The sequence below is a fragment of the Anolis carolinensis genome, chromosome 4 (assembly GCF_035594765.1).
Source record: "Anolis carolinensis isolate JA03-04 chromosome 4, rAnoCar3.1.pri, whole genome shotgun sequence".
Taxonomy (NCBI): domain Eukaryota; kingdom Metazoa; phylum Chordata; class Lepidosauria; order Squamata; family Dactyloidae; genus Anolis; species Anolis carolinensis.
In genome coordinates, this window is record NC_085844.1 from 26244336 (window position 1) to 26821051 (window position 576716).

General features: G+C 38.8%; 5 protein-coding genes, 1 long non-coding RNA gene and 1 pseudogene across 31 annotated transcripts; 3 read left to right on the top strand and 4 right to left on the bottom strand.

Annotated features, from left to right (window-relative positions):
• Positions 1–16139: 16139 nt before the first annotated feature.
• On the bottom strand, positions 16140–450184 carry rims2 (regulating synaptic membrane exocytosis 2). Of its 21 annotated transcripts, XM_062980098.1 has the most exons (38): positions 447111–450184; positions 406347–406379; positions 405867–405953; positions 388463–388673; positions 384417–384428; positions 336284–336552; positions 270693–271606; positions 235444–235652; positions 233978–234097; positions 228183–228282; positions 226875–226998; positions 222846–222892; positions 221348–221460; positions 208103–208150; positions 205214–205344; positions 198687–198858; positions 196874–197027; positions 189861–189887; positions 182899–182967; positions 179247–179403; positions 173249–173365; positions 158757–158822; positions 156705–156812; positions 151687–151758; positions 147574–147636; positions 141878–141955; positions 140545–140718; positions 139327–139436; positions 106344–106364; positions 98030–98130; positions 69118–69290; positions 67043–67309; positions 56512–56726; positions 27428–27569; positions 25000–25112; positions 23531–23632; positions 20185–20324; positions 16140–19369 (listed from the first exon to the last, which is right to left on the bottom strand). In XM_062980098.1, the coding sequence occupies exons 1-38, from the start codon at positions 447284–447286 to the stop codon at positions 19151–19153; spliced, it is 5454 nt and encodes a 1817-aa protein (XP_062836168.1). In that variant the 5' UTR covers positions 447287–450184; the 3' UTR covers positions 16140–19150. The 21 variants fall into 21 exon arrangements, with proteins under 21 accessions (XP_062836168.1, XP_062836169.1, XP_062836172.1 ...); XM_062980099.1 differs by lacking the exons at positions 141878–141955; positions 151687–151758; positions 156705–156812; positions 158757–158822 and having other exon boundaries at positions 56512–56729; positions 447111–450182; XM_062980102.1 differs by lacking the exons at positions 141878–141955; positions 151687–151758; positions 156705–156812; positions 158757–158822; positions 173249–173365 and having other exon boundaries at positions 56512–56729; positions 447111–450182.
• Positions 233314–242717, top strand: LOC134298810 (uncharacterized). Of its 2 annotated transcripts, XR_010005899.1 has the most exons (5): positions 233324–233556; positions 235659–235744; positions 238071–238145; positions 238449–238620; positions 241720–242717. It is a non-coding gene; the product is annotated as an uncharacterized LOC134298810 (long non-coding RNA). The 2 variants fall into 2 exon arrangements; XR_010005900.1 differs by having other exon boundaries at positions 233314–233556; positions 238071–238620.
• Positions 413390–413449, top strand: LOC134299074 (U6 spliceosomal RNA; annotated as a pseudogene).
• Positions 450185–470008: 19824 nt separating the features above from the next.
• Positions 470009–500168, bottom strand: dcaf13 (DDB1 and CUL4 associated factor 13). The gene is made up of 11 exons (XM_003219450.3): positions 499920–500168; positions 495654–495853; positions 491981–492088; positions 490858–490947; positions 488927–489082; positions 487771–487848; positions 481711–481793; positions 480147–480311; positions 477272–477407; positions 471725–471888; positions 470009–470254 (listed from the first exon to the last, which is right to left on the bottom strand). Exons 1-11 carry the CDS (start codon positions 499987–499989, stop codon positions 470167–470169), a joined length of 1338 nt encoding a protein of 445 aa, XP_003219498.1. The 5' UTR covers positions 499990–500168; the 3' UTR covers positions 470009–470166.
• Positions 500169–500225: 57 nt separating this feature from the next.
• slc25a32 (solute carrier family 25 member 32) lies at positions 500226–513059 on the top strand. Of its 3 annotated transcripts, XR_010005901.1 has the most exons (8): positions 500226–500514; positions 503456–503606; positions 507547–507632; positions 508723–508883; positions 510581–510694; positions 510944–511089; positions 511208–511358; positions 512607–512744. XR_010005901.1 is itself a non-coding variant. In XM_016992778.2 (7 exons), exons 1-7 carry the CDS (start codon positions 500310–500312, stop codon positions 511215–511217), a joined length of 873 nt encoding a protein of 290 aa, XP_016848267.1. In that variant the 5' UTR covers positions 500226–500309; the 3' UTR covers positions 511218–511359. The 3 variants fall into 3 exon arrangements, 2 of the variants coding, with proteins under 2 accessions (XP_016848267.1, XP_003219480.1); XM_016992778.2 differs by lacking the exon at positions 512607–512744 and having other exon boundaries at positions 511208–511359; XM_003219432.4 differs by lacking the exon at positions 511208–511358 and having other exon boundaries at positions 500228–500514; positions 512607–513059.
• Positions 513060–513524: 465 nt separating this feature from the next.
• cthrc1 (collagen triple helix repeat containing 1) lies at positions 513525–527482 on the bottom strand. 2 transcript variants are annotated; one of them, XM_062980118.1, is made up of 5 exons: positions 527390–527482; positions 524493–524659; positions 520294–520515; positions 517507–517723; positions 513525–516385 (listed from the first exon to the last, which is right to left on the bottom strand). In XM_062980118.1, exons 1-5 carry the CDS (start codon positions 527400–527402, stop codon positions 516243–516245), a joined length of 762 nt encoding a protein of 253 aa, XP_062836188.1. In that variant the 5' UTR covers positions 527403–527482; the 3' UTR covers positions 513525–516242. The 2 variants fall into 2 exon arrangements, with proteins under 2 accessions (XP_062836188.1, XP_062836187.1); XM_062980117.1 differs by lacking the exon at positions 527390–527482 and having other exon boundaries at positions 524493–524819.
• A 9087-nt stretch (positions 527483–536569) lies between these two features.
• fzd6 (frizzled class receptor 6) lies at positions 536570–565885 on the bottom strand. 2 transcript variants are annotated; one of them, XM_003219434.4, is made up of 7 exons: positions 565783–565885; positions 562672–563030; positions 556224–556420; positions 546905–547922; positions 545226–545374; positions 542094–542531; positions 536570–540972 (listed from the first exon to the last, which is right to left on the bottom strand). In XM_003219434.4, exons 2-7 carry the CDS (start codon positions 562849–562851, stop codon positions 540807–540809), a joined length of 2148 nt encoding a protein of 715 aa, XP_003219482.1. In that variant the 5' UTR covers positions 562852–563030; positions 565783–565885; the 3' UTR covers positions 536570–540806. The 2 variants fall into 2 exon arrangements, with proteins under 2 accessions (XP_003219482.1, XP_008106492.1); XM_008108285.3 differs by having other exon boundaries at positions 565728–565874.
• Positions 565886–576716: the final 10831 nt, after the last annotated feature.

The window sequence follows — 576716 nt, forward strand, 5'->3', positions numbered from 1 at the left end:
ACCCAGGTTGGTATCTCATTTTCTCCTGGTTTGAATACGGCACATTACTCAGAAAACTCTGAGCAACTGCACATGCTCTGACTGCTTGGTGAAGCTGCCCAGTAAGGTGTCCTCTATGACTGTTGTCTCTCAATCCGAAATATAACCATAAGCAGCTCATGGAGCTGTAACAGTGCTACCTTAGGATATAGACCAGGCATGGGCAAACTTGGGCCTTCCAGGTGTTTTGGACTTCAACTCTCACCATTCCTAACAGCCTCAGGCCCCTTCCTTTTCCCCCTCAGCCGCTTAAGCGGCTGAGGGGGAAAAGGAAAGGGCCTGAGGCTGTTAGGAATGGTGGGAGTTGAAGTCCAAAATACCTGGAGGGCCCAAGTTTGCCATGCCTGATATAGACCAATAATTAGTCAATAATTATGAGTACTTCCAGTTTGCTCCCAAAGCCAGAGAGAGAGAAAAACAGTCCTGCAGCCCCCAGCTTAGGTACATTGTTTTTCTTGTTATTATTCAAGTTAGTTTTGTCATGTTGGACAAAATTTTCTTTACGTTAATGTGATGAGAGCTTGGTGAGTGGGAGCTCGTGTGGAATATGTTTGCACCAAATTCTTCTCAGCTCTCTAAGCTTTTATTCATTTCTCTGTTTGATATTTCCTTTTCTGTGTAATACTTCTTTCATTTGAGCAGAGGAATTGGCGTTCAAAGAACTGCTTTTCCTGCCTGGGACCCCTGCCTGCAAATGTTTGGTGTGCAATCCTAGTGATCTCCGACTTTTCTTCTCTTTCCCAAAGGGTTACAGACAGAAGATGTGGGTTCAAAGGACTTTTTCCCCACATGTTGCTGAGGATTACACAGACACACACACCTCTGGTTTGGTGAGTTGTGATGTTCTTTGCTTCAATGCAGGAAGCCTCTTATCCTGAAAGGCTTCCTGCATTGAAGCAGAGACATCATCCACAGAGAAGTGTATGTAGTTGTCATGTGCTTTTATCTTGTTATTTAATTGTTGTTGCTGTGTGTTTCAGACATTGCCATTCTAGCTTTCTAGAGTTAAGTTCCCCACTCTTCGGGGTTAAAAACTAATGAAGTTTAATATCATTTTAACTGTCATGGCTCAAGACTATGGAATCATGGGAGTTGTAGTTTCACATGGTCTTTAGCTTTCTCTGCCAAGAGTGCTAATGCCTTATCAAACTACAGCTCCTAGAATGCCTTATTATTGAGCCATGGCAGTGAAAGTGGTATCAAACTGCATTAAATCTACAATGTAGAAATGCCCCCTAAGCTTACTGGAGATAAGGTGCAACACCAGAGAAAAGAGCTGAAATTTTATTGTTGTGGGGAAATGGAACATTTTCACAGTGCTGAAGATGATGGAACCGAATGAGAGAAAGTCATTGACAGACTTAGATTAGAGGGACAAAATGTGTGAAAAATCTTGTTATTCCATAAGGCTTGTGGGCTTTTACTGTTTTACATGAAAGGGCTTTTTCTCAGTCTTTGCTTTAAGTCAGTGTTTTAATATGTTCTATTTTGTAGACAGCTTAATGTTACCTTTGATGTATGTTTCAGCTCAATGTGTTTTTACTTGCATTTTTATCTTGCAGATGCATGATGAACCCCAGTTTTGGGAGAACAAGTGGTAGATAGAAAGTTTATTTATTTATTTACAGTATTTATATTCCGCCCTTCTCCACCCAAAAGAGACCCAGGGTGGGTCCCAAAACATACATTTGCGGAAAATATTTAATGCCGTTTATAAACAAACCAGACAGATAATTGAACATAGATAGAGCTATATAGGCTTTTCCCATTCTCTGATTCATGGAGGCTTGTGCTCAGTTCCGGCCACAGGGGGTGCTGTCACCCTGCCAAAGAGCTTTTTTTTTTTGGAACTTCCTCCTTTTGACCAAATTGCCAGTATTTTCCTGGCATTTTCTTATGGGTGCCACAATACCTCCCCACTTTCAAGCACTTTTAAGCAGTTCCTATTTATCTACTCACATTTTGCTTTCAATCTGCTAGACTAGCGGAAGCTCACCCTGACACGAGCTTCAAACTGTTAGCCTTTCAACTGACAAGATTTATTGCACTGGTGGTTTAACCTGCTGTACCAAAGCCCGGTTTAAAAGCTGTGGGAGATTTTGAGTGCATTGCCACTATAGAATTAATGCACTTTGAGACCACTTTGCCATGGCTGAATGCTATGGAATCCTGGGATTTGTAATTTGGTGAGGCAGTAGCGCTCTTTGGCAGAGAAGGATAAACATCTTGCAAAACTACATCTCGCATGACTCCATAGCACTGACCCATTGCCATTAAAGTGGTGTCAAACTGCATTAATTCTACAGAGTAGATGCACCCTTTGAAGGTGGAGTAGCATTCATACAGGATTAAGGGATTTCAGGCAGTAAATGTGGGAACGCAGCTTAAGAAGGGTCAAAAGAAATGAGAGCAGTGAATGTTTTAAGTAGCTAAGTGCACATGTGTAGTTCTCTGCAGAATGTTTTAAAATGCAGATTGACAACCTAAGTACAAAAAGTATTCACAGGAACATAGATGTGAGGCACAAGGCTCCTATGGGGAGCGACAGAGTATGTTTAGCCTGTAGAAAAGAAGGCTGAGCGGGGACATGACTGCCATATTTGAAAAGATGTTGCATTGAGGAGGGGGCAAGCTTGTTTTCTGCTGCTCCAGAGACCAGGACACGGAGCAATAGGTTCCAATTGCAGGAAAAATGCCACCTAAACATTTGGAAGAATGTCCCAATGGTTAGAACTGTTCAGCAATGGGATACGCAGTTTTGGAGTTTGGTTGAGTCTCCATCTCTGGAGGTGTTTAGACAGGCTGGATGGCCATCTGTCGGGAGTACTTTGATTGTGTGTTCCTGCCTGGCAGGGGGTTGGGCTGGATGGCCCTTGGGGTCTCTCCCAACTCTATGATTCATAAAGAGGTCATGGCAAGAGTTCACGACAGATGGAAAAGATATTGGCACGCTTCTATGGAGCCTTTTTTCTTTGCAAAGCCTTGTGTTGCTGAGCAATTGCAGCTACATCTTTCTTTCTCTCTCTGTTTCTTTCTCTCTCAAATAATGATGCGCTGCATGTGAAGAAATAAATAAGCCGGCCCCCGCATCCTGCAGCAAGCGACTCCTCCTCGTGTGCTTGAGAGTGTGACTGCTGCAAACTGCCACAGACAGAGTCAGGCTGCGCACGTGTTCAGCAGAGGCCGGCGAGCTGGCTGGCTGGCAGGCTTTGGGAATTGGAAGCACTGTTGTTAGATAACAAAACTACCCAAGACAAGCAAACATTGTCAAAGTGTGTGGGTGGAAGAGTTTGTTTTTGCTTTGCAGTGCATTGGGATCGGCAACAGTATCAGTTACTCCCCTGATGCAAAGCACTTGCCTCTCTCCAAGGACTAAGGGAATGGTTGAAGCAGCTTCATCACAGAGCCAGTGGGACTAAGTGGCTGGAAAGCAGTAGATAAAAAATAAAATAAATAAGAAAGAAGAAGATGCAAGCTCTCTTCCCCCAGTCTCTCCTTCTGTTCCAAGCTACTGAGTGAGGAGTCTTTCGCACTCAACAGATCCATAATAAAAGAATGGATGCTGGCACATAGATCAGGACAGTGGTGTCAAGGGGATGTGGCAGACTGTGTGACACCCTCATCAGGAGTGACAGCAAAATTAGTGTTTATACAATTTTTGTGCCGTATTGGGATTTTTGTTCCTGTAGTTCGATCTACTTACCAGGTTAAAACTCTATGCTAATTTACTTTTTGATCCTCCTAATGTGCACACTCTTCGGTGACAGGTATCATTATCACTCAATTGCAATGAAGCTTCAGATCACATAGTTTTGTCTGAATACAGTACAAGCATGTGCTCTGGTTTTGGTTGCTGCTGGCTTTTTAATAGTCACAAATTTGGTCCATTTTTTTTGTAAAGGTAAAGGTTTTGCCCTGAACATTAAGTCTAGTGGTGGGGGGGGGGGGGGTGCCCATCTCCATTTCTAAGCCAAAGAGCCGGTGTTGTCTGTAGACACCACCAAGGTCATGTGGCTGGCATGACTGCATGGAGCACCATTACCTTCCTGCCGGAGCGGTACCTATTGATCTACTCACATTGGCATATTTTCAAACTGCTAGGTTGGCAGAAGCTGGGGCTAACAGCGGGAGCTCACCTTGCTCCCCGGATTTGAACCACTGACCTTTTGGTCAGCAAGTTCAGCAGCTCAGTGGTTTAACCCACAGTGCCACTGGGGGCTCTTCCATTTTTTGTGTATTAATTCAAATGTTATGGTGTGGGACTGGTAGAGAAGTGGTCTTTCGAGGTGACCCCACATTACGTGACCCCAGCCCTAGTGATGTCACTGGATCAGGAAGAGAGATTATGGTGGAAAGAGCAGCTTTTTCACCATAATCTCTCCATAATGGCCCTTGCTGTTAGAACATTTGGGGTTTATATCAGACAGAATTTCCTGTTTGTGAAATTCTTCTGTTTTCTCACCTAAAGCCTCCCCATTTTGCTCTTCTTATCCATTGAAATCCTGGTTATAAGTATTTTTTGTGTCCCCAGCTACCTAAATCATTACATAGCTATAGTAGTTGCACAGGCCATCTCTTTGACTTGAAACACTGCACTTTATTCCTCTGCCCCAAAGCATTTTAGAATATAACGTTGTATTTTAGTTCTAGTGGCCCCTCCAGGCCATCCTCTCCTCCATCCCAGTGGTCTTTTTTCTTTTCAGTTTCATATGTTATTTGAGTGATTATATTCCCTCTGTTTATGTGATTGTTTTAGTCAATTGTTATGTTTGGTTTTTGTTTTTAATTCTTATAGCGTTTTATAGTGTTTTCAGTGTTTTATTGTACAATGTTTTATGCTGATTTTATATTGGAAACCGCCCTGAGTCCCTTTCGGGAGAGAGGGCAGTATACAAATAAACTTTTACTTACTTACTTACTTTTCTAAGTCATCAGTCATCTAAAAACTTCCCTTTCTCAGTCTCGATCTGAACATCTGTCCTCATCTTCAGATATGCTTCACTTTCCCATCAACAAGATGGTGAATTAAGAATGAAACACTTACCTTTACCTGATCTTTTAAGTAGCTAGTTAGCCTCTTCATGTAAAAAGCCAATGGTAAACTTTTTCTGAGTTTGTAATCTGAAATGCCTGCCTTGTTTATTTTGCAGTATCAGTTCAGGGAAGCTGCGTAAGTAAGATCCCGTCTCACTTGTCTGCTGCTCTGCTAAAAAGAAGGCTGATTCCTAACCGTTTTAGTTTTCAGTTTTCCCCCCAAAAGTGCTAACACTCTCAGAAACTTTAATTCCCAACAGTAGAAAGAGCAAGTAAATTGATAGTAGGATCAGAATGCTCTGGAAATGCTAAATCTGCTTTTCCATGACATTCTATAATGATTGTATGCAACCAACTTCTGACATTTCTCTTGACTTCCACAGCCCCTGCCCTTTCTCTATCCCATGTGCCCTTGCGATTTTAGGAAACCATCGTCATCACTAATGGGGAAAAATGGCAGATAGTGAAAGGTAGAAGAAACATAAAATCAAAGAACTCCCGGGCCACTAGAAAGAATGTTTTAGCCAATGGTTTCCCAGTTGCTGACATGTAGTCAATTAGTCCTCCTCCCTTGCTTCTCAGTGATTTTCTGTCTACAAAAGGACAAACTGGGCAGGGTTACTTCTATTACCAGGACATAGGAAATTTGCTGGCTGCTCCTTGGTGCTTGATGCTCTGCTAGAATCAGTTTTTAAAGAGTCAACCAGCTTTTCACATCACCATTTACATTGCGTTCAACTCAGCAGGAACTGACACAACAGTGACTGTGGCGTGGGTTATAAAATGTTTATAGAAGCACTTTTATAGTGTGAGCAGTTCTAAACGAGCAGAAATGCTTTAAGTGATGCTATCAAAGCATTGGAGCAAAGTGTGGCTGACAGATATTACCCCACAGGTGGGGGGGGGGGGGGGGAGAGAGACGTCCAGGATGTGCCAAGCACGCTCCTCTTTCTGGCAAAGCAGCAGCTGAAAATAGACCCACTGACTGATTTGCCAGACAAAGCAAGGAGGGGCAGAGAGACAGGAAAACAGCAACCCAAGACACACAAGCAATTGTTAAGGTGAAACCTGGGTCATATCTACATAGGCCAAATAAAATGACCCATGTAGATACAACTCTGGTGTAGACTTTGCAACTGCTCCGAGAGCTACACATAATGCATGGCTCATTTTGCTGCAGAAGTGCTGCTCCCAGTCGTTAATCCAGAGCAAAGAGAACGGCAATTTACTGCAGAGTGATCCTGGTGTTTTGAGATGTGGGTGGTTGGATTCTGGGTGGTTGGACTTCCAGGCTAGATCGAGGCAGCTCCAGAATACAATATTGCAGATTATTTCAGTAGGTGTAGATGCAGTCCCACTTAACTTTGTTCCTAGACAGGCAGTTTTATCAACTAAGTAAAAAAATGGCCACAGATGAAATAACCGACCATTAGAGAAAGTTAGATCCATTTCGCCAGAGATGTGGAAGTCAAACCAATTTTTAAACTTGTTTTGTGGTTTAATGTGTTTTTTTCTTGTTTTTTCTTCTTCTTTTTTCTCTTTTTTTTCTTTCTTTCTCCTTGTATGTTTTCCTCTCCCTTGTATGTCTGTGTGCACAATCTTTATGTATATATGTACACTAATATGTCGAAACTTAATAAAAAGATTTAAAAAAAAAATCCTAGTGTGAAAAATGCTAGTAAGAAGAAACAGATGTGCAATAAAATTATGCATGATGTAGAGAAAGTTAGTAGTTTTCTCCATCTGTTGTATTTCTAGAACTCAGCACCATCCATTGAAGCTGAGTAGTACTCGTAGAATATTAGCGACAGAGCCGCTATGGTAGTGGTTTCGGTGTTGGACCAGGACTCTGGGAAACCAGGGTCCAAATGACTACTTGGCCATGGAAACCCACTGGGTGATCTTCAAAGGAAGGCAATGCCAAATCTTCTCTGACTATACTTCTGAAGATAGATTACTTCTGTGCCTCAAATCAAGCAAGCTGAGTAGCTGCTAGAATACTGAAATTACATTTTATATCTCCTTCATGCATCCACCCAAGAGGGAGCTACTGGCCTGCTTTCTTCTCAGTGCATTTTATTACAAACATTACTGAATTACTTCTCAGTTCCCAAAGGCTCCTAAGGTTATTTGCTATTCTAAAAACAATAAAATATGCAAGAATGTCTCAGTGAACACAGCCTCTGACTAAGAAGCTCCTTTTAACAAAGTATTTTCATGCGTGCCCAGTCTCTCAGTGCTAACTATATGTGTTTAGCAGCAATGATGGGTGGTTAAGGAAGACTGGATATTGGATTTCAAATTATAGATAAGGGATGCTCTATATCAGGACCTTATCATATTAACGTCAGGTATTGCCACGCATCATAGCAAATCCGTGGGGTCCCGATGCTTGGCTTCCCCCATTGTTGCAAATCCAACATGGAATGTTACATATGTGTCCGTATCTCTTATAAGGGGTTGTTTTAACCTTCAGTGTGCTATTAAAACTGAATTAGGCAAAGGTAAAGGTTTCCCCTGACGTTAAGTCCAGTTGTGACCGACTCTGGGGGTTGGTGCTCATCTCCATTTCTAAGCCGAAGAGCCGGCGTTGTCCATAGACACCTCCAAGGTCATGTGGCCGGCATGACTGCATGGAGCGCTGTTACCTTCCCGCCTATTGATCTACTCACATTGCCATGTTTTCGAACTACTAAGTTGGCAGGAAAACTGAATTACTGTGTTGCAAAATTATGTATATCTAAAAAGTGTGTCACCAACATGAAAGCTCTGCTCTATATAGTCTTGAGTCTTAGCTCAGGCCTTTAAGTCTAGGGTTGTTAGATTGGCGCTAGGATGGTGCTCCTGTAACCATAATTGTTAAAAGATATTGGAGCACTATATAGCTCTGTAAAGTAGAATGAAGGCACCTGTCCTCCCTCATTCCCCATTCGCCAACTTTCAGCCATTGCCATTCCCAACACAGCTGTTATGCTGGAGGGGACATGACGGAAAACCCAGCTGTGTTCCTGTTGCCTGCTGTAGATAGCAATGTCCTTTTCATGTGTTTTTGGAGCTTAATAAAGGCTTAGGATCAACTTTTGTTTCTTAAAAATATCTTAGGCCAAGGTCAAAAGCTACAGGTTCTTATTAGAAACATTTATTAGATACCACCAAAACAGGCAACCAGCAATGCAGTTGTATTGTCAAAGGCTTTCACAGCCAGAATTATTGCAACCTCATTGTTTTTAATTCGATGTTTTAATACCGTGTTGTGTTTTTTGGCTGCTGTGTATATATTATTATTGGTTTTTACTATTGTTCTTTGATGTTTCATATTTTATTTTATCATTGTTTTGTATCTGATTTTGCTGTGAGCCGCCCCGAGTCCCCTTCGGGGGAGATGGAGTCGGGATATAAATAAACTTATTATTATTATTATTATTATTATTATTATTATTATTATTATTATTATAGAATTACTGGAGTGTTGTGTGGATTCCAGGCTGTATGACCGTGTTCTAGCATCATTTTCTCCTGCTAGAACACACCCATACAACCTGGAAACCACACAACACCCCAGCAATGCAGTCGCTCATTTTCTGCTTGTCAAGGTGTTGCAGCTTCTTAGTCCTGTTGCTATTATTATTACTGTTAGGAGTTATTTAATGCACTACATGGATGGCAAGAAGCCCACAGAGAAGGCATACAGGTCTTCCCTGTTATAATGTTTGTATGCGTGTCGGAAATGCCACAAATTAGATTGCATTCAGTTGCTGGAGAGGTGGATATTGTATCTTGGCTGCTGGTGACTGACACGTAGCAGGCATCCCTCCACAGCAACCATTAGCTAATGGACTCTGGTTGTACTACAAGCTACATAACAGCCACCTCTGACATTTTCTCTGTCTCACGCACCAGCTGCATAGATGCTGTGCAGTAATTGGTTGTTGCACAACACTTGCTTCCTGTACAGAACTCGGCGTGCCTTTTGCATGGAGGTGCTGCTTCCCTTGTATACACAAAATGTCACACTGGGAAAATGAATGGCTTAGAAAGGGAAAGTACAGTGACAAATCAAGTGAAGCTGCTCAGGATACAGAGCTGATAAGAGTCAGTCATTGATCATACAGATAGAGACTCACAAAAACAAAACTGGTCGATATTCCTTTTGTGGGTTTCACTGCTCAGCTTCCTCTAAGTATGGAGAGTAGGCTTGTGCAATCCGGGTAAACCATGATCTGTTTCAGTGTCCTGGGTTTTGGTGGGGCCCCAATCTGTTTTTTCAGGAGCCTCTCAAATTCGGGAGGGCAGACATCTGTTTTCGTTCTGGGGACCTGAAGGATTTGTTTTCTATCCAGCCCATTATGGGGGAGGGGGGGCTTCCCAGACTCCCCTTCCCATCATTTTAGGCATTTAAGTTGTTTCCTACTCAAGAGGAGAGGCACTGCAGGTAGGCAGGACGATGTGTTTTCTCTCTCAGGCCTGCACGCCACGCACATACTCTTTCCAAGGCATTTAAAGGAAGCAAGTTCCTAACGCTGTTTCCTACTCTAGAGGTTGAGAGGTGCTGCATGCAGGCACATGCACATTCTCTCCCGGGTGCCATGCACTCTTTCCAAGGCATTTTAAGGAGGTTTCCCACTTCCAGGTAAGGAAGAGCAATGACCTCCTGGAGTAATCCTCACTGAGCTACCTTTAAAAAACCCTCCTTTTTGGCACACTTCAATCTCATTTCTGCTTTGGTTTTAACACTTCCTTAGAGCTGTTTTTACTTTCTAGTAGAGGAGAGGAAACTAGATGGTAATAGTTTTCAGAGAATGAGGGTTTTCTTTTTGCTAGAGGGGAGGAGGAATCAAGATTGGCTCCTGCTTGCATTCATTGCAGGTGGGTTTTCGTACAAGGAGAGCCCTTAGCATTACCTGTTCCCAAAGGTACCGAAGGAAACGAATGAAAACAAATCTACGCACAAGTCTAATGGAGAGTGGCTACAAGGTCTGCATAGAGTAAAATAGCTTCTCTATTCAGCTGTATTCAAATACTCTAGAAATATGTGTGTATTTATGTACCTTCTCCTCTTTAAGTTTTATTAGACTTTACCTACTTATTACAATGCACAATAAGCTTCCCGTCCTGTGTCTGCTTACTTGGAAGCAAGCCCCATAAAACATGGTAGGTCTTACTTTAAAAAAAGATCTATATGATTGTACTACATATTGTTATTATCTTTGCCCTTCCGTTTCTCCTTTCCTTCCCCTCACCTTTTTATCCCTCCCTGGTGAACTGAACCAGTGTGTTGTAGTGCTTTGAGTTTTGAACTAGGCCCCCAGGGGACCATGGTTCAAATCTCTGTTTGGCCATAGAGAACCATTTTCTAATATAGATAATTTAGTATTCATCTTTTCTATTCCCTGTGCTTTAAAACAAATAAACAGAAAACTCAACTTCATGTGCCCTCACTCTCTTTCCAAGGTGAGGTATGGTGGGAGCCAGAATGAGTTCAACGGTGTTGTAATTGCTAGAGACATTCTAAAAGATGTGAAAGCTTTCTGTATTTATTATGTTTGATCTATTACCAAAGCACTGAGCCTGACATGCTAAGAACACAACCTTTCAGGAACTCTAATTAAGTATTCATGACTTGATAAAATAAACTCTCTCCTCACCACAAAAAGGCATTTTAGCTGGACTGATAGATTTGCCCTATAAACCTTTTTGCTGAGATGGGTTGTTCAGTAGCAAGCACCTGCCTCTTACATACATACAATGAAAGGCAGGACTGTAAAAAGTTCCACTTCTATTTCCCCCTCATGCTCTTGGTCAACTGCAGCCTCCTTCCAACCTTTAGATGGCAATCTTGGTTCATTTCACCTTTCAAAGAACAGAACTAGTCCAGATATGGGCAAACTTTGTCCCTCCAGGTGTTTTGGACTTCAACTCCCACAATTCCTAACAGCCGGTAGGCTGTTAGGAATTGTGGGAGTTGAAGTCCAAAACACCTGGAGGGACAAAGTTTGCCCATACCTGGTCTAGACTCCTAAGTGAAAGGTATCACCTTGTTGGCTTTTTATAAAGAACGCCCACCATAATTCAGGCAGTGCCATTGATATAACTTGTTTTGTCATTGTAAAGGAACTTGTGAGCTGAAAAGAAGGTTATAAACGCCAGTAAATATATTCAGAAGCTTAGTAACAAATCTTTGACTTTGTGTGCAAACTTGCTATCACTATTGAAGGTTAAAAGAGATCAGAGAGCACCCATGCTGACATCTGATAACCACAGTTTTGAAAATGTCTACGTAGAAACTGTTCTCAGTTTTCCTGCCTGAGAAAAAGGAAGGAGCAGCTAACTCCTCAACCTGGACTATAAATACTAAATATCAGTGCAGGCCTTCTGGCAAATACACAATCAGACAGGCATGGAACAAAAGAGAAAAGGGCAGGAAGGAAGAAGCAAATAAATACATTCAAACACTTCATAAATACATGTATGTGTCATGGCCACATTGCATGACCATCATATCTCTCAGCCGCCCAGGAAAAATATTTCTACAACAATAAGCCACAGCAACCAAAACAATGGAACAGCACATTTTAAACAGAAGTTAGTTGTTATATACATGTGCATATGTTCTTTTTGAATACGATGCAAATTTCTAGCCCCTTGTGCTGTCTTCTAGCCTGCTTCTGTCCCCACAGCTGCCAACCCATGTGGGGCCATGCTATTTTCCTTACCCTTGTCCCTGCTGCCCAGAATATCCTGTACTTGTGGAGGTTGAACATTGCAAGAGATTTTACTGTTTAGTTATTTGAGTTTATTTTTTTTTTCTGCAGAGCAATGTTACATTTTTATTCAGCATGCAATAATATTTACTCAAAATATCTACTCATAAATAAGTTCCAATGAGTTTTAATTGGTACCTGTATGTATGTATGTGTGTGTATCTAAATCTATATATGTCTTCTCCTAGTTTTTTTTATGGTGTCAGAAGCTACAGTAGAGTTTCACTTATCCAACATAAACGGGCCGGCAGAATGTTGGATAAGCGAATATGTTGGATAATAAGGAGAGATTAAGGAGAAGCCTATTAGACATCAAATTAGGTTATGATTTTACAAATTAAGCACCAAAACATCATGTTATACAACAAATTTGACAGAAAAAGTAGTTCAATAGGCAGTAATGCTACGTAGTAATTATTGTATTTATGAATTTAGCACCAAAATATCATGATGTATTGAAAACATTGACTACAAAAATGCGTTGGATAATCCAGAACGTTGGATAAGCAGATGTTGGATAAGTGAGACTCTACTGTACTTGAGAACATACTGCAAGTCGCTTCTGGTGTGAGAGAATTGGCTGTCTACAAAGACGTTGCCCAGGCGATGTCCAGATGTGTAACCATCCGGGCTGTGGCGCAGGCTGTTGAGCAACCAGCTGCAGCCAGCTGCAATGAATCACTCTTATCAGGAGGTCATGAGTTCGAGGCCAGCTCGGAGCCCCGTGTTTGTCTAGTCTTTGTTCTATGTTAGGGCATTGAATGTTTGCCTTATATGTGTAATGTGATCCGTCCTGAGTCCCCTTCGGGGTGAGAAGGGCGGAATATAAATACTGTAAATAAATATAAATACTGTAAATAAACCATCCTGCTGGGAGGCTTCTCTCATGTCGCCGCAAGCTAGAGCTGACAGACGGGAGCTCACCCCATCATGCGGATTCAAACCGCCAACCTTCAGATCAGCAACCCAACCTTCAGGTCAGCAATCCAGCCAGTACAAGGGTTTAACTCCTAGTTAAATATGTACAGATTGTAGCCTGAAGCATTCTTAAAGGCTATTGGAATATATACATATAATTACCATGTTTTCCCGACTATATCATTCTTACCAAATTACATGCCATTTCTCTCCTAGAGTGAAAAGTGTTATATTCTATTTCTCCCTACCATTTTTTCCTTCTAAGATAAATATAAATATATGTGGTATTTATATACAAACAGCATGAGATGGTGGTGGAATGCATCCAGATGCACATTCCAGAGTCTTAAACACACAATTTTTCTTTCAATGTCAGGCACACTCTTAAGCCACTTCATCTGTGCATTCCATTGAAAGCAATACAGTCTGGATAGACAGTCTCTACATGCCAATGTTAATCCATATGGGAATCTGAATAAAGACAGTCCACATACATTGTAGGGGATCAAATGGATGTGCATTAGGAGGGTATGTGCCATTGCAACCAGTTCAGAGAGAAATTTGGGGCTAGGAGAGGAGAATGGCTTATATAGCCAACTCCTTATGCTTACTCCCCTCTCTTGTTCATGTCTAAGCCTGGAAGGACCAAGAAGGTAGCCATTGTTTTCTTTCAGCACAAAACACCCCAACTCAGCTTCCCAGAATGACTCTAAACACTTTCCTTGTATGTAGGCCCATCGCTTAGTTCATTGCTCTGCAAGAGTGATCACTATCCAGCAACTTGCCAGATGAAGAAGAGGATGGAGAGAAAAAGAGAAGTTATCTATCTTGCTTTTGACTCTGGCCTTCACTAGCAACATGGGGTGAACTAAAGGAGAACAGGAAAAGATTTCTGGCATATTTGTGGAATAACAACTAATCTGAAAGTTGGAAGTTATCACCTTTTGAGAAAAAGGAATTGTCTTGGTTTTTTCCATCCCCATTTCTAAAACAGCAGAGCAAGGTGATTTTCTGGTTGAAAGGTTCAGAATACCCTTTTTTTTCTTCTTTCTTCTGAAAAAGTGATCACTAGTCTCTAAAAGTTCATGCTGTAAAAATGACACAGATTCCCATGTTCCATGCTTTTATTTCATTTATCTATTTTTACTTTATTTATCCATTTTCTGAAAATATTAGTTTTGTCTGAATATCCGAAGTAGTTTTGAGGTTTCTCTCCCATGCCACACTTATAGATACACTTACCTCTGTATTTAGAAAGGCATGTTGATTCACTTCTAAGCAAACCAGTTACGTCTTCCCATTAGGATATCTCTAATATCTGGAATCTTATTTATGTACATCTTATATTTTGTTGTCTCAAAAATATATCTGTGCTGTTTGCTGCCATTATTCATTACATTAATACTTTAATCAGTGAATTAATACTTTAATCAGTGAACTACTAGCTATGACTAGGTGCCATCTGAGTTTCTCCGGAATTGTAGTCCAACAATCAAACAACTACACAACTCTGGCTCTGTAAATAAATGTTGCCTACCTGTACATACACATTTTCAGATGGAAAGAAGGTCCAGACATCAGATCTGGGATATACAGTTTTCTATTTAGGATGAGATGTGTAATCAGCAGCTTGCTGACATTGTGGGCACTTTGTTACTGCCAAATGTAGCTTTGGCTAAAGAGTTTGGCTACAGTAGAGTCTCGCTTATCCAACCTTCGCTTATCCAATGTTCTGTATTATCCAATGCAGTCTGCCTTTTAGTCGTCAATGTTTCTGTAGTCAATGTTTTCAATACATTGCAATGTTTTTGTGCAAAATTCATAAATACAATAATTACTACATAACTTTACCATGTAATGAACTGCTTTTTCTGTTGATTTGTTGTAAAACATGATGTTTTGGTGCGCAATTTGTAAAATCATAACGTAATTTGATGTTTAATAGGTGTTTCCTTAATTTCTCCTTATTATCCAACATTATCGCTTATCCAACATTCTGCTGGTCCGTTTATGTTGGATAAGTGAGACTCTATATTGGCTTGTAATGTGCAGGTACCCGCTGATGTATGTCAAGCAATGTTCACAAGGGAATAACACACACTGCTCCACACAACCTGCAGAGACAACCACTCTTGGGTGGTTTAATGACAAATAGCACTACTAGTCTATGAACATATTAATGCATCCAGGGTTTGAAATCCTGGCTATTGCCATGTGCCTTCCCTGAGATGATGATTAAATATCCTCTTCCATTTGTTGTGCTACAGCACCCATCATCCTTCATCCCTGACTACGCTGGCTTGGGCTGTTGTTACAATCCAGTATCTGGAGGACCATCCCTGCTTTAAAGAAAACTAAACAATAATACCTATTCTGTTCTGGCAGAACACTACTTCCTTCTAGCACCAGGAGTCTCAAGATTTTTATAGGCTAAAGTTACAGCTTCCAGAAACCCTGTTTTGAGAATTCATCCCTTAATTAGCATGTAATATCCAATCATACATTCTAAGTTTGCTCCCTAGTTTCTGCAATTGTATTGGGTGAGACAGTTGTCAAACAATGGGATATAAAAACAACTTTTCATTAGTGTTCACAGACATCACTATATTAGTCTGTGGCAGCATACCAAGGAACCTCGTAGCATCTTTGAAACTAACTGGGAGAAATAAGCTTATAGTACAGGCTTTTGCAGACTCCGTCTGCTGGAGTACCTGATACCACCAGACATTTGATGAAGTAAACTCGGTCTGTGAAAGCTTATGCTACAAAAGTTTATTGTTCCGTTCACAACCATATCACCACATCAACCTCTATACAAAATACTTGATTTTCATCTAAGTAATTCCACAGCTATGAAAGATTTTAATCAGCTCCTGTTTGTTTAGTCTTCTGTGTATGCACATGCTGCTTAGCTATCCTCGTTAGTTCAAATATATATTTACACAATTATCTGAACATAATTACTGTACAGGGAGTAATGTTAAGGCACGGTGCTCTATGAAGCTGTACATCTTAGAAATCAGTTTTTAGTTTGTTTAGTGAGTCTAACCACAGTGCTGAGTCACTAGTTCTATGGATTTGCAGCTTTATCTGCACTTTATACAAACGATCATGAATAATTTCAGCAACACCAACCCACTCATGTACACCACTTGCTGATAATATGTCAAGATGAGTAACTTTGGAATAACCTTTGAGAACAATAAGATAGAAACGCCTATAAGCTTTTAAATAAAATTCACAGTGAAGTCGAGATCTGTGCTTCTATTACGTTTTAATGCGCCTTGTAGGTACATTTTCCTTAAAGTTTTTAAAACTCCTATCACTCAAGATCACCAATGTCTCTTGGGAGGGAAAGTGTATTGAGGAAAAGAATCACTTAACAAATTCTGTAAAGAAAATGTTTTATTTAAAGTGTTAAATAAATGCCATCACCAGAATGAATTTGATTTACATTAGTCGGTGTTCATTAACAGGCCTGAACTGTCCATTTCTCCCCAACTCCAATTCCCTTTACTTTTAAAACAGACTATGTACAAGACAGCTGTGGTCACTGGAAGAATGCTATTTACATGACTAAAATATAAGCAGAGTTGCAGACATGTGGTTATTAAAAAAAATACAATCAACTTTTAAAATAAATACTGTATAATGACCAAGTATGTACAGACTTTTCATACGGTCATATCCTTCTTGTATGAATTACAAATAATTTTATATAGGAATATGCATAAAAGAATGCATTGACTGCATGTCACAGTATGAGGAAGAGTCATTTTTTTTTTGAAAAAAAATGTTTTTCCCTAGGGAACAATGCATTATTTTGGTATACATCCGTAGTTTGTACCAACATAAATTATTTCACTCAAATACATCTTACCAATCTTCTTTCACTTAGATTATACTGTATAAAGTTTTTTAAAACCTCTGTCATCCACATTAGATAATTTTTGGATGGATGCAAGGTCCCTGATACAGAACGCCCGCCAAAGAAAATATCTCCATTATTTACTACATAGGAGAATCTCCCTAAGCGCATTTCTTTCCATTGGTGCACAAATGGAGCTCTAGTTTGCTGTATGGGTGCAATTCGTTAGGCATTTTAGCTGCACACTCTCCGTCCGTATGAGTAATGCTCTCATATGGTACATGGGCAAAATTAATGCACCGTGCTCATTATTTTGCTTCATACCTAGATGCACCCTATCAAATAAAAGGCATCAGGATTTACAATTCTGGGGTTGGCTCTTCTGTGAGTCAATCTATTTGGGCAGAAGGGGAGGTAACTTTACAGATCTTTTGCCCCAAAATTTGTGTGCATGGCCTTAATTTAAATATTATGTTTATTCAAATATTATTGCAGTGCTTTGACATTAAACAATAGGTACGGATTAAAGGCATCTAAAGACACAGAAAAAAAAGAATGATGCACTTAAACAAGTTACATTCCCTTTCAATTAGGAAATAATGAACGAGTTGGACTTAGAATACTCCATCTTTTCACCCCAGCTTCCCATAGTTCTGAAATACCTGCTACAGGTGGCAGGCATAGTGTTACTTCTTTGCATTTAGGCTCTTGGTGATGGTGTCAGAATTATTAAACTGAATGTATTTTAAGGCGTTAAAAAAAGTCAAAAGGTGCAATCCTGCAGTCTCTTAGGGCATGTTGGTACCACTAAAAATTAAACAGGTGCAGGACTGCAACTCGGGTTGTCATAGAATCATAGAATAGTAGAGTTGGAAGAGACCTCATGGGCCATCCAGTCCAACCCCCTGCTAAGAAGCAGGGTTGTGACTTTTTAAGGTCAGCTTTTCATTCACCGATTTGCCACCACATAGTTCATGAAAATGAGTTTAATTGCTATTTATTGAGGCCCTAAATGGATAGCAGTTTGTTTGGCTCAGTGCAAATGATAAATATGCTGATAGTTAGCAAGACTGTCATCTTGTTAGTTCTTCAAGACCATCCAGAAATGATAGTTCAACCTTGAATGAATGATGCTGGTGCTGAAAACAAATTTATTGAAGATGTTTTACAAATGGCCACATGATTCCAGTATTTTGCTGTAGAATTTAATTGAAGGTGAGGAAAAAAAAGAAAAGAAGTTTCCATGCACTGTACAATAAACTGCAAAAAGTTCAATTTTTTTATCAAATACATGCTGAATTATTGTAATGTACTCCCCAAGCCATGTTGCAAAATACTTTTCAACATGCTTGAAAAAGGTCTTAACCAATATTTTTCTCAAAGATTTCAGAAATGCAGAGTAACCTGCAACCCTGAACCAAATATGGAGCATGAGAGTAATAAGTCAAAAAGTAGTGTTTTCAGAGTATAATGATCATCCTGGGAGGTAGGAAGGGAATGAGAGAGAGCAAAAGGAGGGAGGGGTCGACAAGAAGGGAAAAGAAGTGTACAATTTGCACATATTGTTGAACTTTACAAGGCTTGTACCTTTTACATTTAAATAAATTTCATATATTACACTTATTTCTTGTCACATAAACATAATTTTTAAATATTTGCTAGAAATCATTAATTTTTCATTTGTATGTCTGCAAAAACACAGACCATGATTGGTTTAAAGAATGATAAACTTGGTGTGTCTTACCACCCTGTTGCATTCTCTCCCTTTTAAAACCATGCACTAGTGAAATTTATTTTTAAAAATAATATAAATTGTTGAAAATGGCTGATTTATTCTTTTTTTGCAAGTTGCAGCCCCAAGAAAATAATTTTAAGTGTTCAGCATAATCTGTGTCCATGCAAAAAAGTGTCTTTAATTTCATACAGTACAGTATAGCCACAGAATTTTGTTTTTCAGAGTCCACGCGCATGGGGTTCGACTCTAGCAAGAGCTGAAGTTGCAAGGCTTGCCACTATAAGTCTTCAACCTTTCTGGTAAGGCGAGTTTCCTCTGCTGTTCACAACTACGCTGGCTTTCCTTTAGTTGACCTTCTTGGCTTCCATCTTTCCGGCGACTCGTGGCACAGTGTTTGGGTAGCTCCATGTTTCTGTAGCATCACCAGGCTTGGGGTTGGGGTCGGGCAGGAAGGGGCAGAGAACAAAAAGGGAGCGAGAAAATAGATGTGCCATTGTAAGGGATTCTTGTTGCATGAGACAGCTTGTTTCTTTAGTTTAATCCATGGCTTCAGATTGGACTAAAAGTTGAGTGTCACTGAACTCCCAACCATTCAGTTCTTTCCAGCTCCACTCCTTCACCTGAGGACTTCCTTTAGAGCACAATGTGTGCAACTTCCTCTGAGAACACAGAATCGCTTTATAGCCCTAGAAACAGGCTCCAAAGACACAACATTAAGCATGCAGTGTTACCAGGGTTTGCGACCTGTTGATTTTTTTTGTAACGCTGGTTGCTCTGACAACAGTTTCACAGCTGCTATGAGCGCGCGAAAGAAGGTCCCGTTGAACTTTCAAGAGATGATTGGGACGCCCTTCTGGTCAGAGGGGCCAACGTTGGGTCTACTAGGGACGAAGGGGGGAAAAGTTTGAACCAGCCAATCACCATATTGGACAGGTCCAGTTCGTCTAACAGTATCTGTGCCACTCCCATAAAGGATTTGTGATCCATACGTCCATAATCGCCCCACACAATAATCTGTAGGGTCAAATAAAAGAAACAGATGTCAGTAGTGGAGAAAGTGAGTTCTTCAGATTAATAAAATGAACCAGAACAGTAAAGGACAGCACTAAATCTGCAGTTTGTTTGTATCCCATTCCCAATGTTTTGATCCAAGGGGCTCCTAGGAGCTTTTCTTGCCCCTTGTAATTTTGCTATTATAATTTGGTGACAGAAAAAGTGCCAGTGTGCATTTTTTCCCCATCTAGACTGAGCACAATTTAAAATGATGTATTGGGCTCCAGTTACTCAGTGTTTTGTCTTCTATCAAAATCTCTTAGAATGCAAGTTCAAAGATGCATTACCAACTGAGTATCCCTTATCCAAAATGCTTAGGACCAGAAATGTCCATATAACAAGGTTATTTTATTATTATTATTTTCAAATATTGGGATGCGCACAATGTCATATTTTGGAAATGGGACCCAGGGCTAAACATGGAATTCATTAATGTTTCATATATACAATAAAATCTTTAAAATAATTTTGTGCATGAAACAAAGTTTGTGTACCTTGAACTATCAAAAAGCAAAGATTTCACTATCTCGGCCACTTTTGGAGTATTCTGGATTTTGTAATTCCAGAAAGGGATACACAATCTGTACTAGAAATAAAAATGATGTTTGATACCAGCGTGTTGCTTTGCAACAAGTCAGCTTACCAGTTTAAAAAAAGTTTTTAGTCATCCGGGGTATGAGAAGTTCTATGGACACCAATTTAGGGAACTGATTTAGGCTTACAGCATTCAATGGATTATGATTAAATCAAAACCCATGGCTAAGAGCACAAATTACCTGTAAAACTTTTCCTTGGGGACTCTCTTCAAATGACAACAGCTGCTGATAAAGAGGTTCCAATGTTTTCCTTGCTACCTTTGTTTTCTTTTTGGCTATACAGACTCCATTTTCTAATAAGTACACCTTGACATATGGTGCTGTGGGGAGAAAAACAGGAAATTAATTCAGAGGCCAATTTTGTGAAATGCCTATACCATTTTAACATCTTGATATGTACCTGATAAATAAATACATTTCAGTAAACCTAGCCAAGATAATGGATAACCCTTACCTAGATTAGTATAATAGATAATGCAATTTGGAATACCAGTGTAAGTGCCCACTTATTTCATTATCACTTGTAAAAAATTGATAATTTCAGTAATTTCAACCAGAGATGATGACTTGCATCTTGATGACTTGCATGTTGGTGTTTTCTCTTTATGTACACTTCTGAGCACTATTTGTAGTTGAGAATTAATTTTGACAAACACGCACTTGGTTTTTCTACAACATGTATCCTGTGCAAAACAGTATTATCTCTAGACTATATTGGATATATTGACTGCTTTTGCAAAGATCAGTGTGGGAAACCTGTGCAAGAATGAGTGTGTCTGTAAAATTAAATAAGGACTGTGAACACTGAAACCATGACTTAAGATCAGGCAAATAAATGTAAAATATGCACTACAACCAAATGCACCAAAAGAACTGCAGTGTATAAAGACAATGCCATTATCTTGGTTAGAATAGTAGTTGCAGGTGGAGGATCAGAATCTGACAGTCTGGAAAGTATAGAGTTTGGTTTTGGAAATTCATGATTTTTGTGAAATGTTGACAGTTTTTATACAGAATATGCGATCCTACATTGAGGTCAAAATGAGTCTGCATGGTCTTGGTGCAAGTGGTCATCTCTGGTTGAATAACTGGAAGGCGGAGGACAGCAATGGTTCCAAACAAACCACAGAGGGACATTCAGAATATGGCATTCGAGAGGTTTTTCTCCAAGATAGTTCTTAACAGTGAAAATGGCATGTGTCTCTAAACCAGTGGTTCTCAACCTGGGGTCCCCAGATGTTTTTGGCCTTCAACTCCCAGAAATCCTAACAGCTGGTAAACTGGCTGGGATTTCTGGGAGTTGTAGGCCAAAAAACATCTGGGGACCCCAGGCTGAGGACCACTGCTCTAAAGGAACAGTAGAGGCAACTATTTCATGTCTTAAAGAACAACACTGAAGGGAGGATGCTCCCATGAAAAACAATAACTAATAAAGGTTGCCTGAGTGCCCTAAATACACCAGATGCTATATGATCTTGGCAACTAAGCAGTGTCAGCTCTCGTTAGTACTTGGATGGGATACCATCACAAATACTAGAATGGTGTAGTCTATATTTCAGAGGAAGGAACAGGCAAAAAAAATCTATGAAATTAATGGGGTCGCCATAAATCGAAAGGCAATTTGAAGGCACATACCTGTGCACACAAAGGTCATTTAAATTTCAGCGCAATTCAAATACATCTGAAGGCCTTCTAGTATTCTAATCAGGAAATGTAGTATTGATGCAGCTCGTGTCAATGCCAGGGGATGTGAGTGTCCCAGTGTCAATACTAATATATTGATACTGAAGACATCAATGCAGTTGCAGCTGATAAAGGGTGAGATAACTGCTATTAGAGCTACAACTTCCAACAATATAACTGCCAGTGCGAAAGGCAGAACTGGCTTCTCTCGTGTCCTCTATGTATTTTTCTCCTGCTCCATATAAGGTTCTTTACATAGAGCTGAGCACAGAGATTATCTCTTTTGTCTCAAACAAGCTATCAATCTGCCCCAGGTGTATTGGTGTTGGCACTGGCTCTCTTCTAGATAAGGGAGTTGAACAAATCATACTCCTGAAGTCAAAAGCAATATTGAGGGAACCAATCTTGATTAAAGAAAGCTGTGGGTTATATAAAGTTTCTTTCCACAAAATGGAGATGGAATAATCTTTATTTTCAAATTTATTCAGTGAACAGGAATCATAAGATGTCCTTCTTGAAGACAGAATGAACAGAGTAACTGTCCTGTCAGTTGGTGGAACAAACTAATTATAGAATATGCACTTCCATAACAAGGCTTTAGAGGCCAGAAATCCTCTGGCCAGAGGACAACAAATAGAAAATAAAAATGTACTAAAAAAGAAGACATAACTCATTTTCAAAGAAAAAGAACATTCTTCTTCAAGAATGTTCTAAATGCGGCCTGGTACAAATATCTCTTAGCTCAAAGATGACAACCTACAGAACTACCACTGCAGATAAGAAATCTGCTCTCATGAAGAAAAATCTAGTTTTCAGTTGGTTATTATCCCATTGGCTTTTCCTGGCTTGAATATACCCATCTGAATCCATGGGTAAATGATGGGTCAACACATAGGTAAATCCAAATAATTCAGTTGGTCTAATTCAGTCAGAATTAACAAGATTTAGAGCACTGACACAATTGTTTCTTGGTACAATAAATGAAACAAGAACCAATCTAAGTTCTGAGGCAGAAGCAAGAAGTGAAGGTACCATCACCAGGGGATTGGAGGGAAGGGGCAGTGTTTGTTTCCCTTGCTGCCCCTGGCTCAGCTCCTGGGGACTCTGGCCGCTTGGTGCTGCCAGACTCCATCTTGACCCACCTCCGTTTCAGCATCCTGGGGTCAGCACAGAGATACTGGCTTTTTTTTTTTCTTCCGGCCATGGTCCTTGACTCACCTGGGCCCTCTCAAGTGAATGCTGGCACTGCGACACCAGTTTTGTCTCATTGGCTGATGGAACATCTGCTCCTTTAAAACTATGTTTTAATGTTTTATTGCATGTATATGTTTTAATTGTTTTATTATTGTTTTATAATTTGATATGTTATATTTATTATTTGTTGTATAATGCGGCATTGAATTTTGCCATAATCTGTAAGCCGCTCTGAGTCCCCTTCGGGGTTGAGAAGAGCGGGGTATAAATATAGTAAATAAATAATAAATAAATAAGTTTTAGTTCTGTGCTAATTATGATTTCTATTAATGAGCAAAGCAAAAGGGCAATTCATAACTGCTGAAGTTTTGGATTCTAAGAATAGTACAAACATCCATATATATATATAATCACTAATTCAATATATTGCAGTATAAGTACTTTATCAAACTAGATTATGAAAGTACAGTTTTATAAAATGCAATAGTACATACAAAGAAAATTAAATATTATTAAATAGAACAGAGCTCTATAGAGACATCAGGTAAGAAAAAAGACGGGTATTGTGAGAAAGGGCACATTTAACAAGCACAAATGTTCATGGACCTTTAGTGTTTTCAGTTATGTGATTTAAGTATATTCCTCTTACCTGGCAGTGTCTTTGAACCTGGTTTTACAACAAGGCCTCGAGCTCGTATTATCTCTACTTCTAACTGTCCCTTTTTATCCATCATTCCAACCTGGATATCACCTAAATAAGGGAGAAACCCCCACAGGTATTAAAATAAAATTAAGAATAATGTTATTAAAATACGTTATCCATGGCAAATTCCTCAAGTAAGCAAGACCTAAAACAAAGTTAGTCTTCATCACATCATTAAGTTCATCATGATACAGGCATAATAAAAGGGATTACTTAGAACATACACTTGGTTAGAATCTTATTTTGCCTTTTCAGAACAAGTATCAGCATGCTAAACAGGATGCTAAAGGAAAGTTTGTCCTATTGTGTACACTTTGAGCCTTTTACTGTGTTGGCACTGCTGAGAATGCTGTCCGAACCTATTTGAGGCAGTGGTCCTTTCCAATCCTTCATTTGGTTCCAACCTGCTGAAATTCTGGCGTATGGCATAACTTCCCTCTTTAAAAAAATGCACATGGGCAATGTAACTTTTCAAATTCAAGAGAATATCTGGGAGCTTTTTGGGTGTTCAAAAAACCAACATTTTAACAAGGGAAAATGGGCTTGTTTCTGTGCACTTTGTTTTAAAGTGGGAAAGTGATTTTTTCTTGCTGCCATACTGCCAGCCACCAGTTGTATCACATAAAATTTGGCAGGTGGAGGGATGCCCTGTTTGTCCTAACATTACAATAGATGCTCTTAAAGAATTATATCTCTAAAGTTATGGCGCCTCTGGTAATGCTTTTTTGTGCTTCGAAATATTCTGCAGCAACATTAACCACCAGTCGTAGAATAATGAGCCTTGGCAGCACCTGACACTGCAGTTGAAATTGTGCTTTCCACAATGGGATAGATGTGCTCCTTAAACAATGGGATATAAGTACTTGTAACACAAAATGATGGAGAATTTCTGCTTGGACCAGAATATATTAGATATTTTGAATGTGTTGGGAAAGAGAATGGCTTTTCTAACAACTCTGGAACTGGGGAGGAAAAGCTGGTAGGAACAAATGATTTAGATCAGAGATAAGGCCCATGGGCTCAATGAAAAGAACATTATTTTGGAGGAAATGCCTCCTGATGGCTCCAAAGGGACAATTTTATCATGCTTTTGTCCTCCTGAATCATTTTTGGCCTTTGGAGAGGGCTTTTGTCATGCAGATACCCAATGGCCTCTACTTTTACCATTACACCCAACTGTACATGTCACAAAGACAGCTAAAATGAGATTTATTTATTTTTTTGCTATTTGGGGGCCAGAAAGAACAAGAAAAATTTAATCAGAATACCTGAGATCTTGTGGGGACTTCTAAAGGACTACAAAAAGGGGGTTCGGGACTGTGAGGGCCACAGTTTATCCTTTTCTAAAGCAATCCAATTACTTCTCAGGTAAATATAGTTTTGCCAAACTAATCAACAATGGCAAGATTTCTTACCCATTGCTGGAGCAGCCAGAGTTTGACGCCCAACAAGCTGTGCAGGACCAAGTCCATCGAGAAAATCACTGAACTGGCTGTCTGCAGCCAACCGCACACCAGGAAAGATCAAACTGGTGGAAAAGAGACTCATTTTAATAGAATATTTATTTACAAAGTAAAAGAAACCAGACTGTATTAAGAACTCAGCTCACAACATCACATGTACTAACATATACCTAAATGGTGCCAAGGACATAATATTTTTATAGTTATCCTAAAATATTCAGTCAAAGGCAAATTTCAGATCTTCCAAAATGATGCATTTTCCATTATTTCCTCCAATGTTCTATGGCAAAAGTTGAATTATTATTATTATTATTGGAGAATGAATCTTGATTCCTATCCCTTTGCCATGTCTTGCTTTGTTAAAAGTTGTATGAAATGCTAGAACAGTGGCTGTCAACCTGTGGGTCCTTTAGGCTACAATCCCAGAAATCCCAGCCAGTTTACCAGCTGTTAGGATTTCTGGGAGTTGAAGGCCAAAATAGAATAGTAGAGTTGGAAGACACCTCATGGGCCATCTAGTCCAACCCCCTGCCAAGAAGCAGGAAATCGCATTCAAAAGCTATGGCCAACTTCTAAGGTCATCCCTCTACTTTCAGAGGAGTTGGGGGTGCAGGCAGGCCTGTAGCGAGGGCCTGCCTGCACCCCCGAAATTTTTCAGGTTATAAAAAAACCCTGGTTTACTCATGAATTTTAACTGGTTAACCAAATCCCCATGCTAAGTCTATGAGACACAAAACATTAAGAGTCCCTCCAGGCACTATTTCAAGCAGATATTGACAGGTTTGTAGCGGGGAGGGGTGTGTGCTAGGGGTTAAACACCCCCCCCCCCCAAATTTCCAAAACCCCTCCTGAATTTTTTTTCTGGCTACGGCCCTGGGTGCAGGTCCCCTCAAAAGTGAAATCGTCATGAATATTTCAAGGTCGCTAAAACAGTATTGTACGCATGAAAAAAAAGGCAACCAACTTCTGGGTCACTAGTGGCCCAGCTAGCTACACCTTTTTCTTCCTTGCTTTTGTTGAATCATCAGGGATCTTTTTTAAAATGCTCATCTATGTATATAACAGAGGGACTTTATGGCACTCAGTTCAGTAGCCTGAGGACCCTAGATTAAGCTACCACTTTCCTTTCCAAGAAATTGAAGTGAGCATGTATATAAACTGTATTAAAACTTTGCAAGGGCATCTCCTAGATTTTGCATCCCAAAACAGTCTATCTAAGGAGACAAACCATATTACAATGTATTACAGTGTTGCTTTAATACTTCAACATACATATTACAAAAGAATGTCCAGGCATTTGCACAATATCGTATTCTCCTTTCTCTGTATTTGCAGATTTTAGAGCAGACTGAAAATTTCCCCAGATTGAAGAGGTGCATTGAGAGCTCCCCATAGAACACTTCACAACAAACCTTCCAAATTTGCCACATGTTTTTTTCCATAGGTAATTTCTATTCAAGACAGCCTGCCAAGAACACATTTCTGTTGGGAATGAAAGTGCACTCTCTTTGTATGTCATATTTCCCAGCAGAATCAGTGGGATTTTGTGGTATCGGGAACACAGCGAGAGAAAACACAAATGGCTGGCTGGCAATTCTATAGAGCCAGCAGGCCACAAATTACCCATTTCTGCCTTAGTAATGAAAAGTCTCATTAAAACTTTCAGCTGAAGATGGGGCTAGGATCTAAACTACAACAAGCAAAATTCTGCTTGCACAGTACTTTACTTCCTCCTGCTGTAATTCCACACATCATTAATTCCAATATGTGTAAAGGAATCTACTCGGCAATAGTTCAGATATATATGATTTGAAGAAAGGACACCGTCTCTGCTAGAAGAAAGGACACTGTTGCCAGAACAAATCTCCCCCCGAAGAAAAAATAGGGACAAAGCAGACTTTCATTTCTCTTTAGCTTGTTTTCCCCCCTCACTACACACTGTGTATTCCCTGTTGGGCTTCCCAAAATGGGCATATTCCCTCCAAGACTAAATCCATCCAGAAAATATGGCGAAAAAGGCTACATCACATGGAAGCACCCAGTGGGGGAGAGGGAAATGAATGAATGGGCCTTCCTTTAAAAGTTCTGATCTTGAAGTTCAACAAATGCATCACCTGACTTACCAGGCAAGGCCTCTTGCCGACCATGATGTCTGCCGGGGGCTTCTTCCTCCCAGAGGAAGCTTCCCGCCACTCAGCCGGCTGGCCTTTCACCTACTTGCCTCCTGATAGGCCAGGGCCCGCCACTGGTTGGGCAGGCACCGTGCCGACTTTCGTTGTTTTATATCCCATTTTATACCCCAACCCTGTATTTCTGTCTTCTGTTGGCTGGAGGTGCGTCACCCATGCACACGCAAAAGAAAGGGACACCCGAGACTTACTTCCCCTCGGAACTGTAACTGTTCATGCTGCCGTCAGTGGATTCCCGGCTGGCTTGACGAGTCATCCAGTTCCTCATCTCCACGGCCAACCCAGTTTCTGTGCTTCTCTGGACTGTGCTCTTTAATTTTTTGCCACCTGCTTCTAGGAAAATATATAAAATGCTTAGTAGTTATGAAATGCCTATGTTCATCAGAAATACCTGGAAGAGAATAAAACAGGCAAACCATAACCATGTATTTTTCAATGAATAACATATAAATCCAGATGTATGTGTTGGCAGTTGAAAATGCCATCATAAATTGTTTAAAATATATTCTACATTTGTGGGTTTGATTCTTGTGGAATTGATTATTCATAAATTCAATTAAACTGTTCTGTCAAGTAATCCCCAAGTCCTCCAATGAGATTCTGGCCATAGAGCTCTGTTGGAGGACCTAGAGATTTCAACAGAGGAGTTAGCTTAATTTTTTAAAATAGTGTTTCTTAATTCATGGTTTTTCTGCTTTCATGGGTGTCTTGCACCCCTAACCCCAGCAAATGTGGAGGGCTGACTATACTTTTTTTCAACAGGAAAACTGACTGCAAACATGGACACACAATCTTTACGTTCATTAAATTCATACAAATAGATTTGTACGGTGTACATGAAAATAACTGTATTTAAATAAAATCCCCTTCCCAACAATTATGCTGAAACATTTATTGTCATAATGTATCATGACACCCATTTTAGTAACCATTATAATTGGCTTGAACACATGCAGTGAAAATTACACAATGCACCTTGGTGAGAAATAGGTTTAGTCATAAAATTTTAAGTTTGGGTTATTTTTAAAATATGATTTACAAGCAACATAAAAGGAAGAATCCCTTAGCTGCTTGAAACAGCAAAGAAGCAGGGGTATAGTATTCACGCCTGACACTTAAACTCTTCCGCTTGTAGGCTTTCTCTTTTGTGTCCTCAACAACCTCTAAAACCACTGGGCTTTATCAAAATGTCTCTTTGCTGGAAGAAAGGACACTTCCCTACATTTCACACCTTCTGCTTCCACTTTACCATACATACACTGCCCCCGTCCCTGAAGAATAATTGTGGAAATCTGTTCATACCATATATGATGTTGCCCAATGTTACTTTATTGGGGGATTTCTGATATTAGAACCACATTAAAGCAAAATTATAATAGTGATTAAAGCCTTAACTGTATTTGAAATAATGGGGAAATTCATGTTCCCTTCAAGTTTGTAGTCCTTTCAGGTAACTGCATAGAACTTATCATGAACACCATATTTTGTTGTTTATTCGTTCAGTCGCTTCCAACTCCTCGTGACCTCATGGACCAGCCCACACCAGAGCTCCCTGTCGGCTGTTGCCACCCCCAGCTCCTTTAAGGACAAGCCAGTCACTCCAAGGACCATCCATCCATCTCGCCCTTGGTCGGCCTCTCTTCCTTTTTCCTTCAATTTTCCCCAGCATCAGTATCTTCTCCAAGCTTTTCTGCCTTCTCATTATGTGGCTAAAGTACTTCATCTTTGTCTCTAATATCATTCCCTCCAGTGAGCAATTGGGCATTATTTCCTGGAGTATGGGCTGGTTTGATCTTCTTGCGGTCCAAGGCACTCTCAGAATTTTTCTCAAATCCCAGTTCTAAAGCGTCTATCTTCTTTCGCTCAGCCTTCCTTATGGCCCAGCTCCCGGATCCATTGGTTACTACGGGGAATACAATCACTTTAACTATGCTGACCTTTGTTGCCAGTGAGATGTCGCTACTCTTCACTATTTTATTGCAATTGGTCATGGCTCTTCTCCCAAGAAGTAAACATCTTCTGATTTCTTGGCTGCAGTCTGCGTCTGCCGTAATCTTAGCGTAATCTTTCACTTTGGTTATAAGGCTCCTCAGCTCCTCCTCATGTTCAGCCACCAAAATGATATCATCTGCATATCTAAGGTTGTTAATGTTTCTTCCACCAATTTTAACTCCAGCCTTGGGTTTTCTGGCATGCGTAGAACATGGTGGTTCTGTGGTCCAGTGTACTATATACTAAGTACTGTATTGACTATCTTGAAATCTTGATTCTAAGACTGATTTCTTCTGAAATAAACATAATGGACCACTGCCAGGCTGCTAGAAACTACAACAATAAGGCTCTGGGCATCTGCAGGCCCTCAGGTGCCAAAATATGTATCTGCTTCCTCCACTGATTTAAGAAAGAATTTGCTTATTATGAAGGGACATGCAGATGCTTCCTAATTGACAAGCTAATGTCCAAATGAATCCAGAGATATACCTTTAAATGAGTCAATCCAGTGCCAAATCTGACCTAATCTGGATGTGTGGATTTGAGTCACATATACAGTGGCTGGAATATTAGTGATTTATAGCAACATAAACTGGATTTTACATGATAAAAAGGTAAAGGTAAAGGTTTCCCCTGACATTAAGTACAGTCGTGACCGACACTGGGGGTTGGTGCTCATCTCCATTACTAAGCCGAAGAGCCAGCATTGTCCGTAGACTGCATGGAGTGCCGTTACCTTCCCGCTGGAGCGGTACCTATTGATCTGCTCACATTTGCATGTTTTCGAACTGCTAGGTTGGCCGGAGCTGGGGCTAACAGCGGGCGCTCATTCTGCTCCTGGGATTTGAACCTGGGACCTTTTGGTCCGCAAGTTCAGCAGCTCAGCGCTTTAACACACTGTGCCACCAGGGGCACATGCTAGATAAGTCTATTTTCCTGTTATTGCAGAGGTCTGAATTCTCTACCAATCTTGCACAATGACAAAAATAATCAGAGGTCTCAAATTTTAGCTACCACTGTCACATCATTTAGTCTATCTATACTGCATCAGCCCCCAAGTAGCTATGGGAGAGCCACACTTTATTCTACAGTCGCACCAAAAAATCAAATAATGTTTTCCCCCAAATGCCGACAAACACTGTAGGAAACATGGGGACATGTTCTCCATATTCACCCCAGGGCCATTTCAGTCCCAGGAGAACCTTTTTAGAGGTACATGGGAAACCAGTTCACTTCCTGATTTTTTTTTTGTTTTTGTTTTTTTAAGGCCTTTTTTTGGCCAAACATGAAAATTCCCCCATATCCCCTAGGTGGCATTGAGAGGCACTGAAAACAAATGACCTTGAGGGGTACTGGGGAGGGGGGGGGAGCTTGCTGTAGCCGAACATAGAGGGTCCTGACATCAGCTGCCAAACCTTCTGATGAGCCCCACCTGTGTTGCCCCTCTCTATGCAATGCTAAGCGGCTGTGGATTGGGGTCTTTGGCAGCAAGTAAGTCCTGGAGGAGGGGTGAGGGGAATTATATCATAGTGCTGCCTTTGCAGTACTTAGTGATTGTCACCTGATGCAGAATCACACCCTGTAGTTTTTGTTTTGAAAAGACACAGACTGTTATGTAGTGAACTACCATGTGTTGTAAGTTTGAATGATACCAACAGCAAATGCTTCCAGTTTTTTTTGTCAGTAAAGAGCTTTGTTTGTTTGTTGTGATGCCTTGAGGATCAGCCTTACACCTTTTGTTCCTTTTGTTTTAAAGCCTATAGCTACCCTGAAGTTAAGCACTTATTTGTTTAAGGGCAATTGAAGAAGATCCTCAGATGGGTTTTAATATTGCTCCTCATGTTTCTTTCCCAACACAATTCTCAACTTTATTTTGATGTCTGTTAATAATTCAATGGCTCTTCCATTTGCTTCAGTGTTTTTCAGCCTTGGTTCCATGTTTGCTCAGATATGATCTGTTTGACCAAAATATGCATATGTTACTGTATATCTCTGTGAATAAATGCAGTTTTCAAAGGTCAAGAGTCTTATGCCTTTTTGGATGGCCTAATAAATACTAGATATTGTAGGCTATATTTCAGAGGAAGGAACTTGCAGATCAATCTCTGAATATGCGACTTGAAGGCACATACACGCATCACAGAATGAGCACAGACAGCAATCTGATGTACCATCTCTAACCTTTTCATAAACAAAAGTAGAGGGATTTAAGAACAAGATAATAAACAAGACTGCTGGCCTGCAACAAGCTTCCAGGAAACTTTACATATATGGTATTGGTCTTCAGCATATTGAGAAAAATAATGTAACTTGAAGGGATATATGCATACATATATCTCTATTAACCATTTACTATCCATTTATAGTTTACCATAATATTTGATATTCTCCAAAGGAATAATTATATATATTTTAATTCTTCTGTGTCCAGTAGAATTCCCCTTTGGATAGCTCCGTTTCAATATGAGTCATTGGGTATGTATCCTTAGAATACGTATAAGTTCATGCATGTGTTCTTGCAACATGCCTGATTTCAGTCTGCACCAATACTTCCCAATTACTTGGTTGCTGTTCAGCTTCAAATTCTTTCCAACTAATGATGACCCTATCACAAACCTATCATCCATTGAGTTTCCATGGCTGAGCAGGGATTTAAACCCAAGTCTCTAGAATTGTAGTCCAACACTCAGAACACTGCATCATGCTGGCTCGGTTAACAGCCAACACCAATGCATGTAATTTCAAATAGCATTGCAGATTTTATGTTACTGAGTCTAAGAACTCATAACTGAAAGCACCACTTTCCTCCCCTTTGGGGGAAGTTCCTTGGGTCTCTAAATGCCACGTGCCATGAGTGTTCTGGAAATAAATCAGAACAATCATGCATAATCTCTTCTAAGAGATTATGATCTCTTAGAGATTATGATCTCTTAGAGAGGGAAATCTTAGACTTACTTTGTCTAAGTATGAAGAAACTGAGCACTGCTCAAAAACAAACAGGAAACAGAAGTGAGTGCAACCTCCTCCCCCCCTGCCCCCCGCCAAGGTACACATGAATGCCAATATGTCCTAAAATGCTATGGCGAGGCGGGAGGTCCCTAGAACAGATTCTTGGTGTCACAGATGTGTAGGAGAGGAAAAAACGGTTGATGCTGTAGTGAGCACTGACTGTACCTCATTGCCATAAGAATTCTTTCACATTTTAACATTTAATTCAGGACTTCACAGTTTATCATGTCAGCATTAAGAAACCAAATTTGCAATCCTCCTCACCCAGTATTGCTTAGTTTGTTTTTCATACTTTTTCAATCACTATCATCTCACTGACAGGAGAATGGAGTCCTCATTCTTTATCATTGTTTCTGACAAATAGATTAGTACAAAACACAAAAAATGCAGAAGCCACAATTGTTCAAAGAACTATTGTACATTGAACTAAGCACTCTGAACACTCTACAATACTTTTAAAATGCAATTATTTTGAATACTAAACAAAGTCCATGGTTTTAAACATTGCATTGCAAATAAATTGGGGATATTAGTTGGACTGGCTGGCCCTTGTGGTTTCTTCCAACTCTACGATTCGATTAATTTTAAAAATAAAATTTAAATAACAGACCAAGTTCTTATTCTAAAGTGATATATATGCTTGAGAGGAAATAAAGCATGGCCAAAATGTCTATGATGCAAATATTGATAATGTTTGATATATATCCAGCAGAGCCAGCCCTAGGTATTTTTCAAGTGTAGGCGAACAGAATTCCCCCCCCCCCAACCAATCACTGAAAAATAAAAGTGTTGGATAAGCGAAAATGTTGGATAATAAGGAGGGATTAAGGAAAAGCCTATTAAACCTCAAATTACATTAAGATTTTACAAATTAAGCACCAAAACATCATGTTTTACAAGAAATCAACAGAAAAAACATCCTTGACTGCGCCCCCGTATGTTTAGTGCCCCAAGCGACTGCTTAATTCGCCTCATTGTTGGACCGGCTCTGATATCCAGATTGGTACATCTAGAATATTTCTGATCTTCTAGCATAAAGCATAACACAGTGGGACACTATTTAGTTAGAAGATGTTTTGTTACAGAAAGTTGCTAAACTCAGTAAGGAGCAAATTTAGCTTATTGTATATAATCAGAGTGTGACTTTTAATATTTTGCATTAACAAATGCTTTGGATAGCATAGGGAAGGGTTAATACCCCCTGTGGTGTTTGTTTTGCTGTCCGTGCCCTTGTTCAGAAGTTTTCACCTCACTTTCTGTCCCTCTGAGGACTGGATTTTGAAAAATCTGGCTTGTTGTGGAAACAAGGATTGGTGATAAAGCTTCAGTGGAGACACATTTCCCCATTATAACTCTTTCAGGAGGAAATTTCCCAAGGAGTAGATTTCTTTCACTTCCTGTTGTCTCAGCCCCGTTCTCAACTACGTGTCATTTGTAAGTCAGATGTTTGTAACACGGGGACTGCCTGTACTCTATAAAGATCTCTTTCATTATGGACAGAAACCCCTTTCATTCAGTGGATGGACTCAATAAGGGGAATATGTCCCTCTTGGTTTTTGCCAGACCTCTCCACAATATGCTTCACATAGAACAAACATTATTTCCATAGTATGCTTCACACTTAAAACTGTTTAGTACTTGCTATGCTTGACAATTTTCAGGGACCTAAAAATAAGAATGGCACGAGTTTGATCACTGCCTAAGGCCAGTAGGCTGGCAAATAGTGCCTTGCCTGGGGCATCCATCTCGAGCAGGAAGGGAACATTTCCCAAAGCCGCGCCTTGTTTTTTTCCACAGGCTGCAGTCTAAATATTGCAGGGTGAGTTGGGTGATAAAACATACCTGTGAAGTAGGAAAAAGTGAAAACCTATTTGCAAATGTCTGTTTGCACAAAACAGAAAGAATTAATGGCTCTTTGGAATAGAGCTACGGTATTTATAAAATACAAAAGCAGGAGAAAGTCTCTGCACCAAAGACAAAAGCAATATTGAAGGAAGAGGTAAAAGTTTTCCTCTAACATTAAGTCTAGTCATGTCTGACTCTGGGGGTTGGTGCTCATCTCCATTTCTAAGCTGAAGAGCCAGCATTGTCCCTAGACACCTCCAAGGTCATGTGGCCAGTATGACTGCATGGAGCGCCGTTAAAGCAATTTGACTTTTTTATAATCCACATAATCAATTCAGATGATTATCCTATCATCAATGTTGTTTTTCTCCACTTACAGTGGTTCCTTCTGCTGATTATTTCATAAATACTTTAAAGACATCAGATCCCATATGACATTGGAAGCTAAGCAGGGTCAGCCCTGGTTTGTACTTGGATGGGAGACTGCCATTGAATACCAGGCACTTTAGGCTGTATGTCAGAGGAAGGAACTGGCAAAATCACCTGGAGTATTCCTTGCCTAAGAAACCCCCATCGACGTCATGAGGTTGCCAAGTATAATCAAAATATAGGGTTCGTTAATTTCCTCAATTTCAGATATCCACTGAAAGTCTTGGAACATATTTTTAGGATATGAGGTGATACAGCATACATGTCTCATATCAATATGTATCTTCATGCTTTGGCTTGTGTGATTAGACATGAAGCATCCAATGTCAACTTTGAACCAATGGGTAACGAAACTTTAGATACCCTTTTTTGTGGGTATGCATATTAGCACCCTGCAAGTTTACAATAGGAAATATGTGTAAAGCTCCAGCTGAGTGGACAAACTTTTATAAATAGGTGTAAAGTTTTAAAAAGTGATATATCAAACATACTGAAAAAATTGCCCAACCTTTGTTAGGATTTAATGGTGGAAATGTTTGACCTGGAAGGAGATGTCTATTCAGTAGTGAATATTATGTCCACCTCTGGCCCAGTTTATGGTCTAAAAAAGTGGTGTCAATGTTCTCTCACTTGTATCAAAGTCAGCTTCTGTTTTCCAGTGAAAAGTGTGTTAAGGATATCTCCACAACTGTATTATTTTGGCTAAAGAGAAATAACTAAAACAACATGTGTGTTCTTAGTAAAGTCCCTTCTGGTCCTTCTGTCCATCCACTTCTGAGCATGAGAGAAGTGGGTTGCTGTGAGTTTTCTAGAAGCATTATCTCCTGACATTTTGCCCACATCTATAACAGGCATTGTGAGAGGCTGTGAGGTCTATTTGAAACTAGTTAATTGGGTTTTATGTATCTGTGGAAGGTCCAGGGTGGGAGAAAGGACTCTTGTCTGGGTGAGGCAGGTGTGAATGTTGCAACTGGCGATCTTGGTTAGCATCGAATAGCCCTGCATCTTCAAGGTCTGGCTGCTTCGTGCCTGGGGGAATCCTTTATTGAGAGGTGTTAGTTAGCTCTAATTGTGTAGTGTATGGAATTCTCCTGTTTTCAGAGTGTTGTTCATTATTTACTGTCCTGACTTTAGAGTTTTTTAAAAACTGGTAGCCAGATTTTGTTTCCTACTTTCTGTTGAAATTGTCCACATGCTTATAGATTTCAATGGCTTCTCTGTGTAATCTAACATGGTGATGGTTAAGAGTGGTCTAGCAGTTCTATGTTCTCAATTAACATGCTGTGTCCAGGATGGTTCATCAAATGCAAAGGACAAGAGGGATCCTCTCACCTCTGCAGGAGTCTACTGTATACCATGCATAGGGACCACCAAATGCAGCAATGACCAAACACGAATCAAGGAACATGAAGGGCACTGCAGACTAATCCAACCAGAGCAGTCAGTTGTAGCAGGGCACTTAATGAACCAGCCTGGACACAGCACATTATTTGAGAACACAGCAATGCTGGACCACTCTAACAACCACCACGTCAGACTACACTGAGAAACCACTGACATCCACAAGCAAGTGGACAATTTCAACAGGAAGGAAGAAACCATGAAAATGAACAAAATTTGGCTAACAGTATTAAAAAAAAACTCTAAAATCAGGACAGTAAATAAAGAACAACACTCTGAAAACAGGGGAATTCCAGACATAAAACAATCAGGGCCAGATAACACCTCCGAACAAAAGATCCCACAGGCAGGAATCAGCCAGGCCTTGAAGCTGCAAGGTTATTCAATGCTAATCAAGGTGGTCAGTTGCAACATTCACACCTGCTTCAAACAGACAAGAGTTCCTTCTCTCACCCTAGACATTCTACAGAGATATAAACCCCACTTGCCTAATTTCCAAGAGACCTCACAACCTCTGAGGATGCCTGCCATAAATTAGCACTAATTATTATTATGTATGCTGGAATTCAATTGACAGTCTTTTAGACTTAGAACATGCCCATCTGTATTTTAAAAGTGTTTTTATGAATGTCTGGTGTAATTTAATAACTTTTTAATTGATTCACAATGTATTGTACAATTTTATATATGTGTTTTATTGAGTCCCCTATTGGGTGAGAAGGGCGGGATATAAATATTGTAATAAATAAATAAATAAATAAATAAATATAGGCGAAATGTCGGGAGAGAATGCTTCTGGAACACACAACCTGGAAAACCCACAGCAACCCAATGAGCGTGTTCTTAGTAAAGTCTTTTCTGGTCAATGTGTTGTCGAAGGCTTTCATGGGTTGTTGTATGTCTTTCGGGCTGTGTGGCCATGTTCCAAAAGTATTCTCTCCTGACGTTTCGCCCACATCTATGGCAGGCATCCTCAGAGGTACCTCCCAACCTCTGAGGATGCCTGCCATAGATGTGGGCGAAACGTCAGGAGAGAATACTTCTGGAACATGGCCTCACAGCCCGAAAGACATACAACAACCCTCTTTTCTGGTCCTTCTTTCCGTCCACTTCTGCGCATGAGAGAAGTCATGCTGGCCTCTGAGCAATGTGCTTGACTGCAGTGCATAGAAATCTTCAGACATATCCTGGAGCACAAAAGCACCAGATCTCTAATTTACTATCTGGACCAGAAATGTGTAGCAGTGGTTCCTAAACTTTGGTCCTCTTTCGGACTTCAACTCCCAGAAGCCTCCGGCAGCTTGGCCAATCGTCAGGAATTCTGGGAACTGAAGTCCAAAACATCTGGAAGACCAAAGTTTGGGAAACACTGGTGAAGAGAAAGCAAAGTTAACCTGTATCCTGCAGATGAGACCGTTTTAAACAATTCCAAAAGGGAATAAGTATTGGAGGGGAGAGGACAAAGATAATCAATACACCTTGGGAAGGAGCGGCATTGTCTCCAAGGAGGAACTGCAGGGTGAGCCCCTTCCCATGCCAAGGCGCCCCTTCCTCACCTCTCCTGGCGGCGTCACCCTCGCCCTCCTCGCCCTCCTCCTGTTCCTCTTCCAGGGCGTTCATGCAGGGGAAATACACGGCCAGCGCCTCGAAGGAAGCCGAGAGGCTGCTCCAGCTCTGCGAGCGCTGCATGCTCCGGACCCCCGACCCGCTCTGCCGCCCCATCGCTGCCGAGGACGGGCTCTGGCTCCGGCTCCTGCCGCCTCCGCTGCTCCTCCGGGTGCGATACACGCAGCGCGGCGTCTTGGCGGCGGACGGGCGGAGGAGCAAAGCAAAGCAGCCGCCGACTCCCTCGTGGGCTTCTCTCTCTCTGGGCTGGACGCGTCCCAAAGGAAAGCGCCTGCGGACAGCGACAGCAGCAGCGCCGCGCTCATGTGCTGCGTCCCCAGATGGCCCTGCCAATATCGACCTTTCTTTTCCGAGCCAGAGCAGGAGGCTTCTCCAGCCATGGGCCAAGGGTTTTGGACTCTGACTCCCACCATTCCTCACAGCCTCAGGCCCCTTCCTTTTCCCCCTCAGCCGCTTAAGCGGCTGAGGGGGAAAAGGAAGGGGCCTGAGGCTGTTAGGAATGGTGGGAGTCAGAGTCCAAAACCGAAGTGTACCCATGCCTGTCTACAGTGTATTTGCATCCTTTGCCTTAGTGAAAACCCAAGATCGCTCTATCATTATCTATGTATTTTGTTACTTATTATGATATTACAGTACACTCTGGAACTCAAGTAGCCAGAACTCTTAGGCAGCCAGCAATTTTTTTAAGAACTAAAATTGCATACTGCATCCACCAAGCTGTTTTTATACTACTGTAGGTTGCTGTGAGTTTTCCGGGCTGTATGGTTATGTTCCAAAAGCATTCTCTTCTGACGTTTTGCCCACATCTATGGCAGGCATTTATTTATTTCTGGTATTTCTACCCCACCCATCTCTCCTGGGGGACTCAGGGCGGCTTACAAATTGGCAACACAATGCCATCACATCAACAATACAATACAAAAGGCATTAAAAACTAAAAACATTTAAAACCTCATAAAAACCAATATACAATAATAAAACATTACCATGCACCGAGGCATCCTCAGAGGTTGTGAGATCTGTTGGAAAATTAGGCAAGCGAGGTTTATATCTGTGGAAAGTCCAGGTTGGGAGGAAGAACTCTTGTCTGTTTGAGGCAAGTGTTGGGAGGTGTTAACTGGCCCTGATTGTTTCCTGTCTGGCATTCTCCTGTTTTCAGGGTGTTGTTCTTTCTTTACTGTCCTGATTTTAGAGTTTTTAAATACCGGTAGCCAGATTTTGTTCATTTTCATGGTTTCCTCCTTTCTGTTGAAATTGTCTACAATGGCTACACACAGATAGATACCTACATAAAAACTCCAACCATCACCCAAGTTAAAAAAAAAAAAAAAGCACAATCAAAGCCCTGGCAGACCGTTCAAAAAGTATCTGTGAACCCCACCTCCTCCAAGATGAACTGAATCACCTAAACTGGGCTTTACAGGCCAATGGATACTCCACCACAGACATCAGGAGAGCTGCAAGACCAAGAACAAGCCATGAGAGTAAAGACAAAGATCCACCCAAAGGAAAAGTATTCTTACTATCCATCAAGGGAACCACAGACTACATAGGGATGCTGAATAAGAAACACAGCCTACAAATTATCTACAGACTCACTAAAAATCCAAAAACTACTAAGTTCAGCAAAGGACAAGAGAGATCCTCTCACCTCTGCAGGAGTCTACCTTTTATCATGCAGTTGTGGACAAGTCTACATAGGGACCACCAAATGCAGCATTGCCCAAACACGAATCAAGGAACATGAAAGGAACTGCAGACTAACTCAACCAGAGGAGTCAGCCATAGCAGAGCACTTGATGAACCAACTTGGATACAGCATATTATCTGAGAACACAGAAATGCTGGACCACGCTAACAACCACCATGTCAGTCTACACGGCGATGCCATTGAAGCTGATGAATTGTTCTAGGAGTTGAGTGTGACGTCTGTAGACGATCCATGTTTCACTGACCTATAACAGGGTTGGGAGAACAATAGCTTTATAAACAAGCATCTTGGTATCCCTACGAATGTCCCAATCCTTGACGCAAATGTAGTGTGCCATCAACTGTAATGCACACCTTGTCTATCCATTTTGTGCATATTCCCACCAGCGTGCAAGCAGAAGCAATTCCACTTGAAGTCTTGGATTGGGGGGGGGGGGGGGGTGGCGGCGCTGCTTCTCCTTTACCTCTCAGCTGATGAGAGCCAAGAGAGAAGCCAGCTGGGAAGGGAGGAAGGCTTTCTGGCATTTCCCTGGTTGGGAGACGCATCAAAACACGGGGGGGGGGGGGGGGGGAGAGGGGGCTTTCTGCTGTTTCTCCCAGCTGGGAAAAGAAGGAGAAGACACCTGGGAGGGAAGTAGTGACCCCTACATGCCAAGACTGGAGAACTCACCAGCCTTGGCAGAGGGGGGTGTGTGGCTTCCCAGCTGGCCTCATTCAGATCCTTAATGGGGCCAGTTGGGAATCCCCCCCCCTTGGTGCGCAATTGTAATGCACACCCCAATTTTGGCAAAGTCCTTTAGCTAAAAAGGATGTGTATTACATTCTAGCAAATACAGCAAATACGTAAGTCAAGGTATCACTGTATTTAAAAAAATATAAACGAAAGGTTTTCATGAGATATATTGTATCCCCATACATTTCACAATTACAATTTATGTATGTGTCTGTATCTCTTATATGGGGTTGGTTTAGCTTCCAGTTTGCTAGTAAAAATAAATTACTGTGTTGCGAAATGATGCATGTCTAAAAATGGTGCGTGATGAAATGTTTGGAAAACTCTGCGGTAGGCTCCGTCACCCTGTGTCTTTCCCAATGGAAAAAGCCAGTGGAATTAGAGTGCTACGAGTGATCCAGCTCAATACTTTGACAGCAGTCTTTGTTCAGGTAAAAGCTGGTGCAGAGAGACTATTATAATGTTTATTTATACCTCGCTTTTTTGTTGCACAAGGAGACTCAAAGTGGCTAGGGTTTGATATATTACAAGAGCCTCAGTGGATGCCTAAAAACTATGGACATTAACAAAGCCGATCTTTTGACTATACTTGGGCCGAAAACATACCACAGAATTGCATTCGAGAACTGAGAGAGGCCCACAAACATAGGAGGGATTTTTTTTTTAAAAAAAAAGTTGGTAAGTAAAACATGGATGATCACTGTACCAAATGACATCCTCAAGAAGAAAGACTCAGCTCTTCCACTTGCCATTTTCAGACATTATTTAAAATTCTGGTGGAAACATTTGGTCAGGTAAGAACTGTATTAGCAGACAATAGACAGGCATGAAAATAAGGAAGAATTGTGACTATAAAAAAGATATCCCGAACCTATTAAAAGAGCAAGTCGTGCCAACTAAACATTACATTTTCCTTTCAGCTAGCTTTCAAGTACAGTACATTGGTTTTGAGAACAGGAGCTCTCAACCATTTTGTAAATGAACACATTGTTTTTAGAAAATGAATTTGCTTCTCTTTGTGGAGCTAAATGGAAAATATGTGCTCACTGTCACTCTCATTGAGATCTTAATATAATTTTTCTTTTTTCTTGGCCCAAAAGACCCTGCAAAATGTAGCCATGTAGTCAGTCAGTGATAATGGAAGGTTATGTGAATAAACCATCTGCATTTCACTATGAAATGCATCAAAATGCTTTTTAAAAACATAGTAATTTGTTTTTTAAAGTGTTGAATTATATCAATTCTCCAGGTGCCCCAAGTATGGATGAACTAGCCCTGCACAGACAACAGTAAGGGATGATGGGAATCCAACAATAGGGTTGTTGTGTGTTTTCCGGGCTGTATGGCCATGTTCCAGAAGTATTCTCTCCTGATGTTTCGCCCACATCTATGGCAGGCATCCTCACAACCTCTGAGGATGCCTGCCACAGATGTGGGTGAAACGTCAGGAGAGAATACTTCTGGAACATGGCCATACAGCCCAGAAAACACACAACAACCCTGTGATTCTGGCCATGAAAGCCTTTGACAACGAATCCAACAATATCTGGGGAACACAGTATTTTCATCCCTGTTGTAAGGAAAAGACCCTATGAGCAGATTATTTGGGCACCTAATACATCAAAGTCCCTTCTTTCTTCTCTTCTCTCTAAAAGTCTGGGAATAAGCTATGGGCTCACAATCAATTTCTCTGATTTTCTCTTTTTCTTTCTTAGTCATCTCACTTTGGAGATGGCTGAATGCCAAAACCAGATTCTGCAGTCATTTAAATGCTGAACTGTCTTTAGAAATGGCTGGATGCAAGCCCAAGGCCTAATGCCAGTCACCTTCCAGGGAGAAAAACCATGGCCAAATAGGCTGATGATGAAGATGAGGGTTTTTATTCTGCCTTTTCCCAAGTTCTGGGACTTAAGGCAGCCTACAAAAATTAAAATAGAGATGATGACAAGCTGTCATTAGAAAAGTAAAATATAATCAAACTATCTATAGAATTGCAGACTATTTTAAATCAATATTGAATATTCATTAAAAAGACAAAAATAAGAGCACTATAGCAACATTATTAAAGACGCTTTCCCCATAAACAGCAAGGCCCATTGAAACAAAAGATAGCCTTCATCTGCCCCAGAAGGACATCCCAGAAGAAATGGATCTGGCTTCTGAAGGAAGACAATCCCAGAGTCCAGCAGTGACCAGATACTGGATATCCTTCCCAAAAAGCTCTCCCAGTGTTGCACATTCCAACTACACATCCCGTCATCTATTACTACTGGCTATTCTGATTCAGGTGGATGGGGGCTGCAATTGAAAACATGGATTGTACAATATTGGAGAAGGCTGAGCTAAAAGGTCTATAGGAGATGGATGTATTAGGTTACAATCGACTTAAAAAACAGCAACAAATGAATATTTTATGTAGTAAACATCTAGCTATCTCTTCCAATTCAAAATATTGGTGTGAAGCTGGTGAAACATTACACGTTTGAGAATATTTTTCCAGAACCGAGGTATTTGAGAAGTACAGTAGAGTCTCGCTTATCCAACCTTTGCTCATCCAACATTTTATATTATCCAGCGAGGTCCGCCTCCTGCCTGGATCCACAGCTGTTTCTCTAGGCAGCAGCGCACAGCAGTCCAACACGCCCAAGAACAACACAAGTGCAGCCACCCTCCCAAACAAGTGGCAGACTTGTTATAAAACATATTTTAGTGCTTAATTTGTAAAATCATAACGTAATTTGATGTTTAATAGGCCTTTCCTTAATCCATCTTATTATCCAACATTTTCACTTATCCAACGTTCTGCCGGCCCATTTATGTTGGATAAGTGAGAGTCTACTGTATCGGCCACAATTTATGGAATTAAAGCAACAAAATATAGCATATAGCTGAAATACTAAAAATGTACAAAGAGATAACAAGCTGAATCAGAACAAAGTCCTATCTAGTCCAGAAACACGTTAGCTGTGCTTCCTATAGGAAAGTTCAGCAGCAAAAAGTGAGCACAGCAACCATTGCTTGCCCCACTTGTGTTCCCCTGCAACATACTGCCTTTAATACGAGATATAATTTACAATCATCATGACTAATTGTTTGTTTGCATGCTGGTCAAAGAACATTTAGCATAATGCCAAGTTTTTAACTTTGTTTGTGTTTTTTAATACATTACAACTGTACCATCGGTTTAGCTTCTGATACGATAAATAAATAAAACCTTGACTAATATTATTCACCATCTAGTCAGGTTTGACTTATTGCTACACCATGAGTAGGAGTCCTTCAAGAACTTTGGTCAATAGTTCTGTTCAGATCTTGCAAACTCAGATCTGCGACTTTCTTTTTTTGAATCCATATACGTATAAGGCAATCTCCCCCTTCCACATATTTTACATTTTACCAAACATTATCATCTTTTCTCATGATGTGTCCAAAGCGCAACAGCTTCAGTTTAAACATCCCTCTATCATTTCTCTCCCTTCCCCATAGTAAACAAATTTTTCTTCATAAGGAGGTTGTTTAGCCTATAGATCATTTTTAGTTGCTCTTTGCTCCAGATTTTTTCCCTTTCAGGTGCAATTACAGGTTGCACCTTTTCAGGTGCAATTACATCACTGGTTGTATAAGAAACAGTGGCATCACAAGGGTTAGTGTCAGTCACATGGACCTCCTCCCATACCAGACCATACCATTGTGTGGCAAGTTTGTTCCAGATCCATCAAGCCATGTAGGGTCCTTTGTGGTACCAACCAACATACAATTTTGAACTTTTGTTATATACAGTAGAGTCTCACTTATCCAACGTAAACGGGCCAACAGAACGTTGGATAAGCGAATATGTTGGATAATAAGGAGACATTAAGGAAAAGCCTATTAAACATCAAATTAGGTTATGATTTTACAAATTAAGCACCAGAACATCATGTTACACAACAAATTTTACAGAAAAAGTAGTTCAATATGCAGTAATGCTATGTAGTAATTACTGCATTTACGAATTTAGCACCAAAATATCATGATATATTGAAAACATTGACTACAAAAATGCGTTGGATAATCCAGAACGTTGGATAAGCGAGTGTTGGATAAGTGAGACTCTACTGTATATATAAACAGTTACATTTTGCTATGTATGCCTAACATGGAATTAACCTCATACAGAACAGCCTTTCAGTAGCTCGTGATTTTAATTGGACTACTCAATAGAATGAGAATATCTAGAATCCTGGATCCATTCTCACCTTGTGATCTATTACTTTACTATTCATTTTGATATGTTCTGTTACCTTACCCCTACAACTAAAAAGATGTTTTCTTATAGTTTTATTTATTAGGGCACTAAGAAAACTGAAAAGTTACTTTTGGTCACTGTTTGGCATATAATGGACCGACAGTACAATGAAATACGATAATGATATGACAAATGCATCTGGATGAAGAACAACTGTTCTCATGCAGGCAGAAGCAAAAGGAAATTACATAACAGGTCACCCAAATGCTCAAGTACCTTTTTTTTGCTGTGCCCTTGAAGTTGCTTCAAGAATGAAAACCAGTTGGGGTTGGGAATTGATTGACAGCTGAGGATTCTGAGCAACTAATAAAATCCCCACTTCGAAAGTTCATTTGACCCCTGCATTTTGGTGATTGGTTTACAATTCTTTGAGATGAGTTTTTCAAAATGCAGGACTCAAATGAGCTTAGTGACAATCACTAAATGCTGGGCCAAGTGCTGATCATCCAAAAATGGGGAGCTATGTGTCCACTCAAGATCTTATAGGAGGATTTTTAAAAGGTGGCGATTACATAAGTCTAGTCAGCAGTGGTAGTTTCCCAGTAATTGAGTTTCCCATTTCATCGCTTTGAGACTATAGGAATGCTTTAGGAAGTAATGTTCTCTTGAAAACCCTTTCTCGGAGGTTCAGATTTGCCTTAAATAGTTATCAGGCTTAGTTTTCTTTTTTAAAGGACTTTTTCTGAAGGAGACTTATCTTACAGTTAATTGAGTCTGGCGTTTATGACTTTGAAACTATTTTCCTGTTCTGGCTCTATCCTTTTATGGAGGGGGAGCTCATTCCTGGAAAGCAGCCACTGATATGGAGGATGAGCACCTGGTAGACTGAAAGTAGATTAATCGGATCTGATGGCTACAAGATCTGACATTGAATCCAAAAACTAAGCAATTTTGACTATCAGTTGCTTCCCCAGATGACTTGTTAAACTAATTTTATACACTTACAGGAGGAAGCAGCAAAATGGTTTTGATTTTAAACTCATAGACATTACCACAGATATGTGTTAATAGATACCAGCATCTACCCAAATGATCTCAATAAAGGTATCTAAGGGTCTCTGCCCTTAGTGTGTGGGTGCCTCACTAAATTACAACCTCCAAGATTGGGGATGGGAGAGGAGAGAGAATCATGATAAATTCCAACTATCTGGGCCCTATCCCATAGTCTACAGATTGTGAATATACCTGAAGATGGGTACCTGGAATAAGGATTATATTGTTGTATACCCATCCCATAGCTCAGCAACCCCTTTCCTGAGCTAGTTAGGGTGGTCCCAGTTTGTAGTCCTGGAGGATTTCAACATCCCACAGCTCTCCTGTCAGAAGCAACACAGGGCTTCATGGCCTGAAGTTCTGGTTTTAGCCAAAAGATATCAGATATTGTCTGATCCTGGAAGCTAAGCAGGGTCAGTCTGTTAGTAACTGGATGAACGCGAGGTGCCATAGGCTATATTTCAGAGGAAGGAACTGGCAAAAACGCCACTGAGTATACCTTGCCTACAAAAACCCTATGAAACTTATGGGGCCACCATAAGTTGGCAGGTCACTTGAAGGTAAATAGACACGGGCAGGGAAAAGGAGTCGACAACAACAACAGTAATACTGGCTGTCATTCTGTATTGCAACTACTGTTACATAGCCAAGAGTAACCTACTGCAATTGTTCAGTATTTATTAGAACTATATAGTCACAATTGCAGCACTACTGCCCTGATCATACATGCCTCCAAAGCCCGTACTAACAGTAGAAGCTGCATCCGGCAAAGAAGATCTGTTCAACTGCCAATTAGGGTGCAAGGAATCCTCCAACTAGGTAGAGAGGATGTGATACTCAGAAGCATAACCTGTGTCACAGGTTGTCATTGTAGCCTTGTTGCAGCGAATAGACCTCCTCTAAATGTGGCTGTTGGCTGTTAAAATAGACTGAAGGGGAGTTAGCCAGGAGATGTTACTTAGTTTCAAATATGTAACCAATGTACACATATACAACTAGGTAGTCGATGTAGAATATTAGTGATAATAATCAAGAAAAATATATTTGGCATTTCTTTAATAAATCATAAATTCCTAAAAAATAGAAAGTAGTAAAAAATGAAAGTTGTAAAAATAGGTAACGTATAAAGATGGGTGGAAGAAATTCTCAAACTAAATGAAACGTTTAACATGGGAGGGAAAGACTAGGAGAATTACTCTGATCCTAATTCATTTTTGTAAAAGAATTCTTAAGATTAGAAATAACGGAAAGGTGTAAAAAGGTTAAATAATTTGTTCTCTGAAATAAAAAGTATTTGAATTTTTAGGGCCACCCGGTAAAGTGAATATAAAACACACAGTTAAACATCTCCACTACAACATGTCAAGGTTTTCCTTTAATGTCCTTGCTATGGCCATATACGTGGTTGAGAATGTAACTGAATATGTTAAAAGAGCAACACTGAAAATATGTCTTGTGCCTTGGCAAAATGCAGGCAGATATCTCTTTCAATTTGCTTATAGTCAGAAGTCAGCCTTCCCAGGATGGAAACATTCAGTCCATTGCACAAAGGGATAACACACGTAGTATGCAGAAGTTCTTACGTTTCACAGGAGCAAGCATGAAAAGAAATGCTATATACAGGGGGAAAATATCCTGCTTAATTGACTTTGTATCTTTTAAGCCTGCCATCCTTCGTCATAGCTATTACTCAAAGTGAACTTTGTATTTCATTGCCATCATCTAGTAGCACTCACTGTATGAATAGCATTTGTCAAAAGTGTTTTACCCACTAATTGTTTAGAAGCAATCCATACAAGCAATATTTATGAGTTGGTTCACTGGTCCAGAAATCTGCAACTGCTCCTGGACACAGTTATCCGTGCTATTACTAGTATATCAACTAGATTTCTGCAATATACCTCATCCAAAGACTACCTGGAAATTTTATTTGGGCCAAAATATAGCAGTAAGATTGTTTTCTAAATCTACTTGCATGTGGTGGAAGACTGTGCTCAGAACAGGGAGAGGCACCTTACTGTTAAATGGCAAGAAAAATATATCTCTCTGCTCAGATTATTGGCTTCTATTAGGCCACTGAATCTCACCAGTGTTATAACTGTTGGCATCTCATGAATGCTGTTACTGAGCTTTAACATTTCTGACAACCTGTGGGTTATCAGCTTTGTTTTACTTCATCGTTTTAACTATGTTGTACCTAGCCTTGAGTTGCAAGGAGAGGTGGCTAAGAAATAAATTATTATTGTTCTTGTTGTTATGATACAAGCCCATTGATTTCAACTGGTCTACTGCAATTGAGTCTAATATTAGATTTGGCCCTGTATCTTTATCTACTGCCTCATGAACTTGTCTAGTGAATAAGTCATTTCAGCAGCTTTTCTCTTAGCCTCTTTGGATAAAATGTAAGTGGACAGTGCAAATACCTTTTCTTTAGTGGTCTGATAATGGAACAGCTTTTCCTGAGACATTCAGCTAGTGTCCCATCTGATGCTTCATATGCTGAATTAAACTTCTACTGTGTTACTATTGGTCACAACTGAGAACATCCTCTCAGCTATTTCAGTGTGGATCACATTGTTCCGATTCTTCTGTCTCCTAAGGTCTTATAACTGTACATCTCTACATGACAGCTGTTAGGTTTTCAAATACCCACAGGACTATGAAAAGCTAAGGAACTTTTGTGTGGACATTTTAATATCATAGAAACAGTTATCACATTGTCTTCTAATGAAATACCTTAGCCCATTCCCATCCATGGTACAGCTCCCTTTATTGTCTCGATTAGTAATTATGCCCCTGTAGTACAGATGCTCGTAGATCATTACAAGACTGTTTTTCAGTATTTCAAAAAGTGTTTCAAGAATTCCTAGAGGAATAGCTAATCTCATTTTAGTCTCAAACCAAGTAGAATCTGTTTACTAATAACTCTAATTCTGTTATGTCATCTTCTCATCAGATCTGCAACAGCTGCTAGTATTTCAAGTCCCCCAAAGTGCAGATTTTAATATGCCTCTTATTTGTCCTTTGAAGCAGCTTTGCTGTGGGATCCCAGATCTCTGCATGATGTCACCTAGATTTCCAACTATCAGGGTGTGGCACTGCTTTGCTATGTCTTAACCTGCCCATCACCTTCTACATTTCTCTTTGGTAAGAAATGATGGGGAGCTGTAATAACTGGCCAACTCGGGTATTTGTGGCAAAAACTTTCATTCAGTTCTTTCCTAGATGGACATTATACCTGTGCATGAAAAATGTCAGAATACATACGAAGCAGACCTGCATGACTTGCACGTGAATAGCCTTGTTTAACAGTCCTTGCTGCAAGGTTTACAAGCATATGATATATGATATTTTTAATAAAAACCTGTTTGTGTACTTGACAAAGAATTGGTTGTTTTTACAAGTAAACTGAATAGCCCAAGATATTACTGTAGAAGAATGATACATTTCCATTTGTGGTTCTAATACTGCATCCGTCCTATTTATTATTTAAACATGTACATTTGGTATCTTTTCAATAGCTACCTTGTATATTTTTATTCTAATCATCACTGTCACAGTGGTTTCATTTAACTTTTGCCAGGAAAGTTTCAAACTACATAATTTTCATTCTACACATGTATATGGCTAAGATAACATCAGTTGGAAAATGTGACTGACAATCTATTAATTTCAGCTCCTCTTGTATGAGTATTGCATATCCTCCAACTTGTAGTTTGTAATGGAAATCCTTTCTAACTCATCTGTCCTTAAAGTGTCTAATAAAGGAAACATTTCAACATTCCTGTATATCATACCTTGAGAGAGCATGGTAGAATTAACTGCCAGTGACAGAGCGTCAACTATGACTGAGCATCAACCATGAAGCAAGCTATATTTTTTCGCTGCAATAAATGGTACTCAGTAGTAAGAAATTGAATCCATTATGCAATTTGACTAGTTTTATTTGTCACCTCTACAAGAGGCCCTCTAAAGTACAGTACAAATACATTTCTTAATAATTAAGGGCAATTGAAGATAACAGCTCTGGGTCAACTTATCAATTTGAGCTACCATTTGCAGCCATCCTTGCATTAAAATTTGCTAAAAACAATTAAGAAAAATGACAAGGACAATTATCAAGAATACAAAGACCTAGAAGAACAACTGACAAGTTCTTGGTCCTGCTGTTCCATCTGGAATATTCAAAACAAACTGTAATATGAGCCAATATTGGTTAAAGTTGTTACATGGTGTGAATAAAAAAAACCTTTATAAACAAAATAAAATAGAAGAATCTAATGCACACAAACCAATCAAATACCAAAATATATTAATCCACACAACAGAATTACAATTTAACCAGTGAATATTGTCTTCTTTTCTTTTGTTTAAAACATGTACATCCTTATTTATCTAGCTTTGTTTTCTTAGCCCTCCCCCCTTCTCTCTGTTGTGCATTTCATTTTCAGACTTGCTCAGAAAAGCTCTGCTTAGTCATTTCATCTGGTTATCAACCATACTCTGTTCTGTATCTGCTTCTGGCATAGACTAAAGCAAGATGAAAAGGAGCTTGCTAAGAGATGCATGTCATTCCAGAAATTCTCACAGGCTCAAAAGTAATCAAATGACCCATATTAGCAGTGTTATGTTTTATTAGCTAAAAGCTAATTAAAACAAAGGAAAACTAGAAAGGCACCATTATCAGGATTTTTAAAAAAGAAATTCAAGGAGTAATGACACAATATAGAGAGCCGGTGTGGTGCTTTGAGCCTTGAATGAGAACTCCAGACCAGGGTTCAAATGCCTTTAACCATGTAAATCCGGTTGTTAACTTTAGGTAAGTCACATTCTCTCAGCCTCAGAGGAAGACCATGGCAAATCTCTTATGAATAAATCTTACCAAAAAACCCCTGTGATAGCCATAGGTCTGAAATGACCTGAAGACACACAACAATATACCGTACATTTCAGAAAAGAGGTATATGCTTGTATCATTTTCTTGACCCATTCATTATTATGAAATATTTATTCTGTTTTGTATGCAGCATTCATATATTCTGCAATACCCTCTCCTTTCAAAAAAGCTATCAAAGATTTGAATTCTATATTAAGGAATGATGTTTTTGAGATAGAGCACTAGGCATCATTACTGTGCATGCTGCAAACATGTATTTCTCATATTTTTAGAGTCAAATACTGGGCATTGTAGACATTTATAGGTACATATTTAATCCTTCCCAGTCAACACAGGTCTTATAGTTTGGATCGGAGAAGCATATTCATAAAATATGGCATTTAGCCTTCAATTAAGTCTCATATTATTGGAATGCTGGTGCTAAATTTAGAAGCTTGAAATGAGCTATGCCTAGAATGCCTATAGGCTGTGACATAGGAGGAACCTCCAGCCAATCCCAGCACAGATCCATTTCCAGCCAATCAGGGGAGGGAGCGGAAAGTCTGAATAGCTGTCAGAACGGTATAAGATGTCTTTCATTTCTCTGTATGTTTCTGCTTGTGTACCTTTTAAAGCAAATTGCTTGTACTTGCATCCTTTTTAGCCGAATTGTAATAAACCTTTGTGACTTGTCTTCAACCTGGTTTGTTTCTCTGTCTTGGCCTACCTGGTTTAGCTTACGCTCGCCAGGCATGGGCTCTCTAATAACGGTCCTAGCTAAAATCACTACAAAAAGACAATGTTTTTTTCTCCTATTTCTGTGAAAATTTCAATGTTTCTGTCTTGGGTTTCGGAAAAAGCAAAATCTGCTTTCCCTACTAATGTCTTCTGGACCACCCCTTCCTCAACTTACAATATCAATGAACAAATCAGAGGCTGTAATGTTAGCCATTACAATTGACCTTGAAATAAAAAGTAGGCATGCATAGTGCAAGAAATATAGAACACAATAATTAATCACTGCATTTCATATAACATTCATTCATAAAGAGTGGTTATTAGTTCTCCATACACTTAAAAAAAAAGGTAAAGGTTTCCCCTGACGTTAATTCCAATCATGTCTGGCTCTGGGGGTTGGTGCTCATTTGCATTTCTAAGCCGAAGAGCCGGCATTGTCCGTAGACACCTTCAAGGTCATGTGGCCGGCATGACTGCATGTAGCGCCGTTACCTTCCCGCCGGAGTGGTACCTATTGATCTACTCACATTGGCATGTTTTCAAACTGCTAGGTTGGCAGAAGCTAGAGCTGACAGCAGCGCTCACTCCGCTCCCGGGATTTGAACCTGGGACCTTTCGGTCTGCAAGTTCAGCAGCTCAGTGCTTTAACACACATTGCCACCGGGGCTCCTTACACTTAGATGATTGTAAAAAAATAATGTAAATTGTGAAATGTGAATACTAAAAGCCACTTTTAAAATCTATATTTTAATTAATGTGGTGTGTGTCACTAGAAATTACAATGATTTCCAGAGACATGTGTATGTTCAGTATAATCCACAGCATGGATCAGAGGTGGGGGAAGTGTACCCTGTGGGAGCACGTGTCCTTCAATACTTTTCTTGCAACTCCCAAACACAACACCCCATTTTTAAAGATCTGACAACAAATTGCAAGATACTCACCCAGACCACTACATCCCAATCACTTTTTAACTAGGAAAACACTTCCCAATAACAAAACAAGGTGTGATTTCTTATCATTTCTGAATTGTGGGAGGACATCACTGGTTTTTTTGAAATTATTTTATTAATTATTTGACACAAACAATCTAATATACAGACTGTCACCCTGGGTTGGGGAAGAAAGTTATGTACTCTGTTTTGAATACTTTGCAAGAAAAGAAAAACATGACTGCAGTGGCCTACGTCCAATGTCACACTGGTGTATGCTGTCCTGACAAACCTCCTGCCCAAACAGCTTTCCAAGTGGTCCAAAACAAAAAAACAAACAACTGCCAGACAGTTTTACTGTCTCCTGGAGCAGATTTGGGGAGTTCGATCTGCAGCAGTGAAGAAGGATGTCCCCCTTTTTCCAGTTCTGTTGAGGAAACAATTTTAGCAACAGATGCATCTCTCTGGACCCACAACCATAAGCAATAACTTTAACATAGAGCAGAAGAGATGGGATGGGGTAGGGGTGATGGGGAGACAGCTTGATCTCAACATAGACCTTATGGAAAACCATTCATCCATACTATTTCCTCAAAACATTCTTGCCCTGAATACTGCTCTGTCCTTTATCAAAGCTATGCATATAAATGCTTTGCCCTGAATTGATGAAGAAATACAGCAGGAAGAAATAATTGTTGACTCTGATGTACCAGGAGTGCTAAACTGACATCATGGACACATATTTTGCACTGGAAATATTTAGGATGCAAGCATATACATGCTTTAATTGCTACAGATGAACACGTATAAAAAGAAAACACCATAATATATGAGTAGGTCTGATGTTGTCGAAATGAGGCTGACGTCACTTTACAGTATAAATATTTACTTTCGAAATGTATATTTAACGTGACATGGTACATTTTCAAGTAATTTATTTGCCTTCTGCTGTTTATCAACTTAGCATTGAAAAGCACTCATAAGCAGTAGTTTTTGTAAATAAAAATATGCCTCTTATTCAACTATTGAAAAACTGACATCTTTATCACAAACTGCAAAGTAAAAGTATGTCCTTTGTTCCCCTTCAGCTGGTATAAAGCTAGAATACTATATAAGGGAGTGTGAAGGAAAAGAGTAGGAACAGACAAGCCCACTGATCTTGGTGAATGCTCTGTGATTTAATTCAACCCTGTTCCTGAATTCAGCCCATACTATATAATTAATTTATCTTTCTATTGCCTTGTTTATTATAATGTTTAATAATACTTGTTATAATTATAACTATATATTATAATATATATGTTGCCTGATGTAACTGAAAAAATCAACCCTACCAAGTTCTCACAGGTGACTTTCTAGTAATTAATAAAACAGAAGAATTATTATCTAAATCCCATTTCTATTCTCAACTAGAGTAAACTGAGTGAGTGAGTGGAAAGTTGATACATCATGATTTAACAATTCACTCAACTTTAAGTGGGAAACAACCTTTTTTTCTAAAACGATGGACTTCTTGGGGTGTATGACACGGAATTAAAACACAGCAATACCTATAACATGCAGATCACAAAAATGAATGAAAAGCACTTCTTATCTACATTTTAGTCACTATGTAGAATTCAAAATAAGTCCAGAAGTAGGTTACATGCACCCATTACAGGAAACAGATCTTTTCATTACATTTTCCACCAAACTAAAGCTCTCTCAAGTATGGCTTCTGCCATATTACTATATAACCAGTTATCTGTTTCGGTTGGCCTTTGGTGAGACAGTCACTGGATGACCAGCCTCAGATGGCATTATAATTCTACCTTGATTTTTATTAGGTCCCCATCATTTGTGTATTTTAACGTATTATGTTACTCTTACATAGCTGCTGCACTTCCTCCACCTATGTAGTCGACAGAACTGTACCTGGTGGTTGATTGATATTATTAACTGTTGTAAAATTCTTGTTTTAACGTATTACTGTTCTATCTTTTGTATATTGTGAATTGCATTTATGCTGCTGTTTTGCTCAATTATGCTGTTCGGGCTTTGGCCCATGTAAGCCGTCCCAAGTCTCCGCAGGGAGATGGTGGTGGGGTATAAATAAAGTTGTTGTTGTTGTTATTATTATATTATTATTAATTATTATTATTATTATTATTATTATTATTGAAAGATAAAAGATAAATATTTAAAGGGCCTTGTATTGAAGATGTATAAATGAACTGTTGAAATGTACCAGCCTTTCACATGCTCGTATTCTTAAACTGAAAAATTAGCATCTTTACAAAGTGCAGCTCCAACCACAATTCTGTCTGTTTCATTTGTGTGTGTGTAAAAATGTCATTAACTATAATCTTCCAAAAGCAGGAGCTGTGTACAGCATGGTTCCACACAACTTCCTTCCCAAATCCTTTCAATACAACAAAAGTGGATTTGCAGTCGCTTTAGTTTGATTTTTCGTGATTATTTGGAATATTTCAGGATTGATGCAGCCTCTGTTAAGCCCAATAATATAAAATTACCCCCACACACCAGGCAAAGTTGCCCACCTCTGTTTAGAAGACATGTGCTTTGATCTATTCATCAGTGAAAAATCTATATGAGGGACACATTTAATCTTTCCAGTGACCTGGAAAGATGCAATGGAGACATTAATACAGAATAATTCCAGACAGGGAATTAGTTAATTAATCTGATAACATTATGTAATGTAATATGATCCAATATATTACTACTTTCGTCGATAGCAAGGTGCCATCAATTCTAAGATGCATCCCTTTTTTTTAGCTTTGATTTTGGGGGGGAAAGGTTTTAGTCCTCACCAAAATTTAATTTCTTTGTCTCACTGCCCAGCTGTCCTGGCCAGCCTCCAGAAAGCCTCCCCAATCCCGTGCCCGCTGCTCCTGCCCTGCTGCCTTTTGTGCTGCCACTGCCTCTTGCTGCTGGCTCAGTACAGCTGATACATACGGCTTCTCCTTTCCAGGCTGCCGCTCTTTGTCGCTGGAATCACCTTAGTATCGCTTTAGAAAAGAAAGAAAAGAGGTCCAGAAGCAGCAGTGGCTGAGAGAGCAGGAATCAAGCAGGGAACAAAAGGCAACCATCAAGAATGGAGGCAAAGCGGCAATGAGATGGGAAGAAACCATTTGTGCAGCCCTCCATTGCTTCCCCTCTCCACTGCCACCGCCTCATGGTTCTGACACACAGTTTCTTCCTGTCTCCTCATCTTTTTGCCGCTACTGCCTCCACTTTTAATGGCTGCCTCTTGCTCCCTGCTGTCTTTGCTTCCACTCTCTCAGTTATCACCACTGCTACTGATCCTCTTTTTTTTAAAAAAAGGTGAATCTAGGGTGCACCCCCTTTTTTTGAACCTCATGGGGGGAGGTGAGTGTGTCCTAGAATTGGTGAAATACAGCATACTGCATAATAGAGAAGAGGGCTGCTAATATAACCATATGAATCTTGTAAAATGAAGTAAAACTGCTAAAGATTAAAAACTTAACCAGTATTTTCTGTTCCAATGAGTTAATTTAATTTACTATAATAAAATCAAGATAATTTAATAGTCCTAGTAGTACTGTCCACGTTGCTTTGCCAATTTAAAACCATAGTACCCAGTACACCATCTTGTTGTTCTACGTCTGCTTACATGTTCTATTACTTCCTATGGCCCCATACATCAAACCTAAATACCAGTAGTTGTATCAAAAGAAGTACTCGTTCTTTGTACAAGGAATTACGAAACATTCACATTATCTTAAATACACTAATGTGTTTGTGATCCACATAGGCTTTGGTGGGATCCAGAAACACAAAATCAAAGCAATAATTGCTGTGAATATGTATGCCATGTATTTATGTTACAATTTACTTGGACAATTCATTCAAACATATTCCAATGAAACTGATTGTATTTTATATAAACTGCTTGAAGATATTGCCAGTTTTCTTTTGCGAATGCTGTTGAACACATGCCAAAACATTAGTTCAGATTCTGAATAGAATGTATTTTAACCCATGCTTATCTAAATACAAGACATATTACAAGCACACAATTTTTGTGTTTCAAAATATACTCCAATAATTGAAATATTTGAACCAAAGACCACATTATAAGCATGCATTTCAACTTCTGCACTCATACAAAGTGGATTGTACATGTATATATACAGAAAATCTTTCCCCTTCCATCTAGAAAAATATAGAAGTTTTGAATTATATATTGTATCCAACATTGTGGTAGAACTAAATAAATACTTTTACACTGAAACTAATAAAATTAGTTTATCGCAATGATAAGCTGAAAAGAAGTTTTAAAAAAGAAAAAAAAATGAAGAAAACCATTATTTTCGGTGCCTACAGCAGAACATGTTGAAGATGAGAAGTAATATTCCACAGCAAGAGAAATGTAAAATAGAGGGTTGCACTGGTGACTAGTAGACGCAGCATAGGAATAAATGGTATCACTTGCATTTCAGTCTTTTACAACCTAAAAACACAACCATTGATGTTGGTTCCTGAGAAAAGAAGATATTACTGTGTTCTGTAGTAAAAGGACGGCAAGCCACAGTCCAGCTTGAAAGTAGTTAAAATAAAGTGCCTTGATAAAACCTACATAAATTTAAATTTCTCCAGTCTTTTCACCTATAAATGTAACAGCCATGCAGTTTATGTAATAAGCACAACTAGAGTAAAAACTGGAATCATGATCCTACCAGTTTGGCTGAGCTGTGAGGTACTTCTGCTTTTCCGTGAAAGACCCACGATGGCGACCATCTTTGCACCAATGCTGGAGCGTCGCTTTTTGCCGCCTGTGCCCACAGTGCCCACCGCTGTGTCAGACTGGCTGCCATCATTCTTCTCTATCGTGTACATCTCCCCGCTGATGCTGGTGCTCTTTGTAATGTTCTGTCCCGTAACACCCATCTGTCTGCTTTGCATTTTGGATGTAAAGACACTGTCAGCCGGTAGTTGAATATACAATGCAGTAAAAAAAGAAAGTAAAAGGAAGAAGACAGAAAAGGAAGGTTTCAGATGGAAAGCTGAGGGAAACTATAGGGACAAACAACTAAGGTTGCAATCCTACACTCCTTGAAAGCAAATCCCATTGAACTCAGTGGAACTTACTTCTCAGTAGATATATATAAAATTGCAATTCATCAAAAGACAGCAGCAGAAGCACTAGCATGCACAGCTTTCCATTTCAAGCCACCTTTAGAGTTCAACTTCATTTCTCAAGATATAGCTTATAGGTCAGTGGTTCTCAACCTGTGGGTCCCCATATGTTTTGGCCTTCAACTCCCAGAAATCCTAATAGCTGGTAAACTGGCTGGGATTACTGGGTGTTGTAGGTAAAAATACCTGGGGCCCCACAGGTTGAGAACCGCTGTTATAGGTAAAGTAAAGGCAAACAATTATTTAAACACATTACGTCAAGCTGTGTACAACACATATATCTAAGAAATGCATTATACATTAATTTCATGTTATTATAGAATTAGCAAATCTACAAGTTAAACCTGCAATGTGGATGTCTAAGTGTTTTAAAAGCAATCCAGTAGCAGTGACCATTGCAATACTTGTATGATAATTTAGTGCACTACTTTCTACTTGTTTGTTACTTTAAAAAAGAGAAATGATGTCTACCTGTTGCAGAAAAAAATAACAGTCTTGTGGCATCTTAAAGACTAATCATTTTCAGTTAACATCAGCTTTCATGTTCTTTTGTTTTTGCTAAATAAACCTTCATTTTCTTGTTTGTTTTGTTTTGTTACTTTTTCATTTTTTTATATCAATAAGAAAATGACATTATAGTTGAATACATTAATTAAAATGCTTCTGGAAAATGCCTTAAAATTATATCTTTAATTTTTAACGATAATTAGAAAATATGACCATTTGCACTGTTATTTTTTTAAGTAATTAGAAAACATGACTTCTTATACTACTAACTCTCCTTCATTATAGTATCTTGAATCGTGTTAAGTCCTCATTACCCCTGCTCTAAAAGGAAATGTTTTACAGATAACTACAGTGATTCTAATTTGTTAATTTCAAGGTCTGATGTCAACTACCTTTGGCCGCAACTGAAAGGCCATATGGTTCAATGATCCTCAACAACCCTTTTCCCTGAAACATGGATAGCAAAGGGTCTGGTGTACCATTCTTTCCAACATGATCATTTTTTTATATTAAGGGATTTTCTGTATCTATTATTGTGGGCCCTCACCTGCAGTTTTAGGCTTAAATTATATCGGTAGTCCCAGCTATAGCAAACCCACTGACTCAATGGAATTGATGTAAGTGCTGACTTAACAAAGTTCCAACCGCTTTAATGAGTCTATTCTAGTTGAAACTAAGAACTCATTTTAGTGCTTACTTGGCATAGCTCAGGCACAGATTTATCACCCAAAAAAGTACAAGATTGTCTTCTTCTTATGTCATAAAATGACAGATGCTTTTAATTCGGCCAATTGTTAATCTTGAAAAAAACAGGCCAGTGACCAATTGGCAAGTGAAATGCTCACATCTCATCATTCTCAGATTTCTCTTCTGGTTCGAGGCAAAAGTGAGGAATTGAACCTCAACATTCAAAACATTTATTTATTTATTTATTTATTTATTTACATCACTTTTACCCCGCCCTACGCAGCGCCCAAATAAGAGTCAAAGAACATGAAAGGCACTGCAGACTAATTCAACCAGAGAAATCAGCCATAGTAGAGCACTTGATGAACCAACCTGGACACAGTATATTATTTGAGAACACAGAAATGCTGGACCACTCCAACAACTATCATGTCAGACTACACAGAGAAGCCATTGAAATCCACAAGCATGTGGACAACTTCAACAAAAAGGAGGAAAACATGAAACTGAACAAAATCTGGCTACCAGTATTTAAAAAACCCTCTAAAATCAAAACAGAAGATGGGAACCAACACTCTGAGGGCAGAGGAGCCCCAAGAACGGCTAATGACTGAACAAAGGATGCCCCCCAGGCAAGAGACAAAACCTTGCCAATGCTAATTAGGGTGATTAACTGAAACATTAATGCTGGCTTCCCAGTGACAAAGGACCCTTGCCACACCCTGGACTCTCCACAGATATATATATTTTTTCCTTTTCTTGCCTAGTTTATCCATGCCTCACAGCCTCTGAGGATGCCTGTCATAGATGTGGGTGAAACGTCAGGAGAGAATACTTCTGGAACATGGCCACACAGCCCGAAAGACATACAACAACCCTGTGATCCCGGCCATGAAAGCCTTCAACAACACCAACTCCATTGATTATCAGCAGGGATGCCCCTTCTGGTCTCTTTGAATGACTGGATGGTAAACGAAGGCAGTGGCCAGGGATGACTGGTCCCCTAAGACAGAATTGGTGCTTTCCCCTCTTCCCTCAGTTTATCCACAGATCTTTTAAAAATCCATAATTTTGCCCAAAACGATCCTTGACTTATACATGAGGTGACCTGTGGTGCTGGCCTACTATTAAGCATATCTCCAAGGATAAATAACAGCTTTTGTGGCTCATCTTGTTAGCTCCCCCCCACACACACACATTTTAAATGTAGTACCAATAATTATGCTCCTGCAATTAATAACTGCTTTATAGGAAGTGCTGTTCTGCTCCAGCCCATGCTTTAAAGAGTAATGAAAATTATGTGCTTTGGGATACATAATTGAATTAGATAACTTTAATCATGTGTTCAACTCCAATAGAATTTATGTTCACCCTTAAGTGATTTTCTAAACAGGAAGAAAGAAGAATGCAACCCAGTTTAAATCCAGCAATAAAGCATTAAAACCAAGACATATGAAGTGAGCCATTCAGCTGTGTCTCAATTCTAGCATGACCCTGAAAGCAAAACTGCAAAATGCAGAATTTTTAATCATGTCACATAAAAGCAGATAATACAGAACGGGCTATTTTCATACTGCTTCAAATTTGAGGCAACATATTGTCAAAATATATGAGATAAGAGCAATCATGACAAAGCCTCAATTAAGAAGAGACAGCTTTATTCAATAAATTGAAAACTTGTCATGGAAAAGATCCCTCTAATTAACAACCACACCAGAAGTCAAGAAACTAGTATACGTTTATTCTGTTATAGAGAAATAGGGTGATAATGATTATGGAAAATTACATTAGGGGATAGTTTTAAATAACCAGAAATATCACATGACAGTTAAATTAAGATGCAGCATTATTAATTATAGTGTATTTGATTTGCCTTCCACAAACATTGTAATCTCCAATTAACATAATCCAGAAGTAATTTTGTTTTGTTTTTTTTAGATTTACAAGTATGGTTCTTAATTAGAAAAAAAGAATTAAAAAGAAAAAATAATCATGGAATAAATATATTAAGATGATTTGCAAGTGTACGAAGTATTTTTTTTTCAGCTTACTTTTATATATGTGTGTGTGTGTGTGTGTGTGTGTATCTTCTCAACTTTGGTGCTCCATGCAGTCATGCTGGCCACATGACCTTGGAGGTGTCTATGGACAACGCCGGCTCTTCAGCTTAGAAATGGAAATGAGCACCAACCCCCAGAGTCAGACATGACTGGACTTAACGTCAGGGGAAAACCTTTACCTTTTACCTATCTTCTCAACTACTTAGCATTTGAAGCAGAAGATGTAAAAGAACTAGCTCAATTGCAGAGAAGATTCTTGTAGCCTTTCAGAAACCGTTTGATCAGTGCAACACATAATCTATCTGTCCCCACACAGGAGAGATCCATTGAAGTAACAAGATAAAAAGAATGTCTTCCATTTATGTGCTAGGCAACAAGCCTATACACAGCAGTGATAACCTTTCAAACAGGCTTCACAATAACATCTAAAGAAATATTTTCCAGTTACCTGAGAATGTCCAGATCTGTCATGCACTGTCAGAAGGTCTGGATGATGCCCTCAGAAAGGTGCAGGAGCAGAATGAACCAATGCTGCCTTGGCCATTAAGGTGTGATCAGGATATACTTCAACCTGTCTCTCTGAATTTTAGGCACTATCATGGCGATGAAGGGTAATAGAGGAAAAATGTACATGAAAGGACCTCCCTAGTGGAAAAGGTAAGAATCACTGCAAGAATTTCTTCTCCTACGAACTCTGGAGCAGGAGATTTGACATTGCTTGTTATGGACCAATGCAAAAAGAACTAATTTTGAAGTTCCTTATTTCATGAAGACTTTTTGAAGGGTGTTGAGAAGGAGCATCCATCTGTGGCAAGACCGGCTAAGAGCATCCACAAATACATTCTCTTCTTTGGCAAGTGGGTTGCTGAGATTGAGATGTCTCTGTCAATACACCAATCTCACAAATGGATCATGAACTGGAACAAGCTGCTCGATTTTATTCCACCACAGTAGACCACTGTAGTATTGTCAGAGATTGCCTGAGCAAACTTGACTTGCAGGACAACTTCAAAGGCTTAAAGTCCAGTCAATACCTCAAGAGGATTGGTGTGGAGAATGCTCTCATTGGATGTTCAACAGCCTATCACAGAGAGACACAGTGTGAACTCCCCATCCTTCAATGGACACTGTGGGCTGAGGAGACAGGATGGCATGACTGGTTTAACCTTTCCTGGTCTGAGCCACTACTACAGGATCTGACAAATATTCCTTGGTATGATAAGACATAGTTGAGGAAGGCCACAAAGTGGATCCAAGCATAATAGGAACTACAATCAGAGAGGGCCTATCTTGAACCTCATACATGGCATCACTGCTGTGATGGAAGCACTGAAACTGAGGAGTATCTGGATGTCTCTTACATATCCACTTTGATATCGACAGCATTTAACAACAACCTTGAGAAGCATGTGATCTCTCTTGTCAAGAAAGCAGGAAGCTGAAAATCTTGAACTCATGACAGCACCAATATTTTTATGATTTGGGATGGATGGTTCCAGATGAAACTTCTCAAAATTGACAATTAAGTCCGGCAAGTCTACTAGGAGACAGGGTGTGAAATTGATTTTATTCAGCAAGTGATTTGTTAGCCAGCAACAAGGAGCTGGTTGTTGATATACAGAAAAACAACACCTTGCTTCCTAGGCCAGGTTACCACTTACATACACTTTGTAAAGACTCAACAACTGGTAAACAGGCCAAAAGAACTTAAAACTGTTAGGGCCATTATTCCCATGGCAAAACTAAAGAACTGCCTGTGTGATGGTTGGATCCCAATATGAAAGTAAGCAATCTTCTTTTTGTAACAGAAGGATGGAACTAAAAGTGGCTCTGCTTGATGAGATAAGCCCAACAAATGTAGTCACATGTGTCTGAGAACACTACAGTCAGCCACATGCCTAGCTGAACTCATCTGTTTAGCTTTAAGGTGTGAGCCTCCACTTGAATGGCTCTAGACATCCTTTTGTCTTCCTCTGGGAGTTTAGTCAGGAAGCATGTCAATATTTCCCAAAGATATTGCTGGCAAATATCCATACAGGCTTTGTAACTGGAAAGTCTAAAGCATGGGCTGCAGCTGAATAGAACCTTTAGGCCAAATTGCCCAACTTCTTACCTTCCTTGTCAGAAAGAATGGGATGGATTTTTTATGTGGATTTACCCGAGCAGCTTCTACAATGATAGTTTGGCTTCACATGATATAGAGGCCAGTCCAATTCCAACTGAACTATAAAGTACAGTCAATCTGGATGCAATTTTCAGGAAGGATGGAAGCAAATGTATTTGAGCTAGTGTCAGCACCTTAGGCTGAGTCTGATGATAGATCGAGTCTGAGGGTTCAGCCTTTATCATCAAATGGATAGATGAACCACAGACAGTAGGAGCCAATGAAAATCAAGGTGGTAGTGATCCATGACTTATAGGCAGTTTTGATAAAAACAGATAGGGATTGCTTGGAGACAAGAGCCTTAAGAGTCAAAGAGTAATTGTTATGAACTTGTGGAGTATACCTTTAACAATAGCCCCTAAGAGTAGATACATGACCACAAAGAAGGCTCCAAGGCACAACAGACAGTGCAAATGATCATCCTGTTATGCCCCAGTTTCTCAAGGAACCGGTGAAATTGGCACACAAGCTTTAATAGTGGAAAATCATTCCTGGCCACTATAGAAATCTGGGCCTCCAGGTTCAAATTTCAAACTGCAAACTTGTGTCTTTAGGGGAAGTGCAACCCTATCTAATATTCCCTGTGCTACCTTTCAACTGAAGAAGAGCATCTCTGTCATGTTATTATTACATTTCTATTTGTTTGCTCTGATCCAGTCTGTTACCGATGTCATTGGTTTAGGACCAGGACTGCCTCCTTGACTTGGGTTGGAAAAAATTGGGTGGCATACACATATTGATGGCACTGTAACCCAAAACACCTAGTTCTCATGCAGGAAGGGGCCAATTAACCAGATTTCTTCACAGCCCTAGTTGTCAAAACCCACTAGATAAAATGTTCTTTTGCCTCTCATTGGAATAACAACAGGGAAGAAGTAAGTCTTTTCTCTTCTCCTAAAGTGAACCCACAACCTCAAAATAACCACCAAAAGGCTTACTCACTGCCACTTCTCTGCTCCAACCCCTCCCTTTCCAAAGCTCCTTTCCTTTCCTTTTTAATAATCCCATTAGGTCTGTACATTTGTGTGTAATGTGTAGTTAACCATTTAGTTAAGCTTTTATAAAACCTTAAGTACTTTTCTATTGTCAAGAACATGACCTATAAAACTCTTTTCATATGTACATTGTGAACTATGTTTTACAAGACATTGGCATAATTTATTTGTCAGGCAGAACATATTGACAGAATCTGAATGAAGTCTAATGTCAGAAATAAAATGCAAACAGCAATGGAGTACAAGAATACAGAGAAACAGTGGGATGTAAAGATGTCCAATTTTGCAGAGTAATTATGACTTAAGAATAATTATGTCCAAAAGAATCAGCGTAGGAAGCAACAGTCTCTGAGTATAAAAGCTATTAGGAAATTGACTAATTGAAGTATGATTCATTGAAGTAACACTGCAAATACTGTAAATCAATAAAGAAAATTGTAATTCTGGAAATATTTAAAAACTTGCAAATTTCTCCTAAAATGTAAGCAATCCAGTGTGGTTGAGGCACCGTCAGGGCACTCAATCAAGCCTCTGACAGTATTGACTCTCATGAAAAATATTTGTTTTGCATTTCAGTTTAGCTTAAACTATAGCAAAACAAACAATCCTTATATATAAAAAAACTAGCTAGCCTCACAACCCATGGCTTAAAGACGGTTGGCCTCACCCAACCATTCATTTTATCTATAGGCTGTGAAGGTTTGGCTATTAACAACAAACAGTGATTAATTTAGAACGATAGTCAAAGATCTGAAATCCTAAAAGTCTGAATGTTACAAAAAGTTGTGATTAGTCTAAACAATATCAAAAGTAAATGAAATCCACTGAATCTATTCTAGGAGAGAAGGGAGGAGGCAAAACTTGTTTTTCTAATAACAAACAGTAAGCAATTGCAATGTCCCATATGGTATATGAATATACTCCAATTATACTCTGCTGGACTGGCCACATTGTCCGAATGCCCGATCACCATCTCCCAAAGCAGCTACTCTACTCCCAACTCAAGAACAGAAAACATAAAGTTGGTAGGCAGGAAAAGAGATTTAAAGATGGGCTTAAAGCCAACCTTAAAAACTGTGGCATAGACACTGAGGACTGGGAAGCCCTGGCCCTTGAGCGCTCTAATTAGAGGTCAGCTGTGACCAGCAGTGCTGCAGAGTTCAAAGAGGCACGAATGGAGGGTTTAAGGGAGAAATGTGCCAAGAGGAAGGCCCGTCAAGCCAACCCTGACCGGGACTGCCTTCCGTCTGGAAACTGATGTCTTCACTGCGGGAGAACATGCAGATCAAGAATAGGTCTCTTCAGCCAACAGAGATGGAGGACCATCATCCTCGAACTACGAGGGATTGCCTAAGTAAGTAAGTAACTCCAATTATAACCATGTTAAATGGGAATTTCTACTAATTTTTAAGACCAATGTCTAAACCTATTGTTGAATCAAGGTAAAGGTAAAGGTTTCCCTGACGTTAAGTCCAGTCATATCTGACTCTGGGGGTTGGTGCTCATCTCCATTTCTAAGCCGAAGAGCCGGCATTGTCCGTAGACACCTCCAAGGTCATGTGGCCGGCATGACTGCATGGAATGCCATTACCTTCCCGCCGAAGCGGTACGTATTGATCTACTCACACTGGCATGTTTTCGAACTGCTAGGTTGGCAGAAGCTGGAGCTAACAGCGGGCGCTCACTCCGCTCCCGGGATTTGAACTTGCGACCTTTCGGTCTGCAAGTTCAGCAGCTCAGTGCTTTAACCAATAAAAATGTAAATTAAAAAGAAGCCTGGACCAAATTATTGCTTAGATTTTGAGTATTAACATTTTAGTCAAATATATGCTCCATTTGTATAGCAGAAAGCTTAAAGTATGAGCTTCGGGCATGTTCTAGGCTTAGAATTTACCATATAAATGATTTAGTGAATGTAGCCCTTGTTTTCAGTGGCAAGTATTGTGGATAAATACACAAAAGTCTAGTGCACAGCCCAAAACAGACATGCAAGAGTTATCATCTCGCTAGTCTGCACAATTCCCCTTGTCTGATAGGTAGATAAGACACAAAAATATGTCTTGTTTTCCCAGAGCTAATAGAAATGTCCCAGAGAGACATTTATTTTGTATACTGTACTTTGTGTAGATATTTAAACTGTAGACAACACAACCTCAATTGAAACAAAGGACTTTCCGGCACATGAATAACAAAGAGTCGTGCTGGAGGGCCTTAAAAATGTCTAGAGAGGCTGTTTTTTGTTGGAATTGGATAAATGAAAAAGCAGATAGTGGACTCAGAAATTTTACTGTTGATTGCTATACAGATCTGACTTATGCCATACATCTCGCCTCAACTCAAGGTGGGGTATTGTATGCACATTCTTGAGAGATTGAGACTTTCTTGAGACATTCCTTCCATGATGTTGGGGCCCATCACAGTTAGATCAAAATTGTGCTTTCTCTGCATAAAAAAACTGTTGTACCAATTAAACCCCATTTACCTTTCAGCCTCCAGCTCTGTCTCATAGCAATCATCCTTGGATTTGCTTAATGTGGTGCCCCTAATGAACCCCCCAGATCGTAACAGTTGATATGTGAAAGCCAGAGCGTCCCAATACTGCAATTAATACAGCAGCAATGTGGTGATATCTCTAAAAATGTTTGAAAGTGGCAGGCACATTGAAGCCAGTTTGATGTTCAACCAAGTAAAATTGCATTAACATATCTAAAGGTTTGAATTTGACCCCAGCTTTTGATCTCTGGTGGATGGGAAATTTGAAATCTTTTAGAACAATCTGTACTGTCTACAGATATATTTTACTACATGAATTTGTTGTACTACAATTATTTGATTCAACTCCAGCATGGTTCTGTGCTGTAGAACATTTTAAAAACCTTTGCCCTAAATCCAAATATAAGTCCTAACCAGAATAAACCATTAGAGTGATAAGACAACACTTGTGTATTTCCATTGATTCAATGGGACTACTATTATTGGGTCTAACAAGTAGGTTTAGGCTACCTATATCTTAAAAAAACCTTTTTATGAAGTCATTCTTATGGGATGTGAGATACTGAAGTAGAGTGCAAAAGCTTCAGATTAAGACAGAATCCCTGAATCAGTTGGTAGAGTGATTATTATTTCTACAGCTAAGAGGTAGATGGATTGAAGAGCTCATTGATCCGTACTGAAATTGTGTAATTGTACCTTCACAAGGAAAAAAAGGGATTCAAAAACACCAATACTTTGTTCTTAGGATAATCTATTCATCTGTGTTGATCAATTGTATACAATCTTGTTTTTGCTTTCAATGACAATATAACACAAATATTAGATATTTCTGTTTTATATAATGAAAAACAATGGCTTTCCCAAAGCTGACCAAAGAGTTCTTGCTAAATTTGAATGACATGAGGCCAGCTCAATTAATCATTTTGATCAATATAGAATATATATGTGTGGATATAGCTACAATTCATTATCACTTTCACAGAGGCATTTCATGAAAGAGAGCATTTGCTGAATTATTAAAAGGGTGGCTGAAGTTAAAAATGATGGCAAGTGAAGGGAAATCTAAGAAACACACTATTGGAATGGCAAGAGGAATGCAAGGGATAGGTTCAGGGATGAGGAGTAAAACGCTAAGAACTCACTAATAAACAAAAAACTATTTTACCTGAGATCATCTTGTGAGTATGTCCTTTGCAAATCCTCTTTATTTCTTTTTTCTGTCCCTTCCTCAGTTTGTTCATCTTGGGCCCCTTCATTCTCTTCTGGTTCTTTGCATTCCTCCTTATCACAATTCTCTGTCACCTTTTCCCCTTCCCCCTTTTCATCTACTTGTTCATTTTTCACCTCTTTCTCAAGCTCCCGATTCTCCTCCTCCTCTTCCTCTTCTGGGAATATCTCCCCATCCCCTTCCTCCCCTCCCTCTTTTGATCTTCTGAAGATAACAAAAAGTGAGGGGCATGCAAACAAATAGAAAAAGAAGACAGAGGCTAATTAGAAGGAATGGAGGAAAATTGAGCATGCACTCAATAAGCAAAATAAAGTAATATATTAACAAACAGGTCATGCAATAAATGGGAAAATGAAGTAATGATAGAAAAGCATGCTAGTAGTTCTTAGGGACTGTCTAGGAAATAATTAGGTTACAGACATTTTCTTAAAGCGTCCTAAGAGGAAATCATAGATACACAATCATAGAGTTGTGCAATATACTGCACATGTATAATTTACTGACTTGCCTCCAATTTTTGACACACCCATTGCGTCCAACTATTGGTTATTGGTTGTTGTTGAGTTTATGCTTTATGATTTTTATATGTTTTATTTATTTATTAATTGTACTTGAATGTATCCTATGTTATTGTATTTTATTGTTGCAGTACTGGGCTTGGTACCCACGTAAGCCAGCCAGAGTCCTTTTGGGTAGATGTGGCGGGATGTAAGAATAAAATTATATTATTAGAGTTGTAAGGGGCCTCAGGGGCTACTGAATCAAATCCCTTGATCAATGCAGGAACTCCAATTAAAGCATCTACAGCAGATGGCTGTCCAGCCTCTCTTTGAAGATGTACAAAAACATTATTGCAATTAAAACTTAAAATCAGCATAGGTAGTTTCCAAGTAGCGACCCCATATTTATTAAATTTTCTGGTAGTATATTGAAATTTATACAAATCAGTCTGTTTGGGGAACACACACACAGATTTAAATTCAGTTTTGTCTGAAAGTATACATAGACATTCTTTACTGCTAATTCTGGGATCAATTTAAAGGACAAAGGGAAAATGAAATTGACCAGGGAGAAGGATGGAGGATTATTCTTCCCCTGCTTCCTACTTGTCACATGGATGCTCCATTCTGATAGAAGCAGAGGAGCTCCATGACCAACTAGGAGCAGTGGTGGTGACATGACCATGATCCATCCCCTTTCCCTACACTGATGAGTGCAGGGCAAAGGTCATATTGATATCCTGTCTAGACAGTGAATAGGGCTGGAAACAGATCCAAGCTGGCTGTCTAGACTGCCCTGAAGTTCTGGAGTTTACCCTAAATGGGGCAAAGCTGATTTGAATTTTTAAAAAATCCTGGGATACTAACTAGAAGTAGCTCAGTCAGACAGTCTTCCATTCAAGCTGTGTCTGGGGATTTTGGCTAACGTAGACAAGCCTTTAGATCAGTAGTGTCAAATTTGTGCTCCTCCAGATGTTCTGGACTTCTGCTCCCAGAATTCCTGGCCATTGGACAAGCTGCCCAGGGCTTCTGGGAGTTGGAGAAAAATCTGGAGGGTCACAGGTTTAACATCTCTCCCCCTTTTTCCTCATAACATAGTAGATGAATGGGATGCAGAAGCAGCAATCCAGGAGACGATCACAATTTAGGTGTGCTTAGGATACATTTAGATCCATAGCAAAAGCTTCCTAAGATGTCTTAAAATGTGGAAATGAACTTCTATTATAACCTGTAAAGTATTGTGATGATCTTTACATTATATATGTAGTCATCATAGGATTTGCTGGCTTCAGATTATATTTTCACCTTTAACGAGTAGTTTGAATTGTCAGCAATACATTCATTTAGATGTAAAAAGATTCCAGTCCGTAACAGGAGAACAATACAATTTCACAGAAAATTAGATAAAACATTTTGGAAAATGTGTTTGGAAGCTTAGATTTTTGAACCAAGTGCATTCAGCAGAAGAGAAATTAAAACCAACTTTTCAATTGCTATTTTATAGTCTCTTACCTAATCTTCTTGTTCCCTCTGGGTCTTTCTGACTGCACAGACATAAAGCTTGTGCTGCTGAAACGGGAAGCACTACTGGTCCTCGACACTGCTGAGACATCACTGACATCACTGTCAGAAGACTTGGTGGAGATGTTGTCAGAGCCTCGTTGAGGATCCCGTCCTGATCGATACTGTAAAAGAAAAGAAAGATGGATAAACAATGTCAGCCAGTATAGTCTGGGCCACCCAACTTTTTACAGCAGTACTAAAACAGTATTTCCATCCATCAACTGTATAATTGAACTTTTGCAGCTGCACCGGCATCCTCTACAACAGCTTGCATAAAAAGTAAAATAAATACAATATTATAAATAATTTTTTAAAATTCTCACAATACACAGACTATACCAAACCTTTATCAGGCCAAATATGAACTGTTCAAAAGCGCATGGATTACAACATTTTTGGTATTAGATTAATTCACCAGTCCTACCATTTGATTTATATTAGTTGCAGCTACAATGACTGCTCTTTAGTTTGTATCATTTTAGCATTTTGTGAACCTGCTCAGCACATTCATGGGTTTATGTTTACTTTTTATATGCATAATAATTTTCATGCATAATACTTAATTAGAATTCTAAGCACTAAGCACTCTTCAGTAACCAACCAACTTTAGTATTCTTGGGAACAGGTTTGTAGATAGTGTTCCCAAGTTTTCAAAACAGAAATAACAGACAGTAGCAATTCATGGCATGCAGGGCTGGCAACTATGAGGTAGCTATTAACAAGTTTGTGTTCTACATAAATGTCAAATGCAAGTATTGATTTTATTTGAACTAGCCACGCATTTCCTTGTAAACTTAACAGGTTGTCCATATTCATAAATGCATGGTGCATTCATTTCTGTCATTATGAAGCATCTCCAACCCAATGTACAGAATTTTTGGCATCTCATTCAGTTTAGATGAAAGATAAAGCTTTCCAATCCCTGTGTCTCTTATTATAAAAGACCCCCCATTATAATAAGAGAAAAATGGTAACCCTATCTGCAGGCAAAAATTAAATTTATCATATAAATTAACCTCCTAACAGGTAACCAGGCTTCATAAAAAATGACAGAATCCAACTTTTGAGGCATGGTGGTTATTTAGAACATTTTAATTAAATCTCATAAATTACTTTGGGCAACCTGTATGCAGCCAACTACCCATTTTTGCCCTTGCCAACAGTACAGGAAACAATAAAGAAAAATAAAGATTTGTTCTGTCCCTTCTCATAAAGAGGTTAACACCTGATTCTGAATAAATAATTTATTTGAAATTTTTAGAATATTTTAAAATAAATTAGCAATTAAGATTTTTCTCAGACAAATTATTTTAATACAACTTAAATGACAGAAGGAAAAGCTAAATTGTGAGACACTAAATCACTAGCTACATACATAATTCATTTCAACAAGTTGACGATGATGATGATGATGATAATAATAATAATAATTTTATTTAGACAAGGTTGCTCTGTCTTACAAGAAAAATTACATGATATAGCTCAAGTCAAGCATACTGATTTCAATTAAAGAATGTTGTCCACAAGCTTAAATCAGCAGGTTTTAAAATGCTAAACTTAGCCAGTCTGTACCCTTAGTTCTGCCTGTGATGTTCTGGCTCATTTCCACATACATAGTGATTGCGAATACCAGAGCACTATATGAGAGCATTTTTCATTTCAGCCACTCTTTTAATAATTGCACCAAAGCTCCAGAGGCATAACAGGTGAGAAAAAGGTGGGGAGACTGACAACAGTAGAAGCAATAAATTATTAGCCCCTTGCTGTCCAGCCTTTCCTGGGGGGCGGGGCGGCTTGGCAACCTCTCCCTGAACCAGTTACAGCTTTTACAAAGAATAGAATAGAATAGCTTAATTTGTCATTGTGCTATTGCAAAATGAAATTACATGTCTTCTCCCGCACACACTACAAAACAACACATCTATCCCTCCACACACACCCCACCACCACCACCACACAGCCCCCAATGCCGCATCAATGCGAAACCACAGAGTTCACCATACCCACACTGCTAGGATAAAAACTATTCTTCAGCCTGTTTGTCCTTGTCTTTGTCAAGATGATTCAAAAAATAATTCAAAAAAAGAATATGCCAGGTGAGATGGATCCCAAAGAATGCTCTCAGCTTTCTTAAGGCAGCGTGAATTACGAAGTTCTTCCAGCAAGGGGAGAGGTCAGCCAATGATTCGCTGTGCAGAAGTGGTGGTCCTTTGAAGCGCCTTCCTAGGTCACTGTGCAGCTACCAAACCATGCCCAGATGCAGTAGGTTAGGACACTCTTTATAGCACAGTGATAGAAAGTCACCAGCAGTTTTTCATTCAGTTGGTGGTTCCTTAGGAGTCTCCGGTGGTACAGTCTCTATTTGGCTCTCTTAACCAACACTGCCATATGGGCGCCCCACATCAAATCCTCCTTCACAGTGACACCTAGGAACTTAAAACTGGCCACCTGCTCCACTTGGTCTCCATTTATGACCAAGGATTGAATTTTTGGTCTGTCCTTCCTATAATCCAATATGAGCTCCTTTATCTTGTTGATGTTAAGAACAAGATTATTATCCCTGCGCCATGAGAGCAGCTGATCCACCTCATCCTGATAGGCACTCATCCCCTTCATAGATAAGCCCCGTCACGGTTGAATCATTTGCAAATTTGGTAATAACACGACTATGGTGGACAGGGGTACAGTCATATATGTACAAAGTGAAAAGCAGAAGACTCAACACACAGACCTGTGGTGTCCCAGTGTTGAGAGTGAGAGCTAATGAGGTATGGTGACTTAATCTAACCCTCTGGGAATGTCCAGACAAGAAGTCCATAATCCAGGAACAGACTGAATATGACAATCCAAGATCCATGAGTTTAGACACCAATCTATGTAGAAGGATTGTGTTGAACGCAGAACTTTTTTTCCTCGGCAAAAAGCATCCTCACATAGTTCCCCTGCCATTCCAGGTGGGTCAGAGCAGTGTGGAACATGATAGCTTTAACGTCCTCTGTCAATCTGTTGGCCCTATATGCACACTAGTGCATGTGGAAGGCAAGAAATTATATGCCTGAAAACCAGTTTTTCAAGGCACTTCATGATGATGGAAGTGAGTACCACTGGTCTGTAGTCCTGAAAATTCCCGGTAGAGAACTTCTTTGGTACCAGAACAATGATGGAGGCCTTCAAACAAGATGAAGTAACAGACTGAGATAAAGACCGGCTAAAGATCACAGACTTTAAGCATCCAACCAGAAATGCCATCCGGTCCAGCAGCCTTCCTAGGATTCACAGCCTCCAAACACGCTTTACCTCATGTTCCTCCACAATGAGGTTGGAGCTGTAACTGCCCCGTGGCTGAATTCCAACTACCTCTGGTGGGCTTACTTCAAAGCAGGCAAAAAGTGATTCAACTCCTCTTCCAGTGAGGTTTCCCCCTCAGCAGGAATGTCATTGTTTGGTTTACAGTTAGTAATTTGTTGAATCCCCTGCCATACGTGCCTCACGGTGTTACTCTGGAAATGATCCTTGACCTTCCTCTTATACTCCAACTTGGCTTGCTGGATGCCTTTCTTGAAACTTGCTCTGGCAGCACTTTATTTCACCTCATCACCAGACCTGAAAGCATTGTTTCTGTCACACAAAAGTCACTGAACTTCCTTGGTCATCCAGGGTTTATGGTTAGGATAAATCTGGATGCGTTTGTCCACAGTGACATTATCTGTGCAGTATTTAATGTAGCTCAAAACAGTTAAAGTATTTTTTCCAGGTCTAAATGATAAAAAAAAATGTCCCAGTTAGTCCCCTTAAGGCAATCCTGAAGTTGTTGGGAAGCATCTTTAGGCCAGGATTTCACAGTCTTTGCTTTAGTCAGGGCCTGTTTCCTGAGAGGAATATATGCTGGTGTCAAGAACAATGACACATGATCTGATTGCCCCAAGTGTGGTAATTTTATGACCCTGTAGCCCTGTTTGCTGTTAGTATACACTTTATCCAGCGGGCTAGCTCCCCTGTTGTCACATTTAACATGCTGATAGAATTTAGGGAGTATTGCTTTCAAGTCAACATAGTTAAAGTCCCCTGCTATAATGTGCACAGCATCAGGATACTTTTTCTGCTGGTTTTCAATGGCATTACTGTATACAAAAATCCCAGTGCTGTGTTGGAGCCCCCAGTGACACAATGGGTCAAACCCTTGTGCTGGCAGAACTGCTGACTGAAAGATCAGTGGTTCAAATCCGGGGAATGGGGTGAGTTCCTGTAAGCTCCAGCTTCCCATGCGGGGACATGAGAGAAGCCTCCTATAGGATGGTAAAACATCCAGATATCCCCTGGGCAACGTCCTTGCAGACAGACAATTCTCTCACACCAGAAGTGACTTGCAGTTTCTCAAGTTGCTCCTGATATGAAAAAGTGCTGTGTTACTATTGTCATCAGGTGGAATATATACTGCAGTTATCATGACCAAATTAAACTCTTGTGGGAGATATATGGGTCTGCATTTGACAGTCAAGTACTCCAGATCACTGGAGCAATGAGAATCCAGTCTTTGAATTACAGCACCAGCTTTTGTTCACATAAAGACCAACTCTCCCTCCTTTACTCTTACCAGAGTCTTTACTGCCAGTAGATTGTATATCTTTCTGGCTCAACAGCTGCGTCTGAAATGGTTGGTTTAGCCAGGTTTCTGTAATTAGTGCTTCAGCACAGGCAGGTATCTATAAAAAGCACTTTGCATTCTGTGAAACTGATTTCGCTGTGCAACATGATTTAAATTTGCAACTCACTGATGTGTATTAAAGGGCTTAACTCAGACTTTACACTGACTTTGCTTAATACACTTTACTGGCCTTGATTTGCTCTGCAGCACACTTTGGTGGTGAATGTTCTGCAGCCACTGAAGTTTGAAGTTAGCTTCAAGCTGCATTAAATGGTCAGTGTAGATGTGTCCTATGTTGGTTTTTAACTTTTGGAAGCCAACTTTAGTTTCCCAACTATCTCATCTCATCATCATCATCACCATCATAGGCTATCATTCATTTGATTGTCTTCCAAGTATAGGATCTTGGAGGTGGGTCTGTAGGTGACTGTAGAGACCTATTTTTGATCCGCATGTGCTTTCAAAGTGAGAACATCAGTTTCCAGATATTTTCCCAAATATAAATTATATAACAACAGCAATAGTAGTATCAGTAGAGGCAACAAGTATCCCATCCTCTCTGTCTTGGTAAAAACATCACAGAACTACTATTGAGGAAAATACTATCTGAAACCCATGTAAATCTTTTATCAAACGGCACTGTGTTTTCACAATAAAGGCCTCTCTGAAAGCAATCTGATAGTAGAAAACAATACTAGCTGTACAAGACCTATTACAGATGTGGCATTTAATTTTATACAGTTTTTCTCTATTTGCAGTAGAAATACTAAGACATCAATCCAACATAATCTTAGCACAGTAACATATTCTGAACAGTACATTTGCACAGGATTATATTGTCATAATTAGTTGGCAGTGCCTGGCACAAGTTCTTGACACACGCATACACACACATCCTGCCCCACATAACATTCTTATGTTAACTCTGCATTTATTCAATGAACTTTGCAGCAGTGCAATAAATAATGCAGTGACAATGGTGGGCTGTTCATTAGTGCAATGACATTGAGCCAAAAGACAAATAAATAGTGCGTAAAAGCCAAACTTAACTATATTTAGAGCAGACCAACTGAAATCTATATGATAAAAGCTGGGAATTACTAATGTAACTTCCACTGATCTCAACTGGCCTATTTTAAGTCCAGATCAAAACATTTTTTCCATCTCTAGTGCGTGGCTGCACAAGAATGATTCATCATATAGAAACAATCGTGGACTAAGTAGAAGTAGTACAGTCACAAGCATTATAATGAATCAACTGGCCTGGCAGAAGTCATATAGTCATCTTAAAACCCTTGAGCTACTTGAATTTTGCAAAGAAAAGGATATCCGTAAGAATGAGTAGGACCTAGATTTAAACAAGGGGTGGATATCATGTAGGTCATTAGATACTGTGCAACTGCAAGTTACAGCAGTCTGACTTAATCTTCTCTTTCCCTCTAGGTCTTTCTGACTTCATAGACATAGAGCTTGTGGTGCTGGGTGAGGAATGATTGCTACCTTTAGAGCCACATCATTACTACATCTGATCTAGACTCAGAGAGTTCCACTGAGTAATGGGACTTAGTCAAGACGAATTTATGGTTCTGGTCCAACTTACCTGTCTAACCATATCTCCAACTAGAGCTCTGCTGGGGAGGCCCTGCTCTCAGTCCCATTCCCTTTGCAATTGTGATTGCTGGGAACAAGAGACAGGGCCTTCTCAGTGGTGGCCCCTCAGCTGTCGAACTCCCTTCCCAGTGACCTCAACCTAGCAGTTTGAATAATGACTATGGGAAAACCAAGAAGTATGGAAATCATGACTCAGCACTTTGTTTTTAATCTGTTTTACTGTATATAATATAATATGGTATGTTTATTGTTGTATGTACGATGCAGAATTGAATTTTTGCCATAGTTTGTAAACTGCTTTGAGTCCCCTTCGGGGTGAGAAGGGTGGGGTATAAATATAGTAAATAAATAATAAATTAAAAAATCAAATGCATTATTTCTTTACCCTGTTACTCTCTTTTAAATACTTTAGCATGAGAATACTGGATGCTAACATTGTTTTTCTGAATTTGTATTTAACAGTCCAAAATCACTTTTCTTCCTGAGTAAGGTAAGAGTTAAGTACCTTCTGTAATATATATTCCATTCAAAGCATTTTTAAAAACTAGCAGGCACAAAATAAATCGGACTTATCAGTCATTATTTCATATCCCTGCAACAGGCAGTTTTGTACTATGAATATGTCATTTTAGTAACAGCTAGTAATTATTTAATGACAAAAATTATACATGAAGGAGCAGTTCCTCCTTTCTGCTAAATGCATTTTTTCTTTTCAAAAGGTATTTGACTTTAATAGATATTACTTCATGTCTACATAATGCTTAACGTTGAATTTTTCTTTCTTTCTTCTCTAACTCTTGCATGAGAATGATGTTTCATTGCTGGATATCTACACTTCAGTAAAGCACCACTGGCCAAGTTTTATTTTTAGGATTATGTTTGCCACTTTGGAACATTCTGGCATAGCTGGCATTAGACAACAGAGTAATACTGGGTGTTTCATAAAGATGGACCCGATTTGAAATCACGATAACTCTGCACCCATGAACCATCCATGAACGAAACTCTTACCACTTGAAAGGGTAGAACATAGAGTTTCAAATTATTACCACTAGTTGCCTCTCCCAGCACACAAATAGCCCATAGCCTCAGTCATTTACAAGATGGTGACCCCACAACACAAGGCCTAATGAGGTATTCTCCAGGTGCTGTGTTATTTTTTAGATTTATTTCTGACTCATAATGGTTAATAATGTTGCCATCGTGAAATAACACAGCTTTGAAATTAGGTCCATAATTTTGAAACACCAGAATTAGGGATGAAACAAGAAAGTGTTTCGATCCTTGAACACTCTACTCTTTGTGAAAGTGGACTATCATCGAGTAAATACAATTTCCATTATTTTGAACTGGCTAGGAAAAACTTTGATAACACTAAATGTAAACAAGAAAGAGTTCCTTTATCTCCAGATCAATACAGCAATGCATTCTCATAATTGACCTCAGCATTTGTTTATACCAGAGCTGCATAACCAGTATGTAACCTGCATACACTCCCTGTGTGAGTTACACGGCTGCTATGTTCCCCTCGAAGCATCTCCCTACACACTGGTTTGCTATTTCTATGCCACAAATAAGTATTGATACTCACTTGGGATGGGAGTGAGATTAAACTACTGGCAGTGATGAACTGCCAGTACATAATACATACATTATCAGTTATTCTTAAATTTTAATATTAAATGTGAATCAGATAGTATTGCATGCAAACTATGTTACCTTGAATATCATAAATGGGAAACTATGTCAAACAGTATCAAAGGGTAAAAGAGCGATTACAAAATCAAGCCTAAAAATTACTTGCCTTTTTAATCACCCCAAATAAGCCACCCTTTTTCACTCTGTCTAATGACAAGAGCCCCTGCCCAATGTAAGAGTGGCCAAAGTACTTTAGATTTACTAACACTCTTCCCATAGCTACTTGTATAAAACATCTGCTAGTGCTATATCTCTGAAGGGAGGAGATACTTGATTTACCCAATTACTGGCTGTTTACTATGATAAAATGTCTAAGAATTCTTGACATCCAAGTTCAATATTTAGTTGTTCTAACCATTGAAATGGGTGATTTTTACTAAAAAATGTCTGTGGAATAGTCTCTAAAATTTCACTATTTCAATCCTCCCAATTTTGCCAGTAGTGCAAAAATTTGGTTTTATAGAGACATACATAAAATGGGTGTTGTGTTTGAATATAGTACTCCCAGTAATAAAGGAATGATAGTTGAAGATTTTTGTTTTTAGAATTATGTTTTACTATTATGCCTGACCCAGGGATTTGAGGACATACAAATGTTCTAATGATGTTTGAACAATCTGTGTTATTTCATAATTAATTTTTTTAAATGGTTATCTAGATATACTTTTGCCTAGAAGCAGACAAAAAGTTTGCTACAAAAATAAAACATTTAACCTACTAGGCAGTAACAAGTTCACACAGTATTTTGGATAAAACTTAGTGTGAATAAAAATAATAATATAAGGAGCCTGAATAAATGCAACTGGAAATATGCTTGTAACCAAATATAATTTGTTCTTATGCAGAGAAGAGGGGAAAACTGAATAAATGTCACTCAAAGACTATAGGCTTAAAAACATAACCAAAGATACCAGATCTACATTTTAATAGTCTTTTCTTTAGTTATGGAGCCTGTTTCTTCAGCTTTTCAGTTCAAACACTCATATTTATAATACACTCCATTTAAATCTTGAAAACATTATTTATTAAGATGAAGGTGAAATCAAGGCAATGATAAAACCTTGCCTATAATACCTTGCCTATAAAACCTAAACTAAGAGCACATCTATACTGACACTATAATGTAGCTTAGAACCAGTTTGGGAGGAACTGGTTTCACTGTGTGGGTGTTTAGACTGACAGGTCTGGAACTGGTTTGAGGTCAGGAAGGTAATTACCGTATATACTCGAAGATAAGCCGAGTTTTTCAGCCCTTTTTATGAGCTGAAAAGCCTCCCTCGGCTTATAATGGGGTCAAGATCAAACCGGCAGCAGAGCCTGGAGGCCGTTGCTTGCAATATATGATATATTTACCTCTCATCTTACCCTCCCTTATCAGTGTTTACTTTTCCAAAGCCTTCCTCGTTCTTAACCAAGGGAATGTTTTGAAAAGGGAAAGAAGGCCTTGCAAGTCAGGAAGAAGAATATATATATACTCATTAATCGTACAGAGGCATTTTCCCCTGAAATATTTGTTAATCTCTGCTACAGATATATAGGCATTTCCCCCTGCAAACCGTTGCAATCCCTATGCATATTTATATTTGTATCTATCTACCAACATTAATTTTATATATGAATTTTCCCCTCATATGTTTGCAAGTCTTTGCAAATCCCATATACATATAGATATCTAGAAATTTCCATGTACCTGTATATCTGTATCTATGTGTATACGTTATTTTATATATGAATTTTCGCCTCACATGCTTACAAGTCTTTGCAAATCCTATACAGATATAATTATCTATATACAGAGAGATGTCTAGATAGATATATATGAATATAGGGCTTGTAAATATTGCAGGGGAAATGCACACACATACACACACAGAGATTTCTAGATAGATATAAACATAAATATTTAGGGTTTGCGAATATTGCAGGAGGAAAATGTACATATATAGAGAGGATATGCAAACATTTCAGGGGTAATGCATATGTGAAATTAATATATATAACTATAGATCTATATCTAGCTCTGCATTGTTTATGTAGGAATTGAATGTTTATTTATTTATTTATTTATTTATTTACAGTATTTATATTCCGCCCTTCTCACGCCGAAGGGGACTCAGGGCGGATCACATTATACACACAAAGGGCAAACATTCAATGCCCATAAACACATCAAACAGAGACCGAGACAAACAGACACAGATGTTAGCAAAGGTAAAAACCTTAGGTTGCAGAGTATCATAGAAAAATAAAATAAAGCTGCAACAGAAACATAGCCCCGAAGTAATGTGGTCAAATAAAAAACTACATTGTAGCATAAAGTCAACTTACTTTAATGCTGTAACAGAAGCATAATGCAGGAACAAAAAACTCAGAGAGAGAATACAGGCAGAGTGCAAAGAATATATAAATGACAAACATAGCTCCACCTGTATCTGATTGATAAAGCTCAAAATACAAGCATACTACAAGTTAAAGGTACAGACCTACTGGCTAAACATGAACTATATAATTTTGCAAACATCATAATACTTTCAACAGCAGAGGCAATTTAACCTTCTCCTGAGGGGATGTTTGATTCTGGTCACAGGGGAGAGCAGCTGCTTCATCATCCACTCTGGTGGCACTTCCTCATTCCAAGTCGTAAATTAGTTAAACTTGCCTCCCACTTTTATAAGTGGTACCTTATTTCCTACTTGATAGATGCAACTATCTTTCGGGTTGCTAGGTCAGCAATGAGCAGGGGCTATTTTTTATGTTTAATTGACGAGTGCTCACCCCGCCACGGGCTGGCCTCGAACTCATGACCTCATGGTCAGAGTGATTTATTGCAGCTGCTCAACAGCCTGCGCCACAGCCTGTTATTATGTTGAAAGCCTGTCTGAATCCCCATGGGGAGATAGGACAGGGTACAAATGAAGTTGTTGTTGTTGTTGTTGTTGTTATTATTATGTTATTGTTAATACCATATTATTTATGTTGACCCTACTTTTCCACTTACAGAGCTAGTTTACTGTTTTTCTTTGAAATACGGTAAATATTCAAAAACCTTTAACCTACTGATGCCTCATTGGGATGTATTTTCATTTTGAAATTTACCAGTAGCTGCTACATTTTCCACCCTCTACTTATACTCGAGTCAATACGTTTCCGCAGTTTTTTGTGGTAAAATTAGGTCCCTCGGCTTATATTAGGGTCGGCTTATACTCAAGTATATACGGTATATTAACCACAAACTGCTCCGTGGGTTTTTAAAAATGTATTTCTGGGAGAGATGTGCAGCAGTGCTCCAGAGGGATAGGAGATTAAAACAAAAGAGAAAGTGACTGGTAGGAGTGGAGGCGATCAATTACCTCTCCTAGTGGGTCAATCGATCCCTTGCTTGCCTGCCATGCCCTTGGAATATTTTTCAGAGCCCCTCACCCCATCCTTGTTCCATATCCTACGAAGTGCTTCAGCAAAGATCACTATCTACAATGAGCTCCACTTTCTGCAGAGTTGGTCTAGCATTGGGATCTGCTGAAGCACAATAAAGGACTTAACTTGGACATTCCTACAACTTTCTTTAACACATTGTATACTCTTTAATTTGTACTGCAGCATGCACCAGTGGCATATGATTTGTGGTCGCTGCAGTTTCAAACTGCATTAAATGATCATTTACAAGCAGATTTTCCAGAACTACCAAAGAAGTTGATAGTGGAATTATTGATGCATTTCATTTATTATGGGGGTAAATTCTTATACATTAAATGCAGTTGCTATAGTACAAAGAAGAATGCAATAAATAATGAATGTCCATTGGCATTTTGGAAGTATGTTCCCAAACAGATCTCCCAACAGTCCACTGCAAAGTGCTTCTGAAATGAACAACAGTATTTGACTGCTGATCCCTTTGATGTGCATATTGAATATTGTGTTACCAAGTATGAACAGAGCTAAAAAATCTTCTGATGTATAAAAACCATTTTTATATTATCAACAGGAATAACAAACACCTCCTCAACAATATTACATGACCTTCAATAATATTTACATTTTGCCCTATCCTAAGGCTTCAGTAAGCTAAGATTTTACTTTTACAATCCACAGTTCTTTGTGTAAAGTTTAATCTTGCATTTCATAAGATATTTCCTTAGGGTTTCAGTACCTCCGATGACAATTTTAAGAACAGCTGGATCAGCTTCAAGACCATCTGGCAAGTCTTTATTCAACAAAGCAAAGGCCTCTTGGTAATTTATAGCAAGGAACATATGAATTTACTTTGTCCGATTACCCGTATTTACTCGAATCTAATGTGCCATTGAATCTAATGTGCACCTCAATGTTCAAAACCTTTGAACAAAAAATAAGTATTTGCTGTTGAATATAATGCAGTGGCAAAAAGTGCATTGTTTGTAATTTGGTCAAAAAGGTGTGCATTGAAGTTGCTGCCTGCTAAGAATTCAGCAGTAGGAAAAAAAAAATAACCTTGGGGTGCATCTATGCTGTAGAATGAATCCACTTTAATCACCTTGGTTCAATGCAATGGAGTTGTGAGGGCTGTAGTTTTATAAGGTATTGTATCTTCGCTGCCAAATAATGCTGATGGCTCACCAAACTACAAATCCTGAATTGCATAGTATTGAGCCATGGCAATTAAATTAGAGATGACATCCCTTAAACAGGAGCTCCAGGTGCTCTTGAAGCAGCTTCCCCTTTTGCTTTGGCTCAGCATTAAGATTATCATATTATCGGTGGCGAAGTGTGTTAAAGCATTGAGCTGCTGAACGTGCAGACCGAAAGGTCCCAGGTCCAAATCCCGGGAGCGGAGTGAGCGCCTGCTGTTGCTCCAGCTTCTGCCAACCTAGCAGTTCGAAAACATGCCAATGTGAGTAGATCAATAGGTACCGCTTTGGCGGGAAGGTAACAGCACTCTATGCAGTCATGCCGGCCACATGACCTTGGAGGTGTCTACGGACAACGCTGGCTCTTCGGCTTAGAAATGGAGATGAGCACCAACCCCCAGAGTCAGACATGACTGGACTTAACATCAGGGGAAACCTTTACCTTAATGTGCATCCTAATTTTGGCGAGGTCGTTTAGCCAAAAAAGGTGAGCATTAGATCCGAGTAAATGCGGTATATTCAGGTATAAAAGATTGAATATACCAAACAGTGTCTGCCTTTGGACATTTTGAGAGATGAGAATTCTGATGAGGATAAAAGAAAAAGCTAAACTAGACATTATGGAAGAGGAATGGAAACAGATTTTATGACATAAAGTTATTTTTTTCATAGAATCAGAGTTGGAAGAGACCACATGTGCCACCCAGTCCAATCCCTTGCCATACAGGAAAAGCACAATCAAAGTACCCCTGACAAATGACCATTCAGCCTCTGTTAAAGCTATAAAGTGGTGAAAGCAGAGACGTACAGCACTGAAAACAATATTCCATGAAGTTTACTCATTTTGTTGTTGGTATTTTTTTTTTTACACTACATTAAAACAACAATTTTTTCATGTCAGGAGCGACTCGAGAAACTGAAAGTCGCGTTTGATGTGAGAGAATTGGCCGTCTGCAAGGACATTGCCCAGGGGATGCCTGGTTGTTTGATGTTTTACCATCCTGTGCAGGGCTGCCGGCACAAGGATTTGGCCCATTGCGCCACTGGGGCTCTACAACTGATAACAAGACTGGTAAAGTGATTATGTTGATAACAACACAGAACAGGTGGGATCCTTGGCAACTGTCAGAATTTGTGTATCCACAACTTTTACATCAGATTGGTAGGATGCAGCACATAAATGCATTCAGAACTGAAAACTGGATGGGATGGCAAGTGAGACTGTATAAATAACACAGTATGTGAGAAAAAAGCAAAAATTCCAAGTTCAGCTACACAGATGAAGCTATACAAGAATGTGGATGGGAAGGTCATATCTCACTGAGAATAATAGTGGGGAATGCACAGGGATATGATTCAGATGCATGTCTGATTTATACTTCTTGTTCCTAACTGAATGTGAAAAGCAAAATCCTGTTTATTTGTACAGCTATTTGGAGCATTAAGCTATCCATTCGTATGTTTTCTTCCAGGTAATTGCATTATTCCTTCTCTTACTACAGGGACCATGTATCAACAACTGCTTATGTGACAGAACCAGGAGAGGGAGGTATATATACATTAAATTATCCGTGAATTAGTGCCTTCCTCTCCCTATTCAGAGGAACTGCTAATTTTTCCTATATGGGAGAATAAAAAGAAAGTTGAATTAAATGTTTAAACAAATATTTACCATATTATTTCTCTCCACATTTCTTTCACCATCTGAGTTTTTGGTGCAATCTATTTTTACTATGAGCCTTTTAAAGGAGACGAATCAATAGAATGAATCAACATTTTAAGTTTCCCAATGGACTTAGAACAAGGAAGACAGAACTGAAGAATGAACAAATAAATATAAAATGTATGTAATAATCAAATGATACCAATTGATAGTCTCACCTGGGGTCCATTACATCACCACTGAATCAACATTGAGAAGTCAAGACTTGAATATGTTTAATTGGATTTTGTACTGCACACTTAAATAAATATATAAAGGAATGAAAAACACTGCTGCCACAGATAATTCACAATATCAGTATTAGTGAAGCAATGTTAAAGTACTTTTAAAGTTTTTGGAAGTGGTTTTAATTTTTTTTAAGGACCAGGATCAATAGGGTATACATTAGAAGCTTCAAACACTTAGAAGTGAAAGGAAATGGATAATAAGGGGCTTTTAGCTCCATATCGTTGAGCAATTATTTTTCCTAATACTGTTCACATCTGATATACAAGTATTTGATATGTGATCTCTAAAGCAAATAATAGAGTTAGAAAGCTAGGATTAAAACATTTGAGGGCAATGACAGGAACTATTAGTGCTGGCAAGGAAACAGTGGTTGCCTCACTATTGGCAATACAACAATAGAAAAAAATGGTAAGGATCCTTGTGATACTGGGCAAATGAGATAGAATATATTTTCATTAGATACAGAGAATGGCCTCATTGCCATAGACATATCAAGGAAATAACATATTACACATGACCAATAGGGTTTGTACTGATATCTAATCATTTACAAATTTTCTCAAACTCTCTAGCCTCTAAAAGTGTTGTGACTGCGCCTTCGGGGATTATGGTTGATGGGGATGGAATTCGAAGAGGAAGAAAAAACCCTCGTGATGAGGGTTCACTGGAGGAGTTGCGCAGGAAGCGACTTAGAGAGCTATATGGGGGATCTTCTGAGGAAGATTCAGATGGGGAGATGGATGCTGAGGAACAGGTGGTGGCTGGGGAAGCGGGCACTGAATGGGCACAGCCACCGGAGATGTCTGGGGATTTGGGGTCTATGGATACTTCTGAACCTGGGGTTTCTGCAGGAGCTGATCCCAATTGGGATGCTTGGAGAAGGGAGGATGGTTCTTTAAGTGTTCATGGGGCTAAGTGTGGGCAGGATGATTGGGACTCCGACGAATTGCTAGGTACTCCAGATCCACGAGCTCTAGCTGTGTGGAGCTCAGACTCTGAGTAGATTTGGGACACCTGGTGTTTGGGTGTGAGTGTTTGGTCACCCAGGAGGAAGGGGAATAAAATGGGAATGTTTGGCCACTGCACTTTGCGTGTGGCAAGGTGTTGCTGAGGCGCCATTGGGATCTCTGTGTTTCCATGAAGACTGGACTTGGACTATGATTTGAATCTGCTGTTATCACCTAGCTTGGCTCTCGCTGTGTCTTATCGTGGACCTGTTTTGGATGACTGCACCCTCTTCAGACCTTGGTTCGGAATTTGACCTTGCTACTGCCTTCGCCCTGTGATTGATGACTACTATCGGATTTTGACTCCTGGCTTGCTCTTTGGACACCGCTGTTATCTCCTGACCTGACCTTGGAATCCCGGATGACGTCTTTTCACCATCCTTTTGGAGCCTTCGGCTTTATCCACATTGTGGAAGCAGTCTACTGCATTCTTAGTTTGTTTGTTTGTTTCCTGACCAATTTGGTGTTTTCTTTTGGGAACTGTTCCTTTGAAAACTGCAGAGCCGGCTGGCAGGGCTTGGACTCAGGAAGTGCAGTTTGCACTAAGTTTGTTTAGCTTTGTTTTTACCTGCTTGTGTTGCTGAATTATATTTTTGTTTGAACTGCTCTTGAAGCACTGATAGTGAAGTGTTTCAAGGTTTTTTCTGTGTTAACATTACTTTTTGGCTTATCTGCTGAATAAACTCTATTTTTGTTCGCTAATTGGCATCTGACTCTTGACAAAAAGTGGGAAAGAATTTATGCAAAGGGACTTGTGATTGGGAAGTGGTATGAAATAGCGGTTTGATTCATATTACGTTTTCTAGTTACATCAAGGCATTTTAAATGCATGGATGGTAGGCCACATAATCCAGCATCAGAAAACTTGCTGAAACTGAAATATATGAAAGTTTATTTTTGTATTTCTGTTAGCCATATGCAAAAAGCTTCCTAAGATGAATCTGACAAAGTCTACTGAAGTCTAGAAAATCTTATGCTACCAACTTCTTCAAGTCTCAAAGTTGTTGCTGAATAATATGTCTCCTGTATTGCTTGAGCTGGCTATTCCTCTGATTACTTTAAAAGTATGATGTATTCTCTTGACTAACTTCTGCTTGAAAGAAATAGTGGATAGTGCAGTATGTCATAGTTTTAGACTTTGAGAAGAAAAAAAGGAACCCATCACAGGCCACTATGGATCCAAATCCACCTTCATGCCAGGTAGAATACCTTTCAGAAAATATATTTTGCACTGTGTGTCCAATTTCAAGTTATTCCATTCCTTCAGGAGGAAAAGTTCAATTAACACATCAATTCCATTTACATGAAACTTATGTTCTTTGTTTTTCTATAAGTGTGGAAGCAGAAAATTACTTTTCTGTAATTAAAAAAGAGGGAACTGGTGCAAAGTACCAGTTAGGAGACTTTAAATAAGTAGTTCTCAACCTGTGGGTCCCCAGATGTTTTGGCCTACAACTCCCAGAAATCCCAGTCAGTTTACCATTTCTGGGAGTTGAAGGCCAAAACATCTGGGGACCCACAGGTTGAGAACTACTGCTTTACATGAATCCTTTTGTTGCCCAGGTTCACCACAAAATGCTGTCCCATTGCAATCATGTTGTTTAAACAGATAGAAGCATGCAGCTATTGCAGTGGTTCCTAAGCTTTGATCCTCCAGGTGTTTTGAATTTCAGCTCCCACAATTGCTAACAGCAAATGTGGGGGCTCTGGGAACTCTGGGAGTTGAAGTCCAAAACACCTGGAGGGCCAAAGGTTGAGAACCACTCTGCTATTGGAACCATCTCTTTCACACCTCAGCACAATTGTGTAATGCTAGCACTTTGCTTGATGCTAATTTCCATGATGAATTTCTACACAACCTCACTTCCTACCCTGTGTTTTCTTTCTATTTTCCCCCTACTATGCCACAACCATGCTATCATGTAGCTTTAGCGTTCTTATGAAACCTTTCTCAGTTTCACAATACCAGGATTTCACAGAAGGAAGAATAGTGAAACAACAGTGAACAAGGGAGAGTAGTGAAACAACAGTGATATTGGATGCACTGATGAGTTTTTTCATCAATGAGAAAACATAATCCAATCAGGATTCATGTACAATGCAAGTACGGGAGAACTACAACATTGTGCAGCAAGCCCTATCAAAAGGCACTTTTATCCTGCCATAATTGCACTTTAGTAGCCACATGTGATAAAGTCTTAACAGTGTAAGATAAAGTAATATGAATTTCATGATGAATACTGGACATTATTCAGAGGAACACATTAACCAAATTAATGACTATAACACATTTGTTTTTATCTCAGACCCTGATCCATCACTTTGGATTGAAGTTTAGAAGAGAAAAATAAAAATGCAGTTTAATGGGTTCTATCATCCCATATATCCATCAGTTTAGCTTTTATCATTAAAAGTCTACCACCAACATAAGGAACATTAGTGTTCTGAAATGACCCAACGTGAGACAATTGTGTTTATATTTTGGATCCCGAATCCTAAAAGGACTGAAGAAATGAAGACAAGAGCAAACCAGTATAGGTTATGGAGCTTAGATGTGATATGCTTTGGTATAAATTCACACTGGAGAGCAATTTGAAACTTTCAGCACTGACTGAAATGCTTCTCAATCAGCAGGAGACGTCCTAGCTGAGCACATTATAGCATCTAGCCTCAAGCTCAGAGAAATAGAACAATATAGATGAAGTACTGTAACCAGACTTAGTCTCAGCTGTGCTATCTGATAAATTCTTTACCAGTGACTTCTGCCAGCTGCTAAGTGGACAAAAGATTTTAGGCCTGCCGTTAGGATAATCTTGACAGGATTCTTAATTGACATCATGTTTATGAGCAGTTACATAGAAAAATGCATATTTTCTTATTTTAAAATAGAGCCCTGTTTCCAAAATGATGCAAAGTGGAAGCAGACTGGGTAAAAGCTTTGGATCTGCTAGTTCTAAAGCCTTCTATTCCACCCAACAGGGAAATAAATGGAGTGCCTCAACAATAGCCTGGAGCCTGCATAATTATCCCCCACACACTTACTTCCCTTGGGATGGGGGTCCCAAAAAGGCTGGTCAAAAACAAAAACATTGTTATTTCCCACCCTGGTTAGCATGACACAGCAGACCTTTGAATTGGTGGGGGATTCACTATTTGCACCCCAACCCCAAGTCAGGATTCTTTGCCAATTTACTTTTAGGCAACACGTATGTATGAGACTTTTGTTCTTTATTAATTTTCTCTATTGTTTTTCATAAAACTGGTCATAAGGGAAGGTTTTCAAAGTAATCCTACTCATTACTCAACGATAAAGTAATGATGTTTTATCCCTACTCATTGTATCTTAGAGTTATTGAGGCCATTCCTCATATATATCTCATCCTATTATACCTATACTAGATACAGTACATACATATAATACTATACATATAATAATACATAGCTTTGTCAGTAAGTTTACAGACAAAGTGTTGGTTTTGATCTTTAAAGCCCTACGTGGTTTTGGTAAAGGTCACCTAAAAGATCACCTTCTCCTATACAATCCTCCCTTTAGGACACTGAGTTCCTTTGGGGTGCATCTACTCTAGATGACAGAACCCGACTGGCAACAACATCCATGTCCAACATCCACACATATTTTGAGGATAATTGTATTTATTCTCTCACTGATATAAGAGTATGAAATAATTAGCATCTAACAGTATTGAAAAATGGCAACTATAACAATGTTGATTCATAAAGGACAGCTAACAGTATTGAAAAGTAAATATTACTCCATTTGCTCACAATCCATTTCATAATTCCCAAGTCCCAGTTAATTCTCTGCTAACCCACTTTTCTGCTGCTTTTAAAATGTTTCACTTTTCTTTCCTTCAACTTTCACCTTTTGTTCTTAGCTTACTCTCATTGCTGCAAACTGAGTTCAAAGTGTGAAAGTATTTTGCATTCAATTAATTCAACCTGGGAAAAATAAAAGAGAACATGGAAACATTCCCTTCTCACTAGGTTCAGAGAAGAGCAACTGCTGAAGCCTTTCTTAGTGTATTTTTCATTAATAATTTTTACCATCTTGATCACACTTAGCCCTGTGTTCCAATGCTCACCTCTGAAATGCTGGAGTGTAGCCAATCCATTGTTCCTTCATGAAGCTTTTATATTTCTACAAAATATCTGATTCCTCACTATGAATTACATTTCTTTATTCAACATGCTATACAAGACTGTCTTCTCTTATAATTAATCTGCCTTCAAAAACAATTTTGTTGGTTTCCTTATCAGATTATTTTTTCAAATTGCTTTTGAGAAGTAATCTATAGGTGCAAAATATAATAATAATAATAATAATAATAATAATAATAATAATAATAATAATAATAATAATAATAATTTTATTCTTATATCCCGCCCCATCTCCCCGGAGGGACTCGGGGCGGCTTACATGGGGCCATGCCCAGACACGACAGCACAAATCAGATAAAACATTAAACCGAGCAGTAAAACTTCAACATGATTAAAAACAGTCATAAAAGTCAATATACACAATAATATTAAAATCCCGATTTGGGTCAAAAGATCCAGGCCAAGGTGCAAAGCAATATCAAGTTATCAGGGAGGGATAATTATACAGCAGGTGTAATACTTGGTGTGCTGAATGAATCCTAAAAACAATCCAGAGGGTCTACTGCTTAATAGGTAAATAACATGATCCCACAAGGATCAGTCAACGAAGGCCTTCTGGAATAGCCAAGTTTTCAGGCTCTTCCTGAATGAGAGTAGGGTAGGGGCCTGCCTAATCTCCCTGGGGAGCGAGTTCCACAGCCGGGGGGCCACGGCGGAGAAGGCCCTCTCCCTCGTCCCCACCAACCGCAACTGCGAAGTTGGTGGAAGCGAGAGGAGGGCCTCCCCCGACGAGCGAAGAGGTCGTGCGGGTTCATAGGGGGAAATGCGGTCTCGAAGGTAGGTGGGTCCCAAACCGTTTAGGGCTTTGTAGGTGATAACCTGCACCTTGAATTGGGCTCGGAAAATAAATGGCAGCCAGTGGAGCTCTTTAAACAGCGGCGTTGAGCGCGCCCTGTAATCTGCCCCAGTTAGAAACCTGGCTGCCGATCGTTGTACTAGTTGTAGTTTCCGAGCCGTCTTCAAAGGCAGCCCCACGTAGAGCGCATTGCAGTAATCCAGTCTAGAGGTAACTAAGGCATGGACCACCATGGTCAGATCTGACTTCTCGAGGTATGGTCGCAGCTGGCGCACAAGTTTTAGTTGTGCAAAGGCCCTCCCAGCCACGGCCGACACCTGGGCCTCAAGTGTCAGCACAGAGTCCAGGAGGACCCCCAAGCTGCGGACCTGCGCCTTCAGGGGGAGTGCAACCCCGTCAAGCACAGGTTGCCACCCAATACCCCGATCAGACGTACGACTGACCTGGAGGACCTCTGTCTTGTCAGGATTGAGCTTCAGCTTGTTCGCCCTCATCCAGGCCAATACAGCGGCCAGACACTGGTCCAGTATCCGAGGGGCTTCCTTGGAATTAGGTGGAAAGGAGTAGTAGAGTTGGGTGTCATCCGCGTAGAGATGGCACCGCACTCCAAAACTCCGGATGACCTCACCCAGCGGTTTCATGTAGATATTAAAAAGCATGGGGGACAAAATGGAACCTTGCGGGACCCCACAGGTCAATGGCCAGGGGTCCGAGCAGGTGTCCCCCAGCTTCACCAACTGGGAACGGCCCTCTAGGAAGGACTGGAGCCACTGCAGAACAGTACCCCCAAGGCCCATCCCGGAGAGACGTCCCAGAAGGATACCATGGTCGATGGTATCGAAAGCTGCTGAGATGTCCAAGAGAACCAGCAGGGTCACACCCCTCCTGTCCAGCTCTCTGCGGAGGTCATCCACCAAGGCGACCAAAGCCGTCTCGGTACTGTAGCCAGGTCTGAAACCAGACTGCGATTGGTCCAGAAAATCCGTATCTTCCAAGAATCCCTGGAGCTGGGAAGCAACCACCCGCTCCAAGACCTTGCCCAAGAATGGAAGGTTAGAGATTGGTCTGTAGTTACTGAGGTTAGCCGGATCCAAGGAGGCTTTCTTCAAAACAGGCCTCACCACAGCTTGTTTTAGGCCAGATGGAAATATGCCCTGCTCCAAAGAGGCATTGATTATTCTCACAAACCAATCAACTAGCCCTCCACTGGCTTGTTTTAAGAGCCAAGATGGGCAAGGGTCAAGGGCACAGGTGGTCGCCCTCACCGCTCCAAGAATCTTGTCCACATCATCAGGCTGCACAAGCCGAAACGAATCCCACAAGATTGAACAGACAGATGCCTCGGTTACCTCACCTGGCAATGCATCAAGGCCGGCGTCTAAGTCGGAACGAATCTGAGCGACTTTGTCTGCAAAATGGTGAGCGAACTCGCTACACCGAGTTGACGAGATGTCGGGTGCTCCCCCGACCTGAGGAGGGTGGAGGAGCTCCCCAACAACTCGAAACAACTCTGAAGATCTATTTGTTGCAGACGCGATGCGGGCAGTCGAGAAAACTTTCCTGGCTGCCCGCAATGCCGCGGAATAGGCCCTAATAGCGGCTCTAGACCGTGCTCGGTCAGATACGTCACGAGTTGTCCGCCAGCGGCACTCTAGTCTCCTTCTTGCACGTTTCATCTCCGCCAGCTCCCCAGTAAACCAGGGAGCTGGGGCAACTCCACGCAGCGAGAGGGGACGCTCAGGAGCGATCGTGTCTATTGCCCTGGACAACTCGCCATTATAACGAGTGACCAGGGCATCAAAATATACTTTGATCTTTCTCAAAACATTATTTTGGAAAATATACTTCATGATTTTATCTTGCAGCATTAATCTATTATTGCAAAATTAATTAAATCCTTGCAAATAACATTTAAACAATTTTGGCTAAGATCTAGTGCATGGTATAATTTTTTCAACTGAATAAACAGATATTCCCAGGCTTCAAATTAAATACCTGTAAAATTAAAACTGATTTAAACAGCCCAGTGATTATGAACACCATTTAAATATTTGTTTGCTTGATCACTCATCAAGAAGAGAAAGGTAAAATAAGAAACTGACAGTAATTTTAGGGATGTGTCCTCAGAAGTGATTCCTTTTGAGTTCAGCGCCGCCCTATACCAGGTAAATAGGTGTAAAATTGCCATATAAATAAACATAATATCAACCACTATATGTTTCTCTCTTGAAAACCCCAAACTTGTTTTGGGAGACCTCATCACTGAATGCCAGTCTTGTACATGTTAGAATATTTTCTCTTTTATTCCAGCATTCAGAAGGCTCAGTCTCTCTTGAATAAAAACAGAAAAATAAGCATTTATATTATAGCTGTTTTTTCTCTAAGCTGTTCATTTATTTTGCAATGCCACTCATTACATATATTAAAACACTAGCTATTTTCACTTACACCAGTAGGTGAAATTCTACCTTATAAATCTCATGTACTATTTGTATAATTCCCTTTGTTAAATCACATTTTAATCAATAATGAGTAATGTTCCTTCTACAATGCCAAGATTAATTGAAAATAACAGGAAGTATATTGTCTCAAGACTTAAGTGTTAACAATTTGAAGATATTACTAAAAGCCAACATATACTACAAGCAGTCTCCAAGTTACGAACAAGACAAGTTCTGTTGGTTTGCTCTTAGAAAAGCAAAGGGAAGGGTTAAGAGCACTGTGGTGTTTGTTTTGCTTGTCTGTGCTCCTGTTCAGAGAATTTCACCTCACTTTTTTCCCTGTGATAATTGAATTTTGAAAATGTGGCTTGTTGTGGAAACAAGGATTGGTGAGTAAACTTCAGTGGAGACATCTTTTCCTTATGATAACTCTTTCAGGAGTGAATTTCTTTTTCTAGGAGTTCATTTTTCTCACTTACTGCTGTCTCAGCCCCATTCTTAACTATGAGTAGTTTATAAGTCGGACGTTTGTAACTCAGGGATTGCCTGTACTCTTACACTTTGTATACTATACTCCAGGCCTATGTGCATGTAGCTTCCAGTGGAGGAAGGAAGGAAACTTTGGGTTAATTAGGGAGATTGTGTGCACATTACCTTTAGGTTACCATCCTATACATTGATCCTCCAGATTTGCTAAAATGAAATTCCTACATCCACAATTGCCATTTCTCCTATGGTCCTAACCAGTTGGAGAGCACCAGGTTGAAGAATAGTATATCAAGTGGAAACCTAATGAATGTGATGGGGTGGCGTTCTCAGCAAACACAAATTGTGTGCTATTGGAGATGTGTTACTCAAAGATGTTATTGATGCATTTAGGATACACAGCTCTTCACATGCTCAGGGGTTAAATGAAAGTACAAAGCTGCACAACACATGCATTAAAGAAGCATAGAATGTGAGAAACATAAATCAGGAGAAGCTACACATAGTAAAAAAAATGAAATGGAATGCATAAACATGACAGTACTTGGAGTGTAGAAGCTAATGTGGACATCCTGAGTCAGATAATTAGAATGTTTTACTCAGGAAATGAAAATATAAGAACAAATGGGGTGGCATTAACAATGAGGAAAAATGTAGTTAAAGCAATCAAAGGATGCAAAGTCTGACTGAACCATAACAAGAAGACTTCAGAGAAAACCATCAATATAACCATAACTCAAGCTTAGCTCCAGTTAGATGGGCAGAAGAGGATTTGGCCTAGGATAAGAAATTAAACAGGAGAATGACATTGAATTTTATTTGTTGATTGTAAACATATTCTTCAAGCAGCCCAAGAGGTGACTGTATACAATGGCACAATTATCTGGCAGAACTACAAGTTTTTCCTCCAAAACCTTCTTTACAGCATACATTTTCCATCACTGTTAATAAATGTTCTCGTTTATCTTGTGAAGGAAGAATGTAGTCTTGTCCTTATTTTTTACTCTTTGTCTTTTGAAGCTGTAGTAAAGTCATGTTGATTTCTTCTTTACAAGATTGCCAAAATTAGTTTATTTTTGTTTCCTGTGCTTTTTTCATGTCAGGAGTGTCATGTCATGAATACCCAAATAAGTGGAGACTTAAAGAAACTGCAGTTGCTGCTCCCTGTCACCGTATCAGCAAATTTATGGTCAGGATTGGGACCATTGTACATGGGTGAGGGAGTTTGAAGCTTCCCTTCAGAAGATTTTCCTCCAAAATTCATCATTATGGGGACTATACAAAGGGAAAAAATGTCCACTGGGAACAATGGAATGTGTTACTTTTTCATCCTCTGTCTATGAAGGGTTAGTGGATTTGATGAGAATGGCTGTGAAGGAAAATACAGATCTGCTCTGCATGCATACTGTCCATCTCACTACAGATCAGGGCAGGCCCGTAGCCAGAAAAAAATTGGGAGGGGTAGAAACTTTTTCCCCAAGATGACTTTTCAGGTCAGTTTCTCCTGATCTGGCATGAGATCTCATTAAGGCCCTGAAATGGCCATCATTATGCAAAAATTCTTCACAGGTAATAGGTCCTGAATAATTGCTCCATCGTAAAGCCAGTTCTTGTTGGCCACAAAGGATAATAGGTTCCACAATTGGTGACTTTTCTTTCTGTTTTCTTCTGCTTCATTCTTATTTCCTTTCTCATGGTGACGTGTCACATCAAGACATTTTCCACTGTGAATTAGCAAGACGTTTTCAGCCAAGCATAAGTTGTTCTGATGGTGCACTGTTTTTTGGTATCTATTGAAGGGTCCTTCCACACTGCCCTTTATCCCAGGAACTTATCCCAGATTATCTCCTTTAAACTGGAATATATGAGTCCCCACTGCCAGTTAACCTGGGATAAACAGATAATCTGGGATCAGATCCTGGGATATAGGGGCAGTGTGGAAGGGCCCAAAAACTTCTATTGCATTTCTCCATTGTACCAATGGTTTAGCCACCAAGCTTCTGATGACCACCTTTGCCCCCAACTTCTCCTCCAAACACCATACCATACTTACAGAGTGCACCTTGTACATGAAATGAGTAGGCTAGCCAGGGGAATCCACTGAACCATTTGGGCTGAAAACTTAGTTGTCTCTTCTTATCCACAGGAAATACATATCCTGGGTGTGGATTTTGCATTAATTGAACTTTCAGAAACAGTCTTGTTCATATAAAGTATAATGACACAGCTTTTTCTCTTTGCTCCTGTTCCATTGTTTTTTGGGGGGTTTTGGCAGAGCTTCCACTATGGTCACTTCCATTATGTTAGATATTGCTGCTATTACAATGAAAATTGGTAGAAATTTGGTAATGATCATGTGAATAATCCAAATTCGGTTGATATAGTGCTTGTAGTTCTGGGGGGACTCTAATTTTTGCTTCTTATATACTTGGCAGTGGGATTTGATTAACCAGTTAAAATTCATGAGTAAACCAGGTTGGTCTTTTTTTGACCTGAACAATTTCAGGGGTGGTTTGAACGCCTAAACCTCCCCTTTGGCTACGGGCTTGGATCAGGGTATACTTATTTATGGGTAAAAAGCAACTTAACATTTTTATAGATACCCTTCAGCCTGCTCTAACAATGTATACATAGTTCATTTACTATTTACTGTTTATTTACTATATTTATACCCTGCTCTTCTCACTCCAAAGGGGAAGAGTTAATAAAATTATAATATAATTATTGTATAGTTAGTCTTCATGCTTCTATAACTGGTCAGTGGTCAATAGAAAGATAGGAGTTTGGAGAAACTGCGCTGGAAACAACAGCCACACACAATTCAAGACTTACTTAATTCCCAACTGTAAATCAGAATGTGATTCGGGAGGGATAACTTCAGGAAAGGATCTTACAGAGAGGGGGATAAAGACAAATTGAGAGAGGGATTCTTCATTCTCTTCCTACTTGAAAAATGGGCACTATGGGTAGGATGTACTGGACAATTGATAGAGATAAGGACAGGCATATTTAAAACGACCTTACTTGCCAAAATCATATGTCTTGGGGTGTATCTGCATAGTCACATACTGTGAACTGGGACCAGTGTCTAAAACTGCCCAGCTACCCCAAAGCCAGTTCAGCACCACTGGGTAGGGGCCCAACTGCCATCAGCTCTGTTTCCCTGTTGCTGCCAGTTACAGCAATGACAGGGAGACCTACCTGCTGCTCAGCAGTCTCGCTTCCTCCTTTTGTGCCATGTGACTGGCAAAAGTATCTGCGGGAAAAGCCTTCCTCTCTCTTTCCATAGGCGTCTTTACTCAGCTGTTTTGGGGGCAGTGAAATGAAAAAGGAGGCATGCTACTAGACTGCAATTCTTGAATGTATGTTCCTTGTGACATGCATATTTCTACTTGTTGTATGGCAACTATAAGAAGAAGCAATCATGGTGGTTTCTTGGCAAGATTGTTCAGAAGGGGGTTGCCTTTGCCTTCCTCTGAGGCTGAGAAAGTGTGGCTTGGCCAAAGTAATTCACTTAGTATCCATGGCCTTGCAGGGATTCAAAACCTGGTCTCCCACAATCACTAATTTTTCTACTTACTAGAAGGAAAGAAAAGCTTGCTGCCTTGTAACCTTTAATACCTATGTAAATTCAATCAATTAGTTTAAACAAGATTATATTATTATTCAATTGAAATATTGTTTGATTTAATGGCAACACTATTACATAATTAAAAGTGTTAGGCAAACTACTGCTAGGAAGAAGTCATTCTATGATTTTATTGTTATTTTTCAAGTGAGATAAATATTATTATTTTGTAAGTGAAATAAAATAAAAATACAGTAGAAGTAAAAAAAAAACAAAAAACCCTGATCTTTGTTCATGTTAGCCTACACAAGAAAAGCTATTTTAGGTGCCTACAGTAAACATGCGGCATTCCTTGGAAAGCAATATGTGAACAAGTAGAAGGCTAGATGGTTTCGACCATAAATTATCAGAAAAGGAAACAGTGTGTTTATGGCTTTACAGACATAACTGGGTATTTTGAGTTATGTTTCAACGGAGGCCACATTTTGACTTTGAGAGATTAAATCTTTTGTTTATACCTTTGCCTTCCCAATGTATTATGATTGTTATTCTTATAAGAAATACCTCCAATTATTTATGAGAAACAGAAAATGTGTAGCTTCAACTGAGTAGATCTATAGGCCAACTAGAAGAAAATTAAACAGCAGGCCACTATTTACAAGATTTTTTTTTCCCTAGAGTTTTTCCTCCATGAAAGTCCTGCTTAAACTAATAGTTATTTTTATTATGTTGTTTTATGTTTCAAAAGCCATTGAATCTATTTTGAATCTATTAGATGAAATTATCAATAAAGTCTATTCATTTTACTCTCTTCTGGTTCATCTGGTTTGTGGATTGCCATAAATGGACTTGACAATATTCTGCTCATTAATTATAATTTTCATATCATTAATAGATTTTGAGTAACCAAATGCAATTCCCTATAGCATACTAAATTTTGTAACACGTGAAATAAATTAAACAGTTGAGGAATAGAATAATACAGCCTAATTATTGTTAATGTAGTCTCCTTAGATTTCAACAGAAAGAGTAAATGTACAGTATTAGCTCTTCAGTTTATACAGATTATGAAAATGGCTACTAAGAAAATCCACAGATGTGGCAACACTTGAAGCAATTACACCATTTTACATCCTAGATATTAAATATTTGATCACACCAACAGTAACGGAACAATCTCAAGTAAAGCCTTCAGCTTTAACACATTAAAGTCTGTTAAAAATAACACCTATATTAGAGGATTCATTGTATTTTTTAAATGTTAATTCTAGACATACACTTAAATCTGTCTCTCTCTCTTTCCTGATCCTTAAGCACATAGCTAATCAGTCATTTATCACTTTTGAAGCAGACAACTGTGTTATTTTCTTTCATATTTCTACTTATATATTCCATGAGAAGTTGGCACAATTAATTATACTTTTAACATGAGTTCAGAACCTTCTGACTGCAATTCTATACACACTGTCATGGAAGCAACCAGCAAAAGTGTATGTTTTTCTCATTTCTTAGCACATGCAGGATTCCTTTTTTAAAAGGTTATAGAGGAAAAGCCTTTCAGCAATATGGCAAGAAAACTGTATATCCTATGGGATCCTAGTTTTGAAAACCATGGCATTAAAATTGGGCTTTGGAAGGGCCATTGGGACTAGGGGAGAACCTTGTGTTTAAAGATATACGCTGAACAGGCCTCTTTACATAAACAATTGACAAGCTTCCAATCTATTAAATTCAGTGATACGTGTTTCTATGTGAACATGAATGTGATCTGGTTCTTAATAAAAATGCTACTCATACACAATGATGACTAACGTTTTCACTGTTTAAGGCACATAATTATACATTTTGCCGCTTTTCAAAATGAAATGCCCTTGCCTTAGAATGATAATCTTGCTCCAGCCTGGAGTCTGATCCTGCTACCTGTTTGTACTTGTTCATATTCATTTGGCGATTTCTCTCTTCTGTATCCATAGCACCTGCCAAGTTCAAAAGGAAATAATCAGTTATTTGCAATTCAAAGTTTTTAAAATATTAATGCAAGCATTTTAGACATAATTGAATATTTGCTAAAATAATCATGTACATACTTTTATACAAAAATAGCCCCTATCATTTAGCTTGTTTGATTAGTCAGACCAGTAAAAGGGCAGCAACACATACAAGAAAACAAAAGGCATCTTGTGAGATCAACTAATTTAATTTCAATGAGATTTGAAATTACATGATAAACATGGTTCCAAAATAAGGTTTCCATTCATTTTTTTTGCTCCTGCCAAAATATCTAAGGGGAAAAGTCATTGTCGTTTTAAAAATGGAATAATGTATGGATCATCTAGATTTCTGAATTACTATGTGACATTTACTATTTCTTTTCTCTTTCTCTTTTAATGAGTTGACTCTGATTTAACATGATTAGATAACACATATTCCCTCATCTTTACAGTTCATAGGACTTTCAGGTGACTTTTCTGGGCTACAACTGCAGGCGTGTTTTGGGCCTGTGGTACAGTTAAAGTGATAGCAAAGGTCTCAAGTAGCATATTTTAAAACAGTGGTTCTCAACCTGTGGGTCCCCAGATGTTTTGGCCTTCAAATCCTAACAGCTGGTAAACTGGCTGGAATTTCTGGTTGTTATAGGCCAAAACACCTGTTATAGGCCAAAACACTGCTTTAAAATGTCCTAAGTTACCAAATGAAGATTAAAAATCATGTGGTCATAAGAAAATATTGCTAAGATATTGGCCTCCACTGGCACAGAAGACCATCTTAAGAAGTAAATCCACATATTAGAAAACAAGAACTTGGGTCTGCTCATTATAAATTATTATTAACTTGTAATTAATTGTTTTACTAATTATTGGGGCACTTCTAAATTACATTTTGAGTATGAATAACCTGAGATATATATCATCCCTTTTGAAGTATCATTTAACTGTGTTTATTACTTTCAAAGTTAATTTATGTGCAGCTTTACATTACTTACGTATAATACAGACCAGCAGTTTGTAGCATTCATATTTTTTTTTAATTATGAAAATATACTGCGATTATAATGGCAATTAAAATGTTAACTAAAATGGCAACCTTTCAGGGCGTAGGAATGATAATTGTCATCATTTGTTTTAAATATAACATTCCAAATTATGCAGACATGTGTTTTAGTTTCTGTTAAGAGAAAAGGAGGCCTTTTCCTTAGCTAAAGAAATATTTGGGACTAAATCATACAGCAGCTGGGATATCAATTAGCAAGTTGATAATACAAAAGCTTCCCAAAAAAGGCTTCTACTAGTAGCTGCTGTGTGTTCATGTAATGATAATCATTTCACCAACTTGTACGAAACAATGATTGAAAATATTATGCAATATGTTCATATAAACCAGACCTTTAGCATCCAGCAAAGCTAGATGTAAGAAATAGTATTTTCTGCAGTTACATTATGGCAAAACAACTCCACTGGCACCTTTGGGAAATGTACAAAAATAAATCAGAACAGAGGTCTATGCGAGGGGGAGAATGAGTGCATGAATGGAAGAAGTTGAGAAATCTTTCTTAGAAACAGTAAATTATTACATATAAAGTTGCGAAAAGTTTGGGTTTTTGAAAACACACACACACACGCACACAAGAGATTGGTCAGATCTAAGTGCATTTAGGCTACAATGCTGTAACTTGCCAAGGAGTAAGCCTTATTTCAATGTGACTGATTTTTTAGTAATTATGTATAGGACCATAAAGTTAATTGCCATTGTTTAAGTAACTGGGCATTTCACAGACCTGCTGACCTTGGACATAAATACAAAAAGCACACTGCCGAAGTGCACTGCAGCTCAAAATAAGGGGAATAAATCATACCAAGAAAAGTTCGAAATAAGCCCCTTAATGCACTCAGCTGTCCCTAACTACATTGTATGGCAAAATCAGCTTTGCAATATCTGAAGCACTTTACAGACATCTGCCTGCTCTTTTTTAAAATTCGGAAGGCAGGGGCTACCAAACAATATTGCAAGGCCATGAGTGGGCAGTAGAGGGCTAGTTGACCACCCTGAGATAGGTAATTGATTACCTCCATTGCTAACTACCACTTTCCCTTTTCTTCCCATCACTTATGCCTCTGGCATAAACATCTAGTAAGAAGGTTTTATGCTTAAATGCCGTAAAGGCACCAGAGCAAGAAGGCTAAGCAGAGTCAGCCCTAGTTAGTGCTTGGGTAGGAGATCATCAATGAATGTTCAATGCTGTAGGCTATATTTTAGGAGAACGAACTGGCAAAAGCACCTCACTTGCCTAAGAAAACCCTGGGGGTCACCAATTTGTCAACAAATGATTTAAAAGCACATACACATACACAAGAAAATTCTACCAATTGTAATAATCGCTTTTCAGTGCTTTTAAGAAAGTGTGCAGTCTTTTAAAGATAAATTCTCAAATATTGGCATGAATTGACAATATTTCTAAATAATAGTCAAAACACAAACTAAACCATACATTGTATCAAAAATAATATGGAATAGTATATTGCATAGATTCTAAGACACTATAGTTTCTAAGACACACACTAATTTCAGTACCACCAACAGGGAGGACATTTTTATTTACAGTAGAGTCCCGCTTATCCAACCTTCGCTTATCCAACGTTCTGTATTATCCAATGCAGTTTGCCTTCCCCCCGGATCCACAAATGTTTCTCTAGGCAACAACGCGCAGCAGGCCAACACGCCCAACAACAACACAAGTGCAGCCATACGCCCAAACAAGTGGCAGACTTGTTGTAAAACATGATGTTTTGGTGCTTAATTTGTAAAATCATAACGTAATTTGACGTTTAACAGGCTTTTCCTTAATCCCTCCTTATTATCCAATATTTTCGCTTATCCAACGTTTTGTCAGCCCGTTTATGTTGGATAAGTGAGACTCTACTCTGTGTGTGTGTGTGTGTGTATATATATATATATAAAGGGCCCACTACTCAAAGATACATCCCATTTTTCAAGGTAATGAAATACAAGTTTTTTTGCCCGATTTATAACATTTTTTTCCGCTCTTTGACTAATATTAATAATTCAGCAACAATACTTTAAAATTGTATATATGTAAATGACATGCAAAGTAACAATACTTCTTTAACCCCTCCCTCCTGGAGATGACCCTATGTGGATATAATTAACTCTCAGACTCTGTCTAAAGGAATTTAAACAAGAGCCTTTTTCCTTTAAATCTTTTTAAAGAAAGCTTTAAGAATAAGTTTAAGACTTCCAAATGTTCAAATCTAACAAATATGCAAAATGTACTGATGACTGCTGTTGCTGTCACTTGCTGGTTTGGCACACATAGCTTCTGGAGTGACAATCATGTCTATAATGTAAAAAAATGCAAGCTATTATCAAGAAAAATATCCATTCTATAGGATAGTGCTTGCATTCTGTTTTCCAAGACAGATTTACATGTTTGTGATTAGTGCCTTTATTTTTAATATGGACAATATGGTGACAGGACAGATGTCAGTTGTGCTACTTTCCCTCAAGCAATTTCCCTGAAAGCAGCCAACTCCACTATTTTTGGAAAATAGCAGCTGCTAAAATGCAACATTGCCATTTTTGTTTTAAACAGTGTGTTTTGAGCCTAGATTTTTTAAAAAAATGTTGAATCTAGAAGGTTCAACATCTGAATTAAAGTCATGACCGTTTTCTTACATAATTCGGATACCTTCTGTGGCCTGACCATGAGTTATTATTGCTTGACTTGATAATCAAAATTATTGTCACGACAATATAGAAAACAGTACATCTCTGTCTTTCTAGCATTTCAGGGGAACTCTTTTGTATCCACTCAAAGCTAATGAAAATCTATTGATATTTGAGTACAGTATTGAGTACTGTACAGAGACAATGGCCAAGAGTACTTAACATGTTGATTTCAAGTGGAAAGCACACTTTTTAAAAGCACAGATGTAGATGGCAGAGGATTTGGAATGGACCCTGAAAATGTGTACACATGAATCTACTTGTAATGCTGGCATAATTTAGCATTGTTCCATATACCGTGACTTTGCACAAATATTAAATTCAATTTGCCTCTTCCTATGCACTTGCTTGATGGCAAAGCAAGCCCTTTGCTGCCTCCAATCTGATTACTGTGTTGCAGCATCTCTGCAATGTTACAGAGGGTCACGGGGCCGATTTCTAGGATCACATGTGCATCAGTATCCCTGTGACACTGCATGGGAGTCTATAACACAGCAGCATGATTCATTGACCAGGCTAAAAATACTGCTTTACCAAATGACAATTTGAGCTGTTCATGTTTGCCTTGCTCAGGATAGTGACTAAATGCTAAAACTAATGACACGCCTGATGGGAGACATCAGTTTCATAGCAATTCAAGAAGCCTAATTATTAGTGTGATCAGCATAATTAAGTTGTCATAACCAAACAAACCTCACATCTGAATGACCTTATGATTTTGGTTTCAAAGCTAATAAGGTTATTTCCTTTCAAAGTGTTACCTTCCATACAATTAAAAAGGTAATTTTATTTAGAAGCATTCTTGTTTAACTTAGTTTATAAATCTAGTTTTTGTTGTGGATGCTTGTTTTAAAGAAAAGTAAAAGACTTTGTGGGTTGCTGTTAGTTTTCCAGGCTGTATGGCCATATTCCATGTTTCTGGTACATGGCCATACAGCCTGGAAAACTCACAGCAACCCAGTTATTCCGGCCATGAAAGCTTTGGACAATACAAAAGACTTTGTTTTTTCCCCTTAACTAACCAATACATTTTCATTTTTGAATGCTTTCTAGATTTTCTGAACAAAATTTTGAAGCCAGAGTTTCCTTTGTGTCAAAAATCCTCATCATACAGGGCAGGAGGGAGGAACGTCCAATCCAGGAGCTGTATATGGCCCCTGAAATCATTTGGTCTGGCCCTTGATCTCCCACCCAAATACTAACCTAGTACTGACTTGGATCTGGTGTTGTTAACAATCCTCACAAAAATGAGTCTCAGAAGATGATTAAGGAAGTTACAGTAAACAGAAAAGACCTCAAAAGTCAATAACACGAACATTGGATACATTCCAAACCCAACATACAGCAATCAAAACAAAATAATTCACACCCAAGACTTGGCTGCTGTGACTGTTGTGAATGAGGAAGCACCTTTGATAGCCTCCCTGGATAGAAGCCAGGGTATGTGTGCCTGCTAAGGCAGGTCACATGGAAAGGGTGGCCAGAGGTTTTGTCCTCTTTATGCTCTTTTTGAAGCTGGACTGGCAGGAATGCTGCATCACTCCACAGGATCCCTGGCTGTGATTTGTGTGGATACTTTTTGCCTGGTTTGTTGTGGTTGCAGGGTTGGCACGGGGATGTAGGTGGACTGTTGAATTGACAGCACTGAAGGAGGTGAGAGGCAGGTTTCTATTTTTGAACTAGGTCTCCCCCTCCTTGGTCCTTCTCCTTCCCTGTCCAGTGGATAATAGAGTTCGAATTACTATGCCTTTGGACGTTTTCCCACCAGCGCTATAGAACAGAGGCAATCGTCAGAGTTGCCCATTCAGAATTATGCGAAATGTAATTCAGGGCAGAGCCTTTGGAATTCTCACCAAGAGAGGTCCTCGGCATCCCTAAACTAGATTTCCCAGAATTCTGCAGGTGCAGATCCGACAATAGCCTCCATTCTATAATGCTAATGGAAAAAACGTAATTTGCCTCTCAGGCATATACCCTACAATCTGGGCTGTTTTTGCCTGTGGGAATTTTAGCATGAATTTCCCAGTAGGCCACTTTATCTGGCCCAGCTCTAGAGATTGCAAGATTGCACACATATATATTATATCGCCTGAGTCCATTGAAAACCCTAACAGTGCCTCGGCCACTGGTTGACTGTTCACTATGTTTTATTGTTTATACTGTATGCTTGTTTTATATGCTTGTTTTATATGTTCTTGTTTTAAATTGCATTTGATATTGTATTATATGCTATACTGGGCTTGGTCCTTATATGAGCTAACACAACGACATAGTCTGACACAGCAAACACAACGACATAGTCTGACACAGCAAACAAGATAGATATGCTGGATTATTATGCAGGAATGGAGAACACCCAGCCTGCACACTGTATATGGCCTGTGAAAATGATTTCTGACTCCTCTGTGGGCCAGGTGCTGTTTATTATTCAGACCCGAAATGCTTCTGGATTTCTCTCCTTAGTCACGTCACACAAAAATGGTACTGTTCATTACTTGGTGCAGGGAGTGATGATTACCAGAGTGTGGAGACAATTGCAGAAGAGAAGGGGGAGAAGAGGGAGTGATTCCTCCACTTCCCTGCCTCCCTCATCACTTCACTGCTCTGGATATCATTACTCCAGGTGCTGAACAACAAACAGGGCCATATTCAAGTCCCATGGACACTGCAAATGGAAGATCGAGGGGACAGGATAAGGATGATGGGTAAGCAGTGCCAAACTAGTTTCAATGCTGGTCACCCATGCAATCATCATCCACTCAGTGAGGTGATTCAGGAACTACAGTTGAGATGCTGAATCATTGTATGGATCTTTCATCATGGCTACGGCCATATTTTACTGTCTCTATTTAATAGAGGTTGCTTTTATTAATTATATATGTTGGTTTTTATCTGTGTTATTGATCTTATATGTTGTTGTATTGCATCTTATATGTTGTATGGCAGTGTGGTCCAACCTTTAGTTATCCGAGTCTAATCAAACTTTAGTATAGAAAGATTGAAGCTTCAATATGGCAGTTATATGGCCCATTCTTAAAAACTCAAAGCAGTAAGAAGGGTAAACAATTTTTTCCAAATGTTAAATTAAAATATTTTTCCAGTAAGAAGGGCAAGGGCCAACAAAAATGAATTGGTGGGCCACATGACCACACTGTTATATGGCACCATTGTGTGTTGTCTTGTAAGCCACCCCGAGTCCTTCTGGTTTATTATTATTATTATTATTATTATTATTATTATTATTATTATTATTATTATAGCCCCCATCCAGTTCCCAAGCCAGCTTGGGGGTGGACAGTTAAGCTTCCAGCAATGCTGTTCCCACACCAGATCAGCATTATAATTTCTGCCCTCTCAAGATGCACACCAACTAAAATCTACGGATATAAACGTGTTTATTTCATTCTTGCAGGAATGAATCTTGAAACCCATGTTTGGAAATAGTAGAATACAAATTCAGTAAAAATATAAACAAATAGTTTCAAAGCTTTTCTTTTGCTAGGGAAAATGCAAAAAAAAGTACAATTTTAAAAGTCATTTTTGTTCTCATTTTGGAATGGTTTGCAATAAAATCTTTTTAATTAATTTGTTATTTGTGTAAAAACCCTTGAGTTTTTCACACAGCAACATTTTTGTGTAGCTTACTGCTTTTGCTTTGTATGTAAAGTGTAACTACGTATGTAGGATTTTCACAGACCTAAATTACAGAGAATCTCACACCAGCTGAGTATGTTCTTTATTGAGAATGAGAATGATTGTGAGCATTCTTTACATAGCTATTGAAATGTCAAGATAGTAATAAGATCTCCTTCTACGAAGGATGTACCTACTACTATTGTGTAGATTATGAGTGATATTCTAAGACTCACAAGCCATAGAATATTACTACAATATAGCCTTTATAATACCCAGGTCTAAGTACTGAATCCAATGAAATTTAATTGCTTTTGGAAACAATAATAAAGATGCAAAATGTTAATATGTGATCATGAAAAATATTTTGTTTTCTGGCTGTATCTTCAACTGAATTTAACAAAGTGTTTGTTCATTTAATTTAAAGTTGAGAGGTACGATTTCATTTTTGCTCGTGTAATTTAGTAATGAAAAATGACAGCTTGGTGCAAAGAAAAAAAAGGTGACTTCCAGTATAGCTGCACAGCTGCTTACATGTTTGGCCTACTGTCTTTTAGTTGAGACAGTGGAGGATGAGAAAGGAAGAGAAGATATCATTCCTTGGCCTGCATTCTCAGTAAGTTATAACCCACCATGAGGTGCCTTGCTTACAACCAGTGTCCAAAGAATCCATGAAGTACTGGAACATTATGAATACAAATAAGACTACTTGAGGCAATAATTAACACAATATATTCAGCCAAACCACACAATAAATGCACACACCACAATCTAAGACATCTACAATAATGAAGCATTCAATAAACTGCCCTACCTTCATCCCCATTCTCTGGCACTGTACAAAAAAGGGGAAGCGAGGAGAGAAAATGCAAAAATAAAAATGAAAGTGAGGTCCAGAAAACATAGATTTAGAAAATAAAATATGAATGAATAAAATTAACCAAAATATTTTTCCATGGCTTGTCAACCATGGTTAATACCCTGTTCTTACAGATATAAACAATTGCCAGTAGTTTGTAGCTCTAAGGTACAGGCTTCTGAAATGAGCCCCCTGAACATAAAGAATCATTAACACTGTCTACACGAAAAAGAGCACAGCAGTTGTCAAATATAATTAGCATATGCTTCCATTGCATAGAATGACAAATGAATTCAAAAGAAATATGCACACTGTATTTTTAGCATAACCTTCACAATATACTGCCATGGTACCAGCAGAAAACTGAAAGAACCAACCTTACTTATAATAGCTTTTCTAAGGGTAATTTTACTTAACCCATCTGAAATAAGACTTCATCTTAAGTATTGATGGAATGAAATCCCTAACAGAACAATTCAAGACTTTTGGTTAGCTTTTGGAAAATAATGAACCAAGAAGCATGTTTGTTTGAAGGCAACTGACATTCAAAAGATACTACAAGAGAAGAACTATGATAATGATCACAATTGTACTATGATGCTAATTGTTTACAGCTGCCTAACCACCAGAGACAGTTTGGCAGGGTGCTGCGAATATGTAGTAAAATGAATTGCCCAACTCACTGGGCAACCAGACTGCTGTTCCAGGTAAAGCAAAGCTATGTGTCAGGTAGCTATGGATTGTGGATGCTTTAAGTGGAATTGTAATAGTTTCAGCCCATTCTGTTTAAGAGGATTGGAATATCTGCAGCTTGCAGTGCTCCAACCAATGGGTTTGTAGCTCTGTGCTGAACACTCATTAGCTGGTGGACTACCTCCTCTCCTGGCTGGAGTGGCCTGGATGTGGTTTTCAGTCCTCTCAGGCAGCCCTGTATTCTAACAGGCACTGGAGCAAGCATTCAGCAGTTCACTCCAAATGTTGTCCCATCCACTAACCACCCAATTATTTTTGGAAGTATTTGTATATTGCCACTAGGTACAACTTTGTGGGGAGTATTTGGTACCACTATACTCCATTGCCTTGGTTGTATAGGGAATCCCATTAGGAGACTTGGGAGTGTGTAGTCTCAAGTCAATGTTGCCCAGAGAGGTGTGGGGTGTGCAAATGGCTGCCAGACACATTCTGGTGGCCAAGAGAACTATGGCTGGGGTGACCCAGCAGTTTTTTTTCATGCCATCCCTGGGAGATTTGGCATCTGGCTGGATCTGCAGGCTCATCAATCCAGGTTGGTTGATGTCTGGATTCAGAACTATGTGTGAGCCAACCCTTGACTACATCTGTAACCAAATAAAGTTGTGGTCTATTTTTGTATCCAAATAATTGGTATATGCCTGGTTACTGGGGTTCAACATGCAGAGCCTATTTCAAACCTGAACACACAAATCATGTTCAACATTTCAAAACATGGTATTTATTAGAATAATTACAGAGTTATTTATGGATACACACATTTTGGAGCACGCTCTCAATTTGTGTTAGATGCTGACAACATCAGAATGAGTATGAGGCTTAGGTTTGTGACTACTTCAACTTTAGTAGGAAATCCTCAATTTATGTTGTTCAGAATAAATGTTGGAGCAAGCCATAGCTTCATGCAGTTGTTATAATACACTGTATATGAAGTATACACATACTTGTACACACGTGATAGAGGACTTTAACTCTACTCGGGAAAATTCTCCCATCTATTACCATGCACACAAAACCAAGTTATGCCTTTTTGCAAGGTGAAAGAGAGTTGTCTGTGGTACATGTCCTCATGAATGCATTTTGAGAGGTATACATGCTCCTAAGAATGTCCTCCTATCACAAGCCTGTAAATATGCAATTAGTCATCGGGATGATGTAGTATGATAAGTTATTTGAAATACAAAGTTTGATGATTCCATGTAAACATGGTATTTAAAACAATTTTTCTGTTAATTACTTCAATATCTTAAAGGTTAATGTAATGGAAGATATACACGTTCCAATTCAACTGTATTCATGACTAGTGGTTATACAATCCCTTCTACATTAAAAGATACAACAGGCTCTTGGTATTCAGCAGGATTTGTGTGAGCTTTTTAAAAAAATCCCCTTTAGTCAAGCTGAAACATTGAAAAATAGAACAGATACACTCTTTTTCAATTACTACTGTGGTCAACTGCTATTGCACATAACCACAGTTACAATTATCTATAGTTGCTCAGTTTGTGTGTACAGCAGCAGTTCTTAAACAGTATTCCGTGGAGCTCTTAGGGCTCTGTGAAGCACATTCAGGGGCTCCGTGGGGGCCCTATGAGTCTCCCTGCTTTGCCTGCATATGAAGCTTGTGTGGCCTGGGGAAGCCTCCACTGTGGCCATGCAGCCTGCAGAAGCACCCACCATGGCAGCGAGCGGCCCCCGTTACATCCCCATGGCTTAGAAAGTTCTCAGCCTGGACAGCCTCTGCGCAGCTTGGAGAGCCTCCCGTCACTGCCACGTTGACTTAGAGAGCCCTCTGCTGCTACTGCGGCTGCCATAGCCTGTAAGACCGCCCTTGCATGGCAGAATGGGGTAGGACTGGATTGCCCCTGTGGTTTCTGCCATTTTTATTACTATATTATTACAGAGGCTGGGTGGGATGACCATTTGTTGAGAGTGCATTGACTGTGCTTTTCCTGCATGGCAGACTGGATGGCCCTGGGGTTACTATTATTATTATTATTATTATTATTATTATTATTATTATTATTATTATTATTACAGATGTGGCCATCTGATGCTTTGACTGTGCTTTTCCTGCATGGCAGAATGGGGTTGAACAGGATGGCCCATGGGATTGCTCTTATTGTTGTGGTTATTACTACTACTTATCACTGAGCAGAGGCTGGATGGCCATCTGTTGGAGGCACTTTAATTGTGCTTTTCCTGCATGGCAGACTGGGGTAGAACTAGATGGCCCCTGGGGTTGCTGCTATCATCATTATCATTATCATCATTATTTATCACTAAGCTTGGTGGCCATCTGTAGGGCGTGCTTTGATTGTGCTTTTCCTGTATAGCAGAAGCAGGTTGAACTGGATGGCCCCTGAGGCCTTCCACTGAAAAACTGTTAAGTTAATGTTGGTTAAAATGTTCGTTTTAAATATTGTATTGTTCTTTCTTTCTTTTGTTTTTGCACTACAAACAATATATGTGCAGTGTGCACACAAATTTGTTCATGTTTTTTTCAATTGGTTCACACAAACATTCTCCATCCATGTGCCACTGGCCCAGCCCATCTGTCAAATTTTAAAATGCAATGTGTCCAAAGGTTTCTTGGAACTCCATGGGAAACTATTCCTTTAAAAAGGGTTCCACGGCTTTAAAAGTTTAAGAACCTCTGGTATACAGTGAAACTTTGATTTACAAGTGAACCAACAAGCTTTTTGAGATATGAGCTGTCGCTCGGTCCGTTTTTTTATTTGATATATGAGCAGAAATTTGAGTTATGAGCAAACACAGGAGCTAACACAAGAGCATGCCACCATCCATCTTAAGCAGGGCTTTAAGGGAGCAGACAGGAAAGCTCCTTACTCTTGTTCTTGCTGTTATTTCTGCAATCCCAGGACTTTGGGAGATTGTAGGAAAGCTGAGGGGCCAGGAGTCTACCATCACTAAACTTCTATCCTTATTAAAACAGGCAAGTTGAACAGATACCTGTTGTTCTAACTGATCATTACAGAAGAATTTTACTGAAGTATTGCATTCATAGCAGGAAAAGGAAATGTATGTTATTATTCGTTAATAATAATAATAATAATAATAATAATAATAATAATAATAATAACTTTATTTTTATACCTCGCGCCATTTCCCCGAAGGGACTCGGGGCGGCTTACATGGGGCCTTGCCCGATAAAACAATCAAATATCAAAACACAGCAATAAAACAGTTATCCAATAAAAACATCAATTACAGTAAAAACAATCGTTAAAATCAACATAAAACATACAATATTAACACTGGAGACTAACATAAAACATACAATATAAACAACATAAAACATACAATATTAACACTGGAGAAAATTAAAATCTTGGCTCTGCGCCCAGGCATTCAGCGAATAAGCTCATTGGCTGATGTAATCGGGTCGCAAATCTGTAATTGTAGCATTAGTGAATGACTGAGGATGGTGCAATATCGCTGCCTTGCAGCGTTTTAATTTTTGTATACTTTTTATCATGTTTTTATCATGTTTTATCATGTTTTAATTGTTTTGTTTTATAGTATATTTGTTGCTGGCCCTCGTGGCAGAATGTAAGCTGCTCTGAGTCCCCTCGGGGAGAAGGGCGAGGTATAAATGCATGTAATAAATAAATAAATAAATAAATAATTCATAGAACCTAGGCAACGTGCAACATGTGCCGAAATGGGGAAGGTAATTTCTCAGTTAAAATGGACAAAGTGCAATTTGGCATTGACAACACCTCAAGAATGGGGCTATTATAAAATGGGCAGATCGATCAGTCCGACACCAGATTAAGTATCAAAGGTCTTTTGAAAGAGCCAGGTTTTTAAGCTCCTACGGAAGGAGAGGAGGGTAGGGGCCTGCCTGATCTCTCTAGGGAGCGAGTTCCAAAGCCGGGGGGCCACGACGGAGAAGGCCCTCTCTCTCGTCCCCACCAACCGCGACTGCGAGGGTGGTGGGAGCGAGAGAAGGGCCTCCCCCGACGAGCGAAGAGAACGTGCAGGTTCGTAGGGGGAGATGCGGTCTCTAAGGTAGGTGGGTCCCAAACCGTTTAGGGCTTTGTAGGTGATAACCTGCACCTTGAATTGGGCCCGGAAAGTAAATGGCAGCCAGTGAAGCTCCTTAAACAGAGGCGTTGAACGCGCCCTGTAATTCGCTCCGGTTAGAAGCTTGGCTGCCTAACGCTGTACTAGTTGTAATTTCCGGGCCGTCTTCAAAGGCAGCCCCATGTAGAGCACATTGCAATAGTCCAGTCTAGAGGTAACTAAGGCATGGACCACCATGGTCATATCAGACTTCTCGAGGTATGGTCGCAGCTGGCGCACAAGTTTTAATTGTGCAAAGGCCCTCCCGGCCACGGCCGACACCTGAGCCTCAAGCGTCAGCCCTGAATCCAGTAACCTTCCAATCCTGCCCCCTCCTCTAATCCCAAGAGAGCTTCCCTTCTCTTCCCTTTAATACAAGTATTAAAACTGTATTAAACATCATTAAAAGCATATCAAATCACAGCAACCCCTGACAATATTACAATCCTTCTTCTTTAAAAGCCAGCCTGAATAAAAAGGTTATAAGGACAGCAGGAAGTGGGCCATTCTGGCTTCCCTGGGCAAGGATTTCCAGAGTTGAGAGGCAATTACTGAGAAGGAAGGTCCACTCTCTCGTTCCCACCAAATGAGCTTGAGGTGGAGGTGGGAGCAAGAGAAGAGCCTCTCCTGAAGATCTCAGGGCCCGTACAAGAGGAAGCGGTCGGCCAAATAGCCTGGACCTATAATGTCTAGGACTTTAAAGCTCATAACCAGCACTTTGAATTGTATCTGGTAACAGACTGGCAGCCAGTGGAGCTGTTGAAACAGGGGTTTGTTTGTTTTTTTTTTGCTTCCTGTAGCCAGCCCCAGTTAGCAACCTGGCTGCAACTCTTTGGACCAGCTGGTTTCTGAGCACTCTTCAGAGACAGCCCCACATAGAGTGCATTACAGTAATCCAGATGGGACATAACTAAGGCAAAGGAATGGGCGCAGTTGGCACACAAGTTTTAATTGTGCAAAGGCCTTCCCAGCCACCGCCGACACCTGGATCTCCAAGTTCAGCGCTGAGTCCAGGAGGACCCCCAAACTACGAATCTGTATCTTTAGGGGGAGTGTGACCCCATCCAGCACAAGCTGGGCCCCTATCCCTGATCTGCCTTAGGATTGACCAGGAGTACCTCTATCTTGTCTAGATTAAGCTTCAATTTGTTTGCCCTATGCAATGTTCTCTGTAGAACGCAGGAGGTCCACATGAATGCAAAGAAACCATATCTTCCAAACCAAGTTCACTATCGTGTTTAAAATGTTTTAACCTCAGAATGAACTAAATTATCTTACTCTATTCACAGTCTTCAATAAACAACTATTTGTGCAGCCCCCTTCAACTATTAAGCTATTGGTAAAATTAATAATTAAGTATGTATGCTTTCTTAACAGGACTGACCGTATTTTCAGTGACCATTTAAATAAAGTGGACTGTATTTGCATTCTGATTCAAAATATACTTCAGCCAGAACAGTGGCACATAACTGTTTCACCATGTCGCAGGATAGTTAACTGAACTGCAACAAACACATATAAAATAAGAAGTATTCTGAATTGACTCATCTAGATATTTGCAACACCAAATTAGACAGAGCTTTACACAAAGCACTTCTGCAACCATGCATTTGCTGAAGGAATCAATTTGGTTGGCTGTTTTTTTTAAAAAAATAAGGAAATTAAAAGACAGAATTAATCATGAAATTGCTGAATTAACCCTGTGGCTTGAAACAAGATAATGACTTTTTAAGCACACTTCAGATTTTAATTAAACTTATCCCTACCAGTTTATTAATACTACCTTGTGAATAGGTGCTCCGAGTCTTTTAAACCCTTGGCATAATTATCCCTGTTCTATTTTTAACGTTTCATCAATTTTTGACCTCACTACTAATATTTTACTCAGGAAGACATTCCAAACATTTGGTAAGATAGGTTAAGATCCACAAAAGCTTCTTATAATAAATAAATAATGTGGGTTTAAAATTTAACACTACTTTGTATTGTTTTCACATTTGCAGGTAACACGAGCCAGAAATGATCTACCCATACTTAACATCAAGTTTCAGGCTAAGAGAAAAACAGAATATCTATATATGACTTCTTCACATGTAACTATAAAAATAACGTATGTGAGTAGAAACTAAAAAATAAGTATGCCATCATGAAATATATAACTCGGTTGTAATCTTTGTTCGATAAAAGGTAAAGGTTTCCCCTGACGTTAAGTCTAGTTGTGTCTGACTCTTGGGATTGGTGCTCATCTCCATTTCTAAGCCGAAGAGCCGGCGTTGTTCATAAACATCTCCAAGGTCATGTGGTCGGCATGACTGCATGGAGCGCCGTTACCTTCCCGCCGGAGCGGTACCAATTACTCTACTCACATTTGCATGTTTTCGAACTGCTAGGTTGGCAGGAGCTGGGGATAACAGCGGGCGCTCATTCCGCTCCCGGGATTTGAACCTGGAATCTTTTGGTCCACAAGTTCAGCAGCTCAGCGCTTTAACACACTGTGCCACCAGGGCACTTTGTTCGATATGTTACTATTAATTAAAACATCATTATATTTATCATGAGTAATCCTTAAAAATACTGAAGTTTCTTAAGGATTAAAAGCACATTGTTATTCATACTAAGGTATGCTCAAGATTGTTCAATGAAGCTAATATACATTTTACCACACTGTTTAACACAAAGCAAAACTGTCTAAAATTAACTATTCCCAATCCTTTTAGTGCTACTTCAGTGAAATCACAAATTTAATCCTCTTAAAAATCAGTGGTTCTCAACCTGGGATCCCCAGATGTTTTTGGCCTTCAACTCCCAGAATCCAACAGCTGGTAAACTGGCTGGGAATTCTGGGAGTTGTAGGCCAAAAACATCTGGGGACTCCAGGTTGAGAATGTCTTAAATTGTTACAATTAGTGCTACTTATAAGAGTAGAGTGCATTTATTTTATATAGTGAATTTTCCCCCTTAAACATAGCATCACTGTTGTTCCTTCAATAATGTCCAATAATGTCCCCCTACTCTTCTCTGTTGTTCCTTACAGAAAACAAATTCTCAATAAATATTCTCCATTCACTTCCCTGGCCCTTTCTGCGTATATAATACTTCTGAGTTGGTATCTAACTGGGGAAAATTTATCATGGCTAATTTTCCCCCATCAGACACTACCTTATTCAATATGCAATACAGATTCAGTGGTAGAGCAAGTCACCCATCAAAAAGTCATACATAATGAACTGACACAATTAATTTGCATTTACAATTTTAAGACACAAACTTTTATGCCTTGATATAATTCAACGAACAATGTCATTAAACATGATGTCAGTGAATAATGGGAATATTTACACACAATAGAAGCTTATTTTTAGAATGCCATGCTGGTAGGCTGGTAGGAAAGATGGGAGTTGAAGTCCAAGACATCTGGAGGGCCAAAGTTTTCCCATGCCTGGTATAATCTATATGATACAAAATATTGCTGCCAAATGCTAAAATTCCTTCCAAATATAATCATTATCATTACCTAGGCAAGGGATCACTCATGAGGCTGGGCTACTAACTTACATGATAGTATGTGTAGTGTACCCACAAATTTTGCATTTATATTGCTATTTGCACATTGAACTTGCTTGATCATAGCTACAAAGATTTGGTTCTAGGCAATTGACTCCATGCATCTGATCAAATAGCATCTCAAAATGTAATAGATTAATCTGGGGATGACAAAGAAGGCAATTATCAATTGTAATCATCCCACATTAAGGGGGGAAAATACTCGTTTGTGGAAAGTGGTTTCTCAATGGTCAAAACGGCTATGTCCGTTCTTATTGTTATTTAAAGCTAACTGTATTGTTTTATCCATCTTTGTAAACCGCTCTGAGCCAAATTGGGAGTATACAAGTCCAATAAATAAATAAATAAATAAATAAACAATGTCATTACAAATACAGGAACCACAAGGTGACCTCTGAACAACCTCTGGGGATGCCAGCCATAGATGCAGGAGTAACATCAGGAGAGAATGCATACAGCCTGAAAAACTCACAGCAACCCAGTGATTCTGGCCATGAAAGCCTTCGACAACACAATCACAAGGTGACTGGAAAATACTTTGCACTTCAGGAAGAATTTGTCTACACAAATATTGTACATTTCTGCACACTGGAATACAATTGCTCACTCCCCAGAAACTGAATTCTACACTTAAAATTCACATTGAAAAAAAGTGTTTCTTTGAGGATGAATACTTCTCAAATTGCAAATTGTGACTGGAAATGTTCTCTGTCAGTGCTGAGGATACTGCAGGAATTATTCATTATTTTATATGACGCTAAGGAATACAACGATACTCTTCACTGTGTAACACAGAAATGGCACTTCTATGACAATAGAACCCTTATTTCAAAGTCTTGGTCAGGTATAATGTAGCAGGCTGACGCTGATGTAGCAAAGTACTCTGTGGCTGTTTGCATGAGCAATTTGTCAGTTATTAATAATGAAAATTGGAGAATCTTTCAACAGAAATGAGATAAAAGAAAAGCTCTTTTTAAAAATAATTCCTTATTTCTTTGTTCGGATAAATGGTAAAATTAAATGGGAAGACGGTTTATTTAGACTTAAGAGGCTTATAAACAGCAAATCTAATACTGTACACTGAAAAAGTTAAACCCATTCAAAGACTTCATTAAAGGACTCATGTCAGACTTTTATAACATTTTAATTGAAACTTCTTTTGACTGTATAAGAAGCACTAGGGTAATACAAGAGAAAGATCTTGGCATTTATTGATCACATGATCTGTATTCCTCAATGTCTTGAGATAAAAAGGAATGTATGCTAAAATTAGTACACAGGTTGCACTATAAAACATGTAGGTTAGTCATTGAACTATAGCATTGTCACAATTGGGCTAGAAAAGTAAACATGGTATAGGTTCATATTTACACATTTCATTTTTCAGGAAATTTCTGAACTCAGAAACTAACATCACACTCCAACTATTCAGTTCTGTCAAATTTGTACAGAATTCTGTAGAATTTAAAAAAACCTATTAGGATACCTATTCCGAACAATCAAATTGATTCTAGTTATATATTATAAAGATCCTAAAGATAATTTCAATTTCTGATAGATGTTCCTTTATAGAAAATCTGACAGCCCATGTCAAAGAAGATAGAAATTATCAAACAGTTGACTGTTGATTAAATATGGTGGTCTTTTGTTGAGTTTTGTAATAATAACAGTACAATTTACCACCCCCTTTTACTCATAGCAAATTTTGGAAGGATTTTTTTTCTGGATGAAATATCTTAGGGTGATTTTAGTTAGTGAGCATAAGCCAGTTTCATATACTTTTCATGGCATAAAACACTGCCTTTTGTGTTTGGTTCTCTATTTGTTGTTAACTCCTTCCTTCTCTTTCTGATGTGCCAACGTATTTGCCAACGTATTCCAAAACAATTCCTCTTTAATTACATCCAATAAGAAACCAAAAAAGACTGATTTGATCACCCTGGTCATTTCTTTTCTTCTCTGATGCTGGTTTTTATCCAAACATGATTTGCCTACCAGGTATTGGAGGGATTTTATCAGCAAAAATATGGATTGTAGGCAGTACCAAAGTGCCTAAACCTTTTATATCTATATATTTGGAAAAGTACAGCAATTGCAGAAGAAACTTCAAATACACTGATGCGAGCTGGAGACCTCTAATAGGAAGATTTTACTGAATCTGAAATCTGAAATCAACTCTTCTTAGGTAAGTTGCTCAGTTTCACATAGCCTCTTGAGTGAAGCTCATAAAATGCACTCGCTTCCCAATAATAAGGGCATAGCCCAGGCAAAAGAAACCCACACAGCCAGAATGCCTATCAGTAATTAGGATCATATTCCTGCACTGGAATCACTTGTTTGAAGAATGGTCTCAAGGCAATAGGATGTCAAGGACTCAGTCCCAGCTTTGGAAAAGAGGCACAATATAAATAAAGTGAGGCAGGATAGCTAAAGTGGGATATAATAAAGGGACAATGGTAAAGGGTAAAAGTAGTAGCAACAATTAAAGAAAAACCAGCAAAACTAATAGAAAAATAAGAAGATAAAAAAAGAATACCAATTTTTCCTAATCAAGTTGCTGCTATGGCTCTGCACGGAATGAAAGAAAAGGCAGGAGCACATGTGGGCATTCACAGTGGAATGGATGAGGCTCCCACCAAAATGCTTCACTCAAGTTCTGAACAGTTCAGCACTGTCAACAAGGAGAAGGAGGAAGAGGAGGAGGAGGAGAGAAGGAGGGGGGGGGCACCTGCTATTTCATGTTAGTTGAGGGAATGGTAGAATTAAAGGAATAGATTAATTAAAACATTCCAACTCAGAGAGGCAAGAGATGTCCACATTAGTAACAAATATTTTTAATGAAGTATATTGTGTACGCTGAAAAAAACTCCATATTTTTGTCAAAACATGAATGTTCTATTCATTTTAGCAGCTTTTGTTAATTTACAGTAGTAACCATTGCGCTGAATTAAAAAATGTAAAATGATTAGCTTGATCTCAATGCACCTCATCACCAGCGAAACTGGATGTGAGAAATTCTCAAATTTGTAAATACTATAGACAGAAAAATTACCATGTATTTGGGCAAGACTGATGATTTCACTATCTGTGCTATCAACTCCTGAGTTGCAAATAAAATAATAAAATAAATGCACTTCCATGATGAGACTGCAGTGTAAAATATACAAGAACATACTGATACAGGATGGTGAACAACTGCAAAAACAGCTATTATATCCCTGCCTAAACATGAATTTTGTTACATAATACAATTTGTCAATAGCAAAGTTTACAGTATCTAACAAAAGGTATTATATTCAAAGCTAAATTAAACATGCAACTTTAAAGTAGAAATATAAAAGAACCTTTAAAAGTAATTTAGCGTTTCATTAAAAGTATAATTAGGGAAATATTTGACACTATGGGCTGAGTGTTCCCTAATCAAAATGCTTGGGATACGAAGTGTTCAGTATTTCAGTTTTTGGAATACTTGAAAAAACATAGTAAGATATCTTGAAGTCTATTGAATAATCAGAAAGCAATGTTGGACAATTTTGGATTCTAGAACTCTAGATAAACCTGTATTACCAAAAGCAGGTTAAATTACTTAACACGGTAGATTTAGCCATGTACCACCAGTTAACAATTGCATGTATAAACTATGGAAATGCAAAGTCTATAAATTATATCTGCACTGAATTTAGCCATGTACCACCAGTTAACAATTGCATGTATAAACTATGGAAATGCAAAGTCTATAAATTATATCTGCACTGCAGCAGTGTTATGGTTTACAATTTTAATTGTATCATGGACAATCATTTACAAATCAATGACAAATAGATATTGCTAACTTTGTCTCCCCAAATCATTACAATTTAGTCTGAAGGAGAAAAGGTGAATAAGAACCCTTTGGAAGAAACAGTAACATGTGTAGGAAATGACAGGAGACGTAGCTGTATATTGTTCAATGTGAGTGCAGAAGCTCTCTGAGAGACATACTGTATACTAGGCTTGAGCGATCCATGAAAAAATTTATTCTAAACTCGCTTCAAAAGTAGGGGGCGCTCGCATTTCATTTCTGATGTCATTTCCAAATTTTGTCTTCAAAAATTTCGAAATTTAACAAAAATTCGTTAATTTCAAAAGTAATTCGTTAATGGCATGCGCAGTGGCCAAAAACAGCAGGGGGAGATTTTACAGGACTCTCCCGCCCTCATTTTTTGAGCTATCTTCTTCAAACTTGGTACAGTGGTAGAACACATTTAACACTGCTAGCTCACCAAAATTCAGGATGTTTACCTTATCCTCTGTTTTTTGGCGAATTTTCATAGCTTTTATAATAAACCATTTTTTAATAATTGCAGAAATCTGTTCCTGGTTTGAAAGTCTTATTTCCTGTTTCATTGGGTTGTCTTTACTTTGAAAATCGTTGTTCTAATTCAAAACTTTGTTTTTGTGGCTGGAACTTTGTTAAATTGTTGGACAGTGTCTCAGGAAACCATAATGTGCTCCACGTCCCTTGCACAAAGACAAAGTTCAGGCAGTGTCATAAATTTTGCCATGTTTCTATGACAGAACCAATTAGGAAATGACATTTATCACCCAGGAACAGAAATCATAGTACACCATCAAATCATTCCTGACAGATGGCCATCAGCCTCTGAATAAAGAAATCAGTTCATGGTTTAAAAGTGCTATTTCCTGTTTCATTGGCTTTTCTGGGGCTGAGAGTGTGTGACTTGCCCAAGTGGGTGGCTGAGTGGGGAATCAAGCCACAATTGGAGTCCAACACTCAAACCTCTCCCTCCCTCTCTACCTCTCTCCCTCCCTCCCTCCCTCTCTCCCTCCCTCTCTTTAAACTTCTCATACCTTCCAAGAATTCACATACCGTATGAAAGTTTGGTCAAGATGGTCAGAGGAGGGCAACTAAAATGATCTAGGGTCTGGAGAACAAGCCCTATGAGGAGCGGCTTAAAGAACTGGGCATGTTTAGCCTGCAGAAGAGAAGGCTGAGAGGAGACATTATGTATAAATACGGGAGGGGTAGTCATAGGGAGGAGGGAGCAAGCTTGTTTTCTGCTGCCCTGCAGACTAGGACACAATGGAACAATGGCTTCAAACTACAGGAAAGGAGATTTCACCTGAACATTAGGAAGAACTTTCTCACTGGAACTCTCTGCCCCAGACTGTGGTGGAGGCTCTTTCTTTGGAGGCTTTGAAGCAGAGGCTAGATGGCCATCTGTTGGGGGTGCTTTGAATGCAATTTCCTGCTTCTTGGCAGAATGGGGTTGGACTGGATGGCCCATGAGGTCTCTTTTGAAAAAAACATTTTTTTAAAATGCTAACAGAACAATGGCCACGCCTCTGCCTCCCTCCCTCTCCCGCTCTGATTGGCTTAGCGCAAGGCTTCTGGGAAATGGAGTTTTATCCAGGCCATGTATGCTGCTTGCTTCATTTCCACTTAAATAAATGCAGAAAATTTAGAGGGTTCGTTCTCCTGCTTTTTGAAAGCTATTGGGATATAATTTGCCTCAATCAAAGCAAAAATTCACCACTCTTTGCCTATCAAGTTTCATAATGTTTGACCCATCCACTGTTTTTTGGGGCATTTTGAAGCAACATTTTTTTAAAAAGCTAGCAGAATGATGGCCACGCCTCTCCCTCCCTCTTCCTTCTGCTCTGACTGGTTGAGAGGCTACAGCTACATCCGAAGATATCAGAAACAGAAGAAAAAAAGGTCAACTTTGGCTCAACTTTGGAGCCACTCCATACAGGGTAACCTTAGCGTGGATGTTGAAATCTTCGAGTATCACAAGCCATTGAAATTCTAACGCCAGCCCCTAGACCACCCCAGATAGCTCTGGAGGTGAATCCGTTGATCAGCGGGTTATACCAACACAATCTAATATGTCCCAGCTACCCATCTATATATATATAAAGCTTCTGACCATTTCTACTTTAATTAAAACAGCGAAACTGCACAACCCAAAACCACGAAACTTGGCAACAAAAGACATGGTCCTCCCTGCTGTGTTTAGACAGCAAAACTAAAAAACAAAACAAAACTCCAAGTCCCTCAAAATCCCAAAAAATAGGGAAACTCCATTTGCACATGCGCCAAGAAGCCCCCACCCTTGGAAAACAGACTTGCAGGCAAGGGAGCTGCGTGTGACCATCCCAACAGTCAGGAAAGCTAGACTGCGTGAAACAAGGCAGGAGGACAATCTTTTCAAGCTTTAAAAACATTGCCGTCAGGAACAACTCCCACAATCCCTAATGGGACTAGAAATAAATTGTGGGAATCATCCAGAAACCGCCTTGCAGCCCTTCCGGGGCCGTCTGAGCAGCAAAAACATGTATTAATACAGTAATGAGGGCCTGGGCTCCTTCTCCCTCCTTCCTCCTCCCTTCTCCTACGTCCTCCTCAGAAACTCTGTGTAATGGCGCCGTGAGTTTTAACCACCTGAGACATTTAGGAGGTCATCATGGCAGCATGGCTGTAACACACCCCTGTCTTCCTCCAGCCCTCCCTCCCTTCTTTCCGCCTTACTGTCTTCCTTTTAGTAGTCCTTTTGCAAAGATTCAAATGTTGAGAACACAGCAGTGAATCTCAAAGGCTCCTTTAAGAGCCAGCCTCTAATCTAGAGAAACTACGGTTCCTAACATGCTCTGCGATGCCTCATGCCCAATTGCAGGGGGAGTTTTCTTTGCAAGGTTTGCTTTGCTCCTGAAAAGCTTGAATTGTTCCTGCTTTGGTTATACAACAGGCAGCCTTCAGTTATAAAAGCAGCACCTCATGGCTCAGGTGAGTTCACTCCAATCAATATTAAATAACAATCATAAATAAAATATTAATAAATTAATCAATCAATAAATGAGGAATATAGTTTCCTCCTGTTTCTCTCCCAACAGTTTACAAAAAGCAAACCTCTGAGGATGTGCAACGTTTCTTCTCTCCGGCATTCCTTTCTCTCTATTGTATATAAGGGGTGGCTTTTAAATACCCCATATGATAATAGTTATCATAATGACAGAGTTTTATAATAATAATAATAAATCTTATGCATTATTGGATCTCGGAACCAAATCTCATCAGATTAATTACCACTGAATGACCTTGCAGCTTCAACGCCTGGCTGCTTCCTGCTTGGAGGACTCTTTTGTTGGGAGGAAAATAATAATAATAATAGTAACAACAACAACAACAATAATAAAGCTTTTAAATACAATAATAATATTAAATAATAATAATAAAGCTTTTGCATATAATAGTATTACATAATAATAAAGCATTTGAATAAAATAATAATAATAATAATAATAATAATAATAATAATAATAATAATAATAAAGCATCAGTATCCACAAATTCTGGATCTCGGAACCAAACATCCACAGAAAGATATATAAGATATATATATATAATGCAATTATAATAGTATATTATCATTATTATATTGTATTACTTTATAATATTATTATCAATATTATATGTATAAACAATACATTATATTATTAGTATAGCATATATTATATTATTACTATAGCATATTAAAAATAGCCAGCTAGCCCACAAAGCGCCAAACACTTTGGTCTCTGTCTGTCTGTCTCATTCTCTCCTCCCCCCCCCAACACACTGTGTGTGTGTGAGAGAGAGAGAATGTGTGTGTATATATAGTGTACACTGAGCATCCCTTATCTATACATACCTGTATGTATGTATGTATAGGCATGTGTGTGCATGTGTGTACTGTTGTGAATGAGCCTTCGGAGGCTGTGAATGATAGTGGTGGGATCAGGAGAGGAAGGAAAAACCCTCCCGAGGAGGGCTCGTTGGAGGATTTGCATAGGAAGAGGGTCAGGGAAATTAATGGGGAGTCTTCTGAGGAGGATTCATGTGGGGATCTTGAAGTGGAAATGGATGCTGGAGAACAGGTGGAAACGGAGGAAGTGGGCAAAGACTGAGCACGGGCACCGGAGGTGCTTGGGGAGGAATCGGGACCCATGGATGCTACTGATGCTGGAGAGGCTTGGGTACCTTCAGAAGCAGATCCCATTTGGTCTGTTTGGAGGAATGAGGATGGGTCCACAGGTGTGGATAGAGTTGGGCGTGGGCAAGATGATTGGGACTCTGATGAAGAATTTGGGACGCCTGACCCAAGGGCGTTGGCTGTGTGGAGCTCTGATTCGGATTAAGAAGTTGGGACACCTGTTCTTTGGGCGTTAGAGGTTTGGACGCCCAGGGAGACCTGGATAAATTGGGGATGTTTGGCCACTATACTTTGCGTGTGGCAAGGTGTTGCTGGGCGCCATTGGGTTTCCTGTGCGTGTTACTGAAGACTGGACTGGGACTTTGCAACAGATGTAAGTTTGATCCGGGTTATTTTGCAACGGAGGGCTGGAATTGTGTGGGTTTTCCTGGACTGCACTGTTATTACTATTTTGCATTAGCTGCTGTTCGCCCTCGTTGCTTTGGCTCTCTGTGCCATTCCATGTTGTGGTTCTCCTTTTGATGACTTTAATTCCTTGGACCTTGGACTGGAACTCAACTTGGCTCTCCTCTTTGCCGTTAAACGCTGCTTGGCATCGCTCTCTATTCCGTGGCTGCTTTCTGCTCCTGACTCCTGGCTTGTTTCCTGACCCTGACGCTGTCTCTTATCCCGACTTCGGACCGGCTTGACGATGCTTCTACGTTCTGTTCCTTGGGCTGCTGACTTGGCCTGCGCTCCTGTAGCAGTTTAACGCTGTCTCCCCACTTCGACTTTGGACCGGCTTGACGACGCTTCTACGCCCTGCACCTTTAAGCTCCTGGCTTGGGCTTTGCTCCTGCAGCGGTTGCCGCTAGCCCGCCAGTGTCCTTCAGCTCTGCTTGCTTAGCTGCTCTCAGTTGAGAGCTTTTCTGCCCAGTTTGGGTTCCTGTTTGGGTTCAAAGTTGCTTCTGTACTTCTGGGCTTTAGGAAGTTTTTTGGGGCTTCGAAGCTGTTTACTTTACTTTGTATGTTCTTTCTAAGTCCACTCTGAACTTTTGGGCTTATTTGAAGGACTTTAATTTTAATCCGGATTATATTCCTGATTAATCCGGATTATTCGCCAATTCACGTTTTTTTGGCATTTCTTTGTTTAGACTGCTTAATAACACTGAATGTTAAGTGTTTTAAGCCATTTTTAGGTTGTTGAATTGTTTTTTGGTCTTTAACTGAATTAAACTCTGTTTTGCTCTCCATTGGCGTCTGACTTTTGACATGTACACACACATATACATACACGGGATATATATGGATAATTTCGGATTGTGTATGTGTATGAGAGAGAATATATATATATAGAGAGAGAGGGAGGGAGAGAGAGAGAGAGAGAGAGAGAGAGAGAGATTGAGATTGGTGTGAGTTTTCCAGGCTGTATGGACATGCACACACACACACACACTGGTGTATATGGATAAGGGATGCTCAGCATACACCATATATAGGTGTGGGATACATACAGGCAATTTCAGATTATTTCTATGTGATAGAGATAATCTATATATATATATATACACACATGTGTATATGGATAGGGGATGCTCAATGTACAACATATGACTGCTTCCTACCAAGGGGAATCCTTTGTTAGCCAGTTTGAATACAATTGAATAGCCTTTCAGCTTCCAAGCCTGGCTGCTTCCTGCCTAAGATAAACCTTTGTGGACTACCTTTAATACCATTGAATAGCCTTGCAGCATCAAAGCCTACTTCCTTCAGACTTTAAGTACTGATGGACTTACAGGGGGTTCACCAGGCATGATGTGAGTTGCAGTTCACACACAATCTTATTCATTTTGTACATATATACAAGCATAACACATATACCAAATACCACCACTTCCTCATTACTTTATTATCCACACCACCAGACTTCTGGCGTAGAGAAGGCGTAGAGAACAACACTTTGAAAACAGGTGAATTGCACACAAGAAACAAACAGGGCCAGCTAACACATCCCAACAAAGGATTCCCCCAGGCAGGAATCAGCCAGCTTTGAAGCTGAAAGGCCATTACAGGCCAATCAATCCAGCTAATTGAAGCATTCATACTTCCCTCCAACTGACAAAAAAAGGAACAACCAGAAATACTGCATATTCACAAGCTTTAGGAAATAACATATACCAACTACCACCAATTCCTCAATACTTTATTTCCCATATCACCAGGCTTTGCCACAGCAACGTGTGGCCGGGCACAGCTAGTATTATATAAATATACTCAAATTGTACAGACTGGGGGGATGAAACACCTGATCAGGGAGATATAATCACAACAAACCACTACAACTCCATCTCCTTCCGCACCCCCCCCCCCAGGTCTCACCAGCTGCTATAAAGGGAATCTTAGTAGGCAAAGGTGAGAGGAATTAATATCCCCCCCCCCCATTTCAACCAGGTCTCCATAATACATGCCATGTCAGCATGTTCATTCAGGATTAGGTTACTAGTCATCAACCTTGCATTAAGAAGGTAATAGTTATAACACTATAGTCTCTTATAACATCTGAAGTTGGCAACCATACTTTGTCTAAAGTATTTTTTATTTCTAAACCTGAACTGGAAACTAAGTTCATACTGGGAAAATTAAAATGCAAGGAAAAAAATATACCACAAAATCTGTTCAATCCATCCTCCACGTTTGCTGGGATTACTGATACAGGACCCCCATGAAAGTGGAAAAACAGAATATTTTAAAATGTTATCCGAGAGAACAACTCTCTAGTAAGCTCTAGGTCAGGGGTCCTCAAACTTTTTAATCCGAGGGCCGGTCCACAATCCTTCAGACTGTTGAGGGGCCGGATTATCATTTGAAAAAAAAATACAAACAAATTTCGATGCACACTGCACATGTCTTATTTGTAGTGCAAAAACAAGAACAATGAAAGAACAATACAATATTTAAAAATAAAAACAATTTTAACCCAACATACATTTATCAGGATTTCAATGGGAAGTGTGCTCCTGTTTCTGGCCAATGAGATAGTCAAGTTAATTAGGATTGCTGTTGTTGTTGTTGTTGTTGTTGTTGTTGTTGTGTGCCTTCAAGTCATTTCAGACTTTGGGTGAGCCTAAGTCTAAAATGTATTTATTTATTTATTTATTATTTACTGCATTTATTTACTACATTTGTATCACACCTTTCTCACTCCAAAGGGGACTCAGAGTGGCTTACAAATTATATGTACATACAATATATTATATTATTAGCATAGTACAATATTAGCATTATATATTACTATACTGAACTATACCACTATACTGTAATATTATTAGTAATATTATATGTAATATAGAATATATAATTAATATTATTATATGGTATTATTATTAGTGTTATATTGTATTACATTATAATATTATTATCAATATTATATGTATATGCAATATATTATATTATAAAACTGAGGGCGGGGGCCAGGTAAATGACCTTGGAGGGCCGCATCCGGCCCCCGGGCCTTAGTTTGGGGACCCCTGCTCTAGGTCCTTCAGCAATACACTATGCTCAATCTCTACCAGAGGTTGACCACAGGATCACATTGGATGACCTAGATCAAACCAGTAGAGTTACACTGGAAGGCCTAAATCAAGGCACCATCTTCAAACTGTTCTTTACAAATCTCATGTTATTTTTATTTATTTATTTTTAAATTTACTGTACACTGATGTGTGTGTTACAAAAAAACAATAGGATAGGATTATATTAAAGTAACAAAAATTCATATATAACACTATCAGTGGAGAAACGGGTACAAAAACAGAAAAACAATTTATCCAGAGAATGATAAAATATTACACAAAAGTAGTTTTGCTACCAGTCAGTATAAAAAACATATTTTTAATGTTATGTTAGGGATGATCTGATCAAAACTAGTGATCCGATTAAAAACTATTATCTGAACATAGTTCAGAAGAAACCAGGTAGGTTTGTAATGTTTGCCTCCATGGAAAGTCTGCTAGATTCCCAGGAGGCTGGGGTAGAGACTGGGGTCACATTCCCACTTATATAATTAGAAACATGACTCTAATCAAAGCATGTTAGGAGTTTAAGGTGAAAAATAAGCTAATTTCCAACGTAGGTGAATCAGGGTTGTTGTTTAGCATATATGTTGAATACTCATCATAAAACTGTTCCTTCCTAGAACCTGGTAGTTTGCCTTCTAAATGTTTATATTCCTAATAACAAAAGAGACAGGGAAGGAGGTCAGAAGAGGGAGAGGGAATGAAAGAAGAAAATAATATATATGAGAGAAGGGTGAAGAATGTAATGACAAAAATCACAGGACAAGTTAGAAGGAAAATAGAACAGAGAAAAACCAGTAGAAGAGACAGACCTGGGTTTCTCCTTCGTGATGAGTCCACCTCTTCTGATATCACATCGTGTAATGGACAGACAGAGACACAAAGAAGATGGGCGTGAGTGGATGTACTCAGAAGGTAAAAATTGACACTGAGGGAAAGGGCCACAATTGTTTGAGAAAGAAACCTGTAGTGCACAGTCAGTCAATGGGAATAAGAAAACACAGCAAACACTAAAAGGAATAAATTATCAATTTAAACCATTAAGAAAAAGAAAGAAAAGGTTAGTGACCAAGAGAAAGAAAAGCCATGTTATATTCAACTGCCCGGGGAAGATTTCTGGAGGGAAAAGAGACGATTTTACTGATGGATTAGATTTAGTCCAAAAAACGTTTGGAATAAAACTTTAAATTAGTCCTAAAATCTTTCTTTGCTCATATTGATTGGTTCACAATCTTTTAACAGTCATTTTTTTTCTTTTCTTTTCTTTTCTTTTCTTTTCTTTTTTTTTAACTGAAAATGGCACCATAGGAAAACAGGAAAAGGATAGTGTTTTCTAAAAGAAGAAACAAAGCTAGTGCTTTCTGGAATGATCAGACAGAATGAGTATTCGTTACACATTTAAAAATAGTTAAAGCAAGACTGCAAATAATATTAAATGAAAAGAATAAGTATACAGAACTTTTACATTGAGCTAGAACATGTGAATTCGTGTATCTGGTGGCCAAACCAACACATGTGAAGACTGGTATTTCTGTGTGAATTTCTAAGAAAACATCTTTCCATTCATACAAGGATCATTTCTCTTATCTCTTGGACATCTCCACTTCATCTGCATGACCCTCCCACTAACATCCTCTTTACTGACCTATCTTTACATTTTAACAGAAAATTGTATTGTTTTCATTCACAGACTTAGAATATCTGATATAATAAACATCTAGAATTTTAAACCAAACACTAATTAAATATGAGTGTTCAAAATGTAATCACTTAAATCAATATGTTTGTCTTAGGAACATATCCATGTCCATACAAAAGTCAGTATACATCGCCAAACATCCATGACTCTTGACAGACATTCATATATACAACATTCATATATACAAAAGAATTATCCAGATTGATCAGTTAATCTGCCCACAATAGATCCAAATTCAGGTTTATCTGTTCATTAATATATCCAAATTCAGGTTTATCTGATTATCTGTTCATTTATCTGTTGAACCCTTTCCTAAAATCAGATTCTTCAACAATTAGCTACATAGTGCAGGAAAACATTATTGGCAGATTAGATTCTCAATTCAGTGTTTAATTAAAAGAGATAAAACGCTGCCATATTAAATTACAGTGCACTGTTCTTAATAGTGGTCTTCTTATTGTTTTATGATTGCCTGAGTGGAGTGAGACATGTCACGCAAGAAAAACAGTCTACTAAAAAAACCAAAGGAAAAAAGTGTGCCTAAAGCGTTACCAACAGAAACACGCTAATTAAGTTGGAGTTTTATCAAGATTGGTCTAACTAATTTGAGCTCAGTCTAAAATATATATTTAAGCCTATACATGTTTGCTTTGAAATAAGCCTTACTGAGTAATTAGACTTATTTCAGGTGCAACTTTCTCTTCTAAGCCATTGTAGTTCTATTCAGCCATTTTTGATCTATATGCTATAGAACCATGAGGATGGCACTACCACCCGCTTCTATATTAAGGAAACTCTTCCATCACAAAATAACCTTCCATAAGTAGAAACCAATGGATAAGGTTAATAGTGCAGTGCTGACACCCCCCCCCCCAAGTGAGTGTTTACAATACACACTACAGAAGATAAAGCAAGAATATTTTATAAATAATAAGTACTGCTTCCATTATTTTCTTATTAAAACAGCGTTGCTATAATAGGAGTAAGCATAAAAGGCATCCTTTCTACAAACCCAGGACTCAAGGCTTCGCACAGGCCTTCAATACAATAATTTTCATGCAAATTGATAACCTTGGACTCAGTCTTCCTGAAGATAAAAGTTCCAGATTATCTGAGAAAGAAGTCAGTATAGCCTAACATGCATACCCATGAATAGCCCCTTCAGAATTTCAGAATGAAAATAATCAAACCACAGATGCAAAGGAATTGAATACAAAGATTACTTTCCAATCAGATTAGTATTTCCAATGGCAAACTATTGCTCACCTACTCAACAGAATTACATTTGATTGAAGAAGCAGAAAAGTATTTCATGGATCTGCTTTATTCAATATTTTATTAATATTTGAATCCAGTCTACAGGAGAGGAAAATTCAGATCTTAGAAGAGCTGGCAGTGCCCTATTCTCAGAGGTCTCTTTTCCATAGGTTTATAATAAATCAAAGTCGATGATAGATAACAACAACAAATTCTCTCAGTATGCTCAAAATCCAAACTGCACAACCTTCTGGTAGAAAAATAGCTGGCTTCTAGTCATTTACATCTTATTTATTACATGTTCACCTTTCCATCCTATTAAAAATTATCCGTCTTGAGAATTAATCTAACAATCCTCTTGCCTCCAAACAAACACTACTACTGCTTGTTTATCTTGCTTTCTTCCTATCAAGTCTTTTTTCCTATTTCTTCTGTTCCTTATTCCCAATAATTCCCTATTTTTTCTGTTGAACAACCATAATATGTCTCCTTTTCCCAAAAAATAATCCATGCCCAAATTCCAAAAATCCACATGGCTTAGGTCAAATAACAACCCTGCACATGTCTGTATATATAAATTATGGCAAATAAGAATGGAACGTTTCAAAAACAGAAAGTTAGAATCTTATTTAAGCCAAGTACTTTTTTTTCTAATTAATGTGCATTCTAACACAAGTGGCTCTATTTTTGCTATTCTAAAAAAAACTGCCACATGACTAATCTAAATAATTTCTACATACTAAAAAAAAGTCACAGACTAAAAAAAAAGATACATTAAGCACACACTCGATTAAAAAAAGCATGAAATGTAACAATTTTATAGTCTCATGCTTTCTGGTGGTTTTCCAAACCCTGACCAACCTGGCTGAGTATGATGTTTCTTTTTCGGCAATGATTTGTCATCAGCTATTGTACCATTCACCTTTTCCTGCTGGTCTTCCCATGTAACTTCTAGCATAAACCAAAAGAAATCAGAGCTTGTCAGAAACATTACAAAACTTCTGCATGATACCTATCATATTTTGATGCAATATACTGACAAGTACAGGCAGTCCCAGTTACAAACAAGATAGGTAGTGTAGGTTTGTTCTTAAGTTGAATTGTACGTCAGTTGTACGAGGTATATTTTTTTAAGTGTAACTCCATATATATAAAATCTTTGGATAGCATAGAGAAGGATTAACACCCTGTGGTGTTTGTTTTGATGTCTGTGCCCCTGTTCAGAAGATTTCACTTCACTTTCTGTCCTTGTGATCATTGGATTTTGAAAAAAAAATGGCATGTTGTGGAAATAAGGATTGGTGGTAAAGCTTCAGTGGAGGCATCTTTTCCTCATAACTCTTCCAGGATAAATTTCCCTTCTTAGGGACAGATTTCTCTCACTTCCTGTTGTCTCATCACTATTCTTAACTATGAGTTGCTTGTAAGTCAGATGTTTGTAACTCAGGGACTGCCTGTATATATATATATATATATATTTGGCATGAGTTACCTTTAAAATCATACTTGTTCCGACTTATATACAAATTTAACCTAAGAACTAATTTACAGAATCTATCTTGTTCCTAACCCGGGGACTGCTTGTATAATATAAACATTGAAATTAAAATATGTCAGTTAATAAAACTATTTACACATGGAGTTTTACTGACAGATTCCTACCCAGAGGAGCTTACCATCTAAAATGGGACAAAGGAAAGGAAGATGTACAGACTGTGAAATAAACATGGGCATATATACTTTTTTCAGTTACACGTATACTGGAATGATTACAGTAGGTTTATTTGGTAATTTATACATGTTTTATTTGTAATTGTGCCAAACCAAAGACTCAAAGGAAATAATGTGTTTGAAACAATATAGTGTAGTGTTTTCAGTGTTGAAGTAGGACTCTGGGAGACCAGAGTTCAGATCTTCACTTGGCCATGGAAACCTACTGGGAGACTGTGGGCAAATCAGGTCCCTTCCACAATGCCATATAACCCAGAATATCAAGGCAGAAAATCCCTCAAAATCTACTTTTAACTGGGTTATCTGAGTCTACACTACCATATATTCCAGTTCAAAGCAGAAAATGTGGGATTTTATTCAGGGACCTCACACTCTCTCAGCATCAGAGGAAAGCAAAGGCAACCCCTTCTAAACAAATCCCCAAAAAAACCCTGTGGGAGGGTCGCAACCGAAAGGCACACAAAATAATAGAAAATAAAAGACTCTGCCAACATTAATTGACATTGGCTCCAGCTAACTATTTTAAAATTAGGAATTTTATATGTAATGTAAGGATCTAACCTTCTTCAAAATGGAGAAATTGTGGAAGTAGCTATATAATGTTGTGTCTTAAGGCCCTTTTTTTTTTACTTTTTTGTCTTTTCTAGCTATTTGAAAACCAAAGATGTTCTATTGCTCTAATATTTTTGTTAGACATTAACATTTATGAATATCATGGAAAGAAGTATGAACATGGTATTATCTCATATATTGTCAGGTGTTTTAGAAGGCTGCAAAGCACGAAACACAGTTAATATTAGTTTCTTTCTTCCCAATTCTTTGTGTCTGCTTGTGAATTTTTTTAATCCACAAAGAAAAAGTAACAAATAAGAAATGTCATCATTAATTCCTAGCAAGCAAAGTATCAGCTATTTGGGAAGAAAGAAACTTTAATATGCTACTAAGTTACAGAAGAATGGACCTCTTTGTTTGAACCACACAATCAAGAAGAAATTGATTCATACTTCACAGGCATTGTTACAAAAGAATATCAGAAAGGGACTGTGATCAGCATCTGATAACATTAATGCTTTGTGTGCCCCCCCCCCAAAAAAAACCCTCATTTTCCTGATATGTCTCATATGCTTTTCCTGAATATAAGGAATAGAAAATGTAGGGAATTTAATAGTCTGACCAATAAAATGTGGTGAGAACTGCATGCTGGAATAGATGAATTTCTTCCTTCAGCTTTTTAAGGCAGCATAAATATAATGGGATTTTAGAACAGATATTTTAAATGTCAATTATGACATTAAAATTAAGAATGAGACTTCACAGCAAAATAACAGGAAGCCAACAATAGATGGCTACTTATACACCTTATATTCTAGTGAATATAATACTAGCACTAACGTGCTGGGTTTAAGGTAAAGACACAAAACATATTATTTTGCAAGGGCCACAGATTTCACATTGTTTTAATGCAGGCCTGCACAACCAATGGCCCTCCAGGTGTTCAGGTCCCAGAATTCCTGACTGATTGGACAAGCTGGCTAGGGTTTCTATGAGTTGGAGGCCCAAACACCTGGCAGGCCACAGGTTATTTTAACGTTATATATAGCAATAAAGGAAAACACTTCCTTTCACTAAGAGTCCTTTTACACTGCCATATAACCCAAAATATCAAGGCAGATAATCCACAATATCTGCTTTGAACTGGATTACCCGAGTCCATACTGCCATGTCATCCAGTTCAATGTGAATTTTATACAGCTGTGTGGAAGGAGCCTAAGAAACTTCACCAAGTCAAGGTGTTGTGGATGGAATTCATACATGTAAATTAGAAAATTCCCTGCTACTTAGGACCTCCTGTTTTCAATGTTAAAATGGTTCATCTGATCATCTTTGAACATGGGCATTAATATTTAAAAATAATTAATCATGTGATTCCCTTGAAACAATTTGGACACTAAACTACACTCTTAAATAATATTGTACTATTTTAAATATTCCACACCTAATAATTCCCTTATATTATTAAAAATATTTTTTTTTCTTAACCTCTTATTTTGTGCCATATAAAGATATATCATTTCTTTATAGATGTTGATAAAGCTAAAAAAACTCAGAAATGTTCTAAATGTAGCTGGAAGAAAACTCACAGAAGTTGAAATCATATGTATTACGATTTGGATTTACTCATCCATTCTCTTGACAAACAGCTCATTGGCAGGGCCATGTTTGTGTGCTGAAAGCATTTATTTGGGTTTTCAAGTCATTCTTCCCACCTAAACATATTGCAAGGCTGTATTTTTCCAGTACTCCTATCATCCTGCCACACTCTGCAACCCATGTGCCTGATTTTACTGGCTATAAATAAGCTGTAAGAAAATTGTGTCCAAATTCGACTTCTTTCAGCAAATACCTTTGTTTAGGACCTTTTCAGTCTAAGCATAACATTTATGTATGTTTCATATTATATCATATGCACATAGCCCAGAGATAATTCTACACATTTTTAAAACACTGTAATTTTAAAAAATACTTAGAATACTCTGAGCCTCTGGATAAGGAGACTCAACATTTATTTTCCCCAAGAAAGTTACCTTAGTAAGGATTCAAGACTCTTTTTCATTTGTGTCTCTTCTCTTTTAGTTCCTCCCCTCTTCATCTATACTGATCATGCTTAGAAATCTATAAACCCACTTTTTCCGTGCCTGCTTTTGAATCGCACCTTCTCTACAGCACAATAGAACATATGTATTGATGTATTTTCTTTTTGCTTTATCTAGATTTCTTTTCTCCAAACCTCAACAGAATTCTGAATATATTTTTTCAAGTCATTTTCCACATATAACATATTGCAAGGCTATATTTTTCCGGTTCTCCTATGATCCTGCCACACTCTGGGCGTGTTCAAGGACATGCTGTATATGCTATTTGGCTGCATCGGATAGAAAGCTGAACAGTATGTCCTGCCACTGCTCAGGTCCATCTCTGGACACAATAACTAAATGTCAATGCACTGGATTCAGTTTAAGCAAAATAACAAAAAATATGATTGAAAACTTGCAGCACTGCAAGATATTGAGCATGACACAGACTCAAGTAAATAAAAGACAAACTTTCTATTTCATCCACTAACAAGTATGGGATGTTTTCCTCATCAACTTTATGTTAAAAACAGAACTAAGATTCATGATTCAGAAACAGTGCCATTCTAAACTTGTTTTATGCTCAAATAAAATGACCAACATGAAACACATCAAGGCCAATTTAACATGCAAAAATAAAAATAAGTTACTGTCCAGGTGTATAGAACAGATTTGCTAGTATCTAACATTTATACAAAGTAATAACTATATCAACAAAGGAAACTAATCATAAATTAATTATAAGGGCCACAATCCAAAGCAGTTGTATGCAGACAAGAGAATTATCACAGCTGTCTCTCAGTTTTGTAGATCATAGCCAGCAACATTCTCTGTGGTCACGTTTCCAGTATCATCTATAATGAGCCAGTTTTTGTGCCCATCATTGAGGTTTGTCCACCTCACTTTAGCAAAATCCAGAAGGAACACTAGTTTCAATGTATGTTACTGGATATGAAAAAATATGTGCTGGGTTCGTCATTTTTTTTGCTGTATGGCATCACTCCTTTATGCGCCTTAAAAGGTGGGGGGATTAAAACAAGCAACATAGAAATATACTCCATTATTTCCAGCATCTTCCCATCAGAAACGGGGAAAATGTTCTAGAGCCCTCTGCATTATCACAGAGAACCCATGAGGTAATCTCTCGTATCAGGTAGGGGGTCATCCAGACATATGAGAGCCCACTGCCAAGGCTAAATGGAATGAAAAGACTTTTTCCTATGTAATGCCATGTAATTTAATTATGTTCTCAATACAAAAATGTCATTTTATTCATTTATTTTCTACTCTTTCTGTCTAGTGATCCAATAATGAAACATAAGGTATCTTACAATTTAATAAGACCATGTAATTTATGAAGTAAATAAAATAACCTAGTCACTAGATATAATATCCTCCTTGTAGAGGATAATACTAATAAAGGGAGAAAGGGAGAAACATGCCAAGATAAAAGCTCATCAGACAAATCCTTGTCGGGACTGCCTTCCATATGAAAAGATATGTCCTCATTGCGAAAGACCATGCGGATTCAGAATAGGTCTCCACAGTCACTTACGAACCCATCGACCAAGACTCTATCCTTGGAAGACAATCAGACTCAACCACGAGTGATTGCCTATAATAATAGGAACTAAAACTTGTTTGACCTTCAACTCTATACATTGACATGACGCAGTTCAGGATGAAGTTCAGAAATGATTTATTGACAGTTGCAGATTATCATATATATTTGTGTATAAGTTGACATCATATATGAGTCAAGGGCAGGCTTTGTGGTCAAAATTATAGAGTTTGATAAAACCTATGGATCTGTAGAGGGTTACTGCACAGAGAAGGAGAAATGCCAGCCAGTGTCACTTCAATTGGCCAGCTGCCCTGTCTGCCGCTACCATTTTTTCATCCAAGCATCCAAAAGGGTCAGAAGCAATGCTGTGGTGAAGACAGTACAGGGATCAGTTCGTCTTTGTGGTTTTTGCAGGACAGCCTAAGCTTTCACCTTTTGCCATTCTACTCAGAGGGATGATTCCTTTTTTGATAAGAGTTAAGGTGCAGTACTTACATTGACTCATGGATAAGTTGACACAGTTTTTTGGGGTTAATGTACTGAGTAAAATTTCTGCTTGTACATGAATTTACGTTAAGACATAGCAAAACTCCATGCAGAGAACTAGTCTCTCTTCTTCACAAACTCAAAACAAAGAACTACTCTGGTAGCCTCTTCCTCAGTTTGTACAATCTATAGAAATGTATATGCTTTTACAGTTGTTTGCTTTCAATGCTAAGGCTGGGAAATTCCTATAGGCAACGATTGATCAGTTGTAAAAATAATCAACCTTGCTGTACCCTGTAAGGAAAAGTTGATAGAAGGCCCACTGTCCTTCGCTGACACCAGGAGGAATTTTGAGGCTGCGACATGGCCTAGCAGATGTTCCTAGCAGCCTTGCATACTTTCTCGCCCAACTGGTTGCTGGCCAGGACACATCCTATTTCGCTAGTTTGCCAGCAAAGTTAAATACCTTTCTACCCTCACTTTTCTGACTAGCGTTTATGAGTCACTGCCTGCTACCCAACACTTTTCCAGCTGTTGCTGATTGACCTGCTCAGTTGTTTGCTTTCCATGTGCTGACTTCTAATTTCTCCAGCATGGTTGGGCCTATCAGTTCCTTCTTCCTAGAATAGAAGGTTTGTTTACCCTTCCAGCTTCCATCATGAAGCTCTACTCTAGTGAATTCCACCAATTTCTTATAATACTAGATTACTTGAAATTCGTTATTTCCAAACTCTGATCAGACTTCTACAAGTTATTATCCATCAAATCAAATGCATTCCACTAGGCACGTATTGTGGGTTACCATGAATCTATTTTGTTTGACTCTCCATCAGCTTTATGTACTCAGTATTCAAGTGAATCAAACAACATTTCAGGAGAAGGGGGGAAAGCAGAAAGACACAGAACATCAAAATTCATCTGTACCTTGAGGTTTACTTATAAAACAGTGTGGACATTTGTATTTTATTGGCAAATGGAACAGGAAAAAGTTAGTAAAATGTAATACGCAGATTATAGTTTTAATTTTCTGGGTTTTTTTATACATATATCAAATTAATATTTTCTGTGCTTTCAATCATATTCTTTAGTACATAATGCATGTTGTAAGTTTTGATATAATGTGGTTCTAAGAAAGTAAGATCCCAGAGATTTGCATTTGTGACAACTTACTCGGATAGTTCCTGTATTATAATGCATTTTACCCATGACAGGTAATAAATGTGATGTGTTATATACTAGGATATCAGTGTATTCATGGGTAGATTAGCAATGGTCAGTGTAGTGCATCAACTACAACAAGGTTTCTCTATTTTAAATAAATACAGTAGCATCTAATTTGTAAAACTTCAACAGGCTGTAATTTGATTTTACAGTCAGCACTTCCAAAGGATATCTACCTTTATCTTGCACATGTAAACTACAAGCATTTTCCAAGTGAAAATACTGTAGGAAATCACAAATTCAGATTATCATCTCTGAACAAGCAGTTCAGAGATGATATTAACTGCAATAGGTAATTAATTGCAATAGGTAAACTCTAGAAATTAGTTGGTTCACAGAGCCTATAGGAGGAAATTATCTTTCTTTAATGTTAATTTTCTCTGTTCAACTTAATGTCTTTAGGAACATCAGCACAAATGCTAATCTTGGTTAAAACTAATCAGGATGTGATATTCATCACAATTTTAATTCACTGACCCACCAATTTATATTTATCTTTTTCTTTCACTCCTTTTTCAGCCTTCTCAGTGGTGGCTCCTCGGCTGTGGAACTCCCTCCCCAGTGATATTCAGCAGGCTACATCCCTTCTGAGTTTTAGGAAAAAAGTGAAGACCTGGCTTTGTGGGCAAGCATTTGATGAGTGAATTCTGTTGGCTTCGACTCGGTCCGAATTAAGGTTTATGTACAAGGTTTTGTGGCCGAATGGCTCAAGGATGTTATACTGTATGATTTTAAATGTATTTATTGTATTTTGTTAAATTATTCAATTGTTTTAATTGCTTATGTTTTATCTTGTATTGTATATTAGCATTGAATTTTTGCCAGATTGTGAGCTGCCCTGAGTCCCTTCGGGTGAGAAAGGCGGGATAGAAATGAGGGAAATAAATAAATAAATAAATATTTTATTGCAAAACTTAAAATTCTCTAAATCTATGTCTTGATGCATAGAAAATATCCCTTTCAAGTGATTATTTCAGAAGTATGAAACAGCCAAACCATTAGCATTTGTTGTTTTACCTTGAATTAGCACTGTTGAATCCTTTCCACACTGATTTGCAAGAAATGTATTGCTATTGAACTGCTCCATATCAAATAGTCTACAGGTATATGCATTTTATATATACAGCCACAGATACAAAAAATGAAATTACTTCTTTTTGCATTTTTCTACATACACAAAAGGCAGAGAGAAGATGCCTCACAAGGAAAGACAAGTACTACATCTAACAACTTCTGCTATTGCTAAGGTTTGCCTGTGTGACTTCTTTGCAACATTCTAATTCCTTGAAGAACCAGGCCCATAATTTGAGTCATAACTGCTGTTTCTGTTAATAGGTACTCCTCACCCCAGCTGCAGGAGTAGAAGCAGCTGGCAAGCAAAATCATGTCTCTGCTGGGGGAGTGATTGCTGCAAAAGGGGACAACATCAAATTCAGAGAAACTCGAGTCTGGAGGAACCTCAGGTAATTGAGGGACTTTAATTTAGGTTATAAGAATGGTGTCAGTCATAACCCTTTCTTACCCACTGGCAGACTGCTTAAATTGTGCTTCTTTAGTTTGCAAGTAGGTGCAACATGAATCATTAAGCTGATTAGATAGTACAAAGTATTCAACTTTTCGCCAACACCTAATAATAAACGCTCCCTCTAAAGCATCTAGATATATTGAGAAAACCACAAGTACAAATTAAATATTGTTACAGTATACAACACAAAATATGCATCCACGCATAACTGCAGTTTGCACCTTTTATTCTTAATCATTTTTATGAACAGACTTAGAACTGCACTCTATGTTTGAACCTTCACATTGTATTCTATTACTTTAATTATCCGCATTACAAAGACGATCTCATATGACAGTTGTGTCATATGTCACAATCTTGAATAAATCTAAACTTATAAGTAATGATTGGAAATAATAAGAACTCCCAACCTTTCACACTGAGAAATGTTTGATATGTTCATCATTATAAGGCTTGACAAACAAAAAATCCAACCCACATTTTGACTGAAATAAAAATAGGATCACTTACAAATATGCTTATGGATTAGCCTATCGGCTGTATCAAAACATTTGACAAACGAATTTAATATATACAGCATACAACCCACATTACAATAAACAAGCTATTAACAAGGGGTCAAGATCCTGATCCAGATCAAATATCTGCATCACCCCTACAATCTACATCAATAGACTCCAAATATGCAGTTCTTCGCTGAGTTGCTTTGAATAGAAAAGGGGCCGTTTTGTATGTTATTTTATCATTCTGGCCAGCCAATAAAAATAGGATAGCTTATGATTCCCATATTATTTGTTAATTTTGATAACAATTATAGAGGTTAATACAGAGTATTAAAAACTTTAAAAGCAATAGACAATATAAAATTTTAAATTTTAAAAAGCTCACTTACTTCTCTCCAGTGTACCCTTTGGTGGGAGTTGTGGCAATTGTCTACCCCTGCGTCCTGCTACTGGGGTACTTGATGGGCTTGTTTGGACGGATCCCATACGAGCATGTGACCTATAGGACACATCAAGAGAAACCGTCAACTGTAAAATACGTTTATTCTTAGATGGCTGAAGAATATATATATATAATAAAGGTTTTCCTATATTTTTAACCACTGTTGATATTGACATTGTGACAGCTCAGTCCTATACATTTATAAACACACAGGTATTAGTATAAAAAGGTTTGTCTGGGGGGGAAAACCCAGATTATACGAAAGGATGATACACAGTATATTTGTGTAATTGCATCTGCTAATTATCTATGAAATGTAGTGTAAGTATTGATGCTCACAGATGAATTACAGCATATAGAAAGATATGCATATGTGTATGCATATGTTTTATAATTTCATGTTCCACACAGAAAGATATATATGATTTTAGAATTCAGCTAACAATACACCATGTAGTCAATGAGAGACAACAAAATACAGGTATATTTCAATGAGTGGAATGGAACCTTAACACCATTATTCTTAATTATATGAACATATTAGAGGAAAAACAGCACATTCAGAAAATAGTTTGGGTTGGACAAAATTAGCTCTAAGCACATCTTCCCAGTTCATTTTCCAAAAACAATTTGCTTATTTAAAATAATTTGATTATGAATATGGTATACCACTCATACAGGAACAATGTAGAACATGCACACAACAAATCAGAGAAAACACTGGTTAAAAGAGTACTTAATACACAAAAAGTACAATATAATTTAAGAAACTGTTTTCTTAAGAAAAAAAGTTTCATTTGATGTTATGATGGTTATTCCATAAGCAATGTCTGATGACCACATACAATTTCTCATTCTGTAAGAAAATTACGTGATAGTTATGAGGTGCTTTAGTGTAAGAAATCACCCAGGATTCCTGATAAATGAGAAATCACAAAACAAATGTAATTAATTGTGTCATTAATTATTGTTAGTAAACAAATTACAATGATAGCCACACAATTATATCCCAATGGAATATAAATAGTGTGTAAATGTTGGCAAGGTTAGTATCTACAACTACTAGTGATCAGCCAATGATGAAAGGCAACAGCATTCAGCTTTTGGGAAAATAAAAGAGTGAGCTGGTGGGGCGGGATTAGTCTGATTGGATTGTCTGTTTCACCTCGATAAGGCAGGTGAGGGAGGGGCAGATCTTCCCGTCATTAATGAAGGCATCGATCTCATGAGGTTTGAGTCAGGACGTTCAGTGGAGCGGGAGCGGGGACTGGGCCGTTCTAGCACAGGACGCTGTTCTGTGGATCTGGATCTTTGATATGGTAGTCTAGGTTCCCATTTCCTGTAATGTTAGTCAAAAAGCAGCTCAATTGACCTTTATCTGCAGTTATGGATTATGCTGCATCATATTGGTTTTGGAAATGAGCAACAGTAAGCATATTTCTAACAACTTTTCTTCCATTTCCTTGTGTGTGTGATCTTGTACACAAAAGAAAAATTGGTACATGAATAAAAAATGTTTTAAATGTTTCAGTAATGGAATTAAACATAGCTTCTTCACAAAAATTGACTGCACTAAAATGAAGTGGTTACTATTTACAAAAATTCTGCCAATCTTTTAAAAAAAAAAGCTGATAAGTACCATTAAGCCAAATTAACATTGAAACCAAATCACATTTTGAATTCTGTTAGTTGTTACAAGGATTACCGTTGTTTTCAAGATTAATATACTATAAAATACTGAAGAATGTTGAAATTAACCTCAAATGGCATACTTTTTTAAAAAGCAGAACAGAGTTATCTGCTATTCAACAACAGGTTTTAAAGGTTACGCAGTAACCTGAATTTCTATGAGGAAAATATGGCTTGTATCAGATGAAAAGTGCTGGCATGACACTGCAATGAGAGAACACGTAGGAACCCGGAAAAAAGAAATAACATCAAAGGTTTCCAAAAGGTTATCCAAATATGTATACTACAAACAGTATTGTGGGTATGGAGAAACTACTGGCTAAAAACCAACTTTTTACATTTATATTGGCTAATGATCTATCTTCAGATGAACCATGAGGTACCAGCACAATACTCTGATTATGTACTTATTAGTACAGCTGCTTCTTCTTCACTTTGAAACCACTCATTTATGAAGAGAAATGACTGCAGTATGTATCACAGAAAAGAAAATCTGAATATATTAAAGAAGGCAGGAGAACAACAGTAATTATAATTCTTTGATTCCATCAGCACTAAGGTTAACTTGGAAAATTTTAATAGTTTTCCAACTGATTTCTTTGGTAAAAGCACTGGAATACCTACAAATGTGTGCCTTTTTTATAATAAGTAGTAGAAAGCCCCACAGACAGGTTCAGAGTAATACCAGCCACCAATAGTCTTCATTTAAAGCATCTAGTAAGCAGACACGTTGCACTGGGATACATCAGCGGGAGAACTACGTTTCAGGGAGGAGCCATAGCTAGCCTTAGACAACTCACAAAAATTACCTCATGTTTTCTTCTGGATCTACAAGTTCACTTTCTGAATAGGAAGCTTGATCTGCCAATACATCCACCGTTTCACTTCTTTGATATCAAGGACAAACAAACAAAATGTCATCTTCACTTGCAATACCTATTGCTTATCTGACACAGAATTTAGGGAGGGCTATGCAGCCAGCCCTCCACATTCACTGGGGTTAAGGCCACAGGACACTCACAAAAGTGGAAAGAAAACCAATTAAAAGCTGACTTTAAAAAAAAAAAACAAACCTGAGAGAATCCCTCCTTTGATGCTCCTGCACATTTGTATGGTCAACTTCTGCTGGACTGTAGAATTACACTGGGGAATCTAGAGATACCTAAATTTGAGTTCTGACAGAATTTGATCACAGAATTGCACTATAAGGTCTAGGAATTCATAGAGGACATTTTAATCAAATCTTTAAATAATCAAATCTGCAAAAGTCAACCCCGCAAAATGTGGAGGGTCAACTGTATTTGAAAGAAATGTGCATATTCAAGTAGCAGAAAAGAAATATGCTACTTCTGAGAGAGAAAAGTTTCTCATGCCACATGTTTTACCAGCCACATGAAATTCAAGTCTCATTTTCAAATTGCTTTCACAGGACAGGAGCTGCTTCAGTGTAGTTCAAACCCCCTGGGCTGTGGTTTTAGATTGTCCATCAGCAAGTCTTAAGTAGACAGAATTTGCTATAAAGGTACCTCCTCCAAAATTGGAATCTTCTAATGTTATGTTCATAGTATGAAAAGTAACCACACTGCACCATCTCCCATGCTGCAGAGATAAGGCCAATAGCCAAAGACTTTCTTACTTTATCTCCAGGACTACAAATCTATTTGTTAACCATACATAAATGGAGATGTCACTAACCAAGTGTTGGCAAAAGGGATAAGGAGATCAAATAAGAAGGTATGAGCTTTCTTCAATGGAAACCAGCCTTGCTTTAATCATGCGATAGTTGGCACTGGAAGCTGGGCATGCTTTCCACTTCCCTAAATGATAAGGGACTTTCGGTGGAAGATTCTTGCTTTCCATATATTATTTAGCAACTTGATAGTAGATATGTAACTGAATTTAAACTATTCCAGTTATGTTTAGTAACAATCACTGTTTGTTTCTCTAAAGACTGAAAGCCATGTAAGAATAAAAATAGCCAATAATGATGAAAAAATGCTGAAACTGTTCGTTGAAAATGTTCTAGAACACTTTTTGTATTTTACAACTTTTTTATTTTTGCATCCCACTATTTGGACATTGCAATATACTTTACTTGCAAAGAATATTCACTCAATTTTTTTGACAATTTATTGGAGATCTGAACAAATACTAATAGGAAAATGCAGCCAGACTTGTATTTCTTAACTTAATATATAAATGCTGCAAAGCTTCACTAGGTTTAGTCATAATTAACAAAGAATTTACAGATTCTTCAACATTCAAAAACCAAAACTTAAATTATGTAGAGTAACCTGATATGTGAACTTGTTTCATTATAACAATTCTGTTCTTCGTGTTATAACACAGCCATTTTGTTAGTTGAAAAAATTATTTATGTACACCTTAAACTCATATGATGCTTAAAAATCAATAAAATGGATCTTGAACAACGCAGAAATATATCTACACAGAAAGTCATTAATATATAGACTACTGCTACAGTAAGCAAATTAGATAACATGAAAATGCATGAATACAGACAATTCATTGCTTCCTGGTATACTTCTCAGTATACCTGCTTTCTCATAAGCAGTATTTCCTTTCCTATGAATGACACCTCATAAAAGATGGCAGCTACCAGTGACAATCATAAACCCCTTCCAAAGCAATGAATATGTCTGTTTAAAGAAATGAAAACATAAAAATGCAGCCAGATTATGGTGCATTTTATGACCATGTACAATTTTTTCTATTTCTAGAGACACAGACCACACTGCAAAATAAACAAATACCTAAGAGCAACAATTATAAGTCTGCATCAGTTACTTCTCACTGGGAATACCTGTCAGTATCTGTGGAAGGTTGTTGGATTTCAATCCTTGGACAAACTATTCTTCTACTACCTATTTTGCTGTTTGGTCACAGACATAAAATCCTTTGTTAGCATGCCATCCATAACTATTGCTACAAAGAAATTTCCATTTGTTAATTAAGATAAAACTCCAAAGAAAATCTATAAAAATAATCCTTTTAAACAAATACAATACTAGATAACAGATGTTTCACAACAGAAGACATATGAATTGACTTCATTATAAAATAAATATTATATCAATCATAAAATAATGTATGTGAAAGAGACAGTATATGATGAATACATGGGGACACATCAAGCTATAAATATTTTCAATAAAGCTGTATTTCTTAGCAGATGGTGCACCCATTTACATATACTGTATATACTTGAGTATAAGCCGACCCGAATATAAGCCGAGGCACCTAATTTTACCACAAAAAACTGGGATAACTTATTGACTTGAGTATAAGCCGAGGGTGGGAAATGCAGCAGTTACGGGTAAATTTTAAAATAAAAATATATACCAATAAAATTTAATTTATCGAGGCATCAGTAGGTTAAATGTTTGTGAATATTTACTGTATTTCAAAGAAAAGCAATAAACTAGCTCTGTAAGTGGAAAAGTAGGGGCAACAAAAACAATATGATATCAACAATAACATAATAATAATAATAATAATAATAATAATAATAATAATAATAATAATAATAATAATAATAAAAAAACTTCATTTGGATCCCACCCTATCTCCCCATGGGGACTCAAGCCGGCTTCCAACATAGTAACAGGCAAACATTCAATGCTTATATAAACAATGCAGAGCTAGATATAGATCTATAATTATAGATACTAATTTCACATATGCATTTCCCCCTGAAACGTTTGCAAATCCCTCTGTGCGTGTGTGTGCATTTCCCCTACAATATTTGCAATATATATATATATATATATATATATATATATATATATATATATATATATATTCATATATATCTAGGCATGTCTATATATATTTGTGTGTTCATTTCCCCCCTGTAATATTTCCAAGCCCTATATATAGGTGGGTAAGAATATATTCATATCTATCCAGACATCTCTCTTTATATAGATATTCGCAGAGACTTGCAAACATATGAGGGTAAATTCATATATAAAAATAATGTATATGTATGGCTACAGATACACAGGTACAATGATTTGCAACGACCTGCAAACATATGAGGGGAAATTCATATGTAAAATTAATGTATATAGATATACATATAAAGTTACATAGAGATTGCAAAAGATTGCAAGGGGTTAATGCCTATATATCTGTAGGAGAGTTTAACAAATATTTCAGGGGGAAATGCTTTCATAAGATTAATGAATATATATTTTTCTTCTTCCTGACTTGCAAGCGTGTCTCTCTTTTCAAAACATTCCCTTGATTAAGAACGAGGGAGGCTTTGCAAAAGTAAACACACTGATAAGGGAGGAGAAGAGAGAAATAGATCACATATTGCAAGCAATAGCCTGCAGGTTCCGTTGCCGGCCTTGACCTTGACCTGATTATAAGCCGGGGGAGGCTTTTTCAGCTCATAAATAAGGGCTGAAAAACTCGGCTTATCTTCGAGTATATATGGTACATTTGATTGCTACTAGGAAGTGTACTTGTCTAAAGATTACAGATATCAATAATATCTTTTCTTAAAAAAAATAGCAATTGATTATTTTGTGGATATTTGTAATTTCTAAGGTATTTCTAAAAGCCACAAGATAAATTTTGTTAAAATCCAAGCTGTGAACAGCATAGGCACAAACTGTGCTGATATTTTATAAGATTTTGAAAATTAGATGAAACGTTTAACCATTTACTTCAAGTTTCAAGCAAGTGTAGCCCATGAGAAATTTTAGTAAAATGACATGTTCACTCATGATATACCTCCCCAAACTTAGGTTGAAAGGAAGATCATAGGACACAAGAAAGGATATCCCATCTCTGAGTGTTCAATAAACATTATATACAGTAACATATGCATTATTTGGGTTTTATCTCATCTGTTAAAGAGTAATCCTTAACATTTACCTCATCTATTACAGAAGGTACTCTCATACAGTTTGATTTCAGACACCTCGGTGAAGAAGAAGAAGAAGAGCGGGAGCATAGCCTGGCTACATTATTTCAGGCAGCCATGCCTTTATCTCCTCTTATTTGGGCAAATGTAAGTTGGTGAGCACCCTCTGACACACATTTAGTGAAGGATGGGAATTTGGAACTGGGCCTGAGGATTCAGTGATCAAGGGGTTGGGAAAAAATTATTGTCCTTGGGGATGGTGTCTAAATCTTTGCCCTCTTCAGGGGCCACATAGTTTAAGGGGTTATGCCCTTTGGTCAGCCTTTCAGTTTGCATCTGCTGGTAGTAAACCCTGAAATTCAGGGATTGTTTTCGGGGGCTATGATGTTTTCACCCAGGGCATCTGGGCGATGTGGTTTAGATGAGACCTATTGCTCCCACTCCAGGTGTGCCCCATTTTTTTTTTTTTTGCTTATCATCCAAAAACAATTAAATAAGTAACAATTAAGAAAGTTGCCTTTGTTGTATCCCATATCTTGCCTCTGATATCATTCTTTGGTTAGACAGTTAACAGACAATCTCGTCTCGTACAAGCCATATTGACTATAATCTATGAGAAGTATGTAGCAATTACCATTGCATACCACAACCACATCCCTTCATGATTTGTATTACACATGCTAGTTCAGCAGAGAAACACTGGCTTTAGCACTTAAATTGGATATAGCTATATATGTTTTTAAGTTAAGGACAGCATCCCATTCCTTGAGAGAAAGGAAACTTTGTGTCCCAATGCCAAGAAACAGAAACCAAAACTACAGCTCACAATATCCAAACATTATATTGGCTTCATTAAAGTGAGGTAAATGGGGAAACAAACAAATGATAATGGATAGATCAGAAACACTCCTACAACACTGTAAATTACAAATAACAAAACACCATCTATGAAATTAATATCGCTTTACAATCAACAACTTCCTTTTTAGTTATAAGCTCATGTTAGGTTTCCAACAGATTGTAACTAATGAGACTATTTTGAGGGGTTTTCCTATTGACAAATCCTACTTCAGATGCCATGACAATGACACATGACTTGAAATGGTCAAATACGTCTTCTTTCCCCCACCTTCCCCCAAAATTATGTATCCATTGTTACAACAGTTGTCTAGAATGTATAAAGAGGTTTCCAGTGTAGGTTGCAAGTGTGACATATAGAGGGACATTTCAACATATATGGTGAACCTATCAAAAAGCTAAGAGAATGTTGGGTTCAAATACATAAACTATGCAAAGGTTTCTAAAGATTAAGATTCAGTTAAAACTGGAACTGTTTATTTTAGGACTGATGAACATACAACTGAAGAAGACCCACAAGAGAATAATGCAACATAAATGTACAGTTCTAGAGTGTATTATCTAGTGTGATCATATATGGAAAAAATGTAATAGAAATATATAACAGTAGAAAGTCCATAGGTTTTGTGAAAAGAGAAAATGAGTGATAACCTCTTATTGGGCATAATACTCAATAATGAAACAGAATAATGCTATATTGAAAGTATATGTCTTTAGTTACAAAATTGTAACACTACACTCTTTACTTACCCGTAGTTTTCAGCTGAACCATTGACTACATGATCTGCCCATGAACTTGCACCATTGTAATACCTTTGCAATGCAGTTAAAATAAAGACATGTTACAAAGATGAAACTAATTTCATAATAACATTTTTCATGAGACATATTTCATTAACTGATCTGGTAATTATTTCCAATGTTTTTCATCTATTACTTTCAATGAATGCATTTGAAAAATTAGACCTTTTGGGAAAATTGATTTTTAAGTATTTCCCTTTACATCTCAGAGTATTAAATCACAATCAGGGCATTGTTTTCTAATAGTCAGTAATGGTTTGTTTGTTTTTCTGTGTCACATTGTTTTTGATAGGAAGAGTGAGCTTATGGCATATATTCAGAAGAACACAAGTTACACTAATTTTTCAAATAAAATATACAGTACATGATTAATCGTTCCAATCTTACTCTGAGCCTGATTTTGTTCACTCTGATTGCTGTCCTCTACACATATAGTAGAGAGCAATAAATAATCACTTCTGGTTATCTGTGTCATGTAACTGCTACATGATACATATGGCTAAAAACAGTGGTATATTTAATTAATAATTACTGCTGACAGAATGGCTTTCATCAGCAGAACAGGAAAGGGAAGATCCTTCCTTCCTCATTACTGCCCCACCTCCAACACACCTTCAACATTTGTTCTGAGAGGTGACATTTGGATGGGAATGGAAAAAGTCAAGGGAAAGGAAAAAACAGAGAAATCTCACTGTGTGAAATTATATCCTCAAGTATATAGAAAAACATAGGAATAAATAAATGATCAGCACATACAATAGCATGAGGCCTGGTATGTTAAATATAACTAGAATTTGAATTTAGATGAGTGTTTTTATTGAGTATTTTACAAAATGAGAAGCATGTGCCTTTTAACTTTAGTTGCAACTTTTAACAACAAAATGGAATGGTTAAAATCCAAGTACAGGTATTTAAGAATATGTATTGTGATGAAGGCATAAATATACACTTATATTAACTATGTTAGTTAACGTCTAAAATCCTCTTTAGTAATTCATCAATAAGGCAAAAATCATTGGCGAGGGTTGATTTAAATTTAATCTTTTGCCATTTATATTCCTTAACACATCTAGGATTATCATCACGTTGGAGGCTAAGACATTTCTATTTTTAAGAGAGACCAGGATGGCCTCATCCCTGTATGCCTTCTGCAAGCAAGTAAAGACTTTTTTGTGCCAGCAGGCATTTGAGGAAAGATAAGGGGAACACTGCTGCGGAGGTTGTGTGTGGGATTCTGATAGGATTGTGTTTTAAATATAATTTTAATTGTATTTATTATATTTTAACTGTTTTTCACCTAAATTCACACAGTACTATTTAACTTTTTTAATCTTTGTATTTGTCTTGTTTTAAAATGTGACCAGCTTGTGTGGTAGTTAGCCGACTTGAGTCCCCGCAGGGAGAAAGGTGGGGTATAAATAAAGTAAATACATACATACATACATACATACACACATATTTTTCCTTTGAATCTTTAAAACTGCCAAATACATAGACAGCAGTGTTATTTTTGCCATATGAAATGACAGCAACAAAGGCAAATAGCATTTAATCAGTGAAATGTCTAGCTATCAAAAAATTCAGAGTAAAGAAATTATGGGAGATCCCTATCAAATACCAGATGCTTTAGGCTACTGGCAAAGCCACTTCTGAGTATTTCTTGCTTAAGATGACCTTAAGAAATCCATGCCATAGGTTGATAGATGATTTGAAGGTACACATACACACACAATGAGATTGCATCCATAGAGATAGAACTTTGTATACTCTATGGAAAGCTTTGTACCTTTGCATCTCCTATTTAATATCTCCAGCAGTGACCATCACTGTCAGCTAGAACTTTTAAGAAAGAAATTGGGAAACTACTCTGGTTCAGAGGTATATTGGTCTTGGAATCCAAAACTTTGTGACAACAAAAACTAAGGCCCCTTCCACACTGTTCCTCTATTCCAGGATATGATTCCAGATTTTCTTCTTATCCCAGATTTTCTGGCAGTAGAGACTCATATAATCCAGTTTAAAGCAGATAACACTATGTAACAAAATAGGAAAAAAGCTCCTTCTTTTGAGACTTTTAAGCAGAGGCTGGATGGCCATCTGTCAGGGGTGCCTTGAATGCGATTTTCCTGCTTCTTGGCGGTGGGTTGGACTGGATGGCCCATGAAGTCTCTTCCAACTCTATGAACTTTGATTCTGTTCCTGGTTTGAAAGTGATTTCCTATTTAATTATGTGGTACTTACTTTGAAAATATTTGTTATACACCAGAAACTTCGTTTTTCTGGCTGCTACAAACTACATTGAATTAGTTGAGATAGTCATTGAAAAACTATAGCAAAATATGCTGTAGGATGATGTCATTGAAAAACTACAGCAAAATGTGCTGTAGGATGTCCCGCAAAAACAAAGTTTTTGCAATTCAATAATTTTTTTTTCCATTTTTTTTATGATAGAACCAATTAGGAAATGGCATTTATAAGTCAGGAACAAAAATTGTGTTACATAGGGACCTTCCGCAGAGCCATATAACCCAGAATATCAAAGCAGAAAATCCCACAATATCTGCTTTGAACTGAGTTATCTGAGTCCACACTGCCATATATTCCAGTTCAAAGCAGATAATGTTGGATTTTATTCAGCTGTGTGGAAGGAGCCATAGTGTAATCTGGGATCAGATCCTGGGATATAGGGTAGTGTAGAAGGGCCCTTATATACATATTAAAAAAGGAGCCAGAATTGTAGGGCACCAGACAATTTAAGCTGAAACCAAGAGTCTTTGCCTTTATAGTGACTTGCAATAGACTGCAGCCATAACCACAAGGCACCTTTGACAATATTTGCACAACACTGGAGCCTATCAATACAAAGATGGTTCACACTCTCAAAGTATCAGTGCACAAAAACAACTCCAGTAGTCCAATACATAGGCAGTTCAACTCAAACATAGTTTTATTTCTTAGTTGCTGTTGTTTTTCAATGTGTTATTTCAAAAAATATGTTGTGCTGCTTTGTTTTTAAAGCCTTTGTTTGTTTTTAGTGATGATAATGATGATTAGTTTTTTCCCCTCAGGAAAATCATTATAGTTTTGCTTCTATTCTATAGCCTTCAGCTATTGCATATCAAAAGGTAATCAAGGTAGTATTGTCTTATCCAGGCGGAGGCCACAAGGGGACGCTAAAGAGAGGATAGTCCATTTTATGGGGGGGGGGGGTGAAGGAGGAAAACCATTTCCCCTGTTTTCACTGGTTATTCCCTCCTCCCACTTCCTTTGTAATAAATGAGAGTTGTTTTCATGACCAGGACATGGGTGGGGGGAATAACAGGAAAACAGGGGGAAACAGTGTTCCTCCTTCAACTCACTCTCTATCCCTGTGAAATGGATTATCCTTCTCTCTCTAGCACCCCCTTGTGGCCTCTGCCCGGATAATGGAACACTACCATAATCAAAAGATAATAATAAAACAGGGCTCTACCCTGCTTTCACAACCTAACTTCTGAAATTTTAGAATACTATAGTTCTTTGGACTTATCCCTTACATGCTTAATGCCACAAAAAGAACAAGAAGATATGTATCTCACAAGCTCAGAAACAAAAGAGATCTGTGATATTGTTCCTAATGAGAAAAAATATGGTATGTATTTTTCCCTTGACTTTTGGTTTTGCCTCTTATCCTTGCTGCACAAATTTTTACTATATCTTTCTCGGATTTCCTGCCTATATCCACTGAAAACACTGAAACAATGTATATCTTTGTTGTTGAAAAAACATCGTGCAGTTCATTCAATACCAAACTGGTTAAAGCTATTAAAGCATATGGTTTGGAATATTGTTTTATATTGTTTATTGCCTGGGCTTGGCCCCATGTAAGCTGCCCCGAGTCCTCTCGGGGAGAGGGGGCGGGGTATAAAAATAAAATAAAATAAAATAATAATAATAATAATTCACTGCATGAAGGGCATAGGAATCTAATAATTCTTTGTGTTTTCAAAGCTTCATAGCATGGTATTCAAAAAATATAAATACAAATTCTTATCTACATCTAATATATACACATTAAAATACCTTTCAGGAGTAGGGGAAATATCAGTGTCATCAAAATATGCATTAGGCACTCTTCCTTCCTTCCTACTCCTCCTGAACATAAAATAAACAGCAAAAATATTTCAGACATTTTAGATTTGTTTTTGGTACTCTATGTTTATTCTGTCTCATTGTACTATAGAAGAAAATTATAATTATCTGATCAACCTTTTTACTTCTGTCTTATGCAGTCAAACAGACATTAAGTAAGAAGAACTACACCACCCAAAGAGCATGTCTCTTATCCAAAGGGATATTTTAATTGTGGTTTTCCTGCATGGCAGGGAGTTGGACTAGATGGCCCATGTGGTCTCTTCCAACTCTATTATTCTATGATTTGTTATGCTGAAAATAGCTGTTTCCCCTTTCTCCTTTCATATTGTTCAAATTATTCCATGTTCCAATGTCATTAAGACAGTTCACACAAACACTTCCCATGAGTAGAAAGCACACAAGGTAATCATAATATGTTGGCTACCCATGCTTTCTTTCTGGCAATGCACTTGCTGGCCATTCATGTAGAAAATGTATGACAGGTCTCCTCCAATGAACCCAGCTTCATCCATGGGTGTTGTCTGCTTTATGTGCATCTATGTAGCATATAACTAGCATGCACTGCAGTGAATGTGGTAGGGTAAGTTTTCAATACACCTGTGTGCACGTGTATGAACTGTTTCATATCACTATCTTTAGGAGCAGGAAAAACAAGAATAGAAAAATAGACATCACAGTGATATTAGAACATGGGATAATTATGAATAGTTTTGAACTTACCTGTAAATTATTAGCATTCTGAATATTCCAGGATATACGATCTGTACTTCAACATGACAATATTTAGAAACATCTGGACATTTTTGGAGAATTGGGTATCCTTTCTAACTACAATACTATACTAATATATTTTAGAGCCAAGTAGCTCATTCAAAAGACACTCCATTATGTTGTTGGTACTGAGGGTAGCTAGGTTAGTAGTAGTAGTTGTGTAAGAAGGGAAAGGAAGCACTGAACTATTGCATAGCCAATGTATACCATGGTAAGAAGCCAATGGCTCAACCCTGTGCAAAGGCATTTACACTTGAATATTCAAAAGTACAGTAGAACCCCGGTAGTCCGAGTTAAACGGGCGGACCTCAACTCAGTCAACCCGGATCACTTGGATTACCAGGCTTCCTCTCAGTTCGTAGTAGTAGTTGTGTAAGAAGGGAAAGGAAGCACTGAACTATTGCATAGCCAATGTATACCATGGTAAGAAGCCAATGGCTCAACCCTGTGCAAAGGCATTTACACTTGAATATTCAAAAGTACAGTAGAACCCCGGTAGTCCGAGTTAAACGGGCGGACCTCAACTCAGTCAACCCGGATCACTTGGATTACCAGGCTTCCTCTCAGTTCGGCCGCAGTTTGGATCCAGAGGAGCTGCAAGCGCCCCTGAATCCAGGCTGTATCCGAACGGAGGGGAAGCCTCTCCATTGGGACGCAGTCTGGATCCGGAGGAGCTGCAAGCGCCCCTGAATCCAGGCTGCGTCCGAACGGAGGGGAAGCCTCTCCGTTGGGACGCAGCCTGGATCCGGAGGAGCTGCAAGCCTCCATGGCCACGGTTTGGATCCTGGGGAGCTTGCTGCTTCTCTGGATCCAAGCACCTGCCGAATGGAGAGGAAACTTCTCCCTTCGGCGGGCGTTTGGGCCAGCGATTGAGCAGCACCGGCGGCCGGTGTGACGAAGGAGCCAGCCATGCATGTTGCTAGGTAGATAGCAAGCTACCTAGCAACACGCAGGGGGCGCTCACCCCTTGGGAGGTGCCCCCTGAGTGTTGCTAGGTAGCTTGCTATCTACCTAGCAACACACAGGGGGCACCTCCCAAGGGGTGAGCACTCCCTTGCTATCTACCTAGCAACACGCACACTGCTCGGATTGCACAGAGGCTTGGACGAGCGGGGCTCGGACGAGAGGGGTTTTACTGTAATTACCAAAAAGGATTTACATAAATTTAAAGTGGGTGGCAAAGATATCAAGCTTCCTGAAGGTTTTCTAATGTTGGTTCTATGTGTTGGAAACCGTAATCAAGAAGCCAAAAGAAAACTGAGATGTGGGAGATTAGCTATGAAAGTATTATATAAGATCTGCAGCTATTTCATTGAATATGAAAGTGAGCATCATGCATGAAATGGTATTTCTAATTTTTGCTTATGGATATGAAAATCAAACAGTCAAGAAAACTGTATAGATGTGAAAAATCAGACAGTCAAGAAAATATACTCATTTGAAATTTGATACTGGAGAAGAATTCTACAGATACCAAAGACTGCCAAAAAAATAAGTTGATCTGAAGGAAATCAAGCATGAACTCTCACCAGGAACCAAAATAATTGAACTGCAGCTATCCTATCACAAAACAACATAACATATTAAAATGGCAGTAACTTAGTTTGACTGGTACATTGTTCCTATGTTCATGATGTAGAAGGACCAAGACTGTCCCAGGATTCCTCCATGAAGCCCTTTATAAGTGACTAGCTTTGCCCGGCCACGCGTTGCTGTGGCTTATGGGAATCCTTTGTTGGCAAGGTGGAATAGCAGTGAATAGCCTTGCAGTCTCAAAGCCTGGCCGTTTTCTGGAGTAGCTGGAGCTTTTTGTTGTATGAACGTAGAGGCACGGATGAGGGGTTGTGCTGCCAAGTTTAGTGTTTCTGGGATGTATAGTTTTGTTGTTTTGTCCTAGGCCGAAATTTCATTACCCTTTCATATATATAGATAGAATCACTGGAACTTGTGTTTCAGGTTTTCTAATTTTCAAAGGTTAGATGTGAATCTTCTGCAATCAGTCACTAAAGTGTCAAGTGATTCCAATAATCTGCATATTGTAGAGATATGCCAAGTAGGGTTTCATGAAAACAGAGGAAATTTCCATGTGATAACAGATGCACTCCAGGTGATGACAGGTGCTCCCCAGACAGGCAAACCACTTAACAAGACTATAGTCTTGAATTTAGGATCCCTGGATCCCTCCATCAACTTGTAGGAGTGGCACTTAAACTTCTGGGCAAATCACTTTTACCCTTCCACTCTCAGAATGACTAAACAAGGCCCACAAGGGATATTGAATCTCTGACATTCAAATTTCCTCTTTAAAAGGAGATCAGTGTGTTCCTCTACATTTGATATCTAGATAGTAATCTGTATGGCAGATTTTTAATAGAAATTTGATTGCTATTAGGCATTTTTGCTAGCATATCACATCCCTCATTGAGTAATGACTTCCACTGGATGGAATCATAGAATCATAGAATAGTAGAGTTGGAAGAGACCTCATGGGCCATCCAGTCCAACCCCCTGCCAAGAAGCAGGAAATCGCATTCAAAGCACCCCCGACAGATGGCCATCCAGCCTCTGCTTAAAAGCCTCCAAGGAAGGAGCCTCCACCACAGCCCGGGGGAGAGAGTTCCACTGTCGAACAGCCCTCACAGTGAGGAAGTTCTTCCTGATGTTCAGGTGGAATCTCCTTTCCTGTAGTTTGAAGCCATTGTTCCGTGTCCTAGTCTGCAGGGCAGCAGAAAACAAGCTTGCTCCCTCCTCCCTATGACTTCCCTTCACGTATTTGTACATGGCTATCATGTCTCCTCTCAGCCTTCTCTTCTGCAGGCTAAACATGCCAAGCTCTTTAAGCCGCTCCTCATAGGGCTTGTTCTCCAGACCCTTAATCATTTTAGTCGCCCTCCTCTGGACGCTTTCCAGCTTGTCAACATCTCCCTTCAACTGTGGTGCCCAAAATTGGACACAGTATTCCAGTTGTGGTCTGACCAAGGCAGAATAGAGGGGGAGCAGGACTTCCCTGGATCTAGACGCTATTCCCCTATTGATGCAGGCCAGAATCCCGTTGGCTTTTTTAGCTGCTGCATCACATTGTTGGCTCATGTTTAACTTGTTGTCCACGAGGACTCCAAGGTCTTTTTCGCACACACTGCTGTCAAGCCAGGCGTCCCCCATTCTGTATCTTTGATTTCCATTTTTTCTGCCGAAATGAAGTATCTTGCAAGTGTCCCTGTTGAACTTCATTTTGTTAGTTTCGGCCCATCTCTCTAGTCTGTCAAGATCATTTTGAATTCTGCTCCTGTCTTCTGGAGTGTTAGCTATCCCTCCCAGTTTTGTGTCGTCTGCAAACTTGATGATCGTGCCTTCTAACCCTTCGTCTAAGACTAGCATTCTTATTATTAGTTACTTCGTTTACAAATTTTGGAGGACACCTTTAGTCTTGCAAGTACATTTTAATTTTTTTGTTGTTTGAAGAAAGGAATTCATCTCCTTTGAAAACTATCAGCCACGTGTTTCTTACAAAATAGAAGATATAGACCAGAATCCAAATATGCATTTCTATTAATTCCTGCTGTTGCATAGAGTTGGACAATCCACTGGATCAGGTTTTTGGCAACATAGAGTTATCAGCTGGTGATGGGATTTGGCAGACATTGGTTATTCAAGATCACCACTGGACCTTGACCACAGAATGAGAACAATATAGTACTGTGTTATTTCACCAACAATATTATATCACAATGTTAAGTTATTAAAACACTAGTTTACTTTTTGATGCTAATTTCATTAACTTTACTATTTCTTAGTCAAGCTGATTTTATCACATAAAAGGACAGAAATTTTAACATATTACAGTGATGTAGCTTTTATTATAATAGAAACTACTTCAGCATCACAACATATATGTATAAGGTACAACTAACCCTGAAAATACAAATGAGTAACTGAATATAGTTACATTCAGTAATTATCATACATGGATACTAATTTTGTATATGTTGGGTAATATCTTGTCTTCTGTGTAATTTAATGGACTACTTCTCCCCCGCCCCTTCCTGCAATCCTATCTTTCCTTCTTTGTTTCAATTTATTATTTAAATTAAAATGGTTGCTTTCTGAACTTAAGTGGAATACTGCACTTTATGCCTCATGCAGGAGACTAAATAAACACTCCACACCATTTATACCTCTCAAATTCATGGTAAGCACCCTCAGAATATGTACGGCACATCATACGGGATCGAAGTAATCTGACTGCATCTTCACAAAAGATAGGATACATTGAGTGATCCTTGCTGCCAAAACATAAGGGGTGAAGATGAAGCTAAAGTAAGAACACATACAAAATGAATACCTTTCAGGAAAAGGTAAACACTCACAAAAGCAAATAAATATGAATGTGATGAGAAAACATTGGCTAAATCAGATATATGATGGAAAAAGCGAGCAACTTCTATAGTTCCAAAAGCAAATTCCAATTGTGAACCTGATGAAAGGGAGCACTATGCTACCATGTGGAGAACTGAATTTGGTTAGGATGGTAGCAGCATTTTAAAATACATTTGAAAGCACTCTGCTTTAACACAAGGCTCATGTATTGCTTTAAAGCTGATTCACATCCCCAGCTGCTTTCTGGAACAATGAATAAGGTGTCAGCTTCCTTTGTAGTTTGTTCGAAAGAAAAAGCACTTTATAATTTAGCGTCACCAAAAGTTGCCAGCCCTGTATTATGAACATAAAGCATTAGTGCAAAAATATCAAATATGACTAGTGTTCTGAGCAAAATTTAAAGCACTTTCATTTATATTTTAAATCAGAGTGAGCAAAGTATGGTCTTGAAGCTTCATGCAACTCACCACAGATTGCTATTTTGTCTTTTCAACAGTTTGTAAGTTCCCCCATCCCCAAGTAGAATTTAATGCCAAATAACAACAATTTTTTCAAATATGGACTTTCACATTATTTGTTAGTTGTTATTTTTGGCATTTCATGACTCTATAGTGTAAAATGGACCCTAGATCTACCACAATTTCCCATCTCAGTTTGAAATAGTACTTGTTTAAATGAATATTATCGTTATTTGTCTTGTGGTAAAAAGTGGGGCACATATCGAAGCAAGCAAATGACAAAATAAATATATATGTGATAGTCACTTCATAGCTGCGCTTCAAATATTGTGGCAAACACTGTCAGGGACCATCCAGACGTGCCCAAAAACTGGGACCTGTCTCGATTTTTACCGGAGGTGTCCAAATGACACCTCTGGTAAAAACGAATTAATTCAGAACAAACTAAGGTTTCCCTAGTTTGTTCTAAATTAATTTGATACCCCATTAGATCTGGGCCTTCCTGAAAGGCCTGGGTATAATGGGGTATTGGGCCTGTGGAGACTCACTTCCGGCTACTCTCGGGACTACCTGTTGCCATCCCAAACCTTTTGGACTCCTGGAGTCCAAAGCTGTGGGGTAGTGCCCATCCCTGCCTCCCAAGCCCCCAATTTCCCCTAAATGTTAAATAAAAGATCACTGGCTGCCATAACTCCCCCCCTCACATCCTCCTGGTCCAATGTGAGAGGAGATTGGGGGGGGGGAGCAGGCGGGATTTTTGTCCTTGGCCCTCCCATCTCCTCAAGCGTCATTTCCACACACTGGGGGGACCAGAGGAGAGAACTTATGGCAGCAAGGTACCTTTTACTTAACTTTCAGGGGGAAATTTGGGGGGGGGGGCTTCAGGGTGACTTCGGTGTGGATTTTAGTCCTGTCTGGTAGTGCCCACAGTCAGTTGTTAATATAGCATTTGACTAATGATACTTCTCCAGTAGCATCCAGAAGCCATTCTTCAAGGCAGTCCTGATGTAACTTTGCCCATTTACAAAATGGACATGTGCCAGGGAAGTTCATATAAAACCCATTCCTTTAAGAAGCTGTTCATAATTTTTATGGAATGGCCAATAAGTGCATTCTAACATCTGGAACATCAAATACAACTCCTGATAACTAACTGTTTTATTTCAGATAGCTTTCTAGAAATATAAATAACAGTTGCTATCTGTATTGGTTAGGGAAAGCATGAATATTTTAGGACATTAGCACCTACCAATCTATTCACTGTATGTTCACCATACACTCAACTGAAACTATTCAGCCTGAATAGTGTAAAGGAAAAATATAGCTTCAAAGGGGACATGCATTTACGCACACACACTCGCACACACACACCACCCACAGGAAAACAAATACCTGGCATCTCTATGATGGTAGTCAATGGATTGAGTGTGATGGGACCAAGGCAGAGTGAGATAATGACTGAAAGCACAGCAGAAACAAAAATAAAAATGCAAGACAATGAAATGAAGGCAGATAACATTTACAACAAAATAGAAAACAGATGGTCAAAGTAGTCTGAGGAAACAGAGGCTATAGCAAAATAGTCTCTAATTCTAGTTCATTAAAATTCTATCATTAGCCAAAATGTAGATGATTACTATTACTACTACTACAACTACTACTAGTAATAGTAGTATTTTATCCTGCTCTTTACCCTCTTGGGGACTCAATTTTTTAAAAAAAAACAATACACGCATCCTTAAAAATCTGCACAATACAAAAGTTACAATCAGCTTAAACAATAAAAAAATTAAACCAAGTAAAAACAGACATCATAAAAAACACATAATAGCCCAACAAACAATAGTTACTTATCAAATGCCTGTCTAAACAGAAAGGTCTTCACTTGTCTGCAAAAAGAAACAGGGAAATTGCAACTTCCTGGGAAGTTCCAGAACCAAAGAGTGGCCACTGAGAAAGCCCTCCTCCATGTTCTCATTGTAAAATGCATAAAGTATGAACCATGCTAGTAAAAATGTGAATGAGTAAGCACAGTTTAAATCAGTGTGGTCCAACCTTTAGTTACCCGAGGGCCAATCAAACTTTAGTGTAGGCTGTGAGGGCCAGAAACATTCTATATGACCGTTTCTTAAAAACTTAAAGCAGAAAGAAGGGCAAACTTTTTTTCCAAATGTTAAATTAAAATATTTTTCCAATAAGATGGGCAAGAGCCAACAAAAATGAATTGGTGGGCAGCATACAGCCCACAGGCCGCAGGTTCAACCACACTGGTTTAAATAATACAGTCAAATACGCTGAAGATTTTATATGGAAATGTTTCAATTTTATCTTTAATGCATTATTTCTTTAAATTTAAAATGAAAACAATAAAAACTGTTGACACATTTACAGCAGTTTATTCAGTGAACTTTATCACAAAATTGTCCAGTCATCTATTCCCAAGAATGCTTTGCTATCTTTCACAGAGGTCACTGGGACACTGCTAGGCAAAGGCTATCTATGCCAGTGGGCACTATCCTCCCCAGCTTGACCTCAATAGTTTTACACTCACCCAAACTCAAACTGGTATTAAAAGCTACACAGTTCCCCCTTGCTGAGGTCATCTTGGCACAAAAGGGCATTTCCAGCATGTTTGTGTGTTCACTGTATTAAATTATTTTAGATCGCACACCCACAACAGCTGTAGGATATTTCTTTTTCTGCCAGCATGCATGCAAATATACATATATCTGTATAACCTACCATCCAGCAGCCTTTTTGTTTTCCTATCCATCTGACCACCCACCTGCACTCTCAGTCCCAGTTTGATTTTCTCCCAAAGATCTGATCACTGACTAGGGACTTTATCCCATGGACATGAGGGATAGGGGGAAGGCAGAGGAAAGCCCGGAAAAGTGTCCTTAATAGTGGGGACCCAACCTACCCCAGCAAAATCCATCTTCGGGGATGGCCAGCCATCCCACAACATGTCCCCATCTTCTTACAGCTTTCCTCCATTTTCCCGCCTCTGTCTTCCTTCAGGAGTCGGGTGTTCCCCGACTCCTAAAAATGAAGTCTTCTGGCCGTCTTCACATGCTGGCGAAACAGACTTCCAAACACAGCCAACGGAAGTGGATGTGCATCATATGATTGTCTCTGTAGTGTTGGATTATGGATGTATGTATATGAAATGTAAATCAAATGTTTCTGCTGTTTTGCAAGAGTGTTTGTTTCAGCAATGAAACAGTTAACAGCAGGCTAGTTTTGACTGACAGCCTGTTGTGATTGCTATGACCTATCAGGCATGGTTTCCAGCTTTGGAGGTCGGGAACTTCCTTCGGACTGAGGAATGTGCTTTCTTATCTCTGTGAGTTGAGCTGTGCTTGCCGGAGCGAAGAGGCAATAGAGAAATGCCAGCTCAGAGCGATGGCTTTTGCTGTGCTTTGTAAATATGTATTATAGATATTGAAATAAATGTTTGGACTTTAGACTAGAGATGTCTTTGAGTCTGACATTGAACAGGAATTGGTGAGGCAGACGATTGCAACCAATTCATCAGGGTGCTGGAGAAGATGATTGATGGTGTTTGAAGAAACCCACCCGGTGCGCACCCTGACCTTCCACGCTGACATGTAGAGCTTTGTGGGACTTCGCCAGCATGTGAAGATGGTAAGGAAATGGGGGGAAATTAGAGTGGAATAAGATAGTAAGACTGACTTTAACGGTGCTGTCAAAGCCCCTATTAAAATGGTACAGGGCAGCAGTCGTCATCAAATCTAATGCATAATTCATTTTTCAAAATCCTAAAACCAAAAAAAGTATTTGCTGACAAATACAATGTGCAGCAGCAAAAAGTGTACTCTGTAATCTGGCCAAAAATAAAAAGGTGCACATTACAGTTGCTGCATGCCTTGAATTTTTTATTTAAAAACAAAAGCATTAGAAAACCAAAGCTTCTGGCAAAGGAAAAGAAAACCTCGGGGTGCATCTATGCTTTACAATGAATCCACTTCCATAGCTCAATCCTATCGGGAAATGGGGACTGTTGTTTGGTATTCATGGAGGCTGCCAAAGAATGTTGATCTCTCACTAAACTACAAATCCCAGCATTGCATAGCATTGAGCCATGGCTACTAAATTATAGATGATGTTCCTCAAATAGAAGCTCCAGGTGCTCCTGAAGTAGTTCCCCTTTTGCTTTGGCTCAGCACTAAGATTATCATATTATGTGAATATAATGCACATCCAAATTTTGGGAAGATAATTTAGGCAAAAAATGTGAGCAATAGATCTGAGTAACAGGGTTGTTGTATGTTTTCCGGGCTGCATGGCCATGTTCCAGATCTGAGTAAATTCAATATACATTGATGTAAAAAGAAAGGTGACACTACATTTGCTAGACAAGTACACCGGTAACCAACCACCAACCGCTCCTGCCCTACAACTACACCCATCTTTTGTTTTGGCAAGACAAATAAGAGCATTCCAAGAGCAACTTCCCAAAAGAGTCAGCCAAATTTCAACAAATTGTTTTCACTTTTACAACCTTTAAGGCAGAAATTCTTGCCATGTACAAGATAACAGTATCTTTTTCACCTAGAACCTAGAGGACAGCTGGCAGCACATAAAATATGAAGCTGTCGAATTATCCATTAACTTTTTGTGCTTCAGCAATTTAAAGACATCCATTTAGATGTGATATGATGCTCTTCAAGTGACAAGTGCACAGTCGAGTTTTGAACCAATTACAAAATTAGTATGTATCTAAAATTATAAAGCAGAAAATTCTCACTCCTCACCCCATCTTATATTCATAGACTGTACATTCCAAGATTTAAAAAATCAGAGTATTTTTTTCCTCAATCCATCAAATGGCAAAAGTTTATGTGACTTTTCTCTGTAAATGCATTCCTTCATGCTATGACTGGTTTTGATTAGCAATTTTCCGACTGAAGGCATAACAGATATTATTCCATACCTAACCCATTCCATATCAGCCATAGATCCATTATAAGACGCTTTAAAGTATGCAGTATAATACTTGAAAGACATTACACAATCCAGACACAGGATATAAATCCAATCTAACCTCATTTATCTAAAAGGCAACCCCAGAGACTTATATCCAATAACCTTAATCCAAACGAGAAGAAGGAAGACTACAAATTGTGAAGGCAATTTCCAATACTGAAATCAATTTGCAAAATAATGTTATCTATCCTGGATGGAATGACATACCATTGATCCTATACAGTGCTCCATGAAACATTTTTATTTGCTTCACTTTTTCCCCATTTATTTCAACACTGCTTTTTTCCTTGTTTTTTCCAATGAACATTAAATCTTTTAGCACTCAAAGTCACAACTAATAAACATGGACATAAGAACTCTAGTTCTCGTGTTAATTAAGATCATTCTACACAGAAAGTTTAAAAAACTCTATGATTAAATTCATAGCAAGTATTGTAAAGTGAATTTCTAAGCTTAAGAAACCCAAACAAGTGGCATCCCTGCATTTTTAATAGAGTTTCCTATTATTACTTGCATATATACCCTGTGTTGAATTTTCTTTGTGGCTTTTTCTTTCCTTCCTCTGTTTTTCTCATAAACCTTCTCACTGTATATTTTCCTTCCTTCCTTCCTTTCCTTCCCTTCTCTTCCCTCCCTCCCTCCCTCCCTCCCTCCCTTCCTTCCTTCCTTCCTTCCTTCCTTCCCTTTCCCTCTTCTGAATGTCTTTCTTTCTCTTCTCTTCTTTTTCTTTCTTCCCTCCCTCCTCTCAAACCTTTTCCTCTTTCCTTTCTCTTTCTTCCTTCTATAGTATACATTCTGAAATTCAGTGTCCATCTATGGCAGTGGTTCTCAACCTGTGGGTCCCCAGATGTTTTGGCCTACAACTCCGAGAAATCACAGCCAGTTTACCAGCTGTTAGGTTTTCTGGGAGTTAAAGGCCAAAACATCTGGAGACCCACAGGTTGAGAACCACTGATCTATGGTATCTTGCCCAGTCAGATTAAGAAAGCATAAGAAGCTTTAAAACCAAACACACCCATGAGATCTTAAATCAGCCTTCTGATATCAAACCACTATCACATTATCATTCCTGTAGCCACCTACTAAAAAAGTAAAACTTGCCCTTCAGTGTCATCTTCAGTTTTTAAAAGTCATTAATTAAACTGAGTTTTCTCAGTTCTGTACTAGTTTTATAAAGGTGATTTTTAATAGCCCTCTAAAACAACAACCGTAAATTGTCATGGATCATGTAACTTATTATTTCAAGGATTTCTCATTTTGGCAGTTGCTCTCGTCACAATTTAAAAAGCGATGTAGGAAGATTTGTTGGTCTCAGGAGATATTTAAAGCCAAGGTCTGCATAAAGATTTGAGTTATATCATACCATGGGGTTTTGTCTGTCTCAGTCAGGAAATTGCAAAATCACTATATCTTTCTTTTATCATATGAACACGCTGTATTGTGAGCCACTATTAATTTGAGAAAATACAATGTCCAGTATTACATTCATAGTGTATGCAGGTGATTTTCTGTGGATTATCTAATTTTGCAATCCTCTCTGTGAAAATAATTACCAGAATAATGCATGAATTATGGTTAAAAAATGAATACACTAACTTAAGTTGGTACTATCTCATCATATCTGATTTGATTTCTCTCTCCTTTCTTAATATCTTCTCCTCACTGCATGTAAATACACTTCAGACTTTTCCAAAAACATTCACAACTCTCTTGCTGCTCTTCTGCCTTGAATTTAATTCTGATTAACTTTATGAATTATGAATATCAGGCTTAGAGATCGTTCCGGAAATTATATTGTCAACATACATTGTTGGAATAAACAGCCATCATTGCTTTTTTGAGTATGCATATACTCAAACATAAGATACATTCTAATCTACATTTTACTTTATGACAAGAACCTATTCAAATTCTTTCAACAAAGCAAACAACTACTGTGAATTTTTCTCCCATTTTCCTTCTTTCTCTCTTTGATTGAAGAGAACTCCAGTACAAGAAGATAACATACTTTTATGAACCATTATCATTCCTGATAGAAGAAAATCTTTCTCATCCCCACTCACTTATATCAGAAATGCAGCACACTGATTTTCCCAATGATGCATTGAGTTTCAGTAGTATTAGGACTTGAAATCTGTCCTTGCACTTTATTATTGTCCTCTACCCAAAGATATTATTCCCCATCTTACATTGCTCACCCCTACCCATTGGACTTATGCAATTTATCCATTCGCCCTATTTTCAAAAGTGAGTTGCGTCAGCCCACCCATCCATGCCAAGAAATTGACTTTATTACAGGCTCATTGGTTGTTGGTTCAAGACTGTTTTTATTATATCACAACTGCAATGCTGTTATAATTGTTGTTGTTTTATTTTGTTTTATGATACTGTGTATGTATTTTAATGTGATTGTATTCTATGATGTTGACCGGGTTCGTCCTCATATTAGCCTTTCCGAGTCCCCTTGGGGAGATGGAGGCGGGGTACAAAAAAAGGTATTAATATTATTATTATTAGTAGTAGTAGTAGTAGTAGTAGTAGTGCTGATTTTTCTCGGAAGTTAAGCATCAAGACAATCAGATGATATAGCACTCCCATTCAAACATAATTTCTCATAATCTACATGGTCAAAGACTTTACTGTAATTTATACATAATTGGTTGAAATTATTTGGTGTGTTCCATTATTCAACACATTTGTGATGTGATCACTAGTTTTTCTTTCTTTTCTGAACCAGTTTGGATTGAATTCTTCAATTCATATATGGTAAAAGCTTTTCCTGTAAATGTTTGCACAACACTTTGCTTGCAAAGAAGATCAATGCCATAGTATAATGATTGCTACAATTCCTGGTTTTCTTTTGGAGGCATTCGAATGTATATTGAATGTTTCCAGTCTGCAGAGCATTGCCTTTTTTATATATTTATTGGAAGACTTTTGTTAACCTTGACATTTTTCAGTGCAAGGTAGAGGCAAACAATGTTTCAACCATAAGAGCTTGTATGCCATTATTTCTGTTTTAATTACTGTGGGCTTGCAAATTCCTAAACAATTTTGAGATAATTATGACCATGAGATTAATAGCATCTAAAAGTAAGTTCTTAGTTTCTTATAGCAACACAAAAGCAATGCACATCCTAATAAAATGCCAATTAGTAGGACAAAGGCTTACATTCTATCATTTCATTTTAAATATAATATCACTTCTATTTGAAGAGGTAGAAGGGAAAGTTTTATCTTTTCTTCCCATGTCCTTGAAGAAACATAAAAGTTATCAGAAATGTTCCTGTTGGAACACTTTTCATTCAGTGAAGCACCATGAGTTCATTAGTTATAAAGTATGTCTCCTATCTGAAACTAGGCCTGCTTAGTATAATACATTTTGTTATGTTTGCTCCAGAGAATAAGAAGCAAGAATGCAAAATAGTATATTATCATTTACTGGATGAACAATTGCTTTCAAAGTATGCCATTTTGGGTTCACAGAGTTCTCTCATGAGCTTGCTGCCTGAAGAAGAATTTTTAAGTCAATAGTATGCATGCTTTTTCAGCAACACAAGTTCATCCTAATGTTACACAGTCTGCAAAAGATGGTCTCATAGAATCATAGAATAGTAGAGTTGGAAGAGACCTCATGGGCCATCCAGTCCAACCCCCTGCCAAGAAGCAGGAAATCGCATTCAAAGCACCCCCGACAGATGGCCATCCAGCCTCTGCTTAAAAGCCTCCAAGGAAGGAGCCTCCACCACAGCCCGGGGGAGAGAGTTCCACTGTCGAACAGCCCTCACAGTGAGGAAGTTCTTCCTGATGTTCAGGTGGAATCTCCTTTCCTGTAGTTTGAAGCCATTGTTCCGTGTCCTAGTCTGCAGGGCAGCAGAAAACAAGCCTGCTCCCTCCTCCCTATGACTTCCCTTCACGTATTTGTACATGGCTATCATGTCTCCTCTCAGCCTTCTCTTCTGCAGGCTAAACATGCCCAGCTCTTTAAGCCGCTCCTCATAGGGCTTGTTCTCCAGACCCTTAATCATTTTAGTCGCCCTCCTCTGGACGCTTTCCAGCTTGTCAACATCTCCCTTCAACTGTGGTGCCCAAAATTGGACACAGTATTCCAGTTGTGGTCTGACCAAGGCAGAATAGAGGGGGAGCAGGACTTCCCTGGATCTAGACGCTATTCCCCTATTGATGCAGGCCAGAATCCCGTTGGCTTTTTTAGCTGCTGCATCACATTGTTGGCTCATGTTTAACTTGTTGTCCACGAGGACTCCAAGGTCTTTTTCGCACACACTGCTGTCAAGCCAGGCGTCCCCCATTCTGTATCTTTGATTTCCATTTTTTCTGCCGAAATGAAGTATCTTGCATTTGTCCCTGTTGAACTTCATTTTGTTAGTTTCGGCCCATCTCTCTAGTCTGTCAAGATCATTTTGAATTCTGCTCCTGTCTTCTGGAGTGTTAGCTATCCCTCCCAGTTTTGTGTCGTCTGCAAACTTGATGATCGTGCCTTCTAACCCTTCGTCTAAGTCGTTAATAAAGATGTTGAACAGAACCGGGCCCAGGACGGAGCCCTGCGGCACTCCACTTGTCACTTCTTTCCATGATGAAGATGACGCATTGGTGAGCACCCTTTGGGTTCGTTCGCTTAGCCAATTGCAGATCCACCTAACCGTAGTTTTGTCTAGCCCACATTTTACTAGTTTATTTGCCAGAAGGTCGTGGGGGACTTTGTCGAAGGCCTTACTGAAATCCAGGTAGGCTACATCCACAGCATTCCCTGTATCGACCCAACTCGTAACTCTATCGAAAAAAGAGATCAGATTAGTCTGGCATGACTTGTTTTTGGTAAATCCGTGTTGACTATTAGCAATGACCGCATTTGTTTCTAAGTGTTCGCAGACCACTTCCTTGATGATCTTTTCCAGAATCTTGCCTGGTATCGATGTGAGGCTGACCGGACGGTAATTGTTTGGGTCGTTCTTTTTTCCCTTCTTGAAGATAGGGACCACATTCGCCCTCCTCCAATCTGCTGGGACTTCTCCCGTTCTCCAAGAACTCTCGAAGATAATTGCTAGTGGTTCTGAAATAACTTCCGCTAATTCCTTCAATACTCTTGGATGTAGCTGATCTGGCCCTGGGGACTTGAATTCGTTTAGAGAGGCCAGGTGTTCCTGGACAACTTGTTTCCCTATTTGGGGTTGGAGTTCCCCCAATCCTTCGCCCATTCCATGTTGCTGAGGTTGAAGATGGCTTTCTTTTTGTGAGAAGACCGAGGCAAAGAAGGCATTGAGCAGTTCTGCCTTTTCCCTGTCCCCTGTCGCCATCACCCCATCTTCTCCTTGCAGAGGCCCTATCGCCTCCTTTTTCTTCCTTTTTCTACCAACGTAAGCAAAAAAGCCTTTTTTGTTGTTTTTTATGTCCCTGGCAAGCCTGAGCTCATTTTGTGCTTTAGCCTTGCGAACCTTTTCCCTACAGGTGTTGGCTATACGTTTGAATTCTTCTTTGGTGATTTCTCCCCTTTTCCACTTCTTGTGCATGTCACTTTTGAGCTTTAGCTCAGTTAGAAGTTCTTTGGACATCCATTCTGGCTTCTTTGCACTTGTCTTATTTTTCTTCTTTGTTGGCACTGTTTGCATTTGCGCCTTGAGTATTTCACTTTTGAAAAACTCCCATCCATCCTTAACTCCCTTGTTTTTTAATATTGGTGTCCATGGAATGCCGCTCAGTAATTCCTTCATTTTTTGGAAGTCAGCTCTCTTAAAGTCGAGAATGCGTGTTTGACTTGTCTTAGTTTCAGCATTCCTTTGTATTGCAAACTCCAGGAGCACATGGTCACTTGCCCCTAAGGATCCAACCACTTCAACTGTATTGATCAGGTCTTCCACATTTGTTAAGATTAGATCAAGAGTTGCTGATCCTCTTGTTGCCTCTTCTACCTTCTGGACCATAAAGTTGTCTGCAAGGCAAGTGAGGAATTTGTTGGACTTTGTACTCTTGGCTGAGTTTGTTTTCCAGCAGATATCGGAATAATTGAAATCGCCCATGACTACTATATCTCTTCTTTGTGCCTGTTTGGTCAGCTGTTGACAGAAGGCTTCATCAAGTCCTTCATCCTGACTCGGAGGTCTGTAGTAGACACCCACAACAAGATCTTTTTGAGTCCCGGTTCCCTTGATTCTTATCCAGATGCTTTCTAGCTGGTTTCCCAGATTACAGTCTTGCATTTCTTCTGCAACGTAACTGTTTTTGACATATAAAGCTACTCCCCCTCCTCTCCTTTTTGTTCTATTTCTGTGAAAGAGGTTATAGCCCTCAATGGCTACATTCCAGTGATGGGAGTCATCCCACCAGGTTTCAGTGATGCCTATGACATCGTATGTGTGGTGCTGTGCTAAGAGTTGGAGTTCGTCTTGCTTATTTCCCATGCTCTGAGCGTTGGTGTAAAGACATGTAAGCCCCTGTGACCTCCCCTTGAGCTGTTTATTTGGGATTATTGTGCTCTCCGTACTTGGTCCTTGCTGTGTTTGTGCAACCCTCCGTTTAGCCTTTTGGCGGTTCCCTGTGGTTGTGGGTAATACAGTGTTCGCCAGGCTGTTGTTCCCCTCCCCCAGTGGATCTAGTTTAAAGTGCGCCTGATGAGGTTTGTGAGTCTGTGTGCAAAAAGATGTTTTCCTGCTTGTGTGAGATGCACCCCATCACTTGCCAATAGGCCATCCTCCTGGAAGAGTAGACCATGGTCAAGGAAGCCAAAATGCTCCTCTTGGCACCATTTTCTGAGCCAGTTATTGACCTGTACTATTTTTCCGGCCCTTGTAGAGCCGTGTCCTACAACGGGGAGGAGGGATGAAAAGATCACATGTACATTATACAGTTTTAGCTTTGTTCCCAGAGCTCGAAAATCATTTGTGATCTTTTGAAAAGTATGCCTAGCGGTGTCATTGGTACCTACATGAATCAACATAAGGTGGGGAGGGTGATGGGGCTTTAGGAGCCTGCTGAGCCTCTGAGTGATATGGTGTATTTTTGCCCCCGGGAGGCAGCATGTTTCTCGAGCCATCCCATCCGGTCTGGAAATGATGGCTTCCGTTCCTCTAAGGAGGGAGTCACCTACTACCAAGACCTGTTTCCTTTGAGGATTGACCGGGTCCCTTTTGTGCAAGACAGTGTGTATGTCCCCTGAAGAGTGTTCCTGTTGAAGTGAATCATGCAGGTGTAAAGTGTTGTCCTCCTCCTCAACATCCCCAGTGCATTCATCAATGACAATCCATTGAGATACATCCGAGAGCCCATTACTCTCCCAAGGATGTTCCTGTTGCTCCTGGTCTACGATTGGGGATGGAGCATTTGCATGATTACATAAGTGTGAATGTGGTGATGCACTGTCCCCGTCCGGGCTATCCCCTGCGCATTGATCAAGGGTGGCCCACTGAGTGGTATCTAAGAAACTGTGGTCCTCCACAAGATGTGTTTCCTGATTGTATGTTAATGGTGTTAGAATTTCAAATCTGTTGTGTAAATGCAGCTGAGCAGAGGAGTTCTGCGGAGGCTGCCTGGTCCTGTGTCTCCTTCTATGGGTGACCTCCTTCCAAGCCTGAGGGTTGTCTACCTGTGAGTTGATCTCCCCATAAGGTTCCTGATCATGTTCATGGTGGTGTTGGTGTGATGCAGGCTGCAGATCTACAGCAGTGTGTTGTGCAGTGTCCAAGAAGAGCTCGAGTGCCTGAATGTCCTTAAGGGTCTTAATACGGTGCTCGAGCTGTTGGATCCTCTGCTCCATCAGAGTCATCTGTTTGCATTTGGAGCAGATGTAGTTGACTAGTTTTTGTGTGAAAAAGCAGAAAGTATATTTCAAAATTTCTCAAAGTATATTTCAATGCTCTAGGCCCCATTATTTTCACTCTAAAATGACAGCATTATATATCAAGTCTACACTGTGTTTTCATCCTCTCAAAAATGATCTATTTGCTTTTTTACAACTGAAAGTAAAACAAAGGGGCATTAATTCCTAAGTATTCTATTTCTTGCTATAAATGAGGCCAGTTGGCACAATATATAAGTATTGTAAAGTGTTTTGCACACTAAGCCTGCAATGTAAAAGACATACAATTAAATTTATAACAAATAAAAGCTGTTCTTAATATCAAGAAAAAACCAAACAACAAAACCAACTATTCAGGGCAGGCATAAATGATTGGCTAGTATTCTGTATCAACCATTCAGTTAGGTGTATTTAAGTAAGTAATGTCTCCTGATCCAACTCCTTGAAAGCTGAGGGAACCATCACTAACCCATGGTTTGATCACTGTGAGAATTGATCTTCTTCCCACCAAGCAGCTGATAGAAAGTATTCCATAGTCACAAGCACTACATAGTCACAATTGGGACACTATTGTCAAAATTGTAAAAATAAATAAATAACCTCAAACATACTAATCTCCCATTTTATTGACTATAATCTAAGTATGCTTAATTAAATAGCTGAATTCTGACCATTGTTAATAATATATGCATTTCCTATACATTGTCTGGATAATTATATTATTAATTCTTCGCACACACACCCATCCTAATTCATGCTACAAAACTGTCAGAAATTTAGTTTCAATTTGAGTGTGCCATCTGGCAGATAAATGCAGCAGTACGTCATTCAGTATCAAGAAATGTATTTCTACTTTAAATGAATGATGTCAGTGACAGAGGTAAGCACTTACTACATATACTAATTTACAGCTTGACCTCATGTATCAGTTGAGGACAAGTTTAGGGGTCAGAATTATGCATTTTTATTTGACCAATGGATACTCCAGGAGTTGTTCCATAGAGAGAGGAAAGCCCCAATATGTCACTCTGGCTGCAACTGCTGCCATTTTCCCGCCCTGACATTCAAAAAGGCCACAAGTGGTGCCATGGCCGAAAATAGAGGGGGGCAGTCTTTATTTTAAGTTCTCCTGGGATGGAATAAGATCTTGTCTTTTGCCACTCTATTCAGTGACAGAGATGGTTCTTTTTTTGAAAATACTTAAGGTACAGTACTCACATTGATCTGTGAGGAAGTTCATCCAGGTTTTGGGGGTTAACTTTTTTGACTAAAATTTTTAGATTTTTAGATTTTAGATTATGAGTTACTCAGCTTTACTTCTGAGATAATTAGCTAATGTTATGTCACTTAATTGTTTGAAAGCCCATAAAAAGGAAACAAAAAGCACTGTGTGTTTCATGCGTGCTTTAGTATACAGCTTTTTCACTTCTCATGCAAATTCTGTATGCCTCTTGAAAGGCACATTGGAGAATAGATGATACTCTAAGGCACAATTCCTTTTTAATCTAGGTCTATATCCCAAAGCAGACATGTAAAGAGTTCATGTGCATGCAGAGAAGCAGTTTAGGCATATGCAGTACAAAGGGTTTTTATTTGAAGTCAGCCAATGGGATCTCCATCTGTTAAAACTGCCAGTAGCTAACTCAGCATTCCTTGCATACAATTAAAAATCATAGTAAATAATTAAGACAAAAATTTCATTTCTGTTCTAAAACAGAAAAAATAAGAAATTCTAAAGGTCATATTTAAATAAATATTTTTTTATTTTTTTAAAAAACATTGCCAATAAAATTGTGGAAGATATAGTGGTATCTTGTCATTTCTACTGTTAAAAATATTTAGGTGTAAAACTAAGACAGATGAATTGATTTAATTCTGATTTCAATAACACAAGTGAATGAAGTGGCAAATACCCTACCTGTTGAAAAACTGAAATATGATTGCAAATAAGCACCATTATTTAACTACTGTATATTTTTGTTCATTTTATTTAAAGAGATAAGAATTTTTCTTTCTTGACTTCATTGTATTTTTTTTCATCCCATCTGCATTTTTGTTCTTCATATAATTTGTATCAGGTTGTTACAAAATTGTAGTACTTTATTATCTGCTTTCCCTACTGCATATTTCAATGCTTTTTTCATAATATCTGCATTGTGCACTCCCTGTATTGATTACAGTATATTTGTACACTTGAGTCACTTTTTAATGGATTTTTTTAAGAACCTGATAATTATGGCTTCTTCAAAATGATTGGAAACTGAAAGATATGTTTGTGCTGACATTTGTAGTTTCACATACTACAAATTAGTTATATACATAAAGGAATAAATATTATCCTCCCTATCACTTAATTAAAATTCCATTAAGCTGATACATCCCAACTCATTATATAAGAAAACCCCTTAAACATAATGGTTTAAGTTGTTCTAATAAAATACCATTATTCTGTAGCATAAATCACAATCTAAAGAGACTCTGTCTCTATTTCTATGAGTGTGAGCCATATGTCCATTGCCCAGCAATAAGAATTCTTGGAAAGGCTCATAGGAGTAGCTAAAAACACACATCACTTTGGAAATTAATGGTACTGCAGTAGCATTTTTTTTAAATCATTTGTACATGAATAATTAAAGACAGCGATGGTTTTTCACCAAAACACAATAATGAGTGAGATTGTCTATTAATCTAATGTATAACTTAACTTACATACTTCAGTATTTCTCACCACTTAAAACCCCAGGAATCACGAGTCAGAGTTATTATCAAAACAATTGCGGACAGTCAAACTGAAATAAGTAGAACCAATGCTACTCTATAACTAATAATAGTTATTGCAGACTTTCCTGAAGCATATCTAATAGATAAATATAAAATATGTAATTACTAATTTGTACTACATAATACATAGTAATAGAAAAAACTGTTCTCTTGAATATCACTAGGTCAGATTTACTGCTGCTTCTCTAAAGATAGAGAAGTTCAGCTTTAAATAGCAAACTGCTTTGTCTGCAATGTACTATCACTGTTTCCATTGTTTACTCTGTTACTTCAGAATATCTACCTCTCTCTGTCTGGGGAGCTGTGGTCATCCATTATTCGATGTCTATCCATTCGATTCATGGTATTGTAATGTGCAGGAGTAGATCGAGGCCCTCGAGACCCCTGTTCCACATTCCTACTGAAGAAATAAAACCGTCAATGTCACAAGGGGGGAAAGGAACAATTCCCTTATGCTAGCATCTACAATGAGTGCTACTGATTAAAATGTTAGCTGTAACTTTTAATGCCTTTGATTCTGACATAAGTTCAGAGCTAGTAGGCTTCTTAGCTTCCATAGAATGTTAAAAGTTTGACATTTTTGTACAAATTCCTCTGAACCCTGGCTTCCATATAAAACATAAAAAGGAGATAATTTTTTTTAAAAAGAAATAGACTTAAAATCAGATCTGATTGCATATTCTTCTATTATGGCTCACAAACATTTCACTGTAATTTACAAACTCACTGTCCAATATTTAACCAATATTAGCTGGAAATAAAACCAAAGATCTAGACAATTAATATTCAAAATAAAACACTCAAATTTAGAGTTTTTATGCAAAATAACCAGTTTCTTTAAACAAACATTTGATAAAACTTATCCTAGTATATCTTATTACAAGCTCATATACTGCAGCTTACATTTATTGACCATGCTAAGCCAGGAGGATTTGTTTCATGAAAGTCAATAAGAAAAAAGGTCTAATTATGAGGCTGATTCCAGATCCCTTACATAAAGTTATAAATACCAGTATTAAAATGCACCAGCCTTCAGGATTGGTGCAATGCCTAATGTTTTATGTTTTTATGTTATTATGTATATGTGATGTATTTTATATTATGTGAGGCATTGAATTTTGCCATTATTGTGTTGTGAACTGCTTTGAGTCCCCCAGGGGTGAAAAAAGCGGTATGGAAATAAATAAATAAATAAATAAATAAATAGTTTATCTGAAAATTACAAAATTCATGTTCTACTTATGTTTTTACATTTTTAAAAGAAACTACACATTTAGCTTTACATTGTATCATTCCTCCTGGTGATAAAGGTAAGCAGCTGTTTGCCAATCACTTTAGAAGACAAACAGGATTACACACACACACATAGGCAGTACTCAGGTTACTCCCAAAATCTGTAGAAAAAAGGTGAAATTAAGTCTCAAGAAGTATATATAATTATTTTCTGGCACAAATTAGCCCAATGTTTGTTTGTTTATTTTGGCAAAACAAACAAACAAACATATGGTATAGCTTTCTCCAGGGACTGTTAAATGAAAAAGAGAGACATAAAGATGGTATAGCGGTTTGACTGCTGGATGACACGTTGCTGACCAGAGTTCAGAGCAAATAGACCATGGAACCCCACTGGGTAACTCAGGCCAAGGTAAAGTCAAATCCCCTCTGAACAAGTCTTGTCCAGGGAACCAACTTGAAGTCACACAACAAAGACTGTAGAGTTATAAAAAGTATATGCACTATACTTCATATTAACTTTTATGTAAAGTGAAATCATTAAGAAACACTTTACTCAAACAGAAAAAAATTCATACACTGCTAAAACTTTGGGCTGATTTCTGAAATATAATCTCTCTCCCCCGTCTCTCTCCCTACACACACACACACATATACAGGAGATAGAAACTTAATTTTTCCTTTATATCAGATTTTATTGGGTGTTTACAGATCATTTTGTAAATTAAAAGAAATACAAATTTGTCAGGCACATTATTAAGTAAAACAAAACAAAGAAAAGCCAGATGAGATTCCCATCTTGTTGTAAAAAAGAATTTCAGTGTTCCTGACAGACACACAATATGCAATTTCTGCTTTCTTTTTTCTTGTGGGAGAATGAGTAGCAAACTAACTGCTGCTATATTAAGTTTTTCCACCACAATTGATTAGTAACTCTCACTTCCACTATAGGAAAACATGGGAAAGCTCTGAGGGAGACGTTGGCAGCTATAGTGGGCCAAGTTTGGCTGATATCCTGCTTTGGAATTACATAGCCTAAATCTCTGCATGTAGGGTTATACATTAATTGTGCTACACAACCCCAGTTCTGAATGCCTTTAAACTTAAATGTTCAATCAAACGTAAATCTGCATTCACGTGCAACATGAAGTAATCTGTGTCTCCATATCACTCTCTTTCCACAATCTTGACCTGAAGCCAGCAATTATGCTGCAATAAAAAAAATACTGAATACTTCCACAAAGAAATTAGCAAGACACCATTCTAGCTATGGACCCAACATCCCCAGAGGTAGTCTGCACCTTTGCATTTGAGGCTAAAAATCAGCTAAAAAAGTGACCCTGAAATGACTAGAAGTAAACATAATTTTCATTGGCGATAGTTTGGTTACTTTGAAAATTTCTGTGTTTATGATTTTGATGGCATTCTGCTGCACTTTGGGCAACACAAGATGATTTAACCCATTTAGAAAGACAGCCCAGGAGCATGCAATGGGGTTCTGGGGCATATAAAGATGCACCCAAAAAGGAGATTAAAGCTGCTTGTAGCCCATGAACTATAATTTCCCATTCCCTGCTCTAAAAGAAGATGTCAGCAAGCTTTTCTGATTTTATTTATGACTGAGAGTAGTTAAGGAATTTGATGTAAGGCATTTAAAGGGGGATAATGGAAGGACGAAAGAGAACTGAAACACAATAGCAGGCATGAGCAAACTTCAGCCCTCCAGGTTTTTTGGACTTCAAATCCCACAATTCCTAATATCCTGTAAGCTGACTGGTATTTCTGGGAGTTGAAGTCCAAAACACCTGGTGGGCTGATGTTTGTCTATGCCTGCACTATAGACTTTATAGCAGGATGGACTCTATAGCTTTGGTGTAATTGCCTGTAATGTTCAACTTAATTTAAAGAGATCATTGTATGCAAAGAGACCTCTGACAGGAGCACGGGTCCTTTACTTGGCAACTAAGAAAGTTGGGAAAAGATGGTAGAAAGAAGAGAAAAATCTCCTCGCTCTTTTGGATCTGACCATGACCTAACTAGAGCTGGCAGGAAGCCTCAGTTTAACAAAATACTTGAGAGAACTGTCATTATTTAACAGAAAAAGGTCGTCTGCCCTTTCTTTATGGTATTACGAGTAGTAGGAAAGCTTTCAGAAAGAATACTCTCTTTCCCATTGTGAACTGACTTCCCCACCGAATACAACATTTAGGATGCAAAAGTCCTTGTTGTTATATCCTTTAAGCACTATAAGATACATCTGGACAATGACTGGAATGGGAGGGGAAAGTAACGTTTTTAAAGAATACTCCAAAGATCCAATTTGTTTTATAAAAGTATTTATTTTGTACATTTATATCCCTCTTTTTCTCTCCCACATAACTAATGGTTGTAGACAGTAGGCTCCTAAGTGGTTTCCAATCCAAGCACTGATCAGTCCTAGATCTGTGCCCTTCAACCATTGGAGGCCAGATTTTTTGTTCAAAAGTGTTCCATTTAGCTGAGATTCTGTCGTCGTCGTCGTAGTCATCATCATCATCATCATCAGAAAAGCAGATGGAGGAGGCAAAAGAATGGTTTACCCCAAGGCAGCGTTCTTGCACCGACCTTATTTAATATCTTCACGAACAATCAGCCACAACCACCACTCACAAAGAGCTTTATATATGCTGATGACCTTGGCATTACAACACAAGCGAAAGATTTTGAAACAGTTGAAAAGCAACTCACTAATACCTTGAAAGATCTCTCCAGCTACTACAAAGAGAACCACCTGAAGCCTAACCCTTCCAAGACACAAGTGTGTACTTTCCACCTACGTAACCATGAAGCCAACAGGAAACTGAAAGTTACTTGGGAAGGCTAAGAGCTCGAACACTGTTTCCATCCTAAATACCTTGGTGTCACCTTAGACCGAACACTAACATATAGGAAACACTGCATGAACACCAAGCACAAAGTAGCTGCACGCAACAACATCCTGCGGAAACTGACTGGCAGTGCATGGGGTGCAGACCCACAAGTAATAAGAACATCAGCCCTGGCCTTGTCTTTCTCAACTGCAGAGTACGCCTGTCCTGTTTGGCACAAGTCTGCCCATGCAAAGCAGGTGGACATAGCACTGAACAAAACATGCAGAATAATCACAGGATGCCTTAAACCTACACCTGTTGATAAACTCTACAAGTTAGCTGGCATTGCCCTTCCTGACGTGCGACGGGAAGTTGCTGCTAACTGCGAGAGAAATAAGGTCAAACATTGTGAAAGCCACCCACTGCATGACTACCAGCCTCCTCCCACCAGACTCAAATCAAGGAAGGGCTTCATGAGAACCACCACTCCTCTTGATGTTCCCCCAGCAACAGCAAGGGTGTCCCTCTGGGCAGCTAAACCTGGCAATTCTAACTGGATGGCCCCCCATGAGGGTCTTCCTCCAGGGGCAAACCGAGAATGGGCAACTTGGAAGTCCCTAAACAGACTGAGAAGCGGAGTGGGCAGATCAAAAAACAACCTGGCAAGATGGCACTACCTGGAGGAATCCTCCACCTTGTGTGACTGTGGAGCAGAACAAACAACTCCGCATATGTATGCTTGCCCACAATGTCCTGCCTCATGTACGGAGGAGGAGTTGTTTAAAGCTACGGACAATGCGGTTGCTGTTGCCCGCTTTTGGTCCAAAACTATTTAGTTGCTTGTGATTTCCTTTTTTCCCCCATCATTTTAAAATGTATTTGTTATGCAATGCTTTTGACATGAAATAAATAAATAAATCATCATCATCTGTATTTACATCCTGCCGTTCTCCCCATGGGGATTCAAGGTGGCTAACATCTATCCACACTAAATGTTTATATGTTGATTTTAATCATTCCTTGTTGTTGCGAATGCTGTATTGGGGCACCCAGACATTACTTGTGCTATCCTATGTAGCAGCCATGTAGATATACATAAAATGCTATATGAGGACTAACACAGATAAGTAATAAATAACCCCAACTAAACATCCCATAACTAAAGTAAAGTAAGGTTCCATTGCATGTTGAATTTATAGCCATAGAGGCAAGTGCAGAAACTTCTTCACACATTGTCTTAGCTGCTATGTCACAAAATATTTTAGAAAGGTATCACATAGGTTTTAGAGTTAGTCAGGATGAATTTGTTGCTTGGAAGGTAGGAAGAGGACTATATCTCGGATTATAGCTCTATCACAACTTTCAAAAGACTGGAAAAGACCCCAATCCTCCCCTCCCTCCATGACTAACAAATCCTTGATTTTTATAGCACCTTAGTGTGGATTTTAAACCTCTGTAAGAGACAACTTTGGTTGAAAAGCAGGATATAAAATTTAACAAAGAAATAAGATTAGGTTCCCCTGATGTTAAGTCCAGTCGTGACCGACTCTGGGGGCTGGTGCTCATCTCCATTTCTAAACTGAAAAGCCGGCGTTGTCCATAGACACCTCCAAGGTCATGTGGCCGGCATGACTGCATGGCCCACCGTTACCTTCCCGCCAGAGTGGTACCTATTGATCTACTCACATTTGCATGTTTTCAAACTGCTAGGTTGGCAGGAGCTGGGGCTAACAGCGGGCGCTCATTCCGCTCCTGGGATTTGAACCTGGGACCTTTTGGTCCGCAAGTTCAGCAGCTCAGCGCTTTAACACACTGTGCCACCATGGGCCCCCGTATTAAAATTAGCCAGATCCTAAATGTAATTACAAGCAGGAGACATCTTTAGATAAATATATCTGAATTGTAGATACCCATGTTCCAAGATAGATAAATAGATATATTGCCCACAAACCTTTGATTTTTGAATCTCAAATAAAAATGAAGAAAAATCACTCTGAAATATTATAAGCATGTATTATGTAGTATAAGCAAGAAACATTCTGAAATAATGCTTTATTCTTTTTTATTTAATAAATATAACCTTTTTTGAGTTAACTAAAGCATTTTAGTAACTACTGTACTTAATTACATTTTACTTTCCAAACACACACAACACACAAAACACACATATTTCACAACTAAACCGATGTCATAATTTACCTTTGTACTGGAGGGACACTGGGAGACCATGACCTAGTCCTTCCTATACTATCTCCACGGTGAGGGGACCCTGACCGAGTGCAGTGATTGGATGACATCACTTGTTCTGGCACTGATAGTGTTGAGCTTTGGAGGTCTCTTCCATTTTGTCGGTAATCTAAAGAAAAGTTCAGACAGATTAAATAATTACAAAGGGAACTAGTTTCCTCCCGTTTTCTTAAGTTTGTAGAGCTAGTGGAAATCTGGATACAAGATGACATAATGCAGGCAGGCTAATAATAATCACAAGTAATATTTACTTTTTGAATTGCTAAAGGAATTTCTTATTTGTGGTCAATGCAACACAAAACTTGTAAGACAATGTGCTCCTTCATAGATTTGGAGGACCTAAAGACAGTAGTGCATGCACTGGTAAACTCGAGGCTAGACTTTTGCAATGTGCTTTACATTGGGCTACCTTTGTACCAAGTTCGGAAATTCCAGTTGGTTCAAAATACAGCAGCCAGGTTGGTTACATGAACATCCAGGAGTGAGCATATTGCACTCGTACTAAAGTCACTCCACTGGCTGCTAATTAGTTTCTGGGAAAGGTACAAAGTGTTGGTTTCAACCTTTAAAGCCCAACATGGTTTGGGTCCAGGTTACCTACAGGGTGTGGCTACTCCAGGCAGCCAGAACCTGACTGTTGGCTGTCACCCAGAGAACCTGTTCATCAGCCGCCTCAAGATTGTGGAATGACCTAATGGAAAAGCTCTGACAGCTAAACAAGCTGTTGGAATTTAAAACACATCTGACATTTTTAAAATTCCCAGACAGTTTTTGTTATGGTTGAGCCTTCTGGCTCCGGTACTAGGAGACGGGGTCGTAAGACTCCTCGAGAGTCAGACTCTTTTGAGGAGCGTGAAAGGAAACGGCTTCGGGACTTATTTGCAGAACCAACAGATGAAGACTCATTTGAGGGTTTCACCGAGGGAATGGAGGAAGAGATGGTTAGCTCAGAGGAGGATGACATGGAGTGGACTCGTGTGAGCGAGGATTTGGGTGTCACCGGCAATGATAGCATGGGAGGCGATTGGCGGGTTGCAGGACCAGACCCATGGACGGGCTGGAGGGATGGAGCGGGATCCACAGCTGGGGATGCTGTGGGGCATAGTCAAAGGTGTTTTAGTTCTGATGAGGATGATGATGATGAGGCACCTGGAATTAGGATAGCAGCTGACAGCGATGAGGAGTTATGAACTGGGATAAAATGGGGTTTAGGATCAATGGCTAATTGCGTTGGGCAAGGTAATCTGGATGAACGCTTGGGCTCTTGTTGGGGAACTTCCTGAAGACGGGTGTGATTCGTTGCTGGATACGTAAGTTACCAAGGACACTGGGCATAGACGGCGGGAGGAATTGTGTGGGGTTTTTCTGTGCAACTTGTGTTTTATCTTGATAGCTTGGACCTCCGTCGTCTTTTTGACGGACATTAAATACCTACTCTGGATTGACGCTGGACTGACTGACTGACTACGACCTCGGACTATCCCTTCTGTGGCTATCGGTGGAACTTGTGGAACTTTAGACATCTGCACTTGGCTTTCGACCTCGGACCGGATTGAGACCCTGCTGACCGTCGTTACCCTGATTGATGTGCTTGGACCCGGATTTCGCTCGTTGCACGGAGGAGTAAACAGCCTGAGTTACTCATCTGTAGCTTTTGAGTAGCAGAGAGGAATCTGCTGCCAGTTTATTGTGTTCATTTTGACCTCTGTTTACCAACTTTTGTTTGTTTAAATTGCCAGGCTGAAGTAAGCACTTTTGATTAATCCGGATTAAACTCCTGTTTAATCCGGTTTATCCTTTCGAACCGTTTTAATTCAAACGGAGCTGTTTCTGTTACTTTTCACACTGAAGACAAGTGTTTGCCTAGTCCTTTGCTTCCTACGGGCATTTTTTAGTTCTGTAACTTCAATAAACTGTGTTGTACTCTATTTGGTGGCGTTCTGTCTTTGACAGTTTTAATCATAAATTTTAAATTAACAATGTTTAATCTTTATTCTGTGCATTTTATCATGTGTACTTTGTAGAAATATGTTTTGATATGTGTATTTTATATCATGATTATGTGTTTTAGCTATGATGTAACCTCTTTCAAGCCATGGGAAGAGGTGGGTAAGAAATATAATAATAATAATAATAATAATAATAATAATAATAATAATAATAATAATTAGTTGGTTACTTTACTCCACTGTCACCCAGCTGAAATCGATCCTTGCTGTTTCCAAATCTTTTGTTTTCATCATCCCAAGTAACTTTGTGTGATCTTAAATTGGCACAATTAGGTATGGAAATTGGATGTTTAACTATATGTACATGCTGTAAAACAGGATGAAAGATTTACTGAAAAAATGAATTTTACTTATTGAATGAAATGAGAATGTTCGTGATAACACATATTCTCAAATGTAAAGTTGCTGTCAATGTGCATGTATTAATATATTATCATTTATAGCCATATCTTGGAAAACAACATCAATTATTTCCGATATATTACTGTAATCAGTGTGTGAGAGAGAATGTGGGTGGGCGAGAGTGATAAGTGAAGTTGATCACATTTCTATTTAAAGGAGCTATCCTATTAGTAGATTTAGCAACAGATCTGTTCAATATTTTGCCAAATATTTCAAAAATTAGAAATCAGATATTTTGTCAAAAACATGTTGTTTGTTAGGTATGCATGTAGCTTATGCCACTTGGCAATTTAAGTAACATTCAAACAAAAAAGAAATGGAATATTCACTTCATTTTTAAAATTTTCTCTTTTTTCTCTAGACCATAAATAGTGTTTTACTAGTTTAATTTGGATATGCCCCCTACAACTGATAATTTCTGATACTTCTAACTCAAGTGATGCCCTCGCTTTATGGATACTGCGAAATACCTCACATCAAAAACAGTGAATTTCTAAAACAACATTTCAAAATAGGACAGTTTGAATATTTTTATTCTTTTTTTAAAACTTTTTTTTGTTGAAAGAAAAATTGTTTACTTACAATGACATGTCAATACTAGAAAATGACCAATACAGGTTAAAGATGGGAAAAGAGTTAATGACAGGAGGTTTCCTAATGTAACAGTTTGCCCATATAAAAATCTATTACATTTTCACAGCAACAATACGAGGAAATTTCAACAGTCAGATTTATGAATTAGAGGCATGTTTTTAAAAGTAGAAGTATGATTGTATAGTATTGTTTAATAAGAGGAAAAACCAACAATGAGTTTTGTACATTGGTTTCAGTAGCTGTTTGTTTTTTAGGTGTATTTTTATGTGGCTTAGTGTGTTAGCTTAGTGTGTTTGTCTTAGTTTTTTAAGATGTAGTTTTAGTGTTATAAATTACAAAAAACGATTTCTTTGTATTTCTTTGTTCTTTTCACTTCACTTCTTAATAAAAATTCGTATACAAAAACCAGAAAACGTTTCAGATACCCTATGTACCAATATTGAAAGTTCTTTTTTTTTAATTCCATAGGCAGTAAGATTATATTATGGCATTTCTAAAGTAAGCAGTAAAACGTTTCATTCAAACACAACTGTGGATAACAGAGAAATTACCATGCCGACTTATGAATAACATTTTCAAGAATTAAAATGTCCTGTTACCTGACACTACTCCTATTCCATCATCACAATCATAGTCTGAGACTTCACTATCACTTATTCGTTTGGATCCTAAAAAGAACAATTATAGAATTACTCCTTTTATTACATATAATGAATGTTACATTTATGAAAGTTTATTAAATGTCATTAATAACTCTGTCAGTCTATTCATTTGTTTCTCATAAGCAAATGATAGCTGCCAATATTAATGAAGCAAGCACAGCATTTACTAAAACCACTAGAGCTTAGTCAGCAAAGGTAGATTCTAAGTCCATTATAACACCTTAAGATTAAGTCATGTAAGGAAAATCAAGTAATAGTCTCTGTCTTATTATACATAAACATGCTTATCCTCTTTTCTTTTTTACCCAGCAGAGGAAAGAAACTATCCAAGAACTTACATACAAGCACATTTAATTTAAGTTTCAACAGTACAAGATTCCCACAGGCCTTAATGAGTCAATTTGTCTTCTTGGAAAATGCAGTTCAAAATGACTAAAGGTTACAGCTGGGTGAGTCAGTTAACTGATGAAATTTACTGGAAAAGATTATACCTTTCGTATCTCTTTCAACAGATGCGTAAGTTGCAAACACCATAGACTAGAGCGGTATCTAAAACAAAGTGAGGACCTTTCCTTTTGTCATTCATGACATGACAACAGTTGCTGCTGTTACATGTGGACTGAAATATGGAATAGCAAGTGGCACTCTTGGACTTTTGGATAGTAACCCATTCAGCAAAGTGAAAAACCTCCAAAGTTGCTATATCACATTTTTAAGGTATTTGATGGAAGGTAGTTTTATGGGTTTGGGGGCAGTTTTGCCAGAAGATCATCCAAGTTTTTTGTTAATCGGGGGGCTCTGGAAGGCTTCAAACACCATATTAGTAGTCCCACAGTCACATACATTCAATTGTTGTTGTTTACCTATAAGTCATTTCTATAAATCCTAGAATAGGAATATACCTTGATGACTTTTAACCTGTCTTAACTTTGTAGATACATCACTAAACCATGAGGTGTAGGAGGGGACGACATTAACATAAGAGAGGGAAAGAGCTGGGATTAGTGGCAGTGTGATGATCATTTGAACCTAGTCCTTTGCCATGCTTAATTAACATGAAAGCATGTTCTTTAGATTATGACAGGATACATGGAAAGATGTATTGAACAAAGGAGGGAGAATTCTAGGTAGAACCTAACAGGGAACATCTGGAGAAGGCATTCTTCCTACTCACTACACCCACCAGTCAACTCCAAAACGTTGTTTCAAGCTTACAGAAAAAGAAACAACATGTCCAAAATCATAAAAGGTTAAAGAAAGTGTATAAGAAAGGAATTAGGGTACACAAAAAGCAACCAAAATAACGTGCAGGATGAATAATTTTAGGTAATTGCTTTTCTAAAGCTGAGTTCATGTGTTGACTTTGAAGTAGTATGCAAAGCAGCTGATAAATTATGTACATGACCCACATTAACAATAAGAAATACATAAAACATCCATGGATCAGAAACAGGAATTAAAATGGTTGCAGCATAAGCATCTCATCTTGTTTTGTGAAAGCATAACAAAAATAGTAATAAAACAAATACTTGACTGAACAATCAGAAATATTTCCGTGATTTGTAATTCTCTTAATTCTTTTAAAATGATGTTTTTAAATACCTAAAGGGAAAAGGAAGTAATGACTAGCAGAACAATTAAAGTCAAGAAAATTTCATTTTCTTCCTTGATGGTATAAAGTTTTTCATGGATAAAAATAGAAAATGAACTCTTCCATAAAGTTAGAAGACTTTTCAAAGAGTTGTATCTAATAGATTTGAGCTAGAGAACACTGTGAAAGATCTTATTATGAAGTCATCACACAGTTTGTAAATTAATTCATGAAATACGATTGCATTGATTACGATACGATTTATTAAATGAGAAGCAATGGGACAGCTTCATAAAATGTTAGCGAAACCTAAGCCCCATAGAAATCAGTGGTATATATGAATATTCGATTCACTTAGTCCGGATTCAGTAAAGTATAAAATGAGGCTCCAGACAGATTATTGCCAAATCCTACTGCTATTGTTGGAGACACCAACTGAAGACATATTGTATAAAATATTTACATGATACACAGCTGGAAGGCTACAGCTATTTCTGAAGATAAAATTTAAATGTATTTTTAAAAAAGGAAAAGACAAATATTTAGAGGAAATAACAATTTGTTAATCATTTTTTTAAATGCAGATATAGGACAAAGTGTCATTATGAACCAATTGTCCTGCAAAGGATCTTCATTATATATGCATGTTCTATATTCAGTTTTTTGAAAAATATGGAAATAAGATGAAGACTATCATCATGAACAAATTGTCCTGCTGGGGAGCTAAACTATACAGGAACATTCCAACATCCCTCCTGCTCCCAATTGTAATTCAATTACTACACCTTTGCCCAGCCCATCCTGGCTGGTGAGAGAAGCCAGAGGGGGATTGGTCGAGTGGGTGAAGGTGGTGGTGAATGCCTCCCTTCGGGAAGGCATTGTTCCAGCGAGCCTTAAATTGGCTGTGATCAAACCACTGTTGAAGAAGCCATCACTGGACCCCACTCAATTGGACAGTATCGGCCTATTTCCAATCTCCCCTTTTTGGGCAAGGTCGTGGAACATGTGGTGGCCGCATAACTCCAGGCATTCTTGGTAGACACCGATTTTCTGGATCCAGCGTAGTCTGGTTTCAGGCCGGGGCATGGTACCGAAATAGCCTTGGTCACCTTAGTTGATGATCTACGCTGGGAACTGGACAGGGGGAGTGTGTCTCTGCTGGTTCTGCTGAACCTCTCAGCAGCCTTCGATACCGTCAATCATGGTATCCTTCTGGGACGCCTCGCCGGGATGGGGCTTGGAGGTACTGTTTTACAGTGGCTCCGGTCCTTCCTGGAGGCTCGTTCCCAGATGGTGTCACTGGGGGACACATGCTCGGCCCCACAACCATTGTCTTGTGGGGTCCCGCAGGGGTCAGTACTGCCCCATGCTGTTTAACATATACATAAAGCCTCTGGGAGAGATCATCCAGAGTTTTGGGGTGCGGTGTCATTTGTATGCAGATGATGTCCAGCTCTGTCACTCCTTCCCACCTGTCACTAAGGAGGCTGTTCAGGTCCTGAACCGGTGTCTGGCTGCTGTGTCAGACTGGATGAGGGAGAACAAATTGAAATTGAATCCAGACAAGACAGAGGTCCTTCTGGTCAGTCGCAGGGCCGAACAGGGTATAGGGTTACAGCACTCCCCCTGAAGACACAGGTTCGCAGTCTGGGTGTTCTCCTGGACTCATCGCTGAGCCTGGAACCCCAGGTCTCGGTGGTGGCCAAGGGAGCATTCGCACAACTAATACTTGTGTGCCAGCTGCGCCCGTACCTTGGGAAGTCTAACTTGGCCACAGTGGTCCACGCTCTGGTTACATCCTGTTTGGATTACTGCAATGCTCTCTACGTGGGACTGCCTTTGAAGAGGGCCCGGAAGCTCCATTTAGTACAACGGGCGGCAGCCAGACTAATAACTGGGGTGGCTTACAGGGAGCGTACCACCCCCCCTGCTACGCTAGCTCCACTGGCTGCCGATATACTACCGAGCCCAATTCAAAATGCTGGTTTTGACCTATAAAGCCCTAAATGGTTCTGGCCAATCTACTTGTCCGAACGTATCTCTTCCTACAAGCCAGCAAAATCCTTAAGATCATCTGGAGAGGCCCCGCTCTCGGTACCCCTGCATCGCAAACATGGGTGGTGGGAACGAGGGACAGGGTCTTCTCGGTGGTGGCTCCCCAGCTATGGAACACCCTCCCCAGAGATATTAGACAAGTTCCAACTCTTTTGGGCTTTAGAAGAGCCCTAAAAATATGGCTATGTGCCCAGGCTTTTAACGAATAAACAATAAAGATGATACGGACTGACTTATGGATCTGAGCATACGCATTTTTAAAATTTATATACTGTAATTTTATCGTGTATTTAATAGTTTTAACTGATTTTATGTATTGTTGATTGATTTTGTATAGGCACTTAATTGTGCCAGTGTTGTAAGCTGCCCTGAGTCTCTTCGGGTGAAAAGGGCGGGATATAAAAATTGGAAATAATTGCAAAAGAGTACAGAGAATGGATTATCATAAAGTAATTGTCTTGATAGGTAATCATATGAATATATTTTGGCAATAAAGAGCTGAAGCTAAAACAAAACAAAACATTCTTGATATGATCTGAAATCAGTATACAACATTTCCATCTTCTGTTTGATTTCAGCTTCTTTTAGTTCTAGCCAGCATGGCCAAGGGTCATGGTTGATAAGAGTGACGTTCAAAAACTATCTGGTGAGCCAAATGTTTCTCATTGTTTGTACCCTGGGACACACTTGAGAAACAATATTACATTATACTAAGTGTATCAAATCTTAAATACTACATCCAGGTCCAGAAACATAATTTAATCAGTAGGAGGGCAAGGAACGAAAATGGAACAAAAATGCTACAGATACTATATATATTATTACATTTGAAAGATAGTTATGCAAACCAGTTTCTAGTCTCTGTGTTACAGTTCCAATTGTAAATCTAATATACCACCTTTGTATCTCTTCCAGAGACAATCTATAACTTAAAGTGCCAATATGGTTAAACAATCTTGGATGTAATTTTTCTTCCTATTCAGGGAGTGTGAGGAACCATTTTCAGCCTATTGTTAAATTTAGTGTCAAAGAGGTTCCAAAATGAGTGGTGGTGATTCTGGCATCAGGATTTAAGTAGTGGGTAGGAGAGAAGTGAAAAGGGTGGGACCAAAATACCAGCCTTAATTTATGACTTATTCTGTACTCCACGAGTAGAAAATCTCAAACTTTGTGGCTAAATATGATCATCTGGAGTTGCCCAGATATCTATGTTTGCTTCATGATTTCATGGTTTCCCAGCTTTCAAAGGGGATTCTAAAATATTGAAATGCTTATGGTTCATTTACCAACAGTAAGCAATTAAAATTAAACTTTGCTGATTTCTAGCACAATGCTTACTATCACAGTACCATAACCACCATCCCACAATGGCTAAGCTACATTGAAGAAAAGAAGGTATACAAAGATAAGGCATCCATGCTTTAAGGTTTAAAAATTATTTACAGAATGATTAGAAGATTCTAACTTAGAAGAGAAATTATGGTTAGAAATTCAATTTTGTATATTAACAATGTCATTAAGACATTATTGCTCATATATTTTATATTCCACAGTTTCTAAATGTATTGCATTTTAAATAATTCACAATACACTGATACCTCAGCTTACAAGTGACCCAAATTCCATGTTTTTTGAGATATGAGCCATCACTTGGTTGATTTTTTAAAAAATTTGAAATGCGAATGCAGATCTGAGTTATGAGCTAGTTCGTCACAAAATGGCAGCGCCCATTTCATTGTCCCTGAGGGAGCTTAGCAGTCATTGGAAGCTGTGGGTACTTTGAGCTTTGTCTCTTCCCTTAGATCATGAATCTCTCCTTCCCTCCTTTCCTCTTGCAGCACTCCCTGGAGAGGGAGTACAGCTTATGGACCAGTGTCAGTGTCATTGTCAGAAGCCCAGTCCTGCCCCTCCTCTCCCTCCCTCCCTCCCTCCCTCTTGCTTAAAGAGACACCTACCAGAGGTAAGTGCCTACCGTTGAACTTGCTCCAACTCAGCAGCCCATTGTCAGGTGCCCAGCCCACCCCTCCTTCCCTCTAGCTTAAAGAGACACCAGCCAGAAATGCGTTCCCACTGCAGAACTTCCTCCAACTCAGCAGCCCATTGTCAAGCGCCCAGCCCCTCCTCCTCTCCCTCCCTCCAAGGGTGGCCAGAGCAGTGTGTGGCAGAGGCAGAGCAGCAGCTTCTCCAGGCTTCTGGCTTGCAAAAAAGGACCATTCCTGCAAGAGCAACAGCAGCAAAAGCAAGCAGCACCACAGGATACCAGGGACTTTCCTCCAATTGTCGGGATTTCACAAGACAGGAATCACAATCTCTCTGACTCTTTGCAAACCCCACTCATGTCCTTCCTTCCTTGAACCCTATTGCCAACCCCTTCCTTGACTGGGATGGGTGGGAAGGAACCTGCTTCTCCCTATGGCTGCCCAAGCGGCCACTCAACACCTGTAGTAGCCAGAGAGCACTGCGAGTCTTGGGTTGCCTGGCCTCCTCTTCTGCTGCCAATAAGTCTATGTCTCCTCCCTGCTGCTGCCGCTACTCTAAAGATTGGGTGGAAGTGGGAAGCACTGAATGCTTCTCTATGGAGAGCTTTCTAAATGCTTTCCTTTAGAGACCTAGTGGTATACTGGGCACTCTAGAGGGACTGGAACAGATCAATAGCATTTCAATTCATTTCAATTGGGAAATTTGCTTTGAAATAAGAACTTTGTATATTGTATTTTATGACAGTTTTAACTGTTTTAACTGTTTTAACTGTTTTAACGTTTTAGTTCATTGTATAACGGTGCAACAGCATCAATTGCCACTTGTAAGCTGTCCTAAGTCCCCTTGGGTGAGAAGGGAGGGGTATAAATAATTGAAATAAATAAATAAATAAATAAATAAATTTGAATTAAGAGCTCAATCACAGAATGAATTAAACTCGTAAGTCAAGGTATCACTGTAGAATTTAAAGATTTTTTAACAGACCTTTCACAGATTGTACTAATGTTAACATTGTTATATATTCTCAGATAGAGTTGGAACCACTAAAGGTGTTGGTAAATAAAGGGATATTTTTTGCAAAATGTTTATAACAAAGGCAACTAGATTAAAAATACTGCTAGGATAAAAGCCCTATGACTGAAAAGCAAGAAAAACATATCCACAGAACAAATCAGCAATGGAAATAGGCACAACAAGTAGCAGAAGCACATCAATAACATAAAATAAAGTCTTTTAATGTATGCAAGCAATAAACAACATGCTTATAATTTACCTGAATTATATGAATAAAAGCCTTTATCTGGAAAACAAACGATGAAATGGAGTGACATCAGAAAAAAAACATGTGAGTTCTTGACATGCAACTGGGATGTACAAAATCTAGAGACTTACATATTTGTAACTTTAATAGTATTTCTATAAGGAACACCACCAATTACCTAATTGAGCTGTAAAGTGCAATCTTATGAATGTTTATTCAGAAGTAATTCTTACTGCATTCAGTGGGACTTATCCCCTATAGTACTGATACTATATGTAAAGTGAATATGGATTCCTTCTATTACAACAGAACTTCCAATCACTTCCTTTCCCTCCCCCTGTATCCATAAGCCTGCCTACTATTTTGAGGGCACATTGAGAAGAAAGACTTCATGAGATAACCGCTTTTCCTAGTTCTGATGATAGCAGCAATTTTGTCAATGGAGCTACCTCATCACTTAATTGAAGCTTAATCCAGACAAGCTTGGATAGGGTTTCAGCCCTCTGAAATTTCAGGCACACAGCTTAGAGAGGCTCCTGGATTCAGGTCTGCGCCTGGATGTCCAGGTTTCAGCAGTGGCCTGGCCAGGAGTATGTTTGTCCAGCTAAAAAGGTGTGCCTGCCAGCTACACCTGTTGCCACTAATTACAGAAACACATACAAAATCTAACTTGTTCTGTCCAAATTTGGTCCTGAATAACAACCAAAGTTTTACGTGACTGGATTTTTCACAAAAATCTCCCAAAGTGCAACCCCCCTCTAAGTTGACATTATACTCAACTTGAAATTGTTTCTTCTTGCATGTGGGAATAGAATAGTAATTTAAGATTGCAGCCTAAGAGTATTAGGAGCTGTACAAACCACAGAACAACCTTTCACACTCTATCACCTATCTGTCTAGCTTTCTATCCTGTCTTTTTCAAAACGAGGCAGCTTACAACAAAATGTGTTGTGTGAGTTTTATTGGTCCACAATGCTGGAACAAGCTAAAAATGTAAGCCATGTTGTACTACAGCAGCATATGAGAGTATAAGTGGGTATTTCAGTATCTGATTCTATGTCTGTGCTCTTTGAGTTTAATGAATAGTGTCTGATCCAAATATGTCTTGATTCTATAGTTAAGAAGCTCTTCTGTACTGTAGAAGATTAGTGTTATGGCTTTCAAATTATCTAGACTTTTAAATGGACACTTTAACTTCAAGGTCATTTCAAGACAACTTCCAACGGCAAGACATTTTCTGTATATTCTGCATTATATTGCCCTTTACCACCAGACTCCTTGCTGTTACAGTGTTACTCTTTTCTTGTGAAGATTGAAAAAACAGCTTTTCCCATTTTCAAAGATACCAACAGAAATGTCCCGTAAACTATCCATAGTATGTATGGGTGATCACAACAATCATCATGAGACTTGAACTCCTCCCCACAAAAGTGTGTAACCAATAGACTCTCCATGCAGGCCCCCATCTTCACATAACTGATAAATCAGACTAGCCTTTGCGATCAGAACAACATTTTTAATTCCTCCTGTGGCCCTGTGCTCTTTATTCAAAAAGGGGGGTTATGTTCTAAAGTAAACTAACTATTCTGGTTGTGTTGGCAGGAGGCCTATATTACTCTTTACAGCAAATTCCATGCGTAGCAGTACCAGCTCTTGACATTTATTGAAGTGTAGAATTATGTACTAAGAGAAGGCACTAATAGCTCTTCTGAGGCATAAATGTTTTGTGAGATATGGGAGAAGGGGACATGGGATAGTTCAACCACTACCATACCTTTACTAGGGCTCTCATATGGCTATGTCATCAGCAAGACTTAGTGTGTCCGTATCGTTTGGTGGTGGGTCGTTGTTTGATAGATGTTGTTACAATTTTGATATTTTGTTTTGTGATGGTTTTATGATCAGAGAGACAGAACAGCATATCACCATAGTAGGATCACATATCCATATAATAGACTTCATTTTAAATGTAGACGGAAGCCAATAGCACAATGAAATTAAAGAAATAATTAACACATATTCCATTGGCTGCTCTTTGTATCTTGTTTACTTGTGGCATTGAATTTTGCCAAAATTATAAGCTGCTCTGAGCCCCCCTCGGGGTGAGATAGGGTGGGGTAAAAATAAAGTAAATAAATAAATAGTATGCCAAGTTTCCTTACATATCAGATAAGCCACGAATAAGTTAACTTAACTTGCAGACCCTTAGATGTGGGACATGTAGATTTAATGTTCTACTCAACCATGATACTTTACTTAGGTGATTCAGATCTATTATCCATTTATGTCATACTCCTAAATTAGCACTCTGCTAAGTGGAAAATTATAACACTGGATTGTCAATTGAGGCGTATGACAGAAACTCACCTGGATAAAAGAGCTGAATCTAGTATAACCTGCATATTTTCCTACATCGGTTCAAAAATCGGACAAAATCAAATTGTTAGTCTCAACTAAAATAGACATACTGAATCAATGAGAACTGGAGAATCACCAAATTTTAGTGATTGAACAGGTCTAACATGGCTAGAACTATAAACTGCATTTGGCTCCCAAGTGTGAGGGATTTCATTAAAGCAAAATTCAACTTTTTTCTTGCATAGCATCTTATGAATTGAACCTAGCTGCAATACAGGCTTAGCTCACACATTTATATTTTATCTATCAGAAACTATGTCTTGTCTTTCACTTCTCTTCCTCACTTGCCTTTGTATTCCATTTCCTACATGGTTAATCTGGATTCTGGAATAATAGTCTGTACAAACCACAGTTTCACTCCCAATTCTGGTTTTGAAGCAAATTGCAACTCACAGTTTTACCTAGTTATGGTAACCCCTCCGTCCTGTCCTTCAGAAAATGGTAAAGACCTGGCCGTGGGACTAAGCCTTTGGGGTAATAATAAAACTTTATTCAAACTTTAGTGCAATGAGACAATAATAGGAAACCTACTCCGCTAACTGGAGCCAGCAGGTGTCCTGAGTTAGTTTAAATAGCTGACTTTAAAGTAGGTATAACTGATTTTAATGTTTGCATATATTTATAATTATTTTATGTCCCAGCATGGAGTGTTTGCCGTATATATGTTGTGCTCCGCCCTGAGTCTCCTTCGGAGTGAAAAGGACGGAATAGAAATATTTTAAATAAATAAATAATAGTTAGATGTCGTGGCAACTTCTTGTTTTCCCAAAGCAAAAATTGAATTTAAGAAGAGGGAATGTTTAAACCTAAGCCAAAATGTTTACAATTGAACCCATATGTTGTATTATATGTTTGAAAAGTGCCAGTGCAATATAAAGTATATTCATAAATTTGTAACTATTCATTCTGAAAATCTGTAGTGGAAGAACTGAAATATTTTGCCCCAGTCACTCTCGTTTTTCTCTGCTTGACAGGTATTGTTTTTAACTGCAGGTACTTTATAATATGCTATAACATCCCCAAACCAGATGATTTATGTGTTTTCTGAAAATAAGCCCCTGTTAGTTTAACAGATTTCTCTCCAAGTAAGTATATACAGAATTGCAGCCTCAAATAACTCATCTATGAGTTTAAAACGTATGCACTGATAGGTATGCATTAATAATTTATATTGGTATCGTCTAGGTGGAAGCAATTCAAACAAGCAAACCAGCAAAATGAGATGCTGATTCCATAAAAGGAAAAAAAATCTATAGTAGCATGAATAAGTGTCATTATTTAACTTTTATGTACTTACATTAATACATTATCCACAATTAGAGCTTTATCACTATACAAATGAAATTACTACACCACTGTACATTATATTAGTCAAAAGTGTCTGCTATTACTTCAAGCTTATTTATTTCTAATTAATCCCCACAGAAATTAATGAAATACACTTTGGAAATGTTGATTTCAATTGATCATCTGTAATTTTTATTAAAATTGAATTAATTTCATATCAATAACAATTCTGTGCAGAGAAAAGTCAACCTGTTGATTTCAATGGATCAACTCGAAATTTTATTCAAATTAAATGTATCCTATATTTGTAACAGTTCTATGCAGAATGTAGTCAACCTGTAGTTTTCCTGATTCCACTAGACTTTAACACAGCCAGATACCAATAGGGGATGATGGAAGCAATAGTCCAACAACATCAGAAGGGCCCCAGGTTCTTCATCTATTGTTCAGGCAGGCAACCTGGTGCCCTGAAGATGTCTTAGATCATGAATTCCATAGTTCCTGGCCATGCACAACACCTGGGGCATATGAGATTCTAGTTCATACTATTTGTAGATATTTGTGGAATATCAGATTCACATACTTTGGACATGCCAGAACTCCATTACTTGTAGAAGTATTCACTTTTAAATAATCAAAGTGAAAAGATAGATATAATTTCCAAGATACAACAAGACTATACAAGAAACCCTGCTAGATCACCATTCAAAATGCTGTTTATAACATTTAAAACCCGACACAGCTTAGATTCAGTTTATTTGAAGGAGCGTATGCTGGCTATGGAACTCCCTTATCAAAGAAGTTAAACTGACATCCCCTCTATTTTCCTTTCAAAGAGAAATAAGGACGTTTTCATTCTGACAAACATTGATTAATGTCTATATAAGGGCCATTTTGCACAATACAATAGACACTGCTAATTGCTGTGTTGGTGTGTGTGTGCTTAAATGGTGTATGTTTTCATCAGATTTTAATTTTTGATGGTTTATCCTGTTTTATCTTATATAGTGTGAATTTCTGACATCTTTTTATTTATTGTAAGCTGTTTTTCTGGGATAAATTATGGGATAGAAATAAATATTATAATCATAATCATCATTATCACCTAAAGACTGACCTCCTTGACAAGCTTACAAACAATACATGAAGGCCTCTTCTGTTCACTTCATGCATTTAAATTTATGAGGTTCCCGTTGATCTACTCCATTCAGACTATCTACTCCATTCAGACTATCAGTTGGGTTCAAGCCAGAGATTCCATTAAGTTGTTGTGGTTGGGAAATCATATAGTTCTCTAATTGCTTTTTGAAGCAGGTTAGGCTTTGTATATATACATGTAACAAAACAGATGTTGTATGGAATGGAATCCAAAAAGAAAAATTTAAATACACATAAATAGAAGCCATGTATTTATTTATTTTATAATACCAGAAATGGAAACATTTAGAAAATTAATGGCAGCATCCTCAGGACATGTAAAAGAGAGCTATTTAAGATGACTGATTTGCAACTGTGAACCAATTAATATGAATTTCCATCTTTAGTTGTAGTATCTGTTCAACTATGAGGTGTTCAGATTGTATCTAGTACCCAAAATACTATCAAGAAGGTAGAACAGTCACATCCCCTAGCCCACAGACAAAATACAAGTTGATCATTTTTGCACTACACTATAGATAATGCAAAAAATAGATTTCCATATCTAGGATCCTTATATTTCATTGAAGCTCCTTTTGACAATTCCATTAATACATCAAATGTTCCTTGGATGTTCTTCTAAAGGAAAGGGGCTCATATAAATATGTAAATGAAATAAACATAGTAGCCTAAATCTACCTGTTAATCCAGCTAGAGTACGCCTACTTATTCAATGGGAATTTAGTGTGGTAAAACCTATAAAAGTACAATTTATTCAGTGGATTGTGTTCTGGAAGGAAATCATAATTGGATTTAAACCAGTAGTACACATACACAATGAACAAGAAATTCTTCCAATCAACAGGATTTTATGTTGAAAATGAAACATATTCTAGAAACTTACTACAATTGGCCCTCCTTATCCATGGATCCATCCACAGCTTGAATTTTGCCATTTCAAAGAAGGTACATTATGCCACTGAATATAAAGAAACATAAATGGCCACAGATTTTGGTATCCATGGAGCCAAACTGAGTGAATACCAGGAACCAATGTATTCTGTTTTGATAATTTTTAGAAAGCAGGATTATGCTAGATTTCAGATGGGTAATATATTTTTGTTAACATTTTTTTAAATATTTTAGGTTTTGTTTCAGGTTTGTAAATGTTGTTGCAACAAAAGGATACTGCAACAGATCAAATTTAAAATTAGAACAGTCTATACAAAATAAAAAATAATAGTTACAATCCATATACAGGCAGTCCCCAAATTACAAACAAGATAGGTTCTGTAGATACTTAAGTCGAATTTGTATATAAATCGGAATAGGTACATTTTTAAGTGTAACTCTAGCAAATCTATATATAAAGAAATAAACTTTGGTAGCATAGGAAAGAGTTAACACACCTGTCGTGTTTGCTTTGCTGTCTGTGCCCCTGTTAGAAGATTTTACCTCAATTTCTGTCCCTGTGATAATTGGATTTTGAAAGATTTGGTGTGTTGTGGAAACAAGGACTGGTGAGAAAGCTTCAGTGGAGACACCTTTTCCCCATGATAACTCTTTCAGGAATGAATTTCCCTTCCTGGGGATAGATTTATCTCACTTCCTGTTGTCTCAGTTATTAACAATAAGTTGTTCGTAAATTGGATGTTTGTAACTTGGGGACTGAATGCAGAAATAGAATTAGATGCTTAAAAGAATTAGATGCTTAAAAGAATAAGAATACTGGAAGTGTTTTGCTGGAGGAACTAACATATCAGTTAAAAAGGGGAAAGAGAAGAAATGGGAGCGACTGAAATAATAGTAGGTTTCATTTACCAAAAAAATTGCATGCTAGGGTTACAATCAGTTTTAAATTAGCTCAGATAAGACCAGTACATAATGACATGAAGCACTCTAATTTCCTTCATATTTTTGTATATGATTCCTTATGATGATGTGTCATAAAGGTCATAAAATATAATGGCTTCAATGCAAAAAGCATACTTATACATAAATAATTATATTATAAAGTAAATAAACAGAAGACACAAATAAGGCTTTTAATGTAACAATTCCCAATACTACCTTTCCTGAACACCTGAAAACTCAGTTAAGATATTTAAATTGTCACTCTGATGCTGGCTCTTATTGTCTGTTTGCTGTCTAATTTTTATTCTATTCAGAGATTCATAACTTACTTTGCAACCTTCTTGTGGGACTCTCCCCATGAAGCTGTCGGCGTGGCAAATATGGTGAAGGGTGGGGAAGTGGCAATGAAGAGACATCGTGCGTCTGGAGTTTGTACCAGTGAGGCTCATCATCTAGCAGTGCTGTCTCTAATTCAATTAGAATCTAAAAAAGGAATCAAAGAGATCTATTAAATTGCAAAAATTATATTCATATATTTCTGCAGAGTCAATTTGACAATCAAACTAGTTTCATAGCAAATGCATATTTGTGATATCTATCATGAACAAAGCATTTAAATATGGAGAGCTTGTTACAAGAAGCTAAGGCAACTAACAGTGCAACCTATCCAATGTGAGGATAAGATTACCGGTGTTGCCAAGATGTGTGTTTTCCTGATTTTGAATACAAAAACGTTCCAGCCTATAATGTTCACTCAATCATTTGCTACCAAGAAGCTTTTTGTCTCAGAAAGTATACTGAGGTTAGAGAAAAAAGGAGTTGCCGATGCCAATCATTCCAAAGCCTTTTCTCCTACTGCTAATAAGGACAAATGTTCTATTGTCTGTTTTCAAGCTGCTCTTAAGTTTCTCTCATCTCCCTACGCCTTATGAAAACTTTCCAAGCAAGTAAAACATTTCCACTGCCAAATTCTATTGAAGCAGAAGCAAAGGGTCTCCACTGCCACCCTCTCCCCTCTACTGAGAGTGGGGAAATGCTTTCTGCTTGCTCTACCACAATTTCTTCATCCTTTTTTGGCCCTTCTGCTGTTACAGCCAAAAAGTAGTTCTGAGGAAAGCGAGCAAATGAAAGACATTTCTGCTAATGTAAATCTGATGTAACCCAAATTCCTTTGTGGCGTGGTGCAGAGTTTTGTACAAGTGAGAGTGCCTTGCAGGCCTGTTGTTATGGCATTAGTGGAGGATCCTGGGGACAACCATCGTGGAAGAAGTGCCTGTCTTAAATAGGGTGGCCCCTCTCTGTCTGAATTGTCAGACTCCAGGATGGGTTATGACAAGAAGAGAAAAAATGTACTTTTGCTGTAGCAGCTTCAAGCAACACTGGGGGAGGGGGGACTGAATGACCCAGATACAGGACCTGTCCCTTCCCCATATGGCGCCTAGCACCTCAGTCATGACACACTCCTACACATATCCTCCCCAGAAGATTCCCTCAGGTAGAGTAGAGACTAGCTTTTACCAGAAAATAAATAAGATCCAGTTAGCTACTGAACAAGGACCATCCTGTCCTAGTCCACAGGCAACATAGTATCATTCCAGTAACTATATATGCAAAGAACCAACATTAATTACTCTACTTGTTTTTGTTGTGCATTGGTATTTATACTGCAGATGACATTATGGTCTTTATGTCTGTCAGTTTTCTTTTGGGTATTTACTATAGAGAAAAGGGATAAGCAAAATGCAGCATGTGAACTTCATGTGGCCCTTTAAACTCTAAAACTGGAAGTGAAATGATTTTGGGCATGCTGGTGTATCCCAGTAGGTGAGTGGAAAAGGGTTCCCACTGCCTCTGCAGTTGTCCATCACTGCTGTCAAGGATGACCTTGTGTCAATTCAACTATTATCACGTGTTGACTGCTTTTGCACATTGCTGATTCAGTGTTGCTGTTATTCTTTTGTTTGCTGATAAAGTCTACTTTCGCCTTGAGAGCATGTATGCAAAATCTCCACTATTTTATGCCAGCATCAGCGAACAGATACGCTTTCTTTGCCCAATAGCACAGAATTTTATTCCATCAGATTTCTTAAGGGTGATTTTAAAATATCAATTCATTGTAAACTATTGAATAACACTGCATACCTCTCCCAAAAATTCACTTTCTTCCTCACGAACTCGTGCTTGGTCCCAAAGAGTAATTTCCAACATTCGTTCTCTAAATTCCCTCCGATGAACTGGAGAATAAATGAATGTTTGGTTCCATTTTGGTTCCAAAGTTTTCTTTACTGTTTTTGTTCTTCTTTTATTCTTATCACTGAAATTGAGATATATGAATTGAAAGTGTTGTTATCCTATTAAACACCGATTGTATAAAATAAGATTTATCTGGTTGTTGTTTGGATTCAGGAAGTTCTCTGTATGTGTGTATATATATATATATATATATATAAAGAGAGAGAGAGAGAGAGACAGATAGACAGACAGACAGACAAAGTCTACAAAAAACACTAAAAATTCATTTTCATATGTAAACATAAATCTTATATGCTAAACTGTATGATTGTACTAATGATTTAGCATGAATATAGCACATCAGTATCCAAACAGCTTTTTTTAGGGATACCTAATATCACATTTTCTAAAAGAGACATTTGTGTTATATTTCAAACAGAATTTCAGGCCCAAAAATGACTTGTCATATGACATTTGGGATGGCTGCTTCAGAAACAAAGATCCAATACACATTCAGTCCTTTTGATGAATCCCTTTGGTTTATCTGCTAGTATGAAGAAAATAATTTTGTAATGCTCTGAAGCCTAACAGATTTATGGCACTTAAAACCATAATAAAGTCTGTTAATTTTTTTAACTTTCTGTTTTTCTTTTAGTTCATTTCTAAGTTCATATACCTCATAACCTCTGAGGATACCTGCCACAGATGTGGGAGAAACGTCAGGAAAGAATACCTCTGGAATATGCCCATACAGCCCGGAAAACATACAACAACCCAATGACTTTCCTGTTAACCATCTAGTTGCCTATTTATTGCAAGTAAAACTATTTAGCTGTTTGTGATTCCTTTATTTTATCACTTTTAAACTTATTTATTGTGCAATGCTTTTGACACAAAATAAATAAAAACCAAATTACCAAAAAAGCAAGAAATCATTTCTACACTAGAAGTGGGATTCAGTTGTGTAAGGGAAAAGACAAACACAGAAAACATTTTAAATAAGGCAGACCTTTAACCAATGAGATCATGGCCTTTCCAGTTTTGAAACTGAATCCTTTTGTTTGAATTGTAAAAAAATAATGAATGGCTTAAAAACAGTGCACTATGGCATGGCATTGGAATTTTCCAATATTTTAAAAATGTTCCTAAGGAATGGACTGGCAATATGTTCAAAAATGATTTCAAGTTTTCAAATAGATTTCCCTATTTCATTAGTCATATCAATCAAAACGCAAGTAAGTACATGTCTGCTGGTCATTCTTATTTCAGATGGAAGATTGCATGATAATATTTTGTACTAAAATATTCAAACCTCCTTTATTTTTTATAGAAGTTATTTATGGTAGTGAATTGTCGTTGTGAATATTTGGTCTTTTGTATAAAAATTCTTTGTTCTTCTGTATAAAATTAACAATGGTCTTTCTGACATTGCAATATAAGGGCCCCTGTGGACAGTTAGAAATAAATAGCATCCTAAATTTTGAAATATATAACATGTTTTGGTCATTTTAATCAGTAAAGTTTTACGGAGCCAAGCCATGTTTAACTGCCTCATTCCCTAAATTTTTGTTTAATCAGATGCTGTTGTGATTTGTAATTAAAAGAGTTAAACTTATTCAGCTACCTTGGTACAATGACTTCCAGATATTTCATGAAATGACTCAGAAACCTGTGATTTGATGTAATACTTCTCTGTCGTTTCCATAACGATACTATTTCAGATTTCATGCCTGTATGTTTACAGGCCTTTAAAAAGAAATCCTACTCAAGACTACAGAAAGCATTAGCTGTGTCAAAAATGCTATGCTTAAAAATTGAATTTAGTAAATTACCATGATGCATTACATTGCATGGGTTTCTTACAAAATATGACTTTCATCTAGCTTTCATAAAACTCCATTTTCCATTGTCGATATAGGTTCCAGCTATATGCCCCCATGTTTTTAGGTTAATTGTCTCATTTACAACTTTGTATCCTGGTTAATTAGTGTACTGGAACAGTGGGCATTAACCTCCTTAGAATAATTGTTTGCTTTATCTATCAAGCTAGTAAGCTAGGACAAGCGAAGAGTCCCCGGTGGTGCAGCGGGTTAAACCACTGAGCTGCTGAACTTGCTGACCGAAAGGTTGGCGGTTCAAATCCAGGAAGCAGGGTGAGCTCTCACCGTTAGCCCCAGCTTCTGCCAACCTAGCAGTTTGAAAGCATGCAAATGTGAGTAGATCAATAGGCACCACTATGTCGGTAACAGCGCTCCATGCAGTCATGCTAGCCACATGATCTTGTAGGCGTCTATGTACAATGCTGGCTCTTCGGTTTAGAAATGGAGATGAGCACACCAACCCCTCAGAGTCAGACACGACTAGACTTTATGTCAAGGGGAAACCTTTACCTTTTTTAAGGACAAGTTGTGAACTACTTTACCATTTATGACTAAATTAAGATTTATTGTAATGAAGCAAGCTTTTTTTCAAATATTTCATAAAGCCCCCAATACTAAGGGATTTGTGTACACTTTTTGAGGGGGGGGGGGGCTCTTTAAAGTCAGGCAATGATACTTAATGATTGCCAAACTGTAAGCTGCTCTGAGTCCCCTTCGGGGTGAGATAGAATGGGATAGATATATAGCTAGATAATTAATTAATTAATGATGAAGGTCTCAAGTTTACAGTGGACTGGACTATATATTGATTTTCAAGCACTAGAAAGACTTTTTATGAAGGGCCATGTTAGACCACACTCCAACTGAATAAGTTATTCACATAAGTTCCCAAATCTTTCCTGTGGTCAGGTTACTGAATCCTAGTTTTCTTCCCAGATCTAGCAACAAACTAAAAAATTACACATTCATAATGTGCACAATTCTAGTCTCAACCGCCACAAAAATGGAAATTCAAATTACATTATGAAAAAAGGATAAAAAAATAAATGTTACCATCATTAAAGGTAATGCTGGGAGAAGATCTACCACATCACTAAAATTAATTAAATATTCAAAGGGTTTTAGAAATCTATATATCTCTGTGTCCTCCAATTAATTAGCTATGAGTCAAATTTTATACAAAGAATATATGAAGACACTATTTAAATGAGCATTGATTTGTTCTTCTCTCTATTACCCTTAATCAGTTTCCTTTGGACAGAAAAAAAACTTTCTAGTTATTTTTATAGGGAAAAATCTATATGGTAAAAGCCATTTAGACTCTGGTACAAACACACTCTCCTCCTTTTATCTTCTTCACTACATCTTTGTTGCCGCAAAGGCCACAACAAAGCATGAGGCAGTACATCCGCTGAAACCCCTCTGTCTAACTATAAAAGAAGTTACAGTTACATTGCAAAAATTGTGGTGTAGAACAGTAACACAATGCAGTAACATCATAGTAACTGAAGAAAGGAACCAATTACAAATAGCAGTTGCAACTAGTTACTTCTAAGGCACATCATTGCATTAAATCAATTAACATATGTAATTAATCATCTGCTAATGACTGGTGAATTGGGTCATCACTGCAAAGTTATCTGTAGTACAACCTAGACAGGATGTAATTAGTGGGCACTGTCTGTACATTTATATTTCAGTTCTTTCACACTATATTCAATTATCCCAATCAAGCTATGTGTGCTTGACTCTTCCAACTTAAGTAACGCCTTCTGCATCTGAGGAAATAGGCTGAGATCTATGAGAGCTTTTCGTGTAACAAAATGCATCATTCTCATAGATTTCCACCAACTGCTGTTTTTAGGAATTGTCACTTACGCTTTTTCTATACGTAGTATTCTTCCAGGATATGTTGGCTTTGTCTATAGTACTGATGACTTTATATCAAAAAATGAAGGAGAATTGGACTAGGTTATATTGGACAAGTTTCTCCTTCAAAATTGTTTCATCAGAGCTTTACATCTTTACCTAATTAAATGTTTGAGCTGTTTAATTGCAATTTATCTCTAGCAGGTTATTTTTCCATATGAAAGAGAAGTATTTTTGCCTACTAAGCTTATTCCTTAGAGGGAAGAGCAGAGAGAGACTGCTTTGTTGTCAGGCAAAATAATTCAATAGAACAAGCTGCTTTTTCTTTAAACTTGAAAGGAAGCACCAGGAGTAATTAAACCTCAACATTGCCTATCTTAATAGAAAAGGCAATTCCTATGAAACTTATAAAACAGGAAAATATTACAACTTCAAAGTACATGCATTTTAGTGGTTTCCGAATTATTTAATAATAGATTTTTTTATTTCGCATGTAGTACATACAATATAAATGCAAAAGGTAGATCTCATGAAAAATATTGACATGAATATATGTTATAGCAACAGTATTGAATTCAGTGCAACGGATGCTTGAGGCAATTATGAAATAGAACACACAAAGTGATAATCCACAAAAGCTGATGCTGCATCAATGAGGGTAAAAGAAAGATTATCTGCAAACATAATCATCATTTCCATACATGTGGGCATGAAGCTGCCCATTTCCATACACTATAGCCATTAGTGTTGTGCACGGTATTTGTTTCATCTGTTTCATTTGTGTATTTGCTTCGTATCGTCTATTCGGATGCATGAAACAAAAGATGCCATTTTCGGATGACATGAAAAGAAAGCTGCACAAGCACCATGCTTTGCTTTCATTTTCGGGCCATGTGGCATCCACTCCTGCAAACTTCTTCCTCACGCTTTGGAGGAGGTGGTGTGAGGTGATCCGTGGCCAATCGGAGGCCAAGGAAACAGTGACGTGGACTGGACAGGGAGGGTATATTGGGGGGACTGCCCCTAAAGCAGCCATTGTGGTTGCATCCTTTGCTGCTGCTACTGCTGCTGCTGCTGGGTGCTGGTGGGCTGGCTAGATTGCTCTCTCTCTCTGCTTGGCTTGCTGGTTGCCTTGGCTTGCCTTTTGCCTTGCCTCACTGCTTTCTTGCCTTGCTGGTGAGGACACTGGGGAAAATTTTGGGTTTTATTTTTTTGCCTGGCTGCTTGGCATATTTTTCTTTGAAGGGAAGGGGTTGGGATTTTTGCAGTGATAGGGGTGGGTTTGGCTGGGGAGCATGCATGGGGCTTTTCTTTATTCTTTGTGTAAAATCCCTCTTCTTCCTCCCCCTATTGTTTTTTTTTTAAAAAAAAGAAAGAAAAAGAAATATTTTTCAAAGGAAAGAAATTGTTTATATATATATATATATGAGAATTTTTTTTAAAAAAAAAACCCAAATGATACTACGAACACTTCACCAATTTTTAGTCCCCACTCCTGGTCTAGTCAATGTATAAAGAGTTGTTATACAGCATATCAATTGGCAAGCTGTAATCAAGTTGAGTAATCTTGGGGCCATGACTGGGAATGATAATCACACTGAAGGACAGAATCAAAACCATATTTGGATGCACGATGGCCCAACACTTTGAGAAAAATGTTTGAAGATTATAGCTACAATCTCTCCCTTTGAACTGGAAAAATTCTTAGTACAAGTGCAGAAGGCCTTTTTCTTGATACTGAGGGTGATACCAATAAAACAAAAAAGAATTTTAAAAGACTAAGCAAAGGTTAGACAGTGGAAATGGATTGTCAAGATCTCCTTAGTACCAGCCATCTGCCCTCCTCTCTGGATCTCTGAGCACAGAGTACCTTGTTTTCTCCAATACTGAGAATCTATATGTCAACAAAGTGACTCAACCAATAATCTAATTATATAAGGAATAATAAGAAATAGTAAGCATATACAAGAAAAAATATTTACAGATGGTAAGAAAGATTCTAAAGACAGAAAAATTGAAAACAAAAAAGGAATGTTCCAGAATACTGCTGATTCAGTGGCACAGGAGACAAACTGTAATGAATGTGTATTAAATGGGGGTGGAATTCCACCCAAAACCTGCTTGTTCCATTTTTTAAAGTCCCAAATGGTCCTTATAGATGCACAAAATCCTGTTATATGTGAGTCACAAAGATCACAAAAGAGGAATAAAGGCTTGTTCTGCAGATTACTGTTTCTCTGTTCATTAGAGAAACTCTAACCTTGAAGAACCAGTCATATCTAATTCTTAGTATCCACATGTAAACAGTTTGAAAGTTACAAATATATGATTACTCAGTAGTCTGGAGGGGTTTGTTACACATTTGAAAATGAGTATTCCTGTGTAATGCTACTTCTTCCTCCATTCTAGGAAGACTATGGCAATCATAAATTTTTCATTGCTAAAAGCAGTTATATAACTCCAGCATTTAACAGAATGTGTGCCATTATATGTAACGATATTCTCACACGAATGTGCTACCCATTCTTGCACGACTACTTTTTACACACAAATTTGTTCGGGAGAGAGGGCGGTATACAAATAAACTTTTACTACTTACTTACTAACAACACCTATAATTACCAACACTACTAACAGAAAAAAGGTATTAACATCTGCTAAATTAATAAAGACTTTCCTTCATCCTACCTTCTGTCAGGAAGAAAGTAAATTTTAACATAAGGATTTCTTGGCCTCCCATCTTCCCTTGAAGGAAGATCCTTTGCTCCCAAAATTGTGACTATCAATTGATGACCAACCTTGTCATACCACAGTTTTATCTGTAATGAGAAAATATATATCAATCAGCAATTTCTTTCATTGTACCGGTAAACTTTCAATAAATGTCATTTTTAGCTTTTAGCTTTGTGGCTGTTTTGATACTGCAATGGAGATATTGTATCATTCTGATTTGTAATTAAGTTGCAAAATAAGATGATATGATACAATAAATGCCATGAAATGAGTTTTCTATGTACGTTCTGGTTCAACAGTAGCCTTTTACAGAGAAAAGCATTGTTTACTTCTATTGTGCTGCTTACACCAGTTTGTTAAACCTCCCTGAACCTCCCATTTTAGTTCAGAATTAAAGAGAATTGTGACTCTTGGAAGACTTGGAGTGGTGTATAGTTTCTTTAAAAGAAAGATCAACTCCTCATACCCCACATTTGATGTCAAAGTGCACTTTTGCAAAAAAGGAAAGTGGACTTCTAACTGCTTCCGGTTTCAGTTGCAGGTGCAATAAGCCATGGTGGGTTCTAAGGGAAAACTCGCTTCAAACTCACTTAGGTTGATCACTCTGCTGGAAACAATATAAGCTCATAAATAATAACCTATTCCTTATACTAATTATTATATATCAAAGGCTATAAAATAAGGTTGCAGGCAGTATATACCTATTCACTATATATCTATTCATATTACTGTAACAGATCTATTGAAGTACCTATGCATCCAGATTACTGAGATTTTTTCTGCATGCAAAATATATGGTTAATATACAAGTATATGGTTAGTATCTTAATACTTCTTACTTAAAACAATATGGCAGCCACGTAACCTTTTCTTTAAAGTAAATTCAACTTACAATTAATACAGTAATCTAACAAATATTTTCTTATCCTAGTTTAATCATTGTGTTTCCAAACAATTCTATATAGGCAATCCCCAAGTTACGAACAAAGATGAATTTCCTTTCCTATGGCTAGATTTCTCTCACTTCCTGATTTCTCAGCCCTATTCTTAACTATGAGTCGAATGTTTGTAACTTGGGAACTGCCTGTATACAAAAAAGAAGGACGTTAGAAGGAAATCACAGTGGTGTGGTTTTCTGTATCTGCAATTACCAAATGCAGGATGAAGAGAATATATATAGATGTCATTGACCTTGTAGAAAGAATTGCTGCTTTTGGTGGTAGCAGGAGTTTTCACCATAAAGTGTTTCCCCACACTCAATGGAAGAAGGGCCACCATGCCAAGCCAAGTCTCTCTACATCCATCTAGATATTCCTAATTCAAATGACTGGTTGCTCTCATCTTCAACATATGAATAATTCAATAATAATTTTAAGATGTTTTGATTCACTTCCAATGCACTACAACAAACATCTACTCAAAAGTATATTATTTTGCATTCAACAGTTACATCCACAGTAAGTGTTTATGGTATTGCATCTTAAAATGTATTATTTATGTGAACAAAAAGGCACATAATGCTAGTTTCTTCATTTAGTATGATTTCTTTTTATAACACTCTGATTGGATGTAGCATGATTCATTCTAATGATATTGTCACTAAATTAGCTACAATACTATATTTCATATATTTCTCAAGGCTTTCAGGTAGGACATATCTAGAGCTGAACTGAAGCTCTTGCTCAGATAATTATTTATTATCAGTGCTTTTACTCCTACCTTTAAAATGCCTACTAAACATGAATTCCTAAAACCTCTGTTATGATCTATTATCAAGAACCCTTATTTTCACCCTGAAATATTTTTTTTCATTTTGATGACATAATAAATTGTGAAAACATTAAGACATTTAATGCTAGCCAAAGAGTTAAGGTCAATAGGTTTAATATGTAGACCATCCGTATATCAATTGTTCTCCGTGACTTATTTCACACAGTGGGGGGGGGGGGGGGGGACACTATTATGACCTGAAATATTCTGCTTTGATTTTCTTAAGCCATAAAACAGTATAAAAAGTATAAACATAGAAAGCATTTATATAAAGCATTACCATTTCCTCAAATATATTTCTACAACAAAAGCAAGTAATGTTCTCTATACAAAAAATAAAATAAAAAAGGAGAGCATGCAGCAAAGCAAGATAAGCATAATGACATTCTTGCAACCTACAATTGGGTTAATCTACAATACCTTAAGGGATTCCTAATGAAAAAAGGCAAACAACTTGTACCCAAATAAGATCGTAGAATGTAGTTGGTACTAGGCATCATTTAAAAAAATATTGAACTTGTATTCAGAATTTGAAATAATGTGTCAAAATGTAAGCAAGGGGCAAATTTGTTAGACAAGGTACAAATTTATTTGCCCATCTTCTACTCAACAAACTACTGTCATTTGGAAAATGCAAAAAAGGAAGAGTTAAGTAATGAAAATGAATGATTTAAAGAGACACCAACCTTGATATAATGAGTTCCTAAATTATAAACACAAGATCCCCTATTCCTTGTTCAAAGTATGCATTATGTGAAACATGGAGTAATTATCACTATTAACATCTGTTTTTGTTTAATTCGATATAATTAGATATAGATAAAAGGGAAAACTAAAACCAGTTGTCTCTTTAAATATTAATTTAATATTCTGATCTTCATGCATTACTTTTCAAGCTGCTCACAAGACAACATGAACTTTGTTAATATGATCTGAAGCAACATATTTTAAAAAAATTAAAATTGGAAAACGGATCAAAAGTATGACGTTTTCCTACTATGCATTTTCCAAGACAAATAAAAGAGAGAGAGAAAAACACAACTTTAGTTTCTGTTGGACAGATGAAGCCTTTACCTGAACCCTAGGAACAAAAGGCGCTGTTCTTCTACTAAGGCTTTGGCTCTGGTAAGCAAAATTAAAGAAAAAGCAATAAAACAAAACCAAAAAGACAACACGCTGGAAACTAAAAGACCAAAAGTAAAATGAGGACAAACAACTTTCAACAGAGCTATACACCAATGCCATATTATTATTAAGAAAAAATTTAAATGCAGTGTATATGTTAAACCTGCATTATGTTCTTATACCAATTGCATTTTTATTTAAATAAAAAATCTAACTATTTTCACATTATTAAAGGTATCTGTTTAAAATGTGCCCCAGCCTTATTCAGCATTGATCAAAATTTGTCGATTTCTCAATAGTACTATTCATATATTTCTACATATCTGTCAAAATAAAGGTCACTTGAGAAACAAGTCATTAACAGTACATTTGTATATCTGCTAGAGAGGCATAACGTTCATAATGAGTATTACTCCCAGGTAAATATGCAGTTCTATACCCATTTCCTAGAGAGTAGGTCCCATTGAAATAAATAGGATATTCTTTGTCATAAATTAGCAAAATGTTGCTCTGTAAGATATATAATAATCAGATTTATAGTGTAAAACATGAAAAGTCACTCATTAATAGGGCCAATATTTTCAATATTAAATGATTCAATGGTATTTCTTCTACAGTTAAAAGTTAAACACTGATGCACGTAAATTTATGCTATTCTAATATTCTCAGCATCAAGCACATGCCGAAAGGTAATAATATAACAACAGTGAGTATCTTAAAAGTGCGTTTTCCTCAGTGCAGAGCCAATAAAGTCATTTGTGATTACAAAGCAAGAGCTTCCAAACAAGCTTTGGACTCTATAACTAACATCTGAGAAATTAACCAACGTTAAATGGAAATATAAATGTAATACAGACCTATTAACCTTAGCATAAAATATTTAGGGTGCAATTAATAATATCTTGATATATAATTAGTTGTGTAAAATGTAATAAAACAGGATCTCAATCTTTGAAATCCTTAAAAAACATAACCTATGAAATAGGTTAACTAGGAATTTTAGGATAAAAATGGCCCTCAACATCAGCGGGTTTTCCTTTTGCAGATTTGATTATTCACTGGACTGATTAATATGTTATCTCTAGAATTAATCTTTGGGTCCTCCAACACAATTCTATAGTTCTGCGCCACTAACCCCACTGGGGGGGGGGGGGGGGGGTTTGACTGTATTTTGATTCATGTACAAGATTGTAGGCAAATCCCTCCTCCCTCTTCCCACCTCCTGATGCATCATGCCAGGAGCTTTTTTTTGGAGGGGCAGACCCCTTGCAGGGGGGAATAGGGGGCTGGAAGGGCACAATCCTGCTCCTTTGAGCTCTTAGATTCTGAAGAACCGGAATTGCTGTCAAAATAAAGGTCACTTGAGAGACAAGTCATTAATGGAGAGAAACCTAATGATAGGAAACCTTAAGTTAGTGTTTCATGCCTTATTTCCTGACCACAGAGAAGATAACAGTCATTTACTTCAGAGGAAAAAATGTAGTTTCTTTATAACAGTACACATATTTAATAGGCATTGCGAGAGAAAACAAAAAAGGAAGCAGTATTAGTCTTGAAGCAATGCCAGGACTCTATATTCCTAAACTAGGTTCCCAGATTAAATGTAAACATTCTTTCTTCAGTCACTTCCTTTTCCTTCTATCTGACAAAGAAAATTGATTTCTATCTGCACTCTTACATACAGATGTGACTGAAGGTATTTCTAATACTGTATATTTGCCTTGTTACAATTAGTCGTTGGTCAAAAGGAAGAATTATTTTGTATTTAGTCTTTGAGTGAGCCAATCTAAAAATACAACTAGAACTTGTGAAGATAGCCAAAGCAATAATTGGAAGCAGATAACACTAAAAAGAAGCAAGAATGAAATGACATGGTCAAACAGATTCTACACTTTATTTTGAAATAGAAAGACAGTAAATAAATTGCATGCACAATTCTTGGGCAAGACTAACAACCCCCAATCAAAGCATTGTTTTAATTTTAATTAAGTCTGGGTGACAAGGCGAACTAAAGAATACAAGAACTTTATGGTTGCAAGCTGCATGCTAATGCATGTTGTTAAACCACTTTCATTTGCAGCATCAGCTAAAAATACCACAAACGTTTGCTCTGTACAAACACTTGTATTCACATTTGGGTTTATCCCAGCAAACCAGCTAAGAATCAAGGATTTGTATTAGGCTTCTCTAGCTAATTGAGTAAGAAACAAAGTAATAAAAATAATATAACCTTCACAAATCACAGGTTCCATACCAACATTACTAAATTACTCTTGATATTGAGTGTTAGTCCTTTGAAACGATACCTAGAAGAAATTTCATACTTATGGGACAGACATTAACAGTACTTTCCCACACACTTTAATAATATGGAATTAGGGCAACCTTAGAAGATTATGAAACTATACTGCAGAGTAGCTGTAGCATGTAAAGCCCAAGCAATGTAAGCTTTTGAAAGGAAAATAAGAAACTTACATTTCTTTCAGAAGAGACGGTAGTATAGATACTAGAATTTTGAAATAATCAATCAGTGGCTGATATCGGATGAGAAACTCCTGCCTGGACACACAGAAGACTGGTCAACTTGTAAGGTACTAAATAGACTGCACTCTGGTACTACGAGATGCAGAGCCAATCTTAAGAAATGGGACTAGAAAGTGGAGTCCACAACATGCAAGCGTGGAGAAGAGCAAACCACTGACCACTTACTATAACGGAGTCTGAGCCCTGTCACATGCGCTTTACAGCAACACCAGAGGCACTCGAAGTGGCCAGCTTCTGGTTAAAGGAAATTTAGTCTAATGCCAATTTTTTTAACTTTGTTTGTGGTTTTTAATACATTATAACTGTAGCCTCATTAGCTTCTGACACAATAAATAAATAAAATCTACACTGACCATTTAATGAAGTTTCAACCAGAATTGAAGAAAATAATTTAGCTGTGCAGATGATTACGTAGGATACTCTGGAGGCAGTTTGAGGCCAGAATGGTGATTACACAAGTCACAGAGCACTGATGAGTATTCTGAGATTTCTTTTGCACACTTTTTGTGGCGGTTGTCTACAATTCGTTGAGAAACTGGATCATTATAACCTATATCTTCTAAAAGTTCTTAATGGGAATTGTATGAAAAGTTATATAGTTCAAAAATACACTTCAAAAGTCAGATCTCAAAGTACAATCAATGTCAGAGTTGTGAGACATCACAGAAGTGACTGCACTGTAGTCCAATATTCTACAGAATTATAGGTTGGAATCCTCTTGGTTTGTCCCAACTAGAGTAGAACTACCGACTCAATCAACTAGTGATTCAACACATAAAGTGATTCAAAGGATCTCTTCTAGTTGGGAGGAGCAAGAGGGTTTAGATTATGAGTTCAATAATACCTGTAGCAAAGATTCATGTAAGTACTCATAAAATAATAATGCATAGAATCAAACAGCTGGAGGAAACCAGTCAAATCCCCTGCCATGCAGGAAGACAAAATTAAAGCGCCCCTAATAGTAGCCACCCAGATTCTGTTTAAAACCTTCAGAGAAAGATACTCCAACACACCCTGAGGCAGCATATTCCTCTATCAAACAGCTTTTATCATCAGAAAGTTTTTTCCTAATGTTTATGTGGAATCACTTTTCCTGTAGTAGGAATCCATTGCTCCATGTCTTTGATTTTGGAGTACCAGAAAACAAGCTTACTCCATCTTCAATATGACATCTGTCCAAATATTTAACCATGACTGTCATGAGACCTCCTAACCTCTTCTCCCACCTAAACAGACATAGCTCCCTAAGCTCCTGTGTGTTACTAATCTAGAACAGACTACTCCACTCTGCCCAAGAAAACTTCACACTCCATAATATGCTGAAAAGTAGCTACTGTTTGTGGTCCCTGAGAATGTGGACGTTTCTGAAAAACAGTTTGAACAGCAGTCTGTTCCTGAGACTGTTGATGTTTCTGAAGTGCAGGTGGATTCGAAAAGTGTTGATAGCTTAGAAAAACAGAGGTCTGTGGATACCTCTGAGTCTAGCAGAGATGCTGCCAAAATTTGTGATAAGGATGATCTTTCACTTGAATCTGAGAATTGTCAACAGAATGCAGATGGGAACGAAGAGGATGAGTTTGTGTTAGATAGGGATTCCAGGTTGAAATCAAAATCAGGACTCCAACGCTCTGTGAGAATCGGATGCAAGCATGGGGAGGGGGGGCTAGAGCTCAAAGGAATATGTTTTTCAGTTGCAGAGAGGTTTTAAAGTAGATGTTTCTGGGGAGAGATTTTAGTCAGAGCAACCTCGCTTTTGGAGAATCAACTCTTGCCTTGTTCAAGCCTCAAATCTGTGTTTGGATTACTTTTAAAACTGATGTATTCTTGTTACCTTGGATTTACTGTGTTATTTTTGGATTTTGGACCAATATCTACGAAATTATTGAACTGTGTTTAAGGATTGCACTTGCAATTTGTTTTTACTTATTTTTCTCCTTTTTGATAAGTTATGCTATCTTTCTTCAATAAACTGAAAAGTCTCAAGCTTGCTGTGGTAGAGTTTGTGTGTTGGAGCAAGGTGAACCAACGCTGAGGTGCGACAGCTACACAGGCCTGAAGTTGCTGGACTTCCTATTCCAGCAGGAACATCTAATTACACTTGTTGCAGATATTGATCAATATAGCTTCTCACATCTTCCAGCAAGGGCACAAACATACTACAGCTGTTACAGGTGACTAAAGCTGCTCCCTCACCATCCATATTCAGAATCCTAAGTAGGCAATGAAACAGTACTCCAGATCTCCCCCTCAAAACTTTCATAATGTGTGGAGGTTTGTTTCTGTGCTCTTTAGTGTTCTATTGTTCTGTTATATGTAGCGCCAAGTCCTCTGTCTGAGCATGTGGTCTCAGGGAATATCTGCTACCATCTGCTGAGAGGAAGTAAGTCAGAGACTTGGTTGTAGTGGGGAGCTAGCAGACATTAGCTCTCTCTATAGTTCCAGCCCCAGTCCCTGGAGCTTGGTGATCAGGGAAGACCAACAGGGATGTGAGGGTATATACATAGCTCCCCACTACAACCAAGTCTCTGACTTACTTCCTCTCAGCAGATGGCAACAGATGTTCTTTGAGACCACATGCTCAGATAGAGGACCTGGCGCTACATATAACAGAACAATAGAACACTAAAGAGCACAGAAGCAGACCTCCACACAGCTCACACAAGCACCCAGGCTTAATCTAACAGAAACATGTTCACCAAAACACCAAAACACAACAGAACAATGGGATACTAATGAACATACAAGCAAAGTCTAGTCCCAACTCACACAAACTAACAGCCTTACCACAATAGATACATTTTTTTATTTTAAAAAAATATGTCCCCAAATGCTCTCCTGACCTGAAGATGCTTAACCCAACAGCTCATGCTGTCGCTTCTAACACATCCATACAAAATTATCCTTTTCACCTTCCCTGTTAGCCAAAATCTTGTTTACGGAGCTTCTGGGATGAATCTACTTGGAAGTTATGTCGAATCAATGGAAATCCAACATATTTCGCCTCAACCTTTTACACTTTATTCTCATAACTACGGTAGAGTCTTACTTATCCAACATTCACTTATCCAACGTTCTGGATTATCCAACACATTTTTGTAGTCAATGTTTTCAATACATCATGATATTTTCGTGCTAAATTCGTAAATACAGTAATTACTACGTAGCATTACTGCGTATTGAACTACTTTTTCTGTCAAACGTGTTGTATAACATGATGTTTTGGTGTTTAATTTGTAAAACATTAACATAATTTGGTGTTTAATAGGCTTCTCCTTAATCTCTCCTTATTATCCAACATATTTGCTTATCCAACGTTCTGCCGGCCCATTTATGTTGGATAAGTGAGACTCTACTGTATAGTGGAATACTGGATTCCATCTCATCTAGTACAAGGCTTCTTTTACCACATGATCAGCTAAAGTCACATATTAAGAAAGTTCTGTGTTATGCAGAGCCTGGACACAAGAAGGAACTTTGTTCCACAATCTATATATATAAAAGGATAAAGTTGCGAGCGCAGTAACTATAACAACAAAACTAAACATCCCATAAATACGAAACTTGGCAACACAATGCAAAAGCCTTGCCTCCCGGTTACAACAACACAACCACACCACAAAACCACAATCCAGACCCACAACACTCACAACAACACATCATGACTATAACAACACAACTAAACGCCCTAGAAATACAAAACTTGGCAACACAACGCAAAAGCCTTGCCTCCCGGCTGTAACAACACAATCACACCACAAAACCACACTGGACCCACAAAACTCACAACAACGCATCTTGACTATAACAACACAACTAAACACCCCAGAAATACGAAACTTGGCAACACAATGCAAAAGCCTTCCCTCCCGGTTGTAACAACACAACCACACCACAAAACCACAATCCGGACCCATAAAACTCACAACAATGCATCGTGACTATAACAACACAACTAAATGCCCCAGAAATACGAAACTTGGCACACAACTAAATGCCCCAGAAATACAAAACTTGACAACGCAAAAGCCTTGCCTCCTGGTTGTAACAACACAACCACACCACAAAACCACAATCCGGATGCACCAAACTCACAACAAAGCATCGTGACTATAACAACACAACTAAATGCCCCAGAAATACGAAACTTGGCACACAACTAAATGCCCCAGAAATACAAAACTTGACAACACAACGCAAAAGCCTTTCCTCCCGGTTGTAACAACACAACCACACCACAAAACCACAATCCGGACCCACAAAACTGACAACAAAGCATCGTGACTATAACAACACAACTAAACGCCCCAGAAATACAAAATTTGACAAAACAATGCAAAAGCCTTGCCTCCCGGTTGTAACAACACAATCACACCACAAAACACAATCCGGACCCACAAAACTCACAACAATGCATCGTGACTATAACACCACAACTAAACGCCCCAGAAATACGAAACTTGGCACACAACTAAATGCCCCAGAAATACAAAACTTGACAACACAACGCAAAAGCCTTGCCTCCCGGTTGTAACAACACAACCAAACCACAAAACCACAATCTGGACCCACAAAACTCACAACAACGCATTGTGACTATAACAACACAACTAAACACCCCAGAAATACAAAATTTGACAATGCAACGCAAAAGCCTTGCCTCCCAGTTGTAAAAACACAACCACACCACAAAACCACAATCCAGACCCAGAAAACTCACAACAAAGCATCGTGACTATAAGAACACAACTAAACGCCCCAGAAATACGAAACTTGGCAACACAACACAAAAGCCTTCCCTCCCAGTTGTAACAACACAACTACACCACAAAACCACAATCTGGACCCAAAAAACTCACAACAATGCATTGTGACTATAACAACACAACTAAAGCGGATGGCCATCTGTCTGAGAGGTTTGGGTGGGTTCTTCCTCCATGACAAAAAGAAAGAAAGGGGTTGGACTGGATGCAAACTACAAATCCCAGCACCCCATGGCATGGAGTCCATGCATTTCAATTACAGGCCTCTTCCTTCTCCCTTTTTCCTGCCATCCAACCCATTGACTCAGTTCCATGGCTCTGCAGGCAGGAAAGGCTGGGACGGATAGAACAAAGGAAGGAGGGAGGGAAGGAAAGCGAAGGAACGCCAAGGACAAGAGCCCTCCCTCTCTGCCCAGAAGGCCAAGAGCAAAAGGGAGTGAAAGACCATTGATCCGGTTATATTTACCCTCCTTTCTGACCAGTGTGTTCTTATCAGCGAGCTCAGGATCGGAGCAGAGAAAGGGAACAGCATAGGAATAAAGGAAACAAGGAGAGCACCCACTCTATCTATCCATCCACTCATCTATCCATCCACTCACCCACTAATAATAGACACCTACACAGGCAAGAATCAGCCATGCACTGAGTCTACAAGGCCATTCAGTGCTCATCCACCTCCCCAATCCCTACATTCACACTTGGCCTCCAAAAAAACAATTACAATAATAACAATGACAACAACAACAATAAGAATCTACACCATCACAGGCAAGAAGCAGCCAGGCACTGAGGCTGAGAGGCCAGTCAATGCTACACTGGGCTTCCAAAAAATAATACAGTACCATCTAACTTATCCAGCCTTCATGACCACTACAACAACAACAATAATACACACCTACACAGGCAAAACAAAAAAAGACTATTGTACCACAACAAGATGTAAACCGCACTCAGCAGAATCAGACATCACGATTAACAACAAACAAAAGACAACAGGGATCTCAAGCAATTATCAATCAACACAAACATTGAAGAAGGTAACAGACTTCAAATACTACTACTAATGTGAGTATAAAGAAAGGTGGAGGTCACAGCATAAATACAACCTAATGTAGACTGACCAACACCACCAGACTAAGCCACAGCAACACGTGGCCGGGCACAGCTAGTGTTTTATAAATGCCTAGCAAATCATGAGTGTATAAGTAAGAACTTGTTGATGAGGTACTTTGCACAAAACTAGAAGCATTTTTACACACACCAAAAACCAATAGTTAGAAAAACCAAAGCTGAGGAGAATTTGAGGAATACTGGACAGCAGTTAAATCTACATTTAATTTTAATATTGTTTACAACTGGGAAAAAAATTTCACCAGCTTCACACTACAACTCACTCAAGACCATTGCTGTTTACTTTAGAACAGAGTTTTTCAAACTGTACTTTTCCAGATGTATAGGACTTCAGTTCCCACAATTCCTAACAGCTGGCAAGCTGGCTAGTATTTCTGAGAGCTGAATCCAAAACACCTGGAGGCGCACAGTTTGAGAAACACCACTTTAGAAGAAGTGGATTTCAAAGGTTTCATGGTTCCAAAGAACCTTCTCAGATTTTGAAGAAGTTGTTTGAAGAGCCTAAAAACCATTTTGCTACATAGGCACCAGATGCCAACTGATCTTTGAAGCTAAGCAGGATCAGACCTGATTAGCATATCAGACACTGTAAGATATATTCCAGAGGAAGGAAATGGAAATCCACCAAGGTAATAATAAGAAAAATCACTATATGTCATTCAATCACTTGAAGTCTTTATTTATTTGCCGCATTTTTCCCTGTGTGGGACCTAAAGTGCCTCACAAAGTTAAAACCAAGATCAACTAAAAACCTGACAATGAATATTAAAACACAATTTAAAATCACAACATTTAAACCATTGAAGTATAAAATTATTCAAAAACACACACTCCCCATAAAAGCCAACTACAAAACAGTTACTCTTTAACAGCCTGATTGAACAAAGAGGTCCTTGCCTGCCAATAAAAAAAGAGTACAGAAGGGGGCAGACTAGGCATCATGGAAGGATGGGAACAGTCATTGAGAAGACTCTCTCTCGTGTCCTAACCAGGCAGGTCTATGATGGTGATAGGACTGAAAGAAAGCCCTCCCCAGAAGAAAACAAAATTCTGTGAGATTCATAAAGGGATATATGGCCTTTCATATGAACATGAATATGTTTATGTATGAGTGTTGTTATATGCCTTCAAGTCATTTCCAATGTATGGGGATCCTAAGGCAAATACTACTATACAAAATCCCAGAATACTTGTATCTACACAAACACAAGATAGTCTATGTACAAAGAAAATATGTCCAAATAACATATAATATTATTAAAGTTCCCCGTACAAAGCTCAATTTGACAGTACCAGACAAAATGAAAAGGAGCTACAGCTCTAACACAAAAGTTATCCAAGTCTGATATTGGTTCCAATGTATATAGGCTTCAGGGATACATAGTCAATGAAAATATCTTCCAAAATTAATGATGGAGCACCGCTCTCAAAAAAGTCTTCGAAAGTAAAGTCCAAATAAAGTCCCAAAAAATAATGATGGAGCACCACTCTCAAAAAAGTCTTCGAAAGTAGAGTCCAAATAAAGTCCCAAGTCTACAGGGGTCCCGGGTATTTTCGCAGTTGAAATCACAACAAGCAGAGTCACTCAGTGTAAGCAATTAGGCACTATAAGTTCATTGTTGCTGAGTATACCAACTCCTGAAGAAGGAGATTTTCTCCCTGAAACAGGGTACAAAAATACCCGGGACCCCTGTAGACTTGGGACTTTATTTGGACTTTACTGCATTACGGGAAGAGTTTTTGTGAACCTTATGGAAGCCTATGACATGGTGCAACATAGAAAAATGCTGCATAAAGTCTACCATATCACCTGGGACTTTGACTTTACAAAAACTGTCCAGACCCTCCTGGAAAACAGCAGCTTCTATGTGGAGTTTCAGGGCCGGAAAAGTAGATGGAGGAGGCAAAAGAATGGTTTACCCCAAGGCAGCGTTCTTGCACCGACCTTATTTAACATCTTCACAAACAATCAGCCACAACCACCACTCACAAAAAGTTTTATATATGCTGACTAGCTGTGCCCAGCCACGCGTTGCTGTGGCGAAGTATGGTGGTATGGGAAATAAAGTATTGAGGAATTGGTGGTAGTTAAGGTAAAGGGTAAAGGTTTTTCCCTGATATTAAGTTCAATCTTGTCTGACTCTGGGGGTTGGTGGTCATGTCCATTTCTAAGCCGAAGAGCTGGTGTTGTCCATAGACTCCTCCAGGGTCATGTGGCATGACTGCATGGAGCGCCGTTACCTTCCCGCCAGAGAAGTACCTATTTATCTACTCTCATTTGCATGTTTTTGAACTTTAGGGTTGGCAGAAGATGGGGCTAATAGTGGGGGCTCTGTCCGCTCCCCCAATTCAAACCTGCGACCTTTCGGTCCAGAAGTTCAGCAGCTCAGCGCTTTAACACGCTGCACCATCAGGGGATATTATTTCGTAACGGTTGTGAATATACAATATTTCTGATTGTTTTTTTGTCTGTTGGAGGCAAGTATGAATGCTGCATTTAGGGAACATTATTAGCATGTAATGGCCTTGCAGTTTTAAAGGCTGGCTGTTTCCTGCCTGAGCGAATTTTTTGTTGGGAGGTGTTAGCTGGCCCTGATTGTTTCCTTTGTGGAATTCCCAATTTCCCTGCTGTGTGGAAGGGCCTTGAGTCTACACGGCCATATAATCCAGTTAAAATCTGATAATCTGTATTTTATAGGCAGTGAGGAAGAGGCCTAAGTGAGGCCTAACTCTGCCTGTCCCCTGGGCTGAGTGGGTTGCTAGGAGACCAAGTGGGTGGAGCTTAGCCTTCTAACTGGCAGCAATTGGATAAAAACAATTATTCCTCTCCCTCTAATTAGGACTTTATTTTTCTTTTCTTTTTGTTGTATCAACCTAGAGGCGTGGATGAGGGGTTGTGCTGTCAATTTTTGAGGTTGTGGGGTGTTTAGTTTTGTTGTTTTGTCCGCTGCCATGATCCCATCAATCTTTTATATATATAGAAGATGACCTTGGCCTAACAACACAAGCAAAAGATTTTGAAACAGTTGAAAACCAACTCACGGATACCTTGAAAGATCTCTCTAGCTACTACAAAGAGAAGCACCTGAAGCCTAACCCTTCCAAGACACAAGTGTGTGCTTTCCACCTACGTAACCGTGAAGCCAACAGGAAACTGAAAGTTACTTGGGAAGGCCAAGAGCTCGAACACTGTTTCCATCCTAAATACCTTGGTGTCACCTAAGATCGAATACTAACATAAAGGAAACACTGCATGAACACCAAGCACAAAGTAGCTGCACGCCACAACATCCTGCGGAAACTTACTGGCAGTGCATGGGGAGCAGACCCACAATTAATAAGAACATCAGCCCTGGCCTTGTCTTACTCAACTGCTGAGTACGCCTGTCCTGTCTGGCACAAGTCTGCCAATGCAAAGCAGGTGGACATAGCACTAAATGAAACATGCAGAATAATCACAGGATGCCTTAAACCTACACCTGTTGATAAACTCTACAAGTTAGCTGGCATTGCCCCTCCTGACGTGTGACGGGAAGTTGCTGCTAACTGCGAGAGAAATAAGGTCGAACATTGTGAAAGCCACCCACTGCATGACTACCAGCCTCCTCCCACCAGACTCAAATCAAGGAAGGGCTTCATGAGAACCACCACTCCTCTTGATGTTCCCCCAGCAACAGCAAGGGTGTCCCTCTGGGCAGCTAAACCAGGCAATTCTAACTGGATGGCCCCCCATGAGGGTCTTCCTCCAGGGGCAAACCAAGAATGGGCAACTTGGAAGTCCCTAAACAGACTCAGAAGCGGAGTGGGCAGATCAAAAGACAACTTGGCAAGGTGGCACTACCTGGAGGAATCCTCCACCTTGTGTGACTGTGGAGTAGAACAAACAAATCCACATAAGTATGCTTGCCCACAATGTCCTGCCTCATGTACGGAGGAGGAGTTGTTTAAAACTACGGATCAATTAGGGGAACTTTTTTACAGTCCCAGGGTGCGTGTAAAGACTCCTCAGAACTGGATTTCTTTGATTAACATTCTGATCCAGAGTATGTGGCTGTGTAGAAGCTGCCTCATTCAGATAAGGTTTTCCACTGCTTTCCTCTGAGGCACTGCAGCCTGTGCCATGTTCAAATTCATCCAGTGCACTGCCATGGCCAAGTGGGGATTCAAACCCTGGTCCTCAAGAGTCCTAGTTCTATATTGAAACAACTAAACCATACTGGCTATCCTATCGGTATGCAAACACCCATAATCATGGATTGATTCTAATGTAGCAATATAACCAGGATAAAGAGAAGTAGAAAGACTGTGATGCAGGAATTATTCAATAATCACTCAAGAAAGGTCTAAGCAGGCCTGGCCCTTAAAAATTGTGTTCTCTGGAATAGGTTTAATGTTATGACTTAAAATCTATGTTAGGCCATAACATATCAATATAGACTAAATTTATTGAATCAACAATGATTCAATGGCTTTATTTTATTTGGGATTAATCAACAGGATTCCAAAGAGTGGTATCCACACTATCCTTGGGTCATTTTACTAAATTCTAACATATCTAGCTTGTATCAACTATTCACAATGGAATGTAATATACATACAAATTTCCAAGAAATTATAAGAAATAATTTAATCTTTTCTCAGTATACAAAATTAATATTTTAACAACAACACTTTTAGTATATTGTTACCTAGTGTTTTTCCTTGTAAGTATTTTATTGCAAATAACAAAATTAATAAGACTCAACAAATGTTTACATACTGAAAGTTGTCCAGATAAGAACTGTGGAACATCCCTCAACATGCCAGGACTCATGGGAGAAGTGACTGAAATAGAAGGTCTGTCCATTTTTTGAGATTCAAATGAGCTAGAACCTGAAAGAACAATTAATTTTATTTTGGTAAAACAAATATTAATATAGTTTACATTCTGACAATGTAAGCATAAAGACAGAGTAAATGCTGAAAAATTTGCAAGTGAATATTAACACATATAAATTTTCAAAAATAAAAGTTGAATTATAGTATATAATATAGAGAATTGCAAAGCAACTAATGGACACAATGTAAACAAAGGTTTTGTAAGTCCCATTCACAAATTATATCCATTAAAACTATTATTACATAAAAGTGTTTAACTTTGGCTGGGTTATAATTCTAACAATTAAATCGTTCACTTTATCACAGGTGCTTTAGAGATGCTATTCAATCAAACTGATTAAAGAATCGAAGATTGCAATCGAAGGAATTTCACATATTTATATTCATCTAGCATACTGAAAATATTTTATTAATACTTTTATTTCAAATACTGCATTTCAGATATTTCTCATTAGATACTTGGGTCTAGCAAAATCAAGGCTTCTCAAAATCATTGTTTAAAACTCAGAGGAAGGCAATGGCAAACTTCCTCTGAATAACTCTTGCCAAGGAAACTCTACGCTAGGACCATCACAACCTGAAGGCATATAGCAACAAATAAGATACATCAGGAGTTATTTCAAACATGAATGTCTCATATAATTGTTTATGATTGTTGAACAATCATGAAAAATATTGAAGCTTAAAAAAGAACAGAATGCCAATCAGAAAACACTGTTGTACCCCAGTCTTATACAGTTGTGCAATTAAATTTCTTCAATGTTGTGTTCTGAAATTTTATTCTGATGGTACTATGAATGTCCCTTTTTCTCAATGTGCACAGCAAAATATAATAATAATAATAATAATAATAATAATAATAATAATAATAATAATAATAATAATAATAATAAATCACTTTAGCTGCAATCCTATGAACACTTACCTTTGAGTAATCCTCACTTAACCAAATGAGCACTTCTGAGCAGAGACTGTATCATTTAAGAATAATTGTATGATGCATATGTCTCTAAAATATAAACATTCTGGATTTTTTTCTTAAAAATCTCTAATATAGTCAAATGCAATTTATTTAATAAGGCTGCGATGTTCAACATGAACAAAAACCAGGAAATTAAAAAGCCTAAATTTACTCACTGGGTTACCCTTTCTCTTTTTTAACAAAGAAGTTTACAGTATGAATTAATTTTTTTAATCAACTCTAACATTGTATTTTTTTGACTTCTGATAGTTTATTATTAAACAAAGATTGAAGAAATAGATAAATCATAAAGAACAGACATATCTATGCAGACACCAAGAGGCAACATCTTTTCCATTTCCATCTTAGTTCAGGTGCATAACACTACATCTATCTGACTAAGAGAAATGAAACTTACTGGACTCCAATTGTGCATGAGTACTATCAGGTATTCTGGGAATATCCCTGCAATAATGAAAAGCAAAAGCAAAACATACTTATATTTTTATACATTACAGAGCACATTATCACATAACAATGTAAATTTGAAAAGAGATTACTACCTGGCAAAATACCTGCAGTACAGAAAATATTTAATAATTGAAGATTAATTAAAGATTAGGCTATATCCAGTTTCATGTAAGTTGACTCCACTCACACTCCACTCTTATCCTTCCCAGTTCTCCCTGTGTACAATTCCCAATCTGCCTTAGAGAGTCTCCAGCATTCCTATGCAAAATTAAAGACACACAGGAGCTGTGTTCGTTCACTGCAAGATGGGTACTGTTCAGCACAGCCCAATAGTTCTGTATAGTTGAAAGAACGCAGATAACAATCAGATGCAATAATATAATATAGAACCAACAAAATGTTAAAGCACTGGGTAATTGACTGAAAATGGACTCTCGTGGATGTGAATAACTGCTGGACAATACTGCAGCCTGTGACCACCAAGTTTCACAAGTTTCTTCACTCTACAGGGTTCCCCATGTGCTGCATCCAACAACCTCAGCAGCATCAGATTCACACCTTGGAGGCTGGCCCAACGCAAGATTCCACCCCATCACCTAAAAAAACACCCTCTGCAAATTGTGTGTGTGAGCATATGCAAGTTCCAAATCAATTTCTTTCCTCTCCCTTGAAAAGAAAAAAGACCCGCATTTTCCAGTAACACGGGAGAAGTGGGAGCGGCTGACTTAATTTGGGAGTGTGGGAGAGGCTGTCCTGGATGATTTTGGGAGAACCTTTGTTCTGTGCTGTGATGAATGATGTCTGAAGCCATTTATTACACATTATATTCACATACAGGGAATGCCAAAATGTATACACATTTTAGGATATGTTATCTATGTGTTACTTTTCCAAGTTGAATTGAACTATAGTAGCAATGTGTAGTATGATGTTTGCTCAAAAGATGGCATTAAACAAATGAATGCGAATGTCACCATTTGACAGGCAGGACAGTCAAAGAAAATGGCAGAAATGCATGTGCAATGATACAAGTGAACACTTTAGGTAACATTGCTCAAGCAGTAGTTCACCGTAATAAGAAGTGTCTGGATGCTAGTGATAGCCACTTTGAACACCTCTTCTTATTGCAGAAGGCAGAAGTGACATATATTCATATTTTATCCGTATATCTTGATAATTACAATTTAATACAGGTTTTTTTTTCTTTCTTAAAACGTGTACATATTTTGGCAGCCCATGCATATGACTTTTCTGGCTTTCCTGACATAACTCTACTGTTTGTTTCTGGATCTCTTCCTCCATCTTATTCCAATTGATCAAGCAAAGAAACCCCCAGATAATCAGTCTTGTGCATGTCTATTTAAAAGTAAAATCATTAAATGTAATAGGGTGTACTTATGGGTAAGGCATTGTTGATTGCCTTCCTTAAGCTCATTTTTTGTTTTGTAAAATGACTTAGAATAAGGACAATTATAGCTAGAGTCTGGTGGGGATAGCTGAGGACCCATCTTCACAAGCCTAAAGCCCATGCTTTCTTCCTGATTAGCCTGAGGCGTCCAAACAACGCCCCAGGCTAATCCAGTTTAACCTGGAGTAAACCTGGATTTCCAGGTTTACTCAGAGTTTTAAAAAATCCTGCAAAGATCCGGACATTTCAATAAGGTTCGGGTCTTCGCAGTTGTGATGGGTATGGAGACTGCTCCTGAGATCGTCATCAGTGATCTCTGGAGGAATTTCCACACTGATCCCACCTATGTGGGCTCAAACAGCTCACGGAAGAGGGATGGCAATGCCTTCTTCCCTCATCTGCTTTTCTATCTTTAAACAAGTTGAGATTACAGAGCTTTCGAGAGGGGAGAGAGGAATTCACACTCGAAATGTCCTCTGTGCCATTTTCAGGCGCAATGGAGTGCTTTGAAACCTCCAGTCACGGTAACTAACTAATTTCCACTTGTTTAAAGGTAGAAAAGGGGGTGAGGGAGGGCAGGGTTAGGGCCATTCCCACCTCCCCCCCCCCACCATGCCAATGCTGGTTCAACATGGGAGGGAATGTCACCACCCCCACCAAAATCTCTGGGTTTGGGATCTTTGTGTGGCTGCAAACCTGAGTAAAACTGTAGTTTTAAATGTCAGTTTCCTTAAAGTTTTGGCCTGTCTGGAAGGGCCCTGAGTAAAGTTCCAGTTGGCAGCACCACTTGATCTGCTTGGGCTCTTCCCTGCCTTCCCTGCTACCAAGAACTACTTTCCAACAGCCAGAAAATTATCTGGACATCTGCTTTTTATATGGGTCCTATGTAACAGAGACACAGAAACTAGAGTTCTCTCCACTTTCCCCCTCTTCTCCTCTCCCGCTTGAGGAAAAGGTCAGTTAGCACTGGATATGTGACTAACCCACTTTACTTAAGGTGGAAGCACAGTCTGTTGGTAGCAAACATTTTCAGGGTTGGGGTTTTTTTTAGATGTTGGAATTCCAAATAAGGGAAGCTGTATTGTTTACTACTGTAATAAGTCCAAGTGTAATTCTACAATCCATCCCATTATTAGCATAGTACTTTTAAATAGAAAAAATTACATCCTTTTTCATTTGATACATGTCCCTACATTTCACCCTTGACTTTTCCACAGGTGATATCAAAATTCATAATTTTGGGCCCAAAAGTTGCCCTCTACTTATACATGAGGTCAACTTATACACAAATATATACACTAACACAAAAAAAGCATTTTCCTAGACCCTTACAGAAACATACTATTTAGCAAAACATCTCATTTTTCTACTAGGAATTCTAAATAGAATAATGTAAAGGCGGGGGGGGGGGGGGAAGCAACCAAATACGACTAATATAAAACTAAAACAATGGCACAAAATGAACATGAAAAATATGGAAACTAAAAGCTATTTTTAGTTAAAATCTTGGCATGGCAATCTAATAATGTCAGTAATGCAGTCTAATATATAATATTTGCTTTCTGACCATAGGCAACAAAAATTCCATGCAGAAAAATGAGGAAGGGGAAAAGATCCTTCCTTCCATTGGCTTATTTCCATGACAACTAAAGAGGAAGAACAGCACTTTACTTTTACAGCACGCATCCCCCCCAATAATCTTTTAAAAATTGTATCACAGACCAAAAAAAACTTAGCACAGAAGTTCTCACCCCCTCCTTGCCTAATTGTAGAAAACTGTGGTGGGGGTGAAAGATAGAAAGGGACTGAGCAGATATTCTAAACAAATTCTGAGACAAGTGTGGGAAGTATTTGGAGTGGAAAGGCTTCAGGTTGAAGAATCTATTTTTTTCCTCTTTAAAAATTCTGAAATGCGATCACAGACAAAATCGTAAAAGACATCATAAAACGTTTATTACTTTCTATGCAGGAAATGCAGTTTCCAGCATAGAAAATGCTGTTATTGAATACACATTCTGTTCAAAATGTGTATGTACTCATTTTGTCTTTCTTTTTTATTTTTGACAATTTTTTCTTCACAAAAAATGCTATTTCATACACAGGACAGTCTATTGGCTACATTACAACATTTTGTGTAGAACAAGTTCCCAACTAGAACACATACTGCAGATCAAATAGCAATTGTTGCTCAGAAAATAATATTTCTATGCTGTTTCCCATGCAGAAAATGATATTTGCTGAACAAAACCATATGTGGATTTACACATAATAAATCCTGAATTACAAAGATTTTTTTCAGTTCAAGATACTTCCCATTCAGATTTCCTAGTTCTTGAAACACCTTTCAAATATTCTTTTCATCCTTAGATATGGTCTATATAACATCCTCTAATTAACATGTTTTCTCAAATTCTCAAATATTTAAAGAGCGGTCCCAAACAAAACAGATTTCTGTTATCACTGCAATAATCAAATATAGTAGTGAAAGATGGAGGACTCAAGTGGAGGTTAAAGAAGTTATGTATTTTGCGAAAACAATTACAGAAGGGAATCACTAAGACAGCTCACCCAATTGGCCTCGAAACTACAAGTTCCACTTGTGGCTCTGGTTTGGATTCTAGAATGATGTTGTACACTTCTTCAAATGTGGCTCCTTGCAAAAGCCTTCCATTCCATTCTAATACTTCATCACCTGCAAATTTAGACACAATAGTCGGTTTAAGAAAAGAAAGTCCTGAGCTGTTTTCTGTGAACAACTTAAACATGTTTGTAAATTACAATTTTGGCCTCCTTTAAATCTATAGAGCCTCGATGTTAATGAGGAATATAAAAATACAGTTCTACCCAAATAAGAGAATATTTTATTTTGCAGAAATATTATGATCAGAATTCTCTGACTGATTTAAATTATCTCACAAGAGAACAGCTGCTTTCATTTACATTATTAAATCTTTCTCACACACTACAGATTAATATAAATCCAAAGTCATAAATTACCATATTTACACAAATCTTACGCAAATCATTTTTGGCTGAGTTGCCAGATCTAGTCACAGTGGTACATGCTTTACTTACATCCTGTTTGGGTTACTGTAACATGCTCTATGTGAGGCTGCCTTCTAAGAGTGTTCAGAAACTTCAACTAGTTCAAACAGGGAGCCGACAACTCCCCTGTTGTAGCAGTTTCACTGGCTACCATTTTTTTCTGGGTACAATTCAAAGTGCTGGTTATGACCTTTAAAACCCCATACAACCCAGTTCCAGACTATTTGGCTGATCACATCTCCTTTTGTGAACCTGCATGGGCCCTAAGGTCTTCAGGAGTCCTTTCTCTCTATCGCAAGCTTGGTTGGTGGGAGCAAGCGAGTGGGCCTTCTCTCTCAGTGGCTACCTCTCAACTCTGGAACTCCCTGCCCAGGGAAGCCAGAATGGCCACTTCCCAGGCTACAACTTGTTTATTCAAACAGGCTTTTAAAGGAGGAGGTTTTTAAAGAAACAGTCAGGGGGTGCTGTGGGTTTAGCTATTAATTGGTTTTAAGAATTTTAATGTTTGTATATTTTTAGGTTTCAAATTGTATTGCATTGGTTTTACTGTAAACCAGTTTGAGTCTCTTTTGTAGAGAGAAAAAGCAGGGTATAAATAGACATAATAGTAGTAGTAGTAGTAGTAATAACCACAACTAGCATAGTAAAAAGCAACGTGTCCTACAAAGACAATTAATGTCAATTTTTTCAAGAAAACATTAAATTTGCTTTTTAACTGGCAATGTAATGCAGCATATTAGTACACCAATGCATACATTAAAATGCTGCACCAAAATAAAAATCAGAATGGCTCTGTCCCCTAAATAGTCCAACAAAATATTACTCTCTTACCTGGCCTAAGATGTCCCACTGTATCTGCTAAGCTTCCTTTTTTCACTTTGGTGATAAATGCACACAGCCGACCTGATTCAGTCATTTTTCCTCCAACAACCTGTTTGAAAGGAGGGAGAGCACTAACATTAAGATTTTTAAAAGACAGTAAAGTAGCAGCAAATCCTTTCTTATCTCAGTGATGATTACCTATCCAAACAAACATCATAAACTGAAGAAACTAAAAATGTCCAGTGCATCAGAAATAAAGGATAGATTGAGCCTCAAGACATATAACTCTAATAATTCCAATGTGTTTTAGCCAAGAAATATTTGTGCAACCTTTTTCAGGGGAAGAAAAATTGAAAATGTAACTTTCAGGGATTTTTTTAAAGCATCTCCAAAGATTAAGCAATATGTACTCCACCTAAAGAATTAGATTTCTAACTGGTTGGTATTGCTTCATTACAGTATTTATATTCTAGGTGTCTAATTAATTGCAATGACAGAAATGTTGCTTATTACATAGCCTAAAATGAAGAGAATGAACAAAATGAATTCTAATAAACCACTCCCTGTAAAGAAGGTCTGTGAGTGCGCAAATCACACATGACAACTGTATAACTTTGCATTGACGATTGCTTCTTTTTTCTAAATTCATGTGCATAAAAATACTGTATATGTGTATATATGAGCGTATGTTTTAGACTAGAAGACTTATACAAGTCCATATACAATAGATACAGCAGAAAAATATGGATTGTGCATCGTTTGCTTAAACTAAACAGAACAGATTATAGGTTTGTGGGAGCTTTAAAAAAACCCTAGATTTCTGAGATCAACCAAGTGGAACCTCGTGTTAAACACATACATTTGGACTCAACAAATTCTGAATCCAAAATACTGTTTGAGTTCAAAAAATGAACAGCACTTACAATCCTTCTGCATTTACATCCATGCCCAGTGCTTTCTTCTTTTTAGCATTATAATGTATGCTGCAGAAAAACTGGGAATCAGAGGTCTTACTGTAAATCATGTAGACATTTACTAATGGATCCAGATCTACCTCCTGCCTGCAGCAAAATGAAGGACTGTGGGTTTTTAATAAAATTTGGGTTCTACATTTTACTTCTCTCTATATATACTTGGATAAATGTCAATGTCAAGTGTTATGTCAGTTATGTACAAAGAAGAGAAACAAGAACACTGTTTTGATTAGTGGCAATAACGACAACATGTCATTGTAATTGGACTTCTTTCCTGTGATGGAATTGAATAATGGGATTCCATACATAGTTGACTATCAAAAGGGGTGAGCACTCATTGCAAGAAGAAACAAAGACTTGAGAAGTGAAATCATTTATCTTGGCTAAAATGAAAACGGAACATGGAGCCAGCTGTCACAAGATTAAAATTAAGCAATTTAATCAAATTAAAAACTAAAAACTGCATTTTAAACATGTTGAATCAGAAAAAATAGACAATTATTCTAAAGCCATATTATAGGATTTACAAGTAGCAGTAATTTTTATTAAAATTTCAAAAAAATATTATTTAGAGGTGAACTGAGAAATCAGTTCATTTCTATAGAATGTCATCTTATAAATATAAGCATCTAATATATTATACAGGATGCGCTGACTGACCATACCCAAAGAGTGTTCATTAGTGGTTCCTCGTCATTCTGTGGTGGGGGGTGGATGACTAATGGGTTGTCTTAGGAGTCTGTTCTGAATCTAGTGTAGTTCACCACTTTTATAAATGAACACAGGCCATGATTACCAAATTTGCAAATGACACCAAATCCATAGGAGTAACCTGTATCCCAGAGGGCAAAATTAAAATTCAAAATGACCTTAGCAGATTGCAGAGCTGAGCCAAAACTAACAAAATTAATTTCAACAATAATAAATATACAGAAGGACATTTAGGCAGGAAAAGCAAATATGTAAATGTAGGATGGTGATATCTGTCTTTACAGCAGTACACATGAAAAAAAATCTAGAGGTCTTAGAATCCACCTACACCAAAGTAGGTATGAAGTCATTCCATGACACACACATGATCTATGGAGCCTTCCTGACCCCAACACAGGATAAAGCCTGTTTTACACCACTTAGGACATTCTTAGTTTAGCCAAAATGTCTGAGGACATTTCGTGTGACATCCTATGTATACAGGAAACACACAGAGACATCACAATGAGAAGACCAAAAATTCTTGGAATGCAACTGGCAGTGGAACGACCTCACAGGCAATATGGCAGTGCCGTTTTTGTACGATCTGGTGTAGCAATCTCTGCAACTTCCCTCACAGAAGCGAACAACATTGAAATCTTATCTGTGGAACTTGATAGTTGCATGGTGTCATCACTCTATAAACCACCTGGGGCTGATTTCTATTTTACGCCCCCAACCAATTGCCACAGTTATGAAGCCCATTTTGTTGTGGGAGATTTCAACAGCCATAGCTGTGTCTGGGGCTATGACGAAGATGATAGAAATGGCGAAGCAGTTCTAACGTGGGCCGACAATAGTAGAAAGAGCCTCCTCCATGACAGTAAATTACCACATCTTTCAATAGCGGCCGATGGAAGCGTGGTTATAACCCTGATCTGATTTTTGTAAAGGAAAGCATAAGCCACCAATGCGTCAAAAGGGTATTAAACCCGATACCTAACACACAACACAGACCAATATGCTGCGTAGCATATGCAGCTGTAAGACCAAAAAATGTTCCATTCCGCAGAAGATATAACTTCAATAACGCTAACTGGACAAAGTTTGCAGAGACCATGGAAGCTGCTATTTCTGATATAGAACCTTCTATAGAAAATTATGACCTGTGAGCTGAGAGCTGTGAAAAGATCCTCAAGGCTCTCAATCCCTAGAGGCTGTCGCACAAGCTACCTACCAGGCCTAAACGGAGAATCGCTAAATCAGCTACAGGAATATCTCAGACTATTTCAAGAGAATCCATACAGTGATGGGACTATAGCAGCAGGTCAAAAACTATCTACAGCCTTAGCTAATGCTAAGAAAGACCGTTGGATAGAGCTGCTTGAGAACCTTGACATGACCAAGAGTAGCTGAAAAGCCTGGCAACTGCTGAGACGCCTGGATAGTGATCCTGTGGTCAACCATGGACACACAAACATGACACCAGACCAGATAGCTCACCAGCTAATTCAGAATGGGAAAACCAACCACAGCAGAATAAAGATGAAAATCAACAGGGTGCCAGAACTTGAAACCCACCAGTTGTCTTCTCCTCTAAACCTGAAAGAACTCAGAGAAGCCATCAAGCGATGTAAGACTGGTAAAGCACCTGGCCTAGACGACCTGATGATGGAGCAAATCAAACACTTGGGCCCCAAAGCTGAAAACTGGCTTTTGAAATTCTACAATCAATGCTTGGCACACAAACAGATTCCCAGAGCATGGAGGAAAACTAAGATCATTGCCATTTTAAAACCTGGTAAAGATGCCTCCAATGCCAGGAACTATCGACCAATCTCCCTCTTATGTCATCTATATAAAGTCTATGAGAGGGTGCTATTAAATCGACTAGGACCTGTTATCGAACCCAAGCTTATTCCACAACAAGCAGGTTTCAGACCAGGGAAAAACTGTACAGGTCAAATTCTTCATCTGACTGAGCATATCGAGGAAGGCTACGAGGAAGGCTGCATTACGGGAACAGTTTTTGTGGACCTTACGGCAGCCTATGACACGGTGCAACATAGAAAAATGCTGCATAAAGTTTACTATATCACCCGGGACTTTGACTTTACAAAAACTGTCCAGACCCTCCTGGAAAACCGCAGCTTCTATGTGGAGTTTCAGGGCCAGAAAAGCAGATGGAGGAGGCAAAAGAATGGTTTACCCCAAGGCAGCGTTCTTGCACCGACCTTATTTAACATCTTCATGAACGATCAGCCACAACCTCCACTCACAAAGAGTTTTATATATGCTGATGACCTTGGCCTCACAACACAAGCGAAAGATTTTGAAACAGTTGAAAAGCAACTCACTAATGCCTTGAAAGATCTCTCTAGCTACTACAAAGAGAACCACCTGAAGCCTAACCCTGCCAAGACACAAGTGTGTGCTTTCCACCTACGTAACCGTGAAGCCAACAGGAAACTGAAAGTTACTTGGGAAGGCCAAGAGCTCGAAAATTGTTTCCATCCTAAATATCTTGGTGTCACCTTAGATCGAACATTAACATATAGGAAACACTGCATGAACACCAAGCACAAAGTAGCTGCACGCAACAACATCCTGCGGAAACTGACTGGCAGCGCATGGGGTGCAGACCCACAAGTAATAAGAACATCAGCCCTGGCCTTGTCTTTCTCAACTGCTGAGTACGCCTGTCCTGTCTGGCAAAAGTCTGCCCATGCGAAGCAGGTGGACATAGCACTAAACGAAACATGCAGAATAATCACAGGATGCCTTAAACCTACACCTGTTGATAAACTCTACAAGTTAGCTGGCATTGCCCCTCCTGACATGCGACGGGAAGTTGCTGCTAACGGTGAGAGAAATAAGGTTGAACACTGTGAAAGCCACCCACTGCATGACTATCAGGCTCCTCCCACCAGACTCAAATCAAGGAAGGGCTTCATGAGAACCACCACTCCTCTTGATGTTCCTCCAGCAACAGCAAGGGTGTCCCTCTGGGCAGCTAAACCTGGCAATTCTAACTGGATGGCCCCCCATGAGGGTCTTCCTCCAGGGGCAAACCAAGAATGGGCAACTTGGAAGTCCCTGAACAGACTCAGAAGTGAAGTGGGCAGATCTAAAGACAACTTGGCAAGGTGGCACTACCTGGAGGAATCCTCCACCTTGTGTGACTGTGGAGCAGAACAAACAACTCCGCATATGTATGCTTGCCCACAATGTCCTGCCTCATGCACGGAGGAGGAGTTGTTTAAAGCTACGGCCAATGCGGTTGCTGTTGCCCGTTTTTGGTCTAAAACTATTTAATTGCTTGTGATTTCCTTTTTTTTCATCATTTTAAAATGTATTTGTTATGCAATGCTTTTGACACGAAATAAATAAATAACCACTTAGGAAAAGTCAGGGAATGCTCTGGAACTTCCCCAAAGTTCCAGATCAGCTTAGCACTTCAGATGGAGTCAACAGTTGGGCCGGAACTGACCCTGCTGTTCACACAAGCTAGAATGCCATCATGCTTTCTCTGTACTCTGAAGCACATTTTTCGTTGCTGCTGAAAAGAACCCCTGACTATTGCTTGGTGCCTTTGCCGATGATCTGAATTCTGTCGCACTGCCACAATGGGATGAAGGCAGACATTGTAACCACCACTGGGGACAATCCAAAATATTGCTACTCTGTGCCAATCCGTGTTAAGTAGCCCACGTAGACAGGTACTTAGTAAAATAAAAGCTAAACGTATGTCAATAGTGTGATGTGGCGGCCAAAAAGCCAGTGCAACTCTAAACTGCATCAACAGGAATACAATGTCCTGATGGAGATAATTTATAATATATCTCAGTATGGGCTCACCTGGAATACTACGCTGTGTCAATTTCTGGGCACAGAATGGCATGATAGCCATCCTTAAATACCTAAAGGGATGTCAGATAGAATATTGTACAATTTTGTTTCTGCTGTTGTTGAGACTAGAACACAAACTAATAGATTTAAATGACTAGAAAGAGATTCTAACTAAATATTAGGATGATCTTCCTAGCGGCAAGTGCTGTTGGACACTGAAATGTTTACCTCAAGCCTCTCCTTCTTTGGAGATCTTGAAACTACAGTACTAGGAAAAACTTGACTACTAACCTTCAATCCAAGCATTGCACCGGAATCTCTAGGCACACTTCCATCTTTTAGTCGTTTGTTTAACAAAATCCGACCTATTAAACGATCTCCATCTTTGGATGGCTGCCAGGTTACAGGATGCTATAAAAGGGGAGGAAATCAGCAAAATTCAGTTTATGGGAGGAAACATCTCAGCAACAACTTTATCTTCAGACACCAATTTAAAGCATTGTGAAACTGCTATGATTACACTATTGGCTTTACGTATAGAAATTAGGACAGAAATCAATCTCTTAAGTTGTACAGTCATTCCTTATATTTTCCTAAATGGAAATTCCAGATTTAGCTACATAGGAGTAGTACTCTTAAAAATAATTTCTCAATTTCGATTGATCTTTTAAATGTGTATGTTCAGTACACTATACTGAACAAAGACAAAAGAAATCTAAGACATTAAACAGTAATTATCATGGTAAACAACAGGTTGTGTTAAAGTTCAATATAATTGAGATGTGATTGCAAGTAGTTGAAAAATTACTTTATTAAGAGCTTTAATTTAGATATATTAATGTGGAGGGTAATCCAACAATTTTTTCAGAACTTCTTTTCAACTAGAGGTACCTAAATTCATGGTATAAAATCATTTTAAATGGAAATAATTTATGGTAATTTCATATGTCCACATTAGAATATCAGCACAGTTCATTATAGTGCTACTTCAAGAATGATAGGTATCAGTGTTGTATTTGTTTACCATAGTGCTACTATAAAAATGATATATACCAGTGTTCGTTTATGACATAGCCTTTGTGCTGTAATTTAAAACCTGCTTAAATCATCTTTGGTTTTGTGTAATCATAGCACTTTTTCATATTTGTGCAACAATTTATAGCCCTCATACATGCAAAATTAGCATGCATACAATTCATAACTCATTCTATCTTAACAACATTGTTATGATTTATCACAAACATCAAACAGAAAGCAAAACTTTTTTAAAAAGCTGAGGACAAATACAAATCTTATCAAGCACAAAAGTGACACAGCAACAAAACAAACATGGCAATGAAAGGGAAAAAAGAAAAACAATGTTTCTGTGCAAACAGATGCAATTTTCTCCCCATGAACTTTTGCTCCTCAACCTGGGAATTAAACTATTAATTTAATTTCAACCCCAGGGACATTATAGTAGTAACCAAAGATGCCAATCCGGGACAGATGTTATTGTTTAATCACTTTATGGTTGAAGGTGACATCACTAAATATGATTGTGTCACCATTTTAGTGCCTAAATAATGTTTTCTATTTATGCTCCCAACAGTGAAAACAGTAGAGTGATCCAATGGTTGTGGTTTTGTTTTTCTTTTCTGCACCTTAAGAAATGTTAGATTAAACTTTTTGTTTTATTATTGATCTGTTTAATGAGTGACAGAGAGCAAACAAAGACCAAATGAGCAGTTAAAATGCAGGCACCACAAAGCCAGTACCTTTTCACTATGACTATGCTCCTCATTTAGAGTTGTGCTACTACAGGTGTCTACCCCAGAGTCTTTAATCTGAGGCTCAGACCATTCCAAGTCCTCTTCCAAAGAGTGGCCACCAAAATACACCATTTTCTTTTGTCTTTCAGATAAGGTGTTAGAGTCCGATAAAACTGCCTGCTCACTAGTTTTTCTTTTTCCCCTTTGACTGTCCCCTACAGGTGTAGGACAAAAGGATACAAAAAAGAAAACATGCAAAGATGTAAATAAAACAAAGGAAACGTGAAATGGTAAAGGAAACTGAATGGTAAGGCTCCACATGTCTCACCAAAGACATAGGGGATGCCTCACTGCTATGCCAAGACGTATGGTCCCAGTTGTAATCCATGTCTCCTGTGAGAATCAGACAGACAAGATAGTGCAGTAAAGGAAAAGTGAAAGAAAGGACAGACAAAGATATAATAGACTTTTCAATTTTTAAAATCACTTGTCTTTATAGATTTTAAGTAACCACTAGATTTTCTTTAAAAATAGCAGAAATTCCAAAAAGGTAACTAATTGTTCTAAAGCCAGTATGGGAGTGCATGTATGTATATAAATTGTTGTATTCTGGGGGTAATTAGCATCACTTTCCCTTCTCAAAAAAGGGATATGAAAATATAACTCTTCAAATATTTGTAACATGAACTGGAAAACTTGTGGCTGAAATCCTAAAACATTGGAAATATTCATTTAATTTAATCAGTGCTGATATCAAGGTGGTCTGGCTCTGTTCTTAGATCAACAAATTGTAACTAAACTCCACTGAAATCACTGGGACACAGAAAGTAGGAAGAAGCGGATTGTTGCCTAAGGTATACATGGCAATTAGGTGGCAATATACTTTTGTTTTACAGCTGTCTTAAAACTAATATAGCAACTACAGCAATTTCTCTGCAATGCATATCATTTTTGTTAGCAATGATATAGAAAACGGGCTTCTCTTGTTAAAAAGAAGTTTTAACAAGTTCAGATAAAATACAGTACTATTTAAGCCAATATTTTTCTCTTAACAGCAATAATAATAATAATCATTACTATCATCACCTATAATCAGGGATTTAGAAATCTGCTTGGTTGTATTTTGTACCATATGCAACATGACTTCTAACACCTGGTAACTTCACAGAAACCCGAATGTATCAACAGTGATACATCAAAATAAATAGCATTTTGACTGAAACAACCTAATAATAGGAGGCTTCTGCTTTCATATTTAATTAAATGTATTTATTTAAATCACAATAGTACTGGGTACATGGGTGAAATCCTTTTTACAGTCCTTAAGGTTGGTATTCTTTTTACAATATAATTTCTGAATTGCCCCACCAATGTTCTTGTTTCAGTCCATTAGATAAAATATTTTAAATTCTCATTAAAAGTCTATTTTTTTCAACTGAAATCAGACATAAAGAATGCATCTATAGTTCAGCACTCAGGCTGACATTTTAGTTTAAAAAGTAGATAGGGCAGAACTGTTTTAGGCAGACATCTAAACCCCTGTGCTAAAACAATGCATCTAAACAATGTTATGCTATATCTCATTATACTACTTTAGTTTTGCAAAATAATAACATACCTGTGAAAAAATGAGAGACTGTTAAAAAAGGCACAAAATAATCCTAGAATTAAACTTTCTTAAATCAAATGTCCATCTTACATCTATAAACTGTTAAACTGTATTTAATCCAAAATTATCTGTCAGATATATATAACTTAAATCTAGATTTTCTCAAGAAAATTAAAAAGAAACTCTATCATAATACAACACATTCTCTCATGTCTAAATTACCTCCTCCTTTTCCATCCTGGAACCTTTGTACTTATGAAAGGAGCTCTACATAAAGGAAGTAGGAAAAAGGTAATAAAATAAGAAGGAACACGGGAGCTATGGAACTGGTCTACCACCAAATGTTCTTGCAAGTCTCAGCACATTTTATCCTGCAAAGACATTTTGTGCAATATACAATATGAATGCAGACTTAATATTGGAGTGATTTAACAAGTAAGCAACACAAAAAAGACTGGCAACACCTTTTTGCAGTCCTGGAACTTCTTTCCAGGTACAGGCAGTCCCCAAGTTACAAACATCCGACTTACATACAACTCCTAGTTAAGAATGGGGGTTAGACAAGAGGAAGTGAGAAAATTCTATCCTTGGGAAGGGAAATTCACTCCTGAAAAGAGTTGTCATGGGGAAAAGATGTGTCAATTGAAGATTCCTCATTCTCTGACTCATTCTCACAACCTTTCAATTATAAACATCAACTCTCAAAAAGAAATTCACTTTTAGGACTTTATTGCATGAAGCCACTGTCCCACATTTCCGCAACCTAGGAAAGTGGCTAATTACTACTATTGTCACCCTCCACATCATATCGTTACTGGTGTCACAATTGTAATGCCTTGGCATTACAAGGCCACACCTCGAGATGTGCGGTGTAACTCCACCTCACTGTGCTAGGTGTACCTTAATGCTCACTGTACCTTAATTATTATTATTTTTCTGGGAAAAAATTCCAAATTTCCAAAAGGTACCTCACAATTTTAACACCTCAGCTAAAAAAATTAAAATATATCTTTCTTTTTTCCAGAGAAAGAAAAGACAATCATGATCCATGATGGCAACAGCATGCCACCACCAAACCATCTGAACATAACTGCACCAGGTAAATCCTCGGACGATGGCATGATCAGGCGCTATTGAGTCTTGCCCATCAATAGCTGCTGAAGTCTTCATGGCAGGGAGGATATGGACTCACAACAGATGTCGAATATCATGCTAGTTTGCTACAATAAAGTCCTAAGTTACATCACCTCTACCATGCCCTCTAGTGCCTCGGGGTTGCATACATCCAGGTTTGAGCTACACAGAACCTGGCCCATTCAAATGCTTCTGGCTCAGGGGTAAATAAATGAAATGTCTGAAAATGTTGAACTTAGTTTTTTCTTTTGAAAAACATTTTTTCCAGATTTTTTTCTTTACTGAAGACAATCTACTAAGGAGCAACAATCAAAATAACTATACAGTGTTTTTTTTCTACAAGCATAAAGAATTCTCTATCTGGCAATCAGCTAAATGCCACAGCATATGAGTTTCTCTGCAACAAAGCATCTTGGCATACATGTGGGGAAAATGCACAGGTAAGTTGCAGTGTCATGTGCTTTTTGTATGCACTAAAATCACTTTCAGTCACATACTTTTGGGTGTTCTGCCAAGATAAATTTTCTAGATAGAACTACAGTGACATTTCCACATCTTATGTAAATTATATTACTAGATACTAATTAAATGAATGGCAAGTTACAGCTTTAGAACAACTTTGCTATTTCAGGACAATGTAGTCTGTTTTTCAGAACAGTAGGCCTTCATAACATGTGAGAGATCTGTTCCAGGGCCTTTCAGATAATACCGTTTTTGTGAAATTTGGAATCCTATTTTTCTTACCTGAAATGAATTATGCCTTGGACATAATACTTAAAGACATTCTTAAAATACCTAAAGACATATTATCTTCAAGTCTCCAACACAATTTTATTGTCAGCTTCTGGCAGAACATCCAACAGCAGTTGATCATAGAATTACAGGAGAACTAGAAATAACTCTAGTGCATTTGTTTTTGTTGAGTAAATGATAACTTTTAATCCAGTGAAGTTTGTAAGATATTAGAAAAGAGCAATTCCCATTTCCCTCGGTTGATATATCACTCCTGTTTTAATTATTTATAACACAAATTATTTTATAATGTTCATCCCTATCAATTTCTCTCCTGAAACTGTAAACAAGAGAGACAGCCAGAAGACAAAGCCACAATCCAACACAGATTAAAGTACAGTAAAGTCTCACTTATCCAACATAAATGGGCCAGCAAAACGTTGGATAAGCGAATATGTTGGATAATAAGGAGGGATTAAGGAAAAGCCTATTAAATGTCAAATTAAGTTATGAATTTACAAATTAAGCACCAAAACATCATGTTATAAAACAAATTTGACAGAAAAAGTAGTTCAATATGCAGTAATGCTATGTAGTAATTACTGTATTTACGAATTTGGCACCAAAATATCACAATGTATTGAAAACATTTACAAAAATGCATTGGATAATCCAGAACGTTGGATAAGCGAGTGTTGGATAAGTGAGACTCTACTATATGTTGATATACACTGTATTTGAGACATTATGCAGACCAAATGCTTTGCAAGATACTTTTTCTATGCTATTAGGCAACAAAAAAGTTATTTGTTTCTCATCTGATGAGTTCAATTTGCTGGACAGAATTTGAGTGAATGTTAAAAAAAAATGCATAGTGCTACGTTTAGCAATGGTAACAACTTTCTGGAGGTAGGAGTTCTGTCCCTCTCTGGAGCTCCTAAAGCTGAATCTGGGTAGCATTGTTCAGTTAACTTAATGTTATTTTATTTACATCCCATCTTTTCCCCAAAATAGGACTCACAGCACTAATTAAGAATAATTACATCTTAAAGCGAAACATAATAGTATACATTAATTAATCAAAAACCAGCGCAAACTTACATGTTTTATGCTTTTAAAGCATAAAAAGGAGGATAAAAAGCCCCACCCCATTAAAGATAGTTTTGCTTCAACCAGGTGATATCCAGAGATCTGTCAAAATAAAGAAGCATTTTGACTGCCAGTATAACAGAGATGGTTGTGGAACACAGAGAAATCTTTATTCCAATTTTAAATAGTTAAAATATTAATTTTAAACTACTGTCAGTCAATGAGAATAATACACTCAGAAAAATCTTATGGAGACACTTGCTTATACAAACGCATTTGCCAGTACAGGAACATTATTATCTAGAATCAATTCCCATCTGTAACTTAATGGGTTGTTCATTCATTGTGACTGAAGATCAGGTAGATATTTATTGATCAAATCATGTTTCCCACTTCCCTACTCCTCTTTTTCCCCAATCATGCTCAGTAATTTTTGTAACCAAAACCAAAGAATAATTGATCTAAAAAATTGGCTTGCAGCTTAAGATAACCAGCCAACAAATCAAATAGCTGCGGTGTTGACTCATGAAATAAACAATGATATCCTTTTAAAAATCAATGTAAACTTAAAATGTATTTTATAAGTCAGATCCAGCTTTACAGCAAATTTTTAAAGACAAAATATTTTAACTTTGAATGTGTTTTTTATTTTACAGCAGTTTGCTAAAAGGGCCAAATATTTACAAACATTTAATTTTACATCTTGAGGCCAATTTCAGAGACACAAATACACCATAAAAATGCCTCAATAAGTTGCTAGTCTTGACAAAAATGGACCTGATTGGTAGAAACTCCTTAACAGTTTCCATTTCTGTTCCTTTTCTGCTGGGAAATAACCTTCCCAACCATTTTTATTCATAGTGGAACTGAGGGGAGTATTCAATATCTTTTTCCCAAAGGGGAAAAAGCAGCTTAGGGCAGGAAATTTTGAACCAAATATATTTTCTTTAATTTATCCTCCTGCTCAAATTACCAGCCTGCTTTGTTAAAAATTATTTGGCGGGGGAGGGGGGGCCAGTAATTCCAAATCCATTTTAGCTTTCAATAGTCATTATTGTGACAAGTACCATTTATGTTGTGTTTTTCCAAGCTGCATTACATAATAAATCACATGGAGATATAAGTGTGTGTGTGTGTGTGTGTGTGTGTGTGTGTGTATATATCTCAGAACAATGATACAACTTCAATTGCACATATAATATATCTACACAGGACTAGTACATTGTACACAATTTCAGTGTCCAGCACTGCTGTACATCTTTAGTTGGCCCAACTTTTCAAACAGCATTAATAGTAGCATTCGTAACTAATTTACACATATATTGCCAAGTGTGATCAACCCGAAAGTTACAAAACCTGATTTACATCTGTCTTAATTGACAAAAAATGGGAACAACATTGTTGTATGTTGGCCAAATAACTGTAGTAAATACTAAGTATTACTTATTGCTGAAATCATTATGGTATCTGTGTGCTTACTTAGACAATCAAGATGGTAGAGGCACTCCTATATGTCAGGAAGTAGACTGTTCAATCTAAACACTTATGGCGGGGGGTTGTTTCAAAGTGGTGAAATAGGCAGGAATGATAAAACAAATTTCACTCAAAAAGACATTCTACCAGCTGCCCACTGTTTTTGGAGCCTGGCTTTCAGATAAGAAAAAGTTTCTTCTAATGGCCCTGTTCTTTCCCTTTTTGTTGTTTCTGCTTCTTCCTAGCTGAGAACAACACTGCAGTAACCAGACCACCTGCATTTGTCTCAATAGGTGTTTTAAGAAAGGCCACCAGGACAATTTTTACATTGAATATACATTCTCCATGAGGCCTCACCAGATCCAAAGTCAGATGAAACAAAACTTGGAACTCCACATGAGGTGGGAATTGCTACACAACTATGTACACTTCCCTACAGTGTCTGACAGCAGCATTTACTCATTATAGTTTGCCCTTGCAATCCAGAGATTCAAAAATCCATTGCTTAAAAATATTGCCACCCAAATCTAAAAAGCAATTCATATAAGGAACACCATTTTACTACTCTATTTTATATCCATCAAAGGGTCCTGGAACCAAACCCAAGCAGATACCAAGGACCCACAGAGTACTACAAACCAGTTGTGGCTTCTTATTCTTAGTACAGTAAACTATATACATAAATTGTATATCATATTTTGAAAAGGAAGGAAAGGGGGAACATATTGCTACTTCCATTTAAGTATAAAGGTGTCTTTGAGCTATTTGAGTAAAGTATAAAGCTGACCTATGAAAGGAAGAAAAGAATCCAGTGTGTGTGAATTCACTTACTGGGCAGGTTTGTATATTTTAAATGTTCTATACAAACTATGCAAAAACTATATGAGGCAACATCAGTTTAGAAGTAGTATACCTTGTACATTGGAAAATAGGACAAAGTTGCTCAAAATAGAAAATACTGAACTCACCTTAGGCTAGTATGCCATGCCTACTGGCACTCAATGGTACCAAGCACTTTAGAGACTATTTAGAGACTATGTGTGCCATTTTCAGGTATTGAGATTGTTCAGTCTTCTCTCTTGACCACTTTAGAAGTATTTTGAATTTCATTTGGCATCTGTCATGCACAGACACAATACCTCCAAGCACTTCTGCAATTCTTTTCACCAGAAAAAAGCTACTTCTGAAAAGAACGGTACCTTAAGTTTAGCTATAATAAAAGTCTGTACATAATTTTAAAATACCATTATTTGGTAGAAAGAGTATTTATTTTGCTAACACAAATTCATGTGGCACATCTATTTCTTCATTACCTATAATAATTTGCTTCTATTATGTTATTTTACTTTTATTTAAAATAAAATTTACCATTAATCTCTCGAGAAAATCTAAATCAAAATGAACTTGGGAACACTGGTTTACAGTGGCAATTTCACTCCCTACTGGTCCATTTTGGGGCACAGTAGTTGCCCCAAATAGCAGCAGAGTAATTGATTGGTTGACAGATAATTTATTTCATTTAAAATTGTGTTTCGGCTTTTTTTTTAAAGGGACATATTGCAGAATCATAGAGTTGAATCTTGAGTACAACCCCCTTCCATGCAGAAAAACACAATCAAAGCATTATCCACAGATGACCATACCGCTTCTGCTTTAAAACCAACAGAGAAGGAGCCCCCCCACACACACACACCCACACACACACTCCCAAGGCAGCATATTGCACTGCTGAAGAACTATTACTGTCATGGAGGCAGTCCAAAGGATACCATGCTACTGAAAACTGATGAGATGTCCAGGAGAATTTATTTATTTATTTATTCCCATCATTTCTATCCCGCCCTTCTCACCCAAAGAGACTCAGGGTGGCTCACAATCTGGCAAGATTCAATGCCAATATATAATACAAAAAGATAAAACATAAGCAATTAAAACAGTAACCAATTTAGCAAAATACAATAAATAGATTTAAAATAATAAAATATAAAGTACTTGAGAAGTCATAGTGACATACTTCCCTTGTCCTGTTTCCCACTTAGGCTATCCTCCAACGAGACCAAAGTGAATATGTCTCATAGCCAGGCTTGGGCAGGGTGATATGGATTGAGATCAGTGTTCTTAACCTTTTCTGCTCCTCGGAACCCCTTTGCCAGTTAGGTGAAAATTACAGATCCCTTCTCAGATAGATTTTATGACACTCAGCACTGGCTAAGTCTTTAAATAAAATTTTAGGATTTTTAATATGTATGTAATATTTTCAGTTGGCCAACTACATCAAACAATAGTTTGTACACAGCAGGACTGTGATCTCATATGATCTAGCATCAGGTCTAACAATAATGTAATTTCAAACTATGGATGAGTGTAAGTGATTTTTGAGATATGCAACAATTGTAATATGATATGAAATGAATACTATTGTATTGCATACATTCATAAGCGAAAAAATGCTAGATTTCAGTTAGAGGTCAGAGAAAACATGCACCTCCAGACAGAATGAGCCAACCGGAGGGCCAGAGGGGAGAAATTGAATCCCCCTGCGAAAGACCAGTTGGTTCTGGCTGGCATTCCTGCCAGTTGGCAAAAGAGGAGGGGCTAAAGAAACCTTGCTGCAGGTAGCCCCCTCCTCTCTGCATTCACTTCCCTGCAGCACAACCCACCCTCCCGGCCTCAGTTCAATATGAGTTAAGCTGGTCGCACTAGGGCTGGGTAGGAATTTTTTCCCTCCTTAGAGAGGAGGGTTTTTCGCCTACCCCATATTGAAGCTGCTGGGAGTAAGGAATTTAAATGGGTGGGGGCTGTATAAATAGGTGTCACTGGCAGGAAGTGGGGGAGAACTTGAATCAGCATACACCTTGGCACCCTTCCATACTGGGGTGAAGGGGGGATTTGGGGTTATCTCTGTAGGCTCTATGGCTTAGGGGGTTCCCCAAAATATCTCCCTTAGGGCTTACCTTGGGGGGTTTGCCTCTCTCCTAGGGGGCTTTATGGTTCAGGGGGAGAGGTGCCCAGGGACGGCCTTCCAGTAATGATCAGCCGGGACAGCAAACTATCAATAAGGAGTGCCCCCGGGTTCAGGTGTTTCACCCAGTGGTTGGCTTGGCCGGTGGTCCAAAAGAATCCTGGCCTCACCATTACCCATGTCGCAGTGCTCTTCCCCACAACTAGTCAATTATCTCAATTACCAGTTTTATAATTAGGTCAATAAATGGCCCACTTATTTCTCCACATCTTGTGTCTGGTCTCTTTATTTCATTGTGGGGATTCAATAAAGAATGTGTTGTCTTTTTTCAGTTCAACCTCACAGATCCCATGAAACTTCCACAGACGCCAAAAAGGACCCCTGGTTCAGAATTCTTGGTTCAGAGCCCTTGATCTAGATACAGTAATCTATTTCATCCCAGAATCCTTGGAGTTGGAAAGCTGTTACTCGTTTCAGAATCATGACCAAAAAAAGGATATTGGAGAAAGTCCAATAGAATGGTGGGATTCAAGGCTAATCATAACTTCTTTCAGGTAGGACTGAAGCTTATCTTGCAGAAGTTCTTCACTTGAGGACATGGCTCTGGATGTTCATGAAAAGGAGCGAAAACAATCATTTGAAAGTAATCTCTGTTATATGAATATTAGTATGGGAGGCTAAGGTACAAAGTCAGGTAATTTACAATGATCATCATGTAACACAAAGAAGTCAACACTGGTGTATTCCAGATTGAGCAGATTTTTCACTCTCTTTTGAGTTGAAACTCATGCAGAAGGCTGCTATAGAAAGCCTATCCACCCAATTGCCACTCTAGGGTACTCCCTCAGAAAAACTCCCTCACTTGGTGATGGCCCTGAGTGGATGACCCACCACAGTTATTCTGATGCTTTGAGATTTGCTCTTTGGAGCAACCATCTTAGGGCCCTTCCAGCCAGGCTTTTTACCTGAGGCATCCAAATGACGCCTCAGGTAAAAATGAATTCATGCAGAATAAACTGGGTTTTCTCAGTTTACTCCACATTAATTAAACACCTCTAAAGCTCTGGACATTAGGCTAATGTCTGGGTCTTTAGAGGTCAAGGCCCTGTGGGGACTGACTTCTGGGACTGCTTCTGCAGTCAACGGGGTCAATCCCCACAGCCATCCCATTTCTTTGGGCTCCAAAAATATACTATTTCTAGTGTCTAGCAACTATGGTAGAGATTAGACCTAAAAAAAAAAAAGAATGAATGAATGCATGTAACACTATGACAGTTCTAAGGTGAAAGTGTGTAGTCATGGGGATATCAAGTCAAAGCCTTTCAATGAAATATCAAGTGTTTAATGACTATTAGGGTCATTCTATACTACCATATAAAATCCAGATTATTTGCTTTGAATTGGAGCATCTGGCAGTGTAGACTCAAATAATCCAGTTCAAAACAGATAATATGAGTTATCTGCTTTGACAATCTGGATTATATGGCAGTGCAGAAGGTGCCTTAGAAGCCTCTTCTGCTACTAAGTAGTTAACTCATGCTAAAAGCTGAGTAAACGTAGCACATTATGATAACTGTATTGGTGAAGGAAAGTTCTCCAATTTTCAGTGAATAAAAATGACTGAATGAATGTTCTAATCATGTCCACAACTATATTAATGTGCTCCAAGCTGGAAATCAGCAGGAATCATATAAACCATTATATTACTAACAGCAACTTGATAAACAAAATGCCCATTAGTCATCAATTTAATTTCCTCCAAGTAGCAACTATTATAGTGCAGTCCTTGCCTGTGGTTTCAAAATTAGTGGCATTAAATATTGGAAGAATTCTAACATACAATATTTAAAACTATAGACTGCAATAATAATATTAAGGATCCAATATACATTTCTTTGTGATTTAATTATCAATACAGAGCAGTTTAAAATATGTATTAATGACACCTCAAGACTAGGGGGGGAAAACAAGTTGAGTTCTTGCTAAAACTAATCAAGAAAACCCCACTTTTGGAACTCACACTCCAGATGTACACAAGTAATAGCTTTGTAAAATGATGATAAATGATAATTTAGCCATAAAAATAAAAAATTAAAAACCTATTGAATACTTGGAACTTAAAGAAAATACATTGGCTCTGGCACATGTTGAAAATTGCAAAAAACAAACAAACAAACAAACAAAACAGTTGCAACCTCATTATTATCAACAAATGATCAAAAAATTTCTCAGGTTCATTCACAAATTAGGGTACAGTATTTCACTTTCTAGTGCAGGTGTGGGGAAAATATAACTGGTAAGCTGCATGTCGACTTCAGGCCCATTTTTAAGCCCTTCACATGTCCCTACAAACCAACTCGCCTGAGGGACTCTAAACACAGCAAAATGACCAACAGTACCTTCCAACTGACGGGGCTATGGGAAAATAGGGAGCACATTCCTCCAGGGCACTATAGGGAACAACTGTCCACCAACTCCTCCAAGTTAATGTATAAATCTTTCTTTTCATTCTGTAGATTCAAGTTACACATGAACTCACAAGATCTATAGGTTCTGATTGGTGTAAGAAGGTACCATATGTATTACAGATCATAACCATTTCTTATGGGCTTTGCTTGAACAGCTAAATACAATGCATTCTTTAGAGAACAGCATGAGCTTTGAGAAATGAACCAAGTACTGATGTCAAACATTAGCACATAAATATCCTAATGTATCTAAAAGCTTTTTCTACATATGACAAACAATGCTGTAACCAGAATAAGCCTGAATGCATCTCCTTTTATGAGCCTAGTAGAACTTTAAGATTGTCTGGGGAGGAGTCCCTGCTCTTGGTCCCATCCTTTGATTGGTGGGGACGAGAGACAGGGCCTTCTTAGTGGTGGCACTCCCTCCCCAGTGACATCAGGCAGGCCCCATCCCTTTTGGTTTTCAGGGGGGGGAACTAAAGAACTGGCTCTGCACACAAGCCTTCGAAGAATAAGTCACTACGGGTTTCAACACAGTCTGAATAAGGGATTATGAGCAAGGATTTTGGAAGAATGGAATTATGTACTTTATATGTTTTAATCTGTATATTGTTTTATGTGCTTTATTAATTAACTATTAATCATTTTAATTGTGGGGATATGTTTATTGTTTTATTGTTGGATTTACCAGCATTGAATTGTTGCCAGAGCTGAAAGCTACCTTGAGTCCCCTGAGGGATGAGAAAGGCAGGGTATAAATGAAGCAAATATATAAATTAATTAAAATTCTGTTTATATAAAATACACACTGAAAGAAACGTGTACTCATATTATATTCACTTTCATTTGTAATCCTTTATTTTGTCATTGAATTATTAGGTTCTTCATTCACTCACAGAAAATGTTTCCTCTGAAACAATATTTATGCTCCACAACAGAATAACAATGTCATTCTAATCAACTTTTCACTTTAAAGTAGTATATTTTACCAAGGGCATGGCTGATGGTGACAATCAGTAAAGATTTTTCAGACAAATGTGAAGGCATTTGAGAAAAGACAAAGAAATCTGGTAGGAGCTATTATGAAAGAAAGTTAAAATTAAGATGAAGTATAACTGAAACTTGACAAAAAAAGTAAAGGCAATTAAATGGACAAAAACTTAAAAGGAAAATGCTATGTCACTACCTTTAATGACCCCCAATAAGGAATAAGGAAGATGATTATATTCTTTGTTGTGTAACACCTTATCTGATTCCAGCAGTAGCCTATGCATCAGTGAACTGTGCCAATTATTCATTACAGCATTTAGAGGTGTTGGTACAGCTGGAGGTTAGAGGCCATATTGATCCTCCACGAGACTGACAATCCTCTGAAAATATAACTCATTATATTGAGCAGGCAATGGGTTTTTTTAAGTTTTCATGTTTGAAAAATGGCAAACTTTAAAGTAGCCTCACATAAAAATAACTGAAATGTAATCAGGTTAATTGCCAAATGATATCAAATGATGTGTAATAAACAGAAACAATGTTGATATTTTTGTTTCTACTGCAAGTTGCTGGGCAGAGTCGAGACTATCTCAATTCAAACTGGGATTGATTCAGACTGGATTGTACTGGGCCTAGATCAAGAATTGCTGAGTTCCCTCCACGCATACTATATTTTTTCAATTCTAACACACACTTTTTCACCATATAAACACCTCTAAAATGGGGTGCATCTTAGAATCTATATATATAAAAGAGTGATAGCATCAGGGCAGTGGACAAAACAACAAAACTACAGGCCCCCCAACCTCGAAATTTGACAACACAACCTATCATTCACAGCTCTAGGTTGATACAACAAAAAGAAAAGAAAAATAAAGTCCTAATTACAGGGAGAGGAATAATAGTTTTTATCCAATTGCTGCCAGTTAGAAGGCTTATATTGCACTGTATAATTTTTATATATGCGTCTTATTGTAAGCCGCCCTGAGTCCCCTGTTGGGTGAGAAGGGCAGGATATAAATATTGTAATAAATAAATAAATAAAATAAGCTCCGCCCACTTGGTCTCCTAGCAACCTACTCAGCCCAGGGGACAGGCACAGTTAGGCCTCACTTAGGCCTCTTCCACAGATTATCAGATTTTCACTGGATTATATTCAAGGCCCTTCCACACAGCTATATAACCCATTTAGAATCTTATATTATCTGCTTTGAACTGGATTATCTTGACTCCACATTGCCATATAATCCACTTCAATGTGCATACTAAACATAAAGACTATCATACAACAGACATTCAATACCACCACTACCTCAACAATTTCTCACCAACACCACCAGAAAACGCCACAGCAACGCGTGGCTGGGCACAGCTAGTATTTTATATAAATAATAAATCTTTTTTGTTGGTGGTACTTATAATTAGTGTGAGTCTTAGAATCAAAGACATACAGTAATTTTTACGTTTTAATAAAGCTGCTAGTGTTATTAGAAGAGTTGCAACTTCCTCAATGATATTAGCTCATGCAAGTCATTATAAGGCATTTCAAAAAGTTTGAAGTTTTACTGCCCCTATGGCTGCATTTTGCATATTTTAATTCTTACTGGCAAGCTTAATAAAATTAGAAATGATGTTGGAAATTCTAGGTTATTTTACATTTTAATTTCATTGTTTGATATTTATATAACCTCTTTTACATTGTGATGACTTACGGTTATAAGAAATTAAAATCTAAGCAAGGACAAGAACAAGAATTGCTTTCTTTGTTGTCCAGCTTTCATAACCATACATAGAAAGCAGAAATAAAATGGCATGGAGGAATGTCAAAATTGCTGAGTTAGGCTTTGAACAAGAATTGCTGAGTTAGGCTTTGAACTAAATCAAAGAGTCCCATGCACAGAACTAATGTATATGGAAGCAATTTACAGTGTACACCACAGCTACATATGCAGGGTCCGGCTGTGTGAAGAAAATGAGGCTATTCTGCTTGAATGCTACAATCCTACTTTTAGAAGTTTCCAATCACTTCCTGCTAGGCACACAAATTTGGCTGGATGACTCCAGAGGCGGAAATGTGTTTCTGATAGGACATCATTAAGTATCTCTTATACAGTAAGGCCACATCAATTTGGTTTCATACTAGTGTTTTGTGTGCCATTATGATGATAATTCTTCCCAACAGAAACTGCACTGATCTACTCTGATGAAGAGTGCAATTTTGACATACCTCCATGCCATTTTATTTCTGCTTTCTATGTATGGTTATGAAAGCTGGACAACAAAGAAAGCTGATAGGAAGAGACTCAAGTCTTTTGAAATGTGGTGCTGAAGAAGAATTCGATGAGTATCATGAACTGCCAACAAGACAAATAAGAGACTAAGACCGATCAGGCAAGATGACTAACCTGAGGTTGTCATACTTAGGACATGTCATGAGAAGACTTGACTTATTAGAAAAGACAATAATGATAAGAGGGAGGAGGAAAAGAGGAAGCTCATAATACAGAAGGATAGACTCAGTCAAAGAAACCCTGAGCTTGGAAGATCAGAGCAAGGCTTTTGGCAATACCGTAGCTTAGTGGATTCTCATTCAGAGGGTCATAATAAGTTAAAATCAAGAATTGATATAATTTCATTCTCCTCTGAGGATATTACCCCGGATATCCAAATTTAATAATAAATGATGTTTCTAGGAAACTGAAGTTTAGACCTTCTTATTGTGCAGAATATGTTTATTCTGCACATTTATCTTTAAATTCAGTAGAGTGCTGTATCTAAAACCAAGAGGATATAACTTTGCTGCTTTGATATAGACAAAGTATAATAATAATGCTCTAGTGGCATATATTGAAGGGGAGGATACAAATGTAGAGATAGGATACTGAGAGAAGATTTTGTCCACAGGTTTGGGGAGGGAATCAGACCTTGTATTTTTCTTGGGGGACATACAGTTACTGACATTTACAACATTCCCTGTCTCCACATGCCTGACTTTATTATTTGATCCACACCCAAAGTCTGTGTCTCTCCTACAACACATACTTCTCTTCAGAGCCGTCCCTAGATGATTTTGAAGAGTAGGCAAACAGAATTTTTGCGCCCCCCCAAATCAATAGCTCTTTAAAAAAAACGCTGCAACATTCACACAAATTAAAAAACCCCACTTGCCTTTCTTCCTACTGACTTCAGTTGAGGAGGAGGTGGCGGAGGGCAAGGCCGCGGCAGCCTCCTGGAGAGCGCGCACGTCGGCGGCACTTCCTTCTGGCACGCTGGCATGCAGGGCGGGTCCACACCAGCGTGCCACCCTGCGAGCCGGCGTATGCACACACTCTCCATCTGCTTCAATCGGCAGAAGGAAGTGCCGATTGAAGTAGGTGGAGAGTGCATACGCCGGCACACTGTCCGGAAGGCCCAGGCTGGCCGGAAGTTGGCACCATGTCCGAAGGCGCAGTTGAAGCGCTCCCACGTGCATCTCAACATGCATGAGTGCAGGCATGCATGCGCACCCGGGAGAACCTCAACTGCGCCCTTTGAGAACATGCGCCACAGGCAAGTGCCTAGTTGGCCTGGCAGCTGAACCACCCATGCTCCTCTTCAGGCAATTGAGCCCAGCCAGAGCTGCTCATATACAGAGATCAATTGGCAAATATTGGTAGAGGTACTCCTCTAGGCTATGACTGAAGCATTGCTGCCACCACTGCAACTACCATTACTACTATTAGACCCTTCAGGCAACTAAGAACACATAGGACTGATTTTCTCCTACTTTCTGTTTTGACCTGCTGTCACCATCATCAGAGGATTGATAAAACATAGTCAAGACTGGTAGGCCCTCCAAAAATGGTAAGACCCCATTAATTTGGACAACAAGTTAAACATGAGCCTACAATGTGATGCGGCAGCTAAAAAAGCCAATGGGATTTTGGCCTGCATCAATAGGGGAATAGCGTCTAGATCCAGGGAAGTCATGCTCCCCCTCTATTCTGCCTTGGTCAGACCACACCTGGAATACTGTGTCCAATTTTGGGCACCGCAGATGAAGGGAGATGTTGACAAGCTGGAAAACGTCCAGAGGAGGGCGGCTAAAATGATTAAGGGTCTGGAGAACAAGCCCTATGAGGAGAGGCTTAAAGAGATGGGCATGTTTAGCCTGCAGAAGAGAAGGCTGAGAGGAGACATGATAGCCATGTACAAATACGTGAGGGGAAGTCATAGGGAGGAGGGAGCAAGCTTGTTTTCTGCTGCCCTGCAGACTAGGACACGGAACAATGGCTTCAAACTACAGGAAAGGAGATTCCACCTGAACATCAGGAAGAACTTCCTCACTGTGAGGGCTGTTCGGCAGTGGAACTCTCTCCCCCAGACTGTGGTGGAGGCTCCTTCTTTGGAAGCTTTTAAGCAGAGGCTGGATGGCCATCTGTCGGGGGTGCTTTGAATGCGATTTCCTGCTTCTTAGCGGGGGGTTGGACTGGATGGCCCATGAGGTCTCTTCCAACTCTACTATTCTATGATTCAATGATTAATTTGTACTGGCTCTGTACTTTCCATCAGCTCTGAAGCGAGTTAGGATCCAGGTAATTATTTCAGATTTTTAACAACAATGTAGCCAGAAAATGTACAAACACTGAGATGATGGGGTTAAGGCGAATCCAACTTGAAATATGAGCACTTGCTGAGAGTACATCACCAAATATTTATCTGGAAACCAGCCTCAGAACTCAATCCAATTGCTAGTCATGATTTGAGTAGATCACCTGACAAGAGAATCTATATAAGTACAGTAGAGTTCCGGTTATTTGACATAAACGGGCAGGCCGAATGTCGAATAACTGGATGTCCGCTTTCCTAAACCGGATTTCCGGGAAGGATAATAGGGCCTCCCTATTATCCTTCCCGGAAATCCGGTTTAGGAGAGCGCCCAGTGCACGTTGCTGCCTAGCAATGCTCACGGGGCACTTCCCAAGGTGCGAGTGATCGCCAGAGCGACAGGGCTCGTCCCTACAGCGAGCACTCAGCTCAGGGAAGCACCCCGTGAGCGCTGCTGCCTAGCAACACTCATAGGGCGCTTCCCAAGGGGCGAGTGCTCGCTGGAGCAATGGGGCTTATCCCTATGGTGAGCACTCAATTCAGGGAAGTGCCCCATGAGCTCTGCTGCCTAGCAATGCTCACGGGGTGCTTCCCAAGGGGCGAGTGCTTGCTGGAACGACTTGGGAAACACCCCCTGCACATTGTTAGGCAGCAGTGCTCACAGGGCACTTCACTGAGCCGAATGCTCGCCGTAGGGATGAGCCCCCTCGGTCTGGTGAGCACTCGCCCTTTGGGAAGTGCCCCCTGCACGTGGATAAAAACAATGGTCTAATGGTTTTTAGTCACAGCAGGGTGCTGATTAGGTGTAACTGTTTTAAGTTACATGAAAACAGATTCAAACAGAACATTAGAAGGATCTTTTTGACAGTAAGATTGGTTTGGCAAATGAACTTATTGCCTAGAGCGGGGAACTCCAAACTAAAGCCTATGGACTGGATGCGGCCCTCCAAGCTCATTTACCCTGCCCCATGCTAAACTTTAGATGTAGGGTCATCCTTAGTCTGAAATGACTTGAAGACACACAACAACAAGAATCCAAATTAAATTGACTATCCCATCAGCCAAAAAATAGGCCCATACTTCTCACTGAAATACTGGTAAGTTTTGTTGGTTAAAATTGTTCTTCAATTTAAATATTTTATTGTTCTTTCATTATTATTATTATTATTATTATTATTTGCACTATAAATAAGCTATGTGCAGTGTGCATAGGAATACATTCATGTTTTTTTTTCAAATTATAGTCTGCCCCCCACCCCAAACAGTCCGAGGAACTGTGAATCAGCTCTCTGCTTAAGAAGAGATGGTGGGGTCTCCTCTTAAAGAGGTTGGGCAGCAACCTGCTGGGGGTACTTTAGCTAGAGCATTGACATGAAGATTTGATTCAATGCCTACAAGGTCCTTCTAGCTCTATGATTCTATAGCATACTGAAAAATTATCAAACTTTCTAAATTAGGTCACAATTTTATTTCTTACAACCAAAAAGCTTTGATTGTGGGATGTATCCAGACACTAGACAGGCTGCAAGCCAATCAATCCTACCAGTCCACCACGGCCTGCCTGCTATAAGTGCAAATATGGGTCAGTTCCACATGGGTGAAAAACTGTCTGAAGAGAAACAAGCTCCTATCTCCCAAGGTTGCTTCCTCCTCCTCGAGACCCCTAAACTAGAGAGGAAAAACAAGCAGATCCTGTCCCCACCAAACTGCATTCTGCTGAAAAATGTGAATAAAGGCCTTTGGTGTGAAGATGAAAGCCCAATCCACAAGCTATACAATATTTGAACAACAGCAACTTATCTCCTCAAACCACAGTTCTTATGTAAAGCCCTAAACTGAAGAATGGGATGAAGAAAAAAACCAAATGAGACTTCAGCTGTTGTGGTGTTTCTTTTATGATAGACTTGATTGAAATTTGCCTTTTTTGGCATTTACTTTTTTAAAGACCTGTTCACAAGCCATCCTGGCTGACTAGTTCTTCTTCCCCTTCCAGGAAGACTGCATAATTTTTTTGGGGTTCCTGGGAAAAGGATGTTGATAGCACTAATATGGTTATTATCATGGCTTTTTACTAGTCCTCAGTGCAACAAATGGTAATTCTGCAGGTAAGGCTCTGATCTTCACCTTCTGATGCTAGCTACTAATCTTCAAACTAGATTAGTAGAGATCATTATTTACACACAACAGCATTTATACCTTCCCTCCCTAATCCATCATGGTGTTCACAGTTCTCAATCATGCAGATGGATGAACACAGTACTAGGGTAAAACAGACATTATGACCTACAAATTCCTATATGACTCAGTTCCAGGCTATTTGCTGATTGCATCACCCAGTATGAACCTGCCCAGGCCCTGAGATCCTCATTAGAGGCCCTTCTCTCAGTCCCATCACCTTCACTGGTATAGTGAGTGGGAATGCAGAAGAAAGCCTTCTCGGCAGCTGCCACTCGACTCTGGAATTCCCTGCCTAGGGAGATCCTGCTGTTCTTCCAGTGGCAGGCAAAATCTTTTCATTCAGGCAGGCTTTTAAAGAAGAAAGTTTTAAAGATCGAATCAGGGAGTGCTGTGTTTTATGTATTTTAATAGATTTATTTAATAGCATTATTGCTTTTAATTATGTATTTTAACCTTTATATGTATAATTCTAATATTGTATTATTGTTTGCCACTTTTTAGAGAGATAAAACAGGGGAAAATAACTACTACAACTATTACTACTCCTCCAGGAATTATTGCTTTTAAAAACATCAAAAGCAAGCAGAACTAATTCATGCCCAATGGGACATTGGAAAACTTGAGCCTAGGGGACACATGGGATCCCACAGCAGATTTTATAGCTTCCAATACTATTCAGTGTACTGGGGGGGGGGGGGAGTGAACTGCCTCTCACAGATGTCTTCAGGAGTAGCTACTGTAGTCAACTTTTGCTTAAATCACAAGAAGCCCCACAATCTTTAGAATCAACAAAGAAAGGAATTTCTGGATTCTTCCAGTTTCGTTTAGCTGAGTTTGTATTATCCACAAGGTGTCTGGGAGAAAATCAGTCCCAGGATTCATCAAAATTATTCATCCCTCACCCTATGCTTTGATCCTATACACTGATTCTATAATACATATCAGGGGTTTTCTCTATTAACCTAATTATGACTTTCACTAACCCTGATTTAATTTGAAAGAGATTTCATCAAATACTCTTTGTGCAGTAATTTAACTGCAATAAAATATGTGAAACACTCCAAATTAAGAGAAAAACACAGTAGAAATGCAGTATAAGAAGCACAGAGACACTAAACCCAATTTAATAATGTCTGCTTCAGTTTTCTCCAGATTAACTAAACAACTGCTAGCACTACCAAGATTACTGGGACATGAGAGAAGCCTCCCACAAGGATGGTAAAACATCAAAACATCCAGGCGTCCCCTGGGCAACGTACTTGCAGACGGCCAATTTTCTCACACCAGGAGCGATTTGCAATTTCTCAAGTTGCTCCTGACACAAAAAAACCCCCAAGATTACTCAGGTGTCATTAAAAGGCAACTTGCTTGATGCTTTAAAAACAAATTTCTGTGTCTTATATTCTAACAATGTTAAAATGATTACACTTAGCAATACGCCACTAAAAACATTTTACAGCAGTTTCTTTTAGGATGTTGTGCCTTTAATCAATAACATTATTATTCACAATGAAATTATGCAATCTAATTTTACGCCTCAGCAATATAAAATGAAACAAATATAATACCATGTTTTTTTAAAAAAAAATCAATGTGCCATTTAATACATTTAAGTTTGTTAACAATCTGATTGGCATCCTTTCCCCTAAAAGCCCTTTTGAAAAGGACATGCATTGCAATAGAGCTGCCAGCATTATTCCAGACCAACATCCACATCTTTAGTCATAGCTTACATATATTCCTGTGTTAAGTTAATTATTTTTTTACCAAATAAAAAAGATTTAAACTCACCATGTTAAATATCTGATAATACCACACTTAAATAAGAGAATAAGGTGAGATGAAAGTATCCTCCATATGCTCACTTTAATCAGCAATAAAGGACTCTAACAAATTACTGCATGAAGTATTTTCTTATTAAGGTCAAGTTGCCTTGTTCTTTTAAATAAATAAAAAAGCTTTAATTCTAGACACAACAACATCCACACCAATCTTTCTTGAAAATTCCCCTTATCCCGTAATTATGTAATCTTTCTTCAAAAAGACGTAGAGTATAAGCTCCAACCTGGATGACATCTCCATTGAAAGGAAAATCTGCAATATTTTTCTTCCTTCTTCCTTCTGAAGATTGCATAGTAGGATATCCTTGCTACCAATATCCAGGTATAGCTGTTTAATAGCAATTAAAAGTAATTCTTAGTCTATATTTTGCAGCAGCATGCTATGCTAGATCCTGTTACGATGTCACATTCTTCAGACAAAACTGAGTTATTTCCCAAGGTTAATCAGGAGGCAGAACTAAGGATTAGTTTGCTTCATTCACTGATCCATGCCATCCATTCTGCTTCATTAATTCTAGTATCTACTGCTTCCAATTCCACCTCCAGTGATATTGCCGAAAGTTGAAATTTATGCTGACTTCAAATCTGTTCAAACATAGAACTTATGGAAAGTTCATCTTCCTTTTTAGGTCAAATATTCAAATTGTTCTTTTTCTCAGATTGTGTTGAAAAAAAGTGATGTTTGAAAATGCCAGTAAGCTCTATAGACAGGAATGATGGGAGTTGTTGTTCAACAATATCTGGAAGTCACACATTTCTTATGCCTACTAAGCACTACATAACCACTAAGTAGTCTTCTTATACTCTACAATATTCTACAACTATTAGCTGTGCAGTGATGCATTGACTTTCCCTAGGCCAAGATACAAAGTGGCCAGATTTGTACAAAGTACCCAAAGAAAAAGTCCTTATGATGGAATAGAACACTTCAAGAACCCGAAGCAACTTGTTCTCTTTTTCTTTTTTTTAACTATTGATACAGAAGAGTCTTGCTTATCTGATCTTTGCTTATCTGACATTCTGTCTTATCCAACGCTCTTATCCAATCCCCCCACCCCCTTTTCCTTCAGCATTTCCCCTTTTTTACTTTTTCTTTCTTTCTTTCCCATTTTGGCCGGTACCACTGTGCGAACTCAGAAGGAGGAGCCAGAGCATAATGGTTCTGCCTCTACTCTCCCCCCCCCCCCAATAGTTCAGTCCGAGTTGGAAGGAGGGGCTGTGACTATGCGGGAGGTGGCATGGCCAGCAGAGCTCAATGGAGGAGCCTGAGTATTTCAACATCAATGCAGCTGAGTGGGACAACGACACCAACGGAGGGGCGGTGAGACCATAAAGGCGGGCAAAGCGAAGTGAGGTGAGCAGTCTCTCCTTGTGTCTGGAAAGCCAAACAGAAGGAGAACTCACTCACCACTGATCTCTACCAGGATAGAGATATGGACTAACTTTCAGAAGCCTCCATATTATCCGACATTTTCATTTATCTGACATTTTGCTGGCCCATTTATGTCGGATAAGAGAGACTCTACGGTACATGGATACCTTAGTTAACAATGTAGATATGTTTGTGAACATTTCTTCTTTGGCAGAAAATTTGGTACCAGAGACAGAGATAACATGGAAACAATAGGTAGGTTCCTACATCACAAAAAAAGCAGAACAGTTCAATAATGGAACACTGTCCTAACCTTTTATTCAAAACTGATAATGCCACACATATGAAATAAAATGACTCTGTCAGGTAAGCCAACAAATACATTTTGAGCCTGCTAGGGAAGATATGAAATCTTCCAAAATGCTTCCAGGGATGTTTTTTCACAAGCCTTAATTTTTCTTACAATTACCATTTTGATAGCCAAGTGTATATATCTATGCCTTTTTTAACATATGAATGGAGTTGGTGATACAAACAGATCTCTTTCCTTTCTGTTTTGATATTCAAATATGCTCAGAGTAAGAGATTGTGAAAGCAGCTACTGTTTCTCTTGTCTGTTTTAGGCAAGTGCTTACAGTTGCAGGTTGCTGGGAGAGATTCATATTTTTTTCTCAGTTCTTGGTTTTTCTTTCTTTTTTTAAATTGCAGACATGTAGCTGCAACCCAGCATTGAATTTCTGTATTTCTGCAGCCTTCCTTCTTCACCAGCATCCGAATGCTGGTAACTGCTAAAATTTCCAACTAGATAGAGAACAAAGATAATAGAATAATAGATGGAACTGACCAGGTCTAAAAAGACTTTGTAAAAAGGAGCTTCTTTGTTAACTCAGGCATTCCTATACTTTTTCCAATGAGGGAGGTTTTAGTTCTAACCTAATTTAGCACTAAATTGTCAACGCACAGCCTGAACAGATGTAATGCTAACTGTGTGAATATAATAAATCTACACAGTGAAATGCATAGACAGCAGTCAGCATAGCATCAGAACTGTAGAGGTCTAGGGTGGAAGGAGGAGTTTACTATCCATAGTCACAAAAATATCACTCTTGATGGTCCTATTTAGATTGGGAGGAGAGTATCCATTGGCACCAATGAAAACTTCTTTCCACATGCAAATCTCAGTTTTGAGAAGAGGATTAAAGCAGGGGATGAAGAACTATATTTTCTTTCCTCACCTTTTGGAGATTCTTTATAGCTGCTCCCCATTACCAGCACATGACTGGCATATTTTGGCACATTCATTGCCTTTGCATAGTGTACTGTTGAAGGTTTTCACAGCCGGAATCAATGGAATGTTGTGTAGTTTCCTCGCTGTATGGAAGAGTGTTAGCAACATTTTCTCCTAATTTTTCACCTGCATCTATGGCTGGCATCTTCAGAGGATCATCTGAAGATGCCAGCCACAGTTGCAGATGAAACCTCAGGAGAAAATGCTGCCAGAACATGGCCATATAGCCCGGAAACTACACAACACTCCATCTGCATAGTGTTTCATCTGTTTTGCCCAAACATTGTGGTATGTAGTCTTAAGAGGCTAAGAAATGATACTTAGTATTTTCTGGTCTCTTCACTATATATGAAAGAAAACTGTTTAGAATTAATTTATTAATTGACCCATCATACCTAAATAGTTTTTTCTTGAATTTTCTTAGAATTGACACTTTTGTTCATTTTCTAATAGCAATTCTTTCTTTTTTTTTTGTTCCACAAAGTAAATAAAAATACTCTCGGTCCGATATAAAACATGTGTAGTGCACTTTAAAATATTGGTTTTTAAAGAAGCACCAATGGTCTAGCATTTATGTTATACTGAATGCTACGTTGAATAAAGGATAGTAGTATTTTTTTCAAAACAAAAATCTTAATCCAACAATGTACATGGTTGTATCTGTCAAATGCAGATAAAATACCAACATCATACTATTTCAAAAAAAAACCATTCATGATGTTTAAAAAAACCTGAAATTTGACACATAAAGAATCTACTGAACCTAGACTACAATGTGGTCACAAGTGCAGCTTTCATACTGCTTGCCATCCTCTTTCTAGGTATCAAAATAAACATTCCTTTTTGTTATTAATATTAGGTGAAAAAGATATACCATTCTGCTGTGTAGAAAACATACTGAACATTTTAAAACAACATGCAGTTCCAAATTCTGATTTTTAGGTTTAATGTGATATGTGGGTTGCAACACAGATTCTCTCCCAAAGGACTTGAGATAAAAAAAACAACAACAAAAGCTTATAGTTGCCTAGAGAGCAGATCTAATCTAAAATACCAATCACCAACAACAAATTCAAGCTTAGGTATCATATTCTGCAACAAATCTATATGACAGCTCTGCTCCAGGTTCATGCCAGCAAGCAGAGTGGCAGTGGGATACACTTGATCTCAGCCAAACAGCTGAAAAGCCATGTCTACTTCATCCCAAGGGCAACATTACTTCTATGGATATCTGCCAAGGCTATTTGCCAGACCCCAAATCCTCCTTGCCTACCTTTCTCCTTATATACACACACAATCAATTAACAACTTTTATCCGTGCACTATTTACAAACAAAATCTCTATTTGTTCAGACAGAGCTGTAAACAGGCAGTGCACATAGGTTTTTTGTGCATTGCTGCCTGTCTGGAACCCATTAGCAGTGATTTGTGAATCGAATAAGAGAAAGTGCAGTGTCTCTTTGTGGAGAGAAAAAGTGGGGTATAAATAAATGTATTTATTCATTTATTTACAGTACAGTAGAGTCTCACTTATCCAACACTCGCTTATCCAACATTCTGGATTATCCAACGCATTTTTGTAGACAATGTTTTCAAGACATCATGATATTTTGGTACTAAATTCATAAATTCAGTAATTACTACATAGCATTAACATGTATTAAACTACTTTTTTGTCAAATTTGTTGTATAACATGATGTTTTGGTGCTTAATTTGTAAAATCATAAACTAATTTGATGTTTAATAGGCTTTTCCATAATGCCTCCTTATTATCCAACATATTCGCTTAGCCAACGTTCTGCCAGCCCATTTATGTTGGATAAGTGAGACTCTACTGTATTTATATTCCACCCTTCTCACCCCAAAGGGGACTCAGGGCGGATCACATTACACATATAAAGCAAACATTCAATGCCTTAACATAGAACAAAGACAAGACAAACACGGGGCTCCGAGCTGGCCTCGAACTCATGACCTCTTTTGTCAGAGTGATTTGTTGCAGCTGGTTGCTCAACAGCCTGCGCCACAGCAATAATTGTGTGATGGCTTAAGTCAGGGATCCCCAAACTTTTTAAACAGAGGGCCAGTTCACGATCCCTCAGACCATTGGAGGGCCGGACTATAGTTTTTTTGTTTTTTTTAAAAACAAAACAAAAAACTATGAACAAATTCCTATGCACACTGCACATAACTTATTTTGAAGTTAAAAAACAAAATGGGAACAAATACAGCTTTAATGTTAATAATAATAATAGAGGGTTGGAAGAGACCCCTTGGCCCATTTAGTCTAACTCCCTTTGTCTAACCTTTGTGCACCAAAAACACAAGCAAAGCACCCCTGACAGATGGCCACCAAGCTTCAATGTTAATAATAATAATAATAATAATAATAATAATAATAATAATAATAAAGAGGGTTGGAAGAGACCCCTTGGGCCATTTAGTCCAACCCCCTTCTACCTTTGTGCACTAAAAACACTAGCAAAGCACCCCTGACAGATGGCCACCAAGTTTCAATGTTAATAATAATAATAATAATAGTAATAATAATAATAATAATAATAAAGAGGTTGGAAGAGACCCCTTGGGCCATTTAGTCCAATCCCCTTCTGCCTTTGTGCACCAAAAACACAAGCAAAGCACCTCTGACAGATGGCCACCAAGCTTCAATGTTGTTAATAATAATAATAATAATAATAATAATAATAATAATAATAATAATAATAATAAAGAGGGTTGGAAGAGACTCCTTGGGCCAGATAAATGGCTTTGATGGGCCGCATGTGGCCCCTGGGCCGTAGTTTGGGTACCCCTGGCTTAAGTGATGGACTATGGCACTGGAGACCAGGGTTCAAATCCCCACTCAGTTATGAAAACATATTGGGTGACCTTAAAACAAATCAAAATGCCTCTTCTTCAAAAGGAAACAAAGACAACTCCAAACAAATCTTGGTAAGAAAACTCTGTGATCATCATACATCGGAAATCACCAGACTGACTTGGAGGCACACAACAACAAATGCATGTTCCTGGTTGGCAGAGTGAATTGTCTGGATTGTTTTCTCATTTGAACAGGAAAATAGTCATTATGACCAAAGTTAAATGAGAGATGGAGGAGACTTTAAGGGAAGAAATCATGTTGGTATGTATATAAGTAAATGTGAGAAAGAGTGAGATAGAGAAAAGAGAGAATGTACATTAATCTTCATTGCCTCTATTCTCCGTGCAGATGTTTTGTGTATCCTTCTTTTCTGGATTAACCTACTTAATCTATAGTGAATGATTTCTTTTAATAATCAGAATTTTTAAAAAACAAGAAAATTCAAAAGATAGTTCTATATGCCGAGCATATAATGTTTTGTTAAATTTATGTACTTATGTCATCTTTCATGTCATGTAAAGACACCACACAATCTCATATATGGGATTTTAGATTAGATCTGCGCTCTAGGCAACTATAAGCTTATGTTGTTGATTTTTTTAATCTCAAGTCCTTTGGGAGAGAATCTGTGTTGCAACCCACAGATCACATTATACCTAAAAATCAGAAATTGGAACTGCACGTTGTTTTTAAATGTTCAACTTACACTTGATGAATCCACATTATCTCTTCATTTTTGGATCCAGTGCTCTTCCTCAGTAAATTGGAGGTGAGAGTTGGATCAAACTTGGATAATGCTATGGAACTTAGAATTGCACTAAGAAATATTTTCGAATCCTTTGGAATCCTTTCCAATTAATGGGCCCTTGATTCTTAATATTAGCTTTTACATCAATGTTGGCTGCCCAAGGCATGCCTGGCCGGATTCTTAAACTTAATAGCCTGGCAACATTTCCTAATATCTAATAGGAAGAATAGCTAATAACTCTCCATAGCTGGCCTTTTGACTGGAGAGTGCTCTAAAAAGAGGTTTCTTTACAACTTGCTCTCCTTACTTTTAGCTGGTAGCTTCAAGTTGTGTGTTTGCAAAGAAAATATGTTTTTGAGAACAGAAAACTGGAAAGAGAAAGAGAGCTGAGTAGCAGTTAGCACTACCACCACACCATGAGATATGAGAGTAATGGATTTCGGAACATCAGAGCATTTGATGCTGTAACTCCAACTGCCCACTTTGTATAACTATAAATAAGTATCAAAACGTGTTCTCAACTATATTTGAAGGAAAGGGGATCCAAAGGAACTTCCAACAAAAACTCAAGTAAGCTCTAGCATGTACAAACTTGTCATCTCTTGGAAAACTGGATTGTACCTAACAATAAGGCATATAATTTTAAATTCTAAACCTTTTGATCTAACAACAAACCTCTTGAATAGGTTCTTTTAAGAAGTCATAGAGGGGGAAATTGTGCACAAATAACTAAAAGTGGCAACACAACTATCACCATATTATCAAACATCAAGTCTGCTTTCCTCTTCTTTTAAATGTAGCCAGTTTTATTAATTCAAATTAAACTGAGGTACCCTTTTGGGGAGCCAAATCTGAGGAGAAATAAAAGCCTTGCTGCCTCCTTTCTTTTGGTGATTTGTATGTGACTTCAAAGCGACACTTGATCCATGCATACCTATCCCCAGTTCTGGGTCTTTCTCTATACCTATTACCTGGTTCTCTACATCCCTCAAAAAGAGCTTTTCTCTACCTATGCATTTTATTCTCTCAAAACTAGATTCTCAAGGCAATGTAAAATCTAAGTGGCCACAATGCTCCCAGTGTCCTGAGCTTCAGCTCCAACCTGCCAAGGAAAAGGATTAAGTCGGAAGATCAATGGAAGCTGTGAGTTCACAGAGGCTTAAGTGAACAAAAGATATGAAAGTGCAGAATACATTTGCTGTTTACATGGCACAGAAGTCAAAGTTGCTGGCTTAAATTAAAAGAAACATTTTTTGCTGCATAAATTAAAACCCATGTTTCAAACTGAATACTTTTTTATTCTACAATTACATCTAACTCTACTTTATTCATATGTGCTAATGGGACAACTAGGCATTTTTACACTAAGATGTTGTGCAAAGGTTATTTCTTTGTTGGAACTGAAATATATTCATGTATAAAAATAAGTAAACACTTCTTATAATAGAAGAGGACTGTACAGCTTTGTGATGAAAACATCAGTGTGACTGTAATTCATATTACATAACTGATGTCCACATATTCTCCAATTTCCAAGTAAACAGATTATATAACTAGAGCCCTCAAAAAGAATTATAATCTAAATATTCACTACAGCATCAAATGTAAAACTTGAAATATTTTAAATGAAATGTATGTGAAAAATATAAAGTAACTGTGCAATATTATTTGGAAAAGCAAATAAAGACAAAATCGTAGTTCCATTTTGCCCTCACTGATTCACTTTTTAAATTATCAAAATGTACTGATACATTCTACCAAAATAGGAATGAAAAGTACTGCAAATAGATTCATATAAAGTTGTTAGGTTTCCAGTCAATATGGATTTGAGGACACGTACACCAATTTTCTCCTCCCTTTGAGCACATGGCTTTGAGGTTAAATTATATTTTCCGGCTATGTATTAACACAGAAACTGTGACTGTACTTATGTATGTAGGTAGGCATTTAAATATTTATAACCTGGATTATATCAAAAGATTTCAGGGTGGTATGCAATGAATAATTAAAGAGGATTTAAAAGAATTAAAAAGTTTGAGAGCATAAAATATTTTAACAATCTGAAAGATATTAAACAATATGAAAAATTAAACAAGAATTAAACAATTTAAAGCTATCTACGTGTACAAACTGGACAAACTTATTTAGGCCTCATAAAAAGACATTTTTCTTGGCACTAGAATGAAGCCAGCATTAGCACCAATCAGGACTCTAAGGGGATTGACATTCCACAAACGAAATATCAGAGCAAAAATAAATTTCTTCCATATCCACCCACAATATATTTAAGTTATTGCTCAAACTGGTGGGAGAGAACGGAGGGCTGTTCCAATAGACCTCAGTCCTCATCCAGGTGCGTAAAGGGAGAGACATACCTTTAATAACAAAGTCTCAAGCATATAAGGTTTTAAATGTCATCCATCACAATGAATTCAGACCAGAAACATTTTGGCATTCAGTGCAATTTGTTTCAAACAGCTTTCTTATGAAGTTCTCGTGAGCAATTTAGCTAAGTCTACCGCGTTGAACTAGTTTCAAGTTTCAGCTCATCTTTAAGAATGGCTCCATGTACAACATATTGTCGCTGCCTAATCAAGACGTTATCAGCATATGAATGAATGTGGTTACACCTTTGCAGGAAAAACTGTAGCTGTTGGACCACTTAAAGGGCCCTTCCACACAGCCATCTAACTCAGACTATCAAGGCAGATAATCCACAATATCTGCTTTCAACTTGATTATCTGAGTCCACACTGCCATATAACCCAGTTCATTGTGAATTTTATACAGCTGTGTGGCAGGGGCCAAAGCCAACCCTACATACTCCAAGCTACAGAGTCCACAATAAGTCTCTAGTGACAGAGGTTGCATCTCCACTGACCATTTAATGCAGTTCAAAGCTAGTTTCAAACTGCAGTGGCCAAACAATAAACTCCCACAAAATCGTGCAAAAAAAAAAGCCATCAGTGTTCTGTGGTTTTTAATAATCATCATTTGGATATCAGGATTCCTAAGATTCCATGTAATCATCAGCACAGCTAAACCACTTTTTTCAATACTGGTTTAAAACTGCATTAGTGTAGATGGGGCTTTAAAAAATCTAAGAGTATTCTCAAACTACACACCTGCTATTTACAGTAAGTGCAGACTTCAGCTCTTTGGCTGATTAGGTAAATGTGAACACAGGCCATTAAAAGCAAACCATCTGACCAAATTGATAAATATAAACATAAATTCATCCCTAAGCAATATATCAAAGCAGAGAATTTTAAGGCAAAAGGACAGAAAAATTAAATTCTTCATTTAATTGTGAAGGAAGGTAGGAAGGTGGCATCATTAACAGGTAAAGAATACAAGAAGAAAAATTGAAGCATGGGAATTCCAGAAAAAAAGTAACTTAATTGCATATCAATTTATTTCTATTCCAAGTTCAAGGTACTGATTCCTACCTTACCTTTCACATACTGTATGGCAAGTTTCCAAAGTAAACCCTTATTGGTTTTCGGTGATCTGCAAATTTGTTAAAGATTCCCTCCAATTGATCATCTAGGTCATTGATAAATTTTTTGAAGTATTGGCCCCAGGACAGAATACTGGAGAACTCTAATCGTCTCCAGTTTTAAATTACCGTATATATTCAAGTAGAAGCCGAGTTTTTCAGCCCCTTTTTAGGGCTGAAACAGCCCCCTTCAGCTTATACTCGAATGAGGGTCCTGATTGGTTTATATTCAAGTCGGTTTATATTCGGGTCAGCTTATACTTGAGTATATAGGTAATCAGAGTTGGACAATCTTATCTTAAATTCCAGATTTAATTTTCAAAATATTAAATATTCAAAAACATTTAATCTACTGATGCCTCAGTTAATGTAATTTTATTGGTATCTATTTTTATTTTTGAAATTTACCAGTAGCTCCTGCATTACCCACCCTCATCTTATACATGGGTCAATACGTTTTCCCAGTTTTTTGTGGTAAAATTAGGTGCTTCGGCTTATATTTGGGGTGGCTTATACTCGGGTATATACTGTATATACGGTATGACTAGCCACATATAAATCTATCTCACAATGTTCCCATCTATTCCACATTTAATCATTTCACTAATCAAAATATTTATTATGAAGATGATCACATCTTTTGCAAAACCAGATTAAGGTAGTTGAGGTAGTTGTTACTGAATGTTTCTAATAGTTTCGATGACACTGAATTTGTTGTTTTAGCTGCCACAGAAGTGTCATAGACACATTATCAATTTTTACTGATGGCATAATCATGTGAAGCTACTATTCCATGGCAGTTATGTGATTACCAATAACAGCTACATATCGCCAAGGCCGTCATTATCTCTCCAATTGTATAACTGTGCTGATCTGCCGATTCATGGCCCTTCACTCATACTTCTGCAAATTCTCTTAATCCTGCCTTCCTGCACTTCCATTGCTCTGTAATATTTTAATTAATTTTTAAAAGCAATTTCACAGTTGCAGCTATGGTTAATTTAAAAAGGCCAAATATAATTACAAATGTAAAAACTAACAGGTTGGGAACAGCAAGGAGAAGGGGGGACAGGGGGAGAGGAAGAGAATCCTGCCCCTTGACATAACTTCAATGTCAGTGTGCCAGCACAGAAGTATAAAGGCCTCATTGCACAACGCAGGTGACAGGAACATAGTGCAATTCGCAGCTATTGACAGGTTTTTCCTGCTAACATGGGGAGATGAGTTAATCACGGAGTGGAAGCAAGCTTGGTTTTGGGATTTGCCTCATATCATGCAAGACAGTCCTGCATTGCTCCAAAAATGGAATTTCACATTTATTTTCCCCAGACTTCTTGGGAACTATGCAAGGTGCTACCAGAGGAAAAGAGAACTTGGGAAGAAATGATGGATGGATGGATGGATAGATGCATACATACATAGACTGACAAATAGAAATTTACAGGTATAATCAAATGCATGCTGTGGAATTTAGATTTTTACAAACTTGTTAATAATAAATGATAAAGTACTTTTGGGAGAACAAGTATCATGTTTACTTGTATTGGCATATACTACAGCTCTGTGAACTATTTACTTCTAAGTTAAATCGATCTTATACCCAAGTAAAAGTTCACAGGGGATTTAAATATTCGTATTTATAGAATTCCACTTCATTCCATACTACAAAATTATCCATATCAGAGAAATAAAGCAGCTACAGGGTGTGTGGGAGTGTAAGAAAAATGTATATTGAGGAGAAACTGAATTATAGGAGGACAGTGTCAAGGAAACAATATTTCTGCACATCTAACTTCCTTTGAAACGTTTATATTGCATTACACAAATAAACACTTTTTAGATAGCAATATTAGTCTGTTGCAGCAAAAACAACAAAGAATTTTTCACAGCAATAGCAGCTAACTAAATAAAAAATCAACTGAGTTTAACATTTTCAAACAAAGTTTTTAAACAAAAACAAATAACTTAATTAAATTATTTTTAGGTAACATAGTTGACTTAAGATGGAATATTACCATAAATGCATTTTCAGAATTAAATTATTAAATGGATTATCAATTCATTAAATAAGAGCTAATGCTAAAAAGTAGGATTTTCGTGCAGTAATACTTGCAAGTATAGCCCATGCTACCTAAATGCATACACTCCCAACATTTTACAGATGAAAACCAGGACACAGGTGGTTAAGCAGCATCAGTGTGATTAAGACAGCAAATGTTATTAAGGAGGACGAACATCCAAGCTAAGAAAGGCTGCAACTATTTGCCTTTGCCTGAATCTACTAATGAGGATAGAGCTAACTAAGGACTTCATCAGAGGGGGCTTTTTCCCCGTCTTCGGACACTACTGAGAAGCAGCCAAGACGAAACTCGCTGAAGGGCTACTTCCGGCGGGGCTTCATCCTAGCTCTATCCTGGCTGCATTTTGGCAGCATATTGAGACGCTACCTTTAAAACACTGGTGACTACCTGTGTTCTCATTGACTAAGCTGGAGATAGCACAGGACAAAGCCGGAGACAGATGGGAACCACCGTGGCATTATAAGGAGGCGATGCAGGCACTGCCTCACTGTTTCCCCCACTACCCCATGGATTTGTCCCGCTGCCCCTTGGATTCTCCCGCTGTCCCCCCGCTTATGGACCTCCATCAGATGAGGTCCTAAGTTTATTGTGAGCTAATTATGCAGTTTAACTCAGTTTGCAGCAACATAAGGGAAGTGAGAGGAGGAGAGAATATCTGAGACATTTTAAAAGCAGCTAAAAATTGAGACAACATAAGAGTAACTGGAACTGTCCCTGCCAAATCAGAACAGTTGAAGGTTATGTAAATGGAATGAAAAAAGTCTTAAGAATGTATGTGTGCCTAATTAATTTTATCACCAGATGGTTTAATAAATGCAAATGATTAGAGCACTTTGTTTATTTTAATTTTTGTTTAGAATGTGACAGGTTAGAATTCCAAGTTTAAAAGTATTTAAATAGCCAAGAAAATGATGGAAAGAGGTGGACCTTTTTGTATCTGCTCTTTATTAAATACTGCATTGAAGCTACTCATCAGTCCTAGGAAATTGAACTTCAGGGACTTTAGCTGAAACTCAGGTAAGAAGATAACATTATAACAGAATGGGAAACCAAAGTAAGATTTTGGGTAAGGTGGATTAACATGGAAGAAGACTTTCTCTAACGTGGGCAACCTCTCATTCAGTGCCTAACTGGGACCAATATTAGTTTCATTCCAGCACCATGTAATAATATAACTTATTACTTAAGCCTAAGTTATTTATAATAAAATTTGCATATACATAGTTCAGCTGCAAAATTGTTAAATATTCTGTATTCATTTAAATGGTTTGTATTGCTTTATATTTAAAATTATTTTAAATTGCTTATATTGATTTTACTTGTCTGCCACCTTGAGATACAGGATATCGAGCAAGATAGAAATAAAATAAAATAATTGTACACAAAACTGGTAACTCTTAAAACCTTTTAAACAATTCCTAGATATGACAATTTGCAAATATATTTGGTTCCTTTCTCAAAATCAGAATTAGACAAACACCCACCTGTTGCTTACATGGGAGGACCTCTAATCCCATTACCTTAGTATCAGAATGAAATTGTTTTTAGTAGAAAGAAGGGCAGACTATAGTCCCCTTTCTTGTTTTAGAATTTTAGTTCAGCATAAGAATTTGCTTACCCTCATTGTACCAAAGATTACATCATAGTATCCAAGCATCAAATAGTCAGATGAAAACATTGGCAAACTTGGATTTTGCCATTTCAACTGCAGAAATATGTTCTTCATATATCACGGAATTGCAAATTACAGCTATGGACAGTAATTGCTTCTCCATTTCCTTTGAATTCATGTGCTTAATTAATAATAATCATATCAGTCATTCACCAATGCACAAGAGAAACAAAAGTAAACTATTACTTTTTCCTAATATAGACTTCTCTCCTACTTCTTTGACACAATAGGGTTAACTGAATGTCAACAGATCCAATTCAGTCCCACCCACCCATCAATATATGAGTTTTTTATGTTAATGCTAATTCGGCATCACCTGATTTGTATGTGATAAAGCTCTTAGACACCTAGCTTTTTTGCATCTTTGTGAAGAAAGATAATCTTCTTTCTAAAAACAAAATCCCCACATCAACTATGTGTAGCATGGAGATTCAGAGATAATTATATAATTAGAACATATACAAAGTCCATCTGTAGAATAGAGCCCCATTATGATTACACTGAAGCTACTTTTAAAGATCATCATGAACTACCGAAGGTCACAGTAATTATTTAGTTCATTTGAAGTAAAATAAAACAATATTATAACAAAAACTAACCCACTAGGTATTCTTTACTAGCAAAATGTCAGATGTGAGGAGGATTCTTACCTTTCTCACTAACACTTTCACTTTCAATTTCTACATCATCACAGCTGGTATATTCTGGGGTAGAAGCCAACTCTTCTTCAGAACTGCTTAGTGACACTTGACGCATTTTACCACCCTTTTTTGTTTTATGAGGTTTTGGTGGAGGAGGCCTAACTGATTCCGACTGATCTGAACTTAATGAATCATTTCTTAACATGGTTTCCATTTTTTCACGTTTTGTTTTGCGGACAGCTGAGCTGGGATCCAAATGGTGCTGTTTCCTTAATGAATCAGTCCGCCTCATTTCTGGCCTATCAAAAGGAATTGGACTTCTCCTAGGAGTTGGAGGACTGTGATTTGTGGTCCTCTGCCGATTGGGACTTAGTCCCTGAGTTCTTTCCATTGAATATGAACGTTGGTCCATGGCAGCTCTGCGTTCAGATGCAGACCTTTGCCTTGATGGCCGTTCCATTCTCATCATCGATAGCCGGGAATCCTCCAATTCAGTATTTGCCAAAGACACATCACTGTGCCTTCGTTCATGGCGCGCTCGAGACACTTCAGCATGAATACGCATTTGTTCCTCATATGGTTGTGGTTTGACAGGATAACGAGCCAAATTAGGATCACTCCGGTACCGTGCTTGGTACTCTTCTTCCCGCCGCTGCCTCTCATAATCCTCTCTATTTTGTATTTCATCTTCTTCTAAAGGATATTCCCTTGAACGCCTGCGACTTCTCCTGTTAGAATCCCTGTAATCATCAAGTTCAGGTTCTTCATATAATTGAGTGCCATGCTGTAATCGTCTGTCTGCATAATCTGATGGTGATCTTGGCATTGCACTGTCTGATGTTGCATACTGTGAATAGTCGTCTCTCTCCTCCAGCTGGTTGAACCTTCTGTTTTGATCTCTGGATATTGATGGGCTTCTTTTTCTGTGTGTTCAAGAAAAAAAAGGAAATTTCATCAATATTTCTTATTTTTAAATTTTATCTGTAGCCAAGTAATCTAGTACTTAATATTTCCAACTGATGAAACTGCAGTAACTTTTTAACTTTCATACAATCTGGTTATTTAAATAGAAATGCATACCTTTAAGTTGAATTGGTTTTAAAGAGCTAGTGTAGAATAGCAGGTACAGGACTGAACAATTTAAATCTCATATCTACCAGAATACTCTCTAGTTGGCCTAAAGCAGTGGTTGCCAACCTTTGGGCCTCCAGGTGTTTTGGACTTCAGTTCCCACAGTTCTTAACAGCTGGTAAGCTGCCTGGGATTTCTGGGAGTTGAAGTCCAGAACACCTGGGCCCCCAAAGGTTGGGAACCATTGGCCTAAAGTAAGTCATTATCAACCATAGATGCATCTGAAATAGGTGAAGGGTAATGTCCCAGTGCTCAGGATTTCTATATTATTACTCAAACAATAACACAAAGTAATGGAATACAACTTTGCTATTATTTTAGTTCCATATATACATATACATAATTATTTTGGGTCTTCGGATTGTTCTTGGTCTGGATCCTCCCCTGTGGCCACTCCTGGGAGTTCATGACTCCGGTGGTTGTGCCCTCAGGTTCACTGGAACACCCAAGCCCCCTCACCACGTCAAGGTGACAATCCATCAAGGGGGTATTCCAATGAACCTGAGGGCACAACCACCGGAGTCATGAACTCCCAGGAGTGGCCACAGGGGAGGATCCAGACCAAGAACAATCCGAAGACCCAAAGACCTCAACAGCGGAGCAGGCGGAGGATAACATGGTACATGTTACAACGGCTGTGAAGGCGAAAGAAGGCTGCAACAGACTGAGAAGCCACTCTCGTTGTGTTAATCACATCACTGCTGGGACCTCAATCTGTGAAGACTGTGTGTTGACCGGCCGTGCACCGACCTCCACACATTAAAAAAAATCATGCACAGGTGTCCTCCAAGAAATGGAGGACCATCATCCTCGAACTATGAGGGATCGCCTAAATAAAAAAATACATAATTATAGAGAATGAGCACCCCTTATCCAGAATTCCATAATCCAAAATATTTCAAAATCCAAAATTGTCCACATGGTGGCTGAAATTGGGGCACCTTCGTTTTCTGATGGTTCAATGGTTCTGATGGTTCAATAATACAATTCTGTATTATTATACAGAATATTATGCACAAAATAAAGTTGCACAAAATATTGCATACATTGTCTTCAGGCTATAAAGTGTACATGAAACATAACTGAACTTCATGTTTAGACTTGGGTCTCATCTCATTATGTACATATAGGAAAATACAGGTATTCTATAATCTGAAAAAAAAATCAAAACTCTAAACATGTCCATGTGATGACTCATGGGCCATGTAGTCCCGTTCCTAGTACTATTGTGGCAGATGAAGAGGACAACTTGGGTTTCCCACCGTTTCAGCCAGAATTGGAGCCCTTGCACCTGCAAGATGTTTGCCCACAAGAAGTCAGCCAAACAAGCCTTGAGCAGAAATCTCCCCCGTTTTCTCGCCGGGATAATTATAATCGAGATAGAGGCGCTAGGGAGGCGAATCGCAGAAGCGCCAGAATTGCTGCCAGACAATTAGCTGATTAAGCCTGTTTCCCTTGGGAAATCTTAAGGAGTCATGCATCTGGACACAGTATGGGTTTCATTTCTTGTTCCCCAGGGAAAGTGTTCCTTGGCGGGAAAACAAGATCCTATATAGGTGTTTAACCGCAAGGGAATCCTTGCGGAGTCAATTCGTCAGCTTCGGGAGTGAAATCGTGTGTGGACTACGCTACTCCTGTTCCTTGTTTCCAGGACCTTGTTCTTGTTCCAACCCTGCCTTGTTTCACGGACCTTGCCACGGACCTCGCCACGGACCCTGTTCTCGTCTCTTGCTTCTTGTTGCCTCAAATCAAGCCTTGTTTGCCAAGAATCTATTTTGCTCTCCAGCCTTGTTGTCAAGCTCCATTGGACTAAAGGACCCTGTCATTTCCCCACACTTTGCTCGGCAAAGTGTGTGTTTCGGTTATTGGATTATAACTTTGGACTCTAATATCTCATATTGGACATTAATTTCCTGGACTATATTTGACCTTTCTTGAAAGGTCTACTTCTGAACTTTATTCTTCACCTGTTTTTATTTATATATTCCTTTAATAAAGATATTAGATAGATTCTGGTCTCTGCGCATGGTTATTGGTGCTCTGCAGCCTGGGCCTTGACAGTCCAAGCATTTCACGTCCAAAACTCCCAAGCATTTCAGAGAATGGATACTCAACCTAAATGTGTCTTAATTTCAAATTAACATGTATGATTGGATCCTTAAACAAGTTAACTGAGTCCCTGAGTCTCTTTGGGGAGAGAGGGCAGCTTATAAATAAAGTTTTATTATATTATTATTATGATTATGATTATGATGATGATTATTATTATTACGTTTCTTCTCCTCTCCACCTCTCTGAAGCCACAGGTTCCATTGCACTCAATGAGTTGTAGCCAACTGTTTCTATCTACATCAGAACAGCCCCCAAGATCCTGACACACACACACAGATTCCCAAATATCTGTTCCAGAAGTTTGGTAGACCCTTCTGAATTAAATTTAGAGGTGTGGAGTGCAAAGTTAGGAAGAGGAAATTCCACTGCATGAAATAAGAGTGTTGGAAGTCACTATGTTTTCCTTTTAAACATGCATGTAAAAGAATGCCTTGAGTGTTACCTTAGAATCTAGAAAATACTTATTAATTGGGCAAATTTCAAGAAAGGAGAAAGAAAGTAGACAATAATCCTCTCTTAAATGCTGATAAATAATATATGTATTTCTAATGGTTTTAATTTTCTGTGTGAATTTTAAAAAATACCGGAATACCAGTTTCTAACACAGAGTCACTAAAGTAAAAGAAAATTAAAAAAGGAAGCATTGAAAATTAGTATCAACACTATAGATTTTTTTAGTCATCACCTTCAGTTTATACCAAGGGGAATGTCTACATTGTAAACTTATTTGCTAAGACCCAATTGAAAGGACAAAGGAGGTGAGGGATTATCTACTGATAACTGGTTAGTAACAGAAAATAGTAGAGACTCCATTCATAGTTTTCCCTGTCAGCCAGTACTTCCAGAAAGCGAAGGTCAAAATGACAAATCTAAGTAAGGTAGCATCTGGAAGTGCTAAATGAGTGTGTATTTCTTTTCCACTGTCTACCCTGTGTCAGGAAGATGGAAGAGGAACAATGTCAGCCACCTACTGAGCCAGTACTTCCATGATCAGGGTAAGTCTTGAGGTTTTGCCTGCAGCTTTTATTATTGTGTGCCTTCAAGTCGTTTCTGAATTATGGTCACCCTAAGATGAACCTATTACAGGCTGAGAATATGTGATTCACCCAAGATCACCCAGGAGGTTTCCATGTATGAGTGGGAAATCAAACCTTTGTTTCCAGAAACTACTAAACCATATTGGCTCTCCCTCTTCAATTGTAATAGTCCCCACATTGGCAAATGATTACTTTTCAATAGTGTTCCCTCACTATTGGAACCTGGTTAGGTTCCAGGTCCACTCACAATAATTGAAAATCTGCGAAGTAGGGACGCTATATTTATTTTTATATTTTTACATTATTTTAGTAGTTATACACTATTTTAAGTCTTTATCAACCAATTGTGTGTTGATAAATCACCTCCTTCTCCTCCCATTGCTGCTTGGGGTCCTTTTCTCTCCCTTTGGCTTCTCCTTCCTCCCTTCCTTAAGCTGTAAATTGTAATTTTTTATGATCTATAATAGTCTTTTAGAGTTTAGTGAAAAACCGCGAAACTGCGAATCTGCAAAAAGTGAACCGCGAAGTAGAGAGAAAACACTGTATAGGATAGGACCACAAGAAAAAATAAAAAAGTTATGCTGAATAAAGTTTGATAATATGCGTTTTTCTCATCTGCTGCTTCCTGCTTCTCCTGAAAGTTGGGTAACATGATATCTTCAAAATCATTATACCAACTTACTTATTTAAAGAAATACCAATCAAGTCCTCATTCACAATCCAAATCCTTAATGGTTAAATATTCTTACAGCAACATACATGTAACTTTGACCATGGCTTCCACATTAGAAAGGTGGAATTAATAAAGTATTATGTGCTGGAATGTTTTGACTTTAATATCTGCCGGGAATATATTCATCAACATAACTTGATCAATTCACATATTACATGCTAAAAGACACAAACATTTTCCTAAAGCTAGATAGTACCTAAATCTAGATAGCATATGTGAAATGCTTTATTTCTGTGAAGTGGAAGTGCTATATACTGTATATATTCAAGTATAAGCTGACCCGAATATAAGCTGAGACACCTAATTTTACCACAAAAAACTGAGATAACTTATTGACCCAAGTATAAGCCGAGAGTGGGAAATGAAGCAGCTACTGGTAAATTTCAAAATAAAAATAGATACCAACAAAATCACATTAATCGAGGCATCAGTAGGTTAAATAATGAATATATATGGATATAGATATACAGGTACATGGATCTATATGTACATAGGATTTGCAAAGACCTGCAAACATATGAAGGGAAAATTTATATTTAAAATTAATGTATATAGATAGATAGATACAGATATATAAGTACATAGGGATTGCAAATGCATGCAGGGGGTTAATGCCTATATATCTGTAGGAGAGTATAACAAATATCTCAGGGGGAAATACTTTTGTAAGATTGATGGATATATATTTTTCTTCTTCCTGACTTGCAAGGGCTTCACTTCCTTTTCAAAACATTTCCTTTGTTTAAGAGCGAGGGAGGCTTTGGAAAATACACTGATAAGGGAGGGTAAGAGAGGAATATAACATATATTGCAAGCAATGGCCTCCAGATTCTGTTGCCTGGCCTTAGCCTTGACCCCGTTATAAGCCAAGGGAGGCTTTTCAGCTCAAAAAAGAGCTGAAAAACTAAGTTTATCTTCGAGTATATATGGTAAATAATATTTTAGAGAATTGTGCTAGACAGACACAATGGAATCTTTTTTTTAAAAAATGAATTCTTAGAGAATAATTGCCAGAAAGTTTTGAACTATTGCTTCTCCTATCTTCTTAGCAGAAGGACTCTATCAAACTCAATTTAAAAAAAAAAAAGAGAGAGAGATAAGATTGGTTTGAAACCTCTTTTTTTCTTTTTTCTTTTTTTGAGAAACCATATTGGCTTTTAGTAATTATGGCATTTCTTTCTAAGTGCATGCAGACTGACTGTTTAATGATCTGTTCTTTAACTTTTCCTGACCAAGCTGATTGCTCAGTAATTTCTTAGGCCCTCTTTTTTTGCCCTTTCTGGAGATGAGACAACATTTATACTCCAGTCTGATGGCACCTCTCCTGTTCTCCAAGAATTCTCAAAAATTATTGACAATTGCTTTGCAAATTTCTTTAGTACACTTAGTTACAGTTTATCTGGCCTCAGAGACCTGAATTCATTTAGTTATGTATTCATTTACTATCTCTTATCTATTCCAGCTACAGTTCTCTTACTACATGATTTACTCCATTTTCACCAATAAAAGCACTGTTTTCTTTTTGGGAGAAGACTAAGGGCCCTTCCAGACATAGCTAAATCCCAGGAGAAACTTCCCCAAAAACTTCCCCCACTTCCCTAAAAAATTTTACTAGAGGGACCTGTTGGTAGCACAGCAACCTCCTGCTCTTCTGGTGCGGGAAAATGACACATCAGGGCATGGAGGGGGTGGGAAATCCCTCAGGTAAATTGGGGGGAATGGGGGGTTGGAAGGGGAGGATTACCATTGTGGTTTTTCGGACTCTTTGATCCCAAAAAACCAGGATTGCTGTGGGATCACAGTCCCTGGAGTAAATCCCCACAGGGTCCCCACCTGGAAAGATCAGGACCTTATTTTAAGGTCCAGATCTATCCAGGTGTTTAATTAATCCAGAGTAAATGGGCAAATCTGAGTTATCTCTGGATTAATTCAGTTTTACCTGAGGTGTCAATTTGGATGCCTAAGGTAAAACCAAGACAGGTTCCGCGTTTTGGACCCTTTGGGCAAAGAGTGTATTGAATGGCTTGGCCTTCTCCTTATCCACTGTTAGCATTTCATCACAGAATCATAGAATCATAGAATAGTAGAGTTGGAAGAGACCTCATGGGCCATCCAGTCCAACCCCCCCCCCCCCCCCGCTAAGAAGCAGGAAATCGCATTCAAAGCACTCCCGACAGATGGCCATCCAGCCTCTGCTTTAAAACCTCCAAAGAAGGAGTCTCCACCACAGCCCGGGGGAGAGAGTTCCACTGTCGAACAGCCCTCACAGTGAGGAAGTTCTTCCTGATGTTCAGGTGGAATCTCCTTTCCTGTAGTTTGAAGCCAAACCTTTTCTACACAGTGGCCTGTCATTTCCTTGTTCCTCCTCTTCCTATGAACAAATAAATTTTAAAAAACAGACACTCATACAAACCACACCCTTTTTGTATTTTTAACCCGTTCATTTGGACTTTAGCCATTCTGACCTTTCTCTTACTAGCAATTCATCTATATTCCTCTTTGGTGATTTTCTTTCTTCCATTTCTTATACATTACTAATGTACCATTGAAAATATGTGGAAATGGTCTCTCATGCTTCCCCCATCCTATCATCTTTTATCACCATAATGCTGAGTGGACGAATCTGCCTAGACTCCTTGCTCCCACCCATCCCCACCCCATAGGAAAATACAGCAAATCATGAAGCTGTCACACAGATGTTTCAGGAGATGCAGAAAAGCAATCCTTTATTCAAACACTATTGCTTCCTCACCAGTATTTCCACCTGTCCCGAATAACTGATTTCCAGCAGAGAGAGAAACACAAGTGCCTTACAATGCTTCTAGATCCATCTCTCCAAATGTCAGCTCAGATAGATGCATTGGTCAAGAATGCTTACTGTCATCTTCAGCTGAAATGCCAGCTGTACCTCTTTTTAGAATTTGGTTGGTTAGCTTCAATAGTACAGAGTAGTGTTGCTGCTTCAAAGCCTGGCCGCTTTCTACCAAGGTTAACCGTTTGTTGGTCTGTTTGAATTGCACTGAATAGCCTTGCAGCTTCAATGCCTGGCTGTGTTATACCTAAGGGAATCCTTGTTTGGTGAGTTGAAGTAGCACCCTCAATCAAAGAGTCACTTTGAAGCCTGGCTATTTCCTTTGTAGGGGAATCTTTATTTGGGCAGCTTGAATTGCACTGAATAGTCCTGCAGGTTAAAAGCCTGGCCGTTTTCTACATAGGGCATCCTTGCTAGGCCAGGTTGAATGGGACAGAGTAGCCTCGTGGCTTCAAAGCCTGGGGGTTTTCCACCTAGGGTAAATCTTGGTTGGCCAGGTTGAATAGCACTGAATAGCCTTGCTGCTTGCAAGCTTGGCTGCTTTCTACGTTGCAGAATCCTTGGTTGGCCAGGTTGAGTAGCAATTAATAGTCTCGGTGTGGCAGATATGAATGCTGCAATTAGCCACCTTGATTAGCATGTAATGGCCTTGCAGCTTCAAAGCCTGGCTGCTTCCTTCCTGGGGGAATCCTTTGTTGGGAGGTGTTAGCTGGCCCTGGTTGTTTCCTTTCTGGAATTTTCCTGTTGTCAGAGTGTTGCTTTTTATTTACTTTCCTGATTTTAGAGATTATATTGTTCTGTATTATTATACCACAGTAATTATTATATATTATATTTATAATCTTATATCATCTGCTTAGAACAGGATTATATGAGGCCCCTTCTACACAACTGTATAAAATCCACACTGAACTGGATTATATGACAGTGTCGACTCAAGATAATCCAGTTCAAAGCAGATACTGTGGATTATGCGCCTTGGCATTCTGGGTTATATAGCTGTGTGGAAGAGCCCTGAGTCTACACTGCCTAATAATCAGTTCAAATAAGATAATCTGCATTTTGTAGGCAGTGTGGATGAGGCCTAAGTGCACTCTGCCTTTGCCCTAGGAGCGGGGGCCTAAATGCAGTAGGGCCTACTTTTCTGACTGGCAGTTAGGGGGAGAATGGTTCTTCCTCATCCTCCATTTGGACTGTTTTTTCTAGGTTTTTTTTTTATTGAAAGACATAGATTGGATGACTATGTCTTTTGTGGCCAAATTTGGTGTGATTTGGTTCAGTGGTTTTGTTGTTTACTCCATAGTAAAACCGCACATTACATTTCACACATACTAGCTGTGCCCGGTCACGCATTGCTGTGGCAAAGTATGGTGGTATGGGAAATAAAGTATTGAGGAATTGGTGGTAGTTAAGGTAAAGGGTAAAGGTTTTCCCCGACATTAAGTGCAGTCGTGTCTGACTCTGGGGGTTGGTGGTTACCTCGATTTCTAAGCCGAAGAGCTGGTGTTGTCCATAGACTCCTCCAAGGTCATGTGGTATGAGTGCATGGAGCACCGTTACCTTCCTGCTGGTAACCTATGCATCTACTTTCATTTGCATGTTATTGTACTTTAGGGTTGGGAGAAGCTGGGGCTAACAGTGGGGGCTCTCTCCGCTCCCCCAATTCAAACCTGCGACCTTTCGGTCCAGACATTCAGCAGCTCAGCGCTTTAATACACTGTGCCATCAGGGGATATTATTTCCTTTAGGAATATAAAATATTTCTGATTGGGGTTTTTTTTGTCTGTTGGAGGCAAGTATGAATGCTGCAATTAGGCGAAATGATTAGCATGTAATGGCCTTGCAGCTTTAAAGCTTGGCTGATTCCTCCGTGAGTGAATTGTTTGTTGGGAGGAGTTATCTGGCCCTGATTGTTTCCTGTCTGGAATTCCCTTGTTTTCAGAGTGGTGTTCTTTGCAATATTTTATGTGCTTCTATTGTCTGTGGCCCTCAGAAAACAGAGGATTTGCCAGACTTTGGTGATGGGAATACTTTGTTGGGAGGTGTTAGCTGGCCCTGATTGTTTCCTGTGTGGAATTCCCGTTTACAGAGTGTTGTTCTTTATTTAGTGTTCTGATTTTAGAGATTATATTGTTCTGTTTTATTATACCACAGTAATTTTTATATTACTGTGTTTTTGTGTTTTTGAATACTTGGAGCCAGATTGTATTCCTTTTTACGGTTCACAGTAACACAATAATACTAATAATAATAATAATAGTAATGATAGTAATAATAATGACTTTGGTAATACACAGTGCTTCACTCCCTTCTCAGCTTCCTTTCTGGAAGAATCCTTTCTTGGGAGGTGTTAACTGGCACTGATTGTTTCCTCTGTGGAATTCCCAATTTCCCTGCTTTCAGAGTGTTGCTCTTTATTTACTGTCCTGGTTTTAGAGATTATATTGTTTTGTATTATTCTACCACAGTAATGATTTCATATTAGAGTAGAATCTCACTTATCCAATATTCGCTTATCCAATGTTCTGGATTATCCAACGCAGTCTGCCTTTTAGTAGTCAATATCTTTGTAGTTTATGTTTTAAATTCATTATGATATTTTGGTGGTAAATTTGTAAATACAGTAATTACTACATAGCATTACTGCGCATGGAACTACTTTTTCTGTCTAATTTGTTGTATAACATGATGTTTTGGTGCTTAATTTGTATAATGATTACCTAATTTGATGTTTAATCGGCTTTTCCTGAATCCCTTCTTATTATCTATCATATTCACATCCAATGTTCTGACGGCCTGTTTATGTTGGATAAGTGAGAGCGTGTTGTATATTTATAATCTTATATTATCTGTTTACAACTGGATTATATGAGGCCCCTTCTATACAGCTGGATAAAATGCACACTGAAGTGGATCATATGGCAGTGTGGACTCAAGATAATCCAGTTCAAAGCAGATAATATAAGATTATAAATGGGTTATCTAGCTGTGTGGAAGGGCCTTGAGTCTACACTGCCATATAATCCAGTTCAAATTTGATAATCTGTATTTTATAGGCAGTGTGGAAGAAGGCTAGTTGAAGAGGCCCTGGGCTGAGAGGGTTGCTAGGAGACCAAGTGGGCGGAGCTTAGCCTTCTAACTGGCAGCAATTGGATAAAAACAATTATTCATCTCCCTCTAATTAGGACTTTATTTTTCTTTTCTTTTTCTTGTATTAACCTAGAGGCGTGGATGATGGGTTGTGTTGTTAAATTTCGAGGTTGGGGGGCCTTTAGTTTTGTTGTTTTGTCGGTCGCCGGGATTCCATCACTCTTTTAAATATATAGAATATAGATTAAAGCTCTATCTCTTCCAGAAGGACAGAATTTTAAGTTGACATTTTATATGTATGGGTGATTTTAACGAGTAATGGTTTGTGTTTTAATCTTAGGCTTATCTGTTTTAATTGATGTTTTAATGCAGTTTTATGTGCTTTAGTTATATATTGTTTTTATGGATGCTGTACCCCACCTCAAGCTTTGATGAGAGGCATGTAAGAACTTTTAAAAATCATCATCATTCCCACTTCCATGCACCCTCACTATCTCTCTGGCAACAGGATAATCTTGGGAGGCTAGTTCACTTTTTAAATTTTTTTTAATATAAATTCCAGTTGATCTGAGTTTCCAGGGGATCCTTGTGCTATCTTCTTCGCTTCTCACTAGGAGCACCAAATCTTACAAATGTGACCCTTTCTCTTCCTCCTCCTCCCATTGCTCAGACTGAGTCAAAACAAGCAATAGCAGAAATCCCATTAAGTTATATTGAAAAGTAGTGAATTACAGGCTTGGCTGTTATAGGGAAGAAAATAATATAATTTCTCAAAAAGCAACTAATAGCCAAAGTAATTTATCACAAGCAATAACTTACATCTAAACTCTGATAGTAATATTAAGAGAAATGTAACAATAAAATTTAAATTAAAGAAAGTAATTTAGTATGAATATATCATTTCTTGAAAAATGTATTAACAGGACTCTGGTAATCACTGGGATTTCCTATATGGGTTCACCTTTTGGCTAAAATCTAAAAAGTTACTTTATACATGTCAAAGATAAAAGTCCCAGTAATAATAATAATAACTTTATTTTTGTACCCCGCCTCCATCTCCCCGAAGGGACTCGGGGTGGCTTACATATGGCACAAGGTGCCTAAAACAACACATAAAATAAACACAGTACAATACAAAATAAAACCACTAGTATATAAAAACAACAATTTGAACTCAGAACAGCGCCCAATAACCTATAGTGTCAATTATCGTTAAAACATGGCCAACTGTAAACAAGAAAAAAGGAAAGGGATAGTGCAGTAACACTTTTCTCTTTTCATCTTTACAGAAAAAGGACTTTTCTGCCCTTGTTTTACTGTTTTTTTATTTCTTGATGTAATGTCTATTATCATCTATTGTATTACTTTTAATTGTGCTATGATATGCTGTTTTTATATTTTATTATATTGTATTGCTCTGGGCATGGCCCCATGTTAGCAGCCCCGAGTCCCCGTTGGGGAGATGGTGGCGGGGTATAAATAAAGTTTTATTATTATAATGTCTTAATATGAATTGCTTTTTAAAACCCCTAGTTTCCAAGATTTACAATATGGCTTAAAGGTTCTCCATTGCAAAGCGCACAAATTCAAAACTCCATACAGTGCATAGAAAACAGCAAGTTCTGTAGTTCTTCAATTCTATGAAGAAAAGATGCACATTTGTTTATAATTGTAAATGAAATTACTTATTTTGGTATTGGGCTGAAGTATTAAAACTATTCTTTTAAATTTCACAATAAAGATGTTTAACTTAAAGCTTATTAGGATCCAAATTACAACCACCAGAGGAAATATATGTTTGACCTCACTGCTGCTTCAAATATTTTACACATGAAATATATCTCTGAAGCAACCTTTGGCAATACAATACAAGCAGAACACGCAGGGCTAGCCTTAAATTTAGTCATGATTACAGAAGACCCACTAACCCCAATCACAGCTAGCTATCTTAACTTCTCTTAATTTCGTTCCTGCCCTAGCCACAACTAATTCTGGATCCAGCCACATGATTTACTGAGCACCAACAGTAATGAAAAGCAATGATAGAAACAGTAATACAAAACAATAACATAAACACATCAGACTGGGTTGATAAAGTAGCATTTTCTTAATATCCAGATATACAAAATTTACTATTACGGGAGCCAGAACAAAATTATATATGTAAAGAGATAAATTATATTCTGGCTAAAATGCTTGTTGTTTTGTTTTTTTAAATACATCAACTGTGAATAAGATTTTTAAAAGCCTCTTTTATTTAAAAAAAATGTATTTGTTTTTCCAACAGGTTTTTTAGCTACTGCCTTTAAAATAGTTTTTAAACAAAGTGATTAGTTAGCATACTATCATCATCTGCACATTTCTCATTTTCTTTACCTTCTGTTCAGCCACTGCACACATGGAAAGTTAGAATCATCACGTTCCTGAGAATGCATCAATTTCTGTGCAGCCTACCGCTTCATTTAATCCTTGTATCTTTGAGGAAACCATGTGAAATGTCACGTAATTTAGGATCTAAACAATTTTTTCATAAACTACCCTCTCCCCACCACAAATTACAAATTAAAACTCATGGAGGGGGAGATAAATTATATTACCCCAAACTGATAGTTATTTGAATCTGAATGCTGACCCAGTGGAAAAGCTGCGGACTACATGAGAGGATGGTAACAGTTTAATGCTGTTACCATGTGCTGTATATAGCCAGAGGTCAAGTAAGAATTTACCCTGTAAGAAGGATTATAGTACTTAGCTGATTACTGCCTTGCTGCAGTACTATTGCAAGCAAAATGCACATCACCAAGCATTTCCAAACTGTTTAAAATTGCCTAACTTTAAAGTTACCTCATAAAAGTTTAAAATGTTGAGCTTCTCGCAATGAAACTTATTTAAAATCTGTAATACAGAATAGATAAAACAGTGGGAACACTTGTTTAAAAGCTTCTTCCCAAATAATCTGTGTAAACCATGAATAACTTTGTTTAAAGTTAGTAGACAAGAATAAATTAAATGTGGGATAATTTCCCTCTAATTTGTATTCTTTCATATCCAAAACTGGAAATGGAGCAGTGAAAAACAATTTAGAGAATGATTCCTATGGAATAAAAGATGAAGGAAAGTTGGCCTTTGGACATGTAGAAAAATAAGATAAAGCACTGCATGCCAAGTTTCCTTTTGTTTTGGTCTAAAGCAAATGAACCAAACTCTCATCTACTACAAAAATAAGAAAGCAATGACACAGAGATCCAGCATAATGTAGTGATATGAACATTTGGCTATGACTCTGGAGACCAGAGTTTCAATCCTCGCTCAACCACAGAAACCCCTTGGGTGACCATAAGCAAGTCACACATTCTCAGCTTCAGGTCCCATCTACACTGCCATATAATCCAGTTTCAGATTGCAGATTAACTGCATTGTATTGGATTATATGGCTGTGTAGTCTCATAATCCAGTTCAAGACAGTTCAGTCCTACTTATTGTCTTTTCATTTCATTAGGATAGATATGGAAACCAAATGAGTTCTGACTTTAAAATGAGCAGAATGGCATCTATCTTCCTTTTCCTTGAATTTCAGAAAGTGGCTGAGGTGCACAAGGAATGAGGAATTATTTTCTTCACAATGCGAACACTGCAGAAGTTTAAAGTCAATTTCACAGTGTTCAAATATTGCTCAAAATAGAAAAAGAAAAACATTTTGATGCCAGCCATGGATGCAGGCGAAAAGTCAGAAGAAAACAGCCCGAACATAGAACACAGCTGGAATATTAACATAGCTATTCAAGGGGGGAGAAATTGAAGATGAATCCACAACTTCAGACAGTGAAGTGGAAGCTACACTGAAAGCACTTCTGAAAATGAATCACCAGGTAGAGATAGCAACTTCTTCATGATAGAATCCACTTAACTTTTACCTAAAATCTTCCAGCAAATCCAGATTCCAAAACAGTGGTCAACAGATGTTCAAACTGGTTTCAGAAAACAGGTACTAGGAATAAAATTGTAAACATACATTGGATAATGTAGCATACCAAAGCATTTCAGAAAAAAACCAGTCTGTTTTATAGATTACCGCAAACCTTTTTATTGTACAGATCATTAAAAAGAAGTGGATGTGCCACATTTGATTGTCCTGAGATGTACATTGTACTCAGGGCAGGAGGACACCATCCAAACAGACAATAGAAAAATAAAATGGTTTCCAACTGGCAAAGAGGTCAGATGAGGTTGCATTTTATCACCCAGTCTCTTTAATCTGTATGCTGAATATATAATATGGAGAGCTGGATTAGACTCTGAGGAAGGAGGCATACAAAGTGGAGGAAAGAGCATCAATATTTTAACATATGCATATGACACAATACTACTAGCAGAAAATAGAACTGGGACTCAAGGCAGCTTATAGCTGAAAAGAACCATACATTTAAAAATGTGAACATTAAAATAGGCAACAATGACATTGAAATAGTTTTTAAAATGCATACCTTGCCTCAGTCATTAATCAGAATGGAAACTGTTCTCAAGAAATCAGAGCACTAGGACTTGGAAGGCAGCTATGGCAGAACTGGACTAGGTTCTCCAATATAATGATATATCACTGAATGCCAAGGTCAGGATTATCTATGCCATATTAATTTTTTCAATGTATGTTTGTCAAAGCTGGAGGGCAAGGGGAGAAGCAGATAGGAGGGAATCATCAACTTGTTTAAAATGTGGTACTAGAAGAGAGTTCTGTAGATACCACTGACTGTCAAAAAGACAAATAAATAAGTCCAAGAGCAAATCAATCTTGAACTGTCCCCAGTAGCCAAAATGACTGAACCAAGACTTCCTTACTTGGGCATATCATGAGAAAACATGACTCACCAGAAAAGACCATTGGAAAAAGGGTAAAAGTACATTACTGAATAGTGTCAATCACGGAAGCTACAATCCTGAATTTGCAAGACTTCAACAGAATTGTTAACAACATGGACTCTTTGAGTTTCTCTTTCGTAGAGTCACCATAGGTCAGTGACTCTCAGCCTGGGATCCCCAGTTGTTTTTGGCCTACAATTCCCAGAAATCCCAGCCAGTTTACCAGCTGTTAGGATTTCTGGGAGTTGCAGGCCAAAAACATCTGGGGACCCCATATTGAGAACCACTGCCATAAGTTTACATCATCATGACAGCAATAAACAAATACCTGTAATTCCAAAAGTTTAATTCACATAGTAGTAACTTTGGGTCCATCACTGCTAATTTGGTGGCAAGGCAACCACCAGAGGCTGGAGGAGGCATTTCATTTTAAAATGCCACCTGGGGAGCATGTACTTTGTTTTAGGGTGCTTCCAGACATACATTGAACTCACTTCGGAGAGGGTTTAAGAAACCTGCTCTGAAGTGGGCTTAAGTCCACACAACCTGGGGGGGGGGGCGGTAACTATTGCGCTGCAGTGGGGCCACCCCAAGTCCCCCTTTAAAAGCCTTAAAAATACAGGAAATATTTCCAACCCCCCCCCCCCCCGTGCTTCCTGATGTGTCATTGGTACTTTCCAGGACCCAGCAGAGACTACTAACGGTGGCCCAGTAAGGTTTTCTTTATTTTTAAGGCTTTGGGGAAAGGGGAAGGGGGGGCACCATCTCACATATTTGGGCTCCAGGAGCCCAAAAGGTATGAAATGGGTGTGTGGACGGAACTCTGGGTAGTCACAAGACTACCCATGGGTCTGTCCCCACAGGGCCCATAGCCCATTAGAACTGGGTCTTTCAGAAAGGCCCAGATCTAATGGGCTATCTAATTAATCCTGCTTTGTCTCAGATTAATTTGCTTTTACCGGAGGTGTCGTTTGGTAAAAGCACAAGAGCTCTCGCATTTTGGGCCCTATCTAAATGGGCCCTAGAGAACAGGAAGTGCAGCCTGCATGCTGCATGCAGACACCTGGACCCATATTTGTGTCCCCCAAAGGCAACAACAGCATTTATGTTCAAATTAACCTGATGCTGAAACATGATAGTGGAATAATCATCTGAAAATGCCAGCCACAGATACAGTCAAAACATTAGGAGAAAATGGTGGCAGAAACCACACAACACCCCAATGATTCCAACCATGAAAACCTTCGACAATACATAAAGCAGTTGATTAAAAATACAGAAAAAGGGATTCCATTAAATTAAAACAACAGAAAAAAAACTTCCTGATAGTAAGAGCTGTCCCACCTGTTCTGTGAATGGGACTTTGTGAGTTGTATTTGTCTGTTTGTTTTAACCATGTTGATACAATCTTGAGCCACAGGGAACTACAGTAATAAATTATTATCATAATTGACATATTTTAACAGGCAGAATTAAAAATGACCATCAGCAGCAAATTCTCTATCAGTTCATAGAATAATAAGAGTTGGAAGAGACCACATAGGCCATCTACTCCAATCCCTTAATCCTACTTCTGAGCTACACTCAGCTGTCCACATTTGCAGATGTGGAAGGCTGACTTTATTATGTACAGAAAGGATGCATTTATGTATTTCAGATAGAATTTACAAAGGTATAGGAATAATATATCTAAATTTATCCATAATGAGCAGAATATGACAGTACCAGTGTGAGGGGCAGCATGTACAGTTGTACCTCTCTTTTTTCATAGAAGTTGTTGTATATGCCAAAATGGTAAAAGGAAAAGACTTCCACTTCACAGTATTGCTTTTGCTGGATGTGTATAATGCTTTAAGCTTGCCCTCGTTCCTCTTTTGTGTTAAAGACCAGCCCTGCTGCTGACTCAACCAGCTACACTGCACAAGCATATGTCAAATGCCATTTTGTCACTATGAAGGGCAGTCACTTCTACAGCTACATTCTCGTGTCTCCTCTTGTTTACAACAAATGTTCACAATTCATCATAACCATCAATATTTGCATAACTGATACACTCAGAAGAAAAGCTATATTTCCAATTCAGATCCTCTAGCTCCCAAACCCATTATTTTGCATGATCTCACATGTCCACTGATTTCAATAATAATTAAAACCATGATTTTAAATCATTGCTTCATATAGGTTTCTATTAAAGTTAACTCTCAATTAGAGACAACAAAAATATAGAAAAAGAAAGTAATTTGTAAGTAAGGCCATGAATCTCAAATATACCCTAGAACAGTGCTTCTCAAACTAGCTGACATGGAGGACTAACAATTATTCCCCCACCCCACCCAGCACAATGAAATAGGGACCAATGCCATATTTACACACTGGTTGCCATTTTTTGTTTCTCACCAGGAAATTCAACAGGGAGCAGCAGCCAATGGCTCAGGGACAGATCCTGGTTCAGGCACTGTCACTCTCGCCCACTTCTACATTGCCATATAAAATTCCAGATTATCTGCTTCGAACTCGATTATAGACTCATATAATCCAGTTCAAAGCAGATAATGTGAATTATCTACTTCTAATCAGGATTATATGGCAGTGTAGAAGGGGCCACAGTAGCATTACTCTAGAACAGAGGTCCCCAAACCAAGGCCCATGGGCCAGATGTAGCCTTCCAAGGTCATTTATGCCCCCCGCCCGCCCTAAATATTAGACTTAGAGTCGCCCTAAGTCTGAAGCAACTTGAAGGCAAACAACAACAATCCTAATTAACTTGACTATCTCATCAGCCAGAAGGAGCCCAATACTTCTCATTGAAATACTAATAAATTTATGCAGGTTCAAATTATTCTTTGTTTTAAATATTTTATTATTTTTTTGTGGTTTTGTGTTTTTTTGCACTACAAATAAGATATGTTCAGTGTGCACAGGAATTGGTTCATATATTTTTCAAGCTATAATCTGGCCTCACAAGTCTGAGGGACTGTGAAATGGCCCTTTGTTTAAAAAAATTTGAGGACCCCTGCCTTAGAACAAAGTTTCTTAAACTGTGACAGTGATCCCTATCTGAAAGTGGGGGTTGAAAAGAAATGTGTAGCCTACCACCTTGTGGCTGTTTTAGACATCTACATGAACCTGTCAGCAACAAAATGCAACAAATGCTTCAGCTGTACTTCATAAAAAAGGAAAATTACCCTGTCTTGTTTAGAAAGCTGGTTTCACTTGATGGCTATTTTATATACATATATAACTGGAGTTGCATAAAACTTTCTCAGTGAAAGGGGGTTGCAATTGGAAAACGTTTTAAAAGTCCTGCCCTAGAACACACAATATTTTATCTGAAAAATATGAGGTAATACAGTGGATTAAGATTAATTTCTGTAAAAATTTGTTCCTACTGTTAATTTTCTCATTGGGAGACCTCTGATAAGCTTCTTTGGACCTCAAGAACTTCAAAAATATTTTATTTGTACACAAGAGTTGTATGAAAACTGAACAAAAAGACATAACCTTTACTGTGTCATTTTTAATTTATATTATGTCTTGTTTATTGGTTGGATGTATTATATGGCATTGAATATTGCCATTATATGTTGTTAACTGCCCTGAGTCCCCATCGGGGAGATAGGGCGGTTTACAAATAAAAAATATTATTATTATTATTATTATTATTATTATTATTATTATTATTATTATTATTATTATCCTTCATTATTTTTTTGCCCACAGTAATCGGAAGAACACCCTACAATTCTTCCCTATAGTATTCAACTTAGGCATGGTTAGAAATGTTAGCCCCTTGACTGAAGATGAGCAATGCCCAAGAATTTCACTAATATGGATTAAAAAACGTTTGAAAACAAAAAAAACAAGAAAGAAGTCTGCCATTGTTAAGCTCACTTCGTAAATGTTAAAGCCCCTAGGAAATCGTTCGCCTCCTCTTTTATTTCACAAGTTTGACAAAAATGAAGTCTTATTTACTAAACTAAATGTAGATATATAATTTCACATATCAGTGTTGTGGTCTGAGAAATGGAATATAATTCTGGAGATCAGAGTTTGAATCCTAGATCAACCATGGAAACCCAATGGCTGACCTTAGGCAAGAGAAGCACTCCCAGCCTCAGAAAAAGGCAAACTCAAACCCCTTCTAAACAAATATTGCCAAGAAAATCCCATGATAGCTATGTTTGAGAGATGCAATAAGTTGAGACGCATAACAACAACTACAACAATAAGGTTACTATTTATAACTGTTAGTGAACAAGGTTTTGTTTCTGTGGACATTTGTACCAAATGTCAAAGTTAGTGTTCCAATCAATGGAGCTGTGTGCAAGTCATAGAAACTAACTGAAATGCTAAGACTGAAAACCCTTTCTGGCCCCATCTACAGTGCCATATAATACAGCACAATACAGTTAAAGTGCATTTTACTGTAATCTGCCATTATATGGGGCAATGAGACAACTAAGGGGTCATCACACTTCCCTTTCAACCTCCCAACCCCAAGGCATATCTATATGAGTAAAGTAATTCAGCTGCCATTCAAATTTATCAACCCAGAGCTGCCCTGGATTCACCCCATCATCCCATACCTAGGTGTAATATAATGAACTGAGATTGTATTGCTGTCCACTTGCCAAATTCAAGGCAGAAGTTTCTGTTTCTGCTTCCCATCAACCCCCTCATTGTTGATTTCATGGCGGAGCATCTCATTCTGAGAAAGAGGACTCTGCCAGGAAGTTGTTTGACCAGGAAGGCAGTGTGGACTCAACAAGAAAGGAATCAGAAACTTCCCTATCTCACATTGTCACTTAAAGGGATCTTTAATATCAGAAAGCATACACCCCAGTAAGTAGCACTGAACATGTTAAAAATGGCAACCCAGCAATCTATTTGTTTCCCATCCCCTGAAGCCACCCCTATCTAGATTGTACACACATAACACCAGATTTTCCTGGAAACAGCAGGGCAAGAAATGAATTTCTGTATATTGTGTTAAAGCTAAGAGAAGTACTTTCACTGCTAAAGAAGCTGTACATCCTGTGTGACAATCAAGGCAGCTATGAACTGACTACAATGCATTTTGTCTGTGTATCCAGACCCGGATAATTTATCCACAGTCAGCATGTACTGCACAGATACATAAGGGATGGGTAACTGATTTACACAAAAAAGCTCAGAGCTGGAATGTTCCAAAGGGGGTCTTGTGGAAGAAAAAATCCATCTTTTCTGTATAGGCAAAATGTTGTTCAAGTGAAATTCCAACTGTGCCTTTGAAAGTCCATGTGTGACACAAAAATCTTGGTAAAGAACCGGCTAAATAGTCATTTGCCATGCCAGACAATCCTTTTGCCATGCCAGACTGTGAAATATGGAGCACTTATCCTCATTTATTGACCAGTACCTTGCTTATAAGGCTGCATTAGAACCTCAGATGTAAGGCCAACATTTCTATTCCAGAACATCATATTTCATTTCAGATGACATTTGTATTAAATCTGCATAACATATTTTGAAATCAATCAGCAATGCTTTTTGCAACAGCTTATGAATAACTAATAAAGCACTTAAGCACAATGAAACCTGAATAATGTCTTCCTTGATCATTAATTAGAAAAAAACCCACTTTGTTCCTCAGTTAAGCTAAACTGAATACCATATATAGATTTTAATTTTGCATATCTTTGCTCTTTATTGAAAACTCTGTTCAACCATCCAGGAATTCAAAATAAGTAGATATCTTCATGCAGTCTGCTTAAGTGTTTTGTCCTTCACAATAAAGATTGTCCGGTAAATAATTTTCTTCCATGAAAATACACCTAATACGAAAAAATAAAATTCAAAAGAACATTGTATTGCCTCTATAAAATATGTTCTATGTGCAATGAAGTTCTTATTTGCCAGAGATAAATAGAAAACACACTAAACTAATAAATGATAAATGGATGGACAGACAGATGGACAGATGATAGATATTCTTTCTCACGTGGCATCCAACCATGATACTCACATCTACATCAGATATATCTGAATCAGTAGTAAATTGTGATTAACAGCAGACTTGGATCTCTGCCATCAGGCATCACATGAAGAAAAGTTATAATAGTGCAACTAAGAAACTGAAAAATGACTTTACCATTGTTAGGATAACCCCAAGATGAGTAGAAATAGGAACGGTAAAAATCAGTAAAAAAAAAAGTACAGTAACTTTGATACCTTTACCCTGCATCGCCACCTAAGATGGACCCTTGCTCTTCTCTCGTGCCTAATAGACCACAATTAACTACAGCAATGGGCTCATACTCTCTTCACTGGGTTATGCTTCTACCACAGTCATTAGAAGGCTCAACTACAATAATGTCTACGACAATGACTAACCCTGGTTAGAAAAAGCAACAAATATTATTTTATTGAATAAAATATTATGGTATTTCTTTAACTGATCATGTGCAAGTCACTTCTTCTGTCTTGAAAGAAGGCAATAGCAAACCTCCTCTCAATATATCTTGCCAAGAAAACTTTATGATGGAGTGCTATAAGTTGAAGTAGACTTAAAAACAAGTACTGTAACAATATTCATACAATATTTAATTATATTAAAATATATTACTGCATATATTTGCAGAAATTCATATCAGATTCTTTAGCACTTCTGAATACAAGCACTATGCCCTTGTTAAAATGTCAATAGCATTCAGCTATATATCTACACATAGGTGTCCCCTTTCTTTTCGACAATGAGTTTTATTTCATCTCACCCTTTGGTCCATTCTAAATTATACCCTGAACTATATTTTCAATGTGTGCTCCATTCTTATAACCATGCACTGGGATTTTTTCTCAGTCGATTTGGCACACAATGTTTTTCCCCTTATCAATAAACTCAGCACCATCTTGTGTTCAGTCTAGCATTTGCAAGTTTAAAAAAAGACTTGGTTCAGCTTTTCAACCATTTCTACTTCTTGACAGTGCTCTGATCCCTAATCTGTCAAATAAACAGTCAATGTCTGAATAAAGGATTCAAACATACCTATGCCACACAGCTCCTTTCAGCTCTATTCCTAATTGTCCTCCTCTGATTATTTCATCTTTAGTCACATCATATCATATCAAAATCATCCCCCATCATATTCTCAAAAATTTCAATCCATATAGAATCGCTCATTCTCTGCAAATTGTTCCACGTTTGTCTGTGATTCTACACACAGATAGGCCACTAATTATTTTTCAGAGAGCTGGTGTAATGTAGTGATTTGAGCACTGAACTACAACTTTTGAAACCAAAGTTTGATTTCCTATTTGCCCAAGGAAACCCACTGGGTGACCCTGAGTAAGTCACAGCCCCAGGAAACTTCATAATAGGTTTGCCTTAGGATCATCATACGTTGGAAACAACTTGAATGCACAACAACAAAAACAACAATACTGTACAAAGACATAGACCATAATTACATCATATTAATGAATTCTGAAAAAATGCACCCTTTAAATTGAAAAATATAACTTTGAGCATGCCCAGCAACAAAATAAAATGTTGAGGCTGTGGAAGTATTTGGACCACAGTGAAAGGATAGAGTATCCTGAAAGATGGCGAAGAGGCTGAAACCCCAAGGTTTTTCCACATGAAAAAACTTTTATTACACATTGCACTCATATTTGGGCTTTATTTAGGGCCCATCCACACAGCCCCTTTAATGTGGGAGTTCCTGCAATAAAAAGGGGCCATCCAGACGGCGTCCCAGAGAAACACAAATTAATTCGCCACAAACCAGGAAAACCTTGGTTTGTGGCAAATTAATTTGTTAGTGGGTTTATTCCACGCCTTCTTGGAAGGGGGGTCCAAATCGCTCCTGGCTCCCCCTATGTTTTTGGGCATCATTAGTATGTTCCCTCAGGTAGGAAGAGAAGCCAAATGGCCCAAGTGAGTTTTATTTTTTATTTTTAAGGGTTTTATTTGGGGGGGGGGGGGTGGATGGCCACATGTCATCCTGGGATGGCATGTGGATAGACAAAGGGGAAAGCCCATTTTTCCCCCTGCCTGTGTGGATTTAAACCCGCTGCATATTCACTGATACCTATTATAGCCTTTATATTTCCATCTCAAACGTAAATGTTAAAGACTGAAAATTCTCAATTATTCAAAATAATGCATTAATCAATCAATTATATCTACAGGTAGCAATGGATAGATGTAATAGCATCAGAGGTCAGGTAGAAAGAACAGGATACGTAATTCAACACCCACTCAAGTGACAGCTTATTGATACCAGGAGCAATAAACTGAGTGGTGTGACATGACTCTAAGACTATGTGGAAGTTGCTATCATATATTCATAGTAATCAAGACTAGAGATGTCAACTTTCCAGAAATTCTGGAGCCCTGGCTTAGGGGAGGGTTCTGCAGTTTTTTCCTTATGAAGAGCGGAAGAAACTGGGAATATGATGAAAAAGCTTATTTTTCTATTTTAATATTATCAAAGTATTTTCCATTTGGGAAATATTATGGCATATTTTTTTTTATTTTAGAATGATGAATAAAATGTTTAAGACAATATTTTCACATTTTACTGCCCCAAATTCATTTTTAAATCTGTGTAAAAAGACTTTCCCCCCCTTTCCTCGGGTCTTTTTTGTGTGGAAATGAGTGTGTTATGCCTGCTTCACACTATGGTGAAATAAGGAAGACAACATTATTTTTTCCTTTGCTGAAGTTGATGTTTTCTTTTGTTTTAATAGGTTTTCTTGCTTTCTTAAACTGGGAGGACCCAAGAGGTTTACTTATAGGCGTCCTTTATCAGTCAAGATCTTATTGCCACATTTGTAGTAAAAAAAATAATTAAAAAACAGATATGTTATATTTTTATTATATTCTGGATGAACTACTTTTAATGCACTATATTAACAATTATAATTTTATGGCAAATGAAGATATATAATTATGTGCCTAATTTCAATTTTTGTTTTTAAAAATCTGTTTTTTTCCCGGAACTTCACATTTCTAATCAAGATTTAACCTGGAATCAGCAGTCCAGTTCATACAAGCAGCCTGAGCTCTCCAAGAAGTGAGCTCCTCAGTTCTCTATGGCCGGGCCTCATTTCACCTACTCTGCCTCACCTTAGGTGTCAATAGACCACCTCTCTATAAAAAGTTTATTGCTTAATTGGGAGTAGTACCTGAGTAGTATCTTGGAAGCCAAAATTAGATAAAATTTGAATAGTGTGTATCCACACTTTTTGTGTAATTGAGGCTAAATCAATACCTTATTTTTTTTTGTATATGAAGAGTTTCAAAGAAAAGTACAGTACCACTACGCAGTAGAATCCATAATCGTTCTATATTCTTCAGGATAGTTCTGCAGGAAAAGTATTGCTAAAATGTTTCATTTGAAAAAGGCACTATATTAAAAATACTATACATTAATATCATGGCTTTTACAGAGCAAGTAGAGAGCAGCTAATTTCTGTTCCTGAAGTTTCTAATGGGTAGATAGAAACTATGGAGTGAAACTGCCTATCTGTCAAACATACTTCCTTTTAGATTAATCAGGGGCCACATTTCAACAATAGACAGGGCCACTGAGGCCAGAGAGAAGAGAAAACCCTTCTTTGTCTGTCTTCTCTTCTCTCTCACTTGGCGGATATCAGTGGAGGGATAAATCACTCTCGCCAGAAGTGTAAACCTTTTGTTTGCAAAGCCTTATGAAATTAAGCCAAGAGCCATAATTTGTTCAGCCTCGAGGGAAGCCTTACCTTGGTTCTCACTTAAGAAACCCACACGCTGTATGTGCAGATAAACGAGACATATGCTCGCTTTATGCATGACCATAACATTTCTAATATCTAAGTAAGTTCCTTCCTAGCATAAAATTCAGACAGCACTTAAGGCCTCTTAATTTAGCATGAAAGTCAACAAAATTTGTTTGGTAAGCTGATTATATGACATTAACTACTAGACAAATTCTCACACTGTTTTGGCTTCCTCATATCTCACATTACACAACTACAGCATCAAAGCAAAGTTTTCAAACACTTTATCAGGTTTCTTCTTACAAAAGAAGTTGGCTAGAGGTTCCTCCTTATTTACAGTTTGTCAATAGCTTTCGTCAGCATCTGGATTTCAGTTAATAACATGGTGGAAAGGACTTCTTTGAGAAATGTTCAAAATATATAGCTTTTCTCTTTTTGCAGAAAAAATTATTATTCATTCATTATCCATCTTCTGTTTACTCACATTTATGGAATACATCAGGGCCCTTTTCCATTATGAATTATTTTATGTATATAAAAATCTTATGGGAGAGATAATGAAGCAGCACATGATCTGTTTCATTTACTCACTTAAATCTCTGAAAATGCAACCATTCTTGGCTCTTCCTGTATTTGCTTGACAGAAAGAGAAACCTACAGACTAACTGACTGATTGAATGAAAGATAACTAATGTTAATGAGTTGAGCAGTGAACTATCCATATAACCACTTCCAGTAATTTGGGTGGAAAATTGTAAATCCATGGACAAAGCCAATATTTAAAGGAACCTAACAGCAAACTAGGGTGATTATCATACAATGCTGATATACCATTATAGCATTAGATAATCCCAACTTTGCCTCAGCCTTACATTGTGACTGCTCATGCTGTAGTCTTTGAGCATCCAGTTGTTTTTCATGCTGAGAAAAATCTCACTCTTGATTTGCATTGTTCTTATGGCTCAGCAATGAGTGCTAATGTCATTAATTGTGAGAGCAATCAAATAGTGGGTATGGTGGACTCTTCCTTCCTCTTGGTGATTCCACAGGATGTATCACATTGTCATTTTCGTAAAATTTATTTAAATTATTAAAATAATATGTTAACATTTTTAAAAAATAGAAGACAGGAGTGTAATAACACTGTGACATCATGCCATGACTGTTATTTTGAGCTAATTTTTTAAACAAAAAAAAAGAGAAACAAATGGTGATGCAGGAGATGAGGAAATAGGGTGGTATGTACTGGGAACCTGCAAGCACTGAGAAACTTATACAAACAATGGATGTATGTTGTTAAAAGGCAAATGAGGTAAGGGTGTGATACACAGTATCAACATTCAGTTATCTGTGCATGTATAAATGAAGTAGTGTTCAAACAGGACAACCCAAATCAATTGGCTAGTGCAGCTGTTTTCGAACTGTAGTCCGTGGAGCCCTTACAGCTCCGCAAAGCACAGTCAGGAGCTCAAAGCTTGCTGGAAAGTGGCCCATTGGCATCACACGGCCTGGAGAGACCCCCACTGCTGCTGCCGTTGTTGCCACCATAGCCTACAAGGCCTCTCTTGCATGGCAGAATGGGGTAGGACTGGATTACCCATGGGGTTGTTCCTATTATTGTTATTGTTATTACAAAGGCTGGGTGGCCATCTGTTGGGGGCGTTTTGACTGTGCTTTTCCTGCATGGCAGAAGGGAGTTGGACTGGATGGCCCCAGGGATGCTCTTATTATTATTATTATTATTATTATTATTATTATTATTATTATTATTATTAATTACCATTAAGCAGAGGCTGGATGGCCATCTGTTGGGGGTGCTTTTGACTGTGCTTTTCATACATAACAGAAGGGGGATGGACTGGGTGGAACCTAGGGTCTTCCACCAAAATACTGTTAAGTTTATGTTGGTTAAAATTGTTCATAATTTTAAATACTGTATTATAGTTCTTTCTTTTTGCACTACAATCAAGATATGTGCAGTATGAATAGGAATTTGTTCACTTTTTTTCAATTGATTCATACAAACATTCTCTATCCATCTGCCACTGGCCTGGCCAATCTGTCAAATTTTACAATGCAATGCGGGCCCCATATCCAAACAATTGTTGGGGCTCCACGAGAAAATTTTCCTTCAAAAAGGGCTAACCTCTGGGTTAATGGGGGTTAACCAGGTTTTTGCTGCCAGATAAGATGATCCAGGTGTAGGTGAATTTAGTCTCAGCCCCAGTTATACAGTGAAAAGTAGAATACAACTATTACATAAATGTGAACTGCAATACATTTGTATTAATGGAGTCTTAGCTAGATGATGACAATAAGAGAGGAAGATGAGATATTGCAAATTACTTAGGCTATTTTATAAAATAGTCATTGAAGAACTATATTTAGACAAAAGTAGCTTTAAGGGCCTCTCTTTCTTTAAAATATAGTTGGAATAAAACAGGGTATTCAAAGAAAGAGGACAGGGCATTAGTTATCGCTAACCATTGTGATGAACAGAGATACTGGGTAGGTGTCCCTCAAAATAAAGGCAAAAGTTTGAAACTTCTGACATTCTTTCCTCTATAAAACTTAAAACTATAAGAGTCTTATCATTCAAATTTGGTCACCTCAAGCCTTATAGACAGACTCTCATAAACCATTAAGAACCTTTATCAAAAATATTTTACGACTACCTAAAAACTCCTCAATCAGCATACTCCATCCTCCTACATATAACATGATCTCCTCAAATAAAAGTCATGTAGAAAACATTCTAAGATATTCATGTAATTCAAACTCCTTAGTATAACCAAAATCTAGACAGGAATTATGGTATATTGGCAAACTAATACTCAAAAGTGAGAACAGCACATAACTCATATACTGTACATGATATGAGATATACAGTAGAGTTTCGCTTATCCAAGCCTCGCTTATCCAAGCTTCTGGATTATCCAAGCCATTTTTGTAGTCAATGATTTCAATATATCATGATATTTTGGTGCTAAATTCGTAAATACAGTAATTACAACATAACATTACTGCATGTTGAACTACTTTTTCTGTCAAATTTGTTGTATAACATGATGTTTTGGTGCTTAATTTGTAAAATCATAACCTAATTTGATGTTTAATGGGCTTTTCCTTAATCCCTCCTTATTATCCAAGATATTCGCTTATCCAAGCTTCTGCCGGCCCGTTTAGCTTAACTGAGACTCTACTTTATATCTAAAGCAGGAAAACCAAGCATGTTTGACCGGGGGAGGGGGAAAGAAAAAAAAATTGAAGTAGGGGAATAATGAAGCTTCTGGAAAGGATCCCAATAACTTTTCTATGATGAAGCAGGAAGATGGGTAACTGTAATGTGTCAATAGAAAAGTAAGAGAGGAGACATACACTCTCCAGTTGTATTAGAAATTTGTGACTGGATAGATGACATCAGGGGGAGAGGTCTTGTACTGCTGAAGAAGAAGCTCTTTCAAGAATGCATTTTTCTTATTTTGACAAACTTGAGACAATATATTTGTAGTCAAAATATTAGAAACAGTAATGGAACTGTAGCGGAACTTAAGCAGAACCAGAAAAGTGGTTACTAATATTTCTTACAGATGTGATCTCCCTTCTGTAGGCATCTCAAAACATTTCACATTTTGTCATACAAATACCCGTTTTCAACTATTTGATTCAATCTAATTCCATTTTACAACATCTTTCTTTCCACACTCCCAGGAAACACTGTTGCTCAGTTCCTTTTTTTTCAACTATTATCTATATTGTATTAATTATGTCAAGAGACATTTCCAAACATTCCCAGGCTTTTTGCAGCTTATTTATTCATTATTCTTTTCTATCTTATTTTATATTCATCATATATTTAAAAGATGTGTGCCATCTTTTGAGACAAAGGTCCTCAATACGAGCTGCAAAATGTATATTAATACATACACATACACAGACTGTGATTAACAGAAAGAGCAGCAGAAAACATTTAAAATAACAGAAACAATAAAAAATATTGAAAAACAAATGGGAAAATCTCTATCTCCAAGGTCTACATAAAAACAATCGTGGGTGAGGAGTATGCTATCTCACCTATCCGGTATAGTGAGGGATGGCATAGAAAATGCCCAATTTTTCACATAGAAACCTAATAAGACTGTTCTCAGGCATATCATTGGATTCTGTGCTGCCTTTTGTGCCCACTAACTTAATTACAGAAGGAACATCAGGAACCACTACATGACTGATTTTAGCATCTGCATCCAATTTATATTTACACTGATATTTATTTATATCTCATCTTTTTTTTCAGTTCAAGAGTACCTTACAACAGATCAAGATACCAAAAGATAAAACCATACCTTAAATATTAAAAAGTGATTGAACTGTTAAAAAACATGAGCCACATACAAAAAAACAAAAATCTACAACAGCACAACAAGTGGCACAAAGAAAATTCAGTACATTGTACTATACTCACTCAGCCTAAACAACTAGCCCACAAAGGCGTGTTGAAACTGGCTCACCTTACTTGTTTACAGAAACCAATTAGAGAGGGTGACAGTCTAACCCAGGAATGGGCAAACTTCGACCCTCCAGGTGTTTTAGACTTCAACTCCCACAATTCCAAACAGCTGCTGAACTGGCTGGGATTTCTGGGAGTTGAAGTCCAAAACACCTAGAGGTCTGAAGTTTGCCTATGCCTGGTCTAACTGCTCTGAAAAGAGAGTTCCAGAGCCTGGGTAGCCACTAAGGAGGCTCTCTCCTGTGTTCCAACCAGTTGTATCTGTGAGAAATATGGGGCAGAGAGAAAGCCTTCCCCAGCAGAATTTTTAAAATGGGATCTTCATAATTTGGTCCTTCCAGTAACCTGAACCTGAGCTGTATAGGGCTTTATAGGTAAAAATCAGCACTTTGAATTGCGCAAGAAATGAACTAGGGGCCAATGAAGGTGCTGCAACTCTATACAATCAGTTCCAGTTCAGAATCTGGCTGCAATTCTTTGGGCCAGCTGAAGTTTCTAAATAATCTTCACAAGCAGCCACACCTAGAGCACATTACAGTGATCTAGTAACTAGGTCTGACATTTCAAAGAAAGGGCACAGCTGGTACATAAATCTTATCTGTGTAAATACATTCCTGGGCATTACAAAAACAGAGCTTCCAGGCTATGGGTTCAAACCAGACTTCTCTAAGATACCTCTATGTTATCTGGCTTAATTTTGAATTATTTCACCGTAATCCAGATGACTGGCACCATTTAAAAACTGAAACAGCCTCCTTGGATGGTGGTGAAAAGGAGTAATAAAGTTCGGTGTTATTCACATACAGATAACTTCAAACCCCAAAACTCTGAACAAGCTCTCCATTTGCTGTTTCATGTAAATGTTAAATAACATGGACAGAACTAAGACTTCAGAGATCCAACTGGCCAATAACTAAGGAGTTCAATAGGAATCCCCTAGAACTACATTCTGGGTTGGCACTTCCAAGATGTAACAAAGCCACTGTAAAAAAAAATGCCCAAGTCCCATCCCAGCGAGATAAAAAACACTGAGATGTCCAGTAGACCCAAGAAAGGCTATCTCTGTCTAGTTTCTATTTTAGATCATCTGCCAATGAACCCAAAGCCATCTCATTCTCTATTCAGGCCTAAAACCAGACTAAAATGGATGTGAATAATCCATCTCATCCAGAAATCCCTCCAGATGGAAGGCTACCACATACCTAAAAATGGAATATTTAAGGGATTTTACAAAATCAGAACCATATGTCCTTGTCCACAGTACCTCAACAGTAATTTTCAGGAATAAGACTCAGCTTATTTACCATCATTCCACGCTGCCCCAAATACCTGTTCAGCATTTCATAGCCTCCACAAAACTAGCATGAAGAAATAAGAGCTGATTAGAAGGAAAAAGAATATAAAACTGCATAATATCTGCATAGTGATGATACCCTCAAGGGCATTCCCAAATTTATAAGAAAGAATAATCCTGAGGCATCTCGAAGCACAATGAACATAAAAAGTTTCTATGATTTTATCCTGAACATAACTTGGTAATATACAAAACATAATTTGATATATGGCATATATTTGATATAAAGAGAATGAAAAATGTTGATGTGGAAGCTGGACTATCATGAGACTATCCTTCAGTTTACTTAAATGTTGAATATTAAGGGGTTATACTGTAGTGCCATTAAAGAGGTCAAAACCAAAATTAATTGGATTCACCTAAGGCCCTTCCACACAGTAGCTATAACCCGGGAGAGAACAAGTTAAACGGGGGAGTGGTCAGATGCCGTTTGCACTAAATGCAAATTCCCTCAATTGCATCAATGGAGGGAAAACACGTTTCAAAAAGGTCCTCCTTTATCCCTGTTCTGAGCATGGACTTGGCATGGAATGACTTATATTCTACAAAGGGGAAAATACTAAGGGGAGAAGCTGAAAAGATGAAGAAAAGGAATGATCCTACTAACAGGGTCTGGGTCTCAGTACTACATTACTTCTACTTATTTTGCAATCAAAACAAAATGAACAAGAATACAGAGGGAATATGGAAAGAGATTTACTCCTTCTCTAATAAGAATAGAGCTCGGGGTCATCGAATTAAACAAAATGGTGAGAGGTTCAGGAAAGACAAGGGGAAGTGCTGCTTCACACGGCGCATAGTCAAACCCAGGAAACTAATTCTATAAGACATAACAATGGCCACCCACCTGGATGGCTTTAACAAGGCAATCAGGGGTGACCTATTATGATAGCTATTTATTGCCTCTAGTATCTCAGGTAGTAGGCCTCTCAATACCAGTTTTCTGGAAACATAAAAAGTGTGTTTGTTCTGCTTATGCCCTGCTTGTGGGCAGAGGCGGTTCAACCACCAGGCCAACTAGGCAGTTGCCTGTGGTGCCATCTTGTTGGGGGCACCATCGAGGCAACTCCTGTCTCCTGCAGCCTGCCTCCGCCACCGCGCTTCCCTCCACAAGGAAGGAGCCGAGGTCGCCACTTTGGGGAGCAGAGAAGCGGTTCTTTTCTGCTCCGCAAAGCCCTGAACACCTTCCTTCTCGCCAGGAAGGCGTTCGGGACTTTGCAGAGCAGAGAAGCCGCCAAACGCCTTCCTGGCGAGGCCTTCCTGGCGAGGCCTTCCCCTTCTGCCCGGCGCTCTGGCGAGCACCGGGCGGCCCAGCACTCACCGGGTGCCCGCACCGGGCCTGCCCGGTTGCCCGCACCGGGCCGGCCTGGGTGCCCACACCGGGCCATCTTTGGGGCCTTCAGAGATTGTGAGGTAAGTGGGGTTTATATATCTGTAGAAGGTCCAGGGTGGGAAAAAGAACTCTAATTAATCACCTTGATTAGCATTTAATGGCCCTATGGCATCAAGGCCTGGCTTCTTCTTGCCTGGGAAAATTTTTGGGAGGTGTTAGCTGTCCCTGATTGTTTACTGTCTGGCTTTCTAATGTTTTCAGAATGTTATTCTTTATTTATTGTCCTGATTTTAGAGGGTTTTTTTTAATGCCGGGGGCTATCTGGGTTATCTACACTGCCCAATATCCCTCTTCAATGTTTGGTGCTAAATTTGCAAATATAGTAATTCCTACATAACAATAACATGTATTGAACTGCTTTTTCTGTTGATTTGTTGTAAAACATGATGTTTTGGTGCTTAATTTGTAAAATCTTAATGTAATTTGATGTTTAATAGGCTTTTCCTTAATCTCTCCTTATTATCCAACATTTTCGCTTATCCAACGCTTTTATTTTTCAGTGATTGGTTTGGGGGGAGTGCCAAAATTCTGTTCGCCTACACTTGAAAAATACCTAGGGCTGGCTCTGCTTGTGGATTTCCCAAAGGCATATAATTAGGTCCAATGAAAACAGATTGATGAACTAGACAAGCTTCTGGTCTGCCCCAGCTGGGTCCCTCTAACGTTCACCTGCAGTACCCATCATAGACACACACAGAGATAAGTCAAAACATTGACATGTAGTGCATTAACAATCCCATGCTTCAGTCTGAGAGAAATAACTTTAAAACATTTTCCTGTAGTATTTGTAATGTTTACAGAAAAATCTGATAATTTAACTTACATATGCAATCAGATTTCTTTATTTTCACCAAATCTACATCATTCCCAAACAAGTTCAAAATGTTTACATCTGGACAGATTCCTGCATCTAATCTATGTTTGTGATTCTTGATATGCGAATATTAATTCCGCTTCTTGAAATAATATTTTCATCTTCCTTGCTAACTGTTATCCTCTCACTGCATGAAGTCTGAGATCCAACATATTTCTTCCTTGAACCTACTCTATTTCTGCCTCAGTTTCACTACTTGGCTCTCACCCAGAATAGCTATTGACTCTGTCTCTGGATTATCTCTGACTTCTCAGTTCTGACCCTGCTTGACTCTTGTCCTGGCTTGGGACTGTTACTACATATTTCAGTAACCCCTGACTCGCTGGCTCTGAGCCCTATTCTTGTGCCAGGTGGCAGATGGAGTTCAATTACCACTACTCCTAAAGGAGGTTTTCTATGGTCCTGACAGCTTGTCTCACTGCATCCTATCAGGCAAGGTACTGACGGAGGCAGAAAGGAAAAGTTGGCTGGTAAGTCAGCAAAGAATTCCTATAAACCCAGCTTGGTGCTGGTTGTATTCTTCAAAAGAATAGAATATCTAAGGGAAGGAGTAGAAATATACTGCCATTTGTTTATACTGACTGAATCTTGTGTTCACAGCTAATTTTCGCAGCATCACAAAAATAATAATAATAATAATAATAATAATAATAATAATAATAAAACTTTATTTATACCCCGCCACCATCTCCCCTATGGGGACTCGGGGCGGCTTACATGGGGCCATGCCCAGACACCATACAATATAACAAAATAAACAGCAAATCATAACACAATATAACAGTGCAAAATCATCGTATATATATTACAACCCAAATCGGAGAAAACAATGAAAACCAGGGCAGGCCACATGAACACTTAATTAAAAACTCGGGAGAGAGAGACATAGGAATAAGGGGAAACAGGGAAATAAAATGGTGAAGCAGTCTAAAGGATAAAATCCAAGGGGAATAGCCAGAGTAATATATTACATTTACTCCCCAAAGGCACATCGGAAAAGCCATGTTTTTAGATCTTTCTTAAAGGCTAACAAGGTGGGGGCTTGCCTAATCTCAGTGGGCAATGAATTCCACAGTCGGGGGGCCACAGCAGAAAAAGCCCTCTCCCTCGTTCCCACAAGACGGGCCTGGGACAGAGGCAGTGGCGAAAGGAAGGCCTCCCCGGATGAACGAAGGGAACGAGCAGGTTTATGGTAGGAGATACGGTCCCTAAGGTAGGTGGGTCCCAAACCGTTTAGGGCTTTATAGATGATGGTCTGCACCTTGAATTGGGACCGGAAAATGAACGGCAGCCAGTGAAGCTCTTTAAACAGGGGAGTAGATTGTTCCCTGTAGCTCGCCCCTGTTATTAATCTGGCTGCCGAGCGCTGGACCAATTGTAGTTTCCGGGCCTTTGTAATACTTGGACTTTTTGTAATGAAAACCATTGTATTGTATTTCCTCTTGTATTGCCTCCACTATATCTTTCTGTGAAAAACAGCTCCCTTCGAGTAGTCCCTTGCTGCTGCTATGGTATAGTTGGCCTACCACTTATAAACTCATGATTTTGCTTACAACTGAAAATACGGCTGGGGAATATAAAAGAGAAATGGTTTTTTAGATATGTAAAATTCCATACCTGTTCTGCAAACATTTTTGTAGCAAAGCAATAGCTTCCACATAATTCTTTTTTGTTTGGGATTTTGGTTTTTCCCCCTCATTTGTATTTTTCATTTCTGATCATCACTTGGCGCCAACTACAAAGGGCTTTCCCCATGCTGCATCACATTTCTGTGACCCTGGCACTATACATTTCAAAGTGACAATAAGATGAAGAATAAAAAATACAGATGTGGTGAAATAATGTGAGCACGGTCTATGAAAATAAAAGTTGTGTTAAAACTGCTTCTGGTGTGTGCTGAGATAAAATTAAAAAAAACCCACTGTAACAGTAGTAATTTATTCTACCTTACTACTCATGTTAAGACTAGAAATTTCAAGTCAAAAAAATCCACCCAGAAAACAGGGACCAGCTTTTCCATGGGCCAATGTGAGTATCGTACCTAACTGTTATTAAAATGAACCATCCCCTTCTCTGCGTAGAGAGGCAAATGCCAAGCCCTAGTCCATCCCAGGAGAACCTAAAAGAAGCACCAATCCCCTCTACACTCTCTACCATGTTGCACTTCTACCCTTTTTGAAAGTCTTGGTGGCGACTGACCTCCCGGAATGGAGCTGGTGCTTTCTCCTCTCTGTGGATGATCCTCGACTTCTCCACAGGTAATATAAAAAAATACAATTATGACCCCAAAACCTGCCCTCAAATAAAACATGAGGCTAACTTAAACATGAGTATATATAGTAGTTTAAGAAAACAATCAACTATCACTGCAGCTTTCATCAAATGAAAAGGGAATTAGCACACCTTTCAAGAATAACAATGCTAAGAAATAAAAACATGTAAAAAATAATTACGTTTTCAGGAGGGTCACACTTCTTTTTAAAAAAAATATCTGAGAGCTGATATCTAAACCTACACTTATACTGAATAAATCTATTGTATCCTAAAGACAGCAAGTCATCATCATAGATGCTAAGGAGATGATCCTGATTACTATTTGGATGGGAGACCACTAAGGACAGTCAGATGCTATAGACTAGGGCTTCTCAAAATTTTTTCACTTTCTGCCTGGTAATTTTTACACTTGCTAAACAGGCTGATTTTCCTTTTTATAGAATACAGTTGAAGCTTTTTCTGCAGAGTCCTCTGTAAATGCTACAAATTACTGCTAATAGATTTGTGTAAATGACTGACGTTCAGAAAACGTTTACTGTTACCAAATTTTCATGATGCACATTAAACTAAGGGGACTCCATTTGTTTGGGACTCACAGTTTAAGATGAACTGCTATAGACTATATTTCAGAGGAAGGAACTAACAAACCAACTCTGAAGTTCCTTTAGCTGTAAAAGTCCTATGAAATTCATGAGGTTTCTGTAAGTTAGCAGGTGCCTTGACACAAACATGATGGTGAATGTTGGGATAGCAGATTGTTCTTAGAGTTCAATTACCATCCTTGTTGGTCCACAAAAATAAATAAAAAGCAAGCAAATCAGATTTGATGGCCAGCAAGCAGTCATATTATGAAAAACAGTTGCAGTTATGGAACTAGAAAACTGCTGTTAAACTAACAGCCTAATTCCTTCAGTCTCAAAATATCTAACACAATATTTCTAAAATATTAATGCTGATATTTCAGGATGGATATATTGTATGTTTCTATCATTTATCCTTTGATCCAGCCCCACTGAAAAATAGGGCTAGGCCAAAATGTTCCTCTGAAAAAATAAACATTGAAGTTTTTATTATAAAAAGTCTATAATGTTGATATCTATTCTTACAGAGAAACATTTCTGTGTTTTAATTGCAGTACTAAGCAAATAGAAATACATCAAAACAGCTTAGATGTCCCTCTCATAAACACTTATGAGAAGAGTATTTGACTATACTCTAAACCAGAGGTCCTCAAACTTTTAAAGCAAAGGGCCGGTCCACAATCGTTCAGACTGTTGAGGGGCCAAATTATCATTTGAAAAAAAATACAAACAAATTCCTATGCACACTGCATATGTCTTATTTGTTGTGCAATACAACAATAACAAAGAACAATACAATATTTAAAAATAAAAACAATTTTAACCAACATAAACCTATCAGGATTTCAATGGAAAGTGTGGGCCTGCTACTGGCCAAAGAGATAGTCAAGTTAATTATGATTGTTGTTGTTGATGTTGTTGTTGTGTGCCTTCAAGTCATTTCAGACTTTGGGAGAGCCTAAGTCTAAAATTAATTATTTATTTACTACCTTTATTTACTACATTTATATCCCACCCTTCTCACCCCGAAGGGGACTCAGAGCTGCTGTATGTACATACAATATATTATATTATTAACAGAGCACAATATTAGCATTATATATTACTATATTGAACTATACAACTATACTGTAATATTATATGTAATATAGAACATATAATTAATATTATTATATTGTATTATTATTAGTATTATATTGTATAACATTATAATATTTTATCAATATTATATGTATATACAATATATTATATTATTAAAACTGATATAAGAATATTATATTATAAAACTGAGGGCGGGGGCCAGGTAAATAACCTTGGAGGGCCGCATCCGGCCCCCGGGCCTTAGTTTGGGGACCCCTGCTCTAAACCATTAGTTGTCTTATGCCCCTCAGTGGTCAAGATTAACAAAAATTGCCTGCTCATGTTAACAGCAACAATTAAACAAAAAGATGAGAGAGAAAGCTGTTCTAGACAATAAAAGGTTTATGTTTACATCCTAAAAGAATAAGAAATTAGGCCAAATGCAAATGGCAAAACCAGGAGTTATATTGTTCCCAACAGTTAGTAGCAATTTTTATTGCTAAAAGAAAATCCTTACACAATGAGAATATGCCCAAAGCATTTTTGAACTCTACTGCAGTTAAAGAATACAGCTACAATAGAGCTTTTAGTATTGTTAAATTTAGCTTCAAAGGATAGCAAATAAAAAGCCAAATAAATGTCGCCAAATGAAGAGTTTTTCATAAAACAGAAAACCAAGTTCATTTGATGCCTTGAGTAACTTAATTTTACCATGTTAAAGACCGAATAGGACAAAACTGACAGAACAATAACATTTCAGTGAATCATTCTTTATGCTAATCTAAAATCCGTGCCAAGCTAAATTAATATTTAGCACATATTTAGAGCAAATTCGTATATATGTATACATGGATTTCTCTTGTCATCAGCTTTTATTTCAACAGCAACAGAACAGACCGAAAAAGGGAATTTACTCTGTATACCAGCAAAAAGAAAAGGAGGGGGGGGGGTTTCTAACAAGAGAATTGCATAATGAAATATGAGGACCAAAATAAATGGTATATGCAGCCAGATGCTGATTAGCATAATGTACCGTACGCAATAGCTCTGGGCATGTGTGCTAAATTGTGCTGCTTCAGCAAGATGGAGTCAGGAATGGCAGGAAAGTGACACATGCTCGGGAGTGCAAAGCATACCACAACAGGCAGGCAGGCAGCACAATATGCAGCAGCAGCATTGCAGCGTGGTTAGTGGAAGCAAAAGGATTAGCATATAAACAGGAAGCTCCAGTTAAATATACAGCTAATAAAAAAGAACCACTCAGTAAGCTTTCTAAAGTGGAGGAGAGCCAATGTTGTCAATGTTGTTGTTAGTATGTGGTGCATATGAGATATAAAAACGTGTTCAGAACTATTAAAGAAACAGCACATTCAAGGAATATAGAATATTATGCTACGTTGGTATCATGAAACAAAAATGCTGGCCATATTTATTTTTTTTTGCATGGACGTTTGGTTTTCAGGACATACGAGAAAACTGCATAAACTCTGTAGCATAATGTTCTAAATACTAATAATATCAGAACTGCTAAGGAATGTCTTAGGCTTAACAACAACAATAAAACTAATTTTACTTCCATTGTACAATATGAACAGAAATCATGACTGGCTTAAAATGTTTTGTTTTTTTCTGGTGTTTTGTTTCTTTTTTTGAAAAGCAAGCATGTCTCTAATTAAGTTTTGAATAAAACAATGACTAGCAGCCCAATCATATGCATATTCCCTTGGATGTAAGTCCTATGATGGCAAATGAGGCTGTGCCCAATTAAGTGCACATAGGATCGCAGCCTTGATAGTCTATGAGAAGAGGAAAATGATCAAAAATTATGGTGATAGTATCAAAGAAGAGTAGAAATACAGGAACAAGCCATAAATAAATTCTACCAGTTATAATTGCTAATAATATAAAAACTGAAATAACCAGCTCTTTTCACAGATCTCTACATATGTAGGTCTTTAAGAATTTGCAGCACAGACATGGCTTAGACTATTTTGAATGCCATATACACTGTAAAGCCCGCAATAGAAAATTCATCCCAAAAGCCCACTAACATGGAAAAACAGCTCAGGATTCTCTGAAGAAGTGAAACAATCCTCAGTCTACATTATAAAACCATGTTCTAGGATGCTATTTTCCCATTTACCATTCCCATAGATTGTTAATATCTAAGGCATACTAAATGCAGCATAAGATTTACAAGAACAACAACCAGAGAAAATAAATCTCTGTTCTTGCAAAAAGCAAGATGCAGTGTTCTGAGTGGGAAGCACACAGCAAACAGAATAGGCTAGATCTGTGCATGTCTGGGAACAGTAAGCTAGCCTGCAGGCCTTGCGCTATGTACTTGGGAGAGACACTGCTTTGCATGGATAAACGTTTTTATTTCCATTCTGACAAATATTAGAGTGATACTATTTTAAGGAAAAATATTACTTTAATGATTTTGTGAACCTCTAAATTGAGTTTTGTAGGTACACCATTCCTTAAACATGGTTGAATAGTTTTGAAAAGGTCACCAGCTTAATTATTGCTAATAATAATAATCTGCCAAAAATGAGGCAAAATTTGTAATAAAGCCCTTTAAATTATTGTTTGACTACTAAAATAGGAAAAGTTGAAAACAGCAGTAAATGTTGTTTATGATTAAGTCAATGAGATGTACTTTATGTTATTCGGGTGTGGGGAGGGACTGGGCCTTTTTTCAAAGACCGATTGGGATGGATGATAGAGAGATAGAAGCTTTTACTATCTTTGCTATATTTTCTATTAAATTTCTGTAAATGCATGGACATTGATTTCAAAATTGCTATCTTTCTTGGTCCATCTTAACAAAGATTTCAACTAAATATCTTTATTTCTCCCCATAAATACTAAATAATTATTAAAAGTTCTAAATGTCACTTGTGCAGGGAATGCCTACGGATTAAATGCCACAAAAGATACCTATTAGTGTAAAATGGAGGACAGGTTTAAATACATGTAAGAAACTGGATGCAATTAACAAGCATTCACTGTAATTAACAAAAGTCTCATCACGGAAAAACAATGGCAACCTATAATTAAATCATGCTTAAAAGTGGTTGACCTGCTGTAAAGCATCAGCTAATCATTCATAATTTGTCTACCTAATAAGATTATTGAAAAGTGCTAAGCACAGAAAGGCACCCCCCCCCCCAATACAGGAGAGGGAGAGGGAAGATATGTCTTCTGCAGATTTTAAAAACTGTGTGCAGGACTGCACTTTACACTCTACAGCAAATTATTTATGGCCAAGTAGTCACAATCTTGTGCACTGCCATATTCAAAGAGCAATTATTTTGCTTCACAAACATTCTTATGAATATTTCATAAGCCTGTGGATTCCATACTTATTGTTACTTATGTGTTCATGCTAGCTAAAGTGTTTCAGAACGTACCCACACTGCATGTTTTATATTCTTATTGCAGTAATGCAGTCATTTAATTCAGGAAGAACACGTTTAATTTTAATGCCTTACACAAAGCAACAGATGACCAATAGAAGACTCATTATCATTATGAATATCTTAACGATTCAAGGACTGCTTGTGTGGGAATACTGATGGAAAAGCAAGCTCATGCACATGCTGTTGTCATGAAGACTCTGATGCTGAAAGGGAAAAGATACAGTCCTACTTACCTAGCATTATCCAACGTTTGTGCAAAAAGATCATTTTGTAAAATATTTGGAGGAGATGAGAAAACCCCATGGAAATGAGACAACACAGAATTGCAGACCTGGCGCAATGTGTCAAATTGCATTTTTCTCTCTTCCCTTCTAGTCCTTCTTACCACCTGTGCAAAAAAATCATCTGTTTTGCAGTCACCATCGAATGCAGATATGCCAATCAAGTTCCATATTTCTCCTGATCCCGATAAAAACTGTGACTAAATGAGCAGGAGCAGGAGTTGGCAGTTAATGGTACAGTCATTATTCTTCTAATTCTGTCGTGGAAGATTTAGCACCCGTACTGCTTTCTCCTTACTGTCGCAAGAAATCCAAACAGCAGCGATCTTTTTGGGCATCCCCAGCTGAAGTGTGATGCTGTACTGCTTCCATGTACTCTGCTCATATTTCTCTAAGCCTCTTAAAAACATACACTGTATAGATGCTGTCGTCAGGAGTTTCAGCACATCTGGATGCCAGAAATAAAATCTCAGAAGTAATAAAAACGAGGACAAGGCATCCTCACACAGTTACTACTGCCTGAGAGGAGGAGGAGGAGGAGGAGGAGGAGGAGGAGGAGGAGGAGGAGGAGGAGGGCGAAGAGAGGGATTTCTGCAGCTTCTCCTCCTCCTTTCCTCCCCTGTAAAAATGACTAACACCAATGACAGTGAACATAGGTCTCTCTTCCCCCCACCCTTGCGGAATTTGAAGGCAGCAGCACAGGGCAGAAAGACCCCTCTAAAAATAGTATGCATATTCTTTAAATGATCGCATGCAGCAAGGAAAATGTAACAAAAGGGCTTTTGTCTCTGCTGTTTTGAAAAGCTGTATCATATCTTGCATAAGATAAAAGGTAATTCTATCCTTTGCCAGTTTAATTTATTCTCCATGTACACCTACAGAGAACAACATACAGCACATACCTGACTATTGTTCTATTACATTGCACATATTAAACATTGGTTAGATTTCATTATACATTTGGAACATCTTTTAAAACAATCTGCTATTTAAGTATGCAGTGAGCATTAAAGCAAAAGGGACATGCAAAAAGAAACCCCTGCACCAGCTTTGAAGGTTTACTGCATTCTATTCAGTAAAATGTGAGCAGAAATCAAACCAATGAAATATTCTGTACCCATCTTCCTCTCAGCAAAACAGGATTGTAGACCTATCACTCTAATACATGTACAGTGCAGCAAGAACGTGGCTTTCCTGCAAGACTCTTCATCTAATGGAACACAGTTTAAGGTTTCACAGTGTGCTGTGAAAAGCAGATAAAACCTAAATTACAACCATTCATGAATACAAATCATCGTCACACTGTCAGTCCTATTCTGTTGGGGAAAATTGCTGTTGAAAAGGACAGAGCATCCTTAAAATATGCAATTTTCAATATATAGCATTTATATCATATCAATCGCTTACAAATTTCCCATGGAAAATAAAATACAATGAGGGCTATTAGTAAAGCACATGCAATGAAAGAGGGTATCGCCCCTAAGGAATAGGAAAGGAACAAGTTTCCAGCTAATTAAAGAAGTGCATTGATAGGCTCAGAAGAGAACCCCTACAGTGCCAAATGGATTATGGTCACGGCGCTCTGTTTCAGAGGGAAGTAGAGAAAAATGGAGGAAATGGGGGAGAAAGAGGCAAACACCGGTCATGGGAAAGAAAGTATTCCACACCAACATGTTAAATCTCCATTCCAATCCATTTTGAAAGCTCTATCTGTTATAACTTTTTATTTTTATTAAAGAACAAAGGTATTACCAACATTTTTAGCTGTATGCACCAATGAGGCAAGCATACTGCTAGAAAATGTCTGCTATACCCTTGTTCTTTAATCCTTAGTTTTTGCAAGACTAAGGTTCATTTAAAGATATGACTGTTGTAATGGATCAGTACCACATTCTAGTCAAGCTTTATTTTATCATAATCGTACTGAAATTAGGCAGTGTTAATGCATGACGCTGTACCTGATGCTATTATGAATCAGACCACAAGGCACTACATGTGCCTAGTAGCTTCATTTTCTTATGTATGAAAAAGTGAATATTTGATTAAATTACATTTAGTCAAAATGCAAGAGGAATCAGGAGGAATCCAATTATGGGCTGGAAAACACGTATTTAAAAGGTGCCTTTTAAACTCGATTTCTCCTGAAAAAAGCACACCTTTCCATGCCTGTGTATTCCTGCAGGCATTGAAAACATGTGCTTTCTTTCTCTTCCCCCCTGTAGACTCTCTCAGTGCCCCTGAATTCCCTCTCAGCTTACCAGAGGAAGGCTTTGATACAGGCCTGGAGCCTTTTTCCCTCTCCCTGAAAGAGCCATATGGGGGCCTTGGAGGAGAAATCCCCTCTCCCCTGCCAAAGCCCTCTTTCGGCTCTTCCAAGGGAGATAGGGAGGGAGAGAATAATAATAATGATATATAATAAAACTTTATTTGTATTCCGCCCTATCTCCCAAGGGGAAGAAGACTTCAGGTCTCAAATGGAGCCCTCCTCTGGTAAATTGCATCTCCACCAATAGACCAACTTGGACACTGTGGTCAGCAAAGGAGGCCCTGCTTTCGGTCCTACCCCGTCTCAAGTACGGCTGGTGAGAAAGAGAGAAAGGCCTTTCTCCATGATCACCCACCACCTCTGAAACTGCCTCCCTAAAGAAAAAAGGCCCCCTTCTCTCCTTTAAAAAGCAATTAAAACTGATATCTGCACTCTAGCATACGGAGAGGAGGAGGACTAGACCATTATATTCAACCAATATACCTCCGATCTAAACTGTTATTGCTATTCTGGCTCGTAGGCTCTGCTGGCCCCTTTTACACCACCAGCTACACAATTTAATTTTAAAGACTATTTTAAATGAATTTCTACCAGGTTCTGTAAATTGATATTTATGTTTTATGGTATATATTTAATTTAGTTTGCCTTTTTGCATATTGGAATTCACCCTGAGTCTCTTTGGGGAGATAGGACGGAATAGAAATAGTTATTATAATAATAATAATTATTATTAAATTGAGAGGGAAATGGGGGAGGGGAGGGAGAGGCTGTAAGTGCCCCTTCCCCACCTCTGATGATCCGAGATCAGCAGGGGTGGAGTATCTGGACACCACCCATACAAAAGCATGGGGTTTAGGCCAGCTGTGTGGCCTCAGTTCCAAGAGAAAATGGGATTTAAAATCCCAATTCCTCTCAGAGTTTTGCTTCTCCTCCCATGACTTTTAATCAGAATGCTAATTGTCCACGACTCTTTCCACATGCCTTCAAATATTAGAGTTTCATCTTCTGGCACTATCAGAACGTATAATCACTAAACAGCTTTTTGAACAAACATTTATTTTGTGAATATAAGGTCCGAGAGGACTGGAGAAAAATATGAAGAAAAAATAGCCCCTGTATACCTTCATCACTTGCATAGGTGGTCTGGGAGATTTAGGAAGGTACAACTGGGTAGTCCATTCACTGTGAGCAACACATGGACTCCAAGGCCACACTGTCCACCTTGATTTACACAATATTGGATATTTGGGTCCATAGAAAAGCTTTTCTCCTAAATATCAAGGAAACCACTATACCTCCATATTCTTCATTTTAGAGAAAATAAAGATGACTTCAATGACCACGGAGACTATATTCTGACAGCCTCTGGGGTCATTGTACCAACTCCTCAGTTTTTATCCATGTAACATCTTAGAACAAGTCCTTGAATATTTTAGCATAACTATGTCCAGATACGTGAGATGGTATTGGCAGTGCAAGCACTGCAATTTCACATCTCTCCAGAATCTCCATCAAAATATTTACTGTCACTGGTTTGTTGCTTTAGATAAAGGGTCCATGAATATAGATAGACTTTATATCAGGCAGATCTAGGAAAAAGCACTGCACTAAAAAATTTCCTACTTGTATTTTGACATGCTTCAGGAATATTTTTTTTCTAGTAAAACCAAAACAAAAACAAAAACAAAATATTTTAGAGCTAACTCAGAGTTTGGCAAATGATGCCTAATCAGATGAAATCACCACTTTTGTATTTGAGGGAACAAAAGTTTAACAACTTTTGATAATCATCCCCTGCTCTCTGTCCCACAGCCTTATAGCTCTGGTTCTTTTAATTGTTAGTTTCTTGCACTGAAGCAATGCTTCAGGCATACTTCTCTATATATCGCAAATGCTCATGTTAATAAAACCTGCCCCCGAGTTATACAACGTCCTGTATAACTCGAAGGCAGGTTTCGGAGCCAAAACTATGGATTTTGATATAACTCATTGATAACTTGGGAGTCACTGTGCAGAGAGGGGGAAACACCGATGCCAAAGAAAGACGACAGATGGCCCTGGCCACTGTTGCCATTTCCCCGCCCAGGCATTCGAAAAGACCAAAGTGGCACCTGTTGTATGCTGTATGTGTATGTGTTAAATGTGTTTGTCAAGTGTTTTGATATGGATGATGGGCTAAACATAAAACATACTACCAAAGTGGCACCAGGCATTCAAAAAAAAAAAAACCAAAGTGGTACCATAGAGAGTAATGGTGGTGGATGCTTGTTTTAGGCTCTCCTGGGATAGACTAAGCTCTTGCCTTTCACCACTGGCTCCTTTTTGGCAAGAACTAAGTTACAGTACCCACATTGACCTGTGGATAAAGCCACCTTGGTTTTTTTAGTTAATTTTTTGACTAAAATTTCTTGACTTATACATGAGTATATGGGGACTTTGCCATCCAATCATATGCATGTAATTAACTAGTAAGGTAAGGTAAAGGTTTCCCCTGACATTAAGTCCAGACATGTCTGACTCTGGGGGTTGGTGCTCATCTCCATTTCTAAGCCGAAGAGCCGGCATTGTCCATAGACACCTCCAAGGTCATGTCGCCGGCATGACTGCATGGAGCGCCGTTACCTTCCCGCCAGAGCAGTACCTATTGATCTACTCACATTGGCATGTTTTCAAACTGCTAGGTTGGCAGGAGCTGGAGCTAACAGCAGCCGCTCACGCCGCTCCCGGGCTTTAACGCACTTCGCCACCAGGGCTCCTAAGTAACTAGTAGTGGAGAAGAATAAAGAAAGAGCACTAGATCTACAGTCTAAGTTGAAAGTAATTCAATCCTTTGGATAAGCAGAGAACAAACTAATATCCTTTAGGGAAGCAGTTGCTGAAAGTTAGATCCAGGAAAAGGATCATTGCACTCTTGGGTGCTTATTTAGGACTTGAGTCATCAGGTAAGGGATCTTTGAATAAAAATATAGTACCCGTAAGATGAGGGATATTTCACCATCTAGATCAGTTATGTTTGATTAATAGCCATTTCAAAGAAACTCATTCTGGTGACTATCATTTGCATCACTTAACTAGAAATCCCAATGATTGAACTTGGCATCTTTGAAGTACAAACATTGGTTTTGTCACTGCATATTCCTCTGCAACGGTGGACCACTTGTAATTCAGAAGAAGTCAACCTAGGTAAATTTGTTAATGCTCAGAAGCAGCCATTGAATGTCTTTTGTACGTTTTCATTATTATTTTTACAATTTGAGTCATTAGTTGGTGAAATATTTTTACAAAAATCCAGATGCAACTTTATATCTATTGCATCGTATTGGTTTATGTATATGCTACATTTTCTCCAAAGCTAAGAATCAAGCCATTTTACTTTGAACTGGATTATATGGCAGTGTAGAAGGGGCCTCTTTCTCTTCATAATAATTGGGAGTGAGATAACAATGGCTGGTTCTACACTGCCATATAAAATCTAGATTATATGGCAATGTAGACTCACATAAACAAGTTCAATGCAGATAATGTGGAATATCTGCCTTGATAATCTGGATTATATAGCAGTGTAGAAGGGGCTTAGAATGGGGCCTAGAGAGAAATTCCCAAACCCAATAAGGGAAAGCAATACTCTCACTCTCATCGAACCTATTCTCTCAACATCAGTGTGGCACAGAGGTAATTTCCTCCTTCCACATCAGCAATCTTGTTTATGACCCACTGGAAAAATAGCAAAGTTTTATCTCAGCAGTATAGACTAGGACTGAGGAGGAGGAAGACAGATAATATGTGCATGTATAAGCTGCCTATCCAATACTACACGAGGCCCTTAGGTATAGACATTCTAGGAGGCCCTGAAGTAAATGGGCAGTACTTGTCATGCTTTTCACAAACTAGGAAATCAATCTGACAATGCAGACTTGAATTTCTGCAATAAATAACAAAATCCATAATGCTTCTAAATTAGGAACTTATTACTAGAACCACTAAAAGGGCAGTCTATGCAGTAATTATGAAAAGAAATGAAGTAACTCACTGAGGAGGTAACCCTGTCTCTCATGCCTCTGCAATGATTTGTTCATACAGTTCACAGAGTCACCAAAAAAACAATGCCACATCCATACTGGTATGATCTTTGATAGGTCACCCACCTACCATGATATGAGTCATACTTAGAATCTTTTAGGAATGTTGGCATCATGGCCTTGACAGAGCGGCATCTGCCATGTAGGCAAGCTGCCAAAGATAGCTTATTAACTGCAAACTGTGCCCTGATATAAGCACTAAGAGATTCCATCTAACTAGCAAAAATGCCTTAAGAGATATTACTGAAGAGATGAAGATTCCACTGAGCAGGAATCTCCTCTATCCTCCTACTTGTCATAGCTGGCTAAGCAATCAATTTTACTGGAATGAATGGGTACTTGCTGAGGAGTGCATCTACAATATCCTTTTGGTTTACTGTATTTTTGCCTTTAAAATGTCAATCACATATCTTCTTTGTTCTTTATTTCTTATTGCAAAACTAATTAAAGCATACATCACCAATGCTGCATCATTTGCCATATTTGCCCCCAAGCAGTTAAAGAGTATTTTTAAACACAGTGTGACATCAAAACACGTTATCCAATAACCATGGGACTCAAATGGGTGATAGAAACAGTTTGATTTTAGTCTCTGCACTACCAGGTTACACTTCAGGCTTGTGATGAGATCACAATAACTGATCACACAATGCTCCCTGCTCAGCTCACCTTGCATGGCCATGGCCATGCATGGTGCCCACCTCCTCAGGTCAAGTTTGTAAATCAATTTACATTCTTTTAAGCATACACACAAACAAAACATCTTTTAAAAAATTTAGCCAGGAAAAGAACCATGTTTTGGTGAGAACTCGTTCCACTCACTATTAACTCCTTGCCTTATTAGAATAGCTAAGACAGCCACATGCCTAAAAGTTCTGATTTTCTGTAAAACCACAGCCTAATAGGTAAGGGTTTTTAACAGATCAAAGCCCAAAGAAACATATTGCAATCAAACCTTCATGGATGCTATGTGTCAAGATCACAGCACCTACAGAAACTCAATTCAAATTTCAGAGAATTCACAGACCTCTTTCAAATAAAATACTTATTCTTATAAAAGAAACACAACCAGATATGCTTTACTGCACAGTTGGTCCTCTGTTCACATGGACTCTATATCCATAGATTCAATCATTCACAGCTTGAAAATATGCGAAATAAATTCCCAAAAGCAACTTAAATTCAGCCATTTTACATCAGAGATAACACTTTATTTATTCCACTGTATAATGGGACTTGAGCATCCAATGAATTTTAATATCACAGGGTTGTTGTATGTCTTTCGTGCTGTGTGGTCATATTCCAGAAGTATTCTCTCCTGACGTTTCGCCCACATCTATGGCAGGCATCCTCAGAGCCTGTGTGGCATGGATAAACTAGGCAAGGAAAGGAAAAAATATATATCTGTGGAGAGTCCAGGGTGTGGCAAGAGTCCTTTGTCACTGGGAAGCCAGCAGTAATGTTTCAGTTAATCCTTTGTTCAGTCATTAGCACCCTTGGGTCTCCTCTGCCCTCAGAGTGTTGCTTCCCATCTACTGTTATGATTTTAGAGTTTTTTTAAATACTGGTAGCCAGATTTTGTTCAGTTTCATGGTTTCCTCCTTTCTGTTGAAGTTGTCCACATGCTTGTGGATTTCAATGGCTTCTCTGTGTAGTCTGACATGATAGTTGTTGGAGTGGTCCAGCATTTGGAATCCACAGGAATGCTGGGTGAGGGGAGTATGTCCTGGAACCAAACCCCAAGAGATATCAAGAGCTCACTGCACACTGCATTCCTGCACCTCCATGAAGTATAATACCAACATCTAACTATGCTTTGGTGTTGATTTTTCAGAGTGACAACATAATACGTAGTTATAGTACATAATTCTTGCGATTTAGTGAATGATGCTATATAATCTAAACCCTGGAGATTCTCATTGGGCTGAGATGAAGTCAGAAGCTGGCCATATATATCCCTCCCTGTTCTCCTGGCAGGGAGCCTGGGAAATCTTATGTTTCTTATAATTATGTATATTTTGAAGGGCCTCATTTTAGTAGCACACAAATGATCACCAATAAAGTGTCAGTTGACATAGCTAGGGTGGATATGCTGCTTTCACCACTCGAGATCCCAAAGCAACCTTATTTTTAAAAAGTAGAATATGGTCAGTGGAGCAGCTGAGCAGACATGTATGGGCATTCATTTCATTGTTTTAACATTTTAAATCATGCTAGGAATGCAGATGTGGCTATAAATCATAGAATGGTTATGACCAACCCAAAGTGAAATATTAGTTATGTGTTTCACAAATGAAATGACATACATCACCATCGAAAAAAGTCCTTCCAGAAGACCGCAAAACTTAAAAGACTTAGAAGCTATTCTAAATTCTTGACCAAATAGCAATCTATTTTTTTTTATCTGGAATGGTGTCTTCTTCCACTAAACATAAAAATTCAGAAAGGATTCACATAGTATAGTAAGTGGGGAAGGGGACACTTGCCAAGCTACTGTAGCTAGATCAGTCCTAACAATTTTGATTATCAATGGGTTGGGAAATGTCACAGCTTTTACATCCTTCACATCCAAAACATGGCTTGTATCATGATCTGTTTAGATATTCTTAAGAATTTCAGACTGCACCAATAGAATTACTTAAATATCCCTTAAGTTTCTAAATGGAGACATTTCAAAATTCACCTTACCTATTGTACTTCATCTGTGACCATTTTAGCCACATTTATTTCCCATTTACCAATACATTTCTTTATCATCATATCTTCAAGTATCCACACAAATCCATGGCAATTATATTATTCTAGCACAAATGTCATAATATCATTTACACATTTTGAACCCTAGCAGATCAAACTCTCCCCCTCCCCCTTTGAGCTTTAGAACTATGCTTTGTGTTGTGCCAGCTTATCAGAGACTCAGTGTAACAATCATTACGGTATACAGAAATTTTCATTTCTTCTGAAAGGTTTTTGTATTGTGCTGAAAAAGTGGGATTTTTATTGTTTAAGAAAAATAACACTGATGTGTCATTTAGGTGGATATGCATGTATCTTGTTATTACATAAATCTCGCTCTACAAAGCACTTCACATCATGCTTGGATGATGCACACAGGCTTATAATTCCATAATAATAATTTCCCTTTTAGGAAAATGATTAACAAAATGTTCACGGGCTGGGCAGTGCAGGGGGGGATAATAGTTAGCAGGGAAGCTGGGAGACAGTGAATACATTATTGTGTTAACAGTAAACATTTCACATTCCTTGTTGTACAGTATGGGCCATCCATATAATGGTAAAACATCATTATTCAGCCATTCACTACATATAGGTAAAGGGCTACACTTGGAGGAACTATTTTACCTCTTCTATTTCACGCCAAGTCTGAATACTATTGATGAGGCACTACCTAAGTATGCCTATGGATTCAATAGATCTACATTAGTTAACAAGCGGATTTAAATATTTCATTAACAGAAAGATTTAGACATTCTTGACTTCTCTCCCTCCCTTCTGTTCTCTCATCCTGGCAACTTCTCAGTACCAAAATCACAGTACAAATGCTGGCTGCAATCATCCATACATTGAGCTACACTTGTGATAGAGTGGATGTGTGGTACCATGGGAGTGGTACCAGCTCTGCTTTAACTTATTGCAGCAGAACTCCAAAGAAAGGGAGTGCTCATGCTGATAATATGGCAAAAATCTATGATGACACTGTACTGTCCATCATCTCTATGGCCACAGCACTTGAAATCATGTCCATCCCAATGGTGGCTGGCTTGGTAATTGTATCAATAGCACTATGGCAACCTCAACCACGGACTCATTCTCTGAGAGGTATGGAATCCAAAGAAGAAGTCAACCGGCAACATCAAAATAATCAACAAAATGAAGACAGTGGCTGAGAAAAGTCTTTCTCTAGGAAGCTGCAGCAAAGAAGAATGAAATGTATGATCCAAGAATGAGCACTGAGACATTCTATGGTGCCACAGAAAGGGATTCAGCAATCTTCCCCCTAAGAAGCAGTAGCAACTTTGACCACTTACAGAGACTGGAAGGCCTAGCTTGTTCCTCAAAATGGAGAGATGAGTTTCTCAAATCAATCAAAATCTGGATGCCTCCTCCTCCTGCTACAAGGATTCATCTAGGAGAGACTGCATGATCTGGTACAAGGTATGGAGCATTCCAAAGTAACAAAGACAGTGATCTGACCTAGATCCTTCTTTATCCATCATCACCACCTCCTCCTCCTTCCCAGTCCTGTGCTTGGTTAGACCTCCAAATCAATAGAGCAAGCTGGTGTCAAAGATATATGAGATCAAGACTCCATATCAACAGATCGAACCTGAGCTGAGCAGAACTGTTATAAGAGCTGAGCAGAACTGTTAATAGCAAGGACTCTTGCAGCTTTCATTCAAAGGGTCACTACAAGTCGAAGCTGATTTGATTAATAGTTCTCCATAAGGTCCTGTAAGAGGTTTCAGGAGTTTTTGCTCATAAAACTCTATTGCATAAGTAATCAATTTTCTCTGCTAAAACATTCAGAAGCAGTTGTTTTTCTGAGCTTGAAATTTCAATTGATACTTGTTAAAAAATTAATGCACAGCCAATTTTTTTCTTAGTTTGATAAAAGGTACACCTGTAAATCACAGTAACTCTAAGGGCCTTTCTACACAGCTCTAAAACTCAGGCTAAAAAACAGATTAGTATAAAGCGTCCAGATGACGTTTCAGGCTAATCCGCTTAAAACTGGAGTAAACCGAATTTACTCAGTTTAATCCAGTTTTTTTTTTTAAAAAACCTGGGGTAACTTCCATGGTTAGGAATTGTAATACAAGATGTCTATTGGACTGGAAGTCTGGCTGCATATTTATCTTTATTTGTGACTAAGGACTTGCTTGGCTATACTCATTAACACTGAGAGTTTCTCTCTCTCTCCTTTCTCTCCTACCTTTGGCCGATATTTATCCCTTTCTCTGGATATCCTTTTTAATACAAGTCCTCTGACTAATATGAAGGCTTTTTCTTTTTCTCCAAAAATTCTTCTTGGCTCCACATTACAGGGGTGTTTTTTTTTGGCCCTATTGTATTCTACACAATATCACATTTTCACATTTGGTGGAATATGGGTGGAAATATACTCAGATGCAACCTGATCGAAAATAGGCAGGGTCAGTCTTTACTATTACTTGGTTGAGAGACCACCAATGAAAATCAGGTGCTGTGGACTATATTTCAGAGGAAAGAATTGGCAAAACTACTTCTGAGTATTCTTACCTTAAAAAAAAACCCCTATAAAATTAATGGGGTTGCCATAAGTCAGCAGATGACTTGAAGGAACACATCTGCACACACAAACAGCCAATTTGCTTCTATTAAAGATAGACAGCATATTAATTTCATTGTACTCATACACATATGTAATTGATTTAATTGTTACAATAAAATGTGATTATTGTAATTCACTCTAATTAGAGGGGCCTCCGGATAGCAATGTGAATTAGGTCACACTTTTTTTTGTGTACACAGCAGTTGACAAAAACAGAATGTGTTAAGGACCAATTATAGTTATTAAAGCAGAAGAGTGATGATTTCATAGAACTCCTTTTCTGTTCTACTTAATGAACACTTTAGCTTTTTTTTTTCAACCAAGAAAAACCTATGGAACAATAATCTAGTAAGGAATATCCACATGTGAGTTTGCAATTCTGCACCCAACTAGCTAGATGTTGGCTCCAGTGAACACAATGTGACTTACAAAATAAACATCCATAGAGTTTTTATGTTTTTTCTATTTATGCCGCTCCATTGCTGATTGCACGACAGTAATTTAATATCTGGTATTTCCTGGCTGTTATTGATTTGAGGTTTTTTTCTTTTAATGCTATTTTCTTTAAGTATTTTAACTGGAAATGCTTTTTATGGTTATAGATTATGGTTACACATAAACAGTATCTGACTCTTCTATGACTCTTTGGAATAAAATCATCATTTTTGTCTTCTGGTCCCAATCTACATGGCCTTCCATCCTGCTACTTATTCAAACATGTTTTACATATAAACTGGAATAGCTCAATGAGAAAAAAGTAGTTATATTATTCACAACTCCAAGCAATAAAACAGGGAAACCACTCTTTGAAAACTATTATAAAGTTGGATCTGGAAGATATTGCCTGTCTGGGTTGGCAACATAGAGTTATATGAACTATTGAGCTAGTTTAGTATAACGTAGAACCTTATAATGTTGGGTATTAACAAACACATTTCCCATTATTGATGTAGAGCTATAATTGGGGGGGGGGGGAATATATTTTCAATCAAAAGGTAGCAAGTCTGATCAAGTTTACATTTTGAATAATGCTGCAGTACTGCACTGTAATGAGATTTTTGAACAAAGATAATTTCCATCTAGGAAATATTGTATACCCAGCATGTGTGATAAAGATATGCCTTTATGCCACACATACATACACACACACACACACACACACACACACGTAAATGAAGCACGGGGGCACAATATCAGTAAGGACTTTCTATAGGCCCGGGCTGTGGCGCAAGCTGGTGAGCAGCCAGCTGCAGCCAGCTGAGACCAATCACTCTGAAGTCATGAGTTCAAGGCCAGCTCAGAGCCTGCATTTGTCTTTCTCTTTGTTCTATGTCAAGGTATTGAATGTTTGCCTTATATGTGTAATGTGATCGGCCCTGAGTCCCCTTCGGGGTGAGAAGGGCGGAATATAAACACTGTAAATAAATAATAGTAATAATAATAATAATAATAATAATATAGCCTACATATGAAGCTCAGTCTACATCAGGAATGACCATAATTTTCAGCACCAAGGACAGTGGTGGACAACTGCAGCAGATTCAGGGGCCTATATTTACTACCTCTGGGGACCACAGTACAGTGTTCCCTCACTTATCGCTGGGGTTAGGTTCCAGGACCACCCAGAATAAGTGAAAATCTGCGAAGTAGGGGCAATATATTTATTTTAATATTTATATATTATTTTAGTAGTTATACACTATTTTAAGTCTTTATCAACCAATTGTGTGTTAATATATCACCTCCTTCTCCTCCCGTTGCTGCTTGGGCTCCTTTTCTCTCCCTTTGGCTTCTCTTTCCTACCTTCCTTAGGCTGTAAATTGTAATTTTTATGATTTATAATAGTCTCTTAGAGTTTACTGAAAACCCGCAAAAGAGCGAATCCACGAAAAATGAACCGCGAAGTAGTGAGGGAACACTGTAACTATAAAATAAGTTCCCCAAAATGGGGGAAAGATACAAAATTGAAAATGATCAGACATTCACATGCTTTTTAAAAAATAGTGGGTTTTTGAGGCTGAATAGTATGAGTGGGGTGTTAACCAATTTAAAAGATGAATTCCTGCTTCTGGATACTTCCAAGGTAGCCCATTCGCCCTTTAATTTGAGCAGAAAGTGGAAATCAGGGGGGTTTCAACAGGTCAAGGGCTACAAAATCAGTGTTGGGGGCTTCTTGTGCCCCAGTGGTCTACAAACCCCTGTTCAAAGGATTTACTCATTGATATACCAATGGAAAAAGAGCAATCTCTGTTAGTGTCATAGACACATTCATCGATTAGAGAGATTTTGCTAACACTAAAATCAGTGGGGACAATTTGCAGTGGAAGGAGATTCAGGGCAACTTGTAAAGCCTTGGGATTAAGTAAATTCATTGAATATGATTGGGTATATGTAGGGTACACATAGGTTATACATATGTGATACATTTCATGCATGGAGCTCACATAATACCTCTCCCTACAATACTAACCTTTTTTTTCTTTCTGTAGTGCCAAGGGTACTGTGTTTTGTGAAGAGTTTTTATTAGAACAGTGAGAGAGGATCAATATATTTTATCACTTGGATTAAGCTAACATGTTTCAATATTCTTTTTTTATCTAGGAATAAATAACATTTCCAATATGTCTATATGAAAATCACAACCACACATTTCCTATGCATAGAATGTCACCGAATACCCAAGAGCACTATCCATCTGTTAAGATGGATTTTTGCCTGCTTCAGGATTGGAAAGCTCTTGCTCAGGTTATAGATGGGAGGCACAATGGTTTGCCATAAATGTTCCAGCTTTGAAACAGTAGAAACACTGTCACAGACAGAACGCCACCAGATAAGATTCAACACAGTTTATTAAAGATACAGAACCAAAAGATGCCCGTAAAAAGCAAAGGGCTAGGCAAACACTCGCCTTCAATATAAAAAGTCACTCAAAAATGGTTCAAAAGAATAACCGGATTAAACGAGAGTTTAATCCGGGTTAGACCAAAAATGCTTACTTCAGCCTGGCACTTTAAACAAACAAAAACTGGTAAACAAAGATTCAATAAAACATAAATTCTGGCAGCAGATTCCTCTCTGCTACTCAGCAGCTGTGGTTGAGTAACTAAGTTGTTACTCCTCCGTGCAGCGGGCGAACTCCGGGTCCAAACACATCAATCAGGGTTGCAGCGGTCAGCGGGGTCCCAATCCGGTCCGAGGTCGATAGCCAGGTACAGATGTCTTCGGTTCACCAATTCCACCGAAGGCCACAGAAAGGGTAGTCCGAGGTCGTGGTCAGTCAGTCAGTCCAACGTCAATCCAGAATAGGCAATTAATGTCCGTCAAGAAGACGACGGAGGTCCAAGGTATTCAGCAAACGAAACACACCCGTCTTCAGGAAATTCCCAACAAGAGCCCAAGCGTTCGTCCAGATTACCTTGCCCAACGCAATTAGCCCTGGATTCAAGACCCCATTTTATGCCAGTTACAACTCCTCATCGCTATCAGCTGTTACCCTAATTCCAGGTGCCTCATCATCATCATCCTCATCAGAGCTAAAACATCTTTGACTACGCCCCACAGCATCCCCAGCTGTGGATCCCGTTCCATCCCTCCAGCTCGTCCACGGGTCCGATCCTGCAACCCGCCAGTCGCTTCCCATGCTATCATTACCAGGAACACCCAAATCCTCCCTCACACGAGTCCATTCCATGTCATCCTCTTCTGAGCTAACCACCTCTTCCTCCATTCTCTCGGTAAAACCCTCAAAGGAGTCTTCGTCAGTTGATTCTGCAAAGATATCCCGCAGCCGTTTCCTCTCTCGCTCCTCAAGAGAGTCTGACTCTCGAGGAGTCTTACGACCACGTCTCCCAGTATTAGAGCCATAAGGCTCAACCATAACAAACACTGTCCCATTTACTAAGCCAAAACACCGTATTTCTTTATTTGTGTATCACAACTTCAACTTAAACCACAAGTATATGACCAATTTTAACTAGTCTCCTAATAGTATTTATTTTTATGACATATCTTTGGTTTGGTGAGCACTTTTTAATGCCATATGATACCCGGAAGATCCTATGAAGATATGTGGGAAGATATCTCTTTAGAAATAAAATAAAGTTATTTTACCAATCTAAATGTATCCCACATCTGGCCTATCACCGCTACTCTGGTATTCCTGTCTTTTCTTTTACATACTTTTGAATACATATATCACTTCAATGTATCCAAAAATTCACTGCTAGCATTAAATCAATTTAAATACTAGCAGTGAAATGGGGATGAAAAGATCTGCATTTGAAGCAATTTAATACTGATATGTAGAACAAGTTAAAATGTAACTACTACTCCCAGCCCCGCTAAAATTTATGTGAGAAATAGTATATAAGTGAGGACTGTCACTAATTTTAGGATGTATACACAATGCTTTATCACCCATCTGTCAGATTTTGCTGTGTGCAATGTCCTTCACTCCTCTCATCACTATCATTTCCTTTTAGGTTTGATTCATAACCCATTCTTAAGCCCCTCCTCTTTATTGAGATTATATTTATTATAAATTTATTTACTCCCATTCTTGATTTTAAAATTATTTCCATATTTATGATAATTTCTTGCTTATCCCTCTTAATTTTTTTTCCACAGGGTTTAGCTGCCCTCTTATGGTGAAACCACAGCAATCTTGTCTATTTAAAAACAAAACTTGAATATTTATATCCCTAGTCAATCATGAAGTGAATCAGATGGCCTTGACAAGACACATAATGCTAACCCATGGTGTTACAAAAATTACTTGCTGTAAGCCTTGAACTGGTCCCCTGCCCCAGAATAATAGGAAGAGATCAAAAAGTTCCACTTCTATTTTAATTGCAGTAAAGCACATAAAATACGGTTAATCTCAACTAGAAGTAGATTTATTTCAACAAATAACGTTTATAAATAATTTGCTTAGATTCAGATTTCACAATAAAGTGAAAGTAATCTAAAAAGGAAATAAAAGCTTTTGAATTATGCCTGCAGATGCATTTCAAAAGGATCAGCATGCAAACCCAAGGCTCACTGTAGCCCATTCTTGTAACACAAGACAAAATTAGATCCAAATGGGACCACTAAGTTTCGATCTAGTTTGTATCTTCCCTACTCAAAGAAGCTCCATAACACTTTTATCTTAAACGTACCATATTAGGATTAACATGTATGTGTATTATTTGTGTCTGTACATTCGTTATGTTAGTTGCTCTTTTCAAAAATTATCTGTTCAGATAATATTCACTTTGCATGTGAGCCAGAAGGACAGGTAAGCTTTCTGGCTCAGGGACAAGAACACACTGACAAAGCATGTTGTGACTATCAGAAACCAAACGTCCAAAAAACCTCCTTTAGGAAAGAAATGTCTATATTTAGCTCTAAACTCCAGTCATTCATGAGGTTTTATTTTAATGTTCTCTATTAATAATTTACCAATACTCAAAATCCATGACTTGATGGAGAAAATGATATAAAGAATGTCAAATGCCAGAACAGCACAGTTTTTATTCATTACTTTCAGGGTCTTCTTTGGGCTCTTCCAGTCCTTCTGTTCATTCCTGCTTCTTTTTCTTTTAATTTCTTATTCTTGTGTCATTAACCTTGCCAAGCTCCTCTTTGTTCTATAATTTACAGTCTCATGTTCCATACAAAAGCAAAATGTTTACACTGCTAAGATATTAAGAAGCAATTAAAACAATTAGAATTATCTACACCTCACTTCACTGAAGGCGCCCCGAGTCCCCATCGGGGAGATGGTGGCGGGTTATAAATAAAGTTTTATTATTATTATTAAGGCAACCAGTACTAAAAATTCAATTTTGGGTTAAAATGTATCAAGCTAAAGTCTCTCTGATGTCACAGGGGAACATATACCATTATACCTCAGCACAAAGGAAATATTTCCAATCCCATGAGCATGTTTACAGGAACAGTAGTATGCTGCAGAGACAATGGGGTTTTTTTTCCTCCTCTTTTTTAGTTTATTTATACCCACCTTTCTTCCCATGGAGATTCAACAACCACACAATCTGATTACAGTTTAAAACAAAGCAAATACAAAAATGAAAAATAAAACAATTAATTAATACCGTGTGGATAGGTTAAATACAATTTAAATATAACAAATACAATTAAAATCACATTTAAAACTCCCCTTCCTCTACAGAATCCCACCCACAACCTCCTCAGCAGTATATGGTATACACCATAACAATAATAACGGTGATGATGTCTACTGGACAGAAATGTCTTAACCTGCTTGTGGAAGGCAAGCAGGGATGGGGCCTTCCTGGCCTCTCTTGGGAGGGAGATCCAGAGTCTGGGAGCAGCCACTGAAAAAGCCCTCTCCCTTGTTCCCACAAAACACACTTGAGTGGCTGTTGGAACAGAGATAAAGTCCTACCCAACTGATCATAGACATCTGACAGGTTTATAGAAAAAAATACTATCATCAGATAACCTGAACCGAAGCTGTATGGGTGAAAACCAGCACTCTGAATTGTACCCAGAAACAGGTTGGCAGCCAGTGGAGCTGTTGCAACAGGGGGGCTGTATGCTCCCCATAGCCAACCCCAGTTAGCTGTTTTGCTGTTTTTATCTGAACCAACTGAAGTTTATGAGCACTTTTCAAAGGCAATCCTACATGGATTAGTCCAACTAAGATATAATCAAGGCATGTACCATGGTGTCCAAAACCGACTTCTCCAGGTTTAACTCCTGGACACTTCTGATACCTGGGTCTCCAGGTTCACAGCCCAATCCAGAAGTACCCCCAAACTGCAAACTTGCATTTTTCAGGGAAGTGTGACAACAGGTTGAATCCCTATTCACAGATATGTCTTTCAACTAATCAGGAGCACCTCTGTTTTGTCTGCATTAAGCTTCAATTTGTTTGCTCTCATCCAGTACATTAAAGCTGCCAGAGAGTGGTTGAGCACTGGAACAGTTTCCTTGGAATTGGGTGGAAAGGACTAATAGAGTTGTTACTGCACTCTAAAACTCCAGATGACTTCTCCCAACGGTTTCACATAGATGTCAAATAGTATTGGAGACAGAACAGAACCCTAAGGGGCCCCACAAACCAATGACCAAAGAGTCTGAGACCGTCCCTCCAAGAAAGAACGGAGCCACTGAAGAACAGTACTTTCAAGCCCCATCCCAGAAAAGTGACTCAGAAGCATCAAAAAATTTTCCAGTCCCCCCCCCCTTTTGTGGAAGTGGGGATACTGGGAAAAAATTGGACAAAAATCCTCAAAGGTCTTCAGATCTCTGTTCATACAACACATGATACATGGTGAAGCCTAGCTGAAGTATTCCTTCCTAGTTTGAATGCTAACATAATGATCGATTTTCTTGTCTTAATTCCAGACCAGTGTAAAGACCTCCTGTTGGGGGAGGGGATGAATATTACATACAGGCTGCAGAATTCAAACTTTTGTTTCAAACTTTTAAAAGTTGTAAACACTGTCATTGCCATAATCCTTTTCAGGATGGTATTGGTTACTTTAGAAAGCATTCAATAATTTTGTAAGCTCTATAAAATGATTCTCAAATAAAAAATTAGATAACTAAATAATACTTACCTGAATCTACATTGACTGTACAGTTGGCTGATCAATTATTTAAGTGTTCTAGTTAATAAAAAGGATTCATGAGTATTGAGCTTCTAATCTAAGATAATCACTGCCTGTTTTTCAAGGTGAAAATCACACTGGACACTGTATCTTTCCAAGTACAAAAACGGAATAAAGCTGTGCTCATTTTTATTACAACTGAATATCTGTTAATAATTGTGCCAAAATCTGGACTAGAAAGGTACTTATATTTCTCCTCACAACACATCTACAGTCTTGGTGCATCTACAATAGGAGAGGCAAACACTCAGAATTGTACCCCTTAAACTCTATTGTCCTCTTTATAACAATAAAAAGGCCAGCAAATTCTATTTCTAGTACATAATTAAGAAAAAATAGGAGCAATGAATAATCTTGTGGTATCACCCTTTAACAGTGTGTTTAGCTGGCAGACATAGTCTTCAGTCTCTCATAATAATGAATATAACTAAAGAGCCCTTGGAACCAATCAGTATTCGACCTGTCAGCTGAAAATAGAGCAAAGGACAATGAGCAGGAAATTTTTAAAAAGCAATTCAATTTAGTAGGTGCTAGTAAGAAGGCATGATTTGCTTGCACTTTTCAAATAGTTTGAAGTGAGGATAATCAGAGCTAAAAGGGGTTCAAAATTAAATTTAAATAGCCAATTAAGATTGCATTGACTAGAAATTCAAACATCATTATTTTAAATATAAGATATTAATGTAGCTTATATGTAAACTAAATATAGCCAATGAGGCAGTTTATGAAACCTACAGATCTCCATTAGAACCTTGAGAATGTCAACTTTGAAATTTAAAGAGATTCCAGTGCAATCCTATAAATTCCTGTTAAAAATTAAGTCCCATTGAGCTTATCAGATCCTCTTAAATCTGTGATACTAAAATTTTCTTTTTGACATACAGCAAAATGAAAAATGTAAGTACCCTATCAAGAAACAGAGAGACAAACTTCAAACCCAAGAGAGACTTCCTTCAATGTGTAGTTTTAACACACACGTCGGAAATATGGCAAAATTGCTCCAGATGTTGAAGGTATTTTAGTAAATAAAATTTAAACAAAGGCTCCATAACCAATGCAAATTCTCAGGGCTTCCAAAGATCCATAACCAGTATGTCCTAACCTGATATTCCCTTATGTAAGTGCCCCAGGTAGCAAAAATGTTATGCAACTGTTCTTATTACACAAAATGAGTACAATAATTGTTCCATTATTTTTCTACCACAAATTATCTCCTTTTTCTAGCCTTGACATCATTTATGCAGTAGCTATTGATCTGAGAAAGCCGGTAAATATAATAGGATTTGTTGCTGTGTGCTCTCAAATCATTTCTGTCTTGTGGTGATCCTAATGTAAACCTATCACTGGGTTTGCATGGCAAGATTTATTCAAAGGTGATTTGCCTTTACTTTCCTCTAAAGTTGAGAGTGAGACTTACTAAAAGTCACTCAGTTAATTTCCACAGCTGAGCAGAGATTCAAACCGCGCTATCCAGCCATAGTGTCTACCATGTACGCCCCTAATGTAATAAGATACTAAACTTCAAACAAGAAGTCCAAAGTTTAAACCCCTCCTTGGTTACAATGCCGCCCTGAGTCCCCTCAGGTGAGAAGGGTGGAGTATAAATGTTGTAAATAAATAAAATGTATATAACCATGTTGGCCAACTGCCCAAGGTCTAGGGGATACACACACTCCTTACTAGATGAGGGAGGGCCGCATCTGTCCCACAGCTTCCAAATATTTTTTAAAATATTTTTTAAAAATTCAAAATACTCCTTGTACCCTCAAACTGTGTGAGAGGCAATTTTGCCATGGTTCCCCCTCCCTCTCTCTCACACACACATACACAAAGCTGTTTTATGGCCTGGAGAGGCCTCTTTCAAAAAGCTTGGCTCTGACAAAAAAAGTCAAAGCCAAGCTAAAATAGTTCAGTGTGTGAGAAATGCATGCATGCACTCTCACACACACATAGATGTAGAAAAGGCATTATTGAACAAATTTTACATAATGGCTCTTCAGAACTTTATGCTGATTCTGACATATTCAATCCATTCAGTCCCTTCCCACCTAAAGTTCCCATATGTGGAGTTTGTTTCCAAAATGTATCAAATTAAAAAAAATGCATACCATCAGCACATTTTTTCCAATTCCTGCAATATTTGTTCAAATCGATTTGGTACCTTTTGGAAAGAAGCCCTACATATACCTGTTCCCCAAATCCACCAGCAACATGTGCATCCTATGGACATTTGTATAATATGATTGGCTTCTTACCATTTTTGTTATGCACAACAGTAGCCTCTGAAGGAGGTGAATGGCCCATCACAGTCTTCTCATGCCTGGGCCCTTGTAACTGCAATGAGACCTCTCCCTCTACATTTCAACTCACATTATAGTGGCCTTTGATGACAACAGAGAGCAGCTAGAAACTCCATCATCCTATTTTCTTGTGTGGTGTCTTATTTAGATTGCAAGCCTAGGGGTAGAGAACCAGCTAACTGTATGCTGTACTGGGAACCTTTTGTTTTTGAAGAGTGAAGTATAAATATTCTAAATGTTCTTACTGTCAACCTCTCCTTTTCTCCAGCTGTTCACCTTTCAAGAATTGAGCAATTAAAGGTGGTAATAGATGTTCTGGAAACCTCAGGGTTGGACTTCTGGAAGGCACTGTACATTGGGCTAGCTCTGTACCAAGTTCAGAAACTTCAATTCATTCAAAAAAAGTTAGCCAGATTAGAGTCATCATGTTAGACCAATATTAAAATCAGTCCACTGACTATCAATTAGTTTCTGGCAAAGTATAAAGTATTGGTTTTTACCTTTAAAGTCTTGTATGGTTTGGACGTAAGTTACCTATGGAATCGCCTTCTCCTATACAATTTACCCTGTACGCTCAGGTCATCTAGAGAACATCGACTTCAGTCAGATAAAACTAGATTGACAACTGTTACCCAGAGGACATTTACTTCAGTCACCCCAGATTGTAGAATGACCTGCCAGAGGAGATTTGTCAGCTGAATATGCTGGAGGCATTTTAAACAGCATTTAATACCTGAGCATTCCTTGCCTCAAAAAACTCTATGAAACCCTATGGGGCCATTATAGGTCAACAGGCGACTTGGATGCGTGCACACACTCACAAACGTGATGGAATAGAATACTAATAAATGTAAATGTGTAAATTTCATTTGCATTGCTCCTTTACACATGAGTACCCCCATTTAACTCGGTAAGAATTATGGCAAAAGGATATACTTACAGATAAGACAAGTACATATGAACTATTGTTTCTGAAAAGAGTTAATTTTAGTTTAATTTTAAACTATCAGAAATCTAAGATCCACAGCAAATATCTATCTGCTACAATAAGTTTCTATCTATTATCCCAATTCCACCTTTCCTCTGGTTGACAACTGGTTTGGTTCTATACATTTCTTGATAATAGCGCAGACCTAATAATAATAATAATAATAATAATAATAATAATAATAATAATAATAATAATAATAATTTATTTTTCTATCCCGCCACCATCTCCCCAAAAGGACTCGGGGCGGCTAACATGGGGCGCAGCCCAAACAGAGACAAAGTATAACAGTTTAAAACACATATCAATAAACTAAAAACAAAGATACAACAATCAAATAAAATAATCAATTAAAACATAGCATACCTACAGAGAGAATAGGCTTTTCTTCAAATTGCAACATTTCCCTGGGGACTGGAAGAGGATAACTTTAAATCTCAATGAGATTGTGAATGTTCAGTCAGCACTGAAAGAGACTAGCTAGCACTTTTCTTGCAAAACAATAGGACTGCAATTGTTCTCTTGCATCTCAGTATGCAGAGGGACTGGAAACATACTTTAAAATATGCTTGGAATCCAGTTTAGTTTATGGTCCAAACAATGAACTGCTCTCCATTTCTAGAATCTGGATAAATTCTCGCTGATCAGGGAGTAACCCTATCCAAATCACTTTTGAGCAACCAGTGCTAAAAGAAATACTTACAAAAGAAGGCAAAGAACAATCACAAAAGCCTAGAGGTAGAATTGCCATTTAAAGGCTATTTAAAGCAACCCAGCCACTCCTGGCCTGTTTCAAACTCTGAAATAGCTTCATTTTTCCCCAGAAACTGACTGATCCTTACTTCCTACTTATAAAGCAAACTTTTTTAGATCAGAAACTGTGATGGCCTAAAATAAAATGCAAATGGCAAACCATATCCCTCCAAATGTGCTACTTGCCAAAATTAGAGTTAATGGGTAAGTTAGGGAGCTAGAAGAGTGTCCAGCCCACTGAGGTCCGGGAATAAGCAAAATGATCCCAAAACAGTCTGAATTTTGTTGAGAATCAACACCAATGCATAAAAAATGACAAAACATTCAGAAACGTGATAAAGTAGGCAGATATGAATGTGTTTTAACATTTAGATTCATATATAGTCATTTCTATGATTTTTCATAGAAAAATAGAAAAGGTTTTTCCAAAGAGTTAGAATAACACAAATGTAGCATTAGTAAATAACGCCGATCACTTACAGTTTATGAAAATGAAAATCTTTTACATTGTTTTCAAATAAATTCTGCATGTTAGTGATTTCCTCTGACCTCTTACATTGGGGAAGCTCAAATATATGTATGTAAGTAAGTGAATATGTATGTAAACAGAGAGATAAATACCTGAGATTTCTAAAGGAAATTCAGCTATTACTATTTCATTCCCATGTACCTCTCATCGGATGTATACTGTAAAACCAGTATAAAACATTTGAGTCCTCTTCATTCTACAAGCATGTGGAGCTCTTACTAATTCACAATCAAATCCTTTCTTTCATATCACTATCCTGATATAAATTGTAAACAAAGGAAATAACAACAGGCTGTATATTTTGGAAAACCATCAAATTCCTTCTTCTATTCTTATTCGTTAAAATAATTACTAAAACTTTAAAAGGTAATCTGACTAAAAATGGATAACATCTCTCTCTGAAATAATAAAATGAACCGACTTCTTACCTATCTGCTGTGTCACCTGCCACCTTTCCTCCTGATCCGTTTATGGACTCTTGCCTTGTGAGCCCTTGAGATCTACCTCGTTCCAATGCTGATATGGATTGCTCTTGCAGCTTTGCTTTTTTCTCCTGAGGTGCTTCTTCGTTCCGCAATCCTCTAAAAACGTCTTGATCAGACTTCTGCGGTGTATTCGTTCCACTATTATAAAACCAGGCTCCGGATTTTGTGAGGATTTCTTGTTGTTTTCGGCACGAGTTACATACCCACATTACCTACGTGTAACATGTAGAGGAAATGTAAATTACTTTCTTAAACAAAAGCAAGAACAGAAAAATGTTTACACCAAATATGTACCAAATATAGACCCCCTTTTCTAGAAACAGGTGTGTGACTATCACCTTCTCAAAAACACTGAAGATTATATTACTATGGTTTTATTTTTAAAAATACAAAGAAAAACCATTCATTCAAGAAGTCTCATAATGTGTTTAATCAAAAGGAGGGATCAGATACAAGAACAGGAGCCATGTACAGAAGAAAATACAACACATATGCAGGCTTGCTCAAAAGGACTGAGTAATATCTTCAGTGGAGCTTATTTTCCAATAAAGGTGTTTACATTGTGACATACCTGTTCCAAGAAAAATTTTCTCCATCTATGATTTGATTGACATGAAAGTGCCACAATTACAATGGATTGACATATTTTTGTCACTCATCAGAATATAAAATAACAAGAGCCCTGCTGGCTAAAACCAAAGGTATGTCTGGTCAAGCATTCTGTATCCCACAATGGGCAACCAGATGCCTTCAGGAAGTCCATAAGGCTGGTTTGCAGGCAACTGCCTTCCCCTGCTGTCGCTCCCCAGCAACTGGCACTCAGAGACATATTGTCTCTAAACCTGGAGGTGAGATCACTGAACCTATGTGCATATTTACACATATAAATAGAAAGTGTATCTTTCTTCATTCTCTGTAGGAGTGACAGAAAAGATTGTGTGTAAAGGACCTGTCGCCAAAACAAAATTGTAAACTCTATATTAAATAAGCAGATAGGCCATGGGACAATTCTAAAAGAGTGATTTAGTAGTAAACCAGTATGAGTGATTGTGGAAGTGTTCCTAGAAACCTATCTAACATGATGGCACCATTTACAAGTGGAAACAAAACAAAATCGCAGTTCCACAACTTGATTACAAAATAATGAATTGAGCTTTTTTCACGTTTATATAAAGACTATTATACAAAAAGCAGCTCTGTAGCTAGGCGTAACTCAAATAATTAAAATGCAGTTTTGCAACACTTCTCACTTTTTAAACTTTGAGTACAATTGTCATGATTTAACCAATGTCTGATCATTATTTCCATAGGGTTCATTAGATTTCACATTGCATTTCAAAATATATACCAAAAAGAATAAATTGAATATGAGAGCACATGTTTGAAAATACATGAAGTCCACAAATACATTTGTCAAAGAACAGAGATTGGTTTCTTAGTGTATGAACAACTGTGTACCAAAAGGTACAGAGAACATGATTTCACATTCAGCGTGTCAGAATTTGTTAGTCTACTAATTCATTTATTATTTTAAATCTAGATCCCATTCTTATACCAAAGAATTGTAACTAAATCCCTGTATAATTATTTTCATGATAGGAACACAGAGCAGTTGTTGACAACAGGAAAAACAACTAAGAATCTCATGCTACTAAGGACTAACATTAAAAACAAAATCACAATGCGATTGTGATTCATTCTGCTCCAAAGGGAATGTACTGCTAGAGCAGCAGTTTCCAAGCTTTTTCAGTCATGGAACCCTTCAGAAGATATTTGTTTTCCTCGGAACCCAAACTCTATCCCTGATTTGTTTAATCAAAAAAATATTCTGGATCATTTTATGTGAATTTAAATATATTTCCCAATTGCCTATATAACACCCAGTTATTGAGCATATTTTAGTCTGATGTTTTATAAATAATATCCCAATATCCCACATGTCCTTTACCTCAAATCTGTACAAAGACCTGCATCAACTCTGGCATCTAGGTCGGAATAGATCTGAGCGACTTTATCTACAATGAACCTTGCAAATTTTTCACAACGAGCCGTTGAGTGGTTAGGGTACCCTGCCTGAGGGACAGGGTGTAACAGTCCTCTAACCTCTCAAAACAGTTTGGCCAGGCAGTTCTTTGCAGATGCAATGTTGGCAGCCGCAAAAGATTTCTATGCTACCTTCATTGCCGCAGGATAGGCTTTTAAAAATGCTCTAGACCATGTTCAGTCAGATTCGCTGCGAGATTTCCGCAAAAACAGCTGTAGTCTCCATTTCACTTGCTTCGTTGTCTCCAGCTCCTGGGATAACCAGGGTGCTGATTTGACTCTGCTTTGAGAAAGGAGACATTCGGGAGTAATTGTGTCAACCGGCCTGGTCACCTCCCGATTCCAGAGGTCCACCAGAGCTTTGACAGAATCACCTACTGAGGAGACAGGAAAATCTCCAAGAGCCATCTGAAATCCATATGGATTCATAAGTTTCCTGGGGCAGATCCTAATCAGTCCTCTAAACCTGCAGAGGTTTAGAGCCCCAGTGAGTCTAAACCTGAACAGATAGTGATCAGTCCATGACAAAGGAACTGTGGATAGTTCCTCCACAATTCCGTCATCTTGCCCCGCACAAAAGACCAAGTCAAGGATGTGTCCAGCACTATGGGTGGGGCCAGAAACCATTTGGGACAGAAACATGGTTGTCATGGTGACCATGAAATCCTGAGCCGCTCCCAACACCGTGGTCTCGGAATAGATGTTGGTCCCCCAGCATTATTAGCCACCAAGACTCCAACACCAGACCTGAGACCACTCCAGATAGCTCAGGCAGGTAGACTGTTGAGCAGCAGGGTGGATGGTACACCAACAGAATCCCTGTTCTGTCCCGGTCACTCACCCTTAGGTAGACACACTCAAAAGTGGCCAACTTTGGGACAGGACACCTGGTCAAGTGGATGATATCCTGATAGACCACTGCAACCCTCCTCCCCAGCCCCCAGGTCTCGCTTGATGCTGCACACAGAGCTGGGCAAGATTAACACATACACCCCATCACATCCAGCCAGGTCTCTGTGATGCAGGCCAGGTCGGCATGCTCATCCAGGATCAGATCCTGGATGGCAGTTGTTCTACCATTCATCAACCTGAAATTAAACAGCAGCATTTTCAACCCAGAGGGGCTTGACTCCTGGGTTATCCAAACTAACTGCAATCTGAAATGGCCTGGGAGCAGCAAGAACCCCCTCACGTGCACCCCATCTCCTCCTCCCTCCTCCCTTCCTGCCCAGGAACACCACTATAGGCTCCTCCCTACCCATAGAACCCTCCTGCCCCTCAGAACACATTATCTCTGTTCCTTTTGCTCTATTTCCCTGGTTACCAGGCTGTGTTATTTTACTATAGCACAGTTCAGAACTAGATTAAAAATGAACCCACCCCTTTCCGCCCCTCCCCTCCAATATAAGCAGACATTCACGCTGATGGCAGTTTTCCACTAGAGACAAAAATTCATTAGGCTTCGCTAACTTTGATAACTATAATCCAATCTAAAGTTTGCTATTTGGCAACAAGATGTTAAAGAGTGATGGCAACAGAACCCTAGGTACTTTTGAAGACATACTATTGTTTTGGAACAAGGACTGGCTTGGTATTTTGCTTGATGACCTACTTCAGGAGGGGGTTGTAACCAAGCTGATTTTCCTAAGATTCTTGATAGCTTTCAATACAACCACAATGAGATCCTTTTGTGCTATCTATCTGAGTTGAAGGTACTACCTTGTGGTCATTCTCTTTTGCAGTAGTTCCACTTTATATTTTTATCTATTTCTATCTACATGATACTGCTGGGTCAATAGTAATCAGTATGCACAATCAAGACATTTTAATTGCCCAGAACTCAGGATAAAACCCAGCCCAAGCAATATAGTATTGGTTCTAATAGGAAAAAGTATCAGTCTATAACAGGACCACAATTTCTCTCAAGAAGTAGAATCATAACTGCAAGTTGCTCTTGGATCCAATATTGCTTTGGAATTCTTAAATGGCAGCTGAAGGTATAAGGTGTCCTTTCCCAACTCAGGCTGCTTTGCCACAACCAGGAGAAAACAGTTGAGCTACCTGCTCTGGTGACTCCCAGATTACATCTTTGGGTTAACTTTGTCCAGGTTTTTAAGTTTGAATAAAATGTGTTACAATGGTAACAGCTATCCATGACATTTACAAATATGTACAGTAGAGTCTCACTTATCCAACGTAAACGGGCCAGCAGAACGTTGGATAAGCGAATATGTTGGATAATAAGGAGAGATTAAGGAGAAGCCTATTAAATACCAAATTAAATTATGATTTTACAAATTAAGCACCAAAACATCATGTTATACAACAAATTTGACAGAAAAAGTAGTTCAATACGCAGTAATGCTATGTAGTAATTACTGTACTTACGAATTTAGCACCAAAATATCACGATGTATTGAAAACATTGACTACAAAAATGCGTTGGATAATCCAGAACGTTGGATAAGCGAGTGTTGGATAAGTGAGACTCTACTGTATTAGAGAAACGAATTCAAAGATGCTGCCCATAAATCCCAATTTTTATTTTTGTGTTATTACACTTTTGCTAGATATAATTTAAGTTACAAAACTTTGAATTAAAATTATACAGTGAGTGAACTGTGATGCATTTTTATGTTCAAAAGACTGGAAAACAGTCTATTTTGAAACACAGGCACCTCATATCTACAACAATTTTTTCTTCAAAAATATCATTCATAGAAAAGGCTGAAACACCACCTTGTGCTTAGTGCTGGCATTGCTCTGCTCTCAAATAAGGTCAAGATGATAAAGTACATTTAATATTTTAATACATGCTTAGCTCAGCCCTTTCCCAAATCAAAATGAGAGTGAAACCTTTTCCTTCTCAGAGGGTATAAATCTGGAATTTAAGTCCTGACATCTGATTCAAAAACTCTATTACCACTTTCACATTTTCTTGAAGAAATACAAATTAATGGGAGATCTCTACAAACACAAAAAAGCACTAGCACAAAATTTAAATCAAGAAGCTAGTAACTTTTAATTTAGCCATGTGTATTGTATTTTAGCATTATATATTGGATTTTAGATATAAATGAAGTCTAAAATGATAATGCATGAAAAAAAATCCTAGTTAGTAGAAAGCTCCATAAAACATCAGTTCCCTTTGCTAGAACTTCTTAGAACCAATGTGCTTCAGGAATAAAAAAGCAAATTTAGTGTTAACAAATACTGGAAAGAAGATTAACAATATCATAGTAAGTTTCATATTTATTTAGTGCTTTATTTTAGTCTGGTTTCCAGACTACTTTTGGCACTGAAAGAGCTATAATCACACAGTGTGATTTTCCTAAAGAAAAGAACTTTGCTCCCTCTAGTGGACATCTCAGTGGCTCTTGATTCTATAATGATTGTGTGGCATCATTTTGAAAGTTGTCATTGGTAAGACACCAAGACTCTTAGGCAGAAGCTGAAAACCTTGCGAGACTACAACTCCCATGATTCCACAGCATCAAGCCATGACAGCTAAAGTAGTGTCAAACTACATTAATTCTAGAGTGTAGATGCGCCTTCACCCAAAGTGGTGTTCTACTTGTGTGTTGCATGGCAAGGGGTTGTACTAATGGGTCTTGGAGTCTCTTTCAATTCTATGATTCTAGGAACTGATGCTGCTCCATAAGTCATTAGGTAAACAAGGGGGAAATTGCTGGTCCCTCATATTAGATAACATGGAAATCTTGAGAAGCACTGCTTTATAACATCAACATGACACCAAAAAAAGTCATCTGGGTGACCTCAAGTGCACCATCATCCATATAGTAATGTATCTCATATGATTTGTCCTTTTAATCAAACTCAGATGAAGATGCAGATGCTAAACTAGTGCCTTATATTAGTAATGGATGAGAACCAAAAAATGAATCTCAGTCCTGATAAGAAAAAAAGATGGTGTTAGTGAATAACAGGTGCCCGGTGGACTGTTGCATGCCAACACAGTTGGACCCTGAAAGGATCAAGTATACATTTTGTGCTGCTAAGCTGTCTAGCTCTAGCTCTGAACATTTATGTGACCCTAGTGATGTCCATTCCATCATCTGAGACCCGCTATTTCCTCTTTTGGACAGTGATACCTTGGCCATTGTCACTCATGGTCTGCCAACACTCCATTTGGGTTATAGCTGCATGGTGTATGAAAGGATGGCATAAAACAATTTGGAAACTTCAGTTCACCTATAATAGAGCAACAAGATTTGTAACTGGAAGCAGGTATATAAAATATACATATCTCAACTGTACAAATTCCATTTCCAAGACTAATTTTAGACTTTAGTTAATCTTGAAAACATTAAAATGTATACAACCTTACAGTTGAGCACATGCTCGGATATGAGCCAACCTAATTATTAAGATCTTCCTTGGAGGCCATATTAGAAACTTCATCACTTTCAGAAGTCAGATTAGCTTACAATAGGATCTTTTCAGATATATTTTAACTGGCTTATTCTTTCACATACATGTACAATTAACATACCATTCCTACATGGAGGAAATACATATATGTAACTAAAATAACATTCTTATACAAATTTATTTTGCGGGTACATTAAAATTTTTAAATACTGTGATTTCTACACTGCAAAAAACACATAAAAGGGAAACTGAAATTACAAGGGAAGTAAAACAGCAGTATAAGAAAAGTTAAGAAAAGTTAAAGATTATGGAGCATTTCATCAGCTAAGGAATTATATTGCCAACTTTACAAAAAATGATTGTGTGAAGAGAATGAATAGATAAATACGACAAATAATTATTAACTTTTTAGAATTCACTAGCTGTGCCCGGCCACACGTTGCTGTGGCTTTAGTGGAATAGCAGTGAATAGCCTTGCAGCCTCAAAGCCTGTCTGTATACATATATACTTGTGTGTATATGTATGTGTGTACATATGTATATGTCTGTATGTAAGTGTGTTTATGTGTATGTGTTTGTATGTATGTCTCTACATGTATAGAATAATAATAATATTTTTACTCGCCTGTCCTCATGGCGGGTTACAATATTGTTATGTGTCTATATGTATAGATATGTACATATGTGTACATATGCATATATGTATGCGTGTATATATATATGTGTGTGTGTGTATATGCATGTATGTACCGTATATATCTATGTGTGTATATATGTGTGTATGTTTGTATATATGTCCATATATGTGTATTTGTGTATAGATGTATGTATGTATATATTAAAAGGGTATATATATATATATATATATATATATATATATATATATATATATAGGGTTATAAATAATAAAAACAACATAATACTATAAAAGAGGTATAAACATTATTATTATTACTATTATATTTATGTATCTTTTCTCTGGGATAGAATTGAACACAGAGCTGTATCAAAAGAAGGTAGTTACTGCCATGGTAAAAGTATTCAAAGGCTGAATAGAGTTCAAGTTCCTAGTCCTCAGTATTGCCCTGGCCCCCCTCCCCGTTATGAATAATAATAATGAATACTTAATAGTAATCATGACATGCATGTTGGCAGATGCCCTCCCCGCACCAGGCTCACCTCACCTCCGTCCTTTTCGGCTTTTCGGCTGCTTTTGTTTGTCCCTCATCCCTTCATTGCACCACTGAGGGGATGCCCCGGCCCGGGAGTGTCCTCACCCGTCCGCCAAGGCCACCTCTTTTCCCACCTCAGCGCCCATCATGTTTGGAAAGGGCAAGGTTAAATGTTTGGGAACAGCGGGGCGCAGCGGTGGCCATTTTGAAGAAGGGCAAAAATAGAGAAGTGACAAGAAGATTCCGCCGCCATGTTTGGAAAGGGCACAATGGGCTGTTTAGTAATAGGGAAAAGCAACGGTGGCCATTTTGAAAAAGGGCACAACTTAGAAGGCATGAGGGAGACTTAGCCACCATGTTTGGAGAGGGCAGTTGGGATGCTCACACGCAGCTGACTTTGATGCATGTATGTCTTCCAAGGGTGGGGGCTGCCAGGAGCATGCGCACAATGCAGTTTTCATTTCTGGGGGGTTCTGAGTGACTTCCAGTTGGAATTTAATTTTGGTTTTGATGTCTAAACACAGCGGGGATGACCATGTCTTTTGTGGCCAAATTTTGTGGGTTTGGGGTGTGTAATTTCGCTATCTACTTTAAAGTAGAAATGGTCAGAACATTTTTAGACAGATAGATAGATAGATAGATTACCTCAAGGTATAGATCAGCAGGGAATCATGTTGTAGTGATCTGAGCACTGGACTATGATTCTGGAGACCAGAGTTCAAATCCTCATGTTGCCATGAACATCTACTGGGTCACTCTGGGGAAGTTACACTCGCTCAGCTTCAGTGGAAGGCAATGACAAATCCCCTCTGAACAAATTTTGTCAAGATAGGATCACCATGTCATAAATGACTTAAAGGTATACAGCACTACTTTACATACCTTTTAAAACATGAAACAAATGTGCTTAGTACAGATACAAAGGTAATATCTAAAGCTATATTCCATTTAGATGCAGCATGCCTTCAATTACTAGTTAAGGTAATTAAGGTAAATCACATGTCCTGCTTGTCAGCTATAGTGCTTCCGATTCCTAAAGACTGTTGCACTAAACAGCATTTTAATCTAATTTCACAAGGCAATTTTTGGTTACTCCTATCTAATATTGACACTTACATGCTCTACTATATTTATCATATTCTGAAGGAACAGGAGGAGGCATTTTGGCTATGGTTGCACCATATGCTAGGCGATAATGTTCCTAACTGCTGTAATGACTTTTGCAAATGGTATCCAATATAACTCCTAAATTTCTTCGTTCACATTTCAATACCAAAATAATTACCTGAAGTTAAAGTTGTGCAGATAAAAATGAAAGCTGCAAGAGTTTACTTTATCAGTTAAGTCTTCTATTATTCAATTGTGAGACCTATTAGTAAGAATGAATTAATAGACTGTCTATTAAGTTATTTTTGCATATCTATTCCATCTTTATTTCATGGTACTGAAAAATGGATAGGTTCCAATGAAGTTTTCCACATAGGAAATGAGCAGAACCAAATGCCCAGACTTTCCTAACTTCATCACCGCTGTTATATCATGGAATAATACTTTATTTATAATCTGCCCTATCTCCCTGAGGGGACTCATTTTAAAATGTAATCATTTTTCAAATGCCAAACCAAAGAGGGAAGTTTCAACTCCATTTTTCATTTCTTCAGATCCAACTAGAATAGTAAAAAAAAAAGCCTAAAGAACTATATGGGGATATAACAAACTCAATCTTAATCCAAAGAAACATAAGTACAGTTGGACCAGGATCCAAGTTACGAACAAGATAGGTCCTGTAGGTTTGTTCTTAAGCTGAATTTGCATGTAAATCCAAACAGGTGTGTTTCTTAATTGTAACTCCAGTTTGGACGCCTCTGGCAAAAACTGAGACAGGTCCCATGTTTTGGGCCCATCTGGTTGGGCTCAAAGTTTCAGTGGAGACACCTTTTCCCCATGATAACCTCTTTTAGGAATGAATTTTCCTTCCAAGGGGTAGATTTCACTTCCTGTTGGCTCTCCCCCATTCGTAATTATGAGTTGTTTGTAAGTGGATGTTCGTAATTCGGGGACTACCTGTACTTCTTCTGGATTCTGCTGCACAACTGCCCATCTACCATAACGTTTCTGCACTGTACACCATAAAGACCTATTATAGAAAGCTGGAAAATTATTCAGAGGATGATTGTGGTTTTCTGAAGCAAATAAAAGCTAAGGAAGAGACAAAAAATGGAAAATAATTATCATTCTACAACGGAATGCAATGGAATCCAGTAGAACTGTATTATTGGATCTTTGCTTTGATAAGCCATTCATGATCTGGAAACATTTCAGTTGAGTTACAGCAAATCATTTTATGAATGGGTGCCTTTGAAGACTATCTGGCTGTAAGTTACCTACCAAAACAGACCGGGAGAACAGGTTATGGCCTTGTTAAGGTTTTCCCTGCCTTTCCATTTGTGTCTCAGAATAATTCAAAATGTTGGCTTTGATGTACAAAGCTCTAAATGCTTTCAGACAATAATATCTTTTGAAATCATCCTCTTGAGCTTTTTCCATCATTTAACATAGAATCATAAAACCTGAGAGTTGAAATAAACCACAAGGACCATGCAGAAACACACAATCGAAGCACCTCCGACAGATAGCTTTCTGGTCTCATCTCCAAAAGATGAGACTCCACCACAGTCTGAGGGAGTGTAGAGTGTTCCTTCACTTATCTCAGGGGTTACGTTCCAGGACCACCCACAAAAAGTGAAAATCCACGAAGTAGGGTCGCTATATTTGTGTTGTTTACAAGTAGCATCTCTGTCCCCTCCTCGTGCTCCTGCCACTGCCGCTGCCTCGTGAGGCGAAAACAAAGCTGCTTCAGCCTCCTTTTCTCTCCCTTCGGTTTCTCCTTCCTTCCTTCCTTCCTTCCTTAGGCTTCTCCTTAGGAAGGAAGTAGTAAGAGGAATTTATAATATAACTTTACAATTTATACTATTATTTTAGCGTTTATTAAAAAACCGCAAAACAGTGAGTTTGCGAAAAGCGAATTGCGAAGTAGTGAGGGAACACTGTATTCCACTGCTAAACAGCCCTGACAGAAAGTTCTTCCTAATATTCAGGTGGCATTTCTTTTCCTGCAGTTTCCATTGTTCTTCCTCTTTTCCCATCTTCAATATGATATCTATGAGAGCTTGTGCAACCAGACTGATAGATAAGTGGCAAATAGAGGGAGAAAATGTGGAGTCAGTGGCAGACTTTGTATTTCTAGGCGCAAAGATTACTGCAGCCACAGACAGGAAAGCTTAGAGAAGAGAATGATGTTGGGGAAATGGAAGGAAAAAGGAAGAGGGGCCAACCAAGAGCAAGATGGATGGATGGTATCCTTGAAGTGACTGGCTTGACCTTGAAGGAGCTGGGGGTGGCGACGGTCAACAGAGAGCTCTGGCGTGGACTGGTCCATGAGGTCACGAAGAGTCGGAAGCGACTGAACGAATAAACGACAAACAATCTTTCTGATGATTACCCAGTTCCTCTATGGATATTTTTGACCAGTGACACCACTTGGCACTTCTACAACCCAATAGTTTTTGGCTAATCAAACTAATATTATACATTTCATAGACCAGTTCGCACTTTGCTTATGCTATTTGCAATGCTTTCCATTCAGCAAGTATCCCATCATGCTTCCCAATAACCTACAGAATTGCAACTTAAGCATATATTTATTTTTCAGTGAATAATCACAAAACAAAAAAACACTGCAATGCAAAATATGTGGTTGAGAAATTCTAGAACTACAACCCATATCTTTCACTATAAAAAGTGCCAATTGTCCATATACACTAAACATATTGTCTACTCTGACCTTTAACTACCTTACAGTCATAATTTATGGTATAATAAGGGATAATTTCACTCTGATTCAAATATAAACTCCCTTAAATTGCTTTTGTGGGTTGTAGACTCACTCAGGCCCCTTCTACACTGCCTTATAAAATCCAGATCTGCTTTGAACTGGATTATATGGCAGTGTAGATTCATATAATCCCATTCAAAGCATATAATCTTGGATCAGATTCTGAGATATAGGGCAGTGTAGATCCAGCCTAAAAGGTTGATGAGCAATAACACATGGTTCAAGTGAAGGCTTGTGTTGCTATCTTGTTGTGTTGTGTTCTATTGTGGTCGTTTAAACAACAATGAGATAGGGAGGGGAAAAGGGATTTGTATATGACAGTCAGGCCTGTAGCGAGGGGGGGGGGTTTAGGGGTTCAACCCCCCCCCCTGAAATTTTTCAAGTTATAAAAAAAATCTCGTTTACTCATGAATTTTAACTGGTTAACCAAATCCCCATGCTAAGTCTATGAGATGCAAAACGTTAAGAGTCCCTCCAGGCACTATCTCAAGCAGATATTGACAGATTTGTAGCGGGGAGGGGTATGTGCTAGGGGTTCAACCCCCCCCCCCCCCCGAAATTTTCAAAACCCCTCCCGAAATTTTTTTCTGGCTACGGCCCTGATGACAGTCCAGTAACTTTATAGCACTCCGGGTGGGTTTTAAAGATATTTTAAAAGACTCCACTCACTTCAGTGACTGGAGTCTTAACATGGAGTGAAACTGTCTGTTCTGTCATCATTTTGCAAAAATCCAGTAGGCCACGTGAGTACGCTGCAGAACTGTCTTTTAGTTTTAGATGCAGTTCCTTTTCTCTTGGAACTGCATCTAAAACTAATCTATATATATAAAAGAGTGATGGCATCACGGCGATTCACAAAACAACAAAAGTACAGGCCCCCCAACCTCAAAATTTGACAGCACAACCCATCATCCACGCCTCAAGGTTGATACAACAAAAAGAAAATAAAAATAAAGTCCTAATTAGAGGGAGAGCAATAATTGTATTTATCCAATTGCTGCCAGTTTAGAGGGCTAATCTCTGCCCACTTCGTTGCCTAGCAACCAAGGGACAGCCAGGTTTCAGTTAGGGGACAGGCAGATTTAGGCCTCACTTAGACTTCTTCCACAGATTATCTAATTTGCACTGGATTATATGGCAGTGTAGACTCAAGGCCCTTCAACACAGCTATATAACCCATTTATAATCTTATATTATCTGCTTTGCACTGGATTATCTTGACTCCACACTACCATATAATCCACTTCAGTGTGCATTTTATACAGCTGTGTAGAAGGGGCCTCATATAATCCAGTTCTGAGCAGATAATATAAGATTAGAAATATACAGTAGAATCTCATTTATCCAACGTAAACAGGCCGGCAGGATAAGTGAATATGTTGGATAATAAGAAGGGATTCAGGAAAAGCCAATTAAACATCAAATTAGGTAATCGTTATACAAATTAAGCACCAAAACATCATATTATACAACAAATTTGACAGAAAAAGTAGTTCCATGCGCAGTAATGCTATGTAGTATTTACAGTAGAGTCTCACTTATCCAACACTCGCTTATCCAACTTTCTGGATTATCCAACGCATTTTTGTAGTCAATGCTTTCAATATATCGTGATATTTTGGTGCTAAATTCATAAATACAGTAATTACTATATAGCATTACTATGTATTGAACTACTTTTTCCGACAAATTTGTTGTCTAACATGATGTTTTGGTGCTTAATTTGTAAAATCATAACTTAATTTGATGTTTAATAGGGTTATCCTTAATTCCTCATTATCCAACATATTCGCTTATCCAACATTTTTCCTAATTGCAGCATTCATACTTGCCTCCAACAAACAAAAAAAAACCAATCAGAAATATTGTATATTCACAACCTTTAGGAAATAATATCCCCTGATGGCGCAGCGTGTTAAAGCGCTGAGCTGCTGAACTTCTGGACCGAAAGGCCGCAGGTTTGAATTGGGGGAGCGGAGAGAGCCCCCACTGTTAGCCCCAGCTTCTGCCAACCCAGAAGTTCGAAAACATGCAAATGTGAGTGCATCGATAGGTACTGCTCCGGCAGGAAGGTAACGCCGCTCCATGTAGTCATCCCACATGACCTTGGAGGAGTCTACGGACAACGCCGGCTCTTCGGCTTAGAAATGGAGATGAGCACCAACCCCCAGAGTCAGACACGACTGGACTTAATGTCTGGGGAAAACCTTTACCCTTGACCTTAACTACCACCAATTCCTCAATACTTTATTTCCCATACCACCATACTTCGCCACAGCAACGCGAGGCCGGGCACAGCTAGTTACTTATAAAGCAATTTTCAATGCTTTGCTCTCTCCTGCTAAATGTGTATTGCTTGGTTGACAGGTGTGCAGAGAAGAGTAAAGAGACAGTCTTTCAGGTAGCTCAAACTGCATTACATGGGCACCAAATGGCCAAATTGTGTATTACATGGAAGATCTGTTACTGGATACTTCAAGATTTAAGTTTTGTTTACAAGTCCCACTTCAGAAAAAAGGACAGGATATAAACAAAAGGAATATATAAATAATAGACAAAAATCATTTAAATTTACTAAGAATATGCGTACTGGGGATGGGGATTTTCATTATTTCCCCTCACATTTTCTGATTTAAATTGCCAGGTAAGTCATTCTTGCCTTCCTGTGGAAAAAGATACAGATATATAGGCATTTTTTTCCTTTCATAACAGTGGTGAATCAGGCATATGTGAGACAGGCTTGATTAGAATCTAGAATTTTAGAAAGTGTATGACATTTTAAAAACCATATTGACAAGTGAAATCAAATCCAATGTAGATAAATAGTTGGCTTAAGATGTTCTTCACAAAATCATGTTAGCTTTCTTTTGGTAACAAAAATTATTATTGTACTTCAGCAATAACATTACAACGTCCTTCTCTTTACAGAAAAAAATCGTAATTCCAAGAACCAGGTGTTCATATATTTCTGACAGTCAATAGATGGAAATCTGTTTTTTAAGGTAAGTCTATTATACAAAAACGTAAAGAAAAATATTCTTTTCCTAAACCACTAGTCTGTGCTGCAGGACTTTCTTTCAAGCAGTGAAGATAATACCACGCTGAGAAATGCCAGTACCTCTAAACTGCTTCTTTTGTACATCCCTTTCAGTGCATCCGAGCTACGCTCACATGACCACAAACAAGGTTTTTTTTTAAAGTTGAGTAAAAACAAAAAATTGAGCAAGTGATAATGGGAATTTTTTTAACCCAAGCAACTAGGATGCATGACCTGCTTTGGGGGATAGGAAATAGGAATGGACGACCGATCTGGGTAGCATGGAAATGGATCTGCCCAAAAATATGGTGGCAGGACTTCTAGTTTCAGCTCAACTGACGTGTGTTTTAATATCTTTAGTCCCAGCATGCCCAACCATTTACTGAAAACATTGATGCTGGCTGCCTTTGAGTTTTCCTTCCTCAATTTAACACAGTATCCCTGTAAAATGTGTTTAGTTGAAAGGCAGAGATTTACCAAAGGAACAGTTAGTGTTTAGAGGCATTTCAACAGGGACCTCACTAGTCCAGATGAAAAATTCAAATCATTTCACTACATCACTTCTCACAGATAGGTGCTTACTATCTAGACAGATCCAGAATTTAAACAAAGTGGTACAGATTTCCAGACAAACAGGCAATGCATAGAATCTGCATGTTAATTTGAATATTATGTAAAATAGACTATCTAGCTTTAGAGCACTAAAATATGGCAACACTTTTTTAAATTCCCTAATGGGCTATCCATTGTTATTAGTAATAATTATTAATAATTATTATTTTCTACTCTTGAGGTCACGAAGAATCGGAGACGACTAAACGACTAAGCAACAGCAGCACTCTGTTTTCATAGGGCAATTAGTGCTAGAGTTGTTCTAGTACTCAATAGCACTATGTTTTCCAAACTTATATTTAGCATTCATACTTACTCTCTGAAAGGATAATCATATGGAGCAATAGAATTTTAAATACTATACATTTTTTATATTAGTATGTTGTTTAAATATTTCTGTTCAACCCTGCAGCTAAATATCTGAGGATATAACAGAATGCACCAAAAAAATGTTAAAACAATTTAAAATTTTATTCTCAACAATGAGAATAAAAACCATAACCAGGAACATCAAAACATCAAAGTCATGATCTCAATAGTCCCCAAATGCTTGGGTAGATGGTCTTCTAAGGGGAGGGCATGTTGTACTTGAGGCTACAGCTGAGAGAGCCCTCCACATGATGTGCTGCTCCTGGAACTTGGGATACAAAGATGACCTCTCCTTAATGACCCAGGCAGGTATACATCAAGTGCTCCATTGAATACCATAACTTCTACTCTGCGTCAAAAGGTCTTTACCCTGAAGGTTGCATAAAAACACTTGAACAAAATTAACTGTAGAAGCTTCCTGTTCTTATCTATAATGGAGAAATGCTCACTATGCAAATTACTGGTAGAATTTGCAAGCTGAACATTTCAGCGACTGGAGACTTAACCTGGAGTGAAACTGTTCTGCCATCATTTTGAAAAAACCTAGTAGGCCAAGTGAGTATACTGCAAAGTGTCTCCTGTAATTGCCAGGTTTACAGATAATAAGCAGGGTGATATCAAACATAATTTTATTACTATTGGTACTATTTATTATGTATTGGTTGTGTACATACTGGTTTTAAATTGCTTCAGTTTCTTTCCTTTTGGCATATTGAACTGCCTCTTTGAATACTTCCACTGTGACTATGAGTGGAATTGTCATGTCTCTGCTAGAGGAGTCCTCTGGTAGAGAGAGATACAAACCCCATAAGTCTGAGAATGGTAAACAGTTGATTTCCCCATCAATATTGGACCATTTGGGGACAAAGACTGCACCCCTTTTGTGAGGCAGTGGAACCTCAGAATCAGAGGGAAAGACCAGGTCTGCTCCCAAAGGAGGGATAATCTAGCTCAACTACCAGGAGGAGTGCTCAACTCCAGGGGGATTGTTCTCAAGAGTAAGAAATTCCCTCAAGTGGTTCTTAAGCAGGAATGGTCTAGGGATAGCTTAGCTGTGTTTTTCATATTGCTAAGAACATAGACTGAGTGACATAGATTTTTTCACTCATTCATTGCACTCCATGCTTCTTGTCAAAGCTTATTTCCTTCTTAAATTTGCACTGTGTTTTGTTTTCATCATAGAACTTTTCTTGCATATTCTTTGGCCTGCTTTAACTCTGGCTCTGACCTGCTTGGCCTTGCCTACTTATTTATTGCTGTCCTGATTGATTTACTCTCTGTGGAATCTGAACCATAGTTGATCACTGACCCTCACCAGGAGCCTACCTCTGTCTGGATTGTCTCCCAATGTGTTCTTTCCCCATTTGGTCATTACCACTGCCACTTGCCTGGCCCCAGGCAGGAAAGAAATGGGAAACTCCTTTTTAAAATTTCACAATTGGTATTCCCATTTCTTTCCCTTTCCTATTTAGTCTTTTTTTTCTGAAACCAGTTTAAAACAATGTTATCTCTCTTTTCAAAACTTCTCCTTACTCTTACTGTAGAACCATAAAATTGGAAGAGACCACAAGGGTCATCCATTCCAACTCCCTGCCATGCAGGAACACACAATCAAAGCACCCACAACAGATGGCCATCCAGCCTGTGTTTAAAAATCTCCAGAGAAGGAGACTCCAGTACTATCTCTAGCTTTTTCCCACAGCCAAGCCAGTTCTTTGTGATATAAGGCTAATGAGTGGACAAGAAAACTCCCAATTCCAAACTAAAGCTCCCTCCCTCCCTCCCTCCCCCATAAATGTTGGTTCCTGGCTCCCATGTCAGTGACGGCAGTAAATCCACTTTAGATATTATTGGAAATTAGAATTTCCCAGCATATTAGCACTTTTGCAGGAAAGTATAAAACAAATGAAACAAACAGCAGTCAAATACAAGCATTATGAAGACCAACCAAATAAATATTCTTGGTCAAGTATTTCAAGGATATAAATTCCCTATCTTATTCTGTCCTATACTGGCTGCAGAAAGTGAACAGCACAGGGAATAGGTGAGAGTCAAACAGATAAGAAGAATGCAGGCACCAACTGTATCTATTATCTCACTGATGAAGAGGAGCTAGAAATAGCTGGAATGAGAATCAGGTGGACACAATCTGTAGGACTACATAAATAAATAGTTCAGCCTCTGACAGTAACTCCAGAAATAAATTGAGCTTTTGTAGAGTTGTGTGGGCTCTTATATCTATTGGGAACTGACTCATTGGGTCTTGTTTGATTAGTATCTCAGCAGTCTTTGCAATTCATGCTGTTGCTGTGCTTACAGGATCACAAATATCTCAAGCAAAGAGAACATGTGAAGACGGGATCCCAAGCAGTTGCTGAGGTAGTACCTCAGAGAGTCCATTAATAACAATGGTCGAGGTAGTGCATAAGAATTTGCATATGAATATGCAAAGAAGCTGGGAATATACACCACCCATGGCTTTTAACAGAAATAGAATGTGTGTATAGATAGAATGTGAAAAGGCAATACAGAAGGATAAGAGAACAGGTGCCACTGAGACTTTACAGGATAAGATTCATGATTGCTACCAGAGAACATGGATGGTCCTTTTGTGAAATTAATTACAATATTTTCATGCAGGTAAGCATAGTTATGAGTTTTAAATTATTGTATTAAATACTGGAAATCCAATTCTACATTCTATGGAAGAGACAGGATTTTTCTTTCCTTAGGTTGATAAAAAATTTATACGTATTTCTGAAGGTACAGGATTGCTATCATAGTCCTGACCAATGGGGAAAACTGCTGCGAAAAGTTGATGTGGACAGTAGATTTGGTAGTGTATTCTGGGTGGAAACTGGAGGTGTATGGGTATGTGGAATGATCAGTGGAATGTTTAAGAGGGCATAGTGCTAATAAGTCCATTACACAGTTGTATAGTGGTGTCAAGTAAGTAAATTTGTTTCAGGCTCAAGTAGAATGCAAGCTGTTGAAATCCTAGTAAAACTTCTCAAGTGATTGCAATCCATGTGGCCAAATCATAAAGATGTAATCAAGGAATTGTAAATGGAAGAGAAGCTTTTAGGTACATGTGCTGAAGAAGCTTTTTTTAAAAGTCCAGACATTGAAGATGTTTGAATATTAAGATGGTATGCAGGTGCCCAAGGCAGTGTTATTGATTTAGTGACACATATCATTCCCAAAAGTAGTCAAGTACCCTGTTTCCCCTAAAATAAGACATGCCCAGAAAACAAGACCTAGTAGTGGTTTTGCTGAATTGCTAAATATAAAGCCTCCCCCAAAAGTAAGACCTAGCAAAGTCTTTGTTTGGAAGCATGCCCGCCAAACAGAACACCAGAGCATGCAGGATTGGCAAATATATGTACCATAGAATTGTTGTACATGGACATAATGGTAGTAACAAGAAATTCTTGATAGGATTCACAGTTTGTCTGGTTATGCTGGTTTGTTATGGCAACTACTGTAATATAATAATAATAATAATAATAATTTTATTCTTGTACTCCGCCTCTATCTCCCCGCAGGGACTCAGGGCGGCTTACAAATGCAAAACAAGTATACATACATAAAACATCAAATACCAAAAACACACGAATGAAAATTAAAACATACAATTAAAATCAAACCATTAATAAGACAAAGTTAAAACGCAGCAATAAAACATAAGGATTATTATAAGTACAGTATATAATAAATGTTCATGTTTTTGTTCAACAATAAATGTGAATTCTTCTTCATGGAAAAATAAGACATCCCATGTAAATAAGACCTAGAGCATCTTTGGGAGCAAAAATTAATATAAGACACTGTCAAGACCCAGGCTACGGAGCACCAATAACCATGCGCAGAGGCCGGATTCTATCTAATATCTTTATTATAGGAATATATAAAGTCAATAAAAACAAGTGAAGAATATAGTTCAGAAATAGACCTTTCAGGAAAGGTCAAATATAGTCCAGGAAAATAATGTCCAATATGTGATATTAAAGTCCAAAGTTATAATCCAATAACCGAAACACACACTTTGCCAAGCAATAGTGCGGGGAGATGTCAAGGTCTTTTAGTCCATTGGAGCTTGACAGCAAGGCTGGAAAACAACTAGATTCTTGGCAAAACAAGACTTGATACGAGGCAAACAAGAAGCAAGAACAAGGTCCGTGGCGAGGTCCGGGGAACAAGGCAGGCTTGGAACTTGGTCCTGGAAACAAGGAACTGGAGTTGCATAGTCCACACACGATCTCTCTCCTCAAGCTGACGAGTTGACTCCGCAAGGTTTCCTTCGCGGCAAAACACCTAAATAGGGTCTCGTTTCCCGCCAGAAGAACACTTTCCCTGGAGAACTAGAAGTGAAACCCAACTCTGTCCAGATGCATGACTCCTTAGAATTTCCCAAGGGAAGCAGACCTAATCAGCTAATTGTTTGGCTGCGATTCTGGCGCTCCGGCGATTCGCCTCCCTAGCGCCTCTATCTCTATTATAATTGTCCTTTCGAGAAAACGGGGGAGAATTCTGCCCAAGGCTTGTTTGGCTAACTTCTTGAGGGCAAACATCCTCCAGGTGCAGGGGCTCCGATTCTGGCTGAACCGGTGGAAAACCCATGTTTTCCTCTTCGTCTGCCACAATAGTACTAGGAACGGGACTACAAGGCCCATGAGACATCACACTGTCTTATTTTCGGGGAAACATGGTAAGTACAAAGTGGCAGAGTTTGGTGGCTAGGTTTGCTGTAGCCTCATTCAGGATGGTATTCTTGATGACATGTAATTCATCCTGGGGTGGCATCTCAGTGTACAGGGATTCCACAACCAGTAGTGTTGATGCTCTCTGGGAACTTGTGGATGGACTGTCTGCCTCATCACACTAGAGCATGAATCTACTTTAAATCCTGTTTCTGCCTCCTGCAGAATTCTGGGGCAGCGCCCAACATGAGTCAAAGAACATGAAAGGCACTGCAGACTAATTCAACCAGAGAAATCAGCCATAGCAGAGCACTTGATGAACCAACCTGGACACAGTATATTATTTGAGAACACAGAAATGCTGGACCACTCCAACAACTATCATGTCAGACTACACAGAGAAGCCATTGAAATCCACAAACTTTAAGAGAAAGGAGGAAACCATGAAAATGAACAAAATCCATACCTCACAATCTCTGAGGATGCCAGCCATAGATGTGGGCGAAACGTCAGGAGAGAATATTTCTGGAACATGGCCACACAGCCCAAAAGACATACAGCAACCCTATGATCCCGGCCATGAAAGCCTTTGACAACACAGAAGATGCCAGATTTGAGATTATGGAATGTGCTCAGTTGAATTCAGTTTTGTACATTAGCGGAGAATGCTCTGAGTAAATGTGTAGTTCCTTAACATTCTGTTAAATGTATTGTTGGAGAATTGTCTCTCAGGTTGGATCTACACTGCCATATAATCCAGTTTCTGATTCCAGATTATCTGCTTTGCAGTGTAGACGCATATAATCCATTTTAAAGCAGATAATCTCCTGTACAATCAGCCCTAAACACTGATGAGAGGGCCCTCGGGGAGGGCGGCTACTTCAACCTGCCAGAATCCGACTGACAACCATCACCCAAAGGACCTTTTCATTAGCTGCCCTAATACTGTGGAATGACATGCCACACGAGCTCCATCAGCTAAATGAGCTGTTGAAATTTAAAAACCTTCTAAAGACCTATCTCTTCTGGCAGGCCTACCCAGCCAGTTTTGATCATGAATTTTAAACTTGTGTCTTGTGTTTAATCTTTGTTCTGTGTATTTTAATATGTATTTTGTAGAAATATTTTAATATGTATATTTTGTAGAATGCTTTTAGATGACTGTATGTATTTAGCTATGTTGTTACCCACTTTGAGCCATAAGGAAAAGCAGGTAAAAAATAAAATAATAACAATTATTATTATTATCTGGGATCAGATACTGGATTATATGGAAGTGTAAATCCAGCCTATATGACAGTGTAGAAGGTGCCTCAGATTCCTGTATATATATACACAGACTTGTTTATGATGACCACAGCTCTCTCTTTATCAGTCTAGGGCTTAATGTCAAGATTGTTTGAGATTAGTCCCCAGCTGAGACTCAAACACATCACTAATAAATTGCAACCGATTCTGAGGAGCAACACAGCCTTCTCACAAGCTCTAGGCAAGCCTTCATCAGCCTACAGGCAGCTTCAAAATCTTAAATAACATCATGCATGGTATTAGAGGTGCATTTACCCGCTCTTCCTCCAATGTGATATATGCCATCCCATTTGAGGTAATAACCCACAATTTACAAAGCAGTAGCCTACAGCACCTAGTAGTCATTGGTGGTCTGTCATTCAAATACTAACTGACCCTGCTTAGCTTTCAAGATCAGATTAGATATAGTGCCTTTTAGGGTATTTAGGACCCCAGCAAGCGATTTACAGATCTCAGTCCTTGAACAAGGAAATTACAAAGGAATAATAAAAAGAAAAATGGCTTATATTCACAAATTCTAATCCATTAGCAGAGGTATGGATAAAGACAATGGCTCAATGGCAAACTACATATATTAGTACAGGAGTCCTTGCTATTGAACATATAAGAAAATGAATATTCTCAGACAGTTGTTAATAGTCAGGGCAACTGACAGTTGATGTGCACATTTATTGCTTTCACACATCAACACTAATTGACAACTAAAAGGCATGTATCACATTGCCCAACTCTTTGATAATTTAAAGCAAGGGGCATGATTTGCATCTCTTTGAAACATAATACCTTCGTGACCGTATCTCCTATCACAAGCCTACACGATCCCTTCGTTCATCAGGGGAAGCTTTCCTGTCCCCACTCCTGATATCCCAGACCCGCCTTGTGGGAACAAGGGAGAGGGCCTTTTCTGCTGTGGCCCCCCGATTGTGGAATTCTCTGCCCGCTGAGATTAGGCAAGCCCCCACACTAGCAGCCTTCAAGAAAGACTTGAAAACATGGCTCTTTCGCTGTGCTTTTGGAGAGTAACCATTTTATATTTCTTTTCCGTTGCTCCCTCTAATATCTATCCTCCAGAATACCCCACTCCCTTATGACCCTGTTCGCTGTGGTTTTGATTTTTATGTCTTTCTCACCCCGAGTTTTAACTTAATGTTCATGTGGTCTGCCCTTGTTTTTATTGTCTCCTTGTTTTATTTTGTAATGGATATTATTTACTGTATTGCTTATTGTACTGTGCTGTGCTGTTTTTTTATATGCTTTTTACATTGTATTGTTTTGGGCATGGCCCCATGTAAGCCGCCCCGAGTCCCCGTTGGGGAGATGGTGGCGGGGTATAAATAAAGTTTTTTTTTATTATTATTATTATTATTATTATTATTATTATTATTATTATTATTATACCTTCTAGCCCACTCTCGCAACTGTGGAAATACGATTTATACCTGCATCTGCAAAAGTGAGTTTATATCCATGAAAGCTCATGGTAAAATACGTAAACAAGTGTCAAAGGGGCTATCATATTCTTTTTTTTTTCTTTTTCTTTTTTTTTGCTCCTCTTCACTTCCCCCTTTCTATGATTCTTATTCCTGCCCATTTTTCTGGAGTTCTCTCCAATTTACTCTTCTTAGGACTGAACTATGGGCTTAAATCGAATTTCTTCCAAATTTGGGCCTGTGCTAGGAATTAGAAGCATCTGAGTCATGTCTGATTCACGGGATGATGGGGTCATTACATTTCCTGCTTTTGTTTTTTTGTTTTTGTTTTTTTGTTTTTTTGGGGGGTGGGTGGGAGGGGTTGTCTTTTGTGCTTCTCATGATTCTCTGTTCTATGATCAATGGCTGTCTTATCTGTCTCAAGTAGAACAAGTAATTACTCATCAAACCTAATTGAGGTGCGTGTAAAGTGGAAAACAAAATGATAGTTTCTATTTGTAGTAAATAAGCCAAGTGATCCTGTTTATCATGATCACATAGTCACAATGGACCCAAAATGCTACTGACAAAAAAGACAGGTATGTGTAAGAGTCCTCAGTCTCTTCCACTAGGAAGAGCACCAGTGCTTTATGCCACACTAATTTGCCACACTAATTTGACTGAAAGTTCAGAGACATCATAGTGTTAAAACACCTTTGGCGGGCTCACAGAAAAAAAAATTGATACCAACAGAAATAATGTCTACTTCAACTTGCTAGTTTTGGCAATTCTGTGTGAACCCCAGAAAATAATGTGTTCGTTTACTTATTCAAGAGAAATATAGAATCATAGTTAGAAGAGGCCTCATGGGCCATCCAGTCCAATCCCCTGCCAAGAAACAGGAAAATTGCATTAAAAGCACCCCCGACAGGTGGCCATCCAGCCTCTTTTAAAAGCCTCCAAAGAAGGAGCCTCCACCACACTCCGGAGCAGAGAATTCCACTGCTGAACAGCTCTCACAATTAGGATTTTTTTTCTAATGTTCAGGTGGAATCTCCTTTCCTGTAGATTGAAGCCATTGTTCCATGTCCTAGTCTCCAGGGCAGCAGAAAATAAGCTTGTTCCTGCCTCCCTATGATTTCATAAATTTATACATGGCCATCATGTCTCCTCTCTGCCTTGTCTTCTGCAGGCTAAACATGCCCAGCTCTTTAAGCTGTTCCTTATAGGGCTTGTTCTTCAGACCCTTGATCCTTTAATTGGCCTCCTCTGAACACATTCCAGTTTGTCAACATCTCCCTTTAATTGTGGTGCCCAAAATTGGACAAAGTATGATTCCAGGTATGGTCTGACCAAGGCAAAATAGAGGGGTAGCATGACTTCCCTGGATCTAGACACTATACTCTTATTTATGCAGGCCAAAATCCCATTAGTTTTTTTAGCTGCTGAAAATACTTGCCTATGATCGTCCACAGAATATTCCTTGAGTTCCAGAAAGTACTATATCTATTGAAGAACTGCATTTTTAAAAACCCCTTTTAACTGCTATTTTTACTGAATTCTCTAATCTACTGGTTCTCAACCTGTGGGTCCCTAAGTGTTTTGGCCTACAACTCCCAGAAATCCCAGCCAGTTTACCAGCTGTTCAGATTTCTGGGAGTTGAAGGCCAAAACATCTGGGGACCCACAGGTTGAGAACCACTGCTCTAATCTAGGATTATAAAAGAACCATGATATAGGAATATAATATAAATTATAATAGAATCTGATGTAGTAGTTATTATTATTATTATTATTATTATTATTATTATTATTTTGTTGTATGCTGTACCACAATAATAAAGTGATTTAAAGTGATGTTATTCTATTATTCTATTATTATTATTATTATTACGTTTATTTATACCCTGCCTTTCTCCCTATTGTTAGAAAGCGCTGACAACCAACACCTTCTAACGACAACTTAAAAGAAAGCAAATACAAAAATTTAAAAAATGAAATAGTACTGTGTGCATAGGTTAAAATACAATTAAAATACAATAAATATAATTGAAATTAGTTTTAAAACTCTCCACGCCACCCCCAAATTCCACCCACGACCTCCACAACAACATGCCCCTTATCCTCCCCCAAATGCCTACTGACAGAGAAAGGTCTTGACCTGCCTGAAGAAGGCCAGCAGGGATGGGGCCATTCTAGTCTCTCTTGGGAGGAAGTCCAGAGTCTGAGATCAGCCACCAAAAAGGCGCACTCCCTTGTTCCCACCAGACATGCTTGAGCAGGTGATGAGACCGAGAGAAGGCCCTCCTCAGATGTAGAGGAAAAAAATACAGTCCTTCAAATAACCTGGACCCAATGGGTTTGGACTGGCAGCCAGTGGAGTTGTTACAACAAAAGAGCTATATGCTTCCCAATAACCTACTTTTTATATAACTATATCAATCCCTGAACTAATATTCTAATTATATCAATGGAAGTTTAGATTATAGGAGGTAATACAAAGTCCATTGTATTCTAATTTGCAAAACAGATAAAAGAAATGGTGGGGAGTCACCACTGACCTGTGCTATTTACACCTTGGCTGTGTTAAGATCCTGAAAACTACAACTACCTCACACATAACATCAGATTGAAATCTAATGTTATCATGTGGTAGTTTTACAAATAAAAATGACATATTATGGATCCTAAATCAATTATCACCCTGATTCTTATACAGACAAATCAAGATAAAACTGAAGACTAAATCTGTTGTTAACTGCTGTCAAGTTATCTTTGACTTACAGCAACCTTCTGAATGAGCGACCTATAAGTCACCTTGTCATCAACAGCCCTGAACAGATCTTGCAAATTCAGGACCATCATTGGGTTTATCTATCTGTAATGGGATTTTACTCCTTTCCTACTGCCTTCTTCCTTACCATGCATTACTGTCTTCTGGTAATACGTCAAGACTACAGCACTCAGTATAATTATCCTGCCTTCTAGGGAGAGTTTGGATTTCCTCTAGGACTCACTTACTTGTGTTTTCAGTAGTCCCTGGAATCCGCTACAGGGCACAATATCTGGTTTCTCTTTCTGAACACAAAAAATTGCTTTTGGACTTACCCTTTCAAAAGGACAATTTAAAGCTTTTTTAAAAAAATAACCATCTTTATGTTGTGTTCAAATGTCAGTCTAAATGTTATTTATTCAAATGAGGACTGCTAAAATGCAATTGAGGAGTAGGTTGCTGATATATTAATGAAAAAGAGGTGTTAAGTGCCTTTAAGTAAGCAATATGCTTTCACAAGAAATAAACAACACAGCATCTTCCTTTCTTCCTAAGAGTCAGTTTACTTAGAGCTAAACAATTTATGAACAGGTTGTCCTATTTGTTTGTTTGTTTTTTCAATCCAAAAGCAGCCAAAGGAGAAAAGACTAATTCAGATAGAAAACATGGCAGCAGAAAAAGAGAATTAAGTATTTTCTCACCCTCCCCCAGCCCATTTGTGTTATTTAATTGTCATCCTGAAGATCTATTTTTCCTGTTTCAGAAATCACACTAGCTTTTGTACATTTAAAGGCTTCTTTCAGAATAGTAATTAAAATTGGAGGAAATGAGACAGGAAGAGTTAAACTACATACACTAATTTGTAATCAACATCTGAATGCACGTTGCTTCAGCTGTCTTTATGCATTTTTCATTCATGGATCCTCCATGGCACATCTTGTAAGAGTGCTTCTAGAAGGAGAAATACGTAGGAGTGAAAAGGGAGGTAAAGTGTTACTGTCCCTAATAAGACATACAAGGAATTCTAAAGACTTACACTACTGGTTCACACTTGAAACTTAACAAATTCTGAAAGAAACACATAGCTATAAACACATGGGTATATGTGGAAACATTCTAGAATCTCAACTGGATTCAGCTCCTTAGAAAGTATTATCCTCTGAATACTGACATACACATCAAATATTATGCTCCTTGCCACTACAAACACTGATATATGTCTTGTAGAAAGGCTGAATTGGTATTTAACCTCACATTCTGCTTAAGTAACTACATGCTTGTAGGTCATTCACAGATCACACTGTTTCTCCATTTAGCTTTCCCCAGTAATATGTCTTCCTGGTACATTGGACTACAATTCTCATCATATGCAGCCAGGATATCCATTGGTCAGTGATAGTATTAGGAAAGACCATCAGAAATGGTTCCCACTGTTGCTCAAATGATCATTTATCTCAGAAAAAAGGAAGAAAAATGAAATGTTCCAGAGTCTCCTTTGTACTAAAACAGACCTATTGTCTATTTCCTAAGGAAGGGTTTAAACACAGTAACAGTACCTGCAGAGATTAAGCACAAATTATATACACATTAAGAATACAGGACATTTCCTTATGCGATAGCCCTGCATATTATGCTGGTTTGTGTGATGCGCTTTCAGTTATTTGCAAAGATACATCCCCCTCCTCGTACTCCTCATGATAGCTTGTGCCCCTTGTGTTGATTGACTGCATGCAGTCCCTTGTGGTGGTGAAGAGGTTGTGGTCGTAAAGAAACTGTTGTGGTGAAGAGGTCATGGTGGTCAAGAGATCATGACATTGACGTTATCATGAGGATGTATTGTCTGTACTGGTAAAGAGGTCAGGTGGTGAAGAGAATGTGTTGCTTAACAATGGTTCCAAAGTGCAAAAGTGGTATGCTGGTAACCCAGATAAGACAATAAAATTAATAAAGAACTTGATTTAAGTGAGAAGGTGAAAGTTCTGAAAGAAAATGTGTTCTGGGGTTGCTAAAATCTACAAAAGGAATGACTCTTCCATTCATTAAATTGTGAAGAATAAATTGCAAAAGAATTTGCAGGAGTTTTGCAGTGGCACCTCAAACTGCAAAAGTTATGTCCAAAGTATGTGATAAGTGTGTAGTAGAAATGGAAGAGGTCTTGAATTTCTGGGTGGAAGATATGAACAGAAAACATATTCCCACTGATGGCAAGGTGTTGAGCCAGTAAGCATTGAGCATGTACGAAGGCATCAGCAAGGCATCCCCTGAAATGTCACCAATTCATTCACTTTAAGAGATTTCCATAGATTTAGGGATAGATGTGGACTTAAAAAAATAAAACTGGCTGGAGAGGCTGCATCTCTCAATCAAAAAACTGCTGTCATGGGCCCAGAGGAATTTTAGGAATTTATTGAGGAGAAAGAAAACCATCCAAAACACGGTTCAACTGCAATGAAACTGGACCCTTCTGGGGAGAAAATTCCCGTTAGAAATCTACATTCATAAAACTGCAAATGCAGCATGAGGGCACATGGAAGGACCAATTAAGTCTGGTCCAAAGTGGCAACTCTGCAAGGTATTTGATCAAAGAAGCTATGCATTCATATAAACAAACACAAGCTTTATCTATCCATGTCCTGGTAGCATAATACAAAACTGTATGCAACCACCATCATGTTTATTGAATGGTTTTCCCAATGCTTCATCTCAGAAGTAATAAAAACTGCAACAGGAAGGTTTGCCATTTAAAATTCTATTAATAAGAGACAACCCACCCGGTTATCCTGAATTTGTTTGCTATTTCCCTAATATAACCTCACTGATTGACAAGGACATCATGTATTTTCTCAAGGTGACACATACTCATCTGGTATTTGAGCTCATTGTAGCAGAAATTGATGGAGATCCTAATGTGAACATAGTACAATGCTGGAAACCTTTCACAATTGCTGACTCAATAAGATGTCACAAAATTGCAATGAACTGATTAAAAGCGAAAACTCTCACTGTCTACTGGAAGTATTTATGAAGTGATGTCGCAGAGGGATTGCATCCCCCCTCGCGCCCCAGGACTGATGGAAAAGTTAGAGTCTCATTAACACAGTAAGACAACTTGTTAGAGAAGGATTTCCCAATATGCTGGAGGAACTTATTAAGACCTCCTCAGAAGAAGAAAAGAAGAAGAAATGGAAGCAGAATCGGCCATCTGGACAATAGAGAAATTTGCTAAAGTGTTTCAAATTACGACATTAAAGAACAAAATTGGGGAATATGGGATGCAGCATTGACGTTACTGGTATGATCACCTTAGGACTGCAACCTGTGCAGAAACACTTTAATGAGTTAAAAAGAAAAGGATAACTACTTCCAAATATAATTCTTCCAAAATACTTTGTCAGTGAAAATCCACAACCACTGACAAAGTCTGCTCCTGACATATAAAATCCAACCATGCACAACATCTGCTCCTGACACCAGAGATGCAACCATCCATATTGTTGGCTCCTGACAGCAACATTCAACAATCCACAACATTCACTCTTGAGTTGAAATTCTATCATTGACCGTGTCTGCTTCAACCATCAACATTGTCCTCACACTACAATTCAGAACCCTCCTTCTGATAAGTCTCCTTTTCTGATTATACTTCTATATCATCTGATGGTTTTCATCCGTTTTTCAGCAGTTGCAATGTCTTTGATGTTCATTTCAGGCAAGAAAAATAGAGTTCCAGACATTACATGAAAATCGTATTATGTAAAGCTCATGTAACGAATTCATTGCATAATACACAAGCTTACTGTATTGAGTAAGATCATTGCTCTATCCAGCTCAGTGTTGTTGATACTAATAGGAAGCAGCTCTCTAGTGTTTCAAACAGAATTCTTCTCGAGCCACAGATTGAACCTGGGACTTTCAGTATGCAAACTACACAATACCATTAAGTTTTGCCCCCCACTAGTTCATGTAACAAGTGTTCAAATACCCAAAGAGTTCAGAAAGAAAAGTGGATATGGTCACTTAGTTCAAGCATAGAACAATTGTTTTCAAATTTTGAGTATTTCGAAACTGACAAATATGTTTGATTTTACTATCAGTCTGACATTTTGTTACAAATTGATACGAACCATTCTAATCAAAATTGTTGGTCAAAATGTCTTCATACAAGATAATGCTCTGCTTATAGATATTGTTATTTGCTGATATAGTCTAGTTTGGATCCTGAATTTTCTAACTTTTGCAATAAATCATTTGATGTTTAACAATAAAAATGGCAACCAAGTTGCACCTATTTCATAAGTGCTCTCCATCTGAGTGGCATAACCCGGCAGTGACAGGGTTTTTAAAATATAAATTAAGATGCCTTTACCATATGTATACAATAAACACAATTTAATCAAATATCAAGTTTCTTTGTCAACTACATAGTATAATTAGAAAATGAATTGAAATTATAGGAGACCTTTGTTACAGAGAATATAATTTAACCTTTATACCATAAAATGGTCACTTACAATTTGTCCATAAAGAACTAATAGAATAAAAAAGCTTTTTAAACATTATGTATTACATAATGTAATATGTAACATACTGAGCCTGGAGGCAGAATATTTGGAAGAGACAAAAAAATTCCACATCTCTAATATCATCTTTGGTAATTGAAGAACTGGAAATATTTATTACCCTATAGACTCAAATCAATGTAGATGAATTCTGAAAAACAAACTTACAAATATATTTTAAATGTATGGTGAATGTTCCCATATCTACATAAAGTTCTTCAAGGTATGTCACCAAATAAAATTTCAATTATATTAAACACTGGCTTTCCTTTTCACCACACTTATTTATTTATTTGCTATATTTATACCCAGTCCTTCTTACCCCAAAAAGGATTCAGAGTGACTTACGAGTATGCAACAATTCGATGCCGCATAAACTGATATACAAATAAAATAAACATATACATTAAAACCAAAATGTTAGAAACATCTCAAAACCAATTATTAAAACCACACAATCCAAAATCATAGTCTGGAGCCATTCCAGTCGTAATTACACTATTCTGTATTCACTTATTACACTGAAGAATTACTTATCATTAAACCAAAGCTCCACTTGTTTTCTTAATATGAAAAAAATGTAGCTCTTTAAACAACCACAACTGGCCAATAATAATGGAAATGTATAAATTAAATCCACAAATACCATACCATACAGATTAAGGAAATGAATTTAGCTACCTGAAATCCATTCTCTTCCACTGTTTCCCCAGACCATGTCTGCAGGCATCTTCTTTTTAAAACCAGTGCATTCGTAATATTCTGTTTCTTATATTTTGCAATTTAGGAAAATATCTTTGTTAAAACACAACAGATATCTAAAAGATAAAATAATGGTGGATTGGAAAGTAGTTACATCCAAAATCCTAAAAATATGAGCATGACGTTGATCTTCTTAAGCCCCAACCATTCATGTAGCATCTCCACTGAGAAAAAAGATGTTTGGCATAAATCATCATTCAAAAGAGAAGAAAGCATTAATTTACTATTTTAAAAAGAATGTTGATCCAGTTTAGCAAGAATACTTCCCTGTAATTTCCAAAGTTTTCAATCAACTGCTCTCTACTATCCTTAGCGTGTATAAGCATTCAGCTAGGAACAAAAGAATACCTAGATATATTTTCTGCTTTACTCTCTTACTAGCAATGTCTTCATTATTTATATATATCGGCACTGGTTTCCAGCACCTGAAGCCAAATCTATCTTGTTAAATATTTATTGTCTCCTGCAGTGCCACAATGTCCAACTGTACTCAATAGAATCCTAGGTGTGGTGTTACACACCTGTGGCTAAAACAAGGGATTTGCTTAGCTAACTTTGGTGAAGGTCCATGCCTGAAATCTAACAGCATTCGATATCATTTCTGAATGGCTCACCAGGTGGTAAATATAACTTAACACTCTGACTCAATTTAACATTCAGGCTCTGTAACTAAAAAGCTTTTAGAGTATTCCTTGAATGATGTTATGAGAGAGGAGCTTTATCTCAGATGTATAGCACATGCTTTCTATATCCTAGATTTTTCTAATTAACAATACCATGTAGTAGTTTGGGTGAAGATCACAGCATGAATCCTTGGAGGCAGGGTAGATAATGCTAGACTATACGGGTCACTGGTCTGTCTGACTCCTAAGAACTATTGTGTGTGTGTCCTAAGAACACACACACAAAATATAATAAAAGCTATATTTATGCATTGGTATTCAAAGAAAGGCCTAACTATCCTAACAACACAACCTGTGACTCAATGCACCCTGACAATACCACTCAGTATTAGGTGACAGAGTTCTAACAGCACTATACAATTGACCTAGATTGCATTCCTAACAGTTGTGCAATTTTACACAATGCCATTCTGGGCAGATGAATGGTACTATTCAAACTTCCTCTGTTTCTAAACTGTAGGTTTGTCTAAAGCAGTGATTCCCAAAGTGGGCGCTACTGCCCCCTGGTGGGCGCTGCAGCAATCCAGGGGGGCGGTGATGGCACCTATTAGGACACAGGGGTGGGGGCCAGGGGAGGGGCGGGGCCTCTTCCCAAGTGCTGGAGACAGGGCTGAGCACCTGAGGTGCCTGTTAGGACATAGGGGGTGGAGCTAGAAGAGTGGGCGTGGTTTCTTCCCAAGAGCCTGAGACACTTGTTAGAAACACGGGGGCGGGGTATACAAGTTCAGCCCCGTCAGGCACTTGTGAAGAGACCCCGCCCTCTTGAGTAGGAACCACGCCCACCCCTCTAAGCTACACACCCCTTTCCAGGGGGCGCTGAGTAATATTTTTTCTGGAAAGGGGGCGGTAGGCCAAATAAGTTTGGGAACCACTGCTCTAAAGGTTGTAAATATGGATGCCACCCTTATCATGTTTCTTTTTTAAGTGGGAAGGGGTGATCTCTTGCTCCTTAGCTGCCAGGATTGCTGAACCAAATTATTTCCCCAAACACATCATCACAGCATGATTCTACCCCCTCAGATTTTGAGTGGGTTTTTTAAATAAGCAAGTCCATTCCCCATCAGCCTACAATCAGCATGAAAGGCTACAATCAAGATGAAAGACATGTACTCCCAATCTAAAAGAGAAATAATCTGCCAGAGCTAGCAAGGCAAACTAAGAAACAGAAGTGTCACATTAAAATATTACAGAGTAACAGATATTACTCCTTGAACCTGTTAAGGATCTGCAGAAATCATAGGCTTAGAGTTCCAAGTCCCAAAGAAAAGAGTACCGAAGAACACTAGGCTACCTCGAGAAGTCTGACTTGGCCGTAGTGGTCCACGCTCTTGTTACCTCAAGGATGGATTACTGTAATGCACTCTACGTGGGGCTGCCCTTGAAGACGGTCTGGAAATTGCAGTTGGTACAACGGTCGGCAGCCAGGTTACTAACTGGAGCTGCTTATAGGGAGCGCTCAACCCCCCTGTTCAAGCAGCTCCACTGGCTGCCGATTATATTCCGGGCCCAATTTAAGGTGCAGGTTATTACCTATAAAGCTCTAAACGGTTCAGGACCTGCCTATCTTCGTGACTGCGTCGTCCCCTATGAACCCACCCAATCGCTGAGATCTTCCAGGGAGGCCCTTCTCTCACTTCCACCCTCCTCACAACCGCATTTGGTGGGGACGAGAGAGGGGGCCTTCTCGGTCGTGGCTCCCCGACTCTGGAACTCCCTCCCCAGGGAGATTAGGTTGGCTCCCTCTCTACCTTCCTTCAGGAAACAACTGAAGACTTGGATGTTTCGGCAGACTTTTGGAGATACAGTCATTAATTAAACAGCCCCAGAGGGTTTTTAATAATCTATCTCGTATTTATTACGATTTTACCATTTATGTGTTTTAAATGCAATTTTTAATCCTGTATTTTTGTTTTAATTGATATATTGTATTACTGTTTTATCTTTCTATAGTGTGATTTGTATTATGTTGCCTATGTTTTGTCCTATGTTGTTTGGGCCTCTGTCCCATGTAAGCCGCCCCGAGTCCCCACGGGGAGATGGTGGCGGAGTATAAATAAAGTTTTTATTATTATTATTATTATTATTATTATTATTATTATTATTATTATTATTATTATTATTATTGGAAAAATGTAAATCTTGTCTTCTGTCTAGAAGGGAATTCAGGATTGCTGTCATTTTTTTAAAATGTCTAAAGCCAAAGTTCAGGTGGTTACTAGTGCTGGAATACAGGAACTGAGACAAAGGACTGTTGCTCCAGAAGTTTCTAGATATTTATAGAGTTTTTGTAGTCAACCTAGCTGCCTCATACTTCTGTGTGCATGTGACGTATGGTCAGATTGTAACACTAGATGCTTTCTCTTGCCAATTTTGGGTAAGAATCTTCTGTGAAAGAATCTCATTCAATTCTGGTCATAGGTTTGGGATGGTCCTGATATGCATAAGAACAAACCTGTGTAAAGTATTTCTGAAGAGGCAGGGCATAGCTTGCATGACAACAGACCCCTATCCTGCCCTGCTGTTTTTGCAAGTTTTTTTTCAGTCAGAGTCCATGATCCTAGGAATAAATATATAGATACAAAACAGACCTTATTTCATTCAATGAATGAACAGTTAGATTAGAGGGGGGCTTGCATACTTACTTTCTGAGCTTCTTTTGGAAGCCATTTAAAATATTATTCCTGAATTTAAGTTATACAAAGAAGTATAGCTCTTTCTCTTTCCTCTATTGGAAGAATTGCATGGCAAGAACAGCCTACCGTGTTTCCCCGAAAATAAGACAGTGTCTTATAGTAATTTTTGCTCCCAAAGATGCTCTAGGTCTTATTTTCAGGGGATGTCTTATTTTTCCATGAAGAAGAATTCACATTTATTGTTGAACCAAAAAAGTGAACATTTATTATATACTGTACAGTAGTTGTCATCACAAACCAGCATAACCAGACAAACGGTGAATACTATCAAGAATTTCTTGTTACTACTATTTCCATGTACAATACTCTATGGTACGTACATTTACGGATCCTTCATGCTCTGGAGTTCTGTTTGGTGGGCATGTTTCCAGATAAAACCTTTGCTAGGTCTTACTTTCGGGGGAGGCCTTATATTTAGCAATTCAGCAAAACTTCTACTAGGTCTTATTTTCTAGGGATGTCTTATTTTAGGGGAAACAGGGTAGTTCTACAAAACCATACATATACTCTCTTTCCAGGCCTGAACAGATAGAAAATTGCTTCCAGAAAACTTCCATTTCCTTTTTTTGAGGCCAAGACATCCACAATTTCCACTGACACTGACATGATGAGAAGGTAATTTCATCAAGTAAACTGCCACTAAATTAAATGTCTGACAGAAGATCTGAGTAACAGAAGATGCCCTGTCTTCCTTAACAGGGCAACAGCTAATTTGTTCCCAAATCTGATTATCTAAGTTCTGGGAAGAGTTGGTGCAACAGGAGCTTCCAGAAAGGTTTTGTTCTCTGAGGCATCCCAGAATCTTTGGTTGACATGCTGGTGTAAGTGAAAGTGTCTGTTCTCTAGTATAAAATCTAGATATGAACATCTGACCCTGCTGAAGCCATAAGCAAATGCACTGAACTATGTTTAAAGTTACCTACTTACGAGGTACTATGCAAGTCTCTTTGAGAACATTTGCTAAATATAAATGTTCCTAATACATTAATTTTTAAAAATCACAAAGCATGGGAGACATGCAGAACTAAACACAAAGAAAAATTAAAAAGGAATTTTGAAAGCAAAAAATTAAAAATTCCATAATGGTTTAATTCCCAAAGATGCAAGGGAAGATGACTTTTCAATGTCTCATAGGCTTGTTTTCACAAGGTAAATTGGAACTAATACACTAGTACACTTATTGGGAATAAAGGCTGATTTGCATCACAAACATGCTCAATAGAAAGTTACGGCAGCTCTGAAAAAAGTATCCCATGAAGCTGAAAAACTTCACTGAAATCAAATTAGAACTACCAGCACAAATCCAACTTTGCACTGACAGTTATAATGGACCTTTTAAATCTGTGGCCCCTTGCATTATCTGAACATTAGCTCCAGAAAACAGTAGTTTCACACAGGGAGCAATAAGAGAGAATGTGTCCCCTCCCAATTCCACTGGACTGCACGGATCCACCAGGAGACTTCAGTCACTGGATTCAGCACAGTTGCAGTCACCTGGAGAAGTATGCTGTTTTCTTAACATCTCAAAAGCTAATGAGAAGAAGAGTCCTTAGAGAACTATTGGAATTTATGTTATGCTTATTTTTTGAATTCACGTCTTAGCATTCCACAACCATCCAAAATAAAATTCAAAGGAAAGAAAACATAAAAAAAAAGATTATATACTCATCACAGCAAATATATGAAGAACAAGTGTCAGCAGGCAAGTTACATGCTATCTTTTTTGGCTAACCCTGAGTTCTAGTATCAAATCATGATGATATCTCATTCTATGGCTCCATTCTATAGCTTGCTGCTGGGAGTAAGCCATTCTACTTGCATCAGGGTCACATCTGGAAGATATTGTAGCACACAGAGGGGCTATTCAGTAAGATGCCAGCATATACCATAGAAGCCTAATGTATTATTTATGAATTTAAACTTGCTATGCTGAATAAATAGGAATTAAGCCATTGAGTCACATGACTTAATGCAGTGCAGGAAACTCGTGCTCAATTTTCATGGCATAAAACATTGATTTAAAAACTGTACTAACTTGTGTTCTTCCTATAACACTGATGGCCATGTTGCAAAACTATCAATGGGGATGAGCAAATTATCAAAATGTGTTTTCAGTTATATATTGTATTTTAATCTATGTTGTACCCAACCTCAAGCTTTGAGGTGAGGCAAGCAAGAATGTGTTTGTTTGTATCTTGCCTTTCTCCCAAGATGGGATTCAAGGTAGTTTGTATTTAATACAAAGCAATAAATGATTTATATAAATTGTTTACAATCAAAGATAATTTCTAATGAATAAATGTCCAATTGCTAAGTTTTATATAAGGAATTATATAAACCATCTTGTAAGTATTGAAAGATAACATTTTAAAAAATTAAAAGCAATTTCTACTAAAAAAAAATCTCTACCTATATGGGTGTTGACTTTGATGCATGGAAAGAGGTCTCGATAAGTTTCACCAGAATTTCAGCAACTTTCACCCTGCCATCAACCTAAGCCTTAAACTATCCACACCGTAAATTAATTTTCTTAACAACTGCACAATAAGCTTGTAAGCACCACATTTTATCAAAAACTCACTAATCACTACATGTATACATGTGCTTCCTGGAAGCAGCTTCCAGTTTTCACACTGCAAAATATACTGTTTACAGCCAAGTTCTCTGATGCAATCTGTTCAGGCCTATAAGACAAGAGAGCCTTTCCAAGCAGCCCAAAAATCCAAGAGGAACTGGGATTTTAAATTCCACTTCCTCTCAGGATGGAGGCTACACAGTTGGCCTAAACCCCATTGCAGCGGTGGTGTCCAGATACACCAGCTGATCCAAGATTCGCAGGGATGGGCACTGGCACTGCCGGCCTCCCCCTCCTTGCCTTCCATTTTCCCATGCACTTATTGGGGGGGGGGGGGACTCCGACAAGGCCTGAAAACCTTTCCCCTCGCTACTCCCTCCCTTGGAAGAGCCAAAAGAGGGCTTTGGGTAAGGGAGGGGTATTTCTTGTCCAAGGTGTCCCATTATCAACTTTGGGTTATCTTAGTGACAACTCACAAAGGCAGTTAAAACAGACAAACGAAGTCAACACCAACATTCCACTTTAGCATTACTAAGTCTTGGAAATTCAGGATATTTATATAGAAATAGAGAAAGCTCATTTGATATTCTTTTTAGACTATTTTTAAATGCATGTACACACACATATATCACATAAACACTCACACACTCACATATACACTCACCCTAGGGAGAAACCCAGAGATGGAAATGTCTGACTCTTAGTTTCATTAATTAATATTACACAGCATGTAAAGCATCATTCATGTCATTACTAGGGCTGTGCAAAAAGTCGTTTGCGCATTGCATGTCAGATCTATTTTGTAAGATTCATATATACATCATGATATTAAGAAAGAGAGAGACAGGCAGAGATCACACTCATCACATTGAGGCTTTAATGCAAGCAGCCCCTGTATTCTGAACCTAGCAGAATTCTGGGAAATGTAGTTTAGGGTGGGGCCTTTTAAATTCTCTGCTACAGGGCTCCTCACCTTCCCAAACTACATTTCCCAGAATTCCTCCCTAAAAGTTTTGGTGAGGGAAAACCCCTGTTCATTCTCTAAAGGGATTTTGAGATAAAAGGGGATCGTGGGGAGTTGAATCAAGCCTGTGAGATAGGCAAAGTTGAGAGGGAGTAATTCCAAAGTTTATCTAGTAGGTTTCCTATTATTATTATTATTATTATTATTATTATTCCCCCTCGATGGATTGTCACCTTGCCGTGGTGAGGGGGCTTGCGTGTTCCGATGAACCTGTGGGCACTGGAGTGATGCACTCCCAGGAGTGGCCGCAGGGGAGGTTCCAGACCAAGCACAATCCGAAGACCCAAAGACCTCAACGGCGGAGCAGGCGGAGGATAACATGGTACATGTTACAACGGCTGTGAAGGCGGAAGAAGGCTGCAACAGACTGAGAAGCCACTGTCGTTGTGTTAACCACACCACTGCTGGAACCTCACTCTGTGAAGACTGTGTGTTGACCGGCCGTGCACCGACCTCCACACATTAAAAAAAATCACGCACAGGCGTCTTCCAACAAAAATAAAAACAAACCTACAAAAGTCCCATGGCGATCAGCGAGTGGCGACGGGGGCAGGACTGTGAAATCTGGAAGCCCCTAGTCACAGACTGGCACATGGGCGGTGGATATGGACTCAGTCGTTCTACCTCAAGGACCGAGGCAGTTGAGTAGTCCGGCAGCTGTATCCATGACTGAGCAGCCCTTTTTAGGATCCGCTCTGCTCACCCCACACGGGGAAGGGGCTAGAAAAGGTGCCCTAAACATAGTCTGCCTCTCCTACCCTGACTGGACTGCCGCGTCCAGAGGGGTCACCACTCTGCGGCCAAAAAAGAAAAATGAACTTTGGAACATGGAACGTACGGACATTGTTAGATAACACTGACAGCGAGCGCCCCGAACGCAGGACTGCTCTCATTGCAAGAGAGCTGGGACGCTTCAAGATCGACATAGCAGCCCTTCAGGAGACCCGGAGAGCAGGAGAGGGGCAGCTGAAGGAAGAAAAGGGAGGCTACACCTTCTTCTGGAAGGGACTACCTGAAGAAGAGCGAAGAAGAATACACGGAGTTGGCTTTGCTATCAGAAACGACCTGGTGAAGCACCTGACTGAAGCACCCACTGGCATCAACGAACGACTTTCAACCCTCCGAATTAACCTTGCCAAAAACCAACAGGCAACCATCATATGCGCCTATGCACCAACTCTAGATGCTGACGAAGACATCAAGGAAAAATTTTACTGTCAGCTGGATACCATCCTATCGGAGATACCTAAGGAGGACAAAATCATCCTCCTGGGGGACTTTAACGCAAGAGTCGGAAGGGACTCTGACCTGTGGCCAGGGATCATAGGAAAAGACGGGGTCGGAAACAGCAACTCGAATGGCATCTTGCTTCTCACCAAATGCGGAGAGCACAACCTTGTCATCACCAACACGCTCTTCCGCCAGAAAAACAAGCTCAAGACATCATGGAAGCACCCTCGGTCAAAGCATTGGCACCTCCTGGACTATGTTATCACACGTGCCAGAGACCGCCGCGATGTGCTTCTCACAAGAGCCATGACAGGTACTGATGACTGCTGGACAGACCACAGGCTAATCCGATCCACGATGGCTATCAAGATCGTCCCCAAACGCAGACTCCAAGGAAGAAAAACAAGGCGAAAAATGAACACCCAAGCCCTTCAGGTGCCCTCCAAACGAGCCCTTCTCCAAACAACACTCAAAGATCATCTACCCACAGAACACCCCGAAAATGTTGAGGAACATTGGAACAAACTGAAGACCTCCATCATCACAGCCTGCGAAGAAAGCATTGGATACCTAACTAAGAAACATCAAGACTGGTTTGATGATAACGACAAAGAGATCCAACAGCTGATTGATAACAAAAGGAAAGCCTTCCAAACATGGCAGAGAGACACCAACTGTGCTGCCAAGAAAAAGATCTATGCCAGTGCAAAAGCTGAGGTCCAAAGAAGGACCAGAGAACTCAAGAACATCTGGTGGACAAAGAAGGCTGAAGAAATCCAACACCTTGCAGATACCCATGACGCTCAGGGATTTTTCAAAGCCACAAAGATCATTTATGGACCAAGAAACCATGGCATACAGCCCCTACGCTCATCAGATGGAACCAAAATTCTGAAGGACAAAACATCAATTGCACTACGTTGGAAAGAGCACTACCAGAACCTGCTGAATCGCAGCTCCAATGTGGCCGAAGAGACCCTCTCACAAATCCCGCAACAACAAACCAGGGATGAGCTTGCAGCACTGCCTAGTTTGGAAGAAGTCAGCAATGCCATCAGCCAACAAAAAAACAACAAAGCTAGCGGACCTGATGGGATTCCCGCTGAAATCTTCAAAGAGGGTGGACCTGAGCTGATGCAACAACTCCACCAGCTTATTGAAAAGGTGTGGATGACCGAGAAAATCCCAGCAGACTTCAAGGATGCCACCATCATCACCCTTTTCAAGAAAGGGGACAGAACAGACTGCGGGAACTATCGTGGTATCTCCCTTCTAACCTCCGCCGGGAAAATCCTCGCAAGAATCCTTGCAAACCGCCTTCTCCCTGTCTCAGAAGACACCCTCCCAGAATCCCAGAATGGCTTCCGCCCCTCCAGAGGAACAGTGGACATGATCTTCACTGCTCGACAGCTCCAAGAAAAATGCAGGGAACAAAACCAACCTCTGTACATGGCATTCATTGACCTTGCAAAGGCATTCGACACAGTGAATCGCAGCGCTCTCTGGACCATCCTCCAAAAAATCGGGTGCCCTGACAAATTTGTGAACATCCTGCGGCTCCTCCATGATGACATGATGGCAACAGTCTTGGACAGCAACGGCTCCCAAAGTGACCCATTTAAGGTTGAATCAGGCGTCAAGCAGGGATGTGTTATTGCCCCCACCTTATTTTCCATCTTCATCGCTATGATACTTCACCTTGTTGATGGGAAGCTTCCCACCGGAGTGGAAATCATCTATCGGACAGATGGCAAGCTATTTAACCTCAGCAGACTGAGAGCCAAAACCAAGGTCACCACAACATCTGTTATAGAACTCCAATATGCTGATGACAACGTAGTCTGTGCGCGTTCAGAAGAAGACCTACAAGCCACTCTAAACACCTTCGCAGAAGCATACGAGAAGCTCGGCCTCTCACTGAACATCGAGAAAACCAAAGTGCTCTTCCAACAGGCACCAGCTAATCCCTCTGCAAAGCCAGGAATACAGCTTAACGGTGCAACATTAGAAAATGTTGACCATTTCCGCTACCTTGGTAGCCACCTCTCCACAAAAGTCAACATCGACACTGAAATACAACACCGCCTGAGCTCTGCGAGTGCAGCATTTTTCCGTATGAAGCAGAGAGTGTTCGATGACCGGGACATCCGTAGAGAGACCAAGGTGCTTGTTTATAAAGCCATTGTCCTCCCAACCCTGCTCTATGCCTGCGAAACGTGGACTGTGTACAGACGTCACACCAAACTCCTGGAGCGTTTCCATCAGCGTTGTCTCAGGAAAATCCTGCAAATCTCTTGGGAAGACAGGCGGACAAATGTCAGCGTGCTTGAGGAAGCAAAGACCACCAGCATTGAAGCGATGCTCTTACGCCATCAACTCCGTTGGACTGGCCACGTTGTCCGAATGCCCGATCACCGTCTCCCAAAGCAGCTCCTCTACTCTGAACTCAAGAATGGGAAACGGAATGTTGGAGGGCAGGAAAAGAGATTTAAAGATGGGCTCAAAGCCAACCTTAAAAACTGTGGCATAGACACTGAGAACTGGGAAGCCCTGGCCCTTGAGCGCTCTAATTGGAGGTCAGCTGTGACCAGCAGTGCTGCGGAGTTTGAAGAGGCACGAACGGAGGGCTTAAGGGAGAAACGTGCCAAGAGGAAGGAGCGTCAAGCTAACCCCGACCGGGACCGCCTTCCACCTGGAAACCGATGTCCTCACTGTGGGAGAATATGCGGGTCAAGAATCGGTCTCTTCAGTCACCTAAGAACACACGCCCAAGATACCAAGGTTGGAAGACCATCGTCCTCGAACGTCGAGGGATCGCCTAAGAAGAAGATTATTATTATTATTATTATTATTATTTCAAAGGCTGAATGGTCATCTGTTGGATGTGCTTTGACTGTGCTTTTCCTGCCTGGCAGGAGCAGGTTGGATTGGATGGCTCCTGGGGTCTTCCAGTAAAATAGTACTGTAGTGTTAAGTTTATGTTGGTTAAAGTTCCCTAAAGATCAGTGGATGCGCAAATCTTTCTGAAACTTGGGGAGGGACTGATGCCCTGGTTATGTTATATCATTGAAAATAGAAATTCAAGAAGATAGCTATTGCAGTTTTTTTTAAATGTTCATAAAAAAAATTAAACTCCCAAAAATCAGTGGATGTATGAAACGTTCTGAAACTTGGGGGGTGGGGAAACAGTGTTAAATGTGTTCTTTAATTCTTTAATTGTAGCAGGTTTCCTCACAATAGCTCTAAAACGAGGGAGAAAGAAGCCCTGGAAGCTGCTCCACACGTGCGATTACATAACAAAAAGTAACAAAATTTTCATTATTTCGTTATAGTTACAACATGGACCCCTTACGATATTTTAGAAATGATTCGGGGACCCTGCTAATTTAGTAATGAGTACTGAAACATTTTTTTTCATTGATTGCATTACACGTTCATAGGGACTTTCATAAGGATTGAACCTTGATCTCATTTTGCCTTTCTTTAACAAGCTTGGTAATAATTAACACATGTAAAAACCATCTTCCTTAACATAGTCTTTTATTTGTCATCATCAGGTTCATCCATAATTTCATAGTTCCTCATAGTGCCTGCTAAGAACTTATACGGGCTTTTCCAAAGACTTTTACATGTACACAATCCTGTCCCTTATATCAAATTCATAATCCTATTAATGATATAATTAAGCCAGTTATATATGACATTCTCATCTGTTAACACTGGAGCCTCCGGAGGCCTAGAGGATAAAAGCCTTGTGACTTGAAGGTTGGGTTGCTGACCTGAAGGCTGCCAGATTCGAATCCTACCCGGGGAGAGCGCGGATGAGCTCCCTCTATCAGCTCCAGCTCCATGCGGGGACACAAGAAAAGCCTCCCATAAGGATGGTAAAACATCAAAACATCCGGGTGTCCCCCTGGGCAACGTCCTTGCAGACGGCCAATTCTCTCACTCCAGAAGCAACTCCGGTTGCTCCTGACACACACAAAAAATCTGTTAACACTCAAAGGTTAATCTCCTTGAGTATTAATAATTATTTACAGTACCTGTAACATTATTAACTTAAAGAACATGTAACATGCATCAATTACAAGCAGTAGGACATATCTCTGTTTTATGTTATTCCAATCAGTACCACAGCATCATTGGGCAGCATGTCTTGGCCAATTATTGGATTATCAGGATATCAGGAGCATTGTAGTTGTCAGAGACAACATACTTCTTCATTGGACACTTGGGTTATATCTTAAATCATATTTTACCCTCTATACATATAATATTATAATGAATTGTGTCCTTTTTGAAGTTGTATGAGCTGGGCTCAGAGTTGACAACTAAATAATCCAGGCTGTAACACCATAATGCCCATCTTCACTGTACATTGAACAAGTAGGACACTCTCTATGTGAGAAGATAAAGGGACATAGATATGACATAAGAAATGACAACACTAAAAAAACAGTTGAAGAGCATTTAAACCTTCTTGTACTATTATCTGAATCCTTGCAACTGCAAAAGTGGAAATTACAAAGGATGAGTAAAAAGTGAAATGATATGAACAAAGAAAATGGCTTCATGGCACGCTACATATACACATATTATTACTTGAATCCTTGCTACTGCACACATAACAAAGTCAATCTCCTCAGAGAAGATTTTGACCCAAAGGAAATTGATATTTGGTCAGATTTATTGCTTTCATACTTCAGTACTAACTGGCCATTGTCCTCCCAACCCTGCTCTACGCCTGCGAAACGTGGACTGTCTACAGACGTCAAACTCCTGGAGCGTTTCCATCAGCGTTGCCTCAGGAAAATCCTGCAAATCTCTTGGGAAGACAGGCGGACAAATGTCAGCGTGCTGGAAGAAGCAAAGACCACCAGCATTGAAGCGATGCTCCTACGCCATCAACTCCGCTGGACTGGCCACGTTGTCCGAATGCCCGATCACCGTCTCCCAAAGCAGTTACTCTACTCCGAACTCAAGAATGGGAAACGGAATGTTGGTGGGCAGGAAAAGAGATTTAAAGATGGGCTCAAAGCCAACCTTAAAAACTGTGGCATAGACACTGAGAACTGGGAAGCCCTGGCCCTTGAGCGCTCTAAGTGGAGGTCAGCTGTGACCAGCAGTGCTGCGGAGTTCGAAGAGGCACGAACGGAGGGCTTAAGGGAGAAACGTGCCAAGAGGAAGGAGCGTCAAGCTAACCCCGACCGGGACCGCCTTCCACCTGGAAACCGATGTCCTCACTGTGGGAGAATATGCGGGTCAAGAATAGGTCTCTTCAGCCACTTAAGAACCCACCCCCAAGATAGCAAGGATGGAAGACAATCATCCTCGAGCTACGAGGGATCGCCTAAGTAAGTAAGTAAGTAAGTAACTGGCCATTGCATAGATCTGAAAGACCTGCTTCATTTCAAACAACCTTTCGAACGTCATGATTTTCACCTTTCTGGATGATTTTACATTCTATCCCACCCTCACAACTATATAAATATACTTAATAACTTGACGCTTTAGTACAACTCTGTAGTATATCCAAATAAGTTGGATGAGATCCATGAAAGCTCAAGATAAAGGTGCTCCTGGATTGCTTTCTTTCTCCCAGTCCCCACGTTCTTCTTTCTATTTGGCCCTTTCTGTTTCCGTAACAACAGTTTGGAGATACATTTGCTAGGTGATAGAATGTTTCTAGCTTAGTGCTAGGGCATAAGCTATACATATACAAGAACGAAGGAGTCAGTAACAGATAACGGATTTTAAACCAGCAAGACTATGTATATACACATAAACATATACAGACACACACAGTGTTATGCAGCTTTACACATATTCAAGCTGTTTGTCAAGCAGATAGTATATTTTTATATACTGAACTTCCTCTCAGAGATCTTAACCAGAGATAATTAAGAACATGCAATGTTATACTTTATTCAATATCTGTAATCAACCATGAACTATTCTATACTATACTAATATACCATAATGCTGAAATATCACATCTTAGAAGACCTTCCTTGGCTAGCACCGTGGCCAATACAGCAGACCACAGTAGAGACACTGGGTTCCAGTATTGTTCTACTGGTCTAGCTGAGGCACTAACTTTTTTCAGGCTTCTTACCCATCTCTCTGTTGCGATTATGAATTCAAAAGTTTGGGCAATCCTGTCTTTACTGATTTTATGTAAGCTATCCTAAAAAAAACTTTGTGGATAAAAATGCTTTCAATTAATAAACAAATATTATATAACATCTGAATACTGTCAACATCTTCAAATTATGCAAATTGAAAAGTATCTATTATCATAGGACATTAGGGGCCAAAATGAAATCTCTTGGGTCTATATCAACTACAGAATTGGAACTACCATTCCACCTTTCACTCAATTATGTCTGAAGGAATAAAAGCTGAATGCCTGAGAGGTACGTGGTTCTGCAGCACCCCTATGGAGAAGTGGCCTTCTGCCACCTCTTTTTTTTACTATTGGACTACTAAAATTCCACTTTTTAAGTCTTTTGTTCAGTAGTTGCCAGCAGAAACCAACATTCTGCCTCCAGGTTAACTTTGCCTCGGTAGAGCTTAGCTGCTGTGGGATCAGATTCACTTGCAATGGGGGCAATTTCAAAGGGGTTCTTCCTTTTGGTGAATGCTTAGAGGAGGCATAAGTGAAAACAACTTCCTTAATGTAAACCTATCTAGCAGAATGGTATGTGAAGTGTTAAGGTGAATGTAGGAGGATGTGTTTTCAAGTGGGGAGTAATTATGGGATATTGGGACACACTGGTGGAGTTACAGAGTATGAGCTAGTCATGAAGATTTAGTTATGGTGCCATTATCCTTGAAGAAGAAACAAGAACCAAAAATGTTACCCTCACACTGCTCCCCAGTTCAAATACCATGGGCAGAATTAGCAACAATTCCTCAGATTACAATGCAGCTGGTGAACATCATATTAGTAAATGGCAAACAACTGTCCAGGTCCCGATCAGAAGCCTGCCTAGGTGAAGCTAACCGCTGGGCTAATATCTCTTAGTTCATGGTGGTTTTCAATACTGCAGCAGCCAAGACTTGGAGGGATGGGAGTGAGTTGCAGTGGTCAATCTGAGTTCTGTTCTATAACCCGCAATCTGCTGGGTTCAAGTATGTATATTTGAAAATGTGTGGTCATGACTGAATACAGATTTTGTTGTTGTATCACCATCCTGCTGATCAACAGTTTCTCTTCCTGAGCTATTCACCTCTGACATAGTGCTGAATAATCACTCCAGAATTTCCCCAAAACAGTTTTCTGATTTGCTGAAAAATTGCTACAATGGTATTAATAAAACTTATATGATAAATTATTTAGCTCCTGTCTTACATATGAAAACTTTTAGTTGACTTGTATTTACATTATAACAGTTTCACGTGATATCTTCAACTACTAAAATTTTTAATTTAAACCCAATTTAAACCTAATCTCAACTAGACCAATCACATTAATTCAGAGAAACCCAAATTAGTGTTTCTTTACCATTCACTATCATTCTGTGGATCTAATCTAGTTAGGAGTAGCAGTCTAACTTGGGCCAATATGCTCAACCCACTATGGACTTACTGTTGTGTACATTTTTTCCATTTCAAATGTTATTTATATGGCAGACAATAAATGGAGTGTTTCCCATACTAAAACTTATTAAAATTATTCATAAACATTTTCTTTTTCTTTCCAGTTTTTATAAAAATAAAATCTTGTAGTAATCATAGAGGACTATATTTATTATACTACTGTAAGCTTTTTGTGTTTTCTCTTGGATATGCATGTGCAGGGGTGAATATTTTAGAAATGCCACAAAATGATATTTTTAACATATGCTGATATAGACATGTTCATAAGTTTTTCTATCCTGCAAGCAAATCAAATGAAATAAATATTAGAAATACTTTACATGTGCATGCATAATATTCTTGTTTTAATATTAATGATCATATGATATGTGCAGTAGGTCATAATTATGTACATAAACTTTACATATTCAAGACTGATAAAATTTATATTGTGTTTTCTGAATAGCATCTCTAAGACTTTGCGTCACTTTATAATCATATGCATAGCAATCCTATGCATTTGTACTTGGAAGTAATATCAATGTGATTATGGGTTTTATTCATTAATAAGTGTGTTTATGACCGGAGGATTAGATTAAATTATTAACTATTTGGGGACAGCAACTAACATTTAAATGAAATGGCTGAAACTCAGATAGCTCATGAGATGAAGTAGGCTACTAATTTTGAATCTATTACAACACACTACCAATAAATCCTCTCTTGTAACATTAAAGAGAAATTTAATTAGTGCTCAGTTGGTTGTTAATTTTGTATATATGTTCCTATGCTGCACACATATGTACATATCATATATAAAACCTAAAGCTACAGTACATATCATATGTAAAAATAAAAATATTGACTTTAGTTTTCATTGCCACACTATACAGTATCACAGATATATCATATCTGTGTATCCTATTTGCTGTTATAAACATGTGGTGCAAAGTAGTGAATTGTATTGTAAACATGCAATAAACATGCAGTAGAAAGCTGTACTTATTTAATAACAGATAAATAGTTAATGGCTGTGCAACTGTGGATTATTTGTATGTCCCCTGTCCCCAGTGACTAGTCATGTGCACTTTATCTTCACACATATACTTACTACAGCAAAACCAGACAATGTTCCCATAGCGCTACTAAACTGTGAATGACACCCCACCCCATAATTGCACCTCAACAAACCAACAACAAAACAATTTGAACATAAAATTGCAAAACCCAAGTTATCTAAGAAAAAAAAAGGTTCTAACCACTTTATCCTCCTGGAGAGCATATCCATGAAAGCAAGTAAGAAAGAACAGGAAAAGACAAAAGAGAAAAGGAAAGTTACTTCTATTCTGGAAACAAATATACACATACACATAGTGGTATCTGTTAGTATATAGAATGCAAAAAACTATATAAAATAAAATTGCAATAGATTTATGAGCCTATAAGAAATGAACATGGCAGCTTCCAAGACAAATACCTAATATCACAGTCCTGCAGAAAAAATGCTGTGGAATACAAAACAACAGAACAATGTAGACACCATTCTATTTTATGACTGAAAGCTCAAGTCAACTGAAATAAAAAATTAAAGAACACAATATTAAGTGTCAGTGAACCACACAAAGAAATCAAAGTTATCTAAACGAACAATGGTGAAAAGTTATGCATAAACCATACCTATAGGGTTTAAAATTACATAGTGGCTTGGTTTAAGTATAATACTAATAATGAGCATGTTTCTCTCCTACCTCTTCTCATCCAGTATTTCCACGAGATGTTGATCAAATCTGTTTTTCTTTTTAACTAACAACCATTTGCCATTTCTTCTAAACTTGGATGAAGCCTGACTTGGAGATCACCATTGGAAATTGAGACAAAACAGTTCTTAAACTAATATATATAATAACACTAAGTACAATTTGTCCTGATTTAATTTTTTTAAAAATAGATTAAATCTATCTAAGAATGGAGACACATCATGGGACAGGACAGATCAAGAGTTTAAAGTTTGTGTACATAATACTAATGCCTATAATTCAGTATTAAACATAAATGCAAAGATCTCTTAACTGACACATAACACTATAGTTAACCAACCTATAGTTTGTTGGTATGTCTGAACCTAACCATACATATCTCTCTTATTTACATATGAAAATACGCAGCCCAACAAATATTTTATGATCTAAGGCAGAGATTAGCAACTTTTTCAGGTCCAAGGGCCATTTCTCATCAACTAAAATTGCAAAAGCATTTGCAAAACCAAAGTTTTTCCATCTCTTATTTATTTCAAAAGAAAAATAAACACAAAATAGGGATGCTTCCAAGTTACATGCTTCCTACCCACATATAACGTAACATAAAATTGCATGTCATCCCTAAACTGGTCACAACTAGTTAATAATAATCTAGTCTATGAACATTATTACATCAGCCTGTTGTTTCAGTACAATCCTGGTTGCTCCTATCTGTCTTTGCCCTTCACAGCATATGTGTGCTATGTTTTCCCCTCTTTTTCCTTCTCCTCCTGTTTTGTCATGAAGTCAGTTTTGGCATTCTCATGAGATCTTCCTCTTCATCGCAATATCAGTGCCGTAGTGGAAGGACGTTTTTACACAAGAGTGACAGATGAACAATGATAACTGATTTCTTTGATAGGCTTTTCCCATCAATGAAAAGAGACAATTCACATAAAGATAACAGGACTTCCTGGTATAAGTTAGTTTTAAATCAAATTATGGTTTGCAAACATATTTTGTCCACTTTGGAATCAATGGGAAATTCTATATAGGGTACCAGGCCAATGTCATTAATAATCTCTATAGATGCTTCACTTTCTAAATCTTGTAAACTTCAAGTTTACAAAAAGACACAGATAAACAGAAACTATTTCAATCAGTGGATTCATATTTCATTCCTTTGCCTGATTTCCTGATCTACACTACTTCTCTATAACTACTTCTTGATAAATGTGTTTTATAGATTTTATTTGTTAATTCATTTGATGTGCTAATCTGCTGTTGCTAAGCTGAAATTGTTGGCCAGATTCTTTGCTTTAACTGAGCTTAAAGAAAAAGAAAGACTGCCAGTCATCTAGCTTAAAATAAGTATCATTTTACCATACGAAATAGATCACAATGTGTATGCTGTTTATTTTGAATTGAATTTTGTGGTTAATAAATTACTTTTGGACCCCTGATGGCACAGTGGGTTAAACTGCTAAGCTGCTGAACTTGCTGATCGAAAGGTTGGTGGTTCAAATCCAGGGAGCGGGATAAGCACCCACTGTTAGCCCCAGCTTCTGCTAACCTACCAGTTCAAAAACATGCAAATGTGAGGTCAATAGGTACCGCTCCGGGAAGAAGGTAACAGCGCTCCATGCAGTCATGCTGGCCACATGACTTTGGAGGCATCTATGGGCAATGGCTTAAAAATGGAGATGAGCACCAACCCCCAGAGTCAGACGACTAGACTTAACATCAGGGGAAAACCTTTACCTTTACCTTAAATGACTGTTATTTAAGATAAATTTATTTTGGAGCAGATTTTGAATTATCTGGGTGGGAAATTAATTGGGAATAATGGGCAAATTGATTAAATTCATTTGGATCATCAGAGGCATAATGCACATTAATTGTAAAATGATTTTGGGGTGATTTGGATAAAAAGTTAATTGGCTTACTTTCTGTAAAATGTGAATTCAATTAATTATTTTCAATTTACATACATGTATATAAATTAGCATGTGTAGATTTTATGCAGTCAGCAATATATTCACCTAGATGTAAAATTTCTTAGGAAAGGTAGATATGTCTACAGTGCTCCATGTCTTACTATTTGATTAGACTACTATAACATGTTCTATGTTTGATAGCCACTGAACAGTATTTGGAATCTCTAGCTAGTGCAAAATGTAGTGACTAAATTAATGCTTTACATCCACTTTAAAAATATACATCAACAGTCTTGCACCTGCACTGGATACCATTTCCCCCAAAACTCACTTCATAGGACTCTCATTGTGTTACGAAGTCTTACATGACCTGGGGGGCATATATCTGAAATGTCAACAGGTGTTATAACAGCCTTCCCAAACACTGAGATCACATGCAGAGGCTCCACTGTGTGTCTCACTAATTCAAGAACTAGGTTGGTGATTACATGAGCAAGGGCTTTCTTTGTAGCAGCACACAGCTATGGAACTCTCTCCCTGGGGAAGTCAGACTGCTTATATTCATGTTGAGTTTCAAGGAGGTGATAAAACTGTATTACTTTGTAGGGTTTTTAAAAGTGGTTTACAAGTTGTTTAAAGTTTGTTTTTTAATTGCAATACATGTTATTTTACATCATTGGGAAGCACTGATGGCATGGAACTGATCAATCAATCTATAAATGAATGAATCATTTTAATGTGCTATGCTGTATGATTTTCTTCATATAACCACCCCTTCCCTTCCCTGATATTTCTGATCTGCCTCTATTATGTACAAAAGAACTGTCAACCATGCACAAGAAACAAGCACTGGCAGACTAAATGGGACTTATGGTCCAGGACAATAGGATTCACAGTGCTCAGTAAGTACAAAAAAATGGCTTAATATTATGAGAAAACTAAATAGTAAGAAGAATGGCAGGAAAAGACCTCAGGAGAAAGAAGACTAGAGTCAAAAAAGGCATTAACATTTGCTACTGAAGAGTTTTTTAATGAACAGGAGGGTTCTGCACACAGCAGCTTGAAAGACAAATAGCAACAACATGTACATTTTTAAAAGGAAAGTCAGAGATGGTCTAATTCTTCTCCTTCCACAATTTTCACAACATGTTCTTGCTTTTGTAAGGGAAAAGGCATAAAGAATCCCAATCATAAGATTCATACGTATCTTTGACATAAATGCAGTTTGAGTTCAATATTTCAGGCCAGTAAGAAGAAAAACACTTTTTTTTCTATTGAGGTGCTTAATTCAAAACTGCAGATAAGTCCACGAAGGTTACCAGCCTAGGGAAAATGTAGTAATAGGATTTTCTACACATAGGGAATAAAACGTACATGTGTATATACTTAAATATCAGTATATAGAGATATAGCAGATATATAATGTTTAAGTCTATACACTTATGCCCTTAAACATATTGGGTGAAGTAGATACCCTGTCATTTCCAGATTTAACAGACAGGGACTGGGACTAATTCTTCTTTTATTCCTTTAAAATTAGGCCAAAAACATTTTATGGTGACCTTTCATACCTTTAGTCACAGATATGCAGATTGAAATCTAAAGAGTATTCATTACAAACATGTATCTTACCTTGTTTGAGCGTAAAGACACTCTTCCTCCACAACGTGCACAGAATTTAGTTTGGCAATATGAACAATTATGGCCACAGCCGTCGGCAAATTTTGTTTTGTGACAGATGCCACAGGTTGGAGCATCACCCTTTTGCTCCTGTTGGTGCTGTGATTCTTCACCCATCTTTTTCACTTGTTCTTTATACATTTCAAACTGCTGATGTAATTTCCTGCAGAAGAAAACACGAAAAGATTTATAATACTGTAGTCAAGTAAGAATAAGAAGATAGGACTGCCATCTGTTTAAATCAGGCATGGGCAAACTTGGGCCGTCCAGGTGTTTTGGACTTCCAACTCCCACAATTCCTAACAGCTGATAGGCTGTTAGGAATTGTGGGAGTTGAATTAATAAAACACCCAGACGGCCCAAGTGTGTCCATGCCTGGTTTAAATTATAATGTAAATACAGTAGTTAATAATTTTATTAATCATCATTTTAGGTGTTTGTACTGTTTCTTTGTAGGACTTAGGAAGAAACTGTTTCCTTCCAGCAGTCTAAATTAAACTGGGCTTGCATCTATACTCTAAAAGTAATGCTGTCTAATTCCACTTTAACTGCCATGGCTCAATGCTTTGGAATCCTGGGATCTGTACTTTGGTGAGGCACCAGTACTCTTTGGCAATGAAGGCTAAAGACCTTGTACAACTTCAACTCCCATGACACTGGGCAATGGAAGTTTAAGTGGCATCAAACTGAATTAATTCTATAGTGTAGATGCACCCTCTGTGTAGTTGCCTGTACAACTCTTTGACATTGGGATGCAATAATGCCAGTGTGGAGACCAAAGTTCGACTCTGCTCAGGCCTGGAAACCTACTGGGTGGCCTTCAGCAAGTCACTCTCTCTCATCCTCAGAAGGAGTCAAATGCAAACCTTCTCTGAACAAATCTTTAAAAAAAAAACCTTACATAATAGGTACAAAATCAGCATTCAACCTTATATAATAGGAGCAAATAAAAACACCTTTATAAAGCTTTAAGTTTAAGTTAAGTAGCTAGCTGGTGATACAGAATATCACATAGATATAAGTTACATATTAACGAGAAAGTACATTTTTAACACCTAAGTAGTTACTTGAAGAGGGCACAAGAGTTAGAGAGATAGCTAGACAAGACTTTCAGGTAAACCAACAATAGCAGGGACCCAATCTCCACTTTGTTTGAGAGAACAGTACAGTAAGCTCAACAACTGAAAGCGTGGTTGAGTTTGCGGATTATCTGTATCCTTTCCTGTATTCCCTAAACATAGCAGGAATCATGTCAAGTTTAAAAGGAGGAAACCAGAGAGAGCATTTCCCCCAAAAATTGTATTGATAAAAAGACAGTTTAAAAAAAAGTCAAAAAGGATAAAATCTTGATGATTAATCTATTTTAAACTACATTATAGAGGATCAACAAAAACAAAAAGCACAGGAGGGATAATAAAACACAAAGTCTTTGGGCCCTTCCAGACAGGCCCAATGTCCCAGGATCTGATCCCAGGTTTTCTGCTTTGAACTGGATTATGTGTCAGATAATCTGGGATAAACAGAAAACCAGGGATCAGATCCTGGGATATAGAGTCTGTCTGGAAGGACCCCAAGAGGTCACCTGCATGGCTAATGAGAGGTGAGAAGGAAGCTATCAGAGTTTTAAATGTTTTATCACAGATTGGAAAGCATGGACAATTCAAAAAAGGCCCATTTCCACAAAGAAAACGCAAACATAAATTTAGAGGTACAAAAGGGGATTTTGAGGAACTCATGCCTCTTCTACACAGCTATATAAAATCCAGATTATCTGTTTTGAACTGGATTATATGGCAGAGTATACTCATATAATCCAGTTTAAAGCAGATCATCTGAATTTAACATGGCAGTGTAGATGGGGCCAGAGGCTATTGCTATTTGGACATATCACTCCTTTAAAAAGACAATAAAACTGGGGAAAGGCAGAAGAAAATGAGAAAGACTATGTGACAGATGGCTTGATTCAGTAAAAGATTACATGGCGCTGAGTTTGAAAGGCCTGAACAAAGCGATTAGTAATAATATCTTCTGGAGACCTCTCATTCTTATGCATGTACATGCCTTCAAGTCACCTGTCGATTAACAGAAAATCCCAGAATTTCATAATGCAGTGATTACAAGTAAAAATCTAAAGAGAGCAAGCATGGAGGGCCCAAGTTTGCCCAGGCCTGGTATAGATGCACCCAAAGAAAAGAGTTGTCGAATAAAGGCAACATAATGAGTTGACAAGCAAAAGACCTCACTGGAAAATTATAAACAAATAAATCACTGGTTCCAGATCGTTTCCAATTGTAAATGTATATACAGTAGAGTCTCACTTATCCAACATTCTGGATTATCCAACACATTTTTGTAGTCAATGTTTTCAATATATCGTGATATTTTGGTGCTAAATTCGTAAATACAGTAATTACTACATAGCATTAATGTGTAATGAACTACTTTTTCTGTCAAATTTGTTGTATAACATGATGTTTTGGTGCTTAATTTGTAAAATCATAATCTATTTTGATGTTTAATAGGCTTTTTCTTAATCTCTCCGTATTATCCAACATATTCACTTATCCAACGTTCTGCCGGCCCGTTTATGTTGGATAAGTGAGACTCTACTGTACTCTCTATCCCACCTACAACACAGTTTAAAACAACACACAGTACCTAAAAGACAATCCTTATTTAAAAGGTTTTACAATTATTTACAATTATTTATTTAAAATTATTTACAGTTATTTACAATTAAATAACTAAGATTGTGCTACTAAAAACAGCACTGTGGAGTCCCTCTAGGCTTAGTTTTGCTTCCTGTGCTGCTTTAACATGGAAAGTCTATGAGAGGTAACTCTGATTTTTGGGGTTTGGTGTCACCAGTATGCTGATGACATCCGCTGTCGTCTCTCCTTCCCACCTAATTCACGCACTTTGTTTCTGTACTAAACCAGTGTCAATAATGGACTGAATGAGAGTGAACAAACTGAAATTTAATCCAGACAAGACAGAGGTGCATCTCAGCTAGCCATAAACTAGATCAAGGTATATGGATTCAGCCTGTGTTGGAGAATATTTTGAGAATATACTTTGATTCAGATGTGAGTCTGGATGCTCATGTTTTGGTGGCCATGAGTATGTCTATACAATGAAAACTAGGGCACCAGAGGCTCCTATTCTTGAAGATCCTGTCAAATTTGGCCATGGTGATGAATGCTTAAATTATATACTCCATGTATACAGTTTATATTTAATTCTTTTTTAATGTTTGTATATTATTCGATTTTAAATTGTATTGAAATGCTTTTAATGTAAGCTGCTTTGAATCTCATTGTGGAGAGGAAAAGCAGTGTATTATTATTACTATTATTATTATTATTATTATTATTAATAATAATAATAATAATAATAAATGGAGCTGCCTTTGACAACTGTTTGGAAACTTCAGCAATTCCAAAATGCTGTAAGCTCTGAAACTCCCTTTCTCAGGAGGTCTGGCTGGCCTCCTTCCTGCTATCTCTCCATCAGCAGGCAAAGCCTTTTTATTTAGGGAAGCATTTGGTTTTTAATATGTTGAACAGGTAAAATATTTAACACAGTGGTGTTATGTTTCTATTTTATTATGTGATACCTGTAGTTTCAAATTAAATGGCTTTTATTTTGTGATTTTAACCTGCATTTTCAAAATGGAAATCTGATTTAATTGTGTTTTAATTGTATTAATAGGCCCCTTCTACACTGACATATAATCCAGATTATCAAAGTAGATAATCCACATTATCTGCTTTGAACTGGATTATTTTAGTCTATATAATCCAGTTCAAAGCAGATAATCTGGATTTTATATGGCAGTGTAGATGGGGCTTAAGACACTTGATATAGAGATGTATTTTCTGATATTTTGGAGGAAATCACTTTTATTATCCAGGCACATTTAGACCAAATCAAAAGAGAGGTTTCCCATTAAAAGGACTAGTTCTTTAATTATCAGAATCCATGTTTCTAAGGTTTTCCACTACCCCATGTCACTTTTTCTTATCAAGCCGTATCCCTCTCTTAACTATTCTTTTACATCCATCTTAAATTATGAGTCCTTCGGGACAGAGCTCAACTTCAGAACACTACTGTATAGAGTTGCTATGCAGGATAATTTAAAAAACTGGTTTATTTCTCCTTGTTTCTATAAATGCTGCCATTGCGGTGTTATATGCTTTCAGGCCATTTCTGGTTTATAGCAACCCTAAAGTGACCCTATAGTGGGATATTCATGCCAAGATTTGATCAGCGTGGATTTGCCTTTGCCTTCCTCTGAGCCTGAGGAGTATGATTCTCTATCGTACCAAATTACCAAGGCCTTTTCTACACTGCCATATAATCCAGATTATCAAAGCAGATAATCCACATCATCTGCTTTGAACTGGATTATATGAGTCTACACTGCCATATAATCTAGTTCAAAGCAGATAACCTGGAATTTATATGGCAGTGTAGAACGGGCCCCAGTGGATTTCCATGGCTGAGAAGAGATTCAAATCCAGGTCTCCAGAGTCATCATCCAATACTCAAACCATTGCTCCATATTGGCTTTATGAATATTGCCATAAACATCATTAAAGAAGAACATAGGTTACGAGTACCTTTGGTATATGTTTGTAACCAGTTCAGTTAATATATCATCTTCAAACTTTATTTGTCCCCACTGATATGGAAGCATTTTTCATCAATTTGCAAAAAGCAGTTGAGAGAATATGCTTTTCTTAAAGTAGTTGTGTACTTCAAAATCACACCTTTTGTATCTGAATTCTTTTTCAGCATACTTTCAGTGAATAATACTTCTAATTTACTTTATGCAGTACTGAACCATTAAGGGGGCACAATCTTTCAAAGATGGTCGTATAAAATTAATAAAAACAAACATAGTTAAATTAATGATGTCTATAATTCCAGGTAATATGAGATCATGTACAATTGACAGCACCCATCTTTTTGAAGCCGCTCAAAGAATTTGCTACTACTGGGGAGATATTACCTGTACTAGTAATTGCAGAATTAACTTTCTGTAAGACTTCATCTCACGTGACGAAAATAAACAAGTGCCAAATAATAGATCAGTCTACCTTAACTCAGAAATATAACACCCCTGGACATTACAGTATCAGGATTAGAACGAGTTCATTCCACATCATTTACAACATTCATGAGAGTGTTCAATTATTAAGTAACTTGTATCCTTTTACTGCTGCAACAGTATTGTTCTTACTTGCTGGCCTTCCTTTTTAATGAATAGAAGATAAGCATGGACAATACTGGGTGTGCCAGTCTAGTCAGGGATCAGGAGTGTTTACCACTCCATCGTCTAATCTTACACTGTTGAGGACTGTGTATGTGTGACAGCAGAAAAAATATATAAGGCCTCCAGTTAGCTATACATCATGCTTTAGTCACCGATGGTCTCTGTATGCATTGGTAATAATGCAGCAGTGTTTCTATTAAAAGTCTTAAGTTCAAAAAATGGACAAATGAGAAACAAGCACACATAAAAAGGCATATTAGATTATAGAAAGAAAATATTCTATACACAGCAAGCCAGCCTGTCACATTGCATAGAGAGGTGGGAAGGAAATATAAGCATAGATACAAATAAATGTCTCCATCTGCTATACACTATCCACATTGAAACAGCAACTCTCATAAACACACAAGCCACATTCAAACATTTACCAAGTCTTCATACAGTGTGGTAAAAGTTTCATCTCCTGAGCTCTAGCAAACGCATAACCTTATGTATGATAAATGCCCAATTGACATAATCTTACTTTTCCTTTTTTCCAAAGGGAATATTTATATAAACAACATCTGTCCATTCATGGAGTGTCCATACTAGATATGGAATTGTATGAATTGTACAGAGAAGGGGAAAGCTATTCCACTCACAAAGGCTGTTGTTGGCCCAGTAAATATTTGATGAATTGACATATACATACAATGCAGCCTGCACAGTACTCACTGATTGGGAGGAACATGGCAATAGTGAGTCATCAGAAGCATAACATTACAACTAAGGGATCTATCTTCCTATAAAATTATGGTGTTACATTAACATAATTTTAGGGCAATATTGTGTTTAGTTGCTGAAAAAATAGAAATCTTTGCCAGAATAGCTGCACTATGCTTCTACTACCATTGGCTACACAAACCCAACTCAAAGGCATAGGGGAGATATGGGAGGAGGGTTACTATTCCGTTTTTCTGGCTTTATTACTGCAACTGGGTCGGGCTTTAGCACAGCTGATTAATCACCAGCTGCAGTAAATCTTACCAATCGAAAGCTTGGCAGTTTGAAGCCCGGGTCAGGGGTGGGCGCCCAACCTTCAGCACAGCTCACTGCCTACCTAAGGAGGTCAAAAACAACTGCGAGTAGATAAATTAGGCACCGCTTAAGTGGGGAGGTATTTTATGTCACCATAAAAGAAAATACCAGAAATGCTGGTGATCAAAAGAAAGAAGGAAGTCTGTGATCTGGGCTTTTCGACATGAAGGATGAAGCAACAGCACCCCCCTTTGGCCAGAATCAAGTACAACCTCCCAGATGCAGAATGATGGGAAAATGCCTGTATAGATTTATACCTGTATCTGTTGTCTGTCCTGTCTGTATAACGACATTGAATGTTTGCCACGTATGTGTTCTGTGATCCACCCTGAGTCCCCTTTGGGGTGAGAAGTACGGAATATAAATGCTGTAAATAAATAAATAAACCGGATAGGGCCCAGAAGCTCAAGCCTCTAACCCAGCCATTAATTGGCCCATGTGAGCACACCCTAGTGCCTTCAAGCTAGGTTTGTAAGGGAAAAGGGTCTGGCACGGAAGTCATTTTTCAAGTATTGAAAGAGAATATATAACACCATGATGGAGACTGTCATATCACCAGATGGATTCAGGCTTTCATTAACAGTTTATAAATTATTTATTTATTTTTAATAAAATTATGAAAGAGGGTATAAGTGCTCCATAAAGAGTGGAGTCAGGAAATAAGGGGAGGATGACATTGTACAGATTTTCTACCTTAACTCTGATATTTTTGAAAGTCCTACTCCATGTGTTACTGTTATCAGAGATCCATCTAGAATGGACTACTGCAATGCACTCTAAGTGGTGCTGTCTTTGAAAATGGCTCGGAAACTGCAATTGGTACATAGATCAGCAGCCAGATTGCTAACTGGGACTGGCTATAGGGAACATACTATGCCCCTATTGAAACAGCTCCACTGGCTTCTGCCAAGTTTCCAGACCCAATTCAAAGTGCAGGTTATTACCTACAAAGCCCTATAAGGTTCAGGTCCAACTTATCTTTGCAACCGCATTTCCCCCTATGAACCGGCGTGGGCTCTTTTCTGCCAGGGAGGCTCTTTTCTCGGTACCGCCTCAGTCTCAAGTGTGGTTGGTGGGGACGAGAGAGAGGGTCTTCTCAGTGGTGGCCCCCTGGCTTTGGAACGCCCTCCCCAGGGAACTCAGGCAAGCCCCTACACTACAGCACTTTAGAAACGAAATAAAAACGTTGTTTTAGCAGGCTTTTCACACTGTTTAGAAAATTGGCAAGCTAACTGCCACTATAATAGCACCTTACATAGTTTTAAGGTAATACAGGTGAGATGCTGAACCATTGTATGGATCATTTAATTATGGCTACGACCATATTTTACTATTTCTATTTAATTGAGGTTGCTTTTATTAATTTTATATGTTGGTTTTATTTACTGCATTTTGAGTGATATACTGTTATATTATATTGTATATGTCATGGCAGTATTGTGTGTCATTTTGTAAGTCGCCCCGAGTCCCTATGGGAGATAGAGGTGGGGTGATTATTATTATTATTATTATTATTAAAGGATGATGATGATTATTATTACTAGTAGTAGTAGTAGTAGTAGTAGTTGATTTCTGAAGAAAAGACCTATTTAGCACTCAAACTTTGGAATTACCTCAAGTTTACCAAGCAATTTTATTACTATTTTTTAGATGCTCACCCAAATCCATTCTGTATTTTCAGGCTTTCAATGGAACTCAATTGTTTTTGTAGTGTTTTTTTTTTTAACATAAAACAGAAAGTATTCTAAATTGCCTTAACTCTTATGTTTGTTCCTATCTGCCCTTGTAGTTCAGTATTCTTCCCGTTTTTCCGGACAGATTAGCAACCTTGAAGTTCTATTAAAGGGGTGATTAGAGGTAGAAATCTTTTTTAAAAAAACCAAACAGACTAAGAATATAGCAAAGTCATTTGAGGACTGTAATATTTATAACAAATTAATTCCTTCATGCAGACCAGAATTTTAGAATCTGATCAGTGAAGCACAAATCAGTCTACCTCAGGACTCACACAAGGCAGGCAGTGCAAAGTGGGTATCTTGCTGTATTCAAGAAAGACATACAGAATAAAAATGCCTCAACTAAGCTTTGTCTGAATCCAGATGCTTATTTCTAAGAGTACCCTACATATTGAAACAACATTACTATAGAAAAGGAAATTCACCTGCAATTCTAAAGATAATTGGTTGTCGTTTTGAGTCTTCAAGTCATTCCAACTTATGAGAATGCTAAGGTAAACCTTTCAGGAGGTTTTTTGGCAAGAGTCATTCAGAGAAGGTTCACCATTGCCTTTCTTAGTCTGAGAGATAGGTTTCTAAAATCCAGTACTGTACTATGTTGCTCGTTTTTTTTTTTTTTTAATAGAAGGCACAATTCCAGCAGGTGGAGCTTCTACATTGTTAGTAAAGATACTGCAGTCATATCACACATCCATAACCCCAATCTTAAAGATATTTAACAAGATTAAAGTCCAAAGGTGGCTTACAAGTGGGCAAATCAGAACTTGGATATAACACATTACAAGTACAGCATGATACCTATAAGCTGGGACCGGCAGCTACAGTTTCAATCATCCACATCCAACAAAAAACATCTCTAAACATTTTATAGATCCTCCAATGCAATACTATGGTGTGTTTCCACTGGAAGTTGGTCACAGAATCACATTAGAGGACCTATAGATGCAAGAGAGGTGTTCTCTCTAGCATTCAGTGCAATTCTATGGGATGCTTCTACTGGAAGTCATTCATTTCAATAGAGTTTACTATTATCCACAGTTTAGCATTTCTACAGCAAGTCCAGGAATGTGTCCCCGTGCATATGGGGTTTGTAAAATAATTATATATCTCACTATACAGAAGTCAATGGATGTATGTAGGAGAAGTACACAAATAATTTTTCTTTGGTCCAGGCACTTCATTAAAGAAAAATTATTTGTCATCAAAAGTTGAAGTAATACAAATAAATACCTTCATATTTTTAAACAAAATAATAGGGTTTTTGGTAAATCATAATGCTTATTCAGAAGTTCCACTATTCATTCAGAAATGTTTCTTTCTTATTATTAGTATCCCACCTTTCTTCCAGTATGTTCACTGCTATTTTTCACCTTCCTTTTTTCTTCATAGTAATAATTCTGTGAGGCAGGTTACCTGAGTGACTGGACTGTCCGTGAAATCCAGAAGTGTAGTAAGCAGTGACACCGCTGGGCTTGTGCTCAAAATATGTAGATTAGGCCTAGGAGTCATTACAGAGGGAGGATACTAGTCGGGACACATTTTTGGCAAAGTGAGCCAAGATAAGGTAGTCACATTTCATTATATTACAATGAACCAGAGCACAAAAATTGTTTACATTTGGTTTGAACTCTGACCTTTCAATATAACTTTGGGATATTGCTCCGCATATTAACGTACAAGCATTTTTCAGTTGCAAGTCTGGTCTCATGATTCTTCTGCACATATCTATAAGATTAGTTTCCTTTCTTTAACGTACGCTGAAGTACATAGTATAAAAGTTACATTTATTAAAATGTTTCCTATTTGTACTTTCTTTTCGTTGCAACAGTTTCCAAAATGTGCATAGTAAAAGAAATGATTCTGTCAGTGAAAAAAAAAATCAAGTTCTCATTAAGAGGTGGTTGGAATCATAAGTGGAAGAGGAGATTCAAAGATACCCAATGCCATGTATTTCCTGTTTCATGCCATTAGGAATACCCTGGAGTGTGTATTTCATAACATGGAAGTGGGGGAGGAAGATTTCCTGACCAATTGTCTCCTTGGGCCAAAGCAGATTTGATCACTTGCTACAATCCCTATGACACCTACAATATGCCAACTAGATTGATTTATTTGAACTTGTCATAGTTTTTGCTGGACCTGACCACTGTTAGAGTTGAGTGAATCTGAGTGGGAGAAAGAGCTTAACTGATCCAGAAGTATTACATTTCCTTAATATTATTTTGTTCCCTAGAAGAACTAAAGAATAAGAACTTTCCACTTTTATTTTTGCAGCTGTCTTCTAACCACAGTTTACAGAAAATATTTCAACTAATTGATCCTTCAGTTATATCCATTTTCCTTTTTGGTGTTTTCACTGAAGGAAACATTACTTCTTCTAGAAATGAGGACTAGCTATTTTATTGTGTACAACATGACCTGAAAGAGACATAAAATAAAAATCACGTATCCTCAGTCTAACTTCATGAACATCAGCATGCTAGGGCCACATCATGACTCTTACCTAGGAATTTCTGTATTTTATCATGTGCTCCCATTTCAATTATAGTTCAAATGCCATTTTTAGAAATATGATTTTTAGCGATAAAAGGCACATTACATGTAGTTCTATTACATAGTACTGGGTAGGATTCTGCTAGTGAAATGATATGTATGAGTAGCAACAGGAAGGGGTCATTCCCTGTAAGTATCCTCAAAAGCAGTAATTTTCAACCTGTGAGTCCCCTGGTGTTTTGGTCTACAACTCCCAGAAATCCCAGCCAGTTTACTAGCTGTTAGGATTTCTGGGAGTTGACAGCCAAAACATCTGGGGACCCACAGGCTGAGAACTACTGCTCAAAAGGAAGGGGATGGCAAACCCCACAGAACAAAGAATAGTATAACGAAAGGGAAGATGAGGGTAAACATAAAATCACAGATTCTATGGAAGTGACCTATTGACCAAGTTTAACTTCTGCACAATACAGGAAATCTAGCTCTCACTGTCAATTAGTTCCATTCAGGGCTCAATCAAAATCTACCCTCCTGTAACTTGAAACCACTAAACTTTGTCCCCTCATCTTTGACGTCGTCGTCGTCTCAGTCGTTTTTGACTCTTCGTGACCGCATGGACCAGTCCACGCCAGAGCTCCCTGTCGGCCGTCACCGCCCCCAGTTCCTTCAAGGTCGAGCCAGTCACTTCAAGGATACCTTCCGTCCATCTCGCCCTTGGTCATCATCTCTTCCTTTTTCCTTCCATTTTCCCCAGCATCATGATCTTCTCCAAGCTTTCCTGTCTTCTCACGATGTGGCCAAAATACTTCAACTTTGCCTCTAATATCCTTCCCTCCAGTGAGCAGTCGGGCATTATTTCCTGGAGGATGGACTGGTTGGATCTTCTTGCGGTCCAAGGCACTCTCAGGATTTTCCTCCAGCATCAAAGTTCAAAAGCATCTATCTTCTTTCGCTCAGCCTTCCTTATGGTCCAGCTCTCGCATCCATAGTTTACTATGGGGAATACCATTGCTTTCACTATGCGGACCTTCGTTGCCAGTGTGATGTCTCTGCTCTTCACTATTTTGTCTTACTTTAGATATTGATAGAGTGCAACCATGCTATCCTTCAGCATTCTTCTCAAGAGGCTAAACATGTTTAACTGCCCTGATCTTTCCTTGTATGTTGTGTTTTATCATCTTCTTTGCTGTTCTCTAAACCTACTCAAACGTGTCTATATTCTTCCTAAAATGAGAATGCCTAGAACTGAATGCAATACTCCAAATGAGGCCTGTCTAAATATGTCATGCAAAATACACTGCATGCACACGAAGCACAAAGTAGCTGCATGCAACAACATCCTGCGGAAACTGACTGGCAGCGCATGGGATGCAGACCCACAAGTAATAAGAACATCAGCCCTGGCCTTGTCTTACTCAACTGCTGAGTATGCCTGTCCTGTCTGGCAAAAGTCTGCCCATGCGAAGCAGGTGGACATAGCACTAAATGAAACATGCAGAATCATCACAGGATGCCTTAAACCTACACCTGTTGATAAACTCTACAAGTTAGCTGGCATTGCCCTACTGACGTGCGACGGGAAGTTGCTGCTAACTGCGAGAGAAATAAGGTCGAACATTGTGAAAGCCACCCACTGCATGACTATCAGCCTCCTCCCACCAGATGCAAATCAAGGAAGGGCTTCATGAGAACCACCACTTCGCTTGATGTTTCTCCAGCAACAGCAAGGGTGTCCCTCTGGGCAGCTAAACCTGGCAATTCTAACTGGATGGCCCCCCATGAGGGTCTTCCTCCAGGGGCAAACCAAGAATGGGCAACTTGGAAGTCCCTGAACAGACTCAGAAGTGAAGTGGGCAGATCTAAAGACAATTTGGCAAGGTGGCACTACCTGGAGGAATCCTCCACCTTTTGTGACTGTGGAGCAGAACAAACAACTCCGCATATGTATGCTTGCCCACAATGTCCTGCCTCATGTACGGAGGAGGAGTTGTTTAAAGCTACGGACAATGCGGTTGCTGTTGCCTGCTTTTGGTCTAGAACTATTTAGTTGCTTGTGATTTCCTTTTTTTCATCATTTTAAAAATGTATTTGTTATGCAATGCTTTTGACACAAAATAAATAAATAAATGCAAAATACAGTGGGAATGTTACTTTCTGTGTATTAAAATCGATAATTCTATTAATTCAGGCAAAAATATTATTTATGTTCTTTGCTGCAGCATTACGCTGCTTGGTCATGCTGAATTTCTGATCAACAATAATCCCAATTTTCACACACAGTGATATGAAAACAAGTACCCACACCCTGTAAGTGTGCAAATCTACCCAAAGCCTTTTGGGGTCCAAAAGAAACCATTAGTGTATTACAGTAAAAATTGAGAGATCTGATTTCAAGAAATACAAACTTATCCTGAGAAAGGTTAATATAATATTACAATAATTATATAATGCTGTATATCCTCAATGGCTATTTTTAATTATCCACAAAATTAATCTTAAAATGTTTACCTTAATACACAGTGTATTCAAATAATAATAATAACAATAAAAATTGACAAAATTACGATCTGCCAACTGCAAAAAGCCACCCTACTGGGATCTGCACGCATCATCCGAAAATACGTCACACAGTCCTAGACACTTGGGAAGTGTTCGACTTGTGATTTTATGATACGAAATCCAGCATATCTATTCTGTTTGCTGTGTCGTACAATAATAATAATAATAATAATAATAATAATAATAATAATAATAATAATAATAATAAATTGTTTGTTGCCTGCATCTCTACATGGCTCAAGGCAGTGTACAACACCCAGATGAAACACAATACCACAAAACATATATATAAACATAAACAGTAAAATATTAAAACTCAGAATGTAAATTTGAAATGCATAGTTTAAAATTGACTTGGTAGTCCTCCTAGAAGAGATAGGTCTTTAATTTTGACTTAAAGGTTGACAGCACATTTAGCTGTCAGAGTTCTTCTGGCAGGTCATTCCACAATCTAGGGGCAGCTGATGAAAATGTCCTCTGGGATGACCGTTCCGAATCAGGTTCTGGCTGGTTGAATTAAGTATCCCACAAAGAACCTAAATGTCCAGGATAGATTATACCGCAGAAGGCAATCCTGCAGATAACCTGGCCCAAATCATGTAGGACTTTAAACATACTTCCTACAATTAATAATACTAAGGTGTTTATAAACTTGATTTGTTTATATAGTGCTGTTACACAAAATATAAAAAATAACTCATTCTTTGTGTAGTTTTCCATCTACAAATCAAACAAAAGGAAAGTAAAATAATGGAAAGAAAGAAAGAACAATATGAGAGTATTTATTTAGGCATACTTTAATATAGCTACAATAGCATATAGAGATGCATGGGTTGATCCCATGTAAGGCGTGCTTTGAGAAGCAATGCAGAGGTACAAAGATGTAGATATAATGGAGGTGTTCTTGAAGGTAGTCCTAGGCATAAGAAACAATAAATGAGGAAAGACAGACAGAGTTGCTTGCGGAAGAAATTTGGATAGTTGGAAGTGATTGAGCTGGATGAACAAATATCACAGGCAAAGGTCTAACTGGGTATAAGACTAGAGGATTTTAAACACATGTATGAGACACCTGCACAGAATCCGGGAGTAGACAGGGTGTCACAGTGGGGTTTTAAGGAGAAGCCTAAAAATGGTGCGAGAGAGAGAAGAACAATAAGAGTCAAACTGGGTTTCATCTCCGCAGAAAGGGGGGATATAAATAAAATCAATTAAATATGTCAAGCAAGATTGTTATCTACTCATTTGACATTAAGAACGACTAAACGTGTAAACTTGCTTTTATTTCAACAGACCAGCTATAAATAAATGGACTAGGGGCCCATCTACACTGGCCATTTAATGTAGTTCAAAGCTGGCTTCAAAATGCAGCAGCCAGACAACAAATGCCCAGGAAAGCATGCAAAAGAAAGCCCTTAATGTGCATCAGTACTCTTTGCCTTGCGTAATAATCATTCATGCCTCAAACTGATTCCAGGATTTCCTATATAATCATCTGCACAGCAAAACCACTTTCTTCAATACCAATTTGAACTGACTCAAGAGGTCAGCATAGATGTGTCCATTGTATTTTTAGAACTAAAGTTTGAGATCACTGAGCTATCAATTACTCCTTCACTTCCACACAATTAACCTTATATAGCTTTAGTTTACATGGGTTCAATGACTATGGATTGGCCTTAGACTACGATTTCTGGATGATGTGATTTTAATATTGAATGTAATATTTTAAAATGTTTAATATGTATTAATTTTAATTCAATTTTAAGCTTAATGTTTGTATGTGTTTAAGGCATTGAATAATTGCCATATGTAAGCCGCCCTGAGTCCTCTTTGGGGTAGAGAAAGGCGGGGTAAAAATAGGGTAAATAAATAAATAAATATTATTTATTTATTTTATTTATTTACAGCATTTATATTCCGCCCTTCTCACCCCAAAGCGACTCAGGGCGGATCACATTACACATATAGGCAAACATTCAATGCCTTTTAACATAGAACAAAGACAAACAAACATAGGCTCCGAGCGGGCCTCGAACTCATGACCTCCTGGTCAGAGTGATTCATTGCAGTGATTGATTGCAGCTGCTCTCCAGCCTGTGCCACATTGTTAAATGTATGCAGTTTCAGCAACATAATCAACACATGTGAAATGATATCTTGTTTAAAAGAATAATTTAATATTTTTAAAACATTACCCCATGATATATTTTGCTATCATGCATATCCCATTTCAAGAACCCTGGTAATTTAGTTTCAACCTAAAGACTTACACTAAGACTTAAATCACCATTCTATGTACAAATTATAACCCAAAGTTATGAAAAATCATATAATTTAATCATACATGTATGATTAAACAAAATGAACAAAAATGTAACTGTGTATTTGTTGCTACTGAGAATTATATTTTTGATCAATAATGTTTACATATGAATGCAATATTAAATATTTTTGTAGAAATTTCAGTTTTGAGAAAAACATTGCCTTTTAAAACAAAAAGATCCAACTGCACTCATGTAAAATTGTTTGCCCCACTCTAGCAAGAACATATAATTTTAAAACGTAACCTGGGTTTTTACTGGTACAAATTTATCTAAAGACAATAAACAAGTTGTAAAATCCAATTTCTTGCCCCTAAATGTGTGGTAAGCACTTATGACGTGGTAAAATGAAAAATTTCACATGACTGTATATTTCTCTGTAAATACATACATGAATATCAATTGTTTCTAAATTAACACATAGCTTTTTAAAACATTTGGTTCAAGAATCATTCCTCAGCTAGTACTTGCATTTATACTGCACTGCAATGCAAAGTCTGTCTGTAAAATCATAGAAGTTTTGTAAGCAATGCATGCTATATACATGTATAAATACATTAAAGAAAAAAGTAAAATACTGTGTTCAAAGCAGAAATATGACCAACCCCTTTTAGAAAGTACCATAGAATAACTCACATCCACCAGTAAAGGTGTTTGACTAGGATAGTACCCTATATACTAATGTATACTCATGTCTAGAAATTTTAGTTTAAAAAATCAACTCTAAGTCAACTTACAGGCAGGTCAATGTGAGTGATGTACAGGTCAATGTGAGTCGACTTACAGACTATGTCAATGTGAGTGATTATCTTATCAAAAAGGAACCATCCCCTTCTCTGAGTAGAATAGCAAAAGGCAAGCAAAAGCATAGTCCCCCTCTATTATCTCTGCTGTGACTCCACTTCTGGCCTTTTTGAATGCCTGGGTGGGAAAATGGCACCAGCAGCCAGGGGCAACTGCCCTTCTAAGATGACACTTGTACTTTCCCTTCTCTGCAGAATTACCTAAACTTATCCATGGGTTAAATCAAAATCCATAATTTTGATTCCAAAATTTGTCCTCAATGTATATATGAGGTAGGTTTATACATGAGTATATACGGTATAGGATCTTCTTTAGTCACCATATTACTAACATAGATATAATTTATATTAGTATTCCAGAGCAGTTATTTGGTTAACAATATGTAACCATATCTAATCTTTAAACAGTTTCATTCCCCACGAGTTTAAGAATAATGTAAACCATCTCAGATAGTCTTGTACATTCTGTTTTCAAAATTCCTAATGCCTAATTCTCCAATGATTAAAAAAAACCTTAAATCTGATTCTTCTAGCTTTGCGATTTCTGTCATAATCATCATATTTTGAAACTCAATGGATGAGGTCTTTGATAATATAGTTCTCCTCAAGAAACAGCCATCCATGCAAGAAACAAAAACCAACTTGACAGATATTGTAAAAGAATGACACAATGATGTTGTAAATAAATATTTAGTCCAAATGAACATCTTGAAAACCCACACTCCTTTTCTGAAAATTCAGGCTCTTGTCCATTTCAAGCATATCAATTTTGAAGTTTTTTATCATGTAATTAATGATAGCTGATCTGACTCAGAGCAGGAGGTGCTCCAATCAACCAAACAAAGCTCTGCCCATTTCCTTTGCCAATGGAAACTCTACAAACAATATCAGTTATACAACCTTCCCTGAAAATGTTAAATGAGTAATAAGTCACACTGAATTCAATGAAACTTACTGCCCAGTAATTTATCAGTTAGTTTGCAGCCTTCATTTGTGAGATGTTCTTTTAGGATGTTATTACTAAAATGTACTTTTTGGTATGTTTTGATGCTACAGAAATACTAAATCTACACACATCTTACTTACGTCTGGGGCTCCTTTTCATTTTGTTGTTTTTGCTGTGGCTGAAGAACGTTATTTACCAGCTCAGTGATTCCACTAAAGGGAAACCACCTGTTCAAATAAGCAAATAATGTGACTGAATAACCAAATAAAATCACACTAACATAAATGCTATATTACCCAACAATAATAGTCATAGAAAGGCAGAAAAGCTACAGCCAATGGGAATGTTCACTGCAATTAAGTCAGCCACTAAAAGGATATAAGGAAAATAAAGATTTACACTTAAATAGTCCACAAGCAGGTAGCAAGAAACTACATCCAACTAAAATGTGGATGAAGTAAGAAGCTGCAGGCAGCTCTTACAAGCCAATCAGAAAGCAGATGACTAACCGCAGTCTATCAGTTATTAGTTAAATCTAATACTATAAAAGGTGCAGAAAGCAGGATATGGTAAAGGTAGAGAAGTTAAGCCCACTGCACTTTAAAGATTTTTTTACTTACTGTGTCCCTTGTGGCTTTTGTTCTTCTTTTACCCTAAAAAGATAAGTTTGCACAACTGAGTGCAGTGTACTAGAATACAAATCCTGCCTGAAGCTCTCTCTCCCTGTCTTCTTGGACAGCAAACACAAAAATCACTCTTGCATTCTCTACAACCTTTATCTAGATCAGATTTCTATTACACTAAAAGTATTAATGAAATATCTATGCTTAATTAATGTTTTGGATTATATAATTTTACTGGCACCTATTTTAAAAAATAGAATGTCTTAAAATATTAGAATTTTAAGAAATATAATTACTGATGTGTCCATAAAAGGCATTTAATCCTAATGTGCTACATTTCGTACTTTACTTCTATGGACAAAGGCAACGTACATGTTGTATTATAGATATTTTTAAAATTAAATGAAGCTTAACAAAGCCACAAGAATATTGCAGCTGTGCAAACACTTATACTGTTCTCTCCAAATAAACCTCAGCTTCTTTGTAAAGTTTGCACATTATTATCATGGAGAAAAACTACTTTCAACTCCATAGGGTCCTTTGTTTTGATAAATTAATTAATTGAAACCCCTGCCTTTTCACCAAGAAAAACCCCTGCACAACTGACCTAATAATACAATACATATTTAAAATAAAATTGTGGTTAAAACATATCATAACAACAAATAAACAAATAATGTTCAAAACACAATTAAAAACACAATAAATGAAAAAGCCAACACTCAGCCAGTTATGCTCATACATACCCTCCAACATTTCACAGATAACAGCCAAGCAACATTAGCATGTGACCAAAAGGACATGGATAAGCAACAAGCAGGTAAAAGATAATAATGAAGAAGGACAAACAAGACTACTTTAAGCAACACACCCTGGAATTTATACATTGAGTATAGAAAAATCTGAAAAAAGAAGAAAATCAATAAATACAATAATAATCGCTGTGTGTGCATAGGTGAGCACATCGTGAATTATAACAAATATGCAGGTTGCTTACCTGTAACTATGATTCTTCAAGTGGTCATCTGTGAACTCACACAAACGGGTTATAGGTGTCTGAGCAGTGTATCATTCAGAACTCTTACAAAATCTTTTTGATGATAGCTACCAGCACCACTATATAGAAGCCTTCCCACCTAAACATGGACACTGATACAGCAATCCAAGGAACTAAGGATTGGTAGGACAAATGTGAGAGGGGGATAGGTTCACATATGACCACTCAAATAACCACAGATACAAGTAAGCAACCTGTTCTTCTTCATGGTCTCTGTGACTCACAAAATGGGAGACTAGCAATCTGGATGGACTGTCAAGACAAATGTGAGTATAAAACAGTAGCATCGTTTCTGAAATGAGTGTCCAGTCTGTAATGGGAAATGAAGATTGAAGACTATGACCATGTATCCGCTCTACATACATCATCCATGGGGACTCCCCTCAGAAAGGCCAATGACTAGCCATGGCTCTCATGGAATAACCTTGTTTAGCAACAGATGGTGCCCTATTTGCAAGTTCATAAGCAAGATAGCAATAGTCACTCACTTCAACAAATTCAGATTTTATATGGGTAAGCCTTTCCTCTTCAAAGAATAGCACACAAATATAGTTTCTGCAAAGTATGAAAACCTGGTGTTCTATCATCATAAAAAGTGAGGGATTGTCTAATCTCGGTTCCATTTCAGAAGTAGGATTCTTCATCAACACAGGCAAGATGATGTCTTGATTACGATGGAATACTGATACCGTATTTGCTTCGACCCAATGTCTGATCTCAAGAAAACCTTATCTTGAAGAAAAGCTGGTCTACCTGGAATATACTTAACTTCCCTGCCTGCCTAGCAGACATAATCACCACCTAGAAGCCAGTCTTCCAAGTTAGCAAGATCACAGTCTCCCACTGCCTTGAAGAGCCTCCTTAAAAGTTAAGACAAAATGAACTCTAATCTCCATTGAGGAGGATGGAAGTGGGAGGAGATATTCTGAAATGTCTGGGTTGGACATCTTGAAGATCCAGAATGGAATGCAATCCTTCATCCTTCTTGAAGTATCAGGAGAGAAACAACACAGTTGAGTGAGCCAGCCTTGACAGCTACTTTTAAAAATAATCTCCACCTTTTCTTCTAGTGTGGTTGAAGGAGGAGCCATGCAAAAAAAAAAAAAACGAACAAACCAAAAGACAGCTTATATAGCATGAACTCTACTGATTATATTGGAGATCTATGAATCCAAGGTGATGGAAGCCCAAGTATGATGGAATCTGCATACTGTTGTGGCTTGTATCTTCCTCCCAAAGACCGCTTTTTGGAAAGATAACTTGAGAAACAACGGTGCATACTTGCACTACTGAATGTTGCCAAGGCTATGCTGATACCTCAAAGGATGGTAATATCGAGGAGAAACAAAAGCACCTTGGACATGGGGTGGAAGACTGAATTTCTTCATGATGGTACACATTTTATGTGTACACTCCATTTTTTTCTTCAGTTTGACTATTGAAAAGGAAGGGAAGTCCTCGATGCAACAAGCATGAGGATCGCAACTAGACATGTTATTTATGGACAACCATCCCAGACAAAGCCTTAGCACAATAGTCTGTCAGACAACAAAATGTCATAATCTTCTGATTTACCAACTGGTGAGCCTCAGACAGGAAGATAGAAGCAATCCTCCAACCTTTACCCAACAACTTAGCCAAATACAAGATTAATTTCTCCCTTAGGAATTATTGATAGGTACCTATGCAAGTGGCATAATTAGACATCTGGAAACAAGGAGAAGCTGTAGAGTAAAATGCCATCCCCATATTATCAAGATTCTTCCCTTCCTTTTCAGTAGATGCCAAATAAATCTTTTGGGAAAATTTAGATTAGGTAATCTCATTAATAATACAGTTGGCCTTGGGATGGTGCATCGGCCAGGTACTAACAGCTTCAACAACTCTGTAGAGGCCATTAAGTTTTTTGAAGTGGACAAAACTGACAAAAGAATAGACCATTATTTCCTGGCTATCTGTAATAGATAAGAGACAACTGGAAGTGAAGCAAGTGTCAGCATGTAATGTTGAATTTTATGCTGCACAGCCAGACTCAAGGTTTTATTTATGTGCAATATCTGGTCCACAAAAGATCATATGTCATCAGTGAGAGAAAAAGGACCATAGTTACCTACTAAGATTGTAGGAGACCTAGTGAAACATCTAGAAAATGAAGATGAGGAGGAGTCCAAACTGGATGAAACAGAGTATCTCTGATCCTAAGGAATCTTCGAGCATCAGCAATAGATGATGTTGCTAAAGCCAACCCCTTTTGGGCTTCATAGTTAGAAGCCAAAGGAATATCTGACTCTGTTTAAACAACTATGCCAATTACTTCAATATGCATGAGAAGACTGTTGAACTGGAGACTAACTACAGGACAGAAGCTGCCTATGAGATGGAGAATGGATTCTACACAAAGATTGTCTAGGAAAATGTTGATGTGGAAACCATAGTCATAAAGTGATACTGAGAATGCCCAGCACCATGATAATGATGACTAAAGACAGAGTCAACATAATTTCAACAACAGTACGAGTAGTCAAAGGTTTTCATGACCAGAATCACTGAGTTGCTGTGAGTTTTTCAGGCTGTATGACCATGTTCCAGCAGCATTCTTTCTTGATGTTTCATCTGCAGCTGTGGCTAGCATCTTAAGAGGTTCCTCCGAAGCTCTGAAGATGCTAGCTACAGATGCAGGCACAACGTCAGGAAAGAATGCTGGAACATGGCCACACAGCCCCAAAAACTCACAGCAACCCAATGTTATGAGTAGTCCTGAAAACAATATCCCACCAAAACTGAAAGATTATGAAGATAAAATAGAGAACCAAGCAAATGAAGATAGTACTTTGAACCCAAAGGTTCTTGCCAATGAAGGGCTGGCAAACAACATGGAGAATGAGGGCTATGAAATTGAGAGGAGATCAAATCAGTTGACAACCAAGAGATGCAAGGGCAACAGTGAACAGAGTGACACTAAGAAGCTGGAACTGGTGGCAAAAGTAGGACTATTCAATTCAATTGGGCATGGTAAGTCCCTCTAGAGCAGATTGTGTAGCCTGAAAGGGCATTTGAAGAGTCTGAATCTATTCTCTTGGCGAGGATTCTACAATATTACTTTACAAAGCTATATCTACCATTCCTAAAGTATTATTATCTGAAATCCTCATGTAATCAATCCTCCTAGTAAAATAATGTCAAGACTGGACCAATATTGATGGCATTAAGCTCTTCTCCAAATGGGATGGGGAAGGGATGCATTTGGATGGAGGCATAAACATACTCTCCAAATGGTGAGAAGGATCCATCGGCTTCTTTTTCTTATTTTGGTGTTTACATTTAGGCTTCTAAATGTAACAGACCACATTGACAGATCATCCAAAGAACAAGCTTGCAGTGAAACATTTCCCAGATGGAGGGAATTTCCAAATGTAGAAGGGATTAGAACTTGAACTGTGGACTCAGAAGGAGTACAGTCCATGTCTGAAGTTTGAGAAGGGATCTCTTGAGACAATCTTTTAAGGACAACCCTTATTGAAGATTTTGATACCACAGAGCCTAAGATCAATTGTTGCAATTCTGAGCTGTGTCCCATCACCACTTAACGAGGCCATATAGAGAAGGTTATTTTTCTCTACCTGAGCTGAAAATATGCTCATAAAAAAGGACCTTAAGGCACAATTCACCATCATGCATATCCTGAGGCATGAGGCTTGACAATGAGGACATAATCCAACCTTGTGTCTCTCCTCCAAACAAAAAGGGCAATTGGAGTAACCATCCTTTTTGGAAATTTCCCCTCTGAAGTCAGTACACCTTTTGAATGACAGTGATAAGGCAATAAAAATACCCCTCAGGAGAGGAACAGCCAAAAGAAGACCAAATCAAAAAGATCAGCAGACAAGTCTGAGCTGAATCAGTACTGAAGATCCAAGAGAGAACAAATCAAACACAGCAAATAGAGCACCTTCGAAAAATGAAGCCGTCAAACTGTGTGGTATTCATCTATAGAAAACTAAAGTTCCTAACAGCACTGCCACAGTGGCATAAGAAAAGGATCTGAGGGTAGACTCAGGGTAGAAAAGGATCTGAGGGTAGACTCAGACTGAGGGTACACTATATAGTGGCACTGGGAATGGGCAGGGCTACTGGCAAAAATGTATGTAGGAATCTACAATATTCTGAATGATACAATCCACAAGTGCAGATAACCCATTTATGTGAAAGAGACCATAAAGAAGAAATATTATATAATATATTATTCTAAAATCAGAAGGTCTTTATTGGACCAACTCAAAATGTTAGCTTAGATCTATCTACTCTATGAATTCTATTTTCAAAACCAATCTCTCTGCCCAATGCACATTATAAATTGTGTCGTAACACTTATGCAGTCGCCTTGAACCAATTAGAGCCTAACGTATTTTGCAGAATTGTTTTAGAATAAAAGTAGAGTTCAATCACTCCAGGAAAAATAATGTACAAAACCTTTAGCTCCAAAAGATAAATGGAATGTAATCAGGAAAGATAAAGTTGAAAATCATAACTGTTGTAAAGAAATGCATGCATTTCAATAGTATTTTAGAATGTCTCAGGCTAAAATCTTGCGCACATTTACCTAGATGTAAGTTCCACTGACCGTATTGGAAGTTATTTCTGAGATAACTAAATCGCAAATTTCATTGAAACATTGCTCTGCAGCAGAAGAAAAACTCTTTCAAAGTAGACACTAATGCCTCTACTAGTGTTTGACTTCTACACGTTAGTTTCTTTCCTAGAGTAATATGTATATGTTCCTTTAAGTCACCAGTCGATTTATGGCAGTGGTTCCCAACCTTTAGGCCCCCAGGTGTTTTGGACTTTAACTCCCAGAAATCCCAGCCAGCTTACCAGCTGTTAGAAACTGTGGGAGCTGAAGTCTAAAACATCTGGAGGCCCAAAGATTGAGAACCACTGATTTATGGCAACCCCATGAATTGTATAGGGCTTAGTTAGGCAAAGAATACTCAGAGGTGGTTTGCCAGTACTGTCTTCTGAAATGTAGCCTGAAAGAGAGCACCTGGTGTTCTTGGTCCCCCATCCAAATATTAAGCAACGTATTAACTAAAATGTAAAATATCATTTCATACCCAAGCAGACATTTAAACCCGGATGGCCAAACATTTCCACATACATATAAAAAACATGCTATGAACCCATATTTTATGGTCCTAATTTTTATATGCACCAAATACAGAAATAATTGTTCTTAGTTCCAAATCTTTTAAATTCATCCATTTAATCATCTTTTGTTTAGAATGTTCCACCTAGTAATCATGGAATCCAGTAATTCAGTTTGCTTAAAGCACTTGTATGACGCAGTCATGTTTTAGATAATGGGACAGAAAGTATAAAATGTATTTCTATTAGTTCCTTCTAAGTGAATATCAACAATTATATTCTTTTCCTATGCCTCCAACTTCAGCTACAGCCCAACAGAAAGCTTAAAAAGCTCAAGCAGAAAGCTGCCTTGAGTCTCTTCAGATGAGAAAGGTGGGATAGAAATGACGTAAATAAATAAATAAATAACCATAATTTTTTAATTACTAATTTCCATTCTTCAATTTACCTCTGAAAAATAACTGAATTCTCGTAATGGCAGCAGTCAGTTTCCATTGTCAGTGACTCCATGAATCCACTCTTTGTTTTTTGTGTGGATATTAAATAAGCTATTCAAGATGTTAAACCCTACCTCCAAAAACGTAAGCAGTTTGGTGCCTTCTTTAACATTGGTCTAAAACTTGCAAGCAGGTTTAGTACCACATCGACATGAAAGCTACCAGCTGATACTATTATTTCTTAATAAGAAATACTGTATTAAATGTTGTGTCAATGCTATTTTTTAAAAAATAGCAACTCCCATAGGACCCAGCCCCATAGGCAATAGTTAGTTGCTATCAGAAACATCTGGAAAGCAACAAGTTACCTATATAGAAAATGCCCAATGTTTTCTATATATTTCTCGCTTCGGCAGCACATATACTAAAATTGGAACGATACAGAGAAGATTAGCATGGCCCCTAATTGGGGCCGGGCTGTGGCGCAGCTGTTGAGCAGCTGCCTTAAATCACTCTGACCATGAGGTCATGAGTTCGAGGCCAGCCTGTGGCGGGGTGAGCACCCGTCAATTAAAAAAAAATAAAAAATAGCCCCTGCTCGTTGCTGACCTAGCAACCCGAAAGATAGTTGCATCTATCAAGTAGGAGATAAGGTACCACTTATAAAAAGTGGGGAGGCAAGATTAACTAATTTACGACCTGGTATGAGGAAGTGCCGTCAGTGTGGATGATGAAGCAGCTGCTCCCCCCTGTGGCCAGAATCGAACATCCCCTCAGAAGAACGTTAACTTGCCTCTGCGTGTGTCTCTCTGTCTCTGTTTGATGTGTTTATGGGCATTGAATGTTTGCCCTATGTGTGTTATAATGTGATCCGCCCTGAGTCCCCTTCGGGGTGAGAAGGGCGGAATATAAATACTGTAAATAAATAAATAAATAAAGCTGTTACCTATGCAAAGTATTTTCTATACAAAGCTCTAGCTTCTTTATTTAGTTTGTCCTCTTCTTCCAAGCCCCGTCCTTCAAAATGCAGAACCAAACTTCTGTTCCAAATAGGAGTAGATGGATATGAGTAAATGCACAAATATTTGTGGATGGGTTATTGGTCAAATACTAGCATTAGGAAAAAGCACAGAAAAGGACATTGTTAGCTCCTAGGAATATTACTAGAGAGCAGCATCCCTTCAAAGTAATCTTTGTCCAACATTTTGTTTCATCCCATAACCCACAATATATTGCTGTGGTTAGCATGGCAGCCTAAGGGAACTACAAATTCAAACCCTCGTCCAGCCACAAAACTTTGGTTCAGTTCTTGAACAGACTCTGAAGTTGAGTGGGCAGATCAAAAAACAACATAGCAAAATGGACCTACCTAGAATAATCCTCCACCTTGTGCGACTGTGGAGCAGAACAAACAAATCAACATCTCTATGCTTGCCCACAATGCCCTGCCTCATGCACAGAGGAAGAACTGTTTAAAGCTACAGACAATGCAGTTGCTGTTGCCCATTTTTGGTCTAAACTATTTAGCTGCTTGTGACCCCTTTATCAGTTTTAAACTTATCTATTTATGTAATGCTTTTGACACAAAATAAATAAAAAAATTCTGCCATTGTGAATGGAATAAAAATAGAATATACATCTAACAAGTTTTAAACATAGTTTTAAAAACTCCAACAATGAATATTTCATGTTTTTTCTTGGTATGACAGTTAGGAATATCACAGTTCAAAATATCAATTATATTCAGTGAGTCACTGAGACCTGAATGCAAAGAGTTAATTTGTGCCTTCTTGAGTCAAGAGGGGTTTAGAGGGAATTTCCAGCAGCATCTCCATATCTAAATACTTGACTGTGCTTTTAACCTGCATGTTCTGTGAGAATTGTACTGTACTGTAAATATTTAATCTTAGTGAATACCGCTAATTTTAGTAAACATTTATTAGTAATCTAAAGACTTGTTGCTTCACCTGACCAGCTGCCCTCCATGAGGAGTTGATTCAACAAGATGAAGAAGCTGTACAGTAATAATAATAATAATAATAAAACTTTATTTATACCCCGCCACCATCTCCCCAATGGGGACTCGGGGCGGCTTACATGGGGCCATGCCCAAGACAATACAATAGACCATAACATAATACAATTAAATAATACATTACATAAAATAAAACAGTACAACATAAGATCAAAACAGCAATATAACACGAGCGGGCCGCATGAATACTACATTTAAAAACTAGATTAAAAATTAAAACTCTGGGTGAGAAAGGGATCAGAATAAAACCTCGAGGGACGGGACATCAGATAGTGAACCAGTCTAGAGGATAAATATCGGGGGGGAGTAGCATAGAACATTTACTCTCCGAAAGCACACCGGAAGAGCCATGTTTTTAAATCTTTCCTGAAGGCTAAAAGGGTGGGGGCTTGCCTGATTTCAATGGGCAGCGAGTTCCACAAGCGAGGGGCCACCGCAGAGAAGGCCCTCTCCCTTGTTCCTACAAGGCGAGCCTGAGATATAGGTAGTGGCGACAGGAGGGCCTCCCCCGATGATCGGAGAGGTCGGGCAGGTTTATGATAGGAGATACGGTCACGAAGGTAGGCGGGTCCCAAACCGTTTAGGGCTTTATAAATGATGGTCTGCACCTTGAATTGGGACCGGAAGATGAACGGCAGCCAGTGGAGCTCCTTAAACAGGGGAGTAGATCTCTCCCTGTAACTCGCCCCCGTTATTAGTCTGGCGGCCGAACGTTGGACCAGCTGTAACTTCCGGGCCGTCTTCAAGGGAAGCCCCACGTAGAGCGCATTACAGTAGTCCAGTCTAGAGGTAACTAATGCATGCACCACCGTGGTCAAGTCAGACTTCACGAGGTATGGTCGCAGTTGGCGCACAAGTTTGAGTTGTGCAAAAGCCCTCCCGGCCACCGCCGACACCTGCGCTTCAAGCGTCAGCGCTGAATCCAGGAGGACCCCCAAACTGCGGACCTGTGATTTCAGGGGGAGTGCAACCCCGTCCAGCACAGGTTGCCACCCAATACCCCGATCCGACGAGCGACTGACCAGGAGGGCCTCTGTCTTGTCAGGATTGATCCTCAGCTTGTTCCTCCTCATCCAGTCCGCCACAGCGGCCAGGCACTGGTTCAGCACCCAAGGAGCTTCCTTGGAGTCAGGTGGGAACGAGTAGTGGATTTGTGTGTCATCTGCGTAGAGATGGCAACACCCTCCAAAACTCCGGATGACCTCTCCCAGCGGTTTCATGTAGATGTTAAAAAGCATGGGGGATAAAATAGACCCTTGCGGGACCCCACAGGTCAAAGGCCAGGGGTCCGAGCAGGTATCCCCCAGCTTCACCATCTGGGAACGGCCCTCCAGGAAGGACTGGAGCCACTGCAAAACAGTGCCACCGAGTCCCATCCCGGAGAGCCTCCCCAGAAGGATACCATGGTCGATGGTATCGAAAGCCGCAGAGATGTCCAGGAGAACCAGCAGGGTCACACTCCCCCTGTCCAGTTCCCTGCGGAGGTCATCCACCAAGGCGACCAAAGCCGTCTCAGTGCTGTACCCAGGCCTGAAGCCAGACTGTGAGCGGTCCAGAAAATCAGTGTCCAGAAAACCAGTAGGTAGAACCACTCCCTCTGTGCATTTTAACCTGCAATGATTTATTAAAAGATAGCCTCTCTAATACCTGACTTTATAAAATCAAGAGGTTTCATACCTAACTGCACAATTTTTTCAGCTTCAGAGTTATAAATACATAAAAAAGAGGCCCCACTAGCTTAAGCCTTGGAACCAGGAGCACAATGTACCTTTCAGTGGACATTGAGGTTACCAATCAATGCATGCATCATTGTAACCTGGTAACCAGAGAATATTTTCAACAAATTTCACTGCAACCAGCCCTGGTCAGCAGCCTGACTATAGTTTTTTGAATTGTTGTTATTATTATTTATTACCCACTTTTTCCCATGACTCAGGGTGAGGTGCAAAACAATTACACTGGTAAAACACAATACTATTAAAATCTATATATCAAAGTACATAGGACAAAGATAAAAACACCAATACTAATAAAATCTAAATTTCATTGTATAAAATTGATGGGCTAGGCCTCTCAGAAGAGATAAGTTTTTAATTATGTCTTAAATGTTGACAGTTCAGTGAGCTGTCAAACCTTTTCTGGCAGATTATTCCACAGTTTAGGGGCAGTCAATAAAAAGGTCCTCTGAGTGACAGCTGTCAGTCTTTTTCTAGCTGATTGGAGTAAGTGTCCTTCAGAGGTTCTAAGTCAGTGGTTCTCAACCTGTGGGTGTTAAACTGCGTGCTAAACTGGCTGGGATTTCTGGGAGTTGTAGGCCAAAATACCTGGGGACCCACAGATTTATTTATTTATTTGTTTATTTATTTTTCAAACTTATATGCCGCCACTCCTCTAGGGCTCGGGGCGGCTTACAAGAACCGGCTAAAATCAACAATTTAAAAACATCTTAAAACATCTTTAAAACATCTTTAAAAAACATCTTAAAACATCCTAAAAGCACCTTTTAAACATCTAACAGAACTCAAACGCCTGCCGAAACAGGTGTGTCTTACATGCCCTGCGGAAAGCCGACAAGTCCCGCAAGGCACAGACTTCAGGTGGCAAGGTATTCTAGAGAGATGGCGCCACTGCTGAAAAGGCTCTGCGTCTAGTTGCTATTAGACGCAAGGTCTTAAAACTGGGGACTTCCCTTCCAACAGGTCTTGGTCCTCAGAACGGAGGGATCTCTGGGGTTTGTAGGGAGTGAGGCGGTCCCTCAGGTACATCGGCCCTGGACCATGTAAGGCCTTGAAGGTAAGCACCATCACTTTGAAAGTGATCCAGTGCTCAATTGGTAACTAGTGCAGCTGCCGTAAGATTGGTGTTATGTGGCATCTCATTGGGACTCCCGCAAGGAGCCGGGCCACTGCAGATTGAGAACCACTTATCTAATTACAGCCACAATAATCCAGTATATTGATTTTCAAATATAAAAGTCAAAGTTTTAAATAAGATTATTATTCTTGGCTAAGTAATATGAATTTTTCCAAAGTAGAAACTTAATACTAGCTCTGCATTTTATTTTCATGTCCTCTACTAAACAATGATGTGCTGTTCAAACTTCTGTATAAAGCTAATTGCTGAATGTTTAATAATTAAATGAATCCAGAGTCATATGTACCTAAGAAATCATTGTTCTAAAGCAGGAATTCAGTGCTCTTCTTACCAGCTAATTAGGAACATTCATTCACATTTGTTTGTACATGGTGTATTCATTTTAAACAAATAGAACTGTTTTTCATAAAGAGACAGTATGCAAGCAGGAGTCTGTAAATACGGGATGCCATTAATAACCAGTTCACTGTAATTAAAGGAAACATTCAATTAAGTTTATTATGACTGGTTGTCAGAAGACATTTCCTTTTCAAATATCGCTTGCTCATCTAAAGGGCTAGTTGTAATATCTTAATATTTTGAAGAAACATTCTTTCAATTTACAATCAGCAACACATGAAACATTAGTAACTTTATAGTTAATAAGAATAGTGAATAAAAAGACCTTCCTGGTGGCCTTCTTTGGAATTCCTTCTTGGGGAGGTTATAATAACTCCCTTACAATAACTCCCTCTTGTTATCCTTTTATTAGCAAGCATTTATTGGGGATTAAACAGAAAATAATTTTAAATAAAATTTTGTACAAGCTGGTAAAATGAGGCCAGACAACACTATTGTTATGTAGCCCAGTCTGCCAAAAAAAAAGCCAATACAATTCTAGCCAACTTTGAAAGGAGCATAGTACCCAGATCTAAAGAAAGTATGCTATCACGCTATTTTACTTTGGACTGACTTCCACAATTCTGAGTACCAGTATCTCCTTCTCTGGAGCTTTTTAGACAGTGGCTAGATTGCTGCCTTTGGGAAGGGATTTGACTGGGTGTTCCTGCATAGCAGAAATGGGGTTGGACTGAATGGCGGGTGTCCAGATGCACTTTTGAGAGGACAGGGAGACAGCCCCCACCCCCTCTAAAAACCTCTTAAAATGGGGGGGGGGGTGTAAAAATAACTTACTGGCCACCATTAGGCCTCGCAGCACAGTTCCTGGAATGTACCATTACACACAAGAAAGCAAGGGGAGCCAAATTGCTCTTGCCTCCCCCTCGCTTTCTTGCGTGTAATGTTACATTCCAGGAACTGTGCTGTGAGGCTTAACTATAGGATTCTATGATTCAGAGGCTGGATAATCATCTGTCAGGAGGGCTTTCACTGGGTGTTCCTGCATGCCAGAAGTGAAGTTGGATTGGATGGCCTTTGGGGGTTTCTCAAATTATAGGATCCTATTATTCAATGAGATTCTGATGGGAATAAGAGGGAGGGTGCATTTCAGACACATTGCCTACTTTGCAACCTTTTAAGTTGGAGGTATGGACTCCCAAAACACCCCATTTTAGTCACCTAATTCAGGAGGGGGGAAAAGAAGCAACAGAGTATTTTCTGCCACTCAGGCTAAAAAGCAAGCATTCCATCACTGAAAAGTTTTGCTCTGCATCCTGCACTACCAAGTATTCCATCCAGATTTAATTATTTATGTAAAAAAAAAAACCAAGCACATAGAATCATAGAATTGTAGAGTTAGAAGAAACCTCACGGGCCATCCAGTTCGACCCCCTGCAAGAAGCAGGAAAATCTCATTCAAAGCACCCCTGACAGATGGCCATCCAGGCTCTGCTTAAAAGCCTCCAAAGAAGGAGACTCCACCACAGTCCGGGGCAGAGAGTTCCACTGCCGAACAGCTCTCACAGTGAGAAAGTTCTTCCTAATGTTCAGTTGGAATCTCTTTTCCTGTAGTTTGAAGCCATTGGTCCGCGTCCTAGTCTGCAAGGCAGCAGCAAACAAGCTTGCTCCCTCCTCCCTATTACTTTCCCTCACGTATTTGTACATGACTATCATTCTCCTCTCAGCCTTCTCGTCTGTAGGCTAAACATGCCCAGCTCTTTAAGCCGCTCCTCATAGGGCTTGTTCTCCAGACCCTTAATCATTTTAATCGCCCTCCTCTGGACGCTTTCCAGCTTGTCAACATCCTTTCAACTGCGGTGCCCAGGTGTGGTCTGACCAAGGCAGAATACAGGGGTAGCATGACTTCCCTGGATCTAGACACTATACTCCTATTGATGCAGGCCAAAATCCCATTGGCTTTTTTAGCTGCCGCATCACATTGTTGGCTCATGTTTAACTTGTTGTCCACGAGGACTCCAGGTCTTTTTCACACGTACTGCTGTCGAGCAAGGCATCCCCCAATCTGTATCTTTGCATTCCATTTTTTCTGCCAAAGTGAAGTATCTTGCATTTGTCCCTGTTGAACTTCATTTTGTTAGTTTCGGCCAATCTCTCTTAAGATCGTTTAGAATTCTGCTCCTGTCTTCTGGAGTGTTAGCTATCCCTCCCAGTTTGGTGTCTTCTGCAAACTTGATGATCGTGCCTTCTAACCCTTCGTCTAAGCATACTATCTCCTTAGTATGCTTACTGATTTCCATCTTTTATAAAAGGTAAAATTATATGTATACCAAAAACTGTTTTAAAATAAATTTCTTTATGATTTATCAGTCAATGCTCGATTTGTATACCTATTTGATACCTATATACCCAGGGTCATACAAACATTTCTCCATCAAAGTGGGGTCGCAAGAGGAAAAGGTTTAAGAAGCGCTGCTCTAGAAGAATCATAAAGGTTTTCATTTCTACTTGTTGCTGTTGTTTTCGCCATAACATAGCTCATTCGCCTTAATATTTGATCAGCAGGGACAGGCAAATTGCATATACATACATGTTGCCCAACGGTAATTTTACACAACATATTTACTGAGTTTGCACATGAAGTAAAATTTGCTTGCCATCAAAAACAGTGATAACAGTTTCTCAACCACCTCCATGGACAATTTTGGAGTATTTTGCATTTCAGAATTCCAGACAGGATACTCAACCTTTACCATTATCTTGCTTGCCATTAGCAGACCTATCTAACTTTACACAAGCACTAAGATAGCAGGTTCATACAGATAAATTCTGTTAAAAATAGGAGCACAGATAAATTCTGTGCATAGGAGCTTGAAAGGAATATTGTGCATCACTTGTCTTGTCGACAAGATACTGCCATTCAATTATACGCAAAAAGAGGTGGAGCCCAGCATTCAAGCAAGGGAACAATATGTGCTAAACAGTGGTGCTCTTGCCCCAGTAACCCACCTAAACAACTTGCTTACAACTAAGCCTAATACTGAGTCACGTATTAACACAAACCTAAGTTAAATTTGTCTGCAATAAAAAGACCTGAAAAACAGATTTTCATCAGTAATTGTTAAGTCTTCTTGTTTGTCTCCTTTTGGCAAGCAACATGAAGTGCTTACATCTTACAAGTCATGGGCAATATGAATTGAAGATTCTTTAGCTAGTTCATTTTCTGTTTTAGAAAACAGACATTATTCCAAAAAATATTTTAAAAACAGACTCCTAAGAATGAGACAGAAGCAAAGTTCACTTTCAGAAAGATGATTTTTTAATCCTTCTGGATGAAGCTGACTCACCATCCTAGCACTCAAATGAGCCATTCAGCTCAGTTTATTTTTAAATCAAACCTTCAGCAAAAAGCTGCTATTTTTATACTTTGCTGTCAATATAAATACAGCCTTCTAATCAGTAGTCCAAAGCATTTTTGAACATACAAATGGACTTCTTGTTGCTTATTTGAACTCAGAAGCCAACAGTACTCCAAAGACCCTTGAATTAGAATCAAATATGTATTTGTGTGAAGGTTTAAAAGCAAGCTGATCACATGATGATCCAATCACTGAGCTGTGTCCCTAAACAAAAATGCCAACATTAAATTAAATTTGATTCGATGTGGAAATAAAATCAAACACCTTTGTAGGACAGCTGTAGCCCATGGCACTTCATAGATTCAGCTGGAAGTCACAGTTCACATCAAGTTGTTTTATGTATACTGATCACATGAATCCTATCTTGCTGCCTTTCCCTCACAACCACAGATGAGTGTACAGTGACTAACAACTTAAGCCTTTTACTTAAACCCTGTTTAAGTATTCAAGAAAGGGAAAACATATACTCATAAGCAGGGGGAAGCATATTTTGTCTGTCACTCAAATATTATTCTCTTCATTTGACAAACAATCGTCTGAAAAAGAGAGATACGTGCAATGCAAGTTTTCTGTACCCTAAAAACTCAGGATGCTTGATCATTCGAGGTAATGCTGCTTTCAAAGTAGTGGCTCCTGGGCCACAGCCACTCTGCTGGTCATTGACTGCCAGTTCCTGAAAGTTTCCATGAAATAAAGAAACAATTGAAGACAATGGGAACGAACACATCTGAGAGAAATGGTGGCTGTTGCCCACATCAAATTCGGTAACTTTAGAAGCAATAATGTTGAAAGCTTCCAGATACATTGGAGGTTCTCCTTTTATGACTATTCATCAAGATTAAAGGAGAATAACAATGAGGCGGCAAGGCTAACCTGTTCCCTGTGCTCATGGTTTATTTTTACCCATTTCTGAACATCTGGATAGGGTTGTTGTTTTTATGGTTTCCAGAAAACAATAAATCAGTCCAGTCTCAGACTGGCAATCATGGCTACATATTATGTGAGTGCATGTTTGGACACTGGCCATGCAGTATGATCTCTGCCATATAGCTATAGGTTTATGGCACAGGTTTCTCAAAGTAGGTATATGACAGAAGTGTATGTGTTCTTTGTAGGTAGTATTCCAACAGCTACTTATCATCCCTCACCTTGGCTACAGTGACTAGGACTGATAAGAATTGCAGGCTAGCAATTCTGATCAGGCCATACATTCCCTATTCCTGTTTATAATCTGGGTTTCTCAGAGAAAGACTTTTTTCCTATTCAAACTTCCCACTCTTAAATTTTAGCACTTTTTGTCAATTCTGAATTTCTATCTGAATGGCACAAAGCTCTGCTATTAAATTTTAATTGAAGTTGGTTTCAAACTGCATCTAACAATCAAATATTTAATGTCATTCATGACAGTTATTATAAAATAAAATACATTTTTAAAAGTACTAGAACACTGCTCGAAAACCTCAAAAAACACCGCTATTTAAATGTGCTCACACAAGCAAAAACACACCTAAACAACCTGTTATGCCTAATAACCTGACAGGTGGTTTGTGACAGATGTCATTGATCATTCTTTGTTTAACATAGAATGAGCTGTTACTTAGTAACATAGTGAACAAAACATTTCTAATACTTGCTGCACATACATTGCATTAAAATAGCAGGAAGTGGAACAGCTGCCTTTTTCTAGAATTATTTCCTTATTTTTGTGGTCTGAAGTATTTTTGAAACAGATTCTTTTTTACTTTTGCATTAATAATAAACATTGTCAACCAATCTGCACCGCTGTGCTTGTACTAAAGTATAGAATCTGTCTCTACATATGTATGATATAACAAGGATGATGCAGAACTATTACAGTGACACTACTACTGATATATTTTGTTGTTAAATGTTAAGCCAAGCATAGGTTTATTATCCGCAAAGCACTCTTTGGTACACATCAAAAGGGTTGAATAAGATATATTTTGAACTACTATTAATGTAATGGATTGAGTGTTGGACTGGGCTGTGGCAGACTGGACTTCAATCCCCCCTTTGGGTGACCATGGCCTCCAGGCAAGTCCCATTCTTTCCATCTCAGAGGAAGGCAATGGCAAAGCCCCTCTGATCAGCTCCTTCTAATAAAGCTCCACAACAGGTTTCCTTTAGGGTCATCATACGTCAGAAACAACTTGAAGGCACACAGCAACACAACTCTCACCAGAACATGAAAATAACACATTTAGGGGGCTTTCTGGGCTTAAGTTGCCCTGTTATGAAATAAGATAATAATCAAGAGCATAGGGTCTTCTTTAATAATTTCTATCCCTGAGCAAAGCATATTTCATATTAATTAATGGAACTCCCTGCGAAGAAAGATCCATAAGGCTTGCTCTGTAGATACTTTTAGATTACATATGAAAATCTGCAAATATCATCAAGCCTTTCATTGAACCTTAATTTTTGACTTCCTGGTTCTTTGTAACTAATTTTAGTAACAATATTATTATCCCAATATTTCATACGAGTAACTGAAAATCAGAAAACTGGGTCAAAGCTACTTAGTAAACATAAATAAAAAGAAATGTTAACAGATCCTTTGCAACTCACCTTTACTCATGACAATTAAAAATATTTTTAATCTTTGTGCTCAAGAATTTTGCCTGTAGCCAATACATTCACACCCTTCTGTGTAGAGATATCGTATATATTGTGTGGATCATGCATGAAATCTATCCATTCTGAAACAATCAGCTAATATCTGACAGTTCACTGCCCAAAACACCCTTTTATTATGTTCTGTTTTGTAGAAATCACAAGCCAATTCAAGTGGGATGAGCAAATTCTCCCTCCTGTTTCTAGTGCTTCTGAAAAAAAGAATAAACTTATGTCAATCTCCATTGAAAATTTTTGATTTACACAGCTCTTTTCCTTTTAAAAATCGCAAAATCTGAAATCATTATTCTACATGTGCTGAGTTTTTCTAAAAATACTTTTAAATATACACCTTAAAGCAGTCTTGTATTCTTATGTTATAGGTTTTCAGAAATACATTCCAAAAAAAGTACATTAAAATCTACACTATATATATTACCATTTCTCAGTCTATTCTAGGACATAAGCCAAGATATTTGGCAACTAGATGTAAACAAGAAGCTGTAGAAAAGAATACTAAGTTTTATATGAGTATTACAGATAGGGATATAGGAGCATCTCTCAGCTTATGCTGTACAATCTGGTGTATATTTGGATGAAACCACAAATCTTCCCAAGATCACAGACATGGATTGAAAGTGGAAATGTCATTGACTCAACACCTGAGATATTTATAATGGACAATATACAAACTGGGAGCAAAGTAGTCCACTTTGACATATGGTATGGGAGAAACACTGATAAATCACTCAATATGTTCATCAAGGTCGCCATCCTTCTTTGAATAATGAGGATATGGATTCTCACATCCGAAACAACACAGTACAGAATGAAGAAAGAGCTTTCTTTCTTGGTCTCACAGCAATAGTATGAACACTAACATCTGTTTATGTTTATCCTGTATCTGAAACAGTAATATAAGCTTATATTTTATTTCTTTTTTCTTTTTTTCTTTTCTTTTTTATTTCTTCTTAATTTAAAGAGTAATTATGGTCTCTTTGGGAGACTTCTGTGGATTAAAGAATTTAAACAAAGGTATTGGGTGAGTGTTTTGATTCTTAATTTTGGCTTTGGGCACCCCCATTTGTTTCTTTTTTTTATTTAATATATATATTTTTATTGAAGTTTTACCTTATAAGATAGAGTAAATTAACATCGAAAGAGTGAGAACATTTGATTGTATAGAAAGTGGGAAAACTGAGATTTAAAAAGGATCAAAAAGGGAGAGAGAAAAAACCAAAAACTGAAAACAAAGCTAAAATGTCCATATTTATATAAAAAAGAAAAAAAACTGAACAAATGGCGATATAAAAATGCAAAGTACTTGCCAAAGAAATACACCAAAAAGCAAAAGCAAAAAGCTCACTGTTTCACAACCTGTTCACAAGCCACCAGCAATTGTGAACTGTAGTTCTTTTTTTTTCTTCATCATTACCTTTTTTTTTAACAGAAGGAAGATAAACAAGTGGTGAAAATTAAAATTTATAATAGTCAAATTTGAAACCCCCACGTTGAAATAGTCTTTCCTTCTAAAAACCTTTTGAAGGGCTCCCAGACTTTCCTAAACTCGGAAGGGTCTTTTGACTGGAGATACCCTGTCAGAATGTCCATCTCTGCCACCTCCGTCACTTTCACGATCCATTCCTCCATTTCTGGTGTTTCCTCCAATTTCCAGGCTCGTGCATAAACTATTCTCGCAGCTGTTGTCATCAAAGTGAAGAGTTTATCGTGTGGCTTCAGCAGTGATGTGTCTGTTATTCCTAGTAGGAATATTTCTGGGTGCATAGGTATTTTTAGCTTTAGTATTTTTTCAGTGGTTTTATGGATCTCAATCCAAAAGTTTTTTGCCTTCTTACAAGTCCACCACATGTGGAAAAATGATCCTGTTACCTGTTTACATTTCCAGCAGGTATTTTTTAATTGTGGCTGTATTTTGGCTAATTTAACCGGTGTCATATAAGCTTGATAAAACATTTTGTAGAAATTTTCTAGAAGGGAATAGCTTCTGAAAATTTTTATTTTTACTTTCCAGAGGTATTCCCATTCATCTATGCTAATTGAGCGACCAATGTTTTTAGCCCATTTTACCATACACCCCTTGATATATTCATCTTCTGTGTGTAATTTTAACAGGAGACTGTAGAGCTTAGATAGTTGTTTATTTCTTGATTGAAGTATCTTTTCGAGGTCTGTCTTTTCTTCTTCAAATCCTGTATGCACATCTTTTTGATATTGTTGGTGTATTTGTGCATATTCAAACCAGTTCATGTTGTAGCCCTGCTGGTTTATTTTTGTCATTGATTTCAGTTGGAGGTTATCTTGTGTTTTCTTGAGTATTTCCGCATATGTTGGCCATCTTTTACTGCCCTTTGAATTTCCACTTTGTTTGAAAGCTTCTTGGATCGAGGTCCATTGTGGTAATTTTCTGTAAAATAATTTTTTATATTTGTTCCAAGTATTCATCAGAGTTTTCCTAATTGGGTGTTTATTAAAGTTTGATTCTTCTGCCACTTTCCCATAGATTAAGTATGCATGTAAGCCAAATTTTAAACTATCTCCTTCCAGAGTTATGAGACTTTGATTGTCAAGATGGATCCATTCTCTTAACCAAATCAATATAGCTGCTTCCCTGTATAATTTTAGATTTGGGAGAGCCAGTCCTCCTCTTTGTTTAGTGTCTTGTAAATTTTTCATCTTTATTCTCGGTTTCTTCCCTCTCCAAATAAATTTTGTAAGTTCAGCATTCCAATTCGTAAATTCTTTTTCCTTGATGTCAATTGGAATGTTCTGGAACAAGAAGCATAGTCTAGGTAAGATATTCATTTTTATTGTAGCTATCCGTCCTAGGAGAGAGATATCCAGATTCATCCATTTTTTCAGATCATTTTTTATTTTATTCCAGGTTTTTTCATAATTATTTTTATACAGATCTTTGTTATTCATTGTTATGTTTATTCCTAAATATTTTGCTTGGAGAGCTATTTCAATTCCTGTTTCTTGACTTAATTCTTCTTTTTCTTTATTGCTTAACTTTGTCGCTAAAATTTTTGTTTTGCGTAGATTGATTGAAAGACCCGCAACTGATCCAAATTGATTGACCAGGCATATCATTTTGGGAAATTCTTTCTGCGGATCTTCTGACATTAAAATAATGTCATCTGCAAATAACTTTATTTTATATTTTTGGTTTTTCACTTTTATACCAATCAGGTCATCATCTTGACGTAGTTTTCTTGCTAGGATTTCTATTGCGAGTATGAATAGTAAGGGTGAGAGGGGGCATCCCTGACTCACACCTCTCTGTATTGGGAACATTTCAGTCATATCTTCATTAATTTTAATTTTAGCTCTTTGTTCTGTGTATATGGCTTGTATTCCATTAATGAATTTCCCCCCATATTTTAGGTTCTTTAATAGTTCAATGATGAAATTCCAGTTTAGTCGGTCAAAGGCCTTTTCAGCATCCAATAATAAAAGTGCCCCCTTTTTGAGTTTTATGTTTTGAATATGTTCAATTATATTCATGATTATTCTTGTGTTATCTTTAATTTGCCTTCCAGGTAGAAAGCCTGCTTGGTCAGCTTTGATCCAATTACTCAGTGTTGATTTTAATCTGTTTGCCAATATTGATGAAAATATTTTATAGTCTATGTTTAGCAAGAAATTGGTCTGTAATTTTGGATCTGTTTTTCATCTTGATTTTCTTTGGGGATTAGAATAATGCTGGCCTCCTTCCATGTCTCTGGTATTTGATTTGTTTCCAGTACTGAGTTCATTATTCTTTGTAGTATCGGTGTTATTTCATCTTTCATCATCTTGTAGTATGTTGCTGTATAGCCATCTGGGCCTGGGGATTTATCTGTCTTTAAATTCTGAATTGCTTCATCGATTTCCTGTACTGTTATTGATGCATTCAGACGTTCCTGTTCTTCTTCAGGAAGGGTTGGGAGCTTTTGAGATTTTATGTATTCTATTACTGCTTCTGTTGAGCCTTCTTCATTTTTGTATAGATCTTCATAAAAGTCTTTTAGATGTTGTTTTATTTTTTGTTCTTCTTTAATTTCTTTATCTTTATGTTTCAATGAGATTATGTATTTATTTTGATGTTGCGTTTTTAATTTATTTGATAACCATTTGCCTGGTTTATTTGCATGTTGAAAAAATTTCTGTTTACTAAATTTCAATATTTTGTCCATTTGTTCCACCAAAATCATCGATGCTTGGATTCTTAATAGTTTTAGTTCTTCAGCTAGTTTTTTATCTTTTGGTTGTTTATTATATTCAAGTTCCTTTTCTTTAATTTCCAATTGAATCTTGTGCAATTTGGTTTGTTTCTTTTTCTTTTCCATTATGTTGAGTTGTATTAATTTACCCCTCATATAGGCTTTTGCCATATCCCAAATTGTATATGGTGACATACCTGGTGTTGTATTTAACTGTAAAAATTCTAGAAGGTCTTTTTTACATTTCTTTAGGATTTCTTCCTTCTTAAGTAAATTATCGTTGAGCCTCCATGTCCATTGTCGGACTTGTCGTTTTAGTTGCACCGAAATGGGGGCATGGTCTGAAACCAATCTTGGATGGATATCAGAACTTAATAACTTTGTAGTAAGGCTTTTTGTGGCCCAGATCATGTCAATTCTTGAGAGCGAATTGTGTCTGTCTGATCGAAATGTAAAATCTTTTTCGGGTCCATGCTGAAATCGCCAAACATTTATAAGCTTTAGGTCATTTGCTAATTTCCAAAAACTTTGTGGAAGTTCTTTTCCTTTGCTTTGTTTTTTCTTCACGTATTTTCTGTCAATATTGTGTTCCACTACTGCGTTGAAGTCACCTAATAGCTTATATTTTATGATATTACTTGGAGAAATAAATTCTCAAACTGAATTGTAGAATTTATTTATTTATTTATTTATTTCTGCTATTTCTACGCCGCCCTTCTCCCCAAGAAGGGGAGAGAGAAAGAGAAAGAAGGAGAAAGAAGGAGATAAACAGGCAGTGTGGAAAAGCTTAGAGGTGTTGCTTTTTTGGACTACAAGTAAAAGAATTCTTTTAGCAGGTCCAACTGTAAAGTTATTTTAGTGGTTGTAATTAAACAAAATTGGCAAGATTTAACCCTGTCCAATTTTAGCAGCAACCTTTTGTTTCTCACCCTAACCCCTGCTGTATACAGGATTAGGAATTTTTCCAATAATGGGGTTTAGTTTTTAACCACTAACCTCCAAATGTTTATCACATACACCATCAGCCATGTTTTAGGTCAGTGCTTCAGATTTTTCATCCACTGTAGAATTAGTAATTCCATCACCCATCCCAGTGAAGGCTTTGACACCCTTTGTACAGGATGCATCTGAAGCTTCTTCTAATGGACTGCATTTCCTAGATTGAGACTTTTATTTCCATTATTTCCATTATATTTTATTGCCATTATACCAAACATAGGCAAACTTTGGCCTTCCTGTTGTTTTGGACTTCAACTCTCACAATTCCTAACAGCCAGTAAGCTGGCTGGGATTTCTGAGAATTAAATTCCAAAACACCTGAAGCGTTGAAAGTTTGCCTATGCCTCCAAATAATATGCATTATTATATTTATAAACCCAAAGAAGATCAAAAGGATGACAGATTAATAAAAAGAGAAGAGCCACTTAGTCTCAGAAAAGAGACACAAAAGCTGTATTACAGCCCAAGCTACAATACAGTATCCACTATCACCTCACACATCCCAAAACCAGGAGAAAGCAAGAAAAAGCTCAATAGCTACAAGATCTTTCAAAAACATCACTAGTCTTATTTCAATAATAGATTAAAAAAATGTTACTTATCAGTCAGAATTAATTAAAGTAACAAGTCTATTCAGCCTTGTACATCAGTGTAATATGTGATAGATTTATAGAAACATAGCAGAAAGCATTAATCAATCAATCTATTCCCCAATCACAAATATAAAATATGTTGTGGTTAACAGTATAACCTTTTGAAGCTACATTAGAAGTTTACAAAGCACACTGAATGCTTGAAGTGTCTTGATTAAATAATGAATAAACAACAACAACAACAACAACAACCATAACAACAACAACAATATATCTTTATGGCATTTGAAATACATTAGGCTATAAGAAAAAATAAACAATATGTAGTGGTGGTTGGTAGCTTCCATGTCAGTGGGATAGTGGCTCCACTCTGGCATTTTAAATTAATGTTTACATGAGTTATCCAAGGTACTGAAACCAGTTCTCAAATAGCTTTAGTAACTTTGATAGCTGAGCTCAAGATCTTGTCCCACACAAAGTATATTTTCTTTCAATTAATTAATTAATTAATTAATTCAACTCATACACCGTCTTTCTCTCAACATGGGATCCAAAATTCTTTCAGCATGGAATTACAAATTTCAGGTGGACAGGTCCTGTGATATTTTGTGATCACCACTTGTGATCTTATTGGTTTATTTTGTCATTGATTCTTAAAGGCATAATTTAACATAGAATAGTTCAAATCACAACCCCTATAATTTATTAGTTGCCTTAAATACTATGATCATCCACACAACCCTATATTTATGAAGTCATATTTCTTATCTACTTTGTCTTTAATACCATGTGTACTTAATAAAGTGCATGTATAAGAGGGAAATGTGAAAAATATTTTACCATGCCTAAGGTTTTGGACAACAAGAGGACAGCGACTGACATCTATAAAGAAAGTTACCAAACATAAGAAAATACATCAAAACTAAATAAATCTAGGCCTGACTATAGTAATCTGCTAATTTGTCAATTGTGTGTGATAATATTTTGTATTGAGCTAGTGTATTTGTGTATATAGATATAAAACTTAAACTACCCACATGATACTGAAACATTTTGACTTAATACTAGGGATGTGTGATCCATTAAAAATGTTCAAGTCATTACAAAACTGGGGGGCACTGGCATTTTATTTCTAAGGTGTTTCTAAGTATAGTTGGTGAAAAAATTGTTACTGTAATGAAATGTCACTACTATTTTGTTACAGCATTAATTACTATAATTGGAGAATCTTCAGGGGCTCCTTTCTCCCACATTTTTAAAGCTACTGGGGTGAAACTTTCAGCAATGGTAGAACTAATTTATCACTGTTAACCTGCCAAATTTCAGAACGTTTCACTTACACATTAATAACTGGAGCGGCGTACAGGGAGAGTACCACTCCTCTGTTACGCCAGTTCCACTGGCTGCCGATTAGCTACCGAGCACAATTCAAGGTGCTGGCTTTAGCCTATAAAGCTCTAAACGGTTCCGGCCCAGCTTATCTGTCTGAACGTGTCTCCCGCTACGACCCACCTCAAAGCTTAAGATCATCAGATGAGGCCCTGCTCGCGGTCCCGTCAGCCTCACAGGTGCGGCTAGCGGGGACGAGAAACAGGGCTTTTTCAGTAGTGGCTCCCCGCCTATGGAACGCCCTTCCCCAGTGAAGTCAGGCAGGTTCCCTCCCACCTATCCTTCCGTAGGATGTTTAAAATTTGGTTGTGGGGCCAGGCTTTCGAATAACAATTAGCAGCGCTATTATGTACGCTGGAACTCAATCGACAGACCCAGTCCTTTAAAATTGAATACGCCCATCTGTATTTTAGAATGTGTTTTATGAATGTCCGATGTAAGTTAATAATTTTTAACTGTTTTATAGTGCATTGTACAATTTTTATATATGTGTTTTATTGTAAGTCGCCCTGAGTCCCCTGTTGGGTGAGAAGGGCGGGATATAAATATTGTAATAAATAAATAAATGAATTATCCACAGATTTTTAGGGAATTTTCAAACTTTTTATAAATAACATTTTTTAAACTACAAAAGCTATTTCCTTGAATTTTCTATACAATGACAGGAGATAACACTGAATCATTCCCCACAACTTTCAGAAATATTCATGCATCTACTGATTTAGGGATGTAGCCTTTTGAATTATCTGGCATAGAGCTCCTCCCTTCCCAAAATAAATATCCCAGAGTTCTGTCCTATTTCCAGCAAACACTGCTCCCTCGTTTTCTTGTTCCTAATGCCGAGATTCCATTAATTTAGAGAAAAGGTAAGGCACTAAGATAGTCTTTATGGCTTTGCTTTGCTTCCTTGCACTGAAAAGGAAACTGGCTTTGGGAGTCTTCCGAAATTTACCAAACTAAAATGAAAAAATATGGGATAAGTTTCAATTTTTAAACTTTTTGGTGTGGGCCATGCCCACGTCTCGGATATCACATCGTAAGTATTAAATTCAACCAATTTGATGCGACTTCTGAGGCAAATGAAAAAATACACACCTCTATTAAATACTTCTTTTAAAATTTCCACAATTCTTTACCATCTATGACCAAGTTAGCTCTAAATTGGATGTCATTCTTGTCCTTTCTACCCACAGAGATTGGCTTCTTAAAGGACAGTCACTCACAGAATCATATTAAAGAGGATTTGGAGGGAAATATACTAGTAGTGATAGAGACACTGAAACATTTATATTAATACTATACAGCAAGCACTTACATATTATATAGGCCAAGATCCAGAATAGCATGTGCACATTGTCTGGGTGCATTTACACTGTCGAATTAATGTGGTTTGACACCACTAACTGCCATGGCTCAGTACTATGGAATCATGGGTATCGCAGTATTATGAGTTCTTCTCTGACAAAATGTTCTGTCCCATAATTCCATCGCATTGAACTATGGCTGTTAAAGGACTGTCAAACTGCATTAATTCGACAGTGAAGATGTACTTTTTGTCTGCCTATTTACACTAATGCTTCTCATTGCCCTTACTTTCAAAGCTGCACTTTTTCTCAATTGGAAGTCATGTTCTAAAGTTACCTCAAATATCAAACAGTGGAAATAGAATTGGAGACCTGACTGCATATACAGACTGTGCTATGGAACTTGTGAGATAAGGATTTGCCATTATTAGGCAGATGATTTCTGAGGGGGAAAAAATCTGATAATGGGGCTGAATGTTCTGATGCAAAAATTGGCTCACTTTAAAAATAAAAGGCAAGTAGGGACACCACTAGAAGATGTTCAGAGACTTATTTATGTCAAGTCAAAAGTATCAAACAGGAGACAAAAGTGTTAAACATGAACCCGGATAAGTTCCTGCAATTTTCATGTCCACACATCACTTGCTTACAGCCAACACCATGTGATTTTCTATCAGCCTCCACAGATACCACATATATATTTCTATAGATGGCTGAGACTAAGGGGCTCATCATACTTGAGAATTTTCCCCGCTTTAAATCCGGTTTCTGCCTCCTGCAGAATTCTGTGGTTTGTAGTTGTGAGGCCCAGGATCTGTCTGGCTGAGCTGTTTAAAGGCCCCTCCCTAAAGTGGATTTAAAGTGGATCCAAACTCTAGTGTGATGAAGCCCTAAGGGTGTAATGAAGGTTGAAGCCTGTTCAAAATTGAAGTGTCCACAAAACCTACACCCCCAGTGGGCTCTGCAGCAAGCATCAAGTCAGAAAGTGATTTTTAAAAACTTAGAATAAGTCCAGAATAAGCCAGAAAATCTACTGCTGTCAATCAGAGTATATCTCATGCAGGGCTCAAATTCAAGACCAAAAAAAGCTGAGAGCTTCTCATGACACCACTAACACTGACACACTTTTAAAAACGCTGAAACACAACTGGACAGAAGTTAAACAAGTACTCCACTGAGAGAGGAAACCACATCATTCCCATGGGTACACTTGCTTTCCACCCCTTTGTTCTCATGTTCTGTGCCCTGCCACGGTCTAGTGTTGATCCTGAATGAACATGGAGATACGCATTAGTGCATCTCTGCACACAGGAAAAGAAAAAAAATCCTGGGGATTTGGTTCTGATCCACAATCAACAGATGTCAGATTACTGAGGCCATTGCCCCAGCCTTGAATCAGTTCCTGAGACAATTTGTGGACGCACTCCCGGCCCCCCACAGAATCAGTTCAGTTTTATTACTTCCTAACTCAATTTTAGTATTTGTGTAGAACCACCCTAAAAACAGTAGCTTCCCTGAGGTCATATAGATTTCATACCTGATTTGAGATGTGAATCATGAATTGAAGACATAGAAATATCCAAATGTCAATTTATCTGTAATGAATAAAACGTTCATCTAAATAACCAGACAGAAAAGCTTTTAGAAAAAAAAGATAGAATCATAGAATCATAGAATAGTAGAGTTGGAAGAGACCTCATGGGCCATCCAGTCCAACCCCCTGCTAAGAAGCAGGAAATCGCATTCAAAGCACCCCCGACAGATGGCCATCCAGCCTCTGTTTAAAAGCCTCCAAAGCCTCTTTAAGATCACAAGTTATTTAATACAGACAAATGAACTAGTAGCTAACAGCTTTTCTTAAATTATTTGATATTGTGTTCCATCAAGTCATTTCTAACTTATGGAGACCCACATATGGAATACTCACACATACACATAATGACTGTATATACACATAATGTATTCACGTAAGTACTGTAAGCCTGTTGATGAGTTCCAACTAGAGTAGACTCAACTGCTGAATGGTGAGGCAACATGTCAGTAAATTTCATATACAGCCCTCCTAAAGTTGGGACTACCAATAGGGATTTGAGCCCAAATTTCTTTCTGTGAGAATGTGCTGCATTGAGAGAAACAACTTGAGGCAGATGCTGCTTTGGGGTGGCACTTCCTCCCGTGTGCAGTGACCCCACCATGAGATTTTCTAAGCAAGATTTACTGAGGGGGGTACCTTTGTATTCCCCTCAGGTTGACTGTGATTTATGCAAACTCACCCAGGAGATTTTTATGGCTAAGTGGGGATTCAAATCCTGGTGTCCTCAGTTGTAACTGAATATTCTATGCCACTCTGGTTTATTATATTTACCAGGATTATAATAGAACTGATATAATGTAGTGGCTAAAAACATGATTTTAGAATTTGCTTGTTCAAAATTCATAACCATTAACTAACTGGCAAAATTAAATCTCTCTTATGAAACAAAATTATTATTGCATGACTGTTGCAAGAAGGGCACAAATTGCATTGTTGACACACTATGCAACAAGAAATTGTTTTAGTCTGGGATTCTTGTTTATTCTCTACTATTTTGTTAGAAAATTCCTTTGTTGTGCAGTCAAGCAGAAATTATTTGAAAATTCCCAAATTAATAACTTTCTTAAAATATTAAACATCATTTTCAGGCTGTTATCATGCCTTAAACTGTTCAACTCTATTATTCCTCTCCATCTGCTGCTAAGGAGGCTGTTCAAGTCCTGAACCGGTGCTTGGCTGCTGTGACGGACTGGATGTGGGTGAACAAATTGCAATTGAATCCAAACAAAACAGAGGTCCTCCTGGTCAGTTGTAAGGCCGAACAGGGTATAGGGCTACAGCCTATGCTGGATGGGGTTACACTCCCCCTGAAGGTGCAGGTTCGCAGCTTGGGAGTGATGCTGGACTCATCGCTGAGCCTGGAACCCCAGGTCTCGGTGGTGGCCAGGAGAGCTTTTGTACAATTAAAACTTGTGTGCCAGTTACGCCCGTACCTTGGGAAGTCAGGCTTGGCCACAGTGGACCACGCTCTCATTACTTCTTGTTTAGACTATTGCAACGTGCTCTGCGTGGAGTTGCCTTTAAAGACTGTTTTGAAGCTTCAATTAGTCCAACGGGAGCCAGCCAGGTTCCTTACTAGAGCGGGGCACAGGAAGCATACAACCTCCCTGTTGCGTCAGTTCCACTGGCTGCCAATCTGCTACCGAGCACAATTCAAAGTGCTGGTTTTAGCCTATAAATCCCTGAACAGTTCGGGTCCAATGTATTGTTGAAAGTTTTCATGTCCAGAATCACTGGGTTGGTGTGAGTCTTTTGGGGATGCCTGCCACAGATGTGGGCGAAACATCAGGAAAAAAAGCTTTGGAACATGGCCATACAGCCTGAAAAACTCACAGCAACCAGGTTCCAGTCCAGCTTACCTGTCCGAACACATCTGGTAAGAACAGCTGAGAGTAAAGTTTCTACAACTCTCCCCCAAGCTGCTAGCCACTTTAAAACCTTGCAGCTCAGACTGGTAAGAACAGATGAGAGAGGAGCCTCTGGTGAGTGGCCGCATTGGGCTGCCTGTAATGTTGGTCTTTTTCCATCATCGTCGCCACTGCAGCATTCAAGCCAGACAGGCAGTCTTGCGGCCTCCTCCACTATTGCCCCCTTAGCTGTTGTGTTCCACCACTGGCTTGTTCTACCTTCATTGGTAGAACAATGGAGGAGACGCTGTGGCTTACCATCGCTCAGTGTTTGAACTTTTATTAGCCAGCCACCCCCTTGGCCCCCAGACCAAATGGGCTAAATAGACTGGACCAGATAGATGCCTTTTTGTGAATCTTTCATCAGACCGTTGGGCATTTCTTAAGGTCAATTGGGTGTGGGGTGGATTGGACTAATTCTGGGTGGGGGTGGGCTGTGTGTGACAACAATGCAAGGGTGTTGAGCTTTTAAAAAAGTACCCTGTCTTGGAGTTTGATTTAGCAAAAAATGTCTCTTTTATCTAGCAAAAAGGAAATGTCTAAGAATCCTAGAGTCTGAAGTACACATATGACTTATATTAATAACATTATGTTTAAATAAAGAATTGTTTAACTAGGTCTACAATCTTGTTTACTTTATGGTTCCTTGTAATACATTGATGGTACTTTTCAATTTTGTTGTTTTACTACAGTTTTTATAATGTCTGTTCACTTGCCATGCTGATACGGCCTGATGAGAGTTGCAGTCATAAAGATGTGGAGGACATAAAGTAGGAAAAGCAAGTGTAAGTGCGTCCAGTTCAAATCTCAGTGTACACTATGAAATTTGCACAAATAAGTATCTTTTCTAAAGATTAAAATTCACTGCTGCTTGACAAAGAAAGGAAAGGGAAACTAACTTTAGGCTCAGTGCTTTCTGCAAAAAGAATTTAAAGCTTTTGGAAGGGGATTCTTGCACAGCAGTGGTTCCCAACCTTTTATTTGATCAGGGTCCACTTTGATCAGGGCCCACTTGACTAGGGACCACTCTCCAACATTAGTACCAAAAGGGTTACGAATCAGTTTTTGGTCAACTTTAGATTTGGCTTGGTTATTTGGGGTATTGATTCAGAAAACTGCATTGGATAGACCACATCAGCTCTAGTTTCGGATACAGAACATATGCCATCAAGTAGTCCCCATCTCCTCGCCCACAGAAAACCATATTTAATAATCTAGAGATAATATGGTCTATCCAATGCAATGGCCAGCTCTGTGGCAAGGAGTGGAAATAAAATAAAATAAATAAGTAAAGATGAAGGAGATTTGCTGACTGGATTTTCGTTCTCACGGCCCACTGCTCAACCATGGCCCACAGGTTGAGAGCCACTGTTGTACAGAGACTGAGGTGGTTAACTGTAGCTGAGAATTCACAAGAAAAGCTTGTTTTCAGATGCAGGGCTCCATTTGTCTCAGGACAGAATTCATATAAAAAACCCTTCTTCACAGTCAAAGTCAGGATGCATATGCTCTTGTACTACAGGTGTTGGAGCATGGTTTCACAATCTACAATATCCTGAATTAATCTTAGATATGTTCACTCTCCACTCTGTTCTGGCAACTAAAAAGCCTGCCTCAACAAAATATTTCTAGGATTAAAACACGCATTTCAGAAAAACTTGGGCTCAGACCCAAAATTAAGTCAATCTTGGAATAAACCCAAGAAATCCTAAAGAAACGATAGATACTAAAAAGAAATACATCAAATAGTTTTCAGTTGTCTTTTTTGGTGCAATTAGTTCAATTTCTGCAAAAATGCTATGTTCTAGGACTCTGTAAGATCATCAAGCAACACGTTGATCTGGATTCCTGCTTCCACTGAATGTAGTTCAGTGATGCAATGAAGCAATTAATTCCAGAATATCCTTCCTAAGAAGGTTTGGTAGGTCATCTCATAGCTGAGGATTTGGTACTTAGTGAAGACTTTGTTTTTCACAATTACTATTTCACAACTTCACAAGTACTAATATCTTTTTTGTACTTATTTGTGCATTTTTCTTTTTAAATTTATTTATATAATAATTTGAATTTCAAAAATGCTGACATTTTTACTAATTCTGCAATTTGAGTAAATATCTATGCTTTGACACAAAAAATATTAATATTAATATATTTGTAATAAAATTAATACTTGAGAAGAGCTAAAGAAGAACTATATGTCAGACAGGTTGCATGCAAAAATTAACTAAAAATAATTAGTAAATTGGGATTAATTAATAAAGGGGGCCGCTAGTGGCACAGTGTGTTAAAGCGCTGAGCTGCTGAACTTGCAGACCAAAAGGTGCCAGGTTCAAATCCCGGGAGCAGAATGAGCGCCCGCTGTTAGCCCCAGCTCCTGCCAACCTAGCAGTTCGAAAACATGCAAATGTGAGTAGATCAATAGGTACCACTCTGGCGGGAAAGTAACGGCGCTCCATGCAATCATGCCGGCCATGACCTGGAGATGTCTATGGACAACGCCAGCTCTTCAGCTTAGAAATGGAGATGAGCACCAACCCCCAGAGTCGGTCACGACTGGACTTAACGTCAGGGGGAAACCTTTACCTTTTAATTAATAAAGATCAATACAGTATGAGAGAAATAATAGATCCTACAATATAAGGTGTGAATAATCTCATTTTGTTTCAAGTTAATTCTCCCTTTTCTCAGGCTTATTGTATTTTATGAAGTTATATCAGAATATGAAGCCCCATTTTATGAAATCCTACCTGCACCAGAACCACTAGAACTTCTTTCTCTAGTATTTCTCAAATGTTATCTTTTGTTTGCATAAACTGATTTCAAATAGCATATTAGCTTAAATGGGTAGAAATCTTTAATATGAACTTGAACAATATTATATGACATTAACTGCAACTTTTTTCAAAGACCACAGGGACTACCTACCTATCATTACTAATAGAGGTTAGAGTCCATTCTTGTGGATCAGAAAATGGAAAGGTGCAGCTTACACTTTCTTACCAGCCCTAACTTCCCATTTGTTCATTGTCAGAAATATTCAGCACAAAGTACAATAGTAAAGCACTGCCTTCGGTCTTGCAGGTCCACTTTGAATATTACTTTAAGACAACATGCACATCATGCATGCAAATGTCACAATAAATAAATCAAAAAAAACATTTTCAATTTTTGCAATGTGCATCTTTAATGGGAATCAGATCATAGAATCATAGAATCATAGAATCGGAAAAGACCTTGTGGGCCATCCAGTCCAACCCCCTGCCAAGAAGCAGGAAAATCGCATTCAAAGCACCCCCGACAGATGGCCATCCAACCTCTTTTTAAAAACCTTCAAAGAAGGAGCCTCCACCACCAAAAATTCTCTTTCTTACATGCATTTGGAAACTATTAATTTCATGGTTTTGCATTCATGTAATCTTTGAAATCAGTTGAGAAACAGCCAAAACCTATTATTTTTCTACTAATATATCCATAAATATTGTTTTTAATGGGTTTCTGCAGTATATTCATATATATATTTGGTTTTTCAGGTACTGTACTATAATATGCAGATATTTCCTAGTACTGCAGCAACCACAGCTACTTTTTCAAAAGTAGTATTTCCCTTTACCCATTCACAAGGATAAGAATACAAACTACTTCAGTGTACGTATATGTACTGTTTCCCATATCCTACGCATAATCTAAACATCTGTCAATAAATCTACACAAAACACTTACAGAATGAAAAAAATTGAAACAATTCAATCTGTCAAAACAGCATTGAATTCCTTGGAAATCTGGAATGAAATGCTTTCCAATATGTCCTGAAAATTAGTAAATTGGTGCACCTACTACTTCATCAGAAACATCCAAATTTTAAGATGAAATTAGGCAACGGTTCACTTGTAGTGAGGCAACATTTAAGTTATAATGGTCACACAGGTATAACTTTATGAGGAGAAAGCCAACAATGATTTGGACATAGATATGAATGTACACTTGTGCTCGTATTCTCAACTACAAGCTTTTTGTGTAGATGGTGAGATGAAACACTGTACATTAGCTGAAGTTTCTAAATCATGTGCAAGAAAAAAACACAAAAATTACATAATAGTTTACCCTTGATGTTTCAAATATTATGGCCGGATGTGATATTCCATCCCATGATAAGACTGACTGGTTCTTTCTGTGATATATTTCCATAACAACTTTTTTTAGTGCCATAGCTTTCAGCTGAGTTACGTTCCTACCCAGGATTATCCACTGTATGTTTGTTCTCTGAGCAACCTATTTTATTATCATGCAGTAATAATAATAATAAGAATTATTATTATTATTATTATTATTATTATTATTATTATTGTTAATATTCCACTCTATCTCCCTAGAGGGACTCAGGGTGGATTCCAAACATAAAAGGCAAACATTCAATGCCCGAACACAACAACAATACACCTATAATAACAAAAATTGACAAGCCAATATATAAAAACAAATTATGACTTAACTAATATTAAATAAAAAACACAACCTGTTATATCAGTCATAAGACAAAACATCAAACATCGAACAGTACTTTAATATGTATTCCAGGATTCCATGGCTAGCATCATGGCAGTCATACTGCTATATTTCTGCAGTGTAAATCATCTCCAAAACATATAAGAATAAATAATTCAATAAAACTATGCTAATGAGATCTTTAACTTTCATGGACTTTATATGGCAGCTGAATCTCCTCTTAGATGAGCAGAAGCTTAATCATAGAATCACAGAATCATAGAATTGTTGGAAGAGACCTCATGGGCCATCCAGTCCAACCCCCTGCAAGAAGCAGGAAAATCTCATTCAATGATTTTCATGAGGCATTTTTAAACCATTCTGAAGATAAACTTTACAGGAAATGGCATGTTGCAATTACAAACATTCTCAACCTGTGGTCCCCAGTGGTTCTCAACCTGTGGTCCCCAGGTGTTTTGGCCTACAACTCCCAGAAATCCCAGCCAGTTTACCAGCTGTTGGGATTTCTGGGAATTGAAGGCCAAAACATCTGGGGACCCACAGGTTGAGAACCACTATTCTAAAGGATGGTTGGGGTCTTCTGGTCCTCCAGATATTATATGCAGCACAGGATTCCAATGAAGACAAAGCATAGGCTACTTCCTCAGGAGTCAGACCAAATCAGGTTCCTCCCAGCCAGAGATCTTGCATTATCCTCTTAACTGAGAGGATGGATCCCTGGTAGAAGTATCATCTCCCCAGTCTCACAAATCAGGCTACACAATCAGACTTCAAGTCAAGGCAGATCCCATAGGAAAAGTGAAACTCTCTGCACTAAGATAAAGTCTATTCCTACTAGTAGGATACACTTCAAGTTGTCCAAGATCTTTTCCCTTCTTCCGTGACCTTCCCTGTTGTGACTTGACCTGTCTGCTTTGACCAGATTATATCTGCTTAACCTGACCTTGCCTACTGTGACCTGATGCCACTTGTCAGGTGGGTCTTCACATGCTTTGATTTGACTGATATCAGATAATACCAGTTTCCCCTTCTGGATTGAAATAGTCACAGAACATGGCTCTGTTGTACTTGAACCTACATTATACCTGACCTTGTAACTGAATGTGATAAGAATTCGAGTTCAAAATCTTGTGGGTCACAAGTTACTCACCTCTATTTTAAACCCTAACACAATTAGAAATAAACCTTATCTAGAAAGAGATGCTTAATTAAACAAAATATGGCAGAGCTCTGTCAAATAATTAATGTGTGAGATGTTTTACTGTTTTTCATAGCCCTAAAAAATAAGACATAGCAAAGTAAAAGTAATCTTCAACCATTCAAACATGTTAAAAGTCATACATTCATAAGACCTACCACTAAAACCAAAGTACCAGACAATATGATTGCCTTCTTTTACATGTTTTTTTAAATAGTAATGACTTTTTAATACCCAGAGCTTAAGAACATCTACAGAACCACCTATCTGAAATATTCTAGGATTTCTGCAAAACTGATACAGTTCCATGTTTACTGGCCAAGAGAAACGACTCATGTTGTTAATTCTTGGATATTCTCATTAGGCTTGCATTTACGCAGAATAGAACAAAACACTAAAACGAAAACATGATGTTTATAGCAATATTAACCCCTCATATATTCAATGCACAAAATATATTGACAAGAGAAAGTAGTCTCAAAAACAGCAGAATCACCCAGGACCACCATGGTAAATTTTCATGAGCTTCTCTCCACATGAAGAGTGACTTCACCAAGGGCCTTCATGAGACACAACCTAGCAAAAATAGATGCTTCTGGCAAACCTTTGCAAAATATCCATTCCACATGTCATCAACTTGCAGCAAATCCCAGCAGGAATGAATTCTGACCTTATCAATATGAACTCCTGCTGATTTAACTCTGCACTACTTATCTTTATTTCTTCAAAAGAAGCACAGCTGGAGGGGGAATGCAATGGGTTTGAGCATATACACACATACATATCTATGTCTGCACATAATTTTGCCCTCAAAGAAAGAAAAGAAAAAATGATTGACAAGAGAGATGCTATAGACACTGCTGAATGCTCTTCTGGTAACAACACAGTGCCACAATACCAGATTTATTAAGCAATCTGGACAAAAGGCCATCTGAGAAGAGCTAACTATTTAGCATATTTCTACCCATCAGTGTTGACATAACACACTGCACAAAATTACTACCTCTACTGCTCATTATACTCTACAAGTGTCTGCTCCATTTTTAGACTAAGTAACCATATGCAAAAAAAATCTTAATTTCAAATGATGTTTTGCAAGTAAAAAGGATATCTGAGGAAAAATATATGGCCACTTCCATATTTCTGTAAGAAACAAAAAAGACATCTAAAAGTTGTTTCCTCTTTTTATACTACCTTTACAGTTATTTCAACGGAGCCCCCAGGGGCGTAGTGGATTAAAGCCTTGTGACCTGAAGATTGGGTTGCTGACCTGAAGGCTGCCAGGTTCGAATCCAACCCAGGGAGAGCGCGGATGAGCTCCCTCTATCAGTTCCAGCTCCATGCAGGGACATGAGAGAAGCCTCCCACAAGCATGGTAAAAACATCAAAACATCTGGGCGTCCCCTGGGCAACGTCCTTGCAGACAGCCAATTCTTTCACACCAGAAGCGACTTGCAGTTTCTCATGTCCCCGTATGGAGCTGGAGCTGATAGAGGGAGCTCATCCATGCTCTCCCCGGGTTGGATTCGAACCTGGCAGCCTTCAGGTCAGCAACCCAACCTTCAAGTCACAAGGCTTTAACCCACTACACTACTGGGGGCTCCACATTTTGGAGTAAAGAGTGTGGATGAGACTGCCAACACCCAAACCTTGGTGGATGTTCTAGCTGAATCAGTGCATACCATACTGTGTACTGTTTTATCTACATATAACATCACAATACATATGACAGCCAGACTCTGCAGCTCTCTCCAAACTGAACTGAAAGAAAATCCAATCGAAGTTAGTGAGGCATATATCTGAGCAGTAGACATGTCTAGGATTGCACTGTAGAATCACTTGTGAAGATCTCATGAGAAAAAATATATTGGCATGTATGCCTTCCTTATCCCAATCCAATGTTAAATGCAAAAACCCAAAAATGAATCAATTTATAGTATACTACAAATAATATTTTAAGAAGGGTAGGTCTTTCCTATTTCTCCCATTCAGCAACTTTGGGGAGGTATGAATATGAAAAGCAGGTGAAAGTATGTAGTATGTTTTTTCTTAATTGTGCTAATGCAATGTCATTCTGTTTTACAACTCTATACTGTACATTTCTTCTCTGTTTGTTGAAAACATCTATCATAGAAAGACTTCCCCACCTTCAAATATTTTTCCTTGTATATAATTTTGCTCAAGTAGCTATTTGTGTAACCCTTCTACAAACTATCCAGCTCTGCATTAACTTCTTTATAATTTTAATACCTTTCAAGTACAACACAACATTATTTTTAAAGCTTGTATTCCCAATTTGCAATTACAAACATATATTTGATATTGTGGTAAACATAAAAGAATCAGAATTACAGCTAATAACTAGGAAAGGCTCAAAATTATTTTGTAACTGATGAGATTCTCTTCAGTTATTGGTAATGTCACTGATTGCCTACCTATTTTGAAAATAGTTTTGTATATTATTAATCCACTCCACTTATGGATACATTATTTTTAATGCATAGTTTAAGATACAGCAGCCAAGTGAAACACAAATATCTACTCCTAGTTTAAATTAATTGAAATTATTAGTGAGAAACAGAAAAGAGACATTTGGGGTTTGATTTAGAATAATAAAATCACAGTATAATAGAACGATAGAGTTGGAAGAGATCTTGTGGGCCATCCAGTCCAACCCACTGCCAAGAAGCAGGAGAATCACATTCAAAGCACCCCCGACAGATGCACCCCCATCCAGGCTCTGTTTAAAAGCCTCCAAAGAAGGAGCCTCCACCACACTCCACGGCAGAGAGTTCCACTGCTGAACAGCTCTCATAGTTAGGAAGTTCTTCCTAATGTTCAGGTGGAATCTCCTTTCCTGTAATTTCAATATTATGTTCTTCAAACTACAAAGTTAAAGTTTTTATCATAAAGCTTAAGAAAATATGAAAGTTTTAAATATCTGCCGTCTTTATATGGAAATAAAAATTAACTGAAAACAATCATTTATTTGGACAGTATCACAATGCTCAGGATACACTGACTCTCACACAAGCAATGAACTAAGCTAGGACCCAAGAGCAGCTTCCCGATGCAGATTTTGAATCAACAGTTCAACAAGACAATAGGTTAACAACACTATGATTGCCCAGTAATTTGGTTGGGTATTTTTATAATTATTTAAACTCAGAAGTGTTTAATTTGACTCTGTGAAAAAAAGATTATACTGCACCTATTTATCAAACTTAAAACACAGCAGTATGCCTTGCAGCAGGGCTATGACAACGTGTTGTCGAAGGCAGGCTATCATGGCCGGAATCACTGGGTTGCTGATTTTTTTCCGGCTGTATGGCCATGTTCCAGAAGCATTCTCTCCTGATGTTTCGCTCACATCTATGACAGGCATCCTCATAGGTTGTGTTGTATTGGAAACTAGGCAAAGGAGGTTTATATATCTGTGGAGTGTCCATGGTGAGAGAAAGAACTTTTATCTGTTGGAGGCAATTAATCACCTTGATTAGCACTGAGAAGCCTTGCATCTTCAAAGCCTGGCTGATTCCACAAGCATGTGGACAATTTCAACGGAAAGGAGGAAACCATGAAAATGAACAAAATCTGGCTGACAGTATTTAAAAACTAAAATCAGGACATCAAATAAGAACAGCACTCTGAAAACAGGGGAATTTCAGACATGAAACAATCAGGGCCAGCTAACACCTCCCAACAAAGGATTCCCCAGGCAGGAATCAGTCAGGCCTTGAAGCTGCAAGGCTTTTCAATGCTAATCAAGGTAACTGCTTTCAACACACAAGAGTTCTTTCTCCCACCCTGAACCTTCCACAGATATATAAACCTCCCTTGCTTAGTTTCCAATAAACCTCACAACCTCTGAGGATGCCTGCCATAGATGTGGGCGAAACATCAGGAGGGAATGCTTTTGGAACATAGCTATACAGCCCGGAAAACTCACAGCAACCCAGGGCTGTGACAACTTTCCATAAAACATCGAATGATAATTTAGAGGTCAGTTTGCCCATTACGTAAGAAAAAAGGGACGTTTTTCATGTGTGAATGACTACATGCTATTCAAGAAACTCAGAAAAGTCACAGACAACAACAGATTCCCAAACTGACAGGCGAAGGAACCATGACCGAGAAAGAAAAGAAAAAAAATCTCTGTAAAGTATTGCATGATCACAAAGGAAGTTCACATTTCAGCCAGACAGGAAACGTCACCCTCGACACGCCACACGCGAAAGAAAAAGCCACCACAGAAAACATGGATTCTCCTGACATCACGGACAAACGGATCAGAGAAGAACCATTTTGCACGAAGGAGGGGACGTGGAGGGGAGAAAAGGAAACGTCAGGAGGGCTGGGAAGCTCTCCCTATAGCTGCTGCCTGGACAGCTCCCTGGTGCTGAAAGGGCTGAAGGGACTGAAGGGCAGCGCTGTGTGCTGAGGAGGCAGCTTCTCTTCCTCTGTGTGTGTGTGTGTGTCTGAGTGGGAGCCAGCCTCGTGGGCCGGTCACCAAGGGGCTCCCACAGGTGCCGAGGCCGGGACTGCTGGCCACAGGGCCAAAAGGGTGGGTGGGTGGGAGGAGGGTGGCACGCTGCTGGGGGAAGATGGCGGCTCTCTTGCAAACCCACCCGGGATCTGAGCGCACAGAGACAGAGCAAGGCAGAGAGAGAGAGAGAAAGAGAGAGGGCCTGGGCCTGGCAGGACACTGTATGATTGAGGAGAAGGAGGAGGAGGAGGAGGGAGAAAGAGACGTTTCTGGCGGAGAAAAGCCCGCCGTCTCCAGCCTTTCCCAGCCACGCTGCCTCCGCCTCTTCCTTCCTCTCTTCTCTGCCACCATCCGCACACCAATACACATATATATGCACACACACACAGCGGGTTACAACAGCACCTGTGCGGCCATATTGGGCGCCTGGCCCCAGTCCATAGGAGCCTGGGAAGCAGGGAAGGATGGCAAGGGGCAAGGAGAGGCGGCGGCAGCAAAGGAGGGCCTTGCAATTCCCCAAAAACAGCCCCAGGAAGGAAGGAAGGAAGGAAGGAGGGAAGTTAGGAAGGGGTTGCTTCATAGACTGGGAAAGAAGGTTGGGTGGCTGTGGAGACAGGGAACCCGCCCTTACTTGAGCACAGATTGCTCCTTCTCTTCTTCCTTCTTCTGGCGGTCCATGACGGCCTGGATGATCTTCCTCTCCTCCTCGGTGAGGTGGCTGAGGTCGGGCATCTCGGACGGAGGAGGAGGCGGAGGAGGAGGCGCGGGGGGCGCGGGGCCGCCGCGGGGCCCAGCGGGGGCCGACATTTTGGGAAGAGGAGCCGGAGGAGGAAGGAGCAGGAGCAGCTCCCCAGCCACAGGGCTCCTTAGGTTGGAAAACACTCAGGCGGCGGCGGCGGCAGGAGCAGCAGCAAGAGGACCAACAGCAGCAGCAGCAGCAGCCGCCCCCGGCGCTGGGCGAAATACATACAAATCGATCCCCGCTTTTTAATCAATCGCCAGTCTAATGAATGCCCCGCGGGCGACGGGAACGCGAGAGGGGAGGGTGGGTTGCTCTCCCCGACACGGGTCCACGCATCCACCCAGACCCCCTTCTCCTCCCTCTTTCTCTCTGCGGAGGGAGACTTAGGAAGGGGCGAAATAGGGCACAAAGGGGATAAGACTCCTAAGGAGGGCTCTGCTTAAAAAGGAAAAAGCTGGGGCTGAAACGGGAGAAATTGGCGGGGAGTGGGGTTCCCAAATGGGTCTAAAATGGGAAGAAACCCAAATGGGGTGAGGATCCCAGATAGAGCTGGGTCTAAAAGGGAGAGAACCCAAAAGGTCCCTAGATAGAGCTCAGATTAGAAGGGGAAGAAATTGAGGTTTTCAGATAGAGCTGGGGCAAAAAGGAGGGAGAAATAAAAGGTGAATTAGGTTCCCAAATGGGTCTAAAATGGGAAGAAACCCAAGTGGGGTGAGGATCCCAGATAGAGCTGGGTCTAAAAGGGAGAGAACACAAAAGGTCCCTAGATAGAGCTCAGATTAGAAGGGGAAGAAATTGAGGTTTTCAGATAGAGCTGGGGCAAAAAGGAGGGAGAAATAAAAGGTGAATTAGGTTCCCAAATGGGTCTAAAATGGGAAGAAACCCAAGTGGGGTGAGGATCCCAGATAGAGCTGGGTCTAAAAGGGAGAGAACACAAAAGGTCCCTAGATAGAGCTCAGATTAGAAGGGGAAGAAACTGAGGTTTTCAGATAGAGCTAGGGCAAACAGGAGGGAGAAATAGAAGGTGAATTAGGTTCCCAGATGGGTCTAAAATGGGGAAAAAACTGAAGAGGGGTGAGGATCCCGATATAATTGGGTCTAAAGGGAGGCAAGAAATCAAAAGGGGATGAGGTCCCTAGACTAAAGGAGAGCTTGGAATAGAAGGGAAAGAAACTGGTGAGTTTTTCTGCCAGAGCTGGGAAGAAACCAAAAAGTCCCTAGGTAGAGCTATGACTATAAGGGGAAGAAACTGAGTTTTTCAGATGGAGCTGGGACTAAAAGGAGGGAAGAAATCAAAGGGGGATGAAGTCCCTAGACTAAAGCTCTGACTAGAAGGGGAGGAAATTGAGATTTTCAGATAGAGCTGGGACTAAGGAGGGATAAACTGGAGGGAGGGTGAGGTTTCCAGATAGAACCGGGTCTAAAATGGGAAGAAACACAAGAGGGGTGAGGATCCCAGATAGAACTGGATCTAAAAGTGGGGAGAAACCAAAAAATCCCTAGATAGAGGGAAGAAATTGAGGTTTTCAGGTGGAACTAGGACTAAAAGGAGAGATAAATTGGAGGGGTCTAAAATGGGAAGAAACTCAAGGGGGGGGGGGAGGATCCTAGATAGAAACGAGTCTAAAGGGAGGGAAGAAATCAAACGGGAATGAGCTCCCTAGACGAAAGGAGAGCTCCGAATAGAACGGGTAGAAACTGATGAGTTGTTCAGATAGATGTCTTGTCGAAGCCTTCTCAGATAGAACTGGGACTAAAAGGAGAGAGAAATTAGGGGAGGGGGTAAGGTTCCCAGATTATTATTATTTTTTTCGTGTCAGGAGCAACTTGAGTCGCTTCTGGAGTGTTCCCAGATAGAACTGGATCTAGAAATGGGAAGTAACTGAAGAGGGTGTGAGGTTCCCAGAGAGAACTGGGTCCAAAAGTGGGGAGAAACCAAAAGGCCCCTAGATAAGAGCTCTGTCTGGAAGGGGAAGAAATGGAGGGGGTTTTCAGGTGGAGCTGGGACTAAAAGGAGGGGGGTGGGTTTCTCAAAGAGGAGGAAAAGGTGGAGGAGGTTCCCAGGTGGGTCTAAAATGGGAAGAATCTGAAGGGGGCGAGGATCCTGGATAAGACAGGGTTCAAAAGGGGGTGAGGTCCCTAGACTAAAGGAGAAGCCAGGGAGGGTCTTGTGCTGCGAGGCGAGGGGGCGATTATTACTCCAGGCCCTGGGTCGAGGAGAAGGCGAAGGAGGCCTGGGACGAGGTCCAGGGCGAAGGAGAGGCAGGAGAAGCCGGAGTAGGAGCAGCGTCCCGGTGCCTCGTGCTGTAATAATAGTAGTAATAGTAGTAGTAGTAATAAGAAGAGTGGTGTTGTTGCCGGCGGCGAGCGGCGAGGCCCTGCGGCTGAGGGCGGAGGCGGGTCCCGGCGAGGTGGGCCAGCAGCTTGGGCCGGCTCATGGTTCCAGCCCGGCGTCCATGGAGGGCGAGGAGGAGGCCCTGGCGAGGCCCGAAAGGCCTCTCTCGGCGGGGCTTCTCCCTCCGCCTGCCTCCCGCGCCTCAGCGAGGCCTAGCCGCCTTCGTGCGTTGCCCCTCCGTTGCAGCCGCCGCCTCCCCCGCCTCTCGCGGCCTCCTGGCATCGCGGAAGGGGCGGCGGGATCACGGGAGGAAGGGGCTCGTCCTCATCGTCTCCTTCCCTCGCCGGCGCCCACGCTCGGCCTCCTCTCTCGCCCTCTCTCTCCCTCGTCGTCGTCGCTTCCCTCACACGGCCTTCCCTTCCTTCCCCGGAGAAAAGCAAGCGGGCGGGCGCGCCACACAAACAAGGCGCGCGCCGGCAATAATAATGAGGATATTTAAAAAAAAAAAAAAAAGATGGAGGGAAAGAGGCGGGAGGGAGAGGCGAAGAGAGATTGAGAAGGATGCGTCGGTTTGATTCTGAGGTTGCTTTATTTTGTTTCAAAGCCAGAGCCGCGCGGGAGGGGGCGGGGGAGGGGAAAAAGAGAGGGAAATGGACGCGCTAAGAATCACGGCAGGAGAAAGAGGAGGAGGAGGAGGAGGAGGAGCCCAGGACGGCTCCCAGGATTCCACGGCATACTAACCCCTGGCACAGGTGAAGCGCTGTCAAACCGCGTTTATTCTACAGTGTAGCAGATGCACGGTGCTCATTTAATAAGGGAGGAGGCAGCTGCACTGGTGCGAATGGGACCCCAATGCTTTGGGTTTGTTTATATAACCAAGGAGTGGCTGCTATTTTGGAATCGTTCATTTAGCAACTACAGTAGAGTCTCACTTATCCAACATAAACGGGCCGGCAGAATGTTGGATAAGCGAATATGTTGGATAATAAGGAGGGATTAAGGAAAAGCCTATTAAACATCAAATTAGGTTATGATTTTACAATTAAGCACCAAAACATCATGTTATACAACAAATTTGACAGAAAAAGTAGTTCAATAGGCAATAATGCTATGTAGTATGTAATACTTACGAATTTAGCACCAAAATATCATGATGTCTTGAAAACATTGACTACAAAAATGTGTTGGATAATCCAGAACGTTGGATAAGCGAGTGTTGGATAAGTGAGACTCTACTGCACATTATTTATTTATTTATTTATTTCCCTCATTTCTATCCTGCCCTTCTCACCCGAAGGGACTCAGGGCGGCTCACAATCTGGCAAAAAATTCAATGCCAATATACAATACAAGAAGATAAAACATAAGCAATTAAAACAATTGAATAATTTAACAAAATACAAGAAATACATTTAAAACCATACAATATAAAATCCTTGAACCATTTGTCCGCAAAACCTTGTACAGTAGAGTCTCACTTATCCAACATAAACGGGCCAGCGGAACGTTGGATAAGCGAATATGTTGGATAATAAGGAGGGATCAAGGAAAAGTCTATTAAACATCAAATTAGGTTATGATTTTACAAATTAAGCACCAACACATCATGTTTGACAACAAATCAACAAAAAAGCAGCTCAATACACAGCAATGTTATGTAATAATTACTGTATTCACGAATTCAGCACCAAAACACTGCAATGTATTGAAAATATTGACTACAAAAACATTGACTACTAAAAGGCAGAGTGCGTTGGATAATCCAGAACGTTGGATAAGTGAATATTGGATAAGTGAGACTCTACTGTAATATATAACTGACCCAGGAGTTGTGCTTTGATGGTGACACAGAGCACTGGAATGCACACACACACACACACCCATGAATATCCACACACCTACGAATATAAGTATATATTGATATGTGTGTGTGTGTGTATATATATATATATATATATATATATATATATAGGGCTGAAGTTTGCCCATGCCTGATCTACACTGTAGAATTAATCAAACTTGACACCTCATTAACTGCTTTGGCTCAATGCCATGGAATTCTGGGATTTGTAGTTTGACAGAAAAGACTGAAGACCCTGTAAAACTACAGCTTCCATCATTACATAACATTGAGCCATGGCAGTTAAATTGGTATCGAATTGCATTAACTCTACAGTGTAGACACAGCCCTAATCAAGTTGCACAACCATTAAAACCAGTCAACTTAATTTGGATCCCAAAAACACTTACAGTAGAGTCTCACTTATCCAAGACTCGCTTATCCAAGGTTCTGGATTATGCAATGCATTTTTGTAGTCAATGTTTTCAATATATCGTGATATTTTGGTGCTAAATTCGTAAATACAGTAATTGCAACATAACATTATTGCGTATTGAACTACTTTTTCTGTCAAATTTGTTGTATAACATGATGTTTTGGTGCTTAATTTGTAAAATCATAATCTAATTTGATGTTAATGGGCTTTTCCTTAATCCCTCCTTATTATCCAAGATATTTGCTTATCCAAGGTCCTGCCGGCCCATTTAGCTTGGATAAGTGAGACTCTGCTGTATGTCCATCCATGCCAGTAAAATTAAAATAATACCAAAGTATTTGCTGCCCTTTTATGTTACCCCAAATCTGCAATGGCAGTCACCTCACTCTGATACTTTGGCACAAAAATACAGTTTCAAGACATACCTGCTCATTTTTTTAAAAAAAACAATCACACCACGTCAACCGTGAAATTACAAATCTTTAAGAACTATTAGGAAATAGTAAATGACAGATCCAGTTACAATGCGTTCTTAAAAAATGGATCCAAGGCACAGAAGTTTCATAAGGAAACCCACTATCAAAGCAACTGTTCACTTCCATACTCATAGGACTTATATGAAATTATTGATGCGATCCCTTTGTGACCAAAGCACAGATGCACTCCTAGATGTGAAGCAAAGATCCTTATCTTACACGTAAGTGCCCCAGATTCTCCATTTAATTTACACTAGTTATGACGTAGTGAATACGAGTCCTGGGCACCTTGAAAATGTAACAAATGTGCAGAGGCGGTTCAACCACCAGGCCAACTAGGCAGTTGCCTGTGGCGCCATCTTGTTGGGGGCGCCATCGAGGCAACTCCTGTCTCCTGCGACCTGCCTCCGCAAGGTATTGAACTGCTTTTTCTGTTGATTTGTTGTAAAACATGATGTTTTAGTACTTAATTTGTAAAATCTTAATGTAATTTGATGTTTAATAGGCTTTTCCTTAATCCCTCCTTATTATCAAACATTTTCACTTATCCAACGCTTTTATTTTTCAGTGATTGGTTTGGGGGGGGGGCGCCAAAATTCTGTTTGCCTACACTTGAAAAATACCTAGGGCCGGCTCTGCTATACCATGGGTTTTAATATCGTATAACCCACTTAATGAGATGCATGAAGTGCTATCCAGAACTCAAGGTATGTATGTATGTATGTATGTATGTATACACACAGGTGCACAGAGTACATGATTTAGGATAAGACAGTAGACCAGACATGGATAAACTTTGGCCCTCCAGGTGTTTTGGACTTCAACTCTCAGGCCCTTTCCTTTTCCCCCTCAGGCGCTTAAGCGAAGGAAATAAATTCCAGAAATTAAATCCACTCAAACAACCACTCAAACAACACAGAGAAGCCACTGAAATCCACAAGCATGTGGACATTTCAACAGAAAGGAGGAAACCATGAAAATAAACAAAATCTGGCTACCAGTATTTAAAAACTCTAAAATCAGAACAGTAAAGAACAACACTCAGAAGACTGGGGAATTCCAGACAAGAAACAATCAGGGCCAGTTAACACCTCCCAACAAAGGATTCCCCTAGGCAGGAATCAGCCAGGCTTTGAAGCTACAAGGCTACTCAATGCTAATCAAGCTGGCCAACTGCAACATTCACACTTGCCTCCAGCAGAGAAGAGTTCTTTCTCCCACCCTGAATATTCCACAGATATATAAAGCCCACTTGCCTAGTTCTCACAACAGATCTCACCGTCTCTGAGGATGCCTGCCATAATTGTGGGCTTAACATCAGGAGAGAATGCTTCTGGAACATGGCCATACAACCTGGAAAACTCACAACAACCCAAGGTTTTTATTGCCTACTTATTCTGCTTCAAACATAGCCTTTTAAGAGGGATCTAGATTATGGCATCTTCTAACTTTTTGTGTTTTTGCACAATTCTCCTTATTACACAAAGTGATTAAGAAGGCAAAGACAGGATAATTGCATAATGTTAATCTGGAAGCATTCAGGAGAGAGGTTCTGTTATCTTCTTTTTGTTCATTTAAAGAAGACAAGTAAAGAATTGCTTATTCTGCTGTGTTCTTAAATACTGAGAGTGTTTCTGTTAGTTCAGTATACACAAACTTTGTTTTGCATACAACAGTATTTAAAATATTAATAACATGTGTAAATGTTATTAATATAAATAGGCAATGTGTAAAAGATTTATGTGAAACAGAAATGAATTTCATAGTTAGACTTGGGTCCTATTTCCAAGATATCTCATTATGTATGCAAATGCAGATACAGGTATTCCAAAATCTGAAGAAAACAAATCAAAACTGAAAACTTTTAAAATTTAGGGATTTGAGTCAGAAGGAAATTAAAGGCAGAAAGTACGGTAGTGTATGTATATATGTATGTATGTACCTTCAAGTCACCAGTTTCATAACTCTGACCATGCAGATTTGCAAGAGTTTCTATCATTAAGCCATTCATTTAGTGCAGAGGTTCTCAAATTGTGCCCCTCCATGTGTTTTGGACTTCAATTCCCGAAATACCTGGTAAGCTGGCTAGGAATTATGGGAGCTGAAGTCCAAAACACCTGGAGAAGCAGAGTTTGAGAAATATGGCTTTAGTGGAACAAATCCCAAGAAATGTGGTCTTACGATAACCTCAGGCACAGACATCATGTTATGTGATACTTTGATTACATCAATATAACAGGAGCCTCCGGTGGCCTAGGGGATAAAATCCTCATGACTTGAAGGTTGGGTTGCTGACCTGCAAGCTGCCAGGTTCGAATCCCACCCGGGGAGAGCACGGATAAGCTTCCAAAGAAGGCTTTTATTGTATTGTTGGATGACCTTCCAGCTGGAGCGGCACCTATTGATCTACTCATATTTGCATGCTTTCAAACTGTTAGGTTGGCAGAAGCTGGAGCTAACAGCGAGAACTCACCCTGCTCCCAGGATTCAAACTGCCAACCTTTCAGTGAACAAGTTCAGCAGCTCAGTGGTTTAACCTGCTGTGCCACCGGAGGCTCCCAGACGGACAAGATCTGCCAAATCTGAGCAGCCTATTTTGCTAGTGCCTTCATGGCCACAGACCTGCAGCCTTTCTCTTCCTGCTCCCCCAGCGTATACCAGCATCATGACACCATTGCTGCACTGATGTATTGCACAAGCAACATTCTGGATTGCTACTGGTATATCAATGCAGCGGGTTATCAATGTTTACCCAGATAATATACAATCTCCCCATTTCCAATACATATTGATGTTCTGATTGTGAATAGTGATGACATAAATCCAATCTACACTATTGCAACTTGCTTTTTAGGTTGATGTACAGATCAGAATTCTGTTCTATGTTCTGTTCTGACTCCCAAAATGTCCACATACACTAATTACCTTGAAAACCATTCAGGCACCTGTCTTCCCCATCATGTAATTTTCCATGGTGATGGAGAGCTGGGGCATTCTTAGGGATGCATCCAGCTGTTCTCCTATCACTGGACATGCTGCAAGAATGTCACCTGCAGTGGAGTTTCAACGTTCCTTTGAGCTCCCTGCAGGTTTAATACATACAAGGAAAATAGTTGTACATGTTGCTACTGATCCCTCTACACATATGCAAGAGATAACTTTGCTGGTGTAAAGTAAGAATAAAAAATTCAGATAAGTCTGTTGTAATTAGCCCAATTAACTTAATTTTTCCTTAGCTGACATCTTACCCATGGCCTCTATTGTTTTTGCTGAATTCTGCTATTTGTGCTATCCTAGAAATGCTGAAACTGCACTATATGCCCAGGGCTATCCCATCCGATGTTATGGCTACAGTGCCAGACTCTGAGAACATCCTTGTAAACAACAAATAATCTCAATATGCATTCTGTGCTGGTCACATGCACTTGGATAAAAATTGCCATTAATGTGTATGAGATATCGCTCATATGTACTCTGACTTTGTCTGCATAACTCTGAAGTCCTATAAAATATTGTTCCTTGGAATAAAATCTTTCTTAGCCAGTGCTGTGAGTAAGTCAGACTGAAAGCAGTACTGAGTCTTGATGGATCCTTTGGCCAAAGTTATTGTTTGTTGTCTGCTTGTCTTCCTGCTGAGTTTCAGGGCTTATCCTAGCTTCATGTCCCATGTGGGAGGATACTGTGGAACTGATATTTCAGTCCTATCCTACACCTTTAGTTGCATATGGAGGGTTGTATTCAGTTGCCATCCTCCGGTAGAGGGCCAAAGAAGCTGCACAGCACAACACATAACATCACATGTGGAGGTTTACACTACACAACCCTAATGTAGAATCTCAACCTGTATAGCATTAGACATTGCACAGCCTACTAATACACTTTCAGTTTAAATTCAAGCTTTAGCAGTGGTTCTCAACCTGTGGATGCCCAGGCGTTTTGGCCTACAATTCCCTGAACTCCCAGCCAGTTTACCAGCTGTTAGGATCTCTGGGAGTTGAGGGCCAAAACATCTGGGCACCCACAGGTTGATACTTGAAAAATTACTTCTTCATATAGAAACCTGCCCAGGAATCAAAATCTGTTGGAGGGACCCTTTGCGTTCCATTGGTGAGAGCAATGCCTGCTGTGAAAACATGGGAAACATATTTTGGCAACCCAGCTATGGAATGCCTCTTCTTAGTGGCAACATCAACACCATAATAGTTGTGTTTTTAGTGCCAAATTAAAATGCTGGTTTTGATTAAAGCCTTGAGCTCTAATGATTTAATCCAGCTTGTACACATACATGGTTTTAAGTGCTTTACTTTGATTTAATTTCTTAGATACTTTAATATGCTTTTTATGCTGTAAATCATCTTTCACAGACTCGCATTGTAAATTGCTTTGAATTGTTTATATTGATTTGACTGTATGCTATCCTGAGATCTTTAAATAAATGGCAGAATAGAAATACTTCAATAAATAAATAAATGTTGACAAGCTGCAAGTTAGTTTCAATTAGGAAATACTTTGTATTGAGCTGTCAAGACTAAGGGTAGATCCAACATCCAAATATATATTTTAGATATTTACATTTCACGCACACCCTTTAAGTATGCTGAACCATTTATATTAGAGGAGAACAGATTTAGCATCCAACTAAATTATTACACAACAGTAGGCTGTGGTATTTCAGTTTTTCCTGATGTCATTTTGACAGATTATTGACAGGAGAACCCACCACCATATGTTAGGAAACAACTGGATTGCAAGCAGCCAGCATTATTGTCTATAATGTGCAACTAGATTTGGTTAATCAGCACTGGCAAATTTGTGCGCTGAGTTTGAAAAGAACATAAAATACAGAAACAACCTTCCATCCATGCACATATATGAGGTTAGGTTGTGTGTGAGAAAGAAAAAACTGAAAGGAGGCGTAACCAATATAGCCTTATATCTAGAATGTTCTATTAATTAAAACGTCTCTTCTCTGAAATAATATTTCTCAGCAGTATATTTGTGTTTTTAATGACATGACATGTGGACATTTATACCCAAATGCCCTAAAAGCATTAGATCAGATCTTGGAAGCTAAGCAACGTCAGTCCTGGGTTTTACCTTGATAGAAGACCACCAACCAACACCAGGTCCTGTGGGCTATATTTTAGAGGAGGAAACTAGCAAACCCACCTTTGAGGGATTCCTTGCCTTAGAAAAACCTATAAATTCTTGAAGTCACCATAAGTCGACTGGTAATGTAAGGGTACACAGACACACACATGTAGGCATTTCATTTATCCCTAGTTATTTGCACCTACACCAAGTCCCTAACTCTTGAAAGAAAGAAAAAACCCCAAACAAACATGGCATTTCTTGTTCGTTCTTTCTATGTCACCATTTGCGCAGCTACACTTTCTACTATAGTAATTTGAAATAATACAGATTGCAATCTTAATATTTCCTACCTGACTCTGTTCAGTGAGTTATTCTTTAATAAATGTAGCAAGTTGGAGATGTTTACATTATTAAACCTTTCCATGTTCATATCCATCTCGTACATTTTTGTTCCAGTGAAGTAGGTTAATGTACCCAATCTTCCACATTGCCACTAGAATCATAGAATAGTAGAGTTGGAAGAGACCTCAAGGGCCATCTAGTCCAACCCCCCGCTAAGAAGCAGGAAATTGCATTCAAAGCACCCCCGACAGATGGCCATCCAGCCTCTGCTTAAAAGCCTCCAAAGAAGGAGCCTCCACCACGGCCCGGGGGAGAGAGTTCCACTGCCGAACAGCCCTCACAGTGAGGAAGTTCTTCCTGATGTTCAGGTGGAATCTCCTTTCCTGTAGTTTGAAGCCATTGTTCCGTGTCCTAGTCTGCAGGGCAGCAGAAAATAAGCTTGCTCCCTCCTCCCTATGACTTCCCCTCACATATTTGTACATGGCTATCATGTCTCCTCTCAGCCTTCTCTTCTGCAGGCTAAACATGCCCAGCTCTTTAAGCCTCTCCTCATAGGGCTTGTTCTCCAGACCCTTAATCATTTTAGTTGCCCTCCTCTGGACGCTTTCCAGCTTGTCAGCATCTCCCTTCATCTGCGGTGCCCAAAACTGGACACAGTATTCACTGTAGTGAATTGTAATCTCAGAGTAATTAAACAAGGCGAACATAACTTGCAATAAAAGGAGCCTCATACCTTAATAACAGAAAACAATATTGCTTGTGATCTTATTAATGTTTGATCTGTTAATGATACAGTTTAATAGCCCAAAACTTTTTTTTCTGGTTGACATATTTTCCTGATTTGCTTCCAGCAGGCTCCTTACTTACTTAGGCAATCCCTCATTACCTAAGTATGGTGGCCTTCCAAGTGCAGTGTCTTGGTGGTGGATACGTAGGTGATTGTAGAGCCTTATTCTTGAGCCGTATGCTCTTCTGCAGTGAGGACATCGGTTTCCAGGTGGAAGGCAGTCCCGGTCAGGGTTGGCATGACACACCTTCCTCTTGGCACACTTCTCCCTTTTGCCCTCCATTTCCCCCTCTCCAAATTCTGCAGCACTGCTGGCCACATCTGACCTTCAGTTAGAGCGCTCAAGGGCCAGGGCTTCCCAGTTCTCAGTGTTGATGGCACAGTTTTTAAGGTTAGCTTTAAGCCCATCTTTAAATCTCTTTTCCTGTCCACCAACATTCTGTTTTCTGTTCTTGACTTGGGAGTACAGTAACTGCTTTGGGAGACGGTGATTGGGCATTCGGACAATGTGGCCAGTCCAGCAGAGCCACGGTGTCGGAGCAGCACTTCAATGCTGGTAGTCTTTGCTTCTTCCTGCACACTGACATTTGTCCGCCTGTCTTCCCAAGAGATTTGCAGGATTTTTTGGAGGCAATGCTGATGGCATCGTTTCAAGAGTTGAGTGTGACGTCTGTAGAAATTCATGTTTCACAGGCATATTAACAGGATTAGGAGGACAATAGCTTTATAAACAAGCACCTTGTACTTGATTATTTCTAGTTTTCTTTTTACATTTTGTATGTCATTAAATCATTCAAAAATTAATAAAATAAAATAAAATAGACAATACCAAAAAAAAGCACCTTTATCCCTACGGATGTCCCAATCCTCAAACACTCTCTGATTCATTCGAGAAAATGCTGCACTCGCAGAGCTCAGGCGGTGTTGTATTTCAATGTCAATGCTTCCAGCAGGCAATGCTATGCTGGATACACCAGTTAAGCTATCATGCAAATTTATGCTCTTTGGCAATGGGTCCAGACTGGCTGGTACAGCAATACTCACATCTGTTTGTCCCAGTGGGAAATGGAGCCATTGATTAAAATACCAGGATGGCTATGCATCTCCTTTAGTAACGGAAGTAGTATGACTCTGTATATCACTTTCTTGGAAGCACAAAGACAATTGTATTCATATCTAGTTTATGGATTTCCAAAAGTGGGCTGACTACTGGCAGCTAGAAATCTTTACTGGTCTGGTCCATCAGTCTCTCCTTACATTCTCAATGATGTAGTGCTCTCAACATTGGAGAGATGCCCTGTGTTGAGGAAAGAACATGGGAGAGTTGAATGAGACCTATTCTCTAGGACAGAGGTGGATAACTATCAGATTACGGGGCCACACTGCCCCTCACTGTTATTCCACCTCTGAAATGTAGATCTGTACTGGTACTAGGTTTTATTTCGCTACAAACGTTAACTTTCAATTTGTTTGTCACTCACTTAAAAGTTGTAGAACTTTTAAGGGGTAATTCTAATGAAAGTGAGTTAAAAGATGGTGGTGGCTGTCTCTCTCCGTCCCTCTATGGATTAGAAACTGGAGAAAATGAATTAGGTTCCATCACCCTTTGCCACTTCTCACTGATGTTTGAAGTGTAAAGAGGATTCTTAAAGAAACATTAGGAACATTATTCAAGAGGTTTTGCTTTAGTTTAAAGATGAGTGCTTCCTTTTGCAACATAGATTTTGGAAATTTTCAAATTATTGTTTAAATTCACATTGCAGATCTTCGGCATCAGGGCCTTTTATTTATATATTTATTTGCCCTATTTATACCCCGCCCTTCTCTACCCCGAAGGGGACTCAAGGTGGCTTACATATGGCAATTATTCAATGCCTTAAAAAACATACAAAACATAAGCTTACATTTTTTAATTAAAATTAATACATAATAGCATTTAAAACATTGCATTCAATTAAAATTACGCCATCCAAAATCGTAGTCTGAAGCCGTTCCATAGTCATTGCACATAATTCCACATTTATTATTGCACTGCGCTATTATCCAAAAGCCTGATCCCAGAGCCAGGTTTTTACTTTCCTTCTGAAAGCGAGGAGGGAGGAGGCTGATCTAATGTCGCTAGGGAGGGAGTTCCATCGAGAAGGCCCTGTCTCTCGTCCTGCCAGTCATGCTTGTGAAGCGGGCTGGACTGAGAGCAGGGCCTCCCCAGATGATCTTAATCTTCAAGGAGGTTCATAAGGAAAGGTATGTTAGGACTTTGCTTCCATTGTGCATCAATGATTGTTTCCAATTCTTGTGGATCTTAAGTACACGTATCTTCAGTAGATTATTTTGGATGTCAAAATAAAATATTGTTACTGGTATTGGAAGCCAAATAAGGAATTATTGTTACAGATAATGGAATCGCTCTTCAACAGATTGTTGACATTAAGGCAGTGTAGTAGAAACCTAATTTACTTTCTGCTTTGGCTTTTATGGTATCTCTTTTTGGGCCTCATACTGAAACTGTCATTTCTTTCACCTTATTTCTAATGTGCTGTCTCAATTTTGTAATATTTATGGTCCCTTGCAATTTCAGTAGCATCTATCAAAATTGGCAAAATGGTCCCTTGCAATTTCAGTAGCATCTATCAAAATTGGCAAAATCTTCCTTGCACTCAAATCCACAATGTAATTCTTGATCTTTGGCAATTGGCTTGTAGTTGATATTAAATCAGCTTCCCTATTTTGTAGTAACCTGCTTGTAAGACTGATTCCAGAAAGGATGTTGTACTGTGTAACAAGAGATACCACAAACATGAACTTACGAATTGCATCTGCAATGGTCATAACTTCAATTCAGGAAGCATTTTCAGATAAATCTTTTAGGCTTATGATATCAAAGAACTCTATTAAAGTACCATACATACTACTAAGATGATATCTCAGAAGTTTCAAAGAATCAATCTGATTCTTCATCTATCTGGTTTCACACAGGTTATGCCTAAATCGGAAATATGGTTAGTTAGGATTTATGCAGATAAATAATTATAGATTTGTTGAATGAACCTGAAGAAACTAGTTGCTTCCACAGAACTCTCATCAGCATCAGTTAAAGAGTGTGCATTGTAGGGCGTGAAAAGACACGTGGGTTTATGCCTAAGAGTCCTCTATATGCCATTTGCTTTGCTTTTCATGTTATTCCTATTATCATAATCTTGACTATGCACATTGCCAACAGTTTCTACCATAAATACACTCCTTTAGTAGAATAAATCCTAACAAATGTTCTCTTATTATAACCTCAGGCTCAGATATCTCATTATCTGGTGCTTTGATTATATCAACATAATATACAATCATTGTAATTTGTTCAATATGACTAACATCTGGTGTGCAGTCCAGAATAATTAAGTAGTATTTGGCTGAGTTGTAAGAACTAACATTTTCTACTTAGCACCTGCATAGAGATGTATGACCTCATTTTGAATATGTCTTCCTAGGCAGTGAACCACTTTTCTTTATTTTCAAATGTGCAAATGTTCATTCATGGTAAAATAAAAAGTCTACTCTTTAAAAAAAAACATTGTACAAGTTTTAAGTGGTACCACAGATTGCCAAGTTTGGCATAGCAAGAACTATGACCTAAGCCAGTGGTTCTCAACCTGTGGGTCCCCAGATATTTTGGCCTTCAATTCCCAGAAATCCTAACAGCTGGTAAACTGGCTGGGATTTCTGGGAGTTGTGGGTCATAACACCTGGGGACCCACAGGTTGAGAACCACTGACCTAAGCTATCAGGATTCCCAACATTTGCTGCCAAACCTCCTTAATTTTCTGCTGGTTAATATAATAAACATTTCTCCCTTTAGTGCAAATCAGGTTTGATAGTTTTCTTAATGAACAGTAGTCCTCTCATGTGAAGACAAAATTGTTCTTATGCTCTTCAAGTCTTTTGAATATGTTTCTTGGTGCACCATTTTTGTCATTTTGTTTTGTTTAAACCTCATCCTTTGAGGGTAAATATGTGAACCCGTTGATAGCATACTTCTTTATCTTTTGCCAGGCTCTTAAGAGAGTACAAGTGAAAATATTCTGTTTTGGGGATCTTTAGAAAAATCACATGACACAACCTACTGTGGTTCATGTTGTGTTATAATAATAAGCTGCTTCAAATTGTAGTCTTTCATCTCAGGGAGAGAAAAAATGTGAGACAAGCTTCCATCTAGATGAAGTGCAATCATGGACACAGCTTCAATGTTCTGGCATCAAAAGAATGGCATAGTGGCTGCTTCCTCCCACAATAGTGCCCAATACTTGTGATTCTTAACAAAGACCCTGTGGCATGCCACAGTAACCCAAAAACTAGGCTAGTGGATATCTTGAAAAGTACTTTTTGTGTAGAAGCATGTTGACTATGGTAAGGGAAATCAGCCAGGAAGTGGCATGGAGAGAAGTGTTAGTGCAGTGGTTCTCAACCTGGGGTCCCCAGATGTTTTTGGTCTACAACTCCCAGAAATCCTGACCAGTTTACCAGCTGTTAGGATTTCTGGTAGTTGAGGGTGAAAAACATCTGGGGACCCCAGGTTGAGAGCCACTGTGTTAGTGAATCTCCTGGTAGTTCTCAGGATGTTAGAGAAAATGAAATCTGCTCCCATGAGAATCTGCCAGAGTTTGCTCCTGAGAGGAATATGGGGGAGTGTGAGTCTTTCCTTAGGTCACAGCAGCTGCAGCTGCACCGGGAGAGTGTGAGATACGGACTTGCTTTTCCCAGCAGCTTTGAGATAAGTAGTGAAGAACCAGGTGTACGAGGAGTGATATCATGGGAGGGAATTGTGGCTTTAAGTGGGCTCCAAGCAGACTGCTCTTTGTGAGAATAACATTGCATTTCAGGTGGGTACAACTCTTACCCTAGGCTACAGACAATGTGGCCACTGTTGCCCGTTTTTGGTTAAAAGATATTTAGCCGCTTGTGCTCCTATTTTTATTAGTTTTATACTAATGTATGCAATGCTTTTGATATGAAATGCTCTTAAATTGATTTTTAGTCTTGCTCATGTTTGCTTATTTGAGCTTCAAGTTTTTGGATTTTAACTCCTGATCATGTCTTCATGGTTTTTTTTGGTCTGTTTTATTTTCTGTTTTGTTCTCAAGTTCTGCATATAACTTTGATCAGATGTATGGAGTTTGCCTTGTTTCACTGTACTGACTTAAAGTGAAGTTTCAAGTTTTTGAATTCCTGTGGTTTGATTCCTGAAAACGATTGTCACCAATATTCAACAACTTTGGAGTTTCTGGATTTTTCTTTTGGATTGTTTATTGTTCTTTTTTATTGGGCTTCTTCTTATCTTTTTTTTTTTATTTTATTAATAAACTTTACTTAGTGGATTCTCTTATCCCTGTATGTGTCTGGGTAAAAAAGGTGTCCCACAGCTGGGGCGCAACATTAATTTACCTTAAATACTTACTAGATTTTTTATATTATGTTTTATTTCCGCTATCTTGTATAACTTTGTAAAAAAGAAAGACAGAATATATATAGAATCTGAGAAAGTCCTGTACTTACTTAATAAATTGATAGTTCACCACTTAAAACATCCACCTTTTAAAAAGACTGTCCTGACAAGAGGAGAATATCTGTCAAAGTCAAAACTACATTGAAGACTGGTGAAAACAATTCTTGCCAAAAACATGCCTTATGAGCCAAAAGACTTGAATGCTTAATTTGCAAACCATACTATTGAAGTAGACCACACATTTTCCCCTAACAAACACCATCTGCCACCATAAACCTCAAGCGCACCTGGGAGAAAACTCAGTGAATTGAGCATTGCTTGAGTAAACATGTATAAGCTGGTGTTGCAAAGTCATTATTCTCTTATGGCTCTCATTTGGTATCTTAGCCATAAGATACCAAATTATACTACCTGGAATACCTGGAATACCTGGAATTATACTAAATTATATTTCAAGCAATACAAGCATGCTATTAGAATTTATGAAGATCAGCATTTATCACTATTTTTACTGTGCTTCAGAGAAAAAAATGTTTCAGGCCAAATTGAAATCAATAAATAAATTGGCTTTAATGGGAGTGGAAGAGATGTTGTTCCTTTATTATTCTGATATAAATTAAGTGTAAATTAATATACATTAATTACAATTCAAATAATATTTTGTAATTCCACCACCATCGATAAAAATATATTTCCAACCTCTTGATTCTAGCACTTGGAAACTATAAGCTATTGTCATTGATAAAACTGGTGAGTTTGCTCTTTCCCTACTCTTTTTTCATTTAAACAATACTCGGCAGGAACCCTACCACTCATTTCAATCAGCAGTACAGTCTCTAAATGCTCTAAATTATCCCGTCAATGTCTCTTCAAAGCCAAGTCCCATTGACTCAAATGACACCTGATCCTAAATCAAGTAGGTACAGGATTTTAGCTTTAGTCTTGTTGCTGTTTTAACTCCATCTGTTGCCATCATAATTACAATAATAGTATGAATGATTCAGACAACTACTCCCTCACCTCCCAAGAGAAATCTAATGTCACAAAGTAGTTTCCCGACAGGAGCAGTAAATGTTGACAAAACAGCATTTCAGTTGGCACACTCAAAAGGCAAATTTAATTGGAACAGAATTACATTAAAAGACCAATCGTATCTGAATCATAGATATGATTAATTCCATTAAAATTATCTGAGTCCTTGCACTTTGAAGAGTGTCCCTGTAGTCATATTATGATAAGTCTGCTAACACTAATTTTATTGAAGGGAGTTTGCTTTATCCTTTCTGCACAGAGAATTTTTTTTGAGAGAGAAACCAGGTTTCTGGGGAACTTTTAGCTACTTGACTTACATAAATGATCTAACAATGGGTAAGTGGATCCAGACTCATTGGATCTCCTTTTTTTTAATTGGAACTCTCTGGTCTGCTGTACAGGGGAATAGGTAAGATATAAATTAGATAAAACAAATGAATTCCAGCTAAACCCTGGTGCTAAAGACATACTTTGAACTAAAATTAAACCCGGAAACAAATTGAGTTTCTGTTCATTTACCACAAAGATTTTTTTATTTCAGCAATAGAACTTAGGGTGGAGGCGCAAACGTTTTTCTAAAAAAATTGGATTCCCACAAAAATACAAAAAATAAACCAACTGTTAAATACTTTTCCAAGCACAAGCCATAAGCATCACAATAAGCATAGGTTTAAAAAAGCATAGTTTTTGTCATGTACATTCATGGAAAGTACATCTCTCAAGGATTTTGCTACAGGTTTACTTGGAAATATATATCACATTCTTTGTAAATGACATAATAATGGGCATTGTTGATCATGACATTGATCATCACATACTAAAGCAACAGTAGAAAGAGTTTTTACTCAATTTAACTTCCTGACTTCTGATAATATTTGCTGCCTTGAAAACATCTGTCCAGAATGTCAAAAGTTTGGGCACACCCATCATGTGGGCAAATGCAAGCCATTTTGTTGGATAAATATTAGCATTGCTTTCAAAATTGCCGATCCACCAAACATTATGCAAAAACCTAACTAATAAGATGCTGATTTAGCCCTTGGCTAATACTGTACAGTCTCTGTACAGTGTAATACAGTGTTCCCTCACTTATCGCTGGGATTAGGTTCTAAGACCACCCGCAATAAGTGAAAATCCACTAAGTAGGGACACTATATTAATTTTAATATTTATACATTATTTTAGTAGTTATACACTATTTTAAGTCTTTATCAACCAATCATGTGTTGCTAAATCGCCTCCTTCTCTTCCCACTTGGGCTCCTTTTCTCTCCCTTTGGCTTCTCCTTCCTCCCTTCCTTAGGCTGTAAATTGTAATTTTTTATTATTTATAATAGTCTTTTAGAGTTTATTGAAAAACTGCAAAACAGTGAATCCACGAAAAGTGAACCGCGAAGTAGTGAGGGAACACTATATAGGGAAAAGACATATCTAAAATTGTAGAAGTGACTGAGAACCAAGAACTCTTTCTGTTCAAATTAATACTCCAGTGAACTAAGGAAACATTCATAATTAGAATATGAAACAGTTTTTAGAATTCTAGTTGTTTTTAATCTTCTCTCAATTGTTTTAGAATAAGCTGCTGCAATGCTTCACCTCGAAACATATACCTGTGCATGTATGAGTACATGCACCTACCCACTCATCCCTAAAATTAGTGAAAATTGACTCCTTCTGCTTGTTCTAGAAACAAGTGGGTTATATTTGTGTATTTTGGCTTTTATTTAACTTTTATTTAACTAATAGGAATCACTGTGTTTTAACTAATGTTTTGTACTGTTTATTGTTTAACTTGTTTTGTCTTGTCTTTGCATTGATTTGTCATGTTATCTGGTTTATTTTTACTTTGCATATATTATTCATTGCATTTATTTATGTTGTAAGCCGCTCTGAGTCCTTTCTGGGTGATGGGGTGGGATATAAAGATTATATAAATAAAGTGGTGTAGTGGGTTAAACCGCTGAGCTGCTGAATCTGCTCACCGAAAGGTCGGCAGTTCGAATCCAGGGAGCGGGGTCAGCTACTGCTATTAGCCCCAGCTTCTGTCAACCTAACAATTCGGGCAAATGCAAATATCAGTAGCTCAATTGGTACTGCTCCGGCAAGAAGGTAACAGCGCTCCATGCAGTCATGCTGGCCACATGAACTTGTCTACATACAATGCCGGCTCTTAGGCTTAGAATATATCTTTATTTGTAATTATTGTATGGCAAGGAGATTCAGAAGGTGGGGGGAATGTCTCAAATCTTTGTTTCAAATTGTAAGCATTTCCAACAATTGCAGTCCACTTTCTCCTCCGTCTTAACACCATCCTTCTAAGCCTGCTACATACCTCCATGCTTCTTTAATTTTAACATTATCTTCTAGTCTAAGTATTTTATATACTGTTACTTTTGGCATTTTACAACTAATAAAAGAGAGGTTTATTTCAAAACAACCAACTGTGGGAAAAGTAACATGTTTCTGGATGAAGTAATTTATTGCAAGGCGATGCAGCTGTCAATATTGTGCATTGATTGGTTTTCTAAGGATTTCCCCCCTTTACTTTGATTCAAAAGATTTGTGAAATTGCTTATCTATGTATTAGTTAATCATGGAGTACATATTAAATGTCTTCCCTCAGCCTGAATTACCACTCACTTTTAAGGAAAAAAAGTTTATTTCATCCAACATGCTTTTTAAAAGAGAAAATCTTATTCTCGTCGAAGCTGATAAATACATTCACTGTTGTGATTCTCTCCATCATTCTGTTCAGCAGCTCCTTCTTTCTCCAGGCGTTTTGTTCATATGCTAAATATTTCCTGTAGACTCTCTACCTTACAAGAAGAAAACCTGTTTCATGTTTCCATACAATACCTCCATGAGCAGTGAACTACAATTAATTTCAATGCAATACTTTCTGTACTTGAAACAGACTGTTATTTCCAACTAGACATAAGAGCTGAAAAGATCTGGGGCAGGCACCTTCAAACTATGGCCCTCCAGCTTTTTGGGCCTCCAACTCCCAGAATTCCTGCCCATTGAGCAATTTGGCTGGTGCTTCTGGGAGTTGAAGGCTCAAACAGCTGGAGGGTCACAGTTTTCGGATGCCTCATCGAGGGGTTCCTATTCCCTGCTTTACCTTTATGGCATCCTCTGGAACATCAACACTCAGACCAGCCTAATTCTGCTCCTAACAATTAAAATACAAGAGGGTGAAAGCTCAGATGGAGAACATTAACCCAATCTTACAAATTAGAAGTAGCTATCCTGAAAAAGCTGATTGTTCCTTATTATCAATTAACATAAGGAACAAGTAGCTGCTGGTACAATGTAGAGTAGGTGGATGAATAACATACATAATGAGAAATTCAAGAGTCATTACCAGAGAACTGAATGGGTGATTTACAGAGGAAGCTATATGCTCAGTTCATCCGTTGAGTGTCCTGCACACAAGCATTAAAATAGGAAAGTGCTAGCAAATGCATGACTAGTTCAAATCTCTATAAATACCAACAGGCTCTTGAAATACTGGGAAAATTGCCTTCTGCAGAATTCAAGGAAGTCACAGGAACATAGCAAGCTGCTTTATAAAGACTGAACCCATTACTCCCTCCACCTCAGTACTCTATTCACTGGCATTAGTTCTTCAGTATTTTAGAAAGGGGTCCTTTTCATTCTTCCTAGAGGTAAAGCATTATTTCTTGATCAAATAATATTATGAAGCCAATTCTGATAAGTCTTTCAGGGTGGCTTATTTCTTTACTTCTGTGGAAGACTGCCAATGGTCTATGTGATTATTTCAAGAAAACGTAATAAGAAAGGCACCAATTTTTTACTGGATCTTACTCTCTTGTTTTTCTGAAGTACAAAATTGGCCATCTAGCCTCTGTTTAAAAACTTACAAAGAAAGATGCCACCACACTTTGAGGAAACTGATTTTACTGGAAGTTCTTCTCAATGTTTATGTAGAATCTCTTTACCTGTAGTTTTTAATCCATTGCTCTGTGTCCTAGTTTCTGAAGCAACAGAAAACCAACCAGCTGAATCTTATATATGACATTTTTAAAAGGATTTAAACATGGCTATCATGTAATGTGTCTCTTCTCCAGGCTAAATACACTCAGTTCCCTAAGTCAAAAAGGATTCCTGACCTTTTACATTTTCGTCAGCCTCTTCTGGATATGTTCCAGCTTGTCAATATCCTTCTTGAATTGTGGTGGATAGAAGAGGCATAGTATTCCATATAAAGTTTGACCAAAAGAAGAAACAAATGGTACTATTGACCTAGACACTATACTTATATTGATGCATCCTAGAATCATATTTGCTTTTGAAACTGTTGCATCACATGTTGATTCATGTTCAATTTGTGGTCTACAAAAACTCCTAGGCCCCGTCCCCTTCGTATACTAGCAACTCCTTCAGCCAAGATGGCGCCCAGGGGGCAGGCACTTAGACCTGATCCACACTGCCAATAAAAGATTATCTGATTTGAACTGGATTATATGGCAGTGTAGACTCAAGGCCATTCCACACAGCTATATTACCCAGAATATAATCCACAGTACCTGCTGAGAACTGGATTATCTTGAGTCCACACTGCCATATAATCTAGTTCAGTGTGGATTTTAAACAGCTGTGTAGAAGGGGCCTCATATAATCCAGTTCTAAGCAGATAATATAAGATTATAAATATAATGTGTAATAATTACTGTGATATAATAATACAGAACAATCTAATCTCTAAAACCAGGACAGTAAATAAAGACCAACACTCTGAAAGCAGGGAAATTGGGAATTCCAGAAAAGAAACAATCAGGGCCAGCTAACACCTCCCAAGAAATGATCTATCGTTTTGATATTTTCCTCAAGTAACATAACATGTATACCATTGGTGGAGCAGAAAGAAATGCGATCCCAGACACCACAGATATTATTCCCAGCCACAGCAACAGCACACCTACACCGAATTCCTTAGAACAATTTTTAATACAATATTCCAAAAATACTTTTTACACAATGGCAAAAGATATAAACTAAAATATTGGAAGAATCATATGCTGTATCAAAATGATGTGCACAGTGCCCTTAAAGATGCAAATAATGTAATTGATAGTCCGACAAAGCATTATTCCACCACAGCCACAATGTGTTTTTTCCTCTCTGATACAAGTGGTACAGATCCAGGCTTGCTGTGTTTCTGGCGATTCAGTTCCCTAGAATGAGAAACATCAATATTTAGATTGTTTAAAGCATAGTTTGATCACTTACACATTAAAGGGGCAGTTTTACAGCACTTCTTCCAAAGGATCTCACAAGGAACTGAAAATTCTTGTTTGTACTGCCTTTTCAGTGTGGGGTGCTTTGGGTCCCAACTCGAAGAGACAAAAACTAGTACTAGTAGTAGTACTAGTAGTACCACCACCACCACCACTACTACTACTACTACTACTAATAATAATAATTTAAAGACTGGAATGGTTTGTCAGTTCATAATCTTAGACAGAAATTCAGAAACACAAACTCCAAGTAAAATAAGAGTTTAATGTGAAAAAAAATTCAGCATTCCCATACATTTTTTTCTCATAATATTCTGTATATCTGGACTATGGAAATACTTACCATTCTTTTTTTCCTAGTCCTTTGAACATTGTCACCAATTTGGCCTGTATTTTTTACCCTAATGACTCAGGCAATCCAAATGAATTCAGCAAATCATTACAAAATCAAGGCTGGAAATGACCCAATATGTTACCTTCCTGCTATGAGAAGGATATTAAAATAATAAAGCTTCTTTAAGAAATCACTGTAGAAATGGGTGCATGGAAATTTGAAAAATTCTACAGCCTGTCTCAGCAGCTTGTTCCACTGCTGAAGTTAACAATTTTTCACTAAATCAGGGTCAAACACTGCCATGGGCCAATTTCACTTTGCTCTGACTCTTGGATGGTTGCACCAGTTTTCCAGCCTCATTTCCAGATGAAAGAATGCTAGTGATGGCAAGGAGAGCAGCTTGTCATTCTTCTCCCAGCAGCCATTGGGTGAAGAGAAGACAAGGAAGTGCCTCCATCTTTCTAACAAAGGAGAACTCAGTTCTTTCTGCATGTTTTCCTTGCTTTCAGAGGTTCTGGGAGCAAAGACATGGGAAAATGTGATGGGAAATCCGTGTGGTCGCCTTTTCTAAGTGCCTTGTGTGTCTCCTCATTCAAACAGACCAGTCACACTTCCCAAATGTCTTTGCTTCCAGGACGCCTAGCAAAAAAGATATTTAGAAAAAATAAAAATATTGTGGTTGCTTGGTTTTTAAAAAATGCTCATCCAAACTGCTGTTGCCACTATCTCTCTCTTACTCCCTCTCATCTTCCTCTCAGTCTCCTACAGCAGCTGAAGGGAGGAGAACACAAACTAAAGGAGAAGAGGCAAAAAAAAAAAAAAAAAAAAAAACCAAGTAGAGGATGCAGCAGGAAGGGGCTGGCAGTGGTTTGCTACCCTAATATGGCAACAAACTGTGATGACCAAAAATCCCTGGCTGGGGGAAGTGAGGAACACTGGAAAGCAGCAAACTGGGAACCCATGTACTGCATGATTCCATTCCTCCTTCTACATTTATTCAGAAATTACTTTGGCTGACTGAAAGCATAGCTCAACACAGCATTTGGGATATGGCAAAAAATGGCAAAGCGTACTTTCGTCGACGAGCTTCTCTCATGATGCGCTGTTCCTTGGCCTGGCTGTAAATGTTCTTTGGCAAGTGACGATGGCGACTTATGCGTCTGATCTGGGGATGGTGCTGGAATTTTTCTTTCAATTTTTGATTATAGTTCATAGCTGCTTTCTCTCGAGGAACAATCTGGAAAAATAGATCCTGATCTTAAAACTGTGTAGGGTGTTAACAACAATATATTCCATAAGGCAAATCAGCAGCAAGATTCCAGAGGAAGTAGAAGATCAGTGGCTAATAAATTGTGTAAATCCACACAGCATAACTATAAAAAGCAAATAATCACCAAAGGCCTCCCAGAAATTAGATATTACACCCAATCTCTAGAAGCTGGATTATTGGAGTTGAGCGGGAAGAGGACAATGCAGGAAAAAGATGGGGACAAAGTCACAGAGACTTTAAGTAACTCTTCAGCTAGAAACAGTCACTTGAATATCAGGACTGAGGTAACAGACATGGAATATTGAGTAAACTTGAGCAATGTGATTATGAAACTATAGGAAAAACACATAAAATGCTCAAAATATTATCTCCACTTAACTGGCTGTCAAGAAAAGCACATTTGGATTCAGTTCTATACAGATCACATCACATTCAAGGTTGGCACAAGAAAGTTCATGTTTATATTTTAGGACAATCTGCAGTACTTTTAAATGGCTGCTAGCATCTTATTTTTCATTATGTGGTTCTTTTAAAACCGAATAGCACTGGATTATATGGCAGTGTAGACTCAAGGCCTTTCCACACAGCTATATAACCCAGAATGCCAAGGCACATAATCCACAGTATCTGCTTTGAACTGGATTATCTTGAGTCCACACTGCCATTTAATCAAGTTCAGTGTGGATTTTATACAGTTGTGTAGAAGGGGCCTCATATAATCCAGTTCAAAGCAGATAATATAAGATTATAAATATAGCATATAAAAATTACTGTGGTATAATAAAACAGAACAATATAATCTCTAAAATCAGGACAGCAATAAATAAAGAGCAACAATCTAAAACAGGAAAATTCCAGACAAGAAACAACTAGGGCCAGTTAACACCTCCCAACAAAGGATTCCCCCAGGCAGGAAGTAGCCAGAATTTGAAGCTGCAACGCTATTAAATACTAATCAAGGTGGCTAATTGCAGCATTCATACCTGCCGCACCAAGACTATTAATTGCTATTCAACCTGGCCAACCAAGGATTCTGCAAGGTAGAAAGTGGCCAGGCTTGCAAGCAGCAAGACTATTCAGTGCTGTTCATCCTGGCCAACCAAGATTCCCCCTCGGTAGAAAACCCCCAGGCCTTGAAGCCACAAGGCTACTCCGTCCCATTTAACCTGGCTTAGCAAGGATGCCCTATGTAGAAAGTGGCCAGGCTTTTAACCTGCAAGACGATTCAGTGCAATTCAAGCTGGCCAAACAATGATTCCCCTATAAGGGAAGTAGCCAGACTTCAAAGCAGCCCTTTGATTGAGGGTGCTACTCCAGCTCGCCAAACAAGAATTACCCTAGGTATAATACAGCCAGGCATTGAAGCTGTAAGGCTATTCAATGCAATTCAACCACACCAACACAGAATTAACCTTGGTAGAAGACAGCCAGGATTTGAAGCAGCGATACTACTCTGTACTATTGAAGCTGACCAACCAAAGATTCCCCTAGGTAGCAAGCAGCCAGGCTTTGATGCAGAAAGGCTATTCACTGCAATTCTAGCAGCCCAAAAAACCAATCCCCTAGAACACAAGTACCCAGCCTTCCAAGCAGCAAGCCTATTCCACTGTATTCCAGCTCACCAAACAAGGATTCCCATAAGAAGAAAACAGCCAGGCTTTGAAGCTGCAAGGCTATTCACTGCTATTCCACCTGGTCAACAAAGCATTCCCATAAGCCACAGCAACGCGTGGCCGGGCACAGCGTGGCTGGGCACATATATTCTTTTTCAGAAATTATGATTAGAAAACAAGCGGGCAATCTGAATGTGTCCATATCTAATTTCAATATGATAAAAGAATGGGGAAATATTGGAGAGCTACAAATGTTTAATGCCTACATTAAACATTTAGATACTCAATTAGGGTTGTTTCATCTCTCAAACAGAATGGATTTATGTATTTCAACATTATTTGAAATTTACAGGAAAGAAATACAGTTAAAAGAAAGTATTTTTCCTTATTCATATTATCAAATTATCCCATAACAGGTTGTTTAGTCAGCAATGCATTCCAGGCATTCCTGTTGAGCACATTGTCAATGCCATCTAAATTAAAAGGCTTTCACTTTAATTAAAGGCAATTACATTTAGAATGGTAGCTGACACAACCTTTCTCCTGCAGACAAAAACAATACAGGAGACTTCCAGAGACGTCAATTTTAAATTATTCCAGAATCAAAGCTGAATATTCAGACAAAGGCTGCAATGAGGACACATTACATCTTTTATTAAGACTCACAGTATCTATAGGATGCTTAGTCTGTAATAACAGAAAATACCACTATAGCAAGCAAGGCGTATCCTTCAAAGCCACAATGCAGTGGGTTGCCCCTGTGTGGAACAAACTCTAAATGTTGATCAGGACCAAAGGCAGGGTAATGCATCTTTCATAATTCTATGGCCACTTCTTCCTTCATTACTCTTACTTCATCACATAGACATAAAGTTAATTCTATAATCGTGTATGACATCAATTATTGCAAGTTTCCTTAGGTAGTCTCAAGGGCACCATTTATTTACAGAGAAGAGGTATCTGGATGCTCAGATAAACCTAAAGGTTTGCAGGATTGCAAAAATATTGAGGAAAAAGAATTGTAAGTTTGAAAGAGCCACTAAGGCAGCTCCATGATGACTGAGCACTCTCAGTAGACATGGAATGATGAGTCTATTGATGATGGGGGCTTACATAAAAATGAATTGGGTAGGAGAGCTATAGAATAGGGTGTTCTGGAACTCTGAATCATAGAGGCCCATACTGAAACATATTTTTGAAGTCCTACTTTACAATCCTCATTATCTATTGCTATAATAAGGTTCTTCAGAGCATTAGTTATTAAATGCTGATAATAATAGCCAATTAATGTTGCCCTGAAATTTCACCTTACATGCAAAACCACTAGATCACTGTAGCATTTTCTTTGTAAAGATGGATATCTAAGATTACAAGACTGCACATTGGAGTCATTATTAAAATATCACAATATATATTTAAAACGTATATGTTATGTAATACATTTTAATGTAATGTTGTGGCAAGTTTTCCAATGAAAAACACATTTATAAAATTTGCATTACATAAACACAGCCAAATAACACTTGTTTTAGAAAGTGGTAGATTATCAATACTAGCCAAGGTATTCCTGTGATCGTTACAATGGGATTTAACATTTATCTCTGCAATGGTTATCCAAAATATCATAGGCTTAATCATCAGTGGAGTGTAGACAGGGTAAATGCCTCTGGCTCTTGCAGAGATGCTGTTCTTGCTTGAGTGTTCCACTGATTTTACGTAATGAGTTCAATGCCAAAAACATTAAAGAAGCAAAGGAAACATGAATGTCAGAACTAATGAATATTTGGGCAGCCCCAGTGTCAAAGTACAGCCTACCAGTCAAACAAGCATTCATCAACTATGAAAGCCACAAACTAAACAGCGTGTTTAGGTATAATCCAAAATGTCAAGCAAAATGCTTCAGTATGTACTCACCACGGAATACTATAATGAGAAATAGTCACTAAAAGCATTTCTTACTGATAATTCTTTAAAACTGTCTTCAGGACACTTTCTATTTTAAAGACTCTTGCATGCATATATATCTTTCCTGCAATCACTAGTGACTACTCTCAAAGTTCACAATTGCAGAGAACTCTGACTGAGAAACCCTACTCTAGAAGCTTTCTATTTTGCAGTCTCAAGTTAAATAACTTCTACATAGCAAAACTGAATAACTATGTCTAATGCTTAGTTATGTATCTAATAATGCAAAGCTTTCATGAGGACCAATGAAACACAAAATCCCCAGATATACTTGTCAATATTTATTCAATATATGAAATCAGTGGGTTATTGTTGTTCCACTCATCTACACACAAACATGCGGCAGCTCAATTCATGGAATGAAAGTAAGGTGGGGACTTCCAGACACAAAATGAATGGATAAAATACATGACCTGTACAAAGGAATATGAGGCATGCATTGTATTTATTGTTGTAGTCTTCCTACTGAGTCAAGATTGGAAACCATTGCATGTAACAGGATCTAAGCAAAGCCACCCTATCATTAAAATAATCTCTGCAGCCCATATATTTGTATCAATGGATTTTGGTATCTACAGGGAGTTCTGGAACCAAACCCTAAAAGATACCATTGTACTTGTGCTCTGACCACAGAGAAAAGCAGCATCCAAACATACCTTCATCTTATCTGGGCCCAGTTACTGCTGAGAACTATCATCCCTCTAGTTAAATGCAATTCCACAAGCCCTGTTTCTCTGAAATTTACATTTGAGTTGAACAACACTGTATGACAGAATGGAGACAGCCATAGTACTGAGGCTATACATAGCAGAATGACACACAAGACACAACAATTTGGGAAGGTATTTTAACACCTTCTTCAACAATTCAATCAGCACCAGTCACTTCAACTATTCCATGCAGGCAAACTTCAGCACTGGATTTTAAAAAACATTACAAAATTCATTATTTTCAAAAATGCTGTTGAAATTCTATTAAAAATTTTCCTATCCTATCTTCACATACCTTATTCTTTGTGTGTCATATATTAAATTGTAAACTACAGAACTTAACCACAGAGAGTGAAAACTAATCTCACCAAACAGAAATTAGATTGATAGTTTCCACTACCTACAGTTAACAAGAGAAATGTTTTTTTTCAGTCTCAGACGACACAGCAAACTAGTTAATGTAAGAGTGAAGCAAAAGTGTCTAAATACTTCATGCCTGTATTGGAGAAAGAAAGCATATCCCAGCAAAGCCACTTAACTGATTTTTTTCAGGCTGATAAAAATATTTTGCATAAAAAAGAAAAAAAATCATGACATAATGGTTGCGATTGTGTATCATTTTCACATACAGTAGAGTCTCACTTATCCAACATAAACGGGCCGGCAGAACGTTGGGTAAGCGAATCGATTGGATAATAAGGAGGGATTAAGGAAAAGCCTATTACACATCAAATTAGGTTATTTTACAAATTAAGCACCAAAACATCATGTTTAACAACAAATTTGACAGAAAAAGTAGTTCTATATGCAGTAATGCTACGTAGTAATTACTGTATTTACGAATTTAGCACCAAAATATCACGATGTATTGAAAACATTGACTACAAAAATATGTTGGATAATCCAGAACATTGGATAAGCGAGTGTTGGATAAGTGAGACTCTACTGTATCTAGGTATTTCAAATGAGGGTTAGTATTTTAACATTTATTACTCTCTCTTCTGCTTTTCAATATTTAACTATTTTTCTTTAAAATATAAAATTAAATTAAGATTTACTTACAACACCCAGCTTTTCAGAAGCATTTGCTTTCCATAAACGAATGTTCATTTCATCAGAGCCACACAAGATATACTTGTTGTCAGACGTCCATTTGACGGTTATCACATGCTGCATTCGCTTTGTATGATAGACCTCTCTAAAATAAGTCAAGATTGGACAAACATCAAGTCAGAAAGTTTATATTAGAATTCTCTTTCATTTTAATCATTACAGTAAAATAAGAGTTTGTCAAACATGAATATTTCAGTCTGGTGACCTGTTGACATGACCCATGGGTAATCATAATAATTTGTCAACAGCCCAGGCTAAACTTTATATCTGGTTTCACAAACCAAGTTAGTTTTGCAGTTGATAATCTTAGATACAAACCATGAACTTGATACAGATCTGGTTTAGAAAGGCACTTGGTCGACAAATAGTTTTTTATAGTTGTGACTAACAGAGTGCCAAAACCCAGTTGGAACTATTACTGAAAATGACATAATTCAACCTAAGGCCACAGTATTGTCTTAGAAGATCAGTGGATTTAATGGAATGGTTTCCATTAGCTGGATATGCTTTTTGTAATCTAGTTAACTTGGGCTTTCATTAATTGGCTCATATCACATTAGAGGTTGACTGAGTAAGCTCCCTGTTTGTTCACACTTACAATAAAATTTATTACACAGAAGGATGTCAAATGAGAAGTCCTTGAATCATAAAATAATAATTGTTTTGGGTGGAATTAAACACTTTAAATATATATTTAGATATAAATATTGGTATGGTCTTACTATATTTTTTCCATAGCTATTCCACAGTTACTTAACAATGCTGTATATTTTAAAAATGCTTTCTTTTGTTTGTACTTGTACTGTAATGTATAATGCTAACTTTATCCAACTCTATGGTTTAAAAATAAATAATCTACACATACTGCATTATGTATAATATTTACTCCTGGGTGGGCAATTATGAAAAGCTAGAAGGGTGCATTAGTCCCTTGGGAAATTTTAGAGGGCCACATGCTCCGGCACACCAGCTGAATTTAAAAAAATAGTTTTGTCACCAAATGTCCTTTGGGGGACAAGAGGGAATTCTCGCCAGGTCTGGGGTATCAGACAGCCTGATTACAGAGGGGCTCCAAACGTGGCAAAACTGTCTTTCACATTTTTTTCGCGTGAGGCATTTATAGTGGGGAGCAATTTCGGCAAAAAAAGTTTTGAACGCCCGGAGGGCCACAAAAGCCTCAGGAGCCCATCCCTGTCTTACATGGAGACTTTTCTTATGCACTTAAGTTTGTCTAACTGAAGAAATTTATATACCAAAATTAAGCACATCACAATGAAGAAAATATATCCTTAATTTATTTTATTGTTCACAGGGAGGGTCCTTATAGCAAAATCAGAATCCCTCCTCTTGTGTCACCCATATTACGGAGCTGTACAGATATTTTTATGTTCCCTGTTTGATTGTTTGTAAATTGACATCTTCTCCCAATGGCAGCCATTTTGTGATGGCACCTACTGATATGGTCTCGAAATGCCAAATATGTCCATCAAGTGAAAATGTTGGCCATTGCCTTGAAGTCACTCACTCACAGTTAACATTAAAATGTATGATGTAATAATTTCACACTTGCTTAAAAAGAAAAAAACAATTTGTTGATGCCAAACAATTTCAACCTATTCTTCTTACATGAACTTGAAAATAAAATAATAGTACAGACATTTAGATAATGCTTCCTTCTTTCAGTCTTTCAATTTTTGTCTTTGGCTCTTGTAACAGGTATTGAAAAAGTCACTGTTTGAGGAGAATTAAAATACAATAGCACATGGGTGAATAACTTGGTTCTTTCATTTAATCACACGAACATCTGGTCCACTTGCCAAAGGCTTTTAACAAACTTAATAAACGGAGCGCCTCTTCTTTCTTCTGACTTCTCACGTTTCACATTCAGGATTTCATTAGGAGCACAGAATAAGTAATGACTTCCAAATCCTTGAGACTATGATGGAAACCAATTTGATTAAACTAATTAACTTTAGAGGTTTGGTTTTAGGTACTTATGTGCTAGCCACGGGGCAAATATATGTATTACTTATATCTAGGCTCATGTTTTTAAAGTGATAAGTCAAACAGGCCTAGGGAAGTTACGAAATTTTGAACTGGCAAGAGGTTAAGCTTGTGCTTTTAATGAATTTTAATTACATTCAGCTTTCCATATTCACAGGTTCAGTTTTTGCAGATCTGATTATTCTCAGATTTGAGGAAAATGTTTTCTCTAGGAATCTCTAGGGCCTTCAGCACAATTCTGATAGTTAAATTCCACAAGAAAGTTTTTTTTTCATCCGATAGAATAGCTCTCACATGGTTGTAGGATTTTCTTGGTAAATTTTTTTCAGAGTTTGTGAGTGTGAGCTTGCCCAAGGACATCCAATAGGTTTTCTCAGTTGAGTGGGGATTTGAACCTGGGCCTCCCAGAGTCCTAGTCCAACACTCAAACACTATGTCATGCTGGTTCTTAGAGGAGACCATGCCAACATTCAAAATAAAAGGGATAAAATTATATCTTGCCTATATCTGAAGTACTTCTCTGGCTTCTGTCCAAAAAGAAGCATGTGCTAATATTAGTGATACTGATTGAGCAAAGCAAAGTATTTTAGAAAATTTCACTTTGTACCCTACAATATAAACTTTATGGAACAGTGAAATACTTGACTATCCAACTTCAAGCTGAACAACTGATTCTTTTTTTTAAAATGGAAGTTGCATGCTAGAGAAAGAACTTGTATCTTTCAAGGGTATCGACGTGGGTAACAAGTTAATGAGAACATTACGACTGGTGGCGAGGAGAATGGGGTCTCAAGAAAGGCTTAACTGTAAAATCACTGACCTGCTACGACCTTTGTCTACAGGAAAAATGCGAATAGATTTATCAAAGCTGGCAGACACAAATTCTTTCCCAGTAGGGGAGTAATCCACATCAAGGACTGCAGATACATGGTCCATATGAATCATTAAAGGCTTGTCAAGAAATCGCATGTCAAAAGTATACAGGCTGCAAAGCAAATAAAGGCATTGCTTTTAATTATGATGCATTTTATTTCACAAAGGTATAACCATTTTAGACAAATTCGTATTTTCAATAGCATTGATATTGCTGATTTTTTAAAAATCACTTAATTATAAAAACACCTGATCTTAATCAAGAAACAAAAATGCATAATTAAACCATTCAGCTAAAGTAACATTGCTACCCACAACCCATTATTAAAGGGTAATGAGAGTACAGTAAAGTTAAATATAAAAAGCAAGAAAGAAAAAGGGTATTTCAAGAGTTACTTTAATGCTATTATCTTACAAATTCTAAAGTTTCTAAGTAACATTGTAGCAAGCAATGTAAAAAGGGGTTTTTATCATAACAATTAAAAAGCAACTATAGTAATTACTTTTTAAATAGAATCCTGAGTTAATTAATTTTGGAAAGAACTTTCCAAACAATCATTAGCTCTGACAATGCATCAGTATGTTAATACCGTGGACTCTCAGTTAACTGGAACTCAAACAACCAGAACTCTCAAGCAACAGGCAATAAAGGGCTATTTTTATAATACAGCAAAACAGGAAAACTGTGTAACATTAAGTTAAACTTATCTTTATTTGCTTTTAATTACTGTAATATCAAGTCAATACAGAGTTTAAGGTATAGTATAGTAAGGGATATAGTATTAGTTAAAAACTACATTTATTTTCAAGCCCCATGAGTGCTGGTTAACTAAGAGTCTACTGTATCTACATTACTTATGAACGGCATAGAATCATAGAATAGTAGAGTTGAAAGAGACCTCATGGGCTATCCAGTCCAACCCCCTGCTAAGAAGCAGGAAATCGCATTCAAAGCACCCCCGACAGATGGCCATCCAGCCTCTGCTTAAAAGCCTCCAAAGAAGGAGCCTCCACCACAGCCCGGGGGAGAGAGTTCCACTGTCGAACAGCTCTCACAGTGAGGAAGTTCTTCCTGATATTCAGGTGGAATCTCCTTTCCTGTAGTTTGAAGCCATTGTTCCGTGTCCTAATCTGCAGGGCAGCAGAAATTAAGCCAATCTATTGTTTCATAATTTTTGAAAGCTCTATTTATTCAGCATATTTAAATGTCAGGTCAGGCTAATGTTATTTCATGTACTTTTGATATGAATGAAAGCTGACCGATCTGGTCACCTTACAAAAATTGTTTCTGGTGTTATTGCTTTTTAAAATAATGTTTTGCAATGATGATGTATATTTAATTTTTTTATGACAATGCACTGCTAACTGCTTTCAAGGTCCACACAAGAAAGGTTGGGTAAAAATACCATACTCTAAATATTTATTGAACTAAATAAAGTGACTTTTTGAATTCCATTTAAGTTTACATATATCAGTCTACTTTCAACTTTAAACAGAGAGACGATGCTTACTTATAGTCCTCATTTGCTGCAGTGAAAAGAAATGCCTCCATGGGATTCCAGCAAAGCGTGTTTGTTCTCATGTCTAAAATAACCTAAGGAAATATAAATATGTGGAAGCAAATAAAACAAAAGATCAAGCTAAGGAAAATTTGTTAAGGTTTTTAAAAATTCAGATATATAATGCAGGCACACACAGCAACAGTCTGACTGGTTAGAGCAGAATCCCAGACACAATACTGTTCTGAAATGGTCATCCTCCATTAACCGTGTAAAGAAGTTTGTCCACCACTCAGATCAATGGGACTGATCTGGAACCCCCTTGTTTATAAATGCATGACTTTACAGACATGTTGCCTGTTGACTTCTGCATGTTCTTGTTCATCTTGTCTGGAAACATCACTCCTGCAAATTGTCTCTGATAGTCTAGGTCAGGACTTCTTAACTTTTCCACTTGGGACCCCTTTCAGTCTGAGAAATGTTTACGTGTCTCTGGGTATACAGATATATAAAAAGGTAAAAAATCAAACATTTACTAATAACAAATCAGCATTTGCACAGCTTGCTAAACAAACTGATTGCTGTTTTTTATGAAACAGAGGTGAAGCAGCTTTCTGCTTCACTTCTGTTTCAGAAAATATTCAGAAACTTTTACTGATACCGAATTTTTCGGGACCACCAACACTTAGCTAAAAGGACTCTATTGGAGTCAGGACTCAAAGGTTAAGAAGCAATGGTCTAGAGCAGTGGTTCTCAGCCTGTGGATCCCAGGTGTTTTCGCCTACAAATCCCAGAAATCCCAGCCAGTTTACCAGCTGTTAGGATTTCTGGGAGTTTAAGGTCAAAACATCAGGGGACCCACAGGTTGAGAACCCACTGGTCTAGAGCATTTCCATTTCTAATTACTACTACTAAATAAAACAATTCAGGTATTTGAGATACAAAGTAACCTGAATGAATAGTGATTTTAGGGCACTGTGAAGACGACTTAGTACATCACTTTGAATTTCTGAAAATGGGGGATCTTCTCTATGGCTCCAATCCATAGTAGGTAAACTATTTCTTGGCATGCTATTATTCTTTTATCCTGGCTTTTCAGCACTTGGGAAATAAGATTTTATCTCCTCTCCACCAACATCTTTTCTAAGGCTTTTTTTCCAAACAGTAGTTGTCCTCTATGGGGCACATACCCTAAATTTGACCTATTTTTTAAATCTGCCTCCAGTGTCAGAGCTGCACAATTTCCTGGCTACTGTGATGGCTGTAATGCTCCTAGCTGCAAACACAGCTGAATCATGCCCTGCATCTGCTAAAAACTGCAAGTCTTTCTGAATTCGTTCTACCGTCTTGTGTAAGGATCTGAGACTGATGTCCTAAAAATTATTCTGCCCATAGCACAGCTGCTCTAGCAAACACAGAGGTAGCAATTGTTGAACGTATGACTAAAGCCAAGCCTTTCTAAGCCTGTTTTAATGCTCCCTCTGGTCTATGCACATCCATATCCTTAAGGGTTATATATCCTCCTCTAGGGACTAATGCAAGAAAAATCAGTGCTGAATTTGAACCATTCCCTGGGGTGGGCTTTCAGATAATTCATATCCTTCTTTTTATAAGAGCATAGCTTTTGGCTGTACTTTATATCTCTTTGTGTTCAGTAGCACCTCCCTCTGCAGATCCATGAACAATTTAAACATATCCAGAGGTGGGATTTCTGCATCTATTGAAGCTTTTGTTTGTTTGTTTTTAAAACACCAATACCATTCTGATTCTAGCACCCTTCTGCTCACTTTCTGGCTGATTATCATTCTCACTGGCATGTAATCCTAAAATCTGAACAACTCAAAATATGTCTACGAGTCCATATCAAACAATCTGCTAGAAGTATTCTCTTTCCACATATCATTTTTTTGAAGTCTTTCTTTCACTGTTTATTCTGCCTCTTTCAAATCCTAGCAAGTCCCCCTCCCCATCTGAGTCTGACTCCAACATAGCATTGTTTAAAAGACTCTAAATGTTTAGGTTGTTCATTGCAAGTGCTCCCTACACTTTGTTACATTGTTTTCTTCCCCCTTTCTGTGGTTTCTAAGTGACATGTTTGCTCCTCTTTTATTTGCTTTGAGTCTGTCACTTTGTGAATGGACTCCTTGGTTACTGTCATCTGTATTTATGAATGTACTGGTAAATGAATTCAATCTGTTTGCATGAAATAATTCACAATTAACTAAATTCATTCTGTTTGAATAAAGACTTCGAATCATATTCATTATATTTATTTATTTGATTAAACATATTAAATGAATTAGAGCTATTTAAATTCACTATGGTGTGGGTATTAAAATATTACCCAAATCATGATATTGTTCACTGATTCTCTAATTCTTAACTTAGAGCAACTCTTAATTTCATCCATTTGACTAATGTGATTGAATCCATGAATCTCTATTTGTTGCTGTTGAATTCTCTGGAAAAATAGCCTTTAAATAGTTTAGGAAGGAAGGTTGCCTTTTCATACTGTTCCGGAACTCCATCACTTCTCTCTAGCATTGTTTCTTTTTTGCATTGGTAATGTCAATGAATTCTTCATTTACATGGAAGCGTCCTTTTGGTGTTCTAGTTGCTTAGGAACGCAGTGCAATTCAGTTTTCTCAGCGATTAAATTTGTAGCCCCTGGCCTTGACCAAGCAGGTCACCCAGATTTCTTTATTTTAAGCTTTCATTTTTATTTTCTTTATAATTTGTAAAAATGTTATGGTCTGATCTGTCTGGTTCTGTTTTCTTTGGTGTTTTTAGTTGTTTTGGAGGCTTTAATATAACACTATCCAAATCACAGTCACTTGGTGAAATAAATATTTTTTTAATGTAGCCTTTTTACTACCCTCAGAGACTCATGGTTTTGTGGTCATCTAGGTTGGATAAATAAATTTGTTTTCCCAGGCCAAAATTTGTTGGGAGCTGTTTGTTTCCTCAATCCTTGCATTTTGCTTTTGCTTTTCTGTTGGCAAAGATGTGTGAATACCACCAGAACCCTAACTGGGTGTTTTCTTTTTCTTCTGTAAATTGTTCCTTTTTATTTTCTAATCTTCTCCTGCCTAATTAAAAGATATTTGATCAAATGGAGAACACATCTTGCTGGTTAGGCAGGAAATTGAAATCCAATGTGAAGGGAGAAGCAGTCAACAGTTTAAGCAGAAAAGGACTTTGGACTCCTGAATCACCTGCAAACATATGGGAAATAACCTAACAGTACATGGATTGTGACTGTGTGCCAACCGGAGAATGTGAAGCTCAAGTAAAACAGGAAGTATATCTCCTAAGAAACTCTTCCTTCCTATGCTCAAGCTATTTTTCTACAAAGACACAAAGTCTGGAATATAAAAGATGTGCTACACAACTTTCTTATAAAAAGAAACACTTCTCACTCTATGGTGTTAATTCATCTTCAATAATAATTCAACAATAAATTCCACCCTTTTGTAATCTGTGACCACTAATGACTAGTATTTAGTGCAGTATCCTCAAAATAATGGAGATTTGGAAAATGTTTCTTGGATTTAGGATAGACCTATACACAGAAAGATATTGCAAATTATGCTAATTGTCTTAACGTAGGGCCTGGAACATACTGGCAGCAAAGTGTCTTGCTGCTCAGGAATTCTGTGACAGGACTTGAAAAAAGCCAGATGGCAATGGAAAGAGGCTGCCTTGATCCTACTGCTGAAGGGATAAAACTGACAACTTACTCTTACTTGACAGAAGGCTGATTAGTTGAAAAGTATTATGCAGTCCATATGTTATATGATCCAAGCTGAAATAGAACTTCAGCAAGACCAGTGACAGCTGGGAGGTATTGTAAGCCAAGGAGAAAAGCCTGTCACCCTCAGTCAGTGAATACTTTTCACCTTTACTGAACCTTGAAGAGCCCTCTAATTTCCCATTGTACATGACAACTATTTGCACACAATGATCTTGTACTACTATTTGGCAACAGCACCAATCATATCACTAACTAATGAAACAAAATGTTAATTGCACAGTATGATCTGTTTTTATCCATTGATAACAAGAAGAAATAATTTTAAGAACACTAAAAACTCTAGATTTTTGTTTTTGTCTGCCTGCAGACAAGATTTTTCTGCAATCCCAGGATCTAAGCAGGAAATAAGGAAGGGTTATTAATTAAGGACATTAATTATATAGATATTTCATTGTGCATTTTCCTATTCAGAATTTTAATTTCCTATTTATATACATCATATATTTCCAAAATACCTGCATTTACTAGAGTCTAGTGTCTACTGTGCCATCGAAATTTGAGGTGCATATTACCCCCCACCCCCACCCCAACAAAAGGCTTGATGGAAAACAATGCCATTTCTCCTTCCTTTAGAAAATCCTGAGAGATGAAGGAGAAATGACTTGGGGAGGGAAGTTGCTGCTCCACCATCAGGCTGAGGCTGGCAAGTTTGCTAGCCTCAGCCTGACAGAGAGACACAGGCACCTTTTGGTGCATGATTCTAATACGCCATCGAGTGTAATGCACATCTCCATTTTGGCTAAACAATTAAGCCAAAAAAGATGTGCATTACATTTGAGTAAATATGGTACATCTCATCTCTAATATCACATTCTGATTCTTGGCATAATAACAATAATAATAATGATGCAGGGGGCTTCTGCAAGTGAAACAAACAGTAGAGGAAGAAAAACACGCCCTGGCAGATTATGTGAAAGGCAGTCAAGAACCAACATTGAGGGAAGTCAACAGTAGTAAACTGCTTCAAGTTCAAAATACAAAGAGTGAATACTGTAAAAACACGATCCAGAGCAGAAGAGAAAATTGGCAAAAGAAGGCTCTCCATTGACAGTTCCTGAAAAAATCGAGAATCAAATTGATAAAGAAAAAACATGGCTGTGGCTCACAAATGGAACTTTGAAAAAGGAGACGGAGGGCCTGATTCTGGCAGCCCAAGAACAAGCCATTAGAACCAATGCCATCAAAGCCAAAACTGAAAAGTCGACAACAGATCCCAAATGTAGGCTATGCAAGGAAGCAGATGAAACAATAGATCACGTCCTCAGCTGCTGCAAGAAGATCATACAGACTGACTACAAGCAGAGGCATAACACCGTTGCTCAAATGATTCATTTGAACTTGTGCCACTAATACCATCTGCCCGCGACAAAGAACTGGTGGGATCACAAGCCAGAAAAAGTTACAGAGAATGAGCATGTCAAGCTACTCTGGGACTTCCGAATTCAGACAGACAGGGTTCTGGAGCACAATACTCCTGACCTCACGATCATGTTAAGACAAAGTATGGATTGTCGATGTCGCAATCCCAGGTGACGGCAGAATTGAGGAGAAACAACTGGAAAAGTTGACATGATACGAGAATTTAAAGACTGAACTACAAAGACTCTGGCACATGCCAGTCAAGGTGGTCCCAGTGGTGATTGACACACTAGGTGCAATGCCTAAAGACCTTGGCCTGCACTTAAACACAATCGGCGCTGACAAAATTACCATCTGCCAGCTTCAGAAGGCCACCTTACTGGAATCTGCTCGCATTATTCACCGATACATCACACAGTCCTAGACACTTGAGAAGTTTCTGACGTGTGATCCAATTCAACAGCCAGCAGAGTGTCTATTGTGGACTTATTTTGTTGTTTCAAATAATAATAATAATAATAATGCTTTATTGTAGTCTGCCCTATCTCCCCCGGGGGACTCAGGGCAGCTCCCAACATTCTAAAGGCAAACATTCAATGCCGGTATAAAACAAGAAAAATATAAACACACACAATACATTACAATACATTATACAATGAATTAAAACAAGTAAATCAAATCATTATCCTTAAATAAACATCATTTTAACCATTAAAAGTCAGCTAAAGTAAATACAGTTGACTTCGTATGTTATAGATACTTTGCAGAAGTCTAGATTACTATGAAAACGAAGAAACACTTAGAACAGTGTTTCTTACATAGTAAAAAAAAGTATGTTTGTGCATGGCTTCTCAAGTACACACATTTTTGACCACAAACTTTTACAGAACATACATCACCTTTTTCAATGCAGTTGATTGCCTCATATCATACAGTACAATATTCCTGTCTGAAGCACAGCTTCCCAAAAGATACATCTGAGAAAAGACAGTTGTAAAAATATCGTGAATTATTTGGTAAACAGCTGAAGGCAGTGCTGCAGAGTTCGAAGAGGCACGAATGGAGGGCTTAAGGGAGAAACGTGCCAAGAGGAAGACCCGTCAAGCCAACCCTGACCGGGACTGGCTTCCACTTGGAAACCAATGTCCTCACTGCGGTAGAACATGCAGATCAAGAATAGGTCTCTTCAGCCGCCTAAGAACCCACCCCCAAGACCCCACAGATGGAAGACCATCATCCTCGAACTACGAGGGATCGCCTAAGTAAGTAAAGTAAGTAAGAAGGCAGAAACCACTGAGCAAAATTCCAGGACCTAAGTGAAATAATATATAATGGGTCCTGAATCAGCATCATATTTTTAACAGTGCAATTTTCAAAGACATCAAAATGCAAAACATCAGTTGTGATCTTTAATCTATTCCTTTTTTTCCCTTGAAGTAATGCTGCGGAATTAAAATAATTACTTTTCCTAGCTTCCAAGTTTTTGTAATCTGAGCATGAATGGCAAGCAATGACAGAGAAACATTTATTTTACTAATTGTGTACATTAGCTATAATACCATGCATATAACAACTGCATGTATTCCTTAAGGTTAATAACTCCACCATAATGTGTTTTCATGTTTTTTCTGATATGTGGCAACCAAAAGGTAATCCAATCACAGGGGTTTTCCTGGCAAGATTCAGTCAAAGGAGATTTGCCTTTGTCTGAAGTTGAGTGACTTTGATTTGCCAAAGATCACCCAGTAGGTTTCCATGGCTGAGTGGTGATTCCAACACTGGCCTCCGGACTCATTGCCCACCACACTGGCTCATGTACACAAAAGCCATATTGCAATATTATTTTTAATGCATAACACTAAAACATTTTTATCTCATAATACACATTTCCTTTGAATTCACCTACCATTAGGTTCCTTAATTTGTCTTTTCCAAATTCCACTTACCAACATGCTGTTCCCTTTTCTACAAACATTTTTTATATGACTGTCATGTTGCTGGTACCAAAATATTTAATCACAGTGGTTCTAACAGAATATATAAACAAATTATTACCTCAATTGGATTGAATTTAACACTGCTGATGCTATCAACTCCCCAGGTCAAAGAACATAAAGGACTGGTTCTCTGTTCATCCCAAATATCAACTTGATGGCCACATGTAGCAAAAACAGGATCCTTCCAGTGATGGTCAATTCCAGTGTACACTGTCTTCAAAATGCAAATGAAAAACATTAATAATTTGTTTTCTACTAAGAGGCTTTTTCTGGCACCACAAAGTCACATGCCATCAGACACACCAACAGAGCAGTTTGGGTGTGAAAGCAAGGAAAAGGTCTGGGTCACCCTTATCTCTCCAAGATAATTCCAAAATTTGTCTGCCAGGATCCACAAGATGTCAGAGACATGAACAGCACTCTAGATGAGGAAGTCCCACCTCTGAAGTTATTCTTAACATCCTGACTGTCTGTTTTGATGGTATATCAAATATAAGATCCTTCCAAGAATTTACAGTATAAATCTTCCAAATACAATCCAAAAATAGACTTTCTCTTTACCTCCCACTATAGGCCTTCATTAAGTGTTACAGCTCTGCCAAGGATTTCCTATTGGAGCAGATTTTTACATGTTAAAGTAGGGAGAACAGGAGGAAGAGGCATTCACCAATCTGAGTGGGACCAGACAGCATCTATCAATGAACTGGGGCTATTAGTAGCTATGATCCTACATAAAGCATCTCAAAACCACAAAAACTGTAGGCAAAACCTGTAACAGTCTTCCATATAAATAAATTTGTTATTTTGTAAGTACCTAAAGCACAAAGATGCAGATACATAAGAACAATATAGAGTGTAAAAGTTGAATGAACATCCCTTTAAAAGCTAAATTGTCACTTTTTGAAGTCAATCTACAGAATTGTAATTATGAAATAAGATACCCTTGTTTTGCCAAAGTAAATCCTTGGAGACATCAAAATATTGACTGTCAAATCTATCTGATTCAGATTTCAGACACCAGCAATATAATTAAGTAATATTAATTAAACACAATCAAACAAGGTTAAACCAGTAGGAGACTGAACTAAATATGATTCAGTGTAAGGAAATGCCAAGCGACATATGTTTGACTGCAAAAAGTCGATTTCACTCATACACTGAAGTAACCTGAGCTGACAGCAAAAGGCTAAGAAAGGAATGTTTTGTTTGTGGCCAGTAGCCTGATGCAATATCAGTCTAGTGTATATCTGCTGTAAAAAAACAAAAAAAAACAAAGCCCAGTTTCATAATTTGGAATATGGTCAACATTTCAAAAAGAAATTTGAAAGATGCTGAAATGAAGTGGCTAAAATAACAGTGGTCATCCCCTACTCTTGATCTGTATAGGTGAACAGAGCAAAAGTGAAACAGTAGAAACACAACCCCAAGAGACATTAGCATTTTAGTAATTGGGAGCTGAACCCAATATAGACTATCCTTAAAATTCCTTTCATATTAGCCAATAGATGTGAACAACTTCTAGAAAGTTTTATTCCCAAATTATCTCACTTTATTTATATTCACGAATCTCATTTGTTGCATCACTGCCTGTTTATCTCTTTTTTATATTTAAACAGACTGCATCTAATTTTTCCTTACAGTTTTAAAGATTGGAAGAAAAAACATACAAACCAGACTGTAAAACAGAAAACGAAAGGTAATATTGAGTCATGAAGTTATAACATTTTTGCAAATGATTCAAAACTCTTTTTATGTAGATTTGGAATCAACAGTTATTCTCTTTATGCTTCTTTAGATTGTCAATTGTATTAATAGTTTTATTACAACAGCAAACAGTAATTGTCACAACAAGTACCCTCTACTCTACCAACTATAGTCCAGGTTCAAAGGCATTTTGTACTTCAGATCATATCCAAGTACTGTAATATAATACTTGTGTATCATGTAAAATGGACACATAACTTTTTTAAAAAGTAGCACCTAACATACCTTTCCAAGAATTGTATTTATTGGTTCCTCTGCTTCCCCATAAGCTGGTCCTTCCATTTTCCACTGCTTCACTGTTTTATCATCCCCAACCTAATGATTGTAGAGATGAAAAGTTCATTTTCAAAGCTAAAAAATTAACTACTCAATTATAAGGATCTTTATCAAGATATTTAGATATTAATGCACAAACTTAAATCCAATTACTAGTCCCAATTAGTGCAGACTCAGTAAATCAGTGGAATTTAAGTAAGTGTTGATTTACTATTCACCAACTGATTCAATGAATCTACCCAAGTTGGGACTAGCAACTGAATGTAGGCTATAACTATTGAGGAGTCTTCAAATTACTGCAATCCCAATTTTTCATAAAATTAGAGCTATTTCTTGTTCTATTTTGTGTTTAGGTAATCCTTCTACACTTTTTATGCAATCGAACTATGAAAACATGTGCATTTCTGTGAGTAACAGAGTACAAATAGTATAAAATATAAAATGATAAATGATGCAGACTACTTACAGTAACTATACCAGTGTCAAAACATTGTCTTTGGCTGAAATACTATACACTCTCACTAGAAATCATACAAATTCTCAAATGCCTATGCAAATACATTTAACTGGGCAACACAATTGTTTTAAAAATAAATTATTTTTCTTAGTCTCACAAAATTCAGCAGTCATATTTACCAAAAAGGTAGCAGAAAATAATTTGTGAATAATCACAAGTGGAGAGGTACTCTGATTGTGCTTTTCCTGCATGGAAGGGGGTTTGACTAGATGGCCTATGTGGTCTCTTCCAACTCTGTTATTCTGTTATTCTATGAAAGCCTACTGTATTATTTATGAACCTGTTTTAGGATCTCAAAGAAATGCAGCAGGCCCTTACCGAGCAGGGGGCTCTCACAAGATTGGCAGATCTCTCAGCTTGCTCCATGCTTCCAAAAGGAAGAACAAGTATGAAACACTAAAAATTCATACTGTTCAAAGATGCATTATTAATTAAGTGAAATATAAAATAAGAATAACTGATTGTATTATTTAGATAAAATTTGCCATAGAAGGGATTAATAAAAAGCAAATTTGATCAATATTACATTTCTCTTCTTCACTCTATTATACTTACAGTGAAGAAAGAGGAACCACAAAAGCGGGTACACATTCCTCTCACAAAACCCTCATGTGCTTGTAATGTGCGAATGCAGACACGGTTCATCAGGTTCCAGATTCTAACCTGTGAAAACAGACAATAAAATTGTTATATCTACTACTAATTCAGAATTAATATTTCTTGCAACAAACAGTTGATGTCTTTTTGAAATATGGACAACAGTAACATAATTCATCTGAGTGTATAGTTTCTTCTGCTATGTCTAGCAAAATACAGTAAGTAGGCACAAGAGATGTGTGCGGTATTTGTTGCATTTCTTTCTTTCATTTGTATTTCTATTTTATACCATCAATTCGGATGGCACAAAATGGAAAGGCCCTCCTAAACAAAAAAGCAATTGAAATGAAAGGCAGGCAGGAACTAGTATCGGCTCCAAGTCTGCTTTTCAGATCGATCAGCTGCAGGCCTTGCGAGGCCCAGGTGTGTAGGGTGAAAGGCTGCACCCGTAGGCTCAAAGCTCCTGGGCCTAGGGGTGCAGGCTTTGGGCCTACGCATCCAGGCCTCACAGGAGGAGTGCTCCTTACTCAGCACTTGGCTGTAGGCCCTGCGAGGCCCAGATGCGTATGCCCAAAGCCTGCACCCCTAGGCCTGGGTGCTTTGGGCCGAAAAAAAACCCCAGATATTTCAGCCCAGAAGACAAAACAAAACAAATGTCTGACCTCCCGATTTCGAGAGGTTAGAAGAAAACGGAACAGGGCCCCACCAAAAGTCAGGACACGAAACGGCACGAGGTAAGTCCTGAATGCACACCACTAGTAGGTACTCCTCTTGCAAGCTGGATTAAGACCAAGCAAATATCTGAAGATGGAATCAAGGGTTAATCTGACAGAGCTTCATTTGGTTGTTTCATTTTTCAGAACTGGTATTATAATTAGAATTTTGAACTTCTGCAATTCACGCATCTTGGGGTGAAATTGGATGACTTTCCCAATAAGAAGCTTTGATACTAAGGATGAAAAAAATTCCAATTAACAACTGATCACATGCACACTGTTATTACCGTACAATTCTATGCCTGCTTGGAAGAGATGTATCATTAGAATTCAATAGCACTTCCAAATAAGTAAACATAATATCCATAGACATTTTCTATAGACATAGAAGAAGAATTCATCCAATCTCTATACTTCCTAAAGCTTTCTACACTTCTCCTCAAAATATTGTTTTGCAAAGGATAAGATACATCTATGGAGCAGCAAGAGTAACAGTTTAGCAACCTAAATCCAAGATGGTCTGTCTTCACTTTAAAAGACCATGCTCCAGGACACCAAATCTAAGTATTAAAACTAAGGCTGCAATCGAGGGGTGCAATCTATTAGTCTAATAGTCTACTATGCTGACATACTGTGCCCTTTCCACATTTTGGTAATAGAAAGCAGAGGGCCAGCAGCTGAAAAGGAAGCAGGAGGTTAGCTCTTCTTGCGGGGAGTCCTGACTCTTGGAGTGTGCTAGAAAGCTGAGTGTTTGTTTGTTTCGTATTGTTTAAAGGCTGGGTGCTTGTTTGTAAGGTGGTGTGTTTGTTTTTACAGCTTTATAGTTATCGGGTGTCTAGTGTGCTGATACCTCTGCTTCAGAAAAGGAAAAAGTTATAGTTTATGTCCCGGCATGGAATGCTTGCCGTTTATATGTTGTGCTCCACCCTGAGTCCCCATAGGGATGAGAAGGACAGAATAGAAAAGTTTTAAATATGTAAATAAATAAGTTCCCTAATGTCCTTAAGTGTAGCAAGTCAGTCCTCCACTTGCTGGATCTTCTCATCCATTGAAGCAAACTGTTTGCACTTGCTGCAGATGTAGCTTGCCAGGTGTTCAGGTGAGAAGATGAACATCCAGCAGCCTCTGCAGGTAACTACAACGCGTCTCTGCTCCTGGTGACTTAGGTTACCAAGCAGGACATTTTACAGAACTCTGGTCCCTCTTCTCAAAACATCTCACTTAATTCCTCCCCTATGTTTGTGAGATGACTGTTGTTTACACTGTGCGTGCCACTAGGTTACTTGTTCCAACCCCGGAAAGGCCACATGACTTACTTCAAGCTTCATCCCTTAATCATATGGCCTAAGCTCCACTCCCACTCAAGCATACCACCTCAAACTTGGTCTGAAGCAGAGGTATCAGCACACATTCCATCTTGTCAACATCTCCCTTCAATTGCAGTGCCCAGAATTGGACACAGTATTCCAGGTGTGGTCTGACCAAGGCGGAATAGAGGGGTAGCATGACTTCCCTGGATCTAGACACCTAACTGAAGGTTTCCCTAGCTCATATTTGACTAGTTTGTTTGCCAGAAGGGGACCTTGTCAAAGGCCTTACTGAAATTCAGGTACGCTACATCCATGGCATTCCCTGTATCGACCCAACTTGTAACTCTATCGGGGGAAAAAACCAGATTAGTCTGGCATGACTTGTTTTTGATAAATCCATGTTGACTATTAGCAATAACCTCATTCGTTTCTAAGTGTTTGCAGACCACTTCCTTAACGATCACATTAGAAGTAGGAGGAAGAGGATCAGGAATCATTCTGTGAATCTGGAGTTGCACAATTCGAAGTTCTCTCACCAGTAACAGATGATGAGGAAGTACAGCACGTTGGGGAGAATGATACAACTTAAGTGGGCTGTCCTTGATGAATACAATGCAGAATAATACCACACTGGGAAGGATGAGGGGATCTTGGACATATCTGACTGAACTGTTCTTGATTAATGCATGGGGAAGGTCTCTGAGGAGGAGGCCAGTTTAGAGCTACAGAATCCAGTCGAAAATAAAGAGGAATAGGAACAAGAGCAACAAGGTCAGGTCTTAGGAGACCTGTAGAGCACCCTACAGGAAAGTGACGCTGTCAGTCATCACAGGAGATGCGAGCTGCTATAGGGGACTCCCTCTTGAGAGGAAGAGAAGAAGTGATTTGCAAACCTGTCAGGATGTCTCAAGAAGTATGCTGTCTCCCTGGTCTAAAAATCGACCATGTAACTGACTAGCTGATGAGACTCATCAAGCCCACTGACCACCACACTTTCCTGTTGGGTCATGTAGGAACCAAAAATACTGCAAGGCAGTCTTCAAAAGATCAGAAAGGATTTTGAAGCTCTCAGAAAAAAGCTAAAAGATCTAATATACATATATATCCTCCCAGTTGCAAGACATGGGACAACTCTATGATTCTAAGCAGTGGTCACAGGGGTAGGAAGCTGCTAGTTCTTCATTGCCTGCCTTCAGGGGTGGAGAGGGGCACTCTTTGGAGTTAAAAACACTCAGTGAGAAATGGTTTGAGAAACTGCCTATCATGTTGGCACAGGAAATTTTCTAAAATACACAGACAGAAAACCTTTAACTCTGATAACTACCCCAAAAACGAGCCAGTCTAAAATGGCAGCTGCTTCCTTCCATGCTTGCTGCAACTGATTATTTCATCAAGAGGCACTCCCATCCTTTTCCACAGCACTGGCACTACCAGTGTTGCCTATGACTCAACTGCTATAATTGGGTTGATAGCAGAGTGCAGTCCTGTAACTTGTCAAGGTGCAGACATGACTGAAATGCAGAAACATTTTGCTTTCATAACATTAGGCACCATCACTCATCTGATCTTTTCCACCGATTTTTAAACAATCGTCCTTATACTTACTTCTCCATCACATGCTCCAGACAAAATGGTAGACAAGCTCTCTGGATGCTTAGCAATGCAATTGATGCCATCCCTATGGCCATCTAATGATGCAACGAAAGGCTTTGCAAATACACGCTCCAATTTTGTGGCATTTAGGGCCCGTGTGTATTCCCGTGCAACCTCAAATGGATGTAATGCAGGATCATAATTCCGGGGAACTAGAGTAAGAAAAATAATAATGATATGCAGAAAAGGAAAAAAATACCGTTGAACAGCTTTTCTTTTTATGCAGAACGGAATGAGATAGTTAATCTATAGTTAAATTCTATACTAGAATTTAAATTCTTAGTACTTCAGTTATGTTCTACAAAACTAGGCATTATAACAGGCATGTTACTCAGTATGGTGCCTCTTGGAACAAAGATCAAGACTGCAAGAAGGTTTCGGAAACAATCTGTTTACTACTTCAGGTAAATATTTTTAAATGTCAATGTTTTGGCTCCAGAATGCACATTTATGAACTGATTTAACTGAAGATTGGTACGCAAGGCAACTTACACATTAAAAAGATAGCAATTAAAAAGCATACAAAGTCAACATTAAAACTAAACGATTAACTGCATTAAAAGCGTATACACTAAAAATGTTTTTAAAGTCAACCAGCACAATGTTAACATGATATAGCACTTACCATACATCCCTTTTGTTAAAAACCTTCAATTTTAAAATGTAAAAAGTGTTTGCCTGCCAATGGAATAACCCAGAATAATGCTGTGTTTTGATATGTATGTGTAAATACAGATATCAATACAAATGCACACCCACGTTTTTGAGCAGTCTTGCACTTCAAAAATTTAAAAGACTGAAGCTGTGCCTAGAAAATGGCAGCTACAATCACAACGAGGGTGACTGATCAAGAGTATAAAAAGCGGCAAGAACATGCATAAGGCACAAAAGACAGGAACCCATGTGATTTGTGAAGTGCTCTTCACAAAGCGTTCAAAAGGTGTTCTATCGCAGCCAACATCAAAACTTATATGTATTACCCTCCCAATGTATACTACTGGACTATACATAAAGAGTGTTTCGAAGAGATAGACCCAATTTGCAATGGCTATACTGTATCACTACAACCATGAACTGCCCATGAATGAAACTCTTATCACTTGAAAGGGTGGCACATAGAGTTTCAAGTGATGTGATAGATGCTGCACAAATAGCCCCTCAGACATTCGCAAGATGGTAACCCCGCAGTGTAAGGTCTAATGAAGAATTCTTCATTTGCTGAGCCTTTTAAAAAAGATTCAATTCTGCCTCAAAATGGTTAGTATCAGTCTATGTTGAATATTAAATATTGAGTTTACTACCCTTTTAATACATTAGTGGCCTATGCTTTCATTTACAAAAATTAAATCAGAGTTATAACCATGCTTCCATCAACCACTATTAAATGATGATGGTAATTTACTGTCATGGAAGAGGCGCCTGGACTCTGACTTTGGACTGTGTGGTTTTTAATAATTGGTTTTAATGTTTTGATATTTTAATTTTATGGTTTTTAATGCATATGTTTACATTTTTATTCTATGTTTGTATATGCGGCATCAAATTGTTGCCTACTTGTGAGCCACTCTGAGTCTCGCTCAGGGTGGGAAGGGTGCGGTATAAATTAATAAATAAAAACATTTGTAACTTTTTCTGTAATTGTAACATATTGCCATCATGAAATATAGTACTTTGAAAAGTGGCTCCATCATTCTGAAACACAGGGGGATACTCCTTATCCAAAATACTTAGGACTAGAGGTGTTTTGGATTTCAGATTTTCTATGGGAGGGGAGAGATTTTAGATTATGATATTTAGAGATGGGATCCAAATCTAAGCATGAAATTCATTCATGTTGCACATAGACATAACCTGTAGGTAATTTTATACAATACGCAGCCAACCATGTGAATAGTTTGGGATTTGGGAGTATTGTGAATTTGGGATTTCTGGGTGATGGCTGTTGAATCTATATTTCTAATGAGATATAGAATCATGGCATTGAAAGAGACCTCATGGGCCATCCAGTCCAACCCGCTGCTAAGAAGCAGAAAAATTGCATTCAAAGCACCCCCCAACAGATGGCCATCCAGTCTCTACTTAAAAGCCTCCAAAGAAGTAACCTCCACCACACTCTGGAGCAGAGAGTTCCACTGTTGAACAGCTCTCACAGTTAGGAAGTTCTTCCTAATGTTCAGGTGGAATCTCCTTTCCTGTAGTTTGAAGCCACTGTTCCATGTCCTAGTCTCCAGGGCAGCAGAAAACAAGCTTCCCCTCACATCTTGATACATGGCCCTTATCATGTCTCCTCTCAGCCTACTCTTCTGCAGGCTAGCCCAGCAGTATAAGCCACTCCTCATAGGGCTTATTCTCCAGACCCTTGATCATTTTAGTCACCCTCCTCTGAACACATTCCAGCTTGTCAATCTCTTCCTTCAATTGTGGTGCCCAGAATTGGATACAATATTCCAGGTGTGGTCTGACCAAGGCGGAATAGAGGGGTTGCATGACTTCCCTGCATCGAGACACTGTACTCCTATTTATGCAGGCCAAAATCCCATTGGCTTTTTAAGCTGCCACATAACATTATTGGCTCATGTTTAACTTGTTGTCCACAAGGACTCCAAGATCTTTTTCACATCCAGGCGTCCCCCAGTCTGTATCTTTGCATTTCATTTTTCTGCCCAAGTGGAATATCTTGTATTTGTCCCTGTTGAACTTCATTTTGTTAGTTTTGGCCAATCATCTCTCTAATCTGTGAAGGTCATTTTGGATTCCGCTCCTGCTTTCTGGAGTATTGGCTTTCCCTCCCACTCATTTATGTTTCACATAAACCAGGCCTGGGCCAACTTGGGCTCTCCAGGGGTTTTGGACTTCAACTCCCACAATTCCTAACAACCTCCCGGCTGTGTTGTCGAAAGCTTTCATGGCCGGTCTCACAGGGTTGCTGTATGGCCATGTTCTAGAAGTATTCTCTCCTGACGTTTCGCCCACATCTATGGCAGGCATCCTCAGAGGTTGTGAGGTATGGAGAAACTCAGCAAGGAAGGTTTATATATATCTTTGGAAAGTCCAGGGTGAGGGAAGAACTTTTGTCAGTTGGAGGCCAGCGTGAATGTTGCAGTTAATCACCCTAATTTGCATTGAAGGGCTTAATCTACTGGCTACTTTCTGCCTGGGGGCATCCTTTGTTAGCTGCCCCTGGTTCCCATGTCTCAGAGTGTTGCTTCTTATTTACTGTTCTGATTTTTGAGTTTTTTAATACTGGTAGCCAGATTTTGTTCATTTTCAAGGTTTCCTCCTTTTTGTTGCAGTTGTCCACATGATTGTGGATTTCAATGGCTTCTCTGTGTAGTCTGACATGATAGTTGTTGGAGTGGTCAAGCATTTCTATGTTCTCAAATAATATACTGTGTCCCGGCTGTTAGAAATGGTAGGAGTTGAAGTCCAAAACCCCTAGAGCAGGGGTCCCCAAACTAAGGCCCGGGGGCCGGATGCGGCCCTCCGAGGTCATTTACCTGGTCCCCGCCCTCAGTTTTATAATATATTGTATATACATATAATATTGATAATAATATTATAATGTAATACAATATAACACTAATAATACCATAAAATAATATTAATTATATATTCTATATTACATATAATATTACTAATAATATTACAGTATAGTGGTATAGTTCAATATAGTAATATATAATGCTAATATTGTGCTATGCTAATAATGTAATATGTTGTATGTACATATAATTTGCAAGCCACTCTGAGTTCCCTTTGGGGTGAGAAGGGTGTGATACAAATGTAGTAAATAAATGCAGTAAACAAATAATAAATAAATAAATAAATTTTAGACTTAGGCTCGCCCAAAGTCTGAAATGACTTGAAGGCACACAACAACAACAACAACAACAACCCTAATTAACTTGACTATCTCATTGGCCAGAAGCAGGACCACACTTCCCATTGAAATCCTGATAAATGTATGTTGGTTAAAATAGTTTTTATTTTTAAATATTGTATTGTTCTTTCATTGTTTTTGTTGTTGTTGTTGTTGTTTTTGCACTACAAATAAGACATGTGCAGTGTGCATCGGAATTTGTTTGTATTTTTTTTTCCAAATGATAATCCGGCCCCTCAACAGTCTGAAGGATTGTGGACCGGCCCTCGGCTTAAAAAGTTTGAGGACCCCTACCCTAGAGGGCCTAGGTTAGGTTCCAAAAATAATCCTAGACTCACCCCGCTGCAGGTCCTGCTTGGTCTCCCGTACATAATCGTCCGGGTTCCGGCTCAACACCTTCACTTTCATCCTCCCTCGCCTCTGCTCCTCTCAGCTGTTCCTGCAAGTGAACCACATGGATGGAGGGGGAACGGAGGAAGGGAACTAAACAACTTCCGGGTCAAAGAAATAGGTAAAGCTTATGACAGGAATTGGAGGAAGCAGAAGGACCTATCAGAACACTAAGCCCCGCCCTGAAAGAGGCCTGGCGGAGGATACTGAAACGTGATTGGAGGAGTCATACATGATTGACCACTCATCAGTGCCTATAGGAGGGGAAAGGGGCGGAGCTAGGAAGCCACGCGACCGGCTGCTCTGGTGAGTGAGGCCCTCCCGGCTTCTTTTCTCCCATGGACTCCGCCGCTGTTCCGGGCGGTCAAAGGCGCTGTCCCGGCCCGGCTTCCCCTCCTGCTGCTCCTCCTCCTCCTCGAGCCCCGCAGGAGCGTTCCCCCTTCAGGCACGTGCGCTACGAGAACCTGGTGGGCGGGCTCAGCGGCGGCGTCCTCTCCACTCTCGTGCTGCACCCGCTCGACTTGGTGAAGATCCGCTTCGCAGGTCGGTCAAGACAGGCGCGCGCGCTCCCCCTCTCTCTCCCTCTCGCGCTCTCTCCTTCCTTAGACCGTGACGTCACGGTCGCGAGCCTGTTCAAAAGAATAGAACACCTGCCAAGCGCGCGACCGGCCTCGCCTAACGGTCCAAGGGACCCGAGACCACGCCCACTTTCTCAGCATAAACAATAGCCAGCTATTTGGGATGAGACAGTAGACCAGACATGAACAAATTTGGGCCCTCCAGGTGTTTTGGACTGCGGCTGAGGGGGGAAAGGAAAGGGCCTGAGGCTGTTAGGAATGGTGGGAGTTGAAGTCCAAAACACCTGGAGGGCCCAAGTTGGCCCAGGCCTTCTATAGAGCTCCCCCCCCCCCTTCAGTATAACATCCTTTCAAAGGTTTATATATTTGGGACACCTATGGTCTCAGCAATGTTGTAGAATGACAAGCTCAGGTTAATTATTCACCTAGTTCTGTTAAAAGGGAAAAATAGGCCATGTTGGAGATCGCAACCTTCTCAAGCCTCCTCTATTGAATGTTTTGTCTGTTTTATAATGTGTCGGATTATTTCCTGAAGTGTATACGTCTTATTTGGGTTGTAGTTTTCTTAGCTCTGTGTACTTGAAGCAGTGGGAGGGGCTGGTTCAGTGTCTCTTTAAAATGCAGTTTAAAATGATGACTGTTGAGGCTTGAGTCTGTTAGAGTACAGAAGCCAGAGTTAGGAGTTAAAAGACAGTTGAGGCTGAACCTGACTGGTTCAGTGACTTTTTAGAATGCAGTTTAAAAGGATGACAGTTGAGGCTTGTGTCTGTTAGAGTGCAGAAGCCAGTGTTAGGAGTTAGAAGACAGTTGAGGCTCGAGTCTCTTGGAATTAGACTGTTATGTAAGAGAGCTGTACAGAGCGATATAGTTTAGAAGAGACTTTTAAAAACTATAAGTTAAAGATACAAACTGAAACGTTTTAAAGTTTTGACCTGACACAAAATGTACCTGTATATTTAAATACATGAATAACAAGCATGTTATTTTAAAGAAGTCTACTTGAATCTTTGTCTGCTGAGAGTGCTGAATTAGAAACAAGATATTTACATGCCCAGTGATCTTCCATTACCCAATAAACTAAAGGAACACTTCTAAAACTCTGCTACCCAATAGGTTACGATCCTAACAGGTCATAATCCCCATTAGGTTGTGCTCCTAACAGGTCATAATTCCCATTAGATTATGATCCTAACAGGTCATAAGCCAATAGTTCAATATTACAGATATCTGACTTAGAAATGACTCATAGTTAAGAACGGGGGTGAGACAACAGGAAGTGAGAGAAATCTATCCCTAGGAAGGGAAACTCACTCCTGGGAGAGTTATTATCATTGGGAAAAGATGTCTTCACTGAAGCTTTATCTCCAGTCTTTGTTTCTTTTGGAATTCAACCCCACACTACCCAAGTCTGCAGTCCTCAAGAAGAATCAGTTAGCTTTAGAATAGGCTGAGGGAATCCCTTCCCCTACTCTTGAATGTCAGTTGGAATGTATCTGTTCTCTCTTTCTACTCCCACAATGGCAGTGTAGAATGGATAATCTTCAGGTTGCATACCTTTGTTTAAGACTTCTGCTTTTTCCATCTTTGCACTCAGACCTCTCTCTATTCTGTGTGTTTGAAGAGATGTAGTGTTTTGAGGTTTTTCCTCTTGTTTTGTAACTTAGAAGCTTATATTCAATTCTTTCCTATCAAGGAATGTAGTTCTTATTTGTAAATAACCTTTTTTGGTAACTTTAAAGATGGAACTCTGCATCTTTGCCTGCTAAGCTCAAAAATTATTTAGGTCCAAATCATGGCTTTCAAATGGCATATGTAGTGAAATGGACTATGCAAAGGATTTCAGTCGTCACAAAGTCAATTAAAATAGATGCAATGGCAACCAACAGTGCAATGTGACCCAGTCATTTTGACCCATCTATGTCTCCTTGGGTATAACTGTTTAAGACCATGACGGAGAAAACGAAGGCCACAATGTTGACGGGGCAAATGGGGCAAAAGCAGGAGAAGATGCTGAGCCACAGATAGTTTTTGAGGGCCCAGACTGTGGCTGCCGTTTCATCATCCTCTTCCTCGGGGCCCAACGTTCCTCCTGTTCCTCCTCCAGCACCATTGAGATGGAGCTCGGTCCTGGGGCCCTGCTTCAGCTCCAAATAGAGTGGCAGCAAGGAGGAGCCCTCTGTGAGGCCCAAAGGTGCCAAAAAATGGAGGGAAAGCCAAGGTGGTTTGACTGCCCCACTTACCCCATCAACATCGTGGCCTTTAGCTTCCACAACAACCAAACCTTTCAAAATCCAATTATCACAGGGACAGAAAGTGAGGTGAAATCTTCTAAACAGGGGCACAGACTGTAAAACAAACACCACAGGGGTGTTAACTATTTCTTATGTTAATCCAAAGCTTGTCTGTCTGTCTGTCTATTTACCTATCTAGGGCAGGAGTTACACATAAAAAATGTACCTGTTCCAACTTATATACAAATTCAACTTAATAAGCAAAAGCAACTGTTCTAAAGTGATCTTTCATTTTTCTATTTAGACTGTATAAACACTTTCCTGCTGCATATGAGACAATCAGTGTCTCCCTGTCTTTTAGCACCTTTGAGATCTCGCATGAAGATTTATAGCTTTCTTAGACCAAGTCTACTTCTGTAAATTCTACAATTAAAATTTAGATTATACTAGATCCCGTCCTTTACTGAAACAAACATAGCTATGTCTTTGAATGCAGCCTGTTTGTTGAAAGAGTCTTTATCATCATTTAATATTTTTAGAATAAGGATCAATATCTTTGTACATTTGCTGCCTGTAAAGGTTGACCTGCTGTGTGGTGTTTTGGTATATTTATATTGCATAATTATTTATTGACATTGCACATTCTTCAAACTTATCTCCCATTATTTTGAATAGTGAGTGATGGCTTGAAGCTGAGACCTAAATACAATGGCATTTTGCACTGTTTGGCAACCATCTGGAGAGAAGACGGATTTCGTGGCCTTTACCGAGGAGTGACGCCAAATGTGTGGGGTGCTGGAGCATCGTGGGGCCTCTATTTTTACTTGTAAGTTTTAAAATAGTTTAAACTCTTACTAGTGTTTGAACTATAAACAATATTTCATTTTATCTCAGTTTTGTATGTTCTGTGGATAGATACAAGCTTGATAAATCCATGTCCTAGAGAAATAACCTCTGTACATGTTGAGCATCCCTCACCCAGAATTCTGGAATATTCCAAAACATTCCATATGGGTGGACTCTTGAGTGTGCACTGCACAAACTTTGTTTCATATGTGAGATCTGTTCAACCATGGAACTCTCTGCCTCAGAGTGTGATGGAAGTGCCTTCTTTAGGGGTACCGGCGCGGACTCTTAGATCTTCAGGGGAGGCCCTCCTCTCGCTCCCACCACCATCTCAATTGTGGTTGGTGGGGACGAGGGAGAGGGCCTTCTCGGTGGTGGCACCCCATCTTTGGAACGCCCTCCCCAAAGAAATACAGCAAGCCCCATCACTATCCTCCTTCCGCAGGGACCTGAAAACCTGGTGGTTTCAACAGGCTTTTGAAAGTGATTAATCTCAGATCCTACCCTGGCCACCGGATAGGACCCCGCCTTGCACTTTACCCACTTCCCCAGCCCTTCGATACTTATTGCTCTAGCCTAGCTATCCTATAGCTCAGGGGTCCTCAAACTTTTAAAGCAGAGGGCCGGTCCACAATCCTTCAGACTGTTGAGGGGCCGAATTATCATTAAAAAAAAAAACAAATTCCTATGCACACTGCATATGTTTTATTTGTAGTGCAAACAACAACAACGAAAGAAAAATACAATATTTAAAAATAATAACAATTTTAACCAACTCCGGGCTGTGGCACAGGCTGGTGAGCAGTCAGCTGCAGGCAGCTGCAACAAATCACTCTGACCAAGAGGTCATGAGTTCGAGGCCAGCTCGGAGCTGCGTTTGTCTCTGTCTTTGTTCTACGTTAAGGCATTGAATGTTTGCCTTATATGTGTAATGTGATCCGCCCTTCGGGGTGAGAAGGGCAGAATATAAATACTGTAAATAAATAAATAAATAAACTCAAACCGATCAGGATTTCAATGGGAAGTGTGGACCTGCTTCTGGCCAACAAGATAGTCAAGTTAATTAGGATTATTGTTGTTGTGTGCCTTCAAGTCATTTCAGATTTTGGGTGAGCCTAAGTCAAAAAATTATTTATTTATTTATTATTTACTACATTTATATCCTGTCCTTCTCACCCCGAAGGGGACTCAGAGCGGCTTACAGTGTATATGTATATACAATATATTATATTATTAGCACAGAACAATATTAGCATTATATATTACTATATTGAATTATACCACTATACTGTAATATTATTACTAACATTACATGTAATATATAATATATAATTAATATTATTATACGATATTATTATTAGTATTACATTGTATTACATCATAATATTACTATCAATATTATATGTATTATCTTATTAAAACTGATATAAAAATATTATATTATAAAACTGAGGGCAGGGGCCAGGTAAATGACCTTGGAGGGCCACATCCGGCCCCCGGGCCTTAGTTTGGGGACCCTTGCTATAGCTACTCAGCAGGCCCTATCCTTGAGATCAGTTGCATTTTATGTAATCCCTGGCTCTATGTTACTTTGTTGCATTAGCCTTAGCCCAGTCCTTACAGTTGGCTTGGCCCATGCTGGAATTCTGTTCATTGGTAGCCGAATCTCACCCAATGGAGTAGTCCTGAAACTGGTTCTATTTTAAATGGGTATATTTGTTTTAATTGTAATTATCTTTATGTTTTTATTACAATGGTGTTGTATGTTTTTATGTTGGCATTGAATGCTTCCCTGTGTTGGAAACTGCCCTGAGTACCTTCTGGGGAGATAGAGCAGTATATAAATAAAGTTTTGTCTGTTTTTTTGTTTTAAACTGAGGCAGGATGTCCATCTTTCAGGGGTGCTTTGATTGTGCTTTTCCTGCATGGCAGGGGGTTGGACTAGATGGCCCATGAGGTCTCTGCCAACTTTATTATTCTATGATTCTGTAAACAATATTGTTTAAAATATTGTGTGTAAAACTACCTGCAGGCTATGTATATAATGTGTACATGAAATATAAATAGATTCCATGTTGAGACTTGAGTCCCATCGTTAAAATATATGCAGATACAGATATTCCAAAATCTGAAATGCTTCTGTCCCAAGTATTTTGAATAAAGCAGACGCAACCTGTATTATCACAGTGCTTTGGATGATACAACAAAAAAATCAGAACTAACAAGCCAGTGAGTTTGTTTATATTTGATGTCACTGATTGCTAGTTGTAGATTTACCTTTCTGCTTTTCAGAGTTGGAATTAACCAGGCAATTATGTTTTTCTGGGTAGATAATATATGTTAAACGAAGATTATGCAAGCAAAAGCCAATAATTGTTTTCCTTTACCCCTTCCACACAGCTATATAAAATCCACATTTAACTGGATTATATGGCAGTGTGGACACAGATATTGTGGATTATCTGCCTTGATATTCTGGTTTATATGGTTGTGTGGAAGGGCCCTTAGTTGAATCATGAGGCATATTGGGTTATTCTTCTTAGGATTGTCAGTTCAGAGCATCAAGGCGAATCTTGAAAAGACATCTGCATCAGAAGTTGCATTTTATTTTAGAGACTTTGTGTTAGAGCATGACTCTTAATTTAACTTTCAGTGAATGAAGTAAAGTAGTGAACAGCTCTTCTATAAGTGTCTTATCCCTTGAGTTAATAGTGAGAAAATCTGGGCATCTGCCATTGCCTCAGCCAGGTCCAGGATCAAGATGGAAGATTGCACTAAACTAATCTACTAATTTGTAACATCTTTTACTGATCTGCTGCTCATCAGGCCATGCTTTGGATTACTGCTCGCCAGCCAGTAACTAAAGCTTATTGCAACCAATACTTAGAGATTATAAGATTACTGGAAATAAAAATAGATATAAAGAACATTGGAAATAAAGCATAATAAAATATATAGACCATACTTAAATCTTCTGGAATATTACTTTACAACATTTTTGGGACTAGAAGTGTTTTAGATTTTGGAATATCTACATTTGCATATACACACATCTTGAAGATGAAACCTAAGTCCATACATGAAATACATTTATTTCATATGCACTTCATACACATTGCAGGAAGATAATTTTATATAATACTTTTATTTTGTGCACCGAACAAAATATATGTATATTGAACTATCAGAAAACAAATGTATTATTATCCTAGCCACCTATGTCGACAATTTTGGAGTATTTCAGATTTTGGAATTCAGATAAAGGATTATCAACTTATACTGTGCTATGCAGGTTTTGGACTGTACCTTTTCATAGGCACGCCGCTTATCAGTCCCCTCCCAAAGTAGTGATCTACTTGGATTATAACTCTCCTTTCCAGTCTGGGAAAGATCTCACATATCTAGCCACATTTCCTTTTCAAGAATGCTTTAAAACAGTTTGTGATATAACCCAGCATGTGTTATGAAAGCCGGGGGGGGGGGGGGGGAAGCAGGGGAGTCCTTGTGTGTGATCTCTTGACATAAACATTGAGCAGTGCCTATGCTGACATCTTCCTCAAAATGCCGTTGTTGGTATTTCATCAGTAATTGAGATGCTAAAGTAGCATTGGCAATCAATATAATTGGGAAAGGGAATATGCTAAAATCTTCTTTCTAGCAAACCTGAAGCATCTGGCATCACATATTTTGCGGTAGTAACGATTAAAAGAAATTCTCCTGAAAGCTTTGCATCTAGTTAATTCTTACGATTGTGTATAGTCTATTGATTGCAAGTAGTAATACAGATAGAGATTTGACTAACTCTACAGCTTCTGTCCTGTAATTTTTAGGTTCACATGCCTATTCTGTGTGAATTCATTTATGAAATCTGTTATATGCTTTTAAATGATGTTTAACTTTATATCAATGTTTCACTTTAGTTATAATGCTATTAAAGCATACAAGACTGAAGATAGGTTGGAAGGCCTTGGAGCAACTGAACACCTTGTGTCAGCTGCTGAAGCAGGTAAGGAGAATATATGATGAACTAACGTATGTGTTCTTTTGGCATATTATTTTCCTTGCTGATCTTTTATTGCCAACTCCAGTTCCAAATGCTCATGTTTACTGCACTGACTCTGTGTAATCATAAAAAAATAAATAAGCATTATCTTTTTGTTTCTAAAGAAAACATTGTATTTACTAACCCCTAAACTTGTGGAAAGGAGCGAGTGTGGTGTAGTGATTTAGGTATTGGAGTACAGCTTTGGAGACCAGATTTTGAAACTCCGTTCAGCCATGGAAACCCTCTTGAGTGACTTTGGGCAAGTGGCTCTCTCTCAGCCTTAGAGAAAGGCAAATGCAAACCCCTTCTGAACAAATCCTGTCATGAAATCTTAAGGCAGTGATTCTCAACCTGTGAGTCCCCAGATGTGTTAGCCTTTAACTCCTAGAAATCCTAACACCTGGTAAACTAGCTGAGTTTCTGGGAGTGGTAGGCCAAAACATCTGTGGACCCACAGGTTGAGAACCACAGTCTTAGGGCACATGGCAAAAGAAGCTGTTATGCAGTCACTTGAAAAGCAGCATAATCTACTGATGGTCTAAAATCTCTAAGTTATTATCTGTTCTGTTCAGGCAGAACTGAAAGGTGCTGAGACCCATATTTTGAGGCCAAGAGCTTGTTTGATAATATGCCAGCGTAACTCCTGGTGGTATAAGGAGGTGTTCAATTCCAGCTGAGTACCATTTGCAAATACTCCATAGAGTACTCAGGGGGAGGGAATGCTGGCTTCCTCAAAGTTACCAGAATACAGGCTCTATCATCACTCCCTGTTGGTTATTCTGATGGGGACTGGGGGAAATTACAGGACCACACATTCTTCATTCCTAATTTTCATTCACTTTATTTGGTAGTGTATATTTCTGACATTTGTATCAGATATATAATAATAGGTGAAAGTAGCCAGAAATGTTAAATGAAGTAATTTAAAACATGATTGAAGAAACATTTTGTAAACTGTGTGTTTGTGTACCAGGTAGTGGCCAAATGGTATTGAAATACTATCATTTTATGTTGGCATTATCATAATTATCAAATTTCCATTTGACAATAGGAGCAATGACCTTGTGTATTACAAATCCAATCTGGGTGACGAAGACTCGACTTGTGTTACAATATGAAGCTGGCATTGACTCATCAAAGAGGCAATATAAAGGGATGCTTGATGCCCTTATAAAAATATATAAGTATGAAGGAATACGTGGCCTTTATAAGGTAAGTCAGTTTCTGTCAGATGGACAGAAAGGATTAGTATTTTGCTATTGTGTAAGATGAATGATTATTGCATGGGTTTCTTTATACTTGGCTGGCCAATAGGTTTCATTGTCATCTTGCTCTGCAGTCCCACCACTGCTTTAGCTATCTAAATTCGTTTGCCACAGAGTCATTGTTCTGCCTCCATGCTTAATTAAATGAACTGGAAGGACTCATAGCACGAAGGACAGATTGGAGACTGTAGTTGTGAAACAAAATATTTTATTAATAGACAAAATTGATCTCTTTTCCTCTTGATGCCACTATGAAGTCTCTTGTGAGGAAAGAAATCTTTGAGTCTATGCAGTTCTGGATAGATATTGCCACAGAGTATAAAGTCTTGTTATGACTGGATTCTTTGTATCTTTGAGATGACTTCAATGCAGTGTTGTTGACATGGCTTTCTCTATTGCTGTAGTCTATGGCTTTTTAATCTAATTTGAATACAGTTCCAACGTGACGTGAATTTCTGTGATCCTTTTACTTCCTACACTTCCTTCCAGTGCTTCACCAACTGACAAATTCTAACTGACAAAAATAACTGCCATTTCAGGCTGGCAGGGGCCAAGGCTAAGCTCCGCCCCTTTGGAACCCTAAAGAGACAGGGCAGCAGGTAATGTTTTGCCTCCTCGTGGCAGGACAGTCATATTAGAGACATTGAAAATTGCTGTGAGATGTCAGATCACAGATCAAAGAAGTCACATTTTGGATTAGTCCAGGCCTTTTCAACCTGTTGCCCTCTAGGTGTTTTGGACTTCCGCTCCCAGAATTCCTGACCATTGAACAAGCTTGCTAGGGCTTCTTGAAGTTGAAGGGCCAAACACCTGGAGGGCCACACGTTGAAGTGATCTGCTGTAGTGACTAGGATTTCTACTTGCTTGTAATCTGAATACAAACATTAGGCAAGTATGTCTGTGATCTCTTTGCTTCCTCTGTGATACAAAAGTTGCTTTCCCCCAAATAGAAAAGGGGACAAACATTGGTGGTGTACATTGTTTAAAGGCACGTTGCAATTAAATTTGATACACAGGAGCATTTTATTAGCTGGGGTTTTTTGTCAGTGCTGGTGAAACAAGCTTTTATCTGTTAGTCTTGCCTTCATGATAAAATAGATTCTGGTCTCCCAAACTAAGCAAACTTTGAGCCAACCTCCCCCCCCCCCCCCACACACACACACACACTTACTGAATGATGCTATTTAAACAAAGTTCAGTCAGTTTTAATATCCTGTTTTTGCAGCAAGAACTTATGGATAGAGGGAGGGAGAAGGACATATTCATGAGCAAAATGAATAGAAAGCATTTGTATAATTCTTGATACTGAGAAGAGATAAAAGATCTATTGATCTGGAAGAGCTTTAAATCAGATAACTTTCCAACAGCAACATATGGTTCACCAGATATTAATCTTTAGCAAACCCAGACTTCTCTGACCATTGGTCATGCTGGAGTCCAAGAATCTAAAGAGCCACATCTCTCCTCTATCTCTTCCCATGTATGGAATTACCTGGAGGGATTCTGTTTGTCTTTCAGTACATGCAGTCTGTTGGTTTGACTGCAATGCTATATTTTAAATTTATGAATCTAAGGGTTTTTCTCCTATAATAACATGATTTGCTTTTACATCCCTTAACTTACCTTAAAAAATCTCTTATCTAGGGATTTGTGCCTGGTCTGTTTGGAACATCACATGGAGCACTTCAATTCATGGTTTATGAAGAGCTGAAAACAAAATACAATAGATATAAAAACAGACAGTTCGATTTAAAATTGGTAAGATACTCTGTCAAATGGAAGCACTTCTTTTTAAAAAAAATATATTCACAAGAACTTGCCTTCTCTTGTGTTATTGAGAACTAGTATTTTTTTTACTTTCTGAAACTGCTTTGAATTCCCCATAAATGTAATTTATATTAACAATGTATGTATCTTAATAATATTTTAAAATACAAAAATATTAATTGAAATGGCTTTTTAACTAACATTCTTGTGAACTTACACTGATAGTATTTCATTTTTCAGAGCGCTTTAGAATATATCACAATGGCAGCCCTATCAAAAATATTTGCAGTTTGTGCAACATACCCATATCAAGTTGTGAGAGCACGTCTCCAGGATCAGCACAACAGATATTCAGGTGTAGTTGACGTCATCCGTAGGACATGGAGGTAGGCATGCAGATCTCATCGTGTTATAGAAATGCTTTCATTACTGACATTTATGTGTTTGAAAGCAAACACAAAACTTGTTTTTTTTGTAAAAATAACTAAATTATAATCATTTCAGGGTAATGTAAGATTGCTGTGTCCATAGGGGATATGTCCCCAGCCAGACTGCAGTAACATGAAACCATGGATATGATTGAATGCCATTAAATTACCTCACGGTACCAGCATATCATTGAATTGCTTTGGAAGACCTAGAGATTTCTGGCGAGGTATAGTCACCAGAAAGCTGGATATGTCACCTGGTTGAGTTCCAGAGTTCAAATGTCTGGATTTTTGTTTTTGTTTTTTTCTTTTCTAATTGACAGACTGGAACTTTCCTTTACCTATGATCTGGCAAATACATAACTGATGTGCCTCCTCCCATCATTTCTAAATTGGTCTATTTTCTTCTTCATGCACTTCTGCTATAGCAAAAAGGCTTCCTTTGTTATCTAACATTAGATGGAGAAAAATAGTGAACAGAGGGATTGGTGAAATAATGTATTGCTTGTATTTTTACAAATATTGTGGGTAGCAGGAGGAACAATTGCTTTGCACTGGAAGCCATATGACCCATGGATAAAGAATCTTAGTGCCTTAAGAGTATAACTCCCCCCAAATTTTTATTCTCTTTATCATAAAGTCCAATGCCATCAGCCTTTTGCACTGAACCAAAACAAATGAGTGTTATAGGATAAAAGACGTCAGGATGTGAAATTACATGTCTCTTAAGTAATTAATAGGGAGCACATAACATTTTATTTTTCAGCTCATGCTGCTAACAAGTGCTATTCTAGTATAATTTTGTTGTTGTGTTCCTTCAAGTTATTTCCAACTTAGTGACTCCTGAGGTGAACCTATCACAAGGTTTTTGTGGCACAATTTGAGCAGAAGCGGTTGTGCTATTCCTTCTTCTGGGGCTGAGAGAGTCTGACCCACTCAAGGAGACCCAGTACATTTTTATGGCTGAATGGGTTGTAATCCAAGTCTCAAATGACTACACCATTCTGGCTCACTAAATAGTCTTGTGTGGGTCTGTATGTGCTTTCAAGTCACCTGTTGACTTTTGGTGACCCTATGAATTTCATGAGATTCATGAGACTCTAAAGGTGGTTTTGCCCATTCCTTACTAAGTACAAAGAGTCATTGGCATCCCAAATTCCAAAACATCTTATTTATAGACTTTTGCTATAGGGTATTTTTATGTTTTTTTCTGAATTAGTTGTTGCTGAGAAATGGAGATTTTTCCCCCTTTTAAAGTGAAATTGTAGCCAGGATAAACAGTCTAAGAGAAATCATGTCTATAATTATGTGATTGTTACTTTTCTCCCCATTGTTTTATCACTGGTAATCTAAATGCCACTAATCTAATCTAGCTCTAGAGTAAATGACAAAATAGCATCATTAATCAATGGCAGTACTGTCCAATAGTGAATATGCTTGGAAATTGCAAATAAATTTTTTGTTCTTATCCCTAGGAAAGAAGGAGTTCATGGATTTTACAAAGGAATTGTACCTAACGTGATCAGAGTCACTCCTGCGTGTTGTATCACATTTGTAGTGTATGAAAAAGTATCTCATTTTCTAATTAGCTTGAAGAATGGTGGTTGAATATTATGGATTATCTCAGGACATTATCATAGTTTGACTTGCATCACAGTTGTCTTAAATGAAGATGGAATTTCCCAGGCATTCACAGAAACGACAAACTGGAACACCATTAATTGTGCTTGATACATTTCTTCTGTATTTGTATCCTATGCCTGGAATGTTAATCCATTTGAATCCTTTAACTGAATGAATAGATGTGGCCCAGAAACTCAGTCTGCATCTTTCATTTTGGATGGTTCTAACCCCGAAAAGGAGGGAATCAGAATTTTAGGTGAAATAAAGACACCACTAAATAAATTTGGTATATTAATCCACAATTACTTCAGCTGTCCAAACTCTTTTTTCCCTCAGGTAGTAAGCATCAATATGAATGAAAATGTAACAGAAAGATAATAGCACATTGACATACGCAATTTGTTTGTCTTCAACGTACTATAAAATTGGGGTTAAGGTTTCACATTGCCAACTTTGAAACAAAGATTTGTTGTGTTTTATTGTCTAATTAAATGCAATTAGAAACAAAATATAATATTTAACTAAATGTTGTTTAAGATGTGACATTCGGGAAGCCTGATACTATGCAGGCTCAGCATGAACAGCTGGGCTGAGGGTAGAGAGCATGGGAGGAAAAGCCATAGGCACTGTCATAGGCATTTTGACTCCAGATCCATTTATCAGCCTATTTATTTGGTGGAGCTTCTTCTTGCCCTGTCTGCCCATCCTTTTCTGAGGATAATTAACAGCAAGGTCTAATGAGGTTTTAAATGATACACCCAAGAAAGAAATAAGACATGCATTTTAATTTTTATTTCAATGATTAAATGTCTCATCTTTCCAATTTGGCTCCAGTATTCAGAACAAGTGCAATATAAAAATACAACAATAACGGAATGATATAAAAATAAGCTGGGCATACACACACAGAAAAGAAACTCCATAGTGGAAAATAAGCCGTAAATTTGTTTCATCAAAGAGCCTCATCTGCCTTCCACAGAAGAAGCTTACTGGAACATTAACACAGAGAAAGCCACATGGAAAAGGCAATTCAAGCATACTTTACCCTGGCATTGGATTGCGGTCCAGTGTAGTACTAAATTTTGACTGATGGTCGTTTTGGTTCCCATTATTTAAACTATTTTAATGGTTTAAATTTTACCTGGAAGCTAAAAATCCTAAAATACACTGATAGGTCATAGGATCTCATTAGAAACAGAATATCGCCTAGAGTAAGTTGTCTGTTCTAAGATAGTAATCGCAACTTACCCAAGCAAGTTATATTCAAGCTAAAAATAACTGAAAAATATGGACCTTGACTGTGTACATTCTTACATCCTCCCCCATGCAAATGGCTTTTTAAGTTTCGGAAAACTTATTTTTAAAATGTATGCATTACACCTTCCTCATAAAGATATAGTTTTAGAGCAGTGTTCAAATTCTAAAGCAATTTGTGATGGAATTCAGGTCAGCTGTTCAATGGAGGGAGGCACAACTATTTGGCTTGTACAAGCTTTTGTGAACTGCTGTATAGCCTGTGCATACTGATGGTAAGATGCTTTTGTTTAAAGTTTAACATCCTACAGAATAATTGAAATACTGAAATCTCTGTGTATGAATTTTCCTATATCTAATATTATTTGATTTGATTCCATTTAATGTATTGCATGGTTTAAAATATGTTATCAAAAATTTGTTTTGGTAAAATTGGGTTGTAAAGATCGCCAGAAAAACAGGTTTTCAGAGCCTGTAAATACTCCATGAAAATTAACTGTATGTTAAGGTGTACATATTTTCTTTGCATTGCTTTCTGGAGATTTCTGAAACTTTCTATGAAGACTATGTGTAAGAATAGATGTACAGACGGCCTTTTTCACAATTTACAATGGATCTATCACTTCGGCAGTCGATCATTTGATTTTACAATTACACTGGTGATTCTTTTTAACAGGGAATCATCCTATTGGTCCAGTGTTCTTTTAAAATGGGGACAGAGAGAAATGTGTGCATTTTTGCCTTGAAAGCACATTGCCTCCTCCGATTCCCTTGATACACATGACCTCAAAGTGTCTAGATTTTCAACTGGCATGTGTAAATAAAATTTCATGATATAAAAATGATAATTATTAGGCAAATAAGGTGGCAAATAAAATAAAAAGGGCAGGGAGCCTATGACCAGGATAAAATTTAAATACAACAAAATGTGTGGTGTACATTCTTGAGGCATTCTGCCTTCTGTTTTACTATAATCTAGGATGGTGTGCACATTCCCTGCTAGATTCATTGGGCTTTCCCTTATTTTTGGCTTCAATCAAGAGTTTCCCACACAATCCACCAAACACAGGTGGAGCTTCTAAGCGAGCAGTCATCCCCTCTCTCAATAGGCAAAAAGACAGTTATGCAGACCTAGGGGATTGCTTGTCTGACCACAGAAGTTACTTTTAAAAGGTTCCGTACACTTTTCAGAATCCCATGCTTGCCAGCTGAAGCAATACTTTTCTAGGAAGCAATCAGAATTTGTCTATTTAAAACTAATGTTTTGCATTAGAATTCCATCTTTCAGTTGAAAAATTAGCACAGTGTGATCATCTGTTGGTTCAATGCTCTTCTGTGAATTCACACAGAGTTCTGATGAGGCGCTGTGCATGCACAGAAAAACCCAGTTGAGGGAAACACAGAGACCACAAAGAAGAACCAGAATGTGGTTGAAAGAGCGGTACATAGCTATAATCTATAGTGGGGGATGCCTGTGATTTCACTGTGGTGGTGTACTATGGAATCCTGGGCTTTGCAGTTCTGTGAAGCACCAGAGGTCTTTCTCACAGAGTTCTAAATGCCTGTCCCCAAGCTACAAATCCTAGAATTTCAGAGGATGAACCACTACGGTTAAAGTAGATTCAGTGCAATATAGTGTGAATGGGCTCTTGGGGCAGGCAATGGTGATGAGAGGGAAAAGGCTACTGACACAATCACCATGAAGGTAATAAGGCACTGGAGAACTATAATGCTCAGAGCCAGCAGATTTTGCATGTCTTCCCTTATCATCATTCTGGGAAAAAAATTATGTAGTGCACTGACAGCATTCTGGTAAAGGTGTGCTAATCTTGTTTGGTTCATAAAAGATGAAGGTGTGTTGAGTTTTAACATAAATTACCACCGTTTGGGAGGAAGGAAAAAATAAAGGTTAAATGCGTTTGCTAATTAAATTGTATTTCTTTGGCTTATTGTAGAAGAGCACCTTTGTTGATGAGTGTACATACAGTTTGAATCTATACAAATGCAGTACATAAATCCAGTTTACTGCTTCAGAATTATTCCAAAATATTGTAAAAGATATAAAATGAAGAAAATAGAAATATGAATTCTTTTTCTATAATCATGCTTGTGCGTTATAATGAAATCCTTGCTTTTATATACAGAAAACAAGATTTCAAGGGCTGTAGAGGATGGGGAAAGTTATATAAGGCCTGAAGTATTTGGGGCAAGAAGAGCCATGTAAAAGAGGGGCTCTACTTCGGCAATTCTTCTATAATAATACGAGAGACCGAGTTCCATCCAGTTGAAGCATCTCCTCTTGGGTAATCGGAGCATGTGCCAACCCAAACAGCAACATCCACCAGGCCAGCACTGATTCCTTCGCACAATCCTTCCACTGTTGTAAAGACAAAACACATGTTGGTATCACCCAAAGTGTTTTAATCATAAACTCCATAAAGTAGGAGTGCAGACAGAAATAATGAACAATGTAAAGGAGGACCTCTCTTCACATTAGAGATTGGTTACCGAAAGAGGTAAAGAACCAAAATAATTTACATTATAACTAGAGGTTGGGATGTGTTCCTTATTTGTACCGCAGTTCTTAAAATAACTAGTCACCGTGGCCAGTGGGAAATGTAGTCTGGTCAAGTATTTATTCCAAGATCTAATCACAACAATGTAGTAAAGAATATGCAGTAGTTTCAGTCCTTAGCTTGAATCCTGGATAACTGAGAGATGCCAGCATCCCTTTGAGTGCTAGGAGCAGGAATGTAGCAGGAAATGAGAAATGCCTTCCGACAAAAATCAAACATCACTTCTGCTTCTCCAACCACAAAAGTTCTTTACATGTTGCCATGTAAATCACTAAATCACTTGTCAGCAGTATTTTTAAATATAAGTTACCATATAAAGATAGTATTTATTTTTTTAAAAGAGTAATTCAATATTCTTTTGGCAAAAATAAATTAATTTAAAAACCTAGCTCTCTCCAGTTAATAACTAATACAAACCTGCTCACATTTTAATGAAAAGCAGAGCTCTGTTCAGTTCTGTATTTGCATTAGAATGAATTCAAGGCCAACAATCTGCTGATTTAGGTTTTTGCATTCAAGAGATTGCTCTAATTTTAGGTTGTCAGTATCATAGCAGCTTTGTAAAATTTGGGGTAGTTGTTTTGACTGGACAATATCTGTTAAAATATTATTTAAAGGGAACACTGAGTGCCATCAGTCATTAGCATTATAGTGTGGATATGTTAGGAGGGAAGTTTGAACTACAACTCCCAGAAATCCGTACCAGTATGTTGTCTGTGCTGGTAGTCCAGAGAAGTGCTCTGATGAGCATGGTATTAGAATTGGCATGATCTAAGGCTAGATATACCTCTCAGTTCATCATGAGAATTTCGACTTGCTAGAAGTGACCAGACCAGTGATAAGGCTGGGTTTTCCCACCACTAAAGCCCAGGAATTTTACTTTATTTTTTAATTCACATTATTATACAGTCTTGATACATACCTGAAGAGGTACGGTGTATGTTAATAGTAGAATTTAATTCTGGACTTCCTTGATCTAAATAGATTATAGCTTCAATAGGAAGTGGCCCAGAGCATTCGGCTCCATTAAACGTAAAATACCATCGCTGACAACAGGCATTTTTGCATTTGAGTCGCAGTGATCCGCTGAAGAGGACTCTCAAGGCACTGTTGGTACGCATCTTTGTAAATGTGCATTCCTATGTGAAAAAAATAAATTATATATTGAAGCTATTATTATTATGTTTATATCCTGCTTTTTCTCTCCATACGGAGACTCAAAGCGGCTCACAACTAAAAGCATTGGAAAATAACTTAATGTATATATACAAGTATTAAAACAGTATTAAACATCATTAAAAGCATATAAAATCACAGCCGCCTCTGACGATTTTAAAAACCTCCTTTAAAAGCCTGCCTAAATAAAAAGGTTTTAACCTGCTGCTGGAAGGACAGCATGGAGGGGGTCATTTTGGCTTCCCTGAGCAGGGAGTTCCAGAGTTAAGGGGCAGCCACCAAGAAGGAAGGCCTGCTCTCTCGTTCCCACCAACTGAGCTTGAGATGGAAGTAGGATCAAGAGAAGGGCCTCTCCTGAAGATCTCAGGACCCGAGCAGGTTCGTATAAGGGGATGCGGTTGGCCACATCCTGTAGATTGCTTATTACTTGTCTCAGACAAAGTGGCAGAATTTGTAGCCTGGTGATATTATGCATAACTCATTGAAATAGCCATTTGCCTCAATAACTGTATTTCTCAGAATTAGCCAAGTAGCCTCCTTTCTTCTCCAGCTGCCCTCTGTATTAGTCTAGTGTATGGAAGAGAATCATGTGAACTCTAGAAGTTGCTGGACTGCTACTCCTAAAATTCTTCACCTTCAAATCTGTTGAGTCAGTCTGATAACATCTCAAGAGGCCCATGATTCCCACCCCTCATCTACCTTGACCTCCAGATGTGTTAAAATTACATCATCTTCAGACAACGCAGTGGCAGCTGTAACCCAAGACATCTGATGGGTATTTGATATCTAATCTCTATCTGGAAGGTTTTGCTTGCCTTTTTTAAAACATAATATCAAAGACTTTTATTAAAGATTCAGAATATGTTGCTTTTTAAATCAATCCTTTGAGATAACTCAGTGGCATTCTACATATAATAACGTCCATGGCATTCTGTTAGTGATAGTTAGGAAGTCCAATGTATGCATGCATATGCTTTTTTAAAATAATTGAGAAGGTTGGTATTTTCTTCCTCTCTCCAAAAATATCCAAAGCTCTCGTCCAGATCTCACTGTTTTGCTGTGATTTCTTTCTCACACAGAGGCACTCAATAATTGATAGAAATGGATGATCAGTGTGGGCTTACTATCTCCTTGAATCATCCACCAATACCACAGAAAATCTCAACAGCTGATGACACTGGCCTGTGTAATGACTATGGAAACACAGTGACGTGTTTCTCTGATTCCCTTTCCCTTCTCCCCTTTCTACCAGCTACAGAATGATTATGGAGGGAGATGGAGATGAGAGACATAGTGAAGCTCTACCTGCTGGATGTTTATGCTATGCTCTGCAGTATAGTATTGAAGAGACATAGGAATAATTTAAACCTATACTATTTGCTTTTGCTTACCAAATATATTCAACAAATTTGCTAATAATGATTACTTCTGTGATATGCTAATGGTAATTACTTAACAAATGTATTCAATTCAGGAATATTGCAAATATGTATCAATATGCTTTGATATTCAAAACAATACTGTGTGTATCTTTTTAATTGCCTACTAGCTTAAACAATAATGTAAATTGTCTCAGTATGGATCACCCTTCTGCACCTCACCTTAATTTCAGCTGGCTCTAACAACCTACAAGAATGAGGTCAGTTTGACCCAGAGGGAACTTCAAAGGAAGTTGTTTTTGCTAAGACTACAAAACTATGCACATGGATTTTTTTATCGTGTCAGAAGCAAATTGAGAACATACTGCAAGTCGCTTCTGGTGTGAGAGAATTGGCCATCTACAAAGGCGTTGCCCAGGGGATGCCCAGGTGTGTTACCAGATGGATTGCTGGGAGGCTTCTCTCGTGACCCCATTACCTCATGCATATGGATGAGGTAATGGGAATGGATGTCTGGTCGATACAGTAAGGGCATATCTTCTCTTAGAACAGTGGTTCTCAACCTGTAAGTCCCCAGATGTGGCCTACAGCTCCCCTAACAGCTGGTAAACTGGTAAACTGGGATTTCTGGGAATTGGAGGCCAAAACACCTGTGGACCCACAGGTTGAAAACCTCTGCCTTAGAAGATAAGGGAACTAGAAGACCAATGAACCAGCACTGACATAATGTATTTAAACTACGCATGCTCACAGCAATGATGCAATTGTTTAATGGCTTTAGCAGATGTGCGCAGAAAGGAAAAGTTTTTTTCAGAGAAAACTAAAGCTAAGAATTACTCTAAAAACAGAAGCTAGATTGAGGTATGGGTGGTGCTCCTGATATTTGAATAAGCCCACTGTGTGACATTTATTGATCAATAAAACACTGATAAAGATCTCCCGTCTCTGGGACTGATTGAGAATAAGAGTACCATAGACTATAATCGGCTGTCTGGTAAAGAGAAACAGGACCTGGATAATTTCAGTATCTTGCTCCATATGTCCTAGGCAGGAACTACCCAAACTATGCCTTTGTATCTATCTTAAATACCTTTCAAGTACATTAGCTCGGTTTCATTGTACATAACAAACATAAACATCGCATGCTTCCTTACTGCAATTTTTCCAAGGTCTATGCCGTAATTCAGGGCACTCCATGAACACTGTTTATAGTTTGGTGTCCAAGATTCCTCGAAGCTTTCTCGCATACACTCTCCTTTTTCTCCTTTAAATCCATCGCGGCCGGGGATCCCAGGCGTTCCGGGGATTCCATTGACTCCAGGGTTGCCATCCCGTCCAGGAATACCAATCGGTCCTTGCATGCACATTCCATTGTACTGAAAAGCAGAACAATTCATTTCCAGGGGTGCTTCTTTACCCATCAAAAATATTTATTGTTTGGTCTCTTCAAATGCATTAATATAGACACACTGAGCTGTCCTTCTGGCCTGTTTCTGCCCACCCTTTATCTAGAAACCTATGTAGGTATTTTCATGTATCCTTTATTGTGTTCCATTGTATGTGTTCTTGTTAAGAACATTTTAAAATAAAGGATTAAACTTTTAAAAATAGAGAGGGAGGGCACACAGCAAGGAAACAGATACTTAAATTGCATATTTAAGTAAGGAAATAATCTCATCACATTTTCAAATGTTATGTATAGTTGTGAAAACTGGACAAAAGAAAATTAACGGGAAGGGAATCAACCGATTTGAACAATGATGCTGGAGGAGAGCTGTACGGGTAACATGGATTGCTAATAAGATAAATGTGTGGATCCTAAAGCGGATCAATCCTGAACTATTGACTAATCAGAGACTGTTGTAGTTTGGACATTGAATAAGACAATATGACTCATTGATAATGCTTAATAAGTCAGAAGATAATAGGTAGACTTCATTACAGGCAGATATTATCCAGTCAAAGAAGTCACACTCCTAATAGCAAGACCTGAGCAGGACTGCTAACAACAAGATGACTCGGAGGTCTCTCATTCCAATGAATGAATTATATTCATCCACACCATATTTATACTCATCATAAATTGAAGCCAAATTGGCAGCAGTGAAAAACAATGAGAACACTCAATATGACATAGGTTGAATATGCTTTATCCAGAATTCTGAAATAAGTGCTCCAAAATTGTCAACATTAATGTCTGCAATCTATGCTTATCTTGGGTTTTACTTTCATGCATTGTGTGCTGGGTGTACTCCTCCGTGAGCCAGCATGGGGCCGTAGTTTGAGTGTTAAATTAAGACTCTGGAGACAAGGGTTCATACCCCACTTGGCCATGGCCATGGCAACCCTGTGACTTGGCCTTAGAGGAGGGCCATTACAAGCTCCCACTGAACAAATCTTGCCAGGAAAACACCCACAGTTGAGTCACCATAAATTGGAAATGACTTCAACAACAACAATACTCATCTGTATAAATGATAGCATAGCGTTTGGTCCCAAAAAGTAAGGCAAAAGCTACAGACAGCGCTAAATTTTGTTTTAGGGGTGGGCTTCTTTTCTCCTATTTCTCATGCATGAACATCCTGTTCTACTGTTCTCTCACAAACACATATAGTTAACTAGACATTACTCTTCTCATTCCTTGGTGAGGAGAGGAAGTGGTGATGACTGTAGCCAGCTCTGCTGATGTGTCCAACATGGAAAAAAAATTGAAAAACCCTCTGACCATTTTCCAAATGTTTAGGTTTCAGTGACTAATAACAAAGAATGGAAGAGATCAATCAGATTAGTCATTTTCTGTTGCCAGAGAGTCCCACCACAACAGATTACAGAGCGGTCTACTTTCCAGCTCACCAGCTGTGGATGCTGCATTTTAGTATATAGAGAGAGAAAGTTTGGGTTAAAAGAATGGACATGATAAATCTCCCATTTCTCTCCATTTTAAGGGTTCCTTCAGCCAGATCTCACAGAAATACAACGCTGAATGAGCAAGATAGATGTATTTATTCATTCATTTATTCATAAATTGTATATCCTGCCTTTCTCTCAGTACCAGGCCAATGGTGGCCTGTGGAGAACTGCATGCTGGCATTTCAGTCAGATTCTCTCAACCACTATGTATTAAATACAAACGCGCCATGCAATGCCTATAATAATGGGGCAAGCAGATCGCACACAACAGGACACAGAGCAAATCTCTCCAACACCTTTCAAGCAGCCCCCAGACACATATGTCATGAAGAGCGGAATAGCAGCCAGACTTTAATGGCTATGATTAGTACATGTCCAGATCCGGACAGCAAGTGAGGAGCCATATTTTTTAATTCTTCCCCTGCTGCACACAAAGAATCTACTATAAACATTTGATGGTTTTCTTGGCTTTTCCATCCCCTTTGGATTTTGTATCCTTCCTTTCCTTATATCCTTAGATAGCACATAAAACAGTGCTACTACCTGTTGCTGTTGTGGCTATGATTTTAGCAACACCTCATCTCCTTTGCATTTAACAAAGAGGGCTGTGGAGGAAAAGAGCTTTGCTGCAGACATAGAGCAAACTGAGACATCACAAGAGTAATTCTGTGCAGTTCTTTTCCTCTGCAGTCCTCTTTCTCATGATTCATTTATTTCCAGCTTTCCTCTCTCTATACCAAGAGAGTACATCTGTACTTCCCTCTTTCCCATTATTCATTATATATATAGGTAAAGGTTTTCCCCTGACAGTAAGTCCAGTCCTGTCCGACTCTGGGGGTTGGTGCTCATCTCCATTTCTAAGCCGAAGAGCCGGCGTTGTCTGTAGACATCTCCAAGGTCACGTGGCTGGCATGACTGCATGGAGCACCGTTACCTTCCCACCGGAGTGCTACCTATTGATCTACTCACATTTGCATGTCTTTGAAGAGCTAGGTTGGCAGAAGCTGGAGCTAACAGTGGGAGCTCATCCCGCTCCCCTGGATTCAAACTGCCTTTTGGTCAGCAAGTTCAGCAGCTCAGTGGTTTAACCAGCTGCACTAGTGAGGACTCCTATTATATATGTGTGTGCGTGCAAGTATATGTGTGTGTGTGTGTGTATATATATATATATACACAGCCCCCGGTGGTGCAGCGTGTTAAACCGCTGAGCTGCTAAACTTGCTGACCAAAAGGTCAGCGGTTTGATTCCAGGGAGCGGGATGAGCTCCTGCTGTTAGCTCCAGCTTCTGCCAACGTAGCAGTTCGAAAACATGTAAATGTGAGTAGATCAATAGGTACCGCTTCGGCGGGAAGGTAACGGCGCTCCATGCAGTCATGCTGGCCACATGACCTTGGAGGTGTCTACGGACAACGCTGGCTCTTCGGCTTAGAAATGGAGATGAGCACCAACCCCCAGAGTCAGACACAACTAGACTTAATGTCAAGGGCAAACCTTTAGCTAACCTTTATCTATGCACACACACACACACACATATACATATATATACACACACATACACATATCAATCTCACGCACACATATCCAGGAAACCTGGATAATACATTATGAATGGGAAAGAGGGCTGCACTGTAAGAGGATAAAGATCAGGTATGGGCAAACTTGGGCCCTCCAGGTGTTTTGGAGTTGAAGTCCAAAGCAACTGGAGGGCCCAAGTTTGCCCATGCCTGATATAGACAGATGGATAGATAAATAGGCACACATATATGATGCGATATGGAGCCTCGGTGGCTCAGTGTATTAAAGCGCTGAGCTGCTGAACTTGCAGACTGAAAGGTTCCAGGTTCAAAGCTGGGGAGCAGAGTGAGCGTCCGCTGTTAGCTCCAGCTTCTGCCAACCTAGCAGTCCAAAAACATGCAAATGGGAGTAGATCAATAGGTACCGCTCCAGCGGGAAGGAAACGACGCTTTATGCAGTCATGCCGGCCACATGACCTAGGAGGTGTCTACGGACAACGCCGGCTCTTCGGCTTAGAAATGGAGATGAGCACAAATTCCAGAGTTGGACACGACTGGACTTAACGTCAGGGGAAAACCTTTACCTTTACCTATATGATGGGACATGTCAGCTTCGCACCTCATTTTTCCTGTGGATCTACAATGTCAAATTAATGCAGTCAAGGCTCAATACTAAGGAATCTAGGGAGCTGACGTTTTGCAATAACTCCTTTAGCCTCCCAAACTCCATCTCCGGGGGGTTCCATCACCCTCAGCCAGGACAGATCAAGCGGTATGAAGTTGCATTAATTCTCCCGTGTAGTTCTGAGAGAAAGGAGAGGCGGGAAGGAGGACCTCAATGGGGAGGGGGTCCTGCTGCTCCAAAGGCCTCCAGATCCCCCACCCAGATCCCTGGAAGCCTCTCTCTCTCTCTCACACACTAACTCACCAGGTCCAGCACCTCCCTCTGCCGCAGTAGCGCCTTGCCTTTGCCCTTGGGATTGTCCGTCGCCTGAGAAGAGGGAGGAGAGGAAGAGGATGCGGCCAGGAGCAGAAGAAGAAGAGCCAGGAGGAAAGTCGGGGGCGGCGAGACTCCGGGGCGAAGGGGCTCCATGGCTGGAGAATCAAGAAGAAGGAGGAGGAGGAAGAGGAGGAGGAGAGGGATCCGTGGGGGAATGAATGGGGCAGTGTCCCGTCCTCCCCTTTTCTGCCCAGGGCGCACAAGCCAGCCTTTCATTCAGCGCCGGCAGGAAGGATCTAAGAAGGGGAGGGGTCTCTAGAGCAGGCATGGGCAAACTTCGGCCCTCCAGGTGTTTGGGACTGCAACTCCCACCATTCCTAACAGCCGGAGGCTGTTAGGAATGGTGGGAGTTGCAGTCCCAAACACCTGGAGGGCCGAAGTTTGCCCATACCTGCTCTAGAGTGACGCCACTCCTTCAGTGTTGCTGCTCTGCCTTCCCTTCCCACTTCCATCTGCAAGGCATTCCTCTCCTTCCAGGCTCCAGGACTGGCCTCCTTCCCATGGAGAAAAGGGTCGAGACAAAGGAGGCGCCGGGCCAGGCCTTCATTCCCAGCCAGCCTCAGACCCGGCTCCTGCTGCTCCCTTCCTCCAACCTCCCAGCCTCGTCCAAAGCGAAGCCGCATTCATTTCTCTCTGGCAGAAGCAGCAAGGGAAGGGATCCTGGGCTTTGGTTGACATGGTGGACAAAGCCAAGTCATGGATGGCAAGATCCATGGATATAGGATCAGTAGAAACAACAGGCCAGCAGTACCGTTAGAAATAGAAGAGGGAGGTCTTGCGATTTAATAATAATAACAATAATAATAATAATAACTATTTTTATACTCCGCCCCATCTCCCCGAAGGACTCGGGGTGGCTTACATAGGGCCTTGCCCGATAAAACAATCAAATATCAAAACACAGCAATAAAACAGTTATCCAATAAAAACATCAATTACAGTAAAAACAATCGTTAAAATCAACATAAAACATACAATACTAACACTGGAGACTAATTCATAGAACCCAGGCAACGTGCAACATGGGCCGAAATGGGCCGAAATGGGGAAGGTAATTTCACAGTTGAAATGGACAAAGTGCAATATAGCATTGGCAACACCTCAAGAATGGGGCTATTATAAAATGGGCAGATCGATCAGTCTGACACCAGATTAAGTATCAAAGGCCTTTTGAAAGAGCCAGGTTTTTAAGCTGTTTTTAATGTTTATTACCCATGTTTAAATGTTTATCACAAATGTTTATCACCTATGTTTAAATGTTTATCACCCCTACCTATGATTTAAGTTGCAATCTACCCAGTTTGGTTTGTGACAATGTTGAAAATTACAACCCTCTTCAAGCCTCCTGTAGTAATTTGTATTGTATGTATGTTCTGCATGCAGCTTTCTTTCCTTGCTCTATGTTTTTTCCTGTGAAGTTGTGAGAGGGGCTGCAGACCATGTGATCTGCTCTGAGACGAGCACAGACTCCATCACACTTCTTTAAATTTTGGGATTGCTCAGACCGCAGACTTGCAAACACTTGCCTGCTGTTTATTCTAAGAGAGATGTTGTGACTGGACGGCACACAAAAACTATCTCAAACATATATGTAACTGACTGATAAGTTGTGTACCTGTGTATGCTGAACACATGAAGGTTGTGAGTAAACCAAATATGTTATTTTTTCCCCCAAAGTCCACTCATCAAGCCAGGCTCAGGGGGTTTACTATTTTGGAAAATGGCATTTATAACATTTTGGAAAAACACCTTTTGGAGATCATAACTTTTTAGAAAAGCATGCTTTCAGATAAGAGCCAAAAACCCTTTAGAGTAGAATCTTCTCTCATGGTATGCAGCCAGGTATAATTATGCTAGGCAATAGTTTCAGCTGTTATTTTGCCAGGCATAAAATAGTAGTTTTAGAAGTATTTTTCAATGCCCAAAAATATACTCTTTCATAAAACAATTTGTATTAAATCATGCACGCAAGAGTCAAAAATGAAGTAGACTTTGATTTAAAAAATAACGTGTTTTACTTACAACCTTCATGTGTTCAGAATACACAGGTACAAAACTTATCAGTCCATTTTAAGATATGTTTGAGATAATTCTCTGTGCTATCTGGCCAGGGCATCTCTTCTATAACAAAACAGCTATCAACAGGTCACATAGTCAAAAGGAGAGAGAGAAAGAGCATGTGGTCTGCAGCCTCTTTTGTAACTTCTCAGAAACCATAGAGTAAGGGAAACTGCTTACCAGAACATACATATAGGAAACAGTAAGCAACAGGATCATACATAAGCATTACTAGAGAAGGCTTGAAGAAGGTTGACATTTCCAACATACTGTCCATCTTCATTACAGCCAGTGGCCAGGATTAAAGTGCCCGAACAAATGCCTTGTATTAATGAATAAAACAAATACATTCCCAAGGAGAGTGATGGGGTTGGACTGGATGGTCCTTGTGATCTCTTCCAACTCTTTTATGAAAAATTTAGACAGCTATGGTGTTCTCTACTTAAAAATATAAGATTCTAGCAGATTACTTCTCCACAAAGAGAGTGTCTCTTGTAAAGTTAACAGGCCTTGCCCACTCGAGTCACCCCCACCTCCCTGGGTGATTCTGACATTGGTATTTAGTCATATATTTTTACACTTGAGGGTCTTATCTCGTTCCTTCATAACTATCTTGCCTTAGCTTTCATCTGTTTTCTTGACTACAGCTTTCATTTTGATTAATGACTGAGCCACGGCATAAAAATTTCCACCTATATTTATGTCGTCGTCACCTTAATCTCTCAAAAAGCACTGAAAGTAAGAGGGAAAAAGAGAGAGAGCCCTACCTACTAAAATCATTCCTTGATTTCAAGCTGTAATGTTGGTTTCACAACTTCTCATCCACACCACCTCCCCTCATCTCATGGCCAGCACTTTCCATTTATGGAAGACTTGTGTGAATGACAAAACTATTTATAGCAGAGGTTACAAAAGCTTTAAAAGATAGTGATAATAATTCAACCCACTCCATCTCAGACATATTTGGATGCAGCGCTCCAGATTTCGAGGTCTTCCTGAAGCAGAAAATTTCAGCTTGGATCATTCTGTGCCTCAATGAAGGCATTTGGATAAGATACGTTGTCTGAAATCTCCCAGACCTTCATCGTCTGTTGGTGGTGAATGTACAATTTCTGCTAAATGCTGCCATTGTGGCCTAGTAGCCTTTCGCCAAAGTCCCCCATAAAAAGCCTCTTGTGTGCACCCATGCCCTGGCTATACAGCTTTTTTGACAGTGATAGGACCTCATGATTCATATACTGAAGAGTTTCACATGCTGCATTTTATGGATTTTGGTGCTAGGGATCTACAGAGAAGCAGCTCCAGTTGATTTTTGGTGAACTTTGCCCAGTCCATAAATGCCACACTGTACATGGGAAGGCCACACGCCTGCATCTTGATGAATAGCTGTGAATGCACCAGCAAATGTGCCCAGATCACTGTATAAACATTTATATGCACAAAACACTACATAAATATGCAAGGAGGTATTCAAGTCCCCAGATAAAGCTGTTCAAAACAAACTTATCAGTAAATCTCAGGCATCATTAATACGTTGCAGGAAGTCTTTTTTATTGTTGCATGGGCTATATTTTTAACTTTGCATATTGTTACGTTTTGAATGAGTTAATACTTTTAAAATGGTGTTTTACTGTGATTACATTCTACATTGTGTTTTAATGTTTGTCATCATCATCATCATCATCATCATTTGCTTTATCATGTTTTAGCCTTTTTGAACTGCCTTGGGCCCCTTGTGGGGAGAAAGGCAGTGCATTCAACCAACCAATCTTGACAATTATACTTCTCTCTGATAGGCTTTGGATAGGTAGTTAGTTGTCCAATTTGAAGAGATCAGTGGCCAGCCAAGAGCAGACTTCACATGAGTGATATCAGCAAAGGAAACAAAGTCTTTGGTTGAGCCAAACAACAACAAAGAACTGAATCCTATTGTTATTGTTGAAGACACAGGATGTATCTACATCTGAACTCATTATTCAGTGATTAAGTATGTCTGTTGTACTCATTAGGGTTCAAGCCTGTGAATTATACATTTCTACTCTGCAACATTATTACAGGACCTATAAAATGTCCTGCACGATATCGGGGTTCAGAGACCTGTTGATCTTGCTGTTGTAGATCAGTTTACACAAACACATGATGGTCTATGTACCCTATTTTGACATATTTTCTTTGTACATAGACCATCTTGTGTTTGTGTAGATACTTTACAAGTATTCTGGGATTTTGTATAGTTGTAGATCAGTCACCAGAGGCTGATGGCTCAACTGATGATTTAGAGAAGATTGTGAACTTTCCTGTGGCACAAAGTTATGGGCACTCAAGTCTGGGAAATGATGGTTCTCTCTGTGAGAAAACCAGCTCGGAAAGTGCATGGCCTCAAGGGCATTCAGGGGAGTCAGAAGTAGCAACAGCAGATAAGGAATTGAGTGAAGAGCTGAGTGATAAGGGGGGGGGGGTTCCCAGGGTGTCTATTAAGCAGCATGTTGTTTACCTTAACTTCACTTCAGGCAACGCTGCGTTAGAGTGAGAATCTAAGCCTGAGCTCTCTTGTTCCATCAAACTTTGATATTGGATATAATATATCCTGGGAGTTTTTTTAATATTTCTGTTCATGTACTCCTATTCAAGTCTTACCAGTTATATCTTCCCCCTCTTAAAGCAGTACCTATTTATCTACTCACATTTCTGTTTTCACTCTGCTAGGTGGGCAGGGAGCTGGGATTGATGGCAGGGGCTCACCCCTACCCAGGCTTGAACTGCCAACCTTTTGATCTACAGGATCTCCTGCAGTTAGCAGTTTAACCCACTGTGCTAAGCCCAACCCCAAACTGTGTGCCCCCTCCCTTCTCCCTGTCCATTAGAAGGATAAGAGTTTTTAAAAGTTTGACTGATTTTTAGTTATGTTTGCTGCAGAAAGGTATATTTATGGTGTTTGTGTGCTGCACTTTGACTCTCATAGTTTAGTTTTAAAATCTTTGCAAATTGTTTGAAATTAATATCATTTTAATAAGATAATCATTTCTAATTTTTCCCATTATATTAATTGTGCTGTACTTTTGATCTGTATTTTCAGTTGTGTAGATTCCTATGTTGGGAAAAAGTGGGGTATAAGTAAATACATAAGTAGTCAGAAGGACAAATCTACTCCACTTAGTACTTACATTTGCGAGTTCAATGGATACCACCAATAAAAAGCACTGGCCAAAATCATTATAGGGGTTGGAGGCTGGTCACTCGACAGCCCACTTGCTGGCATCCTTCACTCCATGGAAAAGTTGCCCCCAGAATCAAAAAGGTTAATTTTTTCCTCAACCTATTTCTCTCAGCTTTGATGACAAAGAGCAGAGCACCGTTGCAATGCATAATGACCAGTGTGTTCTGACTCTCTGTTCCGATTGTGGAGAATGGCTGAGCATAACAATTCCACCTGGATGGAGGAAAAAATAATAATTCCTGACTTCTCTGGCTTAGGTCCAATGAATTGCTGACAAATAGTAGCTCTGAGTCAGAGGAAGGCATTTAATTGCTTGTCAGGAAGCTGACTTTACTGTTCAGATTTATCTTTGTTATTTGTGAAGCTTGCAGAGGCCTGCCCGCTTGCTTCTAAATTTGACAAACATAGTCCTACTAGAAATATTTAGACATGATGAACTACTATCAATTTGCACTTAAAAGGGAAATGCCTGACAGCTGAAGCCTACAGATATCTATTTTACCAAATGTTAGTGAGATCACATGCTTTTTAAAATAAAGGTAGGTAAAGGTAAAGGTATCCCCTGACGTTAAGTCCAGTCGTGTCCGACTCTGGGGGTTGGTGCTCATCTCCATTTCTAAGCTGAAGAGCCTGCTTTTTCCATAGACACCTCCAAGGTCATGTGGCTGGCATGACTGCATGGAACGCCGTTACCTTCCCGCCGTAGCGGTACCTATTGATCTACTCACATTTGCATGTTTTTGAACTGCTAGGTTGGCAGAAGTTGGAGCTAACAGCGGGCGCTCACTCCGCTCACCGGATTTGAACCTGAGACCTTTTGGTCTGCAAATTCAGCAGCTCAGCGCTTTAACACACTAAGCCACTGGAGGCTCCACAAAATAAAGGTATGGCGCAATAACTGTATGGAGCTTCCTGTGGCACAGCGGATTAAACTGCTGAGCTGCTGAACTTGCTGACTGAAAGTTTGGCGGTTCAAATCCAGGGAGCAGAGTGAGCTACCACTATTAGCCCCAGCTTCTGCCAACCTAGCAATTCAAAAACATGCAAATGTGAGTAGATCAATAGGTACCGCTCTGGTGGGAAGGTAACGGTGCTCCATGGAGTCATGCCGGCCACATGACCTTGGAGGTGTCTATGGACAATGCCGGCTCTTGGGCTTAGAAATAGAGATGAGCATCAACCCATAGAGTTGGACTCAACTAGACTCAATGTCAGGGGAAAATCTTTATCTTTACCTTATGGTGCAATTCAACTTAATTAAAATGAGTACAATCTTTATTTTGATTTCTGATGGAAGTATTTATACTGTTTATACTATTGATTTCATTTGAATTAATTTATAGTCAGCCTCTCATTCTCATCCAAGCACCGAAATACCCAGGACAGCAATGGAAGAAATCCATATTTCAAATGTAAACAGATCAAATAGACAGCACACTTTCAAATCTACACTATTAAAACACTGAATTACAGTAATAGTTAGCATACAAAGACATCAAGGGGAAGACTATTCAAATCTCCTGGAGCAGAGAATTCCATAGGTTTAATATCAGAACAGATAAAGCCTTCTCCTAGTTATGGGACATAGAAAAGAAACGGCCTTTTAAAGCAGAACTTCTGATGTGACGGATGAGAAATTCCTACTCTCTCCACGAAGCAGTGTGTATTTGTGCCACGTTATTCTTGTATTCTCATTGTTGCCTAGAAACTTGTCACCAAGAGCCAGAAGGCAGCAGCTTGTGGACAACCGCCACTCTCTTCACTTACTACTTTTAAGTAGCACGAGTGCTTTTAAAAACACACAGGCTCCACAGTAAGAACCCACATCTCAAGCCAGGACTGGAAATAAACCAACACAACCACATTTTACACTAGGTGGCATTTCTGAATCCCTCTGAAAAGCAATCCTGCATAATCAGAGGTTTATGTAGCAAAGCAGTGCCTGACCACAGCTAGACCTGTTTACCAGGCCTAATGGCATTAGTTGTTGACATAAGATGGGATAAAATACACTCAATTCATTTTTACTGTGAAGGCTTTGTCTTAATCTAATGCTAAATAACAATGTTATGCTCAAGGGCTGAAAATTAAAATTTAAAAATATTAACTTTGTGTATGCAATCCAACATTTTCCTCCGTCCGTCTGTCCATCCATTCTACAGGTACTTACTATGCATTAATGCAGCAGAAACATTGTCCCGTATGCTGGGATTTAATTCGTCTGCAGATGGAAATACAAACTACATCTTTGGTCCTCAGCCTCTCATTTATTTGTACGAGTATACTACCAATTATTAAATATCTACTCCAACTTCTGGCACCAAGCCTTTGAAGGTGGCTCATGATACTTCATAAAAAGCAATCTGCAGGAAAACCTATCAGAACAAATGTACAAGAACTTGGTCTCACTGAGTTATTTTTTTATCGTATCAGAAGCAAACTGAGGGTACAGTTGTAATGTATTTAAAAACAAAGTTTTAAAACTTGGCATTATCCTAAATGTCCTTTGAGCAGTAGCTGGCCGCTTGGAGTGCCTCTGGTGTCGCTATAAGAAGGTTCTCCATTGTGCAGGTGGCAGGGCTCAGGATGCATTGTAATAGGTGGTTTGTGGTTTGCTCTTCTCCACACTCGCATGTCGTGGACTCCATTTTGTGGCCCCATTTCTCAAGGTTGGCTCTGCATCTCGTGGCGCCAGAGCACTGTCTGTTCAGTGCCTTCCAAGTTGCCCAGTCTTCTGTGTGCTCAGGAGGGAGTCTCTCATTCGGTATCAGCCATAGCTTGAAAGCCACTGAGTTGAAAGCCACTTTTTAAAAATGTAGATATTACAGGGATCGTATCATATATCTGATAAGAAGTCATTTTTCTTTGGAGAAAGTTCTAGCAACCATGTTCCTGAGAACACGGCTAGTGGACCTGTATAAGTTCAGATTGAGACTGTAACAAAACCTAAGCTTTGCCATGAACTCTGATGAAATTGTACAATGAAACCGCAGTTGAGGATGATGTTTATTTCAATACTTGGGAGAGCAAAAAATCAGAAACACAGTTAGTTAGGCGATCCCTCGTTGTCCGAGTAGGATGGCCTTCCAAGTGAAGTGTCTTGGCAGTGGATACGTAGGTGACTGTAGAGTCATATTCTTGATCTGCATGTTCTTCCACAGTGAAGACATCAGTTTCCAGGTGGAAAGTGGTCCTGGTCAGGGTTGGCTTGATGCGCCTTCCTCTTGGCATGTTTCTCCATTTAGCCCTCCATTGCCACCTGCACTGCTGGTCACAGCTGACCTCCAGCTAGAGCGCTCAAGGGCCAGGGCTCCCAGTTCTCAATGTCTATGCCATAGTTTTTACACAGGAGGATGCCATTAACTCATTGATAGTTTTACAGAATGTGGACTTTTTCTGCTATATATAAAATTTCATCAAAAAGCCCGATGTATGACTTATACAGCATTTTCTCAGAAGCTCATTTCCATCTTTCTCATTTATTGAAGACAAACCTCCCATTGCTAGCTGAGCAAGACCTTCCTTTATGGCTGTTTATTGAAGGAAGCACCCTTGTTGACCATCAGTTAGGAACATTTAAAAAACTGAAAATTATTAATTGTTGACTGAAAGATTTTGAAAGTTGTACATCAAGCAGTAACCTTTCCAATGATCAGCAAATGAGTTATCATTACATTTGATTTGGCACCATCAGAGTTGAATTAAAGCATGCGGAGGTCTTCTTAAACCATGTTTTTTTAAAGTTATTATTTAAAGCCTTCTCCAAAACTCAAGGGCCTAAACCAGGCATGGGCAAACTTCGGCCCTCCAGGTGTTTTGGACTTCAACTCTCACAATTCCTAACAGCAACTGTGAGTCTGTTTACAATATATATATATATGGATAAGCCATGGCATACCTATGTCACATATTATGCAATGTATGTCATGGGGAGTACATTTCATGAATTGCGTGGTTTAGCTGCACAAACAAAGGTTCTTCTGTTACTTAACATTGCTTTCACAAACAGCCATGACATCCAGTGCAGAAAAGTCTAGCAGTAGAAAATAACCTATATGTTTGCGTAAATTCAAAAGACTGGCATAGTAGACAGGAAAAAATGCCAGGTGACTTCATACTGCCCGCCAAGTGATATATTGGCTTCCTTGGCTTTAAGTAGAGATCAGAAGAGAACAATCTTTTTGTCTGTAAATAAGATCCTGATTAATAAACTGTTAAGATTTATCAAAGCACATAGCTTTCTCACTTTTCAAGCATCAAAAACAAGCAGGAACAGTATCACAGTGAAGTGAAAAAGAAATGCTAAAAGAATGCACAACAAAGCTCTACTGTAAGCCACGTCTGCTTTGATGGAAGTCCTCTTCTTTGTTTGCATGTAAGTACTGGATATGAATATTGGCAAAGGTTTTTGCTTCAACAGAGCAAACAAAAAAGCAGTCTTCAAAATGCCACGGAAGGCAGAATCCAGTGGCAGCTGACGGATGCAGAGCCTCCCTGTGATGTTTTAATGAGTGAAGAAGGAGAGTGGGAGGCCAGGCTCCGAAAAAGAAGCCCCGCTCTTCATCCTGTTCAGCTGTGAGGCTCCTCCTTGGCGTTTTGCAGAAGGCTAAGCATCTCGATTTGCTGAAGCAGCTGAACTGGAAAAATTCAAAACAGTCTTGATAATATGAAAAGTTGAGAGGAGAGGCAGTCTGTGTTATCACTTTGAAGCAGTTCTTTACATTTTGAAAAGGAAAACACAAACTGCTTCCTGCTGCTCTTTGCAGGTGGTCAATTTTTTTAGTATTTAAGACATGCTGCAAAAAAGAAATGTTATATACCATTATTTCTCTGACTTGAAAGGTCTAGTCTAAGCTTGATGTATACGGATGCATGTTTTGCTGATGTACTAGGCATGGGCGAATTAATCGGAATCGTCATTAATCGTTGTTAACCATATCTATTTTGGGTTCCAAATGGAGTTCCGAGGTGGTTTGGCGCTTCCAAATTAACCTTCCACTTCGAAGCATTGGAGCCTATCCTCGGAATACCTTCGGATATATGAGAAAGCATTTTGGCTAGCACTGGGCTTAAGAGCCCCATAGAAACAAAGCCTGTTAGCATCGGGGCATAAGAGCCCCACAGAAACCAAGCCTGGAGTGTTTTCCCTCCTGGATAGAACTGGGCCGTTTTGAGATAGCATGGTGTAGAGTACTGGTTTGAAAGTTGGATTACAATTGTGGCTCGATTCCCCGCTCAGCCATTGAAACCCACTGAGTGATCTTGGGCAAGTCACACACTCTCAGCCCCAGGAAACCCAATGAAACAGGAAATAACGCTTTCAAACCAGGAACAGATTTTCTTATTCAGAGGCTGATGGCCATCTGTCAGGAGTGATTTGATGGTGTGCTATGATTTCTGTTCCTGGTTGATAAATGTCATTTCCTAATTGGTTCTGTTATAAAAACATGGCGAAACTTGATTACACTGCCAAAACTTTGTCTTTGCACAAGGGACATTGTCCTATAAAAATAGCACATTGTTGTTGAGTCTCTCTCCACCAATTTAACAAAGTTTCAGCCACAAAAACAAAGTTTCTGAAGTAGACTTTCAAAGTAAAGCCAACCCAGTGAAATAGGAAATAACACTTTCAAACCAGGAATAGATTTTTGTTATTATTAAAAAAATTTAATAAAATTTTTGAAGATTTGCCAAAATTCTGAGGATAAGTCAAATATTCTTAGATTTGGTGAGCTAACAGTGGTAAATATGTTCTACCACTGTAGCAAATTTCATTAGAATAGCTCAAAAAATGAGGGAGATAGAAGCCCCTCAATTTTCCCCATTGACGATGTTTTTCTTCCTGCGCATGCGCATCCACCATTAACGAGGTACATACAAAGATTCAGAAGTTTCAGAACGTTTTGAATTTTTTGCCTTCAAAATTCAGAAATGACTTTAGAAACAAAGTGTCAGCGCCCCCTACTTTCGAAGTGAGTTTAGAACCATTTTTTCCTGGATCGCACATGCCGATATTTTGCAGATCATTCTTAACATGACAGGGGTGCTTTGTTGTGTAAAAAAAAAGGTTTGTCAATCACTTAATTTATATTCAATAGAATGTAATCTAATGACCAGTGAACCTGAAATCAACTCATAAATGTGTTATGTTCAGATAATTTTATTAGGAATTATAGGTCTATCAATGGGTAATGGACAAGAAAGCAAAAAACCAAGCTTTCCTATTCAGAGGCAGTGTACTGGGGTGTGCAACAGCCACTCATTGGGGGACCACAATAATCCTCTGTGGGGATTTTGAGGGCTGCATCCCTTGCCTACTCCAACACCCAATAGTTATTTTTTAGTAACAGCCACAAATGCCATTTTTGTTGTTCCTTTTGAGGGTCGAGAGGGACCTATTTTGTGACAGAAAGTCAACTGGATTGCTGGGAAGTTGCTCTCTTTCCCACAATCCACTTGTGAATTCTTCAGTCGCATCCAGCTGGCCACTGTTGAAAACACTGAGTAAGATAGATCCTTATTTCCACCCAGAAATAAGATGTATATTTAACCAAACATTTACCTTGATTAAGTGTACCTTCAGGAATGTAAGGGCAACCATGTGGCACACACAAGTGCTCTCCAAAATGTTAGTGCTACTCCCTATCTGGAATCCAGCATCTAAACTGCCTGCTATGGTAGTATGGCTGGGTCTGCCCTAGGCTTCTCGACAAACAAGAATACTCAAAAGTCTATTTTGTATAGTATAGAAACTTTATTGACCTTGATAGCAAAAATACATGTGCTAAAATGTGTACAAAAAATTTAAAAAATTACAGAAATGGCAATAAAAGAACATTTAAAGTGTTTCCACCTCTGGATATTTACAATAGTGTCAGCCTCTTCTCATTACTGCAAAAATACTGTGCGCTAAAAATAACAATCCAGTAAAAATCCAAATACTCTTTGTTTAAAGTAATAAATTACAAAGTTACACAATGCAGAGAACAGAATACATTCAAAATTCAGCATACCACGTTTAAATCAAGAATTGGTCCATCAGAACAACCGTCCTTATTCACCTTTCATTTACATTATTTTTAATGCAGTAGTTTTATGTAGCATCCTGAACATAACCCACAAAGTATAATGCAAAAACTAGGTCTGCTTATCAAACTAACCATACAGACTTAAAAATGCAATTCTCAGAATAGGCACAGATGCAGAAAAGTTATAAAAGTACAGCAATGTTAGTGTAATAGAATTTGATATATTACTCATCGCTATAAACATTACTCACCGATGAGCCCATCATTCACTTATGAAAAATTCATCAATAAAAACCATGAGATTCCAATAGACAGAAGTCTACAATTGTGTCTAGGCTTGTCAGCCAAGAGTAAACTACTGCTAGCCTGCAGAGATATATTAAAAGTGCTTCTGAACATAAGAGTGCCGTTCCCTTTCAACTGAGCAAGAACAGCATTACCCATCCCCTAAACAAAATGAAAGATTTTAGAGAACAGACGCCAAGACCCTGTCTCTGAGTCTCTATGCTTTTTATAAGACAAGACCCCAAACTCCTTGCAAGAAGACTATACATAAGAAAACAGTATCTCCCATCTTAGGTATCAGTTCTGATTTTTATAATTCCAATCCAGAACTTTTTAAAAGCAAGTCCCCCAAACCTGTTATATAACCCCTACTTCCCTTTCCTGCTTCCTAGAATGTCTATAGACATGACCAAGTATCTCTAAGAAGCATCATATGCATTACTATATCTGGACTATGGATTAAGCATCTTATAAATATATATGTATACTCACATGTAAAATGGGAAAGGAAAAGAGGAGAGCAGCCACAGTCGTATAGCCAAAAATAATGCGTAATATTGGAGATTGTTGACTGCCCTCTTGCACCAAGGTTAGTTCACCAGGGAGAAATCTGTGGCCTGTTGTGGCAATATCACCACAGTATTTGTGATGTGTGTGGCATTAAAAGGGCCGCTGCCAACTGTGAAAATGTGTGAAACAATTATCTTCATCAGTATAAACAAACCCTTTGAAATGAATACATTGCAAGCATGAGTGAGGACCCCCCCCCCCAATATATTTTGGATGTCATTGCTCAAAAGCCCCAGCTAGCACGGTCAGTAGTAAAGGCTGTTGGAGTAATAGCCAAACATGCCTGAAGTGTCAAATGTCCCCCACATCTGTTCTAAAGAAGGTCCATGTTTCCCTTTGTTCTTTTTCAGAAAGCAGCAAAAAGCAAGTGTTTATTACTACATCCTACTTGATTGCCCACATTGTTTTTTGTTTTTTTTTGCTCACAAGCAAAATTTAGAGTGGACTGAGAAAAAGAAATTGCCTCTGAATGAACGTAGCCTAGATATAGATGCATCTGGGATGCCAAAGTCCACATTCACAGCCAAATCTAGTGCAATACAGGAAAACTAAGGAAGATGATCCAGTGAAATCAGAAATACCCAAGAGACTTATCCTGCTCGTTGCTGACCTAGCAACCCGAAAGATAGTTGCATCTATCAAGTAGGAGATAAGGTACCACTTATAAAGTGGGGAGGCAAGATTAACTAATTTACGACCTGGAATGAGGAAGTGCCGTCAGTGTGGATGATGAAGCAGCTGCTCCCCCCTGTGGCCAGAATCGAACATCCCCTCAGAAGAAGGTTAACTTGCCTCTGCGTGTGTCTCTCAGTCTCTGTTTGATGTGTTTATGGGCATTGAATGTTTGCCCTATGTGTGTTATAATGTGATCCGCCCTGAGTCCCCTTCGGGGTGAGAAGGGCGGAATATAAATACTGTAAATCTACTCTCCTGGCTTTCTGTTGGCCATGGTCCACGGCCACAGAGCAGGCAATCTAAGATCTGAATAAGCAGCAAAGCGTAAATAGGTACAACCAACTGAATTTAAAGACAAAACTCTAACTTTGCTGCCCGAGAGAAAGTCCAACCAATGTCTCCCTAAGAAAGCTTCACCACAGGGGCTTATCAGACCAGGCATAACAAACAAGAAATCGCTCTGCTTATCGTACATTATCTAAAACTATTTGGTTGTGAGCAACAAGGGTCTTCTGAATGCATTCTCTTGACCTAGAAGAATTCTAAGCAATGCAACAGCCATTTTATTGATCGAGAACAAGTGCCACAGCATGGAAAAATCTGAGCCTGGATAATTCTACCTAACACCCAAGATGAAGACCTCTGAATCTTTCAAACCTAATTTAATTGATGTTTTACATTTTTTTTATTATGACTGCATAGCTTCTGCCAAATAAAGCAATCCTGGTCAAATTTCCAAATTAAATCCTTTTCATTATAGGAAGCATTAAAAAATTCTACTGCCTAGTTTTTAAAACTATAAAAATACTGAAAAATGAGTTTCACAGTTATTAGGTCCTGTACGTTCTCTAAAGGTACAGGATGAAAATAAATATGGTCCAGTGTCCATTTAAGTAGAATCAAACCTTGTAACATGTAAGTAATTGCTAGAAGGTGTTTAAGCTTCACTGGAAAGGTAGCAGGTTGACCTAGCTATTGCCTAAGACAGGGTTTCTTAAACTTTTTTCCAGTTGCAACTCCTTTTCATCAAAAAACTTTTTTATATGAACCTATATAAACAGGTATAAAAATCAAGCATTTGCTTAAAATAAATCAGCATTTACAAGGCTTAAACAGGCTGATTTTCCTTTTTATGAAGTATGGCTGAAGAATCTTCTACAGACGAATACACTGCACGTTGTCGCTAACAGACTGGTGTTAAATCTTCAGAAAACTTTTACTGCTGTCATATTTTTCGTGAACTCAACAATGAACGAAAAAGGCTCCATTTGGAGTCAGGACCCACAGTTTAAGAAGCAGTGGTCTAGAATACCTTAACAGCAATTGGTTATTCCCACCTACCCATGTTATCCTAAGAAAGAAATAAAGGGTTTGAGAGAAATTTATATCAAGTATTCTATATTAAACTGGTGGCCCCCAAATCAGCAAGACACTGAATCTATTGCAGATTTCAGTCTCAAAGGTGTTATATATTGGATATATTCTGGACAAAGAATTCTGTGCCTCATTCAGATCTTTTACATACAGTTTAGGGGTAAAATGTAGCATACATTCACTGCTTCATTTACACAAAAAGCCAAGAGCCACCTCTGAGTTCTTTGTAAAACACATAGATACTTATAGTGCTGGATCTCAAGAAATATCGTTAAAAAACAGCCTGCCCTGTAGCTGTGGCACAGCTATTTTAAGGTTTTAAAACAGTAAAGAGCACTTCTCCCAGGAAACTATTAAGTTTCCCCAAAATATTACAAAACATCCAATCTTACTTGTTGCTCTAATGCATGCATGGGCAAACTTCAGCCCTCCAGGTGTTTGGACTAACAGCCAGTAGGAATTGTGTGAACTGAAGTCCAAAACACCTGGAGGATCGAAGTTTGCTCACACCTGCTCTAATGAAACCTAGCAAACAGCACTTATCTACAGCACACAGTGATAGATTTGATACTGTTTTAACTGTCATGACCTCACTCTACAGAATGCTGGGATTTGCAGTTTGGTGTGATACTCTGAACTGCCTGCAGCACCAGGATAAATTAGCAGAGAATTTGCAGACAGTGCAAGTACAGTACTAGGATGCCTCAGGATGCAGCTATGTCACTTGAAGTGATATCAAATTCCTACAAATTTGTACTGCTGACAGATTCAAGTATATACAAAGTGGTAAGTTACAATCTGTTCCTATCTCATTTTCTTCTCCTAGGTCTACAGGTAGCTGGTACACTTCTGGAGTGTGAACAACTAGAAAATTAGGCATCATTACAATAGAATTTTAGTTTTGCCTGAAGTGCAGTCTATACAGATGTGCACAGTGCTAACTTACAAGACACAATGCAACAGTCATTTCCAGTGTAACAAGGAATCCATCCATTTTATGACCTGAAGTAATATTCACAGTAGTATTTTGCATCTTTAACCATTTGAACTATGACCAGACTCCTGGGCTTTTCTTGAATCTGAAGAAGAGTGGGCAAATAGCGAGGCTGACCCTTTCAGGCTGCCTGCCTGGGAAACATCGAGGGGTGGATGACTGATTTGGAGTGGTAGAGCTTCAATAAAGTCACTTTTAGGAGTTGTCCTGTTACATAAAAAAAGAAAAAAAAAGCAAACATTAAGACAGAGATGCTATATAGCAGGCATGGGCAAACTTCAGCCCTCTGGCTGTTTTGGACTTCAATTCCCACAATTTCTAACATCTGGTAGACTGTTAAGAATTGTGGGAGTTGAAGTCCGAAACACCAGGAGGGCCAAAGTTTGCCCTTGCTGCTATAAAACAAGCATTAAAAGAAATACACAACACAATAAATTATGTCTAGGGATTTCATGCTTTCCACATATGATGCCAAAGCCTAGCATTTCCAGTTAAAAATTTTCAGCAATGGGGAAGACCTTACATTTCAGACAAAACAGCGACTGCTGATTCAAGCTGTCATTATGGGCTATATACACAGACCCATAATCCACTTCTGAAAGAAACATCTTAGCCTAGGAAGGAATTAAATATTGGTCTAATTTTATAGTGCAGCAATTTACAGAAGCTGGATCAAAACCAGTACCATCTTTTGTGCCTGGTAGCCATGGGAACCACTACAATTTGGTTACAACGTTCTTAAAGTAGAATACGTACGTGCTCTCAAATACTAAAAGGTGTATTAATATTACAATGTATAATGTCACAGCGCAAACAGCATTTTAACATGCAGTGGATTTTACAAACATTCCTGCTCTTTTGCCCTCAATAATTATCTTTTGAAATGGCTTTTATAAATGTGTGAGTGATGCAACATAAATACTGTGCCATCCCATCAGCAAGACCAAACAAACCTCTCGAATCTAAATCTGACAAAACTGCACAGGCTGTTATTCTGGTTACCAAGACTATGTTTAAGCAATCTATGTAATTGAGCCTTCAAGTTTCTGTTGAACCAATATGCCCCACCGCTCAACGCATATTGGATACTGTCCATCATTTGTTTAAATCAAGTATCACAATTTATTTCCAGAGTACAGTTTATGTAGTTTGGTGAGAAAATACAATTCTTTTGTCACTGATTGGTCCAACAGTCTACCTAGTAGAGCTGCTGTGGTTTTATGGTAAAATCTTGTTTATTAGTGAGGTACACATTTTCTTTTGACATTGCATGAGAAAGACTATACACTCACTACAATGAAAAATAAGTAGAAAAAAGTATACCCTACCTTCCTTCAGCCGCTCTCTTCATGCTTTCTGAGAAGCTGATATTTTGCACATTGTCTGCTTTACTGGTCTTTTCTAGGTGTTCCAAAGGCACTTTAGGGCTGGTTCCCATAGACAATCCACTCTGCACACTATGGGCCAACTCCTCCTCCACTTTTTGGCTGGGTGCTCCATCCGCTTCCAAATTTTTCTCAGATGATCCTGGGCAGCTTTTGATCTCAGTGAAAGTCTCTTGGCTCAAGTAATCATGGTTTGCAATTGCTACTGCAGAAGTGCCATGATTGGTTGTGACACCTGTGCTGGTCCCCATTGATTTTGAAATTACCTTCAGCTTGTGAGAGCTGGATTTGTAGTGCTTCTTTCTGTGCTTTGTTGTAGAGTTGTGCTTTAAGAAAAATTCACATGACTCTTGCAACACTCTCCGGCTTTCGCTGATTGGGCTGGGCAGGAAGAAGACAGAGAATGCCTGCTGATTAAAACTGCCCTCTAATATTATTTAATAGATGTGTCAACGGCATTCAAATCCAAAACTCCCCTATGATTGGCATCAATGTTAACATCTCTATTGGTTTAACGATGTACCAGACTATAATCTTAGTAATTTTGTATGGAGCAAAGTTACAGAAATATGCAAAAAATAACACTAATATGTGAAGAACTCTGCACATTTGTCATCCTTCCAAGAATTCATCAGCTGAGTAACTATTATTCCTCCCTTCTATACAAAGGGAGACATGGAATAATGTCTCCAGCAATCAACATCTTCCCAGAATAATATTTAAACTAAATATTAAGAGACATATTATTTCTTGCCTATAGAAAGAGAATGAGAAGATGTGATTTTCCAGAGGAAAAATTATTGCCTAACTGGGATGTGGACCTAGTTCAATGACCAATGTCCCTAGCACTGGAGTCTGAACTACAGAGATTACAAATGGCCAAACATTACACAGGAGAGAAACAAAACCTTCCCCATTACTTCTTTGACCAATTCATGCTGCACGTAGCATCACTACAACTGATGAAAAGTTTTTGACAACCACACGTCATCCTGGCTTAGCTGGGAACAAGAATCCTATTTAAAGTCAAGGAATGCGAAATCTACAGCATCTAGATCAGTGCTATCCAAAACAGTGATCCCTGTACTAGTTTCAATCCCTGAGTGCCCAGCTGCCTGTCCACACAGGAAAGAAAAACAACACTTGTACCCAATGGGCATAAAATATAGTGCTGATCACTGGCACATGGAGGGCGGAAGGAGGGGCGATGACAGTCCCTCACATCAGACAACCTGAGATGGATAAAAGGAAATAGTGCGTCACACATCACATACTCTAGATTTTCTTATGGAATACAACTTGTAGTACTGACTGGCAAGGTCTGATGGGAACTGGAAACAACATTTGGAGTGTCACAGGTTTCCCAATCTTGATCTTGTCTAACATCCTCTGTCACAATGACCAGCTACATGCCACTTGGAAGCCCACAAGCAGGACATTAAAGCAATAACCCTCTCCGGTATTACTTGGAGGTACTTATACTTTTACTTCCCTTGTCAATGAATGCATGCCTTCTGTGCAAACTGTGACACTATTTCCTTTTGTTCATCTTGTCTTCCTCAAGTCTATGTTTCTCTTTCCTTTCAACCATCTCAAATCTGTGCAATCACCCGATACCAGTTCCCAGGTCTCTTTCTTGTCAGCCTCTACCTCCCAGCAACATCACATGAGTTTTCCCATGCAGATCCAACGCAAAAAGGCCCGCTTTCCCCCTCAACTGTCTGCCTTCTCCCACCCATTGTTCCCTCAGTCTTGCACCTGCATCCCCTTGCTTCTTAGACCATAGCTTGCTCCGTTCCTCTTCCTGACAGGAAGATATCCTATTGAATACCCCTAAGACTTGGGCCCACTTTACTTCCTAATAATCAGTCTTGTTGCCTGTTTACATTGTACACAGCTGCCTTTAAACCTTTGGACTCCCGTGAATAGCAAAAACTGTTCAGTTTCACTCAGTTGCTGTAAAACAGATGGCACAGGCAAGTCATTTTAGTACATCAAAAGTATTTTTTTACCTAAAAGTAATCACACTTAGTATGTGGATAAGTAAAATGAAGCTTGTAACTGGGATAAGCCAGTAGTGTTAAAAGCTAATGTTATAGCTTCTCTCAAACCTTCAGAAAAGACACAAGAAATAACTATATTAAAATGGGAGGAAAGATCACATAGAAACTAATTGAGCAAGAAATATAGATTTAAGAAGCTAAATAAAATAATTTGGCAAGTGTTGGTTAATAGTATCAAGGAAAAATAAAAATGAAGATGACATAATTTGGGTGAATTCACACAACACTGTAATATATGTGCAGTGTGGTGGTGGGTGCTGCTCAACTACTCTCACTTGTCATGAAAGAATGGGCAGGTTACCTTCTCCAGTTTGTTCTATCATCAAAGTCAGAGAATCAAACAAAGATCAAAGCTTGCAAATTCTCTTGCTTGTTTACTAGGACAGAAATAAACCAGAAAAGGACAGTTGCCCTGAAGGGCTCAGTAGTTTGCTTAGCAACTCCTGCTGAAAGTAGAAGCAATCAAACAGCATGCAAAAGCATGTTGTAAATTCAAAACAAGTCAACATTTTGCCAGATCATTCACTTGTTCTGTGATTTCACCTACTGAATATGCCCATTAATTTAACTCTATTAAATTCATGGGGTCAGCATAAGTTGACAAGCAACTTAGAGGCACACAATACATCCTGTTTTCTAAGGCAAAGAATGGTCAGAGGAGGCTTTGCAAATTCCTTCCTCTGAAATGTAGACTGCAGCACTTGGCATTTATTGGTGATCCAAGTAGTAACCAGAGCTGACCAAGATCAGAGAGAATCTGGTCCTCCTGATAAGGACTTACCAAAGAAGAATCGTTTATGGGGAAGTTTTACACTAATTAGTAGCAACTAACCATAACCATCTAGACATGAAAAAGAAATAAGGGGCACTTCTAGACTTTGCAACATACACGCCAAAGTTAGGAAGTGACTATTTAACACATATTCTTGAAAGAATGCCCATTAATGGTGTTTTTCTAAAAGCATTTTGCTTATAATGATTGCACAACAGAATTCAAATTAAAGAGTCTTACTCTCTTTTGCGATTCCTGTTGAAGAAATTTGCCCATTCCGAACAGGTCTTTTTGCTTCCCACCCAGAAGACTGGAGAGATGCCAACAATTAAGGTCATCAGATATTTCATCAGAAACAAAAATATTTCAGGCCTTGCTAATGTCTTGACCTGCAAAACAATCCCCATTCATTAAGAATTCAATAGAAAAATGACTTTCCTGGACTACACATCTGAGGACAAAGTGAATAGCAACACAATAAGTACCTTTAAGTGTTATTTCTACTATTTTTCACTCTGACAGACACCTAAATTGGCTCATTAACCTGGCTTGCTCAAGAACCCCTGGAAATTGCAATGCTGCAAAGGGTCATAGGGAGAATATAAAGCTTGGAGAAACATTCCAAGCAGCCTTATTTTATGACACTAAGAACATCACACCCTCCAATAAGAATTAAGAAACACAAAAAACCAATACAGCAAATATTAGCTATTCCACCCAAATAAGGCAACAACAGTACAAGCCCAGAAATCCTGTGGAAGCTTGAAGAAACTCCCTTAAAACATCCCTACATTTTAGCATAAAATGGTGGGTAAAGATAGGCCATCGCTCTCAAAATTCCAAAACACAGCCATACTGTATGAAAACAGGAAAGGTGTGACTGACTGTTGTGTGTAGATATCAGCACTGACTAACATGGCTGTGCCATTTGAGTACAGTAGGAAGATGACAACTGATGAGCTGAAGTTAATAAGATCAGGCAGAAATCTTCAAATTGCCTGAGGAAAATGTACAAGGATTTTTTTCTGCTGTTCACTGCAAAATGAATTCATGCCTGTGCAGAACAGGCTTTTCAAAGACCATCTTTAACTCAAGTGTCTACTTGTCTCTCTCACCTAGGCCTCTAATTTTGTTTTAATGTATCTTGGCAAATTCAGCTCTCTCCATTATCCTGGTCATGAGATCACACACTCACAGAGTTGGAAGAAACCAGTTAAACCCCACTGTATTATGCAAAAACACACAGCCAAACCACTCCTGACAGATGGCCATCCATATGATACCCAGAAATTTTGAAACTATGGGATTCCCCCCTCCCCCTTTATATAAATTTTCTGGAACATCACTTTATTTTAGGAACATGATGGTATAACATCATGTCTGACAGGTTTAAAATACCGCTTATTCAAAAAGCTACTACTGTGGTTTTTAAATTTGAATATGTTTTGATGGATTTTAACTGTGAATTATTTAGTGCAGTTTGTATTTAATTCTGTTTTAATGTTTGCATATTGGTATATTTTAAATTGTATGCTAATGTTTTCATGTCAAGCTGCGTTGAGCCTCCTTTGGGAGAGATAACGCAGGGTATAAATAAATATAATAATTTTAATTTACTTTTCATTTTTTATCTTTTGTTCCAAATGGAGTCTTAAGATTCTGAACTGCAATAAACACCTAAAATAAAACCTTCTTGATACTGCCACTTTATGAGACACAAACTCTTCCCAAAGCTCCTATAACTGAAGGCTCTTTCAGTTTCTACACATCATTCACAGAAATAACACATCCCTAGACAAAGCAGTATCATATATTTTGTTGCAGCAAATCTCTAAAGGTGGACAAATGTGAGGAAACAACCATGCATCTCAAAACACTTTGTTAATCAGATACATACTGTGGAAGTATTTAATGCTTACCTGATAAGGGCAAGGTATATGGAACTCATCACAATGGTCATACACCCAAGTGATTTCCCAGATCTTTCTGTACACTTGTTCATAGATGTAGCACCCCAAGAGCATTACTAGAGGTACTAGGTATAAACCACTGAAGACACCAATTCGAATCATGAATTTCTTCAGCTTCTCTTGATTCCTGCCATCATGTTGTATGACTTGCCGCACATGATTTAGAGAAATTATTCCCGCTAGAAGAAGAGATAAACCAACAAAAACACAAAGGCACAAAGGCAAAAGGACAAAGAATCGGGATGTATCTAAGTCATAGAGGCCAACAAAACAAACACCACTGATGTTGTCACCCTCCACTTTGTTCATCGCCAGTAGCATAACAGTGAGAAAACCAGGCATGCCCCAGGCAACTGCATGGAACCACATTGCTTTTTGTTCAATAGCTTCACAACTCCATTTGCGCCCAGCAGCGAGGAACCAAGTGACTGTGAGAATCACCCACCATACAGTTCCGGCCATTGTGAAAAAATACAAGGCCATAAAAACAATTGTGCAGCCTTTGTTCTGGGAACCAAGAACAACTGTTGCACTAAGCTGAAGCTTTTCATCTATTTGATTGCAGGCTATTCTATTTCCCAAGAGAAAGCCAAGGAAGTAGACAAGAGACACTATACTGTAACAAACAGAATAATATATGATGGGCCGCTCTGGATACCTGAACCGCTTAACATCAATCAAAAATGTAAGAAATGTGAACAGCGTGGCACAGAGGCAAAATATTGAAACAATCCCAATGAAGCTTGTGGCAACATCTAGTTCATGGTCACTGAAATACATGTTGGGACATGGAGGTGCACACTGATCAATTCCCAAAAACTTGTAGCTTTGTCCTCTGGAAGTCTGCAGATGGCGTGGACACCAAAATCCATAATCCCTTCTAGGCTGTCGTAGGGTCTTCCGGGTACCATGTGCTCTTGTGGTTACAGAAGGAGTGACGGCAGCAGTTTCATCACAATCCTCCAATCTATGAAAAGTAGAAGAGAAAAAGGGCTAAAGGATTGTGGAACTGGTCTCCAATCTATAATAGTGATGGGGAACTTTCTGCTACCCAAGGGCTAACTTCCAATTTAGGAAGCATCTGAGAGACTGCTTTCTAGGAATGGTCCATGTCCAAGGGAAAGAAGCAAGGCTAATGCAAACTGGAAAGAGACAGATGCAAGAGCTAACAATGCTCCATTGTGTACCATTTGTCAAACAAATGTCAGCATGCTAGAAGCAAAGACCACCAGCATTGAAGCAAAGATCCTCCGTCATCAACTCCACTGCACTAAACATGTTGTCTGAATGCCCAATCACCGTCTCCCAAAGCAGTCACTGTACTCCCAACTCAAGAACAGAAAACGGAATTTTGGTGGACAGCAAAAGAGATTTAAAGATGGGCTTAAAGCTAACCTCAAAAACTATGGCATAGACACTGAGAACTGGGAAACCCTGGCCCTTGAGCACTCTATCTGGAGGTCAGCTGTGACCAGCAGTGCAGTGGAATTCGAAGAGGCACGAATGGAGGGCGAAAGGGAGAAGGACAGGTTGCTTACCTGTAACCGTGTTTCTTCGAGTGTACTCTGTGAATTCACACTAATGGAGAGACTGCGCCTGCGCAGGTTCCAACGGAAACTCTTCCCAAGCTAAAGTTTAAATTTTGGCGGTAGCCACGCCCCCGTCCCCAGAGGGCATATAAGGCGGCCCTGGGCGCCCGCTCTCCAGTTCCTGCGCCGCCAAGGCAACGAGAAAGGAAGAGGGTTTGCCAGAGGGGAAGGAAGGGCGGGCTTGTGTGAATTCACAGAGTACACTCGAAGAAACACGGTTACAGGTAAGCAACCTGTCCTTTTTCTTCGTGTACTCTGTGAATGCACACTAATGGAGACTAGCACGCTTAGGTCCCGGATGGTGGGACAAGGCAAACCTTAATCACAAGTTGATGTCCAAACACATCTTTATTAAACATAAATAACATGGCCCGAAGGACCCGTATAGTAACACAAGCATCATGCCAAGAGAGGAACTTGGTAGGACACCAAATAAACAATTTCAAACATGAGGAAAAAACAAGTACTGTGCATTATCTCCGAAGGGGAGAGAAGGAGAAGTACATAAGGCACAATGGTTCAGGAAAACAGTGCAAATTAGAACATAGATATGGCATAACGAGATGGCCAAACACGGGGACATCTGATAAGAAAGAACCATTGAGGAGGGACCCTCCAGGGGGCCGAGTGGTAGATAAGTATCGAGGATAAAATCCTCAGGACAAACAGGAGGACAAAACCGATCTAGCAAAGGCTGAGTCTTTTAAGGCTTTTTGGTCTATTCTATAGTGAGAGACAAAAGTAAGGGGGTTAGACCAGATCGCCGCCTTACAAATAGAGTCCAGCGGGATGCCCCTCAAAAAGGCAGTTGATGTGGAAAGACCTCTCGTCGAACGCGGGCGAACGGACGGGGGAGGTGGACGTTTAGCCAGTTCGTAGGCAAGTTCAATGGCCTGAGCAATCCAGTGAGATAACCTTTGCGAAGAAATAGGATTACCCAGCTTATCTGGGGCATGGGCTATAAAGAGTCTCTGAGTCTTACGAATGTCCTTGGTGCGGTCCCGATAGAAGAGAAGAGCCCTACGGACGTCGAGGAGATGCAGCCTCCGTTCCAGAGGAGACGAGGGGTTCGGAAAGAAAGCGGGGAGGACAATGTCCTGGTTAAGGTGAAAGGCCGAGACCACCTTGGGGAGGAAGGTGATGTCCGGGCGGAGAACGGCTCGGTCGTGATGAAAGCGAAGATAAGGTTCATCAACCCTAAGGGCCGCCAGCTCCGACGGTCTGCGAGCCGAAGTTATGGCCACCAGGAAAACTACTTTCCAAGAAAGTAGGCGCAGGTCGGTAGATGCTAGAGGCTCGAAAGGAGAGGAAGTTAGCTGGGAGAGCACGAGCTCGAGGTTCCAGCCCGGCGTAGGTGGCTGGGAGGGCGGACGGATGTTGTTGTACCCCTTTAAGAAGGTTTTCACAAGATGGTCAGAGAATAAAGACGGTCTACCATGTTGCTGGAAACACCAGGAAAGAGCAGCCAGATAAGACTTCATAGAGGAAAGCGAAAGCTCCTGATCTGCAAGAGTCATAAGAAAGTCCAAGACTATCGGTACCGAGGTCGGAAAAACGGCGATGTCCCGAGACCGGAAAAAAGCACGGAAGCGGGAGATTTTATAAGTGTATGACCTGGTTGTAGCCGGCTTGTGGGCCGCCCGGAGGATCTCCTGCAAGTTTTGCGGGAGGGAGGTTAGGCGAGAATTCTCCATGCAGTGAGATGTAGAGAGGGGAGATCCGGGTGCAGGATCTGGCCGTTTTCTCTGGATAAGAGGTGTGGTAGAAGAGGTAGAGTGAGAAAGTTCATTTTGGAGAGGTGGAGAAGAGCCGGATACCAAGGCTGACGAGGCCAAGCTGGTGTTATCAGGATCGCCGATGTCGAAATCGACCGGAGTCTCTGGAGGACCTTCGGTATCAGGGGGAACGGTGGAAAGAGGTAGATCGGTTCCGACGACCAGTCCAGAAAGAAAGCGTCTCCCAGACAGCCCGGAAAGGAGGCCGGAGGAAGTCTCGCGCCGTATCGAGGTAGTTGCGCGTTCTGGGGAGAGGCAAAGAGGTCCAGAGTGGGGAATCCCCACTTTCGGAAGAGAGAGAGAAGAGTCTCGGGATCGAGCATCCACTCGTGGGAGGAACTCGTCATCCTGCTGAGGGCGTCCGCCAAGTCGTTTTGGATCCCGGGAAGATGGACTGCCAGGATCTGTACGTTGCGGCTTATGCACCAGGACCACAGCTGAGAGGAAAGGAGCATCAGCTTCCTCGAACCCGTGCCACCCTGTTTGTTGATGTAGAAGACTGCCACTGTGTTGTCTGATTGAACGAGGACAGACTTCTGGGAGATCAGGCGGGAGAAGGCTTTCAGAGCTTTGAGGATGGCGAGAAGTTCGAGAAAGTTTATGTGATTGGTCCTTTCGGAGCGAGACCAAAGACCTTGTATGGTGAGACTGCCCAGGTGGGCTCCCCAGCCGTAATTGGAGGAGTCCGTGGTCACGGTGACCGAAGGAGAAGGCTGGTGAAACGGGAGGCCCTTGCAAACGTTGGAGAGGGACTTCCACCAGCGGAGCGAGCGACGAACATGGAGCGGGATGGAGAGAAACCTCGAGTTGGGGTGGCGGGATGGTTTGAAGACGTCTATAAACCAACGCTGCAGGGTGCGAAGATGGAGCCTGGCAAACGGGGTCGTGAGGACTGTGGAGGCCATGTGGCCCAGGAGTACTTGGATGGACCGGGCTCGAACTCTCCGGTTGGTTTCGCAGAGGGAGATTTGATGCCGAAGGGCGAGAAACCTGTTGAGCGGGAGGGAGACAGTTTGAGAGAGTGAGTTGAACAGGGCGCCGATGAAGCGGATCTTGTTCGACGGAATAAGGTGAGATTTGTTGAGATTTAACTGGAGACCGAGAGAGTCGAGAAGAGTGAGGGTAACGTCGACGTGACGACGGAGGAGGACAGGGTCGGGCCCGACCAGAAGCCAATCGTCCAGATATGGAAAAACTGTGATCCCTTGGAGTCTGAGGTGGGCAGCCACGACAGCGACGACTTTGGTGAAAACCCATGGGGCTGTGACGAGGCCGAAGGGTAAAACGGTGAACTGGTAGGTCTGGTCGAGGACTTTGAAGCAAAGGAAGCGCCTGTGGCTTTTTCGAATCGCCACGTGGAAATAAGCGTCTCGTAAATCTATGGAGACGAAGTAGTCTCCGCGCTGAAGCATGGGAAGGATGGAAGCGATGGATACCATTCTGAATTTTGTAGGGCATATGAACGTATTGAGCACGCGCAAGTCCAAAATGGGGCGGAGCCCCCCTCCCCTCTTCGGGACCGTGAAGTACCTGGAGAAGAAGTTTTGAGGGTCCTGTACTGATGGAGAAGGCCGAATAGCCCCTTTGGCGAGGAGGGTGTCGATTTCGGCGAGAATTTCCTGAGAAGGGTTGGATAAAAGGATTTGCCCTGTGGGCGGGAGCTCTTCGAACTCCAAGGCATAACCGTCTCGAACAATTCGGAGAACCCAGGCATCCGAAGTAATAGACTCCCACTGATGGAAGAAAGGAGCCAGGCGATCTGAAAAGAGGCCGTGAGGTTGATGTAGCAGAGGGGAGGGCTGCGGAGGAGTGGGTCTTGCATCGATACCAGAGGTAGAGACCCGACAAGGAGAAATGGCGTCAGGAGCGCCGATGAGGCTGGCCGGAGGTAGGAGTAGTACGGCCGCGCTGCTTCTGAGGATGAGCAGGCCGACGAGGTTGTTGACGGTTCTGGTTATTCGAAACCGAGGGACGCCTGAAGGGCTGGTGTCGGTAAGAAGGAGGCGGAAATCGACGAAAGCGTTGAGGAAACCATTTGGTACGGTGAGTTTGAGGCTGGTCTCCACATTTGGTAGCTAGGACCTTAAAATCATGGTTAGTTTTGAGTTTATCGTCGGTGCCGGAATTAAAGAGACCCAAGGCGTCGAACGGAAGGTCTTCAATAACTTGTCCGGAAGAAGAAGACAGGCCCGACGATCTCAGCCAGGCGTGACAGCGGATGGCAATGGCGTGGGCGATCATCTTACCGGCCGTGTCGCCTGTATGTTTTGCCATCTGAATTTGATGATGGGCTAGGGAGTCAGCCTCTTGCTGAAGAGTAGACAACACCGAACGGTCCTCGTCAAACAGTTTTGAGAAGAAGGGTTGAGCTTTCTCCCAAAGGATTTGCTGGTATGCACCCATACAGGCCCCATAGTTCGCCATTCTGCAAAGTAGAAGGGCCCCAGAATAGAGCTTTCGGCCCACCGCGTCAAACCTTTTGCCCTCTCTATCCGCAGGAGTATTAGACTCACGACCGGAGGTCTGTGAAGCTTTAACGACCATAGAATTCAGGTTGGGATGGTGTTTTAGCCACTCTAAGGCATCGTCATCGGTGCGGTACCAGGATTCGATCCTTTTTGAGGTAGGAGGGATCGAGGAAGGAGTTTTCCAGGATGCCTGGATGACGTCCAGAAGGTAAGGTAAGAACGGAAGCAGTGTGGCTGGGGGGGCTTGGGCTTGGACCCGCTTGAAAACCGGATCAGACACCGCCTTAGAAGTTTGTTTGATCTCTAGACCTAGAGCATCAGCCATTCTCACCATTTGGTCCGAAAAGGCCCGAATATTGTCTGTGGGTGAGGGAGGATCCACCTCGTATGCATCGTGAGGAGGAGAGAGGTCAAGGCCGAGAGACACCACCGAGGCTGAGAGAGCGGAGTCAGGGCGATCGATATCGATCTCATCGTCCTCAGCCCCTTGGGGGGACTGAGGGGGAGATGAAAGCACAGTCTCTGGGGGAGGCAAAGCCTCAAGAGCAGGAGCCATCTGAGCCCGAGTTTCTTTGGAGGCCGAAGCTTGGGCAGCTCGAGCCAAGCGGGTGGTTTGTCTACCCCGTTCCGGTGTCGAGGTCGGGGGAAAAAGCTGCTGGCGTGATGGATGATGCACGGCAGCAGGTTGAGGCGACGGCACCCTGACCACTGTTTGGGTGGAGTGGTGGGGTGAATCCTGAAGTTCGCCATCAGACAGAACTCGAGGAGAGGGTTGACGAGGCCGCTGTGCAGGAGCGATCGGAGAGGATCTCCTAGAAGAAGTCGCCGAAGAAGAAGGGACGTCTTTTTTAGAAGAGGCAGAAGAAGAGGAGCGTTGGGTCGCTCTCTTTTTAGCAAGCGGCTGTTTAGAAGGAACCCTCAGAGATTTTCCCGGCGTCGGAGGGACCATTGCCGAATCGGACTGGGTCCGACGAGCTTCCTCGTGGGCTCTCTTAAAGGCGATTTTCATCGCGGAGGTTGATGGAGGAGACCCAAGGTGGGATCGAATCGAAGACACGGAGGCCACCGAGCTCGACGTCGAGGAGGGGCCAAGTCTGCCAGAACGAGTCGACATGGTGACCGTGGTGAGCGTGCACGGCGGTTTGACGGGCTTAGCTGTTTTGGAGGCCCTAGACGCCCTCGACGAAACTGAAGAGGCCTTAGCAGCCGGTGCCGACATCGGTCTCAGGTTCGACGTCGACGACGTGCCCGATGTCGACGGAGTGGGCTCAGGGGCGAGCGACTTCTCGTAGAGCGCTGCTTTGAGTCTCGCGGCTCTATTTTTCCTTGCTTGAGCCGTTAGGGCTAGGCAAAAACGGCAGGTACCGACGACATGGGCCTCTCCCAGACAGAAGAGGCACTTGGCGTGGCCGTCGGAGTCAGGAATTTTAGCGGCACACTGAGTGCAGCGTTTGAAGCGAGTAGTAGACATGAGAATCCGAAGTGAACCTTGCGGTGGAAAAAAAGGAACTGGAGAGCGGGCGCCCAGGGCCGCCTTATATGCCCTCTGGGGACGGGGGGCGTGGCTACCGCCAAAATTTAAACTTTAGCTTGGGAAGAGTTTCCGTTGGAACCTGCGCAGGCGCAGTCTCTCCATTAGTGTGCATTCACAGAGTACACGAAGAAAAAACGTGCCAAGAGGAAGGCGTGTCAAGCCAACCCTGACTGGGACCGCCTTGCACCTGGAAACAGGTGGCCTCACTAGAAGAACAGGCGGGTCAAGAATAGGCCTCCACAGTCACCAACAAACCCATTGCTAAGACTTGGAGGGCCATCATACTCGGACAACAAGGGATTGCCTAAGTAAGTAAGTATTTGTCAAACATACAATTTTTAACTTGATGCAGATGGGGTCCTCTGAATCATATAAACCTTGTCAAACTTTAAACAGTCCCTTATTTCTGAAGTGCTTTGAGATAAGTGTTTTAAAAAAAACCCTCTACAGGTAGAAAAGGGAACTTGTATAGATAAACTAGGTCCACCACAGCCAGGAGATTCCTTGCCCTGATCTATGGGGCTTTATTCACTATTAGTCTCCTGAATCCTTAAAATATTATTCAGATATGTTCATGCAGTATTACATTTTAAAGAATAGATGGTTTTTGAAAAGAGGATCTTCATCCAACCCACAAACGCACCCCCAATTCCAACCTGCTGGAAGCTAGTGGAGAAAAGAATCCCAACTCTTGGTTTTAATGTAATTTTTATATGCGGGGTTTCTCTGAGAATTTATGTCAGTATTTGTTTGTTTACAGAGGCATTGAATGTTTGCCATTGTATGTAGGAATCCGCCCTGAGTCACATCAGGGAGATAGGGCAGAATACAAATAAAGTTTTATTATAACAGTAGAGATTTCCCTGTATTTCATCCCCACCATGATATAACCTGGTCTGTGGAGGACTCAAGGGAATCATTTGGCTCCTCACACCAATCTGGTTTTCCATCCACTTTAAAGGGAACTTAACTTATATGCCTACTATGTACAAAGCATCTATTACATAGTGTTGTACTTTTTAAAATTAAGCTCCCAAAGCTTTTTCTTTCAGTCATTCAATCTAAGTCAGGTGATTTAGAAATAAATGAAATCTTAACCAAACAAAATCCAATTTTCTAAAATGTGCAATGGAAAGTCACAGAAAGAAGCATAAGTTAGTACATGAAGTCATACCAAAACAATAGTGAATTAACTTTCTTGTCCAGGATCAGAAAGAAAGGGATCAAAAAGCACAAGCTTCGAGAAAGCTCTAGAATAACAATTTTAAAAAGTTAATTATTTGGCTTTGTTGAAATCCAAAATTACTGACTCCACAGATGATCACAAAATTTAAGGAAGTTCTAATCTATACATTTCATTCTAAGTCATCGACTATACAAGTAAATCAATGTAGGGACAGTGTACGACGTTATACAAATCTAAAAATACAAATACAGGAATCAGGAAAGCCAAAAGCCAATATAATAGGAAAAATCTTGCACTGATAGAAATAAAATTGTAAATAAATATCCACACAAAATAATATATTAATCCATCTCATGATCCGAAGTATGACATATACTGTCTCAAAAAACACATAAGCCTAAAGCACTGCTCTTTACTTCTTTGAAGGAGAAACATATATATCCCATAATTATCTTGCAGAATCAAGCAGTTATAGGGCATTGTATACCAAATTGGCTTTATTGCTGTCCTCTTCAACGGAACAGAACATTATGTGACAGACTGTCACCAAAGCTAGAATTGCAGCTTACCTGTTGTGGAAAATGGGAGATGTTTTGTGAACTGGCCTCTCTCCGATACAATGAGGCATTCTATTGGTGGGTAATGCTTGAATAAGGACAGGCTGAAATCCAAGTAAAAACCAGAGGAATCAAGAGACTGAATCAAAAGCACTGTACCTGTTGCATTCAAGCTCCTCAGGCCATGTGATTCCAAAGGTGTCCATGTATTTTTTACAGTCAGAGTAAACTCTTTCACAAAGACTTCGGCATGGGTGAATTACACGTGCTGGTTCCACACAGAGTGGCACAAATGCTTTGCACAAAAATGTACAGACATCTGGTGAACACTCAATATTCATAAGAGGCAGGAACGGCTTTGGGAAAGAACACAAAGATTAAAAGGGTGAGAGAAGAGAACACAAAAGATGCTCTGAATGAAACTCTGATTCAACTTTATCTTGTGTTTGTTTGATAGAATTGACATTGGCTTGTTACAAAACTATTATAAAAGAACGATTGACACCATATCAATTTTCATAGATAAAATGTGTGTTTAAATTGGTGGGGTGTTTCAGCAGATTCTTCAAAGCAATTTATCTCTCCTGATTCACTGTTGTCATTAAACTTTCCTAAAAGTAACCTTCATGGAAATGTTAGATTTCTAGAGCATCTGCAGTTGATTTCTTGGGGATAGGAGGGATATTTGAAAACATACAAAATATTTGACACATTCCATATTAAAGAAATATGCATTTTGACAGGGTAGAAAATTGTAGGCAATTCTTTCCAATTAGCTTCAAGCACCTCTCATCATTTATTACTGCTGACCACACCACATATAAAGCCATCAGGCTACTATTAGCCCCAGGGAACTTCCAGTTTGGATTTCAAAATGGAAACATTAACACAGAAATAGTATGTAAGTGCCTATTAATATGCCAAATTAACATATTAACACTTGCTAGTTTTTTTCCAATGTATTACCATCTCGGAGCTATTCCCTTTTGGACCCTCACTTTGCTGAAAAGGATGAGGGGTCTAAAATGTTGTTTGCCATAAGTTTCACTGTGAATGAAAATTAGATGAAGGCTTACAAATTCAGCTTTCCTGAATCTGTCTGTAAGTATATATTGTACTGCTCTCACCTCTTCTTTTTTAAAGGAATGTACACATACAATGGTTTCATACATTAAATATACTCCGGGACAGTAGAGCAAGGAAAGAGCTATGTGTGTTTTACATTTATCTTCACATCTCTCAGAAGCTACTGGAAGAGCCCAAGGAACTATTGCAATGAATAATTACACATAGGTTTCTACTGTGATCCCCAAATAGGAAGTCTCACATGAGAGGCTGTTTTTTTTTTCTCTAGCAATTATAATTAAATATCCATCCCCTGACTAGTTAGCTTGCATCAGGCATGTTACTCCTGCTGAATGATAAAATGACAGGCAACAGGTTTTTGGAGCACCAGGTTAGACATTTTGCTTATTGTATTTCATGGCTATCAGGAAGATATATAAGGAAGCAAATTTCTCCTTTCTTTTTGATATTCTGTTAGTTTAGTGGAAATTTTATATTAGAAGAGAAGGAAGATAAAGTTAAAACTTCTTCCTCAACTTGATTGTTTAGGAAAATAATGAAGATATGAGAAGGTGAGAGCAAAAGGAGTGATTATTTTTAAAATATGATGAAGAGATCTTTTCCTTTGATACATACCACCCAGACATCACTCTGCAAATCCAGATTTAACCTCTGTCCACCCCAACATTATTCACAGATTCTCAATAGTGTCTCTATTGCACATGCATAGGAGCACCTGCCTTATTATCTTTGTGTTTATAAGTTATTTCCCTCCATTTCATATTAAGCAGAATCAGCTGAAAAAAGTAAGGCTGCATTCAAAATATCGCTGAGGTTATAAAGACTGTCAGAGAGAATTACTACTTGCTCCAGGCTAGACAATGGTCTAATTCAGATGCCACACTATCTAATTATAAAAACCATGGTTTTAGAATTGGAAGCAGTACCACAGGCGTGAATTGTTGAATGGTAAGTCAGCAAATAGGTAAACCCTATTAATTCAATTGATCTACTTTGGGTAGAACTAAGAAGAGAATGCAGACCAGTGTTTCCCTCATTTTTCCATAACCCTACCTGGTTTGTGTATCTATACTGAGAATGAAGGGATAATTCTGAGTAAATATAAATATCTCATACATTTTGGGAATGGTTTCAGTTCAGACATTACGTTTTCCCAAACATTTTACATTTTTACTTGGTATTTTAAAAAATTAACTTCTTAACTTTTATGGTAAGGTGGCCATTAAATTATCTTCTCTATTCTGAAAATTAATCAAACTGTGGCATTACTTATTTTTAAAGTTAGATGAATACTTGAATAAGAAAACTGTATCAGAAATACCTGAAAAAACATTTCTCCTCACATCATCCTGTTTATCTTCTAAAGGAGTTCCTTTACCATCGGAAGCTCACTGTGTAAGAATTAGGCAAAGAGCTTTTGCTATAGTAAGCATTAATTTCTAGAATGCCATAGTTGCTGATATTCAACTGTCAACAACACTCAGTTTTATTATGTTTATTTATTGTATGGTTACAAGTGTTTTATTTAATATTTGTATAGAATGTATCCAGGTCTTTTTGAGCCTGGTTGTTTGGCTTGGTACTTTGATATGGCCTAAGGGCTAATCAATAAAATGTTCTTCTGTGTAACTGTCAACAAAACTACTTTTTAGCACCAGGTTAAACTTATCTCTTCTAAGGAGGTTTCTTCATACGTTTGATTTGTCTTTATTGTGGTGTTCTGTATTTGCACTATGGCATATTTTGGCTTTTGTTCTTTCTAATACTGAAGGTTACTTTCTACAAAAAAAACCCCTCAATAAAACATTTTTTGTTTTGTTTTTGAACATTCATGGAACTTTGTGCTTAAAATACTTTACACCTTCACCAATTCCGGGAGGGAACTGTCTTATTCCGGTGCACCCTTCCACACAACTGTATAAAATCCCACATTATTTGCTATAGAACTGGATTATATAGTAGTGAGGACTTAGATAACCCAGTTCAGAGCAGATATTCTAGGTTATATGATTATGTGGAAGAGTCCATCGAGATCAAACTCTTCGGTATTCGCTTTAACCAAATAATATACCAGAATCTAAATAATAAAACCAGCAAAAGTATCTAATATACATTTGCAGCTATCCTAACATCTAATGAGATAATGGGTAGCCTTCAAATAAAAGTTCTCCTTTCTCTTTCCACTAGCAACACAGAAGAAAGATAAAGAGACTCAGATTAAGAAACTCCATGGATATTCTAACGCTATGAGCTTCTGTTGCCGAAGAAACGACATATCACAACAATGGCATTAGGTGTCATGTGGTCTCACTCCAAGAAAACAAACCCTCAGCCACACTCACATTCTTGGAATTTTGTACCATTCAGAGAATTGAGGGGAAGAGGATATAGTACAGTGGTTCTCAACCTGTGGATCCCTAAGTATTTTGGCCTACAATTCCCAGAAATCCCAGCCGGTTTAGCAGCTGTTGAGAATCACTGATATAGTATATTTCTCTTCAGTGGTGGGTTAAAAAATAGCACTTTTCCTCTTAAATTTCTTCATGATTTGAGCCCTGTTTTCACTGCTTTCTCTATGTTCTCTGCAGACCCTTTATTTAAATCACTAATCTTATTAAAACCCATTCTTTCTCATGCTTTTGCTTATCTCATGCCCCTGCCCTGAGTTTGCCTTTATGAATATCAGAAGCAGTGAGCCAGCAACTGTCTGGCTTTATTCCCTTAGATTTATGTCAATGTTTAATATTGTATATTGCTCCAACTACTTACTAAATAGAGGACGTATGCTAGAAATCTGATAAATATCCAAGTTTTCAACTATGACCCTGAAGTCTCCCCCTTTAACAGTCCATTTAAATTTTCACATTTGTGGTATTTGGATGCAGTGGGTCTCAATGTACATTATATACCATTTGTATGCCAACTTGTTATCATTTGGTCATTCATTTATGCAGCTGAGACAATCTATTGAAGTTCTCCTCCATCCTTTTATCAACTACAGTCTGCTCTTCACATTTGCAGGTTTTGCTTTAGTGGAAGTGATTAAAATGTTATCTGGGAATCTCTAGGGTCCTCTAATAGGACTTTATATTCAACTTCCGCCTGATGTAGACTTTAATTGTGCTAAGGACACATTTTTTAAACTTTCACTATATTCTTACACTTTTGCCTTCTGTCTTTTAAGCAATTTCTGATCCATAAGGAAATCTATTTTCTTGACTAATACACTGTCTTTGAAGTTTTTAATGAAACACTTGAAGCAAAAGTATATCTGATAAAATCAATTCTAAGTCTTAAGCCAAGTCAGGCTATGTTTCCTCATACCACACATTTCTTCACTCTCTGCTGAATAGGAACAATGCAAACATCCTCTCCCAAACCTCACTTGCATGGAAAAGGCAGTGCCTGTGTACTTATCAGAAAACAATCATCACCGATGACACTGTTTCTACAACATAACAGACCTCTTCAGGTGTTAAATAATGAACACATAAAGGGGTTACCAAGAGAAAGTTAATCAATTCACACTCTAATGCGGCTGACAAACAACTTCAATTCTGCCCTTAGAAAGTCCAGAGAACTGCACATCAGCCAGGACTGTGATTAATATGAAGCTTTCAAGAAGGTCTAGCCAATATTTCTTGACAATTTGAATGATTAGCAGATGAATTCAAAGGTATCATCAAAATTCTCTTAACATGGGTGATGCTATGATTGCTAAACAGTCTGGAACACCCACCCCACCCCCCAAAATAAGTAATGGTTTTTTTCATAAGTGGAGACACTATACACAAAGTATATTTTCATTTAGAAAAAAATGGAAATCACTTTCTTTCAATCAACTTGACAAGAATCTACTTCCCAATTGACAGAATTATGGAAACAATTGTAGCAAGTGTCAGTGGGAGGAAAAAGAGAATCAAAGAGGTTACTATCCTTAGTAAGGGTAAACGTAAAGGTTTTCCCCTGACAGGCATATCCGACTCTGGAGGTTGGTGCTCATTTCCATTTCTACGCTGAAGAGCCAGTGTTGTCCGTAGACACCTCCAAGGTCACGTGGCCAGCATGACTGCATGGAGTGCCATTACCTTCCCGCCAGAGTGGTACCTATTGATCTATTAACATTTTGCATGTTTTCGAACTACTAGGTTGACAGAAGCTGGGGCTAACAGCGGGCACTCACTCTCCTCCCCGGATTCAAACCTTTGGGTCTGCAAGTTCAGCAGTTCAGCGCTTTAACACGCTGTGCCACCAGGGGCTCCTTAGGATCTCCCAAAAAGAAAATGAGACCCCAGAACAGCATAATCAGAACAACTCGTGCTGTGACATCAAAACATTCCCCTCCCCATGGTAATGAATCCAGAACCTCTCTTTTCCCCACAAACAAAGCAATCAAATTCTTAGATTTAAGCATATCAATTTGTCTAAGGTCTAATCTTTTTTAGTAGAGGAGCATTTTAGGATGGCAAATCTTTCCTGAACAGGATTGCTAGAGTCCTGTTCCAGCATGCTGGAATCATAAACAAAAACACGCACAAGAGCACAGGCACAGTACAACAGAAGTAGGAACTGCCTAATTTCTCAAATGTTACTGAACTACAGCTCCTAACATGCATAGGGTAGCACAAACTATTAGCTAATTATAAGAGATGATGGAGTTGCAATTTGGATTTAAAAAGTATCTGGAGAATTTCCATCCCTGTATAACAAAGTTTTGTTGCAGGTCTCAACGTGCACAATGTAAGAAAAACCTTGTAAAAATCTGTTCTTAATGATGGAAATAAATGTCTTTTTCAAAGATAAACGCATTCAAAATAACCTAATTTATATAAAGACAAATTAGGGAGAAACATATGCAGAAATACTTATTTTACAAGATTACCATCCTTGATCTTATTCTACAAAAACTGTTTTAAAAACCTGAAGGTGTCAAAAATACACTTCTTTCACTGTAAGCCAGTGCAGGTGGTACATATTTTTATTCTTAAATCCCTGAAAAAACATGATTGAAGAGGTTTTCCATACTTGTAAACTTCTACTGTTGCTAAATCAAACCATCAAACTATAAAAAAATAAATCTAAAATCTGGCCACAAGCCTATGTTGTCCTATTTACATCGGCACCTGTATGGTTTGGAGTATCAGGTCTTTTCTTCTTAATATAATCATTTCTTATTCAGAACTGTTAATCTTAAGAAATCTTAAGCTAATCTTAAGAAATGGAACTACAAAATGGAGCCCACAACATGTGACTGTGGAGAATAGCAAACCACTAACTACAATACAGCCTGAGCCCTGCCACATGCACAATGGAGGACCTTCTCACAGCAACACCAGAGGCACGCCAAACAGAGGAAATCTAGTATAATATCAGGTTTTTAACCCTCTTTGTGTTTTTAAAAATACATTATAACTATATCATCAATTCGCTTCTGACATGATAAATCCAGAACTATGTGGTGTCAAGGCCATCCAATAATACAAAGGTTACTTATAAACATGTAGCAGAGAAAGAAACTCACCTTCATATGTATTGCTGCAGTATACTGATCGTAATGCCCCATTATATTGGGGAAGAACGTCATATTGTAGGCCATTGCTGTACATCTTGGGATATGAATGGGTTCACAAGTGAATAAACTGTGCCCATGTGCCAAACTGAAGATTAAACTCCAAGTCAAAAGCAGATGAATGGTAGTCATCTTGGCTGATATTAGAAACTTCAGCACATGGTAATGATCGGTTACTCCAAAAGGAGATTTGATTTACAAAGTAAATGCATCTTCCTTATTTAATCAGTTGGACCCAGCAATTCAATGCCAAGACTGAATTACTTGTTTCTCTTCATATTCTCATTGTTGACTTGTCATCCTGAAAGATCCTTTAAAAATATAAATGAATAATAAGAAAAAGATTAATTCATAACAACTCTCACTGCTTCAAAATTTCTTAAGGTCATTAAATATGTCACCAGTAATCTATTTGTTTTCCTTAAGGGAAAAGACACCTGGTTTAAGTTTGATAACAGTGACAATTAAGGTAGCTCAGCTAGTAAGTATATAAAGTATAATTATAATTTTTGTCAAATTATAGTCGTTTACCACACCTTTAATAGAAAGTCCTTAGAGTTCGCTATAAAGTTTGCAAAGAACTGTTTGGATTATTCCTTGGCATGAAGATCTCCATAATTCTTTCTTTATTACACAGAGAAGTGGGGGCTGTGATGCCTCCAGCAACTGAGGAGTCCACAAGCTTTTGAAACCAGTCTCATGTTACAAAGTGAATAAAGTGAAGCATTGCACTTTGGTTCCTCCTTTTCTTTGTCTATTTTCAGCCAGGTTTAGTTATTTGGATTCTTCCCTCTCTTTATTGTGAACAAACTCCCAATGCCTGCCTTATGTAAGAGCCTAAATGACAGGACAGACCAAAAAAGGGCCCTTCCACACAGCCATATAACCCAGCATATCAAGCCAGATAATCCACAATATCTCCTCTGAACTGGGTTAACTGAATCCACACTGCCATATAACCCAGTTCAATGTGGATTTTATACAGCTGTGTGGAAAGGACCAAAGGAGAAGAAAATAATCAGAAGAAATGCTTTCCATATAGTTTCCTTTCTCCAGCTGCCACATACATAAACATTTAGAACTGCATACATACAAAATTTCAGAACACAGGGGCCTTCCACACAACCCTATATCCCAGAATATCAAGGCAGAAAATCCCACAATATCTGCTTTGAGCTGAATTATCTGAGTCCACATTACGATATATTCCAGTTCAAAGCAGACATTGTGGGATTTTCTGGGCTGTGTGGAAGAGCCCACAGAGATGCTACTTTTGTAGCAGTTCTTTTTTCCTGTAGTAGTAGTAATAATAATAATAATAATAAACTTTATTTATATCCCACCATCACCTCCCCAATGGGACTCGGGGCTTACAAAGGCACTCCAGGGTGCAGCATATACATAAAACAGTACATGAGTATAAAACATTATCACATAAAATTATAATAAACCACTATCAACACACACAACATAAAATAAAATAGCACAATTTTTTAAAAGCAGAACATCTGTAGATAAAACTAGCTGCTATCAATTTACAACTGAAGTGCTAGAGTGTCAACCAAACATGGGCCCATTTCAGCCTAATAATAATAATAATAATAATAACTTTATTTTTATACCCCGCCCCATCTCCCTGAAGGGACCCGGGGCGGCTTACATGGGGCCTAGCCCGATAAAACAATCAATATCAGTAACACGACTATAAAACAATTATACCAGTAAAACATCAACAGCAATAAAACAATCGTTAAAATCGGCAAGAAGCATACGAAAATCATACAATATTAAAACAGGAGACTAATTCTAGGTCAAAAGCCTGTACTTTCGAAGAAAATTCCCATTATCTCATTGGGTGCATCTAGACTACAGAATGAATGCTGTTTGACACCTCTCTAACTGCAGTGACTCCGTGCTATGAAATTCTGGGGGCAGCAGATTTGCAAGTTCTTTATCAGTCTTGCAACAATAATAACAAAAAAGTGCTGATTCCTCACCAAACTACAACTCCCAGGATTTCATTGCATGGAGCCGTGGGAGTTAAAGTGGTGTCAAACTACATCCATTACACAGTTCAGGTGCATCAGATGTTAAGACGGATCTTCAGTCTGCTAAGAGATCTTATAGTGCAACAATAGGCATGAGCAAACTTGGACCCTCCAGGTGTTTTGGACTTCAACTCCCACCATTCCTAACAGGCTCAGGCTGAGGGGAAAAGGAAAGGGCCTGAGGCTGTTAGGAATTGTGGGAGTTGAAACACACCTGGCGGGCCCAAGTTTGCTCATGCCTATTGTTGCATCTTTGAGACTGAGGATGCAGCCACATGGCAGAATTAATGCAGTTTGGCGCCACTTTAACCTCCATGTCTCGATGCCATAGAATCCTGGGAGGAGTTGTAGTTTTTTGAGCTATTTTCTCTGTGGGAGAACTCTGGTACAGTAGAGTCTCACTTATCCAACATTTGCTTATCCAACATTCTGGATTACCCAACGCAGTCTGCCTTTTAGTAGTAAATGTTTTTGTAATTAATGTTTTCAATACATCGTGATATTTTGGTGCTAAATTCGTAAATACATTAATTACTACATAGCATTACTGCGTATTGAACTACTTTTTCTGTCAAATTTGTTGTATAATATGATGTTTTGGTGCTTAATTTATAAAACCACAACCTAATTTGATGTTTAATAGGCTTTTCCTTAATCCCTCCTTATTATCCAACATATTCGCTTATCCAACATTCTGCCGGCCCGTTTATGTTGGATAAGTGAGACTCTACGGTACCACTACAAATCCCATCATCCCATAGCAGTTAAAAGTGGCATCAAATAGCTATAACCCTGCCATTCTTAGCCGTATACGAAGCATGGTACAGAGAAGCTTCACCAAACTACAGCTCCCAAGACTCCACAGCACTGAGCCATAGAAGTTAAAGTGGTGTCGAACTGCAGTAATGTTACAGTGCAGCCCTTCTTCTTCGCCCAGCCTGTTTCTTGTCTTCTCCTCACCTCAGAAGAGAAGAGCGAAGCGCCGGCGCTACTAGGCCTCGCCCCTTTGCCTCACCTTTTGATCCCCTCTGGATGGAGAGCAAAGGAATGGCCGCCCGCTTCTCCTCTTTCCCGACTTGAAGTGCTGCCTCTAATCCCGGCAGGCGAGAAGGCAAAACCTCGCGATATTTCAAAGCCTGACGAGAAAACAGCGCAAGAGATAGAAAGGGGGCTGTCTGTCACCATGGCGACAGTCAATCAGTGCCTTTCGGCCCCGCCCCCTTCTCCACTACTGAAATAAATCTGAGCCCTCACTGAAGGAAAGGAGATAGGCCTTGGTTTCACTTTGAGGGAAGAAATCTCACATGTTTATGTCCATAATAATAGAATTAGTCACTAATAATATTGATAATCTAGTTGTGCTTTTCAGTACTGTCTATTTTTGGGAGCTGAGTTCCAAAAAAGTACAGTAGAGTCGCACTTAATAAACAGGCCGACAGAACGTTGGATTAGCAAATATGTAGGATAATAAGGAGAGATGAAGGAGAAGCCTATTAAACATCAAATTAGGTTATGATTTTACAAATTAAGCACCAAAACATCAGGTTATACAACAAATTTGACAGAAAAAGTAGTTTAATATGCAGTAATGCTACGTTGTAATTACTGTATTTATGAATTTAGCACCCAAAAATCACGATATATTGAAAACATTGACTACAAAAATGCATTGGCTAATCCAGAACATTGGATAAGCGAATGTTGGATAAGTGAGACTCTACTGTACCACAAACTGAAGGAAAGGAGATAGGCCTTGGTTTCACTTTGAGGGAGCAAGTCTCACATGTTTATGTCTATAATAATATAATTAGTCACTAATAATAATAATCTAGTTGTGCTTTTCAGTACTGTCTAATTTTGGCAGCTGAGTTCGAAAAAAAGTACCACAAACTCAGTTCTTTCATTATTTTCGTTCATACTAATTCAGTCACCGTTTGTGAGACCAGATTTAATGCAAATGGACGCCCTTTTCAAATGCTCTGATGTCATGGTGTAGCGGAACCTTCGTGCTACGGTTCTTGTTGGCGCAGTGGAGGAATTTGAAGACGGACAACTGAAGGAATTTCCCAGAAAGCAGTTTTATTTCGCTAATGGCCACTAGGGGTCCCCCTAGCACAAAGTAAGTGCTTCTCCAGGGGAACCGACCAGTGGCATGCTGAGTGAACATTTATACACACTACAGGGTTCGGGTTATGCCCGCCCACAAGCAAATTCATTGGCTTAGAGTTGTGACGCTGCCCAATCAGTGCTGACCAGCAGGCCGGCTGCACCCTTTTTGTGCCGTGCTCACAAATTACAAACAGCGCCTGCGTACGCATGCGCTGTTTGTTTATCTTTAGCTTTCATTTCTTCAGAAACACATGATTTCCCAGAAGTCACATGTTTCTGTGAGTTTATGCACCCGGGTCGCTAGCTGTCGCCATCTCTGCCCATATATGGTATTTCCTGGGGTTCCTTAACCCCCCCCGCCTCACTCCCCCATTTTCTTTTTGCGAAGCGCATGTACAAAAGCTGAAGCAAAGCATTATGGTTCCATCCAATCCCGCTTGGCTTGGAGTATGGCTATCTTTTTTTCAGGTAAAGATTGTGTGACACACCTAGTACACATTTGCATCATTATTGGAGTGCAACACATAACTATGAGAACAATGAACAATCCTAAAATCCCTACCAACAATATGTTCTTCAACCATTCTATTGAGGGTAACCAGCTAGTCACCCAGGAGAAGGGAGACCAACCTTCTATCTCCTGGACATTATTGTAAATTAACTTTTGTAATGACTCGATGTCATCTTCAATAGTATTATTCAAGTTATGAAATTTCACTACACAACGTCCTCTAACCATGGCGCATAACCCCCCCCTGGCCGCCAGTAGGTAGTCAAGGGCCAACTTATGCTGTAGGGCCATCTGGCTGATTTCTTCTACTTCAGACTGGATTTCCCGGAAAATTTTACCAGTGGCATTTATGGACTTTTCAAGGCGGCAAGTCAGGCCTAGAACACTTCTACGGTTTGCTTGAGCTACAATCCCTGGGTAAGCACCCAGTGTCAACAAGCCTGTGATCAGGCCTCCTCCTACACGGGAGGCTTCTGAACCTGACAGGGCCTTGTTGATAATGACCTCATCCGAGCATTCTGGTCCTAGAGGGCCTGTTTGCACAATGTCCCGTTTCAGGCGCTGATGCCCTTTGTGTAAGACCTGAACTGGGAATGTCAAATAACCCACACCGACACACTGGTAGTTGCCGGGGTGATAATTTGTGGCCCATTTATCAAAGAAAAACCATAGATTTGGATCCCTAATTTGCCATAACGGACAGAGGCTTTTACCTAGGCTCAGTTGGGTTAATTGTTGCAGTATGTTCATATAAGATTTTAGGCCCTCAATAGAATCATTCACACTAAATGTGGGATAATCTGGATACATGCTAGCCCACTCGGTTGCGGTTAGATTTAATCGTGAGACATAAGATGTATTAAATCGTCCATGTAGATAGAACCGGTCTCGACAATGGGAATAATTGCCTAATCGGGAAAAGAACGCCTGCCTAGTTCCCCAGTGTTTCCACTCAGAATTCCATATTCCCGATCCTCCACAACAGAAGCACAAACCCCTGGTGGAGGTATGGTATCTAAACCGTCGAAACCGAGTTTTATTTATCCTTTGCGGTATGCTAGAAAACACGGTAGGTGGACCCTCCTGAGCCTTGGACAATCCCTCCAACACAATCTGTGGTTCATCAATTAAATCGGGAAGAAATGAAAAATCTCCTACGGTGAGGGGGTGTTCATATATTAATGCTACCTCTTTCCCGTGCTGCTCAAACATATAATTGGCATGTTCTTTTATCCAATTCCCATGTGCTCTTTTTCCAAAAGAGAGAATAAAACTCAGCACAAATAATATACCAAACACAGTGCGCTTTCCTCCCCTCCTCATAGCTTGTCTCCCACTTTTTCCTCTCAAAATGTCTAGCCACCATCTCCCGGAGAGCGCCTTTGTTGGGCCATGCTGCGACATACTTGACCACCGACGCTCCGTTGCACCCGAAGGGATCAGCTTCATGGCCTTGTTGACCCCTTAGGGAGTTGCCGGATGATCCTGAGTCTCAGGTCCTCACCAGGAACTGGCTCCGTCCGCCACTCCTCAGGTGCTAGTTTTACACGGGTGTAATGTATCCACGGCTTAATCTCCTTCACCTTCACTGCAGTGGGGGTAGACAGGAGCACAACATAGGGTCCTCGCCACTTGGGTCCCAATGGCTCAATCTTCCAATCCTTGACCAGAACCTCGTCACCTGGTGAAAAACAATGTAGAGGTGTGGTAGGGAATGGTGGGTTCAATTCAGAAATGTATTTTTCTAACTGCTGCATTTGTCTGCCCAAAGCCTGAACCTGGGCCAATGTCTGTTTCTCTCCTATGAGGTGCTGCTCAGCTCCTGTCTCTAAGGCTCCCTTCAAGTTCAAAGGGGGTCGTCCATAGAGTCTTTCAAAAGGGGAGAGTCCTGTCCGTTTGTGTGGTGTACATCTGATTCCTAATAATGCCATGGGCAAAACCACCGTCCACGGCAATCCTGTCTCTTGGCAAAGTTTCCCAAGCTGAGCCTTTAATGTCCTATTCATTCTTTCCACTTTTCCAGAAGATTGGGGTCTATATGCACAATGTAACTTCCATTTTATGCCCAAAATTCTACATAATCCTTGCACAGCCTGTTGAATATATGCGGGGCCATTATCTGATCCAATTTCTAAGGGTATGCCAAATCTGGGAATAACATCTTTCATTAGAGCTCTTGACACCTCTACAGCCTTCTCAGTTCTTGTAGGGTAAGCTTCCACCCATCCTGTGTATGTGTCCACGAACACCAGTAAATATTTGTATCCTTTGTATGGGGGCATTTCTGTAAAGTCAGTGACTAAAGCTTCAAAGGGTACCCCACCCACATGTTGGACTCCTGGTGGCTTGAGGGGTCCTTCTCTGGGGTTATTTTTGATACATGTCCAGCATCTTCGGGCTGCTGCTGCCGTTAGGCTATGTAATCCATCGATATACAACTGTCGTCCTAGCAGATTTGCCAATGCCATTTTTCCTAAATGTGTGTTTTGGTGCATGTGTTGGACTAAGTGCCATGCCAAGTCCTTAGGGACGTAGACACGGGCGTCTGGCATCACTATGAGTTCTCCTGACCACTGACCCTTCTCCTTTAAGGCCCATTCTTCTTCCTCTGGTGTATATGTAATGTTATGTTCAGTTAATTCTACCTGTAGGGCCATTACCTGATGTTCAATATAGGGCAGCCTAGCTGCCTCTTTGGCTGCCAGATCAGCCTGCCTATTTCCTTGCACTACGGGATCGTCTCCACGTTGGTGCCCTTTACAATGCATCACAGCCACCTGCCTTGGCTTCCAAACCGCCTCCAGGAGATCCACAATCTCTCCAGCATGTTTCACGCACTTTCCTCCAGACGTGAGGAGCCCGCGCTCCTTGTACAGTGCTCCATGTGCGTGGAGGGTGGTGAAGGCATATTTTGAGTCTGTGTAGACGTTAACCCGCTTTCCGCTTGACAATTCCAACGCTCGGGTCAGGGCAATCAATTCGGCCTTCTGGGCAGAAGTCCCCGGGGGCAGTGACTCTGCTTCCAGCGTCTCTCCCCCCCACCGAACAACCGCATAACCTGAGTGTCTTTGATTATTTTCCATAAAGGAGCTTCCATCTGTGAACAGAGTGTCGTCCACCTTAGTTAGTGGCACATCCTTCAAATCCGGTCGACTGGAGAATACCTCATCCATCACCTGGGCACACTGATGGATCGTGGTGTCTCCTGGAGTCGGGAGCAAGGTGGCCGGATTCAGAGTGGAGCAAGTCTCCAGGGTCACCAGTGGGTTGTCACACAACAATCCCTCATATTTCATTAACCTCTCACTTGTGAGCCAGCGCGGTCCCTTAATGTCTAACAGTGCCTTAACGCTATGGGGCACCTTAACTGTCAGTGGCTGTCCTAGGGTCAATTTATTCGCTTCTTTGATTAAATCTACTGATGCTGCCACAGCCCTCAGGCAAGGTGGCAATCCACGAGCCACTGTGTCCAATTGCTTTGACAAGTAGGCAATCGGCCTTTGCCATGAACCTAGTGGTTGGGTCAATACTCCAACCGCTGTTCCTTCCCGCTCTGCAGCGAACAGAGTGAATGGTTTTTCCAAATCGGGCAGTCCTAATGCTGGAGATGACATCAATGCTTCTTTTAATGCCTTAAATGCCTGTTGACATTCTTCTGTCCACTCAAATGGATCTTCTCTTCCACCTCTCGTAGCCTGGTACAGTGGCTTAGCCAACACGGCGTAGTTGGGGATCCACTGTCTACAATATCCTGCTGATCCCAAAAATTCCCGCACCTGTCGCCGGGTGCTGGGAGTGGGGATGGCACAAACAACTTCCTTTCTTTCAGCTCCTAACATCTTCTTTCCTTCGGTCAGATGGAACCCCAAATATTTCACCGTGGGACAGCACAACTGGGCCTTTTTCTTTGACACTTTGTAACCCTTTTCTTCCAATGTCTTGAGAAATCTCAAAGTATGCTCTTTACAGCCCCCTAGTGTCCGGCAAGCGATAAGCAGGTCATCTGCATATTGAAGCCAAATTCCCTCTTCTTTAGGTATTACAAAATCCTGTAAGTCTTTGGCCAGGGCTTGACCAAAAATGGTCGGGCTGTCCCGGAACCCCTGAGGAAGGCGTGTCCAAACATACTGGGTCCTTTGCCCTGACTGCTGAGATTCCCACTGGAAAGCAAAGATCGGTTGGGATACAGGGGCCAATCGAATGCAAAAGAATGCATCCTTTAAATCCAATACAGTAAACCATTTGGCAAATGCTGGTACTAGACTCATCATGATGTATGGATTTGGCACTACCGGGGTTAGGGGAACGGTGACTTGATTTACAGCCCGCAAATCTTGAACTGGGCGATATTCTCCTTGTCCTCCTGGTTTCTTGACTGGGAGCAGGGGCGTGTTCCATGGGGAACTGCATGGTACCAATATCCCATGCTGCAGAAGTCGCTCTAGATGCTTTCTGATCCCCTGCACTGCCTCTCGACTGACGGGATACTGTGGCTTGCATATGGGCCCCATTCCTCTTTTCACTTCCACCACCACCGGTGGAACATATTTAGCTAATCCTGGAGGATTATCTTCTGCCCACACTAAAGGAGTCTCATGCCATGGCCATTGTATTTCTTCAGTAAAAATCCTAACTTGAAACAGTCTCCATTCCTCTTCCATGGGAAATGATAGCTCCACTTGTCCATTCTTCATGAACTGGAGTTGTGCTTGTAATTTTGATAAAATGTCCCTTCCCAATAAAGGGACTGGGCAGTCTGGGAGATATAACATCTTATGCTTGACCTGATGTCCGGCCAGATTGCAGGTGCGTTCCTTAAGGAAGGGGCACTTCTGGGTCTTCCCAGACACCCCTATTACTTTCGTAGTTTCCCGAGTTGGTGGACTAATTTTTGTATTTACTACTGATTTTTCGGCACCTGTGTCCACTAAAAAGTCCAATTGTTGGTCCCCGATTTCAAGTGTGACCATCGGCTCCCCGGGGTCCAACAAAACAAGAGCCTGGCTTCCTCATTCCTCTCCTCCATCCATATCTTCCCATTCTTCTTCCATCACAGCTGCTGCAGCTATCACCTCTCTTGCAGGAAAAGGTACGTAGTTCCCACGTCCTCTTCCCCTTCCTGGGTTTCTTCCTCTCTCAGGCCTTCCTCTTTCTCTCGGTCCTTCCTGACTTCCTTCTCTTCCTTCTGGGCATTCACCTTTCCAGTGTCCAAACTTCTTACATTTAGCACATTGGTCTCGACCTAACCTCCGAGGGGGCCCCCTTCTTCCTCCTTGTCCCCCTCTGGCATATCCTCCTCTTCCTCTCTGTCCACTTGCACTTTGTTCCATCATGGTAACTAATGCTTGGTATTCCTGCTTCTTCTTCCTGTCCTTCTTCTCTTCTTCTACCTGGTCCCTCGCCATATAAACTTGATCTGCGAGTGCCAACAATTCATTCATAGTCTTTCCTAGAAATCCTGATTGCTTTTGAATCTTTCTCCGGATGTCAGGAGCCGCTTGACTGATAAAAGACTGTTGAATCGCCCTCCTACCGTTTTCATCCTCCAAATTATACGGGCTATACTTTCTATATGCTGCCTCCAGCCTTTCCAAAAAGGCTGTTGGTGACTCAGATTTTTCCTGTACCACTCCCTGAATTTTTACAATGTTGACGGGTCGCGGCGGGCCCCTCTTTACCGCTTCTACCAATATACGCTGGAATCCTCTCAGTCTCTGCAAATGTCCTTCTTCTGCGGTGTCCCATTGGGGATCTATTTCCACAGGAAACCTCTGTGCTCCCCACTCGGCTGCATCACCATCTTGTGGGGCACCAACCTGGGCCATGGCTACCCCATTATTCAACACTGCTCTTCTCTCCTCTGATGTGAACAACATATTCAACAATTGTCTGCAATCTTGCCAGGTGGGATTATGGGTTGCCATAATCCCTTCCAATAGCCTAGCCATAGCTTGGGGTTCTTCACTATAAGGTGGAGTATTATTTTTCCAATTCAAAATGTCACTACTACTGAAAGGCACTACCTGGTATGCTTGAACTATCTCATTCCTGTTGTTTATCACAGGCACCGTTCTCAAGGGCATCTGGAGGGCCGGTCCGGTCGGTGAATCACCAGACCACACCGGAGCTCCATGTCTCCGAGTTTGTGCCGGAGAAGCATCACTGGGCATCCGTTGTGACTTCTTCTTTTCCTTTGTTTCCTCCTGATATTTTTCTAGGCTAGGATAGTGTTTCTTGGCCGCTTCGGTTGACTCCGAAGAGTAGGGTGGGGGTCTCGTTCCTAGTGTGGGGGCTGTTCCCTGGGGTGGGGGGGGCGGTGGCAAGGGTGGCGGCAATAATTCCTGTTGTCTAGCCTGTACACTCAACTGTAAATCTGGGTAGTCCTCCTCATTGGATTGGAAAACTTCCTTCTTTTTCCCCTCCTTCTTCACCACCATACATTTGCCATTCCTGCACTGTCGAACCCAACCTGGATCTTCTCTAACTACCCGTTCCCACTTAGCAATATAGACCCACTGGTTCGGATGATTCACAGCACAATATTCTTCCACTGTTCGGATCAGTTTCAGATCCCACGTTCCTTCTACTTGCCAACCTAAACCAAAATCTGGCCATTCTCCCTGACACAAATTTCTCAGTCTATAATCTCTTAGGTCCCTTGGATTCCCTGCTACGGCTCTGCTAGCAAAAGAGCCAAAATTATCTAAGATGCATTGTAAGGGAGTGGAGCTCTTTGAATTTTTCCCTCCCATCCTGCCTAATAGAGGGGACTGTCCTGGCCTGGGCACCCGGCCACTCACGGCATGCGTCAGGAAACACAAGACAGAACCCCTTTCTACCTCCCTGGGAACTTTTTTTTGTCCCTCCCAGCGCTGGCGTTCCCTTAATATCTCATGCAAACCCCTATACTTGCCAGATTTCTGTAGACGTCGGACCAACCTTCGCCCCTGGGCTTTTTCCCCTGGATCCTTTTCCTCCTAGCCGGTTTCTGTGGAACCTCGCTGATGTTGCAGCTCTCACCGTCAGTCGGCGTTGGCATCAGAGGCAAGCACCGCAGCCGGTCGTGTAGTATTCAGGGGCCCCTTCTCGTCTCACGGTAGTTGCCTCAGGCCCCCACCGCTGAGTTGAGGCCGTCCCGCCAACGGGATCCGTCTCCAAATCTCCTGGCCCGTCTTATAGGAAAAAATCACGTCGGGGTCACCAGAAAATGTAGCGGAACCTTCGTGCTACGGTTCTTGTTGGCGCAGTGGAGGAATTTGAAGACGGACAACTGAAGGAATTTCCCAGAAAGCAGTTTTATTTCGCTAATGGCCACTAGGGGTCCCCCTAGCACAAAGTAAGTGCTTCTCCAGGGGAACCGACCAGTGGCATGCTGAGTGAACATTTATACACACTACAGGGTTCGGGTTATGCCCGCCCACAAGCAAATTCATTGGCTTAGAGTTGTGACGCTGCCCAATCAGTGCTGACCAGCAGGCCGGCTGCACCCTTTTTGTGCCGTGCTCACAAATTACAAACAGCGCCTGCGTACGCATGCGCTGTTTGTTTATCTTTAGCTTTCATTTCTTCAGAAACACATGATTTCCCAGAAGTCACATGTTTCTGTGAGTTTATGCACCCGGGTCGCTAGCTGTCGCCATCTCTGCCCATATATGGTATTTCCTGGGGTTCCTTAACCCCCCCCGCCTCAATGGGAGTTATAGTTTTGCCAGGTCTCGGCCTTGCCCAAACTACAAATCCCAGATTTCCTAGCATTCAACGGTGGCAGTTGAAAGTGAGGTCAGGCTGGGTTGAGGCTACTATGTGGAGCCATTTTGGAAAGGCATGAGCTTTTTAGAGACCATAACCTTTTGGAAAGCCAGAATCTCCGTAGCCATTTGGAAGCGTGACCCTTCATGAAGATCAAATGGCATTCACACTATTTAGAACAGGCATGAGTAAACGTGGGGCCTCCAGGTGTTTTGGACTTCAACTCCCATCATTCCTCACAGCCTCAGGCCCTTTCCTTTTCCCCCTCAGCCACTTAAGCCCATAGGTTCATTGGAACATGCAAGCCTTCTCACCACGATAAGGTGACAATCCATCAAGGCTTCTCCACGATGACATGATGGCAGCAGTCTTGGACAGCAACGGCTGACCCATTCAAGGTGAAATCAGGTGTCAAACAGGGATGAGTTATTGCCCCAACCTTATTTTCCATCTTCATCGGTATGATACTTCATCTTATTGACAGGAAGCTTCACACCAAGTGGAAATCATCTATCGGACAGATGGCAAGCTATTTAAACAAAACCAAGGTTACAACAACATCTGTTATAAAACTCCAATATGCCGATGATAACGTAGTCTATGCGCATTCAGAAGAAGACCTACAAGCCACTCTAAACATCTTTGGGGAGACCAAAGTGCTGTTAATAAAGCTATTGTTCTCCCAACCCTGTTATACACCTATGAAACGTGGACTGCCTGGAGACGTCATACTCAACTCCTGGAACAATTCTATCAGCAGTGCTTCCGAAAAATCCTTCAAATCTTTTGGGAAGACAAATGGACAAATGTCAGTGTGCTGGAAGAAGCAAAGACCACTAGCATTGAAGCAATGCTCCTATGCCATCAACTCCGCTGGACTGGCCACGTTGTCCGAATGCCCAATCACTGTCTCCCAAAGCAGTTACTGTACTCCCAACTCAAGAATGGAAAATGGAATGTTGATGGACAGGAAAAGAGATTTAAAGATGGGCTTAAAGCTAACCTTTAAAACTGTGGCGTAGACACCAAGAATTGGGAAGCCCTGGCCCTTGAGTGCTCTAGCTGGAGGTCAGCTGTGACCAGCAGTGCTGTGGAATGTGAAGAGGCATGAATGGAGGGCGAAAGGGGAAAACGTGCCGAGAGGAAGGCGTATCAAGCCAATCCTGATCAGGAACGCCTTCCATCTGGAAATAGATGGTCTCACTGAGGAAGAACATGTGGGTCAAGAATAGGACTCTACAGTCACCTACGTATTCACCACGAAGACACTGGGAGGCCATCGTACTCGGACAACGCGGAACCGCAGAAGTAAGTGAGTTTTGCCAGGTCTTTAGCTTTCTCTGTCTCACCAAACTACATATTCCAGATTTCCTAGCATTCAGCCATGGCAGTGGAAAGTGATCTCAAACTAGGTTAATGCTACAGCGTGGAGCCAGCCAAAAGAATTATGCAATGAAGGAAGACAACTTAGAAGGCATACAATAACAACAGCTAAAAACATGGCTTCCTCGTTTCTAAGGGCCCTCCCGAACTAGACACCCTCAATATACGCTTGGCTCACTGGTTGGCCTTTATTGCAA

What these genes read in the sequence shown, in the direction of transcription:
- rims2 (XM_062980098.1), bottom strand. Translation starts at nt 447,286, where the DNA reads ATGTCGGCCCCCGCTGGGCCCCGCGGCGGCCCCGCGCCCCCCGCGCCT. An exon ending in AAAGTGAATTTTTGGGAGAG is followed by an intron (nt 197,028 to 198,686) that starts GTATGCAGTGTT and finishes TTCCTTTTTTAG; the next exon opens with ATTCTAATTGAATTAGAGAC. An exon ending in ATTTCCCCTACTCCTGAAAG is followed by an intron (nt 147,637 to 151,686) that starts GTATTTTAATGT and finishes TGCATTGCAAAG; the next exon opens with GTATTACAATGGTGCAAGTT.
- dcaf13 (XM_003219450.3), bottom strand. Translation starts at nt 499,989, where the DNA reads ATGAAAGTGAAGGTGTTGAGCCGGAACCCGGACGATTATGTACGGGAG. An exon ending in TAAATACAATTCTTGGAAAG is followed by an intron (nt 489,083 to 490,857) that starts GTATGTTAGGTG and finishes TGCATTTTGAAG; the next exon opens with ACAGTGTACACTGGAATTGA. An exon ending in GCAGCAAATGAGGACTATAA is followed by an intron (nt 480,312 to 481,710) that starts GTAAGCATCGTC and finishes TTTGCTTTGCAG; the next exon opens with CCTGTATACTTTTGACATGC.
- slc25a32 (XM_003219432.4), top strand. Translation starts at nt 500,310, where the DNA reads ATGGACTCCGCCGCTGTTCCGGGCGGTCAAAGGCGCTGTCCCGGCCCG. An exon ending in GGTGAAGATCCGCTTCGCAG is followed by an intron (nt 500,515 to 503,455) that starts GTCGGTCAAGAC and finishes TATTTTGAATAG; the next exon opens with TGAGTGATGGCTTGAAGCTG. An exon ending in GAATACGTGGCCTTTATAAG is followed by an intron (nt 508,884 to 510,580) that starts GTAAGTCAGTTT and finishes TCTCTTATCTAG; the next exon opens with GGATTTGTGCCTGGTCTGTT.
- cthrc1 (XM_062980117.1), bottom strand. Translation starts at nt 524,780, where the DNA reads ATGAAAGGCTGGCTTGTGCGCCCTGGGCAGAAAAGGGGAGGACGGGAC. An exon ending in TAGACCTTGGAAAAATTGCA is followed by an intron (nt 517,724 to 520,293) that starts GTAAGGAAGCAT and finishes TTTTTCACATAG; the next exon opens with GAATGCACATTTACAAAGAT. An exon ending in CATACACCGTACCTCTTCAG is followed by an intron (nt 516,386 to 517,506) that starts GTATGTATCAAG and finishes TCTTTACAACAG; the next exon opens with TGGAAGGATTGTGCGAAGGA.
- fzd6 (XM_003219434.4), bottom strand. Translation starts at nt 562,851, where the DNA reads ATGACTACCATTCATCTGCTTTTGACTTGGAGTTTAATCTTCAGTTTG. An exon ending in CTGCAGCAATACATATGAAG is followed by an intron (nt 556,421 to 562,671) that starts GTGAGTTTCTTT and finishes TCTTTCCCAAAG; the next exon opens with CCGTTCCTGCCTCTTATGAA. An exon ending in AAGAGAGCGGCTGAAGGAAG is followed by an intron (nt 540,973 to 542,093) that starts GTAGGGTATACT and finishes TTTATGTAACAG; the next exon opens with GACAACTCCTAAAAGTGACT.